Here is a 576,716-nt window from a genome sequence, read left to right on the forward strand (position 1 = left end):
CTATCAGAGGTTGTTTTGTTTGTCTTCTTGTTTGTCTCAGAGCCTTTATGTCTTGTTTTTACGTGTCAGAACACCTTTGGCTTCTCAGTCTGATGACAGAAGTAATGATTGCACAACATATCATCTCCTCTTCAAGCTGTCATCTCACAAAAAACATTGCTACAAGCTGTCAATCAAATGACTGATTTAGTTCACACCGAGTCTCCTAAAAATACCAGGGGGGAAAACATTTTGAGGGAATAGTGTTAAAAATATACAGTCAAAATATTATTAACTATGATATTATTAAAAATGGTAAGATACATCTTCTAAGCTGCAAGTCTGACTTCTTAGTCTGCATTCTGTTCATTAATTTGCAGATTGGCACTCAATTACGACGTATGTTGACAAATGTATGTGTGTGAATGCGTAAATGCGCCCTGTAAAAAGTGTTAAAATCATTATATGCACCGGACTAAATTTAGTGATAAACTATAGTGTCGAACTGTTGTCATATGGAAAAAGTTGTACAAAGATAATTAAAAATCAACCTTTTGTGTTACACAGAAAAAATAGCAGCATACAGGTTTGGAACAACATGAAGGTGAGTAAATAATGACAGTATTATAATTTCTGGGTGAACTATGCCTTTAATGCTTGAGCAACACATTTGCTTGCCGAGATCTCATTGTAATTCATGTGTGGCAGTCTACATTGCCAAAGCAGATACTATCTAATGCTTTTGATTCTAATGCAAATTCACATCATATTAATTCATTTAAAGGCATTTCAGTGTCTTGTCTTAATTGCCTCAGGAATTATGACAAAAGATTTATAGTGGTAATTCAGTAAATCCTAGTGCAAAATCACCATCTATTCCTCAGATGCTTGATAGAATCAGTATAATTAGTTTGTGTCACTGTTTAGCCAACTACAAAAAAAGTCATTATCTCTATTATATCACCGATATTAAAGATCTACAAGCAGTACAGAAATTCCAAAATTTGGATTTGGTCAACTTGCAGTTTGGCATTGTTTCTACTTTTTCCGTTCTACTCCTTTCTAGCTTTCTCTCTCTTCTTGTCTCAGTCTCTCACAGCAGTCTGTCTAACTGTTCCGGGGAAACCGAGGCATGTGAATCCATGTGGTGCTGCAGCATCAAAGACAAAGCTGTCGAAAGGAAAGCAGGAAGTAAAGGAGGATGGAGAGAGTGGCTTGGGGCTAGTTTTGGCAAGGGGATGGGAGTATAGATGTTAAAAAATGTCCTACATAAATTGATGGTAAGAAAAAATAAAACTATTTTTACATCTAATCCATGACTAACAGGATTAGATGAACAAGCTCCTCCCAAACCTTCATTTAGACCTCTATCTGAAGAAAGATTTCAGGTAATCCTGCCTGTTTTCTCAAAATGGCTCAGTTGCTAGTTGGCGTATATTTGGTTGGGCATCTGCCCAGAATGTGATTTATCATCCAAAAGGGCTCTGCCCACAGGTCACTTTATAACCCACTTGGTTGATATAGTGTATATTCAGCCTGAGTGTCCCTTAATGGGAGTCAGAGGAATACTCTTCTCTAACTCTAACTTTTCTAACTCGCAATTCGAGCCAAAAAGCTGGTCTGGGGGACATTCCAGTGTGTGCCGCCTCGTCATTAACCTTCCCTATGGAAAAGAAAATATTTAAACTTGTAATATTATTCTGTTAACTGTTATTATATGGTTCAGTAGACCAAAAGTAAGATGGGAATGCCCCCATGGTGTTCAATTGCAGTTTGTGTGAAATTGTATTACAAGCACCTTTACTTTGTATTTTCAGCATTCTCTCCCTAGTCGATCACAATTCAATCACGCTCTTTACACACTCCTGTGACATATTGGTGTACCGACACTGAGCTAATACACTCCTCATCCTTTTATCCTACCACTTACATATTGTACGCCTTCATAGCATAGAGCTGATAATCTACTGCCTGCAGCAAAACAGAATCTTTTTTATTGAAAGATTTCAGGATTACTCGCAGACTCAGTGCATTCAGACTCCTGGTGGGGGCAGTGTTGCCTTGTGCAGTTTGTCACATCCACGTGTGGCATTGTGGAGGTTTTGACAGGTCACTGCTCTCTCCAGATGCCCTTTATTTAAAATGCAGCAAAGGGGCAGGGAATTTGTGGGCTTGTTGTATGACAGAGTCTGAGTGCAACCGTAGTTCATCGCACACATACTCAGACAAACAGACACGCGCACCGACTGTCAGCGGCACGGGGGGTCAAAGAGCTATTCACTTTTGCACCTATTATACATCTCTCTCTCTACACTCAAGGCATACCAGTGAAAGGATGAGTGGAGGAGGGTGAGACAGAGTTCAGGCTGGGTGTTTGTCATGTCTTTTGTTCAAGAAGCATTTTCAGGACCAGATCTGGTCGGAGGCTTTGAGGAAGCTCAAAGATCGAGCAGCTCTAGATGTCCAGGGAAGCGAAAAGTAAACACTGTGGCAGTGGGAAGCCAACAAGAATTTGCGTGAAACGCTTACTTAAGTATCTCCTTTCAAATCTATTAGTTTATACTCACTTTTACCCAGTACTATGATGGTATGAGAAGCTAATATTATGGTACTTTGATTAATACCATACTGAATGTTTACCAAATTCATATACATTGGCATTAAAAAGTATTGTGGCTGCACTATGGTACAGTGATGGTAATACTATGGTACGTTTGTACCAGAATACCATGGTACATGGCTAACCACAAAAACAACAAACAAGGAAATACCATGGTACTTTTGGGTAATGGTGATTTATGTCCAGAAAAAAAAAAGAAAAGAAGAAGAAGCAATTTAAAGGGGTCCTATAATGCCCTTTTCACATGATGTAAAATAAGTCTCTGATGTCCCCAGATTGTGTATGTTAAGTTTTAGCTCAAAATACCCCACAGATATTTTTTGTTGAAAATTGTCTCCCTTTGAGGGTGAGCAAAAACGCACCATTTTTGTGTGTCCCTTTAAATTCAAATGAGCTGCTGCTCACGGCACAGAGGGCAGAGCCTCAAGAGCTTGTCTATTAGCAGATCCAATTACCTTGAGCAGACAAGCACTGAACATTTAAAAATATTGGGTTTTATGTACATTTTAGGGTTAGTGATGTCACTAACCCGTGAAGAAGCTCATTGTAGTCCCTACCAGCCATTTGTTGTAGTCCTTAAAAATTGATTTCTGTAAAAGAAAAAAAATCTCCCTTTGTTTTGAACTTTTGAGTGTCGTAACTTTGCAGATTTTTTTATGCTCAAACAGCAACATTACACACTAACTAAGGGACCGTTCGGTATTTATGGAATGGACCACCGGAGGAAAATAGGGGAGAGTCATGTCTTTTTATTCTTTGTTGAGGTCATCATTGAGGTTTGCTTGGTCATCCAACTTTTTTTAGTCTAGGGGGAGGGTCACCCAACTTTTGTATTCATGAATACAGCAACATTTCAAAGTGGCTTGCATGGTGCATATTTTACCATGTAGCTCTCTCAGTCTCGGCCCCCCATCGCTAGCAGATGGGTCTGACCCAACAAAATCAGATGCGAAAGATAAAGTCCAGTTTGGCGCTGTTTGACAGTGCGCGCGCGCTTCGGGCGTACGTGCTCAGAAAAAGTGCATCATGTTAGAACAGAACGCCAATGAAATGTTTACCCGGCAAAGCTTTAAAGTACGAGCAAATAATGAACTTTTGTGATTGCGAATAAGTGCAGTGTCCTGTGAGTGTAACTCTACCGCTGCATTAACATGTGATGTGAATGTACGTTGAGTTTTACAGTATTGGGACTTAAGCCTCCGCTGTCTGCGCGCGCTCCTCGAGAACATTTTCGAGAACATTTTTTATAAAACATAATTAAAAGGGCTTATGTCTGCTATTGTAAGCTCATTTAGTAAATTTAAGCAACTACTACGTGCAGAGAAGTCTAGAGAAGTCGTGCATCTTCGGATGTGTTACAAAATCTGCTGTGCACACGCCAATCGAAATGGGCCCTTGCGCACCTTCGCGATCGTGCGGACGTGGCGAGTATGAACCAAGCTTGAGGCGCCAGAACTGCAGCTGATAGAATGTGCGATACTCCAAATTTCTTCAAAAGCAGATCGTGGAGACATTAAATCATCCACGAGCAAAAATCGTGATATCGCATAAGCACAAGTATAAAACGACTGTTATCATGCCTGAATACAAACACAAGTAACAGAGTTTACAAAACTGGATCGCACACGTGCTGTGGTACATTTTTTAATCGCACAGACCAGTCTTTTCGTAGATATATGTCGCACTGTACAGCCCTGTACAGGGCCCTTTTTAACAAACATTTGGCTAGGCATAGAGATATCTGAACACATTTGCCAAGCGCAAACCAGTAGGCTACAGAAGTAATCAATAAATTATGGGGGAGGGTCATGCCTTTTTTCACAATCATTTGGAGGGTCATAGAAAAATGTATTGCTGGCGAAGGGAGGGCCAAGTCTATTTTGACTATGGATCTCAAAACTCCTCCGGTAACCCCTTTAATAAAAAACGAACAGTCCCTAAAGTTAAAAAAGTGAAATCATAATCAACCACCCCTTTTTTTGTTAGTGGTATCAATTTTGATGCTTTTTAAAGAACTGAATGTAGTACTATCGGTCTTCCCATTTTTATTCTTAATTACCTGTATAACATCGAGCCTCGGATAAAAATACAGAGCAAATCGAAGAAGGCTGAATACAATGCTTAAATAACAGTGACCCAATGTGTTGTTTATGCAATATCACTGATTGCAGCAAGAGTGCTAATAACAATATTCAGAGTAACAGTTAACCGTTCAACATACATGATGAAGTTAATACACATTAACTTACATTTTTAAACATAATAGTGTTATTTTACTTTGTCAGACTTTGACTAACGAAAATAGTTCAACAGAATCCATCGCTGCATCTATGAGCAATTCACAGTGGTGTTTCGTTCCTAAATGAATTAATCAGTGTTGAACGAATCCTTTGAGTGAATCACTCACTCGACAGAACAGTCACTTATTTAATTCTTGACTGAACCAGCGAACTACCCACTGGTGTAACAATTTTACCTTCAGAACATTTTAGACACAGTATTGTCATTTTCTTTGTTTGCAACACCAAAAATAGGCCTACTTCTGACACAGCAGAATAAGTACTTCGTCTGCAACAACAAATGCGGATATGGTTTCTACGATTATGAGCCTAATCACATTAATTTGATTGAATTATTGCGTTTACATGAGGTATAGTTTAATCGCAATATTGCCAAAATCCCTTTATAAACGCATTACGGTGGTGCATTTTAACTCACTGAATGTGAAGTTTTATAAAGATCAGTTTGGCCATTAACTTTTAAATCCATCATTATGCAAAAATACGAGGAGTGGTCTCCACATGAAAGACCCACGACTGGCAGATCCACGTGCTACTTTTTTCTTTTCTCTCCAATACGGAAGCCTGTAAACTTTACACTTTAAACTTATCTTCCTCACTTAAGAGATTCCTGCTGCAAGTATATGATTATGAATGTCCTAAAGCAAATTCTATGATATTTATTAAAAATAGAAAATTTCTGGTTGTATATTGTCTGATGAGTTACTATTACTAGTCTGTGGTGATACTAATGAAAGACAGTAACAAAACAAACAGTAACACCACAGACAAATTGGCACAAATCTAAACTTTTCTAAAATGGAGACTGCCATCATGATGGTGTCAATGTCTTGGGACATTTTTGAAATATTCATGATTAAAATTTTAATCAAAATATGTAAAAATATTTAAGTTATCAGCATAACAATGTCTAATAAAGTGTGATTTATGAAAATTAATAACAGACAATCAACTCACCATGCAATGACCTTTTCTTTACAACATCCATTACTGTAATGCCACAGACATGAACACATGGGGGACACAACTTTTTCTTAATATATAATCATTTTTTTAAAAACAGTGTCATTAAATTGCACTTGTTTAATTAAATCTAAATTGCAATATAACCATTTTATTTGTTTTAAAAATGTTATATTTTTGCAATAACATCTTTTGAGGTATGGCCATACCTCAAAAGATGTTATTGCAAAAATATAACATTTTTAAAACAAATAAAATGGTTATATTGCAATTTAGATTTAATTAAACAAGTTCAATTTAATGCAGATTTTGTTACAGATTTAGTTTTTTTGTTTGTTATGAAATCTCTCAAACTTGATTAAATATGCATTAAAAAAAACTTTTAGCGGTGCACAATGTTTTCACCCTACAGAAAATAAAAATGCAAAGATTTTATGATTTATTGGTTTTTAATTTTTATTTTAACTGTTGCAAATTAGGGGAACACCATTTGACACCACAATTAAAGAATTATCCACCTAAGGAGTCATTGTGTAAAATCCCCACCACTAATTTGATATACAATTAGTGCAACAGAGTGCCGACTGTATGTTTTGACATCATTCATGTTTGTAATAATTGTGAAATTTCCTTTGTATAACTACTTTATTTTGAAAAACTGAACAAATGAAATGCTTCAGAATTTGGAGGCATGTCAAGTTATATGCATAGAGAAATTGTTCTTTACAAGGTCAAGATCAATGCTCTTGAACAGGATTCTGACGAATGAAACATACATTCGTCAAAACTGACGTCACACACTTTGTGAAACCATCAGTAACACAGTGTGAATATTCTGTTCACCCATGTCTTGATTATAGAGGCAAGTGAAGTCCATGAAATGTAGAAATTGCTTGTCAAAACTACCGCCTGCCTGTGTGACTTACTGCCTGCAAGAGCTTCTAACACAACCTCAATTCAACAGGGCAATAAATCCAGTTCGAACCCATCAGATAACCATTAAGGAGTTAAACGAATCACGGGCTTCCTCTATGTAAATCGTCACATGGATCTATCTCATTAACAGGTGAAGAATGTTATTCCAGCATTTAATAAGAATAATCTACCCACTGAAAATTCCAGCTATGATCCTCTGCCCATTTCCTGCCTGCTGTAGTTGTTTCATTTCTGCAAGTGACTACACTGATGGTGCCCCCCTTCGGTTTCCACATCTTGCATTTAAGAGTCTGTGACTACTGTTCCATCTCAGCTTCTGTAGCTCAAATCAGCCTCTCTAAACACAGGCAGCCTCGCTCTCCTGGTGGTCGGATCAGCTCACTCCCTAAAACCTAATCACTGTTGTGCTTGACAGAAATGCCAGCTTCAAATAGTGTTTTGCCTCCGAAAGCGCCCCTGCAAAGCCCAAACATGGCTTTTATTTAGCCTTACAATTTCGACCAATCGTCCCCCTCTGAGCTGAATGGAGAGGGACAGGCTGACAAAAAGACTGAATGCAGAGCTCATAGAAACATGGAGATTAGAGCTTGTTCTCTTTAAACCGAAAGTTGTAATGTGCTACGCTTAGTTTGAATAGTCACACTGACTGAACACGGTCCTAAGAGCCGATCAATCAAGTGTTTTTTCTTATTCCCTCAGTGTTGGTAATCAGGAGAGAAGGTGAGGGATAAATTATAAATAGACAGTGAAAGAAACACAGGGGAGTTGAAAAGCTCATGATATTATAGTCTGATCCCAGCTGTGTTTATATTGGTGGTTGGTGGAGTGCTGGGATGTATCAAATGCCAAATTGCATCACATTCAAAGTGAGATGAACACTCATATCGGTGACTCTCTCATGGTGGCCTCTATGTTGAGATCACATAATGAGTAAAATACTACACTAATACGAATGAACTTTGTTTTTTATATAATTCCTTTAAAGTTAGCATAAGAAAATAATAATAAAATGCACTCAGTGTAAACATATACTGTATATCAAAGAATATTATTCATAAAAACCGAATAAAGCACTCAAATGAAGACTTTTTTTAAAAATAATGTTTTAAAATAATTTAAATCTTAATGAATCATTTGCATGACATTCACTACAGTGGACAGATCTTTGAAGCCATATTCAGGATGTGATGATCTTTGACCCTTACCCATATTTATTATGTCTGCTTAGGATTTACTTTATTCTTAGTTTGAAGTTAAAAAGAAATTCTGCAATATATTCTTTCCTTTGGGATGTAATAATTGAAACATAATTCAAATGCTGTTTCTAAACAGCTTGAACTAAACGCCACCTACTGTGGTTACTTAAAATTGGAAGCGAGGAAGAGTTGATCACCTTTGGCTTTGTTTAGACTTATATTCAGTAATTTATTATTTCAGTTAATGCACTGTGAACTAACATGAACAAACAATGAACGGCTGTTATTAAAGGTGCTCTAAGTGATGTCGAGTGACGTCACTTCTTGTTGACGTTTAAAGTATTGTCAAACAAAATCGAGGCTAGCTAGACCCTCCCTCCTCCTCATCCACACACTAATCCCCCAAACCCCACCCCCAAATCCTTCTTGTCGGTTATTGGCTTGAACAGTTTGTTATGTTTCGTGGTGCGGGTTAGCCCAGTTTGTTTTTGTTGCCGCTTGTGGAGCCTGGGGTGTCTGCAGAGACCGTTTTTTTTTTTTACAGTGTGTTCAGGGGACAGGCAGCTAGCGGATAGTGAGGAGATGTTTACTGTATGTGACAAAAAAAATTTGGCCTAAAAAACGCGTGACATCGCTTAGAGCACCTTTAACTAATGTTAACAAAGATGACCTAATACAGTACCAAATGTATTGCTCATTGTTAGGTCATGTTAGTTAATACATTAACTAATGTTATTTAAAGGGTAACTAAACCCTAAACCAACTTTTTTTAGTTAATGATCTGTAAGAACGGGGCTTTATTAGTGCTTTTCTTTGATTCGAGTAACTATTTTGACATTTGGGTATAAAGTGTTTTAATTCTACAATATATGGTGTAAAAATGTCTGGGTGCTGCCCTCTTCAGGTTGAACGGTGGCTACTGCAGTTGAATTTTCCCATTGGATGTTTGCAGTTCGTGACGTAAGGGGTGGCAGGTGACGAAAGCAGGTTCCAGCTCACCACTCCCTTGGTACGAGCTACCACGCCCTTTGGCAATATAAAAACCATCTTGTTTCGTCAAAACCACTGTTTCGACAGTCCCGAAAATCTAAGCTGTTGTCCCAAATCCCGAATCCTGCCCTGATTGTCCTGAAAATTATTCTAAAGCAAAATCTTGAGTAGGCCTAGTTATTGTCTGATAAAACATTAAAAACTGTCCGTGGAGGTTGAGTCGTGAAGAGAGCGAAAGTTGCAGCAGCCGCGAGCTCAGTGAATGAATGTGCAGGCAGCCAGTCTAAAGGAGTGATTGATTTGTCGCGGCACTGTGTGCCAAAAAATACTTCGGTAATGAACAATGACTACATATTAGACTACACTCCCAAACTCTACTTTGCAGCGGCGTCTTGAGGTGAGTGATCATATATATTTTAATCACATATTATGGTTAGGCTAAAGTTAATCCTCTTGGGTCGACAAACGCGCGGGCTATTTTGCTGGATTTTTTCACACATAGCGGCAAAACATGAATATGCCTTCAGAGAGCGCGCGCTATTGACTTCAACTCGATAAAACTCATCGGATGCCAATTGCGATCGATGCGGGAGTTAAGACAGCAGTTTGAGCCAGCGGCTCGAATTGATATGGCTCTGGCCCTGTGTCCACAGACAATTCAATATCCTCGACTTATAATGACAGCTCTGTTGCAAAGCTACTTGCGTCACTCCAGTCACTCAGCTGTCAATTAATGCGTCACTGCGAGTCTCAGGTGCACCCCCCCCCCCCAGTCCCGCCCTCAGTTCTTCGCCTCTATCTCCGCTGCGCTCTGCCCACTTCTCCAGCATTTTTCAAATATTGGCAGTGGGTGGAGTCAGGCTCTGACCAGGGGTTTAGTTACCCTTTAATGAACCTTATTGTAAAGTGTTATCAATGAATTAGTGCACCTTTAAATAACCTGCAACCCCACGTAGCATTAGTTCATGTGTTCATATTCATAGACTTGTTAAGCTTGTTATTTTGTCACTATTTACAACAATATCGAGAATGACTTGTTTAAAATAGTGAAATTGACTTGGCATATACTGAAAACGAAAACCATTTTAATTGGTGTGGGAGGCTCCAATTATCAAACCAGTGTTTAAAACAAAAACAAACAGCTGGGGCTCTTTGGTGTTTATGTTCTCGGTGGCAATGAATCAAACAGACAAATGTATATCAAATTGAAATTGAATTTATGCACCCACTCTATTTTTATTGCTATTCAGAGGACTATTGGAGATAGAGCTCTGTTGGCATAATCGTGTGTTATAATAACTCTGATTTCAAGAAATAATGTGTTAACATATTTAAAGATGCATACTGATACCAAAACAATCAAATACACGAGTGCGCTACATGTCCTGGCAGGAATTTCAGAACTCCATCTGTGCTGCTAAGGCTGTTGCATACGAAGCTGCTGTAACTCATTTCTAATTGCAGAGTTTGGATGGATCCAGGAGATGTTCCCACCTTCAGCCCTGCATCTGTCTCGTGACCTCCCAGCATCTTCAAATTCATTTATTGCACAATATTAACGCAGAACTTCCAAGAGCTTGCTTAATTATTTAGTGACTTGGATCTCCAGAGAGGTGCTTGAAACTGTTCTTGAGTTTTATTATAGCCTGTTCTTCTTAAAGCATCCTTCATGAGCCTTTATGGCCACCATTTCAGAGAGACGCCTGCAGACGTGGTGTCTGAAATACAAAGCCGGTGTCTGTTGATGAATAGCAGTTTATACTGCAGTCACGTAGCTCACATTTCATTGAAGTGTGATTATATGATAATTTGATGTTTGCTTCTTACCTTTCCTCGCCATCACTCTTACAGTGTTTCCATCCAACTCAGATATAGATCCCTTTTCTTTGAACAGACATAACCTTCCGACAACACACACACTCAATAAATTATCTGGGGAAACAGGCAATATACTTTTGATTGTTCGTTTCGAGCAGTCACAAACTTACTTTACAAAGGACCAATAAAGAGAGAAAGCAAGGAAATAAAATACACTTGGGAACAGTTGTTGTCAAATTGGATATTTAATTGTTCCTGCGAGGTCGGGTATTGAGACTTGTTCAGTAGGAGGTGTCCTGGGGGTTTTACCTTCCAGTGGCTCTGCTATCCATTCTCAAACAACCCGACCAATCACATGACTATCACACAACCCAGCTACACCAAGTCCACGGCAGTATTGAATCCCCCTATGTGACAATTATGATTAACTTCCCGGACACAGTCAAATTGATACAGCAGTAAGACCTTAAACAGCATTTTCATCTAAAGATTAAATCGTAATTATTTAAAAGTGCTTATCCAAATATTCATGTTGTCATTTTTTTCTGTGGAACAGACATTAAAAAGGATCTTTGTCATAGTGACGACATCTCTCAAACTCTATTTTCTACTTGGAATATAGCCTACAAGTCATATGGTAATGTTGTTTCAACTTTGGCCCCATATCCCAGGAATGGATCTTTATGAAAAATAACACATTTTGTCTTTTCTTTTCTTTTCTTTTAAATGAAGGTCATATTACATCTATCTTGGAAAGATAGGCTGACAAATCCATAAATACTTTATTGTGTTACCTATGTTCCAGACCCAGACTTTCACTCTTAAAATATGTAAGTCCATCATAAAAATATGAATTATTTAAAAATACAATAATCTAAAAAAAGGCTGAAATATACAAAAAGCATTGTAATATCTTTTGTGTAAAAATGGTTTATACACATCTTGTAGAGTCATTTCTGTCACAATTTAATTTGAAGTCATTTTGAAGTAATTTGTAATTTTGTTATGTTTTTCGTTTTATTTTATTTCAGTTAACATTTTTTTCAAGAATGTTTTAGTTACCTATAATAAATCTGGGTTACATAAAATGTTAACTGTGAGGAGATGGCCCTTTTATTCCTAAAAACATAAAAAATACATAATGTTATTAAATACGTCATTTGAGATGTGGTGACATAATTGACTACTTTAAAAAATATTTTTTTATACAAAATATCAATTAATATTAATATTTTGTACAAAAAATGTATTTTTTGTTGTTGTTCACCTGATGTTGTGTGGAAAAGAGCTGTGTCAAGTTTTTTCAAAACTCTTCCTTGTGTGTTCCAAGGGAAAAAGATAACAGCATACAGGTTTATAATGACATTTTTTTTTTAAATTTCCTTTATCTGTTCCCTTCACTCAGTAATACAATCTGAGGCTTATGAAACCTTTCTTAGAATAACAAACATGGCTCTAGCCCATAAACCCAATTATCTGGCAGAGGATTGTTTCAGAAGCTGTCACTGCAGGATTTTAAATGGAGGTGAGGCTTATTCAAAGTTGCAGTACGCCCATCAAATCTACCTGTAATATTCTTATCCTGTAATGATAAAGCTCGATCACTGACCCCTAGATCTCACATTACAATTGAAATTAGAACACTGGAGGAACAATGCCAGTGGGGCGTTCCTCCATGTGGTGCAGTGATGGTGGGTAATGCAGGGGTGAAGGAGAAGAGACAGGTGCCACAATGGGAGCTAGGCATGGCCATTCAGGCCTGCAGGAATGCAGGATAATAGCAGATGATTGGAGAGGTGAAATTCCCCCCATTCGCAGTGCGTCATGTAATTACAGCGGCGACCCCTCAGCTCCCCTCAGACACCTTGTCTGGGCTGCAGTGAATGAGTCTCTATTATGCCCTTTATTTATCCCTCTCTGTCTCTTTCTTGCTTTCTTTTTCACACCTTCCCACTGACAAACAAAACATTTATACATAAAATGACAGGCTTCCTAATGGTGTGCTGTGAGAATGCTTGTTTTTTCTTCTCTGTCGCATTGGCCACTTTAGTACTCAAATATAGTCCCTTAAACCTTCAAAGTACCCAATTACCCTATTTAAATTCATTAATATGCAAGGTTTAAACATGAGGAATAATTATTATACCCAAAGCTTGGATACTCTCCAAAAACGTTTGATACACTAGTGTGCTAATATTTAAATTAACTGGTCTTATTGAAGTCCAAATTTTTGTTGAATCAGCCCGACTTCATTTTTACGTCAAGAATAACTCATTAAAGTATAATTGCAATTTTCACCTGATTTTGAAACCTAGTGAGATGATCAACTGACCAGAATCTGTATGAAAAAGTAGACATATAATCAAACTTTAATTCCCCATAAATCCTGAATGAAGTTGGCCTGGGAAATATTGAATTGTTTTGTTGACTCACCCTTTGCTAGTCAGCTTATTGTCATTTTTCTCAAGCACAGCAGGGGAAAAAAGCAAATAAAGTGTCTCCTAAAGTGACAGTGAGCTAAAGCTGAATTGCATTGAAAGCTGAATAGAATGTCCAAGCAATAAAATACCCAAAATTATTGATATTAAATATCATTATTTTTATTAATTTAATTATTGATATTAAATTTTATGCAGATGACTCAAAAGTCATTGCTCAGGATAGTAAATGTGCCGAATTTCTTAGATCAGTTTAACACTTACTGCTTAAGGTTAGAACATCTGACCTTTAAATACCAGTTTAACGCATTCCCTATAGGTTACCCTCTCAGCTTGTAAGTCATGTAGGTACATGGAGTATGACATGAAATGCATGAGTAACATCAGTCTGAACTCTCTCTTGCAGTCTCTCTATGGCATGCGGTCATATGGCAGTCTTCCTCTCTGATGATGGGACATGTTGGATACCATGGTTACCATGACTCACCCAACCACTAAATCATGTGTTCAGTCTCTGTTTTACCGAAGACTTGTTATTATACCTGGCCATCATTGGACTGATAAGGTTGTTCCCGACTAGACTGAACCAGAAACCCCCTAATATGCAGTAAATCAGACTATTCAACTAAATTTTCTTTTGAGTTCCAGCTTGGCACTGAGAATTTGATTGTCCTAAAATCCTATTTATTTATGCCTCCTAGCATCTTTCTTGCTTGCTTTTTTCTCACTTTCCCACAGACAAAGAAAACCCTTATGAATAAATAAGCGCTATGTGCAATGCTTGTTTGTTCTTCTCGGTTCGCGGATATTTAAGTACTCAATACATGTTCTGAAACCTTCAAAGTATTCAGTTATTTTGTTCAAATTCCTTATTTGCTATCTTCTTCACATATTCACTGTTAACTTCAACTTTTTCCTCAATAAACTCCTAATTTACTGCTTTATTAATAGTTAGTAAGGTAGTTTTTGTAGCGTTTAAGTTTAGGTATTGGGTAGGATTAAGGGATGTAGAATATGGTCATGCAGAATGAGGCATTGGTATGTGCTTTATAAGTAATATTAAATAGCTAATATCCGAGTAATATACATATAAGCAACTAGTTAATGGTGAGAATTGAACCTTAAAATAAAGTGTTAAATGAAATGTTTAAACATGAGAAATTTGAATTTATTTATGTCCTAAGTATTTGATACATTTGATACACAGCTAAAAATGTGCTAAAATACAATTTAAATCTAAAATCAATCAAGTTTTTGATTCTGTTTTTTAAATAAGTAATACAAGCTGGTTAAACAATAAAGAATTTAGCCTTTTTGTAATATAACTCTATTGTTATTTTTAAATTAAGAGAATAGAGGAAGAATATGTAAGGATTTAATATGAATAAAATATCCATGTCTTTTATAGACCTTGTGTAGCCCCGCTCCCCATTTTCAGCACTGTGCTCGTTGGGTTCTATCTTCCGGTTTGTATTTCCACAGCATGAAGGTAAGATCTTCCGGATTTATGAGTGAGCCACTCATTTTAGAATCTTTCCAGTCTACTGACATTTGTTATGACATCCGCTTCAAAGATTACAATGCACATGATTTTGTTAACTCATCAGCTGATTACTCTTTCGACAGCGACGCACAGAGCTACCTCTAAAACGGAAGTTTAAAGACAAAATTCTATAGATTGCTGCACGCTTGTTTCTATGCTGCCATTTGGTGAGAAAAAAATCTTTGTGTTTTGAACTTGGACACAGATGTAGTCAGTAAATTTCTCAAATACATTCATTGTCAAAGGAAGAAAGAACTTGATTTGATGATGTTCAGGCTTGGAAATGCTGACACTAAAAAGGATGTATGTGCACATGCAAGTTCAGTGGCGCCTTATAAAAGTAATGCCCCGCAGGCCTCGAGTTGAAGAGCATTGTTCTAAATAGTCATTTGATCTGCTAATTTTAGAACTCAGTTTTAATATGAATACCCTGCATGTATTTTCTGTGATGCTGTGTTTTCTTTTGCTCTAATGAGTAGCTAGATGTGGAGTGTCTGATGGGCTGGCTTCCTCTTCCTCTGCTTTGATCATTCAGCTGTAATATACTGCATTATCAGGCACCTGTAACTGTCGCTCAGCCTTCAAAATGGATTATATTCAGGGCAGTACTGGAGGTGACTCAATATTTAAATTATACTACACCACTTTGAGTTGTCAGTTTATATGCATTCCCAACACAGATGTAAGCGGGGATTTGCCATCACTCTGCCTTAAGTTACCTCGTGTGTACTTTGAGCTATCCTGCTTTTGTTTTCCTTTTAGACTAGCCTACTTATTCTGTCTGGTTTTTCTAAATGCATTAAGTATAGGCTAACAGTCAGCTGCATTATTGCAACACATTATCGCTGTACATTATCCTGTTTATTATAAGGCTTCTTTCCAAATAAATAAATAAATTGACATGAAATGTTGAATTGAGTTGGAATGATTATGTGGAAGACCTTGAAGGTACCAGACATAAAACTAGCAGTTTTGTGGGAAATCAGTTGTTAATATGGTTTCTTAATCGATGATTCACAAGACCGTTTTGAGTGGGTCTCGGTGTGTGCCAAAGATGCAACAACAACAAAAAACTTAATACTAAATGTTTTTTTCTAATGAAGGACTTTTTTTTTTGAAAGACGTGAAAGCTTTAGACTGTACTGCAAAGACTTTTCTAATCTCTTAGAACGTGCTTTTCCATTCCACTGCGTTACTTTTCCATTCTTTTTCTATGACCATTGTGCCCACATTTTTTGCAGCATCTCATTTTAACCTAGACAGACAACTATATAGATGCGATTTGTCTTCTGCTACCTTAAATACTCAAGCTCTTTAAAACAGGATGGATTCTGATTGGCTGTCAATGTTTCAATTCATCAGCTGGAAAAAAAATCTTTTTGAAAATGATCCCAACAACATCGTTTCTCTGAGTCGTTATCGTTATAGTTGTGGTGCGTCTCAAACTCATATTGATATTCATATTCATTCTTTATTTTTAGGACATTTGTTTTCACAGACTGTACCAGGAGCAACATTCAACACGCTTAACATGCACATACCAAACACAAAAAAAAGGCATTCTGTGAATTCAACACTCTTATAGCTGACATTACAAAACTTTTCGCTAGCCGTGATTTTTTTATGGGGTAGCTGTGGCCTGATGGAAGAAGGGGGAAACATGAGTTAAGAGGGTGGCTGGGATTTTGTACAATGGTATTTGCTCTACGAATGGTAGCAGCGTCAATGAGAGCCGACACGTTGGGTGTGGGAAGACCAATTATTTTTGAGAAAGTGTTAGTGATTGTTAGTAATTGTTTCTATTAGTGAGAGAAAGCCTAGTGAAATAGCAGGTGGCACAATACAAGAGGATGGGTTCAATGATACTACTGTACAAAAGGAGTAGAAGGTGTGGTTTTTGACTGACAAAGTCCTGAGTTTACGTATGACAAATAGTCTCTGTTGGCAGCGCCTATGAATGTCTGTGATGTGATGGTCAAACTCAATTTATTGTCCAAAATAATGCCAAGGTACCTGAAACTGTCAACAATGTCTAGTGACTGACCATTGATGGAGATAGGGCAGTAAGCGGTGGAGAGTTTTTGCCGTGTGTCCAGGATAAGTTCCTTTGTTTTAGTAATGTTAAGGAGGAGATGACTGCCTGTACACCATTTCTGTGAAATGGGCAACAGTTTGGTGATACAGTATGCTGTAACTGATTCCGTGCCGGTGAGGAGGGTGAGTATGACTGTGTCATCTGAGTATTTGAAATACTTTGTGATGTCAGAGGGGCTCAAGCAGTCGTTAGTATATGTTGTGTAGAGGAAGGGACTGAAGACACAGCCTTGCGGGACTCCAGTGTTGACAGTAATGGAGGAGGATTTTATACGCACTCTTACTGCCTGTGGTCTGTCATTGAGAAAATGATAGATCCAGTGGATGAAAAGGCACGTGAAGATGGAGGAGTTTAGTCATCATGATGTGGCGTTGAATCGTATTGAAGGCGGAGCTGAAATCTATAAAGAGAATCCTGGCATAATGGCCGGGAGAATCCAGATGTTGGAGGAGAGTATGAAGGAGGCATGCAACAGCATCCTCCGTCCTCTTTTGGCCTTGTAGGCAAACTGGTAAGGATACAGCTGTGGGCAGACAACCAGAAGGACAGTGTTTAGTATCAGTTTCTCAAGGCCTTTTGCTATTATGGAAGTAAGTGCTACTGGTCTGTAATGATTCAATTCAGAGGGGCGAGGTCTTTTGGGGACAGGATTGATGGTGGCTGTTTTCCAGAGGATGGGTACAGTTGCTGTCTGTAGTGACTCTTTGAAGATTGAATGGAGAACAGGAGATAGCTCCAGGGCACAATTCTTGAGCAGCATAGTGATCCCATCTGGGCCAGGGGCCTTTCCACTGTAGCACCTCATGAGCTGCTGATGGATGTCTCCCACCGTTAAGGGGACAAAGTGTGGAGGTTCAGGGTGTCAAACCTGGCATAACATTTGTTCAGGTCTTTGGTGAACGAGCTGAGATCAGTAGATGTAGGAATGTTGACTTTCAGAGTGGTTCCAGTGAGTGTTTTCAACTTCTGAAAGGCCTGTCTGGTGTTCATGCTACTGATATCATTTCTAATTTGTCCTTATATGCAAGTTTTGCCTTTTTTATTTCATTTTTCACAGAGCGGTTAATGTCTCTCAGTGAAAGCCAGTCTTTGTGATTAAATGCTTGTTGTTTCTTCTTGAGTTTGAGTTTTATTTGGCAGGTCATCCATGGTCTCGAGTTGGGATATCTTTTAACAGTTTTGACTGGAATGCTGGTTGCAAAACTTAACGTAATCAGTTATTATCTCCATTTTTATATCCAGGTCGCCATCAAAAAAACTCCAGTCTGTACTCAAATGACCCCTGGAGTTGTGCAGTTGCGTCCTCTGTCCACAGGGTGATGCTGTAGCTATCTGGCTTTTCTCTCTTCAGCATTTGTGTATATTGCGGAAGCAAAAAGACGATGTTGTGATCCGGGGAGCCTAGTGGGGTCTGCAACGCAAGCAGTATAAGCATTGTTTATTTTCCCATAGCACAAATCCAACACATTATCTTTTCTTATGGGGGAATCAATACTGCTTAAAGGATGGGAGGACACTATCCAACTTGCAGCTATTAAAATCCCCCATAATAAACACCTGAGCCTCAGGATATTTATTCAACATACTGTAGCATGAACATTCTGGGGTGCTAGCTCAGCTGCCGTGTTGGTGTTGACCCCAGGCGAAATATAAACACAGCTGATAACCAGCGTGGGAAATTCCCGAGGGAGATAGTAGGGGTGACGCGAAAGAGTCAGCATTACAGCACCTCCCTAGCCTGGTGCATACCCCTCCTTGCCTTCCTTGTTTCCTCGGCTTGTGTAGGATGTCAGCTAGAATTACATCCGATGGTATTAGGCCATGTGTGACGGAGCCTCTGAGAGAGGAGATCTTGACGGAAGTAGGTGATTTTGTTGCTGCTATACGCATCCAGTTGAAACGCTGCACACCTGCACAATGATCAATAAAAAGGTCACAATGATCCCCAGCATTTTCCCGACGTAGATCATGTTATCCATAGTGTACATTTATGGACTCACACAAGACGTAAACGAACTTAGATGAGAGGACAAAACAAACAAAAATTTAGACGCGGACAGGTGACTCGAAGCAGACATGACGCGTGGGAGGGTACAGACTGCGTTGTCGCAGCAGAGCATGCGCCATCATAGTTGGTAGTTGGTGGAAACCAATATAGTCTTGAGTTTTCTTCCGGGAACGAACACGTCACAATATTCCTGTGGAAATAGTTGTTGTTTCTTCAACAGAAGAAAGAAATTCATACAGGTTTGGAACAACATGAAGGTGTGTAAATAATGATAAAATTTTTGGGTGAAATATCCCTATAACTGAAATCCTACACAGTATCATAAACACTAATGTGACTGAGAAGAGTATTGTTTCTGCTGGGCTACATTTTCCAGTCCAAGCACATCATTAGCACAGATAGTAAAATAAAGGGTGATCAAGCGCAAAATGGAAAATGTGAGCTAAACCTTGGGTAAACTGCCAATGCCATATTTCAGAGCACAAGATTATGTATCATAATGTTAAATTTAGAAATTTAAATAATCTTCCCCATATTTAAATACTTTTTCATTGGCCTTGCAATGTAGTACATAGTAAGCATTTTCTATTTGGTGACATTTCACATACGATTATAAGATTAACATTTTCCTACAAACATACTGTATAGTCTCATATAAGTAAACATAAAAGGTGACCTTCTGTAAATCCATTTGCAGTTTTGAGTCTCATAGCCTTGGATATTCAAATAAATGTTATGTTACTAAGAATTTCTCATTCTCAAAAAATTAGCATATCATGAAAAGGGTCTCTAAACGAGCTATTAACCTTATCATCTGAATCAACTAATTAACTCTAAACACCTGCAAAAGATTCCTGAGGCTTTTAAAAACTCCCAGCCTGTTTCATTACTCAAAACCGCAATAATGGGTAAGACTGCCGACCTGACTGCTGTCCAGAAGGCCATCATTGACACCCTCAAGCAAGAGGGTAAGACACAGAAATAAATTTCTGAACAAATAGGCTGTTCCCAGAGTGCTGTATCAAGGCACCTCAGTGGGAAGTCTGGGGGAAGGAAAAAGTATGGCTAAAAACGCTGTACAACGAGAAGAGGTGACCGGACCCTGAGGAAGATTGTGGAGAAGGACCGATTCCAGACCTTGGGCGACCTGCGGAAGCAGTGGACTGAGTCTGGAGTAGAAACATCCAGAGCCACCGTGCACAGGCGTGTGCAGGAAATGGGCTACAGGTGCCGCATTCCCCAGGTCAAGCCACTTTTGAACCAGAAACAGCGGCAGAGGCGCCTGACCTGGGCTACAGAGAAGCAGCACTGGACTGTTGCTCAGTGGTTCAAAGTACTTTTTTTGGATGAAAGCAAATTTTGCATGTCATTCGGAAATCAAGGTGCCAGAGTCTGCAGGAAGACTGGGGAGAAGGAAATGCCAAAATGCCTGAAGTCCAGTGTCAAGTACCCACAGTCAGAGATGGTCTGGGGTGCCATGTCAGCTGCTGGTGTTGGTCCACTGTGTTTTATCAAGGGCAGGGTCAATGCAGCTAGCTATCAGGAGATTTTGGGGCACTTCATGCTTCCATCTGCTGAAAAGCTTTATTGAGATGAAGATTTCATTTTTCAGCACGACCTGGCACCTTCTCCCAGTGCCAAAACCACTGGTAAATGGTTTACTGACCATGGTATAACTGTGCTCAATTGGCCTGCCAACTCTCCTGACCTGAACCCCATAGAGAATCTGTGGGATATTGTGAAGAGAAAGTTGAGAGACGCAAGACCCAACACTCTGGATGAGCTTAAGGCCGCTATCGAAGCATCCTGGGCTTCCATAACACCTCAGCAGTGTAACAGGCTGATTGCCTCCATGCCACGCCGCATTGAAGCAGTCATTTCTGCAAAAGGATTCCCGACCAAGTATTGAGTGCATAACTGAACATAATTATTTGAAGGTTGACTTTTTTTGTATTAAAAACACTTCTTTTATTGGTCGGATGAAATATGCTAATTTTTTGAGATAGGAATTTTGGGTTTTCATGAGCTGTATGCCAAAATCATCAGTATTAAAACAATAAAAGACCTGAAATATTTCAGTTGGTGTGCAATGAATCTTAAATATATGAAAGTTTAATTTTTATCATTACATTATGGAAAATAATGAACTTTATCACAATATGCAAATTTTTTGAGAAGGACCTGTATATATACCCCCCCTTCTCGCTTCTTCTTGAAATTTTAACACTACTCAATTTTGGGTCACACATTTTTCAGCACTTTTTGAAGTGTGTTTTTGTTCTGTGCTGTAAACCGGCCCACAACTTTTATCTGTTAAGAGACTAAATTAATAGTGCAACAGTGGATTCTATTGCCTTTATTTTCTTGTATGCAATACTAGTAGATCTAAGGCTGCTTAAAGCCTACAACCAGAATGCTGTAGGCCTTTTTTTAATGAGTCGCTTAAAAACAATAATGCAGAGTCCTCTCTTCCTGCCACTGACGATTAATGCATATGAGCAGTGCCCTAAACTGACAATAAATCAAAGTATAACAACTTCTTTCCCCCAACCAAACATGCACATTCACAATGACACTGAAAAAAAGTCTCTGTTCTTATTTTTTGTTAAATGACTTGAATTTTTAGGATAAAGGGGCTCACTGGTTTCTTGTTATGAAACCAGCAAATAATTGATTTTGGTTCTTAAACCATTTCTGATTAATTTCAGTGGTACAGTCTCTCTCGCTAATGCGGTCATTACTATTATTCTTTAGCTTTGCAATTAAAAAAAATGGTCTTGCTTTGAAATGTCTCTTTCATTTGGTGTTTTACAAAAAGTGCCATATTGTTTATTGAAGAAATCAAGTGTCTTTTAATTAAGCATTTTCAGTTTCCCAGGGGCAATTGTCTATTCAAAATGTGAATCATGTGCTCTTAGTCATCATTATTTAGCAGTTGTCAAGATATATTCTTGTTTCTGTTTGTAGTGGGTCCACTTAGTGAATTCAAACGTGATTCTAATAATAAGAATGGTTGGCAGTACATAGTTTTCTTATGCATTTTAAATGAAACAGTTCAAAGAGATTTATTGAAGTTGGTTATTGTTTTAATTATATATCATTAATGTCTTCTTTCTGAGACTTCATGATTTAGTTTTAATGTGATGCATCTCTCATCGCTCATTCTTTTCCTGTAGTTATGTCAATGGCAATGCATCCTATCCCTAGACATGGTAGACTATATGCAATGAGTAGATATGTCTCTGTCTCTTTACATAACAAAGTTCATTAGCTATCGTATACCCTTTTAATGGCATCGGTTATGGAGTTATTGCGTTACTCTTAAACATCTGAATGCTTAATAGACTCAGCTCTGGAAGACGTCTATGTTAGCTTTTCTCATGTCATTTTTCTAAAGACATGTTTTTTTTCTCCCCTGTTTTCTAAATTGCATGTTTGTCAGAGATTGGCAAGTGTGTCTTGGTGATATCTAGTCAGGATAGAATATCTTTCAAAAGGGGGTTTTGGTTACCAGGCAACAAGTGCTTGAACCAATCAGGAGCTTAACGGTAAACATCTTGCTTCTCATGCTTCAAGTTTGCCTCTCTGTCATTCTTAGCTGATGTGTATTAGAGATGCATCTATTTGCATTCTGGATTATAGATGGTGTTTTGTTGTCTTATTGGTTAAAGGAAGGTTTTGATGATGGGGGTGAAAATATTCAATTTTAGATATGATGACAGTTTTGTTTCACCTTACAATGGCAGAAGTGAAATCTGTCGTAAGGTTAAAAAAATACATACAATAAAATAAACAAATATTAAAAGAAAAATATGTAAAAAGAAACTAAAAGTAAGAATTAAAGCTAAAAAATATAAATATATAGCTTGTTAAAAGCAAATCATGTAAGTTTAGTCGCTAGAGGTCGCTTATTCAAAACAATAACAAAGGTTGTGATGAGTGTGAATGAGCGTGGAATCATGGGAGTTGTAGTCTTCACCTCCACAGACATTGGAAAGAAAACCGACAGGACTCAGGCATAAATCATGTTTATGGATGAGCTAATATGTATTACAGTTTTATTAATGTTACTGTGGTATGAAGCAGGGCGGGTAAGAGAGCCTGGGACATTTTATAACTGTTTTTATTATGCTTATATACCGCAGTCGGTCGCTGCTGCTGCTCTATTCGTTTAGTTGTTAAATGCATATTTTACGATTAAAGTTATATTTCACATTCGGATTCTTCTTCCCTAAACTTGAACTTTGCTACAGTAACGTTTGATCACTTAAATTCGCATTATCTTTTTTCATTATAATGAAACAGCCACAAGTTCTGAATTACTACTCATACAGGTCACTTTATTTGACGAATTAAAATTGTGGGGTAACACAGCGGTGTTTAATACGTGTGAGCGTGTTGAAAGTAATGTTGGTAACATTTTATTTTGATGGTCCCTTTTGAACATTCTGTGTTGAATGTAAGTAACTTTGCATAACTACATGTCAACTAACTCTCATTAGAGTATTAGTAGACTGTCTACTTAATATTGGCTAACTCTTTATTGTGATGGTCCTCAAACAGACATTTTACTGACTATAATTAACCATGCAACTACGTCAACTTATTCTAACCCTAACCCTACCAGTCTACTAATACTCAACTAACACTAATTAAAGTTAGTAGACATGTAGGTGCAATGTTACTTATAGTCAACAGAATGTGTTAAAGGGAAAATAAAAAAAATCTAAATAAAGTGAAACCGTTATAACGTTACTCTGTGCGTTAGCTCGGTGGCTGGTATGTGACACTTGTTGCAAACTTCGGTTAGCTAAATTGAGATTAGAATATCATATTAATAAAAGCTAGATGACTTGTGTTGCTAAATGGCATGCAATTCAATTTAAAACATTTTATGGTGGAGAAAATGCTGTATTACTGTTACCACAAGAAAGCTCTTTCTAATTATGCTATGTTAGCCACTTGACAAAACAGTGTTGTCTGCTTTACTTTTCAGGTACAAACATGTTACTTGTGGTAAATAAAATAAAAAACCCAAGAGATTCAAACAAGACTAACCGTGTTGAGCTATTTAACAATGATTCGTTTTTTGGTCAATAAAGGTTTTCTAACAGTTGCTCACCTGTCTAATAAAATGCATATTATATAAAGCATCTTTGGTGTTTCCATGGTGTCTACGGAAGTAAAACCATAAATCGAGAGTAACACTGATATGATGTCATTGACAGGCGACACAATGACATTGGACGTTACAGTGGTTAAAACAGCTGATTTCTCTGAATTTAAACATTTTTTGAAATATTTGAGATAATGTAAGTACAAAAGTCAACAAAATATATAACATTGTTATATTTCTTACATGTTGTGCCTTTTAGGATTTTTTTAAAAATAAAACACAAATGTATATCAGTGCATGCATTTTTGCCGGGAGACATTTTATTTTGTGATTTGATTAATTTGGTCTTTACTTTTTCATGGGAAGATGGCTAACCCTGTTCTGTTTCTGACAGATAGTGTCTTAAGTGAGAGGTGCTCTACAGCACATGAACTGCATGGGGGGAAAATGTGGTTACAATTGTGTTCCCACGAGGTCACAATTCATTTTCATTTAGAGAAGTACGCGGGTGGACATGCGAGTGCAGTGCCGTGAAACTGGTACGCATGAGTGAGAGAAAAGTGGGTGCCATACAAGAGGAAGCCGCCACCCGAGGCGACTGCCTATTATATTGCCACCGCCACTGTTAACACAAAGACATGACCTTTAAATCATGGCATAAGGCAGGGTTCCAGACTGCGACCAAATTAGTCGCATATGCAACCATTTTTTGAGAATGTGCGAGTTAAAATGTTATGTGGTCGCATTTGTGCGAGTGGACGCTTGAGCAACAGAAGGCCGTTGTATCAGCTGCTGCAGTCCGTAACTTATGTTAAAAATGAACGAGTAGGCTACATAATGTATCCATTTTCCAAACCGTGTTTTTGACTTATTCTGAATCACTACGGTACGCCTATAAGTGTTTATATTCGGACTATTTTATCCCGGGGTCGTCTCGGCTGCGGAGTAGCCCAGTGCCTGCGTGACTCGCCATAGACATTAACGGAGAGAAGTTCCGTCTACAATGTTATTCCGCAAGACACGTGCAGTTTATTTATTGACGAACTTAGACGTCACGCGCATTGCACACTGATGGTGAAATGCGCCAATTACGAATTCACGAATTAAGGTATATAAAAATGATAAAAATGGTCTCACGAAACACAGAGCCCCTTCCTCCTACGTCTTTTCAGCGGTTATATTTTCCTCTGTCGAGCGATAACTCTCATGATCGCTCGACAGAGGAAAAGGAAATTATTATAAAATGCAGAAGGTAAGGAGTGTGAGATTTCTGCTTTTTGTTACAACCTATAAACTTTGATAACGAAAAATCTGTATCAGTTTATTGTAATACTCTAATCTTTTAAAATGTAATGCATACATTTGAATGTTTAATGATTTTTAAAAGATAGAAAGATGATAATAGACATATAGATAGATAGATACATAGAATATGATTCAAATGTAAATAGATAGATTGTATATAATTCAAATGTAAAATGCTTAAAATTACAGATTAAAATTACTGTCCAAAATCCATGAAAATCCTGAAATTTGGCAATGATAATTAATATATTACAGGTATTTCTGCTGCAACCCAGAAAGCCTTTGCTAGCCTTGGTCCATTAAAACCACTATTCATCAGCATGCATTAATTAATCCCATGGCATGTAGCAAAAAAAAAAAAAAAAAAAGTGTGACCAAATCATATGCTGGTGCGACCAACTGAGAAAGTCTCTGTCAGTATCTGATCAGATAGGTCAAACAAATAACTAATCGTGCCAGAAAGAGTATTTACGTTAATCTCACTTACAACTGACTCATCTCTCTAACTCTCGCCCCAATCATCGTTGAAACTCACCAGCTGATAGAGCTTGTGAAAACAACTCTTCCCTCCCCATCTGTATTGTTCTCCCAAAGCGGGTGTCACATCATATGATGTGATTCATTAGTTATACAACATAGGCACTGAGAAATTCATAAAATCTGATGAGCGTGCAGTCCGCTCTTGTAGAAAATCATTATTTTACTCTATAGGTGCTTTTCCTTGCCTGTTTGTCTTTGCCTTCTGTAGATTGATTCTACAGACAGTGTGATAATACAACAACAACAACAGGAAAGCCTATTAATTAATAATAATTTATGCCAAGCTTCACTTGAGTAACATGCTGCATCTCAGCGCTGATAGACTGGATATGCAGTGGAAGTGAACAGGTATTGTGCTAAGCTGTAATAAATCTCATCAGGAGAAGTCAGTTATTATTGTGGACTCAACAAACCGTTGAAGCATTGGATGTGAAATTAAAATGTGCGTGCTAAAACTTTGCAGAGTGGAGTAGGAGAGAAAGTGGTAAGAGAGTGAATACAAAGTTCTGTCATGAAACTCTAGATGGTGTAGGCTGATTAGGCTGAACTCAATCTGCTTGCAATCACATCATTCTCTTTAGGGCACAGCTGTTTGGTTTCTGCTGTATCAGCAGCCAATGAGCTCGCTGCTCAACCTTCAAATACTGGGTCAGCATTTGCTGTAGCAGTTGCAGAGCACTTTCAGAAACCCTCCACCTTCCCCAGCTCCACCTGTATAGATTTGATAAGGGGTAATTCATGTATGCTATATTGTACAGCAGCAACATTTATTTCTTGTTCACAGCAGCGAGTCGTGTATGTATTGACAGCAAGTCCCGTACTTGCTCTGAAGCAGCAATAGCAATAACCAACAGCAGCAACAGCATAGCAGATCTATTCCGCCAAGACAAAACATATGGGTGGTTGACGTGAACTCAAATCCAAAGTGGAAAAAAATATATTTCTAAAATGTATGTCAAATGACATATAATTATATTGCTTAATATGTGGAAAACTCAAAACTGAATGTGTCCCATTCTAATTCCTTATTTATTGAGTATTTTATTAACTTTTTTTGTGTGGTAGTCCCACATATTGTCCACCATTGTGACAACATTTTTAATGTTAATATTTAATTCAGAGATTGTGTGACAGATAAGACAAATATGCACAATCCTAATCAATTTGTCCTAACTATATTCCCACATCAAAAGTAACCAATACAAATTCAAAATCATGTTATTATCCTACTATAAGATGTGCACATAGGGACTTTACCCAAACGTCTGGATTATATTCATTATAATTAGTATAAAACCTAATGAAGCTTCATTTCATCCTTATATGTGCATAGTGATGATATCATTATTATACTTTTCAACACTTTTTACAATAATTTGTGCATTAAAATGCCTTTTCCACTTATAATTCAGTTTGTCACACCACAGGAAATTCCGTCACACCATTGGACAACAAGAATTGTTTCTTTAAAAAAAAAAATATACATAAAAGGCAGGAAAAATGGTCTGTGCTACCTTTATAGTCTTTATTCTAAAATATTAAAACCACTTTACAGTCAAAAACATTAAATTATAAGATTAAATGGCTCTGAAGGAAATAAATGTCGGATACGTTTTGAAGTAACACCACAGACGTAATATAACACCACAGATATAATATTGCATAAAAGCTTTAACAATTAAAAACTTATTGAGCAAAATAATGAAATTCATCATGAGTAGGATTACAAGAAGTAATTGCTCTGATAAAAGAACATTTAGACAAAAACTGCATTAACAAATATAATTAAAACAACCTGCAACCTGCTTCTCCTGCTTCTCACTTTCTCAAAAATTGTCTGCACAATGGATTGTGTTGCAATCACAATGTTTGAATCTGTTTCAATAAAGAATAAAAAAAATCAGAAAATCTTCAGTGAATATAACATGTATCCACAGACCTATTTAACACACAACATAAAAAAAAAAAAAAAAAAAAAACAAATCAGTACATCTTCAGTGAATAAATCTCTCTCTGCTTTCTTGCCCTGTATTATATGCCCTTATTCTCCAGTTCTTCCTTGCTGCTCTCTTTCCCCTCTCTGGGAGATCTCCTACTCTCAGTCTTGTTTTGCACTGAATTTTTTTTAAATAGGTCTGCTCTTTCTTTTGAAGGAACTCTGCTCTTCGAACTGGGTCTGCATCTCTGTGCTGTCTATAAAGACGCTGTTTTTCAGCAGCAGTTAATCTGGCCATACCTGACAAGAGAGATACAATTATTTGATTACTGATGTCCTATGCTTTTTATTAATTACTGGTATAGAGTCTGTGGAGTTACTATAGAGTCTGTGGTGTTACCAGGAAAGACAGTAACATCACAGACAGTAACACCTTTTTTAGAATTTTAGAATTGATTGGTATTTAAAGTTAATTTAAACTGTTGTAAAGTAGAGGGACACCACTTGCCACCACAAATGAAGAATGACCCACCCTTTGATAGAGCCTACATCCACTGGTGTGACAGCCATTTCCACCAGTGTGACGCTGATTTCATGTCACACTATAGGACAGTGCTGTCACACCAGTGGACGTTTTCAAGATCAAGGCCAGTTTGCGGCCTAGTTATATGAGAGACAGTCTTCAATCCTGACTAACAGTGTTAAGGTTTACATTATTTTCAATAGTCAATCAATATAAATTGATGAAAATTTTCAGATCAATACTTAAATTACGTCACACCAAAGGACTGCATAATGGATCCCATTTCCAGCAGTGCACAGAAATAGCAATATTATCAAAATATTTGAGACAGAACTCACCTTGTGTACAGTCCATGTGCTCCAGTGAGGTCTACTGTACTTTCCTGGATGAAGAATGGCCCCTCTCAGTAATAGGGTGCCTAAATTAATGCCCGTTTTATATCTACAGAATGGCGTCACACCAGGTGACACCAGTTTTGCGGACAAAATGTAATGTGTCATAATTATTCTAAATGGGGACCTTAAGACTTATAACCTTTAGTTTCATTAAGTTAACACTACTATAATATCTATTCAAGTATTTTAATGTATTTAGACTTATTTTTCATTTAATTTTTTAAGATAAGGAACACTATGCCGGACAGTCACGCCAGTGGACAAATGTCATGTTTAAAACAAAATATTTACATATTTGAATTATAATGCTCATTAATTACAGATGTATTAGTTCTGGAAGATTAAACTGTATATAAAAACAGATATTTTAATGAAATATTATACATTTTTATTTATATTTGTCACTATGAACACAAAAATGGAGCGTCACGTCAACCACCCATATCCAAACACTCAGAGAGTTGTCATGACAGAAATTCAGTTAATTTCTTTTTGGATACTGGATTGCACTTTATTTCGATAGTGCACATTAGACATGTTACTAACTATAAGAAACTTTTCATATAGCTACATGCAGTGGCGGTTCTAGACCATTTCAACTGGGGGGGGGGGGGCCAAGCTGGGGCCAGTTGTACTGTTAGAGGGGCCAGTTACATATAGACCTTATTGTTGTCATATCATTTTCTGCACTGCACTGCCGGCATTAACAAGCAAAATACCATGTTTATAATCATTCAACAATGTATTTGCATTTCCATTATATTTTTACATTTGCATTACATATTCAGTATTAGTCACAGTAACTGTAATTGACATGATGTCCTTCTTTCTCTTCATTTTGGTGAGAACTATAGAGCAAAAGCAATGGGGACCAAGAAGCGTATTATTTAATTTACTGAAAACAACTGACTTGCTAGGTAACTATGTCTAACCGTTTACAGGGTTCCTGCACACTTTTTAAAGTCAGATTTAAGGCCTTTTAAGACCTGAAGAAATCAAAATTCATACCGTACATTAGGGGTGTAAAATATTGACAAAAATATATCTCAATATTTTCAATGTTTTGTTGATAATTAGATGATATTTTACTGATTGTGTTTTTGTGCTGGTGCCATGGCTGCTTTAGGCCTGTTGTTGACAGCAAACTCACAAAGATATTCATATTTTTTAATATTCTATGCAGTGTTCAGTTAACAGCAGGGACCGAAATTATTATTTTTCATTAATTTTTAATTAATTTAATTTGCCACCTTAAATTGATTTCCAGGGGCATTTTCACCTATATATGGACATTCTTTCTAAACTTATTTAGAGTTATGAAGCACCTTTTATGTCAAATACTAACATTCAAATTATTCAGTAGGCTAATTATAATTATTTATACAATAATACTTAATTATACAATAATTATACAGTACCACCGTTACCAGTCAAATTAATTCATTCAATCAAAATCCATCTTTGCAGTGCAATCTTAGAGGTGACACAGAAGCGGCATTAACATATTTACACTCCATTTACATTTGACCCTTCGCAAAGACCCGCCCCCCTTAGTTACTGTCGCTATGTCTGACAAGCTACTCCGCCCTCACGTACACACCATGTTCTGATGGAATGTAAAGTGAAAAATACATCGCGGATCAGAGAGGAGACTGACAACAAGCTGACAGACTAGGGTGACCAGACGCCCGTTTTTCCCGGGACAGCCCCGTATTTCCACTCTAATTTTAGTGTCCCGACTCATTCTGAAAAAATCGTGTTTTGTCCCTTATTTCATCGTTAATATATATATATATATATATATATATATATTTATATATAATAGGTTTCGTTTCCGAAAGGCTAAGTGAATATATATGTGACGTTCAAACCGTGTAGCGCGCGCATGACAGAGAGGGAGAGACCTTGTGTGTGTGTGCTAGTGTGCCTAATGAAGCGCATGTAAGACGCATTAATAGAGGGAATGCATTAACGTCACTTTCCCGCCGGAACACGCCCCCTCAGCCGGACTGAGTGGCAGAAGAGCAGCTGCGTGACTGGATTTAATAGGGGAAACTGCGAAAACGCAAGTAAAACAAACGATTATCAGTTTAAACTAAAGATTGGACTCAATATAGTGTTCCTTACAACTTACTAAAGATCCAGTGATCCATGAATATTAACATTCAGCCAGGAATCGTGTTTCCTGACATTTATATGTGCCTGATTTCGACACCAGGGAAATACATACAGCAAATTTGCCTGTGAATGCTTTATATAAATACAAAATAGGCAGGTCTAAATCCAGGTGATCACTTATCAATGTTATATATATCATCATATCGTCTAGAGACTTAAAACATGTATAGTTTTTTGTCAGTGTTTATTTAAAAATGTCAAATTATACAGAATATACAGTGGTAAATATTTGATTGAGTTGTCACTGCAATATATAACAATACAAAATATAGAGAATGATTTTACCACTAAATTCAGCATATTGACACAAAAAGGATAACTGCAAATCCACCTTTCACTGCCTGGAGTCCAGTTGTTTCTATGAATTGTAGCGATCTATTTGCTTCTCTGTTCTGTAGCTTAAGGTAGTCTGTAAAAATATTCCTCATATTTCTTGTCAAATCTAGTTGTACAGTCAGTCTCAAAGCTCTTTCCCGTTTTAGACGCGTTTTGTGTGTTTTTCCGCAGCATTCACACTGAAAACCAATGCTGCCGCTCAGTCTTTTTGCCACTTGTGGGCGTAACTGCAGTCACTCCGGCCAACGATGACGTCACGTGCATTCCCTCTATACGCATGCGTTCTGTATCTGTCCCGTATTCCACTCCGAGAAATCTGGTCACCCTATGACAGACCAGGTTACTTTTCGGTTACTTTTGATATTAAACATATTAAACAAAGTCTCACCTTTCAAATTTGGTCATTTTTAAAAAGAAATTTAAACAATAAATACCGTTTTGTGGCTCTTTAATGTGTCGGTACAGATCTCCGTAGAGCCTCAGTTAAAGCTGCTCGTGAACCGATCATCTCTTCCTTCTAGTTCATTTATAGCATCAAATAAAAATGAATAAACATAAGAAGGAATGTTGTTTTAACCGCGGAAATGCGTCAGTATATTCAGTTTTTCAAGTTCAAATAATCCTCCCATGTTAATCTACTAACTCTCCTGACTGCTTTGTCGGACAAAATGGCGGATGGCGAAGTATGATTGGTCAGATCACCTGTCAATCAAGCTCCATGCGAAGGGTCAAATGCATAAATAAAGCTATGATATTTTTTTAAAATCCATATTTAAATATGAAATGATTTCTAATTTTAATGTTTTAATTAAAGGGTACTTTAAATATGAAACTAAAACCGCCAGTAGGCGGCGGCAAGTCACTGTCTTAATAAGTGAGTTGAGGGATTCATTCATTCAACCAAAGGAGCAAGTGATTCCTTCAAAACGCGGATTTCAGTCAATAAATCATCGCTGTCTGTTGCATTGAGACTCTGCTACGGTTTCATTTTAAAATTCTAGTCGGCGAAATAAATTCCTGGCCCCCCCTCTAGAACCGCCACTGGCTACATGTCAACTAACTTTCATTAATTTGCAACTACATGTCAACTAACTCTCATTAGAGTAAGTAGACTGTTAGGTTGGGTTAGGGTTAGTAGAATAAGTTGACATGTATTTGGAAAGTTACAAAGGACCATCAAAATAAAGAGTTATAAGATATTCACAGACAATCCACTAATACTCTAATGACTGCTAGCTGACAAGTAGTTGCAAAGTTACTTATAGTTAGTAGTTATAAATATTTTGGAACATTTTGTTGTTCATGAAAATAAATCACGAATCACAGTGAGTATTTTGTGCAGCTGTTAAAGTAACATTTGTAGAATAATTGTGAACTTTAATGAAACAATTTTTGAAAAAGGAATATTTTAATCCATTTTTACATTTTAATTAATCTAGTAGAGCAAGATTTTCACTCTTTATTAAGCCTTCATTTTCTTATTGGGAAGCATTCATTCACATTATAAACATCTACAATTGAGCAGATACCTCTGTAGCTCTTGTTGGTTTCATATGGATTACATAATTAATTTAGATTTAAATCGGTTTATTTAAATTTCACATTTCAAGCTTTCTATAGATATAATTCTTATTGTGACTGAGGCACGTATACATTTTTCGGTTCATTTTTGTGCTCCAGAAAGGAGACAGAGATGGCAGAAAGTGCATCCTGTTTGTTCGTTTGTTTATTTTTCCTTTATTTTACAAAAGCATAACAATTTATTGTTGTTATAAGTGTATAAAAATAAAAGAAGATCCTTTATAGTTTTGAATGATGTCTTTGGCCGTGTGTGTCCACCAAAGCAATTGTTTTCAATGGAGTGCCGTGTTTTTAAAACACCAGGAGTATAACGAGACGCTATTTTACAATGAAGTGCTCTGCGGTTTTTACTGGGTTTTAACTTTTTATCCAGCTGTCCAATCAGTGGAGGAGGGGCAGGACAAATACAATACTGACCAACCGCCGCATTCGCTGATTGTACAACGTCAACAGATTACAACAGGCATAATAATGAAACAAAATAGTTAAAGAACAGAGCCAGAGCAAGCAAAATAGAAACAAACTATCTGAGAAATTAGATCATAGTAACACTTCTGCGGATATTCCATATCATAGCAAGCGACTCAACTGAAAAAACAAAAAACAACTGCTGCGCTGCGCTGCGCTGCCAAAACACTCTCTATTGCCAACAACAAGGAGTTTTCAGCAGTTTTTAGCGACTAGCATTTATAGGTGGCTAAAAACACTTAGGTGGTATTATCTGTATGACCAAAGCTGCTATGACAGAAAAAAAAATCCAGATCCTCGGTTAGGTGTGCCAAAACACTTATTTATAAACTTCAATATTTCATACAAAATAATCACAAAACACAATAGCTGTCATGATTCCTGTCTTATGTTTTCCTTGTCTTGTGTTGACTTTTGTTATTTCCTGTCCTGTGCCATGTTTTGTAGTCCTTTGTAGTTTTTCTTGTTTATTAGTCTCTCCAGGTGTTTCTAATTAGCCCCGCCCCCTTGTTATCTTGTTTGCCTGTGTATTTAAACCCCTGTGCTTCAGTTGTGTTTTGTCGGTCGTTATTTAATGTTGCTTGTAGTCTGAGTTCTGAGTACCTTGTTCCTAGTTCTGAGTTTACCCTGGATTACCTGTTTGTTGGATTATTAAAGTGCTTGCACGTCAGCCACGTCCAGCCAGAGCTTCACGTCAGCCACGTCCAGCCAGAGCCTTCGCCGCCGGTCCCGTCCAGCACAGAGCCTTCGCCGCCGGTCCCGCCCAGCACAGCGCCCTCGCCGCCGGTCCCGCCCAGCACAGCGCCCTCGCCGCCGGTCCCGCCCAGCACAGCGCCCTCGCCGCCGGTCCCGCCCAGCACAGCGCCCTCGCCGCCGGTCCCGCCCAGCACAGCGCCCTCTCCGCCGGTCCCGCCCAGCACAGCGCCCTCACCGCCGGTCCCGCCCAGCACAGCGCCCTCACCGCCGGTCCCGCCCAGCACAGCGCCCTCACCGCCGGTCCCGCCCAGCACAGCGCCCTCACCGCCGGTCCCGCCCAGCACAGCGCCCTCACCGCCGGTCCCGCCCAGCACAGCGCCCTCACCGCCGGTCCCGTCCAGCACAGCGCTCTCACCGCCGGTCCCGTCCAGCACAGCGCCCTCACCGCCGGTCCCGTCCAGCACAGCGCCCTCACCGCCGGTCCCGTCCAGCACAGCGCCCTCACCGCCGGTCCCGTCCAGCACAGCGCCCTCACCGCCGGTCCCGTCCAGCACAGCGCCCTCACCGCCGGTCCCGTCCAGCACAGCGCCCTCACCGCCGGTCCCGTCCAGCACAGCGCCCTCACCGCCGGTCCCGTCCAGCACAGCGCCCTCACCGCCGGTCCCGTCCAGCACAGCGCCCTCACCGCCGGTCCCGTCCAGCACAGCGCCCTCACCGCCGGTCCCGTCCAGCACAGCGCCCTCACCGCCGGTCCCGTCCAGCACAGCGCCCTCACCGCCGGTCCCGCCCAGCACAGCGCCCTCACCGCCGGTCCCGCCCAGCACAGCGCCCTCACCGCCGGTCCCGCCCAGCACAGCGCCCTCACCGCCGGTCCCGTCCAGCACAGCGCTCTCACCGCCGGTCCCGTCCAGCACAGCGCCCTCACCGCAGGTCCCGTCCAGCACAGCGCCCTCACCGCCGGTCCCGTCCAGCACAGCGCCCTCACCGCCGGTCCCGTCCAGCACAGCGCCCTCACCGCCGGTCCCGTCCAGCACAGCGCCCTCACCGCCGGTCCCGTCCAGCACAGCGCCCTCACCGCCGGTCCCGTCCAGCACAGCGCCCTCACCGCCGGTCCCGTCCAGCACAGCGCCCTCACCGCCGGTCCCGTCCAGCACAGCGCCCTCACCGCCGGTCCCGTCCAGCACAGCGCCCTCACCGCCGGTCCCGTCCAGCACAGCGCCCTCACCGCCGGTCCCGTCCAGCACAGCGCCCTCACCGCCGGTCCCGTCCAGCACAGCGCCCTCACCGCCGGTCCCGTCCAGCACAGCGCCCTCACCGCCGGTCCCGTCCAGCACAGCGCCCTCACCGCCGGTCCCGTCCAGCACAGCGCCCTCACCGCCGGTCCCGTCCAGCACAGCGCCCTCACCGCCGGTCCCGTCCAGCACAGCGCCCTCACCGCCGGTCCCGTCCAGCACAGCGCCCTCACCGCCGGTCCCGTCCAGCACAGCGCCCTCACCGCCGGTCCCGTCCAGCACAGCGCCCTCACCGCCGGTCCCGTCCAGCACAGCGCCCTCACCGCCGGTCCCGTCCAGCACAGCGCCCTCACCGCCGGTCCCGTCCAGCACAGCGCCCTCACCGCCGGTCCCGTCCAGCACAGCGCCCTCACCGCCGGTCCCGTCCAGCACAGCGCCCTCACCGCCGGTCCCGTCCAGCACAGCGCCCTCACCGCCGGTCCCGTCCAGCACAGCGCCCTCACCGCCGGTCCCGTCCAGCACAGCGCCCTCACCGCCGGTCCCGTCCAGCACAGCGCCCTCTCGCTCTCGGAGACGGAGGAGGAAGAGTCCTTCCCGCGTCCCGCAATGCCTGGAAGTCCTTCCTGTACTTCCTGTCAGCCCAGAGTCCTCGCCGCTGGTCCCGTCCGCCGATCCAGAGGCTGTTTAAGTCACGTCTGCCGATCCAGAGGCTGTTCAAGTCACGTCTGCCGATCCAGAGGCTGTTCAAGTCACGTCTGCCGATCCAGAGGCTGTTCAAGTCACGTCTGCCGATCCAGAGGCTGTTCAAGTCACGTCTGCCGATCCAGAGGCTGTTCAAGTCACGTCTGCCGATCCAGAGGCTGTTCAAGTCACGTCTGCCGATCCAGAGGCTGTTCAAGTCACGTCTGCCGATCCAGAGGCTGTTCAAGTCACGTCTGCCGATCCAGAGGCTGTTCAAGTCACGTCTGCCGATCCAGAGGCTGTTCAAGTCACGTCTGCCGATCCAGAGGCTGTTCAAGTCACGTCTGCCGATCCAGAGGCTGTTCAAGTCACGTCTGCCGATCCAGAGGCTGTTCAAGTCACGCCTGAACCTGATCGCTCTATGTTTGTTTCTGTGTTTACGTCTGTCCTTGTGGCTTTGTCTGTTCCAGAACCGGAGCCAGTGTCTGTTCCCGAGCCATTCTGTGTGTTGTCTGTTCCCGAGCCAGTGTGTGTGTTGTCTGTTCCCGAGCCAGTGTGTGTGTGGTCTGTTCCCGAGCCCGAGTGTGTGTTGTCTTCACCGCCCTGGCCGCCCGATGGGTCGTCTTCACCGCCCTGGCCGCCCGATGGGTCGTCTACTTCGCCCTGGCCGCCCGATGGGTCATCTGCTGTTCCTGAGCCGGTGTCTGCTGTTCCTGAGCCGGTGTCTGCTGTTCCTGCGCCTGAGTCACCGCCCTGGCCGCCCGAGGGGTCTTCACCGCCCTGGCCGCCCGAGGGGTCTTCACCGCCCTGGCCGCCCGATGGGTCGTCTGCTTCGCCCTGGCCGCCCGATGGGTCGTCTGCTTCGCCCTGGCCGCCCGATGGGTCGTCTGCTTCGCCCTGGCCGCCCGATGGGTCGTCTGCTTCGCCCTGGCCGCCCGATGGGTCGTCTGCTTCGCCCTGGCCGCCCGATGGGTCGTCTGCTTCGCCCTGGCCGCCCGATGGGTCGTCTGCTTCGCCCTGGCCGCCTGAACTGCCTGCTCCGCCCTGGCCGCCTGCACATCCTGCTCCACCCTGGCCTTCCGTCCTGCCGCAGTCTCCAGGTCCTCTTCCGCTCCATGGGCCTGGCCCTCCATCCCGCCCCCGGGTCCGCCTCTGCTCCACCTCCCTCCTGGACTGTTCATGAGGAGCGTCTGGAATCCGCTCCTTAAGTGGGGGGCTATGTCACGATTCCTGTCTTATGTTTTCCTTGTCTTGTGTTGACTTTTGTTATTTCCTGTCCTGTGCCATGTTTTGTAGTCCTTTGTAGTTTTTCTTGTTTATTAGTCTCTCCAGGTGTTTCTAATTAGCCCCGCCCCCTTGTTATCTTGTTTGCCTGTGTATTTAAACCCCTGTGCTTCAGTTGTGTTTTGTCGGTCGTTGTTTAATGTTGCTTGTAGTCTGAGTTCTGAGTACCTTGTTCTGAGTTTACCCGGGATTACCAGTTTGTTGGATTATTAAAGTGCTTGCATTTGGATTCACTCTCCGTTTCATTTCTACCACATCGTAACAATAGCACAGCGTGCTGTCAAAATAAAAATGAAATAGATCATCGTCAGCATGAGCATGGGAATTCGCCTCCATCAGTTATTTTCAGTAGTCCCATTCTCAGTTGTAATATTTCTAGGATTTTTGTAAGGGGCCTGTAAAACATGATGACATCCTGCTATGAATCATTTGACCATTTTGTTGTTTAATTAGATTTGTTTCCAGGTGGTGGTGGTGATGATGGAGGTGGACCTTGGACCTCCATAGGTACCTGTGGAGAGACCTCCCAAGGAATTGACCCCCCACCCAAACAAACAAACAAACAGACAGACAGACAGACAGACAGACAAACAAACAAACAATCAGGTCAGTGCCAAGGAAAAGATAAAAGTGGTAAAAAACAGAAACAATAGCTCCCAGCAAACAGAGCTAGTGTAGTAGAATTAAAAGCATGGACTAATTTAACTATATGCTTGGCTAACCAGATATCTTTTCAGTCTCAGCTTATTCTTATATAGGAGTCATTCTTATTTAGGAGTCATATAAGAAAATGCTCTTCATCCTCTGGTGGATTTAACTATTATTGACACTATCTAGTGACTAGCGTTTTGGGAGTGAGATGCTCTTTTTGAAGGACGAAAAAGCCATGCACCACAACTGACAGCAAGGTCAAGGTCTGTATGACAAACGCCAGATATTCTAACCATGATAATTCCTCGTCATGTATAAATATTTGAATCCACAATCAGGTGGAGTGACTGGTTGGTGAAGAGACAGAGGCAGGCGATGACATTATATCTCATATACATTATCATCATATACTTCTAAAAGGAAATATGAAATACACTATTGTTCAAATATTTGGGGTCAGTAATATATATATTTTAAAATACTGTTTTCAAAATTTTTGAGCAACAAATCAGCATATTAGAATGATTTCTGAAATATCATGTGACACTGAAGTAATGATGCTTAAAATTCAGCTTTGCCTTTATGCCTGAATAAAGTACATTTTAACATATACTAAAATCGAAAACAGAAATTTTAAATTGTAATTGTAATATCATTTTTTCTGTATTTTTTTGTGAATTTTACTGACCCCTATCTTACTTACCCTAAAATATTTATATATTACTTTTTAATTTTTATATTTAATGTCATGTCAGAATTGTATGTACCTAAATCACAAAATGGACCTTCTTATTACATAACCGAACATGAGATAATTCTGGAATGACAAAACAAATTTGCCCTTGACTAAATGTTTTCTTATACTTAAAAAAATCACCATTTATACCTGCAGATCTTTCTCCTATTTTTAGGTAATTTGTTCGCCTTCCCATTTGTTTTCTGACCTCTCACAAAGCCTTTTATCTTCGGATTTTCACTGGGCTCAAGCATCCTTATGAAAATATGGAAATGTAATTTGTCGAGTGTTCCTTGTGGAAACCATAATCCAATTATGAAGTCATATCAAAGCAAAAGTTCTAGCTGCAGAGAAAGGGAGAGAGAGAGACTGAGCAAGAGGGGGAAATTGGTCATAAAACCTGTACAGAGAGAAAAAAAAACTGATCAAAAGAAGTCTTTTATTCCAAGAAAGAAAAATCACATTTGGTCCACAGGCTTGTTGGGTGGCATTGAGAATTTAGGCTGAAAAGGACATCTGTGTCTCAGACATCAATTTGAGTACTTACGAGCCTGTGACTCATTTGTTAGAAGACTTCAAAAGGTTCAGAGACCTCCCTACTAAGCTGCATATTCAATGAATGTTCTGACTGAGGTTGAAGAGACCGTGGATAATGTTTTTTGTTGTTGTTGTACTGCATTGTTTGTATTGTGTCTTTGCAATGTTAGCCTATGAGCAACACACCAAGTCTATGGGGTTAGAATTGTTGCATTATTCCAAATAAATAGATTAAGATTCACAAATAAATGTTAAGAGTTTCACAAAAAATTATAAAATTCACAAATAAAAAGATTAAGATCCACAAATAAATGTAAAGAGTTTCACAAAAATTTATAAAATTCACAAATAAATAAAATGTTTTACACATTTTTTTTTTATTATTATTTTTTTTATTATTTTACAAACACAACTCCTCCTGGCATTAATTTGTGAACCGCTTTCTGTGCATTTGAAAATCGCTGCACACATTTGTGAATAGCTTCTTGTGCATTTGTAAATCCCCTCACACATCTGTGGATTTTGAAACACTTCTAGCGTTGACCTGCAGACAAATCCCCAAATAAGTGGGCTCCACCCACCGTTTATTCAAGCCAATCAGATAACGGCCACTTTGAGCTGGTCACATAGCTCCTTCTCGCTACAACCAATCACGTTTGGGTTTACACTTGGGATGGGAACTGATTCTTGCACCTTTGAAAGGAGCAGTAATAATCTTTGGACGCTTCGTTCAAATTGAGCTGAACTGTTTGTGTGGTTAAAACACTCTGTTTCAAAAGATTGTTGGAGTCTCTTTATAATTCCATCAGGATAAATTCAGGGAATTATGATCATCTCAGATCCCGAGTATCATGATCAGTAACACCCTCTCTACACCAGCAAGAGCCGCGACACCACACGTCAAAAGCAAATAGTGCCCCATTATCTTTTCACTGCTGCTGTAGCAGTTTCAAATAATGTAAAACTAGCATGTTTGAAATGTTAACACATTTTCCCCTTTGTGACATCTGTTTTCATAGCTGTAGATATGAACTGTCTGCATAATCATACTTATTGACTAGTGCTGGCTACTTGAAAATTCATATTTCGTGATAATGTCGTGAGCAGCGCGACACGATGATTCATTGATAGTAAACGGATGCCCATTCTTTTTCTGAAATAGGGCTACTACACCCAATTAAACAAGGATAAATGATTTGCACATTCGCTTTGCCCAGTGTAATAGACACGATGTACAAAATTACAGAACATATGATTTTGCATAAATAAATGTCATGTAGAATACCAAATATGAGCCCAAATGACCACCTGCGATGTAACAGTAGGAGCCTCAGCATCAGCGTGTAGGCTACTGGGGTTGGATGCTGCTAATAAAAATCTTGCAATACTGAAAAATACATCTATGCATTTAGCCTACTTTAGATGCTGTAAGTTACTTTTACCATAAAAAACTATTAAGTCTGATTCATATTAAATATTATTAAATATTATTATTATGATCAACCGTTTTAACTGATCAATAAATGCATATCGCTTGTCTGCTGGGCATATTTCACTTTTAAATGCATGATATCTCTTTGGAATGCAACAACCTGCCAATAACCCACCTATATCTTCTCTACAAACAAAGGCAATTGTAATACAGGGATTTGATATTTAAAATTCTATTTATAATGCTCTGTAGATTGTTAGATCCACAGAGCTGATCATATGCGACATTAAAACTCCATAAATGGGAAAAGGGGGAAAAGCTGTTGGTTGTTGTGTGACAGTAGTTTCACCTATTACACAAACTCATGTATTTATCACGAGGTTGAACCCAGTTATTAATTAGTCAGCTACTTATTTCTTTTCTGTTCTATCTTGAATATAGTGACGATTACATAACGCGCTGTTCCCATAACAGAGATTTAAAGCGCTATTTCTCTGGCCTTTTCCAAGGCTCATAAAAATTGTGGCTTTGCTGTAGGGTGACCAGAAGTCCCGAAATCTAAGCTGTTGTCCCGAATCCCGAATTCGGCCCTAATTGTCCTGAAAATTATACTAAAGCAAAATCTTGAGTAGTTATTGTCTGATAAAATATTAAAAACTGTCCGTGTAGGTTGAGTCGTACTGCAGCCAGCCCCCGCCGGCTGCTCATTGGCTGTAGCATCTTTTTTGTTTCTTTTTTTGAAGTTCTACAAAGATACGGTAGGCGCGAATTTAGATATGCATTGATGAGCTCATTTTCATTCATACGTTTCGTTGACATGGCGACATGATTGGTTGTAGTGAGAACGTGCTACGATTGGCCAGCTCAATGTTATCTGATTGGCTTGAGTAAATGGTGGGTGGAGTCCACTTATTTGTGGATTTGTCTGCACTCAACGCTGGAAGTTTGGAACGCAAAAGCGTGAGGGGATTTACAAATGCACAAGAAGCTATTCACAAATGTGTGCAGCGATTTACAAATGCACAGAAAGAGGTTCACAAATAAATGCCAGGTAGGGTTGTGTTTGTAAAATAATAAAACATTTTTAAATATTTTTTTATTTGCAAATCTCATTTTATTTATTTGTGAATTTTATACTTTTTTTTGAAAGTTTTTACCTTTATTTGTGGATTTTTATCTGTTTATTTGTGAATTTGATACATTTTCGTGAATCTCTTTACATTTATTTGTGAATATTAATCTATTTATTTGGAATAATGTAACAATTCTAACCCCATACAAGTCCTTCATTGTCAGCACTCATATGCTCAAGGTGTGCTTGTGTGTCTGACTGCTGTCACAGTTCTGGCATCAAGGTAAACATACCAACAAAACGTCATTAGGAGGATTTTGCCAGCCGATGTTTGTTGAGTTTGTATGGAATGAGATGCTGTGAAGGAAATTAGCTGATTGTGGCATCATAATGGCTTAGAGTGTAAATTGCAGCTGCTCACGCTCTCTGTCTACGTGACAAACGAGAAACAGAGAGATATGCATTGTGACCGTTTTGCCATTCTTTTATATTTTGTGACATGGCAGATATTTGCTGCATCATTTAGTCCAGGAAGCATCATCTTTCTCATACCATTAAAAACAATAAATCGAGCAACTTGGGACAACGCTTTGATTTACACACTCACGTGATCGGTTTGATGCTATCATGTGTTTGAATTTCACAGTTTTTGCTTTATCTCTTGAGTGATTTCCCTGATTTTTGTTTTGTTTTACATCCATCAAGTTGATACTAAGCAATAAGAACATTGGAGTTACTTTTAGTCAATTAGTTACTGATTTAAATTGGCTCTGTCAGCTCCCATCACTGCAGGCCTTTGGGTGATTAACATCGTTTAAAATTGAAGTGAAGCACCTTCACACATGAGAGTGAAGACAGACCCACAAAAAGTGCATAGAGGAAAGGTTCAGCAATGATGAAGTAGGTTCAAACTAGGGATGCTAACCGATGACCGTTTGACCAATGGTTGACCGTATCAACGTTAACCGATGAAAGTTGTCGGTAGTCGGTTAAAAAAAAAAAGTGATCTCTAAATTAGGCTATTATAGACAGTGGACTAATCGCTACTACAGTTAGCCATCTCATTCCAATATATTTTTGTGTGAAGTGAACAAATCCCTCACCCTCAGTTTTTCATAACTCGACTGTTTGTACTTTAATAAACCAATAAAAACATTTGGCGCGAGGTCACAGCGTTTGGGTTCGCACGCTCACAAGGTTTGCGAAAAGTAAAGGCTACAGGCTAAAACACTGGAGGTTAGAGCCAGGGCAGACCACAGGATGAAGCGTGCAAAGAAAAGTAGTGTGTGGGACAATTTCATCAAAAAGAATGAAACAGATGTAAATTGCAACTTGTGTGATACAGTGCTTAAATACAGTAGGCCTTCATCATCTATGATGTATTAGCTGAAAACGCGACTTGTTCTGTAGCCTACATTATTAGACCTGCCTTGTCCGGTGCGTCTTTTACGCATTCTGAAGGTGCCTGTTTTATCCATTGGTTTTATCGTGTTGCAGTCTATTAGGCTACATTTCGCACAAGATGGGCTTAGATTTGGAAATACATTACATCTACATTTCAGTGGTTACAGATAAGGTGATGATGATCATCATCTTTCTTTATATATAGTACTAACGTTACCTCAAACTAAAGCGGCGTCTCTTCGGAGCTGTCATTTTCTTAAATTGAGCTTCTAACGCTAGACTAATGCCTTTATTTACAACGCGATCACCTTGTACCCAAACCATTTCGAAAGGAGCCATTTGTCCTCCGATTACAAGCTCCTCGGCGCCGCGTGCTTTGCGGGATTAATGTTTCGCGCTGTAGGGGATTTAAAAAAAGTGACGTGAGGGGAAGGGCGGCCCCGGGGCAGTGTGTGTGTGTTTGAGCGGGAGGCAGAGACAGATGCGACAGAGTTGCGAAATTGCAGGCGCGGCTCGAAATGGCCGTTATTTCAAATAGCGTAGCATATTTCGAACTAATCGGTTAACCGGTTTCAACCGGCTAATGAGGCTCGGTGGTCGGTCAAGAAAATGTTTAGTTTTCGCCATCCCTAGTTCAAACACGGGGCCAGGCGGTCATCAGATTAGCAATGACCTGGCCATATACAGTAAATAGTTGTCCACCCAATCCCATATGGTGAAAATACAATTTTATTGGCAAAATTAATTTTCAAATACCTTTCAAAAGTTTGGGGTTGGTAAGATTTCTTTGTCACATTTGACAGTTTAATGCATCATAAATAAAAGTATTTAAAAAAGAATTGTACAAAAATACCCCCCCGAATCCCCAAACCTTTGATTGGTTATGTCCACTACCAGTCAAAAGTTTTGGATCGGTAAGATTTTTAATGTTTTTAAAAGAAGTCTCTTCTGATCACCAAGGCTGCATTTATTTGATTAAAAATACAAAAAAAGAAACCTGTAATTTTGTGAAATATTATTACAATTTAAAACAGCTGTTTCCTTTCAGTCGCTCACGTTCGACATAGTCGACGTGTCAAATGATTGGGATCACGCTTAGGGAGCCTGTCATCTCCGAGTACTGTTAAAACGAGCCAATGCAAATTAGCGTGCGAGATCTGCATCTCACACTCCGCCCCGCGGCGTGGGTATAAATACGGAAGTGGATGCACGCACCAGTTTTCTTTGGCTTCGGTGCCGATCGGTCTTCATGTCGATGTCTCTGAAGAGGGTTGTTATATTACAACGAGCGAGTGTGTTAGCGCTTCTTCAGGAAGTCTCTTCCGGTGTTAGTGGTTCAACAGCACGAGTGCAGCGGTGGTCGCGAGCCTTCTGAGCTCTCAACTGCTGTTTTAACAGCATCACAATTCTGTGTTTGTTTGTGTTGAGGGCGAAGAAAGTGAGTGCTTTACTGGTACGGGCTGCACATCCCTGTCAGTGTTGCCACGATCATTCCCCTGTGTGCTTCGGCACTGGTGAGAGTTTTTCATTTCCTGAAAGAGCAACACGGCTGCGTTTGAGTCTTTTTTAAGATGTCATTGCGTTTCTGGATGCGGTCGTTCCCGTCCCCCTCTGATGGTCACAATTGTTGCATCACGTGTTTGGGCTTACAGCATGCTGAAGCAGCTGTTGTGGATGGTTAATGTTCCCATTGCGGGAATATTACTGTCTCGTGTTGAGATCAAGACTCGCCTTCGTCTGCGGAGGTGTAGTCCCCATTACCATGCCTGTGGGCTCCTCACTCCTCCATCATACCGCAGCAGATGGAGTCCCCCGTTGAGCGTGGTGGTCCCTCTGTAGTGGACCGACCAGCTGTTTCATTCGGGGCCCCTCCAGAGGACAGGATGCCGATTGCAGCATCGGAGGGAGGCTGGCCTCTGGAGATGATGACTCGGCTGCGTTATCTCCCTCTGGGAGTGTAACGTTGTCTGAGCCAGATCCAAAAATGTCAGCTATGCTGAAAAGGTTTCTCATGATTGGTTTCTCGGGGGCGGGCCGTGCTGGTTCTCACGCCGCACCAATGCCTTTCTTTCCCGAAGTGCATGGAGAGCTTACTAGATCGTGGATGGCACCTTTTACTCCCAGGGACTATCTAGAGAGCTCCTCCCCCCTCACTATCCTTGACGGAGGAGCGGTGAAGAGTTACGAGGCTATCCCTCCGGTGGAGCTGTCTGTCGCGGGATGCACACACTAGTTGTCTTTCGCTTTGGTTTCGTTGCGATTTGTGCTTTCACTCATTCCAAGTCTACACCCCTACCAGAAGCCTACAATCGGTCAATGAGCGACGGCTCGTGGTACCATCACAACGAGGCACTAAATCACTCTCCAGAACATTTTCATTCACGGTTCCATACTGGTGGAATGATCTCCCCATCCTCATCCGGACTGCAGAATCCCTGACAGCATTCAAAAGACAACTGAAAACTCCATCTCTTCCGTTAGTACTTAACATAAAAAAAAAAAAAAAAAATTCCTTCTCCTTTAAATCCTCCCTTGTCTGTTTTTTGCTACTCTGAGCAATCCCTGAACTTTGTATTTTGAGCACTTCTTGCGTTGTTCTTGCCTCTTCACGATGACTCGCTTGCTTTAGTCCTCAGTTGTAAGTCGCTTTGGATAAAAGCGTCTGCTAAATGACTAAATGTAAATGTAATGTAAACCGACTTGGCTCTCCGGGGCACAAGCGTTGCGGCTTGCGAGATCGGTCTAGCGACGTCCAACCTGGTGGTCCAGGAGTGCCATCGTTGGCTCAGTCTGGTTGATATGGTGGATGCAGACAAGGTTTGGTTCCTGGACTCCCCAATTTCCCAGGTTGGGCTGTTAGGCGACGCGGTGGAGAACTGTGCCCAAAAGTTCTCTGCTGCCCAAGCTTAGATGGAGGCCATCCGGCATATCCTGCCCCAGCGGCCCGCTGCTGCCTCATCCTCGCCGCCCTGGCCCGGTTTATGGAAGCTTGGAGAGTGCTTCCCAACCGGTCCAGCTGGCTCCTCCGTATCATCAGACTCGGCTACACGATTCAGTTCGCCTGGCTTTGTACACTTCAGTGTTGAGCGAAAGGGCCCCTGTCATGCGCGCGGAGCTCGCAGTCCTACTGGCGAAGGATGCGATAGAGCCAGTTCCTCTAGCCGATTTGAAGACCGGCTTCTACAGCCCGTACTTCATTGTATCCAAGAAAGGTGGTGGGTTACGGTCAATCTTGGACCTGCGAGTTTTGAATCGGGTCCTTCACAAGCTTCTGTTCAAAATGCTAACGCAGAGACACATTTTCGAATGCATGCATGCCCGAGATTGGTTTGCAGAGACCTGAAGGACGCGTAATTTTATGTATCCATCCTGTCGCAACCCAGGCCATTCTTGTGCTTTGCGTTCGAGGGTCGAGCATATCAGTACAAAGTATTACCCTTCGGGCTGGCCCTGTCGCCCCGCGTCTTTACGAAGATCGCGGAGACTGCCATTGCTCCTATGAGAAAGCATGGTGTTCGTATCTTCAACTATCTCGACGACTGGCTGATACTAGCTTACTCTCGAGAACAGTTGTGCGAACACAGGGATTTGTTGCTCCAACATATCAGCCAGTTGAGTCTTCGGGTCAACAGGGAAAAGAGCAAACTCGCCCCCGTGCAGAGGATCTCTTTTCCCGGTATGGAGCTGGAATCAGTCCAACAGACAGCACACCTCGCAAAGGAACGTGTCCGGTCGGTGCTGAACTGCCTGAATACTATCAAGAGCAGAATAGTGGTCCCATTGATATCTTTTCAGAGGCTCCTGGGGCATATGGCAGCCGCAGCCGCAGTGGAGCCGCTTGCTCCACATGAGACCGCTTCAGCACTGGCTTCACGGCCGAGTGCTGAGGTGGGCGTGGCAGAGCGGCACGCTGCATGTGACAATCACCCAGGCCTGCCGCCAAACCCTCAGACCGTGGTCAGACCGTGGGGGGCCAGAGACAACGGGCATGCAGTAGCAGGGATCTGGATGGGCCCCCAACTGCATTGGCACATGAAGTAGGGGTGTGCCAAATCATACCGTCCACGATAATACCGGTATACATTTTTACATGATAAAAAATTGTCATATCGCGATATCAATGATATAGCGACGCGATGACGTATGGCGCATTTACGTTCCCTAGCACGCACTACAACAACACCTGTCTGAGCGCGAGAGCAGCTTGTCAGCCTCCGATGACGATTTCCAATTTCACAAACAGCTTGAGTGTTCAGCGGGGATGCCGACGCGCGTCTTCTCTCGTGTGCGTTTAGGAGTCGGGACATGACTGGATGGTCTCTTGCACAATCGGGCCATCAGTGCATCGTAACTAAAGTTTATAAGTTTCAAGTCTTCTTAATTCTTATCAGTTTAAACATTCAAGCGGTTTTAAACTATCCAGTAAGCTACTCGCGCACTCTCTGAGAGAGTTGCACTGCGTGCATACATAGAGTAGCCTACAGCTCGCGAGAAACTAAAGTTATTTTTCGCGGATTATATCGCTTTAATGGCGGGAAAAACGCAGAATTGTGTAAAACTTCCGGTCTTGGTAAGTATACTCATAAACACAGTCGGTTATGTATAAAACGCATTTGACAGTGTGACAGACAGTATAATGAAAACAGCAATGGATCCGTGCACTAGCTGTAAAAGTGACAGCAGCCATAGGCTATGCGTCTGTCATTAATGTTGTCGTCAAAACAACAAAAGATAGCTTTAATTGTAATGAATGAGAATTATTAGCCTATGTATTTAATTTAATCAGGAAACAGAACTAAAAGACTGTGTTATTTTACATTTGATTACTTTATTATGTTTCTGTAGTATTTCCCAATACTGGTGTTAGACCTACACACATTTAACATTTCATTTAAAGATTGAAATCAAGCTTCCTTGTGTTGTGTAAACTCTTAACAACAAAATTACCACATTGTAAAAACGCAATGAGTGAGCAAACATTTAGGCGAATAAACATAATAAGAAAATTTTCAACAACAACAAAAAAAATGTCTATATCGTCATAAATATCATTATCGCAAATATTCTTGAAATATCGTGATATAACTTTGAGGCTATATCGCCCACCCCTAACATGAAGTGCCTCGAGTTGTTTGCAGTACACCTTGCTTTTAGACGCCTCAAAATGCCGCTGCTCGGCAAGCATGTACTGGTCCGTATGGACAACACTGCGATCGTTGCGTACATCAACCATCAAGGCGCTCTACACTTCCGTTGCATGTCGCAACTCGCCCGCCACCTCCTCCTATGGAGTCAGAAGCATCTGAGGTCGCTTCGTGCAATTTATATTCCCGGCCTGCTCAATCGTGCCGCCGATGAGCTCTCACGAAAGCCTGTGGCCCAGGGAGAGTGGCGACTCCATCCCCAGGCGGTCCAGCTGATCTTGGACCACTTCAGGGCCGAACAGATAGATCTGTTTGCCTCTCCGAACTCGTCCCATTGCCAGTCGTTTTACTCCCTGACCCTGGCACGGATGCGCTGGCACACAGCTGGCCCCGGGGCCTCTGAAAGTATGCATTTCCCCCAGTGACCCTTCTTGCACAGACTCTGTGCAAAGTCAGGGAGGAAGAGGAGCAGGTCTTGCTAGTTGCCCCTTATTAGCCCAACCGGACCTGGTTCCCCGAACTTATGCTCCTCTCGACAGCCCCTCCCTGGCCCATTCCTCTGAGGGAGGACCTTCTCTCTCAGGGACGGGGCACTGTATGGCACCCTTGTCCAGACCTCTGGAAACTTCATGATTGGTCCCTGGACAGGACGCGGAGGTTCTAAGTGATCTACCACAGTCAGTCATAGACACCATCACTTCTGCGAGAGCACCCTTTACGAGGCATGCTTACGCCCTGAAGGAGAACCTGTTCGTTGAGTGGTGTACTTCTCACCGAGAAGACCCCGAAGGTGTTCGATCGGTTCTGTGCTCTCTTTCCTGCAAGATGGGTTGGAGCGAGGGCTGTCTCCCTCCATCCATCAAAGTGTATGTTGCCTCTATTGCCGCACATCATGATGCAGTGGATGGGAGATCCGTGGGAAAGCACGACCTGATCGTCAGGTTCATGAGGGGAGCGAGGAGACTGAATCCGCCACACGCTCCCTTTATACTCTCTTGCGATTCATCTCTGGTGCTAACCGCATTGCAGAGACCTCCTTTTGCGCCTCTGCAGACAGCTGAGTTAAAAGTCCTGTTAACAGTTCTCCTGCTTGCTTTAGCCTCCATCAAGAGGGTAGGGGACCTGCACGCATTTTCGGTCGACGAATTGTGCCTGGAATTCGGGCCAGCTAACTCTCACGTTATCCTGAGACCCCGGCCTGGATATGTGCCCAAGGTTCCTACCACTCCCTTTCGGGACCAAGTGGTGAACCAGCAAGCGCTGCCCCTGGAGGAGGCAGACCCAGCCCTGGCTTTTGTCTGTCCCGTCCACTCCTTGCGGTTATATGTGGACAGAACGCAAAGCCTCAGGACCTCAGATTAGAGACCTGCACTCCCGCGGGACCCGCAGGACCCAGCGCAACCGAGTGCGGTGCGGGACAATATTGGATGGGTGAATGCGGGTTGCGGGAAAATAAAATTATTTGCAGGAAATATAGAACAAAATAAAATAACTAGAAACAAATAAACCGTTATTTATCTAATGAACAAGCAACAAGGATAACTAAAATAAAAAAGATTTACAGGCATAATGTCGGAAGCTAACTCTCGCGTGGTTCATGCTAGGGGGTGCTAACACAAAAACCTAAAATTCTCGGGACAGCAGCATGTGTCCAAATTTTAATCTTAACCGTTCGATTTAATCAGAAACGATCTTAAAACAGGGCTTTACTTGTAAAACGCAGAACTTACCCTTAAACGATCAAGTTGGATGGATTAGAAGCACACAGACCCGATGATGTCCTCTAGTGGTGGAAAAGACGATGTCAAGAATTTCCTGGATTAAGCAAAGTAACACACCAAGTACTTTGGATTCCAGCTTCCAGCGGAGAGGGCTTTCAGTATTTGCGGTCGCATACTGGAGCAGAGACGGATTAATCTCAAGCCCTCATCAGTGAACAACATGCTATTCCTGCATGGGCACATTAAGTCGTCGTACAGTTTTTTTTTTGTTAATTCAGTTTATTTTTATTTATTTAGCTAAATATTTAAAATTGGTATATTTTGTTATTGAGGAATAAGGATAGTTTTTGTTTAATGTTTGAAGGAATTGCTAAAAGCAAAGAAGCCATTCTTAAGCAGTATTAGGCCCTATATATAGGCTACTTTTCTGTTTGAACATGAAAGAAATCCAGGTTTATTATTATTATATAATTTATTAGGCTATACTATAATTTTATGGTATATTTTTATTTATTTACATTTCTTACTTTTTTTTACTGTATTTCTATGTTCTAAGTTCCTTGTTCATGTTCATCCATTGAATTAAACACAAATAAAACGAAACATTTGTTTATTTTCCGTTTCTTTAAAAAAAAAAAAATTCAACAGGGGAGCAAGTGAAAAAATAACAGTAGCAGGCAGAATATGCAATGTATTTAAAAAAAAAATACTTATACGTTTACCCGCGTGATTTGCGGGCGGGAACGGGATGAAACAGGAGGCTTTTGTCTAGGCACTTGAAGGTGGCAGCACTAGTGGGGTTTTAATTGGGATCCCAATCAATCGCAGAGACGTAGCCCCATCGCCACTCTTGCTGGACCACCGCTAACTCCGGACTCCGCTTGGCTCCTCAGCGAAAAACAACTGGTGCGTGCATCCACTTCTGTATTTATACCTGCGCTGCGGGGCGGAGTGTGAGGTGCAGATCTCGCACGCAAATGTGCATTGGCTCGTTTTAACAGTACTCGAAGATGACAGGCTCCCTAAGCTTGATCCCAATCAGTCGACCCGTCGACTGCATCTCTGTTTCCTCCTTCAGGGAACGAGGGTTACATACGTAACAGAGACGTATTCTATGTGAATATAATTATAGTAAAGTGTAATTTATTTCTGTGAACAAAGCTGAATTTTCAGCATCATTACTTCAGTCTTCAGTGTCACATGATTCTTCAGAAATCATTCTAATATGATGAAACATTTTATCATTGAAACATTACAAAAGATTCTATTTCAAATTGTACACAACTGTTTTCAACATTGATAATAATAATAAAAGTTTTTTGAGCATCAAATCCGCATAGTAGACTGAAGGATCATGTGACATTGAAGATATGAGTAATGATGCTGAAAATTCAGCTTTGATCACTGGAATAAATTACATTTTAAAATATATTAAAATATAAAACAGTTATTTTAAATTGTCATAATATTTAATAATATTAATGTTTTTTGTTGTTGTATTTTTAATCAAATAAAAGGCAGCCTTGCGGGGAGGAGAAGAGACTTCTTTTAAAAATCTTACTGATCCAAAACTTTGGACTGGTTTTGTATATTAACAATATATATTTTTAAAAACCTTCAAATGCCAAAATCCAGGACTTAGAAACATTTTAGATGGAAAAATAAATCTATTAGAAAATGAATCTATTAGATATAGATGTATATTTATTTATACTTTAAAATCTATATAAGCAATATGTTTTCTGACATTTACATTTTTAAAAAATTTTAATAAAACAAAGCTGCCATAATATACTAATAGTTTGGAAATAAAAATATGCTGATCATAGCTTATATGTTTTCCTATTTCTTTGAATATAGTTTGAAATAAATATATTTTATGATTTTTTTTTTATATTATAACTTAATATGATTATAATGGATTGAAATGATTGGCAGTGTGGTTCGTATCGAGTTGCTCTTGTTTTGTAAAAACTATCCACAGACATGATGACCTTCAGTTATTTCTGTTTCTAAGGTGCTGCAAATATAATTGGTCCTTGCAGTGCGGTTTGTCTGACTTTTGAATTAATATTTCTATAAGATATGAGAAACCGATTTCGCGGTGTGTGTGCGCGCTTTGTGGGGTTGTCTCATCTACTGCATTATGAGCAATAATAATTATACTTCATTGTCCTCCATCTTTGAGCGTGTTCTTAAATGGGGGGTGGGAGGGTTTTCCTAATCAGTCCTGCTGACCCATCTTGGCAGTTCTGTTACCCCAGTGACCCTTGTTCGAAAATGACTTATGAGGGATGAATTTACTGCTCAGTATGCCAGTCACAGCCTGAAGGGATATTTAGGGCAGACAGGTCTCGCATGAATGTGTTGCGATGTCTGATTTCACCTCGGAATGACAAACTGTACATCTATCACAGCTGTCACATAGGATGACACTCTCTATAGTAGTGAGAATGTTGTCAGCATGAGATTTCACGTGTTTCTTCACTCTATCCTTTTATTATTATTTTTTTTTCTTAAGGATTTTCAAATAATACAAACATCAAAAACAAAGACAGACAAGCAAACAGGCCAACAAACAAACCCCAAGCGCTGCATGCTAAATAAAATGAACAATGCACAAATGTGTCTGGTTACAAAAAATATAAGTCAAAACAAAAGAAAAAGCCAAAACCTTCTTAAAATAAAAATTTAAAAATTCGCCAACTGAGAAATCCACATAGAAATATTAGGGACCTGAGATGTAGACCATTTTAATATTATTCATTTCTTAGCCAAGAATATGAGGGTTGTAAACAGAGGTTTGGAGTCTGAGTCAAGCAGTCGTTAGGAATGTCATTCAGCAAAAAAGTGAGGGAGATAAAATAAAACATTTTCCTATTATCTCCTGAATTGCAGAGTGAACCCCTTTCCAAAATGGTTGAAAATGAACACAGTGTCATGATTCAGTGTGTATTCTTCAGTTTTAAGATCTTGTTTCCCCCCGTCTTTGTGATTTTGGTTCAGTCCTGTTAGTTTTCCCGCTCCTCGTTTGTGTTCAGTTTCTTCACCCGTGTTCTGTTAATTATCCTATTAGTCCCTGTTCATTTAAGCCTTGTGTTTTCCCTCAGTGTTTGTTGGTCGTCGTCGATGTAAGGTTGTGTGTTTTTGAAGTCCTGGAGTTTCCTTTGTTTCTGTCTGTTCCTGTTAAGTTTAGTTTGTAAATAAATCAACTATACTTCAGTTCCCGTGTCCTCGTCTTCGGCATCCTGCAACAACCCTGACAGAACGACCAACCATAAAAAAAAAAAAGGAAGATGGAGATCTGGAAACAAGCCTTTGTTGGAACCCGCCAAGCTGTGCTCCGTGGGAACCTTGGAGGTCACAGGGCAGGATATGGTCGATATAGTCAAGTTCCGAGTCCAGTTAAACCAGAACCAGAACCAGTCATCTGCACAGTCAAGTTTATTTACGAGTTTGATGACTTCACCGATCTCCCTCCTCTCATTGGTCCAGAAGAGCCAGAGCCAGTCTTCGAGCAAGAGCCAGAGCCAGTCTTCGAGCAAGAGCCAGAGCCAGTCTTCGAGCAAGAGCCAGAGCCAGTCTTCGAGCAAGAGCCAGAGCCAGTCTTCGAGCAAGAGCCAGAGCCAGTCTTCGAGCAAGAGCCAGAGCCAGTCTTCGAGCAAGAGCCAGAGCCAGTCTTCGAGCAAGAGCCAGAGCCAGTCTTCGAGCAAGAGCCAGAGCCAGTCTTCGAGCAAGAGCCAGAGCCAGTCTTCGAGCAAGAGCCAGAGCCAGTCTTCGAGCAAGAGCCAGAGCCAGTCTTCGAGCAAGAGCCAGAGCCAGTCTTCGAGCAAGAGCCAGAGCCAGTCTTCGAGCAAGAGCCAGAGCCAGTCTTCGAGCAAGAGCCAGAGCCAGTCTTCGAGCAAGAGCCAGAGCCAGTCTTCGAGCAAGAGCCAGAGCCAGTCTTCGAGCAAGAGCCAGAGCCAGTCTTCGAGCAAGAGCCAGAGCCAGTCTTCGAGCAAGAGCCAGAGCCAGTCTTCGAGCAAGAGCCAGAGCCAGTCTTCGAGCAAGAGCCAGAGCCAGTCTTCGAGCAAGAGCCAGAGCCAGTCTTCGAGCAAGAGCCAGAGCCAGTCTTCGAGCAAGAGCCAGAGCCAGTCTTCGAGCAAGAGCCAGAGCCAGTCTTCGAGCAAGAGCCAGAGCCAGTCTTCGAGCAAGAGCCAGAGCCAGTCTTCGAGCAAGAGCCAGAGCCAGTCTTCGAGCAAGAGCCAGAGCCAGTCTTCGAGCAAGAGCCAGAGCCAGTCTTCGAGCAAGAGCCAGAGCCAGTCTTCGAGCAAGAGCCAGAGCCAGTCTTCGAGCAAGAGACTATGCCCGTTCCTGAGCCGGTGTTTGATCCGGAGCACGCCACACGTGAGTTCAAACGAGAAGACACAGCGCCGATTGTGATGTCTGCGGCGATTCTGTGTGTGTGTGGGCTACACGCACATCAGCTCTGGCCCATGAGTCCAGTTCCGAGTCCCATGATGCGCTTCTCCCGTCCAGGTCCGAGTGCCATGATGCGCTGGTACCGTCCAGTTCCGAGTCCCATGATGTTCCGAGTCCCATGATGCGCTGGCCCCGTCCAGTTCCGAGTCCCATGATGCGCTGGCCCCGTCCAGTTCCGAGTCCCATGATGCGCTGGCCCCGTCCAGTTCCGAGTCCCATGATGCGCTGGCCCCGTCCAGTTCCGAGTCCCATGATGCGCTGGCCCCGTCCAGTTCCGAGTCCCATGATGCGCTGGCCCCGTCCATTTCCGAGTCCCATGATGCGCTGGCCCCGTCCATTTCCGAGTCCCATGATGCGCTGGCCCCGTCCATTTCCGAGTCCCATGATGCGCTGGCCCCGTCCAGTTCCGAGTCCCATGATGCGCTGGCCCCGTCCATTTCCGAGTCCCATGATGCGCTGGCCCAGTCCATTTCCGAGTCCCATGATGCGCTGGCCCCGTCCATTTCCGAGTCCCATGATGCGCTGGCCCCGTCCAGTTCCGAGTCCCATGATGCGCTGGCCCCGTTGATCCTGCGCCAGAGCCCGTTGATCCTGCGCCAGAGCCCGTTGATCCTGCGCCAGAGCCCGTTGATCCTGCGCCAGAGCCCGTTGATCCTGCGCCAGAGCCCGTTGATCCTGCGCCAGAGCCCGTTGATCCTGCGCCAGAGCCCGTTGATCCTGCGCCAGAGCCCGTTGATCCTGCGCCAGAGCCCGTTGATCCTGCGCCAGAGCCCGTTGATCCTGCGCCAGAGCCCGTTGATCCTGCGCCAGAGCCCGTTGATCCTGCGCCAGAGCCCGTTGATCCTGCGCCAGAGCCCGTTGATCCTGCGCCAGAGCCCGTTGATCCTGCGCCAGAGCCCGTTGATCCTGCGCCAGAGCCCGCTTATCCTTCGCCAGTCCTGTCCAGCCCAGAGTTTCCTTTGCCGCTGGTCCTGCTTAGCTCAAAGCCCTCTTCACCGCTGGTTTTGCCCAGCCCAAGACCCTCTTTGCTGCCGGATCCCCCCTTTCCTGTCAATTTCCCCATTCAAATTTTGGGGGGGCGCCCACCCGAAGGGTCCTCACCGCCCACCCGCCCACCCGAAGGGTCCTCACCGCCCACCCGCCCACCCGAAGGGTCCTCACCGCCATGGCCACCCGAAGGATCCTCACCGCCATGGCCACCCGAAGGATCCTCACCGCCATGGCCACCCGAAGGGTCCACACCGCTCCGCCCTGGACGCCCGAGGGTCCCACAGCACCGCCCTGGACGCCCTGGACGTTTCCTTTGTTTCTGTCTGTTCCTGTAAGTTTAGTTTGTAAATAAATCAACTATACTTCAGTTCCCGTGTCCTCGTCTTCGGCATCCTGCAACAACCCTGACACACAGGACCAAGATACATGAAAAATTGTACCCTTATAAGTCCTGCATTTAACAACATTTAACAGGTCGGAACAACCTGGGAACATTTTATGCAGACGAACAGGTGTAAAATAAATTCTGTGAAAGATTTAAAAATTTTGTTCATGTATGGAAATCGAGGTGCGTTTTGGAAAAATATCATCACAGATCCTGGTCCAATCTTCGGAGTTAAACAGAACTCCTAAGTCCCGTTCCCGCAGTGGTTTCAAAGAATCGTGAACTGAGGAATCAGAGTTAGCTTGTAAGGTATAACATTTGGAAATAAGCCCTTTGAATGACTTAACTGACATTATGGTTTCTTCCAATTCTGATAATTTGAATCGAAATTTGTTTCGCTTCAGAAGAGACTCTATAAAGTGCCGGATTTGAAGATGTTTGAAAAAGTCTTCGGAGGGTATATGAAACTCTGTTCTAATTTGTACAAATTATCTCAAGTTTCAGAGGTAAACATTCCTGAGAAGTCAGAAAAACCTCTACAACTCCAGTCCAGCAACCCAATGCTCCTAATCTGAGTGGGAAAGTCTGGGTTCAAAGCCAGAGGGAAGTGAATGGATATATTTGGAGGGATATTCAAATGTTTTTTCACGTCCTTCCAAACCAGTAATGCGTTATAGACAATCACATTGTCAGTGAGAGAGTTTATCTGAGTTATACTGTTATACTGTTAATAAAGCACAGGGAATCTAAACTTCTTGGATGGCAAAATGAAGATTCAAGGATTGAAAGAACGAGGTAGCTAAATTGCATGGGAGATTTTTAAAGAGATAATTTAATCTAGGAAGTATGTTCATCTTAATGACGTTAACTCTCACAAGAAGGGAAATTGGTTAGGTTTAGGGTTAGGTTCTAAATCTTTTTTAAATTTTTGAATGAAAGGAGTATAATTTGTTTCAAATAAATTATTCAAGTCAGGAGTGAGGAAAATGGCCACATATTTAAAGCCTTTTTTAGAAACCTCAAAAGGAAATTGTATCGGGCATTTATAGGAGTAATTAAAAGACATAGAAACAGACTTTTCGATATTGGCTTTTTCACGAGTTCACACTTACATACAATTAAAGAAAATAAAGTATAATGCGTATTTGGCGTGCTGTCCGGGGGGAGGGCTCCGAGCTCGGAATTTGGCCCGAACCCAGAGTACTCCCCCCCGTATGTAAAGTGGTTTAGGACTAGAAGAGTGGAGAAGGGGTGGTGGAGGGATGCTGCTAAACTGTCAGAGAAATGAGGTGAGACTGCTGAGTCTATATATACACACACATTTTAATCATGATTGTTGAGTGCTCTCCACCCGTGTTAATTATCTGAACGTGCTTCTCCCGAACTTGTTAATGAAACATCATTTGTTGAGTGCTCTCCACCCGTGTTAATTATCTGAACGTGCTTCTCCCGAACTTTGTTAATAAAACATCATATAGTCTGACACAGAACTGGATGAAGCTAAGGAATCCAGAACTGCAGAAGCAGAAGTCCGCAAATTCTCTAAATATAAAAGAACGTCATCTGTATACAGAGAGATGACATGTTTTTTTCCTCTGATTAAAATTCCACATATATCGGGATTGGTCCTTATAGATTCTGCCAAAGGTTCAATAAATAATGTAAACAATAAGGGTGATATTGGGCATCCCTGTCTGCAACCTCTTCGTACTGGAAAAACTTTGGACATCAAGCCATTTGTGTTGACAGAGGCAATAGAGACTGAATAAAGAAGTTTAATAACATTAGTAAAATTAGAGCTTAGTCCGAATTTTTCCAAAACTACAAACAGGAAAGGCCACTCCACGCGGTCGAAAGACTTTTTGGCATCCAAAGATAATATCATTGATGTCTTTTTTTGAGTGCGGAAATAATGTATAGCATTAAGAGCACGGTGTACATTATCTGAACCATGTCTGGATTTCACAAATCCTGCTTGATCAGGATTTGTCACCTTGGGAAGAAGAGATTCCAATCTGGGGGCTAAAACTTTTGCTATTATCTTATAGTCCACATTAGGAAGGCTAATGGGCCTATAAGATGAGCAATCAAGAGGATTTTTATCTTTTTTTATAAGTAAACTAATTGAAGCATGTCTCCATTGAGGGGGGACTTCACTTTTCCAGATATCATTGATCGCAGGCATGAGAATCGGATGGATATTAGGCCAGAATTTTTTGAAAAATTCCAATGGGAAACCATATGGGCCGGGACATTACCCGTTCTGCATGGACTGAATTGCTGTCCAAACCTCCTCTACTGAAAACAGAGCATTTAAGTTAAAACGATCTTCCTCGTAGCATAACGGTAGTGTGATATTACTTAAAAGGCAACAAAGAGTCTGTCGCTTTTGATTCAGAGCTATATAGGGATTTATAGAATTCCTTGAAAGTACTATTTATGGTTAAAGGGTCTCTCGAAGAGACACCATTTATATTTCACATCATATTAATTGACAGGTCATTATTTAGATTTTTTAGTTGGTATGCCAGTAACCGACTAGATTTATTGCCAAATTCATAATATTTTTGTTTAGTGAAGAGCAGAAGCTTCTGAATATGGGAGGTATGATCCATGTTTAGCTTAATTCTTGCATTCACCAAAACTTTTAAGTTCGAAACAGTAGGAAATTGCTTATGCGTTCGTTCCAATCTGGTTACCTAATTTTCAAGACTTTTTCTATTACTGTCTTTGACTCTTTTAAGATGGGAGGTACAAGAAATAAGGTGACTGCGTAAAGTGGCTTTGGCTGCATCCCAAAACATGGCAGAAGATACAGGAGAATTTATGAAGAGAATCATTCATTATACAATTAAAGTCTCCGGCCAGGAAAGCTAAGCCTTTACAAGGGTAAGTGAACAGTAAGATCATCAGAGATGTAAAGTTAGGGGAATCTACATTTGGAGTATAAACGTTGAGAATAGTTATATGGTGATTAAGGATGGAACCTGTGGGAGCTATATTATAAACGGGGTGCTATGTTTAAAATTAAAAACAAACCTTACCGTATGTACCTCTTCAATAAGGTTAGCTCTGTTAAATATAGTCAAAAGAAAGTAAAAGGTAATGACAAGGACTCACAATATTCCTGTAATCCTCCCAAACAAACGAGAGTGAAATATCTCAAGTAAGAGTTTCCAAGAAGGCGGCGGCCAATTCAGGGGTACCAAAAAGACGAATTTGCCCATTGTGAAGACAACAGAGCCGCTCCGGATAAGCGAAGCCGCAATACATATTACGACGGGCCATCAGCTTCCCCACGGAATTAAACTCACAACGTTTGCGCAGAACCTCCACCGAAAGGTCGTAGTAAAACCTTAATCTGGATCCACTGTAGAGGATGTCATGCTTCTTCAGTGCTTCCCTGAGAACCGCTTCTTTCTGAGAGTATCGGAGAAATCGCACTAGGATACTTTTTGGCTGCTTGTTCGCGACAATTTTTAAATTCTTCCGACATCCCTGGTTCTCTAGGTTGTCAACCTTCAGCTGTAGCGTATCAATTATCTTTTGCATAGCTGTTATTTGATCACCATGGTTATCGCAACTATCCTCCGTAGTAGAGATCCGAGTCTCGGCTACATCCATTCGCCTTTCCAGATCTGTTGCCCGGCTGGATAAATTGGAGAGAGAGCTCGACCGTTGCGATGGATGTTTTTATGTCACCCAAAGTACTGTCTATCGTGTCCAAACGCACGATGTTATTGACGCACGAGGCTACGGATTTGATTTCCGTCAAAATCTGATCCATAGTTGCCGTGCCGATAACCCCCGCAGGGCTAGTTTTGCCATGGTGATCCTCAGTAGTCGAGCGCGCGGTCGGTTGAGTCTTCGCTTACTTCTTCCCGATCGACGGACTGGGCGTTGAAAATATAGGAAAATCTTTGTCACGAGGAGGTTTAGACTAGCTTGAGATGAAAAATAACTGATAACTGATTGTTTTGGGAAAAAGGGGATTGTAATCCGTGGTTTAGCAAAGAGCGAAGCTTTAAGCGTCCACCCCCCCACTTTATGCTTTTTAATTAAATGCCTTTAAAACACCTTCAAACTTTGCTGAAACACCGTGATCATTTGTGTAAAAACAAATTATTTAAATATTGAGTAGTGTACTTATCTGACTCATAGTTTGAATGATCAAATTTATAAAACTGTATTGATATTTTCTGGTTGAAAGCAAAAATAAATTATGAAGCCATTGCAAACCGTTTCCAAGACTTTAATGTGACCTTCATTTCACAAAAAGAAAAACATTGGAATCTGGTATGTAAATGTGCCTGTATTTTTTTTTAAACCTTTACTTTTATAATTCCTCCTACACTAGTTGAACAGACCTAAACATTTTTTTTCCACCACAGCAGAGAACACCTTCCTCTTAAACGAGAAGTTGTTTCTTATCTGTGTTCTAACAGACATGTAGTAGACTCAACTTGCCAGCACATTTATTTCACCCCAGTGCATTTGGACTTGTCACAACTTCATACACTTTCTAAAGCATTCAAATGAATACTGATAAACATGTTCTTTCAATGCACAAGGCTGCACTGATCTCTATGAACCGTTCAGTGATAAGGTAACTTAACGTATTTGCTCTTTAATTTGAAACAGCAGCCTCAGATAAGGTCGTAATGCTATATGGTTTAATCTCTCTGCGACAAGGGGAAGTAATACCTGAGGGTTCAGGACTGTCGTCTTGATTATCTCCTTGCGTTTTGTATTTTCTCTGCGGCAAAAGAGTTATTGTACTTGCTCAGAGATGGTCTGCAAAAATCAAATCTTAAGGCACACTTTATAGGGCAACTATAAAACTAATCAAGGGCAACTGTCAATTCTAATAGGCTGTTAAAGGTGACCTACCCAACTGAAAAATTCAGTTTAAGATGGTTGCTGTGTTTTAGAACATGGTTGCTGTTTTCTATTCGGTGTAAGATATTCATTAGCTGGTGCAGGCTAGGTTTAAGTTGAAAACTTAACTAGGTTTAAGTTTCATGGTGGCTGGTTGACCAATAATGACCAGCTATTTTACAACAGGGTGATAAGCATGCCTGTCTTTGATCACATGCTTCTGTTAGTTCTGGTCCTCGAATTTGGTAACCCATGTGGCATTTATTTTCTGTATCACTGCTTATTTGCGTTTCTTTTAGACAGACTGTTTTTGGAGTGGCTCTTTCTGCAGGTTACATATGAAAGTAACAATAACGGTCTTTATGAGTGTGTCATTTAAACGATTCATTCAAAAACACTGATTCATTCAGGAATAAAACTAGTGTCTCTCTGTATGAGTGAGTCACTGAATCATTCCTTCAAGAATTGTTCCAAAACCCTGATTTATTCAGGAATTAAACAAGTTGTCTCTCTTTAGGAATGAGTAATTTCAATCACATAACCAAAACCGATTTGTTAAAAAAGTCTGATCAGTTTAAGAATGAAACAAGTGACATTCTTTATCCATGAATCATTGAAGAATTAATTCAACTGATTCATTCAGGAACTAAATAAGTTGACAATATTCATTAGAGAGTCATTTGAATCACAGACTTAACTGATTTGTTAAAAAACTCTGATCAATTCAGGAACGAACTTGCTTTATATGAAAAACTAAATTAAAAATTCATTCAGAAACGGCACTGCTGAATGTTTCTCAGAGACGCGCAAACAAAAGTTTGGAAATATTTTCATTGCCAGAGCAAAAATTGTCAAGCTACCAGCCAATAATTTGTCTAAAATGGAAGTTACTCAATATTAACTTAATGTTTAGTGAACTGTTATGTAAAAGCTATTTCACGATAGGCTATTCAAAATCAAAAGCGTTATTATGTATCTAAAATGTATAAGAATCTAATCAAGCGTTGTTTTTTTTTATTTCACAGTTATTACATTTGAAAAAAAGTGCTGTATGGAACTGCATGAAGACATTTAATGCTCATACGTGTAACAGTAGCTGATTCATAACACAAGTAAAGCACATCGGACCTCACAGTTTGCTGCACAACCACTTTAAAAGAACCCTACACACGTTCTCCGTCCTGGCATAGTTCACATTCGCATGACTGAAACATTCAATGGAGATCTAGGGGTGGGTGGGGGGGCACGGCACAGGATAGAGCTCACAGCATTTGTCCGATGAAAGAAGGGCGGCCTGTCAAACGTTTTGTAGATTAATCAGCAATGGCACATCCAAGGGGTCAGCGGGAGAAGAAGGCCTCCCTCGGGCTCCTTAGCTCTCCTAATCAAGCGCTCTGTCGGCTCTCTGAGCTTTTGCTTTTTGACTTTGAGGATGAGGCAGTAATCCAGCCTGAGTTCTCTTTAGAGAGCTGTGCAACCTGGAATTCAAAACAATTATAATCGACATCCTGCTGCGATTGGATCAGGTTTCGAGCTTGCGATCAGGCATCTTATCGGATTCCCTCCCCACAGGTCTTGGGCAATCACCTAAGATATCTGAGGACTTAACACCGTTTTATAGGAAGGGTTAAAGAAAAACTGAACAGCATGTTCCTTGTACTACCTATAATTTGGTGTACATGTGAAAGCATAGAAGCATAAAACCTTAGAATTACAACAGAGAACGTCTTGGTTACGTATGTAACCCGTGTGAAGACGGCTGCTGGGGCCGGGCGGGAGCCGCAGGAGGTCGCCCTTGGCGGCAAGCGGACTGAGGCGTCTGAGCCGGCGGCTAGGTGGAGGCAGATGCTGGCCACTGGGGCAGAAATGTTTAATAGCCTCAGTCTGCTTCTGGGCAGCCGAGAACTGTTCGGCAAAGTCCTTGATCGCACTGCTGAAGAGGCCAGCCTGGGATATGGGGGAGTTGATGAACATGAGTCATCCACAAACGCTGCCTTAGCGTGATCTAAGCCCAAATACGCAAGGCAGTGAATGTGCTCATCAGTTGACAAAACAAATCGAGAGTGCCCACCCAGAAGTGCACGGGCAAGACATCTTTAAAAAGACGTGCCACGTGCAAGCTCTTTTTGTGAGAGGAAAAAGCTCAGCAGAGTGATGAAGCTCCCAGGGAGAAGCACACACACTGTTGGCAGATCACTGCACAGACCAGCAGCAAGCAATGTGATCTCGCTGGAACGCGCCGTTGCACCAACACACTGGAGAGCCGCTTGTCTCGTAGTATCGAAGATCTCAGAGACAGGCTTGCAGAGGAGTGAAGAGAAGCTCTTGGCTCTGAAGCAAAAACATAATGCGAGATTGCCAGCGTCCCTCATTTTATACCCATGCGGTGGGGCGGAGTTGCGCTATGCAAATTCCGCAGACCCATGGCATTTCCTTGCCATTTGCTCGTTTTTTAGAACTCGAAGGTGATAGGCTTATAAGCGAAACCCCCATTTCGTCATTAAATGACATAACTCGCAGTAACTGAACAAAAGGGAACAAGACTTGGCTCTGACAAGAAGGCCCTGTAATGTAACGGCTGCTCTAGGAATTACTTCCACAACTTCAAGACAATGCTGACCTTCGCAATCTAGCATATCTAATGAAGAGAAAATAAACTAATTGTGTGATCAGTGAGGTTGTGGTTAGCTGTTGTTCTCATGGGGAGCTGGGTTTGAATCCCACTTCCTCCCTCTCTATCTCCTTCCACTTTCCTGTCTGATTAAAGCAAAAAGACAATAAATAAAATTGACAAAAAAGCTATTTGATTACTTGACAAATTGAATATTTGTCAAACAAGAACATCTAATAGTTTCCTCAATTAACACAACAGACTAATCCATGCTAGTTTATCAAATATGCGTGTAATGAGTCATATTGCAGCATTCAAAGTGGCTGCAAGAGACAGAGAATTTCAACAAAGATTACAAAAAGAACTAATTGTCAGTGCTAGAGACGAACGGAGCAATACGCAACAGCAATTAACTCAGTCTCTGGGAGGACTACAAAGAGAAGAACAGGATGAAAAAGTGTCACTGAGTGTTGGAGTAAAACAGCGAGTCAGTTGTCGCCCCAAGCTGTAAAGAGAGGAATGTCCTTACATTACTAATTATGTCAGTTTTAATTTTTTCATTTTTCCCCCCTTATTGGCGCTTGACGGTATCAGAAAGGGCACACATAAAGATACAAACTGGCTGGTAGCAAAATGTGAATTATGCATTATCTTTATTCTGTTTTTTCAGTATATATACTGTGTATATGTATGTGTGTATACTGTATATATAAATATATAAATAGAATCACACACACACACACATAAAATATATTCAAATAGAAAAATAATAATATATATATATATATATATATATATATATATATATATATATATATATATATAATTGTTTCTATTTTAATATATTTTATATACTGTATACTATGATGGGAAAGCTGAATGCTCAGTATCTTTACTCCAGTCTTTAGTGTAACATGATCCTTCAGAAATCATTCTTATATGCAGATCCAGATTTGGTGCTAAAGAAACATTTCTTGAGGTTGTGCTACTTAATATTTTGGTGAAATCTGTGAAATTTCAAAAGAACAGCATTTATTTGAAATTCGAAATCTTGTGTAAAATTATAAATATCTTTACTGTCATTTTGGATCAGTTTAATGCATCCTTGCATAATAAAAATGTAAATTTCTTTAAAAAAAAGTCTCCTCTTGGATCAGCCGACCACGACAAGTCTCCGTTTTCTCTGGGAGAAGATAGTGAAGGAAAAATTCTTTGGAATTTGGGTGTGGATCTGAGTCAGCCAACCTCAATTCCCATCAGTGTAAAGCTGGCATGTCATCAGAAGTCCAATCAACAGTCGCGATAGAATCTGAACAGCTGCGAGTCAATTTGGATTAGCTCCCTGAGTTTCTCTCCTTGTGAATTGGAGAACCATACTTTTATATGATGCTCTAATCCAGCACAGTTCAGGAACTTCACCACACTGGGGGAGATGCTGGCTAGGGCATTGAATGAAGTTTACAGTCCAAACTAAAATACACAGCACTCTCTGGGTGCATTATAAACACAGATTCATTCACTTAAGCTTGCAACTATTTTGTCTTTAAATTGAACCCTTACAGTGCCAGAAATCTTTTAATTAGATCCATAGGGCATAATCCCGACATCCTTGCCAAAAATTTGCCAATTGGGCTCTGCCCATCATGGCCTCCTAATCACCCCCATATACTGATTGGCTTCATCTCATCTCCACCAATAAGCTGGTGTGTGTTGGATTTTCTGGCGCAATATGGCTGCCGTTGCATCATCCACGTGAATGCTGAACATTGGTGGTGATTGAGGAGATTCCCCCTTTCCATATATAAAGCAATTTGATGACCTAAAAAAGCTCCATATAAATGTAACATTTTATTATTATTATTATCGATATAATTTTCAAGTCACTGATAATGCATCTCATTTGGACCATCTCAATAGACCTTTCTTATAATCACCGGAAATACGTAATCATTGTGGACGCGGAGTTCCTGTCAAGTGTCAACACATCAGAAAAACAGAAAATTGATCAGAGAATCTACACATCTTCGCTAACGAATTTGCCAAATATTACATTTGCCGACGTTACACAACTTGTGGAGGAAAACTCCTTCGCCAAAAAGAAAATAAATAAAGAAATAAAGAGTACACATTTTTACAAATAGAATGTATCGTCCTGTGGAATCATTCATTCACAGACAGCATACAAAGATGTTCAACTAATAAAGATCTTCATCGCTGGCAAGAATATGATGCATTTACAGATTTGCTTTCACTATTTTTAGATTTGCTTTTCACTAAAAATATTTATATTTTTATTCTTATAATTTGTAGTATTATGTTTCATGTTTCATGTTGTATTTGTATTTGTATAGTCCACTGGAAGCCTCAATACCAAAACAAATTCCTTGTGTGTGCAAGCACACTTGGCAATAAAGCTCTTTCTGATTCTGATTCTGATTCTGACTATACTTTAGGTCCACGGCCACTTCATCCAACGCTCTTGATGTTCTTAAATCTTCCTGTTACGACACCGAGTCGAGTGTGAATTGAAAGCACTTCGATTCAGTGCGTGAAGGAAACTGAACAGATCATTCAAACTGATTACACATTTAAATCTACTCTTAAAAGTACGATTTCTCCAAAAAAATACTCAAGTAAATGTAACAGTTAATGAAGTAAATGTACTTCGTTACTACCCACCTCTGCAAATCATTAGCGTGTCCACTTAGACATAATCGATGTGCATTATAGAGGATATATACTATCTTACTAAAGCATTATATCAATATGTATCAATTTTTTCTGTCTATGGTTGTCCAAGTGAACGTCTTGTGTGTAGCGACAATAATGTTAAGTGCTCCCCTTTTTAATCGTAAAGTTTGGTCCTTCATCCCGCCGGATAGCCTGAATCCATTTCCGTCTAACTTCACTATCAACAGGGAAGGAATGAAACAACAGATATGGCTGCTTTTGTGAATAACTTCAACCATAGATATCCATAGTTAGCAGATATTAAGCAGACAGTCTACTAATACTCTAATGAGAGTTAGTTGACATTGCAAGGTTACGTATAGTCAACAGAATGTTCAAAAGGGACCATAAAAATAAAGTGTTACCTCATAAAGCTTCAACTTGTTGCATTACATGTCCAGGTGCTTTGTCGCTAGCAGTGTGATTGCCCCTTTACACCTCTAAGCCACAGTAACTGTAATGAGAGCCCACCTTTAATGGACACACCATCTGAAAGAGATGTTCTCTTCACTGAACAATGGAGCGCCATCGCCACTTTGGACAGGTTTTAGTCACACATGCCACTCCTGAGACTGACTGTCTTTCAGGCAAAACCAGCCATGCTTGCCTTCAAAGGGGTTTCAGAGCATCTTGTGACACCTTCCCACCTCCCATTGTGTCAGCAGCCTGGGCTGACAGAACTTCCATCGATCTACTCCAGAGCTACGATAATTGGGCCATTAAGACGTCAGAAAGACACCCAGCACGTAGCTTAACTGAAGCTCTAGGTTAGTCATGCTATACAGATCGCAATCTCATATCATCTCGTGATAGCTATTTGTATCACACACGCAAGCTAACCTGTCATTGGACAGTTTAACTTGTTGACATGGAATTTGTGTGTCTCATTAATCTTTTAATCATAGTTATGGCATAATAACCCTTGAAAACAAGCTGGACATTGAAATAAACATGCAAAATAGAAACATTTTCAATGTTTTTCTTGACAAAATATATTATCAACATAATTTATTACCACATTAATATGAACTTCAGAATGTCATACAATGGTGATCACATGCTTCACATGTGTGAAGCACATCACAAGTGTGCTTTTTAAATAGTAACCTAGACATTTTCATTCTATTTCTTATTTCATGTCATTTAATATTTTCAGAATCCTAAAATCTTTGTTTATTTTTAATGTATATTCAATTTTGAATCCTACTCTTAAAAATTATACAAAAATGCCATAGAACGATCCGGGTTACTTGACTGTAACCCTGTTCCCTGAAAAGGTGGAACGATATGCTGCACTGCCTAGCGCATTGGGAACGTCTTTAATTGTGACCAGCTGTGAATATTGTGTGTAACACGTCAATAGAATTGACCCGGAGGTAATATAGCCACGGTCGGTGACGTCATCGATGCGCACCTGCGACACAAGGCTATAAATAGGTGAGCCACAGGTGCATCGTCAGGATATTTGACCTGTTGGCGAAGCTTGACCGCGCGCCTCATAGGCAAGAGCAATAGCATCCCTGACCCAATGTGACATGGTCTGCTTGGTGGCGGCCACCCCCTTGTTACGGCCCCATAACAGACGAACAGTTGCTCTGATTTACGACACTGGCTAGTGCGGTGGACGTAGGCCTGAAGAGCATGGACTGGACACAGTCTGTGAGATCTCTCCTGCTCTGGCGTTGTGACGATGGAGGGCAGAAGGTCTCGAGAGTGACCGGAAGCAAGCAAGCCGAAAGAGCGCCCACATAAACCCTCAGAGTGGCGGGGCATGTATTGATCATTTTTTCCTGCAGGAAGTCCAGAACTGAAGCAATCTGGCAGTTGACCAGATCTGCATTATGTACAACAGACCACTTTTCAAAGACACCCCATTTGTAGGCATAACTCTTTCTAATGGAGGAAGCCCTAGCACTTAGAATGGTCTCAATAACGTCAGACGAAAGCCCAGTGTCCCTCAGTTGGTACCCATCAGGGGCCAAACATGAAGGTTCCACAGGTCAGGCCTGGGATGGAATATCGTGCCCTCCGCCTGAGAAAGAAGGTCCTTCCTCTCCAGAATCGCCCATAGCAGTGAACTGTGAGAAGAATAGAGTAAACTTTAAAGTTACTACCACTATGTTTGTCTGATATGAATAACACACGTCGGCAAATTATATTTGAATAGATTATTATTGCTGCTTCCACAGACTTCAGTGTGTATTTTACAAACTCCAAATGTATTGTTTTACTAATGCTAATGTGTATTTAAATGTCTGAAACCTAAAATAAACATTATGAGGTTAAAAACACTGCATAGTTGTAATATATGACAGTGCTGAGCTCATCCGTCCCTCGCTCAGCGCCAACGAATGTGCGAAAGTACGTAGCCTACAGTTTGAATCTGGCATTGATGTCATGTCACTGAACATTCTAAATTCCATATGTGGGACTGTACCGCTCCAAAGGTTAAACATCTAATTTTTAACCATGAATAAAAAAATTAAACTGAGGGGGCACAAATCAGATCTGAGGGGGCAATTCCCCCCATTGCCCCATCAGATCTGATTTGTGCCCCCTCAGTTTAATATGTGGGACTGTACTCTCTGTACAGTTTAATATGTGGGAGAGTACAGTCCCATATGTAGGACTGTCCTCTCAGGGGCACCGAAATAAAAAATCCCATATATGGGACTGTAACACTCAAAAGGTTAAACATTTAATTTGTAACCATGAATACAAAAATTAAACTGAGTGGGCAATGCCCCCTTTTGCCCCCTCGTGGGGACGGGCCTGGGTCCACCTCTGCTTCGTAAAATCTGGTCCAGATCTGTTTCACTACTTCTGGGTGGAGTTTTCATTCCCACATCGGTAATTTCTGTCTGGACAGTAAATCCACTCCCACATTCAAATGCCTGGTAACTGCCCTGAGTGACAGGAACTTCTCCTGGGCCCAGAGAAAAATCTACCTCGCTATTCTAGTCAGATTGCGTGAGCACAGACCTCCCTGGTGATTTATGTAAGAGACTGCCACTGTGTTGTCCACCCGCACTAAGACATGACAGCCTCTCAACTGAGGGAGAAAATATTTCAGGGCCAGAAATACAGCCATCAGCTTGAGGCAGTTGATGTGCCAATCGAGCTGATGACCCTCCCATTCCCCTTGAGTTGGACGACCACTTAAGACCGCTCCCCAGCCCACCAGGGAGGCGTCTGTCGTTAAAAATCTGCGACGACAAGGCGCCCTAGAGTGGGGCCCAAGGCGAGGAGCCGGGGTCTGCGCCACAGAGATAGTGTATGAAGCCCACGGTGCGTCAGTTGGATTTGCCTTTGAGGATTGGCCCTTGGATGAAATCCCCTGGCTTTTAGCCACAACTGAATCGGTCTCATGTGCAACAGCCCCAGAGGAATCAACGTGGATGCTGAAGCCATGAAACCTAACATTCTTTGGTATTGACGAACAGTGCGATCTTGGCCTAGCCTGACTTTGCTCATGGTATGCCGAATGGTCTCGAATGGTCCCCATCCTTCTTGGGAACCAGGAAGTATCTGTGTAATAGCCTGACTCTCTCTCTGGAAGAGGAACATGTTCTATGGCCTCTTTGCTCAGAAGAGTTTGTAGCTCTTGTGACAGTATATGCATCAGCTCTGGTCTCATGGAAGTGGAGACCATGCCGTTGAAACGCGGAGGACGACGAATAAATTGGATTCTGTATCCTATTTGTACTGTACTTAATACCCACGCAGAAATGCCTGGCAGAAGTTTCCACGCTGCCATGTTCTCTGAGAGTGGTATCAATTTTAACGCTTCCTTTTGAGGGGATGTTAGATGTTCCGTGTCCTGGATGAAAGCAGGAAGCAACGGAACATCTAACATTTCGCTGGAAACCACTGCCCACCAAAGCACTAGAGGCGGCTGGGATGGAAAGGTTTCGTGGGGGTAACGAGAAGGGGCGGTGAGATGTTGTATGCGCCCCGTCCCGCGGGGGGCTACCCCCACCAGACTGGGCGCCTGACCATCAGGACTTCCTCTTGTTATTGATGATAGTCCTGAGGTCTGGCCTGGGAGGCTGCTGAGTGCGGTGAGACCGTTCCCCCATCTTTGCAAGGGGGAGCGTGGTTCGCCACACTCTGCTTCTTAACGTCCCTGGCTTTTGAAGGACCGGGGAGAGTTTGGGTGGCCGATGGCCCCTCCCCGTGAGTGCGGCCAGGAAGGAACTGGACAAAAGCTTCCTTATACTTTTTCTCTGAACCTGATGACAACTGGGTTGACAGAGTCGCTAAACAGGCCAGAGGGTGAAACTGGGGAGTCTAATAGAAAGACGGGGTCTTTATCTTTTATTCCAGTTAGATTCATCCGTAGGTGCCTCTCCGTTCTAACCAGAGCCGACATTGAACGGCCGATTGCACGGGCCGTTTGCTTAGTAGCACGTAGAGACAGATCTGTGGCTCTATGCAGTTTAGTGAACACTTCCTCATCGATGGTACTGCCCGCACTAAAATCCTTCAATGGGTCAGCCTTTGTATGCCTGTAACACACCAGCCTGTTCTGCAGCTTGATAAGCTTTCCCACAAGTGCCGAAGTTGTTCTACATGTCTTCGTGGGGAGGGTAGGTCTCTTTAATGAAGATGGCGAATCAGGCGAGAGATAGCTCGCGAGCGTCTCTTCAACCTGTGGCATCTTAGCATACCCCCGCGACTTCACACCCACGATAGTCGAAAAAGTCGACTTTGATAGTTCGTCATGGAGGTCCTCGAAGAAGGGGAGAGACTGATGTTTTGGTCCCTCCCCCCTGCCACAGGACAGAAACTTATCCTCTAGCTTAGATTGTTTGGGGGTCTCTTGTTTGACGCACACATGCACAGAAAGGCCTCTGAAGACAAAAGACCTGACGATGCACCTGTGGCTCATCTATTTATAGCCTCGTGTCGCAGGTGTCGGCGATGACGTCACCGACCGAGGCTCAATTACCTCCGGGTCAATTCTATTGACGTGTTACACACAATATTCACAGTCACCATTAAAGACGTTCCCAATGTGCTAAGCAGCGCAGCATCGATTGTAGCTTTTGAAAGGGAACAACCATTTTGGGTTCCCCAAAGATCCTTTCAGTGAACATTTCTTACAAGAACCACTTTGAGAAACGTGTGGAGAACATTTCAGTAATGTATAGAACCTTTATCCACTATAAAGAACCTTTTGTGCAAATGGAAAGGTTCCATGGATGTTAATGGTTCTTCATGGAACCAGATGCCAATAAAGAACCTTAATTTTTAGGATTGCAAGTGAAATACGCAATTGTCATGTATTTTGAAATTATGCAATACTTTTTAAAAAAAATCTCTTTATTACTACATTTCACTCTTACATCCAGCCTGAAACTCAATTTAAAAGAATGCGTGATGAATGAATACCACACTCTCATTTTAAGTAAGAAGTAATGAAACCATGTACCATGTACTAGCTTTAAATAAAAGCTGTCCTGACTGAACTTTACGGTTTAACAGTCTCTGAGGCCGTCTTTACCTCTTCACTCTCTATTCAGTTGGATTTCAAAGATGACTGTGTGTCCTTGGAGACGAGCTGTTCCAGCTTTCAGCAAAGCAGTTTGCAGAGATCCTATTAGTTAGACATTCTTGGATAGGCTGAGTTTAGAACAGTTTCACTTGTCCACATAGATAGCTTCACCTCGTCCCTCAGGCATCTATTTTCAGAGAACTAGTTCTGTACTTTCCTTTCTTGTTATTTTTTTGGTTGCTGTTTAATGTCAAAGCCACTCTTCCACAATATTTGACTCTTTTCTTGGAACAAGGTCTCTATTGCTTGCAATCAATGGTTCCTTTTGTGGCTTTGCCTGTCAATAAAGAAAGAGATGGTGGACCGCATAGACAATAGAATGTACTTTCTGAAGACTTGAAAGCCCCTATGGTAAGATGCACCACATGAGTCTCAAAATTGCTGAAGATCACAAATTACATCGGCTCTCTGAAAGGTCATCTCTTTATTGCTGTTCTCATTTTTTCCTCCTGTTCCTTTACAGGTCTTTTATCCACTGCTTTCGTTTAACAAAATGATTGGTATTACAGAAATGGGGTATTCAAGATATTTTTTGACAAGTAGACCCCTGCTGAGTTTATTTGATTATCACCTCACTTTTCTATTACTAACAAAATATTACCTCTACTCCAATATTAAAGCCATTTTAACCTCAATGTGAAGAGAGTGCAATTTCACACCAAGATATAAGGTGCTGATAGCTCCACAGAAATAACTCAGTGGGCTTCTAAAATGATCAAAGTTTGTTACTGAATGGATTATGTGTTTAATCACAGTGTTAATGAATGTGCACTTTTTTGGTTGCAAGGAAAATGCTTATTACAAATGGCTAACATGTAGTTTTATTTACTCTGCACAACTGTATTCTGCACATTATACTTTAAAAGAGGGAACATGGCTAGTTTAGACGCATCACACAACAATGGCGACTGTGTCTTAGCAGAAAGCATTAATCAAAGATGGTCTGTGAGACTTGATGCGATTCTGAGGATCAACTGGCACCATGACCTGCAAAGGGACCGAAGCGTCATGGAGAATTGCACACCTCTTTCCTTTCCTGACTGCCAAAAGGTCATTTATCTCCCTGATGCATGACAGAAGACCCTCAGCAGTCTCATGGGGTTGTGATAGAATCGATACAGAACTTGAAATAAGGCCATAACCCTCTAGGTCTAGTTTCACTGTTGTGGACGACACATGTGACTAGTTGAGGGTCTTTGGGATGTTGCATAGCCATTGCTTCCCTTTCCTCTCAGTCCAGCTCTTTTAAAAGAAACACATAAAGAAGCAAAGAAGAGAAAGCGGTGCTCATTAAGTTTCCATTCAAGGCTTATTTTTCCTGTCGCTAGCACAGAAGAAGCTCTCTTTTCTCGCCCCTGACCCTTTTCTTTTTTCCCTCTAAGTTCTCTTACTCACAAGGCCTGTCATATTGCGCTGCCTCAGTGAATCACACAGAGAGCTGGATGTGAGTGCCATTCACTTCACATGAAGAGTGATCGTCTCCTGGCCAGGGAGGAAAGGGCCAGTATATGCCTGGAGGAAACCTGCCAGAGCTTTTGATATTCGTCAGAAATCAAACGCTGATCAGGGGTCTCCAAGGGCATATTAGTAAGAGCTGACGTTTGATTGCATCTGAACTTCTAAGTGTAATTCTTTTCAAACCCTGCACCATTGTCATGAACAGCTGACGCCTACGAATGAGGAGTTAAGATGAAAAGAGTCTTTTCAGGCCACATATCTTTCGTAGGAGTCATAACGCATCAGTCCCCAGATGCATGTGGATGCGTAATCAAAAAGGTCACATATTAACGTGACAGCTGAGTTGGGATTTAGGAGATAATTAAATCATCTACATCATGACAAATCAAGTGATGTTGGAACTTTAAGATTTAGAACAGGTAATAATTTCTTATTAGACAATAATTATATACATGGCTTAAAATTATGAGATGTATTCACATGTACATTAAATACGTCATCAACAACAGTCAAGTACAAACAATGCATGTATAATATAGTGTATATATATTAAACAATATAATTACATATAATATATTTTACATTTAAGCAAAATGCTCCAAATAGAATTCTTTATAGTTTAATATCGAGCTATGACCACTGAATGACTTTCCTGAGGAAAAAGTAAGGTCACGTGACATTTACAAGATATTCTTGATGTTGTTCCTCGGTTCAAATTAGCTAATTGGGTGGTTGCATGAGAAATTATTTCAGTGATGGTTTCAGTCAGGTGTGCTGTTTTTCAACATACCCTCTCTGATGATTATTCATGGTTTTGTATGATTATGATCAGTTCACTCATATTTAGCGCGGTGTCAACACAACAGTTCTGACTGGCGTACTACAATTAACATACTTTAAAAACACTGTAGCGGCAACCTGTATCCGCTAAGAGGCTGAATAGAGGGTGTAAAAGGTGACGCAATGACGCGTTTCCACTGCAAATCCAGGTTGTTCATTGTAATATTGAAGAGAACAGCAGCACGTTGAACAATAACGGTAAAATAAGAATAAATGCAATGAAATGAAATGAAAAGGAAACGAAAATAGTCAACAGTTAAGTGAACATCTCAGCTACTCACCCCCTTCCTCCATGCTATCCACACGCAAACTAACTAACAGGTTATATGCATGCACCTCCACCAAATGAAGTAACAAACTGGAAGTTCAAAATAAAATACATCAAACCGTATGTGGCACTTACAAACAAAATAAAGTTATAAAGTTAAAGTTTAAAGTTGTGTGTGTGTGTGTGTGTGTGTGTATGTGTCTGCTAATAATTGTTTTTTCCCACAATGGATCATTTCGACTTCAGATCTTAAAATGATAGCGCCTCTCACATTATAAGTTCTATTCTATTCTATTCTATTCTATTCTATTCTATTCTATTCTATATATAGAATTAAAAATATGAGGAAATTTGTGTCATTATGCCATGATTAATAAAAATTATAGATCTATCTAAATAACTAAAGTTTTCCAGCAAACTTTATATTAAAGAGTGAGAGAGACTGAAGGAGATAAAAAAAAAAAACATACTTGGAAAGATGAAAAAAATATGGAAAATATAAACAAAATGAAGAAAACAATTTAACAGGCTTCTAAGTGCCGGAGGAGCAGGAAGATAATGAACAGATAGAACAATAAACACAGAAAGCAATACCTGGATTATACGTGGCCTTGCAGGCTGCTGTCCAGTGGTGTTTATTATTTAGCAGGCAGGTTAGTAGGCCTGCAGCTGCAGATTAGATTGCATTGCGTGCCGTGCAATAACATAGTGAAGACAGCCATGGGCCTACGTGGTTTTGCACACTTCCCACCATGCGGAGAGGACGCACAGACAGGAAGCCATTAGTCAACTTGCTGCTCTGTGATTCGCATGTCAATATTTTGCCCAATTATAGACTAATGCAGAGCGACGTGCATGAGCTGATCATGGGAAATGTTGTCATTGGACAATACAATTGGTGGCAATACAAGTCTTTACTTTTTTATTTTTTTAAATTCTTCCCTTAAACTGCTTTGATTCTTTTGATCATGATGCCTTCTCATAAATATACATTGTCACAGATAAGTTTTGAACAGCAGATGGCTAAACCTGCCCAGAGGCTCTGCAAAATGTAAGCTTTACAAAGAAATTTCACACTAATTATATTTGATACGCGAATCTTTGACGAAGACATTCCTGAAATTATTCTTTATTATAAACGAGGGCAGTCTTTTGTTGAATATAATTCAGTATATGCTTTTTATTTGCAATGAATCTCGAACTGGACTTCCTGACTTCCTGACTCAAACAAATTAATATTTTATCACATGGCCACCTACACTTACTCACCAACAGTGTCTATTTAGTGTTCACCACAAGTGAAGACACAAGCAATCACTAAATCCATAATCAATAACCATATACAGTATTGCAGTAATGTTTTATTAATATTTTTTACTCTTGTTTGATAAACTGCTTGTGTTAAAGCTTCCTTTCTTGTAAGTCACTTTGTGTAAAAGCAAAATGCATAAATGCAAATGTTAAAGGTGCACTAAATCTTTTACATTAATTGTTGAGGGATTTTTGCTATATGTTTTTTACACACACACAGAGAGAGAGAGAGAGAGAGAGAGAGAGAGAGAGAGAGAGAGAGAGAGAGAGAGAGAGAGAGAGAGAGAGAGAGAGAGAGAGAGAGAGAGAGAAATGAAAAGGAGAGGGGAACATAATAGCAACGTAAAGCCAGAGTTGAAGCAAGGTCTCTCACTACAGCTCTACAGTATGTCAAAAATATAGGCCGTTATATATAGGCCATTTCAATAAAAGCTGTCTCTATGTTTGAACATGGTCAAGTCTTTCCTTCCTTTGTACAATGTCATTCTATTCTTTATTTGAGCTGTACTGGACAACAAAAAGCTCCTTGGTGAAGAAAGAGAAATGAGTTTCGGAAATAAGGGCATCAATTTTACATGAGCGCTATCATAGGTTTTTATGTTTGTTTGTTGGTAACATTACATAAAACAACATAAGAAACAATGATTTTGTTCTAACTACCTTAACTAAATATAATTTTTTTATGTTGTGCTGTCAGCAAAATGCAATAAATTTCATTTGTTTTGTGGTTTAATTTACAGGCTTAACTAGCACAATGCATTATTTTGTCACCTCTAAAGTATTTCTTACAATTTAACATGGGCAACCGTAGCAGAAATAAAACATAACACTTGGAAACCAAAGCATAGTTAGGAACTTTTGTCTTTTTATCTTTACATAGACATGGATTCATGTATTTAAAGTCCGCATGAAATTTAATTTCCCCCTATCTATTTTGCAATTGCAAGTTATAGATCTTACTGTAAATAAGTCATCCATGTACACATTTCATTATTAAAAAAACATAATAAATTAGTTTTCATTCAGCCCTGCCAAGAGACATATTTATGTCAAGAGGCATACAAAAGGAAACAATTTGCACAATTGAAGAACAGGTGATGTGGTTGTTCCATACAATAGTAATTGCTTTCTCTGTCATTCTCCTAACGTTGTGTTTAGAAGTACTGAAAGGCAGGCACTCTCAACTTCTTCACAATTGTAAATGCATGCGGCAAGAGTAATCCGCTTTGACTTCCTGCTGATTTGACTGTGCCCCGTCTCTTTCTTTAACAACAAGACATTTATCAACCACAACATGCTGTTCAACATTCCTATGAAGAGCAGACAGACAGCTTGTGTTATTCTCTTCATGATTTTTCCAGACTGAATATCTATGAACTTTGCAAAATTATCATAAATTGTGCAATTCTGAGTGTAAGCAAAACACTGTCCACAGAAGAGAACCCTGGAAAAGGGTTCTATGACCCTATGACCCAAAAGACTATGTTTTTCTTCACCTTCTTGACCCATTCTTTAGCCATCTTCCATATCACCTGAGGTTTAAGTTTGGAGTATGGGTTGGCTTAACCGTTTCCCACAAACAGAGTGAGTCAAAGGACCTTGGTTTCTGTGGCAACCTTCAGACATCCTTTGCTAACTTTTCAGCTTTGGCACCAAGTTAGTTTTTCAGTAATGCATTGAGTATTATTGGGTTTACACGACAACAATACTGAAAATGGAAAAAAAAAATCCTTTGGGTGTTTAGCTTACAGACGACAACATAGTTAAAACGATAATTCACACGGATCCGTGAAAACGACTAAAAACGTTTTAGAAACAAACTAAACGAATCTAGCATTTTATAACTGATTTAAATAATATCATAAAATTGTTACTGTGGGTTGCAAATAAATGCTAAATGTATACATATATATATATATATATATATGCCCTTAAAATACTGTTGAACGTGTAGACCTTAAAAAACTAATAGTCATTTATGAGGGTTACACAAAAAGGAACATTGTGTCAGATCTATCAAGAGCACCATCTAGGTGACCTTGGCATAATGAGAGTCTTTAAAGATCCATTTAATTGATGTCTTCAGTCTGAGGTTCACTTCAACTCATAAAACCTGTGACCTTAGCTTTAATTATAGACCTGAAGTTTTACTCCCCTCTTTAATAAAACCACTTCATGTAACTTGGATGGTCCCATAAAACAGTATCCATCTCATCCCATTCATTTAATGCACATCACATGGGGGAAAAAAAAAGAACTTCAAATCAGTAATTTGTGTGCTGTACTTGTCTGCCTTTTGCAGAATTAAATTGAATGAAACATTGCTTTAAATTCAAAGCCTCAGATTCAGTGACTGCCCTGAATAAAGCAATTTAAACCAACTTCTTTTAAATTACTTCAAAGAAGTCAAACTAATAAACTTATTGAAATATTGAATTAATAAATTCATGCACAGGCAGCAACCTTTGATCGAGTCTTTAACCCAGCTACAATCAATGTTCCCTTTCAAAAGCTACAATTGATGCTGCCCTGCTAAGCGCATTGAGAACATATTTTATCGTGACCAGCTGTGAATATTGTGTATAACACGTCAATGAAATTGACCCGGAGGTAATTTAGCCTCGGTCGGTGACGTCATCGGCGCGCCCCCGTGACACGAGGCTATAAGTAGATGAGCCACAGGTGCATCGTCAGGTCTTTTGTCTTCAGACCATCACTGTGCATGTGTGAACGTCCAAACTCTCTCTCTACCTTTTGTCTGATACAGATCTTTGCTAGGAGTTAGTTTATTCAGGCAGTGTGCAAAAATTTCTCATTTCCAAATCTTTTTCTCTCTCGTTACATCTAAAGAGTTTAAAAAGTAAAAAAGAAGAGAAATGAGACAACAAAGCAATACGCGCTGTGTTCCTCCATGCTCCCGTCCCATGTCTGAGCTGGATACACACGATTATTGCTTTGTGTGTTTGGGGGAAGAACACGCGGTACTGGCTTTAGAAAGCGGCGAGCATTGTGAGCGTCTCACTGTTAAGATGCTTCGCACTCGTCTCAACTTTTTCCAGTCCGCAGCCACACTTCCATCGTGGTACCCGCAAATGGATCTGCATGACGAGCAAGAGACGGGTCCGTCCCTTTCGCTTGCTGCGTCACCAGATCCAAACATCCTCTCTCGTGTTCTCGAAGCGCGCTCCGGTGCTTCTTCGGTTCACGAGGGGGATGATATATCTCTTGGGTTTTCAGAGCACGAGCAGCCAGCCTCTGAGCAGTCCTCTCGCGAAAAGAGATCTGTCGAGGAATTACTAGAGGATGTTACTCGCGCGGTGGACAGGTTACCGCTTGACTGGCCACGAGAACAAGAGACCCCCAAACCCAGTAAGCTTGAGGATAGGTTTCTGTCCGGTTGCAGGGGTGAGAGAACATTACATCAATCTCTCCCCTTTTTCGAAGACCTCAACGTCCCTTTGTGCCCTCAACATCGACTTTTTCGACTATCGTGGGTGCGAAGACGCAGGGGTATACGGAGATGCCTCGAGTTGAAGAGACGCTCGCGAGCTATCTCTCACCCGAATCGGCATCTTCGATAAAGAAACCTACCCTCCCCACTAAACCCTGTCGTATAACATCATCTTTAGTGGGAAAAGCTTATCAAGCTGCAGGTCAGGCTGGTGCTGCGCTGCACACTATGGCAGTGTTACAGGCGTACCAGGCTGACCTGTTGAAGGATTTGAGTGCGGGCAGTACGATCGACGAAGAATCGTTCTCTGAGCTTCGTCGTGCCACAGATCTGTCTCTTCGCGCGACCAAGCAGACGGCCCGTGCCATCGGCCGTTCAATGTCTGCTTTGGTCAGCATCTGTGGCTTAATCTGACAGGGATTAAAGAAAAAGATCGTTTGTTTCTAATTGACGCTCCTATTTCTCCATCTGGGATGTTTGGTTAAGAAACACGAGGAAGCGTTCGTTCAGTTTCTTCCTCGTCGCACTCAGGAGGAGGGGCCGTCTGCCACCCAGCCCCACCCCGGTCCTTCAAAATCCAGGGAGTTAAAAAAGCAGAGCGTAGCGGACCGTGCTCCCCCTCGCAGGGATTGGGGACAGGTTCGCCACGCTCAGCAACCTCCCAAGCCAGAACACAGGACTATTATTAATAAAAAGAGAAAGTCCTGATGGCCTGGCGCCCAATCTGGTGGGGGTAGCCCCCCGCGGGATGGGGCGCGTTCAAGATCTCTTCGCCCCTTCTCGCTCCCCTCACAAAACCACTCCATCCCCGCCACCTCTCGTGCTTCGGGGGGCAGCGGTTTCCAGCGAAATGTTAGATGTTCCGTTGTTTCCGGCTGTCATCCCGGACGCGGAACATCTAACATCCCCTCAAGGGGAAGTATTAAAATTAATACCACTCTCAGAAAGTCTGGCAGCGTGAAAACTTCTGCCAGGCGTTTCTGCGTGGGTATTAAGCACAGTACAGTTAGGATACAGAATCCAATTTATCCGTTGTCCTCCGCGTTTCAACGGCGTTATTTTTACTTCTGTGAAACTGGAGCTGATGCATGTACTGTCGCAAGAGCTGCAAACTCTTCTGAGCAAAGAGGCCATAGAATATGTCCCTCTTCCAGAGAGGGAGTCAGGTTATTACAGCAGATACTTCCTAGTTCCCAAAAAGATGGGACGTTGCGTCCAATATTAGATCTTCGAGGCTTAAACCGTACAGTCAAAGCGCTCAAGTTCAAGATGTTAAACGTCAAGACGGTCGTGTTGCAAATTCGTTACGATCGATCTGAAGGACGCATATTTTCACATAGAAATATTGCCACAACACAGGAAATTCCTGAGGTTCGCTTTCGGGGGCGAAGCGTACCAATTTCGGGTTCTTCCATTCGGTCTAGCCCTGTCACCCCGCACATACACAAAATGCATGGATGCAGCACTGGCTCCAATGCGACTCCGGGGCATTCGCATTTTGAATTACATAGACGATTGGTTAATTCTAGCACAATCACGAGAGATGGCGCTTCAACACAGAGACATCGTGTTAGCTCATCTAGTTTCTCTAGGGCTGAAACTCAACACCAAGAAAAGTGTTATTTTTCCTGCTCAGAGAACGAATTACATTTACATTTACATTTATCTGACGCTTTTATCCAAAGCGACTTAAAATGGCTATATATTTCAGAGGTCGCAGGCCTCTGGAGCAACTAGGGGTTAAGTGTCTTGCTCAGGGACACATTGGTGTCTCACAGTGGATTCGAACCCAGGTCTCTCACACCAAAGGCATGTGTCTTATCCATTGCGCCATCAAATTACCTCGGGATCGTTTGGGATTCGATTACGTTGCAGGCACAAATGTCTCCCGCTCGAATCGAGACCATTCGGCAGACCATGTCAATGTCAAGCTAGGCCAAGTTCACACTGTTCGTCAGTATCAAAGAATGTTGGATCTCATGGCTTCAGCATCCACGGTGATTCCTCCGGGGCTGTTACACATGAGACCATTTCAGTTGTGGCTAAAAGCCAGAGGGTTTCATCCAAGAGCCAATCCTCGAAGGCAAATGAAAGTGACGCGCCGCGGGCTTCGTACACTATCTCTGTGGCTCAGACCCCGGTTCCTCGCCTTGGGTCCCACTTTAGGGGCGCCGTGTCGTCGCAGACTGCTAACGACAGACGCCTCCCTGATGGGCTGGGGAGCGGTCTTAGATGGCCGTCCAGCTCAAGGGGAATGGGAGGGTCATCAGCTCGATTGGCACATCAATTGCCTCAAGTTGATGGCCATATTTCTGGCTCTGAAATATTTTCTCCATCAATTGAGCGGCTGTCATGTCCTAGTGCGGGTGGACAACACAGCAGCAGTCTCTTATATAAATCACCAGGGAGGTCCGCGCTCACGCAACCTGAACAGAATAGCAAGGCAGATTTTTCTCTGGGCCCAGGGCAAGTTTCTGTCAGTCAGGGCAGTTTACATCCCAGGGCATTTGAATGTGGGAGCAGATCTATTGTCCAGACAGACACTACCGATGGGGGAATGGAGACTCCACCCGGAGGTAGTGAAACAGATCTGGGCCAGATTTTACGAAGCGGAGGTGGACCTCTTCGCCTCCCAGCAGACAGCGCAATGTCCCCTCTACTTCTCTCTGAGTCACCCAGCTCCGTTGGGTCTGGATGCGATGCCGCACTCATGGCCAAAGATGACAGAAAGGTGGTGTGTTGAATGCAATGTAGATCCAGTTAACTGCCAGATTGCTTCAGTGCTGGACTTCATGCAAGATAAATTATCAACAGGTACATGTCCTGCCACTCTTAAGGTTTACGTGGCCGCTCTTTCGGCTTGCCACGCCTTAGTTGACGGGGCGCCACTTGGCAGACACCCTCTGCCCTCTCGCTTCCTTCGGGAAGCCAGGCGACTGAGGCCTCCAGTAAGAACCAAGATCCCTTCTTGGGACTTAGCTATAGTTCTCGAGGGCCTGGTTGACACCCCCTTTGAACCTATAGAATCAGCGTCTGATAAACTTCTGACTCTAAAAATGGGTTTTCTAATGGCAATAACTTCATTGAAAAGAATTGGGGATATGCAGGCTCTGTCTATCTCGCCATCCTGCTTAGACTTTGCCCCAGGAATGTTGAAAGGGATTTTGCATCCACATCCTGATTACCTGCCTAAGGTTCCATTTTCGGCTGTACATCCTGTCACTCTTGAGGCTTTCTGCTCCCCGCCGTTCTCAACGCCGGAGCAGGAGAGGACCAGAGGTGTCCAGTCCGTGCTCTTCAGGCCTATGTCCACCGCACTAGCCAGTGGCGTAACTCGGAGCAACTGTTCGTCTGTTATGGGGGCAGCAACGAAGGAGGAGCTGCTACCAAGCAGACTATGTCTCATTGGGTCAGGGATGCTATCGCTCTTGCCTATGAGGCGCGCGGCCAAGCTTTGCCTCCTTGAGTCGACATCACAAGCTAATGTCTAGGCTCTCTTGCGTTCTTGTGAAACACACCTGCACAACCGTGGGGGTCCAGACATGTTCAAGCACGGCGGCTTGGGTATTCTTGTTCCCAATGCGCTGAGCAGCGCAGCATCGATTGTAGCTTTCGAAAGGGAACGTCTCCGGTTACTTAACTGTAACCTTGTTCCCTGAGAAAGCGGAACGAAATGCTGCGCTGCTTTGCCGTGCTAAAGATGTCCTAGGACTGCTCTTCAGACAAATATCCTGACGATGAACTTGTGGCTCATCTACTTATAGCCTCGTGTCGCGGGGCCGCGCCGATGACGTCACCGACCGAGGCTATATTACCTCCGGATCAATTTCATTGACGTGTTATACACAATATTCACAGCTGGTCACGATAAAATATGTTCCCAATGCGCTGAGCAGCGCAGCATCTCGTTCTGCTTTCTCAGGGAACAAGGTTACAGTTAAGTAACTGGAGACGTTCACACAAAACAAAAAAATATAAAAAGGACAAAATAAGCTTTAACTTGCTTTTGTCAAAGTTAAAGAGTTACATAAGGCTTAAATCAAAAAATAAAATAAAAATAAAATAAAATATCCCACTCCTGAAATGTTCCAGAGACCTTTAAAAAACAAAGGCTGCATCTGAAAGGCAGCATACGGAGGTAGGAAGGCAACAAGGCACATTCGAATCCGAAGAATGTGTCACACCCAGTTTACTGAGATACCTTCATCTGATCAATTTTTGAAGGCAGCATAGATGAATCCTTTGCTGCCTTTAATAACCCACAATCCAGTGTGTTCCGTTCCGTGACAGTTAAAAAATAAACATGGCATCTGAAAATTGCGGTTGGTTTTCAGTTTGTGTGTAAATGTAATTTTTTACCTACTTTTCCCACTTTTTATGTCATTTCTAGCAAGAAATTACTATTGTAGTAATTAAATATTCACTTACTGTCACCAATGCACTCTCTATTTTATTGTAATCATTAAAACCATATGCTTTCTCAGAAGACTTTCCGTAGTCAGTTTCGTGAGATACCTTCATGCGCAAACGCTGCCAGCGAAGTCATTGCCTGATAGGGTAGCGAGGCAACAAGGCAGCTGCTTAAGGGGCCGTTTGCACAACACCGTTTTCAACTAAAAACGTAATACTTTTTATCCGTTTTGGCAGTTCATTTACACAACAACTTTTGAAAATTGGTTTCAAAGTGCAAATTTTGGAAAACGACACAAATCAACACAATATAAGATTTTGTCATCATTAAAAATTAAAGGTTCCTTACAACAGATTCAATGATATATGTTTTCGATGTCTTTGTGTTCAAAGTTTTGGAAATTTTTCTTAAAGGAAGTAAAAAGGGACTTTATATCAGAGGAGAACATTCTAAAATTGGGGTTACAGTGAATGTTTCTGGCTTAGTGAAAATTTTACCCGGAAGACAAAGTAATAATATAGTATTATCAAGATTAACATCCTTAGAATGAAATTCGAACAAAAAAAATGACAGATTATGTAATTTGTGTCTATAGGCATGTGTGTTCGGCTGGAGTGCACTGTAGTAAAATAATGCGTGTGTTTGCAGGCTCGTAGTCTTTCCTTACTAAGTGACATTGCCAACTACTTGTCTGGCATGCATAATACCGTGTGAATGAGGTTCGTTTTGATAACGTGGTCATCTGTACAAACAAAACCACTTTTTCCGTTTTTAGCACATTGTTGACGTGTAAACGTATCACATACTCTGAAGTATTCACATGTTTACATGGCTGCTCAGTCCTTTATCTGTGTAAAACTTTCCGCCTGTTTATTATTTCTTTAGCTAGACCAGCCAGAGGTCCCCTACAGGGCTGCCTGAGTCCCCACATTAACTGAGCGCTTTGGCTTTCTCATTACTTATGCATAGGCCTATACTTTCCTCCTCATTTCTCCTTACCTCTAGGGCACTTGACCCTTTGGGCTGGATCTTCATACGTGATGCAAGGCCCCACAAATTGAACTGTATGGTTCTTAATTGCTCCCATTGCTGACCTGCAAGTGGAACAACAAGGACGTTTTGACGCCAGACCCTCCATGTTAGATGCTTTACATCCTGCCTTCAATTGTTAAGTACAAGACTTTTTTTATTCATATCAGTGCTACTTGACATAGGCACATGCTACAAATATTCAGCATTAAATGGTCTTACAACATTGTGATTGTGCTAAAAGATAGGGATTGCATGCATTACATTTTGCCTAGTTAATTGTTAATCAATATTGTTACCAGGCAGCACATAATTGGACTATATAGACAGTAAATTAACAAATACAAAACATTTTTTTAATGGCTTAATGCCTCATTGTTATGTGTGCATTCAAAATCAGTTGCACTTAATATCATGGAAGCTTACCCAGATGCAGTGTGTGAAAAAGCTGAATGTCAAAGCAATGTGCAACACTACATCAGTTTATTGCTGCATGTTGATTTATTGCATTTGAAACATTGGTGGATCTTTTCTCTGATGTTTATAGAATTCATTTTTGTCAGTCTTTTTATTAGTGGCTGGTGGAGATGTTTCCTCTTTCTGCAAGTTACATAGTTTCACCAGTAGGTTGCAACAAGTTAATTTTATAAGACAATAAAATCAATGAATCAATAATACAACAAATCCATTAAAAACAGTGATTCATTCAGGAATGAATCAAGTGACTGTCTTCATAATCGAGTCACTAAATAATTCACTAAAATATTTAATATGTATGGCGTTTTTATTTTGGGGTGATTTGCAGCTGCACTCAAGATGGTCTAGACATCCATGATAATCTCCCTATATCCACCCAACCAGTACATGCTGGGTCTCATTTAACCCAGTTACATAAGCAGCCCCTGTCCTCCTTTTACTAGGAGTGTCAAATTTAGTTCCTGTGTTTATGAATTACTAATATGTGCCCTGCAGGCTTTCTTCTTCCATCTATAGCCAGCCATGAACATGAAATAGAAGTGAGAGACTGAAAAAACGAGGAGAACCAAGAGCTGCTGATTCAACACAAACATTATTGGTGGGATTAATTTTTTTACATGTCTTGTTTTTTGACTGGTTGAAGTCAGACTGTGGTCCTTTTTGTCAATAAAAGTTGCATTTACAGAATTTTGCAGTGGAACGTCATTGACAGGCGACAAGTGAACATGGACAAGCCATTATTTAAAATTGGAATTTTTCTGAAATTAAAAATCTTTGGGAACTTTTGGGATATTGTAAGTAAAAATCTGCAGGAAATATATCAGACTGTGCAAGTGATTTTTGGATATTTTATTACAAAAATCTTACATATTGTAGGTTTCATAATTGAAAATATTATTGGAATTATTCTTGGAAATATTAATATACATAAACCAGTCAACATATGCAAAATTATGTACATAGGCTGTTTGGGAAAATATTTGAAAAGCTTTTTATTTTACCTTTATTTTAGCCGATTATTATTTATATCTACAGACAATTATATGGTTAGTTGCATTTTATTAGTTGGATTTAGTTTTCTCTGTAACCGTTTTTTGGGGTTGCAACCCACCAAACTTTTTTTGATAATTTATGTCTCGTATAAAAAAATGTTGATGATAAAACAAAAAACAAACAAAACAGTTCACAAATAAAGAAAATGCTATTCTTTAGAGCATAACCAACCCCTCTCACTTCTATAGCCATTCATTTAGTGCATAAAAGCACTGCACTTAAGAAATTATCTTAACTATCACCTTCCACACTTAATATAGCACAGGTATTTGACTTTTTTAAAACAAAAATCTCTATACAATCTATCACTGCATAATTGCACACCATATTGTGCTATGCATCCACTGTTCATTATTTGAATGAGGATTTATGTGAAACTAAATAGAATTATGCACTGATAGCCTAACTCCTAACATAATAAGTGCAGTAAACCTGTGAGGCGGTGAGGTACATCCCTGCCTCTGTGCCTTGGATTAGATTAAAGTTTATTGGTTGCAGAATGTGTTGCTACAAGTTATCAAGGTGCATCAGATTTCCTGGGCCCTCAAGTCTGCACTTAGCCATCGCGACAGAGTGGAGAAAAAATATGCTTTTACCATAAACACGGGAAAGAGGGTTTTGTTTGAATCTTAATGGGACCGATGCACACTTTTCTGTGTGTGGTGGAGGGGAAAGATTGAGCAAATTCCAGAACTGGAAGTGAGGAAATACGTGGGGCTGAAAAACAGTCTCGGTTTCTCTTTTATTTAAATAACAGCAAATTCACTTGTCTGGTTGAATTGAATTGTCTTTGGAGACCTTGAAGGCTGACAGGCCAGCGTGTGTAACAAGTTGTAGAGCAATTTGTGTTGCTTGGTTTGAGTTCTCAGTGGTGCGATTACTCCTTCTGACAGGTCCAAATAAAGACAGATTGAATAAACACTTTGGAACGGGATCACATGACCGAACCATCCAATCAGCTATCAGCAGCGTAAATGTGCTTGTAAAACATATATAAGTGATATGCACATTCAGAACTTTACTCCTTTGGAAAGTTGTGTTGGTTTGAATAAAAGCAATAAGCACTATCTTTTCAAAATGGCCCACTTAGCATGAAGTGCTGTTAAATTGTATTTCAGATCTGACATTTGAGTGGCACAATAGGCAAATTGCCATTTTATATTACAGCTGGACGAAAGTGTTTCACACAGATTGAAATGCAGAATTGTGGCTCTGACCAAATTGGCGTGGAGTTTGATGTGTGACCGTCCTCCTTTTCTTGTCACACGCATCAACCCCCAGCGCCCTTCCTCTTATGCCTCAGTACATCCGTTGACATCTTGCTTTATGTTGTTTTTCCATCCACAGCTGAGAATCTCCTCAGTCAATATCATTACTTTTAACCCCGTTTGTGCAATATCTGAGCATCTAAATCAATTGTCAGATCATTTGATAAGAATGTAATCAGATCTCTCAGAATCGGGCTTAAAAAGACAATGCCCTTGAAGAGAAAGTAATTGGAGAAGAATGTCTGGCAGTAGTATGATTGATGTGGGTATTGTGCTTTTGTTGATAACTAGCAGATTGAAGATTGGATAACACTGTTGACACTTCTCCTTCACTGAGGCGACATACTTTCCATACAACAGAATACAGAAGTTTAGAAGTTTTGCTGTAACTTTTATCAAGTTAAAATTTGCACAACTTTTATTTTACCTAGGTTTGTTTAATAGAAAAACTGAGGTCAGAGTCAGGTGTCTTCTAAGTAGATCTTAACAAAAATGGATTTTGAGGAAACTGAGGTAAACAGACTTCTGCCCAATTACAGGGCAAGTGAGTAGATATCAAGCGTAGCGTTAGTTCTGGCATGTTACGTCAGTCAAGCTTCAGATCCACATCTACCTATAGGAATACGATGCTTATCACAGCCATATCCATATATAAGGTCCATTAGTATTACCAGTGGCTTATCGCGTTTCTCATGCAAATTTATAAATTATTCAAGAGAATCCAGTACTCTCTATGGACAGCATTATGGATTACAATGGGAGAATTCACTTCCAGTTTGATGCGATCAACATCAAAATAGTTTTGAATTGTTTGGTATATCATAAAACTTTTCACCAGTCTAGTTTAAAGATGGTTTGTATCAAATTTTGTGAATTTCAGATGAAAGATGGGGTTCAAAAAATTTATGCATTTTCAAGATTAAAAATGGCAAAAAAATCTTGTTGTCTATAAGTCTATATCACTTTGAAAAGAGCTGTACATTGGCATCAGGAATATTGAAAATCAGTATACTGACATTATTACAAAAGATAAGACATACTGTTGACAGCAGGCACAAAGAATAAAACAGGCGGGCAAGTGACTAGATATCAAGCGTAGCGTTAGTTCTGGCATGTTACGTCAGTCAAGCTTCAGATCCACATCTACCTATAGGAATACGATGCTTATCACAGCCATATCCATATATAAGGTCCATTAGTATTACCAGTGGCTTATCGCGTTTCTCAGGAACAATTTACTCTCCTCCATTCCCAGCTCCTCCCCTCGTCCAGTCAGGATTTGGCCTTCTGAGTCCCCTTAGAATCAGACTAATTTCTCGAATTGTATATTAAAATGATCAACTGTATGAAGACGTCAGATGCAAAAGTCTCTAATTGCCATCTGAAATTTTCTTCTAAAATGAGCATTTTTATCAAGCTCGTATATATTTAGGTTCAGTAATTTCACTTTAATGACAATTAAAAGGTAATTTTCATTGCCATTAAAATGAAATAACTGAACATAAACATACAAGCTTGATAATAATGACCATTCTAGAAGAAAATTTCAGATGGCACTTAGAGGCTTTTGCATCTGAATTCTTCGTATATTGAACTTTAATGATATCTGCTTTTGTTTACCATAAGGGTTATTGCTACTTTTCCTGCTCTATCCATCCCAGGCTGCATGGATGAGCAGGGACTTCTTGCCCTGAACAGAAACATACCACCAAACTGTATGCTAATTGTCAATCATGTCTGACAATAGGGGTCCTGACAGAATTAATAAAACTATCATATGGAGCATTGATCTCTCTGGGCAGAGGTGTTTTACAGTCTAATAGCAAATATTCTCAAATATTAAGTGAAAAAAATATCCAGCAAGATGATTTGATGGGAATTCTGAAGAATTTAACAGATTCCTTATGGTTCCATTAATGATTTTCTTGTGCTTGGGAATTGAACAGTGGTTGAGCTTTATGTCTTTGAATCACTAAACAGAATCAGCTGATAGTTATTTATTTTGGAGATGGACAAACATGTTTGCTCTGTACTGAATTACTGTACTATTTCAACTTAATAAAACCGTTTAGAAATCATTTGGATGGTTTTATAACATGTTCCAGTGAGAATGGTGACTTTCCCCGCTCCCCCCAGCGTTCCTAGGCGGAAAACCAACCTTGCAACATGGGAACTAACGTCCCGGTAAGATGGAAATAGGAAGTCTTGTGAGAAGCGAGAACTAGCGAGAAACATGAACTGCTTTACGGCAATTCGAAATAAACACACACGCCCGCCTCAATGTGTATGATGAATTACCCACCTCGGTAGACACAGCTCCACACGATAAAGTTGGCCGGCTCCGATAATATCAAATGCACATGAGCAGCGGTAGAAAGGGGGAGGAGGGTGCCGCAAGTGAGTTTTTTTTTACCACAGTGTTGTGAAATATACGCCCTACAGCCGTAGGGGGAACTCGTTGAGAAAACATGCCAAGTTCCCCTTTAACTGAAACAAACCGGATAAAGAGTCATTTGTTCGGGAAATAGACTACACAAGCTGCGCTTTATGTTTTTGATATACTGAAAAAAACCTGCTTATAAGAGTCATTCGTTCATTGTTAGTGCTGTGGACTAAAACAATTAACAATGGAAAATGTTTTCACCTCTTTAAATTCCACTATTCAAAACAATGACTGCAATGTTTGTTTCCTGAACTGTACATTATGTAATCTATATATGTATGGATTTATCACAAGAATAACATGAAACGTTTATTTACTTGATTCACGCAGAATCTGTATACTACACATTATCCATAAACATATCATAATTCAGCTATCTTTCGATTGTCAGTGGTGCCGCAGAGGTCTTTTGGAACACAGTTATAGACCTCATAAATAAAATTCAGTCATGCAAAATGTTTTCTGTATGACACCCTGGAAGATATTTCGCAGTACCTTAGTCACAGCCCTACAGGGTTTCTCTAATTAAATTTGCTCTCTAATGAACAAGCTGACGTATGTGCTATTTTTTTTATAAAGAGACAAATTGTTTAAACCAACAGAAGATACGAAATATACTTTAAAACACATGTATTTATCATAGTTAGGTATGGAATCTTGTTGTTGGCACCTCAAATGATTAATAAAATTCTATTTCACACTTAACAAATGCCAAAGAAGATTTAGTGTGATCAAACTCTTCATGCAGATATTTTGAGTACATTTAAATGGTATAATAATATTAAGCAAAATCAATGTAACTTTTTTTAAGGTAGTGCCTGTGTTACAGCAAATCTAAGTACAATCATTTCTACTTACAAATCTGATGCGATGGTACTTAATATACTTAATTGAGCCCAAACAGATAATTTTTGAGTATAAAATGAACTCAAGACAACAAGAAAACATTAAAACAATGTATATAAAACTAGCAAATGCAAATTTATAAATTATTCAAGAGAATCCAGTACTCTCTATGGACAGCATTATGGATTACAATGGGAGAATTCACTTCCAGTTTGATGCGATCAACATCAAAATAGTTTTGAATTGTTTGGTATATCATAAAACTTTTCACCAGTCTAGTTTAAAGATGGTTTGTATCAAATTTTGTGAATTTCAGATGAAAGATGGGGTTCAAAAAATGTATGCATTTTCAAGATTAAAAATGGCAAAAAAATCTTGTTGTCTATAAGTCTATATCACTTTGAAAAGAGCTGTAAATTGGCATCAGGAATATTGAAAATCAGTATACTGACATTATTACAAAAGATAAGACATACTGTTGACAGCAGGCACAAAGAATAAAGCAGGCGGAATGTTTTCAGGGGATTTGCCATGCAACCATAATATTTAGTAATACATAAAATGTAGTTTAAAAATTTGAGTTTAACAGTGATGGGAATTGATGGGTCCTTCATGAATGAATATTTTCAATGAATGATCTGTTCATTGCGACTGTCACTTGACAAGTGAATGAAAGACTCGGAAGGTAAAGTAATTATTTATGTTTCCTGAAAATGATCTTTGGCTGCAATATAATGATTTCTTAATTCAGAATATGATCAATATTGTGTAGGTGAATTTGTTCGGGGAATTTGGCTTTTAAAAGTGTAACATTTAAAAGCCACTTAAATGAACGAAATGACTCGAATACAGATTTGATCATTTTGAACTAAAATTATCCAAACTTCCCATCACCAATGTAGAGTTTGAGAAAGGATTTTGTAGGGATTTATTAGGTTAGGGATGATTAATTTAATGTCTGTGAGTGTTGTTGTGTGCATGTTTTTGTAGAGAAGATTTTCTAATCCCCTTGAGTTGAAAATGGCAGCATCTGACCCATTAACCGTAGTCAACCTAATTTTAGTTTTCTCAGGCAATAGTGCGAGTGTCCTTCTTTCTGTCCAGAGGGACCGCAATAACACAGACCAAAAGGAGCGAAAAGGGCCAATGAAACAGCTTTTGCATATGGTCCTTTGGGCTTGACTGAGATTAGAAAAATTTGAATATTCCTAATGTTGGCCAGTAATCCCGTAGTGCCTTTTGGGAAATCAATAGTGTTAAAAAAAAAAAAAAAAAAAAAAACAAGGTCTCAAATTCGGTCTCCCTTGGCAGCAGAGGGAAATCTCCTTTGACGGATGTCTTTATGGTAATTGCACAGCCTCATGAACCTTGTTTCAAGACACCAAGACACTACTTGATCTGGTAACTTTATATGTTTGTGTTCTGACTTTCTTTAAAGAAGGACTAGGGGGGAAAGGGGGACAAAAAGTTCTAACTAACAATTAGGAAGCAATAAAAACATCTCTCCCTTGTCAATTTGTATAATTAGTGCTTTCACCCACTGTGATTGTCATGCCTAGTGTTTCTCAACACATTGTTCATCGGCATGATGGATGTAGGATGGATGTGGCATGATGGATTTTTCTTGCCTACTCATTTCCCCCATGTCACAGGGTTAACAGCTTTTTCTAGAGATTTTTCTCTAGATAACATGTACTTCCTGCTCTGGAGATAAAACATGCAAAGTATCTTAGTTCAACAGCATTTGGTCTCATCTTATCCTTATATTTCCTCTGATTCAACCAGTTTCTTTAGTTCAACCTCAGCTTGCTTAACAATGTTTGGCCAGGAGAGTTATATGCAAACCATTAAATTATATGTAATTAAATTGTCTTTCAAAGTATATCAAATATACCACATCCAAAGAAACACTGTACTTAGCAGTGTGCAATAACATCAATTTAAATCTATAATTTATGAAATTAGATTTGTTTAAATACAGCATCAGAATACAAATCAATATTCTTTATTCCACATACATGTATTTTTTTTCTTTTACTTTGAACTGTTTACAATCTAAATGATTCAACAACAAAATGAGAAACTACCACAACAAAGTTGAATTTCTTACTAGGGAAGAAAAGGAAAGAATAATAATAATAATAATAATAATAATGGTAGCTTGACTTGAAATGGAGACTTTTGTATTTTGTACCAGATAAGGGATTAGAGTCATGGAAATGGACAAGAGCACAACTAAAAATGGCATTTGTTAATTAATGTGTATACTTACATCAAAATCAAAGAAATAAATCATGAATTTAAACCATTTGAAAATCTTCACCTTGTATTATTTAGTTTGAACGTAAAGGCTTTTGTTAATAAATAATCTCTCTTCTTTTTTTCCAGATTATAAACAAATATAATATTCTTCATATCAGGAGAATAACTTGGGGTAGACAAACGGCATACACGTTCCTCTGAGTAACATTTCAAACCCACAAAAGCCCTTTGTCCTCCATCCTCAAACAGTTTGAGTAGCGAGACGATGGCTTGGTCATACAGCAGTTCCTTTGAATCATGGGAAATGTGATTTTTGGCGATAATTGCATTTTGTGAACAATGCAATAAAAGAAAGTGTTTATACATGTTAACATACACATACATAACTGAGCATTACGTACATATATGCAGGATAATGAGGGAGAGAACAGATTCCCGATCATCTGTTGGTCGCAGTGAGAAAGCATGTGCGAGCCTCAGCAAATAAGAGTAATACTTGAATTTTACAAATTGGTTCTGTACACAATTTGTGTTGGAGTGTTGGTGAACATCCCCTCTTACTAAGAGGGTTTCATACAAATTGAAAATAGTTTATTATTGACACATATTATTCCCTTTGCGTATCCAGTGAAGTCCAAGCTGAACCAAAGCCTGGATTGAATCTTAGGGACTGTTGAGTTGCCTGGCATCGATCTGATCAATTCCTGTTCCAGGTACTATTTGTAAGACCACGATCTGTGTAAATTCCGACTGGTATTACTTTAAACGTTTTAAATCATTTTCATGTTAAAGCGCCGTGGCCCAGCACCCTGGTCCGCCTCCTCAGCGGAGGTCCCATTGGACTTTGAGCGTGGCACATACTCAATATCAATGTTGTTTTTATGTTTGCCTTTTCCTCGACTCCACACAAACAGGAGCAGGAAGCAGAAGAGAACCACTCCTAGGAATGTGAAACAGCCCATGGCTGTAGAAACTAAGATGGTCTTTAGATCAAGGCCAAAGGTCACATTAGGGAGGTTGGTACCGTTGGCAGTGGCATTGCTTGTATCTGTGTAATGCTGGGTCCTGTTGGCATACAGCGAGCCCAGACTTTTCACTGCCAGTGATACCATAAGAGTGTCATTGCCCGCTGTGTTAGAGGCCACGCACATATACACACCATCATCTTGAACCTCCGCCGCCTTGATATCCAGTGAGCCGTTGTTGTGGACCGTCACCCTGCCGTGGCTCCTGTTGGTCAGGTGTCTCCGACGTGGGGTGACCCAATAAATAGTGGGCAGCGGGGCCCCTTCTGCGTTGCAGTGTAAACGGACCGACTGTCCCTCCTCCACTGACACCATCTGAGTCCGATTTTCACGGATCTTCGGCTTGGTGCAGGTCACGTAGTAGGACAGCAGGGTCTCTTTGAACTCCTTGAAGGGGCGTCCATGGATCCCCTCCGGAGTGCTGCACTCTGGCTGGATGTCACCAAAAGAAATGGAATGACGCCTTTGCTGCAACCACATGAGACGACAGTCGCACACCAGAGGGTTGTTGTTGATCAACAGCACCTGTAGAGCCTCAGGAGCATGAAAAACACCCCTCTCCAAAGTATCAAGATGGTTGTGGGAGACATTTAGCAAGCGTAGCCTGCGGATACCCTGGAAAGCATAGGGTTCAATGGACACCAGTTGAGACCTGGCCAACCTCAGCTCACGCAATTGGACCAGGTCCTGAAGCAGGCCACCTTCCACTGTTCGGATACGACTGTAGGAGAGGTTAAGATGCGTGAGGTATGGCAAGTGGCGAAGAGCCTGGTAGGGGAAAACGGACAAGTTGGTGTTGGTAACGGAAAGCGTGGTGAGGTTTAGGCCATGCAGAGAATTAGCGGGGAACAAATCCAGCGATGGCCAGTTGTCGATCTCTAGGTGTCTGAGGTGAAATAGCTTCTTGAAGGAGTAGGGGTGGAGAGTGCTGATACTGAGGTAGCGCATATGAAGGCTCACCAGGTTGTGTAGGTGGGACAGGGCATCTGTGGGCACCACCGTCAAGTTACAGCGCTCCAGCGTTAGGCTCTCCAGTGACAACAGTCCACTGAAGGCCCGATGGGAGATGTAAACCAGCTCATTGTCTCCGACTTCCAATGACCTGAGGTTGCGCAGGTCCTGGAACATATAGTCCACCAGAATGACAACTTTGTTGTCACTGATATCCAGGTTTGTCAGGTTGGAGAGGCCAGAGAAGACACCTAGAGAAAGGAGCTTGATGCGGTTGCTCTTTAAGCTCAGTGAGTGGAGGCTGTAGAGTGAGTTAAAGGCTCCGGGCTCAACGTAGGCAATGATGTTTCCACTCAGGTCCAGTTCCTCTATGTGTGGATAGGCAGCAAAGTCATCGGGGTTGACGGCCTGAACGCGATTCTTGCTGAGATCAAGGATTCGAGTCTCGATTGGGACTCCATCAGGGATGGCGTTGTAGCGCTTGCGGTGACAGATGACAGAGCGGCTCTGGGCGGAGCACTCGCAGCGGGAGGGGCAGGCCAGGGTGGAGCCCACGAACACGGCCAACAGGGCCAGCCCCAGCAAAGGCTGCCAGCAAGACACGGCTGTGTGCAGCATGATTCGATTTAAACAGTCCACCATACTGTCATGGCTCTGAAAGAAAGAGAAAGATGAAATGTTAGTAAATGAACAAAGATGTCTTGACATATTATATTGCATAGAAGCCATAATGAATATGGCAAAATAAAAGGTTACTTAACCAACAAATTTTTAACCAATACTGGTTAGTATTCTGTAACATTAAATACACAAAATGGTTTCATCAAGAACAGCAGGAGACACCACTCAATGGACTTGATATGCATTTGTTTGTACTGAACAAAGAGAGCAAAATGAAGATTGGTGTATCCATTCAAAAATAAAAGAGAACTGCCTCAGTTCTTGCTTGTAGGATTGTATGTGCATTGATTGAATCTGTATTGTGTGCACATGAATTCACAGCCCTATGGGTGTCCTGCTGTTTTTCTTTCTCAGCCTGTTCAGTACTTTTGAAAATTTGTACTTTCTAAACATTACATTTCTTTGTGGTTTTGCAGTTTTCAGTTTATTCATTACATGCTAAATTATAAACATTCATAGAGCACTACTTAGAGAACAAAGACCATAGACTACACAAATAACTTGACTTAAATAAAAAGCCTTGAACATTAAAAAGTATGATTTTTTCCTAACACAATTTCCCTAATAACTTTAAACAAATGTACATCTACAGTAATGAATTGTAGAGCACACACACATACAGTATACAAACGTAAGACAAACCAGGATTAAAGTTATTTCTAGACTCTGTTATGCACGTTTATTTTGGCTAAAGAGAAGCCTACTGCATCTGATACCAAACACACCAACCAGATGGCATTAAAACATGTGCAGCTTCTTGTTTGTGAAATACACCTGTGCTGTTTCTAGTAAACTTGTAGCCTTGATTACCTGTGACCGTCCTTTGTCAGAAATTATTCCCATACCTTCATGAAGGCCTTGATATTAAAGGTAACACTGTTTTTATTGAAATTGTTGTACCTTCTATTGAACTTCAAAATGTATTGACTTTCAGTTCCTTGAAACAACTTTACTTCTCAGCTGACATTTTATTTTTAACCTTTCCTCTCCATCTACATGGCTCTATTGTGGTAACAACCACCTCTTGGACAAAATCAAACTCTACCCTTAAATATTTCTCATTGAATGTCCTGTTTGAACTGAAAATATGTCCGATTAATAAATGGAACGGCACTTCATGTTGACTTTAGAAGCCCTGGCAGTGTGATTACTATTGTTGGGGGATGTTTTTTTGGCTCAGCATACACAGCATTGTGTGAAATATCTCACTGCCAGTCAAGTCACAGTGGTGTCTGCCTGTGTGCATCAGCGAAAACAAGCACTCACACATGATGCATGTGGAGACACTTTCATAAATGTCCTGCAGCGTGACTAAGTGTGCATATGTTTGTTTGATTGTTTATGTAAATATACAGTTTCATAGTCAATTTTGAATGTGAGATGGCTGTTTGTACGTTGTTGCAGTCATAGTAATTTCTGCATTTACATTGCATCTGGTCTGAACTATGCACACCAAAGTTTGACCTCTAGAGGGCAGGTTTGCTTAATGTGGTGATTCAGTAACACAAATAAGGACATAAGTAATAATAGATTCAATCAAAAAATTGCCATTCATTATAATGGTGTTCATTTGTAAATTTAGACAATATTTAAATGAACTATAATGTAATTTGAACATTTCAGAGCTAGATCCTAATTTTCCCTGGCTATTTGTAGCTTGCACTGTAAATTCTACACAGGCAATTACAATACAATAAATGAAGACAATATATCTTCTAAATGAAGTAACATTACAAGACAAAACTCACTGCATCATTCAGTGAACAGTACAAATGAATATGTCAGGAATGCGTAATGAACTAGATAGTTTAATGACCTAAACACACATTATTTTTTTTTTGATTTTTCCTAAGCATTTGGCAAAGATAAATAAAACAATGTGATATTTGAGTAGAAAAAATGAATATCTGCAAAGCTCAAAGTTGTGTAGTGTGTAAGTGGGTGTGTTAGTGAAGCAGACAGATTGTAAAACAGGTTGTGTAAAGTGCATAGACACAGCGCCTCATCCGGTGTGTCATGGGCACACTAAATTTAAACAGAGAGAAAGAGGTGCAGAAACCCCACAGGCACTAAACACAGCCTGGCCGAGTTGTATAATATGTATATGCACTCTCATTATATGACATGAAATGCCACGCATCCACAAATAGCAAATCATATTGGAAATCACCAGCCGCAACCTTTATGTATGGTCTCCTCTTGCACATAACAGGTTAATTGGGTGCGGGTATAGTGCTATTGACAGGACATGCATACAGGGGTCTAAGTATTACCAATTTTTTTCCTTCTAGCCTGAGAATGATTAGTGAAACAAAACAAAAACAGGGGGAAAAAAAACTAAACAAAAAAACATTATACTGCGCCTTGTTCAGACAGTCTCTGTTTTGCCTGACCAAAATATATGCTAATCATCACAAAAAAGTATTTGGTGTCCTGTTTATTTCTGGCTTTATTTACATTGGTAATTATGCTCTGAAACTAAACAGAACAGGAATAAATGTGACTTAGTATGATAAAACAAGAACACTTTCCCCCTCCCCTTTTTTGTTTATTATGTTTTTTTTTTTAAAATTATGTTTTTAATGGAAACAGATAGACCTTGTTGTGCATTATTTGCACGAAACCATTTTCTCAGACAATCTGCTATTATCATGATAAGCAATTATCTCTTTAGTTAAAACATTAAAACACAGCATGCAAGAGGAAAAGTGTTCGAAGCATTGCATCCACAACATATATTTCTATTTCCTGAATATAAAAAAAATTGTAACTTTTCAGTAATGATTTCATGTAATTTAAGTGTTTAACTACATTAATCAGAATGGCATATTTAATCTAAATCTTTACAACAGAAGTAAAATAAAGTTTAAATCATTGTTTTATTTATTTAAACTGTAATTGTGAACATGAACTGTATTTATGATTAGGACTTATAATGAAGATTTACGGTTTTAGATGCGTTATGCTATGCGTCAGTTTCACTAAACAGCCAAACACACTCGCTGGCGCGGACATTTAAGAAGGGACGGATGTTTGCTTCATGTGATAGGCTTGGTTTGTGAAATTATATTTGTATTATCTTTCTGTAGGCCTATATGTATAATTTTCTTTAGATTTAAAAGTGACCAAAAAGACATTTAACTCCAGCTCACCATCGGTGTCGCCAAACTGCTCCATCTCCAAAATGTTTGTACGCATGGGTCAGAGTTTGCGTGCAGGTGCGCAAATTTTCCCGTCAAGTTTGTTTTTATAAATCACAACTTGTGCTTCGTAAGTGGCGTACGCCTCTTTCAGGGCCTGTTTTGTGCGTACGCAATGGTTATAAATGAGGCCCCAGGCCAGACCAGCAAACCAATTTGGGCAATTTTAAGATTAGCGGAAAGGTTGAAAAGTAATTTCGATGAAAGATTATTTCAAACTATTTTTTGGCTTTGGTTAAAAAAGATTAATCAATCAATCTAAGATCAGGAACGTGTATAAAGACAGTAAACAAGGCCAGGTATGACATTCAGTGCAAACTAAATAAAAAAAAAAACTAACTTGACCATTTCATAAATAACATGTTATTTTGAATACATCATAATGTATTTATTTGCCAATCATTTCATTCACTTCTATATGCTGACATGAGTACGCCTGTACAAGAGATAGGAAGAGAAAGATACCATTTAAATGCCTGGGACATGCATTTTGTCCTGACTGGGCTGTGATCGGCTTAAAGTGTGTGAATGGTCCTCCCTGGCTCTATCAACCAGACTAGAACCAAGTATAATACCCTTACACGGGCTCTCCATCATTTCCGGCCTTTTGCCCTGGCAGTTTTAGGCTTTAGATAACAAACTGGACTCCTGTGCAATCAAGCAACAAATGTCATTTCAAGCCAGGATGTGCTATATCTCCACTCAGAGACTCTCTTGGTCCTTCTGATGTGGAAAACCTAATGTGATGACCACACTCTTCAAAGGCTCTGTGAAAGCTGGAGATATATTTTGTAAATTTCACAATTAAGAAAAAAAAAAAGCCCTGAAAAGACCCTGATAGTTATACTATCTCTCTAAACAGCCAGCAACTGAATAAGGTAAAGGGATCATGGGATGAAAAATAGTGTAAGCTCTGGAATAATTACACAAAATGAAATATAATCATGCGGAAAGAATATGGCATGTGAGAAACGGTTGCATGCATGGTCACTCCCATATTAGCATGTAAATTGAGACATGTCTCAATTTGCATTTAAATTAAGCTCAATCAACAGCATTTGCAGTATAATGTTTATTGCCATTAAAATAGTTTCCATTTGTCTCTCCTTTTCTTACTTACTTAACTTAAAAAAATCTGTAAAAAAATCTAGGTTACAGTGCGGTTCTTTTTTGTGGATGTTAATCGGACGAATCTGCAAATTTTAAAATGGTTTCAATAGTCTAGCCAAAAGATACTACAAATAAATTGCAAGTTAATATGATTATTGTATGAAAAAATAACACTCACTCACTGACATTTTCTGTGTACATTTATATATAATTTAACAATTTTGTTGTACTGGTAACACCATAAACCCTTATAAAACGGATTTTATAGCTTAAAGGGGTTATGACCTGAGAAATCTAATTTTTTTCATTGATGTTTTGACATATCAGAGGTGTTTGTACTATTAAAACATCCTGCAAGTTGCAAAGCATATTTCATCCTCCTCATTATAAACAAAGCATTAATCAAGCTCCAAAAACAGCTCATTTTGATATTGTGGGATCTGTGATGACACACTGGCAAATACATTTTCATTTGACTGCCTCAAGATCAACATCAAAAGCAAATAAAACCCATTATAATCACCGACGCTGTCTACACTGGATACAGTATGCAGTTTAAGTTTTTGACAAAATCCACATACTTGAGTCTGTGGACAACAGGACAAATGGAAGAATGAAAGAATGTTCGCTTTGACATGTCCAGATTAAACAGATTGTTTGCGTCTCTGTACAGACTTCAGTCTGAAACAAGTGGATAGTTTCTTTTAATGGTGTCCCAGATCAGATTATACATTTGTTTGAATCATTTTCTTTTATAGACAATGCAAAGTGTAATGGAGAGTTCGCAAAGAAACATTTTGTTGGAAGATGAATCAGCAAACTGTATAGGATCTGACAACAGCTGTATCCCAAACCTTAAAGTGTAAATTTCAGGTTACATTTTTCACGAAGATAATGCAATGTGCTTATTAAACATAAAGATAAGAACCGCCCACCATTGTTTTGTATGTTTTTTATACCAAAATTCTGAATATAATATGAAAAGTTGTTACTTTTTACAGTGGTTTTAAGCACTCCCTCTGCTTTCCACTAGGCTGGGTGTGACGTCATAAAAGGGACTCCAAGCCTAGAGTTACCGTTAGTCTAATGGCAAGTAGGCTAGCAGTTACATTGGAGACCTAACTCAGCTAGCAAAAATGGTGTTGATGAATTAAATAACTAAATTGTAAACATTCTCGTGTGTGCTGGCCTCAAGAGGACCGTGATCCTGCCTGAAATGAGAGTAAGCTATTCGCAAAACAAACGGGTTCAGGCAGCATGCGTCAAAACCAGGATGCTGCGTGAGGCACGTCAGATTTGCTGGTCGTGGGTCGAGCTGCTCCACTAAACTCCAAAACGCATTCATCTCACTGCAGCACATACTCTCCACTGCTGATTCCATTGGGTGGCATAGCCCACACAAACACCTGTCAAACACAGCCATAGTGACATTGATCTTTTTTTTTCTTTCTGACAATGAGCATCGCTAATTAGTTGCGATTTAGCACACGCAATATCGCGTTCTGTCTGCAGATGCCAACAAAAGCGCCATTGTGCCTGTGCAGTGTGTGCATCTCTACAGCTCTGATTAGGACTACTAACACCATGTAAGTTAATAATGTCTTCAGTTGTTGTCCCTCCTTGCTATTCTACATGACGACAAGATTTTGAAAAGACTTTGGCTTGTTCCCTGTTATCCGGATTAGCACCAGGTTAACCTAGGCTAGCTCTAACTACTCACCAGGACACCTGACCAACCCTCCACTCATTTTCCTCACACCAAGCATTGATAACTCTTTGAGGGCCATGATTTCAGGCAATTTCCTCCCCTCTCTCACACCTGACTGGTTCAAAATTGTCCATAGTCAAGCCACAAACAGTAGGAATCTAGCAGAGTATGGGTTGCTACTCCCTTTTATGACGTCATCACCCAGTTATGGTAAAAAAAACAAAACATGCTACCTTTGAAGAAACCCCAATAAATGTTATTTTAACGCATTTTAAGACAGAAATGTTTAAATATATACACATTGAGCACTTTAATTTACACATTAATTGGTTGTGGTGGTTAACCTGCAATTTACACTTTTAGTAAATGATTTCATAATGCTTTGTCTGTAAATTATGTTTTTTCCAAATATATGTTTTTTTGTGTGCAAATAACTTTATTAACATATTGAACCGCAAGGAACAAAATTAAAATATTAATAAAAATCCATGTCATGACTCCTTTAAATAAAAGTTTTAAAATAAAATTATGCAAGCGTTTTGATAAAATAATAGCTTCAGATTTGTTTAAATCCACCAAAAAGTGGCCCCATTAACTTCCATTGAAAGTGCTTTACCATACATTTGATTTTTTTCTCTCCAGAAAATACAGGAACAAAATTAAAAATTATTTTTTGTTGTATGATCAACATAATACCATAAAAGATGTTGACTGTGCTTAACTTGTATTAAATCCTGAATATTCTTTATTTATTCCATATTACTTTTTACACAGTGGTTCGCTAAGACTCCGCTAAAGGAACTCATGATTTCTACGGCTAATCCAGACCCATCCAGACCCATCCTGTTTTTCCTCCCAGTCATATTAACGCATACACACCTCCCTCAGTCGGAAGTGAATCTTAAGAGAAACAACCACCTCTCACAAACAGCTGTTAAAAGTACATTCTAAAAATAGCATTTGTTTTTCTGCACTTTTAGTGTTTTTCAAAAGACATCATGTTGAAACAAAGACAAGATTTCCATCCTTGTGAGTGTAGGTTGTTTGTTATCTGCTTACTCTAACAATTGCAGCGCTATGTGAACACGTATGAATTTTACAGAATCGGGTTAAAATATTCCGGTAAACATAATGAGCATTGGCATGGACGTCTTTGTTTACCAGCCCTGTCCCAGCAGTAAGTTTACATCAGTCCAATTTTTAAAATGATTAAATCCTTTCTTCATTTTAATGAGTCTTATATCTTCGAACGATGCTACCCTAAAGGAAAGATGTAATTAACTCGCAGGTTAAAAGGAAGAGGAAGGGTGAACATCTAACCCTTAATATTTTAGTGGGCTTGTGTGATATCATCACAGCTAATGGTAATAAGAAGTCAAAGAAGAATCCCTCAAGAGTTTCTCCCAGCTCATCTTCAAGTATAACTCCACAGATCTTTATCAAAATGTTATCTTCTGGGCTGAGAAAGAATACAGTTGGCTTACAGTATAAGGATATCATGATGTCACATTTATTATCCACTTTAACAGTGTTGTCGCTGGTTCAATAATGTTAACATTTGAGAAGCTCACCAGAAGGCTGTTAAACACCACATGCAGTGGTTCATGGAAGTGGACAGGAAACCCCAGTGGCCCCTTGACAAAAAAAATCCATTTCTCCAACAATTGATTCAGAATTACAAAGTGACTTTCTATACATAATCCAATCATAAGCACGTCTGCACATACATTGAAAATACCAATACTAAGCCCACTGATTCCTAAATACATAACTATTTAATCCACTGTGACTGACATGGCAAAGGGTATGTCCTTTAATTCAAAATATCCTAAGCAAAACTATAAATTTAACTGGGATTGTCCTTTAGTAAAAGCTGGATGCTTTAATAGGTGGTGTTTCAATTTCCCCTCCAATCCCAAAACGCGATTGATTTTAACCCTTTGACGCATACAATCACACCCGTGTGATTACAATGTTCAGTGCGTCACTGCTAAATTCAAACGTGCTTTTGGGCTTTGGCTGGTGCTGAGCCAGAGACGGACACGCTCAGTGCTTTTTATATATCACAACTATTCAGTGTCTTCAACCACATAATGTTTATTTTAGGTTTCAGACATTGATGTCAATGGAAGCTGCAATAATAATCTTTTCAATTAGGCTATAATTTGTTGAAGTGTTCATATTAGATACACATTGTGTAGAAAACTATAAAGTTTACTCTATTCTTCTCCTTTAGTTTACCGGACACTTTAATGTATTTCGGGAGAAATGGATGAATTTACTTGATGTAAATCCGACAGATGCGATTCTCTTAATCGTGGTGCAAACTATTATGGTGCGCATTATAGATCAACTAACATGATTATTATAAAGGTGTTTAAATTGAATAAAAAAGGAAAAACAAAATAAAATTGAACCCCAGACCCACTTTTGATCTGCATTGTACAAAAAATATAATGAAAAGCATAAGCACAATAAAAACCTTAAGTATTTTTTTTTTACAGTCATTTTAAAAACATTGATTTATTTCTTAATGGGACAGAACTGATGGGATAGTAAATTGCATACTTTTTGATGACTCTGCTTTTGAAAAACTGTGCCTGACATGGAGCTTGATTTATTTATCTGTTTTGAGAGGTGAATTTCATGCTGGGTAACAAAAAGCCCTGAAGAGCAATTTACAGTTTTTCAGCACCCCATGTAAGAGGCTCCAATTGCTGCGGCAGCACAATCGCCCGCCCCCGCTGAGGAAGTGAGGTGGGATCAACATCTCTGACTGAGAGAATCAAAGGCAGAATCTGAAAACCCCTCAAATTATGCAGCGACCAACCATACGCTTCACACTGAGCTCATCAGGAGGAACGTTAATTAGTGATAAAGCAATAGACGGAGAGAGATGCTTCTCTTGTTCCTCTCACAGATAACCCTCTGTAGGAGTGAAACTCAACTGCTCTTTCTCTCTTTACTATCAGGTTCAGTGAGGCCAGCCAAAAACGCTTAATGCGAATGTTAATGTTATTTATTCAGTGAAATTAGTTTAACTTGTTTTAAGCATATAGGTATGTTTTAAAGAAATAGTAATTGTTGCCTTTATTTACACTCGCTTTTCCAAACCCATGTGCAGTTATTTTTGTGAGAGGCTGCCAATATCAAGTCTACCATGCATTCATGACCAGAATTCAAAAATGGTGCGTTACGTTTGGCTACAATGCCTTTTTGGCGTCAGTGATGTAAAAACAACAATTCATTTTTATTAAATAAATATTTTTATTCCATAAGTTATTGTAAGCCTTTGAGGACACTGACTAGACTAGGACCATCAAAAATGTGCTTGTTGAGCGCTAAAGGTTAAAGGAACAGAGTGCCCTCAAAAACAATTACAACTAATTAATTAATTAATTTCAAGTGGGGAGATTATTGAACTTACATTTATGCTCATGGCAGATCTTTCTTTCAAAAGGTGTATTTCCCTACAGTATAACACCGTATCCTAACCAGATGCGAAACGATAAGATTCCAGCTACAAGCAATTTGCTTGTCCACACCAGAAGCGACGCGACTACAAAATGCGTCAAAATCAATCAAAGCCCACAGCCAATCAGAACAGCGTGTGGGTGGGCTCTCACGGCAAGTGCACAGCACCAGAGAGTAATCTTGACGGCATTTCAAGAAAACAAGAAAACACTTGTTTGTTCACAGTTTGAACGTTCTTGTTTCCATTTGTTTAATTTCAAGATCTGAGGTGAATTGTCCATTGTTGCTTTCACAGCTACAAAGCTGGGAGCACTAAATGATATTCAAAAAGTCACAAAATAAAGCACATAAACAGTACCTGAGATTATCATTGCCACACTTTGTGTTTGTTGCTCCAGCACGATGTCGCAGAAAATAGAACTTGCCACGGGAGCCCGCCCACACGCTGTTCTGATTGGCTGTGGGTTTTGATTGATTTAGACACATCTCCCGTCGCTTCTGGTGTGGATAGGCAAATTGCTTGTCGCTGGAATCTGATCACATCGCATCTGGTTAGGACACGGTGTGAGAATTCATGGCTTCTGGATGCCGTTCGACCACCACTCAAAATGATAGTCATAAGCGTATTTTCCCCACGGTTGCTCAAGTTAATATAATTCATCAAGTTAATGTGCTACGTAAAATGCTTTAAAAAAAAAGGATAAACACACAGCAGCAGCTGAACTGGCAGAGGGAGTGAAAGACAGAAATATACAGAGTGCAAGCAATACACAACTAACCTTTTAAAGCTAATAGTCAACACTTGAATGCTTAGGACAGCCTGGTCCGCCATCACATGTGCCACACAATTCACCTTCCATCCCATTTTTTAAATGCATTCTGATAATACAATTTGGAGTGGAGGGCCTCTTATGAACATGGTGACTTTCTTAGTGCTCCTTGAGAGATATCTTCAAGATACAGGAAGTACAGGAAAGCACTTTCCACAAATGAAGTAGCCTACACTTTGGTGCTCTAATGACTTCTACTGAAGCAGTGGAGATACATATCCGGTGTTTTTATTGTGAGAACTATTAGGCTATATATTTTACACATAAATCTAACTTAACATGAAAGGTAGCTAGTTTTAAACATCAAATGCCTGGATCCCCCTTAATGGCCCATTAATATATCTAAATTTTGAAATCATACAACAGTGCCATCAATTAGACATAATCTGTGATGTAGTAAAACACTATACATTTTAATACAAAAACATAAGTTATTAACCAAATTATTATTATTTTCTTTTAGCTGAGCCCAACAGTTCCTATTTAATCAACTATTTGTTCCACATACCCCAAATACCCCAACTTCTGTCAACAGGGCAGCAAAAAAAGACATTAGGTATTTTCTCTCCTCCCTGCTCCCTCCCGCTTTCCCTCTCTCTTGCCCTCTCTCCCTCCTTCTTTCAACACAAACAGACAAGAATAGTCAACAATAGGTTCTGAAAAATGCAAAAACTGTCCTAAAAACATCTAAAAATAAAAATATAGGTGAGAGGAAGACAAGAATAATTGTCTAATGTTATAGCATGAGTGATTATGCTAATTTCCCGAAGGTAGCATTAAAGCGGCTGGTTATTACAGACAGCAACAAAGCCAGCCGGCATATCCAATACTTGAAAAAAAAAAAAAAAACTGAGAGGAAACAGATGCCTTCTGTTCTCAGCATGAATACATTTGGAGTGTCAGCAGGAAGCAACTGCAAGCGTGTGTATAGCCTGTGTAGTCTTGGAAAGGCTGGGGCCGTGTGGGAAGTTGAAGTGTGTGTTATGAGGTCAGTGTGTGCACACTCACTTGCTGAAGAGGTTTAGTCATAAATATGGGCTGGACTATATTAGGAATTTCAGGGGTGCATGATCATCACACTTACTTACTTTACCCAGCAGGAGTGACAGCACAAGAAACCGACAGCCTCCCTACATCCCTGAACAAAATAGTACAGAACTGATTTGAATGTCGTTAGATTTTGGAAAGTTAGATTCTGATAATGCAGCCTCTCATATAAAGTCTTCCCTCCCCCGGATTTATCGACACACGTGAGAAGAATATCTTTCAAATGACATTTTGTAGGGTATGCTATTACATTTCCAAAGGAATGAACTACAGAAATAATGAAACAAGAGGCATCAGACATTAATGATGCTTCAAAACAACAAGGTTGCACCCTCAAAACAAAGCCCTTGCTCTATCTCTCTCCCTCACCCACACCCTTTACTCAAGACTAAAATGAGAAAGAGCCAGCTAGAGATATCCAATCCCAACCAGAGCCATTATCATTGGTATAAGTGCAAATTAAAAAAAAACTCATAATCAAATGAAAGGAGCAGCATACCAACTTTTCCGTCTCTTCATCCTACCCGAGCAGTGCTTTTGACAAGCTCTCACTAATCCCAGTTGGAATCAAGCTCAAACACAGAATGGTCCTCCATGTCCATCTGCTAAGACTTCTCTTCTTTTCTCTCCTCCCCGCTCCCTCCCACGTTCCCTCTCTCTTGCCCTCTCTCCCTCCCTCTTTCAACACAAACAGACAAGAGTAGTCGAAAAACACATAACCTTTAACCTTAAGTCAATACAATATTCCCACTAAAACATCATTTATCTGAAAGAATGTTTCACATTTGACATGTATTTGTGGTGAGCCTCTTTAGTAGCATTAAGAATCAATGGCCTTCTTATATTCAGGATGTCAGGCTGAAGTGTATGAGTGTCTTGTTAATCTTTTTTATGCATGTTGCTGGTATTAGAGACACTCTCTCTGCATATCAATCACTTAAACAGAGATTAGCATTTTATTTGAGAGCCATTAAGGAAAAAAAAGTTAAGTTAAACGTATTCAATTATAGTCCATTACATCCACGAGACAGCTGCTTTTTAATAATCCATGAATAATAGATATTAATTGTATCAGTAAGCCTAGATACCTGTGCAGAGTAAATAATTCGGTTTTATGTATTAACAAGAGGACACATGTCTGCAGTTTGGATAACGCCACCAAGACCAGGCCCATAATCTAATATTTGGATCTGTTATGGTTTTTGGAAAGTGTGTCTTTAGTCAAACGGAAGTGAAACAGGCACATGGTTGTAAACAGGGATTTTGGTGTTGAGATGACAATGACAGATGAATCGTCCTATTCTTTAAAGATGTCACATGTGATTCTTTTGCATACATTTGTGGTTGATGCGATACAGCAGATAGATTGCTGTATTTTTTCTAATGGGAGTTACTGAGATAATCAACTTGGATGAACTCCAGTGCCGTATCATGTGGTATAATAAGGGCTGTCATAGTAGTCAATATATTGCAGCCAGTAACTTTAATACAGTATTTGAAGGAAAACAGCTGCACCTGTCGCAAAAGAAATCCAGTGCTGGTGTGGTAAGCACACAGGCTTGCTTTTTATCTGCCATCTGTTGGCAATTTACTGACAAGGAACTTGCCCAGTGCTCAATATCGGTACAGCAGTGCTCAGAATCACCAAGCTGAGTGTATAGCAAGACTGTGATAAGCTGCAATATTAATGCTGTTTTCAGTAACACAGTGTTGGAATATAATGTTCCTATGGCAGACATACAGTATTACTGAGCTACTGCAAAATTCTGAATTGGAAAATTGATGTCAAATTGCTTTATTCCCATGACAGACTTTACATTTGTCCATAGCTTTGGAGGAAGGACAACAACAACAACAAAAATAAAGAAAAGAATGTTATTTATTTTATTAAATACAAAAATGAATCCGCCTTTAAATATTAATTGGAATTCTAATATAGAAATGTTTTATTAAATAAAGGTATTTAAAGGTATTATATTATTATATACACGTAATTATAATTTGAATCAGTAAAAATATCTATATCTATAAACCTTTAAATGCCTTTACCTAAAACTTTCAAACAAGTTTTTTTATTTTCTTTTAATTCCTCTTCCTTACATTCAAATTCAAACTGCACTTCTGAATCCTGTTTTCTACCTCCATTCAAATTCAATTCAAATTTAGGAATTAAATTAAATTGCAAATTGGACTTAGATTAAATTAGAATTTAAAAGGCATTCGCAAATCAGTTCTGAATGGTGTACAACCATTTTCAGTCCTGCAGTACTCAGTCTACTATCACGTGTTCCTGTGCCACAAATCCATTAAAAACAAAGTGTTCCCTTTCAGTCGCTCACGTACTGTTAAAATGAACCAATGCACATTGGCATGCGAGATCTAAATCTAGGGTATAAATACGGAAGTGGATGCACGCACCAGTTTGTCTTTCGCTTCGGAGCCGAACGGTGTTGATGTCTCTGAAGAGTGTTGAAGTTTTCAACGAGCGAGTGTGTCGGTGTTCTTCTGGAAGACTCTCCCAGTGCTGGTGGTTCTACAGCGCGAGTGCAGCGGTGATCGCGAGCTTCTGAGCTCTCAGCTTTTGTGGATAGTTCCTATCGCGGTGTTGAGATCGAGACTCGCCTTCATGCGTGAATGTGGAGTCCCCACTACCACGCCCCACTACGGCGCCGTGTGGGATGGGTGATCATAGGATCATAGTGAGGCTTCCCCGCCTGGTAACCAATCCCTGTTGGCCCCTCACTCTATAACACCGCTGCCGGTGGAGCCCCCATTGGGCGCGCTGGTCCCTCTGTAATGGACCGACCATCCACTTCATTTGGGGACCATCCAGACAGGATTGTAGGATGCCGATTGCAGCATCGGGGGTGAGCTGACTTCTGGAAATGATGACTTGACATCAGCCTGTGTCAGATGCTGCCAATCCAGGTGGCAAGCGTAAGGCCAAGCATCCCTGACACAGGCCACCCAGGGATGGGGGAACAAGCTCTTCAGATGGTTACTGTTCCAGCGGTACCTGACTCAAAAGTAAGAGCAAATTCCTCAGTTCCTAGGTCCCAAGAGGGCCAGACTGGAGGTGTGTGACCCTGTAAAGCCTTGCACCCCTCAGCCCCTCTTGTATCGCCAGCTGGCAGCTGGGTGTGTGTGAGAAGGCGTGACCGGGGCCTCGAACCACACCCAGCTGCCAGCTGGCGATACAAGAGGGGCTGAGGGGTGCAAGGCTTTACAGGGTCACACATCTCCAGTCTGGCCCTCTTGGGACCTAGGAACTGAGGAATTTGCCGTCACGTGGAGACAGGTAAGTGTTGTGCACCAAAGTCAGACCCCGCTTCGGGCCGCCTTCGGGCCTTCCGAGCCGGGTCCCTGTCCTCCAATTCGCTTCCACACCCTGGGTACGTCTGTGGTACCTCTTGTTCCCTGGCCCGGTTCGTAGAAGCGTGGAAAGTGCTTTCCAACCGGTCCAGTCGGCTCCTCCGTACCATCAGACTCGGTTGTAAGATTCATTTCTCCCGGCGACCACCCAAGTTTAGCACTGTTCGTTACACTTCAGTGTTGAGCGAATGAGCCCTGTCATGCGCGTGGACATCGCACTCCTATTGTCGAAGGGTGCGATTGAACCGGTTCCTCCAGCCGATATGAAGATCAGCTTCTATAGCTCTTACTTCGTTGTACCCAAGAAAGGTGGTGGGTCATGGCCAATGTCATGGCCAATCTCGACCTGCGACTCTTGATTCGGGCCCTTTACAATCTTCCGTTCAAGTTGCTAACGCAGAGATGCATCTTCGAATCCTCTGTCCCCGAGACTGGTCTGCAGCGTTCGACCTGAAGGACGTGTACTTCAGATTTCTATCTCCCACAAAGCAGGCCATCCTGTGTTTTTGCGTTTGAGGGTTTGAAGTCTCAGGACAAATCCTACCCTTCAACTGCTACATGGCCAGTTGGCTACATAGCCACAACCTCCTCCTTGGAGTCAGAAGCTTCTGATATCGTTTCATTCCACTTAATTTTCTGGCCTGCTCAATCGTGCCGCCTACTAGGCCTCACGACAATATGGGACCCAGAGAAATGTGGAGACTCCATCCCCAGGTGGTACAGCTGTTCCACTGTACCACTTCGGGTACTCCCTGACCGAGCGGAGTACCCTCGGCACGGATACACTGGTACAGAGCTGGCCCGGGGCCTCCGCACAGATTCGTTTCCCCAGTGAGCCTTCTTGGACAGCCCTGTGCTAAGTCAGGCAGGAGAAGGAGCAGGTCTTGCTAGTTGCCCCTTATTTGCCCAACCGGACCTAGTTCCCCTGAACTTATGCTCCTCTTGACAGCCCTTCCTGACCCATTCCTCTGAGAAAGTTCTCAGGGTTCTCCACCATTGGCATCCGCGTCCAGACCTTTGGAAACTCCATTCTGGTCCCGAAAGGATGGGACGTGGAGGTTCTAGGTGATCTACCACAGAACATGTCATAGACACCATCACTTCTGCGAGAGCACCCTCTACGAGGCATGCTTACGCCCTGAAGTAGAACCTGTTCGTTGAGTGGTTTTCTTCTCTCCGGGATGTTCGGTCTCTTCCGTGCTTTCTTTCCTGCAAGATGGGTCGGAGCGAGGGTTGTCTCCCTTCCCCCTCAAATTGTATGTTGCCTCTATGACTCTATGACGCACATCATGATGCAGTGGATACAATCCATGGGGAAGCACGACTTGATCATCAGGTTCCTGAGGGGAGCAAGGAGAGAATCCACCTTGCGCCCCCTCTATACCCTCTTGGAACTTATCTCTGGTGCAACTGCACTCAGAGACCTCCCCTTGAGCCACTTCAGGCAGCTGAGTTAAAAACTTGTTTTTAAAAGAACAGTTCTCCTGCTTGTTTGGCCTCTATCAAAAGGGTAGGGGACCTGCACGCATTTTCGGTCGACGAATCGTGCGTGGAATTCCGGGAACCAGGCGCCTGCCGGCCTGGATACTTGCCCTAGGTTCCTACCTCTCCCTTTAACGGGGCCAGGTGGTGAGCCAGCAAGCACTGCCCCAGAGGAGGCAGACCCAGTCCTAGCTTTTCTCTGTCCCTTCCGCCCCTTGGTTTATAGCTGGAGAAAACGCAAAGACTCAGGACCTCAGACCAGCTCTTGTCTGTTAGAGACCAGCAGAATGTCTTGGTTACGTATGTAACCCTCATTCCCTGAAGGAGGGAACGGAGACATAGTCCCATCGCCACTATTGCTGGACCACCGCTGACTCTGGGCTCCGCTCGGCTCCTCAGCGAAAAACAACTGGTGCGTGCATCCACTTCCGTATTTATACCCGCGCCGCGAGGCGGAGTGTGAGATGCAGATCTCGCACGCCAATGTGCATTGGCTCCTTTTAACAGTACTCGAAAATGACAGGCTCCCTAAGCGTGATCCCAATCAGTCGACATGTAGACTAGGTCTCCGTTCCCTCCTTCAGTGAACGAGGGTTACCTACGTAACAGAGACATTCACACAATATGTCCATAATTCTCTTGTGCCTCTTTTAAAAAAAAATAAACAGACCCCCTGGTCCCAAGGGGATTCTCTCTGCTACTTTAAAATGCAACAATGAGTTAATGAACCGATCAGAGGCAGAATGCATGAGTTCCTCCATTACCTCTCCATATTTTATGTCTCTATCTTATTAGGTGGCAAGGAAGAGTCTCTCAAGGGAGCTAGGTCCAATTGGCTGTCCAGGAGATTGATTAGATATTGATTATACCACAGTTTGGAGACTAAAATGAAAACATATGTGAAAGGGAGATTATGGGCTGAATTTCAAAATTGCTGATCCTTGTCTTTGTAACTGTTCGATCAATATGGCAATTTCCTAGTTAATGCACTATGACAACCAGTGTGCCTGTGATTATGACTTGAAATGGTATCTAAAGCAATACATATTGAGATTCAATAGACTGGGAGAACAAAGCCATGTTATTTTGTATCATGCTTTAAAAGGATAGTTCACCTAAAATGAAAATAATGTCATCATTTACACACCCACGTTGTATCAAACCTGAATGATTTTCTTTCTTCTGTGGAATACAAAGGAATAATTTTGAAGAATGCTGATAAAAACAAGCAAACAGACGACAACAGTTCCCATTGACTTCCACTAATTGGACAAAAAACAAATTAGGATTTTTTATTTCTGGGTGTCCCTGTAATAGTCCAAAACCTACATGGAGTATTGAAAATGAAAAGAAAAAAAAATCACTGAATCACTTATTCCTTCCTTCCTTCCATCCATCCATCCATCCATCCATCCATCCATCCATCCATCCATCCATCCATCCATCCATCCATCCATCCATCCATCCATCCATCCATCCATCCATCCATCCATCCATCCATCCATCCATCCTGAATAAAATATTGGTATCAATAAAATATTGGTAGCAAAGAAGAAAATCTAAACCCAAACAGGGCAGTACTCATCTTGCAAGAGGGCATTAGATGATTAATAAGTTATTAAAGTCACAATACACACAAATTTGTTATAATTTATTCACACAAGAGAAAATATTCTGAATTGTTTTTGCCCAGCATACTGTACAATGAACATAAATTGGGTCCAAAACAACATTATACCCTAGTGTGTTTTACAAAATACAGATGTAAATGATATTTTTGTTTGTTTGTTTATTTGGGGTGAACTATCCCTTTAGGATGACATTTATTGTAATGGTATCCACCCATACATAGCGGAGTCATTTAGTTCACCTATCTCAACTCTAATAGGCTAGCTCTATTCAAGCATACAAAACATGACAACCTATTCCTTACAACAGAATTTCAAGTTCATTCAGTTCAATTAAACTCATTTTGATCTGGCCAAAATAACATAGCGACTCTATCTGTGCATAACATGTTCTCTTACGAGAGTATCTCTCGTACACGCGTAATATCTTACGCTACGGGGAAAACCTATTACACGAGATATTGAAGCCAAAAATTATCCTTAATTTTGAATTAATGTAAAACACTGTGCAGCAGCATGCAGACATAGGCAAGACAGCTTGCGTGCCTATTGGCTACCCTGCGGCAACAGGAGCAGCCTATCGAGAGAGGCTCTGCGTGACACATATCCAATGGGGGCATTTCACGCCCATTTCGTCACGCCCCGCCATAAAGGGCGTGGTCTCGCCCTATAAATATAGCTCGATTAGGCTGGTACAACTGATTTTCATCTCTTCAGCGAAGCATCACCGCATCGCTGGATCCGGAGTGAGAAGCCACGCCGTCTGAGAAAAGCACACAGCGGGACGAGCCTTGAGTCTGAAGTCGCTGGCATCGCCGCCTTTAGCCGCCGTACCTGCTAGGCTTTCCGGCGTTATATCCTTTTCTGCAAGTGTGTGTGTGTGTGTGTGTTCGCCGCTGCAACACACATTTTTTCACTGTCTCTCTCCCTCTCCTAAAAGAGCTGTGTCTTTTTCAAGATGCATAGATCCTGCAGCTCGTGCCGAGCCACACTCAGTGAAGGCGATCCTCCATGTCATCTGCGTTTCCTGCCTGGGTGAGGATCATGCGGCTCTCGCTCTCGTCGACGGCGGATGCCCTGACTGTGAGCTACTGCCGATGGTGACTCTGAGGACTCGCCTGGCATCATTCTCAGTGCCTGCACTTCAACCTGCTGTAGCGTCGCGCCGTAAAAGCGTCATGCCCAGCGCGGCGCCGAGCCTTCTCCTGCCCGCCAAAGCTCGTCGGTTCGCCCGCCAGCTTCGCCGGCATCGCTCGAGTCCCTCACCGACGGACAGCGGCCGCCGTCTGCCGCCGCTTCCGCCTTTGAGGTCGACGAAACAGCCCCGAGCCTTCTCCAGCCCGTGATAGCTCACCGGTTCGCCTGCCAGCTTCACAAGCTTCACTCGAGTCGATCGCTGACGGACAACGGCCGCCGCGCGCCGCCGCTTCCGCCATTAATGACGACGAGATAGCTGGATCTGTAGAGAAGGCCAGCTGCTCTATCCTGGCGTCGGACAGTGAGGATTGGGCGAGCTCTGTGGACCTCCCCCCTTCTGCCCGCGAGTCGTCAGGGAAACGGGCCAGCATCAAAACCGCGGCTAGCTTTCTTTACGTTATAAGAAAGCTACCCCGCCCCCGCCCCCCGTGGGCATGCGTCACCGGCGAAATGAGGAAAGAGTGTGTTTTTAGTCCTGCCGAGGCCGGACCAATCTCCATTTCTCAAACATTTCTCAGCTCCTCTTAGTTTGAGCGGCTGAAAATGTCAATATTGCAGCAATGAGCCTGTTGTATAACACGCACCCCTGCAAACAAATGCCAACACACACAAACTGTGATGACGCTCTCTTATCTGCTCGAGCTATTTTAAGCTCTTGTCGTTTCCCCCTGTGGCTCAGTGGCGAAACCCAAAGCCTTCGCACGGGAGACCTGTGTTCAATCCCAGGTCTCACAGCAGATAAAATTTAGTCTCGCCGCGGCCAGACTTGCACCGAAACTTTTCGCTCGTTCAGTTCCAGGAAAATGCGAATGTTCCAGTGTATTTTGCAGTAAACAAGCCGGTACCATGGCCCGCTTGCCTGCCCAAAATGCCTTTTCCACGGTGACCCAGAAAAATCATATAAGCAGTGTATTTTCTGGTATTCCGGCCACAGCCGATGGTGTTATGAGTGTAATAAAAATGCCCACAGCCCAGTGTTCATTTCTTCACACAAACACAGCCCGCCACAGTGCAGGGCTCGCACAAATGAGATTGACTCAGGTCATTGTGCATTAAATGTAGTGAATGTGCCCACAACCCAGTGCCCACAAACACTACACACTGCATGTGCCACGTTTTGTGTAAAACGAAACCAACACACATACAGTCAGCTCAGACCCACGGTGTTTAAGTCTCGCCGCGGCAAGACTCCACCGAAAATTCACGCTCGTTCAGTTCCAAACAATGTGACTGTTCCAGTGTATTTCGCAGTAAACAAGCCGGCACCACAGCCCGCTTGCCTGCACACAAATGCCATTTTTACGGCGACCCATATAAATCCCAAAAGAGTGTATTTTCTGGTATTCAGGCCACGGCCGATGGTGTTACGAGTGTTGTAAGAATGCCCACGTCTCAGTGCCCATTCCCACACACAGACACAACCCGCCACAGTTCAGGGCTAGAACAAATAAAATCGACTCATGTCGATTGTGCAGAAATGTAGTGAATGTGCCCACGACACAGTGCCCACAAACACTAAACGATGCGTGTCCCTCGTTTTCTGTAAAAACGAAACTGACACACATTCAGTCAGCACAAGCTGACGGTGTTCTCAGTGCAGTGAATGTGCCCGCCGTCCCGTGCCCACATTCCTACGCAGACACGCTCAACCCCACGGGGTTTGTCCCGCTCGCTCTCTCTCCACAACCTGTCATAGAGAATTCGAGCGCGACCAGGCTGCCTCTCGTGATCGGCGCGCCTCCCGCCTCGCACACTATAAACACAGTGTTTATGTGTCAGCACACCGAAGCTCTGCAGCCGCCGCTATGCCGTGGCCAGAGCCCGGATTTCATTCTACCCCTAGCTATTCACGCAGATAAGTGGGCAAAGCTTCCCGGGGTATCAGAATGGGTGTTGAACACTATAAAAAGAGGCTATTCGTTACAGTTCGCTCGACGTCCCTGCCGTTACACGGCGCGAGTCGAAACCACGGTAAACAATGAAGTATCTCATCTACTACGAGCCAAAATAGCTAAACTGCTGAGCAAAGGGGCCATAGAACCTTTATCTCAGGCTCAGAGCGAAGGGGGGCTATACAGCAGATATTTTCTGGTACCGAAAAAAGACGGGGGTCTCAGACCCATTCTAGATCTGCGACAGCTGAACAGAGTGCTTATGAAGCGCCAGTTCAGAATGCTGACAACCAGGAAAATCCTTGCGCAAGTGCGCCAGGGAGACTGGTTTACGTCACGTCACAGGCGATTCTTGAGATTCGCCTTCGAGGGCCAGGCATATCAATACACAGTCCTATCGTGCGGCCTATCCCTAGCACCCCGTACATTTACGAAGTGCATGGACGTGGCCCTCGCACCCCTGAGACTTCAGGGCATGTGAGTTTTGAACTACTTGGTAGTGTTGGGTTGAGTCCGAGTCAAGTCCAGTCCTTAACAATCGAGTCCGAGTCCAAGTCCGAGTCCAAAGAGGGCCGAGCCGGACTTGAGTCCGAGTCCTTAACATCCGAGTCCGAGTCGAGTCCAGCCGAGTCCACAAAGATTTAAATGATTTGAAATTGACCTTTCACAAAGACCCGCCCCTCTTAGTTACTGTTGCTACGTCCGACAAGCCGTTCCGCTCTCATTCCAAATGTTCTCACACAGTGAAAAATATATTGCGGAGCAAAGAGGACACTGAATATGCGCCAACATAGAAGACAGAGCAGCCTACTTTTGGGATGAAATAAGTCTCATCTTTTACATTTTTATAATTATTATGAAATTCAAACAATAAATCCTGTTTTGTGGTGCTTTAATGTGTAGGCACAAATCAAACATGAATGAAAATCAGAACTGCAAAAAGATATCAATACACACCATTTTTCAAGTTCAAGTCCAGTGACTTTAATCTACTAACTGATTTGGTTTGTTTGTCGGACAAAAATGGCAGTATCTGCATTATGATTGGTCAGATCGCCTGTCAATCAAATTCCGGCGAAAGGTCTCAACACTGAGCTCTTAAATTAATATTTTAAACCTTACAACTTGATTGCAATGCATAGTCAAAGTCATACGTTTACCTATTGTACATCTTTCAGAATCTGCAAGGTAATGCTCAAGAATGCAACACGATGCATTAAGAGCCAAGAGCAAAAGCCAACTTTTGAGCAAATGGTGATGTTTAAAATTTTCTTATTTTGTTTTACATGCTAATATATTTTTTAGCCTCTGTAGGGCAGGACTAAATTAATATAATTTTTCAACAAAATAAGAACAATTTACATCCAGTTTCATCCTTAATGGACTTCTTGAGCATCACTAAGTGTTTGCAGGGTTTGTGATAGTTGTGTTTGAGTCCCTCAGTTGTCACCAGTGCGAAAAGATGGATGTCACAATCATAGTCACTGCTAGTAAGGAGTCCTATATGCAGAAGATGCTGGAAAAGCAAAGAATGTGCTGGAGCAGGAGGATTTTTCCTCATGAACAACCATTAAAAAACAAAACAAAACAAAAAACAAGAAAACAAAACAAAAAAAAACAGTTGTGGATACAAACACAAAATACAAGATAAATTACTTGATTGTAATATTGTGTGTCAGGTAAGGTGTAAATGTAACAACTACTAGACGGCTCTATTCCTCAAAGTGATCAGTGTTCTCTACCTGGTGTCAAGCTCAGGGTTTTTCACCCACAGACTGCGGGGTTACGGAAGTGCTCTCCTTACTTCAAGAGCTGCTGGATAAGGGCAGAAACCCATCCACGCTCAAAGTATACGTGGTGGCCATAGCGGCGTTTGCAAAACCGACGTCTGACCAGTCACTGGGGAAAAACGAACTGGTTGTGCGATTCCTCAGGGGAGCTCGGAGGCTGAATCCTCCCAGACCCCCCCTCTGTCCCTGTGTGGGACCTTTCTACGGTTTTGGAAGCCATGAAAGGTGCCCCATTCGAGCCAATCCATTTGTCAGACATGAAACATCTGTCTCTCAAAACGGTATTCCTTATGGCTCTCGCTTCAGTGAAGCGCATAGGGGACTTGCAAGCGCTTCTGTAACCGCGTCATGCATGGAGTTTGGGCCTAATGACTCAAAAGTCATACTCAGACCAAGGCACGGGTACGTGCCCGCATCCCTCAACACACCGTTCAGGGCCCAGGTTATTTCCCTGTGCGCCCTCCCGGTTCGTGATGAGGATCAGGGCAATGAGAGCTTATGTGTCCTGCTCTTCGGTCTTCAGACAGACTGAGCAGCTCTTCGTTTTGTTTGGCGGACGCTTCAAAAGACTGGCCGCATCAAAACAGAGCCTATCCAGATGGATAGTCGACGCCATAGCACTGGCTTACACTTCTAAGGGCCTGCAGTGTCCTTTGGGTGTCAGAGCGCACTCCACGAGAGGCGTGGCCTAATCGTGGGCGTGGTATAGTGGGGTTACCGATATCTGTACGGCCGCGGGCTGGGCCTCGCCGTCTACATTTATAAGGTTTTATAACCTAGAGGTTCCCGCCTTACAAGCCAAGCTTCTGTCGGTATAGAATTCAGTGCTATCTGCCCCGCTGTGCCGCCCAGATGCTGAGTTTTGCTTGTGCATCGCTCACTGAGCGATAAAACAGCTCCATGGATGTTGAATAACCCGTACTACACCCTGTCTGCGTGAAACACTGTTGACATAACTAGCTCCTGTAGGATGCTTTTTCACGGGGAATGATGCTTGCAGCCTCTCTTCTCCAACTCTCTGTGAGTCTATGGTGATTATGCACTATATGAGCCTCGGGCTACTGCCTTTGGGACTTTGGTGTCGGATCCCAGTACGCACGGCGTTTTGCATTGTGTTCCCCATAGCGTAAGATATTACGCAGTACGAGAGATACTCTCGTAAGAGAACGTACTCGGTTACTAACGTAACCTCGGTTCTCCTAGAGAGGGAACGATTACTGCTTATCTTGCCGTGCATACACAGCTCTGGTTCGCTTCGGCGATGAAAACCAGTTGTACCAGCCTAATCGAGCTATATTTATAGGGCGAGACCACGCCCTTTCTGGCGGGACGTGACGAAATGGGCGCGAAATGCCCCCATTGGATATGTGCCACGCACAGCCTCTCTCGATAGGCTGCTGCTGTTGCCACAGGGCAGCCATTAGGCGCGCAAGCCGTCTTGCCTATGTCTGCATGCTGCTGCACAGCGTTTTACATTAATTCAAAATTAAGGATAATTTTTGGCTTCAATATCTCGTGGAATAGAGGTTTTTCCCGTAGCGTAAGATATTACGCTGTACTCGTTCCCTCTCTAGAAAGAACCGAGGTCACGTTAGTAACCGAGTACGATTTCGTGACATTATAAAACAGTGACATTTTCCCATCTGAAGATGTTATCTCTCTGTTTTTGTGATAATCTGTGTTCCCTATTGCTCTTTTTTAAGTTTCTGCACTGTTCTTACTCATAAATTATCCTCAAATATTTTTATTTTTTGGGCCTAATTCTTATTCTTGCCTCTGGGTTCTTAAGCGCTTTCACATCTCTGTATATTTTATGTGAGAGAGTGAGTGAAGGAGAGAAAATACAATATTAGGCAAAACAAAAGGAAGTATGACAAGTAGAGATGTGAATGTGAGCATTTAGAGAGACAGCAACAACACAAATACGTCAAAAATTAAGTGTGCTTTCTTCTGTGCGTCACGAATCATAAACCTGTCCAAACCATAGTCTGTGCCCTTGAATACTCCACATTCTCTGCTATGCACCATGGAAATAGTAATTCTCCAGCCCTCTTGAGAATGTTTTAAGGGCGCATTTTTACCCACAGTGAATAAAGAGCGAACAAAGTTTCAGTAGCCTTGAGCACAGTGGAGAAGCCACTCTGCATCCATCTTTCAACTCTACATCAGAAAGAAATATGTTTAACCCTCAGCTGGTGGGTAGCTTTGTTAAGATAGTCACATGCTGAGATTCAGACTCTCAAACAGTCAAATTTATCGGTGCACATGTGAAGAGCCTAGGTGGGTGTTGGGTCTGTGGTTGAAAGATAAGGTGGAAGAATGGGCTTTTCTTGCAAACAAGCCTGTTAACAAGCCTTCTATCTCAGTCATTACCCATGGCACATTAGCGATTTTGCTTTCCTTTTCTGGCCATGCCTTCTTTACTTATTGACTCCTGCACTGGCTCTATTAGATGGACCTGATAGGGTATGCTCTTCTCAGGAGTGAACTAAATGACAACTTTCAGTTTGCTACAAGGGAAACCATGGATTTTTAAATGAAATGGATCACATTGACGCACAAGATGGATAAAGACAACACAATGAGATAAGTGAGGGAGAGAATTGTGCTGCTCTTCACCATCTACCTTCATCTGTTGCATCTGTGCCACCACATGTCTCTTGTCACAGAGCCACAACTTGTAAATGTTGGGCAGATAAACATTTCCATAACCCTTAAATGCATTGTTTTACTGTCAATCCTCTTTATCCTCCTCCAAATCCCTTCACAATTATTTCCATTTTTAGCACCTCCTGGATTCAGGCAGAAAAATTTCCTTTACCGCCCCTCATTTAGGAAACTGTCATACCAAATACGAGCCCCTCCCTTCCTGGCATATGCTAATTTCAAATTCCTGCAACGGAGCAAGCTCATCAGCATGCTTATAACGACAGTAGTTTATGTCACAGTCCGTCAAAATAACTTCAAATGACAGTGGAATAATGTCTGCAGGTCTTCTTCCAAAAAATATAAATCTCTGCCATTAAGTAACACATGCTGTAAGTAACACATTTTCCTAATTTCTTAGCTACTTAGGAGCTTTACTTTTTCCATTTAGGAACTAGCAAGCTCAAACCAACAATTTATTAACAATTCTACCTTTAGTGTTAAACTTGAAATTGAAGGACTCTTTTCAGGTGTGATCATGGTTGGTCACTTTCCAACAGAGACTCTCAAATTACTTTATTAAAGGACCCTAGGGTCCAGTGGCCTAATTAATGTGGTGATGATGGCGCAGTGGATAAGACACATGCCTTTGGTGTGAGAGACCCGGGTTCAAATCCACTGTGAGACACCAATGTGTCCCTGAGCACGACACTTAACCACTAGTTGCTCCAGAGGCATGCGACCTCTGACATATATAGCAATTGTAAGTCGCTTTGGATAAAAGCAGTGAGGGGGCGACGCCCCCTCAACGGGACTCTCCCGCCCCCTCAGATCAGCATGAATGTAAACGGGATTGTATTGATAAAATATGCTATTTAAAAATAACATTTGCCAATTACATTTTCACAATTTCTTGTTTTTGTGAATATTAAGCTGAATTAATAATATTTTAATTAAGGACAGTCTGTTAGACAAAGTCGAATTTTGATTGGTCGTTTGATTTTGCGTGCTCGCTCACCCTAGCATTACGTTAAATTTCTCATACGGGAAAGATCACACGGGGGCTACGGACTGTAGAACGGATATTCCATAATTTCAAGGTTGAATAATGCATATCGGGGGCAATCGGGAGAGTCGGCATAGGCGGAGGGTGAACCAACTCCAGGGTAAGGCTAAGATGTGCGCTTCCCCTGCATTTAAATAGATTTCCTAACCATGCAGTTTTAACCAACTTCGCCTAGCAACAACTTAAGCGTCCCAGTATAAACGCTCCCGTTAACTCACTTGTTATTAGCGCAACTATACGTTTACAAACTGTTAATTTGAGCAAAAAAAAACAAGCACTCACTGTATGCCTGGCAGCCAATATAAATAAACATGGCCTTACCTAATGCAGCAAAATCCTGCGTTTAGACATGGCATCATGCGTTGATGATGCCCTCGTTGTTTAGTTTTGTGGTTATGTCACTCTCAATTAGAGCTTAGCTGCTAGATTCTCTGCCCGAGCCCGAACTTGACCCGAACCGACGATATTTCCCGTCACTATCCTCGGGCCGGGCCGGGCCTTTGATCTAGAGATCTAAAAATTGTTTATCGAAAAAAAGGCATAAATCCTGCATAAAATGAATTATCACGCGCATGAATTATCTCTGCGCGTGCGCACGCATGCAGTTTACGTCGTTTTCCACAGACCACAGCTGAGCCAGCCCAGTCGCGCTTATCATTTGGTTATGGAGTGGAGGAAACTGATCCTAGACCAGCAACGTGGCGCCGGCCCTGAGCATTTCTTTATAAAAGCAACTAGTAGAAGCAGTCAGGCTGCTTTTGAGGGAGAAAATTTCACTCGAATTGTATATTGCTAGTCTCAAGTCCGTGGCCAGGGGAAGGCTAAGCCTTTTTAGCAAAAAGTTTTTTTTTCTCTCTCTCATCAAAACGTCTTATCAATCGTCTATAACAGTCTATATCAAGCAGGGACACGTTTGTGTGCATTTTATTTTGTGATTTCATTGTAACGAATAGAGTCTCCCGCAACAGCGATAGATTGAAACGCGCGTCAGTGTGAAAACTGCGCGAGCCACAAGACAACACTGTATCCGCTTCACTGATCGCAGCGGCAACGAGCACTTTGATCACTTGATTTAAAAAGCAACACATTTCAGCGCTAGAACAACTCTAATTTGACAAACGAACAAAATTAATCCTCTGCTAGTTAACTGGAGATGTTTTATTAATTTGTATTGGTACATCCGTGCCGCGAAGATGTTTTAAAAAGTGGTGGGGAGAAGATCGACCCTGGCAAAAAGTGGTGACGTGCGTTAATGTGAACGCCCCCTCTCGGTATTTCAGACGCCCCCTCATCAGTGCTCGGCTGGCGCCGGCTCTGGATAAAAGCGTCACATAAATGTAAATGTAATGTCAAGATGGCTGGTATGCATAGAGTTAGTAATATCCCACAGCCCAACTCGTACTTATGTTTAATTAGCATTCTACTTTTAAGGGCAATTGAGGTGTCATGCTGTGCTGATGATGCTTTGTAAAAGAATCATGGATAAAAGTCACACAAAATATTAAAAAAAATATCGTCAAAGGTAAATAAATAAATAAATCCATCCATCCATACATCCCTCCATCCATTCTATAAATAACCAAATGTATTTATTTATATATTTAACATAGTATGCTTCTTCAGCATCATGGATGCTGGCTCACATTTTAAAACATTAAATTAACACCACTACTACTACTAGTAATAATATATATGCTTCTGCCGTGCCATGGCTCCGATTTCAAAGGAAGGGTAGGCAATCTTCGACTAGCAATAGCAATTTATGTTTGAAAGTATGAGATCCCATCCTCCCTTCAGAGCGTCTCCAAAGCCACGCCTTCTTCAAAACACATGAACGCACACAGCAGAGTTTGCAAAGTGTCACGAGACAAGAGATGGCATTAAACTACCTCATGTCTCAAAGCACATAACATTACAATAATAATTAACATAAACAACTCAAAGAGCACTGATCTGTCTGTCTAACTCTGCATAGCATGAAACACTCTGATGACGTCTGATGTCTGCTTGAACAGGGTGCACAGAGGTATTAAAATACATGCATTGACAGGCAAATAGGACATCGTACTATTGCATTCGGACCAAATGTAATGATTGGATAGACATTTTATGGTTCTACGCCTTCCACAGACTCACAGGTGTTAGGGAGGGGCTAGCAGGTGCTTCAGCACCCCCAAGAAAGACCAAAGTACCCCGATAGCACCCCCAAAAATAATTTCTGGAAGCCATTATATTCAAGCTGTATTCTATAGAGGCCTTGAACTGCATGGTTAAAAAAAAAAGAAATTAAACCTGTCTTGTTATTTCGAGATATTAAGTCGTTATTTCATCATAATTTCTCGTTATTTCGACATAATATCTCGTTATTTCAACAGAAGTCGTTATTTCGCCATAATATCTGTTATTTCGACATCTCATTATTTAGACATAACTTATTATTTTCGACATAATAAGGGGACATTCTAATCTACATTAAGCCACATTAAGCTTCTTATAATGGTTTTCTCTGAGAGGAAAATTCTTAACGTGTAATTAAACACGTTGCGTTCATTGTCTGGGCTCATCTGATTTTTTTGTACATAGTATATCCTACTTTGTTATGATTTAAGTATCATAATGATTAATAAATGAACGCATAATTATCTGTGAACTTGATAAATATTGCAGATTGTTTACTATATTTAAATTGAATTTTGTTTGTATAAACTGTATCTTAATTTTAATCAATTTTTCATCAACCAATTGTCTGGATTTAATAAATAAGAAGCAAATATAGCAGACAATATAATCATGAGATGGAGGCGCCGGCGTGGTCACTTGCATTGCACGTGAACTGGAGCGCATCTCATCATAAATTAACCTAAACTCAGCGTATGCCAAACAGAAATGGGAAATATATCTATAGAAAGCTTGAAACGTCTTTAAACTAAACAATTCAAATTGAAACGAAATAGGCTACTCTCTGATTATGTAATCCATTATGTGCATTTCCCTCTATAGACGCGTTCACCATGGAGATGGTGATCATCAACTTCATCTTTGCAGCCGACACTGACACAGAAAACACTAGTTTATTAATAAAAATCAATGCATGCGTATCACCGGATTTACAAATGCACATCTTGCTTGTTGCACGCACACATTTTATGTCGAAATAACAAGATATTATGTTGAAATAACATTATTAATAATAATAAATCGTTAAGAATATTTGATTGAATGCTGAATGTTGTGCTTGTTTAATTTAATCAAATTAAAACTTTAATTGTGATAGTTAAAATAATTGAATATTAATTATTTAGTGGCCAATTTTTGCTAATTTATTAATAGTATTTATATAATATATATATATATATATATATATATATATATATATATATATATATATATTTGCACAGATCCCCCTGTCAATGATGTAGCACCCCCTCAGTACCTGCGTTAAAAACATTAAAATACGTTAAAATACATTCAGACCACTTAACTTAGTGATTGGTATCAGGATGTGAAGAGACTAACAAAACCTGCATAACTAAAAGCCTGCGCTGACCAACTGGCTCCGGTCTTCATGCAGATCTTCAACAGATCATTGGAGCAGTGTGAAGTTCCCTCTTGGTTCAAGCACTCCACTATCATTCCGGTCCCCAAAAAACCTAAATCACTGGACTTAATGACTACAACCCTGTCGCTCTCACGTCTGTGGTCATGAAGTCGTTTGAAAGACTGGTGTTGGCCCACCTGAAGGACATCACTGGACCCCTGCTGGATCCCTTTCAGTTTGCTTACAGAGCAAACAGGTCTGTGGATGATGCAGTCAACATGGGACTGCATTATATCCTGCAACATCTCGACAGACCTGGGACATATGCAAGGATCTTATTTGTGGACTAAAGTTCGGCCTTCAATACCATCATGCCTGATCTTCTCACAGCCAAACTGACCCAGCTCTCCATACCATCCTTGATCTGTCAGTGGATCACCAGCTTCCTGACGGACCGGCAGCAGTGAGTGAGACTGGGGAAACACACATCCAGGACTCTCACCACCAGCACTGGCGCCCCCCAAGGGTGCGTTCTCTCCCCACTGCTCTTCTACCTGTACACTAATGACTGCACTTCTAAAGACCCCACTGTCAAGCTCCTGAAATTTGCAGACGACACCACTGTCATTGGTCTCATCCAAAACGGTGACGAGTCTGCTTATAGACTGGAGGTTGAACAGCTGGCTGTCTGGTGCAGTTATAACAACCTTGAGCTGAACACGCTCAAAACAGTGGAGATGATCGTGGACTTCAGGAGGACCAGCCCAGCAGTCCCCCCCACTCACCATCACGAACAGCACTGTGGAAGCAGTGGAGTCATTCAGGTTCCTGGGGACTATCATCTCTCAGGACCTGAAGTGGGGTACTCACATTGACTCCGTTGTGAAAAAAGCCCGGCAGAGACTGTACTTCCTTCGCCAGCTGAGGAAGTTCAACCTGCCCCAGGAGCTGCTGATTCAGTTCTACTCAGCCGTCATTGAGTCTGTTTTATGCACTTCCATCACTGTCTGGTTTGGGTCAGCTACCAAATCAGACATCAGGAGACTACAATGGACAGTCCGGACTGCGGAGAGAATCATTGGTGCCCCCCTGCCAAACCTCCAGGACCTGTACTCTTCCAGAGTGAGGAAGAGAGCAGGTAAAATCATCACAGACTCCACTCACCCTGGACACCAACTGTTTGAACTGTTACCGTCAAGACGGAGACTCAGATCACTGGCCACAAGAACGTCTAGGCACAGGAACAGTTTCTTCCCACAGGCCATTTCCCTCCTGCACAGTTAACACACATCCCAAGGCATATCGTCCCCTTGGAATTATAAGGTTCTATCTGCGTTCTGAGCAGTTTTGAGATATTGAGCTTCAAAGTTTTTGCATTACATATAGGAAAATTTATATGGGGAACAAGTTTCTTTCAAACATGAAAATAACAGGGACCCTAAATGTATTCTAAATGTACAATATCAAAATCCTCTCAAATTTGTAAATGGTTTTTTTTGGAATGGGTCAAACGCAGATAGAACCTTCTAATTCTAAAAAAACACTTTTCGCTTAGAATTATAAGGTTCTATCTGCCAAAACATTATTTGAACATTAAATATAAAATTAATTTTGTAACAATGTCTCAACATGTGTTAGAAAGTAAAATTGTATCCTTTCTATGACATTTATTTCATATTTTTTTAGCACTTCCATGTATTTAGGACATTTCAAATTAAGCAAGGTAGGTCTAAATATTTAGTCCAGTGCAGAATCTTAATTTTCGTTACCAATTTGGTGGGTAATTAAACACATTATTGCAGAAATTGTTACTTTAATCTTTCTTTTGTTTAGACAGAAAGCAGCTACTGTAATACATCTGAGCAGGACTTTATTCCAGCTAAAGTGGGCCAGGTGAAATGGCTTTCTCTCTAGACATCAGTATGGCTGAAATAACATGCTAACGTTTATTGTTGTAATTAAGACCCCATCAATGAAATTGTTAACTATTTAACCTTTAAGGCTTAAAATTGTAAAAATTAAGACATTTCAAGACTTTAAAAACTACAATAAAATCGACATGCTTCAGCAAATTAATTCATAAAGTTAAATAATCATTGAAAAATGATTCACTGACTATATGATCACAAAAAATGTCAGACTATTTTTTTAATCACACACACACACACACACACACACACACACACACACACACACACACACACACACACACACACACACACACACACACACACACACACACACACACACACACACACACACACACACACACACACACACTCTCTCTCACTCACACACACACAGTCACACACACACACACACACACACACACACACACACACACACACACACACACACACACACACACACACACACACACACACTCGCACACACACACACACTCGCACACACGCACACACACACACACACACACACACACACACACACACACACACACACACACACACACACACTCGCACACACACACACACTCGCACACACACACACACACACACACACACACACACACACACACACACACTCACACACACACTCGCACACACACACTCACTCACACACACACACACACACACACACACACACACACACACACACACACACACACTCACACACACACTCACACACACACACACACTTTCACACACTCACACACACACACACTTTCACACACTCGCGCACACACACACACTTGTATGTTAAATGCTTTTTTTTTAAATATTCAATTTACTCACTGCATATTTGTATAATTCAGATAATAATAACTATAATAATAATAGTTATTAATAGTAACCTCATTCATAATTAATAATAATAACCAATACACTATAAAGAAAATGGCCAAATTGAAGCCACTTCATAACACTACACAATTTAGTGAATATTTAATTTACTGTAAATGTATAGCATTCTGCCTTTATGGGGTTTCTTTTTGTCTTCAAGGAAAAAGCCGGCGACATGACATATAAAGTTGATTCTGATTGGTCCTCTTCTGTGCATTCGAAGTGCTGATTGGCTCACGCAGATAGAACCTTATAGAGCCAAGTTAGAGTTCGATTTTGTAGATAGAACCTTTTTGTTTTTTCAATAAAAAGTCCCACAATGTACACAACTTAAAAAAAACACATCACATAATGTAAATAAGTTGTCACAGAATAAGAATATGTGAATAACTCAATTTTGACAAAAATGTCAGATAGAACCTTATAATTCCAAGGGGACGATATGCCTTTAAGTGCAATACTCCCACTGTTTAGTGCAATATCCTACAACTCAGGTGATACTTATATGTAGATGTATTTATTTATAATATTCAAAAAAACTGTAAATATGTTCATAATCTGTAAATCTGAAAATGTCGACTATTCTGACTAAACTCAACTGTGATACTTTTTATTCTCATATATTTATATTTATATATTTTTTTTTAAATAATTTGTAGTATTATGTTTCTTGTTGTATTTGTATATGTCCACTGCAAGCCTCAGTACCAAAACAAATTCCTTGTGTGTGCAAGCACACTTGGCAATAAAGCTTATTCTGATTCTGATAACAAAAAATATTTCTGGAATCAACCGCCTACCCTGCCTTTATTGTATTTTTTTAGACAACAGTCAACAATTATTTCAGTTCAATGTTGGAATAAAGATATGTCTGGAAAAATATGCCCACATACTACATCCAAGATATTTGAATGCGTTTGGCCAGTATTTGTCATTGTATGGTTCACTTACATTGAGTATTATAGAAATTATGTTTATTGTTTTTATCTATATAGATCGGTCAGCATCTCCAGTCTAAGATATGACACCAGGATAATAATATTTTAAAAAAATGTGCTGATAGAGGATTGTACAAAGCTGTTGGATAGATAGATATATAGATTAATTTAAATAATAAAAAACAGAAAAAAGAAAGAATGCTGGGACCAACGAGGCGGTCAACTTTATTTAACAGCTTTCAAAGAAAAATGTACTGTACAGGTTTATAAATGCAGCTCAGAGTAAGCACAGCAAAGTGCCTTTCTTAAATGGGTTTCGGTCTCTTAAGACTCCAAACCTGGTTCACATTTACTGCTCATCAGGCTGAAATAGGGCTCTTCTCCACACAGAGCTATCTGTAGACCCATCTCACTTTCATCTGAATTGAAAAGAGCTCTGCAAATAGCAGCAAGAGAGAGCGGTTTTCGACAATCTGTGCTGTGTGCTCACCGGCACTATGGTATATCGAAGCAGGTGATGGGAACTGAACCATTTCAAAGTGCAGAATTGAAGTTGGCACTAGAAGGGAATTTAATAAGTTGCTTGAAGTTCAGAAGAGGACCACATCATGGACCCCTGCCAGGCAGTTGCACCGCGCTGGAGTCTGTGCAGAACACACCTGGGAAAAGATGGAGCTACGAATTTCTTGTCAACAAAACCACTGCCAAGATTGAGAGTGTGTGAGAAACAGAGGACCGACTGACCTTTATCTACACAACGAAGCTAAAATAGAGCTTAACTGTAAAGGAATACTATCTCTTTCTCACAGTAGTAAATTGGACATATCCTGTATATAACAAGAGTCCAAAGAGCCCTATTAACATATCCAAGACACCTTGTAAAAGTGAAGGACTTCAAACATCACCTCACTTGACAGAACCTGTGTGCATTTTGCTTGCATAGGACAGGGACCTCTGCTAAATTCAGCCTCATTATCCTTTTCCTTTCTTTTATATGGCTATCAAACTTGATTTCATTAGTATTTGTACATACTCCTATAAACATGCCAATACATATAAATATGCATGTCAGTGTAGTGAAAGCATCCCCACAAAATGTTTTACACAAATCAGTAAATGAGTGAAATGTATTAGTCACAATGCAACACTGATGCTGTTTCACTTCACTTCCATACTTAGTGCTTTGATGGTAATTAACTTCATCTAGACTAAGAGTGCAAATTACTTTACCTTTATTAGTCCATCTGGATTCAATTTATACATAAATTAGCCCTAAAAGGTCTTAATGTGACAAAAATTCTCTTGTCATTTAGTGAAAAATGACCCCTGCTATGACATTGGCCCTCATTTATCATTCTTGCGTAGAAACGCGCGTATATGTTGGCGTAAGATTATGCTTACACTCCTCTCACCGCCTGATATATGAAGCTGTGCGTACCTTTGAAATCCAGGTGTACGCAATACCTGCCCTTGATAAATGCCGCGGCTGAAAACGATCATCATTAGAATAACACACCCCTATATATTCAAGTATCCGCTTCCCCCACGCCCTCATTTTACGCCATGGACACACGGAAGACGGCAAAGAGGAGACACTTCTCTGGAGATCGAGACCATCACCATCATGAAAAATTATTATTAAATCAAACAACAATATTGTTGATGATAAATTCAAAGTTAATTGTATTTTTTTTTCAAAACGCTATAAATCCATCCATTTTTTGTCTAAAAAAACAACAACAAAAACAACAAGAAGAGAACATGCAACATATAATCAGGGACTCATACTATAAATTAATATACATTAAATAAGTGCAACTGCATGAAATAAATAAAAGCCAAACAACATAAATAGTAAAATAAATTAAATAGTAAAAATAAAATAAATATTTCCAATGTCACGTTCCAATATTGTCCACCACATAAAACAAATAATTAAAAAATAACACACAAATACAGTCCTCAAATACAACAATGTTAAAAATACATTCAAATCATTTAGTAACACATTTAGGCTAATAGTAATTCGTGCCGAACTTGAAAAAAGTAATAATAACAATATTCAGGCCTACTATTAGGCGTGTTGTAGCCATTAACTAAGTGCATTTAGTTTCATATTTGTTAAAAAATAATAATGTTATTTTTTCCCCATCTATGTTGATTATGAAAAGTGAACATAGGCTAAGATAGGATGCGCAATATATCGGGAGACATGCTCAGACATGATTTTGGCCACTTAATTAAGTTTTGTTTTGTAGAAAGCCTTTCTTTAAAGTGAATTTCGTTTTGTATAAATGGTATCTTAATTTTAATATTTTTTTCATCAACCAATTGCCTGGATTTAATAAATAAGAAGCAAATAGCAGACAATATAATCATGAGTCATGACATGGAGGCGCGGGCACGGTCCCTTGCATTGCACGTGAACTGGAGTGCATCTCATCACAAATTAACCGAAACTCAGTATATGCCTCACAGACATGAGAAAAATATCTATAAAGAAAGCTTGAAATGTCTTTAAACGAAACAATTATAGACGAAAAGAAATAGGCTACTCTCTCTATAGGCGCGTTCACTACGGAGATGGTGATCATCAATTTCATCTTTGCAGACACAACACTAGTTTATTAATAGAAATAAAATACAAATTTATTTTTAAAAATGGTGTTTATCGCGTTTTGGAAAAGAGCTCCTCATATCTTTTAGTCTGTCAGTGCCATTTGTGGTGTTAGGAATTGTTTTTCTGCGCATTTCCGCACTACTTCAAAACGTGCGTACATGTACACCACCTCCTGACCTGGCGTAGGATTTGAGCGTGCCGTACGCCAATATTATTATAATATTATAATATTATTTGATATTATTGATAAATATCAAAGTCACCGTGGTTTTGGGTGTACGCCAGGTGTACGCTGGAAATTTGGTGTACGCACTTTTGATAAATGAGGGCCATTGTGTCTGAATATTGAACTTGGTCACCTGCACCACTACCTTTGCAAATGTTCCACCAAATCTCTAAATTTGTAAAAGGTTTTACGTTTTATGTAATTGTACAAAAGCACATACAGTATGCACACTTACTGTTTACAAATGGCTATGAAATACTGAGATCATCATGGACTATCAACCCCCTGTTCTAAAGTAAAAAGGCTTAGGCATTTCTTGTTGCAGATATGATTACAGAAATGGACTGAAATTCAGAGGAAAGAGAGAAAAGAGAAAAGAGAGTGAAAGGGATAGAGAAAACTATGTGGAATCACATGATTATATTGTGAGGAGTGTGAAGTAGGCAGCTCATCTTCAGTCTTAACAAAGCATGTGTGTAAGGGGATTCCACGGTCCTGGGGAGAGCATACTTTGAAGCCTTCCATTTCACAAAGATGGAGTGTGTGTGGAAACTTATGGTAATAGCTTGTCAAGAATGAGAGGCATGGCTGAAGTTCTGTCCCCTATTGTTAACAGGGAGAAATTGAGGTACATTTTGGGATAGGAAAAGGTTCCGGAAATTATTTCATCCACCAGAGACAAACAGCAGGAGTTTCTATTACACTCAAAGCCGTAATGCACTCTAATAGCCATGTAAAGACTCCAGGATCCCTTTAACATTGTCTGTGCAGCCACCATTTTCCCTCTCAATGTCACTCTCTCATTAAGCCTTTTGGACCTTTCAAAGACTTCAAATTCATTAGGGGAGTGTCCTAGGACCAAATCTTCTTATTCTTCTCATTTTATTTTTGTTGAATGGGTTGATTAGAGTGTCACACTGAACCAGAGCACTTGGAAGCCATACAAATACAGTGGAAAAGCTGATAATTGAGAGAGAAACGGCCCAAATTTGCAAATGCACAGCCAGAAAAGGGAGGAATGAAAAGATAATGTGCCCTTTCTTTGTCACCCTAAAATAGAGCATGTATTACTTTTCAAAATATATGCAGCCCACTTTTATGCATCAAAAGATTTTTGCACCACAAGATGCATGGAAATACCTCCTTATTATAACTTAAAAAGGCATGCAGTACATAAAACATTTTACCATACTTGTCATACAATAAAAACATTGGTAAGGGACTTGCCATAAGGTATTTTTGTGATGCTGTACAGTAGCTCACGTAATGTACACTTCTTTCCTTCAGAGGCAGTTTACAACCAACCCATTACACACACACACACACACACACACACACACACACACACACACACACACACACACACACACACACACACACACACACACACACACACACACACACACACACACACACACACACTTATACTGTATATTCTATCCCCAAGCCCCAAGCCTACTCCTGAACCTACCCGTCACAGAAAACGCTCTGCATTTTTACATAAAAAACAAACAAACAAACAAATACAAGCAAAAATCAAGGCACATCATCTGCTGATCAATATTACAATTTTTAGAATAAAATTGGTTGGAATAAAATGTTAATTTCAGTTATGGACTGTAAAATACACAGACACCAAAATCTAACCACACAAAATACACAGTAAAAATAATATATAGTTTTAGATATAAATAGACAGATAGACAGACAGACAGATAGATGGATATAGATAATTTAAATAATTACATAGATAAGAAATAATGCTGGGCACAATGAGCAGAAAAAGGACTTGCTTAATATCTACATTTTTAGTTCATCTCATGACATGGTAATTTTGTGACAACACAGTGGTTGCTTTGTTTCTAAAGCAGCCCGGACACCATGTGCAGTCACTCAAACAAAGTCTTTTCTCAACTCATCAAATTCTCAGGGTGTAGCCAAAAGCAATTACAGGGAAGCTGGATGGGAAAGCCTAGTGAAGCCTCCCCCCCTCAAAGCCCCCATCCACACTCTCACCAGTCCTAATAAGACCTTGCCTTCCAAACAAGATGAATCATGTTCCACTTTTCTCCGCGCCTCAGCACTTTGTGGTGGTCTCGCAGTGTAGCTTTGTAGCCTTATTAGCCCTTACAATGTAATAGACGAACCAATAACGCTTGGGTTTTCTAAACTCCGCCTGGAGGGATTGTGAAATAAAGGAATTGGATAGAGCCCCACAGGGTGTTTGTTTATCACACTGTTTGCTAATGCAAAAGTATGCTTCTTCAAACTGAATCCAAAACTATTGGATACAATAGTAATCCTGCCGCTATACCAGGAACTGAACGAGCAAGAAAAACGATTGATTTACCAGGGAAATTTGAAACATTTCAAACAACCCTGCTGAAAACAACATCTTAAACCAGCCTAAGCTTGTTTGTATTAGCTAGTCCATTGAAATGATGGATGGATGGATGGATAGATAGATCACAAAAGATTCATACTTTTCAAGGACATTTATTGTATGTCTGAATTAAGATCTCATGTTTAGACCACAACAACATTATCCTATTGATGGCTTTACTGAGCTCTAATGAAAGGGCTAAAAATATCAGCGCCTCGTCAATATCTCACACTTGCGAGCACATCCTTGCCTGTCAGGAGGTGAGAGCTCTGTGACATTGTGACATGCTCAAACACGCTGTCCACAATGCTAATGCCAACAGACAACTGCCACTTAGTCTCCAGGGTTTGACTCTGCATACTTGCTTTGAGGAGCTCCTACATACCCCCGTTCTCATCCTTCCATGCCACATTACATTACACACAGCAGAAGAGAAAAATCAGTCAACAGAAAACTGGTTCGGAACGTCTGCTAACAACTACACCGTTATGTGAGAAAGAAACTTTTAATTAGCTCTAAGAGATTTAGTGCAATGGACTATGTGAAACTGGGCTTAAAATTGGAATTTAAAGGGAATGGAAAAAGTGAATTTCATTAAGATTAAGAGAAAACTTGATTCTTTGAACTTTTAAAAAAGAACAAAAAACACAAAACCCAGAGACGCTCTGGGCAAAACACATCTAGAGCGAATGTAATAGTATCTTACCAAATCAGGTGACATATCAGTAGCTCCTATACAGTAGTTAGCATCCTGTGCTCCATCTTTATGACTGTCACCCTCCATGAGCTAGAAAATTCTCACGCCCTGTCAAACGCATCAACTACATCACAATGGCCGCTCACTGCTAATACAGGATCCTTGCATTTCCTTGACGCACGTTAGCCTCTATCCACCTCAAAAGTATAGCTAACATGTTCTGTGTGTTTGATTGCAGCTACAGCAGGTTTTGTTAGTTAGTTAAAGCTGGAGTTTGTACCTGTAATGCGTAATGAAGCCCGAGGGGCTGGGCCTGGCTCCGCTTCTGATTAAAGGCCCTAATAGGTCCACAGGGTTCAATCAAGCCAGACCCACTGAACACTGTATACTGCAGGAAAGTGGTGAAGTAAACACTATTGTGCACCGCCCCAGGGACACGCGTCTCAAAGCACACAACGCTAATGATGGTGACACATAATGAAAGAGAGCATGGATGAGAGAGATATATAATTGCATGCATGCATACAAGCATTTGCATAAATGAATACATGCGAGCGGTTACAAACACATTTAACCTCATGCTAAAGCTTTGCAAATGTAGCATAATGGAAATCTTCACAAAAAGGAATGCAAAATCCCACGCACATTACTGAAAAGGGGATGACAGATTTATAGGCGCTAACTGTGACGATAGTACCTCCGATTCCACCCAGATCTTTACTTCACTGCTGTGCATGCATGGAGGTTGTTATGTCTTATGGCTTGCTATGGCTTTGAAAGAATTTACAAACTTCAGAGTCAACCAAGGCCAACTATGAAGTGAGCATGAATTATTGCCCTCTGAAAACAGCAAAGGCAGTCTGGGGGTGGCGAGAGCTTGGGGTGTGATTGACAGGTGGTGTTGAGTTGTGATCCATGCAGATTTAACCTTGCAGAGAAGGGTGAAGGGGCAAGCAAGGACCCAAATTCGGCAGCCTGCTTCTCATTGATTTTACAGGTGTGAGGGTCGACAGCAGGCCAAGAGCAAAAGGCTAATGGAGAACACTCACTCACGCACGCACACACACACACACACACACACACACACACACACACACACACACACACACACACACACACACACACACACACACACACACACACACACACACACACACACACACACACACACACACATACACACACACACACACGCAGTTTCAATATCTTTGTAGGGACTCTCCATAGGTGTAATGATTTTTATACTTTACAAAATACTTTATATTATACTGCATATTCTATCCCCAAGCCTACTCCTGAACCTACCCGTCACAGAAAACGCTCTGCATTTTTACATAAAAAACAAACAAACAAATACAAGCAAAAATCAAGGCACATAATCTGCTGATCAATATTACAATTTTTGGAATAAAATTGGTTGGTATAAAATGTTAATTTCAGTTATGGACTGTAAAATACACAGACACCAAAATCTAGCCCTGTAATGCTTAAAACATATAATATATTGTCACCATAATCTTTTTCAACGATGTATGGCACCAACAAATGCCTGTTTGTTACTGTAAATTTAACATGATTCTTTTTCAGTGTATATCTGTATAGACAAACAAGCACTCATGCACAGAGCAGTTTGTTTGAGATTTGTTGACTTTTAGAACACACCTACTCAGAGACAAATTTATGCATAATTACAGTCTTGCCTTTGAACATACACACTCAAACACTCATCCTGTCTCCAGTGCATATATTTACAGACGCTCACACATATTCAATATGTGCCTTCTGCGTTGCAATAGTATGAATAATCACCACCTAAATGGCATGCATTTAAGTCTACAATTAATCTAATTCGGACAGCACAATGTTTTTACATTATCTATTGTTAAAACTGACGTCAGGGCGTATGTTAAGGTTAACAGGGTATTTTTTGTTGTTGTTGTTGCTGTGAACAGAAACCCAGAGGAGTGGAAAAGTGTTTTATATTTATATTATATAAATCACCCTAAGTGTGACAGTAAAATCTTAAACATTGTTAATTTCTTGAGGTCATGTTGGCGTTCAAGTGTGTATGACTGCGTTTGCTGAGGTGCTGTTTCTATGACATGCACACAGAGCAGAACAACAGTCAAGAGCGGGGCTGGATATTGCATTAGCAGGGGGGCAACCCTGTGAGAATAATTACGTTTACGGTATGCAAGGATCTATGCAAACAAACCTCTCTCTTTCCATCTGAGGGGTGAGATTGTGTTTGTGTATTGAATGTGCAAGTGGTAAATACTCCAACTCACACCGTCTTTTAAATGAGCAAGGTTGTTTTGCAGAAAAATACATTAACATATTCACAAAGAATATATAAACATATAATTTTTTTGCTTAATACTTACATTTCCCCATTTATTCGTTCCCCCGATTCTTCTTCGCAGTGTAGCGTTGTCAGCTTGAATTTCGAATGAAATGGATGCATTTGAAACACGTTCATGTTTCCATACGAACTATGAAGGAGAAGATAAATGGGCCAGATTTGTTTGTGCTAGTAGCAGCATTTTTACTTTGGTGATACATTTATCAGGGCCGTGAGTGAGTGTATGTGCCTGTGTGTGTATGTGTGTGAGTGGATGCTTAGATTAGAGAGTAGGCTGATAACATTAGGCTTATTAAAAGCTCTTAAGCAGAAACTCTGTGATACATGTAACTTTTTACTGTGGTCACCATGCCAAACTGTATATAAAGTACTGAACTTGGGATAAAGTGTCTAAACTTTAATGCTTTTTCTGCTGAACATGATATTTTTAAGAATATGGGTAGACAAACAGTTGATGGACACCATTGACTTTCATAGTATAGAAAAAAACAAATATTGTAGAAGTCAATGGGGTCCATGAACTGTTTGGTTATAGACGTTCTTCAAAATATCATCTTTTGTGTTCAGCAGAAGAAATTCATACAGGTTTGAAACAACTTGAGGGTGAGAAAATGATGACAGATTTTTTATTTTTGGATGAACTATCTCCTTAATCAGAAGTAATGTAGGTCTATACATTGCAGGCTGATTATTATTAATATAAATAACTAGGGCTGTCAATTGATTAATTTAAAAAAAATTGAATGAATTAAATATCAGATATCTCAGTATTTAATAAGAAAATCCAACAAATGGAAATAATTCAAAAACTGTATATTACTGTGCCATGGAAACATTAAAAACACTTTAGTTTCGTCCCAATTTGTATACTTTTGCACTATTCTACACTGCTTTAACTCACTATTTTTACATTTTAAGTTTAGTTAAAATTTATATAGATTTTTTTTTATGTAATCCAAAACATGCTGAATAAGGCACCAGAAACCACACAGAACAGAATGAAACTGTTGTAATGTCAAATGAGTTAAATAAATAGGATGGCACTGAATATTTAATCTCACTGATTAAACATAATAGTGAAGTATATAGTATAATCAAACAGTATGCATCTACAATTATCTACAATAACCAATGAGATCTTGTTGTGTTTGGCGAGGACAGTAGAAATTAAGTTTTACTTCTCTGATGGTGGGGAAATTCCTTACAGGGAATTTATTTATGGGTCACGCAGCATGATTAATTGCATTCATCGTTTTATCACACTATTTTCTTTATAATTAAACACGCTAAATTAACATGTTACATTGACAGCCCTATTAACAATGACTTATTCATTTTAATTCCAACCTGGTTATGAAAATGAGCTCATACACTAACTGGATCCCAGCATTATTAAAGGGAGTCACCTCCCTAACTGACTCAGACAGCAAAAGACGTCTGAAGCCCCTGGCAACAGTCTGACCCGGGTTTTAAACACAAAGTCTCTGTTTACTGAGCTTAGAGAACAGGGACTGACCGCACGTCTACCGCTGTGTACAGTAGCAGCACGCTGAGGCTGATAGCAGCAATCTTCTCCAGACCTCTCTATCTCTCTCGCACCCAAACAACCGAGCCTTTAATCCAGTGAGGTATGGACAGAGCCTTGGGGATTACTGTAAACAAGCGGGGAGCCGAAGATACACTAAAAATGAGCATCGGTTATGCTCCCTGCCTCCCTCCGTGGCGAGAAAGATCCAGGGCTTTTGGATTGATCTTCAATGCTCTGGCTGCTTCTGCCAGTCCGTCCCGCGCCGCCCTATCGCCCCGTGCAATTGGTCAAGCGACCATGACTGGCGTCCCTATATGAGAAGCAAGGATCGTCTGCAGGGTTTATTAAATCCCAACTAATTACAGCAGGCAGCCTTCCTTGGGCGGGTGTGTATGTGTGTGTGTTCTGTCAAATGGAAAAGCAGCCGTGATATGGCACTGGCAGGCCCTGCTTGGAGTGCTAGCAGCAACACAGCGTTAAATTGAACAGAGGTGATGTGAGAGGAGAGGAAATGTACTAGAGCGGGACCACAGTGTGGAGGCACACTAATGGAATGAATCTAGAGTTAGGCAGACATGCTGTCTGTGTCCCCTCTGCAGTCTCACCACTAATCTGATGATTTCCAGCTCTGTGTCCGGATCACTTGGTGGTGCAATATCGTTTGAATGTAAATAAGAGGCAATAGGATCTGACAATATGTTTCAGATACAATAAATGTATCTCGGCTGTTGCTGTCTTTGCGGTGCATGGTTATTCTATAGCAGCGCTTCTCGACTGGTGGGCCGCAGGTCTTGTCAGATAGTGTTGTGTAGAGCAGGGAAAAGGCAGTGATGATAATGCAGTGATGATTAACCCCAAAAAGCATATGTGGATGAAATTTACCCCCACATTCTTTTATACATTTATGCAGTCTTTATCAATGTTATTATTGGTAACTAAATCTATTAAAAATCATTTTCGCTAATTGAAATAAAGTAAAATATAAATATAAGTTGAAAAACTTCAGCCCGATGCAGTTTTCACGTCCTGCACAATGTTGTTTGAATAGCAAATGCTTTTGCGCCCATATGTGCGCCAATGGGCGTGCTGGTCTGAAAACAAGTTGTGTTCAGACGCATTGTTGGAGCGTTGCTATTTTGAGGCAACTGAAATAGACTGCACCATTAGCCGCATTTCCACTGTCGGGCCAAAAGCGTGCGTGCTAGTGCGTGCCAGTCGCGTTTCCACTGCCACTTCCGGGGCTTGATCGAGCCTCGTAGGGGCTTCCTCAGGCCAACGGCCAGGCTTTTCTGGACCGCCGAATACTTTGGTCCAAAGCGGGCCAACTCGGGCTAGAGCTCTCTGACCGAAATTATAGCCTACTGTGAGAGAGCGCTAAAGCTCCTCAGGTCATATTTTTGGTGGCATAGTTGTAGAAATTATCATTCTTTCTAAATGGGATGTAAATATGTCCTGTAACTACCAAATAAACAGAAACAGATGCGACTGAATAAGTGTGTCCTCTTTCTTTTGTGAAATAGACCTAACGGTAAACCACTTTATTTCTGTGTGACTAATGTGCAATTTCGACACAAATTAATTAATTATAATCAATGTATCACTTTTTATTGTAAACCATGCGGTAAAACATCGATGATTGGGTTTTAAATATTCAAGTAAACAACAAAAATGCCAGCAAACGGTCGCTTTTATCATGTTTGTTTTGCGATCACGCTGTTTCCAGTGATTTTTTCTGATTAGTTTTCTGATAAAACTTCCATTTGTTGGTGAAATGATGGGTAAGTGTGACGTTGTTCCAGAGAGGCGTGTTACGGGCATGTTTTGGTGAAGCGCTGTGGAGCTTCTGGCCCGAAAGTCGAAACGCAGCAGATTTTGGGCCCGGTGCTACAGGCCCGAGGCTTTTAGCCCGGCGCGGCCCGTATAAAGCCCTGGCTCGCACTGGCCCGACAGTGGAAACGCGGCTATTGACCGCTAACTGAAACCTGGTCTGAAGTCAATGGCACAATATTTTTTTATTTATTTAAAGAGCGCATTAGTAATGTGTGCCTTTAGACGGGTCCACAACGCACATACACTTTATGTCTGAGGAGATGGTCTCCTCACGCACTTTAATCTCGCGCACAAGCAGATCCCAAGGAAACGTTCAGATTTTCTGCTTGCAAATTTCACCATGTAAATAGCGCAACTTGCTTTTAAAGGGAATGGGAGATGAGACTCTGATTGGTTTATTGCATGTTACGCCCAAACACACCCATTACTCATTAAGAGTTAAACTAGCAAAAGTGGATTGGGAAACGCCCTGAGAGCGCTTGCGGTTGCGCTGTGCGCTTAGATCGTTAAAACAAGGCCCTTTAAGTCCTAAAATTACTAAATAAAGTGACAAACAATATAGCATGACAAAACTTTAACTGAAATTAAGAAGAAAAATAATAATAAAACAACACTGGTGTTCTTTACAACCGATATTATGTATGCTAAAAAAAAAAATAGATAAATAAATAAATTTTATTGTCAAGACAACTAGTTTTATAAACGATATACATCTAATTGTTACTCAATTATTTTTGACCCAGACATGCATTTTAGTGGGGTAAAGTTACAGTAGCTATGGATTTTAGGGTTAAAAGGGAGTAGAAAATATAATTCATATTAATGTTTACAGATTTCCTAGATTTTAAGCAATTATGACACAATGTTGGGTCAACCATTTGACACTGTGCAATATAATATCCGGGTTCTGAAACTGAATCAGTTGAGAATCACTGCTTTAAAGTACAATAAAGAGTTTTGCATCAAATGTGCACAAAAATGTAGCACCAATTTTTAGTAATGGCACACTATACTATCTTTCATCGTTATGAATCATTGATTTCTCATTCAGTGCTGATGAAACAGACTCTCTCGCGGCTCAATCAATGTTTCTGCAACTCCTTTTTCTACGGTACCCCCCAGTACACACTTAGTGTAAACACACAAATTACTCCAACAATAAGGCAAAGATTTATGAACAGTTACATTTTGCATCCAATCATACAATATTCAGCCATGAAAGAGTTTGCTAGAAACATGCCACTGAAGTTTTGCAGATATAGGGCTTTTAGACTTTCTCTAACAGCACTCCGAATGGATAAACTGCATAATTAGTTGTGCAAATGTGTAAATCTTAGTTTATGAAGCGGCAACCCTCAGATGGAACAGCGGACAAAAGAGGTCAGCTGTAGCCTTTGAGTATAATGAAGCTTAAAATGAATACCGAAACTCATTTCGTCTGATAAATAAGCTAAACTATCAACAAACAAGCAAAATGGAACAATTATCAAGAGCATGAGTGTCAAACTGGAAAAGCTACAAAAGATATCCATCTAGTGATAAACTCAGATAGAACATTGTTAAACTTTTGTTATTGTTATTGGAAATACATTTCTGTCCTTAACAGAAAGGGTATACCTTAAACCAGACTGATGGCAAGTGGAGCTATACACTGACATATACTGTAGCGCGCCTTCACTATAAGGCTATAGTCTTGTTACAAGCACATTGTTTGAGAACTAGTTGCATTTGGTATGAACACTCACTTGTCAGTCCATTCTAGCTGGAACAGATGGTTACCGTTGTGTATTTCTGGCTTGGAGAATTACATGATGACACTGCAAAAGCTACCACACATTTTAAAACTGATTGATTGACAACTGAGATGCACATTCTTCATGCAGCAAAAAGTAGTGCATATAAAAAACATTTTTTAAGCGAAAACCAGTCGAAAAAATGGGGAAAAAATAACTGGCAACTCTAGGTGAGTCACTGACAATTCCAAATTATTTTATAAAACAGATAGTTCCAGTTCTTGTGTCCTTGATTACTCAACAAACATACACCTGTGACCTCATTACATCAGTATTAATTTTGTAAAAACATTTTATGGACTAACTGTTTAAATATTGTTGACACATTGAACATTGGTATCTGAGATTTTTTAAATTATTATTTGGGATCACAAATGGTTGCTGTCAGGGATAAACAGCAATTATAACTGGCATTTTTAACTGTCTGGAAACAATTATGATACTTATTTGTTGGCCGTGGTAAAATGTAGATGACCAGAGAAGCCTCAAGTCTTACATAAAGTGGTAATATAGCTAGCATCCATATCTTTCAGGAAACTAGTTAAAATCACTGGGCGCACATTATCTCGCCTAATAACATTCATGAGCCAGGCATATAAAGTTCATAATGTGGCCTATATCATTCCTATTGCCATGATTCCTGGTTTCAAATACCTGATGATTGCTATGAAAATAGGAGATCATCTTCAGGTAAGTTTGAGAACATCCGCCTCACACATAAATACACAAGCAATCACCCAAAATCAACACCAGCACTCTAAGAAATTTTGGGTTGTTTATTGTTCCCAATTATGCCTAATGGGCTAGTTGGTGGCACCAGTATTGCCCATTTGTATAGCTGCTTGCATTTCCCGGCAGTAAGAAACAGGACTGCAAACACCTGAGGCTTTCTGGAGGCTAAAGACTGCTGAGCTGTCATTCTGCCTCTATCCCTGCCTCATACACATAAACACTCACCCACACAGCTGAATATTAGTTGTAAAAGTTTTAAAGCAGCTTTTTCACCCTGACACAGCTTACACTGTTCTACTTTTAGAAGTAACCGTGTGAAAACCCTGAAACACTGTACTGTAACAATCCTAAAGCCCAGGGCTATTATCACTCACAATACTAGGAAAATGCCTGTTTGGCTTAAAATAGAAGATGATGATACATATATATATATATATATATATATATATATATATATATATATATATATATATATATATATATATACATACATAGTGGGCAAAGTGATAGAAATGCTGAATATAAATATAATTTGTATTATGTATATCTATGCTTATTCCAGTATCTCCCCCTCATATAAACCTTGTGGACACTTTACAAAAATAAAAACAGATGAAAAAGAAAACTGCAGTGTTAATTTTGACAATACATTTTAATTTAGTTTCGAAGGCCCGTTCACACCAAGCATGATAACTATAAAGATAACGATAAAGATATAATTCTAAAAATCGTTCTCCATATTAAAGAATAACAAAGTTCACACCACAACTATAACGATAAAGATATGAGGAACGATATCGTTGGGATCACTTTCAGAACGATTTTTTTCCAGCTGTCGAACGACAAAACACTGACAGCCAATCAGAATCCATTCTAATTTAAAGGTCTCGCGCATTTAAAATGGCAGATGACATTGCAGAGAAGTTAATCGTCAATGTACAAAAAAAAAAACATCCATTGTTTGACAAGTCAAACCCCCTTTTCAAGGATACGTTAAAAAAGATGGGTATATGGAAAGCAATCGGTCGTATCCTGGGAATAAATGGTGAGAAGTATTAACGATGAGATAATGCAGTTTAGCATAGTGTAACAAAATTACCTAAGGTAGGCTATCCAGCGCTAGTTTTGACAACATTGCTGAAGTTGCAGTGTAAAAGGCGTTGTATACATAGAGGTAAAGGTGTTGACTAGGCGATGTTTTTATCCCATCATTGACTTCGTCAGCTAAATTCACTGTTAGATTAGACCGATTAGACTTGCTAGATTCATAGAACATAGCATGCTGGCTGAGGACATCTGCTGGCAAAGACGTGTAAAGGCAATAAGAACAGCAAAAACATATTCAATGACATGTTGTAAACAACATTTATAATAAAATTCGGATTCTCCCAACTCCTCTTGTCTTTTAAGGATATTGTGTACCCAAAAGCGCCTGTTTTTCTTTTGATATTTTTTTGTAACGTAAAGCAGCAGCAGGTCATCCATTTTTGCTACTTTGAAACCGCAGCGCGGGCGTGCGCGTGCTTAGAATTAAAAGACCGTTATCGGTCGTTGGTGTGGACGCATATATAGTTATCTTTATCGTTATATTTATAGTTATCGTGCTTGGTGTGAACGGGCCTTTAGTCTTTTAAATAAAATGTCATTAAGTTTACTCATATTTTAATCATCTTAATTGTTTTAGTTTTAGTCTAGTCTTAGATCTACAGTAGATTTAGTCGACTAAAATCTAAGTAAGTTAAATTGTAATGCTCTAAAATGACTGAAGAGCACCAGAGGGTTAAGATATAACCGACTGTGTCTACGAAAATACTCGCTAAAATGGACATTTTTACATAATTTTGAGTTTATTTGTCCTTTCAAGCATGAAAAGATGTGAAAGAGTGCTCAGTTCAGTAAACGTGATCCGACTTAAATGGTGGCTTTCTGTGTGCGCAAAGAAAATTGGACTTAATTGAACTCTCTTAAGTGTCATCACGTTTTTTCAGATATAGCCATATGCCTGCTCTTCTTTTTATCCCAGACATTAACATTGTTGAACATTGTATGAGACATGCAGTAAGTGTATGCCAACTTATGTTCCGCCGGGAAAATCAGCACGCTATAACTCAAGGAGTTCAAGTCAATTCAAGTAGTTCATAATTAACATTTGTTCTCCCTCCTTAACATTTGCATCTCGTTTTTTTTCATTCACAAAAAAGTCAATAGATTTTCATCATAGTTGTTGTCATTAAAAAACTTTTTTTCAGAAAAAAGTTTATGAAAATTATGACGAAAATGAGATTAACACTGGAAAATGGTCAAATTTACTGACCAATCCATTATTTAAATGAGCAAATACTCATTGTGACCCTAATTTGTTATTTCCTGACACAGCTCACTTGTTTCCTCCAGTTCAGATTGATCTCCTGCAATGTCAATTAGGGCTAAATCTATTACCGCGTCTTATCTCCTCTGATTTTCCTCACTTCTGGCCAACTTCATTATTATTATGTTTTACTATTTAGCAGGAATTTAATATTGTACGCTTGCAATAAAGTATTGATTTATAATATTTTAGATAATGCTGAATGCAGAGATGTGTAAAGCATATTACACAGCCAGTCGGTTATTATTGCAAAAAAAACCCCAGCAGGGTGATCAGGACCCTGAAACATTTTCATGTATATTAATTCTAAACTGACCCGAGAAACCAAAAGACAGATCAATGCCATCTAGCAACAAATCATCAGTTAAATCAAGCTTCGAAACAGTATGAGAATGACCCATTTTCTAAAACTTCTCAATGAGTTTGATAAATGCCACGAACGACTAATTTGAAATTAAATATAGTTAAATGTTCAACATTCCTTGAAGCAGTGTTCCAAAAGCAGCCATCACTACTATACAGTGTTGCTATGGACGATCAAGGTAATATCTGACCTCAATTGATCAATCCAAGTATTCCAAAGAGCTGTTAAACAATCATGTAGACAATAATCTTATACAATATCCCTGCTACGAGCAAGATTATGTGCAGTGAATGCTTTAAACGGTGTTCGGATAAAGATCATTTGTTTTTTTTAAGATTTAAACCTGTTTGGAACACAAGGTTTGTAGGTTTTATCCAATACCACAATTTGGCTCTCTATGTAAACACTTTACTAGCATTTAATGTACGCGTGTCCATTTACGTTTTGACTGAATACCAGAGAAAAACAATTTCAATGAATCTTTTCTCATTAAAGTGTGTTTGACAATATACTCAAACAATCACACAGATCACAAAGACCAATGTTTCCCCCCTAAAATCCTCAACAAATATTTGGGGGTACAGCTAGTTATCAGTAGCCTGAATGTGTGTTGATAAATGTGTGTCAGTTGTCTTTGACATGAAAAGCAAAAGAGTGAACATTTCAAAAGGGTTTCCACACAACTGAGATGGTACTGCCCAGTCGAAGAGCAAATATGGCTGAATGCTGTTTGGAGGAACCAAACTGATTCACGTTTAGGTGAGTCATTTACACTGGAAGCACTCTGATGGTTTCAAATTCAAACCAATAACTTGTGACCTTGAATATTTTAGACCCCGTTCGTCTGATTGATTGAAAAGAACCGATTCAACAGAGTTGTTCTCTCTTTCATTCACACTATCTCACCTACAAATTAAAATATTAATTCGTACCATATTACATGCACTGTACTGGAGATCCAATTGTGTAGTCTCACTCTCAAGCCCATAATCTGGAATCCATTAAATGCCCATACACCATACTGCAGAGTCTATAGCGCAGCTGTGTTTGATGATTACAGAGGGAATGTATAGAATGTTCTGCTACGTTTGTGAATGTGACTTCTGGGAAATTAAATCTGGTAATGGGTGAAGATTCTGATTTTGTGCGCTGAGTAAAGTTGCACTGTCAGAACCTGAGACATCAGCTTCAAAGCTCCAATAAAGTTCCATTCCCTTTCAAAACAACAATAGTATTCTGGTTGTTTTAAATGGCAAGAATATGCCAATGAATATTCAGCAGACCTTCAATGTGTGATGTAACATACTACCTCAGCCTCAGTCTAGCCATTTCTCCTAAATATTATATGTGCATTATTAATATAATTAACTACTAAAAATCTGTCAACAATTCTCTCCCGCAACATTTTTAACTGTGCTGACAAGGTGAACAGTTGCTTGCAGGCTGTTTCCATTTGCATAGAGGGTAATTTCTGACACATCACTGATTCCTGTTTTCCTGGAGACCCTGTGGTAATGTGGCTGCATTAAGGATGGAAGAAGATTGCACACCTTCAGTATATATTTCTGTTGCAGTGATCAGATTACTTATGACATTCCTTCAATGTGATTTGCTGTCTTACTGCAGGCTAGTTAAAAGGACATCAGCTGTTATCTTTGATAAAGGGGCTTTTACCTGTCAGCTCTTACCTATTTTTATTTTCAACATTTTGAGAATTATTTGCAGTGTATTTATTCATTAAAGGGTAACTCAACCCCTGGTCAGAGCCTGACTCCACCCACTTAGACCGGTTAAAACCAGACCCTTCTCAGTCGTAACTGAGTAAGGGTCTGGGAAAGGTTCATTGACAGCTCACTTGTTTTTACACCATATATTGTAGAATTGAAACACAATATTCTAGAATTTATTTACCCTTTAATACTTCAGTCAGTATTACAATAATAACCTTTTGAATTGTACAATTTTGAGAAATATATATAATCATATCACTTATATGTATAGGAGAGACCGGGGCAAGTCGTCACAGTTCTTTCTCTGGTGAAAATTTCTTATGGTAAGTTTATTTTTGAAAGACAATTTCTCTGTAGGCACATATTAACTCTTTCCCCACCAGCGTTTTTAAAAAAAGTTGACAGCCATCGCCAGCATTTTGATCATTTCCACAAAATGTTCATGGCCCGCAGAATATTTTGTGGTATGAACATGCAATATATCAATAGAAAGATCAGAGCCCCTGCTTTAAAAAACAACAACAACAACAACAACAACAACAACAACAACAACAACAACAACAACAACAACAACAACAACAACAACAACAACAACAACAATTTATTCTAGCTAAATGCATTTTTTTTTTATCAACACAGTCGTGGCTATTTTTGTGGTCGTGACTCCTAAATGGTGGTCCTACTTCGTACATTGAGAGATGTTCAAAGATGGCCGTTGTCACGGTCTTGCGACCAAAGATAGCCTATAAATAATTTTACATGTGCGTATAGTTTAATTAAAAAAAAGCAACATTTTGAGCAAAAAGCTAAGAAAAATCAGTTTTTGTCAAACACTAAATCCAGATTGGCATTCAGAACGATGATCAAAACATATGGAGTAAATCGAGTCCTTCACCACCCCTAAAACTTCACAGTTTTATATCTCATCCTGGGTCGACGTTTCTTTCGGTAACATTAGGTAGTTTTGATTTATATGTTTGTTAATGTTGATGATCGTGTTATTTTACATATGCATCTGCTTGCTATTGCTTGTTTCTGCTGCTTCTTCACATGTCTTCTGATCAGAAGATTTAATACTCTTTCAGATGATGTGTAATAGCGCCACCTACCATATAACAGTGAAAACATGGAAAGCCAGAAATTTCCATCAATGGCGGGTGATCATTGTCTCATAAATGACAGAAATTTCCATCAATGGCAGGGGAAAGAGTTAATAGGCTGACACACCAAGCTGACGTCAAAGAACTACAGTCTGCTTTGTCGCCTCATGTTGGTTGCTTTGCAGAACACACCGCAAAGACTACAGCTGGCTGCCAACGAGCATGTGCGTTCTGCACCTGTGTGTATGGAAATAACTGTCTATATCAGCAGGTATCAATAGTTATATAATATAGTATATAGAATAGTATATTCAGCAGTCAAAAAGAGAAAATGAAACGAGGACTGCAGATATACAAACCGTAAACAAAGCAACAAAGCAAAACAATATTCGCGTACTGGAATGCTTAGGTAAGATGACTTTAAATTAAAACAGCCTTCTGTCTGTGCCATCTTGACTTTGCTCGCTTTCATCACTTTCGCTTTTATTCTCGATCACTGACTCGTTTGCTAAACTGAACAGCTAATCAGAGCGATCTCTCTCACCAATTAGTTCAACATGCTGAGCCCGACTGGAGCCGACATGTGAAGCACACCGCAAAAACTAACCCTGACAGAGATTCACTCACGGCCAGCATTGGGCGACGGCACACCTTCTTTCTTTCTGTTGCAGTGATCAGATTACTATTCAGATTACACAACAGCTTGGTGTGTCACGGGCCTTAAAGTCTCAAATACAACCCATACACCTGTTTGCAGTCTCTAGTTGAAGTGCATCATGTCAAAAGCTTTGGATTTTGATAAATATTGCAGTTCAAAGGTGTGTTAAATACCTTCCAAATATTCCTGTATAATGCTGTATGAACACCTGTAAATATTTTTTTCATAGCGTAGTGCTTCCCTCATATATGTTGGTGGAGTGCAGGATGTGTGGGTGGAGGTTTTGACTCAGGGCTTGGCACAAAAGTCTGGTGGCACAATACCCCCTCCTACATCATATTTCATAGGATTAAACCTCTCAAACAATATCATGCCATTCGTGAAAAGCATGACCAGTTATCTTGCCATCAGTTTCAATTTCCTCTCGTGTCAGACTTTCACAAAATCTCTAGCAGGGGTCCAGACCCCCTCCCATCCCCTGCACGTTTTTTTGCCAGCTGAGTGAAAATGAAATATAAAAGACAAACAGAAGATCAAGTGGAAGACTTTTTCACACCTCTATAGACATATAGAGTATGCTCAGTAGCAATAATTTACACCTACCCACTCTGGCTCTTAAGGGTTTGGTAACCTTTGGAGAAAATCGGAAAAAAAGAAGAGGAAAATAGAATGAGAACTTTGATCTCAACCCTGCAAGGACAAAGAGTTCACGGAAAATGAAAATTCTGTCATCATTTACTCCCTTTCATGTTGTTCCAAACCTGTATGATACTTTGTCCTCAATTCGTTCCTCATATGAAACAAGCATTTGGCCTCAGACGAACATTTTTTTGCCTCAAATCTATTGGTTGTACATTATCTCAGTGAACACATTGGAAAACAATGATGTGTGCTGATTTTTATGGAGCGAGAAACGTTCTCTTTCTCTCCCCTCACCTTTTTTTTCTCCCTCTATTGTCTGGTTTCTTGCCAATCATCATGTCTTCCCACACTCCCACACACATCTTTTCTTTTACTTACTCTACTCTTCTCTCTCACATGTAATTTCTCCTCCCTCATCTTGGCCTCTCCCTCATTGGACCTGTTTTTTTCACCCTCTCATTCTCTAGAGGTCCTTTTATTCTTTCTTTGCATCCTTGAAGTCTGCACTAGCTTTGCACATTCTCTCCTCGCTCACATTGCTCAAACAAGCACACACACACACACACACACACACACACACACACACACACACACACACACACACACACACACACACACACACACACACACACACACACACACACACACACACACACACTAAGACTGCGTTAATGAAACATTAATGGGGAACAGACTGTGCCTCCTCTGGAGTCAGAGTTTGATCCTTACCCTTCAAAGCAAAGCACACATACGCACCCACAAGTAAAGCGCAATCCTCTGCATTACCAGAACATTGTGTAAAGATTAAACGCCCAGCGCATCGGATACTTGAATGTTTTTTTTAGGACTTTTCTCTATGAAGAGGTGATTAGATATCCCCTTTCAAGTTATGTTAGTGTTGTCTGTGCCTTTTCACCAGCAACATCAAACATGCTAAAAGAAATACAATAAAAAAATAAAAAGCTGTTCACTCATTTCATTCAAACAGTTGTTTTAGGACACAACTAAAAAAATGTTGTACAACCCCAAAAAAGTGTAGCAAATCATATACTCATGCATAGTTCAGATATGCAAAGCAACAAAAGGTCATGAGTTTGACATATAAATTTAGGATAAGATGGTGTAAGGATGAAAATCAACAAAGACATTTGATTTGTTTCTAACCCCTCCAATGACCTTTTGGAATTCCTAAAGGTATAGAGGTTCTGATAGTGATCAAGGCCTGATGTGTGTGAGGTTATGATAATTGTCACTCCTTTAGTACGGTGGGGGAAGCTGTAATCTTCTGATTGGTCAGTTTGAATGTGTCACATTTGGGTTTCAGTTACATGGTCAAAGAAGGGATAAAAGAAGAGTGTAACTGTTGCTCGGGCTCTCTCGTGGGGCTCTCCTCCTAGACTGCCTTGCTCTCTCTTCTTTTTTCTAAAGCTCTCAGGTAACATTCAACATATATGCTGGGTACGATTAATGGTATAGGTTTTTATAAACCCGTACTCATCTATTTTGTAACTATTTTAAGAGTATATAACCATACCCAGGTATTGTCATTAAACCCTTTCAATTGCAAATTATGTGCAAACTAGTTATAATTTGATATTAACATTAATGTGCTATTGCAATTCCCTTTCAAGGGAACTTCGAGCTGCGTCAAACGCTGCGGGAACGCCCCTGCGTTGTGCGTCATGAAGCACGTATGGAATCAGCCCAATGGAGAGATGAAACGTCATAGGCGGGTGACGTCATCGACCAGGAAACTATAAAGCACCCCAAAAACACAAGCGCATTAGCTTCTGTGCTTTCAGTCGCGCTACATGTGAATCTGTCCCTGTGTGATATTGTCTGTCTTACATACCCTGCACCACACAAACAATTTATCCCTATATATATATATTGAGAGATTATGGCGGACGAACAGCAGTTTAGAAAGTGTGTTCCTCCCTGCTCGCGTTATTTAACGAGCGGGGATACACATGATCTTTGTGTTGTTTGTTTGGGAGTTCAGCATGCCCAGTTTGCTCTCGAGGGAGCAGACTGTGAGCATTGCGAGCGTTTGCCGTTAAGGACGCTCCGCTCCCGCCGATCGCTCTTTGAGGAGAGCGGTTCGGTGCGCGCTCCCCGCGGTTCGGGTCCCGCTTCTGCCGAGGCAGAGCGGCGGCGCTTATCGTGGGGATCGCAGATGGATCTCACAGCGGGGTTTGAGACGGGCTCTGCCTTATCTCTCCCTTCACCTGTGAGATCCAGTGCCTCAGTCCCGGGTTCGGAAGCACGCGCTGCGGTTTCTTCCGCTCGGGCTGAGGCACCAATGCTGCAGCTATCCAGTTCTGAGGAACTTGATGTTGTTAGTGTTGAGGGAGATGTGGAGGATTCGCCACCCCACACTCCTGAGAGTGATGAGCTTATGGAGGTGTTAACAAGAGCTGTTGAAAAACTTAATATTGAATGGCCAGTGACTAGACAGGAGTCTGTTTCTAAATCAAAGAAAAAATTGGATGAGAGATTTTTGCCGTCACGCGTGCAGCCTCCACGCCGGTGCCTGCCGTTTTTCCATGATCTCCACACCGAGGTGTCGAAATCATGGAGAAAACCGGTGTCATATAGAGTGTTTAGTCCCCAGACTTCAACATACGCTAATATTATGGGAGCCAAGGCTCATGGTTATGGTGCTTTGCCTCGTGTGGAAGAGACGCTTGCGAGCCATCTCTCCCCCGAAGCAGCATCATCTTTTAAGGCACCGGCATTACCCTCCAAGCCTTTAAGAAACACTTCGGCTTTGGTGGGTAAAGCATATTCGGCAGCAGGTCAGGCTGTGTCATGTCTGCATACTATGTCAATCTTGCAGGCATACCAGGCTGATCTGCTAAGGGACATGAGTGAGAGTGAGGAGGTCAGTACTGACGTAGTTCGCGAACTGCGTCAGGCTGCTGATTTATCCCTGCGTGCCACCAGAGAATCGGCCAAATTAATGGGTCGTTCTATGGCAGCTCTGGTGGCCGCAGAAAGACATTTGTGGTTAAATCAGACTAATATTAAAGAGAGAGAAAAAGCTTTTCTTTTAGATGCTCCTCTTTCTCCCATGGGGTTGTTTGGTGATGCTGTGAATTCAGTTATCGATAAATTCCAAGAAGAAAAGAAACAAACTGCAGCTTTTAAAAAGTTTCTTCCCCTTAAAGTTCATGTCCCTGGGGCTGCTGGGCGGGAGCAGCCCCGGCCGTCTTCGAGCTCATCACATAGAGCGCAGCAGAGGCAGAGTGTCGCGTCTCGTGCTCCCCCTGCTGGACAGTGGGCTCAGCCGCGACACTCTCAGCCGAAGCCTTCTCCCAGTAGAACTGATCTGAGGACAGTTATATTGGCTAAGAAGGCTTCGGCTAAGAAGAAGTCCTGACGCCAAGCCGTTCAGGATGCTGAGGGTGGTCCCCACCGAGGCGGAAAGGTGTTCACCTCTTTTTACGGTGCCCATTCCTCCTCGGTGCCCTCAGGGGCTCGTTCTGCCAACCCCGCCTTTATGCCGGGGCACAGACGATCCCAGCGAGCGCTTTCCCGAGGGACGCTCGCTCCCTCTGAGGAGGGTCTCAGAGCGGTCAGACCAGTTGTTCCCTGCCGGTGCGCCGTTACAGGGCGCTGCGTCTGCTGCTCAAGTTACACCAGAGGCCAGTCTCGAGAGGCTGGTACCCTTAGTAGAATTTCTGGCAGAGTGGAAAAGCCTTCCAAAAATATCTCATTGGGTCCTGCAGACAGTAGAAAAGGGTTATGCTATCCAGTTCAGGTGTCGTCCACCAAAATTCAGAGGGGTTCTGCACACAGTGGTGGGCCCCGAGCAGGCTCTGGTATTGGAACAAGAGGTGAAAACGCTCCTTCAAAAAGAGGCTATAGAACGGGTTCCTCCTCCCAGTTTGGAGTCAGGTTATTACAGCCGATATTTCATCGTTCCAAAGAAGGATGGGGGGTTGCGTCCAATTTTAGACCTGCGCATATTGAATCGCTCGGTAGGGAAGCTAAAATTCAAGATGCTCACTATCAAGCAGATCGTGTCTCAAATCAGGTCCGAGGACTGGTTTGTCACGATAGATCTGAAGGACGCATACTTCCATGTGTCCATCCTTCCACAACACAGGAAGTTCCTGAGGTTCGCCTTCGGGGGCGAGGCGTACCAGTACAGGGTTCTTCCGTTTGGCCTAGCTTTATCTCCCCGCACTTTCACGAAATGCATGGATGCAGCACTAGTGCCTCTGAGGCTTCAGGGCATTCGTATTCTCAATTACATCGACGATTGGTTGATTTTAGCTCAGACCGAGCAGATGGCGGTTCGGCATCGAGATGTCGTCCTCGCTCATATCAGAAAGTTGGGGTTGAGGCTGAACGCAAAGAAAAGTGTATTATCTCCTTCCCAGAAGACCACTTTTCTGGGTGTCGTTTGGGATTCGGTATCGATGCGGGCGCGACTCTCTCCGACCCGCATCGCTTCGATTCTCTCAGCTGTGAAACAAGTGAAGCTAGGCCAGCTACTCACTGTCAAGCAGTTTCAGAGACTGTTGGGTCTGATGGCAGCAGCGTCCAACGTTATACCTTGCGGCCTGTTGTACATGAGACCGCTACAGTGGTGGCTCAGGACCAAGGGATTCTCCCCGAGGGGAAATCCGCTCCGCACGTTCAAAGTCACGCGGCGCTGCCTTCGTGCTCTGGTCATGTGGAGAGAAACTTGGTTCCTATCCAAAGGTCCTGTGCTGGGGGCTCTTTGTCGTCGCATAACGCTAACGACGGATGCTTCCCTCACAGGGTGGGGGGCGGTCATGAGTGGTCGCCCAGCCCAAGGTCTGTGGCAGGATCATCATCTTTCGTGGCACATAAATTGTCTAGAGATGTTGGCTGTGTTTCAGGCTCTGAAACACTTCCTAACAGACCTGAGAGGCCATCATGTGTTAGTTCAATCAGACAACACGTCGGTGGTCTCTTATATAAATCATCAGGGGGGCCTGCGGTCTCGCCGGCTTTACAAGTTGGCCCGTCAGATCCTCCTGTGGTCCCAAGGGAAGCTACTATCTCTGAGAGCAATGTATCTCCCTGGGTATTTGAATGTGGTAGCAGACTCCCTGTCGAGGCAGGGGCCGAGGCCAGGGGAATGGAGACTCCACCCCGAGGTGGTGGAGCTCCTTTGGTTGAGTTTCGGTCGCGCCGAGGTGGACCTATTCGCTTCCAAGGAGACCACTCATTGTCATCGGTGGTTCTCCATCACTCTTCCAGCCCCCCTGGGGTTGGATGCTATGGTGCAGCCGTGGCCAAGGTCACGTCTGTACGCCTTTCCCCCGATTGCTCTGTTACCAGGAGTTCTGGAGAGGGTCCGCCGGGACGGGGTCAGTCTACTACTAGTAGCCCCGTTCTGGCCGGCCCGAGTATGGTTTGCGGACCTGATTTCTCTCCTGGACGGTTCTCCTTTGGAGCTCCCGGTCAGGAGGGATCTACTCTCCCAGGCGGGGGGCACGATACTTCACCCCCGCCCAGAATTGTGGAAACTGTGGGCTTGGCCTCTGAGGGGGCCCAGCTCATAGACTCCGGTCTCTCAACCGAGGTTGTTGAGACCATTCTTAACTCCAGAGCTCCATCCACGAGGAAGCTTTATGCCTTGAAGTGGAAACTTTTCACTTCTTGGTGTGGAGAACACCTGCAGGACCCAGTTAACTGCCCAGTGGGTGCAGTGCTGGAATTCCTGCAGGAGCGCTTCTCCACAGGGTTATCCCCCTCCACACTAAAGGTGTATGTGGCGGCACTAGCTGCTTACCACGTCCCTTTCAGTGGAGTTTCTCTTGGGAGACACCCGCTTATAACTCGTTTCCTCCGTGGCACTTTGAGGCTGAGGCCAGCAGTTCGTACGAGGGTGCCGACTTGGGATCTGGCCATTGTATTAGAAGGTCTTTCCCTAGCTCCTTTTGAACCTATCGAAGAAGTTCCCGAGAAGTTTCTCACTTTTAAGACTATCTTTTTGCTTGCTATCTCTTCACTAAAAAGAATCGGAGATTTGCAGGCTCTGTCGGTTTCACCCTCGTGCCTGGAATTTGCACCTGGCATGGTTAAAGCTTTTCTGCATCCTAGACCAGGTTACGTTCCTAAGGTTCCTACTAATATTGTTAGACCTACGGTTCTGCAGGCTTTCTGTCCTCCTCCATTTATGTCATCGGACCAGGAGAAACTTAATTCACTCTGCCCTGTTAGGGCATTAGACGCTTATGTCCACAGAGCTGCCCTGTGGAGGAAATCAGAACAACTTTTTGTATGTTTCGGGCCACCCAGGAAAGGGTGTCCGGCGTCTAAACAGAGAATGAGCAAGTGGGTGGTTGAGGCTATCTCACTTGCTTATGAGTCGGCTGGCCAGCCTTCACCTTTGGTTGTCCGAGCTCACTCTACCAGGAGTATGGCTGCTTCTAAAGCTCTTTTGTCGGGGGTTTCCCTGAGTGATGTTTGTGATGCGGCTGGATGGTCTTCACCGCATACTTTTATTAAGTTCTATGACCTAGACTTAAGCTCTACCCCTGGGGCACAGGTGCTCTCGTCCTCTGTGCGCTAGTCTCACATGACGGTCATTTGGTCCTATGGCGACGTGGGTATTCGCGTTCCCGCAGCGTTTGACGCAGCTCGAAGTTCCCTTGAAAGGGAACGTCTCGGTTACGTATGTAACCCTAGTTCCCTGATAGGGAACGAGACGCTGCGTCGCTCCGCCATACTCCCGGCACTCCCGTTAGCGCTTCCTTCAAGCCTATCAGAAGCTAATGCGCTTGTGTTTTTGGGGTGCTTTATAGTTTCCTGGTCGATGACGTCACCCGCCTATGACGTTTCATCTCTCCATTGGGCTGATTCCATACGTGCTTCATGACGCACAACGCAGGGGCGTTCCCGCAGCGTTTGACGCAGCGTCTCGTTCCCTATCAGGGAACTAGGGTTACATACGTAACCGAGACGTACAATATCGTAATGACTGAAAAGCTCTCCCACATATTTTTGTTAAATTAACTGCGCCTATTTCTGTCGTTGGTTTAAGTACCAGTGGAAGGTAGTTGACATGAAATGTACAGTTCCCTTTCGAAGGGAACTCAACAATACGTCAACGACGCTATGGGGAACGCCTCAGGCGTGACAGGTGTCTGAAATCACTATCAAATCACGTCAATCATATTGACCGGCGACAGCCCGTGAATCATTAGCGTGAATGATTAACGTGCGACCTGGAAGTATAAAGGGGCGCCTTGCAAACATGACAAATCATCTCATCGTCTTCAGGGACTGTCTGTTTGAAAACGCTACTCAATGAAACGGTAAGAAAATGAAATGTACAGCACACGAGTGTGTTTTTTCCTGCCTGGGAGAAGAGCGCGCACGAGGGGTTCTCGAGGGAATCCTCTGTGTGAACTGTGAGCGTTTTTCTCTTAAAACGCTCCGCTCTCGTCTGGCCCTCTTCTCGAGTGAAGGGGGTTCAACGTCTGGTCCGCGTGGTCCCGCTCGTGCCGAGGCAGAGCGGCGACTTGCATCATGGGCTTCCAGATAGAGCTCATCGATCATCTTGAGAGTCCTGTAAACCTCTCAAATGATTCGACGGCTGACGAGGGCGAACTGCAGGCACCAATGGTTTCCTGCAGTTGCTGCTCTTCAGGACGAGCAGGACATGGCTGAGGAGGTTTATAATCAGGTAGATCCTGAACCCTCTCAGCCACCCTGCCCCGTGTATGCAGACCTGGTGGATGTTGTGGAGCGCGCCGCCAACAGGCTGTAGCTGCCATGGCGACGCGCTAGAGGAGAGACCGCTCGCGGTAGGCTTGGCGATCGGTTTCTCCCCTGCCATACACACCAGCTCAGGTGAGCCTTCCATTCCTTCCTGATCTTCACACGGAGATCGAGAGGGCATGGAAGAGCCCATACTCTGCCAGTATTCACCGACATCAGCGGGTTAATTTCGCTGATGTTGAGGGGATCGCAGAGCATGGGTATGTGTCGATGCCGCCCATTTGACGAGTCGTTTGCGAACTATCTCGTGTCTGGGCAGGCGTCGACACTGAGAGCTCCAACCCTGCCATCCAAACCGCTAAAGTCAACAGCACGTTTGAATGGCAGAGCATACACGACAGCGGTTCAGGCTGGTGCTTCCCTGCACACTATGGCGGTGCTGCAGGCATATCAGGCCGACCTGCTGCAGGATCCTGCATACCGCTGAGATCCGGTTCCACACCCAGGCAGGCGGGAGGGCCTGGCCCTTCACGGTCCGAGGACCGTAGACAGGGCCAGAGAGCCAGTGTCGCCTCTCGTGCGCCCCCTCCGTGGAGGAACAGGGCGCAGAAGAGGCGTGACTCCCGCAAGAAGAGGGATCTGAGGGAGGTTATCCAGCACAAGCGCACACAGTGTCGCTGATGGATAATCTCCCCGGAGGGCTTCATTAAAAAGAAATCCAGCCCTCTCCTCTCTTCTGACTCCCCAGACGTTCATTACATCAGGCCTGGGGCTGGGCCTATGATAAGAACGATGTTCCAATGGCCCGCCTAGGCTTGGCTAGTAGAAACGCCTCTTTCAGGCATGTAAAGTGGTGGACCCCAGGGTCATAAAGAACTATCTGGCGAGTCTTCACTCCGCACGCCGCAGGTGAGCTGACTGGTCTTTTAAGAGTAATTTTTTGTGAATTAAAATTCCGAGATGTATCTCTCTACAGACCTCGTTCCCTGTATAGAGCTATGGGGTCATGTCAAGGTAATAAGGTAAGAGAAGCTTCCTGGATCATTAGGGCCCTGAAGTTCCCCGTTAGGTGGCCAGAACGATAACTATGTTAGCCTTCGGGCTGCTAGCCACCTCAGGGTAGAGTGGTTGGTCTCTCTCTTTAAATTGTTTTGCTTAGAGTGTTGACTGACGCTAGAGCTTCAGATAGATCTTATGTCCGGCCCACAGGTCCGTTTTGACTTCTTCCTGAGTATGTCGCCCCTTGAGCTCTGTTTGGGTTTTCATTAGGCTGAGCGATTCTGCAGCCCTTTGTATGGAATAATACAGACTATATTCTTTAGTAAGGCTGTGGCTCCTCCGAGCCCTCAGATAGATCTATGCTTGCAGGCTGGCCCTCACCAGGGCCGCCTCTGTAGCTGGCCTAGGCTGTGCCAGGGATATTAGAGGCGCTCTGCTAAAAATTTTAGCATTTCTTCCTCTGACCCTTCACTGTGTGAATGTTGGTTTCTAGCATCCCTGTATAAACAGCCTCCTCCCGTGGGAGTCGTTAGGCCAAGGCCCGCCCCCTTCTCTGCATTCTGGGGTGACTAGAGTAATGCAGCGTGGTCCTGAGGATGGTTTGTAAGGACATAGTAGGCCTCAAACAGGCCTCCGTGGTATATATGTCTTTATTGAGCAGGGTTAGGCCGTCTTTCGCTTCACGAAGAAGACTGGGTTTCCTGCCCGACCCTGCCATGCAGAACTGGCCTATGGATTTAGGCCGCCAGTTTAGGCTTCACTCACCTCGCTGAGCTACTGCTCGAGCGCTAGGTTGTAGGTGGTTGGCTTTCATTCAAGCCCCACTCCCCTAGGTTGGGCACAGATACATTTCTGTCACCCCTAGAGCCGCTGGCAGGCCCGCACCCTGATAACCTCAGGGTGAGGTGTGAGTATTCCCCTGTGATACAGGGTAGGTCTGAGCACTTCACTCCCAGTTCTGTTTTATCCCACCTCGCACCACTATGGCTCGGGTCGAGTATGAAGTAAGCTTCACTTCTTCTTTGGTCGAAGTACGCTCCCCTGAAGCCAGAGCATTGCCCTGAGCTGACGCCCATGCATAGATGGTAGGCCCCTGACTAACTGGGGCCTCCGTTGAGGCAGAGTGGCGTATGTTGTACTCCCCTTGTTTTAAGGGTACTAGCTTTCTTGCGGAGTACACTGCCATGGGCAATGTGATTAGGCACCAGGATGCTGTAGGCGCCATTAGGTAGTAGGCCTCAGCAGGCCTCCTTGATTGGACAGCCCCCCAGAGGGCACTGTAGGCCAGCTCACTTTACGTGGTTGGCCTTGGTGGTTCGGGCAGTTGACTCACTGATGGGTAGTAGGCCTTAAACAGGCCTCCTCGGAGGTGAGTCCCAACATTGTGGGACATACCTTATAGCGCTACTGGAAGCCCATTAGTGAATTATGCTGTGTAGTATGGTTTCCAACAGTGTACTTTATGGCAGAATATGACTTGCTATTAGCTAGTAGGCCCGACCAGGCCTCCCTGATAGGCGAGTCCCCAGCTGGCTGGCCTTAGCAGGCCACCTTATACTTTCACCCGGACTCAGGGCTCAAAGCTACCAGTGAGTTCCCACAGATAGTGGTGACCAGGTGGTAGGCCTCACCAGGCCTCCCTGAAGGTGAGCTCCCCACATACCGTGGTTGTAAGGTAGCAGGCCTCACCGGGCCTCCCTGAAGGTGAGTTCCCACGTACTGTGGTTATCAGGTAGTAGGCCTCACGTGCCTCCCTAAGGGATCAGGTAGTAGGCCTCTCCGGGCCTCCCTGTAACGCTCCCTAGTGGTGCTGGGTTTATGAAGCTAGTGGTCTCTTGCTATCAGTTTCAGCTAGCCTTAATAGGCAGCTGCTGAAGGTGAGCTTGCGCCCTGGCTCGCTAAAGTGTTCATTCTCTGCTAAAGGTTCCCTCCCGGAACCTTTTTCTGCCTACAGCCTGGTTTGCCTACCAGGCAGACCTTGTGCTCCCCTCACGAGGGTCTCTATGAGCATGCGGCTGCCTGAGTCTGGTCAGACGGTCGTAGGCCTCTCGTGAGGCCTCCCAGTTAGATCAGCCCTTAGGCCTTCACAGGCCTCCTCAGTGTTTTGAAACACAGACACTGGGTTGATCCGTGGATCGAGTAGAGAAACTCCCCTCGCTAGCAAGGGTCGGAAAGCACTATGCTGAGTCATACTCTCCGGGATATCCCGTCTCTGAGATCCGGGCCGAGTGGTTCACTGCCAGCTTCGCAGTCCCTCGGGTTGGATGCCTTACTTAAGGCATTTGTCCAGAGGCTCTGTCTTCAGACAGACAGGATTTGGCCAGACTAAGTGTCTATGTACTGGCGCCAGGTCAGGCCGTCCTGGTGGCATTTCGGGGCAGAGTACGTTCCCCCGAATAGTGACTGGCTGGGGTTCCCTTGGGTTCCCTAGCCACATTCCCTAGAAGGGACCCCTTCTAATTGGAAGCTGAGGTTCCAGGCCCTGAGCCGGCCCAGGTAGACCTTTCATTTAACCATGTTTATGAAGGTTTTTCTGTGAGGCTGTAGCTTGGGCTATGACCGTAGGGAATGCTGTCACTGACAGCCCAGTGTGACCTGAGGGTGAGTGGTTCTAGCGTTTCATTTGAAGTTGCTGGTTCTGACAGTTGTCACTGCCACTTGGCATGCACTCCCCTTAGCATGGCGGCGTTGGTATATCGTTCCCCATAGCGTCGTTGACGTATTGTTGAGTTCCCTTCGAAAGGGAACGTCTCAGGTTACGACTGTAACCTATGTTCCCTGAGAACAGGGAACGAGACAATACGTCTCCCTGCCATGCCGCGGGGCTTGCCTACCGTACAGTCCCTTCAGACGATAAGGTGATTTGTCATGTTTGCAAGGCGCCCCTTTATACTTCCAGGTCGCACGTTAATCATTCACGCTAATGATTCACGGGCTGTCGCCGGTCAATATGATTGACGTGATTTGATAGTGATTTCAGACACCTGTCACGCCTGAGGCGTTCCCCATAGCGTCGTTGACGTATTGTCTCGTTCCCTGTTCTCAGGGAACATAGGTTACAGTCGTAACCTGAGACGTTTTCTACCATCTTGCTGATAAAGTATCTTTAGTCATTCGGCAATCCTTTTGACCTTTTTTTTTGTCTTGACCAGATCTAACTAATCTCATGTCAACATCCTATGAATTCTAAATGCTAAATATACAAAACATTGTTATTGGAAACTGCAGTGAACAGTACAGTACTGGCATGCATAGTTACGTGTTTCCAGTTTTCGTTCAGAAATGTAGCCAGTGTCACGTATTACAAATGAGCCTGGGTTGGAAGAACAGTTTTGGTACTGTGTTGGGTCACCACAAATCTGTGTCTTGAAGCAAAACCAGTTACAAAGCACTGAATTATGCCTGCTACAGACTGTGTGAATCCAGCAACTTATAAGATCATTACAAATCACACTGTATAACATTGATCTAATAAACTTGGCTTTTACATGAATGTAGACTGTGCGTTGATGACACCTGAATTGAAGGCTACGATGCAAGTTAGTATAGAAGAATAAAATTGTGTTTTTTATATGCGCTGAAAAAAGAGGATGAAGCAAAAGAATAGAATATGGACGCAGTCATGGTTAGGGAAAAGAGGCCAACTTGGCATGTACATTTTGCAAATGGAGCTTGAGATAAGTTTCAGCGCCATGTCGTGTTGATCAATATACCATTTCATGTTGCATTTTATTGGCTAGTCAGTAGATGTGTAGCAAACACATTTTGAGATGATCATGGTAAATTTCTGATTAAAATTTCATGGTAAAAACGATCGCAGGCTATCTTTGGTCGCAAGACCGTGACAACGGCCATCTTTGAACATCTCTCAACGTATGACGTAGGACCAGCATTTAGGAGCCACGACCACAAAAATTGCCACAATTGGTCATCTTTCATATGGGCATAAGACTCTTCAGACAGTCTTTATGATGTTGTAGTAAAGTAATACCACTGGCGTGTTTGGTGTCACGGTGGACCATAGGTGCCTGCTGAAAGCTATAATGGCTCAGCTTTGGTTTCCTACTTTAAACCTGTAATTATGTGACAGCATGCTAGAGTATCTATGGAGAGGGCGGTTGGGAGGAGAAAGGAGAGGAGAGCTTATAAAGAACATGCCATGGAAAATCAAATGTGAGACAGAGAGGTTTCCCGTTCTTATCTCTTGACTTCCTCCTTCTCCCCCTTGCAGCACATAGTTTATGTGTGTATGTGCTTTTGACAGTCAAAGGCCATACTACTGGGCCTCGATGGGGCGTCTGAGCCTTTCACTGGCACTCACACTCAAATGCTCACTCTTTAATTCCCTCTGCTTCTTTCTTCTGCTTCTCCACTCTCTGTAAAATAAGTTTTTGAGAAGCTCAAGTCAAGGAGCAAGTAAGGCCAGTGGTGAGACATTGTGATACACTAAACCCCTTGACACGGAGAGATGAAGCATTTGCCTTGCACTGGCTCACTTGATTTTGCACAGACTTATCTTAGAGTGTGGTCAAATAAACACACACACACCCACACACACACACACACACACACACACACACACACACACACACACACACACACACACACACACACACACACACACACACACACACACACACACACACACACACACACACACACGCACACACACACACGCCGAAAAATGCTGTTCTTTTAAACTTTCTACTCAAAGAATCTTGAATAAATGCATCCACAAAAATACTAAGCAGCACACCAGCTTTCAACATCGATAATAATAAGAAATGTTTCTTGAACACCAATCAGCAAATTCAAATTATTTCTGAAGAATCATGTGACCCTGATTAGCCATCAATAAAAACAAAAATACAGAATATATTTGTATAGATGTTTTTTTCTGTATTTTCTACTCAAATAAACATAGCCTTGGTGAGAATAAGAAACTTCTTTCAAAAACATAAAAATAAATTTACCGACCCCAAACCTTGCGATTTTTTTTTAATGTAAAGGAACAACCTTTTAGCGTAACACAAAAGGTTAAATTACATTTGAAAGCTCCAATCCACATTAACAGTAATTGCATAGAAAAGAGTGATCATCGTATTATTTAAAATGTTTTGTGTCTTGTTATGTGTTTCACAGAAGAAAGAAAATCAAACTGATTTGGAACGACATGAGTAAGCAAAATGACATGATTTTAGTTTCTGCTCCACTATGCCTTTAGATGTTTGATGTAGCTTTAAGTGGTGTAGCTTTAAGTATTTTTAATGTTTCATTGTAGCCTCCATAATGCAAAAAAGAAATAAATCATAACATTCATATTATATTTAGTTCATGGTCTCAAAGGCTTGACCTGTTTATTAGATAAGGCCTTAACTGGCATTCTGGACCCTTTAGAACCTCAAAATGTAACCGAAGCTGAACATTTCTGTATATCTCCGTTGCATTTCGGGTTATCTAAAATGATGTGAGATTTTGAACCTTATCAAAAAACCCAGAGCATTGACAATGAATCACTTGTAATGGATTCTAACCTCATATAGATTTTGCATGGTCATTGGAAGTCGATGAATGGAAAGGAGCAGTGCATATTACATGATCAGGCTTTCTGCCAATGGTGGCTTATGATCTTTCCAAATGTAGTGCTGGCTCTGATCTTTGCTTGTCAACCAGACAGAGAATTCACATTTTTGACAACATGTCTGCTTTAAGAAGACCTCAAATTTCATGCATTTTTATAAGTATCTGTGTGGGTGAACTACTAACTCCACAAACAGCAGACAAAATGATTAAAAAAAAGATGCAACAGATAATAAACTGCTACAGTAGCATAAATAAAATGAATAAAACTGTAAATTATGTAACTAATTTTAAACCCACATGATTTTCTCTTTTCCATCATGCAATAAGGTTAGAGTTTGAGAGAACAACAGACCGAAATTGTGAAAAAGTAATTTGAATCAGATCTTTTTAATGAATCAGATCTAGTTCTCAGAACCTGATTTGATTCTTGACTCTCACTGACTCTGATGATCCGGCTAACAGTTAACAGCTATTTGGAGGTGTGGCGGCCTGCATACCTGCTTTGCTATGTTTGTGTTTCAGTGGGGCAGGGCTGTAGTCCCGAGGGTGGATGGAGGACACCTGTGTTTGGCGTCTCTCTTCCTGATAAAAGCTTCCTGCCTTCCCACTGAGAGAGGAAGGGAAAGAGAGGGCTTCTCTCTCCCGCGTGTCTTTTTTCTTATGTTTTTGTTTCTGCCAGCATTTTGTGTTTAATCGTGGTTTTGTTTGGTAAATAATTTGGTAAACAGATATTTTGATTAAATTCTTGCATCCCACTTTTTTGTCAAAACCTCTGAGCCGAGTTATAACAAATGGGGGCTCGTCTGCTTGCTGTTGGTTTGTTTTTTTCGCTACGTATTAAGTTTTGCATTTGCCGGACAATATTTTTGAATGAAGTGTCGCCGGTGTGATGTCACACGCCAGTATTTGACCGCGTGGTGCGTATGTAAGTTAACTAGGAAGGTTGCGCGGTGATAGTGGAAGAGAACGTTCATTTTGACCGGTGTGCGGGAAATCTGGGTAAGTAATTTAAATTGTAATTATTTTTTATCAAAGGGGTGCGTCTCTGGTAGGTTTAGTAGTGTTACCCTTTTGGGTTTTGTCGGGTTAGTTTGAGTAGTGTTGCAAATTAAATTGTTCACACAAAGCTATAAAAGAAGACTAAGAAAGTGCACAAGCCATATGGAGTGTTGCTTTGATACTTTGATGATGCTTCTGGATCGTTTTGGAAGTTTTAAAGCTGCATTCCCCATTCATTGTAATTGTATGAAAAAGAGCCTGATTCTACTTTTATGTTGCACAGAAGAAGTAAAGTCATATGGGTTTGGAAAAACATGAGGGGAGTAAATGATGGCACTTTCAACTTTTGAGCATACTATTCCTTTTAATTAGTCTTGGAACATTTAAATCGCAAAGTTTCAGCAAGTTATTTATTTATTTATTTTTTTAAGTCTGTTTAGCATTACTGGTTAACAATGTAGTAAATATTTGATTCTTACTGGTTTTAGACTTGTACATATACTAACTCCATCACAGCACTCATACATAAAAAAACGCACACATCTACACCCACCCACACCTCTCTCTCTCAGTCAGTTTATTTATTAATCTTTATATGCAGTGAGTATCAGAGTTGCCAGAGATGCAGTCCACAAGTGTGGTTGCAGTCAGAGGAAAGGGCAGTTTCCATGGCAACTGAAAGACCAGACCCAACTCTATGTACCAGAGCTGCCAATCAGACCGCAAAAAAGAGAGAGAGAGAGAGTGCAGAGAGAAAAAAGACGAAGGACGAATATCTTTTCATGAAGGTTGAGGAGATTGAAATGCCATCATCCTTTCAGTCCAACACACACACAGCACAGGAACGCACACACACAGCACAGGAACACACACACAGCACAGGAACACACACACACACACACACACACACACACACACACACACACACACACACACACACACACACACACACACACACACACACACACACACACACACACACACACACACACACACACACACACACGCACACACACAAAATCCCAATTCAGAGTCAAGTCTGCAGTCATTTACATAAGCTGAAATCTAAGCAATGCCAAGTCTTAGACAGATATTTGCACATCCTGGACAGCAAATATGTCAAAATATTAATTGGAACTGTTAAAATGATTTTTCTTGTCACAGTATTATCATAAAATGTATCCGACTGCATCTCAAGAGATATAAGGATTATTGTACATTTTTTCTGAAATAAAAATGGATATCAAAATTATTTTCTGCATAACCCCCCCCCATAACCTCACCTTTAGTGACCAACATCATTGTCACCAGAGAGAGAGAGAGAGAGAGAGAGAGAGAGAGAGAGAGAGAGAGAGAGAGAGAGAGAGAGAGAGAGAAAAAGAAAGAAAGTAGATTCATTAAATTGGAAGTCAGTAATTAAATAGAGCGTGTTAGAATAGTACCTCTGGTATCAAACAGGAAATATATGTATGTTTTCTATACTGAAGCACTTAAAACCACATGGCTGGCACGACATTAGAACAGAACAATTACTCTGCATGCAAATGTGTTTCAATTATGACATATGGGAGAATACCTGGGCCATTTACTGGCAGAAATGTGTTTTGAGTGACAAGTGTATAATAATGCTTTCTACTCATTGTTAGCAATCGTTCTAGAGCGACCGTTTTCATGGATCTTTCAAGGAAATGAAAACAAAAAGACTTTGCTGTTCTTTTTCAATGGAAAGCTGCACAGTAATGGCACATGTTTCAGTGGACTATGTTGCAGCTTCATGTTTTTCAATGGAAAGCTGCACAGTAATGGCACATGTTTCAGTGGACTATGTTGCAGCTTCATGTTTTTCAATGGAAAGCTGCATAGTAATGGCACATGTTTCAGTGGACTTGTTGCAGCTTCATATTTTTCAATGGAAAGCTGCACAGTAATGGCACATGTTTCAGTGGACTATGTTGCAACTTCATGTGTCATTTTCATTTATATGAATGACTATTTTGCAGGGTTCAATTAATCTCCAACTCAAATAAAAAATACCAGGAGCTCCAAGCTCTAAACCTAACAAAAACACTAAAACAGTATCATACAGGTAGCTCTTTTGAATCATGCATTGTATGTCTAGTGTTCTAAATGCTGCAATTTAGCTTGTTATAGATGTGTAGTCAGTTGTCCTTTTTTGAGCTTGCTGGTCATCATTTACCTACACTGCATGGAAAGGAGCATTCTGTGTTTGACAGAAGAAATGAAAAATCATACAGCTTTTTGAACAAAATGAGAGTGAATGAGTAAATTTTCATTTTTGGATGAACTATCCCTTTAAGGTAGACTTTGTGAACTTTTTACCCTGAACCGCACTCGGTTGAAAGCTTTTTGCTCTTTGGCTTGCCGTTGCGAGTAGCATAAGTCCCTCCTCTCTCCTCTGATACTGTGCACACTCCTTTGAGCTAGTAGTTATGGGACCACGCTGTCTGCCACTCCCTCGCTCTCTCTGTCTGGATGGGTTGACAGAGGGGGAATAGATTTGTTCCCCTGCCCCTGAGGCAGATTGGAAATCTCCGGCCTGTCAGGTAGTGCAGTGGAATTATGGGAGAGAGTGGCTCCTTATTTGTGCCTCGCCTGCTGCTACCAGGTGATGGATGGAGGAGTGGAATCACCAGTCTCTATGGCAACTGTACGGATACTGTTTACCACCCCGGCCCTCATTTTTCTCTCTATGACTCTTCACAGAGTTACAGCCTTAACCTTTGTCACTTAGTCCAGAACCTGACAACGTAATGCATCGCATTGAAATACTGTGAGTATCTGGTCTCAGCTTTGAGAAAACTGGACATAACTGCTGTATGAATACACTACTGGTCAAAAGTTTGCAATGATTTTTTACATTTTTAAAAAGTCTCTTTTTCATTTAATTAAACTAAAATACAGTAAAAGCAGTATTGTGAAATATTATTACAGTTTAAAATAACTGTTTTCTATTTTAATATATTTTCAAATGTAATTTATTCCTGTAATGCAAAACTGAATTCTCAGCATCATTACTCCAGTCTTCAGTGTCACATGATCCTTCAGAAATCACTCTAATATGCTGAGTTTTTAATATTATATTAAATATTAAGCTGCAATAAAAAAAAAAAAAAAAAAAAAACATATTGGAATGTTCAAAGGATTATTCTACACTGAAGACCGGAGTAATGATTCTGAAAATTCAACTTTGCCATAATAGGAATAAATTACATTTTAAATAGAATATAAAACAGTTGTTTAAATTGTAATACTATTTTACAATATTATTGTTTTATACTTAGTACAAGAGACTTCTCTACAAGCATTAAAAAAACAGAAGTGTTTGTGAAAAACCTATTGAAGACCAAACAATCAAAGATGCATCAAAATGGAAATGAAAGAACAATTCATTATAGGTTTTAATAGGCACATATAGAGGTTACTTGTACATTACGACAGTGATTTATGCCAGAGATGTGTCACAAAAACCCCAGTACAAATGTGTTAGAAAACATTTAACTGCTGGTTTAAGTGGTTTAGAGTGGAACAGAGAGGGTTTTTATTGCACAAATTATTTTGAGACAAATTTACCTCCTCATCTGTTATTCATTCCCCACAGCAATCCCACTTAGCATATATGCATATGTTCTCTCAGTAAAGAGAGTTCATACAGTAAGTGACGGGCTGGAGCACAAGACTTTTCCCCTGTCTGTCAACCTTCTCGTAGCCGTTGGGACCCCATAAATCACATGTGGATTTACTCACAATCATTAAAAATATAGGTGGTTCAGATCACATTTTACAACAGGATGCCTCTTCAAGCCCACTGTGCATTTCCTAAATGGCTGATGGGGGACATTGAAAAATGACAGCATTATGCTGCTTTCCTGGCATAAATCATTCTGTAGCTATACTCAAATGCACAGCTGAAGGTAAGAACCACACTCTATGGTCGGTACTCTGGGTTTTTGGGTTCAAGGAATCAGAGTTGCAGTGGTTATTGTGAAATATGGCTCTGCATGTGTTGGTTTTTCACTGCACTTTATAGTTATTTGGATGGTTTGTGAACCTTCTTGTATTTTTACCTATTAGCACCAAATAAGCTGAAAATGCTTAAATGTTGAGTTGACTAGCACAAACAAGTGAAATGATCCTTCACAAAAAAAACATTCTAATATGCTGATTTTGTTCTCAAGAAACATGTCGTATCCTTTTTCTTTTTGTAGGATTCTTTGATGAATAGAGTTCAGTTTTGACAATTTTCATTTTGGGTGAATCATCCCTTTAAGAAGATTAAGTTTCAAAGCTTTATTTAATTCCTTTAAAAGGTGAAGTGTGTAATTTCTGTCACCAGCATCAGAATAGCAAAAATAATAAATGTTTTCAAACAGATTTCACAAATACTGTCTACCAAATGTTCATAACAACACATAGTCACATCCTAAATTTATGCTATTGACTGAGCCACTGTTGTTTGGATACGTGCTATTGAGAAAAGAAAAAAAAAATGAACCTACAATTCCTGATTAATTATACATTTCTTTTAAACTGCTTAGTTTTGCCTGTTGAGAACGAATGTTTAGAGTGCTTGGGGTAACTCAGTAGGTACTCAAACAATAAACAAATAACAGAAATGAAGAAGTGATCAAATAAACATCCCAGGGAGCTCCCACTTCACATCAGCTGTGACTAACCTCTCCGCTGTACAAACAGCCCCAAGACAGGCCTGTTTTTATACGGCTTAGAATAAAATGATTCATTTGGCTTTTTTTTATTTTTCTCCTGTGATTCTGCATCTCTTTAATGCTGTCTCTGTCACTGAGTAAACAAAGAAAATGGACAACACATTTGTTGTTATTTCTGTTTCTCATGAGATGTCCAATTTTAATGAGTTTTTCTTGAATTTTTGAGGTGAGATTGAGCATGATACTAAAAAATTAATTCAGAAAAGTTGGGGGAAATGTTCATGTCTAATCTACTTACTGTACTACACATGATAAGGTAGTCTCTATGGTTTCAGTCTAGCTACAACGTAGACTTTGCGTAGCTAAAGTGAGCACTGTGAGGATCTAACTAGGGTAAGAAGGGTCTGGGGAAAAGAAAAAAAATACAGCTAATTTCCAGTAATTCATATTTTGGGCCTACAGTATGTCTAAAGAATTTCACATCACATGGTGATTCACAAAGTTTCTTGACCTGATTCAGCATTCAACATTTATTGAGATATTGACGTAACTACTGCAGAGCCAATATTGAGAAGATTTTGTTCTGCATTCATGTTATTCAAAAATTATGCACTTCATGGATGTGTCCTAGGAAGCATATTCAGGTCACATGAATGTGCACTATAAAATGAATTGCCAAGGGATTAAAAAAAAAGCCATGGATACACACTTGCAATGTTTAAAGCCTATACAATTCCCATTCATGACATATCTAGATAATTTTTATCAAAAAGTCCAGTATACTGGATAACATGTGATTTATTTTTTTCCAGTTTTCCTCGATCAAGTCAACACTACCTCAACCAAAGGCATGAGATTTGATCTGTTTGACAGACCAATGGCAGATGGGGTGAGGATTCGTATTTGAAAGCAATCATAATATTTGATGATGCAAGTGACACAAATTAGACTTTGCCTTTAAATATGATTTTCTTTCGCTTTATGGAACATTATTTTACTTTGGGTACTGGGTGGAGTGACATCAAACTACACTTTGCAGTGTAAGAGGCACATATATATTGCTGTGGATTCACAAGTGTGAGTAATATTCAGCTGAAAAAGGCTCTGCGGGATGGATCAGGTCTTAATCACAGCTGAAACATCTGGGAGCAAGCTAGTAGCACGCTAATGAAACGGCTAATAAGCATCTCCTTCCTCCCCTCTTTCTTCCACACACGGCACAGACATCTCAAGGACGCTGGTCCTTCTGTGGCACACGAGCAGGTTGCTGTTAATTACTGATTTTTACTTGAAGAGGCACGTTCCTCGCATCACTGACAGAACGGAAACGACCATACCTCGCTCTCACACAGAGACCAGGCAGCCGTTAAAGATGTGTGTGGGTGGGAGTGCCAGCGTATGACAATTTATGGGCGCATTAGGGCTTAAAATTATGAGACTGCCAATTATTTATTTGGGCATTTCATCTACTCAGATATTATTTGGATCGGAATAATTTTGTGGGCTGGTAGCTGGTTTTACTCCAGTTTGAATTATCAGTTTGAATCCACTAATAACGTCTAATTGCTATATTATTGTGACTTCAAGACCAAATCCAAAGCCAAGTTTTGGAGTCCTGAGATCCTCAAAGGGAAACTTAAATAGCGCCCCGGAGTGAACACATGTCAGTCGTCTTTGACTCTGACTTTGTTTGCTTTCACTGTGACTTTGTTTGCTTTCACTGTTGCTCTTATTTGATCTAACCTTTTGCTAGTGTTTCATGAGTTCACACTTACATACAATTAGAGGGAGTAAAGATTATTTTATTATTTATTTACTCGTAATCCCACCCCCGTATGTAAATGGTTAGAACTAGAAGTGTGGAGAAGGAGTGGTGGAGGGATGCTGCTAACTGTCAACGAATTGAGGTGAGACTGCTGAATATATATACACCTCTTATTGTTGATTGCTGAGTGCTCTCCACTATAGTGTTAATTATCTGAGCGCGCTCCTCCCAAACTTTGTTAATAAAACATTATTTGTTGTTACTCTATCTTTACTTGTACTGTTTTGTCTTATCTTGCATCTCATCAGTACTTTGTTACTTTTCAATTGTCATTCATATGGTGATTGTTTTCCATATACAGGGGGAAAGAGGACAAGTAAGATGTCATACATTGTGAGACTTTCTTTTATTACTTATCAGTTATCTGCACATGAACTGCATAATATAATGTTCCGATCCAATCTGACTTCTGACTTGTAATGCTGCCTGAATCATAATCAAACACTGTTCGTTCGTTGGCCAGAGGAGAAATGGCCTGCCGACTTAGCCTGGGTTCTCCCGAGGTTTTTCCCTCCATTCTGTCACCTGATGGAGTTTTGGTTCCTTGCCACTGTCGCCTTTTTCGTCTTTGTCTCCATTGGATTTTGGCTTAGTTGGGGACATTTAATTTTATATTTAACATTATTATTACAACATTATTTTCCTGTTATCTCTGTAAAGCTGCTTTGAAACAATCTACATTGTAAAAAGCACTATATAAATAAAGGTGACTTGACTTGACTTATCATTATTACTTGTCACCTCTTGTATACTTATTTTCACTCGTGTATAATAAATCACTTCTTTTGGCATTATTTCGGTTGACGTTTGGTCTCTTGACGGTCATCTGCGACACTACAACTTATGATTTAAAAAAAAAATCCCCCCCCCCCCCTCTTAGTGACTGTGGGGCTGTGGTTCCATCATCAAAAGTTCGCTCAGCCAGTCAGTTTCTGTGTTTTCTCACAGGAATTGTCTCCCACTAGGCTATAATCATGAAGAACACTTTGAAATGGCTTGGCACACTGATATCATATCTGCCATTTTGTTTCTCGGTGTGAGGTGACACTGACCGATTAATCCATTCTGCTCTTTCCAAAAAATTTACTTTAACATGATCCCCAGTTTTGCCAGGTTAGGAACACCACAACCAGACGGAATCTGGAGACTTCAGTGGAAAAACCTTTGGAATTCTCCAGAATGGATTTAAAGGGCATCTTGCAGGTAAAAAAAATAAATCTAAATTAATACATATCCTTGTATGAAAATACCATATGAAAAGTTAATGCAGGATTTAAAATGTTTCAAAACAACATAAAGGCACCAATTTAGAAGATAAAGTGAGCGTTTCTTTGACTCCTCGTGAAAAACGCTTTTTTTCAGCATCGCGTAATTTTACGTCACACGAGGGAGTTGTATGTGTGCTCTGCGTCAGCTCATTGCTGAGTAGGTTGGTATTCAGTAAGAGCGGTCATGAGTCAGTGTTTTTTCGGTAGTTTTTGTAATTTAATTTATCATCGTCATGGTAAATTCCTGCCTGAAGTGTGAGTATGCTATGTGTAGCACAAACGGATTCAGGCAGCATGCCTCAAATCCAGGATGCTGCGTTAGGCACGTTACATCTGCTGGCCGCGGGGCGAGGTCCTCGACCAGTGACAAAAACGCACTCACCTCCCTACAACACAAGCTCTCCACCTCAGTTTCCATGGGACGACACCGCCCACAGACACCTGCCAAACACAGCGACACGGACGCTTACTATTCATTCCCTCTCCCGGTAAGCCTGACGGTGTCAATGACAATCAATCACGAGGAAAACTAGTTGGCACAATCAACAATAATCACACTGAAGACATGACCAGCCTATTCGGCGTCGGCTACGTTTGCAAACAACATTTTCACCGGAGAAAGAGGTAAAAGCTTAGAAATAAATACTAGGGGTTCACAGATGGGACTGTCAAGCTAGCCCATAGCTAGCACAACGACATACTCAATGTCACTAGATATAAAGAAAACGTTGACTTTCACTCGATGCTATTCACTGTCAGTAAAAAAAAAAGTTGTTATTGTATGCACTGCTGTTCATAGAACTAATAGCTTCAGTGGTCATTGCTATGTTTCTAAATGGTAGCAACTCACCAGGACACTCCACCAACTCTCCAGTCATTCTCCTCTGACCATGCATTTATTTATTAATTATATGACTGTGGGCCATCATACATGTTAACTGTGGGTCTTGCCACCTCTTCCTCATCCCAGTTAGACGCAATAGTCAGTGGTAGAACTAGTTCTAGTAGCTGAGAAAGGCTGAGGCTATCCACCACGTCTACCTCATGTGATGTCATCGCCGAGTTGCGTAATAAATAACCGTCACTTACCAAAAACTACAAAAACTGGACTTTAACACCATTTTGGAGACATTTATAACTTTATATACATATCTTGACTGCTTTATGTACCCATTAATCGACAGTGGTGTTTAACCTGCAAGATGCCCTTTAAACATGGTGATATGTGTAGGGCCAACATCGATAACACTATATAATGCATATAGGGTGTTTAACTCCATGATTTCTTGTTTGTAACTATCAATTTCACATTTTTATAGTAAATATTTCTGTCCCATTTATTTCCATCATCATTTTCTAGCTTAATAAAATGTATAATTTATAATAAAAATGTTTTCACAGTGTATGTATTTATATGCCATACACTACAATTCAAAAATGGGGGACTGGACACTAAAGTATACGTGGGAAGTAGGGGGATAAAAAGGTGAAATTTGTGTGTAATAAAATTAGTAAATTATTTTAGTATATAGAAAATAAAGATAAAAAAACAAAATGCCTTTCTTTGAAGAAAACAATTGGGTAATTTGGCTGATAACAGGTGTTTGAAGAGAACAATAGAAATCTACTGGCCTCAGATTGCACATTTGCCTGATTATGACTTAGCCTATGGGTTTAAAATCATGACCTCTTTCTCCTTTCTCTCATAAGCCCATGCACAAGCGTACACTATTAATTTTGATGAGTGCATCACTCACAAAACACATTTCACAAACGCTGACAGCGAGAGTGTGAAGTGGAATGCTTTTCCAGGCGTGTGAACACACCCTTGAGAGGCCCTCCAGGCAGTCCAGACTTCCAGAAATATACAGATCCAAGTTTAGCATGACTTTGACGCATGCTGCCAAGACCCAGATCTGCACTGATTTCAAATTATATGCCAGACTTTTAATTGTTTACAAAAACTCAGACACATCCCAGTAATGAAAAGGTAGGCAATTAAAGCAAACATTTAATATATTTTGTAGAAACACTCATTAAGACCCAATTTCAGAAACTCCTCTTACTCTAACTGCTCTTCATTAACATTACAGACAGTGAAGTAACAGATGCACATTTTGTCCCTATCAAGAGGATTAGCTCTGCAGATTACACATATACACGCTCAGGCATGCAGGACGCTGTTTCGCTTTCAAAATTAGAAGCCGATTTGAATCGTAAGTTTAGAGATCATTTGCTAAGATTGGGCATGGTCCCCTAACGCTCAAATCAGCCAGTGTCAAGCTGCTGGAGTGTTCCGGTAAACAAATCTGTAACGATAACCCTCTGATACATGTCTAATCCTCTCTCTAGGAAACAATGGCTGATTTATTAGTGATAGGCAGGATGTATTCAGCACTCGGTGAAGTGCGGAATATAAATAAGAGGAATATGCTGTAATGAAGCAGGACTGCTTTTGAACACTGCACGGATGTGAGCTGATCTGAATTAAACAAGATCTTCTTTGTTCATGTGACGTTTACATAGTTAAGTTGACAATCAAATGCTAGTATACGCCTCTGAGACATTTTTCTCTTACATTTCTCTCCAATCATTTCACCCACACACAAGCACTTGATAGTATTTAGTGTATACACTGAGGCTGATTATGACCACTGGCCAATATTATAAGACATTTCTGGCATAAATGATTGCTGGTTTTCTCCTGGACAGCTGCCACCCACACTCTTGTGAAAGCTAATAATGAGAATTTTATAGTTGTAGCCCATTAAGAAGTTAAGAAGAAAGTTCTCATTATTAGCTTTTTTATTATAAAAAAAGTAAATAATTGTATTAGCATTTATAGACAGGGCAAAGCTAAATTAATTTAATAAGGTCAACAAAACAATACTTTAAACAGTGATCTCTCATTGAGTTTGTGCAGTGAATCATAGCGGAGTATGATAGATGATTGGACTGAACAAGTGGAGTTCAGAGAGTGTGGATGTTTTTTTTTATTACAGCCCAGAAAGCTCCACTGTTCAAATCTCTCCGCTTGTCTGTGTTCACGGCATTCCTGTCAGCGTGTTGCTTGTCAAAGCGCAGCAGTTGATTGTGTTTTGACTGCTTTTGGAACAATTCTTAGAGCAAAAACACAAAATAAGTATTGTGTCTAAATTGTTAGTTAAGCAATATCATAATATCATCTTTTCTATGCAGGCCAAGTGTGCAGGTAGTCACACATGTGCTGATGTTTGGAAATATGCACCAGTTCAATAAATGAAAATTTGGTATTCATTTACATACATATTTGAGAAAATATTGCCATTTGCTTTGTTTTTGCTCCGCCAAACAAAAATAGTTTCAAACAAAACCAAAAGCAAATTTTACTCCTGAATTAACCAATATTTTTGAATGAATCATTTGAATAAATGATCCAGTCTCTCACTCATAGAGAAAGTCACTTGAATGAAACTGCATTTTTTAACAATTCAGTTCATTAAATGATTCTTTGACTCCTTTAGAAATGCAAACACTTGATCGGGATTTTTGAGCAAATTCAATTGAATAAAATGATTCACTGAATTGTTGTATAAATGCAATATTCCACTCACAACCATTTGATTTTGCTTAAATAAAGTAGCACACATCTAACAAGTCATTGCACCAATATTTTCATATTTATAAAAATCAGAAACGTGCAAATTGATCAATTACATATCATTATTTGAGAAATGAAACAGATGTTTCTGTAATTAGAAGACAAATAAAAAGTTGATGAAAAAAACAACAACTTTTAATCAAGCTCCTGCTCCTCTTCATAAATCATTACGTTCATTGTAAAAGTTCAGACAAACAGTATTGTTCTGTTTTTTAGAGGTGGTTGACAGTTTTGTCCTCAACAACGAGACCTACTTGTGACTATTTCATTTCCCCATAATTTCTCAAAACTTTAAAATTCAATGAAAAAGTCCTTTCGGCTGGTGTAGTACAGAGCTAAACATTTTCCTCAGGGTGACTTGAAAATATCACGGTAAATTCACAGTATTAAGTCTGAACCATCAAGCACCTCCAACAGTCAACCATGTGCTGTCTGGACCGGAATATGTTTCACCGTTTGTCATTTTCATATTGCACATGCCAAATTTCTATGCAGATTAGGATTATTGTAGATATTTGTGGTGTGTTAGTGCTGTTAACTGATCTGCATAATTCCTTTAGTGATTCTAAAACAATGCAGACACATGCACAATAAATCAATAAAATGTTATCAGTATGCACAATACAATCTCAATGAATTCACCCCTGAGTGTTTTAGCATCTCTGGAAATAACTTGCAACTAAACAAGTAGCAGTGTGACATTACTCCCTTTCATTTTCCTCCTTCTAACTGCCTGCCTGTCCTCCGACCCTGTCTGTCTTTGCTTCTTTATCTCGGTGGTTTTTGTTATTCTTCTGTTGCACTTCTTTTTTTTTTTGACTGCTATCTCAAGTAGCGATGACCTGACCGGGTCTGTGTTATTTTTGAAAGAGCATTTATTGGTTCAATTATTTTGCACCACATACACGCGCACACACACACACACACACACACACACACACACACACACACACACACACACACACACACACACACACACACACACACACACACACACACACACACACACACACACACACACACACACACACACACACACACACACACACACACATTAAATCCAGCTCAAGTTCCTTTTATGCTGAAGCATGAAGAGTCATTGCAGTAGGATTTCGATTTTTACAACCCTCTCCTATAAGTTCCCGCTGCATTGGGAGATTTGTTGGCTTTTAGTTTAAAAATATTTCCTTCACTGCCTGAAACGCAGCTAGCTGGGTGTTTTTTGTTTGTTTTTGTTTTGTTTTTTGACAGAGATAAATGAAACTTAAGGTTAAGGGCAATTAGTACAATTATTAAAACTAAAACCAAAATAAATAAAACATTAAAGCTAAACAGAATTAAAGCTGAATGACAAAAGTATAAAACAAAATTACTAAAACTTAAACAAAAATTAAAATGAAAACTGAAAACTGAAAATAAAAGCAAATTCAAAATATTATTAAATAATATAATAGTATATGAATAATATTAAAAAAAATATATATATGTATATATATTTTTTTTTTGAGACATGTTTCTAGGTATACTGTACAAATATTTTCTAAATAAATTAAAAGAAAAAACAAAGATTATTGGTTTACATGTTACAAGAATATATTTTTTAAGTCCATCTTTAACAAATTTTCATGTTTAATTCAATGTGTTACTTGCTGTGTAATTAATTGTGAAATTTACTAGCAATTTCGAATTGAATATTGTTTCAAAGTAAATCGTACACCAATACTGTAGCGAGCATTTTCCCGAAGCTTAATAACAGCTTAATACTAACTGTAAAATCATGTCCAGGACCCAAAAACACCTCAGACCACAGACGGGTAAGAAAAGCTCTTTGATAAGCTAGAACAAAATATCACAATAATACTTCCTGTGATTAGCAACTGCCATTGAGATGAATGAGAATGCTAACAGAAAACTTCCCCATGACTTCATGAATTTTACAAGATACTCCAAGCTACCTTAAAGTACACTTTAAACTTTTAAACTGTGCCTTTTTTGCTAAGCAGAGTGAGTTGAGAAAGAAAGAAAGAAAGAAAGAAAGAAAGAATAATTTTGACTTGTGAGATAAAAAAAGGTATTTAAAGATAGTGGAGGAACAAACGGCACAGGAAAGAAGAGATCCGAGTATGACTGTGCTTCGGTTTGAGCAAGTGCTCACTGACTTCAAACCAGAAATCCTAAAACGCGTGCAAGATCATTATAGATTCCTGATACATTTATTGAACCCAGTACTTCCTGAGGCAAGAAATACATCATGGACTGAGAAATCTGTGCCCATGCAGTCTGTGATACCACCCACACAACCCACACACACACACACACACACACACGCACGCACGCACGCACGCACGCACGCACGTACACACACACACACACTTCTTTTCTACAGCCGTCTCACAATTGTTTAACATTTCAGGCTCAAGACAAGTACCTAAAACTTGTCAGTTTGAGTTAATTTAACATAGACAATTAAGAAACAAAGCAAAAAAGAAAGTAAATGTCCTACATGGTAGAGTCTTCTATATTTTAACCCGGGCTTAAAAAAAAAGAAAACAAAAAGAGAAATCAATCAATTCACTCCTAGCAGAATCTATGTTTTAGCTTTTTTGTTCATGCGTTCCTTCTGTAGAATTACTGTAATGGTTTAATTAGAAAAAAGACCTTGAATAACTGTGCTGCACACATTTTGGAGATGTCTCTGCTTGTTCTTTGAATAAGTAGTCTTTACTCAAAAAACACAATGTTTGTATAGGCTAATGTTTTATGTATTTGAGGAGCAGAGAAAAGAGTCTGATATTCCATCTAGTCATAGACAATATGCATAGCCAAAGCGCATAGCTTAAGTATTTGTTCAGCTGATTGAAGACAACTTTTTCAATGATCTTGCCTATGAAAGGAAGATTTGAGATCGGTCTAAAGTTGCTTAATATGATCTTATCCAGACTGGTCTTTTTCAGGAGGGGCTTAACAACTGCAGTTCTCTTACGAGATTATCTCTCGTACTGCGTAATATCTTACGCTATGGGGAAAACCTCTTTTACACGAGATATTGAAGCCAAAAATTATCCTTAATTTTGAATTAATGTAAAAAGCTGTGGGGCAGCATGCAGACATAGGCAAGACGGCTTGCGCGCCTATTGGCTGCCCTGCGGCAACAGCAGCAGCCTATCGAGAGAGGCCCTGCTTGACGTGATACCCAATGGGGGTGCTTCGCGCCCATTTCGTCACGTCTCGCCAGAATAGGAGTGGCCTTGGCCTATAAATACGCTCGACAGGCTGATACAAACTGATTTTCATCTCTTCGTCGAAAAACGCTGGATCCGGAGTGAGAAGCCACGCCATCTGATAGTAAGCCTTCAGCGGGACGTGCCTTCGAGTCTGAAGCTGCTGGGCTTCACCTCGCCGCCTTCAGCCGCCGTACCTGCTACGCTTTCCGGCGTCAATATCCTTTTACTTTGCGGAGAGTGTGTGTTCGCCGTCACGACTCACACTCTCTCTCTCTTTATCTAAAAGAGCAGCGTCTTTTTAAAGATGCTTCGTTCCTGTGGCTCGTGCCGAGCCGCACTCAGCGACGGGGACCGCCATTTCATCTGCGTTTCCCGCCTGGGTAAGGATCATGCAGCTCCCGCGCTTGCTGAGCGAGCTATTGCCATGGTGACAATGCCATGGTATTGCCATACTTAGCGGGTCCCCGAGCCTTCTCCAGCCCGTGAAAGCTCGCCGGTTCCCCCGCCAGCTTCACCAGCTTAAATCGAGTCGCTCACTGACAGTCAACGGCCGCCGCGCACCGCCGCCGCCGCCATTATGACGACGAGATAGCTGCATCTGTAGAGAAGGCCAGCTGCTCTATCCTGGCGTCGGACAGTGAGGATTGGGCGAGCTCTGTGGACCTCCCCCCCTTCTGCCCGCGAGTCGTCAGGGAAACGGGCCAGCATCAAAACCGCGGCTAGCTTTCTTTACGTTATAAGAAATCTACCTCGCCCCCGCCACCAGTGGGCGTGCGTCACCGGCGAAATGAGGAAATAGTGTGTTTTAGTCCCGCCGGGGCCGGACCAAACTCCATTTCTCAAACAATTCTCAGCTCCTCATAGGTTGAGCGGCTGAAAATGTCAATATTGCAGCAATGAGCCTGTTGTATAACACGCACGCCTGCAAACAAACGCCGACACACACAAAACTGTGATGACGCTCTCTTATCCGCTCGTTCAGTTCCAAGAAAATGCGACTGTTCCAGTGTATTTTGCAGTAAACAAGCCGGTACATTGGCCCGCTTGCCTGCACACAAATGCCGTTTCCACGGCGACCCAGAAAAATCATATAAGCAGTGTATTTTCTGGTATTCCGGCCACAGCCGATGGTGTTATGAGTGTAATAAAAATTCCCACAGCCCAGTGTTCATTTCTACACACAAACACAGCCCGCCACAGTGCAGGGCTCGCACAAATGAGATCGACTCATGTCAATTGTGCATTGAATGTAGTGAATGTGCCCACAACCCAGTGCCCACAAACACTACACACTGCATGTGCCACATTTTCTGTAAAAGAAACCAACACACATACAGTCAGCTAAGGCCCACGGTGTTTAAGTCTCGCCGCGGCCAGACTCCACGGAAACTTCTCACTCGTTCAGTTCCAAACAATGTGACTGTTCCAGTGTATTTTGCAGTAAACAAGCCGGTACCACAGCCCGCTTACCTGCACACAAACGCCATTTTTACGGCGACCCAGATAAATCCCAAAAAGAGTGTATTTTCTGGAATTCCGACCACGGCCGATGGTGTTATGAGTGTTGTAAGAATGCCCACGTCTCAGTGCCCATACCCATACCCACACACAGACACAGCCCGCCACAGTTAGCACAAATAAAATCGACTCATGTCGATTGTGCAAAAAATGTGGTGATAATGCCCACGACACAGTGCCCACAAACACTACACAATGCTTGTCCCACGGTTTCTCTAAAAACGAAACCAACACACATTCAGTCAGCACAAGCCGACGGTGTTCTCAGTGCAGTGAGTGTGCCTGCTGTCCCGCGCCCACATTCCCTCACAGACACACTCAACCCCACGGGGTTTGTCCCACTCGCTCTCTCTCCACAATCTGTCATAGCGAAATCGAGCGCGACCAGGCTGCCCGCCGTGATCGGCGCGCCCCCCGCCTCGCACAGGGTAAACACAGTGTTTATGTTTCACCACACCGAAGCTCTGCGGCCGCCGCTATGACGCGACCAGAGCCCGGATTTCATTCTACCTCTAGCTATTCACGCAGATGCGTTGGCAAAGCTTCCCGGGGTATCAGAATGGGTGTTGAACACTATAAAAAGAGGCTATTCGCTACAGTTCGCTCGACGTCCCCGCCGCTACTCGGCGTAAGTCGAAACCACAATAAACAACGAGGTATCTCATCTACTTCGAGCCGAAATAGCGAAACTACTGAGCAAAGGGGCCATAGAACCTTTATCTCAGAGCGAAGGGGGGCTATACAGCAGATATTTTCCTGTACCGAAAAAAGACGGGGGTCTCAGACCCATTCTAGATCTATGGCAGCTGAACAGAGCACTTGTGAAGCGCCAGTCCAGAATGCTGAAAACCAGGAAAATCCTCGCGCAAGTTCGCCAGGGAGACTGGTTTACAGGGCCGTGCACAGACATTTTGAGGGGCAGTGGCCTAAACCATAAAAAAGGGGGCACTAAGGGGATGGTTGCTTGTTAACACAAATTATTCAGTTATTACAAAATATACAATTAAAAGAGAAGACAGCACACGCTCAAATACATTTTAGACTTTATCAGGAGAATACTCTAACCAGGGGTGTTATTCATACCACTTTGTCTACAGAGTGTGCCAACAACAGAAAATTTAGTTATTGGTATTAGATCTGATCGAGAGTACAATACTTTGATTAGACAAGCAGCTAATTCTAAGAACGTAGATATGTTGTACAAGTTGTTAGCACTAGTAGAAGACCAAGAGCAAAACATTACTGACATAAATACAAAAAAAAAAAGAATAATTTCGCAGATTCAACCACTGTCTTGCATAGCCTACCTGTTAATGCGACAGCTTTCGTGATGCTTTTACACTGGGCTCGTTTGCTGCGGTCCGAGGCCGAGCGCGATTGTTGGTTTCACACTCAACTTGATTCTACCGAACTCTGGTGCGTTTGCGTGCATCTTACGTCATTGCAAATGTGCACGGCGCATGATAGAAAACACGACGCGGGTCAATATATTGTGTTTTTTATTAATTTGGTGCTATTATGCATAGCTGAGTAAACATCACAGGTTTACTGTCATCCCGCTGTTTGCAAATGATCTCTTTTGAGGAGACAGTGGATTTCCATTAATTTGTTGTCCTGATTGCACGCACTATGCGCGAATACACTGCAGACTCTCTCTTGCTCGTATCCAAGGTATATCTTCATCCCTTACGTGTGTTTTATTTTAACTAACTTCCTGAACAAGTGCGCACCCAAGTCCGTGTTGCTTTCACATGCACACGAACCGCAGCACAGTTCGGGAGCAACCGAACTCAGACCACCTCCTCCAGGCAGTCTCGGTTTCGGTACCCCAGTGCGCACCCGAGTCCACATGACAGCGTTCACATTAGCAATTTTTCATGCGAACCGTGCCCCGTTCCGAACTAAACTGCCTGTGTGAAAGGGTCATCAGTTTCAAGAGAGTGCCGCGCAGACAAATATAAACTTGTGAGTGATGCTGCGGAGCGAGCGGGAAAACCTGGAGCGGATTAGCGGAATCAGCGGAATGCTTTGAGCGGAGCGGTGGGCGTGGGGAAGAGGGGCACCTCAGTCGATGAGGGCAGAGGGGCAGTGGCTCTAGCCACCGGGCCACCCCCCTCTGCACGGCCCTGCTGGTTTATGTCAATAGATCTGAAAGACGCCTATTTCCAAATACAAATAGCGTCACGTCACAGGCAATTCTTGAGATTCGACTTCGAGGGCCAGGCATATCAATACACAGCCCTGACGTTCGGCCTGTCCCTAGCACCCCGTACATTTACGAAGTGAATGGACGTGGCTCTCGCACTCCTGAGACTTCAGGGCATGTGAGTCTTGAACTACTTGGACGATTGCCTGATTCTAGCTCGATCACACTCAGAGCTCATAGAACACAGAACCACATTACTCGAGCATCTCGAGAATCTGGGTCTCACAGTCAATTGGGCGAAGATTTCGCTGTTTCCCAGCCAGAAAATTTCTTTTCTGGGAACAGTGCTGGACTCGCTGTCTATGACAGCACGTCCGTCGCCGGAGCGCGGACTGGACATTCAGTGCGCCGCGAAATCCTTCGCGGCTCTATAGTCCCGCTCAAAATGTTTCAGAAAATGGCCTCATGGCCTCAGCATCTTCGGTACTTCAGCTGGGCCTGCTTCGCATGCGCCCACTGCAGTTATGGCTGAAAGCACGAGTTCCACCCGGGGCATGGACCTCTGGTCTGTTTCGCCTCAAGGTCGACATGGAATGCGTTTCGGCTCTGGAACCTTGGAAAATAGCCGACTGGTATCAGTCAGGCGTGAGTTTGGGGACTCCCTCGAGTGTGAAGGTGGTGTCCACGGACGCCTCCATCTCGGGATGGGGAGCGCTGCTCGAGGGCAGACCGTTCTTTGGCCAGTGGTCAGAACGGGAGAAGATTCTACACATAAACTGTCTAGAACTGTTGGCAGTCGACAACGCGCTACGGCGCTTTTGTCCCCAGTTAAAAGGCCACCACGTCTTGGTCCGGTCGGACAACTTGTCAGTGGTGGCATACATAAATCGTCAGGGCGGCGTCAGGTCCCGAAACCTTTACAGGCTGACGGAACGCCTCCTGGTCTGGGCTCAGCACAACCTGCTTTCACTGAAAGCAGCGCATGTGCCTGGTCGCCTGAATCTGGGACCAGACAGTCTATCCAGAAACAATGTCCCAGCAGGGGAATGGTCGCTGCACCCGTAGACGATCCAACTGCTATGGGAGACATTCGGCAGAGCGCAAGTGGACCTGTTCGCGTCCCAAGAGAACGCTCACTGTCCGAACTTTTCTCTAAGAGCAGGGATGCGCTGGCCCACGTATGGCCCCGCTGCCCCCTCTATGCTTTTCCCCCCATCTCGCTCCTGCCTCAAGTGCTGGAACGAATCAGGGAAAACGGATGACCAGTGCTGCTCGTGGCTCCGCTCTGGACAAACCAGATTTGGTTTCCAGTCCTAATGCAGCTGACCAGCACTCCCCAGTGGCCTATACCGGTGAGGAGAGACCTCCTCTTTCAGGCAAAGGGCTCGATTTGGCATCCTCGCCCGGAATTATGGTCCCTACATGCATGGGCCATCAACGGGTACCCGCTAACCTCCCGGAGGGAGTGTTAAATACGATCACGCAGGCTAGAGCCCCGTCTATTAGACAGCTCTATTCCTCGAAATGGTCAGTGTTCTCTGCCTGGTGTCAAGCTCAGGGCTTTTCACCCGTAGACTGCGGCGTGCTCTCCTTCCTTCAGGAGCTGTTGGATAAGGGCAGGACCCCATCCACGCTCAAAGTATACGTGGCGGCAATAGCGGCGTTTGCAAAACCGACGTCTGGCCAGTCACTGGGGAAAAACGACCTGGTCGTGCGATTCCTCAGGGGAGCTCGGAGACTGAATCCTCCCAGACCCCCCTCAGTCCTTGTGTGGGACCTTTCTAAGGTTTTGGAAGCCATGAAAGGTGCCCCATTCGAGCCAATCCATTTGTAAGTAAGTAAGTAAGTAAATTTTATTTATATAGCACATTTAAAGCAGGGCTACCCAAAGTGCTGCACAAAGTAAAAACAAAACAAAAACAGAACATACAACCAAACAGAAAAGACATAAAATAGCATCCGGAGAAAATTAAAATGCCAGGGAATAAAAATAAGTTTTCAATTTTGATTTAAAAATAGAAGTTGAAGGTGCAAGGCGGATGTCCAAAGGCAATTGGTTCCATAGACGGGGGGCGGCAACAGCAAAGGCTCTATCTCCCTTAAATTTGAGACGAGAGTGAGGGATAAATAAAAGAGCTCTGTCTGAAGATCTTAAAGATCTAGTGGATGACAACGGAGTAAGAAGATCTGTAATATATAGAGGAGCTTGATCGTTAAGAGCTTTAAAAACATACAACAGAATTTTAAACTGAATTCTAAAATGGATCGGGAGCCAATGAAGTGAGGCTAAAATGGGGGTGACATGATCGTATTTCTTTGACCCGGTCAGGAGCCTTGCAGCAGCATTTTGCACCATCTGCAGTCGAGCAAGCGACGATTGAGGAAGACCCAAATACAAAGAATTACAGTAATCCAAGCGTGAAGTAATAAAAGCATGGATAACCTTCTCCAAATCGTGGAATGACAAAAATGATTTGAGTTTGGATATTAACCGCAATTGATAAAAACTATTCTTTACAACAGCATTAATTTGTTTGGTTAAACATAATTCAGAGTCAAGAATGACACCAAGGTTCCTGACCTGAGAGGAAACTGAGGGGAAATGGTTACCCAGTTCCTTAATAAAATTATTTCTCAGTTTTGTCCTCATTAAGTTGGAGGAAGTTAATCGATAACCATTCCTTGATGTCCCGAATGCAATCCATCAAGGTCTGAAAAGACTCACCAGCTTTCAATGGCAGATACAACTGTGTATCATCAGCATAAAAATGAAATAAAACATTGTGCTTCCTAATGATATCCCCCAGCGGACGCAAATATAAGTTAAAGAGAAGCGGACCCAGAATGGAGCCCTGAGGTACTCCACAAAAAATTGGAGCAGAAGATGAAGAGAACTTGCCTATCTCCACAGAAAAAGACCTGTCTTTAAGATAGGAACTAAACCACTTTAAGGCTGTACCCTTAATACCGAATGAATGCTCTAAACGCCTAATGAGAACATTATGGTCTACAGTATCAAAGGCAGCTGTAAGATCTAGCAGGATCAATACACCATTTTTACCAGAATCAACTGCCATTAAAATGTCATTGAGTACTTTTAACAAGGCAGACTCTGTGCTATGATGGGCAGTAAAACCCGATTGAAAAGGTTCTAATAACTTGGCTGAATTTAAAAACAAATTTAATTGAGACAGCACGACTTTTTCTAAGAGTTTTGATAAAAATGTTAACTTAGAGACAGGCCGAAAATTATTAAGGCAACCCTCATCCAGACCATGTTTTTTAAGCAAAGGCTGAACAACCGCATGCTTAAAACTATTTGGTACTACCCCAGTGCTCAAAGATGAATTAATCAAAACTTGGACACTGGGGCCCATTATAGGAAACGCAGCCTTAATATCTCTGAAGGAATGACATCAAGTGGTGTAGTAGTTATCTTCATCATGTTAACCAGCTCGTAAAGGTCTGTTAAAGAGACGTGCTTAAAATGATTAAAATAAAGTGGACTAACCAACGAATTCAAAAATTGATCTGAAAGATGTAAAGTGAAGGATGAACGAATAAATGTCACTTTATCAGCAAAAAACTTTAAAAATTTCTCACAGAGTTCTGCCGAGATTTCCCCATGAAATTGGCAACTTGGATTAATTACTGAATTTACCGTAGAAAATAAAATCTTAGGTCTGTGCGAGTTTTTATCAATTAATTCAGAAAAGTAATTTGATCTAGCTAACTTAGCAGCATTCTGAAACATAATCAGACACTCTTTAAAGATCTCAAATGACACAGTTAAACGATCGCACTTCCATCTCCTCTCCGCTTTACGACAAGCCTGTCTGAGAGAACGAGCGTTGTCGTCCAGCCAATAATAAAGTTTTTGCTGTGGTTTCTTCAACTTCAAAGGGGCAATAGAATCTAAAATATCGGAACAGGCAGCGTAGAACAGAGAAAGTAAATCGTCAGGGCCGCAGGAAGACTCAGCATTCAAAATCGACATTTCAACAGTATTAGATATATATTTCTCGGTAAACTGAGAGGCGATACGTGGGTCTATAAAGCGAGAAAAAGAGCTGGCAGGCTTCTTGACAACGGCAGAGCTCATAACAGGGATCGTAAAAATAATGGGCTTATGATCAGAGAAGGAAGCAGTTTCAACAAATACATTATCTACAGAGGTCCCGTATGACATAATAAGATCAAGTGTATGACCACGTACATGTGTCGGTTGGTTCATATATTGTGTAAAACCAAATGAGTCTAGAACATTACGGAACTCAGCAACCAAGGGACGACCGGGGCAGCACACATGTACATTAAAATCACCCAATAATAACATGCGATCATACAGCAGAACAATGGAAGTTACAAATTCTGAAAAGTCACTTATAAATGCACTGTCAAAGTTAGGTGGCCTATAGATGAGAGCGCAGAGCAGAGCAGAGGAAGCAGACTGTAGTGCCACACACTGTACTTCAAATGATGAATAGCTCTGAACAGAAACTGAAAGTATTTTAAGTGATTGTTTAAAAACCATAGCGACGCCACCACCCCTACCAGCAGACCTAGGGGTACTAATGAAACAACAGTTCGGCGGACAAAGTTCCTCAAAAACTGACAACTCACCAGCACTGGCCCAGGTCTCTGTCAGAAATAAAATATCCAAGTCATGTCTGGTTAAAAAGTCATTGAGGATAAAAGTTTTGTTGCATATGGATCTAGTGTTAACTAGGGCCATATTCAAAGGAGGCTGTGATGACAGAGGCAAATCCAAATGAACAAAATCCAGTTGACGTAGATTTTGACAGTTCACTCCTCTCCGGCGAATCCGTACTTGCGGAGAAGCAGAGTATGTAGATGACTGAGAAAAGTCCGGGAAAACAGAAAGATGAAAAACATATCTATATTCCCATGAGCGCCGGATCAGGTGAAGACCCTCAAAGTTCATGGTATCCAAGGCACGCTCCGTCGAAGAATTGATTGCCAGTCTGATTCTCACTCGAACACCACCACGGCAACCTCTCTTCCTGCGGCGCTTCCTAAGAGCTGGAACGCAGCAAGGAGGCCGGCGAGCGCACTCCACCTCAGGTTGGCTGAACGAGGATCGACAACGAGAATGCAGAACAGGACAAAAACCACGGTAATCTCCCATACAGCTTTGTATGTTGAGCAAGGCTTAACGATCGTAGGTCAGCACTGAGACTACATGGTCCCAATGCAACACCATGCATAAAACAAACACTATTGATGCCAGACGAACAGGTACAGGTACAACAAACTTAGACAGACGAGGAAGACGGCAAGCCGAGTACACTGGCATACATGAAACATCTGTCTTTCAAAACGGTGTTTCTTATGGCTCTCGCTTCAGTGAAGCGCATAGGGGACTTACAAGTGCTCTCAGTAAGCGCGTCATGTATGGAGTTTGGGCCTAATGACTCAAAAGTCATACTCAAACCAAGGCATGGGTACGTGCCCAAATCCTTCAACACACTGTTCAAGGCCCAGGTTATTTCCCTGTGCGCCCTCCCGGTTCATGATGAGGAGGAGGATGCGAGTCTCCTTTGCCCTGTCAGGGCACTGAGAGCTTATGTATACCGCTCGTCTGTCTTCAGACAGACCGAGCAGCTCTTTGTTTTGTTCGGCGGACGCTCCAAGGGACTGGCCGAATCAAAACAGAGCCTATCCAGATGGATAGTCGATGCCATAGCGCTGGCTTACACTTCTAAGGGACTGCAGTGTCCTTTGGGTGTCAGAGCGCACTCCACGAGAGGCGTGGCCTCGTCGTGGGCGTGGTCTAGCGGGATTTCCTTGCAGGATATCTGTATGACGGCAGGCTGGGCCTCGCCGTCTACATTTATAAGGTTTTATAACCTAGAGGTTCCCGCCTTACAGGCCAAGCTGCTGTCGGTCTAGAATTCAGTACTATCTGCCCCGCTGTGCCGGCGCAGAATGCTGAGATTTGCTTGTGCATCGCTCACTGATCGATAGAACAGCTCCATGGGTGTTGAAAAACCCGTACTTATACCCAGTTCAGGCTGAACACGTTCACCCTGTCTGTGTGAAACACTGTTAACATAACTAGCTCCTGTGGGATGCTATTACATGGGGAATGATGCTTGTAGCCTCTCTTCTCCGACTCTCTGTGAGTCTACGGTGATTATGCACTATATGGGCCCCGGGCTACTGCCCTTGGGACTTTGGTGTCGGATCCCAGTACGCACGGCATGTTGCATTGTGTTCCCCATAGTGTAAGATATTACGCAGTACGAGAGATACTCTCGTAAGAGAACTCTATAGAGAGGGAAAGAGTACTGCGTATCTTGCCGTGCATACAACAGCGCTGGTTCGCTTCAGTGATGAAAACCAGTTTGTATCAGCCTGTCGAGCGTATTTATAGGCCAAGGCCACGCCTATTCTGGCGGGACGTGACGAAATGGGCGCAAAGCGCCCCCATTGGGTATCTCCATTGGGCCTCTCTCGATAGGCTGCTGCTGTTGCCGCAGGGCAGCCAATAGGCACGCGAGCCGTCTTGCCTATGTCTGCATGCTGCCGCACAGCGTTTTACATTAATTCAAAATTAAGGATAATTTTTGGCTTCAATATCTTGTGGAAAAGAGGTTTTCCCCATAGGGTAAAATATTACGCAGTACTCGTTCCCTCTCTAGAGTAAAAAGATGTGGGAAATGTGTCAAGGACGTAGGTTGATGTTTTAATGTATGGTTTCTTCCAAAATTTTGCCATCAATTTCTTTAAAATCAGACATAATAACTACTTTCTAAGGTTGTGGACTGATCTGTGTGACCCCAGTGCAACTCAAGGATGTGCTGATATCCTTTCTAATATTATTGATTTTCTTAGAGAAGAAGGAAGAAAACTCACTGCATTTGCTGTCCAAGAGCATTTCACTGGGACTGTGTCTTGGGGGGGTTGTCAGTCTCTCTACAGTAGCAAAAAGAGTGTGTGTGTTGTTTAAGTTGCTGTTTATAATAACCGAGAAGAACGTCTGTCTAGCTTTGCCTAGTTCCATATTGAAAGCACGAATGCTGTCTTTATAGATGTTATAATGGACTACAAGTTTTGTCTTCCGCCACATGAACTCAGCTTTTTTGCATTGTCTTTTCATATTTTGCACTGCTGTTGAGTTTATCCAAGGTGCTTTAGTTTGCCACAATTTTTTCCTGACTTTCACAGGAGCAATATCATCAATTACACTTTTAAATTTTGAGTTAAAAGCATCAGAAAATAGTCGGCAGATATGCTTGGTGTTAAAGATGTTGAAGCATTTTAAAGTGGATTTTGGGAAGGTGCTAAAGCAAAGCAATGACGAGTTCCATGGAAATGCAAGAATTGAAGAATATGCTGTATACCTCCTTAGTTGCTTTGAATAAAGACATCTGTCTAATGCATACATTTAAATGTGATGTAATGGATCTAAAACAATTCATCCAGCCAGGTTTTTTTTGGCCTCTCCGGTTTTACCTTTGCATTCCCCAATAAACCAGTCTGAAACAGTTACAGCAGCACAAAACTGGTTTAGCAGATACCCTGGAAACAGAGTGTGAACAAGGTAATCGAATGCAAACACTGGAAATTGAGTCAATATCTGCACACCATGCATTCTTCATGAGGGCCAAATTTCTTTCAAACAAAAACAAAAAGGTTATCTTTGGCTCAATATTAAATATGGATGTTTTCTGTCTGGGGAGTGCAAATTATGTAAAGAGTAATCACATTCTTATGCATAATTAAAACTTAAGTTGGTTCTCCGAGTCTTGGAACCTTTGGAACATTTGAATAATACATGGCCTTGTTTAGAGTGTGACACCGAATGCATGATATATGGAAGATAAAGACAAACCAGCGTTCATATTATTATTATTATTTACATTTCAATCAATTCAGTGTTCCCGAAGTAATATACATTTTTAAGCTGAACTTTCTAAGATAAAAGGTGCGACCCATGCCCTAACATTCTCTGCATGATGAACTCAAACTGAAATGAAAATTGAAAGATCGTGAATTGGGACCTTGAGCTTCAACTGCATCATAAATCACAAAATTAAACAACAGAACGATGCGGGGGGCATAGCTTTACACTTCAACATCTGGACTGCGGTGGAACATATGTAATTGTTCTTCCTGAATTATAGTTCTGCCTTCAATACCATCTGAACAGGAAAGCTAATTGAGAAGCTGACAGACCTCGGGGTCCCAACTCCCACCTGTAAATGGATTCTGGATTTTCTGACTGAGAGACCACACAAGGTGAGGATGGACAGCAAGGTTTCTCCTGAGCTCACAATTAGCATAGGAAGACCACAGGGCTGTTGTCTCAGCCCCAAAATCTACACCCTGTATACCTATGACTGTGTCTCCACCCAGGACAACACTGCCATCATTAAGTACGCAGACAATACAACTATTCTGGCCCTTATCAAAGGAGGGGATAAGTCATGTTACAGGGAGCTGGTCAACAACATTCTTGACTATGGAGAGAACAATGACCTCATCCTTAACATAGACACACAACGTTGGAGAAAAAAAGCACATAACATCCTCAAGGTAATACCATCCAGCTCACTCTCTGCTCAGGCATAAACACTCAACATATAACATGAAACATTGTAGACCAGACAGTATCATTGCTCAAAAAATTCCTATGCACTCGTACTGGTTGTGGGTGTACAAATGGCAAATAAACTTCAAACTCAAACTCAGAAAGAGTCTCTTGGACTGTGAAGTGCCTCACAGTTGTGATAGCTCATCCTTATTCAACAGCTGCCTAATAAAGCCAATTACCCTTTTGAATGAGATTTGGCTCGTTGTGTTCAGCCTGAGAACCTTTGAAATGTTCTGGTTCTCAGCCTTTATGTCAAACTGTCCATTCTGTCCTCCTGTCCGGTCCACTAAGGGAACAGACACTTAAAGAGAGCATGGCTTTTTCATTTCATTCCTATGAAGAACCATTAGAGTCATACTTGACTCATTGAAATCAACTTTTCAATGAGCATTGCAGGTAGTCGTTGAGAATTCACCACATCCATCAGTGCTATGATCGCATCACACAAGATAAATGTAGGTTGGCTATGACACAGTCCATTGCCAAAGACAGAGGGAATCTAAACTTGATCGTTTGTAAAGCAAAATCATTTGAAAAGCATACTGATCACAGTCAGCCATGGTTTCCATCACCGAAGTAAACTGGGCTGTTTTGTTTTGGTCCTGGATCAAGTAAACAATTTGTGTAGGCTGAGTAAGAAACAGCTCAGCCGTTTTCCTCTTCACTCTTCATCTATCATCAATTCTGCGCTTGTTTTTTCTCTCTACCATGGACACATTTCACTGAAGCAGCATTTATAAAATTAGACGTTTTGTCTTCATTTAGACTCAGACATCCTTAGTGTTAGTGCGTGTGGACACACATACATCACATTTTAAAGTCCATTTTCACAACACATAAATTTGGTCACAAACTTCAAAACTATCATAGCCTGATGCCTTAGTAGTTGCAAATAATGAGCTCGGTGTCAACATATTTTGTATTTGCTGAGATTTGTTAAGCTAAGTCGGCAACAAATGTTGCACTGTAGATCAATCATAATCTATATAGACCCAAAAAGTATTTCTTATCTTTATCAACATTAGTGCTATTTGCTGTTTCGTTTTTGTGTATGTATGTTGTGTGTATATGTATGTGGTTCTCTTTTTTGTTGTTGTTGCTGTTTCTTTGATTTAAAAATAAAATCAAGTTAATGAAGCATTGACCAGGTCGTGTTGAACAAATGATGGTTTATCGAAGTGTGAAAGGTTTATGAAATTAATAATTAAAATACAAAATGAAATCAATAAATCAAGCCACTCAAACATCTGCATATTGTAATATGTACATTAACAACAGACTAAATATTATCATATAGCTATCCACTTTGTTTAAGTGTTTATTTCTTTAACACAATCTTAATGACCCCAAACATAGTAACTGTAGTGTAAAATTCAATTAAAATTAGATTAGGTTGGTTGTTCCAATAAACAGCCCGCACTGCTTTATAATGACAAAGAAACTTGTATGAAATGATCAGAAAGAGATAGAGAGAGACAGTAAACAAATGAGGACAAGTAAGCAAAATACTGGTATCTAAGTTCAGACTGCAGGCAAATCAGATTTTTTTCTCAAATCAGATCTTTTCAGACAGACTCTCTGTACTATAAATTGCAAGTGATCAAATAAATTGTTTACGCAGACAAAGGTTGCTTTGGTAATGACATAGGAGTATCCATGTATGTGACGAGGCTTCCAAAACGTATGAGGGAAAAATGGTGGTGCATAATTGTTGCATAACTGCTGTCAAGTAGCAGTGCAGAACTCCTCCGTCGCACAGGAATATGGCGAAATGAACACCGTATGAATACTTCCAGAATTTCCATTACCAGTTTTGACGTTATTGTTGTGTGTCGCATGAAGAATGATGCAAAAGGCAGTTTGAAATCCTATTTGAGCAGTCAGAGTGACCAAAATGAGACAAATCAGTAAAAATCTGATTGGAATCACATTTTGAACATCTATACGTGGTTTGAAACAGATTTGAATAAATCAGATTTTATGTTTTATGTCAATAATGCAATTTTATGCTTTCTCAAAAACCCATCTGGATGAAATCTGGATATGCAAAAAATCAGATTTTTTGCTGGCAATCTGAACATGGCCCTATTGCCTGGAGCATTTTGAAGCAGCTAATACCATTTCTCACAGGGTGCTCAGCAAGAAAAGAGGAAGTGATAAGCTCCCATGGGCCAGTGTTGTAGAGTGTCCCTCTCTGGCCTGAGGAGTACTAAGAGGTAAATTGGCTGTAGGTAATGAGCTCATGGTGCTCTGATTAAGCAGAATGAAGCGTTTGGAACTGGGGAACTCCACTTTGTACTCAAAACGAATGCTCTTGATAAGGATTTATGATAAGTAAATACGACGCTGGCAAGCTCTTGTCATTAACACCATTTGCAGTTTGGTCAATCGCACAGCCATCAAGCTCACTCGCCACAGAGCGTGATCAATTACTGCTCCAGCATGCCTCTGTCCAAGACTGCTAACAAATATTGTAAAGGTATTATTGGAGTAATAAAAGACAGACACACAGAGAGAGAGGGAGAGAGAGAGAGAGAGAGAGAGAGAGAGAGAGAGAGAGAGAGAGAGAGAGAGAGAGAGAGAGAGAGACAGAGAGAGAGAGAGAGAGAGAGAGAGGGAAATAAGGAATGCATTTGCTCCCATTAAAAATAAATTAAAAAAAATAAAAATTTGCAAACCCAAACCATCTCCATGTAGTAGATTATTTTTAGTCTGAACAGCAAAAAACATTTCAAATGGAATATTTAAAAACCCAAACCAAACTCAAATGTGTTGATTTTTTGTAGTCTGAACAGCAAAAAACATTTGAAATGTAATATTTGCAAAACCCAAACCACAACCAAATTAAATTTTTTGTAGTCTGAACAGCAAAAACATTCGTAATCGAATGTAAAAAACCACATATTTTTCCAGCTTTTCATACTACAAAAACCCCATGTTCAAATATCATGAAATGTGATATCTTTTTGCATATATATATATATATATATATATATATATATATATATATATATATATATACCACTATCGCTCTCATATATAGTTTAAAATTACATTGAAATCAGAATTGGAATTTTCCCTTCATTTGGTATATATATGTATCATCATACAAAGAGCACAATACTGTAATGAACTGTGTGTGCTCATGCTTTCCTTATACAGCAAATGTGGCATTCTGTATGTGGCAAAGTATACTGAACAAAATTATAAACGCAACACTTTTGTTTTTGCCCCCATTTGTCCTGGGGGTTCTGAAAACCAGTTAGTATCTGGTGTGACCACAATTTGCCTCACGCAGTGCAACAATGTTGGTCAACTCCTCTTCAATGGCTTTGCGAAGTTGCTGGATATTGGCAGGACCTGGAACACAGTCGTATATGCTGATCCAGAGCATCCCAAACATGTTCAATAGGTGACATGTCCGGTGAGTATGCTAACCATGCAAGAACTGGGATGTTTTCAGCTTCCAAAAACTGTGTACAGATCCTTGCAACATGGGGCCGTGCATTATCATGCTGCAACATGAGGTGATGGTCGTGGATGAATGGCACAACAATGGGCCTCAGGATCTCATCATGGTATCTCTGTGCATTCAAAATGCCATCAATAAAATGCACCTATGTTCGTTGTCCATAACATACCCCTGCCCATACCATAACCCCACCGCCACCATGGGCCACTCGATCCACAACGTTGACATCAGCAAACTGCTCATCCACATGACTGCATACACGCTGTCTGCCATCTGCCCTGTACAGTAAAAACGTCTCGGTTACGTATGTAACCCTAGTTCCCTGATAGGGAACGAGACGCTGCGTCAAACGCTGCGGGAACGCCCCTGCGTTGTGCGTCATGAAGCACGTATGGAATCAGCCCAATGGAGAGATGAAACGTCATAGGCGGGTGACGTCATCGACCAGGAAACTATAAAGCACCCCAAAAACACAAGCGCATTAGCTTCTGATAGGCTTGAAGGAAGCGCTAACGGGAGTGCCGGGAGTATGGCGGAGCGACGCAGCGTCTCGTTCCCTATCAGGGAACTAGGGTTACATACGTAACCGAGACGTTCCCTTTCAAGGGAACTTCGAGCTGCGTCAAACGCTGCGGGAACGCGAATACCCACGTCGCCATAGGACCAAATGACCGTCATGTGAGACTAGCGCACAGAGGACGAGAGCACCTGTGCCCCAGGGGTAGAGCTTAAGTCTAGGTCATAGAACTTAATAAAAGTATGCGGTGAAGACCATCCAGCCGCATCACAAACATCACTCAGGGAAACCCCCGACAAAAGAGCTTTAGAAGCAGCCATACTCCTGGTAGAGTGAGCTCGGACAACCAAAGGTGAAGGCTGGCCAGCCGACTCATAAGCAAGTGAGATAGCCTCAACCACCCACTTGCTCATTCTCTGTTTAGACGCCGGACACCCTTTCCTGGGTGGCCCGAAACATACAAAAAGTTGTTCTGATTTCCTCCACAGGGCAGCTCTGTGGACATAAGCGTCTAATGCCCTAACAGGGCAGAGTGAATTAAGTTTCTCCTGGTCCGATGACATAAATGGAGGAGGACAGAAAGCCTGCAGAACCGTAGGTCTAACAATATTAGTAGGAACCTTAGGAACGTAACCTGGTCTAGGATGCAGAAAAGCTTTAACCATGCCAGGTGCAAATTCCAGGCACGAGGGTGAAACCGACAGAGCCTGCAAATCTCCGATTCTTTTTAGTGAAGAGATAGCAAGCAAAAAGATAGTCTTAAAAGTGAGAAACTTCTCGGGAACTTCTTCGATAGGTTCAAAAGGAGCTAGGGAAAGACCTTCTAATACAATGGCCAGATCCCAAGTCGGCACCCTCGTACGAACTGCTGGCCTCAGCCTCAAAGTGCCACGGAGGAAACGAGTTATAAGCGGGTGTCTCCCAAGAGAAACTCCACTGAAAGGGACGTGGTAAGCAGCTAGTGCCGCCACATACACCTTTAGTGTGGAGGGGGATAACCCTGTGGAGAAGCGCTCCTGCAGGAATTCCAGCACTGCACCCACTGGGCAGTTAACTGGGTCCTGCAGGTGTTCTCCACACCAAGAAGTGAAAAGTTTCCACTTCAAGGCATAAAGCTTCCTCGTGGATGGAGCTCTGGAGTTAAGAATGGTCTCAACAACCTCGGTTGAGAGACCGGAGTCTATGAGCTGGGCCCCCTCAGAGGCCAAGCCCACAGTTTCCACAATTCTGGGCGGGGGTGAAGTATCGTGCCCCCCGCCTGGGAGAGTAGATCCCTCCTGACCGGGAGCTCCAAAGGAGAACCGTCCAGGAGAGAAATCAGGTCCGCAAACCATACTCGGGCCGGCCAGAACGGGGCTACTAGTAGTAGACTGACCCCGTCCCGGCGGACCCTCTCCAGAACTCCTGGTAACAGAGCAATCGGGGGAAAGGCGTACAGACGTGACCTCGGCCACGGCTGCACCATAGCATCCAACCCCAGGGGGGCTGGAAGAGTGATGGAGAACCACCGATGACAATGAGTGGTCTCCTTGGAAGCGAATAGGTCCACCTCGGCGCGACCGAAACTCAACCAAAGGAGCTCCACCACCTCGGGGTGGAGTCTCCATTCCCCTGGCCTCGGCCCCTGCCTCGACAGGGAGTCTGCTACCACATTCAAATACCCAGGGAGATACATTGCTCTCAGAGATAGTAGCTTCCCTTGGGACCACAGGAGGATCTGACGGGCCAACTTGTAAAGCCGGCGAGACCTCAGGCCCCCCTGATGATTTATATAAGAGACCACCGACGTGTTGTCTGATTGAACTAACACATGATGGCCTCTCAGGTCTGTTAGGAAGTGTTTCAGAGCCTGAAACACAGCCAACATCTCTAGACAATTTATGTGCCACGAAAGATGATGATCCTGCCACAGACCTTGGGCTGGGCGACCACTCATGACCGCCCCCCACCCTGTGAGGGAAGCATCCGTCGTTAGCGTTATGCGACGACAAAGAGCCCCCAGCACAGGACCTTTGGATAGGAACCAAGTTTCTCTCCACATGACCAGAGCACGAAGGCAGCGCCGCGTGACTTTGAACGTGCGGAGCGGATTTCCCCTCGGGGAGAATCCCTTGGTCCTGAGCCACCACTGTAGCGGTCTCATGTACAACAGGCCGCAAGGTATAACGTTGGACGCTGCTGCCATCAGACCCAACAGTCTCTGAAACTGCTTGACAGTGAGTAGCTGGCCTAGCTTCACTTGTTTCACAGCTGAGAGAATCGAAGCGATGCGGGTCGGAGAGAGTCGCGCCCGCATCGATACCGAATCCCAAACGACACCCAGAAAAGTGGTCTTCTGGGAAGGAGATAATACACTTTTCTTTGCGTTCAGCCTCAACCCCAACTTTCTGATATGAGCGAGGACGACATCTCGATGCCGAACCGCCATCTGCTCGGTCTGAGCTAAAATCAACCAATCGTCGATGTAATTGAGAATACGAATGCCCTGAAGCCTCAGAGGCACTAGTGCTGCATCCATGCATTTCGTGAAAGTGCGGGGAGATAAAGCTAGGCCAAACGGAAGAACCCTGTACTGGTACGCCTCGCCCCCGAAGGCGAACCTCAGGAACTTCCTGTGTTGTGGAAGGATGGACACATGGAAGTATGCGTCCTTCAGATCTATCGTGACAAACCAGTCCTCGGACCTGATTTGAGACACGATCTGCTTGATAGTGAGCATCTTGAATTTTAGCTTCCCTACCGAGCGATTCAATATGCGCAGGTCTAAAATTGGACGCAACCCCCCATCCTTCTTTGGAACGATGAAATATCGGCTGTAATAACCTGACTCCAAACTGGGAGGAGGAACCCGTTCTATAGCCTCTTTTTGAAGGAGCGTTTTCACCTCTTGTTCCAATACCAGAGCCTGCTCGGGGCCCACCACTGTGTGCAGAACCCCTCTGAATTTTGGTGGACGACACCTGAACTGGATAGCATAACCCTTTTCTACTGTCTGCAGGACCCAATGAGATATTTTTGGAAGGCTTTTCCACTCTGCCAGAAATTCTACTAAGGGTACCAGCCTCTCGAGACTGGCCTCTGGTGTAACTTGAGCAGCAGACGCAGCGCCCTGTAACGGCGCACCGGCAGGGAACAACTGGTCTGACCGCTCTGAGACCCTCCTCAGAGGGAGCGAGCGTCCCTCGGGAAAGCGCTCGCTGGGATCGTCTGTGCCCCGGCATAAAGGCGGGGTTGGCAGAACGAGCCCCTGAGGGCACCGAGGAGGAATGGGCACCGTAAAAAGAGGTGAACACCTTTCCGCCTCGGTGGGGACCACCCTCAGCATCCTGAACGGCTTGGCGTCAGGACTTCTTCTTAGCCGAAGCCTTCTTAGCCAATATAACTGTCCTCAGATCAGTTCTACTGGGAGAAGGCTTCGGCTGAGAGTGTCGCGGCTGAGCCCACTGTCCAGCAGGGGGAGCACGAGACGCGACACTCTGCCTCTGCTGCGCTCTATGTGATGAGCTCGAAGACGGCCGGGGCTGCTCCCGCCCAGCAGCCCCAGGGACATGAACTTTAAGGGGAAGAAACTTTTTAAAAGCTGCAGTTTGTTTCTTTTCTTCTTGGAATTTATCGATAACTGAATTCACAGCATCACCAAACAACCCCATGGGAGAAAGAGGAGCATCTAAAAGAAAAGCTTTTTCTCTCTCTTTAATATTAGTCTGATTTAACCACAAATGTCTTTCTGCGGCCACCAGAGCTGCCATAGAACGACCCATTAATTTGGCCGATTCTCTGGTGGCACGCAGGGATAAATCAGCAGCCTGACGCAGTTCACGAACTACGTCAGTACTGACCTCCTCACTCTCACTCATGTCCCTTAGCAGATCAGCCTGGTATGCCTGCAAGATTGACATAGTATGCAGACATGACGCAGCCTGACCTGCTGCCGAATATGCTTTACCCACTAAAGCCGAAGTGTTTCTTAAAGGCTTGGTGGGTAATGCCGGTGCCTTAAAAGATGATGCTGCTTCGGGGGAGAGATGGCTCGCAAGCGTCTCTTCCACACGAGGCAAAGCACCATAACCATGAGCCTTGGCTCCCATAATATTAGCGTATGTTGAAGTCTGGGGACTAAACACTCTATATGACACCGGTTTTCTCCATGATTTCGACACCTCGGTGTGGAGATCATGGAAAAACGGCAGGCACCGGCGTGGAGGCTGCACACGTGACGGCAAAAATCTCTCATCCAACTTTGATTTAGAAACAGACTCCTGTCTAGTCACTGGCCATTCAATATTAAGTTTTTCAACAGCTCTTGTTAACACCTCCATAAGCTCATCACTCTTAGGAGTGTGGGGTGGCGAATCCTCCACATCTCCCTCAACACTAACAACATCAAGTTCCTCAGAACTGGATAGCTGCAGCATTGGTGCCTCAGCCCGAGCGGAAGAAACCGCAGCGCGTGCTTCCGAACCCGGGACTGAGGCACTGGATCTCACAGGTGAAGGGAGAGATAAGGCAGAGCCCGTCTCAAACCCCGCTGTGAGATCCATCTGCGATCCCCACGATAAGCGCCGCCGCTCTGCCTCGGCAGAAGCGGGACCCGAACCGCGGGGAGCGCGCACCGAACCGCTCTCCTCAAAGAGCGACCGGCGGGAGCGGAGCGTCCTTAACGGCAAACGCTCGCAATGCTCACAGTCTGCTCCCTCGAGAGCAAACTGGGCATGCTGAACTCCCAAACAAACAACACAAAGATCATGTGTATCCCCGCTCGTTAAATAACGCGAGCAGGGAGGAACACACTTTCTAAACTGCTGTTCGTCCGCCATAATCTCTCAATATATATATATATAGGGATAAATTGTTTGTGTGGTGCAGGGTATGTAAGACAGACAATATCACACAGGGACAGATTCACATGTAGCGCGACTGAAAGCACAGAAGCTAATGCGCTTGTGTTTTTGGGGTGCTTTATAGTTTCCTGGTCGATGACGTCACCCGCCTATGACGTTTCATCTCTCCATTGGGCTGATTCCATACGTGCTTCATGACGCACAACGCAGGGGCGTTCCCGCAGCGTTTGACGCAGCTCGAAGTTCCCTTGAAAGGGAACCGGGATTCATCCATGAAGAGAACACCTATCCAAAGTGCCAGACGCCATCGGACGTGAGCATTTGCCCAATCAAGTCGGTTAAGACGACGACTGCAGTCAGGTTGAGACCCCGTTGAGGACGACGAGCATGCAGATCAGCTTCCCTCAGACGTTTTGTGACAGTTTGTGCAGAAATTCTTTGGTTATGCAAACCGATTGTTGCAGCAGCTGTCCGGGTGGCTGGTCTCAGATGATCTTGGAGGTGAAGATGCTGGATGTGGAGGTCCTGGGCTGGTTTAGTTACATGTGGTCTGCGGTTGTGAGGCCGGTTGGATGTACTGCCAAATTCTCTGAAACGCCTTTGGAGACGGCTTATGGTAGAGAAGTGAACATTCAATTCACGTGAAACAGCTCTGGTGGAAATTCCTCCAGTCAGCATGCCAATTGCACACTCCCTCAAAACTTGCGACATCTGTGGCATTGTGCTGTGTGATAAAACTGCACATTTTAGAGTGGCCGTTTATTGTGGCCAGCCTAAGGCACACCTGTGCAATAATCATGCTGTCTAATCAGCATCTTGATATGCCACACCTGTGAGGTGGATGGATTATCTCAGCAAAAGAAAGGGCTAACTAACACAGATTTAGACAGATTTTTGGCATTTATATGTTGGTTTTCTATGCACTATGTATACCCAAAATGCTTTACAATCATATGCAGGGTTCTCTCCTCCACCACCAGTGTGCATCTGGACGATGCGATGGCAGCTGCTTTACATGAATGTGTAAAATCACTGATGTTCTCAGATGAGCACTGTGACAAGATGTCATGATATATTTAAACAGACGCAAAACAGTAATTTTTTTAAACAATAGAGCTAAGCACACAGGTGCTACAGATGACACTTTCTACATCTTTGCACTGTTTTTGCTGGCTTTGATTCTGTAAGGTGAGTTGTGACAATTGTTATGCTCTCTCTTAGAGCACTGCAGATACCAGCTGTCAAAAACACCGCTGAATCTCAATGCAGAGATTCTTAGCGGGAGAATTTGTTCGTTAAACACGCCTGATTTAAGCCCCCACGATGGCAAATCCAGAGCAATCTGACAGAGAAATGTAATTCTATTTCATATTTAAAGGAGTCACTTCACAAACATAACACAAAGCAGACTTTAAAATGCATCAGAAATACAAATCATCAGTTGATAAAAATACTGCTTGGGACCCAGCTTTTAAAACTGTTTATGAATCTTCAAAAGAGTGTTAATATGCTGTCTTGAAACCGACAAAGACATTTTGTACACCTCCTTCCTCCTTTTTCACTCAGACACATCTGGGTCGTTCAGTGTGTCCTAGCTATTATTAAACATCTTGAAAGGCAGTGATCTGATTCAAAATGTAGAACCCCTCTTGCTTTCTCTGCCTTTCCTCTTCTGTCTCTCTTCCACTAATCTGTATCAGACTGTATGGCCTTAAAAACGTTCGAACTTCAAGCTTTTAAATCTACTTCAAATTTAAAACTTTCAAACTTATAGTAATTTAAGAAACTGTGCATAAAAAAGCCATCGCTGTTGTTCAGGCTGTACTGACATGCAGCAGGATTGATGTCAGGTACAGTGGAAAAAAATGACATTTCAAAGCTGTAAATAATCTATCCTACACACCTATTACCTGCACGTGTGCAATAGTAATTGTTAATTGAAAGCGGTAAATAAAATACAACAAAACATTTTTTTATTAGCTTTTACAAGAAAATACTATTTCAGTCTCTCTACTTAAAATTCCATGTTTAATTCAATGAGAAATTTCTGAGTGAAAGATGTTCCAAAGCCTATTTAAAAAAATAAGGAAAAAAAGTGATATTGAGAAACATGTTGGGTTTTCATGTTTATGGATAATTTACATATAGATTTGTATACTATAACAACTATATATTCTACCCTATTCCTAAACCTACCTATCACAGAAAACATTTTGCATTTTACATAAAAAACAACAACAACAACAGCATAATTTAGGATAAATTATAAGATGGTTTCCTCATGGGGACCAAAAAATGTCCACACAAGAACAAGGATATTGGCACTTTGTGGGGACATTTTGCCCATAACCAGGAACGAACGAATGAACGAACACACACACACACACACACACGCATACGCACACGCACACACACACACACACACACACACACACAGACACACACACACACACACACACACACACACACACACACACACACACACACACACACACACACACACACACACACACACACACACACACACACACACACACACACACACACAGCAAATAGAAACCTGATTCCTTTTTAATTTTACTTATTGAGTGTCTTCCGGGCACATTCAACCAGACTTGGGTCACTTAACTTCCCAGGCTATGGATTCAAACGGCCTAATCGATAGCAATCTTAAAGACAACAGAGCTGTCCCCTTCCACTTCATCTAGCTACAGCGTGAAGGGATGGCAGCAGACAATTTACTGAGTCTTTCACCTGAGCAGGACAACGGGAGGTGGAAACCCAGGACTAATGGGGTATTCCGTAAACTGATGGAACCTAGACGGACAGCACTGTTGATAAATGAGTCTGTTTGATTCAGCTTTCTTAAAGGAAAGAGGAGCCATGGCATCTCACTACACTACATCACCGTGATGTTTCAACTTTCAAGATTCAAGATGTTTATTGCCTGTTGATAATGAGTCCATGGGGAAGCATGAATGCTCAAAACTCCTAGTGCTAAGAAAGTACTGTGGCAAAGATGGGCGGCTTGGAAACTTGCTGAGCTGAATCAGAATGTTGTGTATTAACAAGTGGACATATTTTACCCACACGTTCTGCTGAGATTGACTTCATGTTTTCTTTATGATCAGCTAATCTATAAGAGATCTGGATCTGAGATAGACAAGTAGCCTATATGTTTGAGTCAAACTTTATTTCTGCAACAATAATATACACTATTGTTTAATGGGTTTTATTTATTTATTCATAAAAGGCATTAAATTGATCACAAGTACAAAACAAATCTATTTCAAGTAAATGCTCTTCATTTGAACTTTCATGGACTATTTTTTTAACTATCATGGTTTTCATGTTAACAGCACTATGTTTCTTGAGCGACTAAGCATATCATAATTATTTCAGAACACTGAAGACTGGAGTAGTGATGCTGAAAATTCAGCCTTGCCATTATAGAAATAAATTACATTTTAACAAAAGAGATTCAAATTGTAATAATATTTAATTTTTTTTTTTTGATCAAATGAATACAGCCTCTGTGAGTTTAACCCTCTATGGCATGGTATTGCCCTCAGGCATCAAACTACCTTTTTGGACCTCACACCACCCCTTTAATTTTTGTTTAAAGGGGTGGTAAAACACATTTTTTAGAAGGCTTGATTTTGTTTGTGGGGTGCAGTGTAACGAGTTCATGCTTTGTTTAAAAAAAAAAAAAATCATTATTTTTCATATATTTTACCTTTATTCTACACTGCTCTGTCCCTCCTTGTAAAAACGGTCTGATGGTTTCCGGGTTCTATGAAGCCAGACCCTCAATAATACGCAATGGGCTCAGATTGGTTAGCTGGCCCAGTGTGTTGTGATTCGCTAACCGCCTAGTGCGCGTTTTTCGGAAACGTCACGCCCCGTACCTTTACCGGTAGTTTGTGCCTTGGTGTATTATAAACAATGGCATCAATAAAACCAATCGGACCCAGAGAATGTTAGTGAAGATGATCGAGCAGAACCTGTTCTGCTTGTATGTTTGTAACGCTAGATGTTTGTCGGATGACGTTAAGTATGAATGAGCATTTAACAACTTGGTTTGCAGAGCCAAACAGCGTTGTCATTTGTTTACTTCCTTGCTACAACGTACAATTAACAATACGAACTATTACAGGAAAACACATCGACGGAAAATAAATCATACTTACAGGTTGTGGCCCGTGAACAACAGCTTCTTTTCTTAAAGTTGGAATTGCTCCATCTTTCAGGACAAGCCGTTGTGCGAATCCTGCATTGAACTAGCAAAGATTGTGGAAGCTTTCCTCCGTAAAATGTGCAGCACAGAGAGCGAGATTTGGGTAATAATTATGAGGGAAGAGTTAAAAATAAATTTTAACCATTGATCCGTAACTCCCCCGACACTAGGAAGGCTGAACAAAGTGGACCTGCAATCCGGATGAAAATAACAGCGTTCCGATGGCATTGCGGCAACAACAGTCTACTATACCACTCTTCTCCGAAGCAATATGAAATGGCCTCGCCCCCTTATTTAGTATTCTCGGAGGCGGGGTTTATTGGGGTTAGTGACGTCAGCAACCCTGGAGGAATGTCATGTAGTCCCTACCGGCCGTTTGCTGTAGTCCTTAGAAATTGATTTCTTTAAAAGCAAATATCTTCCTTTGCTTTGAACTTTGAGCGCTGTAACTTTGCAGATGTTGTTTATGCTCATACAGCAACAATACACACTAGCTAAAGTAAGAAAAGTGAAATCGTGTTTTACATTAAATTTATAATATCACCTGACATGTCTGTTCAATGAAATGAGGGACTGAAGAGAGTGTGACCTTTTGTTTGGGGGTGGATCAGTCCTTTAATGAAGCAAAGCCACATGGTACACAGTGCAACCAATTAGTAAGATACACAGGGCCTGAAGTTAACTTTTTTGACCACCAGCCACTGTGGCAGGTGGATTTAAAACTCCACCTGCCACAGTAACTTTTTACCAGCCAATTTTTTATTTTTTGCCTCATAAAGGTGAAAAATAGAAATCACACAAACATCGTTCTTTAACTTGTAAGAATACACATTTAAGTGCTGTCAAGTTATTAACGAAATCATTATAAGTAATAATAACTCTTAAGGTGGTCGCACACCGGATGCATAGCACCGCGTCGTGCAGAACCATGTCTTTAAAATTCAAACCCATTATTTTCTATAAGTGTACACACACCAGCGGCACCATTCGGCGTCTGTCCGCGGCGCCCAGCAACGGCTCAGGTGCTTTTTCAAAATCGTGCCGCGCCACTGAGCGTCGTTTACATAGTTTTACATTAAATGTACATTTATTTGTCTCAAATCATCGTTAATGCATATACTGACTTCACCCTGTGCTGCAATATACATTTAGTTTTACATGCATTCACAGAAATGAGCTGCTTGAATGAAAATTGCTGATGTTATCGGACAGATCCAAAAAACAAACAAACGAATGAATCACTCAATTCTCATTGGCTACTTTTGTTTGCTGCCTCAAGGCAACACTGTGCAGTTAGACCACTTTTGTTCAGGCAATATCATAGGGTTAGGACCACATGGTGCATTCACGTTCTCCTGGGAAGTTTGTTTTACAAGTTCGGAAAACTCAGAATGCACATTATATGTGTCATCTATGTTTCATTATTATTGTTGTTGTTGTTATTATTAATATTATTATTATTATTATTATTATACTGCCACAGAGAATGATGGGAAATGTAGTTTGGTCACTCATGCCTATCAGCACATAAACTGGCTAAATGAGAAGTGTTTTCTGGGAAACTTCTTCATTAACAGTTCACATAATATGTACAAGCTATATTGTACTGTCGGATTTCAGAATTAAATTTATCATGTTTGACAACTATTTTCTTCCGCCATTGCTGCCCACTCGTAATTACGACTTTGTGGTGACGTTCATGTGCATTAAACTCGTAATTACAATCTTTCTGACATGACTTGAACGCATCAATAGTCAATGTTTTTGCGATCTACTGATACTTGCAGGAAATTAACACAATAACATTTTATGGGTGAAAGGAACATGATTAGGGTAATTCCTTCTGAGAGTGAAGACAGTGAGCTTGAGGAGTCAGGAAGAGTGGATCAGAGACAGTTGAGAGACAGTTAGGAGGTCAGGGGTCAGTCAGCAACATAACGTACGTGTGAGGGTGTGTGTGTGTGTGTGTGTGTGTGTGTGTGTGTGTGTGTGTGTGTGTGTGTGTGTGTGTGTGTGTGTGTGTGTGTGTGTGTGTGAGTATGTGTAGTGTAGTGTAGTGGCACATTTTATGATGAATATATTATCAGGGACCCCCAAGCTCCCAAAAAATGGGGTAAAAGATTTTTTCCCCGAAAAACAAAATGTCATGCCATAGAGGGTTAAAACAAAATGTTACCGACCACAGACTTTTGAACATTTGTTTATTTATTTATTTTTGCACACTTGAGCAACAATTCAAAATGTAAATATCTTTGCATTATATTTGACTTAAATCTTCAAAAATATTCAAAAACTTTGATGCCACTGCATATAGTTCTGTATATGTGCATACACACCCATTTCATTTATTTAAGCAAAGTCCTGTTCACTCTCAGAGGCCAGATTAAATTGCTGGCTAAACTGAAATTACAGTCATTTGAGCCAAAGCAGAACAGATATTATCTTCTTAGAATCACGGTACGCTGAATCCTTTTATTTTAGCATGAACATGTAATTTGCAGATGTCTATCATGATGAGGCGACAGAGAACAATACCGTTTTACTTTTCTTTTAAATCAAAAGAAAGAACAGCAAATGAAATGACAGATTTGTGTGCTTTAGTGTGCTTTGATTTCATAACACAAAGAAACAAAGTCATATGAAAGGCAAGGCCGGATGGGCAAGCTTGAGTAGTTTAAACCACAAAACACATTTAACCTCTAAGAGAAACTTGAATTATGAAGATTTTTCTTTCCTGGCTATTATTGATTTTGCTCAAAAGCATACATACCACTAAAAGTTTGTGGTTTGTTGTCTTAGTGGCTCTCAGCAGTGCCGTACAGTGCGGGAGAGGAGGGGGGCCTAACCTTCCGGAACCTCACTACATTATGGGCCAGTAATATTCTGGTTAGATCTGTCTGCAGTTGTTTTTACAAAGCAAAGGATGAGACGGAAGCAGCATCCAAATGGCACATGTGTGTTGGCGGCGAAAATATTTTTACACAGGAATCATAATGTGTACTGATTGCCATGACAGGCCTTGTAATGATGCTTTAGGAATAAACTTTACCGGCAAAAAAAAGTCAAAACTACATTTTTTTTCTATATAAATGTCACTGGACCACACCAACGTTCATTACAGACATAAAAACACTGAGACATATTTCAAAATATGATGTTTCACAGAAACCAGTTTTGGAACAACATGAAGCTGAGTAAATTACAGAAATATAGAAAAATGAGCAGAAAATATTTTAAGGATAAAACAAAGAGAAAAGTATGGCTCAAAATGTCTAAACAACAATGGTCTTCATTATTAATACCTAGTGTCATCATTGGCTCTCATAACTAAAATGAACAGCTCACACAATGGCTTCTAGCAGAATTATTCACTGACAACCAAATAAAGCAAGTAATTAATCTAACTTTCAAGAGAAAGGCCATTATATTGAACAACATGTCATTTTTAAAATATGCTGGCTTATTTGAACAACATACAAATATAATTAAGCAACTAAACAACATCTTTGATGACTGTTTGTACACAGAACTGTCCATACCTGGTGATTTATGCCATGTTTTCCAGCTCTACGGGATGCTAAAAAGCTGGTTTAAAAGAGCTTACTGCTATTGTTTGCTCTTCTTTATTAACTCTGAGCCACAATAGACTGAATTTTGATATAAACTCTCTCAGTAGAGAGTAAATATCACCGGTTGAGAGAGGATCAGTGCGCCTAATGTATTAGTGCTAATATTTAATGGTGGTCTGTGGGTGGGGTTTCCGCTATAAGATATGTGCAGATGGGACTCAATGGGAAATTATTATAGCCCTAACTGGACCAATTGAAAGACTTTTTGCTTTTAATTAGCTCGCAGCAGGCATGTGGCGTCTGGATGCAGTTGGCTGGCAGAATGTTATGATATGGTCAACATGTATATGCATGAAAAGGCCCGCATCGAGACACCCTACCTTCATCTGTTTAGCCTTAATCCTGAAGCTCTTCTGGTGTACATAAAACTACCCACAATCCAGTGCATTAAGATTACATAAAACAAGGGCATCATAAAGTAGTACAGACCACAGACCGCGAGGACATCCTCCTTTAAAAATAGCCATGTGACTCCCTGTGATGTTCAGTCTTCAGCTAGAGGCTGTTTGCATCCCACAGCATGCATTTGCATATAAACAAACGGGAATGATTACCGCACACAAGCTTGTGGTAAGAAGGTGCAGCAGTTGGAAATGTTCCCTATAGAAATGTTTAACTCTGAAGGTGGATACCACAAAGTAACTTATACTCTAATCATACTTCATTTCAGCAGACCTTGAATGAGGAAAAAATAGAAAAAACAAGTATGCTTATGCTCAGGTTAGTTTGTTATTCTCAATTCTGCAGATGCTTTTATCCAAAGCACCTACACATTTTTACTATAGGAACAATCTCTTTGGAGCAGCCTGGAGTTAAGTAGCTTGATCAATTCTGCAATGGTTGTAGCAGATTATAGGCTTTCAGCCTTAAGGAGGCTGATGCAGCTGATATGGAGAGTTGGTTACAAAAGGGCAAAAGTTACAGTAAGTACTTGCTTTAAGGGATAGTTCACCGAAAAATGAAAATTATCTCATTATTTTCTCAACCTCAAATCTATATGAGTTTCTTTCTTCTGTTGAGCACAAAACAAGATATTTTGCTAAATCTTGGTAACAAAACATTTGATGGTAGCCATTGACTTCCATAGTATTTTTTTGGGTGAACTATCCCTTTAACTGACTTTTTTCCCCCAACAAATTCAAAACAAATCTGATTGACAGTAGATGTTTAGTCTCAGCCTCAGACATCATGCCCACGAACCGCTGGCTGAACGTCTGAGGCAAATGACACTCTTAACTGGAAACACTTCATGATTTTCAAAGTCGTCAATTGATTGGTTGAATTCCATAGGAGGTCACATTCTTAAATGGTCCACCTGGAAACAAAGATTCCATGATGCCAGACCCCTCATGAAAGAAGAATGCTTTCGTGTTTCCAACTGTGACAATAAGCGCTTATCAGTATCAACTAAACGGTGTATTTTCAAAAGTATGTGAAGTATTTAAAGTTCACGGCATAATACTTTAAAAATTAATATTTCCAGTTTTACACAATGGTCTGTTATTGTAGGGGCATCGACGTTACATTTTCACACCCCTAAACATGATGCGGATGTAACAACCTGTGACTGGTTGCTTTACACGTCAGTCAGATGGCCTCTGAGCGGGACTTGGCCAATGAAAGCTGCTATGGAGTCCAGACCTTCTGCTGTCTGAATGTCTGGCTACGAGAGACTTTAAACAAGTTAACAATATACTCATACAAATATATAAATGCATTGTATGTCAGCAGCACAAATACATTTTAAAATGTAAATGAATGTTTAATATTATATGTCGCCTCTATGTTGCTTATTATAAATATTATTATTAAAAATCAGTAAGATACTGTATGTAAATAGAACCAAGTAAAATAAATAAGTAAATAAATAAATAGTACATTTTCTGTAGTAATTGACATATTGACATTTTTTTTTGTTTAAGCTCAATCAATTGTATTGATCTTGGATTGATCCGCATTGTGCCCCTAAAGCTAATTATTACCTCCAGCTCAAGCATTATCCTGCGTGCAAGCACCAGCATTTTGTACTTGTATGGTAAGTGACAGTTCAGAGCATAATTTTAAGAGCATACAAGCTCTTTCATTTGAATTTCAATAGGTGAGAGGAACTGCATATTTTGAAACTAGGCTGCTCGTTTCATTATCACAGGGTGGGCAATATTTTGTGGAACAGACATTAAAAGGAAACAGGTCTGAAGCAAAATGGTATTGAGTTTTCTGGCTGCACAATATTCTCTCACTTGTAAGTCTATAATGCCATCTGCACATTAACACTAACATCTCTTCCTGGAACAAAGGGTAGACAACAAAAAAAAGATGAGTAACAAAGTGCGAGAAACCGAGAAAGGGAGAAAAGGTTGAAAAAAGAGGGACTGTTGAAATATTGAAGGCTCTCCAAGGTGTTAACACAATGACCTGCCCTAATCCCTGGAGCTCAAGCTGTGACACCAAGTAAAAACCTTTGCCACTTCTTAAACATTAACCACGTCAAAGTGTGTCTCTAATGGCACTGCATGTCACTAAGATATTCCATAGACCACCTAAAAGCATGGTGGATACAGTAACCTCACTGCCCTGTGACAAAAAGAAAAAGAGCCATTTCAAAGTGCTTGTTAATTGACCTCACAGAAATGCTGGAAGAACTGGCCCAACATCTTGCTTGTTTCTATTGATCATGGTAGCAGTAGTTAATCAAATCATGGTAAAATGATGGAGAAGAGCATAATTATCAGCCACATATTGTATATTGAGTGCATTTTCTGCATTTTGAAAAGTTGAATCTGGCTAAATAGATTCCACTATTAGCTGCTGTAACAATTTATTTGTGAATATCTGCCGTGTGAGTCTTAAAGGGATGGTTCACAAATGTTCCTAAATTGAACATTCTGTCATCATTTACTTGACGACTCGTTGTTTATGACTTTCTTTCTTCTGTAGAACACAAAGGAAGTTACTTTGAAAAGCAAAACATCATTGGAACCAAATTATTTTCAATGGACATTTTACAAAACATCATTTTCATGTTTTTGCAAAAAAAGTAACAAATGACATACGAGTAAGCATAAAATATGATAGAAAATGTATTTTTGTATTTTTGATTCCTTTAATGCTTAAACATTTCACAACATTTTCAAAACTTTTTCATATATTTTTTTCCTCTTTAAACTAAATCATTTAAGTTTAACCTGTGAAACAATGCACCCAGCACGCAATACCTGCCGCATTGAGTTTTTAATTGAACTAAACCAAAATTGTGGCAATACAACTAATATGACTTCATCTATCTTTTTTTCACACAACACTGCGGGCTCGGACTTAACAGCTGTGAATGTAATGAATCTGTTGATAATACTGCTGGTCTCTGTGATTGTGAAATTCACAAAAAGCTTTTCAGAAAATGAATTGCTTCAACAGAAACACCTCCCATCTAGTATAATAACGGTGTTAAAGATTTATCCTGAATGTTGAATAATAAAAGCTTTACGTTGAGTAAATAAAACACACACATATTCACAGTCACACACAGACAGAAAGATCCACTCACATTACAGGCCCTTTCATCAGACTGCCATTGCTCTATCATCTGTCTTTCTCTCCATGAAATAATTGTCTCTCACTTTCTCCCTCTGGCCAGAACATTGTGTCTATGTCTGACAGTAGAGAAAGATGAGGTATGACAGTCAGAAATTATGTCCTTTTGCTTTTGACCTATAAGACTGAAGCCACTTTTGCTCTGCAGTCACTGCTGGTTCCAATTCAATCCTTCCCTTATCACATGTTGTTGTTTTTGTCATGTATAAAAGTTCCAGTTATCAATTTTAGAAATGTTTCATTCCAGAACAGGGTTTATCCACACTGTGGTGGGTGTCAAGGGCTCCACAGAAAACTTCAGAGGAAAATCATAATAATCATATCAAATAATAATCACAAGATTATTCAATTATTTTACTCTATTTGTGTTATTTTTCAGGTTTATATATATCTAACAGTATTAATGGCAACCTTATAAAAAAGTAAATTTTCTCAAGAAAATAATTTCGAGTTTAAATGAGTCTTAGATTTCTAGATTGTTTGTTGTTGACTTCTATTAAAGATTCTGGTTAGAACAGACTGTTATCACAGAGGAACATAACAATAATAATAATAATAATAATAATAATAATAATAATAATAATAAAGCACAAAGAACACGATAATTCATGCCAACATGGTTGGGAGTCAGTCAGACAAACTGCAACAATGAGTAATTAAAGACATATTAAGATAATTTTAGGCTAAATGGCTGAAAAATCACAAATACAATACAATAATATTGGCTTGCTCTTTGTCTCTTTGGCTTGTTTAGTTTGCGTGTTATTCTAGAACGGTTTGACGAATCAACTGAAATTCTTTTTGAAAATCTTTTTGTCATCATGGTCTGAAGATGATCTGATTAAATTTTTGTGAAAATTCTAAATGGCGGAAAGATTTTCAAGATGAAAAATGATGTCAAATGGTGCGAATTGTCTTGAGCCATGAAATTAGAGGGAAAAAGTCATTTTGTTTATAGCCCTTACGGTTTAAAAGTTATTAGCATAAACGTGAGTGCAAATTTGGACAGTTGGTGGTGCTAGAGGGATTGACTTAGAAACTCAAAATTCGCTATGGTGACAGCTCAGACTGTCCTCTATCAATGTGCCAAATTTCATAACTTTCCCGTAAGCGGTTAAATGGGCTGCCATAGACTTCCAGAGTGGAAGAAGAAAAATAATAAGAATGCCAACGATTTTTCCTACGCACCTTCGGTGCTTGGCCCCTAACAACAATAATATGATTATTCAGTTAAACACCTATCAGTACTCTTAAGGCAAGGCAAGGCAAGCTAGGTTTATTTATATAGCACATTTCATACACAATGGTAATTCAAAGTGCTTTACATAGAAGAAATTAAAATAATCAAAAGAAATCAGAATAATTAAAATAGTTTAGAATAAAAGATAAAATACAGAAATAATCAAAAGAAATCAGAATAATTAAAACATAAAATAAAATACAGTACGGACAGTCGGACGGACAGTGGTACAGTGCTCATTCAGTAAATGCACAGTTAAACAGATGTGTTTTGAGTCTGGATTTGAATGTGACTACTGTAGGAGCACATCTGATCTCTTCTGGAAGCTGTTACCAGCTGCGGCTGGCATAATAGCTAAAAGCAGACTCGCCATGCTTAGAGTGAACCCTTGGTATTTCTAGCTGATGTGATCCTAATGATCTGAGTGATCTGTTGGGTTTAAATACAGTCAGCATATCTGCAATGTATTGAGGACCTAGGCCATTGAATGATTTATATACCAGAAATAATACTTTAAAATCAATCCTATATGTAACTGGCAGCCAGTGTAAAGACCTGAGGGCTGGTGTGATGTGTTCATATTTTCTGGTTTTGCTCAGAATCCTAGCAGCAGCGTTCTGTATAAGCTGCAACTGTCTTATGGTCTTTTTGGGAAGGCCAGTGGGGAGTCCATTACAAACATCCACCCTGCTTGTGATGAAAGCATGCACATGTTTCTCTAAGTCTTGACTGGAAACAAAGCATCTAATTCTTGCAATATGTTTCAGGTTATAGTATGCTGATTTAGTTATTGCTTTGACATGACTACTGAAACTAAGGTCTGACTCTAGAGACAGATTCCTGACTTGATTTTTAGTTGTTTGACCCCTAGACTGAAGGTATGCGTTCACCTTGAGAACTTCATCTTTGTTTCCAAACGCAATGACTTCAGTTTTGTCTTTGTTTAACTGAAGAAAGTTTTGGCACATCCAATTGTTTACTTCTTCACTGCATTGGAACAGAGAGTTAATGGGGCTGTAATCGTTAGGCGATAGGGCTAAGTAGAGCACTGTATCGTCTGCATAGCTGTGGTAAGCGATTTGGTTATTTCTCATTATTTGGCTCATTGGGAGCATGTACAGGTTGAATAGGAGTGGCGCAAGAATTGAGCCTTGAGGGACTTCGCATGTCATGGGTGTCCACTCAGACTTATGATAACACTTAAGAAAGTGCCAATCTAATAAAAAAATTAAAAAAAATCCCCCAGGAAGGGGACCATCATATCAGGGGGTCTATGACATCAAAACTTTCACAAACTCCTGCTTTAGAATACCGCTAATCTGAAGAAGCTATAATGAAACGCGAAACTCCAAAGGACTATTTACCAACCAAAGAAACGCATACAGTGAAAAATGGTTATTGATAATAAAAGGGTTCTTTACTTAATGTGCTGCTAAGAAATAGATATAGATAGCTTTGACAAATGTATCTCATGAACCAAATACAAATACAAGAGATACATGTATTCATGTATTGTTGATTGTGTGATAGAATTTTCCCTCTTTCTTCTGTCATTTCCTGAAATTTTGATTTCCATGTATTTTATTATTTTGGTCTAAAGCAGAAAGTGCTGTAGAGAGTTCAGATGAGTCAGGGAGGGAAATGTCAAGATAAAAAATGAAATATCTTGAGGTGCAATGGTCTCTCTCTCTCTCTCTGTCTTTTACACACTCATTCTCTCTCTTTTCTCTGCCACACACACACACACACACACACACACACACACACACACACACACACACACACACACACACACACACACACACACACACACACACACACACACACACACACACACACACACACACGAAGTAGCCGCGGTTGAAATAATCTACGATATAGGCACACTAACTCGGTACACCCCTGAGTAAAGCTGACGAGATCAAACTGGACTTCATTTCTCTTGTACTCACTATATCCACTCGTTTATCCACTCTCTGTGTCTGACTCATCCAACCCTGCCCCCATAACAAGTCTCTGCAGCACTGCTTTTAGAAGAAAGCAAAGCAATTGCACCCTGACAAACACTCCGCCATCTTGTCTCCACCATAACAGGAAAAGAGAGAGAGATTATGGTGAAATACATCAGTCACAGAACCATGAGAGATACTTACGAAAGGGAACAAACACCCTGCTTAGTCATACTAAGGGTAATAGAGGTTAAGTGTGGTAAATCACATCACAGAGGATGTTCCCTGAATCGTAATGCCGATATGTAGCTAATGCTGCTTTGAAGAGACACTTACACCAACAGGCCTTAACACTCTTATGCTGTTCTGAAATAAAGCCAGACATCTTCTAGTCTCGTGTAGCCAGACCTTTGACTAACCACCATAAGGTCTGGTCCACAATACAGCTTATTCTGGCCAAGAACCGCCCACTTAGGAAGAGTGAATGAATTTTAGACTTAAATAATGGACGGTAGTCTGTGCGCCCAGTATAAAGAGCAGAAAATGTGCATAGACTATTAAATCTTAAAGTAATAAATGCAAATTATTTCTTACACATCATTTAAAATACAATACAAATATATAGTTCTGATTGCCAATATCAGGTTTATTTTCTACTTAATGCCTCAAGTGAAACACTTTTGCTCATTAAAAAAAGCATGTGTTTTTTGAAAGAAGTCTCTATGCTCAACAAGGCTGCATTTATTTGATGAAAAAAAAACAGTAATAATGTGGAAATAATATTACAATTTAAAATAACCAATTTCTATTTTAAAATATTTTCAAATGTAATTTATTCCTGTGATGGCAAAGTTGCATTTTTGAAATATAAATATTTTGTAACATTAAAAATGTTACAGTCACTGAACCAAATTAGTGTTTCCCTGCAGAAAGAGTATTCAAATTATTAAATGTTAGTATTTAAAAAAGAATACAAAATATCTTAATGACCCCAGTCTTTTGACCAGTAGTGTATGTTTTAAAGGGGACACTAAGCTGACAAACTCCGGTCTAATGAGATGTAAACATAATTGTAAAGCCCAACCCTTAAACTCAAGCATATCTGCAATATTCAAAAAAAATCAAGTGTTTTTGTATAATTAGTATGATTTCATATGATTACATCATCTCTCACAAATAATTACAAATAGAGTATGTTGAACAATCTGGCAAATCCAGTAGTTTGTTCTCTTCCTTGTTACACAGATTTCACAATCCATCATAATTGTTAGTAATGACATGACAACAATGTGCAACATCAGAGCTTAAAATTCTTGGAAACTGTTAGATTATGAGAATGTTTTTTTCTCAAGTCTGTGTATGCTGTTGTTTCCTTTCATCTACAATACATTCACATATTCATGGATGTTCTCTGAGGCTTCATTGCTTAAATCTGCTCATTAAAGGATACACGCAGCTGACAATACAATAAAATGATTTTTGAAGCACTGCTGCTCATTGACCATGTTGCTCGCAGAGCCCACAGATGGCCTGTCATTTTAAATGCGTCAATTATGATGTGATTTCCCATAACATTGGCTAATCCAGTTCCAAAAGTACCTTTAAATAAGCCACGCAGATGTTGAAAATGCAAATGGAAGCAGGTGTTAGCAAATGGAAGTCTCTGCTGTTGAAAAGCAGACGTTTACTTTTAGGAAAGTACAATATGGACAAAGACGTTTTAGGTTCACCAAACGTTTCTCCTCTACCCAATCTCTCCATTCAAACGGCACAACTTTGTTCCTAAGACTGTAACAAATAACCACGAGGTGCAGCATGAGAGGTAAGATAAATAAAATCCAAAATTGCTTTGGCACTGCTTTCTATCACTCCGCACTATCTGCTGCTTTCCATCTCTGCGATCTGCTGGTTCCTCAGGGGAGAAACTTCAGGTACATTATCCAGGCATGAATCATAAAGTTCCACATTAATATACTTTTAGATTCCATTCAGATCCCATAAGGACTCTTCCCTTTGGTTTATTTCTATAGCTTCTGAACGATAGTGAAGGCTTTTAATGATTCCATTCACATTGCAGGAAGAATGGAGTGATTTAGGCCCCACATTAAAAAAAAAAAAATCCTGGCCTCTTTACTGCTTATTTAAGCCTCCTACAGCCTTAGAAGCTTTAGAATGAATGAGAAAGAAAAGATTGAATTAAAGAAATTAGATACAGAGAAAGGCCATACACAAAGGCTTTTCATGCTGAAGGTTAAAAAGCATTTAAGCATTAAAAAAAACATTCTGAAAAAATACAGCATCATTTTTCGTTCTTTAAATGATAGATTTTCTAAATGCTAAACAACAGCAAATGTTTGTTTATGAGGCCATTTAGTCAGGTCATTAATTGATCATTGCCTAAGGTCCAATGGCAAAACCCAGGGAAGCATGAAATGTGAAACTTTTTTCTTAGTAATATCTTATTGAAGCGTAATGCAAGTGCCTAAGGTTTAACGAATCACAAGCGCTATTAAAGGACCAACATTTGACTCCTGAGGTGATGACTTCATGCATAATAGAATTCTAAATCATGAATACAATTATTATTAGAGATTAGCAGTAGTTTACTGTGGTTCAGCATGACTTTTGAAAGTAAAAAAAAAAGGATCATTCCTGGACTCCTCGACCATGTCAGAGAGTCTTTGCACTGCGAAAAACCAAGTATTAGTATAACACTGGAGATGACAAGCCAAGCTTTAAATTGGCTATCTATTCAGGCAGTGTCATAGTTGCAGCGAAATGCTGTGAATTATTATAATTTTAAATTATAAACTGAGCTGTGCATTGAAAATCAATGAACATGTTAAATTGTCACATTCACAGAGAGATGCATGGGTGCATTTCAACAAGAGATCTGGCCTTGAATATTCTCTTTAAAAGGACAGAGAGAGGAATAACAGTAAATTGTGTTTGTGCATTTCTGGGAACTGGACAGAAAATTGAATTTAATGTAATCACGGTTCATCTATGTACTGTGTACTGCAAGTGTTTTAACTGTAAACTGATATTATATATATAATATTTGTATCTTCTTGAATTACTTGGATAAAACTAATTTCTTTCTAAGGTCAGTCTCTGCACACCTCATAATACTTACAAACCACCTTTGGCACATGAAAAAAAATTCCTTCAGATAAAATGAGGACAGGGGTTCTCTTACGAGAGGTTCTCTCGTATTGCATAAGTTTAGCTTACGCTACGGGAAAGATTCATTTTCTCGAGATATTGAAGCCAAAAAATTATCCTTAATTTTGTATTCATTCGCAACGCAGTGCAGCAGCTAGCAGACCTATAGCAGGCCATCTCGCGTGCTCATTGGCTGCCTTGCGGGCAACTGCTGCAGCCTACCAGTGAGCCCGGTGTGACGTCACGCCCAATGAAGGGCGCCCGCGCCTTCATAGCGTCACAGCCCGCCGGAATGGGCGTGGCTTAGCGTATATAAAAGTAGGGGCTGTAGGCTGACTTCCATGATTTGTCATCTCTTCAGCGAGCTCTTCGCATCGCTGGATGTGAGAGAAGCCACAGCCGCCGTCGAACAGTGAACAGCCAGCTTAGGACAGCGCTGAGGAAGCCGGCCGTCTTCGCCACCTTCAGCCATCCGTGCGAGCTACTCTATCCGGCGACGTATCCTTTACCTTGCTAACCTATTCTAAAAGAGCAGCGAGTGTCTTTTTAAAGATGCCTTGCGCTTCCTGCGGCTCGTGTAGAGCCCCGCTCAGCGCCGGAGACCGCCACTTGATCTGCGCTCTTTGCCTGGGCCTGGAACATGGGGCTTGAGTGGTCGCTGCACAGGCTCGACGGCTGTTTCCTTCAAAGTCGCCGCTGTGCACCTTCAGCAAGCAGGCCCGCTCCATTCCTGCCGGAAATTCACTCGGAGCTGACGAAGTCATGGAATGCACCATTCTCCTCGAGACTTCAGTCCCAGGCCTCCGCGTCGCTCTCCCAAGTGGACGGCGCTGCCTAGAAAGGGTACACGGCTATTCGCCCTGTGGAAGAGGCGGTCGCAGCGCACCTTTGCCTGCCCTCCGCGAGATGGCGGTCACGGTCAGCCCTGCCGTCAAAAGCCTGCAGAGCCACGTCCGCCATGGCTCTGCTACAGATCCTGCAAGCCGACCTCCTCTGTGAATGGGATGAGAAGGGCCGGGATCCAACTGCGGTTACAGACCTGAGAAGTGCGACGGATCTCTCCCTCCACGCCAGTAAAAACCGCAGCTCAAGCCATTGGACGAGCCATGGCCGCGTTGACTGTAACAGAGAGGCACCTCTGGTTGACGCTCGCAGATATGAGGGAAACTGAGCGAGCCACCTTCCTGACGCGCCGCTCTCCCCCACTGGTCTCTTCGGCCCAGCGGTGAACGGGATCGTTGACCGTTTTTCTGAGGTACAGAAGACCACGTAGGCCATGAACCTCTTCCTGCCGCGACGCTCGAGCTCCGCTACAGGCCGCTCTCGCGAGAGACAAACCCAGCCTCCTGTGCGAGCCAGCGTCCAGCACAGCCTCAGCTTTCGCAGCGACGTCAGGGTGGCCGCCCTAGGTCGCGCTCAGACAGCCGTAACAGACCGCCGCCCCCCAGAGGGCCTCGGCAGAAGATCACGCTGAAGTCTGAGCATGCGAAGCCCTCCTAACAAAGAGAGAGAAAAGACGCGCGTGTCCCACTGCGGCCGGACCGCCGTCAAAGTTTATTTCCCTGTCAGTCCCCTTCAAACAGGCTACTGCAGTGGTTCATTTAGCAGCCAATGAGCCGGTTTGTTCACCCTCTCGCCTTCACACAAACGCCGTTTTCACGGCGACCCAGAGAAATCTCAAAAAGAGTATAATGTCTGGTCCGGCTCACGCCGTCGGTGTTTTAAGTGTAGTGAAAGTGCCCACGCCCCAGTGTTCACCCCTACACACAAGCACTTCGAATCTCGTGTCACTCACAGAGCACACTCTCATAAAGCGCAGAAAAGCCGCTCGAGTGTTGAACGTAAGAAATGTGTCCACAGGGCTATACACTTCAATTCATTCACCGTCCCCTGCGCTTTCAAGCCCGGACCGCGACGATAGTGAATGCGGAAGTAGCACACCTACAGTACTTCACGCAGAAATAGCAAAGCTGCTGTGCAAAGGGGCTATAGAAAAAGTACCGCCTTCTCTGAGCGAGTCAGGTTTTTACAGCCGATATTTTCTCGTACCCAAGAAGGACGGAGCCTTCAGACCTATCCTAGATCTGAAACATTTGAACAAAGTGCTTGCGAAAAGACCAGGAAAATCCTCGCCCACGTTCGCCCGAGGGACTGGTTTATTTCTCTAGATCTGAAGGATGCCTATTTTCAGATTCAGATAATACCCCGTCACAGGCAATTTTTGAGATTCGCCTTCGACGGTCAGGTATATCAATACACCGTCCTACCGTTCGGCCTGTCCCTAGCACCCCGTACATTACGAAGTGCATGGACGCGGCGCTCGCCCCCCTGAGAAGTCAGGGGCAGCGAATAATTTACTATCTGATTGGCTGATATTGGCACAGTCAGAGACAGAACTGCTATCTCACAGAACAGTGCTTCTCAGTCACCTGGAAAGCTTGGGTCTCGTGGTCAACTAGACCGAGAGCTCATTACTGCCCAGCCAGTCAATTTCCTTTTTAGGAATAGAACTGGACTCGGTGACCATGACGGCTCGTTTATCGACACAGCGCGCGTGCCGTGTTCGCCACCTAGGCGCATCTTTCCAGAAGGGCAGCTTTCTCCCTTTGAAAACATTTCAAAGGATGTTGGGCTATATGGCATCCAACGCTGGTTGAATGCTCGCGCGTCCCGCCGAGCCTGGGTTTCTGGCGGCCAGATAATCAGAGTGACTCAGGCCTGCATAGCGGCTCTGCAGCCCTGGTTAGTAGCCGACTGGTACCAGCAGGGAGTGGTGATGGGAACCATCTCTTATCGAAAAGTCATTTCGACAGATGCGTCCAACTCGGGTTGGGGCGCGCTGTTCGAGGGCAGACCGGCTTTCGGCCAGTGGTCAGACCAAGAGAAGTGTTTTTACATAAACTGCCTGGAAATGATAGCGGTCGAGAACGCGCTGAATCTCTGCACTGTCAGGGCGCTGAGATTTTACATTATGCGCCCCGCTTCCTTCAGGCGTTCAGAACAGCTTTTTGTTTTGTTTGGTGGGTGCACCAAGGGTCTCACCTCCTCGAAACAGAGCCTGTCCAGATTGATAGTGGACACTATAGCAGCTGCTTACGCGTCAGAAGGTCTGCAATGCCCTCTGGGCATCAGGGCTAATTCCACGAGAGGCGTGACCTCGTCGTGGGCGTGGTCCAGTGGGATTTCTATCCATGACATATGTGTTGCGGCGGGCTGGAGCTCTCCGTCTACCTTTGTCAGGTTTTATAACCAAGAAGTTCCTGCTCTGCAGGCTAAACTTTTGTCAGTTTGAAGGAGAGGTGTATTCTGCACATATCTTCCTGCTCAGATATCTCTCACGTGACTCAGCTCTCCTGGATGAGCTGCACTAGTAGGGTATGTGCCATGTGCCTATACAGACCGGCGTGCTGCTCTGTATTCCCTATGTGTGCTTATGTACAAGTGATGGCCCGCATGGCTGGCCACCTTATTTTTTCCACTTATGGGGTTCCCCTGAAAGTTCGGGGTCTCATGGTGGATGCTTGGCGCGCACGGCGTTGACAAATTGTTCCCGTAGCGTAAGCTAAACTTACGCAATACGAGAGAACCTCTCGTAAGAGAACAATACTCGGTTACTAAACGTAACCTCGGTTCTCTCTAGAGAGGGAACGAGTATTGCGTAACCGGCCATGCTAGCGCCACAAGCGACTTCACTTCAGTTGACGAAAAACCAGGGAAGTCAGCCTACAGCCCCTACTTTTATACGTTAAGCCACGCCCATTCCGGCGGGCTGTGAAGCTATGAAGGCACGGGCGCCCTTCATTGTGTGTGATGTCACACCGGGCTCACTGGTAAGCTGCAGCAGTTGCCCGAAGGGCAGCCAATGAGCACGCGAGATGGCCTGCTCTAGGTTTGCTAGCTGCTGCACTGCGTTGACAATGAATACAAAATTAAGGATAATTTTTTGGCTTCAATATCTCGAAAAGATTAATCTTTCCCGTAGCGTAAGCTAAACTTACGCAATACTCGTTCCCTCTCTAGAGAGAACTGAGGTTACGTTTAGTAACCGAGTATCGTTTTATAAATATCCCAATCATATGAATAAAAAATGTATTAATACTAGTAGTTTAGCTTATTCCTGTTTCCTCCCCTTAATTTCATTATATAGATTTTTATATATGTATACAAAATTTCTCAATCATAAGTAACGTTTCTTTGCTATATCCTTATTTTTTCAGGTGAGGGATTTATTTTCGGTTTTGGGATTATGTATATCACCAGGCTGCGGTGTTATCAACACACACTGAGCTGATACAGTATGGACTACGAATGAAAAAAGAAAAGAAAAAAAGAACGGAATTCACAGAGGTATGGTATGCTGTTATATATTTCCCTACACATTATGTTCCTCAGACATTTCAGATACTAGAGGGCGGTCTAATTGTTGATGATGTATATTTGCTGATGTCTCTCTCTCACTCTCTCTCTCTCTCACACGCACGCGCACGCGCACACGCACGCGCACGCGCACGCACACGCACGCGCACGCACACGCACGCGCACGCGCACGCACGCACACGCACACGCACACGCACACGCACACACACACACACACACACACACACACACACACACACACACACACCCTTGAGGTATCAGAAGTGGCTGCATCTTCATCTTTCCATCTGGTTGAGTTCCAAATGAAGACTCTGTGATCTGTGGTCGATCTGTAGTGACAGATGCTTCTCACTGCGCTCACACATATGCAAACAGACATTTTTTTTCTGAAAACGTACACATATATACAGAAAGAAACAGACATAAGTGAGCAGTATCCACATCACTCTCCTCAAGGGTACACAATCCAGTGCTTTAATTGGAAAAATAGACGCCACTGACAGCAAGTGTTTACACAACTGATATAGCAATGCTAGAGCTGCAGGCATCGCCCTGACTACCATTTGAGAGAGCGCCAAGTCACACAAAATACCATTTGAGCACTTTAATGTGGGGAGACTTTGATTACATGCTATTACAATACATCATTTCAATAAAAAATAGCTTTATAAGCTGAGCAAGTTTTCTTGAATGTGGTATCAAAGTCTATATAAATTCAGGCTTTCCTTCTCTATGGTACTGTTCACCCAAAAATGAAAATTATTTTATCATTTACTAATCCTCACGTCGTTACAAACCCGTAAGATTTTTATTTTATTTTGCAGAATAAAAAAGATGATATTATGAACAATGTTTTGTTCATGTCAACAATGTCACCAGTAATTTCAGTCTTACTTCCTGCACAAACCTACATAGGTTTGTAACACATTTTTATAATGCAAACCTATGGTCTTCATTGGCTGCCCATCAACAACATCTAGTTTAACCTGTCCCCAAGACACCAGCTGTAGTTGAGGCCTGGAAGAGTTTGGATCATGTTGTCGACTTGTTGTCTTTTTATTTCTGACACGGCTGTAAGTGGTAGACCAATCACAATGGACCAGGTTATCTGACAAATTAGGGCAGAGTAGGCTCTCGGAAAGGAGGGGTTTAGAGAGACTGAATCCTTTAACAAACCATTTCAGGCACTGTGAGAAAAGAGGTGATGGCTGCAATGTATATTATATAACTCTTTCCCCGCCATTGATGGAAATTACCAACTTTCCGTGTTTTCACTGTTATATGGTAGGGGGCGCTATGACACACTGAATCTCCTGAGTCCTGATCAAAAGACATGTGAAGAAGAAGCAGAAACAAGCGATAGCATATGTCAGAATATGAATATGTAAAATTAAGTGATCATCCACACTAAACAGCATATAAAACAAAATGCCTAATGTTACTGAACGAAATGTCGACCCAGGACGAGCTATAGGACTGTGCAAGATTTAGGGGTGGTAATGGACTCAATCGACTCCATCTATGTTTTGATCATCGTTCTGAATCTGATCTGGATTTAATTTTTGACAAAATGTTTTTTTTTTGTTGTGTGTGTTTAAAAGCAGAGGCTCTGTTCTTTCTATTGATATATTTCGTGTTCAGATATGCATACACAAACATATTCTGGGGGCCATGAACATTTTGTTGAATAGGATCAAAAGTGCTGGAAGTGGCTGGCAACTTAAAAAAAAAATCTCTTTAAGTAGTTGTACTGTATTACAGACCTGCAGTTGACCATCAGGGGAAGTTTTCCTCTCGCTCTGCCTCTATGGACAAGAGAAGCATTGGCAGGCTTTTGAACATCGCAATGCTATTGCAGTTCTGGAGCACGTAGCTACCGTCAACTCCACTGTTGCCCCCCAGGGCCAAGGAACTTTTTAATCTAATTAAAACAAGCTGAGAAACGAGTTGAAAGATAAGGTCGCCACAGGGAAATGGAGGAAGCGTTTTGCCAATGTGGGCATTTTCCTCTATGACATTAACAAGTTATCAGGCTTGGAGAACGTGAAGTATAGTGTAGGGACTGAGCCACCAACTGACAACTTTGGAGTGCGGTGGGACTTACTGTCAGTGGTTGAGACGCTGTGACTGACAGGATAATTAATTACACCGTTTGGACAGAGCAAAGACAAAAGAGGGCAACTTTTCATCATTCAACAATATACCATTTGTTTTTCCATAGGAAAGAACAGTCAACATTTTTTTTTAAATCATTTCGACACTATGCAGTCCTGCGTAATTCATAATTCAACTCTTACACTTATTATCAGAAATGGGCATGCGGTCCAAATTTAGAGTAACAAGCTGTTTGATTACACTGTTGGACCAGTATACTGTTTGTATACGTTTTATTTTTATTTTTTTATCCCTAACATTAGAAAGATTTTTTAGAGTACATTCTTTTTAAAGGTAGACATATTAAAAGACCAGGTAATTAAACTCTACTGGTTCTCAGTCAGACATAAGTAGCAGTAGACATCCAAGACTAAATTATATGAACTATGCCATTCACATTCATTTCATGGCTCTATAATCTTACTGGATGTCAACAATTGTCTCAGGCGTCTATTTTCTCCTTATGAATTTTATCAGAAACATCTGGGACAAAGTTAACTGAGAACTGCATTAATTCTCAAAACGCAACCTCGGCACAATAAACAAATCCTTGGGGAAACCATGTTCTATCAGCGAACAAAAGTTCTGCATTTTTTTTATGTGGATCAGAGCGGTTACTGTTCTCGTTGTTTTTCAAACACATATGTGTGTTGACACTCCGTTATGGTTCGCACTCTTCATTTCCATACACTCATATCTGGATTGAAATGACATCTAGTCACAAATATCTCTGAGGCATGAGACATCACAGACAATTCAGTGACAATGAGAACACAATGAGAAGAGGCAATAGTATGTTGCGAGAAGGAGAGCTTTATGACCCCGTGCTGTTTTGTTTTGAAAGGGGACGTCAGGAAGCACATTGGTCTATAAAGCTTCCGCCACAGGCTCTCATTAAAGTTTCCTGTGTGGTGGATGCACCCAGTGGGCTTTCATATTTCCCTTTTTTCTGTTTACGGAGGTGTATAGCTGCTGACAAAGATGAACTGAAGTATTATTATATTATGCATATACCCATACATAGTACTTTATAAATATATAACGTTCGTAAGGTTTTATATGGCAATCTGCCTCCTCAATTTTTAATATATGGGCTTGAAAGAAACACTTTGTGGAGAATCTTTTGGGATTTTTATCATGCACATAGTAGGACACTTTTGATGAGGACAAAAATGATTTCAACAGACATGACAACTTTATATTCTTAAGAGTTCCGAGGCATCAACGCACTCATATACAAAAAAATATTTCAGCAGAATTGCTGCCAATAACTTATTCTAGAATGTGTGGTGTAGCTAGTTCTATGTTGTCACATAGATGAAGAAGATGAAGATGAGAGTCCACAGTTTACAAAACGAAATGTACCTCCTTGCAGCGTGGAGAGAAGGAGGAGGCTTAGGAGAGGGATGAGGAGCTGGCGAAGGGATGGCGAGAGGTGATGGTAAAGGGATGGTGACAGAAGATGGCAAAGGGATGATGACAGGAGATGGCTGAGGGATGGTAGGAAGACGAGACCCCGGTGCCGGTGATGGTAGATGCCCGATGCCACAGACCCAGAGCACAGCAGGGATGACAGCCCACAGAGGAGTCAACGTCACTGGCACTGGTCTTTCACAGTCCATACAAGTTTCAGTGCTGTCTTGAAACAGTTGTGATTCAGAACAGACAGATATTTCACAGTCTATAGAAGTTCATCTTCGGGCTCTGGCTCACTCATCAAGGCAGGCGGTCACTCTCCATCTACTGGCTGATGGTAGTGTGCCCTGATCCAAAATAACGATTTCAGTGTCTTGTCGTCGAAGGGCTGGCTGATGGCGAGACGACAGAACTGGGCTGCGTTTCCCAAAAGCATCATAAGGCTAAGAAGATCGTAAAAACGATTGTACGAATGATCTTAATATTACGGGTCTGTTTCCCAAAAGCATCGTAACTTAAGTAGCACTTGAAAATCATCGTAGATCTACGAGTGCTCTGGAGTAATCGTAAATCCCCAAGTGCATCGTACGAAGACAGAGTTATGAGGTCACCTGCAGGACAACCGGCACATTACACATTTAACTTTATTCAAGTGCAATGTGATTATGATATGAGGTTTTGATTGTACTTTATTGTACACTTTATTACTCGTTTTTTGTTTAAATGAATTTATAAATAAAATAATTAAAAAGGTCAGAAAAAAAAAAAAAAAGAAATTATTTAATCTAATAATTTTAATCTAAATTAAATGAATTAATAAAAAATAAATAAAAGGTGTAATATGCTTCAAAGACTGGGGAAATTGGATGAACTAAAAAAATATGTCAATGACTTGCTGACATGCACGAAAACCAGCCATGTAGCCTGTTTCTTGGTTGGCCATCATGTGGTCCCATGCCATCTTTGTCCTTCTCCACCTCTTCATCCTCCTCCCTGTTAAGGACACTCTCATATATCCTGACTACAACAACAAACATTCTCAGATTATCATGTTCTCAACATTCTCAAACTGCTGAGGTGTTGTGACTGCAGTCTGGACAGCAGGAGATGGAGGCTGAGGCCTGGGAGGGTTGTTTGGAGGACTAGGAGATGGTAGATGCTGGGAGATGGCAGATGATACTGATGGTTCCTCTGAGCATGAAGGACCTGACCAGGCTCAGGTTGAGTTACCCCTACTGCTCCATGGATGTCAAAACCACCACAAATGCCATCTGAAGCACTTGTGCCAAGTATTAACAAGGCCTTTTCTTCCTCTGCTGTGAGAAGGGGGAATCATTGGTCCCACCACCAGTTTTATTAAAAGTTGTACTCTGCAGTGACTTTTCCTTTTAGCAAGGCTGGCAAAGTCCTGCCACTTCTTCCTGACCTCCTTCCCTGAACTTTTAATGCCCCTAGTTGCAGTCGGTTTTGTAGCAATAATCTCCCAGATTCTTTGTTTTTGTTTTATTTGTATGACTGCCCTTAAAGGAGAACTCCGGGCAATTTTTAAGTTAATCTTGATCGTTAGACCTTTGTGAGTACTGACTATAGAAAAAAAAACGAACCGGATTGGTGCTTGCTACGCAGAGCTGCGACCGCGAATGCCCAGAGCTCCCACCCAGCTAAAACGGCAGCTATGGGAGCATCGACATAAAGAGCGTTTTTGAACCTCTTAACAGACACAAAATGCAATTAAAATGTCTGTCCAACATGAACAGGGACCCTACATGTGAACAAGATGCGTTTAGCAACTTAGCCATTGTTTCAACTCACCTAAATAGTCTTTTAGACGGCAAGCTGTAGTCTCGCGCTGCAGTCCCGTGCTGTAGCCGGAAAAGGTAAACAATGTCCAGGTGGGAGGAGCGTTGATCATGTGCTTCATTTAGATCATTATAGATTATTGTAATTTTTGTATTTTCTAGTAGGAAATGCACATAAGATGAAAACAATTAGGCTATACATTTCAAAATACAAGCGTGTGCTACAATTACGAGTGGGACATTTCAGCCCTTGACAAACGGACAGCGACTCTAAGTAGCACTTAAAGCACAGCTGCGCACGATCGTGCTAAGTCCGTTTTTGTGAAACACACGTGAAATGAACACGAACGTTCGTAAAGTCGCTTGTAGAAAATGCTCGTAAGTGCTAAGATCCATCGTTATCAGGAAACGCAGCCCTGGTCAGTGTAACAAAAAAAAATCAACTCAAACAGCCCATTTTGCAGCATAATCCATTTTTTGGTCGGTTGTTCTGTCACATAGATGAAGATGATGAAGAAGAAAATAATCTAATACAAAATGTCTTTAATATTAAAGTAAACTCAGGTATATTAAAGTAAACTCAGGTAAATACAGTCGGTGTAATAGAGTGTGTGTAAAACAAACACGAATACCGACAAACCACAGAGTGAACAGGGATGCACTTAAATGCATAATGGTGACGAACTAAATGATGAACAGATAAGTGGAGGGAAACTAAGACGAATGAACACATGTGACTAATAAATTCAAACTAAAAGTCAATGAAAACTAAACCAAGAGCAAAAAACTGAATACATGTAACGTGTTCAAGCTGAAAAAGTCAACGATCAAGCGCTCAATCAATGGCCGAATTTACACAGTGAATTAACTATTTGGGATTGACATTCATAATTGGAATTGACATATGTACATCAGTTCATATTTTTTTTACCTAAAAACTGGCATATGTATTATACATATTATACATATTTTTATGCAAACATTTCTATTTTCATTTATTAATTAAAGGGTCAATCTAAACAAAATTTCATACAAACTGTTTGTTAACTCTTCGGGGTCGCCGATCACGCCGGCGTGATCAAGTTACATGACCAGTTTAAGACGTTGAAGCATAAAAACAAAGTCAAGTTAGGCGCTGCCGTCCACTTCTGTCGAAAGTGCTGGCTTGAAATTCTATTTTACTTTTTGTTTTGTGTTGATAGACCAAGTAAAAACGGAGATATGATCATTTAAACTTTATATAAAAAAATATTGACGCGTTCGTAAAAGAACGTCAGATGTGATGCGACAGGCGTTGCATTTATTCTAATAACTTCGTCAGTTTTTGTCATAAAACAAAACGGAGAAAAATGTGTGAATCTGCTGACTCTGCTCTTCAGGCTGCACGTTTTAGGGAATGGAGAAGGAGCCAACTGAGCAAAGAAGCGAAATTAAAAAGGCAGAGGATTTACGGGAGTTGACAAAGAGAGACGTTATATATATCATGTATAGAGAGATATTATTGCTAGTTTTTGGAAGAGTTTGAGTAGATTTTGAGAGTAGTTTAGGAGTAGTGTAGACAGTTTACGTAGTTTAGGAGTGGTTTAGGTAGTTTAGGAGTAGATTTAGATAAACTGTTTTAAGGAGTGGCACAGATAAAAAATAAAATTGAATAAAAAACACCTGATATTTTTTGTAAATAGTTGTATGTATAGTTTGATTTTGTGTTAATTTTACCTTTTGTATGGTATATTTGCACTAATGAGGAACCCCTCTGACTCAAGGAATGAAAGCCCTGTAATCTAGCTATCTGTGTAATTGTACATGAAGTGTTTTGTAGAGTTTCTCAGCAAAAAAGTAAAGAAAAAACGCCTATTGCCACACCTCCTATTTGTGATTATATAGTTTAATTTTTATCTCAATTTTAAATTTTTTATTTTGTATTTAAACTATTTGGTAACCCTCATACTCTGGGTATGCAAGGGCTTAAATATAGCTCTCTGAATAATTGTGTGCACAACATTTTTTAAAAAGTGGCTGAGCTAAAAAGAAAGAAAAAAAGCCTATGGCTACACCCGTTTTTTTTGTAAATCATATTTTTTTTTGTATATAGCTTGATTATATCTGAATTGTGCCTGTATATGTTGACATTTACAACTTGTGTTTACATTTTAAACCTTTTAAAATGCTTCATTGAGCATGTTTGTGTTTTTTGTAGTAGAAAAGCTATAATTTTTCTATTTGGATTTTGTGTTTTTTGTGTGATTTTGGGTCCAGTATGTTGATACAGTACATCAAAGTGAAAAACTAATTGTCTGGTCATATAGGTGATGTTGTGCTGAAAAAAATAATACCAAACATTGGTATGGTAAACATTTGTTTATGTCGCAAAATTAAAAAAAAATAAAAGTACTCAAAAACGGCCAAAATAGCCCAAGACTCCGAAGGGTTAATGAAGGGTACTCATAATTGCACTCTCATTGACTAAACTTTTTAGTAGAGTATAATTGGCTAGGGTAAATGATTATAAATACATAATCAAAAAATATAAATGAAATGTTATTATCAAGGTCTAGATGCTCTGTGGTTATGTTTCGACATTAAAACAAAATACATTTCTAAAAAAGAAGCTGTGGAGTTAGTTTTATGTGTTAAAGTTCAAGCTGATTATCAAGGGTCAAGGATCTAGTGCTTAATCAATGGCTAAATTCACCAAGTCAGTGTTTGGGATTAACATCTAGATTTACGGACAGATGTGACTCAAATCCCCTTCTCTTACTCACCATAACTCGACAAAAAACATGAAACCATAGCAACAGATAACAATTGTAGACATCAAGGCTTTGTATTGCATATTTACAGATGCCATTTTCATTCCAAACTATTTCAGGAATCTCCGACTGCTTTTCGCCTCTGCAGATATGCACTGTTAAGTGTCCCAAACACTTAACAGGAGTTATGTCTCGATCTCTAGCCGCAAAATATCCCTATTGTCTGGCCTTTTTCCAGAACCTGAGATAGGTTGAAAGCTCTAACAGCTGTCGACTGGTTCCATTCATACAGCACATTTCAACCGAACTTGCTCTGAAAAGAGACTCACTTGGGTTACAGAATGTAGCTGTCAATGTAAAATAACTAAAATATGTATGCACAGAAGCCTATTTAACACTCTAATTAGGTCTACAGCTGTGTGACCAATCAGGGAAACCAAAAGACAATAATCTGCAGTGTCTGTTAAAAAAAGAGACAGAAGTTAATTGTGTTTGAGGTTTCATGCCTATATACAATATGCGCTGCCTGGTGGCCAATCTTCACTAAAGTTTACATTTCATCAGTAAAGGCAGAGTGTGAAGGTTGAATTAGCAGAGCAATTGCACAGATACACATAAAACATTGCAATCCACACAACATAATAGGAGACATATCGGAGTTCAAAAGAGGACTAATTGTTGGTGCGCATCTTGTTGGCTCATCGATGACCAGAACACCAAGTCTTTGTGGTGTTTCGAGAGCAGTGGTATCCAGGGAAATGTTGGCATACCACCACATAGGATGAACCACATCCAACAGGAGTAATTGTTGACGCAAGAGGAAGCTGTCTGAAAAGGATGTCCAGGTACTAACCCGGGCTGTATCCAAAATACAAAACCACAGCTACCCAAACCCACTGCCGAATTTAAGGTCCCATATCATGCAAAATTCCCTTTTGCATGCTGTTTGGACATAAATGTGTGTTGGCAGTGTGTGTACACAACCACCCAATAGTGATAAAAATCCACTCACTCCTTTTTTATTAATCCCCATAAATCATCAGCAGTGTCTCCCAACGACCTGTTTTCAGAATGCTGTTTTAGTGACGTCACTAAGTACAGGCCCCGCCCATGACTGTTGACAGACACTGCCGTTCTAACATAGACCCGCCCTGATCGAGTTCACAGCTGCTGCACTGACGAGAATGTCTCCCAGCGTTTTAGGTGTTGTGTGGCTGGATGTATTAATCCACATTATTACTCTCTCTATTTACTCCCGAAATCTGAGGCAGCCGCTGAAGACGAGGTGGGATTATTTTGTTTTTAAAGAAAATGCTCCCTCAACTCTACCGAAATTCGTTTATGTACTTGCGCACTTCTTATATCTTACTGTTTACTCAGCTCTTACAGTGAGTTTTTGAAGTAAAACTGACACTTCATCTTTTGTGTTATGTACAATAAACTTTATTAAACTCATCAGTATATGTTTGATCATCATTCAGACCTGGTCCGAAACAGCAGACTTGTAGGCTATTAATAGTGGATACATACAAGCAGATGACAAATACGTTATAACCATAATTAAACTTCTAAACTATCTCTATACAGCACTCTGACTCTGTAGGCATTATTGTCCGACTCCGGGTCGAAATGAATACCGTTACTGAGAGTTTCTGATATTATTATCATGATTCTGTGAGATAAACTTGTCCTGAGACTGAGCGCGAGCTTTTGAAGCTCCACCCCCTGTACCGGGCTCATTTGCATTTAAAGGGCACACACTAAAACAGCGCGTTTTTCTGAGCACCAAAAAATGACAATTTAAACATGCTGTAAAAAATTATCTGTTGGGTATTTTGAGCTAAAACTTCACATTCACTCTCTGGGGACATCAGAGACTTATTTTAGATCTTGTGAAAAGGGTCATAATATGGGACCTTTAAATGCGCACCTCGACTATCCTGTTTTCACCAAAACTGTTAGTCGGGAGCTCCACAGAGTCAATATTCATGGTCGGCCTGCTATAGACAAACCTTTGGTCACAAGTGCCAATGCCAAATGTCGGTTTCATTGGTGCCAACAGTGAAAATCTTGGGCTGTGGACAATGTGAAACATGTAAAGTTCTCTGATGAGTCCACCTTCACTGTCTTTCCCATATCCAGCCCCAATGCTTGTCACTCAGACAGCTTCATGCCTAGAGTGAAATGTTCACCTAATGGTTAAAACACTGTACCCTGAAGGGGGTGCTGTGTATCAGCATGATAATGCATCAATACACAAAGCAAGACATGTGACAGAATGGTTTGATGAACATGAAAGTGAAGTTGAACATCTCCCATGGCATGCGCAGTCACCAGATCTAAATATTTTTGAGCCACCTTTTTTTTTTTTTTTTTTAAAGGGGGAGCAAGTCAGAAAACGTTTTCCTCATCCAGAATCACATAATGATCTGGGCACTTTTCTGAAAGAGGAAATGGATCAAAATGACTCTGGCCACTGTGAAGGACTTGTATCTGTCATTCCCTAGACGAAATGATGCTGTATTGGCCACAAAACAAGGCCCTACACCATACTTATAAATTATTGTGGTCTAAAACCAGGTGTTTCAGTTTTTATTGTCCCAACCCCTGTTCCTGTAAATATACCTCTTTACAATTAAAATGAGCATATGATTATTTGTGTGTTTGTGTGTGCTTTTGTGCTCACCCTGTCTGTCACTTCTGAAATGAATGGCACTCATAACAGAGGAGTCATAACCAATTCTCCTCCACTTGCCTGTCAGGCAGAGAAATTGCTGATACTTTAGATTTCCAAGGTAAAGAGAAGATTAAGTGTGGATCGCTGGCGTGTCCTGCTCCATACAAATCTAAGCTGAAGATAAAGTAGTGCTTTGTTCATGTCAGTTTTGTTCCCTATGTGTGGGAAAAGCATTTATGGTATATTAGCACCATGAAGGTTTCAACCTTTGAGATGTTTTTCCTTGTCAAAGTTATAGGATTTATAAGCACCCTGCCTCAAGGTTACACATTTGTCTGATGGCTCCACATCATAATAAATAAAATAAAAACTACCAGCAGTTTTATTGTAGACACCCTAATTATAGCTTAGGCCATCATGGGTAAAAGTCCACGGATAGTGGATGTCAGAGTCTACAAAAAGTAAAAATAAGTACAAAAGTTAGAACTCCAGAAAAAAAAAAAAGTTGTGCGTCATATTTGTCAATTCATAAATGCATGAATTTATTTTAAAACTGTCCAAAAGGCCAGATCTCTTGGACTGAAGACAAAGAAGTGAAAGCAACAAATAAACAGAAGTAAAGCAGAAACTTCATAGAAATAAATAGTTGATCTATAATCCCACATTTTTAGGAGAAGAAATGTTGACCCTGCAGGCACTTCAAGGCGGTGAAGTATTGATTTAGAAAGTTTTCAGTGCATAAGAGGCAGACAAATGCAAAATGCTGCATGTACTTTTGGTGATCACTATAAATCTGCTCAGATAGAGAGAGCCGGAGGTCAGATGTGTTGTTCCACACAATTACGTCAAACAAGTACACCCTCACAGAGCAACTGAAATATTAGTGTGCATTAAAAGACAAAATGTTCCACAGAGCATGAGGCAAATGGCCATTTGAAAGGATGTTTTTGTTGTTGTTATGGGTTTAAATGCTGAAAATAAACCTTTCTTTCTTTTCCTGTTTTAAAATGCTTATCATCATAAAATTACTGCCGAAAATATTTTGTTAATGAAGATTTTTTTTTATATATATGTTTCAACCGTAATGAAGACGAGACAAAAAAGGTAACAATTATAATAACGTTTTATTAGTTAACATTAGTTAACTACTTTAGTAGTTCAAACTAAGAATGAACAATACTTCTGAAGCATGTATTAATCTTAGTCAAGATTTTACTATATATTATTAAAATCATAAGTTGTATTTGCCAATATTAGTTAATGCACTGTGAACTAACATGAACAAAAACTATTTTTTAACTAACATTAACACAGATTAATAAATACTGTATCAAATATATTGCTCGTTGTTAGTTCAAGTTTTAACGAACAAATTTCAATAATAGCAAATGAGACCAAACTCACAAGAAAAAAAAACTAAATTATTTTTTTCGTAAACTAAATTTGATCCCATTTTATTAGAGTAAGACTAGCTAAAACTATCAAATATAAATGACAAAATCAATACATTTCAAAGACATTAATTTTTTTTTTAAAAATAAATAAACCTGCATCATAGGTAAAATCCGTTGCTTCTTATTATAATACAATAAGGACGAACAAGTTGCCTGGAGGCGTGTGCATGGAACGATGTGGTTTTCCCTCTTCCAGCTTCTTATAGACAGTGTGTTGGCTACTTAATTAGCTAACACGCTGTCATGTAGTGCAATGGTTGAATGCCACACAGTCAAAATAAACGCATTCATGTGAGATCTGGTGGCATCAAGGCGTAAGGACAAAACCTCAGCTATTTAACCAATAAATACTTCAGTGGTACATCGGATTCCTTCAAGCCAGAACAAAACATAAATAAGTCTGACTAAGCTCTAACATCACCCAATGAACTCATTTACTCTTGTCACAGACATTCTTTTTCAGGGCACTCTGCACACAACTGCTAGCAATCCAGATCTACTACTATGATGAGCACGGCTGACTCCCGCCACACTTTTTAGCCGCAGTTTTTGGGGCATCCTCCCCTGCTGCATCCGATTATTGTAGCCGGGCAATTTAAACACTAACCTTATCCAAACTGACAAGTGGGCAATTCTCTCCCTCCTCAATCACACATACCCAGCATGCTCTAGTTTCTTATTTACAGCCTATTTTCCAAATGCCACATTTGTTTCTGTTTACACCAAGGACTGAGGGCCATCAGCTGTGAAGCATTGTTCAGATGGGCTTCACCCCCGAGTGAGTTGTGGCAGGCAGTTACGGCCCTATGCTCACGTTTATCTTTGTGGGGCAGATCTGGAGCTCACTAGTTTGCCTTTTATCATGCTGGCTTAGCACTACAGAGATGAAGGGGGGAAAGCAACCTTACAAACAGGGAGAGTTATATGGGTATATTATCTAGAGGATTGCATTACTAATTTCTAACAATGTTGTGTTGTGAACAGTGAACAGACATCAATCAATCAATCAATCAATCAATCAATCAATCAATCATCCATCCATCCATCCATCCATCCATCCATCCATCCATCCACCCATCCATCATATTTTTCTAAACATTGACATATTTATATATATATATTTGTAAGCTTTTGTATTTATGTACTTTTATTTGTGCTCTTTTAGTTGTAATTTAGTGTATTTGTTAGAAAAATATTTTAAAATAATAAAATAAAAAAAATAAAAAAAATAACACTGGTCTAAAAACAAAAAAAACGATTATGTACATCAATGTTCCCTCTAAGCTGCGCGCGTGCTTGGCCGCGCACTTCTGATGCTGAGGCCGCGCACTTCTGAAGCCGTGGCCGCGCAGAAAAGATTAAAATGCCACGCAGAGGACTGACGCGAAATGTGTGGGGAAATCCATTTGATTGCAGTTTAAGTGAGAAATAATTTCAGTGCTGGTCAACCGCTATAGAGTGAAAACTTGAATATAACACGCACTGTGATGGGTAGGTTTAGGTGTGGGGTAGGGTCTGCGTCTCATATTCACGCTAAAGGATGCCAGTCAACTTTATGACGCCTTGGGTTCGCGTGTTATATTCACGCTAAAGGGTGCCATGTGCGTAGTATTTCGCCGTTTTGTCATATGGCGTCACATATGCCGCCAAAAGAGTTCACATATTCACTTTTCTTGAAAATATTTAGCTATTCGATCTATTTAAATGCTTCAGTTTGTTATATATTATAATAATATAATATGTAAACAAATTGAAGCATTTAAACTTATATATTATATCAATTCAAATACTTCAATTCGTTTTTTTTTTATTCGTTTTTTTAAGTTTTTAATGGCAATGAGCCCGTGAGATTCTTTATTTAGGCTTATAATATAATAAAATATAGGCCTAATATAATATTATTATATTAAAGCCTATATTTTATTATATTATAAGCCTAAATAAAGAATCTCACGGGCTCATTGCCATTAAAAACTTTGAAACCCCCTGCTAACGAAAATATTGGAAATTCATAAGAAATAAACAATCATTTAACTTTGATGGTTTAATGCTTCCTGTACACAATTAATTGACTGTACAAAAACACTTTATGTTTTTCCCAAACCATCTCAGTGTAACAGCTTACTTTTCTTTCATACTATATTCTATTTATGTAAAGAATAGACCTGTCCTGCAGAAGATTTTGTAAATTATTTTTCATAGGATTTCTTTGTAAAGACTGTACAGTTGACAGCACTGTGAAAAAAATATCAGGTAACCTAAAATGTGCTTCATTTAGTGACTTCTTAATTAACTGCTTGTTTTTCAAAAATATGATTTAATACCAATAAGTTACATCAAGGGTCAAATAAAATAGAAATGCCACATTCAAGTTAAAAGTTACAACTGAATGCTGAAACCATTGTGTTTCTACGTGCTGTACAGGTCCGGTATAAAGAATATTTTTGCTCAGGTGGCGAAATATGTCCGGGCAATAGAAAAAAGTTTTGCTCAGCAATAAAAAAATTAGAGGGAACATTGATGTACATAGTTTAGTCCGATTTAGTGTACTCTGCACTTCTTGGCTTGTCTCTTGTATTCATTAATAGAGAATCTCTTGTCACTGTCCAGCAATATTCTGCAATAATTGATGGGCACCATTTGAAGTTATCTGCACTGTTCACACAAGTATGAGACATCTCTGCTCACTTTGGCTAAACCGAAATGTGTCCCTTTGCAAAATCAAACACTGACAAAAAAAGAGAGCATGACACTGTATGACAGGGGTGCTAAACTCAGCTCCAGGAGGGCAACAGACTAAACTCCCTGCAGAGTTTAGCTTCAACCCTAATTAAACACACCCGATCCAGCTCATCAAGTCCTTCAGGCTTATTTGAAAACTACTACAAGTATGTGTGTTGGAGCAGGGTTGGAACTAAACTCTTTGCACCCTTGCTGTATGATTTCTAGAGCTGATACAGGGCAATTTGTTCAGCAGAGAGATGCAAACTTGTCATCATCCATGACTTATAGGAATAACATGATAAAGTTCATATCATGTATGATGCAATACCAGCTTCAGATTGAGAGAGAGAGAGAGAGAGAGAGAGAGAGAGAGAGAGAGAGAGAGAGAGAGAGAGAGAGAGAGAGAGAGATATTCACTGCTGTGTGTTAAGAATACACATCTTTAATTTAGCCATCCTTGTATTAAAAGACAAAAAAAAGATCTTTAGATTCAAGAAAGACGAAAGACCTCTGCACTCTTCCTCCACCTCCTCTCAGTGCCACAGGGAGTTCAGTCCACCTCAACTACATCATCCCCTGCATTGCAGACTTCAAGAGGTCAAACCCATACCTCCCATGGTGCAGAGGAGGTGTGGTTTTTATTACCTTAGCATGTATGTGCACATGCCATTAGCATACTCTCCTGTGAATCCAGGGGTGGTTCTAGGGTCAGTAATTATTCTGGGTTTATCCCAGAACTCTGTGAATGCATATGGGTACATCTTTTGATTAAATATTGCAAAATACACACATTATAATAAATGCTGAAATATTATGTTTCGTTTTATGTTTTGAGTTAATGTCCCACCAAACCTAGTTGCAACCCCACTTTGATGTGCACTGCTGACCACTTCATGCAATTAACTTGCCAAAATTTGTGAACAAAATCATTTACTTTGTATTTATGTCTGTGAAACATTATGTACTTCATGTATTGTGCATACATGACCACAAAGTCGACAAAAAAGTTGAATAATAAGCTAATATGTCAATATAGTGACCAATTATGTATGTCATGTTATTTAATTATATATTTATGTAAATACATTTTATAATAAGAATAATTATTATTATATAATTATTATTGTTGTTATTTCATTTTTTTATTAAAATTTAATAGTGATCATGCATGACGTCCTATTGGTAAAGACAACAATTTTAACAATTCAGCACTTTAACATTTTTGGGACTTTGAAGCCCACCCCTAGCACCTCCTCAAAGTTATTATCTAGATCAGTAAGTAAAATATGACATCAAAGCTTCCCTCTCCGTTCTACAATCTCCAACATTACATCACACGCTGAAAAATTCCATGAAATATGTATGTATCTGCCTTTTCGGCCCCCTTCTGTTCAGTCAGTCAGTGGCCTGATTCGCAGGGACTTAAAGCTCGTCTCGTGGTGGGCTGTGCATGCAACAGAGTATTCCGTCATTTTTGAAGTGGCTGACTGTGTGCTAAAAGGGTGAGACTGAAAGAATCTTAGAGATTCTCTCCCGCTGTGACTCAAGCTGTCACCAGAGAGCTTTGGATCTGCATTTTCCAATGTGAAGAGGTGTAAGCCACCTGTGCTACTGCTTAACTTCCTATTGTCGCACAACTGGAGAGAGGGGGAAAGATTTGGGTGTCTTACCTTTGAGACCCGGATAACCCGAGTTGACTTGTAAGCCCTCATGCACATGCATGTGGTCAGCTCACAATTACACACCATTTACATGCAGTTCACGTGTGTCTGTGTGTGTGCGTGCGGTGACTTAGACATTCAGTGCTTTTAATTCACCTCTGTTCGCCAGTGTGCTAACGTGCCATGCATTCATGCATGTAGTCTCGCAATACAGACGTTTGACTATTGGCATATTGTAGCCTTTTATGCAAAAGAACAGCCACTTAGACAAAAAGGGCCTGTCCGACTAAATTGGAAATCCAATTACTTCTCATTTTAATGTAACATAGGGGCAGCTAAATTTGAAATTGATGCTACAACAAAATTAAACCCATACGCAAATAACTCCTTAAAATAATGCTAATGGTTCTACTTACAATTTTATACAAATTTTATACTTATTTTAGTTCACAACAAAACACAAAACATCCAACTAGTCCAAAATCCATCAATTAGTCCCCCCCAAAAAATGCTTCACATATTTTTTTTATAAAATAATATTATATTATATAAAATAATCTAGTGTATGTGTGTGTGTTTGTGATTTGTGAGGACACAAATGTGTATTACACTGGTATTACAACTTGAACATGATTTATGAGGACCTTTCCTGAGTCCTCATTTTTCAAATGGCTTTAAAAAACATACTAAGCAGTGATTTATCAAAAATGTAAAAATGCAGAATGTCTCCTGTGATGGGTAGGTTTAGGGATAGGGGCAGTGTAAGGGATATAATATACAGTTTGTCCAGTATGAAAACCATTACGCCTATGGAATGTCCTCACAAATCACAAAAACAAAGCTGTGTGTGTGTGTGTGTGTGTGTGTGTGTGTGTGTGTGTGTGTGTGTGTGTGTGTGTGTGTGTGTGTGTGTGTGTGTGTGTGTGTGTGTGTGTGAGTGTGTGTATTGATGTTTTCACAAAAACTGAACTGAACAAACACTGCAAAAAAATAATCCATGACCAACCCTTATGGACACAGTAAACATTAAGAGTAGCCTATATTTGCCTGTGCTGATAATGCATTACACAAGCACAGTATAAAAATGACCCAGTTCCATCCAACACAATGCTGTCTCTTCTTCCCACACACACAACGCAGACACTCACACGTACACATGCACCACTGCATCAATAAATCATAAACAAGAAAATAAATTAAACATTAATTCCAAGCTTGCGGAGAGCCGCTCACAGTTGGCCAACAGGAGCCTCTCTTGCTCTAGCTGCTTTCTGGCACAGCTTAATTAGGATCCTCATATTTCCACTGAACAAACAAAAGAGGTGGAAAAGGAGCAGGAGAACAGGACACTATAAGTAGGCTAGAGCTCCCCTCTTGGGTCAAACTACCACAGCTTACAGTCCTAACAGCAAAGCAGGGAGAGGGAAAATGAAAGGAGGACGGAAATATTTTAACAGCCCTTATCTATCTATCTATCTATCTATCTATCTATCTATCTATCTATCTATCTATCTATCTATCTATCTATCTATCTATCTATCTATCTATCTATCTATCTATCTATCTATCTATCTATCTATCTATCTATCTATCTATCTATCTATCTAGAACTGTCTAGGGCAAATTTATTGAATGTGAAATAGTGCTGAACAAAAAATTGTCAAATTGTAGTCAATTCAAAGTAAATTGGCAAATCCTTTCAATGCAAACATGCCACATTTCTGTTTAAATTAGTATCATTACAGATGCTAATATAATGATGTGCAAATAATGAGCAAAGAATCCAAAGAGTGTTATTTGCCTGCCACAAATGGCAAAAAGCTGGATTTTCATGAACAGAGATGTTTGTGTGCATTTTCTATTGATTAGACATAAGTTACCCAATGAATAATCAAATGGCAGAGATTTTATGGCATTGTTTGCACTGGTTTTAGACATTTAAAATAATGAAGAAAGCATGCTGAAAATAAATGGCAGTATCAGTGGGCGTGATTTATTTTTAGTAAATTCCTACAACTGGTCTGAATGGAGTAGCTTGTACTTTAAATTTAAACTCCAATTTAACAAAATTGTCATGGAAACGGAAACGTTTAAGATGGTTCTATTGCAACGTTTCATTAATGTAATTGCACCAGATACTAGTTCACAATCATTGCATGCAGTACACACTCATGCTGTATAAATGGTTCTAAATATTTATATTGATTGAAGTCCAAACTAGCTTTGTTTATTGAGTATTTACTCTCTGGTTTCATGGTCATGTGATCTAAGCTGAGGGATTTTATGACATGATTTATTGTAAATCAAAAAATCACTGGTCATTGTTCAGTTGTAGCAGGAGTTGCTTAGCCCTGCAAGCCAGACCTACATGAAGATGTTAGGTCTGGGAACTCACAATTGGCATACCTGAATCCAAGGGGTGGGATAAACGGTTGTCTTTCAAATTCCCTCTGCACGCAATAGGACAGCGCTACAACCAACCAGAGCAACAAACGGCTGTGGCTGAGTGAGTCCCATGCGTTTTTCCACCAGCGGAGCTAGTTGATATATTAAACTTTTGCTGTATCCGGTTGTCAAAACTCCGAACACATCTTCCTTTTTTAAGAATGACTTAAGTGACGTTCTCTTAACTCCAAGTCATCCAAAGTCGCGGCCAAAGCCAATTCGAAAGACCACTGTTCGCCAGCAGCATCTCCTTTGTTTTCAAATAGTCGGGAAATCACTTATGGAAATCACGTGGAGCCGTCACACAACGCTGCCGTCATTATGTTAAGCCCGCCAACCACCTCTATACACGATGTGATTGGTCTGACCAGAGTTTGTTTTTTCCAGCTGGAATGCCAACGGAGAGTTGCTAGACCACACTTTGCTGCAAAATAATTTTTGCTGCCGCTAGGGTGCGTCTAGATTTCAAGCTGCTATTTAATTAGTAATTTAATTAGTAAATGAATTTCCATGGCTCTGTAAAAACAAATGTCTCGCAACATGGAGCAAAAATGCCAAATCCAATGTCAACCGTTTCAAACTGGACAAAGTATTAGAGCGCACCTCATCTGTTTAGTCATACACACTCCTTTAATAGCAATTAACCGTGGACAACAACACGGCAAACAAAACAAGTCGCCGTCACACACCAACACAGCTCATATTTCTTTTAATTAAAAGTGGGCAAGATCGTGGCTGACATTTTGTCTGTCCCCTGTGAGTGAGTCTTTGGCTGAACAAGACTCATCTGGTCTAATTAAATTGCAACAGAAGCCTCACACTGACTGAGCTGTTGACTGGTGCTGAGACATGTGCTTGACACGCTGCAGGTTTACAATAGCAGCTCTAGATAGTACATCCTCAGAGGTCTTGAATCTATTCCAAAAATTCTCACTCAATTTTCACCTCTGCATATACACCAACAACATGCTCATTCATTCAAGTTAAATCTCCCCGTTCCCTAGGACCAGGGCAGGTTCATAAGGAAAAGACACTATAGCAATGCCTTTTATTCTGCAACACCAAAACATCTGGTGGCATTCGTACTTTACTTTGGAGGATTCTATCAAAGTCGTGGCAAACTTTGGATTATCATATGCATAAATGAAGCAAAATGGTAGAAAATAAAATAAATCATTTATACATTTACAAAATATAAATTTGTATGATTTTTTTCCATATGTTTTGAGCCTCTTATACTCACCTAAGCTGCATTTATTTTATAAAAATACAGTAAAACAGTAATATTGTGAAATATTATTAAAATTTAAAAGGTACTACTTTTCACTACTTTTAATATATTTTAAGATGTAATTTATTCTGGTGATGACAAAGCTGAAGTCTCAGCAAATGTAATTTAGAAGTCCTTTTGTCAGGGTCACATGATCCTTCAGAAATCATTCTAATGTGCTGGTTAGGTGATCAAAAAGATGCAATTAAAATAGTTGTGCTGCTTACTATTTTTTTGTGGCAACTTCAACTTTTTTTCATCTTTCATAAACAGACAATTCAAAAGAACATTTATCTGAATTTTTTTTTTCATTATCTGATATCTTTACTGTCACTTTTGACCAATTTGATGCAGATATTTTTGCTGAATAAAAGTATTAATTTCTTTTTACCCCAATATTTTGAGTGTGTGTGTGTGTGTGTGTGTGTGTGTGTGTGTATGTGTGTGTGTGTGTGTGTGTGTGTGTGTCTGTGTATTTAGTCTGTGTTTACTGACAACCTGATCTATTTTATTACGTTTGGACTATTGTGCCACTATTCAGATGAATCTTTCCCCACCAGTTTGTTCTTATACAAGATTGTTAGTTTGTGCCACCCCTAAACAGCACATAAAAAAAAATCGAACTGTGATTGTCAGTTAGTCAGTCACCTTCTGTCTTTGTCGGTGCCTCTTTGCCAGAAGAAGGAACAGTGTAGTGCAACTTAATATTTCCTCATGAGAGAGTGATAGAGTGATGGCAGTACACAATACACCAAATGAGACTTAAAAAAAGAAAAAAAAAGACTCATTTTACCCTTATATTGGCTTAGTCTTTCTTACATTTATGCATTTTCTTGAGAAACAGATAGTCAATGCTTGTGAATTACCAGATCATTTTTATGGAAGATTTAGTATGGCATATCGAGGTCTTCTACTACTACCATTTTAAATTTACTTAGCTGATGTCATCCAGAATCTGCTTTCGTCTTTTTCCTGTGCAAATTAGACTACAACAGGGGTTTGTCTTCAAGTAAAAAATCTTACAGAAACATTTTGAGGATTGTTTCATCTCACTCCAAACCACATCAGTGTTTTGACAGGCATTTCAAAAATTGGAAGAATGATGCTGGCTTAGTCTGAGCAGTAAACCAATTCTTGGAGAACTTGCTAAACATATTAAGTATTTTTTTTAATTTCAATCTGATCAAAAATTATGTTTTACACAAGTTCTGCGCTGAACTGATTTTTTTTTAAAAAGAAAGACAATAAACCATACCGCCTGTCTAAATGTTAATGACTAATTGTTTAGATGCTCATCATTAATCGAAGTAGAACGATTCTTCTTCTTTGCACTCATGTTAAGTGCTAATAAACTTAAGCAGTTTTTACAGCTGAATAGCAATGAAAGTCATAATGCCCTCGCTGTGAAACAAAAGTGGATCTCTGATCTTCCCGTACAAGAGCAGATGAATATTTCAGTAATTTGTATGCAGAGGTGAAGAGGGCGTCTTTGCATTGCATTGAGGTGCTGTGATATTTAGCATGAGCATCTTTGATCTCAAAGAGAAAGACAAGAGTGCAAGATGTAAAACTAAGTGTGATGTACTCCATGGAAAATATTGATTTGAAATCTAAGTCGCACCATAGCCAAAGGGAACAATGCATATTTGAGGCTCATTATTTCATGTTCAAAGCATAAAAAATTTGCTCCAACCAGACACTCATAGTTTTACCTCAGTGTGTTTAATTGCTATTTGAAACGGCCTCAGTTTCCCTCTGCTCTGTGAATTAGACAGTAACTGAAGCTGAAATGTGTTAACTCTGACAAATGGCTGTGGTATTAAGAGTTGCATCTCTGTTGTTCATTTATGCTAATGATATGAAGGTGGACACAGATATAGTCACACAGACATCTATATTCCCACTTTGAATCAGCAGCTTTATTACTTACTGTGTGTGTGTGTGTGTATATATATATATATATATATATATATATATATATATATATATATATATATATATATATACATACATAATACCGTAGTAACAAGACTCGTACTGCAGCACAAAGTCGCTTATAATTCATTCTTTAATGTTAATATTAGACATAATACAGCTACAGTTGTCTGTGACACAGCGGGATACTAATACTTCTGGTTCTTTCACAATACTGGATGGTACTAATTAAAGACAGTTGGGGGAGCATGATAATATCCATTAATCGTCAAATGCTATAGGAGTCAATGCACAAGAGAGAACTGCTGTGTCAGGAAGAGACCAAATCAAGTCTTTGTGCTGAGACTTTTACCTGGTCACTGCACAGTCCCAAATGAACTGGCCCTCCATCACTACTAAGTAATTGCAAAGAGCTTGACACAGAGAGAAAGAGACAGTGAAAGAAAGAAAGAAAGAAAGAAAGAAAGAAAGAAAGAAAGAAAGAACCAACATTTAACCATTTGCCAGATGCTTTTATCCAAAGTGCCTTTTCCTGTTGTTACCGTTTTATTATTGTGTTTAATTTATTACTACCTTATTTATATTTTTATGAAATAAATTCCGCTACATCTTCCTTTACATATATATTTATATAAAGGAAGAAAATCAAAGAGAAACAACAAAAGAAAGAAAAAGATAAAGGCAGTTGTCCTAAGTTCTTTCAGAAGTGCCCATGATGCAATCTTCTGTAACTCCAGCAGCCAGATGAGGCTGTAGATGAATAGGATAGAAATGCTCTTATCAGTGCAGTGAATATGATGCACAGCAACAAATATTCCATACAAAACTCAATTTGTCCCCAAAAAAGACACATTAGATATTGCATCAGAAAGAAGCAGGCACAAGTGCACACCATTATTAGAATAAGGAACACAAATTTGCAGATGTGCAAAGTACCTGCACAGTGAAAAATAGTGGACCTGAGAGAGTAAGAGAGATACATTTTTTATAGATTTTTTTACAGGTATATGTTCAGATGGGTATGTAGCCTACTGCACACACTGTAAAATAATCATATGATCAATAAGTACAGGTGCTGGTCATATAATTGGAATATCATAAAAAAGTTGATTTATTTCAGTAATTCCATTCAAAAAGTGAAATTTGGATATTATATTCGGCAACGGTTGCTTCAAGCAACGTAGATTCTGTGCCTCTCCTCTCTTCCTCCAGACTCTGGGACCTTGATTTATAAAGGAAATGCAAAATTTACTTTCATCAGAGAACATAACTTTGGACCACTCAGCAGTCCAGTCCTTTTTGTCTTTAGACGCTTCTGACGCTGTGTCTTGTTCGAGAGTGGCTTGACACAAGGAATGCGACAGCTGAAACCCATGTCTTGCATACGTCTGTGTGTGGTGGTTTTTGAAGCACTGACTCCAGCTGCAGTCCACTCTTTGTGAATCTCCCCCACATTTTTGAATGGGTTTTGTTTCACAATCCTCTCCAGGGTGCGGTTATCCCTATTGCTTCCAAACTTTTCCTTTCTTTCGCCTCTCTATTAATGTGCCTGGACACAGAGCTCTGTGAACAGCCAGCCTCTTTAGCAATGACCTTTTGTCAGTTTTGTGAGTGCCACAGACTGATCGACTCCATGCCACGCCGCATTGCTGCAGTAATTCAGGCAAAATGAGCCCCAACTAACTATTGAGTGCTGTACATGCTCATACTTTTCATTTTCATACTTTTCAGTTGGCCAACATTTCTAAAAATCCTTTTTTTGTATTGGTCTTAAGTAATATTCTAATTTTCTGAGATACTGAATTTGGGATTTTCATTAGTTTTCAGTTTTAATCATCACAATTAAATGAAATAAACATTTGAAATATATGAGTCTGTGTGTAATGAATGAATATAATATCCAAATTTCACTTTTTGAATGGAATTACTGAAATAAATCAAAACTTTTTGATGATAGTTATTCTAATTATATGACCAGCACCTGTATACATTATGTATGTATATATATATATATATATATATATATATATATATATATATATATATATATATATATATATATATATTAATATATGACAATATGTTTTTACATTGCTTTAACTCATTAATATAAGTTAAGCAATTTTCAACCTTATTTTAAAAGTTATAAGATTCTACTAAGCTTTTAAATCAGTTTAATGTAATTTAAGTTGAAATTACTTAGATATCCAATTTGATTGTACTTTAAATTGTAAATGTAAGGCTTTTTCACAGTGCATGTGTGTATTTTTTTAATCCTGACAAACAAAAAAACACTTCACACTTATTTGTATGCAATTCCACAAGCTCTGCTGCCTGACCTCTACTGTAATACCACTGATAAATTCATGCCTGACCACTGCAGTTGTCCTTTCATGACCCCACCTATTGCAGAAAACGATAAAAAAGGAAAGCAACACAAAGGAGAAACTTAATATGAATATCACTCGTCAAAACACACAGGAAGGTCACATGGACTTGGAACCAAACAATGTGAATTACAGCAATGCACTTTTACCCTGCAGGCTGAGTGCTGAACGGTTTTGAGCAATAAGTGAAAGTGAACACTACACACTCAAAACACATGGGATTCATAGTGACACAACATGAGAGAAAAGCGGTGTAGTAGAACGCTGTCTAGAGATGACCACATTTTCAGCCATTGTTTTCTTAAATCCAAAGGGATAACAACACACTTTGGAAGTTCATTTAGCGTTCAGGAATAGTATCAACACCAAAGGCGTGTCTGCCACCAGGGACATAGGAGACCAAAAAAAGTTCCCCAACCACTTTTCAAATCAACTATACTCCCTGATTTGAAAGAAAATCTGTATCGAAAGCATGAAAATCTCCATGAAATACTCAACTGCTATACAAAAATTTCACACAGAGATTCTAGAAAATACACTGATAATGGGGATTTATGGGATTTTTCCCGGGATTGTTTGATTTTGGTTCATTCACACTGCCAGTGATTTTCCGGAATCTGTGCGTGCACTCACACATCCTATAAAGATCCCGTAAAGACACGTGACATTGATGTGACGTGTAATGTCTCAGCAGTGTCTTAAGTTTGCTAATTAGATCATAAATTAGCGCATCACGTACCGTTTCACTCAAGCTGGCGAACAATCTCAGCTTCATCACTACGACACACCCTTTACGGCATTGATTACGGCTTTTGTTCACACAGGGCACGTTCCAGGATAGATCCGAGCAATGCTAGCACCCCATCCCGGGATCAATGCCGAAAATAATCCCGGGACGTGTTTGCGTTCACACAGAAGGCACTCTGTCAATTTTCCGAGATCAACGCACTGTTTGAAAGGGGCTAGTGTTTCCATGACAACCATGTCACTCATTCTCAAGCCTCCCAGTAACTAGTCACCATCATCAATCATCAATGGTTAAACATCTGCATTATGTTTTGGGACATATGGCTGTGTTGATGTGTTTATACATCATCAGCCTTGATTTTTTTCATAATTTCTACAGTGAAAAAAAAAAAAATTTCTGAGTTGTTTCAAATACTACTAATCAAGCTCTGAAAATGGCTAGTTTTGATATTGCAGGATCTGTGACATCACACTGGCAAATATATTTTCATTTGACTGCCTCCTGAGTAAGATATTGATTATAGTTAAACATTATCGCACCATAGGACCCACCCACTGGCATTCAGTCGCCTACACTGGATGTTAGCGTTGTGTCGCGTCAAAATCAAATAGAACCCATTATATTTACTGACGCTGTCTACTCTGAGTACAGTATACAGATGCAGGTTCAGTTTCTTACACACTCCATGCACTGGAGTCTGTCAACAACAGGGCAAATGGAAGAGTGGAAGAACATTCCCTTTGTTTGCAGCATATTGTTTTGTAAATGAGGCACAGTGTAATGGAGAGTTCAAAACTTTTGTTGAAATATGCAGCAGCCAACTATATTGGATTGGACAACAACTGCATAACAAACGGTAAACATTTTCACAATGCTTTGTCTGTAAATGACGGTTTTCCGCATATACTGTCCAAAAGTATTAGACGCGTTAGTATAAAAGTAAAAAAACACACAAAAAACCCTTGCTTAAACCATTTATATCTTTTGCTGTCATGTGTCAGTACTTATATTTTTGTATTTCCAAACATTCTTTTAGTCATTCATTCTAATAATCCAGTGAGATATTTGTATGTTCAAGTAGTCTAAACCTTTTAAATTTCAACTCAATTTCTAAACTTCATTTTGAATCAATGTAGCAAAACAGGATGTAGAATTGCAATTTATATAATATAATAAAGTAATGAATAAAATAATTGAAATGTGAAGAAAGTTTTTAAAAAATAAACTAAATTAAACAAAGCTTTTGTGGGCCGAGGAAGAGGAACGATTTATGTTTTAAAATGTTTTACCTGGGATGCATTTCTTTGAAATTCAATGACGTAAATTCCTTCACTGCAGTAAATTCCTTTTGCTGCCATTCCAATGCAAATTCCAATTCAACTTCCTGTGAGGTGTGGTCAATTCAATTCAGATTGAACTAAAAGAGAGCCGATCTTTCAATTCTGTATTTTGCGCAGCCACTAGTTGTGTGATAATCAATAACTTTGTTCCCAGAATCAGTCCATTATTGCTGCACCTTGCCGAACCCATTACAGAGACCTAATGCATCTTAAGGGACTCCAGCCCTCCTACAGATGGCAAGAACTTTGATGCATGATTCCTTGCTTCCACTGTACCAGGATTATTATGCTGCTACTCAATCAACCCCCTGCTTTCCTTGACTTTTGGAGGCATTTGTGAAAATAAATCTATATCAACTCTGTGTCATACAGTAATGAATATGTGCTTGTACGTATATGCATGTGTTTGAAGGGGTTAGACGGTGACTATAACATCTTTGAACAGCCGTCTGCAGAGACCTTAAAAGCTCACTAAAATGGAAATGTAGTTAAATATAGATTGATTAGTTTGTTTGTTGTAGATTGATGTTTTCAGAATACATTTTGCATTTTTTATCTCATTTATCTGAACTAAACAATACGGCGTGCCACCATGTTCACCATAAAATGTCAGGAAATATCAGGAAGGTGCTCACCACATGGAGAAGAGATCTTCCCCTTGGCCATGTTTTTGTTCTACTAAAGAGCCTTCTCGTTAGGGTTTGTCTTTTAAATCTGCAAGAAAGCACAACATAAATTAATTAAATAAGATCAGAGATGAAACAGAGAGAGAAAAAAATGTCAAATTAGGAAGCAACCAACACAAAAATGCAATCAAGAGTTTGGAGAAGCTCACAACACAAGCAAACAGAACACCCTTATGAATGTGGAAACCAACACAGTATGTACCACGAGTGCTGTCTGCAAGCTCTAGGTTTCCCGACTTTACCCCGTAATCTCTAGGGCTCTACTTTAATATGCGCTTCTAGCAAAGTCTGGGCCAAGCCACAATGAAACTTTTGCACAATCAATATCATGTAATATGTACAAAGCCCCACATGAAAAAAGAGGCTTTACCTTTTTTTCCGCTTCCTCTATCCTCTTATGCACTACACAGGACGCTGCTCTGTGACACAGGACATTGTTCTTGTTATTTAAACCCCTGGAATCTCGCAGCAAGGATTCGGAATATCTATATCCAAGTCCTTCCGCGCCTCTCCTCTCTGCCTTGTGGAAATCATTTTATTCTGACAATATTTCTCTCTTTCTTTTACTCTCTGCAAAGACACTAATGAGTCTCTCTATACAGGCCTGACGGTAGACAGAGGCAAGGTGATTATGCAAACACAAGGTCCAGAATTACTAATTAAAGCTGGGGGATATGTAGAAGACAACCGTGTAGTAGAAAAAAAAAGTAGAAAGTTTGTTTCTGGACTCTCTTGTAAAAATCAGTCCTGACACTTAGTGCTATTAGTAGCCCATTAAGCAGTTCAAGGACAGTAGCTGTCCTCCTGTTTGATCACTTATTCTCCGGATCTCGTTGTTATGCCTGGTGACTAAGATCAAGATGACTGGAGAATATCCATGGCCTTGCTAAGAAAGTGTGCAACCTAAGTAAAATTATTATTTTATTTACATCTTCCTTTGTTCAAACATAATAAGGCAAGTTTTAGTGCCATATGGATGTATAATATTTCAAAAGCACAAGCTGTAAAGCCCCTTAATATTGATTCATGCCAGTGGGTGTTAAAATCCACACAGAAAAAGTAGGACAGCTCAACCTGTGCAAGGTGAAATGACAATACGTGCCTTCCCTTTCTTACTTCCCTAAACATACTTGTTATATGTGTTCATTAAATGGATCACAGGAGAGAGGACAGCAAATAAATCCATTTCAACCCCTTCCTTAATCATCGGCAGTAGTTTCCCCAAAGCCACTGTCATGGAGAACACATTGGGACTATCAGCTTGTCATTGTTCTCTCAGACGGTGTGGCATAAATTGGCTCTCTCTTTAAAGAAGAGAATGCTGTGCTTTACATGTAAGATGCCTGGTTAGAACATCCAATTTTAGTTATAATTCATTACTTTTCAGAAAGGTAGTCTCAGAAATCTGGTTTATAGTTATTTTTTCAAAGTTTTTGATAACTAATAACTGAAGCCTTTGTCCTTGATAGTTCCAGTTTTTCTTTTCTGAAAGGATCTCAGCTTGTCAAAACGATAAAGGCATTAAAAAAAGCACCTGGGTATATTTTCTGAAGACTTATGTTTCACTTTCTTTGATAAAGATGCATTTTATTTAACAAAACTTTTTCATATTTCAAAAGAAATCAAGTGCAAATTGGTTTTGTAACGTTAAAGGGGTAATTCACCCAAAAATGTAATATCTGTCTGTCACTGTGTCTGGTTGTGTTTCCCTGGGTTGTCACTAGAGGTCCTCGTTCTCACGGTGTCTTTCACGTTTGACTTCATTTCCCAGCATTCTGTCTGTCACTCATCAGTTCACTGCACTCAGCTGTTTCCCGTCACTTTGTTAGTTCTGTGTGTTTATATTCCTGTGTTAGTGTTCATTGGAGTCCTTGTTAATGTCTGACAGTTCTTGAGTCAGAGCCGGAGCCAGTGTCTGTTCCTGAGCCGGAGCCAGTGTCTGTTCCTGAGCCCTGGCCGCCCGAGGGCCCTTCACCGCCCTGGCCGCCCGATGGGCCTTCTGCTTCACCCTGGCCGCCAGTTGGACTGATGTCTCCGCCCTGGCCGCCCGATGGGTTGTCTGCTTCGCCCTGGTCGACTGTTAAGTCGTCACTTTGTGTTCTTGTTTCCCTGCATGGTCCTGGTCCTGGCCCTCCCATCCCTCCCTCGGATTTCCCACGTTCCTCCCTCCTCTTGAACTCTTGTATTGTCTTGTTTTCCGTTATGGAGCGTCTGGTAGCCGCTCTGTTGAGAGGGGGTTCTGTCGCAGTGTCTGGTTGTGTTTCCCTGGGTTGTCACTAAAGGTCCTCATTCTCACGTTGTCTTTCACGTTTGACTTCATTTCCCAGCATTCTGTCTGTCACTCATCAGTTCATTTCACTCAGCTGTTTCTCGCCACCTTTTTAGTTCTGTGTGTATATATTCCCTGTCTGTGTTAGTGTTCATTACGGAGTCCTTGTTAATGTCTGACACTTCTTGGTCTGTGCCTACCTGTTCCTTGTGTTCTTTGTTGCGTCTTGGATTGATTATATGGTATTTGACCCTTGCCTGGACTGGTTATGATTTACGGATTACCCAATAAATAACATCAAACTGCAATTGGATCTGCTGTCTCTCTCCCGTGTGTGTCGTGACACTTTCATCATCAGAAGAAATTTTTGCCCATGCATTCAACAAAAAGTCAACAAAAACTTTACTTGTATGGAAAAAAAGAGACATTTTCAAAATATCCTCTTTGTATTCCACAGAGGAAAGAAAGTCATTGGATGAATCCAAAATCGCCCCCTAAACCCTCAATCACTGTTCCCTACGTTAGTCCCCTAATACTGTTCACTTAAAGGAGTAAATGAAAACGAGTCAGCGAATTCAGACTGCCGTTGAGCGTACATCGGTTGTACACTCGTTATTGCAATGCAATGCAGGATTGAATAAGTGCACTCAATAACTTTCACTATGGTTTCGGACACCACTATAAATGGCTGCTATTAAAGTTCCATTTTATTAAATCGCCCCCTATACCCTCAAATAGGATGTTTTTTGAGGGTATAGGGGGCGATTTCGGATTCAGTCATTGTCACGCCTGCCAGCCCGAGTGCCTATGATAGTCACCAGATAGGACTCCTTTCGTCTTTTTTATATCATCATGGACTGCATTCCCCATAACCCATTGCCCTGACCAATAATTGTTTGATCGTTTCCACCTGTGTTACCCTTGTTAACTCTGCTTGTATAAGCCCCATTTATTCAATTACTAGTGATGGATGAAACAAAGCTTTACAAAGCTTTGAATTAATTGATTTAAACTGTTTTGAAGAGTTCGAAACGCCACACGCTGGTGAAACCTACAAAACATTGGACAGGCAACAAAAAGTCTAAACATGCATAAAAACACTTTTTATAAAACCAATGCAAATGTTTTTTTGTTTTTTTTTAAATCTATCAATTAACTAATCATCGAATAAGAGCATATCAAGTGTCTTTATACTTGATATGTGTCTGTATACTTGATATGTGCTTATGTGTTATTTTTTCAATTTTCAGGTCTTGTTTTTTTGTTGCATGGATTGCTCAGCTAAACAGGCCAATAAGACTATTAACTACTATTGTTCATTTTAATTATCCTAATGTCTGATTAAAACATGTACACATGTATAAAATGGATCAGAAATCAAGTAAAACCCATAGAGACTTGTTCAATGTTCCACCCACCAGCGGTGAACCATTGACATTTCGAAACGTTTTGAAACAGTTATGATGTAACAAAGTCTCTTTTACTGAAATCACATTACTTTCGCAATTTTATGCAAGCTTCAAACCAATGATTCGAAACAAAAGATTCGTAAAGGTTTAAAAGCTTTATGAAGCTGTGTTTCGAATTCGCCCATCATTATCAACACAATGCATTTCTGAGCGATATTTTGGTTTTCTGTCACATAACTGCTCAACGAAGAAGAAGAAGAAGAAGAAGAAGAAGTTTTATTTATATAGCGCCTTTCCAAAGCTCAAGGTCGCTTTACATGGTACCTTTATAATACATTTAACACTGACGCACAACTTTACAATCACAAAGGACACATATAATCACATTTAGGCGAAGTACATGTTAAACAGATATGTTTTTAACTGTGTCTTGAAAGCAGTCACTGATGAGATATTTCGAAGTGAAAGGGGCAGTGAATTCCATAATGTTGGCGCATTAACACTGAATGACCTTCCACCTACTGTAGATAATCGAAAACGAGGGATGGACAGTAAACCAAGTTCAGTTGATCTGAGAGAGCGTGCAGGACGGTAGGTGAAAAGTAGATCAGACAAATATGGGGGTGCAAGACCGTTTAATGCCTTATATGTTAAAAGCAATACCTTAAAGTGGATACGTGATGAAACAGGTAACCAGTGAAGGTCATGAAGCACCGGAGTAATGTGAGAAGAACGCCTGGTGGAGGTGAGAACTCTTGCTGCTGAGTTTTGGACGTACTGCAATCTTGCAATAAGTTTTTTGGGAAGGCCAAGAAATAAAGCATTGCAATAATCCAGACGTGATGTGATTGATGCATGAATTAAGAGTTCGGCGTCAGCTAAAGTGAGAGATGGTCTTAGACGAGCAATATTTCGAAGATGAAAGAAAGAGTTTTTAACAATGGAAGAAATATGAGAGCCAAAAGACAGAGTTGAGTCAAATAAGACACCGAGGTTGCGAGTCAGTGATGAAGGCTTTATATGGAAACCATCAATATAGAAGGACTGGTCCATCCTTTTGACTGAAACTGGAGAACCAATCACTAATATCTCAGTTTTATTATCATTTAATTTGAGGAAGTTAAGGGACATCCAATGCTTTATGTCCCTGATGCATGCAGTGAGTGAGTCAGGCAGGGATGGTCTATCGGAGCTGGTGGTGAGGTAAATTTGGATGTCATCTGCATAGCAATGGAATTGTAGTCCATGCCTGCGTATGATGCTACCAAGTGGGTGTATGTAGATGATAAACAAGAGTGGACCAAGAACCGAACCTTGAGGAACGCCCCGTGTAAGTAAATTGGTGGCAGAATTATGACCATAATTATGAATTATGAACGACACAAAGGTTGAGGATTCCAAGTGCAGTAGTTTATTAGGGTAATCCAGAATCTTAATCTATACAACAGGTAAAAGTTCAAACCCATGAAACAGAAAACCAGAAGTGCGCTCAAAAATACAGGTTTGAAACTAAGTAAATGTAAATAAAAGTACGTAAATAATAGAATTGTCATTTTTGGATGAACCATCAATTTATACGTCATATACACTATCGTTCAAAAGTTTGAGGTAATTTTTTTTTGTAAAAAATGAATACTATTCATTAAATGCATTACATTGATCAAAAATGACAGAAAATACATTTATAGTGTTATAAAAATATTTCTATTTCAAAAAAATGCTTTTATTTTGAACTTTCTAATCATCAAAAATAGTCATCTAATCATCAAATTCCACAAAAATTCACAATGCAGCACAATGGCTTTCAATATTAATAAGAAATGTTTCTTGAGCACTAAATCAGAATATTAGAATGCTTTCTGAAGCATCATGTGACACTGAAGACCAGAGTAATGACTGCTGAATGCTGAATTCCACTTTGCATCACAGGAATAAATTACATTTTATAAACATTTTATAAAAGAAACAAACAAATAAAACAACTGAGATCTAAACTGTAATAATAGTTCACAATAGTACTCAGAGCCGGTCCGAGCCTTTTGGGGGCCCTAAGCAGAATTTGATTTGGGGCCCCCTCCCACTACGCAAAGTCACCTGTGCTTGACGATTATTGAGACAAATGTCACACAATAATGACACATTATAAATTAATACAGTGAGGTTATAAATTAATACAAAATAAATGCTTAGTAAAAAATAGATTCCTACTTAAAAAGTTTTAACTTTTACTTTACTCTTTTACTAACTCTTTGAAACTTCTTAAAACAAACTGCCTCAAAACATATAAAAATAAATTATTTGCTAAAATAATGACAAAACTGAGAAATCAAAAACATATTAAGAGCAAGGGTTCAACAATGACAATTATTGTTGAAAACTGTAAAAATATAATTATTTCTCAACTGTCTCAATACAGTGTAACTGTCCTCAAAAAACAAAAGTCTGTTACTATAATACCGGTAATGATTTACTGGCGCTCGTTGTATGTGTGTATGCAATCTATTTTTCCCCTCGGGGCTTGCCGTACATAGGAATGGCTCGTGCGCACTTGAGTGTTTCGGGTTTTTGGAGTTAGTGATCTGATGTGTGGTATTATAAAGTGGAGAAGAGTTCAAACTGCTATGTTTATTATTTATTCAAACTGCTACCCTTACACCTAGAAGGTTAAGTTCCCCTGCGGCTCTTTTCTCCAACTTAAACCGATACCGTGACTATGCGCAGTTGAGCACGGATAGTCTATGCACTCGCGAGGTGTCTAGATTATGCGCATGACTTAAACGCTGGCAGACACAGCAGCAGTTGTTGGCAGGTATATTGATCATGAAATCAGAATTTTCTTGTCTTGAATTAATCATTCATTCATTCATTCATTCATTTATGTCACTTGTTTAAGTCATCTAAAAAAAAAAAAAAAGTAAACTCGATTGGGGTGATCAATCAGCCGCTTAGTTCGCTTATGCCTCGGGCCGGCCCTGATAGTACTGTTTTCACTGTATTTTTATCAAATAAATACAGCCGTGGTGAGTATAAGATATGTCCTTCTTATCTTGCTAAATATTTCCTAGAGTATAAGATATAACCTTCTAAAACTCAACAAAGACAAAACAGAACTCATGGTGTTTGCCCCGCTGTCACTTCTTAAAAATGTTGATGACATTATACTGGATGTGGATGGCTGCTCAATCTCTGCATCTCTTAAAGTACGCAACCTTGGCGTCATCATGGACTCCTCTCTCCTTCCAACAACACCATTAAAACTGCATTTTACCATCTTAAGAACATCTCCAGACTCCGACAGTGTCTCTCAAACTCTGTAGCCGAGACCCTCATTCACTCCTTCATCACCTCCCGACTTGACTACTGTAACGGTATCCTGTTCGGTCTGCCTAGCAAGACTACTGACAGACTCCAGTATGTACAGAACTCTGCGGCTAGGATGCTCACTCACACAAAGCTTGGACTTCACATCACTCCCATCCTGAAGAAGCTTCACTGGCTGCCAGTTAAGTCTCGGATCAAATATAAAATCCTCCTCCTGACGTACAAATCTCTCCATGGACTTGCACCTCAGTACCTGATCGATTTACTCCATCCCTACACTCAGCAACGGTCCCTGCGGTCCTCTGACAAGGACCTGCTCGCTGTCCCTAAGTCCAGGCTCCGGACATTTGGTGATAGAGCTTTCTGTGTTGGTGCTCCATCACTCTGGAACAATCTTCCTCATGCCATCCGCTCTGCTCCCTCTCTAATAACCTTTAAAAACCAGCTTAAAACACATCTCTTCACTGAGGCTTATGGGCTTTAGCTCCGATGGCCTCTCACCTCTTTCCTCCTATCCCCTCCCTTCTCCCCCCTCTTGCTTTTGTTAAGCGTCCTTGGGTTTTGTGAAAGGCGCTATATAAATTAAAGTTATTATTATTATTATTATTATTTCTTAATAAAAAAAAATCTTACCAACCTCAAACTTTTGAACAAAGTATACAGGACATGTAACAGAGAAAAGAACAAAAGCCTGTATGCTGGCATGTATTAAACACTGGTCCTCTCATTGACCAGCGGCCATAGTGATATCTATCTCATTCAATTATTCTGCCCACATGGACATCTTGCTAAATCCTTTTCAATCTCATGTGCTTGATTAGTCTTCAGTTCATGCTTGATTTGCCCTTTGCTGTGCATCAACCTGGGGGCTGTTGTAATGGATAACAACACACCAATTAATCACATCATTGTGGCAATTAAATAGATTGAGTGCCATGATACCAAAGGGGATTCCAGTGGGTGTGGCAGGGGATGGGAGCAGTGGATTGATCCTCCCAAGAGCCTCGAGGAGACTAACACAGATGAACGCATCTGCTGCACCTCCAAACAAAGAGTTAAGTACTAGAAAGAGTGAAACAGAACATCAGTTTAATACTACATTAACTTTGCTCTAATATAATATGACATTTTAAGAGGGAAGCTTCTCCCCTCCTGGATTAAACCAGACTCCATTAGTGTGGCTTATTAGCATGGGTCAAGTTTGATCCTTGTGGGGATAGTGCGTGTCAGTAGACTGTTTTGAAGTAGCTTGTGTTAGCGCAGAGGGGATATCTCACTGCCCGAGTGAAGAGTGTCACAGTGCTCCTAAGGGGGTCTGAATTAAAGAGGAGTTCAACCAACTTACCCTAACATATTTTAGCTTTAGCATGACAGATTTAGTGTGCTGATTTATAATCAAAGTTGGAAACAGTTGTGCTGCTTAATATATTTTTTTAATTTATAACCTATAATAATTTTTTAAGGATTCTTTGATAAATAAAAAGTAAAAGAATAAGAACAGCATTTATTTAAAATATAATTATTTTAAACTACAATAATATTTCACAATATTACTGTTTTTTTCTGTATTTTTGTTCAAATAAATGCAGGCTGGATGTGAATAAGATTTTTCAAAAACATTTAAAATAGTAATGTTTACAAACTTTTGATCGGTACAGTAAATACAAACACAAGTCATTTTAACAGTGATAAAAACAAAGATAAGTGTATATGTGACTAAAATAATTATCACAACCAAACAAATTAATTACTTGGAAAAAAAAGCCATGCTGTGTTGACCTCATTTCTAAGTAGTTACAAAAATAAAAGCTCTCTATTTTGCCATTTTTTCTGTATCAGTGATCTTTCTGTGTGTTCTACTTTAGTTCATGTTTCCCATTCAATGCACGCTTTCTCTCCCTCTCTGTGTTCAAGGTCTTTTTCTCTCCCTGTGTTTCTCCTTTGTCTCTGCTCTTTTGCTATGTTCATGTTGGGTAAATGAGAAGTGGCAATGCACACAGACACATGTACAGCGTCTGTTCTCATTATCTCAAAAAGAAGTGCCTCCTCCCTCGACCCCAGTGGCACTGTGCAGTGCAATCTAAGGAAAAACGAACTGAATACACTAAGAGCACTCATCAAATTAGTGCAATCACAAATAAACAACAAATGCAGAAGCAATATTTTAGAAAAGAAGAGACAGATTCAGTGAGAAATAAATTTTTCACATCAATCTCCCACATTTTACTAATGAATATATAGTATAAAAATTAATTAATACTTTTATTCAGCAATAATGCTTTTAATTGAACAAAAGGCACAAATGTGAAAAGTAAAATAAATACTTATATTTCAGACAAAGACACTGATAATGACTGCTAAAAATTCAACTCTACAATCGCATGAATAAATTATTTTTTTTAAATATATCACAATAGAAAACAGAATTTGTACAAATACTTCACAATATTACTGTTTTACTATACTTTTGATCAAATAAATGCACCCTTGGTAAGCATAAGAGACTCAATTCATGTCATTCTTCGAGGTGTTAGGGATGTTTCCCGTCGTAGCACAGCATGTTAGAGAGATCATTACATTAACATAATGAGCTTGCTAAGGAAGAGTTTAAACCATGGGCAGAGGAACAGAGCATTCATCTTTTTGCTTTGGGCTAATTAGGGTAAAATCCCCATACAAAGGCATAACAGCATTGTGACCCCTGTCTCCATCCTCTCATTTAACATTCATAAATGAGCATGAAGACAATTGGCAAATTGTCTGGACATGCTTACTGCGCTATTTGCAGACCTGAAGACTGAGCTGAAACAACTATAATACATACAACACATGAAACACTACTTAGTGGCTGTGCTGTTTCAAGAGATTAAATAAGATCACATAATGGAAGTAAATCAATGGCCTCCATGTTTATGTCCAGTAATGACTGTTTGATTTGTTCATGGAAGTAGGAAGCCATTGAACAAAAATGTTGAAAAATTATACTTTCTCTTAATTGAGATTGATCTGAGAACATTTATTGATGTTATTAGTGCAAAACTCTAAGATTTGTATAGCATGCTGGTCTGCCGTTAAAATCCTCTCTGTTATTGATTTTGTGGTTATTGATTAAGTTATCCTAAATTGGTATTTTTTTCCCCAATTCAATACTAGAGTTACTTTAACAGTAGTTTGTTATATTCAAGATTGATTTAAAAAACCATAATGCTGAAAATATTTTTCTTACACTGACATAGTAGTCTTATGATCAATGCAGCCTTCTCTGTGTTTAAAACGTAGATTGTGTACATATAATTTAGTTTAGTAAAACCAGCCTTCAAACAGATAAAATATAACAAAATATAACACTGTCAATATGTATAATGTCTATATGTATAATATGTCAACATCTCTAAATCAAAGTACATTTACCTGAAAATACAAGATTTCTCTTTTCTACATTTTAAAAGCAAACACAATGAATTGATATAAATGCATTGTTTTAGATATAAAAGAAAAAATTATACTCTGGCAGAAAATGTCAAAATTTGGCCAGTCCAATCAAGTGATACCTTCCGCGTATCATTTACTTAAGACTAATGAAATGAAATAAAATAAAATAAAAGCCTGAGACACTGGGATAGATTTCAGAATTCCTGTATGGAATACCCTAGGACATAATATTGTATAATAATATAATATTGTTATATTATAAAAAATATTGTTGCACCTGTTTTAAGCATAAACTTGTATGTTTCAAGTATTAAGTATAGACTTAAGCATGCATGTACAGAGGTTTATGCTTAAAACTTTACTATAATGTATGTACAGAGGTTTATGCTTAAAACAATAAAAAATGCAGTTTTGCTGCTCAGGTTATTTCATGTTTTTAAGGATGTTTAGATATTCTTACTGGAAAACAAGACATACTCTATAGCAAAATATGCCTTCAATAGATCAAACTTGCGCTGCATCTATCGACGATGTGGGAAAGCTCTGCGTGATTGTGTCATGAAGCACGTGTGAAATCAGTCCAATGGTGTGAAGAGATGTCTATGAGACGACCAGGAAACTATAAAGCATGCCCAAACAGTGCAACGCTAGCTTCTAATAGGCCAAAGCAAGTCGCTGACTGAAAAACGGCATGCCCCGACGGGGAGTCGATGTTTGATCTGGCAACAGCGTGACCCACAACTTCCATCAGTTCCTATTATGTTGGACAGTGAGCAGGTGAGTCCTCAACATCTCCTGCTTTGATGCTTTCTATATCTAACTCCTCAGAGCTGGATACCTTGAAGCACTAGTGCCTTAACCAGTGTGGAAGGAAACGCTAAGCGTGCTTCCTGACACTGAGAAGGCCAGGCCCATCTCAAACCCCTCTGATTGATCCATTTACGATCCCCATGATCTAGATCGCAGATGGCCTTGGCAGGAGCGGGACCCGAATTCTGGGAAACGCAAGCCTGAGCACCCTCCTCAAAGAGTGCCAGACGGTAGTGGAGCGTCCGTACCGTAGTGGAAGCTGTTTACAATCGGCACAGCCAGCACACTGGAGAGCTGACTGTGCATGCTCCGCTCCTAAACAAACTACACAAAGATTGTGTGCATCCCCACTCATGATGTACCGTGGGCAGGGATGAACAAACAGTCGAAAATGCTGTTTGCTCGCCATTTTTTTATATATGCTGGTAGACAGACAACACCAAATAAGACACATGATTTCACAATTAAGACACAGAAGCTAGCATTGCACTGTTTGGGCATGCTTTATAGGTTCCTGGTTTGTGACGTCCCCCACCTCTGACGTCTCATCACACCATTGGACTGATTTCACACGTGCTTCTCGATGCAATCACACAGAGTGTTCCCACATCGTCTGTCGACGCAGTGCGAGATCCCTTAAAAGGGAACTTTGGTTTGTGAGAGGCAGAGGTTATCGATTCTCTTATGTTATCAGTAAACTAACCCCCCAATAGATAAAAATCACTCTACTCTAGTGATCTACTCGGTGGCACCATTTGATTCTCAGTCAGCCTCATTTGAATGAGTTTCATATTCCGACTGGGATCACTTCACCTCTTCATAGAATGGCAGCTTGGCAAGTATTGCTTTCCTCTTCCCCTTTCTCTCTCCCTCACTCGTGAGACCAAGGCAGCCGTGAAATATGGTCACCAGCAAATTGAGATTCATCAGGCAGCCTGTCTTGCTCACTTGAATCTATATTCAATTCTGGAGCATCTGTTATGGCTGAGGCAGTTCAGGACACACTGGTATTGTGAGGGTGAAATTGTGCTTGGATAAATAAACTTACAGGCATAATAAAATCCAATGAAAATATATCACAGGCTCAATAACAGCGAGAATCTTGAAATCGGTTTCTTGAGGAGAAAAAAAAACAATTACTGCAAGCTGGTGGCAAACAAAAAACAACAGCCCTTTTTCAAGCACATCTTAGTTTGTTCACGAGAATACAAAAGAAGTATTTTTATTCGAAGTTGCAAATCATGTACTATATTCTAAGAGTCTTATCAGCTATATTCAACATTCATGATAGAGTTTCTGTTCAAACCAGAGAACATATAGAATGTTTCTCTTTAATAGCTTTTAGGGTGTTGTCCTAGTTTATTCAAAAAACGTACAGGTGAGGTGTAACTGCCCATACTCTAGAGAGCTTATCAAAGATTGAGATGCACCTCCACCGTAGGGGAGACAAACTAAATGAGCACACATACTGCTTAGGTAAGCACAAAAAGGCCCGGCAGAAAATCACAGCAGGTAGAAATGCCATTGCTAAGAGAATAGCCTCAGTTTTCTGAATCAAGTCTTATTCAGCACAATGGAAGCTATTAAACAAAGTCCCCCTCTGTGAAACTGGATTCCCTGTTCAGCTTTAGACACCCACAATGTTTCTTTGCATGGAATTTTGCATGTATATCTATGTTACTTGTTGCTGCCCTTTTCGGCCAGGTCACTCTTGTAAATGAGATTTTAAATCTCAAGTTTTTAACCTGGTAAATAAAGAAATGAACGTGAGATGAAACTATGGTACGCTGTAAAAGTGCTTTTTTTCTCACCTAAGCAGAGTTTCACTAATTATAAGCATGCTATGGTGTGAAAGATGAGACAGGTTTTGACACAAAGCAAAAGCTAAAGACAAACACAGGCAAGATGCCAAGCCTTGACAGGAATTACGGGAAAAGCAAACGACAATAGCATATTCAGAACGCATTTGAAAGCTTTCTTACAATGCAAACGCGACCTTGTTTATAGAGTGCCCTTGCTCTTTGCATGCATATTTCACCTCTCTCCTTACGCCGCCTCCTCAAAGGTGTCACCTGATACCAAAAATGTCAAATATATTCAACACCAACAATCATCCATAAAAGCGTTCCACGTTCACACTGGAAAGTTAATACTTCCTGTGCCCTTCAAAGGCGTGCTAAAATATGCTCATATTTGCACTTAACTACTTACATTTATGCCAGGTTTGCTCTCTGTCTCCATGTGCGCATATTTTATTCACTTTGCTTGTTTAACCTGTACTTTAACACACATAGGCAGGTATGATAGAAAAGGTCCCTCATAATATCAACACATTAGCTAATGAATATTAAGTAGGTGACATAACATTCACCCCTAAGTTTTGAAAGACATGTAAGTTTGCACTATAACAAAGATGTCAGGAATCAGTCTTACGTTTTAATCGCCAGAATTGGTATAATAAAAGGGAGAACATGTTTTTTGACTAATTTCACACACCAGATGTCCCTTAGATTACATACACATGAAAACATGGTGATAAAGACAAGGTAATCAAACAATATTAACATAAAAAAAATTGCTTTTGGCTGGACAAATTCAACTAAGCAATCTGAAATCAAAATATAAACCCAAAAATATGCTTAAAAATAATAATGAATGACTAACTTAACTGAATGAGTATAAATGTTTCATAGCCTGATAACAAAGGGCAGTTAAGTGACCACTAGTACAGATATGTCAAATGAAGTCCAGAATCAATTATGCAGCTTTAATCACCAATATTGGTAAAATAAAAAGGAACATTTATTATTTACTAAATTTACAAACCAGAGGGCTTTAGATTACATAAACATGTTAATCAAGGAATATTAGGCTAAGCAAACAACATTATATAGAAAAAAAAGAGAAAACTGCTCATTGCTCTGGGCTAGATAACATCCGCTAATTAACCATCTAAAAACTGAAAATCAATGCAAAATATGTTTTTAAAGAGAAAAAAAAAACAGTAAACCAATTTTGCTAATAATGTTTATTTAGTGATAATGGTTGCTATGACCTTTCGTACATGCAACTTTTCCATATTAATCTCTCACAACCTAATTATTTAAGCTGATAAGGGAATACAGGACTGTAAAATGAAAATGAATACTCACAATTTAGTTCATTTTAATCTGCACTCTGAACAACTTAGTTCATGTTAATCTGCACTCTGAACAACTATCTTTTCACAATAGGTTCTTGAAAGTGATTTGTTTATTTAGCATGTTAAGCCTCACAATTAGTCCTCCTCCTATATCCAGAGCAGGACACGAAACCACTTCCCCAATGTATTTATAGAAAAAAAATGGAGAAGGTGAATACCCAGTGGAGGGTAGGATAACTGGCATGACTATTTCATTGGAATTGTACTTCTCTGTATTTGCCATGAGCTTTGGTTAAGTGCTATGAGTCACTTTGACAAGATGTCACGTCAGATGTTCAAGAAGAATGGGATGTCTTTCTATGTTTAGACGCAAATTCGTGAGTGTATTCTTCTTGTCTTTGATGAGGGGGATTTCTATTGAAAAATACAAGGAACTGCAGATGGATGTGATACTTTTAAACAGCTTTCATACAACTGGTTTCTGGTGGTATGATGTAAGTTAACACAGAGTTTAGAAAAGACAGCAATATGTTTTCTCTATTTTTACATTTGGGCTTATAAACCATATGTAATGGAGATGGAACACTATGTGTTTGGTATCTATGGATTCAGAAGACCCTAAGCTAACATAAGCGTGCATGTAATATGTTTATAAAGGAAGTATGAGAGAAAAATGTACAATAAACTAGATAATTTCAAAAACGGTAATTCGATTTTTGTCATTTATTTCTGAAAATCACACATCACACAACAATAGTGAACAGTTTTTGAAAAAAAAAATATATTTGTCAAAGCCTTTGCTTGACAGACTCCGTTCGATCTCTGTCTCCGTTCGATCTCTGTCACCTCCTCTCCACTTGACGCTGTTTGCGTCATATCCCTTATAGTACCACCCCTTGCAAGGCTACAGAGTCCTCTAGATTTGCTAGAATACATCATGGTAACCTTGCTCTGACTGGGTAAGAAAAATATTCCTACAACAGCAATTTTTCCATTGGTTGTTGCTCATGGAATGCCAAACAACATCAATTTCATTGGCCTTTTACATAGTGGTATTGCGCAACAAGGAAGTGTGTATATATGGGGAAGTTATCACTGTTTTCAGCGGAATCTGAGGAATATGGCAAAAAAGACAGCACATCTCTATCATTAATAGTTTTAAGATAATTACACATTTGTAAAAGTATGCCATTTTGGGTGGTACCGCCAAATCCGTCCCCAGAGGATTAAGGGGTTACCAGAGGAGTTTTGAGATCTATAGTCAAAATAGACTTCACCCTCCCTTCACCAGCAATACATTTTTCTATAACACTCCAAAATGATTGTGAAAAAAGACATGACCCTCCCGATAATTTATTGATTCCTTCTGTACTGGTTTGCGCTTGGCAAAGATGTTCAGATATCTCGATGCCTAGTAGACCTACAACAAACATATATCTACGAAAAGATTGGTCTTTGCGATGAATAAATGTAGGCTACCACTGTAGTATGAGTGCCATACAGTTTTGTAAACTCTGTTACTTGTGTTTGTTTTCAGACATGATAACAGTCATTTTATACTTGTGCTTATGCAATATCACAATCTTTGATTGTGGATAATTTAATGTCTCCACAATCTGCTTTTGAAGAAATATGGTAGTATCACTACAGCGCACATTCTATCACCTGCAGTTCTGGCGCCTCAGTCCCAATACTGTAAAACTCGACGTAGCCTACATTCACATCACATTAACGCAGCAGTAGAGTTACACTCACAGGACACTGCACTTATTCGCAATCACAAAGGTTCATTATTTGCTCGAGCTTTAAAGCAGCGGTTTTCAAACCCTGGCCTTTATAGGCATATGGGTTGCGTCAATAAAAAATAAAAAATAAAAAAAAGGTCGCTCTTGAAAAAGTTTGAAAACCACTGCTTTAAAGCTTTGCCAGGTAAACATTTCATTGGCATTCTGTTCTGACATGATGCACTTTTTCTGAGCGCGTATGCCAGCGCCAATCTTTCGCGTGTGATTTTTGTTGGGTCAGGCCCATCTGCTAGCGGATGTGCACCAAACAAGGCACTTTGAAATTTTGCTGTTTTCATGAATACAAAAGTTGGGTGGACCTCCCCTAGACTAAAAAAAGTTGGATGACCCACCCCCTCCATAAAGAATAAAAAAACATGACCCTCCCCTATTTTCCTCCGGTGGTCCATTCCATAAATACAGAACGGTCCCTAAACACCATCTAAAATCAAGTCAAAGTCCCTATCATTATTAGATAGAGGGAGGCTTCCGAACAAGGTGACCTGTTTGCTGTGGACTAGTCAGAGAACTGAAGTTGATTGGCATGTCATTTGCATAATTAGGGCATATATCGGGTGTTGGTGGGAAATCCAGCACTGATTTTAGCCATTCCACTCGCCTTGTCAACGCACAGTGCAATCAAGCCCGAGATTAAAGGTTCTCCAAAGATCAATCTCACACCACTGCAACCCTGCTTATGTTGGTGAATGCCGATATTCTGATCGTCAATGTGTGGGTTGATGCAGAGGGAAAAAATAGACAGAAAAAAATACACCGTCGATGGAGAACAAAATTAGATCAGTCATTTGCTTTTACTTTCAACCTCTAAATCTCCACCCATCACGCTGCGACTAACATTGTGTGTACGTGACTATACTGCCGTAATAGTTTCATTTCCTGCTCATAACAAACCTCTAGTTCAGTGAAAGATGTATTTAGTCAGAACACATTTGCGATTCATTTCAAAATCTCACTATGGCAGCACATCTGATTAAATATTAGGCAACAATAACTGCAGCTGGATTTGAGAGCAGGAACCGAAAACTCTATAGTTCTGTCAGTGCTCATTGTTTTTATCACCCTTTCTCATCACCAATATAATAGCATTCACATTCATAGGTATTTGTCATAGGTAGTATATTCTTTGACTATAGGTAGTCAAAGGTTGGTTCAAGGTGGTGTATGTTTCATATTTTTAGCAGTAAAAATTAGTACCTTTCTGATTTAAAATAATTTGGGGTTCATGTCATCTACTTGCTAAGAAGCTGCACAACAGTAATTATGCAATTTCATTGAGTGATAAATGTCAACAAAGCATAGAAGCTGAAATCACACTCATTAGACAGCTACTTCATCTGGGCCTTGCTTTTAAATATGGCCGTCAATCAATCAATCAATGTATCTAATTTTGTTTTAAAGATTTGTACACATCTGAATTGTTGATAGATAGACACGGATGGACGGACGGATGGATAGACTGCATCCATTGTGGAAAACCTCATTGCAGTAAACAAATGGCTGTAATCATCAGATGAGTGTGTCTTCAGCTTGAATTCATTGTTGACATTTAGAAGCTATGGTTGGCACCACATATTCAGCTCCCAAGGACGTAGGAAATAACATGATCCCAAAATGTTTGTGATTCATAAAGATCACTATTAAAAGATGTGAAAAGCACATCAGAGACCTACTTAAACCCCTACGCCTCCCATTCAGTGGCCCGCTGTGTGGGTCCCACTCAGAGGTCCAGAGGTGTGGGGTTACACGGACATATTAACTTTCCAATCTTGAGCATATCAGATCTCTCTCAGAGGTCAATGCCAGTGATAATGCACAGCACGCTCTGGTGCACAGGAACAAGAGGCCATGATTCAGCATGATCAATGATGAATACACCATGAGCAACACATATCTCAATGACTGAGATTAAATTTACCAACAATCCAGCTCTCTCTTTTTTAAATGTAGAACTAGCACATTTAGTGTAACACTATGTTGAAAAAAAAAACCTGCTTAAAACAGCCTAAAGAGGTTTGCTGGTCTCCCAGCAAAGGCCAGTCTGTTTTAAAGGTTTAAGAAGGATTTTGGTTTTATCTGGTCAGGCAAGGGAGATAAACTGGCTGACCAGCTAAACACCAGGCTGATATACCAGCTAGACCAGCAAAGCACCTTGGTTTCAAAAATAAAATAATGACTGACGTAGACATGCTAACAAATCATTTGAATGTTCAAACATACTCTACTGCTTTCCTCTCACAAAGGGATACAATGACATGTTTATAATTGCTTTCAGAGTATGTTCATTTTGGACAGCTGAAAAGCACTGAATGAATTTTTAAAATTTGGTATTCCTCAATAAATAAGATCTTTCTTTGCTTGATGTTTGCTGAGGCTTGCAGTCTGTCAATGAAGAATAATGTCTCTATTTTTCCTTTTGTTCCCGTTGAGTTTCAGGTTTGATGAGCATGGCATCCTGTCCAGCATTTTAAAGCTTATTTATAACTCTCAGTACGTCAGGCGGATCATGCTACCCAGCATCCCTCACATAGATGGCACAACACAGAAAGAGGACTTGCATTGGGTCTGCATCAGTTCAGAAAGACTTGTTCATAGAGTACTTGTTTCTTGGTCTTGATGCTTTATAAGTTTTAGCATGAATTAGTCTGGAAAGTTGACACTTTAACATGTTGATAAACGGATTTAAAGCATGTAGTTGATGGGGAGGCTTAGCATAGATTAGTGGATTAAAAACGGCTGTTCCCACTGATTAGTTTCACATTACTGCCCTGACCTGTTGGTCAATTAACATCATCAGGGACACAGACACACACTTTCATCAATTAGATGAGCTACAAGTGAAAGCAGTAATGCATCTAACCCTGCATCCATGCCTATGTCCCTACTATGTAGTAAGACAAAACCAGTCTGTCAAAAAAGTATTCATCAAACATTAGGCCAAAAACCCCGATGACCTACTGCTTTCAGCTGAATACTGAAGCAAGCATCCTTCAGACACTTTACTACCCCAAGAGGCCACAGGAGTTAAGGAGCTGTCAGATAAAAAATAAATAAAATAAAAATGTTGGAAACAAAATTGCAGAAAAAGTCAGGCGGCTATGTTCAACTGTAAGTGCTACAGGTAGAAAGAAAGTTGTTCTTTGTGAGAAAAGAATTTACTAGAGTAAATAATTTTTTAAATAATTATAATAGTAGTTGTTATTATTACTACGACGTACTTCTAAGAGGAGAAAAAAAAAACATACAGCATTAAATGTAATGCTGAGTAAAAAAATCCCTAACAGAAATAGAAAGGAAGAATGAAAGAAAGGCAGTGCAAAATAAAAAGTTTGTGTAATTTTTTCACCTCCAGTTTAGCCATACAAGTTTGGCAGCAAATGGTGTCAAAAGGTTAATGTTGATTTAATAAGCAATTAATTTTCAAGCAGGTACCTTGGAAATTGGCAAGAGTGAGGATGATAAAAGATTAAAATCAGCTGTGGTGCCTGAAAAGCAGAGCATTGAGTTCTGGGTAAATTGCCTTTTCACTGTACAAAGCTGGGCTTGTTTGTTCACAGCTCAGAGAGGAGTCGGCTGGCGGTTAATTGGTGCAGTTCTCCTGGGCACAGGTTGATGATGTCATAATAGCACATATACGTGAAGCTCCTGATGAGCTCTGATTGTTTTTTCGATGAGTGTGAGTGCAGATCGATAGGCTCAGTCTCTCTTGGCCAGAAAACCGAAAGTGTCCCTCTCTTATTAAATAAAAGCCAGATGGCCAGTGGATTAGTCAGGTAGAACCGCTGAATGGCACCGGGGGAGTGCAGTGCTTTAGAAACTATTATTTCCTACATCTGACTCAATGGTTTTCACATGTGTTAATACATAAAAAGAGAGAAAACTTTGCACTTTAACTTTCAGAAGAAAGCAAAACAACAACAATAGCAAGTATAGTGACTTAAAGGAGCAAAACAAATTCTGCCATCATTTACTCACCCTCGTGCTGTTCAAAATCTATTGGACTTTCTTTCTTCTGTGGAGCACAAAAGGAGATAGTTTAAATTGGTTTTGTCCATACCATACAAGTCAACCCGCTCTAATAATATTTGTATAATAGTATATATTTAAAGTATCTTATTTTGTGTTCCACAGATGTGAAAAAGTTGTGCGGGTTTGTTTGGTAATGCAAGCAGCTTCAAAATTAGGCCCTGTTCCAAATGCTGCCCTAAGCCCTTGCAGTCCTACAATGTCAAATGGGAAACAATATGGTCTCATGAACTTCTCGTACACAAGACTGCACTGAAAAAGAAAATAACAATTGCTGCTTGTTCAAATTACTCAATACAAAGGAGCTAAAGCAACACAATTGCTATACATTTTGTCCTAACTTAATTTATTGAGTTCAGTTCTTAAATATATGTAAAAACTTAATCAATTTGTGTTGGGATTACATGAATAATTTTTTGTTGTTGCATTAGCTGAAAATGGGCTGTGGATTGTTAGTTTCCAGCATGCTTTGCCTATGGCTGGATCAGGAGAGTAAATGTTGAAATTAATGTTTTTGAGTGAAGGAAAAGACCTGTTAATGTTTAAAGTTCAGTTTAAACCCACCAAAACAAAGTTATGCCACTGGTAAGTACACAGCAGGAGCGCCAAACATTTCGTAGTTTTTTATTTTTATCCCTACCTTACTCTTTATAAAAGGGCTGTATTAAACAATCACAAACGTGCCTTGAAATGCATGAGTACGCTACACCTTGTTCTCACTCTATGGTATATGGTCATTAGGGAACCTGTCAGCACAGAAGATGAAATTCCACACATTTAATCCTGTAAAAATGCTTTACACAATACAATGACATGAACATGCTGCAATTATGCACATACACTATTCCTCATACATCACATCAGCCATGCCTCAAAGGCAAAGACTGAACACACTTAGTGGATCCATTCATCACAGGAATTATCAATTCATCTCCACTATTAATTTTAAATAATACGACGGACTAAAGTTAGGGACCTAACTCCCCAGACACCACTGACCTGTGCCTCAGCCAATCTCTTTAAACATGCATTTTCTACAAGAACAATGTGATTACGCAATTGGCAGCAAGACAAAACCACAAACTCATCAGCTATACATTCACTGCGCTATACCCTCCATCACTTCCTCCTTTCTAAATGCAGTGACCCAGACAGACCTGGCTGTATCAGATGACCCACCTCTGTCGTATCCATGCGGTTTATCCTGTTCCTCGCCTCCTAACAGGTCAATCATGGCTGGTCAATCACTGGCAAGCACTAGCATTTTAATCCGCTAGATACAGCAAGCTTCTCTCAACGTTTTGCACAAGTTTTTCAGCAGTGCAACAAAAGTTTGAAAGAAATTAAGTGAGGGAATTAAAAACAGTTCAGGTCCAGCTTGTTCCTTTCCGTTAGCAGGATCTGGACTCCGTCTCCTTACTCGAACGATCACCTCATGTCTCATTCAGTTATCCCTTATTCTTTCCTTAATGCATTCGCAGCAGGAGCACATTAAGAAACAATCAATTTGTTCACCCGTTGAGGAAGAGGAGGGGCAGGAGTGGTGGGGGTCAAGAGGAAGAGTATATGCGTGTGTGTATGTTGGGGTATAGTGTATACCATGGCTCGCTCTCTTCAGATCGGATGTCCCTGCTTTCGGCGGCCTTAAAAGAGTTGGTGACGCGAGCTGGTGGCTCGTGTGCAAATTAAATGGAGAGACAGAAAAATGCATTATTGATGCCAGCGGAGGCTGAAGTGTCTCGCTTACAGAGCCGGCTCTGGTTCCCACACGGGGTAATTAATCCACAATTCTGAGCCAGCTATGAATGGGCCGACCATAGATGGACCATCTCTTTTCCCTCTCCCTCCACTAGAGCACTCCCTCCACCGGCTGCTGAAAATAGGTCACCTGCCTAGGGCCAGCCAGTGAGTGTGCGATACGTGCGTGTGTGCATGACTCACCGATGGGACTGCTTAAAAACAGAGCACATTTTTATGCCAAATTTGTAGTTCAGGATAATGTTGATGGTTGTTGCATGTTTTTTTTGTTTTGGTTCCCAAATGTTGCTGTATAACATTTTCACCCAGTGGCATATCTGAAATCAGTATAGATTCTGTTTTTTTTTTGGAGGCTCGGATTGGTTCTTGTGTTGCTAGACATCTCCCTTGCCGATCATCATTCATTCTGTGAAATTGTTCTCCAAGTTAATAAGCTATTACAAAAAAAAAATCACGCAATATTTCTCATGAATACCCGGTGCTCAGCAGACACTTTGCCACATCCCTCATCAAAAAACAAAACAAAAAACAGAAACCACAAAACAAATGTCCAATGGTCCGTAAAATAGAAGCCAGTTGCTGCAGTAGTGTAGAGTATATTAAGCTATATTTTAGAGACTTTGAAGGAATTAGGAGGAAGAGCTGAACTGGCCTGAGCTTCTACAGTTATTGTCTTGGCAAAGACTTAAGTAAAACAGCTTACAAGAAAAACAAGTAAAACAGAGTAAAACAGCTTACAAGAAAGTGCATGCACTTTAACAATTACTTCAGTAACTAAAGATTCAAGTAAGATTCAACAAACAAAGCAGCACATTTATGTTCGGCCCTTTAACACCCTGCTCTGTGAAGATCTGAGCAAGGTCACTGGCATCAAATGAGGAACAAAGGAATGAGATGAGAGAGAAAAAGAGATTTAAAGAATGGAGGGGGAGTTCTTTTCATAGAAGAGATTTGTCTACACATGGCTTCACTGATGATCCTAGGAAAACAGAAATGACCTAATTCAATTATACATATTTACACACAGAGTATCTCACAAAACTGAGTACACCCCTCACATTTTAGCTAACATTTTAGTATATCTACTCAAAGGGCAATACTATAGAAATTAAACTTTGAGAGGATTTGAGAATTAGAATTATTGCTCTCCACAAATGTGACCTAGGATATAAGACGATTGGTAACGCCCTGAAACTGAGTTACAGAACAGTCAAAGCTCAAACCGAGGTTTGCATAGACGGGTTCCTCGTAACAGGCCTCGCAAAGGTCAATCAAAGAAGTTGAGTCCTCGTGCTGTGCGTCAGGTGTAGAAGCTGACTTCAGAAAACAGACGCATGAGTGCTGTCAGCATTGCTATAGAGGTTGCAGAAGCGGAAGGTCAGCTTGTCAGTGCTCAGTCCATACACCACACACTGCAACAAGTCGGTTTGCATGACCGTCGTCCCAGAAGGAAGCCTCTTCTGAAGCTGGCTCACAAGAAAGCCCACAAACAGTTTGCTGAAAGCAACCTGTCCAATAGCATGACTTACTGGAACCATGTCCTGTGGCCTGATGAGACTAAGATAAACTTGATTGGCTCAGATGGTGTCCAGAGAGTGTGGCGATGCCCTGGTGAGAAATATCGAAAAAATTGTATCTTGCGTACAGTCAAGCATGGTGATGATAGAATCATGGTCTGGGGCTGCATGAGTGCTGCTGGTACTGGGGAGCTGTGCTTCATTGAGGGAAACATGGATTCCAACATGTACTGTGACATTCTGAAGCAGAACATGATGCCCTCCCTTCAGAAACCGCCAAGACGACAACTGCCTTGCTGAGGAAGCTGAAGGTGATGGAATGGCCAAGTATGTCTCCAGACCTGAACCCTATTGAGCACCTGTGGGGCATCCTCAAGCGGAAGGTGGAGAAGCCCCATATGTCTAACAGCCAGCAGCTCCATGATGTTATTGGAGGAGTGGAAGAGGGTCCAAAAAGCAACCTGTGCAGCTCTGGTGAATTCCATGGCTAAGGCAATGCTAAATAACAATGGTGCTCACACAAATATATTGACACTTTGGACACATTTTTGACATGTTCACTTAGGGTGTACTCACTTTTGTTGCCAGCTATTTTGAGAATAATGGCTGTATGTTGAGTTAATTCAGAGGACAGTAAATGTATACTGCTATGCAAGCAGCACAATGATTACTCTAAAATATATCCAAATTTCATTTCTATAGTATTGTCCCTTGAGATATACTAAAATAACAGCCCTGTTCTCTCATACTTTAAACATGCATGGATCACATGATATGTTGTTTCAAGCATCTCAGAGCCTTTCTGCTTTGGTTTAGCTCGCTTTAATTTAGCTATAGGTCTGCATATAGATAACTTAACAATATATATATTTTTAATTGTTTTACAACAATAATAATAGTAATAATGATAATAATAATAATAATAATAATAATAATAATATATATATAAAATAGTTGTTTTCTATTTTAATAAATTTAAATACGAATTTAACTTTTTTTTCTATGATGGCAAACCTGAATTTTCATCATCATTACTCCAGTCTTCATTGTTACATAATCTTTCAGAAATCGTCCTAATTTATTGATTTGCTAGAAACATTTATTATTATTATCATTTACATCAATGTTGAAAATAGTTTTTGCTGCTTAAAATTTTTTTTGTGGAAACAATGACATTCAAACATCTGTAGTAAGATTTAAAAAAAGAAAGAAATTAATCATTTTAATCATCAAGGATTCATTAAAAGAAAGAAATTAATAATTTTAATCATCAAGGATTCATTAAATTGATCACAAGTGACAGTGTAGACATTTATAATTACATGATGTTCGCCTTACTTTCTATTAATCAAGAATCCTGAAAAGTGTGTACTACTACTGACGTACTACTACTACTACTACTACTACTACTACTACTACTGCTGCTACTACTACTACTACTACTACTACTACTACTACTACTACTACTACTAATAATAATAATAATAATAATAATAATAATAATAATAATAATAATAATAATAATAATAATAATGAATTATTATTGTTATACGTATGTAAGGAATAATTGATGACGGGCAGTTTAATTATTTATTAATTATTATGTTTCTTATAATTCAAAGGGCGGGAGGCAATTATTCCGCTAAAAAATGGCAATTCAATTCAAATCTCAATTGAAACATTTGTCAGAATATTTCAATATTTCACTTCACGCAGCCCTAATCTAGAGTGAAGTAAGGCTCTCTCATCCTCAGCCACAGTTGAGAGTACAATGCGAATAAATTGTTCTATGTGAGATCTCAATGCCTGAGGAAAAACAACAGTGAATTTCATGTGAGCCAACACATAAAGGAGAGAAAATGAGAGCGGAGGGCTGAAATGCACACGTGTGTTTAACTAGCAGCCGGTGAGTGGGTGGTAGATTTTACACTTCCACGCAACATCTGCACTTCAAACATGAGCGTTTATGAATGGCAAAAACATTTAATTTTTCTGCCTTTAGACACTGGTTACATTCTACAACAGTCACCACAGAAATAAAGAAAATTTGCATAGAAACCTCAAGTATTGTTAGAACTGTGCTATAACTAGGCTCAGGAATTAGCAGACTGTCATTTTTCATGCTAATGTCCAGGAAATATCTGTGGAATTATGCTAAAATAATTAAAAAAAAATCGAGATGACGGTACTACGCTTTTACTGAATTATAATCAAATATTGCAGAAATATTTAATAATGAATAAACATGCATTCATTATTAAATATTTCTGCAATATTTGAAAGTGTACAGTTGCAAGATCATAATAATTTTAACAAAGGAAAGGATAAAAAATGGATGATCAGGGTAAATGGTGCTTATTTTGTCTTATGGGAAACATGTAAACATCTTAAACTTTATAAAGAGTAGTATTCTTGAGCATTAGTGAATGTTTTCGCTATTTGCAATAGTTGTGTATGAAGCCCTCAGTTGTAAATGGACTACATTTATATATGCGCTTTAACAGACCAATGGCCACCAAAGTGCTTTACATATTTGCCTCAAATTCACCCATTCACTCACTCACTCACACACCGACGGCGGTGTCAGCCATGCAAGGCGCCATCCAGCTCGTTGGGAGCAGCTGGAATTAGGTGTCTTACTCATGGACACCTCGACACTTGGTCAGGTGGAACCGGGGATCGAAACAACAACCTTCCGGTTTTCCAGCCACTGCCACCGACAATGTCCTCAGTGTGAAAAGATGGATCTCAAAATCATAGTCACCACTGGAAAGCCAAGGGTTAAAATATGGAAAAGATGCTGGGAAACCAAAGATTGTGACCAAAGTCAATGTTTACTTGATATGGAACACACAGAGCATGAGTTGACAACACAAAGTCCATTTTGCACTTGAGCTGGGAGAAGGGAACTTAAATGCGCTCTTAAATCCGCAGGAACACCACCACTCCGACTCTGACGACAGTAACTCACTGCACCTGTGCACTCTAACAGACGGGAGACAAACTAATATCACAAAACATTGTTTATACTCGTTGATCATCCAGGTAACAACACAGTATTAAGATTCAAGGGTATGCAAACCATTGGACTGGTTCATTTGTGTACATTGTTATTATAATGTCTTGTGAACTATATGTAAACATCTCTTGTGTGAAACAGCTTATTTATTAAGGGAGGGGCGGCAGTTGTTCAGTGGTTCATATAGGTTGTCTACAAACCTAAAGGTTGGTGGTTCAACCCCCGGTTCCACCTGACCAAGTGTCGAGGTGTCCATGAGCAAGACACCTAACCCAAGCTGCTCCCGACGAGCTGGATGGCGCCTTGCATGGCTGACACCGCCGTCGGTGTGTGAGTGAGTGAATGGGTGAATGTGAGGCAATATGTAAAGCGCTTTGGTGGCAATTGGGTCTATGAAAGCGCTATATAAATGCAGTCCATTTATTAAAACTATTAGCATAGTTTTAACAAATATTAACATACTTGCATATTCTGCAAAATGTGTAAACTTATGAGCAGAGATGTGCTTCATTTCTTCACAGACTCTGTTTGCGCCTGACAAAAGTGAAACTACAGAAGTGCAGGATGCAATTAACAGCTCTGCCTAGACACCCTACACCAATCACCTCCACTATGATATTTTAATGCATTTATTAAGTATAACACTTAAGCTTTTTGATGCATGACACACAAAGTGGCCCATCAATAGGATGTAAATATAATCTAGATTGAAAATGAGAAAAGAGCGACTTCAGCACTCGGTGAGAGATGGATTTTGCCAGGCAAACCACACACACAGCAGCGACAGTCTCCCACCCACCATTCCAACACTTCCAGCAAAATTATTTTTCTTTACTTTTATTTCTCACTGATCCATCACTGTAAAATGTAATAGCTTTCCTGACTCACATTTACTTAGTTAACTTTACTCACTAATATAAAATACATACTTCTTACAAGGTTTTTTTTAGTTATAGTAAATTGCAGTGTGAAAATAACTATTTACTCAAATGTTTAATTGAAGCTTACTTGAAAAAACCAAGTAGCAAAATAATGCAATGACGTTACCAAACCAGTGAGGCAGCAGTGCATTAAAGCGTGCCTAATGTGCAGAAAAAAATAAAGAAGAAGAAGCGGCCTTGTGAGAGCGCATGCGCGATAGAGTCGGCGCCAATTTTGCAGCTGAGGAAACTGGAAAGACGTTGAGAGACTGCTGGAGCTTAAATTTGTTTTTGGAACAACAATAAGGTAAGTAACTTTAAACTTGTGTGTGAATTTTTTTTTTACTCTCTGTCGCTTATTTTTACTTTTCATCTTAATGTGTACCAAATTATTTTGATATTATTCGGAGCTTACAGATCGTTGTTCGACCTGTTTTTTTTTTGTAAAACGATCAGGTAACGTTAACTTACCACAACGGTTCCTGGATTTAAATTGTCCAAAAAGTATAAGGAATTATGATTTTCTATTTTACTGTTTCCGTGATGCATTCTCCTCTGTCTGAATTGGCTTACCATTTATTAACGTTACTAATATGTTGAAATGGCGCACATTTAAAGTAACTTAGGTACCCGCAGCTTATGCAGAGACGAATTTTATGATATTTGTCAGTATTTGTGACTTCACAACAGCATTAGTACTATACTATTATTGAAATTCAGAATGTAATGCAAGCACTGTAAAGGTTTCTTTTTTTTTTTTACTCAATCACAACTGCCTTATTTCACTGCTTATTTAATGAGCCATATTTTAACAAGATGACAAACTTAGTAATCGTAAGTGAAGTTAAACTGAGTAATGGTAATATCAAATTAACGTTTTTATTTTTTTATTTGCATACCATTACTGAAAGTAACGTTAATCAGTGGAAACACTGTTTTTGTCTGTACTGAGGTACCTATTTCTTTCTGTAATGCTTGAAGAACATGCATATCAAGGAATGTGTCTGTTATGGAAGCGTTTCCGCCGCTGAATAAAAAATAAAATAATTGCGACTTTATCTCACAATTGACAATATGAAGTCAGAATTGTGAGAAATAAATCGCAATTGCGTGTTATAAAGTCAGAATTGCGAGATATAAAGTCAGAATTGCGTCATATAAAGTCGCAATTCTGAGAACAAAGACAGAAGTGCGACTTTTTATCTCACAATTCTGACTCTTTTTCTCACAATTGCGAGTTTACATCTCGCAATTCTGACTTTAACACATAATTGCGAGTTTATATGTCGAAATTCTGACATCTTTTCTCAGAATTGTGAGATATAAACTCGCAATTGCGAGTTATCAGGCCAATTTTAAGGGGAAAAAAATACCAACTTTTTTTTCTCCCTCAGAATAGTTTAAATCTCACAATTCTTACTTTATATCTCACAATTCTGACTTTATATCTCGTAATTCTGACTTTATAACGCAATTCTGAGAAATTAGGTCAGAATTGCGAGATGTAAACTCGCAATTGTGAGAAAAAAAGAGTCAGAATTGTGAGATAAAAAGTCGCAATTACCTTTTTTATTTTTCATTCTGTGGTGGAAACAAGCTTCTATAGTCTGTAATCTTGCAAAGCAGAACTTAATTATTATTTTATTTTTTTAGAAGTACTTCTGGCAGCTTGCCTCCTGAGTGGCGTTCAAAGCACAGGTCTCGATACACTGGTAAGGACTTTTCCTTTAAAGAAGTCATAATAGATCAGTGTGTAACAGACAGTGTTTACTTCGCTGCACTTTTATATTTTTTTGGGAGACTAAAGGTATGTTTTCTGTAATGCTTGAAGAACATGCATATCAAGGAATGTGTCTTTAATCTTGCAAAGCAGAACTTAATTATTGTTATTTTTTTCAATTTTTTTAGAAGTCCTTCTGCCTGCTTGTCTCCTGAGTGGCGTTCAAAGCGCAGGTCTTGATACACTGGTAAGGATTTTTCCTTTACAGAAGTTAGAATAGATCAGTGATTTTTTTTTTATTCCTTACACTAAGTGTTTGTTGTGTTTACATTAAAATAATAATGTTTCATATCATATAGAATAGATATGGAATAAATAGCATTCAATACAAAATGAGTACTATCTCTCTTAAAATCGAGTTCTTATGTGAAAGATTTGCTTTGTTGTGCATCACACCATGCATTTTAGTCATATTACAAAATAATTTATTGAGGCCAAACATAAAAGAACATTACTGTCACTTCACCACATGACAGCAGCAAGCAGGCTCCTGATTGGTTAACGCGGCGCGAATTGACGCAGAAGTTCAGATTTTTCAACTCGGGCGGCAGACGCGAATTCGCGTCAAACGCGTGAATGCACAAATAGCACTAACTAAATCATTCGCGCTTAAAGGGATACTCCACCGTTTTTTCATATTAAACTATGTTATTCTCTTATCTAAGACGAGTTGACACATACCTCTCTCGTCTCAGTGCGTGCACTGAATCGCTCTGTCGGGCGGAGAACTTTGAGAGCAGTTAGCTTAGCCCCATTCATTGTATATGGGCCAAACAGAGATGAAGTTAGAAGCGACCAAACACATCCACGTTTTCTCTATTTAAATATAGTTACACGAGTAGTTACACGACCAAGTATGGTGACACTAAATAAAATGTGGCGCTTTTTATAAGCGGGTAAAATGGATAACTATAATGTATGGCGGAATAGCACTTATTGGGAGCACTTCGACTCGGCGCTGTAATATCTTCACTCGTGAAAAGTCCTCTCTCCCTCTCCCTCCGTCAACTCTGCACAAAAAACTACTACTACTGCAGGCGTGCAGGTCACGTTGATATTGACGGAAATGACAGGGAGATAGATAAGAGAATAACAGTTTAATATGAAAAAACAGTGGAGTATCCCTTTAACGCGCCAGACGCTCAATTCGCGCGAACCTGACGCGCGAATGAGGCGTATTCGCGTCTGCCGCACCGCGCTCTACGCCTCATTCGAGCCGCAGGAATTTTTTACGCGCGTAACGCGTCTTTGCATTGACTTAACATTGAAATCACTCGCGCTTGACGCGCTATTCGCGTCCGGTGTAAACGCACCATAAGTATTAAAATCAAACAGCATTTCTTGACAAAATGACAATTCTTGCTTTTTACAAACTTTTCACCACAAGTGTATTTGCGCCATTTTATTGAGACGACGATAAAGATTCATGTTGATTACATCCTATGAGTGCAGTACAAAGACAAAGGTTCCAAAATGTGTCAATTCAGTGTAAGCCAGAAGGGTGATCAGGAAAAAATTAGGCAAGTCACCTTTATTTTTGTAGCATTTATACAATACCGGTTTTCAAAGCTGCTTTCTATTGGTCAAGAGGAAAATGATTCCGTGATGCAAACTTTTCTCCAAAGAAAATGGTGTAATATTACAACTAATTAGTTCAGTGTTGACTTCATCACATCATTGTAAAGACCATAATTTGTGAAAACAGTGATGTTATCTCCTAGTTCTGTTCAGTTCTTATACAATTTAATTAATATACATGAATATTTAAGTGTCGGGGATAAAACAAAGAATATAAATGATAAATACTTAATGGGACATGTATTAAAGGCAGGTAACTGCAACAGATAACTGACAATTAATCATGCCTTGGCACATTTCCCTGTTGTAATATTTTTGTTGTTTGGTTTCGTTCAGGTATGTGATGTCGATGAAGCCTGGGCACACGTATCAGTTGGGCTGCTGACTGTCATGGATAAAGAAGCTCTTTCTCCAAATAAGCTATACCTTTGCCCAGTGTCTACTGCAATTATTCTGGAGGGAGGTATCGTGATGGATAACTTGCAGAACCTGCCTCAGGCCATTTGCGTCTTGTTTGGGCTGTCTTATGCTTTGAATTTGGACTACCCAAAAGACATGAAAAACACTCTTAATTTTATTCAAAAAGTGATGCTTGGTCTGGGACAGAGCAAACTCCCACCAAAACTACAATCTCTTAAAAAATCTCCTGATGAGTTAGAATGTAACCGAATCAAATGAGTGATGATGTTTGGCATTTGATTTTTTTATGAAAGTGGAAATAGATTAATTGATTTATAAGCAAGTTAAGTAAGGTTTATAAGCAAGTTTAGAGGCTGCCAGTGTATTAATTTTTAAAGTGCATGTGTGTCAGAGACATTTCTTTTTCATTGTTTAATGAATTTAGCCACTTTGTGCACTTGTTATAGGCCTATAGCTAGTTTTACTCCAAAGTGTTATTGATAAAAGTGAGTTATTGCCATTTATTGAATTGGTAAAGCTGTACTGTAAAAGGTTTTTATAAAAAAAAAGAAAGTGACTTAAATATTTATACCCCAAAGAAAGTTGTATGGACCACCCCTGTCAGTTGTTAATAAAACAAATATAATAAATGTACCTTTGAACTGTATCATTGCCTTAAATTTATTTGTCCAGCTTTAAATGTTATCTTTGTAAAATTGTGTACCTATTCTCAATGATTTATAATAGACAATAGATCTATTAATCTACACTTAAGTTATTGGAGTAAAGCTTACTTGTTATTTTTAAGGCAATCGGTTTGCATGGTTTTAACAAGTAAACTGAATTGCTTTTGAAGTAAAGTAAACTCAGTAATTCCAAGTTGTATGCAGAAAACATCTGAGTTAACACAACTAGCATAAATTAGTAGTTAGGAATAATCACAAAGTATATTTTACTTGAAATTATTTAGTTGTTAAAAATAGTAATTCTGAGTAGTCTATACTAAGAAAAGTACATCTAAAGTAAAGTATCAAGTATACTATACAAATTTGTTTTAAGTTACTAGAACTCTCTTGTAAGTGTACAATACTAGACAGACACTTGTTAGTACTACAGACTATTCCTGTTTCACTTTACTCGGTTTTTTCAAGGCAATCGGTTTGCATGCTTTTTTTAAGTAAGGTTTACAAATTGGATTTTACAGTGATCTTTTGACCTGTCACCCAATTAGGCCCATGCCTATGATGAACTGAGCCAATTAAGTTGTGCACGTTAGCTCGGACAGGAATGCATCTAAAAATGGTGCAGTGCAGTTTTCCACGCTTCGTTTCTCATGCATTCATTACTACTTGGCGATTAGCCATCACTCACTTGAGACTCACAACATCAGTGCGGTTCTCATGAAGCATCATAATGTGTGCAAATTGCTAAAATCACCGTTCCACAATGGTTAGTTTTACTGTCACTAGTTTTACTGTATGCCATGAATTGAACTATGAATTAGTATTTCACACAGAGACTCAATTTATGTAAAGGATTTAAAGTATGATGTAAATTCAACTTAAGAACTATAAGAAAGATGATATCTGATGATATGACTTAATTCAGAATATGCAGCTATTTTAATTGTAATGTACCGGTGCATTACAAAAGCCATGAAATAGTCTTCGGCAGACGTCAGGAGCAAACAGATTCCACAAGAGAAGAAGAAAACAGAAAAAAAAAGCCTAGTTTAGTCATTGCCAAGAACAGTGATGAGTAGTAAAACATGAACTCTGTGACCTCTGCTTGTAGGAAGTACCTGAAAGAAGTCCCTTTAGAGGGGGGAGTGCATGTGTTTGTGGATGGTTCATGTTCAAAATCACAAGATGACAACTTTAACTGTGGGTATGCGGTTTGAAAACTACCAAATACAGCATTAAAGGCATAGTCTTTTCCTTTCAAATCAGATCAGGCAGCTGAATTGATGGCATAGAACATTTATGATTAAGATTTAAAAATAAATAAATACCAATTTATTTGTTAAATTATAATGGTAACACATTAGTTTAGGGTCCAAATCTCACTATTGAGTAGTTGCTTATTAAAATGCATATTACTAGGATATTGTTTGTTTATTAGTACTTCTAAAGCAAATATCAATGCCTTATTCTGCATGAGTTTATACATCCCTTAATCCTACCCGATACCTAAAAACTACCTTACTAACTATTAACATGCAGTAATTAGGAGTTTACTGAGGCAAAATCCATAGTTAATAGTTAGAATTTGACCCTAAACGAAAGTGTGACCATTATAATAATTTAAAAAAGCAAAATAGAAGCATTTTCACAAACAGACTTAAGACTTTTGATTTTGCGGATCGAACTCAGATGCACAAACATATAACTGATATGAGAAAATGGCAATTTGACCGCAACTATTATGTGTAGAGCATTGAACAGGCCAGTATTATATGAAACTAGATTTTTAAAGCTGGAGGCCCTTTTTCTTTATTCCTAAAACATTGACGACGGGTGATTTTTTTTTTTTTTTACTTTAGATTGCATTAACACTCACTCATGGTAATTTTTCCTGATGCAGGAAATCAGATCTGAGTGGCAGGTTGATTTTGATTAAGAGGTTTGATCTTGGTAAAATTCAGGTGCAGCATCTGGTCTTGTTTCTGTGACTCAAATAAGATTGATAAATAAACCATGTGTATTAAGCAGGATTGCATTATAAAAAGTAAGAGAGCATCATCGTCAATTCAATGAAATAGCAAGAAACAGCATTGATCCCTGATGCCTTTCACTGACCCACTGGCATGTCAACAATTTGTACACTTTTCTTGATGATTAGCTGACAAGTAAAAATTAGTAGTCGAGCAAGCCCTAGCAAAAAAAGCAATGACGCTATATTTGACGTTTCCCTTTATATTTCAGCATGTCGCTCATCATTACTTCACATACACAAATGTACGTATGTATATGCACTCGAAAACATATTTACCATATTTCCCCCTGAATATTAATGGTATTTGCACAGAAAAACTCCCAAGTGCACGGTTTACACTTGTGAATAAACAGAGCCCGTCCAAGATCTGCCCTGTTATGCGCAATGCCTCATATAATTTTAATATCATAATTAATAGTTAATTTCTGAATTATTTAACTTTGCTTGTAAATGTTCCAAGACCAACATTTATAGAAGATGCTGCATTTTACTGTCAGTTTTCAGTGACCAAAATTGGATTTTTCACAATTTCAAATAGCACTGTAAAAAACTACAATGGCAAGGAAACACCTCAACAATCCGAGGCTCCTTGCGTTGCTTTCCACTAAGTGCTGCACTGATTGTTACTCTGAGATGAAAGTATTTAATCTTGGCTCAGGTTTTGAAGATCATTCACCCCTCTCAGCTTCTCAATTCTCCAATTTGAATGCTCTTCAGGGGTCCTGGCTAGCATCAACCCTCAAAAACTGTAGAGCTGCTGAGTCATTTGGCACCTTCAAACTTGGAATTTGTTACTGTGGCTGAGTCTTCACAAATAAAAATAGGGTGGTATGTCAAAGCACTATAAATAAAGGCAAGTTAGTGCTTCAGCGGTTGTCCCTTCCCCCACCAGATGGCAGGTTGGTGACAGATTCTTTAACATACATGTTTGGCTGCTCATCAATCCAGACTGATTGCTTCCATGTTAATGGGCTGTGCGTGTGTTAATTTCTTCCTAATGAGAGTGTCCTTGAGAGGTGTAGCATTAGTGAGAGTTGCTAAGATTGCTTGTTTAGTTGATAGGATGTTATCCTCGCTACAGTTCCTTGAATATATCACATTTTACGTTCTGCAATGCAGTTCAAAAAGTGTGAACCTCAGAAGTGCAGTGCACCTGTGGTTTGAGATAAGCTCTCAATTGAGAGTTTCACACCTGATGAGAGTAGAATTTATCGAAGCTTGACAGGACTGGATGTTTGACTGATTTGTGTCGTGGTCTGGGTAGGACCTGTGATTTCTCTTACAGATGGTAGAAAAGTACAAGCCTCATCTATTTTGCTTATAAAGCCAACGGTCTGAATGTGCAAGAAAACCACAGATCACTATGTTAACAATATGTTTTGGGAATGGAGCACCAGTTCTGTTTTTTATTTAATCTAAACTAAATTATTTTAATGTTAAGTTCCTTGTTACAACCAATGTAAACAAGACACAAAACTAAAATACAGAAATATATCTGTAAACAATTTACTCTTATGAACTGTTTCCCCTCCAATGAATTCACAAAATAAAGGTTTAAATAAATCAGTTTGAAAAGTACTGGAAAAGCGCTAATGGAATCATTGACGAACCAGAATCGTTAAGTGAAATCAAATTGTACAATCAATCTAACTCCTAATGATTCCCAACTAGGAATGTGCGAGGCTAGTCGACTAGTTGATTAAACGATACTGCAGCTGCTAGACGTCTTGGAAATATAGTTGTGTACTTTTTTGTCATGTTAATGTTACATTTTAAAATTAAAATATTATTTTAAAAAGTGTATATGTGGAGTGAAAAAACTAAATAATTTCACTTTACCTGAGATTATTATTTTTTTTTTAGGCCTATGCGTTGGTTTTTGGTTTTTTGATTGCCAAATTTTCGTAAAAAAAAAAAAAAAATGAAATTAGTCGTTGTGCACATCCCGATTCCCAAAGTTAACAATATAAAATAAAGGTTAAATCACCAACTCCTACGACCACATAATCGTTTGGGGTCAGTTAGATTTATTTATTTATTTTAATTAATAAAAGTATTCAGCAATGACACATTAAATTGATCAAAAGTAACAGTAAAGACTTTTATGTTTTTAAATAGAAGTTTTCTATTTCAAATAAATGCTGTTCTTTTGAACATTCTATTCGTCAAAAACTTTCTCAGTTTTAAACATTGATATTGATAAGAAATGTTCCCTTTCGAGGGAACTTGCGTTGCGTTGAGAATCGACACATTGGGGAATGCTTCCAGCGTGACGCGTCTGAAGCCTGTATGGAACTAGTCCAATCTTGATTGGTGTTGCATGTGACGGTGAGCGGAAGCTATAAAAGGGAACCGGATCATAACAATGGCAGCTTTCTGTTCTTCAGCAAGCGTTCTATGTGACTGTGTGTCTTATTTGGTGTTGTTTGTTCGGTAAAGGTATTTAAAAGAGTGTGATGGAATATTAAGAGAAACAATTCAGGCAGTGTGCGTCCCCTTGCCCACGCTATTTAAGCGAGGGTGACACACATGTGCTTTGTGTTGTTTGTCTGGGAGCGGAGCATGCACGGACAGCGCTCGAGTGCGCTGTCTGTGTAAACTGTGAAACCATGCCCCTGAGAACGCTCCGCTCCCGCCTGAGCCTGTTCGCTGAATCAGCCAGGCTCGCGCTCCCCCCCAGGGATCAGGTCCCACGTTTGTCGAGGCAGCGCGGCGCCTGCATTCATGGGGATCGCAGAGGGATCTGGTTGATACTGTTGAGACGGCTTCGGCCCTTTCTCAACAGTCTTCAACCAGTTCCCGTGGTCCCGCTCACGGTTTGGAAGCCCGCTCTGCAGCTTCTTCCGACCGAAGAGAGGACCCGGTGTTTGAATTATCTGGCTCCGAGGAGTTAGGTTGGGGCAAATTAAAAATCAATTGGCCCCTAGAAAGGAAGCGACGAAAAAAAGCAAACTTGATGAGCGCTTCCAGCAAGCCCGGTCACAGCCTTCGCGCCGGAGTCTTCCATTTTTTTCAACCACACCGAGGTGTCGAGATCGTGGAATAAGCCCTTCTCCTCTCGTTTGTTAAGCCCCAATGTACATATTTATTAATCTATTATGGAGTCGAGAGAGAAGGGCTATGGGACGATGCCGCGGGTCGAAGAGACACTTGCATCTCATCTCTCGCCCGATGCTGCATCGTCCCTGAGAGCTCCGGCGCTTCCCTCCAAACCCTGCCGTACCACCTCGGCTTTGGTTGGGAAAACATATGGCGGCAGGTCGGGCTGGCGCATGCCTGTATACAATGGGGCTGTTGCAGGCATATCAGGCCGACCTCCTCAAAGAGGTAGACGACAGCGGGGAGGTCACCCTCGACGATATTCAAGAGATGCGTCGGGCGGTCAACTTGTCTCTCCGTGCTACCAAAGAGACGGCCCGAACTATTGGCCGCTCTATGGCAGCACTGGTAGCTACGGAGAGACATTTGTGGCTGAATCTGTCGGGCATTGGGGACAAGGACAGGGACTTCCTCCTCGATGCCACGATTTCGTCTTCTGGCCTCTTTGGCGACGCAGTCGACAATGTCGTCGAGAGGTTTCAGGAGACGAAACGACAGTCAGCCCCACTAAAACATCTAATCCCCTGCCGTCGTTCTAAGTCTCATGGGTCTGCTGCCAGGGGGCAGTCCCATGAGGCTGCCGCCAGCTCCTCACACCTGCAGCAGCAGAAGGAGAGTGTTGCTTCCCGTGCTCCCCCGAAAAAGGCCTGGGGCCAGGGGCAACACTCTCAGCCGAAGCCCTCCAAACAGAAGGCAGATCTGAGGACTGTCATTCAGGCCAGGAAGGCTTCGGCGAAGAGGCCCTGACGCGTTGCGCAGGCCTCTGAGGGGCCGTTATTACGGCACTGCTGGTTGTGTTCCCTCTCATGAAGGCCTGCAGAAAGATTAAATCGGTTAGCTCCTGCCAGTCAACTGCTTCAGGTCACCGATATTTTAAATATAACACCAGAGGTCAGCCCCGAGAGGCTGATCCCCCTAGCAGATTATTTAGACACCTGAAAGGGTCTTCAGAATATATCTCAGTGGGTCTTGCACACAGTTGAGAAGGGATACAGAATTCAGTTCGAATATTGTCCACCTCGGTTCAGCAGGGTGGTTCATACGATAGTCAGTCCCGAGCAAAGTCAGATTATGGAACAAGAAGTTCAGTCTCTCTTGTTAAAGGAGGCCATAGAATGGGAAACCGGGTTCTACAGGCGGTACTTCATAGTTCCCAAAAAGGATGGGGGGTTGCGTCCTATAATAGATCTCAGGGTATTGAACCAGTCTCTGAGGAGATCTGTGAGTCAGATCAGGTCCGAGGACTGGTTTGTCACCATAGATCTGAAAGACGCTTACTTCCATATCTCCATCCTGCCCCAACACAGGAAGTTCCTAAGATTCACTTTCAGGGGAGTAGCGTATCAATACAGGGTTCTTCCATTTGGCCTAGTACTGTCTCCTCGCACCTTCACAAAATGCATGGATGCTGCTCTTGCTCCATTAAGACTTCAGGGCATTCGCATCCTAAACTATCTTGACGACTGGTTAATTCTGGCACAGTCAGTGGAGATGGCAGTTCAACATCGAGATGGTGTTTTGAATCATTTAAGGTGCTTAGGTTTAAGACTCAATGTCAAGAAAAGCTAATTAATTCCTCTGCAAAGAACAACGTTTCTAGGGGTAGTGTGGGATTCAGTTACAATGCGGGCACAACTGTCTCCCGCTCGTATAACCACCATCTTGACCCCAGTAACGAGTCTCAGGTTAGGCCAAGCCATCCCTGTCAAACATTTTCAAAGAGTTCTGGGTCTTCTAGCAGCAGCTTCCAATGTGATTCCTTTTGGTCTGCTGTATATGACGGCCCTGCAGTGGTGGCTCAGGACCAGAGCACGATCAAAGCATTTGATTTGAGCACGATCAAAGTAACGCGCAGGTGCCTTCTTTCTTTGGTCATGTGGAAGAAACCGTGGTTCCTGTCCCTAGGTCCTGTGTTGGGAGCACCGTGTCAGAGAAAAATTCTAACCACGGATGTGTCCGTCACAGGCTAGGGTGCGGTAATGGAAGGCCGCTACAGCAGGGGTCTTTGGAGGGACCATCATCTTTCCTGGCACATCAATTGCCTGGAGATGATGGCGGTGTTTCTGGCCCTCAGACATTTCCTTCCATACCTCAGAGGTCATCATGTTCTAGTACGAACAGACAATACGTCGGTGGTCTCATATCTAAATCGCCAGGGGGGCCTGAGATCGCGTCCTCTGGCGCATCAGGTTCTCCTGTGGTCCCAGGGGAAGCTTCTGTCGGTCAGAGCAATATTTATCCCTGGGGACCGCAATTTGGGAGCAGACATCCTGTCGAGACAGGAGCTGAGGCCGGGGGAGTCGAGACTCCAACCCGAGTCGGTGGAGCTAATTTGGAAAAAGTTTGGTCAGGCGGAGGTAGACCTATTTGCCTCTCGAGAGAACTCTCATTGCCCGCTCTGGTACTCCCTCACTCATCCAGCTCCTCTGGGACTGGATGCCATGGTGCAGACGTGGCCCAGGCTGCGTCTGTACGCATTTCCCCCGATCGCTCTGCTCCCAGGGGTTCTAGAGAGAGTCCGGCGGTACGGGATACGTTTACTCCTAGTAGCCCCGTACTGGCCGGCCCGAGTGTGGTTTTCGGACATTATGGCTCTCCTGGCAGGCCCTCTGTGGCAAATCCCTGTCAGGAGAGACCTTCTCACTCAAGCAGAGGGCACAATATTTCACCCTCGTCCAGAGCTATGGAAGCTGTGGGTCTGGCCCCTGAGGGGGACCAGCTCATAAATTCTGGTCTCTCAACTGAGGTTGTTGAGACCATCCTAAACTCTAGAGCCCCCTCCACAAGGAAACTGTATGCTTTAAAGTGGAATGTATTCACTCTATGGTGTGAAAAGCATCAGTAAGACCCAGTTAACTGCCCAGTGGCTTCAGTACTGGAGTTCCTCCAGAGTCGTTTCTCTGACGGGCTCTCCCCGTCCACGCCTAAGGTTTATGTGGCGGCCGTAGCTGCCTTCCACACGCCTTTAGGGGTGGGCACTTTGGGGAGACACCCACTCATTCTACGTTTCCTTCGTGGAGCAAGGAGGATGAGGCTTGTCATCCAGTCCAGGGTTCCCACGTGGGACCTGGCAGTGGTTCTTGAAGGGTTATCCCTGGCACCTTTCGAACCTCTGGATGAGGTGTCTGAGAAGCTTATGTCCTTAAAGGTAGCTTTCCTGCTTGCCATTACATCCCTTAAAAGAGTCGGGGACTTGCAGGCTCTATCTGTCGCTCCTTCTTGCCTCGAGTTTGCTCCCGGCAGAGTAAAGGCCTTTCTCCACCCTAGACCTGGCTATGTGCCTAAGGTGCCGTCAAATGTGGCACGCTCTATAATTCTCCAGGCCTTCCATCCTCCACCGCATGTGTCGGATGTGCAAGCTAAACTACATTTACTGTGCCCGGTCTGAGCCCTGGAGGTCTATGTACAAAGAACCTCAGGCTGGAGAAAGTCGGACCAACTACTTGTGTGCTTTGGGGCACCTAAGAGGGGTTCTCCTGCTTCAAAACAAACCATAAGTAGATGGATAGTAGAGGCAATTTCTACAGCTTACGAGGTGCATAACTTGCCTTCACCTCTTTCTGCTAAAGGCCCACTCCACTAGAGGTGTGGCTTCCTCTAAAGCTCTCTTAGCAGGAGTTTCCCTTCAAGAGGTCTGTGATGCCGCAGGCTGGGCCTCCCCCCTCACTTTCATAAAACACTACAGTCTGGATCTCCCCTCTATACCGGGTTCACAGGTTCTCTCGTCTTGAGGGTGCCTGAGAAGGGAACGAGACGCTGCGTCCCTCGGCCACACTTCTAGCGCTCCTGAGAACAACTTGCTTCGACCAATCAAAAGCTGCCATTGTTATGATCCGGTTCCCTTTTAAAGCTTCCGCTCACCGTCACATGCGATGTCACGGGTGACGTCATGACGCAACACCAATCAAGATTGGACTAGTTCCATACAGGCTTCAGACGCGTCACGCTGGAGGCATTCCCCAATGTGTCGATTCTCAACGCAGCGTCTCCCGAGACAGTCGTAACCTGAGCGTTTCTTGAGTACCAAATCAAAATACTAGAATGATTTCTGAAGGATCATGTGACTAAAGACTGGAGGTAATGATGCTGAAAATTCAGCTTTGCCACAACAGGAATATATTACAATTTAAAAATCAGTCAGTATCTGGTGTAGCCACCATTTGCCTCACGCAGTGCAACACATCGCCTTCGCATTGAGTTGATCAGGTTATTGACTGTGGCCTGTGGAATTTTGTTGCTGGATATTGGCAGGACATGGAACACGCTGTCGTATATGCTGATCCAGAGCATCCCAAATATGCTCAATGGGTGACATGTCCGGTGAGTATGCTGGCCATGCAAGAACTGGGATGTTTTCAGCTTCCAGGAATTGTGTACAGATCCTTGCAACATGGGGCCGTGCATTGTCATGCTGCAACATGAGGTGATGGTTGTGGATGAATGGCACAACAATGGGCCATCGAATGTGAGCATTTGCCCACTCAAGTAGGTTACGACGACAAACTGCAGTCAGGTCGAGACCCCGATGAGGACGACAAGCATGCAGATGAGCTTCCCTGAGACGGTTTCTGACAGTTTGTGCAGAAATTCTTTGGTTATGCAAACCGAATGTCGCAGCAGCTGTCCGGGTGGCTGGTCTCAGACCATCTTGGAGGTGAAGATGCTGGATGTGGAGGTCCTGGGCTGGTGTGGTTACGTCATGGTCTGCGGTTGTGAGGCCAGTTGGATGTATTGCCAAATTCTCTGAAACGCCTTTGGAGACGGCTTATGGTAGTGAACATTCAATTCACGTGAAACAGCTCTGGTGGACATTCCTGCAGTCAGCATGCCAATTGCACGCTCCCTCAAAACATACGACACCTGTGGCATTGTGCTGTGTGATAAAACTGCACATTTTAGAGTGGCCTTGTATTGTGGCCAGCCTAAGGTACACCTGTGCAATAATCATGCTGTCTAACCCTAACCCTAATTAGAATCTTGATATGCCAAACCTGTGAGGTGGATGGATTATCTCGGCATTGGAGAAGTGCTAACTAACACAGATTTAGACAGATTTGTGAACAATTGGAGAGAAATAGGCCTTTTGTGTACATAGGAAGTCTTAGATCTATGAGTTCAGCTCATGAGAAATGGGGGCAAAAACAAAAGTGTTGCATTTATAATTTTGTGCAGTGTATATTAAAACAGGAAACTGTTATTTAAATTGTGAAAATATTTTTTAATATTACTGTTTACTATATTTTTGACCAAATAAATCCAGACGACTTTAAAAAAAAAACATTTAAAAATCTTACAGACACCAAACTTTGGAATGTTAGTATATATAGTTACATTTATATTTATTCATTTGACAGACACTGTTATCCAAAGCGACTTACAAGTAAGGAACATCACAGTCACTTTGTCAGAATCCGACTATATTTTTATTAATGCCACATTCAACTCAGTTAATACCTCAGCGATAGTCACATAAGGACCATGTCCAAATGGCTTTGAGACCTATTTCAGGCTTAAAAGCTATGTGATGAATGTTCACTGCCTTGCACCTGCCTGAATCTCTTATTCATCCAACTTAATATATTTGTCACATGATACTTTATTGACTTTTCCACAAAATGCTCCTGCCCATTTTACTAACACTAACGCTAACATACAAAAATAGAAGCCATTACTAGCCCTTGTTTTAGATAAATACTAAATAAATAAATAAATAAATAAATGCACATATGGAGGTCATATATAAATTGCCAGTCAATTACATAGCTTAGCTTATTAGTTTGTGCAGCTGTAAGAATGACAAACTCACATTTAACACGCAGGTCTGTCAGGCAAAACCCCATGTGGCTGAGTAAATGTTAGCACATCTGTGATTTAACATCTGGATAACTTCCATTTAAATATGGTAAACATGGCAAATGTTTTAATTTCATTTAGCAGACCCAGGGCATCTAAGAATCCTATCAGCACACATGAACACATGCAATCCGATTAGCAAAGAAAAGCTTACACATGCAAAGACTTATAAGTGTGTCAGTACACATAAGATGTTTTTATATTTGGATTATGCTCTGTATAATTACATATGGAAATGATGACTCACTGCCCTTTGGACACTCACCCAATTACACTAAACTATGTCTGGTTTCATCACTACACGTGATTTAGATTGTTGTAGGGAAATAACCTCCATTTCCTCCCAATAATTTGTAATGGTTGAGAGGCCTGTTTGCTACTTCATCATTTGCAGTATTATAAGAGAGCTTCACCTTTTGAAATTTCCTCTCATCAGCTATGCAAATATGCAATTACCACAAATAGATGATGACCTATAACCTTCTATTCTAATTGGAGCTGCTTTGAAGAGAGTTGAGGAAGTGTACGTGCATTTGTGTTAAGGGCTTCGGCCTGCCTTTTCCGTCTTTTCTCTTAACACAGAGAAACAGTGAAAGGAGCAGGCTTTTCCTTTCTAAGATCCAAACAGAGTGATGAGCCTTAGAGTTAAGCTTGTTTAACACGGGTTAACAAAGCACCGCTAAGCACTGATCCTCCGCATTTTCTTTAAGGAGCTGTTACTCAGGCTTGCCTCAAGCTACTTAATGAATCAATAAGCTTAGCAACAGCCTTGGTCAGTGTCTGACAATCCAGAGATATATTTAACCACGAGGCTGCTAACACTACCGTAGATGCACAGAGACGGACACTCTGTTTCAAAACATACTGAGCAGCCCATAGGCATTAGAGAGAAACAAGAAGTTTAGTTTTTAATAGCATACACAGATGGTACATGCCTGATTGTAGGGATACATACATAATAATATAATCTAGTCTAATGTAGACTGATATTGTATTATATATATATATATATATATATATATATATATATATATATATATATATATATATATATATATATATATATATATATATATATATATATATATATATATATTATAAAGTTGGGGCTAGTTTTGTTTATTTTTACTATTTTTTTTAAATTATACTTTTATTCAGCAAGGTGCATTAAATTAATCAAAAGTTACATTTAAAGACATTTATAATGTTTCTGTTTCAAATAAATATTGTGCTTTGAACTTTCTATTCATCTATAAATCCTTGAAAAAATGATTATGGTTTCCATTAAAATATATATATAAAAAAAAAAAACTGTGTTAAACATTGATAATAAGACTTGAGTACCAAATCAGCAATTTTAGAAATATTTCTGAAGGATTATGCGGTGCTGAAAATTCAGCTTTGCCATCACAGGAATATTCCACAATATTAATGTTTTTACAGTATTTTTGATCAAATAAATACAGCGTTGGTGAGCATTGGAGTTTGGGGGAATTGAGCATTTTCTACCCTTTCTGGCAGAATATCAGGTTCATGTACTCACCCGTATCACATTTTTCCTCCATCCCAGTCTTGGAATTGGATTAATCCGCCCTTTTAGACATCAGTTTGGCAGTTGCATTCCTCCATTTTGAAATTTGCCTTGTGAAAAAAATCTTATATATTTCTTTTAGCCTATATTTAGAAAAAATATTTCTTTTATATTTCTTTCTTTTGAAGTCCAAATTTGTATTACTGGCTCTCTTTAAAACTGTGTTTTTTATTTATTTATTTTTTTAATTCTAGTTATGTTCCAAAACCTAGTGGATTACCTCACATCCTAAACATTCTGGAACCTCATACATGACTGATTTGGAATGCTCTACATTAGGCAACTTAGCTGAAAGAACAAATAAAAATAAATACAATGACAAAATCAAGTGCCTCAATTGCAAACAAATAGAGAACAAATGGAGGATTTGTATCTCATTTGCTGTTTTTGCTGTGGCACTGTCACGTGTTTAGCATGAAACACTGTTTAATGTTTGAGTCACTAAAAACATTTTCCTCAAAGCAGCGAATGACATTTCTAGATCTCCCAAAGAGCAGCTGCTGCAATTACTTTCACATTACCTAAGTAATCACATAGAAATTAATGACATAGACATCCCCCTCCCAGACACACATTCGAACACATTCATCCCATTTTAGGTTTTCATAATATACCAGTCACACAGCTGTTTATACTTTGTCTTATTTTTTAAATTAAAGCCCATTGCATATGACCCCAATTTTTCCAGGGCTGCTTCATTATTCTGTTTGATGAGTGGCCTTTTTCTCCCAGGCATACACAAATATAAGCTTGTGGCTTGTTCTTTTTTTTAAATTCAGATACAAAGAAGAGTGTTTGTATCATGTAAAATGTCCACAATGATTTTAACGGGCTTATTCTCAGCTTAAGCACCAATTTTTAATTAGTTCAAACAAGATTACGAGTATAACTTGGTGTATCTACAAAGTACATGAGGGAGCTCTGCATAACAGATTAAGACAATAAATATTAAGGTATATATAGTTCATTTCTACATATAAAATATACTTTTTAAAGTGGAACTTTAATTCTATAAAATCAGTAATACTATTCCACTTTCCTTCATTTGATTTTTTTTTTCAATCAGTCACATTAAAGAAAACCTCCTGCCTGCTGTGATGATCAGTCAAGCCACTGTCTGCATTGCCATGGCAACACATAGAAAGTTTGACCATGAAAGTGTTCCAATAGACCTTTGATTTTTAATGGCATTGAAAATGAGGGTGTGAGGTATAGACATACCGTACATCTTTTCTGTGGGTTGAATGGTTATTCAAAGTGTTTTTGGATTGTTCTGCTGTCGAAACACTGCAAAAATATCTTTCTGAGAAATTTCCGTAGACAAAAAAATAAATACAAAAAATAAAGACAATATGAGCTGTGGAAAATAATGAGTGATCTAGGAGCTTTTTAGTAAGTCAATCCCTTCGCTTTCATAACTTTAATGATACTGCTCTGAATAAGGTCTATAGGAGGCATAACAAAGAGACATCACTCAAGGTCTTCCAGTAAAACTGCATTTGCCCAATGAAGTGTGGCTGATGTGTGTAACATGACAAATTTCATCACTCTGAGGCTGAATAGACAACAACAACAAGGACAGACAGATTTAAATGAAAATGTTTTGAAGAAAAACATTTGAGGGTAATATTAGATTAATAAAATAGTAGGAGCTAATACTAGACCAAAGATCCAGCTGGTAATCTTATTATTTTTATATTTTATTTTTTTACGTTTTCCAAAAAAGTGCATATGTGAAGTTGCGTAAAAAGAGTGTAAATCTTCATAATTTCCTAGTGGCCTAAATCACTTTCTGCGGGAGTGCACAGAGGTTAAGTAGGTCCGGTCCAACAAATAAATAATGAATAGAAGGACATTAATTAAGAACACAGATCAGACAAGGCCTAGAGAACCTTGGATGATGACCCCATTATGCTGTTATTTAAATAAAACACAGAACTGCCTGCTTGTTTCTGCTTGTTTGCCTCCTTCTCTGAACCATTGTACACCAGCCAAAAAGCAAGGACACTAGAACATTCAAAAATTAATTCATCTTAGCCACATATAGCAACAATATCTAGAAGAAAAACATATCTATCTATCTATTCTATCTGTAAATCGGATTCACTTCCACAGTGTTCTATATAATACTTTCTCGAAAACACAATGTTTACTGATGCTTGCACTTACTCTGTGTGTTGTCCTCAGAAACAGAGAAGGTTGAGGAGGTGTGTAAGGTGAAGCTAGGGTGCAGCTGAGGAGATGGAACACTAGGCTAGATATTCTCAAGTGGGTACAAACCATATTAAGGTGCGCACATTGATTCAGGCAGCCTCTGGAATTTTAAAATCGGTGCACAGTATATCTGGATACTCTGAAGTAAAACTGAAAAATTGGAAAACTAAAATAAAGTAAAGAAGAAGTATAGAAGAAGTGTTTAACATATTTCTTCAGGATCTGTCCAAGTATACACACACACACACACACACACACACACACACACACACACACACACACACACACACACACACACACACACACACACACACACACACACACACACACACACACACACACACACACACACACACACACACACACACACACACACACACACACACGTGTGTGCATTGGAAATACATCTGTGAAAGAGCAGATAGTAAGAAGATGGAGAAAGACCACTTGTAGAACAACAGACCACTTTATGTTACAACATGTTAATAGTTTATTCTTCTTCTCATTACCATTCACATCACCGTCTTTATGGTACATTACTGCATAGTGCTTCAACATAAACACCTGCCATACCGGGTCGTTTTTATAGAAGTTGGTACATGGCACTTAGCAGTGACACTACGTTAGCATTAACTTGATGGACAGAGATGTTTTCTGGCATTTTCCCTGTACATTATGCACAAAAATCTGCACTTGAATTTTTCTGCCAAAACAGTAAACACTACACTCATTTGGTGGGCAGATTGTATCACATTAGCGCACTGAAAATCCAGGCAAATTGCTCAGTAAATTTGGCACAGAGTGTTCAGAAGTTAAATGTGCTGCATTGATACTGTTCAATGTCAAAACTCATCACTCTCTCTCTATTCTCTCGATCACTCTAGCGCACTGATGGATTGTTTCAGCACGGTAGCTTTTGTCTCCGATGATGTAAATAATTAGGCTACATAAACAGCGTTAGATGTGCTTAATTGCTTTTGGAATTCAAATTCTATACAGTCTTAAAATCTGTAATGGTCTGTTATTTATATTATTCAGTGTCAAAATTCAGTTTAATTGCATGATACGCATATTATTCAGAAAACACATTAAGAACATGTCAGAGCATTATCAGCTACTGTATGTAATACGAGCAAGAATATTATATTATACTGAATGAATGTTAATGGAATTAAACTGATACCTGCATTTGTCCATCTAGTATCTGACCTGAGATAGTGATTCCGGTGGCTGTAGCAAATGTAATTGGGTGTTTTGAGACATTTTCACCTCCAGCAGAAACTCAGGGGACCTTCGGATTACGTTTTCCCAGGGAGAGACACTCGGCACGCGGTCCAGAAACTTAGATCTACTCGTGCCTGCCAGACAGTCTCTTGGCAGTCCCAATTTATAATAAGCCAGACAGTAGGCACTGCCAGACTGTGCTCTCAATCTATTTTCTTTGTAATATTTCCCACCTCAGCAAAGGGTAAGTGAAGGTTACGCAAAAAGTCACGCGGTGTGTTAATGGGTAACATTCGTAAATATGACAGACTGACCACCAGTGGGCTGTGATTTTCAGCCCCATGCCGAGTAGGCTGGCACATTTACACGTTAGAACGGCATTTGATTAATCTGCACCTTTGACCGTCACACATCATCGGGTAAGGCCTATATCAGAAATCAGAATTTTGTGGAAAAAACAACTTCATGTTGGACTTGCCATTAAGAACCAGCAGACAGCTCCAGCTTGGAAAACAAAGGCAGTATCCAGTCTTGCAGATCTTGCTAGGAGGATGAAATTCTGTTGGGGCCTGTAAGAGCATTAGCACAGCAGGACCAAGCAGTGAAGGGAAGCAGGAATACTAGAAAGTAGAGAGCTGCAGAGAGACAGGTTTATGCGTGGGAGATGAATGGAGTTTCACATGAATCCTTTCTGCAGTCGTCTACACATTCCTAAGAGCAGCAAAATTAAAACTTAAACAGTCTACTTAAAAAAAAAAAAGAAAGAAAAAAAAGAAGCTTGGGTTGAATTCCCCATATCAGGGCCATTCTCATGATCCTTCAGAAATAATTATAATATGATGTTTTGCTGCCCTGGAACATTTCAAATTATTATAACAGTTTGTACTGCTTAATATTTTTGTGGAAACAGAGATACATTTTTTTTTTCAGGATTCTTTGATGAATAAAAATTCAAAAGAACAGTATTTATCTGTTTTTGTAACAGAGTAAAAGTCTTCTTGTAAAAGACTTACTTTTGACCATTTTAAAAGTCCACTTTCTTTAAAAATCTTATCTTTAAAAGTCTTACTGACTGCAAACTTTTAAACTTTAGTGCATATAACTATAACAAAATAAATAAATACATAAATGTACACATATTGTATATAAGTAACAATAAATTGCACGCAAAATTAGTGGTTTTGTAAAATCATTTGAAGTGCTACACACATCTCTGAATATACGCAACTATAACCTTCGGAAAATGAAATGCACTCTTCTTAAAACTGCTTAGGATGAATTCCCTAAATCAGTGGCGTGTACTAATATTGCTTCAGTGCTGATTTGAACGAGTTTAAACAAATGCTATATTGAAAGGAATTGATTTTCTTGCATGGCTCCTTTCATTTACTGTGTTCCTAGCTGGAGAGGGAATCATAGCAGAGAGGACCGACTCTCACACTCAGATGTAAGGTGCCCCGGATCCCCTTCCCGGCATGTGTGCCATGTGGATAATGAGAGGTGTCAAGCAGCTTACTGAAGCGCTTTAGTTTCTCCATGCAGCTTCTCACGGTTCAGCCTATCTGTATCAGAACCTGCATACATCCCCAGTCTATAAAGCATAGCAAACAGATTTAGCCAGCACATAAATTTGACTTGGTTCCATTTCATATTCATTAGAATTTTCGTGTTGCGTCATGTGGATCTTTTGCCTATGTTGTGTTCCTCTCATCTCATTTACTGCCCTTCTGTCATGCTCTCCATCTATTTTTGCTTTTTTTGTCAACTGGATTGACTATGATGATCAGAATCCTCAGTTGCTATGCTTGCGTAGGCGCAGTCATTTTACATAAAGTGTCATGAGGACGGGAATGTGAAACGGGCTTTTGTTGCTGGAAGCAAGGCACACATTAAGAGAAATGTCACTAATTTGGAGAGTGAATCACTGCAATCAGAAGGCATTGTGAGGGGCGCTTGCAGCGGTGCACATTGGATGTCGCATCGGCTCCAACATGATAATGAATGCCTGTGTAACCAGTGCAGACAAAAGCACAGCTTAACTGGGAGTGCTGGGGTTTGGGGGGTTCATTACGGCAGGATCGCAGCCATCGCTTTATGCCCTAGAGGGGAATTCCAGAGAAGTCCCATCAGCGCTGATGAATTGTTTATGACTCATAAGGGTTATGTAACAGATGCACTTTATAAAAATCCTGCAGTTATTAAAGCCGCTGTTGTAGTCAAGGCTGTGAAGACAATTGACCCTTCTTCCTCTTGAGACTGGAGTGATCAATGAATGACAAAAGTAAAGTAAGTCTCTTAAAAGTAATCTCAAAAAGTTTGAGAGGGAAATGTTATCAGTCTGGGCTGCGTTTCTCAAAAGCATTGTGAGCTAAGTTGATCGTAGATACCATTGGTGGCAATGGTTCTACAATCTACTTAGGCTTACAATGCTTTTGGGAAACACAGCCCTGGACGACAAGCAAAGTCAGTCACATTGGACTTTGATAGCCCTGTTGCTGTTTATTCTGACATAAAAACAAAACAAGTAATTTTACTTTACTGCCTATTTGGACCAATGAATTATTCAAAACATTCTTGCACATCCATAAAAAAGGGAATTTTTAAGGAGGTGGCCCGATTAAAAATATGTAAAAATCAAATTATAAATTAGCAGCGGATTGGCCAATCATTAAAACATTGTCTATACAATTTGTACTTTTGCAAAATAAAACAAAAAGGTTATTCATCACACTTTTTCCTATATTTACAGCTAACATCTGCATGACTTGCACTTGGATTTACGTGGGGAGACCAGACCAAAGTTATTTTCAAGTTCAAAGTGCTGTTCGCATGAACACCGCAGCTCATTCAAGAAAATACCACTAGATGAGGGACGGGGGTTAGATAGATAGATTCCAGTGATAGATAAATTCATTAAAAAAAAATATGACTGCACACAAAATCGGTGGTTTTGCAATAGTCACTGACTATTTCCCTGCACTGATTAAAGCAATCATGACACCCTCTGTTTCTCTGATGGGAAAATGGACAGTAGATTGTTTGCTTGCAAATATTCATCTTAGTAGTTGACTGATGTGATGACACATGTGTGCTTTTAAATATCCATACCTGCATTTACAACAGGCCATTCATCATAAGCATCAAGTGATTAATAGACACATCACAACATGTATCCCTGTTGTGTTGTAGATTCTAGATTCTGATAAATGACGCATTATAAAGATGAAAAATGGCTCTCTCTTTTTTTTTGAGCTATTGTGATTTTCGGTTGTAACATGCCAGTTTAGAGAACGCCTAGAATTATGAAATCCATATGATCATCTGTTAAAAAGCAGAAAAACATTGAGGCTTTGACCTAGATACTGTACATTAATGTTAATATAACATTTTAACGTGTAGAATGGATTATTCATTAAATCTTAGAGAAATGGTCTAGGGATCCCCTGCACTTTATCCATTGTGGTCTATTACATGATTTAAATGACAAAACAATTGTAATAAAATTACTGCAATATATAAATATATTACCAGTCTGGTTGATCCCTGGGAAGGAGAGCATATATGATAATACTTGTCTTTTAGTAACTTGCCATTTGTCCAGGTGATTGTTAATATTTTCTCTCTCTTTCTGTTTCTTTCTTTCTGCCTCGCCACACCCCACTTTATTTCTTTACTCACACTCTACAAACTTTCAGCCTATGGTACAAACTGTGACTAGATGTCTGCATGGTCCGTTTAGAGCTGTGTTGCTCCAGGCTCCAGCGTGACAGTGTCTGCTTGAGCTCATTCATCTGCTGTTTTAACTCTGGGTCAGATACAACTACAGCAGATACCATCTGTTTGAAGGTCCATAGGCAGGGAGATCTCACAGGCCCTTTTCAATTACAGTATGAACGTACAAGACTGCAAATGAGTGCATTTTCCTATACGTTTAAAAGTAGAAATATATAATATTTGAATTAGGGATGCTCAATACGGTTAATTTTCCCGACTGACAACCGCCGCTCGCTATCCAAGTATTAACCGTTAACTGATAAGATTATAATATTGAATTGGTATTAAATAAAAATAAAATTGACAAGTGTATGTGACCCGTTAAAGATACCAAAACAAAATTTCATATTTATATTAACGTGCAAACAGCAGCATACAGAACAGATCAACAAAAGAACCTGGATTCCATTTCCATTTTCACTCATCTGCAGCATTTCTGACAGTGACAACAGAGAAAAACATAAAATAGGCCTACACTAAATATATATATATATTTTTTAACTTAAATAATTCATAAATTAAGATGACAAAAAGAAAACACTGAATCCGTTTGAAGCTTTGAAAAACCGGCAATTTGTTTTCCGTTAGACTAAGTTTTTTCGTCAAATAAAAATAGCAGGCCTACCTCAATACACACCTTGTCTAGTTTTTATTTTTAAAAAGTAACATGTCTACATGATGTGGGGTTTGTCTGGAGCACACCCTCTCCGATGGCACAGATATCCCGGGAACACAGAGATAACGTCTCGCTAGACTGGCCAGCTTTGAGAAGCGCCTTTCATTTGCTTGTGGATGTTTGCTTCGCCAGTGATATTGCATTGTACTTGTACTACTGCTGTATTTTAATACCGCGTAGCTTATTTTGCAAGTAACTTCATCGCCCTTTCTGTCGAAATGGTCCCACACAGTACTTCTTTTCGCTCGCTTCATTTTCCTTGCTCAGCGAAATATGTCTGTAGGCACGTGTGGTTGTGCGTGTCGACGCGCCCCGTGAGTAAACAAATATAGGTTATATAGTATTTTTTAATAGTATTATAGTTTTTAACCATGCAGCAAACAACAACAACAACAACAAAAAAAACTTACAAATAAAAAAAAAACTTTTAACTTTTAAACCGCTTAACTGGTAATATTAAACGGTTACATTTTTTACTTTCAGTTAACGGTTAAACGGTCAATATGAGCATCCCTACTTTGAATACAGATTAGTACATAAAAAAATATAAGTCCAGAAACACGGGATTGTGTTCTCCTCTGATTGGACTACATAACTATGCTATTTGTGTAGCTCTACCTCAATATATTTTGACTAAAATTTCTGCATAAATAAAAAAGGATAATTAGAATGAATGAATAAAAAAAAAGTACTTTACAGTAAGACGTTTGGCTTATTTCTACACATTACTGCACATCTTTACTATACAAAGGAAGTAGCTTGGAAATTACCAGTTACTATTACCAGCGTGGCTCAAGAAATCATGAGAGGATCCCCTGTACACAATAGACCCCAAGGTAGGTGCCCTACCCTGGTGTTTATATCACATTTCTGTTTACAAGCACCTGACGCATTACTCTGACATCAAAGTCTGACATTTTCATTGAAATATGTGTCATCAAGGCATTTAACTGTAATAATACAAAGTAATCTTAAGGTATTCACAGAAGGCTCAGTTCTTAATCTTAATGTAAACATACACAGACGCCTGTCGCACCATCTGCTGTTGTTGATGGAAGAGGTGAGTATCTGTGATAAATAAAAAGGGTATTCTAACAGCTGTGTTCAACATGTCAATCAACAAAGCAACAGAAAAAATATTTTAAAAATTAAAAAAATCCCCAAACTGTTTCCACAAAGTTGGAAGCATAGCATTGTCCAAAATGTCTTGGTGTACTGAAAGATTAAGATTCCCCTTCACTGGAATTAAGGGGCCTTGCCCAACCCCTGAAAAACAGTCCCATCCCATTACCCTCTTCCACCAAACTTTACAGTTGGACACAAAGCAGTAAGGCAGGTAATGTTTTCCTGCGATCTGCCAAACCCAGACTAGCCCATCAGACTGCCAAACAGAAAAGACACTTTTATAAACCATGTGACTTCAGCACTCGGTGAGCCCACTCTGTGATTTTACGTGGTCTTCTGACCGCTTTGTGGCTGAGTTGCTGCTGTCCCTAAACACTTCCTCTTTCCAATAATACCACTTAAAGTTGACCACGGAATATCATGCAGAGATGAAATTTGACGAACTAACTTATTTGAAAAGGTGGCATACAATTACATTACCATGCTTTAATTCACTGAGCTCTTCAGAATAACCCTTTTTACACAAATGTTTTGTAAATGCCGACTGCTTGGCTAGGTGATAGATTTTATACATGGCTAGGTGCATCAGACAAAAAAATTAATAAAATAAAAGGAAATATGTATCCTCCTTTCTTTGCTGTCCCTGTCAGAGCCACCCTGATAACAAGCTGTCAAACAGCAAATACATACATCCATTTGATTGGCATTTTATAGATAAAAATGTTCTTGCAAAAGTGCAAGCTGTGGCAGCAGTAAAATATGAGAAATGGTGAACGGCTTTCTGTGACCTCTACCGTTTCTCAATGTGATGGATGAACATCACTTAGCATCACCCCTCAACAGGGCAGAACGGAGCACTGGATTAAAAGATCTGTAATTAACTAAGACTGCGCTTTGAATATACAGTTTCTGCACAAACAATTTATGAGACATTTATACCTCTGTGCATCTAGCTGGAGCTGCCCGAAAACCAATGTAAAATAGACGATGAAGTCCATGATGAAGTCTCTCTCTGTTTCTTTATTTTAGCTTACAGTGAGACAGTTGGTTTAGCTCCCTTAATTCAGAAAGTATTTAACATTTTAAAATAAATTACATTATCTGTTTAATACCATGTTTTATTGTGGGTTGTTTTCATTGAGATCCAGATTTTTCAAGCGGTAGAAAGGTGACCTTTCACAAACCAGTGGGGTGCTAAAAAGGCGGTGGAGGGATTGATAAAGAGAGCGAGAGAGAGAAAAAATATTTTTTTCAGCACAACATAGGCTATCTATCCACAATATGGCACAGTGAGAAGTCTAACGGACCACAAAGAGGCAAATATCAGAGATCGAATGGGGGGTCTGTACAGCAGGAAGAAGAAGAAGAAGAAAAAAAAATCATAACAGATGTCATTTAACAGCCACGTCTCCGAGTGTGCCACTGGTCTTGAGACGCTCCACTCAGTATTCCACTGCAAGCAGGAAATAGCCAACTAATCCAGCCAAAAATTAATACAGGCAGCCGAGCACATACACGCCATCCAAGCAAGCCCGTGGACTAACAGGCATATAAACAAAAGCGGGCCGGTTGTAAATTGTGTATGACAACAAATAAATAGACAAATCTGCACGGAAAAGTCTGGTGGTTCAACAAAAAAAAAAAAGAGCAACGGACTTCAAACACAAACAAGCTGTAGAAAGGAACTTTTGAATATTATTTAATTGGGCTGTCAAGGATTTTTTCTTTCTACTGCATAGAAAGACTGGCCGGCAACCTTCTTGCTATGAGGCGACAGTGCTACACACTGAGCCATATACATATGAAGAAAATATATATCAAAACTCTAAAGAAAGAAACCAACATATGTTGTTGATCCTGAAACAACATCCCTGTCCGAAAATGCCTAATGACCCACATTGTATGGACAAATAACGCACTGAGAAATTTCTTAAAATATCATCTTTTATTTTTCTACAGAAGACAGACAGTCATCAATGTTTGGTACTGATGGCGGTAAGTAAAATATGACAATTCAAGTTCCCTTTCAGGGAACTCGAGCTACGTGAAACACTGTGGGAACGCCCCTGCGTGAGTGCGTCATGAAGCACGTATGAAATCAGTCCAATGGCGAGACGGAACGTCATAGGCGGGTGACGTCATCGACCAGGAAACTATATAAGCACCCCCAAAACACAAGCGCATCAGCTTCTGAGTCTTCAGCAAGCGCTCTGTGTATGAAAAAGTCTGTGTCTCAAGTGTTTTTGTCTGTCCTTAGAAATTGCTAGGCAGGACTTTTTCACAATTATATATATATATATATATATATATATATATATATATATATATATATATATATATATATATATATATATAAACTATTAAAAGGGACTATATATATATATCATGGCGAGCGAACAGCAGTTCAGAAAGTGTGTTCATCCCTGCCCACGTTATATTACGGGTGGGGACACACACAATCTGTGTGTTGTTTGTTTGGGAGTGCTGCATGCCCAGTCAGCTCTCGAGGGAGCTGATTGTGAGCATTGCGAGCGTCTGTCCGCTCCTGCCGAGCCTTCTTCGAGGAGAGTGGTTCAGTGCGCGCTCCCCGCGGTTCGGGTCCCGCTGCTGCCGAGGCACAGCAAAGGCTTCAATCGTGGGGATCGCAAATGGATCTATCAGCGGGGATTGAGACGGGCTCTGCCTTATCTGGTAGATCCAGTGCCTCAGATCCGGGTTCGGAAGCACACGCTGCGGTTTCTTCCGCCCGGGCTGAGGCAACATCACTTCAATTATCCAATTCTGAGGATCTGGATGTTGAAAGTATTGATACAGCAGAGACTGGGGCTCGTCACTTCAGTCTCCTGCTAGTGAGGAGCTTATGGAGGTACTCACTCGTGCTGTAGAAAAATTAAGCATCGAGTGGCCAGCTGATAGACAGGAATCTCGTTCAAAGAGTAAACTAGATGAAAGATTTCTGCCCTCTCGTGCTGCACCTCCACGCCGGTGTCTTCCTTTCTTTCCTGACCTCCACAACGAGGTGTCGAGGTCATGGAAAAGACCAGTGTCATCCAGAATATTTAGCCAGCAAACATCTGTTTATTCAAATATTTCTGGGGCTAAGAATTATGGTTATGGGGCGATGCCTAAGGCTGAAGAGACGTTAGCGAGTCATCTATCTCCAGTTACGGCATTACGGTATTACAAGCCTATCAAGCAGACCTATTAAAAGATATGAGTGAGGGGGATGAAATTTGTGCAGACGTAATTCGAGAATTACGTCAAGCAGCAGATCTATCTCTCTGTGCCACCAAGGAGACGGCCAAATGAGTGGGCCGTTCTATGGCAGCCATGGTGGCAACGGAGAGACACTTATGGCTGAATTTATCCAACATGAAAGAAAAGGAAAAATCTTTTCTCCTGGACACCCCGCTTTCAACTGCTGGCCTCTTCGTTGACTCAGTAAATTCGGTCATCGAGAGGTTTCAGGAAGAGAAAAAGAGCAGGCTCTGGTTATGGAACAAGAGGTGAAAACTCTTCTGCTGAAGGGGGCTATAGAACAAGTTCTTCCTCCCAGCAGCGAGTTGGGTTATTACAGCCGATATTTCATCGTTCCGAAGAAGGATGGGGGGTTACGTCCAATTTTAGATCTGCGCCTATTAAATCGCTCAGTAGGGAAGCTCAACTTCAAGATGCTGACTCTCAAGCAGATCGTGTCACAGATCAGATCCGAGGACTGGTTTGTCACGATAGATCTAAAGGAAGCATACTTCCATATTTCCATTCTTCCACAACACAGGAAGTTCCTGAGGTTCGCTTTCGGGGGCAAAGCGTACCAATATCTGGTTCTTCCGTTCGGCCTAGCACTGTCTCCCCGAACTTTCACGAAATGCATGGATGCAGCTCTGGCTCCGCTGCGACTCCAGGGATTCCGCATTTTAAATTATATCGACGATTGGTTGATTCTAGCTCAATCGGAGCATCAGGCGATTCGGCATCGAGATGTCGTGCTCGCCCATATCAAAAAGTTGGTGTTGAGGCTCAACGCCAAGAATAGTGTGCTTTCTCCATTACAGAGGACCACTTTTCTGGGTGTGGTTTGGGATTCGACGACGATGCAGGCACGTCTGTCTCCTGCTCGTATAGCTTCGATTCTCTTAGCCGTCAAACAGGCAAAGCTAGGCCAGTCACTTACTGTAAAAGAATATCAAAGAATTCAGGGTGTTATGGCAGCAGTGTCCAACGTTATACCTTGCGGCCTGCTGTAAATGAGACTGCTGCAGTGGTGGCTCAGGGCCAAGGGGTTCTCCCCGAGGGGAAACCCGTTCCGCATGATCAGGGTCAAGCGACGGTGTCTTCGCGCCCAGGCTATGTGGAAAGAACCTTGGTTCCTGTCCCAAGGGCCTGTGCTGGGGGCTCCGTGTCGTCGTGTAACACTAACGACGGATGCCTCTCTCACAGGCTGGGGGGCGATCATAAGTGGTCGCCCAGCTCAGGGTCTGTGGCAGGACCATCATCTTCAATTGCATATAAATTGTCTAGAAATGTTGGCGGTGTTTCAGGCTCTGAAACACTTCCTCCCAGACCTCAGAGGTCATCATGTTCTTGTCCGGTCAGACAACACATCGGTGATCTCTTACATAAACCATCTGGGGGATCTGCGTTCGAGCCCGTTATACAAGCTGGCTCACCAGATCCTTCTATGGTCCCAGGGGAAGCTTCTTTCATTAAGGGTGATTTATATCCCGGGGTATTTAAGTCAGGGGGCAGACATCCTGTCGAGGCAGAGGCTCGGGGAGTGGAGACTCCATCCCGAGGTGGTGGAGCTCCTGTGGAAACATTTCGGTCATGCAGAGGTAAACCTATTTGCATCCAGGGAAACATCACACTGCCCACTGTGGTTTTCCCTAAGTCATCCAGCCCCTCTGGGGTTGGAGGCGATGGTACAGGCGAGGTCACGCCTGTACGCATTTCCCCTGATTGCTCTGCTCCCAGGAGTTCTGGAAAGGGTTCGCCGGGACGGGGTCAGTCTACTGTTGGTAGCCCCGTACTGGCCGCCCCGAGTTTGGTTTGCAGACCTAATTTCTCTCCTCGACGGCTCTCCTCTAGAGATTCCGATCAGGAGGGACCTTCTCTCTCAGGCTAGTGGGTTCATTCTTCGCCCCCGCCCAGAACTATGGAGGTTGTGGGCTTGGCCTCTGAGGGGGCCCAGTTCATAGAATCTGGTTTCTCGACTGAGGTCATGGAGACCACCCTCCACTCCAGAGCTCCGGCCACTAGGAAATTATATACTTTGAGATGGAAGATGTTCTCCTCTTGGTGTGGGGAACACCAGTTGGACCCAGTTAACTGCCCGGTGGGTGCAGTGCTGGAATTCCTTCAGGAGCATTTCTCCACAGGGTTATCCCACTCCACACTGAAGGTGTATGTGGCGGCCTTATCTGCTTACCACGTCCCTTTAAGTGGAGCATCTCTCGGGAGAAACCCACTTATAACTCATTTCCTTCGTGGCACTTTGAGGCTGAGGCCAGCAGTTCGCACGAGGGTGCCGACCTGGGACCTTGCGGTTGTTCTAGAAAGTCTCTCTCTAGCACCGTTCGAGCCCATTGAAGACGTTTCTGAGAAATTCATTACTCTAAAAACTATCTTTCTTCTTGCTATCTCTTCATTAAAGAGAATAGGAGATATTCAAGCTCTATTGGTCTCTCCCTCGTGCTTGGAATTTTCACCCGGCATGGTTAAGGATTTCAAGGTCAAGGTCAAGGTCAAGTTTATTTATATAGCACGTTTACAAACAGACACTGCTGCCCCAAAGTGCTGTACAGATCCAGAGAAACAACATAAAATAACCATACAATACAACATAATAAAAGCGACACGAAAAAAAGATTACACAACTCAGCTTGTATTAAAAAGCAAGTGCAAAAAGATGAGTTTTTAAAAGTGATTTAAAACTCTCCATAGAGGTAGCTGCTCTAATATTGAAAGGAAGAGCGTTCCAGAGCTTAGGACCTGCAACACAAAATGCTCTGTCCCCTCTGGTTTTCAGTCTGGACCTTGGACAGTTTAAAAGCAGCTGGTCAGTGGACCTAAGTGCTCTGACTGGCGTGTGCAGATTCAACATGTCGGATAAATATGATGGAGCCAACCCATTTAGAGATTTAAAAACAAACAATAAGATCTTAAAATGGATTCTAAAAATGACAGGCAGCCAGTGGAGAGATGACAGTACCGGGGTGATGTGGTCTCTGCGCCTTATCCCTGTCATCAGGCGTGCAGCCGCATTTTGAACTAGTTGTAATCGGCGAACTGAAAGACTGATCAAGGCCATAGTACAATGAGTTACAATAGTCCAGGCGATTTGTTATCAGGGCATGCACAACTTTTTCCAGTTGGTTTTGGGGAAGATAGGGCTTGACCTTCCCTAGAAGTCTAAGCTGAAAGAAGCTTTTTTTAACCACTGAGCTGATTTGTTTATCGAGTTTAAAAGAACTGTCAATAAAAACAAACAATTGTTCACATTTTCTCCACTTTCAGTTTCAGTTTCAGTCTTTCAGTTTCCTCCTCCCTAGACCGGGGTATGTTCCCAAGGTTCCAACTAATGTTGTAATTCAGGCTTTCTGTCCTCCTCCCTTTTTGACGTGGACCAAGAGAAACTAAATCTGCTCTGCCCAGTTAGGGCTCTAGATGCTTACGTCCACAGAGCTGCCTTGTGGAGAAAATGTGAACAATTGTTTGTTTGTTTTGGACCCCCTAGGAAGGGCTGTCCTTCATCTGAGCAGAGGTTGAGCAAGTGGGTGGTCGAGGCCATCTCACTTGCCCACGAGTCTGCCGGTCAGCCTTCTCCTTTGGCTGTCCGGGCTCACTCAACCAGGAGTATGGCTGCCTCTAAAGCTATTTTTTCAGGAGTATCTATTCAGGACGTTTGCGATGCGGAAGGCTGGTCCTCACCGCACTCATTCGTAAAGTTTTACCATCTTGACTTCAGCTCCACTCCAGGGGCGCAGGTGCTTTCGTCCGAATGTGCGCCTTGACTACACACGACGGACACTTGCTCGTATGGCGACGTTGGTATTAGCGTTCCCACAGCGTTTCACGCATCTCGAGTTCCCTGAAAGGGAACGTCTCTGGTTATGTATGTACCCTTAGTTCCCTGAAGGGAACGAGATGCTGCGTGTCTGTGCCATACTCCCAGCATGCCCGTGAGCACTTGTTTCCGTCTTATCAGAAGCTGATGCGCTTGTGTTTTGGGGGTGCTTATATAGTTTCCTGGTCGATGACGTCACCCGCCTATGACGTTCCGTCTCGCCATTGGACTGATTTCATATGTGCTTCATGATGCACTCACGCAGGGGCGTTCCCACAGCGTTTCACGCAGCGTCTCGTTCCCTTCAAGGAACTAAGGTTACATACGTAACCAGAGACGTTTTTGGGTGAACTTTACCTTCATTAACATTGATAAACATTGTTATGTTATGATTTTTTCCAAAAGTTATTTTGAGCAAAAAAATAAATAAAAATTGGCAGTAAAAAGATCTAGTCTAGCTTAGTTTTGACACACTTTTGCAAAGTACAGACACAGAGAGTTGTTCCTAACAGCAGGCATTTTCTCTCAATGTCTTGTTGCCATGATGAATAGACGGTCTCCAATTACTTCACTATTTGGGGTGTTTTTGTCACTTTGGTTGAGATTGCTACAGCAGCAGGTTATTGTTCCCTAGCACCTAACTTTCAAACACAACACACTTTCCTCTCTCTGAATAATCTCAGACGTTCAGCCTTCAACCTCTGGGGACTGAATCACCATTCACTCTCTGTAATGGACACTACTTCACCGGGCTTTTCTCGTTCCCTACTGCTCTCATTTTCACTATCTCTCTTTTCTTTTTATTTGATAGTGTGCGAGAGGTCAGTTCTAAGATTAACAACTTTTTGAGCAATGATTTTTCTGTCTGTAAACATGGTATATTTGGTAAGACCCACAAGTCACTTATACATGACATTCGAATACTGTGGTAAAACAAAAGCTGCCTTTCCACCACTGGGCAAATCCGTACTCATTGCTTAACCATTCCATTCTGTGCAGATCCAGCCCAGCTGGTACAGATATGGTTTCATTTTTCACTGCGGGGCTTATAATAAAGCTCTTTGGAATGTAATTCAAATGTGTCAGTCATTACTTTGGTAAGGCAAGGGGTTACAGATGTAAATAGCAACTGCATTATGGAGGATGATCAGATTTTTCTTCTAATTTTATTTTTAACTTGCATTAACTACCCTTAAAATGGCCAGCTTAAGAAAAACTGTTAGCCAGACAACAGATAAAAGACCAGTCCTGAGTGGCGAGGTCACTAGACGCATTCTACCAGCAGGGTTCAACACTGTTAGCCAATCGTGCTGAGAATTCCGGGCCAAGAATGGTTTGTTATGGTACCACGCTGAACCAAGCTCAAGTCAAAATATAACCGGAAATTAAAGCTTTAGCATAAAGTTCTGCCAGGAAGACTTAATTACAAAGTCACTTATTACATTCACATCTATCCAATCACGTCCTGATACTCGCTGTATAAAAGATTTGTACTTACACACGTTTGAGTTCGCAGATGCTGACGCGACAGCTACCTCCATCCTCCCCACCACCACCAGGATGGTCCTGTCAGTACCTCCCAGGGGGGTCGGCTGCGCCCCTGCCTTCGTCTTCAGGCAGGAGATGCAGATCCGCTACCCTCGGATTATGAACTACGGATGGGGCCTACGCCAAAGAACTTTATAAATAATTGCTTGCTGGGCTGTCAATAAATGAATGCTTTGTTACATCATTATATCTCCTGAGTTGTTCTGGTAGAACGTTTGTTACCGTTCTTAGAACCGCTCTCATTCTGCCCGACGGTGGAAAAATGACTAAAGTCTGTTATGGTACTGCAGATTTTACAATATGAGAGTGAAGTAAAAATATGTTTTGGCATGGGTATTCAATAAATCACCTTCATCCACAAAAAATATTACACCAGACCTTTCCTTCCTATCCTTTGACCAATCAAAGGACCAATACTTTGCAAAGAGACTTCCTTACTTCCCATAGTAAATTCGAAGGAGGTTTTGCAGCTCAGTGACATATAAGCTGACATTAACTCTGCTGGCTTATTTGGATGTATCACTCTGATTTTTTTTTCCAGATCCATATATGCATTCATCAAGCCAGAATACTTTACGGGAGTACCCAAGTGTTCCCTGGCTAACCATTAATAAAAAATTCATGAATATGAAAGGAATAAATCCAGACAGCTGTTTAGTAGACAAAACGCCCTGTTCCCGAAAGCAATCTCGGCTCAAAGCACCTGCCCTCAATCTAACTTAACAGACAGTAGCTCTTGCTAAGCTATGGCACCTGTGCTCTTATCAGAGCAGAGATGCCTATTAAATGGATGTTTCCACATTCATTCCTCAGTTCGGTGAAGGCCAAACTATGGAAATACTGTCAGCTAAATCATATTTCTTAAAAACTGTTGGATTGATGGGGTGGATACTTTTGAATCAAGACATTCTTGAATAACATTGCATCAAGAGGCTTTTCCCCAAATGCATATTGCTGATTTATATCATTTTATTTACAAGACTTAAAATATTTATTTTAAAAGAAATACATTTGGTAACACTTTATTTTGATGGTCCCTTTTGAATATTCTGTTGACAATATTCTGTTGAATTTTTAATATTCTGTAGCAACTACATGTCAACTAACTCTCATTAGAGTATTAGTATACTGTCTACTCTGCTAACACTTTATTGAGATGTCCTTTAACAGACATAATACTGACTAGAAGTAATATTGCAAATACATGTCAACTTATTCTAACCCTAACCCTACCAGTCTACTAATACTCTACCAACACTTATTTAGAGTCAACAGAATGTGTTTGAGGCACCATCAAAATAAAGTGAAAGCATTAAATTGAACAAAAGTCACAATTAAGACATTAATAATTACAAAATATCTCGATTTCAAATAAATGATGCTTTCAAACTTTATATTTATCAAAATAATCTGGAAAAAAGTGTGTACAGTTTTTTACAGTCGCTAGGACACATTTCTCAATACTTAGGTCACTTTTTCAAAACTCTTCACACAGTTCTCCAAACCAACTTTCAGTTCGGCACAGCAGTTCATTTCACTTTCAAAATGCACTAAAACTACCATATCACTTCATACATGTCTCAAATCAACATATTCTTCCATCACACTAGCAAAGGTTGACAGACAACAAAAACAATTTGTCACCCACAAAACTATGACCTAAAAAACACTAACAACAGGTAGCATTATACAATGTTTTCTTCTGTAAAACAAGCACACCTCTCTACTGTTTAGAATTCACTGCAATATATTTTACTGGAATGAATCAGACATGATGCAGTATGCTTTAATATATTTTATGTCTTTTTTTTTTAATTACTAATTACAAATTACAAGAATTTGTACACACCATTCACCGATACAGATACAATAGGAATCAGCTGTGGTTGGTCCAATTGTCCAATTATTTTTTATAGCATTTCATTTTTAGATTCGAAAAATATTTCATTACAATATTACTCTAGAAATGTAGCAAATTGCTGTCATATTCAGTTTTTTATTATGTTATTGTTTTGAACATAAGTTTAACAGTTTTGAAAACAGTATGTAAGCATGTGCAAATTGGCCTGTAAGTACACAGAGTTTTGGTGGTTGTTGTGTCGAAGTGAGAAAACAATTAATGTAATTTGAAAGAAGTAGTCATTGAATGCATTTTGTGCCAAAGCAATGATTAATGATCCACAGTTTAGCCCACATATACTTCTGTTGTGCTCACTGTGTGAAGAGTTTTGAAAAAGTGACCTAAGTATTGAGAAATGTGTCCTAGCGACTGTAAAAAACTGTAATGGTTTCCACACACATATAAAAAATGTTTCTATATTGATAGCAATCCATTGTTTTAAATTAATATAATATATGAATATGAATATAATTTCACAGTATTGCTGTACTTTTGTAATTTATTCTATCATCAGACATAAATAAATGGTTTTAAATGTCAATCTCTGCTGTGATCTTACCTGTCTATATCTTCTTGACCAGGAGTGTGTGTGTTTGTGTGTGTGTGTGTGTGTGTGTGTGTGTGTGTGTGTGTGTGTGTGTGTGTGTGTGTGTGTGTGTGTGTGTGTGTGTGTGTGTGTGTGTGTGTGTGTGTGTGTGTGTGCCTGTGTTTATATTACATTGCGGGGAAATGTCCAAATGTCCCCACAAGGATAGTAAAACCTGAGTTCACCTACATTGTGTGGACCAGCCAGCAGTTTTTTTTATTTGGGAATAAAGCATGTAGTTATAAGACTCCTGCAGATTGGAATAATCTACCTTTAAATGTACAATCTTTGACTTTGTTTTATATGTTTAAAAATGGTTTGTTTCTTTGTTTTGAAACGTGCTGTACTTACTTTAGATTATATTTTTAGGTTTGTATTTTGTAGTGGTGTATTTGTTGTTTTGAATGATGTGATTGTTGTTGTTGTGCTGCTATCAAACTTTTGCGTATTAGGACCCCCTTAAAAACGAGATGATGCACTTCACATGGTTTATCCTAAAGAATAAAATGTGTTACAATAGGGCTTTTGACACTGCACTTACCCCTGGGTTATCATCGTTCTAAACACAACTTTAAACCCCGGTAAAGGAATGTTTCACACTTGTAATTTAGAAGCAGGGTTATCACCGCTTTTTATGGAAAACTGCTCCTCAGTGGGAAATGCAAAGCAAGATAACCCATGATTCAGTTACCCCTGGGTTTAGAATGACCCAGGGTTAACTATTTCAAGTGTAAAACAGCCCTTATAAGAGTAAGTTGACATGTAGTTGCAAAGTTACTTATAGATGTTCTAAAGTGGACTATTACACTAAAATAAAGTATAACTCCAAAATGTTTTTTTATGGAATGCAATTAATTTTTAACTGTTAAATATATATATGTGGCTTTGTGCATGCGTGAGACAGAGAGTGAGAGAATGAGACAGAGAGAGAAAGGAAGTGTTGTCATGGGCCTAGTCTTTCCTAGTATGTGATAATGGGGTCTGTAATGCACTGTGTTCTTACTAATGGAAACACAGAGAGCTTGGCGGCACTGAAAAACGAGACACACTAAAAGCAGAGGGCAAAAAAAAAAAAAAAAAGAAATATACAATTACCTGTTCAATTCACACTTGTCAAAAATAAAAAATGGGATGGTGGCATGACAATGTAATTCCACTGGGAATATAAAAGGAGAGTGCATCCACAGTGAAAAAAAAAATGAGCTAAAATAATATTGTTTTAGCAACATATTTGATATTATGTTTGTGAATAAACATGACTTAATACATGGCTTAATACAAGTGTGCTAGATTATACTGTGTGGTAACTGTAAAAAAAAAAAATACTAAAAGTTTTATTTTAGGGCTAAACTAAAAGCAGAATGCAGAAAAAAAACATAAACCCTTTTAGCAATTGACCAAATGAAAAGAAAGCACCACTGGTGAATCTATCAAATTATAACATTTACAAATACCTACTACTTGCTAACCAGGTCCAATGAACTCTGCAAATGTAAACAATGAAAAACTCAAAACACTCAGTCACAACCAGCAACACAAAACAACCTTATCGATTTTATTCTTGGATTTTTTATCCTAATTACTGGGCTAAAAATTGAAAAAAAATATGTAATGTCGGACTATCTATGTCTCTTTATTAGCTAACAGAATTTCCCTTTAGCAAATGGAAGTATTAAAAATGCATGTCACCGTTTAACTGAGCCAATTGTGGTTTAATGTCGAGATGTAAAGTCAGCCCCTGGTAAACGATGTGACATGACCCCATCAGTCAGCAGGGCTGACAGCATCATGAACTTCAGCTCTCGGTGACTCAATGTTTTATGACACATGCGCTCGATGACAGACTGCAATGTTCTTATCTCTTCATAAGCAAATGAACTGCCTTGAGAGATCATTGACCGCCTGGGCCCTTTTGTGACCCAATCAGCTACCAGTCAGTTTTTCTTTTATTTGTTTGTTTATTTTTTTCTTTTCCCATAGCTGCAGCCATTATGCAGTTCTCATCAGCAGAATGGGGCACTTGGTAGCACAGTGTGCTAGACTATATAAATGAAAAGTGAAATAGTAATTTACTCAGGATGAGGGGTCTCTAGTACTGAGTGGGGAGTCATGTGGACATTAACCAGCTCAGTGGGCACAACGTCTCTGCCTTGCAAATGACCCATTCTAATAAATGCATTATCATAAATAGTAAGTGACTCATGCAACCATGGAAATGCCTAACCTCAGTTTAGGTCGCCAAATAATTGCCCTGTTGGGTGATTGTTTCATAGTGGGCTGGCGCATTTATACTACAAGTAAGAATCCTTATCCTTAGATTAATTCATCCAGCAGTTCTGTTACATAACTGCTGCTGCAGAAAGCATACATCTGTTCCTTTATTAAAAAGTGCCTCTTTATTTGAACAAATAATATAATAAAATACAATTCCTGAACACATACTAATAGTTGTCTCTGCATATTACTTTGGGAATGTATTTTAATATCGGATAAATTACTAACTTCAGCTTTAAATTGACACATTCAACATACCTGGTCCACTATGGTTTAAATATTTGGGGGTCAGAAGGGTCTGACTTTTTTCTGTCAGGACCACTATTGTTAAATATGGTTGGCAATTGCATACAGTTAGGATTGGTGGTATGGCTCTGTTCTGGGCAAGAACTGCCTGCGCATTTTATAGTAAAACATAATTCGAGAATTTATTCTGATTCAAGGGGGATCAGAATGCCATACTGACAGGACGAGAGGAGGAGCTGGGGATGGAGGAGGGTGATTAGTTCCTGAGAAACGCAAGAGCTGCTGATAATACTGAAGGCGCTTATGTACACAGTGATATGCGTCGTATTCCCATAGACGTGGACCAGCTGAGTGTCAGCTGAGGCTGAGTCGACCTTGACTAACGTGACCTGGAACTGACACTATGATTAATATATGACAGATTTTTTTTTAAATATATGTAGTAGATATATAACAGTTATTTTAATTTGTAATAATATTTTAACTGTATTTTTTATCAAATAAATGAGCACAACAACTCTATATAATAATACCTTTTTACAAACCCCAAACTTTTAAATGTTAGTGTGTGAGAGAGCTAAAGGAAATAAGAGGGAGATATTATTTGTTATTAGTTAATTCAAATACTATGCAGTCACACATGTAGGGAATGTGACAGATTTCAACCGCAATCTTAATATAACTTAAGTTGAAAGCAGCAGGTACCATGCTACCAGGTCAAATTTTTGTTGGATAACAACTGCCAGCAGCACTAAAAAAACAAGTTAAGTGTTCATAGTGTTTATTAGGTGTAGAGGTCAGGCTATTTTTATGCCCCCCTCTGTAAGGTGCATACGGGTCAGCAAACCAAAGCACAGACAAGTCTAAGAGCCTCTCCTCCAAACAACGGGAGCTGTCCATGGTGCTGAAAGCTGAAAATACTTAGCCGTTTACTGACTGTGGAGGTCCAGCACCACTCAAAACATCTTTCTTTTCTGAGAAAGAGAAGGTTTCAGATGTAGATCTTATGATTGTTAGCATGTAATGCTTTGCTTCCTGATAATTAAGATTTAGAAGTATTCTTCAAATGTTCATACTTGCATATATACATGTATATGCCTGTCCACATTGCACAGTATAGCAACTTGTGTTTGTCAAGGCTTTAATTTACATCTCTCATAAAAATGTATTTGCTTCTTTTGTTTTAGTTTATTTACCTCGACATTTGATTATGTTAATGTTACCCCACAGACAGACGGACAATCACACACGTGGAGTTTCCATGTTTTATGGGGACATTCCATTGACATAATGGGTTGTGATCCGGGATCACATATAAGGCATTACAGACCCCCTGTAACAAGTAATTAACAGTCTCGAAGATATTTTTATTTTAGTAAAAATAATAAAAAATCTGATTAAATTAACAAGTGTATATGGCAAATTCTTGAATTAATTATTTACAATCATGACTGAAGTTTGTGTTTAAAGAGAAATGACGACTAACCTAAAATGTAAATGTAAAATGTTTCTATATAAAAGTGAGGATTCAGTTCTCTTTCACAGCTTATTGCACTTGCATGGTCAATTAAACACAATTATGTCAAAATGCACATTGTCAATGTGTGGAGTATACACATAAACACAGTCTGTTACGTCCTACAAGAGCGTTAACAGTTAGGAGAAAATAAGATGTGTAACAGTATATTAGATCCATACACTTATTCTTAAAGGTATAGTTCAGCCATAACTACTAAAGCAACCTCAAAAACTGTTGCAGTCTGTTTCATTAAATATTAATTAAAAAAAAAATAACTCACTGCTTTTGACTGAATCACTTTTGTATCTTTGATATGAATCAATTTATATTTAATTCACACAGTGAATACTATACAGTGTTATTTATTTATACATTTGATTATTTAAATTCTGTGGTATTTCATACTACATATAAAATAAATCTAAGCAACTGTACCGGATACACATTTTTGTTGTGTTTTTTTTTGGTAATTTGCTCCTTTGTTTCCTATTTTTAATATCAAAAATAAAATAAAATTGTCTGCCTTGCATTTTTACAGAATACTGCCAGTCATGTGTGTAATGATTGCTGTCAGCTTTAAAGGCATTTGTTTTATAATATTACGAATTTGATAAGAATCGATTTTTAATCAAATTGTGACCTCAAGAATCAATTTAAATTGAATCATGAGGTATCAAAAGATCCCCACCCCTGCTATTTGACCATGTCAGAAGATCATAGTAGAACATGAAACCAACATGAAACTACACAACCAGAGAATAAGGCCCCGTTTACACGAAGGGAAAACACAGATATTTCCCTGCGGTTTGGCCTCTCATTTACACGAAAACCCCATTTTTATCACTGAAAACGATTATGTCTAAGAACTCCGGCCAAAGTGGAGATTTCTGAAAACGCCGGTTATGTGTTGCCGTGTCAACTGGGAGAAACGGGGTTTTAGGTTCTCTCTTGTCGATTCTGAGGATTCTGATTGGCTTGCATGGCTTTATCCTTCTCCCTACACTGCCGCCCATAGTTTTGGCATAGTTATGATGGCGCTCGCGGCGTATTTATGCGGGTGGTGTGCACAATGTTATTATTGAAAACTGAGGGGGAGGGGGAATATTCATTTCTCTAAATACCCAGCTATGTGCAAACGTAGCCTTAATTTAAAGAATTTTAAAGACAACCAGTAGTGGGATAACTGTCACACTTCTATTCAGCAATCAGTCAGCACTAATCATTCCTTCATATAACCTTCATATCAGGTAGTTAATAGTGAGGCAACACGTAGCAGCGCTGCAGATCTGTCCTTTGTGACAGAGATTTTTTCATTGTGCTGTGAAGTTGACATGGTTTTCAAAGAGCTCCTGACACTGAATGAGATATCAGCTTCCTTTCTTTGCATTATTTTGCCCTACAGAACATCTCTTCAGATCTGAAGGACAAAGTTCTTCAATCTAGCCATCAGCTGCTAGTTTCACAAAGCTGTGGCTACCTGTCAGCCAACCAGACAGTGCCTTGATTTCAAAGGTATAAAGCTATAAGGCTGGAGTCTCTCAGCAAGACTCATCTCTGATCTTCCACTTTACCATTTTCAGAGCCACACAAATGCCTGTGAATCAGCTCTTTAATAACATAATCTTTACGGTGTTGTGATGTGGAACCTAGACAATTTCTTCTAAAGACCATTCAAAAATCCTACACCTTGTGAAGCGTAAAAATCAGCACAAATATGAGCCATCACGCCACACATTGTGAATAATCAAGGCCGAAAAGTGCTCTGCTATCCCGACACAAGCATTCTGATTGAGGGACCGGTGTTGAAAGGAGTTGCAGGCGTGTGGTACGCTGTCTCGAGTGTAAAAGTAGCTTTCAGGTGCATTGGGAGGTGGAGGCGGTCATTCTGAAAAGAGTTCACACAGCGACTCAGTATTTTCTGGAGCAGTCGGGCTTTTCCACTCTCATTCTGTAATCACTCTTATGGACATGACTTAATTAAACCATCAGATCAGCTAGCACAGAATGCAGCCGAGTCCTCTTCAAATTAAAAAGAAATTAGGATGGCAGATGTGTCTTTAATAGCTTAATCATGCCTCTATATTGCATCTATTAAAACACACAGGGTGTAATATTTCTCAAATATTCCTAAATCACTGCTATGCGGTTGAAAAAGCAATATGATTTGTGAGAAAAAATATAAAAAAATAAACAGACAATGTGTCTTGTAAATTCATGAGGCCAGTTATTTTGGGCCTCAGCATCTGTTAAAAGTGTAAAAAGTGAAAAATTGAGAGGCGGAATTGGCAGGGGTGATGAAACGTGAAAGTGAGCAGGATTGTTTTTAACCCTGTTTTTAAAGTTGAGCTCAGGATTACTGATGCTACCATATGACTATCTGAATTATATCCTGGTGGCCAGTTGCATAAACATAGCCACTATGTTAAGACTGTCTTGAGAATGAATCTTACCAACTACACTGCGAAAATTATTTTCTTAAATATTTTTGTCTTGTTTTCCAGTACAGATATCTTAACCTTCTTAAATGAAGACGCATTTACATGAGAAGCCAATTTTTCTGAAGAAAAAAAAAAAGACTAAAATTAAATGACTTTATGCTTAAAACAAAATTGCCAATGCAGTAAAAAAATAAACTTAATTTAAAGGCAAAACAAGATTCTTTTTCTGACCCCTCTGGCAGATATCTCTTCTTATTTTAAGCATAAACTCATTTAATTCCATTTTTTTTCAGAAAACAAGTATTTTGTCAAGTCTTTGTTTCTCAAGTAAATGTATATTGATTTATGAATGTTTAGATATTTGTACTGGAAAACAAGACAAAAAACACAGAGGAAGAAAATAATTTTTGCAGTTAGTCAAGAGATAGTCAGATTCAGATTATACCACTCTACTTTTTATGTAATGGCATTAAAAAAAAATATGACCAGTCTTAAAGAAAAAAAAATAGATGACTAACTTGTAAGACTAGTCTAAGCAGTATATGCAATCGGCCACTGGAATCAGAGAGCATTTAACATAAAAAATCCCCCCCCCCCCCCTCTCTCTCTCTCTCTCTCTCTCTCTCTCTCTCTCTCTCTCTCTCTCTCTCTCTCTCTCTCTCTCTCTCTCTCTCTCTCTCTCTCTCTCTCTCTCTCTCTCTCTCTCTCTCTCTCTCTCGATCACTCACTCACAGGCGCAGACACACACACACACACACACACACACACACACACACACACACACACACACACACACACACACACACACACACACACACACACACACACACACACACACACACACACACACTTTCCTTCCAGTCATGGTCTCTCTAACTCCATTTCATCTTTCAGACGTGTGTAATTGTTGCATGGCTGAATTAGGAAGCAAAATTGACGGCACTCCTCTGACAAGCCTAAGATAGAGGAGCTTGAGAGCTCAGCATCTACTACTGTACATTAGGAAAAAAATGGAAGGATGGAACAGATGAGAGCAAACAGGCTCAGGAATGGATCAATTTTTTTTAAACAAACAAAAAAACAAGAAAAAAAGAGGAAAAAAACAAGAAAACAATACCCTTGCAACTTATTTACTAAGGTCTTTTACCTACATGTTCGCACTCATTTTGAGGAGTATTTCTGCTGCATGTTCCTTTGCTGAACCACAAATCAGAAACGTGACAGGAACCGCAAGTGGCCAGAACAAACGCTGCACCATGCTCCACTAGAGGATGCTGGCATTTGAAACTGGGCATTTAAACTTGTGGAGATGACGTGTTTGACACCTCCGAGTAATTTAATCTCACATGTGCCCTTTGGGGAGAAAATGTCATACTGACACAGCGGATCAGGAGGAAGGAGAACAGAGGAGAAACAAGTCTTCATATGAAAAAGAAGGTTAGGCAAAGGCATTTCATGCCAACTCCCTTGTCACGTTCGAGTGCCACAAAATAAGCCATCTACTTGTCCACAAACTGTTACTTTTAAAGTTTCAGGACCCAACAATATAGGATTTTTTTTCTGTCAGCCCGGTCAGGCAAGTAATTCTGCTTTTAACTTGCCCTGCCATCAATTTTACAGGCCTCATCAGAAAAGGAATGATACATTTGTACTATTAGATTTTTATTTTATTGTATGTATACATAAAATAAAATTAATAAAAAAAATATCATTCCTTTTTGTTGCCAGCTATTTTGACAATAATGGCTGTATGTTGAGTAATTTTCAGAGGACAATAGATATATACTGCTATACAAGCAGCACAATGAGTATTCTAAAATATATCCAAGTTTCACTTTTTTTTGTCAAATATTTTTTCCTTTACAAAAACATGTATACAAACTTGAAATTGTTCAGCTATAATGTAAGTACACATCAGCTAGATATTATCTTGGTGAGAAATTAGAATGTGCAATAACAATCAATGGGCAAAAAACACATCAAAAGAAAACTTTTAACTTTGTAAGTCATAAAAGTGATTGTATCAGATCAATAGCCCCAAAAGGGCAAGTTGGAGTTCTGTCAACTGGGCTGAAATGCTCTCACGTCAGCCAGTTGCCACTTCCCATCTTTATTGTTGAGTCCTGTGTTTTACCAACCGACAGAACCTTGGTACAATTAAAATCTATCTTACCTGTCACAGGCCTTCTGAATACAGATGACAATGTATGGGACGCTTTCCTTTCTTTTTTTGCTTGCAGAAAACCGCTTCAGCAGCAGAAATCACAGCAGTATCTCTGCAAATGAGATAAACAGCAAAAGCTATTAATCTTATTGTGTTATAACAAGCAGATAAATGTGCTTCATCAAAAAACCCATCTGATGCCCGGTTAGACTGACATGGAAGAACATATTGTGGTCTAAGCTGTCGGTGACTTGAGAAGCTCCTAGAAATGAGACATTTGACCATATGTACCGCCTCAAACCCACACTGACCATGCTGCCTAATGCTTTTCCTGGACAAACTATAGCCTTCTCCTACTGTTTCATTAAACTGCTGCTCTTCCAGCTCAGCATCTGAACTATACTGTTATGCCATCTGTAAGAGATTCTGCATTGGCCTTAGGCTGGGTTGGGTTACTAAGCGATCCTAAACCACAAAAGAGAGTTTTATTCAGCAATTATCTTGTCTACATAAAAAAAAAGAGTGGCACCTGGCCCAAAAGTATATTTTGACTCTGGGGTCAATTTAATTTAATTGGCCTGTAATGAGCTGTTTTAAAAGTCTGAAAGATGATGGAGCAGATTGTCTGGATATTCAGTCATGCTTTATGGTGGGTCATATAGTTGTTTCCAGTATATCGATGTGGAAGGACCCCGGGTAGAGCCACAAAACCATGCCTGTTTACCACAAATTGGCTAAATAAAGGCAGCAGGTAGAAATTCTCCTGAGAAATACGGATAAGATGTAATGTTTTCCATGAGGTTATCTCCGATGTCAAGAGCTAACTACCTAGCATTTCCTTTGCTACCGTCAATCTTGCACGATTATGCTGGGTGGGCTATGTGCACAGTTTGCGTTATGCATCAGGGGGCGAAGAACTGTTTGAGGCAAGAATATGAAATGAGATCATTATGGAGAGAAACAACTCCACGGCAAATATCTATTTCAATCAGTGGCTAGATAAGGAGGTTATCGATCAAAAACCATATTCATGCGTACCGCTTACTTCCAATTGAGTGCCATTTTCCAACAGAGGGCTGGAAATAAATAAATGTGGCAAGGCAACGCTTGCTTATGGATTAGAGTATTCTTCAAACCCCAGGATTATGAAGATTAAAGTATATTGCAATGAGAGAGACATTCAATTGCATGACAGCATTCTCGCTCAATATGGAGGATTGATGGTTTCCTTCAGTGCTTAAATTTACATATTCTACTGTTAAGAGTGATCGACTTCCATTGCAATGAATGGGAACCAGTAGAATTATAATAAGACTGGAGATGTAAGATGGAGATGAAGCCACAAAGTCAGTTTCTGTTCAACTTCCATACACCCGACTTATCAGGATGCACTTTGGGATGATGCGAGGAGGATATGTCTGAAGGTTTGTTTAATGAGGGAGAGAGGCATTCAGCCTGATCTCTTAGGAATTTTTTGGTAATCTACTACTTTTCAAAAAAATAAAAATAAAGAAATGATTCATGTTTTTAAATGAGAACACAAAAAATTGATCAAAAGTGACAGTAAAGAAATTTCACATTTTACAAAATATTTCAATTTCAAATAAATATTGTTCTTTTGAACTTTTATTTTGTGAAAAATATGAATGTTTTCAACATTATGTTGAGTAACAAATCAGCATATTAGAATGATTTCAGAAGCATCATGTGAAGACCGAAGTAATGGCGGATAATCACAGGAATAAACTACAGCATAAGACACTTCTTTCATAAATATATATTTAAAACAAAACACGACCCCAAACCTTTTGTAGTATACTTTTGTAGTATACCTTTTGTTTGGATACATGCTGAAACGTTCTGACAAAATCTGAAAAGGAATTTATGTGTTCACACTTTTGTAAACAGCTTCATAAAACCTTTAGATTGATATTATGTTTAATTTACAATTAAAATGTGTATTTAAACACCCGACATCAATCCTACCCTTAACCTAACCGCTTCTCAACTATATGATTTGTAAATCTCTGAAGTTGTTCATATGTAAAACGATCATGTTTTAGATGCTGTCAATATGTTTCAGCCTCTATGTAAAAATACAAAGATGTATGTGCATTGCAAACCCACAACACCACAAATACCTATGAACTCTTATGAAATCATGCCAGGATACACAGGAGATAGAGATTGGGTGAAGTGTGAGAGAGTCTCTCATTTTAGCTGTGGAGCTGATGGTCATATCTGGAAGCCATGAGCAGGTCATCAGTGCAGGGCTCTCAGTGGCTTTAAGGCCTTTAGAGGGCTTTGAAGGCAGACAGGGAATGACTGAGATTGATTCGGGACAGAAAAGGCTGCCCACCACTAGAGGATAAGTCATACAGTAGAAGAGACCCATAAGCCTTCTATGCTCAGGAGAGTATAGCCTACTCAGCCCCCTTTACTCAAAACCACCCAACCTAAATATACTTGTTTCTTCTGTGGATCAACCATATGATGGTAACAGAGGTCATAGCTGTTGTTTCTTGCTTATATATATATATATATATATATATATATATATATATATATATATATATATATATATATATATATATATGGGCAGACAATGAAAAGGTCTTTTCTGTGTTACAATTCCTGAGGTGGGCGTTAGAGATGAAATACTTGTAAATGACTTGTGAACATTCCTTTCTTTTTTTCCCACCCACAAGCAAGATTAATCCACCATGTTAGGATTTGCGGGGCTGGTAGAGAGAGTGCAAAAGAGAGAGCAAGTCACATGGAAATCAAGGAGGATTAATTAGAGCACAGGCCTAATGAGGAATCCTCACAGGAGCAGACATTATCGAAGGAGCAAATGCGTTTAGCTACTTTACAAAAAGAAGAGAAGAAAGGAAGAAATTGGAAAAGGGAGAAGTAAAAGAAAATTAGTAAAAGGGCCTCTTTAGTTCAGAAAAAATACTACTCAAAATTTCAATGAAATTTGAAGTGCTGCTCCCATCAATGTTAACAAAAAACACAAACATATAACAATACCAAAATACAAAGTAAATAATTAAAAAAAAGAAGAAGAAGAATTACAAAATAAGACAAACTTGCTATTCGGAGGTTTGGGTGGGTTCATTTGCGCTCTATAGCTGCATATAGGTGCATCAGATTTAAAGGAGACTAACACAGTCAACAGAGAATGAATAACACATAACAAATTAGCTAAAGGTATTTTGCTCAGATTCTGTCAGACTCTTCTTGTAGACTAGACTACTGCTTTCAGATGTAGTTTGATATTTGTCTTACTATCATTCACGAATTAGGAATGAGTGTGAGTTTTGTGGGTCTGTTTCCTTTCTCAGCTTCTCAGTCATTTTCATATTTTCCATCTCGCAGCTATACTTTTGTTCGTAACACTAATAAAATGCTCGCTCTTTATCCCATCAAAGCTTAGCCACATTTGTGTTTCCATTACCAAGCAATAGATGAGTAAGCAAATACCCACTCGTCTGCCTATAATAAATAAACGCTTATACATATTTTGTCTGGTTTTTGGCATGATTGCAATCGATTCACTCCTACGTTTGATTAGTTTCACATTAAAAAGCACTGTTAGCAGTTATTATTGCCAGTGCTTTCTAATACTATATCTGAATGTTGTTCTGTTACAGTGTTGGTGAAAGCCTACACCTGCAGTTAGCAGAGAGTTTGATGAGAGTTAATGGAATTGTCTGCAGAACCCTTTTTGTGTTTAAACTGCATTAGTAACTTGAGAGTAACACTGTGGTTGGTTTTAAACAGAGCCTAACTCCATTTACAGTGCAATGCAAGATACACGTTTATTTGAAGCAAGCAGAATATTACACCCATATTGTGCATTTATTTACAGTGTAGCAGCCCCTGTTTGATGTAAATAGTAATGATTTTGTTTTAGTTTTGCTGAAAATATGGCTTTTACAGACAAACTAATTGGACTAAAATCAGTAAAAGGTCCCTAAATAAAAACTTAAGCATTTGTGTTAGAAAAGCTTGCAGAGGTAATTTAAGTGATATATACGCATATCTGAAACACAAATAAGTGATTGTGTGTCAAAAAGAAAAAGAAAAGAGGAGGCTAATGACCCATTTCCTGGTGGTTAAGCTTTGAATGAGATAATAGGCTTGCGGTAAATACTTTATTAAATGTTAATTAACTCAGTTTGCATAATGTTTTTTCCCTCCCCAAAATAAATGTTTTTTGTTCATATTATAAGTAAACAACAGAGATAAGCTAAAATTATCGTTTTCCCATGTCCATTAGAGCGTGCAAAAACCAGCAGACCATACTTTATGGACAGTAAAACAAGTGAGTTTTAATTGAAAAATGAAGGAATATCTGCTTGAACTTCCACCCTTGAAATACAGAAACAGAGGTATTTTCATATAAATATATTTTTATGATACTATCAGTATACACAAAAAAAAAAAAAAAAAAAAAAAAAAAAAAACTATATTGCAAAACTATATTTGTTAAATATATGTGAAATATATGTTGTGTAAACTGCATGGATTAAGTTTTGGGTAAGTGCAAAAGTTGTATATTTATTTATTATTTATATATATATATATATATATATATATATATATATATATATATATATATATATATATATATATATATATATATATATATTTGGACAATGCAAATATATTACGAAAATATATAAATATAGCCAAAAGTGTATAAATGTAGAAAATCTTTTGAAACAATATTTAAGACAACATCTAAAAATATATTTATGTAAGAAGTGGGTCTAATTTACTAAATAACTGTTTATCTAAATAACTGTGCATATGTAACGGAGGCCAGCTAGTAGTTTCTGTGCGAGTAAACCTCACTCCTCTGATCTCAATAGACGCTCTGGCGACAGATGCTAGAGGCTGCAGTCTTTAGCCTCCTTGTTAGAGCGCCTGACTCTCATGCCGGAGACCCGGGTTCGAGGCCCGCTCGGAGCGGGTCGAGTGGGACCCGGGTGAAGGGGGGTTACACATACACACACATTTGTGTGTGACATCTGCGCAAGAATGTGTTCACAAAAAATGCATCGAAAACTGTAGTACTAAAATTCTAATTCAAAATTATGAAGAAATAAAATATAGGAGCAACTACAACCACACATATGCATCGCATTTTGGGTGGCCTTATAGATATATATATATTATACATATACATATACTGTATATTTCAGTTATAGCCCGAGCTGAGATGGTTGCTCTGCATAAAAACGCAGATACGTGTATGTACAGCTGGCTTATGCGAGATCTGCAATCTGGGTCTGTATGAATGGTGTTATTTGAACTGGCTTTGAGTATGGAACACTACTCAAGTGCATCTTTAGAGAGTGCCATGTTTGCTGAAAGTGACGAAAGGCCATAAAAGAAAGGTTGTACAGAAAGCCCTTATATGGAGATAGTTTGGGTTAGGTTTATGTAAATCACTAACCTTAATGAGTCATCATTAAGAATACTCCAAATTAATTCAAATTAGAACGAGGTTAAGCACACATTCATGTGCGTACACACGTGTTGGGAATTGTGAGAAGTTCACAGTAGAGTAATACATTTGCGTTATAATGTTAAAGGTTAATGTTTATGCTTTGCTGGCTCTTTGTTTCAGTGGTGTTAGACTTAACACCTATTTTGATGCTTGCAGTTTGCTGCTGTTTCACACTGGAGCTTATTGTATGCTTTACATTCCTTTTTGTACATTTTTGTCCTCTCAAACTACACTCAACAATGAAATGGACATTCTTGGCTTAGATCCCAATGAATCTGCATGTTGTTGGTGGGTCATGCTGATGCGCTGCTGGCGGCTTCATTAAGCTCAACTCTATCTTACTAACTTTATGGCATTGCTTGCATGGTTAGAAAATGTCCTCTGTGACTGTGAGTCATAGGATGTGACAGTGTCCTGGCAGACTGTATGCTCTACTATTTACCAATGAGGCACAGAAATAAACTCAAAAAGTCATTTGTCCCATAGAAAATGTCAGTGCCTTCATGAGCAGCAAAGGCATTTCAAAATCTACAGAGGAAATATCTCACTACTTGCCGACTGAGCCTTAACAGCTTATAACGCTCAGAATAATCACTGTGCCAAGTCATTTTATTTGAATTATTCAGCATCCATCAGTGTTTGAATGTTATACATGTTGACACAAGCTATTACTCCATTTACTGGCAACAGTTCAACAGTTGTTTTCCCCAGGATCCCTTAAATCCAACTGCCAAATATGTCTATAATCTAGGGCTGGCATTTGATTAACATAAGCCTATCACTGACCACCAGTCCAAATAAATTATTTTACAATCATTTGTCAATGTACAGATGGATGTCTGCTGTTGTGTCCCATCTGGTCGTTTGTTTTGTTTTTTCACCATTTGCACTGCATTTTTAAGATTGAATTCCCTTTATTCTATATTTCTTATATATATTTGTTAAAATTAGTAAATGAGTTAGGTATCACAAACTAACTTTTTACAGCACTTATTAATCTAGGGTACTTTTAATTTATAAATATTCTATTGTTAATTGTTATTTTTTTGTTTGTTCATATAACATTATTTTTAATTAATAAAAGGGAGAAAAATCAAATTTGTTAACTTATACAAATGTAAATGAAATGAATACTTATGTAGATTTATTATTTTCTTTTCTCTTCTACTCTATATCTATTTTTTTTAAAGTGTATACTGCATTAGACTAAACTGGGAAGGGTCACAGCACTTGCATATTGTTGCCTATTGTTAGTTTGATTGCTTCTATTGCTCTCCTTATTTGTAAGTTGTTTTGGATAAAGGCCTCTGCTAAAAGAATTACATGTAAATGTAGAAATTAACATTAACCATGTTTAATAAATGCTGTAAACTTGGATGTTAGAAATGTAATTAATGTTACTGTATACAACCTTATTGTAAAGTATTACCCTGTAAATTGTTACATTTACAATACTATATCAATCAAATATCTGATATTAGAAAGCTCTGGTAGTAATTAGGCAGCTCAGGTAATGATAAAGTTCACACATTCCCAGAAGATCCAGTCCTGTCGCTGTCAGACAGAGCTGGATCAGACAAGCATTCTGCTAGAAACTCAGACATTAGAATTCCAAATGTCACAAGCCTCTGCAGGGATTTTTGATCCCTGAATCGTGTCTACACACAGGGTCAGTTGAGGGCCTTCAAAACGCCCGTCCACTTCAGCTTCAGTTAACTGAGAGAGAGCGGCATAGACACATACTCACAGTGAGCACAGATTAAGGTTGGATAAAAAATATTTATATGTTTCCATATGACAAGCAGAATCCAAATATTAGAGCTTAGCTGTGAATCTGCAAATACAATCAATTTACAGGAGATGTAAATAAAGCTAGTAAAGATGGGCTTCTTGAATCTTTAATCCTCTTTCTGTTTTGTTGGGATGTGGCATTTTGCTGTTTAGCAGATGGCCCAAATAGTTTGAGTATCAGATTTGCACATCATTATGTGTGACATATAATGAACGCTTCGAGATTAATACAATACCATGGGTGCCCTGTTGGCGATAAAACTCAATCATAATCAAAGCATAATCATCACAAATAACAGAGAACAATAGGTCCACTTTGAAACCACCTGCACTACTTTATCCAAGGTTTGAGCAGAATTTCACATTTTTAACTACTACACCAACAATGAATATAAGGTGAGATTCAAGACTAAAGATGGCTTTTTATACGTGGGTAAACAATGAGTATTTCATGCAACAGAAAATCCCGCTATGTAACATCGCTGCACTCTTGCAGATCTAATGTTCTGAAAAATCTTACTAAATATTGTCCCCTCAAAGAGCTGGAGCCATGAATCATTTAAGAACTGACATAATCATTTTATTTATTCAGTGTTCTATCTTTCTTTTCTTTACATCATCTTGTCCTGGTCATATAATGGAAAGACGCCTGCAGCACTACATCTCAAATAAAACTCTGTATGATATATGATGTATTTATATAGCCAAAGCAACAACAAAAAACAAAAACGTTTTATTTGTCACGTCATATTGTTCTTTCTGTCTCTCCTAATTTATCTCTCTCTCTGAAGCTCTGACATGTGACCTTTCTGTCCAATACATCTGTCTCCCAGATGAAGCCGTAATGTTGACCAACATTGGGGACAAACACTTGACATAAGGGAACTTCCTGAATTCATAACATATTTTTTTGGTCACAGTTTAAGCTCTGAATTGACCCACAGTCTACGGTGAGCAGCAACTGAGTAAAAATCCAAAATGTAACATTTCTCATTATAATCCAGTATCTTAAAGGGATAGTTAAACAGTGTAGATTATGTCATTATTTACTCGTCGTCATGTCATTCCAAACCCTTATGACTTCTTGCTTTAACTAAATACAAGAGGGTGACATTTTGAAGACCCTTACTTTGTAGTTCCCCACCTTTTTTTCTGTTCAGAGAAGGGCACACTGCTAAAAGCTGAGCTCTGAAAAGCCGTTTAGGAATATCAACAGCTTGTATCAGTTGTTTTTGAAGACGGTCACATCAGAACCCCAGAGCCCAAACATTTAGCCATTTCTCTCAAGTTGATGATGGAATCTTCAACATGCATGCTTTCATTCTCCACCATAATGTGCCACAACTCAAAATGATAGAGCTGACAGAGATACAACTCTTTACGAAAGAACTAAAAGTGACAGAAAGAATGGTTATCAGTCAATGACAATTTATCAAGAAAGACTTTGTTAAAAAGCAAATAATGAAATCCAGATAGGACTAATAAATGAAGTAATTATTATAAGTAAAACAGGATCAGTGTTGCCCTGTATAATTAACATTTCACTAGTTTACTGATTTGTGTTGTATGTGCTGTCAGCTTCTCATTAGAAGATCACAGAGAACAGATTAAAACGGTTATAATGTCAAATTAGGTAAATGTGCATTTTATGTAGATGCTGTCAATACTTTGACTATGTATGTTTTAATGTCTTTCCAACATATCCCTGAATAATGAGATAATCATTGTAAGAGAATGGCTTTATTTCCACTAAAATCATGCTGTATTTTATTATTATTTTTTTATTTTTTTAAACAAATTCATTCAAGATTTTCACAATCTTTCGCCCAGAATCTGACTGCTTAGACTGATGACGATGTCCATTCGTACCCAAGCAGGGTAAGAAGGATGTTCCTCCAGTGGTGAAGCATTTGCATCTGACTGCGGTGTTGACACTATGACAGACAGGCAGTCGGCGGCTAAACGGCTGATTGAATCTTCACCTCTCATCACATACAATGCGTATTGTTAGATCAATGACTGTTGACAGATAAGTTCAGACAGAAACATTGATTTCTTTCAAAGGCCCCATCAAAGAGATCCATCTTGAAGTCTCTAAGATCGCTATAAATCTGTGAATCTTTCTAAAGAAGTTATTGAAGGTATACACTCAGGTGTTGACTGGGTATGCATTTAGTAAAGAAAAGAAAAGCATGCTTTATATTATAAAATGTAATATCTATCTATCTATCTATCTATCTATCTATCTATCTATCTATCTATTTATCTATCTATCTATCTATCTATCTATCTATCTATCTATCTATCTATCTATCTATCTATCTATCTATCTATCTATCTATCTATCTATCTATCTATCTATCTATCTATCTGTCTATCTATCTATCAAAATATTTGGCAAAAAAGACAAACTGTTACAGTATTTTTTTACTATGTAAAAAAAAAAAAAGTAAAAAAAAAAAGCTCACTGGAAAAAGCACATGTCGACTACAACATAACCAGTTATTAATATTTAGTTGGTTCTCTCTTGTTTTTGCATGTGTTCATAATTTCGTTATGACAGCCTTGTAAAAAAAAAATGGTCTGCACAATTTGGCATGTTTAATTGCCTTATCACAAATAAAACAAATGACCCCAAGCTTAATTATGCAATATGCTTACAAAATCTTTAACATGTTTTTAGTAATATTTGAACAAAGGTTGAGGATGTCAATTTTCCTGGGCCGCACACTACTGCATATATACTGAATCATTTTCTCAACCGATTCATTCTAAAATGCTGACATAAACCACTAAAGACAGGCGGACAGGACAACAGACAACACTTTGGCCTCACTCTCCCTGTGTTTTGTCTCCCATAATTCCACCTTCAGCCTCATGCTACGTTGTCCAACTGGCAATTATGTAAATGCTTGGCATAAGTAGACGCAGAGAACTGAGGAATCTAATAAGAGTGATTTTATCTGACTGTGTGCAGAAATGACCAGGCAGGTGGTAATGATGATTAAGGCTGTGCTTCACTCAGTCCACAGAACCCATGGTGGAAGTTAATGGGGTGAAAAGCTTACTTTGGGGGGATACGTTGCCCAGCAATCAATAGGGTTAGTGAATGAAACCTAATGGCCTCTGCCTTACTTCTAATAATAAAAGTGAAGAAATGCATCGATTTGCCCCTTCACAGATGGTTTTTTCCTCCTCTTATTGATTTCAATTAACAGAGCATTTACTGAAACTTGAAAGGGCAAAGCATGTTGTGTACATTCCTATATCGTGCCACTCGAGAGAGTCTTTCATCATTGCAGACCTACATTGTTTAGTAGAAATTCTGCCTTCTACTCGCTGTCACACAAAGCGTGAAGAGTGCTGTTAGACATCTGCATGTATTTGATTCCTTAACCGGGGCTTCCGCAGCCCAGGTTTATTGTAGGCATGCGTCATGTCGTTTTTCATTAAACTATTCAGCCTGAGGGGGAAAAAAACAGACCTCGTGTGACAACCGCAGACATTCTGATGTCGACATAATCGCCACAAAATTAAGCTAAATAAAGGGACAGGGAACAAAACAAGAAGTGACTGATTCTTCCTCAGATTCAGTTCACGATCAGTCCCTGAGTGTCATACCGACATACACTAAAAAACACTGACTATTGCAACTGAGTGACACATTATGGAGTGTTTGGAATCTACTTCAAAATGCATTAGAGTAGGATTCATATTTCTATATGACAAGCCAGGAAGAGAGAGAGAGAAACAGAGGGAAACAAATTTGCGCCGGAGCTGTTAGCACACATTAAATGTAATTTTTCTTATTTACGAATGCAATGACTCATGCCGTACTTCCAGTGCACATTACTGCTTCTTCTTCCCATTGTCTTTAATAATGGTTTCTGGATAATTTATGTGAGCATCCCTAGGTAGTTTTCCCATTTCTCGCAGCAGAACATTTCGTTGCCCCTATTGTAGGACTCGTTTTTAAAATTCAGCTTTTTCTGTCTGCAATATAATTTCAAGGATTTAGACAAAATTGTTTGCTTGGCAAAGCTAGCAGCCATAACAATAACTTCCTCCTGTGCCAGGCTCTGGGCGACAACAGATAATAGCACCCGATTTCCAAAAACAATGTCTGAGCAGACAACCTGGCATGATAGACCACAACAGCCGTAAAACGGTCCAAACTCGACTGAAAAACTCTTAATCGGAGAAAGGTAATTAAACTCTGCAAACCACAATGAGGGTGAAGTCAGAGCAGGCCGGGAAGACACTTTAAGTGCAAAATCCACTGCCTGTCCCAAGATAGGAGTGAGGGTCAATCCTGTTCAGGCCCTGTAGATAGCATGGGTATTAAACGTATCCCCTCCTGTGGCTTCACTGCTGAGAAGGATGATGGCCATCCCACTGGCCTAAAAGGCTGAGAGAGAGAGACTTCACTCTTTTTGCAAGGTAAACCATTGCAATACGCTGGGAAAATCAAGCCTCACAGATCTGCAATTAATGAGTGAATCATTATCAAAAGACTAATTGATGTACATTTTTGACCTTTTGAATTTCTTCTCCTGTTCTTTCCCTGTCAATAAAAGCTTAATGTCTCTCTGCATCTCAGTGATCATTAGCAAGACACTATGCAAAGCACAAATAGAAAACATTTGGCTGCTTATTTAATTTGCACATCTGACAAATGGATAACATATCTGTCAACCACAAGATGACACAAACACACCTTTAAATATTTGCACGAGGGAGGTTTTCTCATTAAACTGGCAGCTATTTTTTTTAGTTGAAGTATAAATAAAAGTAACTTCATTAGCTGTCTTTATAGCCGAAGTTGACGAGAAATGACGGATAACAGTGCATTTTTATCAACAGTAAACAAATGTAGAATTAGTAAAACACACCCTTGTTTTAATATATTATGGGCCAGATTTACTAAACCGGGACAATTAGCATGATAGCACTAATCCTAAAATGCACAGATGGGAGTGGAAAGTTCTGTGTGTAATCTTCTGACGACACGCAAATTAAAGAACACACAGACGCAGACAGATCATTTGTCAACCATTGTCTTTGGTGCTGACCTTCGATGATCCATTTCAACCATACTAATAAGCAAACATGACTTTAGATAATCACATTTGAGTTTCATTTTTTTTTTATTGCTGAAGTAAGCGTGTTGAACTTTCAACTCCTGCATTCTATTCTTCTCCAATCCAGAATGGCAGAAGTTTTTTTGTTTGTTTGTTTGTTTTTTTAACTGCGCTCTCTTACTGCATACAATTTGCATTTCCTTCAGCCTGAATTCACTTCACTTCTGGTGTGAAAGGGCCTTTACATTTGCCAAAAATAGACCTTTTTGTTGTTATTAAAAAATAAAAAAACAAGCCCCTACACAGGTGAGAAAAAGTAACGCAAAAAAATATAACGCATTACTTTTCATAAAAAATAAATGTGTAACGTAATTAGTAACATTTTTTAGGGAGTAACGCAATATTGTAATAGATTACTATTAAAAGTAACTTTCCCCAATTGTGAGTATAAAAATAAGTACAAATGATGAGAAAACATCAGAAAAGCAGGTTGTATACTTCCAGCTGAGCAATTCCCATTAAAATGAAAGGGAATCCTAAGAGACAAACCAGCACGTATGGAGATATTCCCCTCAATTTTAATAGTACAACAAGCTAGTTTCTCAGAATCATTGCATTTACCTGGACTGAGCCTTCAAAACAATATTGAGAATTGAAACCACTATTATTTTATAGTAGTGTAATTTGGTCTAACAAATCCCCACCAGGCTAGCAACTTTGTGCTTGCCTCAATGTTTCAGGCATTTTAAAACATAAGGGTGAGCACAACATGGGTCTGGTGCCATAAGGCCAATCTGTGTGCTTGCAGCGATGTACAATCATTCCCTGCTGTGCTTTGACATTCGGAATTGTGGCTTTTCAGAAAACCACCCCCTCTTAGATCTCTATGTTAATGTTTAATATGAGGGTTTCCACTGGGCCTGACAAGATTTAGACTTAAAGTTGTTGTTTTAACCTCCATAACCAACCATAGTAGTCTGGCCTTGTGTCTGGTTAAAGAAAGCAGTTATTAGCTGAAAATCTCTCAAACTCACTGAGTTTGTGAGAGAATACAAATTGTCTGGCTTGTGAATTAATCATTTGAGTCAGGAAGAGTCAAATCTTTTTCAGCTCCGTCACATCTCTTTATTGCCTTCCCAACAAACTGATATACAGGAGCGCAAGCTAGTTGAGATTGGAGAGGAGGTCTATAGAGAGAGCGAGTGAAAGAGAAATTATGGTGGGGAACGTCAAAACGAGAGACAAGTTGAAAAAGCTGAGAGTCAGCTGCTCCAGTTCACAAAACTACTCTACATTATCAATTCACTAATCAATCTGATGGAATTCACAGTATTTTTCTCTCCTTGTCTGCATTTAATATATGCTCTAGCTTGTGAACTAATCTATATATAAAGTATAACATAGATTAGTTCACAAGCTAGAGCATATATTAATAATATATATATAAAGTATAACATAGATTAGTTCACAAGCTAGAGCATATATTAAATGCAGACAAGGAGAGAATATATATATATATATATATATATATATATATATATATATATATATATATATATATATATATGGTATTGTGAACCGCAATATATTGTGGCTGTTATGATAAAATGCTTATGATGTTTGTCTTTTGTGATATTAGGATAAAAGTGTCTGCTAAATGTAAATGTAAACTCAATGATCTGGTCTCAATGGTTATTATTGATGGGAAGTTTGGAATTTACTCACTTGATCTTTGAATCTCATTCAGCAAAATGTACAAGAAGTCATTTTGTTCATTTGAGTAAAAATTGTATATTCTCAACAGCCAAATTTCCCAAACAAGTCCACATATGCAATCTTTGATCATATTCCAAATATGGAATCATTATAATGAAGCCAAATATAAATTAAGAGAATCAAAGGATTAGTTGACTTCCCAAGTGTTTCGTTAATTTTGTTCATCGTCACTGACAGTTATTATTCCACTAGAGGAGAGTGAACCAGTGAACAATGACTTAAACTTCAGACTTTTCATTGTACAGACTACTTCTGTTATATGATACACGTATGGCCATTCTTATAGTTTGTTTATGAGCCACTTAAATTCTGTTTTGATTCACCTATATTTAGAGCCATCTTTACACTGCAAAGGAATCTGGATCTGAAGCAACATTTATACAACAAAAAGGATCTTATGCACACAACTGCACTGATTGACTATGGTTGTTGACAGCCAGTTTCCTTTTTTGTAAAAGACAAAAATCCAGAAATTTGAATATTAAACATCTCAGTGAAGTACTAAAAAGCAAATACCAAATTTATACCAACATCCATTGTAATCTAGTATCAGATAAATATCTGTGCCGAACTAGCTGACCTACGCCCCCTAGACCTTTCTTGGCCATAACAGCTTCATCTCAGATGAAATAACCCATCCTTGCCCTTGTAAGTGCAGCAAGCACCTTGTCTTGTTGGGCACAAATTGGGCTATGATGCGACCTGTTTTAGGTTGTAGGTATTCTCTGCTGCCACAACCTTTTGACCTGCCCTTTTGCAGCGATGGCGGCTGCCGATGACTCGCACAGAATCCAAATCAGCTCAGGCTGACAGGGTCTTCTGGGGATCCATATAGAGTTTAAAACAAGTGCAGCCCAGTTTATAGCATTAGTCCTTCTAAAAGCAATTAGTGTGATTGATCTGAGGAGAGTGCATTTGAAGAGGAGGAGAACTGCAGACACAGTGCACCGAGAAGAGCTAATTATTTCTAAATTATGGACGGAGTCAGCATGGATGAATTAAATGGCACCCTGGTGAGAAAAAAGGAAAATGTACACCTAGGCTGACCCTGCCGTGACCCTGATATGTTTACTTTTATTGAAAAGAAGTTAGAGAGATGGAGAGGTAATTGCTGGTGGTAATCAGGGATGTGTAAAGAAGGGAGGCGACCTTTGGCATTTCAACTTCGCCTGACGAGTTCAACAGTCAAACACTCAGTGACCATGATGACTGAGTAAAACTAATTACTTCAGCATGCTTGCGCTTGCAGATAATTAACATGCGCACACTGAATGCACACATTTCACTCTTTAATTATGAGACAGTTACATAAGCATATCTTATGAATTGTGCAAAATGTACATTCTAGAAAAAATGTGTTTTAAAATATCTAAAAATGTCAATACTTTATATAAAAAATGCAATGGAATAGTTCACTCAAAAAAATAAAATTGTGATATTTCCGTAATCATTCTGTAAAAAACAAACAGGAGATGAATAACAGGATGGTGATTGTTACATTCAAATCAAATAAAAAACAATAGAAGTAATTTATACTCGTGCACTATTTTCCAAGTCTTCTGAAGTCCAAATGTATTGTGACTCATTTGCATAAAATATTCTTCCACAATTTAAATCTTCTGCATTAATGATATATGAAAGAATGTCTGTTTGCATTCGATGACACATCATGAGAAGGAGAGGTTGAGGAAGAAATTCATTGATGTATGCATAATTTGAATGTGAGGAAGTGAACATTTGAAAATAGAGATATATTGCCTGAATAGTTGACAATACACATTTACTTCTGCTATACGCCATTATACAATTTAATCATTAAAGTTGTTTCAGACGTAGCACTGTAGTTGGACTGACTCTTCTGTCTCCTGTCTGTCTTTAATATAGTGAAGGTCGGGTTTAAAGGGAACAAACTGACAGTTATGTTTCCACTAAACCAAAGACGAGTGCTATTTTATGCAGTTACCTAATTACCTTATCAAAACATTGTGTGTGTTAAATGTGATGTTTTTCAGTCTAGCTTCGACAAGACGACGCCTGAAGGCCTGGGGAACTATGGGTAATATGCAGTGCCGCTGAGACAATTTCATTACTGCAGCTCTCTCATCCATAACAGTGGTGGAATAAATGGATCAAACAGATGAACACTGTGATCTTCACTGTCAACTACGGCTAGGCTGCCTTGGCAAATTATACATGTTCCTGATGCATGTTTCACACTTTAAATGTTTCAAAAATTCACAGGCCTGGAACATTATGATGTTGTGAACAACTCAGACACGAAGAAAACAAATAATTGACTAAAAACACAATTTTTTAAATTGTCCTAAAGACTTTGCTCTACAGATATGCAACATACATGAATGGAGACACATCCATATATGTTGATACCCTTAACACGAGAAGTTAACAACTGAATAGCCCGGAACATCAATCTTTAAAAAAAAAAAAAAAAAAAAAGAGAAGCTACTATGCATAAAAAGAGAGCAATGACAGTATTCCTTGTATAAAATAGTTTTACTTACTGAAATCAATGCTATATTCTGCTATACAACACATGTCTGTCTGTGTTTGAATAGGTCACCGGTGGTGTCTGGATATCCCGTAGAGGAATCTCTCCCTCATCACACCACCCTCCCCTCCCTTCCAGGTTTTCTCTGCTAGACGCATCAATACCAAAGCCAATGAGACATGGAGGAATGGCTGTCTATTCGAGCAGCCACACAGCTGACTGAGATGACCATATGTCTTGTTTAAAACACTGTGCTCAGTGCCTTCTGAGTTAATCGAAGGTGCTGCCCCTCACTTCCTCTCCTGTCAACAAGTACGTGTGCGTGTGGCCCAGTTGATAGTTACAGATAAATCAGTCTGAAACATTTACAAGTTCTATAGCCATTTACGTGAGTGACACACATGAACCGTGACAGCCACTGGATCCATGTTGGTTAATATGTTTATAATATGCCTGTCAAATTTAACACATTAATGCATGTGATTGATTTTTTGATGTTGTTACTGTTTTTTTTTTTTTTTAATTTAACATTATAACTGTTTCATTGTGGAAAAAAAGAAAATATCAAACCAATTGGCTTTCAAGATAAGATTTAGGATATTTTTATGTAATTTTTATTTTCTCTTAGTTGTATTTTGCTTCTAATCAGATATGTTCTATGTAGGCAATTATTAGTAACCAAAATGTTCAATTTGTCTAATTTTTTTTTTTTACAAATAAATAAATGCAGGACTTCAGTTCTTATATTACTAAGAGACTGGCTTGGATCTTCCCCCTAAAAATGTCTTTATCCATCCAAAACCATTCAGTAGATATTTGAAGTAAAAGACTGAAATTCATTCATGCTAATGTTTATACAAGATGAGTGAAATACTCATTAATTAATGTCATGGCTAAAGAGGATGTTTTATTGGGCTGACTTCAGACATTTTAAAATTCTGAGTAAATATATATTAACCTTTTCTGATTTAGTCAAAGACAGAGAATTCCCCTCAATTAATTATTCCAATTTGATTGCAATTAACTCTCACTTACCCAAAAACCAAACAAAAACGCTACTCTTTATCAGTAATCCAAGACTGTCACAGTTTAGCTATGAAGAGATGAATTAGTGCTTATCATGTTGCATATTCAGATCATTTCCCTGCACTTTCCCTGGAACACTGCCCTGTCAATCAAACACTGAGTGCACAACCTCCACCGTCACATCTCTTTATTGCCTTCCCAACAAACTGATATACAGGAGCGCAAGGGAGTTGAGAATGGAGAGGAGGTCTATAGAGAGAGCGAGCGAAAGAGAAATGATGGTGGGGGGTGGGGAATGTCAAAACGAGAGACAAGCTGAATTGTTATGCTACTAAGGGATGAATGCATTTTGATTCATGTTTTACCCAGAAATAAATAAATAAATATACTCTGGTGAAGAGGTGGATTAGTCTAAATGTGTATGGGGAGGGATACACGGGAGAGTGGGATAAATAAACAGTGAGAGGCAGCGATCAGTCACAGATAAAAGTATCTCATCTTTTTATGCCCGGCAGGTTACAATCTAGCCGATCACAATCTATCAAAAAAACAGCAGAAGAATCTAAATCACTTTATTCACCCATGGAAATATATGTCAGAATCTGACTTGGTCATCAGTACAACAAGAGTGCAGTTTTTAGAGTGGAAACACACACACAAAGAGTGTGATACCATCAAACACCAACAACACACCTGTAAACTTGTTTACTAGCATATGTCCTTATTTTAAAGTAAATAAATAAATAAATAACAAATAGGGACTACAGATAAAAATGAGCCTCTATGATAAAATTAAGGACATTTACATGATGAACCCAAGTTCTCATGTCAATTAATACATTATTAATTTTAAAATGAAGAATATATATATATATATATATATACATATATATATATATATATATATATATATATATATATATATATATATATTACTTTATACACTGTGCATTTCTTATGTATGTGTATGTTAAAGGTGCAATGTGTAAACATTTTGAGTATCTATTAACAGAAATGCAATATGACATCCATAACTATGTGTTCAGTGGTGTATAAAGAACTTACTTAATAAACCGTAAATGTTTTTATTACCTTAGAATGAGGCTTTTATATCTACATAGGCGCGGGAATCCCCTTCTATGAAGGTCGACATATTGTGACGTCATGTTTCTACCGTAGCCGACAGCGAACAAACAGCGTTACAGAGCGCGTTTCGTCACTACCTTGAAAGAGAAGCCGCAGAAAGCTAGAAGCTAGCCATAAACACCGTGAGTAGTGACTTTCCCTTGTCAGTGGTGTAAAATATGTAGTTGGATTGTTTTATGTAACTTAATTCTTCTCCCTCGCTGTGTTATGGCTTTGCTATGTGGGGATAAATGTGCTGGTTACGTTCGTGAGACAGCTGATTAGTACTCTTGTCATTGACCGTAAAACAGTTACAGGAATCACCAACCCGTCGATCTTGGAAGCATTTTAAGTCGATCGAGTTTCCAAAATCAGAGAAAAAAAGCCTATTGTGTGTAGTAAATGGTGTCTAGGGGATGCGGAGGCGCGCGCTGTACAATCACGTCATTTTTGCCGCACACACCTTTGGGCTCATGCGGACGCGCCCAGTATAAACAAGGCTTAACGCTTTAACCAGCTCAGCCACAGTAACAGCTCATATTAGCCAGCTAAACTTTTACTACACTGTTAGAAAAAATATATAGTTGCATAGTTTAATGTTCTTCTCCCTCGCTGTATTATGGGTTTGCCATGTGGGGAGAAATGTGCTGGTTACGTTCGTGAGACAATGAACTAATTACTATTATGATATTACGTATTAAGACCCTTGATTCTCACCTGACTATAGGTTTGTAAACTTTATCCATGATGTGGTTTATAATGGACTGGTACAGAAACTTGGTTTACTCTGGCTATTCTCTGCCGTCTCAGACGACGATGTTTGTCCCGTTTTAGCCACCGTAGCTTCTTCGAAAGGGAGGGGTGAGCGGTGGGCTGAGCCCTTAGTGTAAACTCGCAACCGAACCGCTAGATGTCGCTAAAAGTAACACACTGCACCTTTAAAGCTAATGCCTTAAAAAACATTACTGACCAATCCTACCTTCGTAATGTTGCCATCCATCATTTGCTTGCTTTCTTTTCGGATGCTCTGTTCAAATACCCACACTTGCGGTCTTTGCACTTAACAATATGTGACCCTGGACCACAAAACCAGTCACATGGGTCAATTTTCTGAAATTGAGATGTATACATCACACAAAAGCTGAATAAATAAGCTTTCCATTGATGTATGGTTTATTAGAATAAGACAATATTTGGCCGAGATACAACTAGATACAAAAAAATATTGAGAAAATTGCCTTTAAAGTTGTCCATTTATGTTCACGATTGTGCTGCATTCACTCACAAATATAAATATATATTATATACTTAATATCCTAATGATTTTTGTCATAAAAGAAAAATCGATAATTATTAACAATGTATTGTTGGCTTTTGCAACAAATATATGCCCGTGCTACTTGTGACTGGTTTTGTGATCCAAGGTCACATTTGTCTACTTGCATGACGTATTTCCTGTATTTGGCCCAAGTGTTCAAGTAGGTGGGAAGACTGCAAGTGTGTATAGACATTTTTATTACCGACGGGACACACTTAAAGTGTTGCAAAATTTTTTTTAAAAATAAACAAATATGTGTTTGCAAAAAAAGTGTTTACAGAGCTTTTTTTATTTTCAATACTTTGCATTTTAAAATAAACTTCTAAATGTCTGTTCAGTAGTCACTATGTAACTAACAGAGGTAACTAACTTCTAATTAAGTGATAACAAGCTGTTGCAAATACACATAGCCTACTCATCATTGCACCAATTAAATGTGCAAACTATGTTTTACTACCAGATTATATGTAATATTGAATTAATTGAACTTACAGTGGAATGTTTTCCTCGACATCTCGCAATTTCGGGGCACGTGAGTTCCCGAACAAATGCATGATGGGGTGCGCTTACCCTCGAATACCGCTTCAAAGCAGTACTAGCTTGGGTATAGTGTGCATTAAGAGCACTGCACTTTGACATTTTTAAGACCTGGGAGAGTATTGCGCACTTACAGTACTTCCTGTCACATGCACATGCTCTCAAGTGGCCAAGACCGCAAGTGTGGGTTTTTTGGACAGGGCATAAGTCTATGAAAAAGCTTTGTATAGATCTGATCATTTAGTTCTGATAGTTTTAAACAGCTGCATGTAAATGATCCAAAAATATGAATAGTAACATAAAATGTCAATGATATTTTGAGAGCAAAATGTATCTACATTTAATCTTCATTTCATTCTTTTGGGATGTTCTTTAAAGCCTCTAGCAAAGGGCCAATTTAACAAGCATTCTGTTTACTCACACTGATCTGTGAAAAGAACATACATAGAGTAAGGCTTCATAAAATAAATCAATATAACACAATGACTAAACCACTTTTTTTCTTTCCTTTTCTTTGCTTTATATCTCCACCACCCCATCAGGTGATCTGTTTGACAACTCACTCTCTTTTGATGGATTATACCGTCAGGAAGTGCCATCGCTGGCCTTTACCTTCATCTCTTAATTCCCGGGAGAAATGTATGCACAGCTCCTGTGATCCCACACACCAACCCTAACCTAACAGGCAAACTCCGTCTTTATGAGAGTGATGTACAGAGAAATAATATTGGAAGGGGAACAGTATGACCCTTAATGATATTATTCATTCTCTGAATTACTTGTCCAAGGTACCAGTGTCAGGCTCTGGGGGAGAATGAAGAATTGGGTTTTAGCCCTACATTTGGATGTTGTGCTCCTGTTCATAAATAATGTAGTTCAAGGCAGCATCTAAGACTGAGAGAGCTGAGAGGAGTCATTAATACGAACCTCTCCCTCACTCTTTGTCGTTTTGTGCAAGGAGCATACTCTGTGTTTTTTTATTTATTGATTTTAAGAATTACCATTCTCTCTTATCTCTGAAGCTCAAGAGGATCACTAACAAAAGCCAGGCTTCTAACGCCCTTTCTGTATACTTACACAAGGCCTATCAAACTCTCTTCCGCCCTGTTTGACATGATATCCTTAGAGATTATATGGACTATAGACAATAGATTGAAACCAAGAGCATCCTCTGTTATGCGGGCTGTACTGGTATATTTTTTATTTTCTATTCTTCTTGTATGATATGTAAAAAAATTTATCCATCGTTGATGGACCCAAGCCCCAGTGCCACCATCACCCTGGTGGCTTTAGGACAACCACATACAGCAGGCAATATGTTTTTTAAAGGGGTAAATGTAAAAGAACTTTCAAAATCGTTGAGAGTTTGTGCCCTAAAGATGCTTGAAAGGTTGAAAAAAAAAATACCTTAGAAAAACTATAGGAACCTTTGGCTCTTAGGGCTTGGGCCCTGAACAAAACCTCATAAAAATTGCAAATGCACATTCAATTACTAATTACTAATGTCAGGAAACCAGCTTTCTATCGGGTTTCATCACAAAAAACAAACCGTGTGACTAATCTAGTCTTATTTGCATCATTCAAATGTAATGAATCATTCAAAGATACTCTAGTTTGAATCAGTCTTTACTGATTCAAACAGATATTTGTTACACTTTCCACTGTGGTCTGATTACATTGCTGTGGTTACCCTCCATTATCCAGCTCAGAAATCAGACCATAGTGGAAAGTGTAACAAATATCTGTTTGAATCAGTAAAGACTGATTCAAACTAGAGTACTAGAGTTACCCTCCATTATCCAGCTCAGAAATCACTCTTGCCTATCTATCCATCTGTCTAATCATTGTCTCCTCTTCCTTCTTTTATAACAGCTAACTGGCAAGGTTCAGCATTCATGGTCAACATTTTTTTGAGACACTTAATGCATATCTTTCTGCTCTAGTGCACCTGCCATTCTCTCACTGTCAGTTTTCCAGCTGACATGTGAATGCACTGGTCCCCCGGGCTAAATGCTGAGAGTGCTGACAGGAAGATGTTCACACACATAAAGATGGCAAACACACTCAAGCACAGACACTCACTATAGGACTTCTGTATCAATAACTACTCTGGGCTAATGTAAAATACTGGTTTTCATACTGTATCTATAAACTCCATACAGTACAAACCATTCAACTTGTACTTGGCCATTGATTTACTTTCGGATGTTAAATTTCACAGATACTGAAAGTTACTTAATTTAATTCAATGAATCCAGAAGGAAAATATGTAGATATTCTGCACATGTGAATCTATTGAGCTTGGTTGAGTGGTTGCAGTAATTGACATGCTTCAATAATTTGTCAAATCACAGAATAAGCGTGTGCCAAATTGGATAGTGAATTCATCTCTGAAGAACCAGGCCATTATCTTCAGTCCTCTCTCTAGCCCCTTTCACACAGAGTGTTGATCCCGGGAAATTGTCGGGAAATTGCCAGAACACCTTCTGTGTGAATGCAAACACGACCCGGGATTGATGCCGGGATCGATGCCGGGTTGGGGACCAAGTAACATTGCCGTGTTCAGTCCCGGAACGCGCGCTGTGTGAACAAAAGCCGTAATCAATGCCGTGTCGTAATGATGGCGCTGAACCTGGGATCGTTCGCCAGCGTGAAACGGTACGTAATGCACTAGTTTATGATCGAATCAGAGAAAAAAATGCACAAGCGTGGAAATCGCAGCTCATTAGCAAACTATAGACGCTGCTTTACATGTCACATCGATGTCACGTGTCTTTACAGGATTTTTACGGGTTGTGTGTGAACGCACTCTCTGATTCCGGAAAATCACTGGCAGTGTGAATGAACCAAAGTCAAACGAACCCGGGTCAAATCCCGGGTCACTTTATCCGTGTATTTTAACCTAGCAAATTACAGACCCATTTTAAATCTTCCATTTATGTCTAAAAAACTAGAAAAAGTTTTGTCCGCTCAATTGCGGTCTTTCTTGCAAGAAAATAATATCTATGAAACATTTCAGTAAGGATTCAGACCGCATCATAGCACTAGTTAAAATTACAAAAGATTTACTTTCAGCTTCTGACCAAGGCTGTATCTCAATACTAGTTCAACTTGATCTTAGCGCTGCGTTCGACACTATAGATCATAAAATACTCTTGGATCGACTACAAAACTACACTGGTGTTCAGGGACAGGCATTAAGCTGGTTTAGATCGTACTTATCAGACCGTTACCGTTTTGTCTGTTTAAATGGTAAAAAAATCGAAGATAACGTCAGTAGACTATGGAGTGCCCCAAAGATCTAGTTAGGCCCTCTACTATTCTCAATATATATGCTGCCACTTGGTAATATTATAAGAAAACATGGAATCAATTTCCACTGTTATGCTGATGACACTCATTTATATATTTCATCACATCCAGATGAAAACACTAACTTATCTAAATTGACAGAGTGTCTTAAAGATATAAAATGCTGGATGACGTGTAATTTCCTGCTATTAAATTCAGATAAAATGGAGGTATTACTTATTGGTCCAAAAAACTACCCACAAAACCTCGTCCAATACAACTTTGATTTAGAAGGATGTCCTGTTACTTTATCCACTACAGTAAAAGACCTGGGTGTTATACTAGACCACAGCTTGTCTTTCGAAAATCATATTTCATATGTTACAAGAACAGCCTTTTTCCACCAGAAACATTGCTAAGCTACGTAACATGCTATCTGTCTCTGATGCAGAAAAGTTAGTTCATGCATTCATGACCTCGAGACTAGATTACCGTAATGCTTTATTAGCTGGCTGTTCTGCATCCTCAATAAACAAGCTACAGTTAGTGCAAAATGCAGCTGCTAGAGTTCTTGCTAGGTCAAGAAAATATGATCATATAACACCAATTTTATCATCTCTACACTGGTTACCTATTAAGTTCCATATCATTTACAAAGTATTACTACTGACCTATAAAGCCCTAAATGGTTTAGCTCCTGTGTATTTAATGGACCTTCTATCGCCCTACAATCCATCGTGTTCTTTAAGATCACTAAAATCGAAGCTTCTGGTCATTCCTAGGATATCTTAGTCCACTAAAGGAGGGAGGGTGTTCTCACATTTTGCTCCTAAACTCTGGAATAGCCTTCCTTATATTGTTTGAGGCTCAGACTCGCTGTCATAGTTTAAAACTAGATTAAAGACACATCTCTTTTGCCAAGCATTCACATAATGCTTACCTTTTATACCACTGTTGAATCAGATCGAAAGCATTAATATTATGAACAGCAGCTATGCTAATCATCTCCCATCTGCTCTTCTGCTGTTATCTCGGGACACTATAAAAGTGCTATACAGCTAAATTTGAATTGAATTTTCCGGAATCTCTGTGTGAAAGGGGCTTTTGTCAGAGCAGTTGAGAGTGAGAATCACTATAGGTGATCCTTGCATTGTTTTTCCTTCTGAACTGCTGAACATCATTTGCATCAGTTAGAGCATAGAGTAGTCAAATCTGCATCAGTTCTGTGCACATGGGACTTGCATGTAAATGGAACAAATAATCAAACCAACAATGAAATGTATATACCAAAACATATGAAATGTATAGAAGAAAATACATGTAATTGATCAGTGCTTTCAGTAGGCTGGTGGTACTACTAAAGCGTATACAGCTCTATTCTTTATTTACCATACAGTGAGCTCACAATAAGCTTGTCAATAATTCATTTTAATGTAGCTGGCTTTCTAAGAAAATGAATGTAAGAAAAAAAAAAAAAAAAAAAACATTACATGTGCACTCTTAAATGTTTCTATCCATTAAACTTGACACTATAGTTTCAGTTATTTTCCTGTATGAATTTCTTACTGTATGAAACTGGTCCAAATGTAATTTGGAAATCTACTTGTACATATTTTACAATTACAGTTTTTTACAGTAACATACACTTCCGTTCAAAAGTTTGAGGTCAGTAAGATTTTATGATTTTAAAAGAAGTATCTTATATTCACCAAAGTGACATGTATTTGAAGAATTGACAATTTTGAAATATTATAATTGAAAATAACTATATTTGGAAATATACTTTTAACCTGTGATAAACAGCTGATTTTTCAGTATCATTCCTCCAATTTTCAGTGTCACATGATGCTTCAGAAAACATTTTAATATGCTGATTCGGTGCTCAATAAATATGTCTTATAATTACCAATGTTGAAAAGACTTGTACTGCTAAATATTTCTGTGAAAGCCATGATACATTTTTTTTTAGGATTCTTTGATGAATAGAAACAGCATTTAATTGAAACATCATGATGTAACATCATAAATGTTTTAACTGTCGTAATTGATCATTTAACGTACCTTACCACACATTTTTGAATGGTAATGTACAGTATTTCACTCACCTGTTTGTACTATAGTAATTGGAGTGACAAGTTTCTTATTCCATTGTGGTAGGTTCTCAGATTTTTTCGTTGAGCTCAGGAAGCACTGTAAATCCACTTTGATGAAAAGCTGTTTTTCTTGCCTCGGATTACAAGTGGAGCCCAGCCTGTCTAAATCTTATTGCGAGCACTTTACCCGGGCCTGGGGCAGCATTAAACCTGTCTCGTACTTAAAATGGAGAGCTTCGCTCTTTATCCTGCAAAAAAGCCAACTGCACAAGAAGCACTCTTTACTGAGAAAGAGAATTAAAACTTTTATCTTGGAATAGGTTAGGGCTCAACAGCACATAGTATTTATCCTGACAGATCACAGGGGTGCGAGAGGGAGAAAGAAAGGAAGAAAGAAAGAGAGAAAAATAAATCTATCCAGGGTAGAGTGGCTGAATGGGTCCCCAGAAGAGTCCTGCACTCACTGCTGCAGTCTTCATCAAAGGCCATCTTCAAACAGCACAGCTCAGCTGGAGCATGCCAATTTGATCACTTTAGAACATGCGGCCCACTCACCGCTCCAGTTTTGAAATGTCTTGTCAACATTGATTAGCCCACTGTGAGTGTGATATATCTGCTCCTATGAGATGCACAGCTGCCTACTCCAAGAACAAATGACATTTCTCTGATGACACAAAGTCGTTACACAACATTTGCTGCCCTTTTCTTCCTCTTGCTCTCTTTCTTCTTCTTCTTCTTCTTCTTCTTCTTCGTCTTCTTCGTCTTCTTCTTGCATTTCAACTGGAGGAAGCAACCCATGGCCAATTAACGCTGGCAGACACATAACATGTGACTGTGGGCAGACGGTGTGTGATTCCATCTGCCCGGTCCGTCTAGCTTGATCCAGGCAGTGAAGGAAGTGGACCATATGGATGCTACCCCTTTCCTAGCCACGCAGCTGGAGTTGTACAATGCAGATCAACACCATCTCACATCTGGAGAGGGCCAGGAGCCAATAATTATCTACTGCCATTCTGTCATGCAGACATCATGTAGGTTGAGAACAGATGATCCTGCATGTCCACTACAGGCCATAATTAGAGCTAATCAATTTTTTTTTTATTTACAATGGCCTAGTGCTGAAGCTAAAGCAACTATCTGCACTGCAAAAAAATCTTGTAATTGTAACTGTGAAAGATTGTTTGAAAAAAACAAAAAACAAAACAGTTATTTGTTTAACAGTAGGCCCCCTACTGTATACAGAAAACTCTAATAGAGCTAACCTTACATTTCACGTCCTTCTACAGAAAAATATTGTTAAATGGATGTTTTTGGATGTAAAAAAAAATAATAAAAAATCAACCTATCTTTTAATTTACAGTCAAAAGCCATAAACCAACAATCCCATAATTCCCTGTGCGATGCAATTATTTCTTCTTATTTTTTTTTGTTACCAGTTATGTGCATTAGAGTTTTATGTCATTTCATATGTTGTTAATGTTTATTGCATTAGTTTAGTGTCATTACCATGATGTTATTTTGTATTTGTGTGCATGACAATGTGTGCACCTTCTATTTAGTATTTACCTGCAGATTATGGAAAAGCTAATTGTGATGAATTATATTTTTGTTGTTGTTGTATTTTTACATAATTATTCTGGCAACCACATCTGTGTCTTTTTCCTGTGAAATGACATGATTTATTGTTTAGAGTATGGTTTTGTTAATTATATCACAGTCATATTGATTAAAGACAAAGTTTAACATTATTATGGGGTATGTTGTGAGGTCACAGAAAATCAAGAGAAATGTTGAGTCAGGTTTGGAGTAATGTCCCAGACCTGCTGACAATTTGTTCATCATATCACTGGAAAGAAAAAGCCAGCAAGAGTTACTGTTCAATTACATTAGTAAAACTTTCAGCCTGGCTTGCCCTCTAACTCACGAGATAAACCAAAATAATACATTTGGGGTGGAGATATCCTCACAGACTTTGACTATAAAAAAAGGAAAGCACTGAAGGTTATTAAAAATCCTTTTTTTTATAGGGGGGGGGGGGGGGGGGCTTTGGGTTGGGAACGGACAGACGAACATATCTCTGGAGAATACAGAGAGAGCCAATAGCAGCTTATTGTCTCTGCACAGCTGAATTTCAATAACTCAAAGAGGATGTGGGCAGAGGAAGCTGTGGGCAGTTTTCCTGTCACAAACACGTAATAGAGTGGTCAGAGTGCTGTTAGAATGATGCATTCTGGGACAGTAACAGAACCAAGGAGCTGCGTGCTTTGAGATTACTGAGGAGGAACTTTGTTTGTGTCTCTGTGTAAGTATATATATATATATAAGAGAGTTGAAATTTAAAACACTGTTTGTTTGTTTGTTTTTATCAGTCAATTGTTTATCACTCAACAAGTTTTCAGCAGTCAAAAACAAAATAAAATGTAAACAAAAATATCTTTATGTCTTATATTAAGATAAAAAAGTAAGTGTTAAAGAAACTTAAACTTAAATAAAATGTTACAAAATGTGTGCAATGTAAAAGTGTAAATGTAAGAACAATCAAGGCAAACTTTGAGGTAGATCAACATCTGTAATAAGTACGGGTGTAATGGTTCACAAGATTCACGGTTCGGTTCGATAGGACAATGTGGTGTCACGGTTCAGTATGTTTTCGATATAGCAAAAAGAAAGAACTGGCATATAAATTTCCTTGATTAAAAAAATAAAATAAATAAATATATATATATATATATATATATATATATATATATATATATATATATATATATTAAAATAAACATCTTAAATAAGTTTTAGTTTCCCTTCATTTATAGCACAGTGTTTCTCCTGGTTTCCACGTCAGCGCTGTTTGTTAATAACAGAGAAAATTGAATGTTTCTCACTAGATCTCGCAGCGATGTTATTATTTCTGTGGTGAATTCAAATGCTTTTTTAAATTCAAATGCTGGAGATTCTTTACTGGATCTCTGTGTAGTAACAGTGTCGTGTTGCAACGACAGACGCCACGAGAGCGCAAACGCTTTGGAAAGGAGGAGACAGCGACACATCCTTGCTTTCCAGGCATTTTTTGACGCTTATGTGAACGGCCCCCAAGATCTACGGCGATGCGCATGCATTTTAATGAAAATATCAAAATACCAATATCGTTTTATCACCCAGCCCTCTATATATATATATGTATATATGTACAAGAATAGGTAACTGCTCTTCTTAAGTGTCATATTTAAATGCCTACTTAATGTTATGGGGCTCTATTTTCAAGACAATAGTGGTAAACTAAAGAACTTTGACAAATGAAGTGGACAATAAAACATAAACCATACAATTAAATTATATATATATATTCAATTCTATGTCTATGTATTACCTCTTTTTAAAGGGAATTCGAAAGGATTTCTTAATATACTTCTGAAAGGTGCACAAGCCAGATTTCTTTCAGTGTAAACTGCCTAAATATGGATATATTTATTCAGCTTATACCAGAGTGCACTCAGATTGCTAAAGCTGTTTTCCCCCCTTGGTGTGTACATGTGTGTCTTTGATTGATTGCAACTAGATTGCAAAATAGAAATGTGAGGGAGTTGCCATGGCTTAAGTGAATGTTTTGATTAATTGTGTTGTTTGCTGTGTACAAACACTAAGCATCAGATCAAAGGTAAAGTAATGGTAATACACACATTTACAAGATATATGGCACAACAAAAGAAGAAAATACACACGGGAAGTTGTTTTCTAAAGTTTAAATGAAGAAAAATACTTTAAAAACACTGCATTCTTCACTGTTTCCTTAGTAACCTAAAAATGTGCTGTGTTTTTTTTCTTTGCACCCTCACAGTCACAAAATGGACTGAAAAATCGCTGTCCTTGGTGCTGAAAAAACCGCTCAGCTGCTGTCCGTGGTGCTTAAACAGCGAAATAGCTCAGTCACTGTGGTATGTGACATAATGCACTTTGGACAATGTTATGTCAGTGTAGGTGCCAACTGATTCTGCCTGTTTCTAAAATGTATGGCATGGAGGTACATTGGCTATTACTTAACACTGGGGAAAAGGCTCATGTGTTCCTTGTTACTTTCTTGTCCAAGGTTTGCATCATTAGTGAAGTGATGAAGGCAGGCCTGCACACCATCTCCATTACCAAACTCCTCAGAGCTGTCCCTGCTCCCTCAAACATGCATGGAGAAAGCACTGCAGGTAATGCACTCTAATTGTGTGAAGTGAAATGGCTCAAATGCATTGGAGTAGTGAGGGACCTGTGAGAGAGTTAATAGGTGCCAGAGTGCTGACAGACGGTGGGAGAGAGAGAGATTGGATGGAAAGGAATGTAGGAATGCACACACACACACACACACGCACGCACGCACGCACGCACGCACGCACGCACGCACGCACGCACGCACGCACGCACGCACGCACGCACGCACACACACACACACACACACACACACACACACACACAAACACACAAACACACACACACATATATGCAAGACTTTTGTTTTTGCCCCCATTTTTCATGAGCTGAATTCAAAGATCTAAGGCTTTTTCTGTGTAAACAAAAGGCCTATTTCTCTCAGATATTGATCACAAATCTGTCAAAATCTGTGTTAGTGAGATAGTGGCCAGCCTAAGGCACACCTGTGCAATAATCATGCTGTCTAATCAGCATCTTGATATGCCACACCTGTGAGGTGGATGGATTATCTCGGCAAAGGAGAAGTGCTCACTAACACAGATTTAGACAGATTTATGATCAATATTTGAAAGAAATAAGCCTTTTGTGTACATATAAAAAGTCTTAAATCTTTAAGTTTAGCTCATGAGAAATGGGGGCAAAAACAAAAGTGGTGCGTTTATAATTTTGTTCAGTGTATATACGTATACATACATTATTTAATCACACTATCACAATAAAGTGTGATGTTACGCACTTTTAAAAATAAAAAATGGAGAGAGAGAGAGAGAGAGAGAGAGAGAGAGAGAGAGAGAGAGAGAGAGAGAGAGAGAGAGAGAAAACGCTGACACTGAGATTTCCACTCATTTAAATTATTTAGAGTAAAATGTTCAGGAAGCAAAAGTGTTGGTCTTAACAGCTCAAGATTGACCACATTACATGCACTTTATATTCACTCCATGCCCCTTTTGCAAGTTTGTTCACATACACATATGAACAAACAGACATGCATTTCTACTGTGGATTCAAATTTTCCACAACTACTAACACAATCCAAAAGCACTTTCATTATGCTTCCAAACATTCATTGAAAAGTTAATGCAAAATAATTTTGACAAAAAAAGCCTAAAGTATGATTGAAATCATCCAGACCACCTGTGTGTTTCTCACGCACTGTACTTTTCCAACCCCTCCAATCAAGTGTGTCGAAATCATGACATATCCTTTCACAGACTGCTGGCTTTCCCAGGGACGGAAAATGTTTACACACACCTGTGCATCTAGCAGATTATTATTATATATATATATAGATTGTCAACCTACCTATTAAATAATGGCTTCATTGACACTTCAGTTCAAAAAGCGGGCATTCCAGGGTTCTCAGGATGCTTAGAACACATCAATGTTATCTGGCAACGAATTCAATCAGCTAAAAAGGAGAGGAAGGAGCTCCATGTGACATTCCTGGATTTGGCTAATGCATATGGTTCAGTGCCACATGAGCTTCTTTGGGCAGCATTTGATTTTTTTAGAGTACCAATGTCAATAACAAATTTAGTGAAAGCCTATTTTGGAGATTTGCAATTTAGTTTCTCAACTCCAAAATTCAGCACCGCATGGCAATGCTTAGAGGGTGGAATAATGGCAGGATGCACCATTTCTCCACTGGCTTTTACCATGGCAATGGAAGTAATCATTAGGGCATCAAGATGGGTAGTAGGAGGAGAGCGCTTGGCTTCTGGGATGCAGAGATGGGGGACTCGAGTCACATGACTTGACTCGAGTCAGACTCGAGTCGCAAATTTAAAGACTTGAGACTTGCTTGACTAAATTAAGAAAATGACTCGACTTGACTTTGACTTGAGATCCAATGACTTGAGACTTGACTTGACTTGAACTGTATGACTCGAGAATGACTTGATATACATTTATCATCGCAACATCAATTGATGAACAAAATGAAAGCAACGGAACCATTGACGCCAGTCATCAGAATCTGCGCGATTGCGTGACACTGCACAAGCCCAGAAAAAACATACATCGCGGATAGCGCGCTAAATACAAAAACATCTCCCAGAATCGTTTCTTTTTGCATATAAACACTAGAAATAGACTATATTCATACAAGAAGATTTTCATATTTAGATTACGCATAATAACTGGCAAGGGATATCGGACGACCATCACAACCTCGAACAGTCGAACTTCATTCACCACGTCTAAAAGTAAGCTATGGCTTGTTTAACCTGTTTGTTATAGTTAATTTGACCATCTTTAAATCGAGAATATTGGTTAAAACAGCATGCCTCTTTATACACAATTATGTTTTCAAATGTAGCTTAATGTTGTCAATATTCAAATGATAATTAATGATGTCATATGTTTTGTATAACATTTGCCACATTTCTTTTTAAATCATGCTTTAAAGCCAAATATGTCGTTCTTTCCAATGACAAAAAACAACATAGAAAACTGGTAATGTTTTGTCATGTTTTATGTTTCTCTTAAAGCAGGGTTAGGTGTTATCAGGGGTTACATCTATTAGATGTTATCAAAATGCCAGCAGAATTAATATTGCACCCAAAATTCAAAATGTGGTGGAAAAAAATGACCTAGTATGAGTTATTTTCATAATTATAACATGCTATTTAAAAAAATATTTCCAGAATATTGACGCGATTGCAAATGTGATAATGATTTTATAAAACAGTTCAGTAAACAAAGAGTGAATATTGTGATGTGACTTTTAGACATAGCCTAATATTCCAATTATTTTCTGTTTTTGCTCGATTTCTCCAATGACAATAGTTCCAAACAAGCCACAGAAAGAGTTATGCGTATTTGTGATTCAGTGACCTAGTTACTCAGTTCCAGAACGAATCTGCCGTTTTGAACATAAGTTAAATGAATGCTTCTATGACTCTTACATTAATACGGTAATTTGGCGCCACCTATTGGCGGTTTTAACTTCATAATTAAAATTATATAACTTGTATTAAGGGGATGCCAGTTTCAAGAATGCCTTTGGTCGCATAGGAATTATACTTGAATTGTGAATTGTTTAATACCTTTTAATGGTCTTCTGCAATGTTTGAGGCATATTTATTTTTTCATGCTTTAATGTTGGCCTAATTTCAGTTACATTTAGATTTTTATTGTAGTAACCACTCAGCTATATGTGTGAAATGCATATATTAAAAAAAAATGTTGCAAATAAAACCATAGTCCACAACTCCTTTAGTTTTAACTTATTTTAATATATAAATTCAGTGAAATCGTCAAACGTTTGTATGACTTGCCAGTGACTTTTTACCCAAGCTACGACTTGACTTGAATTGCTTGACATAAGGCAGTGACTTGACTTGACTTGACTTGCCTTTATAAAAAATTTACTTGGACTTGCTTGAGACTCGAAGGTTAAGACTTGAGACTTGCTTGTGACTTGCACATGTGTGACTTACTCCCACCTCTGCTGGGATGCGACTACCACCAATCAGAGCATACATGGATGACATGACAACCATGACTACAACAGTAGCCTGCACTAATCAGTTATTGGGGAAGTTAACAGATAATATCGAATGGGCACAAATGCAATTTAAGCCCTCTAAATCAAGGAGCATCTCGATAGTTAAAGGAAAGGTAGTAGATAAAACATTCTTCATTAATGGTGAGGCAATACCAACAGTTTCTGAGAAGCCAGTGAAGAGACTTGGGAGATGGTACGATGGGGATCTAAAGGACACAGTTTGAGTGGGAGAAGTTAGACGACAAGCAGTGGAAGGGTTGAAGAGCATAAACAGCTGTGCTCTACCAGGCAAACTATAACTCTGGTGCTTTCAGTTTGGTCTACTGCCAAGGTTGCTGTGGCCACTGACTGTGTACGAGGTTTCTTTGACAACAGTGGATAAACTGGAAGCGTTAATAAGTTCATACTTCAGGAAATGGTTGGGAGTTCCACGCTGCCTCAGCAGAGTGGGACTTTATAGTAAAGGAGTATTGCAGCTGCCAGTCTCTGCTTTAACCGAGGAGTTTAAGTGTGCCAAGGTCAGACTGGAAATGACTTTAGCAGAGTCACGCAACAAATGTGTAAGGGAGGCAGCCCCTGTGGTAAAAACTGGTAGAAAGTGGTCAGCAAAGAAATCTGTAGTAGAGGCAAAGGCTGACCTTCAAATTGGGGATATCGTGTGACAGGTACAGCATGGAAGAGGGGGTTTTGGGCTCAGTTTAGCTCCTCCTAAATGGCACAAGGCAGCCCCAGCTCAAAGGAGGAAGCTGGTAGTCAACGAGGTGCGAAAGCAGGAGGAGAGGATGAGATGTATAAAGGCCATTTCCCAGGCCAAGCAGGGAGAGTGGATGAGATGGGAGAGTGTGGAACAACGCAAAATGGGCTGGCAAGACCTTTGGTCAATGGAAGAGAGTAGGATCAGTTTCCTTATAAGGTCAACATATGATGTTCTCTCCTGATCTTGATCAACGGCTTATTTTTCCACCTGAGATTGCCACCACTAACCTACGACCAGATATTGTTTTGTGGTCTGGATCAGCACGCATTGTTCAACTGATAGAGTTAACCCTCTGAGGTCGACTATCGCGCGGGCGCTCGCAGCGTATGAATACGCTGTGAGCAATAATACTATCTTATAACCCTGGAAAATGTACCAGAAGTGCTGGTAGTTTCATTTCGAGGAGCAACGGATCCAGCTGATGTAGTAAGTCATTTATTCTTAAGTGCTTTGTTCTAATCGCGATATTGAATAGTGTCTGACTGTAAACCGCAAAAAGACTGTTTAAATATGAATTGCGTGTCTGTGTGTAGGCTAAATGATGAATGAACGGCACAGGCGTGCGGGCTGTTGTTTACTACAGTTATACAGCGCGTGTCTGTGCCGTTCAATCACTCTCGCACCTACATTAGTAAAAGTTATGTTTACATGAACACATCCAAACTATATTGCTATAGCCTACTAAGATGAGTAAAAATAGACTGAAATATGTTGAAATAAAATGTCTGTATAAGCAACAAACTGCAAATTCACATGTATATGCTAATATATCATACACAATATGTTACAGACTATATATGAATGTTTAGACAAGATTTTGTGATTAGTTTTGGATAGATTATAAAGTTTTAACTGTAAAAAAAGACTATTGTCACATTACATAGGTACGCTTTTGTTAAGCAATTTCTGCTCATAGTTAAATATACTATAGTATGATGTTTTGTCAAAAATAAAGTAGGTATATTGAATTATCAACTAAGATGTTATTAAAGTGTTTGTTCCAATATTCAAACTAATGAATCCTTACCTTTTTTAATACATATGATAAAATGTATACTTTTTACAAAGAAATACACTTGAAATATTGTTAAAATAGGGATTGTTGTTGTAATTGTAACCTATTTGTAATTGGTTACAATTTCTAATTGTAAAATATGTATATATAGATAATTTATTTTGTCCTTGCATTCTTTGTCCTGTGACACACCTGTGTGAAAGGCTAATTAATATGCAGCTCATTATGTATGTGGCACATCATCCGGCCATTGTCTTCTCAGGTGTGAACACGACTCCACACATATTGCCTTTCCAAACAAAAGGTGTCTTATAAAATTTAAATAAATGTATTGTTTTGTGTAAATGATTAGGCAGGATGATTTTCAGATCATTTTGAAGCAAAAATTCTTGGCAAAAACACTCATTAATCAAAAGTCTTGTCGACAAATATTTAGTATGTGTTTTGGGGCCTTATTTCAGACACTTTGAGTTTTAGTTTTTTCTATAACCACGCATAAACATTATTCTCAAAAAAATACAAACATCATATACATACATGTTGCTCACTTATTACGGTAGCCCCGTTTGTGCTATATAGAGTGAATTTACACCTTTGCCATTAACATGTTTATAAATAACTGAAAAAAGCACAAATGTCAGAGCATGTCAGAACACCTCAAGGACCCCAAAAACCCCTTAGACCTCAGAGGGTTAACAGTGCCATGGGAGGATGCGGTACATGAGGCATATGAGAGGGCACACTCTACAACCCGGTTCCTCAGAGACGTCGGATTCAGTGGCCAAGAGTTGTGTCGCACAGTAAAGAACTTATCTGAAGCAGCAGAAAGGAGCAGCAACTGGCTGTGGTTGAGACTGAAAGATTTTTTTTTATTTTTTATTATTATTATTAATGGCTCACTCCTACGGTTTAAAAAAAAAATATATATATATTATTAGTCTAAGGTCTGTTCAGGGTGATGGAGAGAAGATGAAAAAAAATACTAAATACAAATTCAACTTAACCATATGACTGCTAAGTTAGGACAACAAAATAAATCTAATCTACTTTTAAAAGGGGGGATAAAACTATTTTTGCTTGACATTAATGAGATTGCATTTAGTCAATCTAGGCAGAAGCAGCCAAATTAGCCAACAAACAAACGTTGCTTGGTATTCCCTTATTCTCACACTATAACACAACACATGGTACAAAAGGAAGAAGAAGAAAAAATGTTAGTGTTTGGTTTAGAATAGAATAGAATAGAATATAATAGAATAGAATAGAATAGAATAGAATAGAATAGAATAGAATAGAATAGAATAGAATTCCAAATCCGGACTTTTTGTAAAATGCAATAAAATCAAGAATCTGTGATTTTTTAATCGTTTTTAACTGACAGTTTTCTCTGACTCAGGTTAACTGACTCAGGTTTCATCTGACAAAGTTTTCACTGACATACTTAAGTGTATTTTGTGAATATAAATTTTTAGATGGCTGCAAAAGTTGGGACAGAGTTTATGTTCCTGGTTGGGACAGAGTTTACTGTGTCACATCACCTTTTCTTTTAATTAAACTTTTTAAATATTTGGGAATTGAGGATACTAATAGTTGAAGTTTTGCATGTGAAACTTGGACTCATCTGACCACAGCACAGATTTCCACTGCGTTTTGGATAATCGCCGGCATCTCTGCATCGAACTGATGTATAGATTTCTCCTTGCGTAACAGAGATTCAAGTGGCACTCCTTGCTGTAGCAGCAGACTGTGTTAAGTGACAATGGTTTTCCAACGAACTCCTGAGTCCATATGGCTGTATTTAACAGAATAGCATGACGGTTTCTCATGCAATGCCGACAGAGGGCTCAAAGGTTACGCACATTCAGCCTGTGGTTTCCTGCCTTGCCCTACACGGACTGAGATGTCTCTGGATTTCTCTGGAATCCCAGAATCTTTTCACAGTAGCTGTGGATTAGTAGTAGTCAAAATGGAGGGACAGAAAGCTCTCAGATTTAATCAAAAAGATCTTCATTTGTGTTCTGAAGATGAATGAAAGACTTACAGGTTCAGAACGACATGAGAGTGAGTTATTAATGACATAATTTAGGTGAATTATCCATTTAAGTTGGTCAATGAAAACTTGGAAAATCATTTCTTTGTACTTTTGCCAGTTAAATAAAGGTTAAAGGTAATAATCTTTTTTTCTTTTTTAAAACACATTCTTGATTTTATTGCATCTTACAAAATGTCCCAACTTTTCTGTATTTGGGGATGCAGAATAAAATAAAATTAGAACTTTCTATATATTATTACCTACCTGTCTCTATGTACAACAACCTAATGCCTTCATACCAAGTTAAATGTACATGTCTTCTACTTGCTTACGTTAATTTAAGTGCTTTTAGACGCAGATCATTTCACACACAATTGTAGTTTTTTTGTTAGCAGATTGCAAAAAATGATGAAATCTGATCTCTTTGTTCAGACATTGTACTAAGACTTTCTCATACAACAATCGAGTGTCGCTATCAGTGTGGAAAGAGTGAAAACAGGAAATGTCCTCTGTTAATGTCTAACATGACATCTTGCCACGGTGCTGAGGAGCATGAGAGAACATAAAGGTCCAAAAATTTAATTACTGACCTGTACAATAAATTTCACATAGCTCTCCATTTTTATTAACAAATGCACAAAAATGACATTGAGAAAGTGGCAGAAAATGTCACACTTTGTATGGCATTACAAATGCATTGAATTACAAAAAAACGTTTACATTCAAACATTCATGTGTGTGTGTGTGTGTGTGTGTGTGTGTGTGTGTGTGTGTGTGTGTGTGTGTGTGTGTGTGTGTGTGTGTGTGTGTTTTCCTGTTCACACAACAAAAAATTTGAATCAGATATGGCAAAATCCTAATACTAACAAAAAAAACAACAACACATTTTTGTTGCCTGCCTGAACAAAGTTCCAGTGTGTAATTCACACTAAAGTCAGATCTCTTTAGTGAGAACTCCAAAACACTGACAGATATAACTTCACAGCAACTTAAAAAATGGGTTCCATGTGGTACTAATGGCTGATAAGATAAATATAACATTTGGTGGTACAGATGGCTTTGCTGGGGAGAGTTCCAGCTGATTGTTTAAAAAGATTTTCATCATCCACTAATACATTAGTAATGCATGAAAACATACAAGAATAACCACTGAAACAAACTTAGTTCCTGCTAACAGAGATAATCTTTTTAATATGGATGAATTAGAATTATAAAAAAGGCAAACTATCTGCACAGAAGGGATAAACAAGAATTAAATTGTACACAGTATCCAATTTTCATACAGAGCTTTGTTAACAACAGCCATCTAAGTGGCAGCTAATGAGTGTCTGCAAAATAAATGCTTTGTATTTATGCTATCTGCTTGTAGAAATATAATAGTGGAGAAATTTGTAAGAATCATCAAACAGCACATTAACCCTTCTATTGTGTTCATTTTGGCACAATTATTTGCCTTTTTTGACATCCTCAACAACAACAATAAATAGAAGGGTTACAACTTAAAAACTACATTTTCTTCAATATTTGATCTCCAGACATGGTTGTAATACTTTTGATAACTTGTCCTGACATCAGCCACATAAGTTTGCAACGCTGTCCTTTTTTATTGCCATCCATGAATCTTGGACAATAATGGTGTTTTCTCACCATGAAAAATGGCAAGAAGGGTTGAGTAGACCGACAGTAGAAATAAATAATAAATAAGTGCCAGGACCTTTTGTTGCTTCTCGCCAAAAAGACACATTGTCTGTCTGGGTTTGTGCGGATCTGTGGAAAGCTAAGAGGCTTTCCTCCAGCTCTCCCGCACTGTCAGCACAAAGGAAAGACACTTGGAGAGAATTTTCTCTCCCGGAGGGATATTTTCACTGTGACATGCCATTGACCTCATGGCATCTGATCAGAGCCTGATCCTTCCCCTTTAAGATGTCTCAGAGCATTGTGGGTAACCTGAAGGGGCAGAGTTTGCTGTGGCAGTGGCGCAAAAGCGCTTGTAGAGAACATAATATAATAGGTAAATCCATGTATTCCCCTGTGAAATAGATGCTGGTACAAGGAGCGAAAAATAAAACCCTATTTGATTAGGGAGGCTGAACTACCTGATTAGTGTCTCATTGTAAGAGGGATTATGTCAGGATGAATTTATTATCTTTGATGAAATTTACAATAATAACAGTCAATTTGAGAACAAACCAGCATATGGGATTAAGAGCTTTTAACGCAAACAGAGTAACACTTGAGTGTTAGTAATGGTCTACGTCCCTTCGTTAATAAGAGGATAAGAAAAAAACATTTTTGTTTAACACAATGTTCCATGCGTGAATACATTTAAACAGAACAGCACAAAATACAGGTCCTGCCACTGATATTAAAGCATGTTAATGTTTAAAGTGAAGGGTTGAAATTCCATTTTTATCAATTATTTTATAAGTTAAGGCAATATTGCAGAGTCTGCATAAACAAATGCATTATCCTAGCAACAAACAGTTGTAAATTCAGGCAATCCCATGGATTGTTGGCATTTAAAGGTTTAAAATCAGAACAAACTTTCAGTTTTCTTTTTTCAGCTTTCGTTTTTTACAATTTGAAGTATTTAGTAATTATTATAGGAAATAATCACACATATTCAATGGGTATGATGTCTTAAGAGACAAACTTCCAAAAAATGATTTGATGGGCTGGTCCAAGAGCATGGGTTTTTTATAAAAGATGACCATGAGTGACAATAATTCTGCCTAAAAACAATAGACAAAGGGCCTGCATGTTTATCACAATGAGTAGTGCATTTACTGTTGTTATTGCAGTTTCTTTCACATAAGCAGCACAAACACATTCACATAACGTAAAATTAATAATTTACATAAAAGTATAAATTAGATTATCTATTTAATATTTATAATATGCACTCACATATTATATGTATTATTTTATATTTTAATGCAATAACATAAAAAAATATAAATTATATAAAGTATAAATTATATTTAATAGTAGGGCTGCTTGATTATGGCAAAAATCATACTCATGATTATTTTGGTTAATATTGAAATCACAATTATTTTACACGATTATTGGTGGGCGATATGATCCAAGTCTTATTTCACAGTTATCGATATTTCATCAAAAATTAGTAATAGGTTAACTGAAGGTAAAAGGTCCTCAAAAAAACACACAAGTAAATAGTAATACAACAAGAACAAATAAACATTAATTTAGCAAAACAAAAATACATTAAATAAAGAGTGATTTTTTCCCCCCAGGAAGATGTACTAACAGTGGTATTCAGATAAGTAATAGCCTACAACAAAAATGTAATAATCAAATGCAATGTTGCTGTTGGTGCATGAACAGTATCTTTAAAGTTGCTGCGCTGAAAGTTCAACATAAGCAGAGATATCGACTTTTAAAAATCAGGAAGTTTAATGCCTACAAAAACGACTCGAATGGGACTACAATAAGATACTTCCCGGGTTGTATACGTATCTAACCCATAATCAACCCTCCCTCCGGAATATGCAAAAAAGGGGGCATGGCCATATTTCTGCGGCTTTGTCGAAGAGGAAGAGTTATAGTGGAGAGCAGTAGCTATGCCGTCGAAAGTGTGTTATTTTCAAAGTTATGTGTTCGGGCTTCCTACGGACGCTGTAGTTCGTCAACAATGGCTACAATTTATGTTTGATTATGTTCCTGTTTAGCTCTCTGTGCTGCGCATTTTACGGAAGACAGCTTCCAGAATCTCCACAAATTCAATGCCGGATTCAACAAGAAACTGTTACTAAAGCATGAAGCAGTTCCAACTTTAAAACCCGAGGCAGCAGTTGTTGGGCCACAACCTGTAAGTAAGACTTAATAATTTTAAATGTATTTGCATGTATAATTTTAGACGTAAGGTTTTAGTTTTTATCAAGGACGTAAACAAATGCCAGCGCTGGCTTTAGTAGCCATTAGTTATGCTATTTCGTGTGTCTATGACAAACGCATACAAACATTTTGGACCTGAATTTGTAATTATGTACTAATTTTGTAAATGTATTTTCCATGTATACTTTATGGTGCAAGTTTTTGATTTGATCAATAACGTAAACAAATGCCAACGCTGTTTGTTTATAGTAGCCAGTTAGTTCGATGCTATTTTGTGTGTATAAGACAAACGTGTATAAAGTTCAACAAATTATATGTAATCGCAACAGCAAAATTCAGCTGCTGTTATCAAATGTTTTTCAGTTCTGTTGGCATTTTAATGCAGTTGCATGTAACTTACACCTAAAGAAAACGATACACCGAGTAAACTAAGGTTTGTGAATAGATAAACGGTTGTTCATTATATCGATAAAACAATAACTTTAAAAAAACGGTATTGCTCAGTCATTTATTCAGTTATATTACATATTTAATCAGTAGAAAACCGTATCTCAAAAGCTAACAAGCAGCAGTGGCATTTTCAAGTAACAGCGTATCGAAATTCTTATATAATAATAGTAGAATAGAATAATAATAATACAAAAATGTACCATTCAGAAACGTTTTGTAAGAGCCGTGTTTGAGGAGGTTCTGCTTGACTCTCTTCATTGCAGCTTTCTGGGTCTGATTCTGGCTCAAACTGATACGGCACTATTGACACCATTATTTACATTGGACCGGAGCACATGCAACTTTCACCTGTAAAGGTAATGGGCGTGAAGTTTCTGGACAACATGCGCTAAGCAGTTTAGCCAATTAAAACACACCGGCTCAACTAACCAATCTGAGCCCATGCCTGTTTCTGAGGGAGTGTTTCATAGAATCAGGAAGTCAACCAGTCGTTCACATGACAGAGGAGAAAGCGGCTTACAATAAAGGTGAAATTTATGAAAAATAAGGCTTAAAAAACCCCCCACAAAGACATGTTATATTGCACCCCATAAACACAATCATGCAAAGAAAATAAGCAGTAAACCACCCCTTTAACTGTATGTTCATTTAAGACAAAATCGACTGTGTTAACGAGAATACTTGCCAAAATGGCACTTTGACTTTTTGTGTGTAGGCTCCGCTATATCTGCGTTTGGCTCCGTCTCGGTACGCACACAAAAAAAAAGCCACCTGGGGAACTGTGTCTCTTTTGCAGCTTAATGTACTTTTAATACTTTTAACACGGTTTAATATCAAGCACATCTTCAGGTTTAGCAACAGTAGACTGCATTTTACAACACTCACTTATTTTACTGATTTGGTTGTTTGAAAAGTTCAGGTTTTAGTTCTTTGGGGAGGAATGAAAGCGCACCACTGTGAAGGAAAGGAAGGTGCTTAGGATGGAATACGGCTGCTAAACACAAATAATGGTCCCACTTTATATTAAGTGGCTTTAAGTATTATGTACTTACATCGAAAAATATGTACAATGTACTTATTTTGTTTATGTTGTATTGTAAAACACTTTTGCTGCTATTGAGGTGTGATACGGGTAAGGTTAGGGCCAGGTGTGGTGGTATGGGTAGGTATAAGGGTGGGTTAAGGTGTAAGTGAAGGGTCAACAGTGTAATTACAAATGTAATTACATACATTTATATTTCAGCTGTAATTACATGCAGGTATTTTCAAAATATAAGTACAATGTAAAAACATGTATGTACACAATATGTCCATTATTAATTTCAATGTAGGGACATAGTACTTAAAGCCACTTAATATAAAGTGGGACCCAAATAATTGTTTCACCTCAATTATCTTGTTTTCATATTCGTTGAAAGCCATAATTAAAATAGAAAAATCGATTACGATTAATTGCACAGCCCTATATATATATATATATAATATATCACACACTGCCGTTAAAAAGTTTGGGATCGATACGATTTTTTTTTATGTTTTTGAAAGTAGTCTCTTATGCTTACCCATTTATTTAGTCAAAAATACAGTGAAAACATTCATATTGTGAAATGTTATTACAATTGCATCGTCCTCGTCGGAATCGACGGATTTACAGAGAGAAAAAAAGAGAGAAAAGTAGAAAAAAGCAATAAATAAATAATTCTTAGCTACAGTTGGGGCCTTGTTCACAAGTACCGTAGCTGATATCCCAGCATCATCCCTAACAGAGCACTAGCAGCATTTCCTCAATTTTTCTTTATCTGCCGATGCACAATGGCTTGGATTAGTCTCAGGGTTGACTTTCTCCAATGTCTATCAGCCATCAGCTTCAGGTTTTTCCTATCAATCCTACGAGTCCCACATGTCAGAAACATGATGTAACATGCTCAGTGAAGCCAAACACAGCTCAGGTGGCAGGCAGGAGATGTTTCTTGTGAGGTGGGGCATGGAAATATCAAGTGTCAGTATGAAATGATAACATAGATTCTGTGGATAATCATTGCCTCGGTGTAATGCATTACAAACATGTGCGTTCTTGTCTCATTGTATCATTTTATGACCCCTTTTGTTTGGGAGCATGAGGGAGCCCAAGGCCGATGAGAACAGAGAATGTGATTTGGAGTTGCTGTGAATGCGCATTTGCTTTATTGCGCTTAAATAAATAACCATTGGCCCAGTGGCATAATTCATCTTCATTTTCTGACATAAATAAGGAGCGAGATGGTGGTGAGAGTGAAATTCATTTGTGTTTTGCCTTTGAGCAAATGTCTGTGCATTTTTCATCTGATATCTTATTGAAGTCTAATTTGTGTTTGTTTGTGTGTGTGTGTGTGTGTGTGTGTGTGTGTGTGTGTGTGTGTGTGTGTGTGTGTGTGTGTGTGTGTGTGTGTGTGTGTGTGTGTGTGTGTGTGTGTGTGTGTGTGTGTTGTCCATGAAGTCACATCTGCTTGTCTTTTTCACAAAGACTCAGAGAAAACATGTCACACTAGCAAGCAATACACTGTTTAAAAATTGACATAAGGCAGAAAAAAAAAGGATGTTTGAAGAAATTCTTGCTCTGTCATGAAGTCCAATATTGTTTGAGTCTTGAGCTAACACAAATAATAAATGACATATAAACAGACCTGTACACTCTTTTTGCCAGCTTGTCATAGACTTCATAAGAAAGCAGCAAGCGTGTTTCAGATCTCTGTAATATAAAAGGCGCATTGCTCACCACAAAGAAATACACAACCCAATTTTATAACCTACTGTCCTCTGTTTTATGGCACACTTGGAAATAAATCTTCAGATTGCCACAAAACATTACTTTGTTAACTAATAGTTTGAGTATAAGGAGATGAGGACAACATTAAGCAAAGTGAATTCAAGAGGCTTTAAAGTCATATTTCAGAGTGATACAGGATATTCAAGAAAACAAGATTGATGACATACCAGAATGCAGTCAGATGCAATGTGAGTTGGCAAAATCAATGCCTAAATAACTATTTGGCTTTTGGTTAACACTGTCCAATAGTCTGCACAGCCTTTCAGTGGGAAATGAAAATTGTTTCAGAGGAACACATTTTGACAAATGACTACCAATAAAAAACAACTTTTTATTTGGACTAACACAAACTGATGAATCATTCAATAATAAGACCAGGAATGTGCATTAAGAAAATAAATAGAGTGTATTTTAATTGGGTTACACTTCATTTTGATGATCCACTCTAGACATTCTAGTAACTATAAGTAACTTATAAGCAACTACATGTCAACTAGCTCCCATTAATTTGCAACTACATGTCAACTAACTCACATTGGAGTATTATAGTAGACTGTTATATTAGGGTTAGGACTAGTAGAAAATACTCCATACCTGCGTGATGAATCCAATCTTCAAGCAAAATGAGCTGGATGAAAAATTTGAATGCTACCAATCCAGAATCTGATTTCTGACTTGTGATGCAGCCTGAATCATAATGACACTGTGTTCGTATGTTGGCCAGAGGGCACTGGCCCCCAGACTGAGCCTGATTTCTCCCAAAGAGTTTTTTCTCCATTCTGTCACCTGATGGAGTTTGGGTTCCTTGCCACTCTTGTACACTATGGCTTCCTTAATATTCTCTTAATAGTCCACAATATTATTAATAGTCCACAATATATTGACTTGATGTACTTGCAAAGTTTCTTTTAGTCAGTAGAATATTTATTAGGGGACTATCAAAATTAAGGTTTTAGCACATGGTCTATTAATACTCGAAATGACTGCTATCAGCATGTACTTGGAAAGTTACTTATAGCTAGTACAATGTCTAAAGTGGACTATTGAAAGTGTTACCTTTAATTTTTTTGAATGGTGACTGAGAAATCCAGACAGTTTTTTTTCTATCTTCTTGTTAATTTTTGTCTATAAGCAAGAGACACGTTTTCTTGAAAAAGTGCTCAATCTCCACCCTCCAACTTATCCTAAATCCAATGTCTGACATAATTTTTCCCCCACAGAATGGATAGCAGCAGCAATTAGAATAATAATAATAATAATAAAAAAGACATAATAAGGTAACTTACCACACTAAAACAGAACCGTTTGGCATGGTTAGCCTAGAGGCAGGAGAAGAAGCAATGTCCATGGCCTACAAGGAAAACATAAAAAAAAGAGAGAATAAAGAAGAGGAAAACATTCAGAGTTAAACTATAGAAGAAATCGCTTCATTAGCACTAGAAGGTAAAAAAAAAAAAACTGTTGTTAGAAATCTTGTCATTTCAAAGCCAAAGATGGTGTGTGATGCTCGGTGAGCTGTGCTTCACTCATTAGATGACGTAGATTATGACAGAACCAGAGAGTGAGAACAATGGAAAGTGCTTTAGGTTTCAGGGAAAAAGGTGGGAAAACTAATAATTGTTATTGTATTTAAAAGTGCCATAAGAGGGACAAAAGAAAAAGAGTTTAAAATGGATCTTCAATGAACAGCATTAAAGAGAAAGTCTGTCCAAATCTTGCAGTACTCCTGTATGCCCATACTCAAAGCAAAACACTTTTTGCACAAGCTACAAACTAAAAATAAAATATATATTTTTTTACACTTAACAATCAGGCAGTCACTGCACTCCAAACAGTAAGCCAAAGGTAAACTAGCTTCAATATTTTAAATAATGCAGTAAAGGTTTTTGTGATAAACTAGTCAAATCTATAATTAAGTCATAAATAATGACAGCATTTATTTATTTTGCATATGTTCTGTTTAATAACGATCCCAAATGAACAAAAAGTACTCAAGCAGCACACTGTTGCTATGGTTACCTTCTCAGTTGAACGATTTTCTGTTCATGGACATCTATTAACCATTTGTAGAAACATCTTACAACAACACAGAAGAGATGAATCACTATGTTCTGTTCAGAAAATAACTGAAACATTTATCTATTCAAATATTCATAAATTCTGTAGCAAATGCAGATCGTGAACTTTAAGGGTAGGTTAAAGGATTTGTAAAGCCTCAGTAATAACGCCACAACTCTATTTGCTAACTATTGGCAGGAACAGTTTCCTGTCAGCAATCCATTTCACATGAAAATAACCTGGAACATTATGCTGCTGCTTATGCCCTAGTTTTTTTTATTAATTTTTTTTATCTATCAACATCGTTACAACAGATACATGTTCCTCAGGTATATATCAGAAATGAAATTCCCTCTCTCATTAAAGGTAAACCGTTTTAAGCATATGACAGATCCGGCCTATTGAGCTACTTTTCAGTGATAGTCATGGCAGGCTTGTTCTTTATATGCACTTCCTAGACAAAAGCATGTCTCTGATGTCATTGTTATATTTGAAATAAACCAATAGAGTAAGCTGTAGGTAGAAGTGAAAAAAAAGAAGCAGAAAAAATTTGCTCCCATAAATGCATGTATTATGATGGAATGATGCCTTGCGTTTCATACAGGAGGAATCTTTTTGACAGAGAACAGATCTTAACTTTTGAGTCAGTCTGAAGCTAGCAGTGAGTGACTGCAATATAGGAAAGATTTGGGTATTAGAACACATGGAATTGGTGAGTAGGTTCCTCAGAGTGTTAAAAGGGAGAGGGCGTAGAAAGTTGAAGGACAGCAACAGAGACAAAGTTTGTGAGAGCTTGATAAGCGCCGAGACTAGGGTGGTGCAATACTCTGGCACAAAAAAATATCAGATTTAAAGCAGTTATGCAACAGATAAAATAAAGTGCACTTTATATAATGAAAGTTCATGCTAATGTTTTGACTCTTTCTGCAGGTTACATCGATAATTAACTATACAACTCTTAATGGGTGAGTCATTTACTCATTCATTAAACTGAATCATTCAAAAATGACTCCGAAATCACATACTCTCTTGAGTAGGTTCTTATTTTGAATAAGTAATTACTTCACAACCACTAAAAAAAAGTACGTTCTATAAAGTATGAATTTGTGTATGACTGTAATCCGGACCACATTCGCCAAGTTGCCCTCATCACGTGACCTACAGTGTCAGTTGCATCGCTTCACTGTCATTAAGTGTTCGACTTCATGAGGCGCTGCATAAACAGATCGGTTAAATGCTGTCCAGCTTGAGACAGCGCTGTCGCCACATCACTGTGACGTATGCCATCAAAGAGAACGATTCGAGAGCAGATATTGACTCAGCTGGCGCAGCTTCTCAAGAGCGGCTGCACAAGCTTTGACGATAACAGCTGTTTCACGATTGGCCAAATCTACCGCATGACAACGATCACGAGTGTTTTGTGTTTATTCTAACGCCTTCCACTAATGCGCACAAATCTGCAGTTTTATAACACTCAAAGCTCTTTATATGTAGTCGTGATGTTATATTGTGTCATGTTTATCAAAATAAAACTGGTCAAATCCATAGACCCCAATTCATTAGCATTTAAATAGTATAGGCTTATGTTGAACTTTATTCTTGTTAAAATAGACACTGTATTAAGCAGTACATAAAGCATTAAATGAAAATGTCTCTAAAATATCTGTGTATTTGACAAATATTGCATTTATTTCACTTCAGCTGTGATAAAGTATGCAAATACAGCACGTGCACCACTACGGGAAGCAGAAAGTGTCCGACTTTACGTTTCCGTTTTTAGCTCCTCTCCGACTGCAATATATTTAGAAACACAATTTGCAGAAGCACATGAATCATCATGGTATTATGTTCAGTTTTATATGCTATTAAATAGATAAAAATGTGGTAATTCAATGACCCTGCATCCCACACATATTCAGTAGTGTATTTACAGTACCATCTGTTCAGTATCATGATATCAATAGCAAATAATTATAGCGGTAACTGTACCGAAGCAGAAAACTAAATTAGAAAAATGTGTAAATTAGACTAATGAACAGTGTCTCTGCTTGTATATTTAAGCATTTCTGCTATCAGTTAACATGAGTGAAAAGTTTGTCATTATGTAACATTATTGCTATGTCTTTCTCTCAGTTATATAACCTGTACACAGTTGCAAGTCATTAATGGCTTCATTCCATATATTTTTCTTCTTCTCCTCTTCTGTCCTTTTCTTATTTTCTTTCACTTTTCCGCACACGCACACACACAAAATTAAATCTCACCCATCCTTTCTCTATACTTGGATTCAACAATGTTAAAATTAAAATTATGATCATGCAACTAGCACACTCTGAAAGCAAATGTTGACAACAAATAAAAATGAGTAGTTGTGTGAGTCCATTAGTATTTATTTACAGGTATTCATCCATATCTGTCTGCTATGGTGCATGTGTACAGATGTTAATGCCCTTAAACCAGGATTTTGCAAAAGCATATAAATGAATTTGTGGTTTTCTCGTGTGTGCTGGAAGCCTAGACTTCAGCTAAAGCTTTCAACTCTATCTGTCCAGTTGCTGCTCCCCAAGTCCCTCACTTCAACCTTTACCAGGACATCAATCCTTCAACCTAGCTCGACTGGACTGAACTCTTTGAAAATTCCATGAGCCCATACCACTCTCTCAGCTCCTATTTGTTCAAATCCTTGTGAATTAAGGCAGCGGAGGTCACCAGGTCACTGTATTCATCCTTGATTTTGTATGGCCAAGAACTCACTGTGCCTTAACAACTGTCCATATGAGGTGCATAGACCAAAAAACTCCATGGTAAATAATCGAAAATCGAAAATCGAAAAGAAAAAAAATCGAACAATTTAATTAAATTTGTTATTTAAATTTAATTATAAATTTAATTTATAATTAAATTGGAATTATATTTCACACTATTACTGCTTTTACTATATTGGTAATCAAACAAATGCAGCCTTGGTGAACATAACAGACTTAAATGACCCAGAGGCTCAAAAGCATTAACAAATGTACGTACAGTACCTGGTTCAACAGACATCTGATATATGTGCTGATACATTTTGTCTGATGTTTTTTTAATTTTTTTTATGTGAATATAAAGTGGGTTACTATTTGAGAGTAATTTGTTTTGGAACAGTTTGGAAATTTACAAAGCTGTTAAAGCCTTACAACACCTTGAAGCTTGAAGCTACAATTTGGCTCTTATTGCCAGAAAAAGTCATGTTTCACAGTCACCCTCTGAAGCCAGACTTCACGTCCCCAAAACAGAATTATGTATCCCCAGGGTCCAAAAATAAACCTGATTCTCTGTTTGACTTTTGTCACCCTCCTCACATTCCTTTCGTTATTAATCAGAAAAAAAGTCAATACGCTATCAAGCTTTGCCTGAGAAATCTAAGATGGACACAGTGGCAGTGCTCCTGCACACTCTTCACCTCAGGTCTTTGGAGCTATAAAGCAGAATGATTTATGATATTTATTCTCCTAAAAGTCTACCATGCTGTCTAGAAGCCTCAGATCAGCTCGCTAGAGAACATCGCTGATGGTGAAGCAGCAGTAAGTAAATACATGGCACCACGAGGCGACAGATAGCATTAGCATTAAGCGCTACCAACTGCCATCAATCAGTTCCGGAGACGCAAATCAGGATGCAAATTCCCAGTTAAACCTCGGGAGCAGTCGACATCAAAGCAGCGCTCAAATGCACCCTACGTGCCAGACTGCTGATGAAGATAACGTGTGACTGAGCGTCATTGACTTTGTCTGAAAAACAACAGGAGCCATCAACTCAGCATTAATGCAGATCCACTTATGCTTGCATTCTTTTCTCACTTGTGAGCACCTGAACCTGCTGTGGTCTCAAATACAGAACACTGCCAATCAAAATTTGAATACATAACACTCATCCCTAATGACATATGTGCAAGTCACAGATGTGATGTAGATAACTGTAACATTTGCAGGTAAAAGACCACCTAAGTGACAAGGGAGATGACTATTGTTTACAGATGCATTAGTATCTGGAACCATTTCTAAAATGTGCAAATTTATCCATAAAAAGCTAACAATGGTGTATTTTATGCTGAGGCCCAGAACTAATCCATTTTAAATGCAAAGGGGCGAATCCACTAAACACTTATTATAACGCAAAAACCTAAAATTGTGTAGTTCTCAACATTTTTGTCTCCAAGGCACCACATTTTCCAAGGCTTCCCTAAACTGTTAACAGGTTAATTTAAGTTGAAACGTTATTTTAAGTCATTTATAAGTTATTTTATTAATATTCAACAAGAAACATCTCTTAGCGACCCTTATTTTAATACAATCTATATCTTCCTATCATCTTGATTGCCCCTTGTTCCCCTTGTTAATTTGCATAATTATTTTAGTGACTCTGATGCTAAAACAGCAGCGTGAGCAAATAAACAATACTATCAATGGGCGCAATTCATTCTTGGAGAATTCCCTCCTCAATGTTCGCTGGAATAATTTCAGAATAAACCCTTTAAACCAGAGGCCTCAATTCACATGGTGAGAGGGGAACTTTAATTGACTCGTCTGCTAGTTCCTAATAAACCATCTTGTGTGCTTTAGTAAACAGTGTCATATTTTCCCAGCGGATGTAGCTGACACATATTAGATCGTGTGAAAAATAGGCCACTGGATGCAAATCACCACTGCCTTTCCCACCACTTAAAATACCTAATCTACTTTTTGCTTTTTTTCCCCTCTTCGTGTAGATTAGAACATTGCACAAAGCTCAAGTAGAAAAAGTCATGTTGCTTAAAGCAATACACAATACTCTCACATGCTGGCTTTTACAAAAAAGAAGAAACAAACTAATAAGAGTGTAACTGAGCCTGTGGAGGCTGTTTAGAAAGGTACATGTTTCATAGTGAGCTATTAAAGTTCACCCAAAAATGAAAAGTATGTCATCATTCACTCCAAAACTGTGTGGCTACTTTCTTTGGTGGAACACAAAACCCAAATAATAAAAGAATTAATAATGATATAATTTTCACAAAACTTTCATGGACCACAGAATATTTTGTTGAATCTGATTTTTTTAAGCTACATTTTGAACATAAAGCTTAGAAAATCAAGCTTTTTTTCAGAGACAACATATGGATCGGCTTCAAAACGATGATCAACACATAGATAGAGTTTGAGTCCTTCAACACCGCCAAACTTCAGTCTTATACCTCTTCCTGGGTCGACGTTTCATATTGTAACATTAGTCAGTTTTGATTTATATGCGGTTTAATATTTATTGAGCAAATTAGCTTCCATGTGTGTAAACAATGCTTCTAGCACTATAGTGTCTGCTTCTTCTTCACTTGTTTTTGCATTCAGAGATCTTGTACTACTAAGAGAACTCAATGAATTATTTAATCTAGTTCACAAAACTGGTCTGAATGATTTGTTTACAAATTGTACTGATCTGGTTCTTAACTCTTTCCACGCCACTGACAGAATTGTCCGGCTTTCCCTGTTATCGCTGTGATATGGTAGGGGGCATTGACACATCTTTTGAAAGAGTACTGAATCTCCTGATCAAAACACAGCTGAAGAAAAAGCAGAAACAAGCAATAGAATATGCGATATAGCTAAAAAATGTATCACAATATAATATTTCATATTGTAAAAATTTTTATAACCTGTTTTTATTGATTTTTAACAAGTAAAAAGTTTGAAATTAAACCACTGTTTTTTTATTTATCTACATTATTAAGGCAAACAACAAATTATATTCGTTTTAGCAATCAAAAACAAAAATAAAATGTAAATAAAAATATTTTCTTTATGTCTTATATTAAGATAAAAAAGCAAGTGTTAAAGAAACTTTTGAACTTAAATAAAATGTTACAAAATGTGTGCAATGTAAACGTGTAAACGTAGAACAATCAGATGAATTGATTACTAATTTACAAATTACTTCAGTGGCGAATTGAAATGCTTAGTTTACTGGATCTTTTCTGTGTAGTAACAGTTTCGCTTGATCAATTTTCTCAGCTTTTTGCTTAAGTTTTTTTTTATTTTTATGAAACTGACCCACATTCAAGTGTTGATAAAAAAAAGAATGCATAAAGCTAGAACAAACTGTTTTTTTGTTGTTTTTTGTTGTTGTTTTGTTTAAAAGCAGAGGCTCTGTACTTTATTTTGATATATTGCATGTTCAGATATTTCTACAACGGTATATTCCGGGGGCCAGGAAAATTTTGTGAAAATTATCAAAAATGCATGCCGGTTGCTGGCAACTTAAAAAAAACACAAAAAAAAACCACTGACAGGGAATGAGTTAAGTTCAACACAATGGATACATGGCCAACTTGGGGAAAAAAATTGGTCTGTTTGTCACAAAAAGAAAAATGGAATATAGTATACGAGTTGCACGGACCACTTCAGATATTTTTTGTATTAGATATTACATTGTATTTTCGCATTCATTTCACATTCAGTAGAGATACTAGCACATTATTCACAAAGTCATAAGGGTTTGAAACAAAATGAGTGCAATAATTTGAAACCTTTTGTTTTGAGTAGTCTTTATTTCATTAAAATCAGCATGAAGATTTAACTGTAACAAAAGAAGACTAAACAGCTCTGGTGGAATCAGTGATGTTCCATAATTCATACCAGCAAACATAATTAGTAATTTATGGTGAGGCAACGTTGTGAATGTAGCTGTTAGCAAGAAGAACAAACTCATTGGTCATATTTGCACATATTTCATGGTTTGGCAGGGGAAAAGCAACACAGTTGTGCGCTTTCAAACCTCTTAATGTCTGAGTGACTGAGATAGTTTTTTTTTTTTGTTTACATAAAGTTTTACCAAAATGATCTAGCTATCAAAAAAACTTGTATTTGAAAACAAAGGATCTAACACACTAACAGATGGATTTGAATGTAAAATGTTTATTTTCATTTTGTAAGCAACATTTCCAGCTCTAAAGGACTAATGAGTTTATATAATACTGATATAACTGCATACTATTACTATTTTTGTGAACGAAAGTGTCAAATATATAATGTAATAGAACTCTAATGTATTACCACCTGCTCAAGTGTGCCGTTATTAAAAGCATGCTCCATTTCAGAGTAAAACAATGCCATTCAAATTCATCTTAATCAGTTCTGTGTCGCTGTGAGTGCGACTTTAGTGTCAAACATCTAATTTAATGTGATATTATCACACTAAACCTGTTAAGTAATTCAGAACCTGCGGTACAACCCTTTCTGGCAGGAAAGGTGAGACACTATCAGAAAAATAATAACGCTGATAATAATAGCATTGACGCAATTAAAGTGGGTATGACTGAGACAGGTTGTGGGAGGAGACTCCAATTCAGACGGGACTCATAGGCTTTTCACTTTACATGCTAATACAAGCACTAGACCGGCAAAGAAAACCATTTGTATTTTTTGCAATTAAAATTATTCTCCTAGTTCTCTTTCACTACCACCGGCTCTCTCTCTCTGTTATTCTTTTCTCTCTGGCACTGGTTAAGAGTCTGTGATGGCACTCAAAGTGAGAGAAATCTCCAGACAAATGAACAGAAACATGGTCATCAAGTAAAAAAAGAGAACAGAAATGAATGTATGCCAGATGCTTTCATCTAAGTCCAATCAGCACTTTCCTAAAACAGAAGTTTGGGAAGGTGCATGGCATTTTTCTTTGTAGAATAAAGTAAAGTCTTTCTAATTAAGTATATGTTCACTTATGAAGGAATATTACAACATAAAACTCATGCAAAATTCTCTTAATCTAGCCATGTCTTTTACTTACTTTCATTAGATTTCCTTCAAACACTTTTCACCCCAGTGGAGTGGAATGTGAGCGCTGAAGCGTGGAAGCAGATTTCAGATCCCTCTCATAACACTCCATCACAAGTACAACATATCAGCTCGCAACGCAATGCACATCAGCAAAACTTCACCACATGTTAAACACAGTGTTAAATGACTATAGCACTCCAAATGGAACAACATTCCATAGAGTTTTAGAATTTTTTAAAATATATTATCAGAAGGTGTACGATCTAAATACAAACATTTATATAATATATAACTAATTTATAAATAATTATCTTGCTTGCTCATCAAGGCTGCATTTATTTGATTCAATATTCTGAAATATGATTACAATTTAAAATAACTGTTTTACAATTTTATACATTTTAAAAAAAGTTGTTTATTTTTATGGTGGCAAAGCTTGTAGAAAGTTCAAAATATGCATTTATTTAAAATAGTTTGTGACATAATAAATGTCTTTACTGTCACTTTTGTTAAATTGAATACATCCTTGCTGAATACAACTATTAATTATTATTATTTATCTATTTTAAATCCTCAAACTTATACTGTATATGGTAAGTGTAGTGTGATAATTAAAATGGAAAGTTATCTTCCGCTACATTTCAATCACATACCCAGCAATCAAGTTGCTGTCTAACTAAAGCTTGAAAGGCAAGATTATAATGAGATAAGCAATATACTGTCACTGGTGAGTGCTAATAAAAAAATATGAACAGCGTTCTATTAATTCTCCTGATGCGCTCTGGATGTTTGGCGGATCACCGCTGAGCTTAGTCATTAAGATCATTCTGGTGATGACCGAAGTGTCACTAATGATCTGCAAACATGCAAACAGCAGATGATGAAAAATGCTCGGAACACTCTTGTCATAACACATTGAGCTCCAACGTGTCATGGACCCAAATAAAGGACAACAAATGCATCACAAGTGAAACTGAAAAATAGTAGTAGCATTCTCTTAGACCTTGGAAAACACTATAGTTTTCAGTTTCACTCACAATCTCTGATCTTATAGTAACAAGAAAAAGTGTTGGGGAAAAGGAGTTTGAATATGCCAATAGTGTATGCAAATGAGCCATTGGAACACTTATGTGTTCCACAATAATTTCTTAAAAATTTTAGTTAACATAATACATAAACAATGAAATCATATATTACCATATTAAAATGAAGACAACCTCAGGGATCCCAAAGTTTTATAAAACATTTATGATTTGTCCATTACCTTATCAGTCGTGTGTGATGACTGGATTGTTTTATAGAGATCGTAAAAAAGTCATTTCAGGCTGAAGGAATACTTTAGAAGTAAGTATAACTAAATTACAACTTTCTAAAACTTCTAAGAATCTATTATTCTTGCAAACCCGGAAATTACACATTTTGAAATGTCCTTATATTTCCAGATTTTTCCAGAACCACGAGACCTCTGGAACCTGAACCTTTTTCTTTTTCTGTTAGCAGTTTTAAACCAGTCTAGCTGGTTTTATCAGGTCAGTCAGCTAAAACAGAGCAAAACCCCTCTAAAACCAGTCAACCAGACAAGCCTGGCAAGGCTAGGACACCAGAAAACATCATAGATTGGTTTAAGCCATTTGTTCAGCATTTATCAGCACGATCTACACAAAGCCAACTAGAGCCAGCCCAACTAATCAATTAGCAGCCAGCTAATAATTACAAATAAGTATTTGTAAAGGCAGGAGATTAGCCATTAACAATGAACAAAAGGCCACTGCAAACACCCATTAAAGCTCAGTATTTTCGTTGTGATGATTTGGATGCAGTAGCACGATAAGCATTTAATTTCTACAGTTCCGAAGGACCAACGGGCCATCATGTGTGTCTGAGAGCGCGGTCGTCACAGACATAATCTGTCAAGGAGAGGACGAATCTGTGTCTCGATATGGAATCACAAGCTATGGGGTTTTAAACAGGCAATAAATCACTGCAACAGCAACAAAATACAAGAAACAAACTCATGAATCATCCTGAAGACCACGCAATGATCTTTTTCGAGCAAAGACACCATGTTAGCATATCACTAGTCCATATTTACACACAGCCAGCCTATATGCGATATGCATTAATCTGCCATCCCGCAATTATCCACAGATCTGAAACCATTTCATCCAGAGCCTATTTTTCTTTCTCATACAATCCTTGTTTGATATAGTCAAGCTAATTATTAATTTATCTCTAAGAATATCCAATCCAGCGTGTCTTTACTTTTCTCATGTTTGTGTGAGTTTGGTGAGGCATTTTTTTTACCGGATAAGCATTAATGAATTATTAAAGAAGCTGAGGTTTTTTTTTCTTTCTATGGAGGAAGTGGAGCCAGAAAGGAAGCTTCTGGGCTGTTTCCTGGAATGAAATGCACCCACAGCAACCAGACAATCTGCTTGCATAAGCACATTAATGTACAGTCACTGTCAACACTACTGGACTTGCAGTGTTTTTTATTTATTTATTTATTATTATTTGTGCGATAAAATCTACTTTTACAGAGTATTTCCAAATAGACACACACAAATGCATATTCCGTCCCACGTCCTGCAAATGCTAAGTGCTTTTACCGTAGTCTCAGATAGCTAATTTGGATAAATTACAGATTCAAGTTTCACATTGAAGCTGTTTTGCACAGCTTCAATTACTTGGGTTAACTTCTTTTGCTTCTGTACTTTAGTTTTTCCCTTTGGAAACCACAGACCGTAATGTGATACACGAGTGTGTGATACACCAATGTTTAACACGGGGTGTTAAGAGCAACGATCCTCTGAATTCAGTGTGACAGATACATATTTACAGTTTTTCTTCAACCGATTTTGCAAATTTCTCTAAGCTAACGTCAGCGATATTTCTCCAATCCAAGGTTCTTTCAAAACCGTTGAAGAAACAGCTCAGTCGAAAATGAAAATTCTGTCATTTACTCACCCTCATGTTGTTTCAAACATGTATTACTTTCTTTCATTTGTGGAACATAAAACATATATATTTGGAAGAATGTTTTGTCCATATAATCAAAATCTGGATAAAAAAAACCTTATAAATGATTTAAAAAATAAATTAATAGTTTTATTAAGCACAATGCAATACATTTATGAAAAGGTGACAGTAAAGACTTTATTATTACAAAAAATAAAACTATTATATACAAGTTATTTTGAATGTTCTATTCATCCAAAGCAATCTGAAAAGAAAAAAAAAGTAAACATTTAGATATTAAATTTTTTTATTCTGTCTGTCTGCAACATTATGTTGCATCTGAACAATCTGTTACCATGAACAAAAACCAACAGTCTAAAGAACAACTAAATAATAAACTAGACAAACTAGTCTAAATTTCAAACTTTATTAAAGACAAGTATATAGTCACCAATACAATAAGAACAAAAAAGAAAATTAGAAAATAAGTTCAGAAATTGAAATTAAATGTAAAATAGCACTGCATAGTTTTCTTTTAATAAATAAAATATAGATCAATCCTTATTACATTTCCAAAAGTTATTTAGTCAAGATCAGTGAGTGATTTGCTTTGTCTTTTGTTCTTTGATTAACAGTAATGACACTGACGGCAGCAGGGTCATTAGTCTACTGTCACTTTAAAACCTAATACATTGATCCAATACTGTATCACATGCGTTTTATTTCTCAACTGTTTATGTTCACTTAAGACTTAACCAACGGTGTTTATGAAGATCCTTTGACATTATTTTGTGTGTATTTATCCGTTGCAAAAAGATGCAAAAGAAAATTCAATTGAGTATTCATGCACTCATGAGTATTCATGAGGTTGCTTTTAGGGTGTACGCTCTGGATGTGGCCATCACAGAAAAGAGAAACACACATGCTGAATTGAGTTCTCTTTTGTGTCTTCTTTCGCTTGAATGGTTTAAAATCGCATTAAAAAAATCGATAAGCGGAATCAAACTTGCTATAAAATAAAAATGATCTTCGATTCCCATCACTAATTACATGACAGCGAAGTCTGGAGTAATGGCTGCTAAAAATGTATTGCTGTAATGGCTGCCATCAAAGGAATATATTACATTTGAATATATATTAAAATAGAAAATGGTTACTGCAATAATTGCAGTAACATTTCACAATATAACTGTTTTTAAAATTTACTAATTAAAAAATTAATTCAGTGTTTGTGAGCATACTTTATGAACTTCTTGACCCTTGTCAAGAGCATAATGATTATTTAGTATTAGTAATCATAGTAAATTATTCAAGATAATCTTACTGACCTCAGACTTTTGATTTTAGACTTGGTTCGACATGCTGGTGCATAAATGATGACAAAATGTTCATTCCTAGGACTATACCTTTAACACAGAAAAGAAAAAATAAACCCAAACACACGTTGCATGTTGTCAAATGTCATTAAATTCACATCTGCAGTGATAAAAAAGTGAAGAATTCTAAAGAAAAAAAAGTGGAATTTAACCAAAAAAGTTGGTTCACAACTGTCATGACTTTGCCATGTATAAAATTTGAGAAAACTCAGAGCAAAGAAATAATGAGGACCCTAGAGGAAGAGTGAGGAGAAGAAGTAGTGTAGGACTGAGAAGAGATGGAGTGGGACAGAAAGTGATAAAATAGAAGGAATAGGAGGAAGAGATGAAGAAGAGTGGGGAAGGGTAGAAAGAGACGATAGGAGAGAAAGAGAATGTAGGACGAGGAGAAGGCATTTAAAAAGTTGATGAAAGAGCAAGAAGAGATGGTTTACAAGAAGAAATGGGCAGTAGGAAGAAGCGGAGAGCCTCAAAGAGATGAGAGTCACTCTAATTGACTATTTAATTAATTATTGTTTCTAAAGAAGTGCAACTAAATGTGGTCAACAAGAACCCAGCATCACCATCTGTGCTGTCAGGGAACCGTACAATATGGCAAGACTGATTTCTTTCACAGTCCTCATCCTCTTTCCATAGGAACAATCTGAAGCGAAGGATTTCTTGTGGTTTAGGACAATGTCCAATTCCACCACTCAGTCATGGTGTGTGTGAGTGGTTTATTGTATAGTCACTTTCCACCATACTCTCCATTTATTTAATCCATTTGAGGAGCTCTTCTCCTCTTGGTAGGGCTGGGTATCGTAACAAAATTTTCGATACCGATACCGATAACGATACCTTGACTTCGATACCGGTTCCTGAACGATACTTTTTTCGATACCAATTTTATCCATATAACATTACCTAAAAAAAAAAACTTTTATTTTTTACACTCATATTTTGAGTCTGTAAAAAAGCACCAGTGCTAAAGTTTTCTATGTTTCCTAATCATTTTAACAACATGTATTCTTTACTTCAATGATCTCATTGTTTCTGCCTTAACTTAATGCATTGTTTAACAATGAAACTGAATGAAAATTTATTGAAATGCATTACACACAGTCACCCCTGATAACAGATCACTCTAAATTGTAATTTAGACACATGCATTTTCTGTAAAGCTCCTTTGAAACGATATGTATTGTGAAAAATGCTATACAAATAAATGTGAATTGAATTAAATATAGGCTACTTGGGTGCGGGATATATGCCTCGCGCTCAGCACACATGAAGCTTGCGCAAAGCACTGGCAAAAGTAGCCTAATGATTATGGATGTGTCGGGAAACGATAGCAAGGAGATATTTTAATTGTTTATTAATGAACAAGTGTTTACTAAACGTGTTGGCTGCAAAGATGATTATTGCGAATTTGCGATGCTGACTCGTCATTCCTGCAGTTGTGAACGCGCGCGCCTATATGGATTAGGTAATCAAACTATTTATTTCTAATTGTTTCGTTTAAAAGTAGACATATTTTGAACATATATAGAACTATTTCTCATGTCTGTGAGGCAAGTAGGCCTATCCTATACGCTGAGTTTTGGTTTATATGTGACGCTCTCCAGTTCTTGTAGTCGAAGGCGGATAAACTTTCTACTCTCGAGTGTATTCTGTGCGCTTTTAAGTGCCTTATCAGATTTACCGTGTTGCCGGTCTTGGCAGCAATTATCTTGTCGAAAATATTGCATTGTGTGCTTATGGCATCGAGTCGGGTACATAGGTACACTTTTGATCATTTCTACATATTTTCTATCTATCTGGGTTGGACGCTTACACACACACACAGACACACTACAGCCACACGTGCAACGAGGCAGAGGCAAGTCTCTGGGCACCCGCGTAAACTAGTGTTTTTCCGCCACAGCCAATCATGCTGCATGTTTATTGTTTCACTGACGTTGACGAGATTGACCACTTAGGTACCGAAACTTGGTACCGAAAAACAAGACATGTTTCGGTACTCGGTAGTATCGAGGCAATTCGGTCGGTACCTAAAAAGTACCGAACTCGGTACCCAGCCCTACCTCTTGGAGAAGGAAAGTGTTCGACTGCAATCTTTGACAAAGTAACTGTACTCCAAACAGCTGAAGAGACTCAAAGAGATACAAATGCATGTGGGCAAAAGGTAAAGAATATGATTGTTTTAAATAGTCCAATCATGCTGTAAAGGACTATACCGGTAAATTTTGCTAAATTCTGTATTTTGATGCCACTGACCTTAGTTTGACATCATATGCAAAATCAGTTGAGGAAACCTGTATCAGTAATCACTATATGGCTCATTCCTGTGGTGACATGCTTATTTACTCTGGGCCCATTCTGTTTCAAAGGATAAGATATTTGCATGCACATTCTTTGAGAAATTAGGAATGAAGCATAGCCTGATAGTTTTGGCTCTCAGTGTTAATCTGTTCTACCCAGAGGCATTCACGTTTCAGGATTACACATTCCCAGGCCCAATCCAGGCAGAAGAAGACAGGCAACATGAATGCCAATATCGTCCGGAAAGTGGAAAGATGTGATTCGCCTCACAATGAGTTCTACATGAAATGCGGGAAGCTGTAAATGGGGTGCTGATAACACACAGGTGAGCTGATAAGCCATCAGCTCTCTCTCCTATACTCGCCTTTTCTCCTACCCATCATCCTTATTTCCGATCTTCATTCACCATCAAAAGAGCCGATGGGAAATCACCAGAGCCATAAGGCTCTCAACCTGAGGCGGTACCGTGACTCATACCTACATTCCTGCATTATACAAAAAACATTATAGCCTGTCCCATAGGGAAAATAACCACATTTTTGGTTGGGTACCTGCAATCATGACACACTGCTGCCCCCGCTATCATGTTTGGACTTGTTCTAGCCAGTGACCCAAAAACAAACAGAGTGCAAGCAAACAAAATGCAAGTGATGGTGTATAATATGTGCACTTAGGCTCTCCTGCGTACCCTTATAGGGGTTCCTGAATTAAACATGAGCTTGAGCCCAGTGTTGCAAAGCAGCGGCTCTACAGCTGCTTGCCTGCTGTTCCTCATAAGCTTGCACACACACAACTCCATGTGTACATTCATGCTCCTCTGATTCTGCAGAGTGCCACAGCAATTCCTGCCAGATAAAAGCCACTTCCTATGCAGGGACATGATGGGGGTCTCTTAAAGCTTTCTGAAGGACAGAGGACAAAGCGCAGGAAGGTTTCTGCCATTTTAACTAAGGTTCAGGCCGCTAGCATGCATGTGGCTGTGCTACAGTTTTAGCACAATTCTATGAATTGATAGTGGTTTATTACTGGGTATTGTAAGTGCTTAAACATGACTACTTTGTGTAGATAATGCAATGTCAATGCCATTTTAAGAACTTCCTTTAAATGGACAGTTCAATATACCCACCCTCATGTCATTAAAATTAATGAATGTGAAAGAAATATTATCTAGGTTATTATCTTTCGTTTTTTTAAATTCATATAGCGTTGGGGTTCAAACAACAGTGTACATAACTGACTTCATGTATGGATAAAATACACTGAAACCTTTTTATTTATTTTTTTCAAAATATATTTATTTTTTGTTCCACAGAAGAAAGTATTCACTATATGAGGTTTCCTGGAATGCTAAGCTCTAGCTATATGAATGCTAAAAGATTCTTGTCAATAAACAGTTTGCTAGAAAATTTAAAAGATTAAATGCTTATGCTCCTGTAGACGAATCATCACCGCGGAAATAGTATGCTATAATGGATGTTTGCAGTGGACTTTCAAATGCTGTAATCATTTGCCTGTTGCTAATTTAACAGTCAAGCTGATTCTAGTTGTTTTTGTGTAGACTGCACTGATAAACACCCCGAATTACAGTATAAAAATGCTAAGCGATTCCTGTAAACAAGGTGTTTAGCAGGATGTTTATGTAAGTCATGATTAATTTTTAGTTACAGAAAGAGCAGAGATGTATAATTGATGTATTACCCTCCCTGACAGAAACCATATAAGTCTGCACGAAGTATCCATCTTTCCAACTTGTGCTTAAAGTCACAGAATTGTATGCTTCAGTGGTAGCAGCCCTGTATCAAAGACAAACCCCTTGTCAATGGTGCACTTAGGCTGTTTTAAAAGAGACAGTTCACCCAAAAAACAAAATGTTGTCATCATTTACTCACCCTTCTTTTGTTCCAAAGTTGTATGACTTTCTTTCTTCATGAAAGTAAAAGGGCTCAGATGTTTTTGGACCCCACTGCCTTTCAAAACATCATCTTTTCGGCTCAGTAGAGTTAAGAAAGTCATGCAGGTTTGGAATGACATGAGAGTGAGTAAATTATGACAGATTTTTTTGGGTGAAATATCCCTTTAATAGATCTATCATGCATCTATCATGCAAAACAAATGAATAACTAACATCTTATGATCCTTTGAAGATCTTACAAGGATGTTTCCAGCTTAGTTCCTTGTAAATACATCAAATAAAACGTGAGTCTGTTCATCTGTTCTGAGCCAGCAAGTTTTCCCTATTTTTTTTTTTTTTTAATGATTGTGCTTCACATTCTCTTTTATAATCAGTTTATTCATTTACAGTCAAAGGTCTATTCAAATTACTGCTAGCTTGAGCATTTCCATGAATCATTCGGGTGTAGCTTATGCCAGATTTATAGTTACAAAGAAAAGATTCACAGACTCATTACAAAACATACTGGCTCCCCAAGAAAGAGTCTCAGCTACTGTCTAACACACCTGGTTGGATCTTTTGAATTATCTAGAGACCCTTGTGAGCTGAATCAGAGGTCTTTGTGTAGGGCAGGAGAAAACATACTAATTCAATTTCTCCCCACAAGGAGGACAAGCCAGCCTTGCACTATCCCTCTTCCCTGAGTGAGACAACTTAGCATAAAAAAAGTTTAAGGGTTTGAGAATAACATTCAGGTTTGTCTTTTTTACTCAAGAAAGCTTATTGCAGACCATAGACAGAGAGGGATGATAAATGTTGGGAAGACAAAGCGGGAGAAGGTTCAAGCTTTCAGGTTATCTGAATATTTTTTTTTAGAATGACGGCTTACAGGCTGTGGACTTCAGTATGAGCAATGTTTTAGTACTGAGTTTGTGCATCTCATTGTGATCTGAGGTTCATCAGCTGCTGCTCATTTATCAAGAGCTCAGTCGAAGTTTCACAGAAATAGCAAGGAAAATAAGGAACATATTTGCCTAAGCTGCTTTCCCCTAGAGGAAAAATAGCATCTAATTTTTAAAAATATTTTCTTTCACACCTTTTCCACAGTTGCGGCTTATCTCCGTTCTGCAGTATTTGCCTTTTTTGTTCTCCCAATGTCATGCTACAATTCTTCCACAATCCCCCCTCTGTTCTCTAACAACAAATGGCTGCTTGCCTCTTTTTGTCTTAGCGACAGCAAAATTGTCTATTTCTTATTGAAACTCTCAGCCTCTTCCCTAACCCATTGTCTCCAGTTTCCCATTGCCCAAAGGCTGTCTGCTGCCTTTTATTTACGGTTCTGCAGAAGTGGAGGGGAAGAACCCAGTAACCCGCTGCTAAAACACATGGGCCGTTCCTGCAACTTTTGCCAAGATAACATTATGTTCTAAACTTAGTCAGCAAGTGTACTCATACATCCCATGCATACTGTGCATATGTTTATGAGTCAGTATGTCTCTCTAGGAAGAGTCCAAAATAATGCAGTGCTGAAGTGCCAACTAGCCTCTCCCTATGGAGGATCCCTATACCACTCTACAGATAAAGCGTTGTGGAATTTTTCGGTTCGCGTACCTACCAAAAGTGATAAGATAAAATACAATTCTGCATCAAAATTTATAGACAAGACAAGTAGTTCGTTTAGGCATGGTTTGTAAGGAATTACAAACCTGCGCACATATATTCAAACGCACATAATTATAGAATCAATTCTTAATGCGCAAGTGAACGCCATCAGCGTCTATCACAGGTTCACGTTTAAAGTCTGTTTAGAGAGAACGGTGTCGTCTTAGCGGCCCCTAATTTAATAACAAATGATCATTTAGATGGAAGTGAATCAATCAAAACTAACTTTAGCTGGAAAAAAACATTTTTCAAGAACCACTATAAAACCAAATCAATCTCTGTTACCTTAAATTATATGTTTATCTCTGTAAAACTGCTTTGAAACAATCTACATTGTTAAAAGCGCTATATAAATGAGGAAATAAAATATAAATGAGGAAATATAAATTTAGCCAAATGCTAAATTCGGTGATGGGAAGTAAATAAACCAAAATTACACACCACAAGCTTGTGACTTTATTTGGATGTATTAGGAATATTCAAAAGTTCATTACAAGGTAAATTTAATCGATAGCATTTGTGGCATAATGTTAATTGCTTAAACAATTTCCGCTAGTCCCTCCATCTGTTACCAACCAACCAACAAAAAAAATAAAAAAACAACAACAATCTGGGTCACAGTGAGACACTTACAAAAGAAGGGATTGAGGCCAATCTATAAACATCCTCAATAATTTAACCACAAGACGCAAACAATATGAAAGTTGCTAAAAAAGAAAATGGAAAAAAGAACAACCCTCACCGTGTAAAACTACATCCACATGTTAAAACTTTGCCTTTACAACGTAACAGTATAAAAGGCCTGCTAAAAAAGAACTGTAAAAACGGATTTAAACAGCATTACAGCTAAAATAATACAAACGTTTAACAGAAGTATTATTATTTTATTTTATTAATTATTTTGGAATAAGCTTCACATTTCTGCTATCAAATCCTCCAAAAAATCTACTCACTTTCAATTCCATAATAAGTGCTTTGCAGTAACCTTGATTCTGTTTTTGTTTTATAAGCGCACTTGTTACAGGAACTGTTGTAGTGCGGTCTGATTGTTATTCTGGATATACCTTAGTGATTAAATAACCATTAAGGAATTAAGTTAAAAGATTAGCCTCCACTAAATGGTTCTGGTTCTCATTATTTTCGAATTCCCCCAACAATTCTAACACGAATCAAGAACACTTGCTTGCTAGACTTGCTTGTCTCACACTGACTCCTATGGTAAGGCAAGCTACTGTTCCTTCTTCAGGCTACTTATATGACAAGTTTTCACTTTCAGATTATTATAAGCGAGACCCAAGAAAAAGCAGATTTTAAGTCCAGACTGTTGAATACAAACAACTGTCAAACTGTCACTCTCTTAGTACGTAACCCACACATATAGTCAGCAGTTGAGCCGAAGACAGGTGATGTTTGAGTTCACCATGCCAGATGCTGTCTATTGATTCTCTCCAGGTGTAGAATGACCAGGCATTGAAAATGAAGAGTACTCCAATACCTCTCCATCCTCTCAAGGTCAGTGGCCCTGAAGAGGATACCAGAGCTCTATGAAAGAATATCTCAGCTATTTTCATCTGCTGTTCCTTCCACAGGGACCACTTACTCATAATATTTAACACAGAGAGAGCAGTACGGCTTGCTAACACCAGTTTCTATAATGAGTAGACAGATAAGGAAACAGAGCAAAGGGACAGCTATAATATATATGTAGATTTTTTTTAACATATATAAACCTTATAAAACATCTTTAGAAGTTAGGTTTGACTACTTTGGTCATCAAAATTGAGGTTTGCAGTCTTAATACATTTTAACCATCCAAAGTAAAAAACAATACTATAGCATCAAAACTACTGTGTTCAATAGTGAATACAAACCATACCCAGTTAAAGACACACTATATATGCTATTAAAAATCTGAAATGAAGATCTTTTCATATTTTTCTTGAACTTCCTGTATGTTTGTCTATATGGTAAATATTACAACTTTAAAATAACACACACATGCACATTTAATCAAGCCTCTCATTTATGCATGCCAAGATCATTTTCTTCACATCACACATGTTTTAGAGTGAACAGACAGTGTGAATGTTGAATCCACACTTGGCACACATATAGTACAGCCCTAAGACAAACCAGCACAGCAGAGCAATGACATTGACTGTGACACACTGACCAATGAAAATGCCTCTTTTCCTTTTTTGAAGACTGAAGCTACTGTAGATCAGCTCACATTAGGCTAAACTCTACGTCCAGCCTCTCTCATATACAGACAATGATTCATAACACTGCCAGTTAGAGTTCTCACCTCCTATTATATCATCTCCTCTGGCTTTTCGCTCAACTCTTTCATTGCCTTATACTTTCGCTTTCTCTCTCTCTTCTTCCGACATCTCATTTCTCTCCCTTAATCTTTGTACCCCCTCCACTCTCCTCTTCTCCCTTTCCCTCTATCCACACCACCTCTTCTCAGTCCTACAACTCAACTTCTTCATATTTCCTTGTAAAGTCCTGATATCTATTCGAATAATGGCACTTCCAGCACCATGTGTATTATTGATCTGGCAGATATCAATATGATGCCATATGTTAAAATGGTATGTGCATTTACATTTAACATTTATTAATTTAGAAGACATTTTTATCGACATTTATCATAAGCACTTTGGCATTTAAGTGTCAACACCACACAATTTCAAGTTAAACACGCTAACCTAGAAACATTTTAAATTATGTTTTATTGATCTTTTGTCATGCTTTAAAGAACTAAACTTTTTTTTTTATTAACATACTAAATCATGTCATGTACTTGATTATAACTTATACTATAATACATTTTTATTTATTTGATTTTAACATGTAATTCATTTTTGGAAAACTTTGCATTCAGTTTGCTCATTTTTAATAGTATGCTCTTTTTAATAGTATGATGAAGTATACTTCTTTTTCACAAGGGTTGTTTTGAAAGTATAAACTGTGGAAGAAAAAAATATGTTAAATATTTTGTATCAAATTCATCGAAGTAAATTAAAATGACAAAGTTTTCAGATTGCTGTGTTAAATGTTATGAGAACACTGACTTTTGTTGCAATTCAAAAGAAAAGAAAAACAGTACAGGCACAAAGGATCCAATGTGAATTTTTCCTGACTAGCATACATATTACCAGATGGGATAAAAAGGAAACCAGTATCAGTTATCTGTCTGAGCTGCCAACGTTGGCTCACTCCTGCAACTCTGGGCCCTGTTCCCTGAATCACCTCAAAAAGAACACAGATGTTGTTTTCTTAGGGCATTACTAACCACTCTCTCACTCCTTCCTGGCCTCTATGGCGGCCCTTATTCTCTCAGCCCCTCACTGCATTTCCTCTCATAGAGACCTGGAGTATCTGTGAGTCAGCTTTAGGACACATTACACCTGCAAATCTGGTGCTATGTTCTGTTTTTGTCTCTATTTTTTTTTCATCTACTTACACTGTCCTGAGACAGATTAGATAGGCACACAGTACCTTGTGATATAAATAAACTCTCTGTCCAGAGAAGCTACAGAGGCCAAACAGGAGGAGCAACAATCAAGTCGGAAAGCTCAGACCGGTTTAATATTCATTCCGGGAGGGGATGAGAGGACGGAGGAATGGATGGTCTCTCTCTAATCCATAAAAAGGCCTCTGTAGGGCTCCACCTGCCAAAGATGAGGCATCAAGTGATCAGTCATTCTCAATGACCCATTAGGGTGACTCTGTGTTACAGCCCTGCAATCCTACACAAAGCCCCTTATTGAGCTGCTGCCCTGATTTCTAGTTAATTGGACCGCCGCTGTTGTTCCTCCTCGCTGCTTTGGAGTAGGTGGTTTATAAGATTGAGCACATTCACTATTCTTCCTTTTACAAGGTTGATCTCTTAACACCCACTCTCAGCCCCAGAAACTGTCAAAGATTTCAATGGAATAGGCTGGAGATTGCCTGATTAGGTATCACTATAAACTGGTAACTGGGTCGTTTTTCTTTTCCTATGTTAATTTATTTACAAAAAAATGCGGTGGAAAAGAATACAAAAAGCAATCATGCATTATTGCAAAATTTCATGTGCATGTACTTCTGTAGTAATATTCACTATTGATCATAAAATTGATTATTCCCTAATAAATAAATAAAAATAAACCTTAAGCAGTTCCCCATTGTGTTCAAAACTATAGACCTACTTACAAAATGTATATATATATATATATATATATATATATATATATATATATATATATATATATATATATATATATATATATATATATAAAGTTTGTCTGCTTATTTATATTTAAAAACTGTTTGCCCACAAAATTAGTTCCCTTTCAGCCGATAATGTCGGACGTAGTCGACGTCGACTGAATGGGGATCGCGTCAGAGAGCCTATCATCTTCGAGTACTATTGAACGAGCCAATGTAATTGGCGTGCGTGATTCGCATCACACACTCCGCCCCCGCGGCGCGGGTATAAATACGGAATTGGATGCACGCACTAGTTGCCTTTCGCTTTGGAGCCGATCGTTTGATGTCTCTGAGAGTGCTGTTGTTTACAATGAGTGAGTGTGTCTGTGTTCTTCAGGAAGACTCTCCCAGTGCTGATGTTCTACAGCGCGAGTGCAGCGGTGATCGCGAACTTTGAGCTCTCAACTGCTGTTTTAACAGCAACAAATTTCTAAATATTTGTGTGTGTTGACGGCTGGTTAGAGGGCGGAAAAGTGAGTGCTTCACTGTTTCAGTTCTCTGTTCAGTGTTGCCGCGGTCATTCCCCTGTGTGCTCCGGCACTGGTGACGGTCCTATTTTCTGAACGAGCAACATGGGTGCGTTTGCGTCTTTTTAAAGATGTCATTCCACCTGTGCGTTTCTGGATGCGATCGTTCCCTTTTCCTCTCTGACGGTCACAATTGTTGCATCACGTGTTGGGCTATATGTTTATATGTATATAATATGTATGCATATGTGCTTATATGTTCAGCATGCTGAGGCAGCTTTTGTGGACAGCTCATGTTTTCATTGCGGGAATATGACTGTCGCGGTGTTGAGATCAAGACTCGCCTTCGTCCGCGAACTGCGAGTCCCCATTGCCATTCCCCACCCCCGGGTGCCGTATGGGATGGGTGATCGGAGGATAGTGATGGATGTCTCGCCCGGCAACCATTCCCTGTGGGCTCCTCACTCCTCCATTACACCGCAGCCAATGGAATTCCTGTTGATCATACTGCTCCCTCTGAAATGGACTGATCAGCTGTTTCAATGGGGGTTCCCCCTGAGGATAAGATGTCGATAGCAGCATCGGAGGGTGAGCTGGCCTCTGGAAATGACGACTTGGCTGTGTTATCTCCCTCTGGGAGTGTAACGTTGCCCAAGCCAGATCCAAAAATGTCAGCTATGCTGAAACGGGTATCCGGTAGTTTGGTATCTTGGGGCGTGCAGCGCTGGTTCTCAACTTGACGCCCCAGTGCCTTTCTTTCCCGAAATGCATGGAGAGCTTATCAGGTGGTGAACAGCATCTTTCTCTGCCAGAAACTGCCTGAATAGCTTTCCCCCCTCACTACCCTTGATGGAGGAACGGTGAAGGGTTGCGAGGTGTCCCTCCATTGGAGCGGTCTGTCAACACAGGTGTACCTGTGTCCGGCGGCCACTGCCTTTTGGGGGGATCCTCGTCTCCCCCCTAAGGCCTGTGAGTTTTCGTCCGTTCCGACGGTCAGAGCTTACAAAGCCTGTGTCCAAGCCGTGTCCTCTTGCATGCCATGGCGTTGCTTCAGGTCTGTCAGGCCAGGGCACCCATGACATGCATGAGGGTTATCCAGACCGTGCGCTCATAGGTGAGCACCGCAGTGCATCCGACCTCGCCCACCTTAGTGGTCCAGGAGCGCCATCGTTGGCTCAGCCTGGTTGATATGGCAGATGCGGACAACGTTTGGTTCCTAGTCTCCCCAATTTCCCAGGTTGGGATGATCGGCGACGCGGTGGAGAACTGCATCCAACAGTTCTCTGCCGCTCAAGCGCAGACGGACGTCATCCGGCACATCCTCCCCCGGCGGCCAGCTGCTGCCTCCACCCGCCGCCGGTGGCAGCTCCTCCGCCTGCTCGTCGCCGAGGGCGTTCTCTGGCCACCGCTCCTGCTGGGCCTCCGCAGCAGTCTCCACCCAGGCCTCAGCATGGAGCCGGCCGCAGTAGAGTAGCCCAGACCGCTCCAGGCACTGCCAAACCAGGTGGCAAGCGACAGCGAAAGCATTCCGGAGCGGGCCGCCCAGGGATGGATAAGATGCTTTTGGAGCTGGCACGATCCCTCCCTCCCCCCGGGTGAGGGCCGGGGGGAGTCTTTGTGTGTGTGTCTGTTCCGCCGCTGGATCCCCCCCCCCAAAAAAAAAGAGCGGAGCAAGCGGTACCCACACTTCGAAGAGAGAGCAATTTCATCTGTTCCTGGGTCCCAAGAGGGCCAGTCTGGCGGGTGTGACCCTGTATAGCCTTACACCCCTCAGCTCCCCCTTGGTCGCCAGCAGGCAGCTTGGTGCGTCCGAGGACCTGGTCATCTGCCTTCTCACACACCCACTGCCGCTAGTGGAGACAGGTAAGTGTTGCACAGCACACTAACACCACTCTCTCTACTTTGCTGCCCCACCTCAGGCACGGCTATCCCGCTCAAGTCAGTGATAATCATCACATCAGGTGTTGAGCAGACGTGCTCCTGAAAATCCAGTCATCACACCGAGTGTTGAGCAGTGCTCCTGACTTGTGCGTGCTAATCTTATCCTGCTGGCGAAGGATTTGATATAGCCGCTCCTCCAGCCGGTACAAAGGCCAGTTGTAAACTCATTCTTCGTGCTACTAGGTGGTGGGTCGTGACCATCTTGGCCCAAGATTGGTCTGCAGCTCCGACCTGAAAGACGTGTGCTTCAGATCTCTACCTTCCGCACAGCAGGCCATCATGTGTGTTGCGTGTGAGGGGTGGAGTATCAGTACAGAGTCCTTCCCTTCGAGTGCTCCAAAGCCCGTTGGGTCTTCAGGTCAACTGGGAGAGAGTAATCTCGCCCACGGGCTGAGTATCTCTTTTTCAGTTTTGGAGATGGACTCGGTCTAACACTTCTCTCCAATGAGAATGTGTTCAGCTGGTGTTTGAAGTGAGAAAGGGTCCCACTGAAAGAACTTTCAGAGGCTCCTTGGGTATATGGTAGATGCAGCCATTGGCTTCCTCCATATATGACCGCTTCAGCGCTAGCTTCATGATCGAGGCCCGAGGTGACCGTGGCAGAGCAGCTCACCCTGTGTGACTATATTCATCCCGGTCGGCTGCCAAACCCTCTTCAACTGAGGGGCCATGTATAAAGGGCGTTTTTTTAACGGGGGCCTCGGCGACCCTCGACTACAGGGGCATATGTGCCTTGAGTTGTTGAACATTGCGACCGTTGCTTAAGCTTCCCTCGCATGTCACGACTCACCCGTCACCTCCTCCTTGGAGTCTGAAGCTTCTGAGGATGCTTTGTTCCACTATTTCCGCTCTACTCAGTCGTGCCGCCGACGAGCCTCATGACAGTTAGAGCCAGGGTGAGTGGAGACTCCATCCCCTGGGGTCCAGCTGGGTCATGACCACTCCGGAGCCGCCCAGTTGCCGCTCCGGTTTCGTCTCCTTGCCAGTGTTGTCCGAGCGGTCTACCCTTGGACAGACACTGTCTCTCAGCTGCCCCAGGGGCCTGCAGAAATGCGTTTTCCCAGTGACCCTTCTTAAAGCGATTGCGACTCAGGGTCGTCTGGCGCCTGCTCAAGTCAGTGAATTCTTCACACGTCATGTTGAGCAGAAATGCTCCTGAAGCTCAGTGAATCCTTTCACACTCATGGCCCTATCTTGCACCCGGCGCATATGACTTTGTACACTGACGCATGTATCATTCCTATTTTGCACCCGCGCAAAGCCGACTTTTCCCTCCACAGACACACGTCGGTTAACTAAGAAATACACTTGCGCTCCCCGGGGCGGTTAAGCGCAAAGAGGAGGCGTGTTCCGGCGCAAACTTTCCCTCATGCTATTGCTGTTCTATAAATTTTGCTGTTCTACAATTGCGCCAATGACCAGAAAAAACCTAGTCTATAGTCAGTGGCGCGTTGCGCGTACATTCAGATGCTATTTTAAGCGCGCATGCTTGGCCATAATACAGAGTGTGAACAACGCGCATACACTGTAGATGATTCTCTCATCTACACAGATGCATTTAACTTTTTGCAAATGATACATTATTATAAGGAAAAATATTAAAACACGAGGGAAATCATTTTTGTGTCCATGACGATGGGGAAAATAGGCATAAAGCTTATACATTTACCCAAATTATTATATGCATGTTTAACCGGAGCTAATTTGGGTGGGTTTGTCCCATCCCCATTGTCACTTCTCTATCTTTTATGGCCCTGACGAGAACATCGATCTCCTCGGCTGTAAACCGATTCTGAAGCGCGCCTGGTAAATGTGCCGTTATAATAGTATTGCGCCATGGAACAAGCGCACCTCGTTCATCATGCTCTTAAAGGGAATGTGATATATAGCTCTTATTGGTTTGTTTCCCGTTACTCCCAAACCACACCTATGAATAATGAAGCTACTTCAGACCAACCCCTTTTAGATTTGCGCCAGGCGCAAGAGGCATTTATCCCGCCGGGAAAATAGCAACAGCGCCGGGATCCGCCCACAAAGTTACTTGCGCTTTGCGCTTTGACACTTGCGTTTCAGATCGTTAAAATAGGGCCCTCAGTGTTGAGCAGAAATGTTCCTGTTGCTCATTGAAGTTCTTCGCACTCAAGTGTTGAGCAGAGATGCTCCTGTAGCTCAGTGAGTTTATCACACTCAGGTGTTGAGCAGAAATGCTCCTGAAGCTCAGTGAACTTATCACACTCAAGTGCCTAGCAGAAAATGCTCCTGAAGCTCAGTGATCTTCACATGTTGTGTTGAGCAATGCTCCTGTCTTTTTGCGCCCGTGGCTTGCACCTGCGGTGCCAAGTCAGGAGGGAGCAGGTCTTTATACCTGTGACATATCTCCCCTATGATGAGTGTAAAGTGCTCCACCTGGGCGTTGACGATATGCTTTGCTAAACAGATTCTAGAGTTGGGGGCTGGACGACACCTAGTTGAACCGCTGCTTCCCGTGGGCTCCCTTCTCATGAAGTTAGTTTCACCGTGAGCCCGGTTCAAGTGTCCCTCCTATGGACTGGATATATGCGCCTTTCTACTCCAGTTGAGTTCCCTTAAAATTGAACCCTGTTGAGTTCCTCCACAGCCCTCCGACGTCGGACGTGTGGAACGTCTGCTGTCAGGCCTACCACTTGTAAGCAATGTGGAACCTGTGTTAGGCTGGGTCCATATGTTGCGGTCCCTACGGCGACCCCATATGTGTATTCTTCCACGATACGGCTCCCTACGGCGAGCCAGTGTCTTCCCTCGGCATAGTCTCTTTGCCGTCACTGTCCGGTGAGTCTCCCCCCGTCTTAGGCTGGTGCCACCCCAGTGTTATTCCATATGTTATAATGCCCGGTCATCCGCCCAGTTCATATGTGACCGATCACTGAAAGTAGAGACGCATGTCGGTTCTGGGGCATTTTGAGTTATTCATTGATTCTGAAAGTGTAGTCTCCAAGCTTTCCAACGATGTGTAACACATGGAAATCTGATAATATTTGGAGAAGTTGTGGACATTTGAAGGTAGGCTGTCAAAAAGCTAAAAGGTTAGATAACAGGCTCTAAAGATTGTGCAGTTCTCACCTCTCTCTGCTGCTAGGAGTGACAATAGGCCTCATTTACATCTCATTTAGATAAGCCATACCCCCTGTAAAGCTCCCCCTGTGCTTTACAGCTTGTTTTTCTTTCCTGAGCAAGCTAATAAAAGTAGGTAGGTATGGGAAGGTCTAAACATGGACTAAACATGAGTAACGTGTACATGTTCTTAGAATGAACACAAAATGACAAACTTTGATGTTTATGGAAACTCACCCCGAAAAACAATTGTGCTGCCCCTCTATTTGCAATGTATTCCAGCAACAACACACAAAGACCAATATGCCATATACATATAACGAAAAACCAGCAACAACACACAAAGACCAATATGCCATATACATATAACGCAAAACCAGCAACAACACACAAAGACCATTATACCATACATATAACGCAAAACCAGCAACAACACACAAAGACCAATAAGCCATAGGCCTACATACTGTATAACGCAAATGTGCCCAAAATGTCAACAATATTAAAGTTTATGCAGTAGGCAAATGCCTGCTGGCATTTTTCTTTAAGCATTTATGACAGGAATTTTCCAAATAATCACATTTCACCTCCTCAAATTACTGTTGCCAATCTCTTTAAACCACTTTCTTATGTGCGTAAAACACACACAAATGAAATGTCTGCAAGCACATTATATCATCAGCAGGTTCAGCATCTTAAATAACGACTAAAGATCAAATGAAGCTTAACTTACGTTTCAGCGCTCACGGCGGGCCTTCATCGCAGCAAAGGTCTTAACTGCATCCTCTATTTCGATTCTCTGTGCCAGTTCATGTTCTATGGAGATTGTTGCCAGTCCATTAAGTCTGTTCCCTGTTCACAAAACGTCCCCCATTCAGAGCAATCGGGACGTCAAATATGAAACAGCCAGCCACCGCTGTCAGCGAGTCGGCGTATTCAAGCACCGAGGGCGCACGCGCCGCGCCCATACCTCCAGTTCAGTTTACCGAGCCCACGAAGTGTGGCGATCGGAACCCGGAGGCCATTCTGCCCCTAGCTGTACATGTAAAAACATGGGAAGCGATTCCAGGGATATCAGAATGCAAAGGGGCCATAGAACCGGTACCTCCTTCTCTGAGCGAGTAAGGCTTTTATAGCCGGTTCTATGGCCCCTTTGCACAACAGTTTCGCTATTTCAGCGCGGCTTGTCGAAGAAGTATTTCAAAACATTTTCGGTGTAACTGCCACGGTTCAGCTCGTCTGCGACAATCTTTGCGGCATCCATCTTCATTGAATTTTGATATCAGATAGAGCCCGCCAGAGCGCAGCATAATAAGTAGCCACGCTGTTCACTTGGAGGGCGGGGGCAAAAGCCGACTTATCCAGTATGGAAATACACACAGACAATCACACGCCACGCCCCTACTGCATGCTAGAATCTCCGAAAACCAGCCGATTTCAACCTCAAAATGTACGCTTTTAAATATACCAATACTGTTATCTCAAACATGGAGAGGCTTCTTCATGATCTCAACTAACAGATTCTGCAAAAAAGCGGAAATCACCAATTTTGAAAAAAACAAAACAATTCTTTCTCATTTTGCTCGTAAGTTGTGCTGCCGACTTGTGTCTCTATTTTCCGTGATCGGTCACATGTGTTTTTTCCACATTTACCTCCCTTTGGGTAGGATGTGCTTCCGCAGCGTCCCTTCCTTCCAATGTACGGGAACGCTTTCCCAGTGGTCCTGTAGGAACAGCATTGACTTCCCTGGCCTAAGCCCTGTCCTTCCCCGCCTTAATTGCGGGGGCATTAGGAGGCTTTTGTCTAGGCACTGGAAGGTGGCAGCTTTAGTGGCGCTTTCAAAGCTTATCCCCATTCAGTCGACGTCTACTACGTCCGACGTTATCGACTGAAAGGGAACGTCCTGGTTGCGTATGCAACCCACCGTTCCCTGAAGGAGGGAACGGAGGACATAATCCCCTTGCCACTACCGCTGGACCACCGCTGACTCCGGGTTGCGCTCGGCTCCTCAGCGAAAAAGCAACTAGTGCGTGCATCCACTTCCGTATTTATACCCGCGCCGCGGGGGCGGAGGGTGTGATGCGAATCACGCACGCCAATTAAATTGGCTCTTTCAATAGTACTCGAAGATGATAGGCTCTCTGACGCGATCCCCGACGTCGACTACGTCCTCCGTTCCCTCCTTTAGGGAACGGTGGGTTGCATATGCAACCAGGACGTTATATGGTCCAACCGCAAACACACAACAAAAAACAAAACAGCAAATGATATAGTGATATCACATAATGAAATCATGTGTCTCATGAGGCCAGTAAGTCTCTAAAAAGTCTCAGATAATTTGATCTTTTATGACAAGGCAAGATTAGTTTAGGCTGTAAAATGTCATGTGGGGTGAATCACCTCATTTGTAAATAGCCTATATTTTAAAGTTTGTGTAATAATGAAGATGTATACAGTCGCATGTATTCAAGGGGTAAAGAAAATGTTTTACTTTTTATTTGATGGCTACACCATTCTTAAGTAATTACATTGGAACTTTTACGTTTACATTAAATGTATTTTTTTTAAAACCATATGAAACCAACAAAAATACCAAGAGTATTTTTTTAAAGAATTTGCCATATTTGCTAAATATTTTTCCTTTTCTTAGATCTTCTTAAATATAATTGACCAAACTATTCTTTCTTTTACCCAGATTTAATCCTGCAAAAGGCACCAATAAATATCATATTTGTAGGCCCAGATGTTGTTACCAACCATAGGAACCAAAATGTCCCCGTACAGTAAGTAGTAATTCAAGTTCTGGCTCCTGGGGCTTCAACACGCTGCAGAAGCGTTCGGAGCACATGTGCCAGCGAGGCTCTACATGCCACAGCACAAAGGTGGTATTGAGGAGACCTTTGTCGGCAAGAAACCTCAGGGACGCACATCTGATGTGGTACAGCACAAAAGATGTCCTTGTCGGAGATCACCGGAAACTGCAAGCCTGAAAGATAGGAGTGCAACGCAGGGTGGCAAATAACCTCTAAATCGGGTGTTAAAGGGGACTGCTCCACATATGCACATGCGCTGGATTTCCATATGTCATTGGGCTCATGAATACAGCATTAGGACAAGGTATGATGAATTATTGTCATTGCCAAATGGTAGGGTGCATCATAAACCTTTCAATGGCCATGTGACATGACACAGAGATTGAATATCCAAGGCAGCGAGGGGGTAATCTTGCACGAGCGATTGCATTATTTGAGTGCCTGAGTGAAACTAATCAGGTTTGAGGGCTCCACTCATCTCCAAGCCAGACGCTCATTAGAAAGACCATGTACCGATGCCGAGACACACACTAACTGAAAACAGCGTCATCAAAAGCGCTGTTCCTTGCCTTTTGCCATTTGGACCATGCTGGTGATTTTTAACAACATTTCTGCAAGCACTAATGCAATGATCACTGAGCTGAGACATTGAATCAGAAGAAATGTGCATCTATAAGAAAACTTAACACACACACACACATACCCATAATTAGGCCTTTATAGGACTCCTAAGAACAAAATTCCTCATCTCTTTTAACTTGTTCATCACATTTATAACCAGGTGTGGTCGGACAGCCATATGGTGAGTTTTTCCTTGCTTTGTACAGTCATTTTCATTGATAGCATCTGCGTAAATTTGCGTAGTCTGTGTGTGTGTGTGAGGGGGGACTTGAAAACCGACCATCTGCTACATGCATCATTAAGTTCATTCTCAATATTAAAATGAGAGGGGCTTATCATGGGAAAATTACAACTATTATACTTGTAATTAGAGTGGTTGTAGTAGCAGAATGTCTATACATGATGGATTTAAATTGTATGTGTTGACGTAAGTTTATGATGCATTTGTATTTAAAAAAACAAAAACCAATGCAATAAAATTGGATCATAACATTGCCCAGAGTTTTAAAAATGTATTTTTTTTTTTATAAAAGTAGTTCATAATACTCATTATTCCTGAAGTCTACCTGAAGCCATGCAATACCCTTGCAGCCTTCGCTTGCCTTGAAACGTCCATGAGAACCATCTATCCAATGAATCAATTGATCTGATTCACAAAACCATTCTGAATAATTTGGCCTGGTGTGAATATGGTTAACCGTGACTATCAACTTAAGTATTAAATTTAATAAAATGAGATAGTTTGTTTTTTTCATTTAACACTATCATAAGGCTTCGGAAGACATGTGATACAGCAAAAATTGACTACTTTATTGGAAACTTAACTTAACTGGAAAAGAGTACCAGTCCACATTTCGTATTTTGTTTTCTGTGGAAAGTAAGTCAAAATGACATGAGGGTGATTTTTTTCTTCAACACTGCATTCATATCTTCGTGGCTTCATGAAAATTCAGCACCCATCAAGCATATTAGCACCCAACAAGGGGGCGAGACCAGCAGAAAACTATAAGATTATGATATATTATGTAGCAGACATGGATGATTGGATGAGATATATACGGTAGACATTTCCATCGGAAAAATAATGAGGAATGGTTATACATGACTCTGCTGGGTCAATTTTGTCTTTTAAATTCATGAGATTTAGAGGACTTCTAAATGCAACATTCGAGATACAAGACAAAAAAAGAAAAGGGAATTAAAGTAGTGGAAATCACGGTTTCGTTACACCCATGTTTTATGAGAGAGGTCAGTAGTATTCTTATACAGGAATTTGCTCTGAAACATCCTACAGTGATGGATTTTGTTGGCCTATTTAAAGTTAAATTTTAATATAAATTCAGGCTTCAGGAACAGGAGAGACAAGTCAGGTCCACAAAAAAAGAATAATTGAAAAACGACAGATAGAAAAAGAAAACACGGTCTCATAGTTATTCACTATAGGGCACAATAAAGGCTATGCACTCTTAGGATTTAAATGATCTGCAATACAAAAAAGCCTCATTTATCTTTCCTGGCCCCTGGTACTTAAAGCCCTCATTATGATAGGCTAATTATTTAGCACTCTCCATAACAGGTTCCGTGCCTGCATGGATTGGACCTTTCATCAAGATACATAGTTGCCCCATTTTTTTTTCAAACCTAGGACGGAAATAATGTTTTAAAGGGATTTTTTTCCATCTGTTTCTGTGTGTGGACACTATTAACATCCAGGAGCTGAAAAATAACCCTATTTGACATTTTTTAAATATGTAAGCCTGTGGCACGGCTACAGATGAGGTAGCCATGTTGTTCTCAGTCATATCCTGATATTTAACACCAGTTGTTTTTTTTTAAAGTACTTTTTTTTTCATGAAAGACAAAATAAGACAGAAAGAGGAAAGCAAAAGCAGCTGTCCTCCACATCCTCCCCTCAGAGCTATTTTAATAATGTATGAAGCTGCTGGTTCAATTTTAAGGTGCCCCAATTGACCCTTCGCTAAGCCACGCCCGAAAACCGCAACTGGCCAATCGTGTCTTAGCAACCGTAACTAGGCGCGGGAGGTCTGGCAAGCTTTCGAGCGAGTGAAACATGCCGAAGCGTTGTGCGTATGGATTGTGCTAATCTGATACCCGGTATCTTAAAAGTTTGGACAGGGGAGTGGAATTTTTTCCTTCCCGAAAATCTAAAAGCCAAGAGGAGAAATGATGTGCATGGATCAGCAGTGTGGGAGACCACATTCACAACTACATGTCCACAGGATTAACAAAAACACATATTGCTTGGAAGTTGGAAATAATGACTGTTCTTTGTTCATAATGCATATATTTTAACGTAAAATAAGACGATTAAAGACAAGACGGAGGCTCACTGACATACTTTAAAATATATTTCAGCATTTCGTTAATCGACGGCCTACTAACGTTACCCCTGACTGAGTAACTTTAACCCAATCTGATCGCGGCTCACCCGGCGTTAGTGTTATTCCACAAAATGTATGGATAAACTGTTTGATATATAATTATTAGATTATTTTCACATTTCACTTACCCTGCTGTGCACGAAAATAGCTGTGTGTTTCCCATTTGAATGGTCAGCATATGAGGCGGCGGCTGCTTGCGCTGGGACTATATAGGCTTTAGCTTCAATTTGAATGAAATTATTCGCTAATCGGTTGTATATTATTTCGTGGATATATCGCTCGAATGCATACTGCAGTCCCCTTTGTCTTGCTCTCTCAGATATTTCACATGTTCGCCAAAAATTACTAATTATCTCATTGGGAATGTCTGACACCGGTGCATACACACTGTAATAGACGTGCCAGACACGAAAGCTTGACAGGCGTAGCAACAGTAACTAGGGAGGGCGGGGCTTAGCGAAGGGTCAATTAGTTTGCAAACCATAATGGTTTTATTACATAGTCCAGCTCACAAACTTGCTTAATCTTGGCTGGTTAAGTCTCAGTGTAAACGGTAAATGCCTGATCGTGTTGCGACTTTAGTTCTGCTTAGCATGTTAAAATTGAGAATCCAGCTGGCTTATGTCAAGGCGCTCTTGAAAAGGAGCTATTTTGCCACTTATACTCCTGCTGAAGACATTTCGTAGCAGTGCCTGCCTTAAAATACAGTACAAACAAACAGACAGAGATTGCAACGGATTAAAAAATTTGTAGGGGGATGTGATGCAAAATACCGTTATGTCTGTCAGACAGAAAATAGCACAGAAACAGTTTCTCAGGTGTGACTATGCTATTCTTGTCTAGCAACTAGCGCAGCACCTGGTATGTCTAATTTGCTCAGGTGGAAAGTACTGTAACTTGCTCAGGTGAAAAGGATGATGGGATATTGCATCACATACAAGACCTTCTAGACCTCACTGGATGGGCAGTCTCATGATGCAGCCATTGCTATAAGTATACAGTTAAAATGGCTCATCACCACATCTGAATTGATTTTGTTTTGCCAGCCAGGCTTATTTGCATGCAATGAGGGAAATTAGTTGTATCAGAGGGATTAGGAGGGTACTTAGGTGCTATGTTCCTTTGAGACAGCACAAATCTCTCGACACTTCTGATGTTTTACAAGCAAATGCATTGATGGATCAACTGACTTTGGGAAAAGTAAAGCACAGAAGAAAATAACTCAAGATAAAAATATGATTGAACCACAGCGTTGCATGCTCACATTGCAGTGCTGTTGTGTTGACATTTTGGGAACCAGATCCACCCTAAAGCCTCATACATTAAAAAAATAAACAAAATAAAAAAAAAACTCTGGGGAACTAACAGTCATATAAATACACAAAACAGAATTTAAAAAAAAAACTGCAAATTGATTATTATTTTATTTATTTGATGGAAAACACTGAAACAAAATTATATATATAATTGTGTTAAAAGTCATTGTTAATTAAAATAAAGCTGAAATAAATCAAATATAAACATTAGAATAGCTTACACTTTAATTAAAAATGTTGCCTTCTCAACTAACTGAAATAAAATAAGTTTAACTCTAAGAACTAACATTTAAAAAACTAAAACTGAAAAAACATAGTTAAATCAAATAAAACAAATAAATGAAACAATTAAACAATAACTAATTAAATGAAAATTTAAAAAAGAAAATAAAGTTACTATTTCTATAGTTCACTTCAGACATTCTACTATCAATAAGTAACTTTGCAACTACATGGAACTCTAAACTGTAATTTTCGACTTGTTTCATAATGTAAATGGGAGAAGAGGAAAAAAAAAATGCCTGAAAATAGACAATCCCTGGTGAAAGGAGCACGGTGCAGGAGCTGTAAATGTAAAAAAACGAAGTCCTACTAGGATATCCCAATAAACAGTACTAAACATGTAATCTTTCTGACAGGGGAAACACAAAGCTAACTGGTTAATCATACATTGAGATAATAGTTAGATGTTATAAATAGACTAGTTGATTTAGATGAACAAAATGTACAAAACTAGAGACTAGATTACAGTGTCCTTTGCCCAAGTGAGTCATAAAACTTACAAGTACACGCCTAGACAATCCTACAGCCGTGTTCTGACTGCATGAGCTTATACTGGTGTAAAAAATACTGGATCTGTGTGTGTTTCTTTGTTTGCATGTGCATGTATTTGCATGCATATACACATCACTTTAACCTTAACTGTGCTGTTATGTGCGCAAGGCCTCATGTCTGGCTGAGACAGTAATTCTTGCTGTAATGAGCCCATGTGGTTAACAGATTTGCTGAATGTCCACCGGTTTGGGCAAAAACCTGTTCCAAAACAGTTGGCTGGGATACTGCAAGAGGCAGCTGCCCACTTTAGCGCAGCTCTTTCGGTTCACTTAGTGACCTAGCAGTGTCAGATGACTGTGTGATGGCTGATATATTGTTCCTGTACTAAGAGTCTATTTGTCTTCCTGTGACAAGCGAGGTGCCAGAGTTGTCCTCAAACATGGAGAAGAGGTGCTGGCACAGTTATTTTTTCAACAGTGAATGAGGCCATTAGCATTTAATGTGGACTTGCCACTTTTTACCCAATCCATCTATGAGAACGTGGAGTTTTTTTAATTTGTTTATAGATACCACAATACATTTTACTGCTACAGTGTGCTCGACAGCCTTTTGCATATGTGCTTCTGGCTCCTAAAGTATATAGCAGAAAAAGAACAGCAGAAAAGTTGTGTGCCATTCAAAATTGAGTAGGCCAAACAATCCTTTAAAATATTTTAATTTACTTTCTAAATTTGAATTCAGAAATCAAACAGTAGGTTAAATTACAAATTGAATTTGAATTCAAGAAAGTACAATTAAAGTGAACTGAGACTCAAAGGAATTCAAAACTCATTTTAAATACAAAATTTTAGGCAAATGGTACAAATGGTACATAGAGCGACAAACAGACATACAAACTGATAAATAGATGTGGGCAATTCAATTTTGATGCAATAAACTATACTGTAATAAACTGAAAGGGATAAAAAAACGAATATATATATATACTGCAACCAGTTGCAACATTCAGCCCTTGAGCAAGGCACTTAACCCCAAATGCAAAGCTGAAGTGACTTTCTGCAGGATCCTAGTACAGTCTCAATTTTCTTTGTAAATACATGCACTTTCACTCACATTTGCTCTGTAAAAATGTTTTAGCTGGGCTATGGCTACACAGGGTACCTTCTGCACACTGTTAAAACACAACTTTGCCCAGAAAACATGGTAACAACAATTGCTTTTGTTGTTGACGTTGCTTTTGTGCAAATATGCAGAACACAAGAGAGTCACCCATCCAACAGCACACTGCAGAAGGCTTGTTACATCCCTATCGTGCACAAAAGATGCAAAACGTCTCTGGTTACGTATGTAACCTTAGTTCCCTGAAGGGAACGAGACGCTGCGTGAAACGCTGTGGGAACGCCCCTGCGTGAGTGCGTCATGAAGTTCGTATGAAATCAGTCCAATGGCGAGACGGAACGTCATAGGCGGGTGACGTCATCGACCAGGAAACTATATAAGCACCCCAAAACACAAGCGCATCAGCTTCTGATAAGACTGAAGCAAGTGCTCACGGGCATGCTGGGAGTATGGCACAGACACGCAGCGTCTCGTTCCTTTCAGGGAACTAAGGTTACATACGTAACCAGAGACGTTCCCTTTCAGGGAACTCGAGCTGCGTAAAACGCTGTGGGAACGCTAAGACCAACGTCGCCATACGAGCAAGTGTCCGTCGTGTGTAGTCAAGGCGCACATTCGGACGAAAGCACCTGCGCCCCTGGAGTGGAGCTGACGTCAAGATGGTAAAACTTTACGAATGTTTGCGGTGAGGACCAGCCTGCCGCATCGCAAACGTCCTGAATTGATACTCCTGACAAAATAGCCTTAGAGGCATCCATACTCCTAGTAGAGTGAGCTCGTACAGCCAAGGGTGAAGGCTGACCAGCCGACTCATAAGCAAGTGAGATGGCCTCGACCACCCACTTGCTCATCCTCTGCTTAGACGCAGGACACCCCTTTTTGGGTGGTCCAAAGCAAACAAACAACTTTTCAGATTTCCTCCACAGGGCAGCTCTGTGGACGTAAGCATCTAAAGCCCTAACTGGGCAGAGCAGATTAAGCTTCTCCTGGTCCGACGTCAGAAAAGGAGGAGGATAGAGGGCTTGCAGTACAATAGGCCTAACAGTATTAGTTGGGACCTTAGGAACATAGCCCGGTCTAGGATGGAAAAAGGCTTTTATCAAGCCGGGCGAGAATTCCAAGCACGAGGGAGAGACCAATAGAGCTTGAATATCTCCTATTCTTTTTAAAGAAGAGATAGCAAGAAGAAAAATAGTTTTTAGAGTAACAAATTTCTCAGAAACTCGAACGGTGCTAGAGAGAGACCTTCTAGAACAACAGCAAGGTCCCAGGTTGGCACCCTCGTGTGAACTGCTGGCCTCAGCCCTCAAAGTGCCACGAAGGAAACGAGTTACAAGTGGGTGTCTCCCGAGAGAGGCTCCACTTAAAGGGACGTGGTAAGCAGATAAGGCTGCCACGTACACCTTCAGTGTGGAGTGGGATAACCATGTGGAGAAACGCTCCAGATGGAATTCCAGCACTGCACCCACCGGGCAGTTAACTGGATCCAACTGGTGTTCCCCACACCAAGAGGTGAACATCTTCCACCTCAAGGCATATAATTTCCTAGTGGCCGGAGCTCTGGAGTGGAGGATGGTCTCCACGACCTCAGTCGAGAGACCAGGTTGTATGAGCTGGGCCCCCTCAGAGGCCAAGCCCACAACCTCCATATTTCTGGCCGGGGATGAAGGATCAACCCACTCACCTGAGAAAGAAGGTCCCTCCTGATCGGAATCTCCAGAGAAGAGCCGTCGAGGAGAGAGATTAGGTCTGCGAACCAAACTCGGGCCGGCCAGTACGGGGCTACCAACAGTAGACTGACCCGTCCCCGAACCCTTTCCAGAACTCCTGGGAGCAGAGCAATTGGGGGAAATGCGTACAGACCTCGGCCACGCCTGTACCATAGCGTCCAACCCCAGAGGGGCTGGATGGCTTAGAGAGAACCACAGTGGACAGTGTGATGTCTCCCTGGATGCAAATAGGTCTACCTCGGCACAACCGAAATGTTTCCATAGGAGCTCCACCACCTCGGGATGGAGTCTCCATTCCCCGGGCCTCGGCCCCTGCCCCGACAGGATGTCTGCCCCCTGATTTAAATACCCTGGGATATAAATCGCCCTCAATGAAAGAAGCTTCCCCTGGGACCATAGAAGGATCTGGCGAGCCAGCTTGTATAACGGGGGCGAACGCAGACCCCCCTGGTGGTTTATATAAGAGACCACCGATGTGTTGTCTGACCGGAAAAGAACATTATGACCTCTCAGGTCTGGGAGGAAGTGTTTCAGAGCCTGAAACACCACCCGCATTTCTAGACAATTTATATGCCATTGAAGATGATGGTCCTGCCACAGACCCTGAGTTGAGCGACCACTCATGATCGCCCCCCAGCCTGTGAGAGAGGCATCCGTCGTTAGTGTTACACGACGACACGGAGCCCCCAACACAGGCCCTTGGGACAGGAACCAAGGTTCTTTCCACATAGCCAGGGCGCGAAGACACCGTCGCGTGACCCTGATCATGCGGAGCGGGTTTCCCCTCGGGGAGAACCCCTTGGCCCTGAGCCACCACTGCAGCGGTCTCATGGACAGCAGGCCGCAAGGTATAACGTTGGATGCTGCTGCCATCAGACCCAGAATTCTCTGATATTCTTTTACAGTAAGTGACTGGCCTAGCTTTGCCTGTTTGACGGCTAAGAGAATCAAAGCTATACGAGCAGGAGACAGACGTGTCTGCATTAGGGCTGCAACAACTAATCGATAAAATCGATTATAATCGATTATGAAAATCGTTGTCAACGAATGTCATTATCGATTAGTTGGTCTGCTTACGTCACGGGGAGCGTTTACTGGTACGCACACACACGCAAGGTCTCTCTCCCTCAGGCGCTCTGCCGAGCGCGCGCGCTACACGGTTTGGAGCAGTCTCTTCTGTCTCGCATGCGCGCTCTTGCTTGCGCGCTCTAGATTTCGGGAGTTTGAACTAATTCGCGGGCATCAGGGAGCCGCAATCAATATGCGGGAGACTCCCGGGACTTCCGGGATCTTGGGATGTCTGTATTTTGTCTCGAGCATCAGGTTGCGCAATCAGTTCGCTCGCAACGTAAGTGATGGATTAAAATAGCGCTACCGCAGAAATAGGTTAAATTAAAACGGTCTTTACAAAGCGAAGCACTAAATATAAAGGCAGTTAATAACAGCAGCAGTAAAATATTGTTTTTTAGTCACTGTACTCAGTGGTTTTCAGCGAATGCTTGTGCACTAATGCATAATTTCTCCTGTCCTTTACTCAAGCCTGTTAGCTTGCTGGGTAACGTTACCTCCATTGCGTTCTCTTTTTATAGCATTTGTCTACTAAGTTTTAATTGTTTTTCAAACGCGATCTACTGCGGCTCTACGTTCACACAATTGTTTTCAGTCTTTCTATATTTATTTAATCAATTTATCCTTATATTATTCTTTTATAAATTATATATAATATATATTATATTCTTTATCCTTATATTCCTTATATATAATTAATTTTAAATAAACATTATATGAATTATATATTTTAGATGTTTTTAGTTTGTTTTTAGTTCAGATATTCACATCTGAACAACATGTCTGTGTAAATTTGTTTTAACAAAAATTGTGTTAAAACATAATATGTTGGATATCATTTTTTTAACAATAATCATGTTTGTCAACTTGCCATCAGCAATTATCATTAAAAACAATGCAAATATTGATATTAGTAAAACTCAATGTGTGGCTTTTGCACTTTTTAAAGTACACTTTTACACATAAATACCCTGATTTACGGTTTTATTTAGTTATAATAAAAAAAATCTAATTTAATTTCTATCCGATTAATCGATTAATCGAAAAAATAATCGTCCGATTAATCGATTATCAAAATAATCGTTAGTTGCAGCCCTAGTCTGCATTGTCGTCGAATCCCAAACCACACCCAGAAAAGTGTTCCTCTGTAATGGAGAAAACACACTCTTCTTGGCGTTGAGCCTCAACCCCAACTTTTTGATATGGGCGAGCACGACATCTCAATGCCGAATCGCCTGATGCTCCGATTGAGCTAGAATCAACCAATCGTCGATATAATTTAAAATGCGGATGCCCTGGAGTCGCAGCGGAGCCAGAGCTGCATCCATGCATTTCGTGAAAGTTCGGATAGACAGTGCTAGGCCGAACGGAAGAACCCGATATTGGTACGCCTCGCCCGTTAAAGCGAACCTCGGGAACTTCCTGTGTTGAGGAAGGATGGAAATATGGAAGTATGCGTCCTTTAGATCTATCGTGACAAACCAGTCCTCGGACCTGATCTGTGACACAATCTGCTTGAGAGTCAGCATCTTGAACTTTAGCTTCCCTACTGAGCGATTTAATAGGCGCAGATCTAAAATTGGACGTAACCCCCCATCCTTCTTTGGAAAGGATGAAATATCGGCTGTAATAACCCAACTCGCTGATGGGAGGAAGAACTCGTTCTATAGCCCCCTTCAGCAGAAGAGTTTTCACCACTTGTTCCATAACCAGAGCCTGCTCGGGGCCCACCGCTGTGGGCAGATCCCCTCTGAAGCGAGGCGGGCGTGATCTGAACTGAATCACGTACCCATACTCGATAGTCTGCAGGACCCATTGAGATACATTTGGAAGGCTTTTCCATTCTGCCAAAAATTCTACTAAGGGTACCAGTCTCTTGAGACTGGCCTCTGGAATATTTTGAGTGGCAGACACAGTGCCCTGTAACGGCGCACCGCCAGGGAACAACTGGTCTGGCCGCTCTAAACCGCTCCTCAGAACGGGCGAGCATCCCTCGGGAAAGTGCTCGCTGGGACCGTCTACGCCCCAGCACGCAGGCGGGGTTGGCAGAACGGGCCCCTGAGGGCACCGAGAGAGAACGGGCACCGTGTAATGCGGTGAACACCCTCCCCTCTCGGTGGCGACCACCCTCAGCATCCTGACGCTTTAGGCGTCAGGACCTCTTCTTTGACGTTGCCACCATGGCTGCCATAGAACGCCCCACTGATTTGGCCGTCTCATTGGTGGCACGGAGAGATAGATCTGCTGCCTGTCGTAATTTTTGAATTATAAATGGAGCTGCCGCTTGACCTGCCGCCGAGTAAGCTTTGCCCACCAAAGCCGAGGTGTTTCTTAATGGCTTGGTGGGCAATGCCGGTGTCTTAAATGACAATGCCGTAACTGGAGATAGATGACTCGCTAGCCACTCGATGGCTGGCCACTCGATGCTTAATTTTTCTACATCACGAGTGAGCACCTCCATAAGCTCCTCACTAGCTGGAGACTGAAGTGACGAGTCCCCAGTCTCTGCTGTATCAATATTTTCAACATCCAGTTCCTCAGATGAAGTGATGGTGCCTCATATATGGTGATGGCGCAGTGGATAAGACACATGCCTTTGGTGTGAGAGACCCGGGTTCGAATCCACTGTGAGACACCAATGTGTCCCTGAGCAAGACACTTTACCCCTAGTTGCTCCAGAGGCCTGCGACTTCTGACATATATAGCAATTGTAAGTCGCTTTGGATAAAAGCGTCAGCTAAATGAATAAATGTAAAAAAAAAAATTTAAATGTAAATATATATGTGAAAAACTCCTGCCTAGCAATTTCTAAGGACAGACAAAAACACTTGAGACATAGACTTTTTCATACACAGAGCGCTTGCTGAAGACTCAGAAGCTGATGCGCTTGTGTTTTGGGGTGCTTATATAGTTTCCTGGTCGATGACGTCACCCGCCTATGCCGTTCCGTCTCGCCATTGGACTGATTTCATACTTGCTTCATGACGCACTCACGCAGGGGCGTTCCCACAGCGTTTCACACAGCTCGAATTCCCTGAAAGGGAACAAAGCAGGACAGGACAAAAAGAGCCTGAAAAAATGCGATATAGGTTCCTCTATTGTAATGAATGTCTTTGTTCAATAAAAGCTCCATCTGAGAAATATATATACCTGTGAGGGAGCCAAGGTAACCGTAAGTCTTATCAGCAGAAGGAGAGATAAGGAGCAGGATTCGGTGGACAGCATGGCCTGCCTTAGTGAGTGCCTGAGCCAAAGATAAAGCTAAGCATCGAACATTCACTCCTGACGGCTTCCAATATCTGTGAGCCAAGGTTACTCTCCAATTTAAGCTGCAACATTTGCAGATCAAGTATATCACAACAGGTTTGGTGATTATGGATCACCTCTCCTGTATCCTACACAGAAAAGAATGACAAACCACTTTGGTTTGTAACTTCAAACTGCCAGAGTGTTTATAGCACTAAAGGTAACACAAGAGTATGCACTGCCTACAGTACATTCCCAAATAATGACTGCCTTGAATGCAAGTGAGTGCAATAAAAATAACATGTAAGTGACATAACAGAAAGAAGACAAACAAATAAATATATATCAGTACGTAGAGTATCTGACAAATCTATTGAGTTGTTAGTAGTCTAAAAAAAGGTTTAACAATCTTATAGTTATCTGGTTTGAAATGCATTTAAAATTAGAAGGTTTCAAATGCGTCAGTCTGAAGAGCAGTTTTCATCATTAAGGTTGTGACGTATATGCAAAGTGTGCTCATAGTGAACTGTATGACATTCACTATGTAGTGCCCAGCCAACATTTGTATGTGGGGCCCATATGGGTATGAAATGGGCTGACAAATGGGCCCCATATAGGATTATCTGCGGATTCAATAATGGCCCCATGTTAATTGCCCAGATGGATTTCATGCAGGATTGCACTTGATACTAGGTGAGACCCAAGTGGGCAGAAGACCCATCTTGGTCCCAGCTAAATAATAAGTGAATGTGTCAGTGATTTTGGACACCGTATATGTATAAATGGGTAAAATTCCTCAGTTATGTGTCTCAAGATCAGAACAGCAAATAAGATAGAAATATACATACTGATTTTCCACACTGACAGCTCTCAGTTGTTTTATGAGAAAGTCTCTTGCTGACACTTACATCATTATTATAGCAACAGATGTAGATGCACTAGATATTGACTACATACACTGTCTGAACAAACAAATCTGATTTTATATCTTGCAAAATGACAGTACGGGCAGTCAGTACTACATATCTGATTGTAAAACCAATTGGATTTGTATGCAGTGTGAACAAAGAAGTTTAGCTCAGATGTATTATCCACTACTCCATTTGATTTCAGCCATTTTGCTTCATGATGAATTTGCTTTACAAGGTTTCCTCTACCTTTTTTTGTAATTTTGTTTATGCCTAAGCAGACCTTTAAATCAATCATTTTCAAAGAAGTACCAGATCACTTTTTCTGCATCAACCAAGAAGTGAATTTTCCAGTGTTCAGTGAAATCTGTGTAATGGGAGATATTAGAATTATGCATACATTTGAGCCTATAGGCTTCCCAGAAACACAGAAAACAAAAAGCAGCATTGTTCGGAGTAGAGTATCGGACAAATCTCTTGAGTTGTTAGCAGTCTAAAGAGAGGTTTAACAATCAATCGTGTCAAAATGCATTTAAAATCAGATGTTTTGGAATGTGTCAAATTCTGAAGGGTCAAATAAGATTGCAGGTAGTTTTTTTCATCCTTCATGATGAAACATTTCTGAATATATTAATTCTGATTTACTTGGGCCTGGGATAGTTAAAGGTATAGTTTAACCAAAGACGGAAATTCGGTCATCGTTCACTCACCCTAATGTTGTTTCAAATCTGTATGACTTTCTTCTGTGGAACACAAAAGATGATACAAACACTAAGATCCTTATGCTTTTTTTGCACACAGAGATTTTTCCTGTCTTCTTCCAGCAATATCTTCCTCTCCATCTCTGCTCGGCTCTCAAAGTGACCTAGTTTGCAGCTAATGAAAGCATTTTTTTTTCCTTTCCTCCTCCAACACGCGCAAGGTTACCTGACCTTAGCATATGCTGGTGGTGCTTGGGCCACTGCCAACCAAGGAGAACACATTTCAAACAAGAAACAAAAAACCTGGGGCCATGACCGTGGAAAACTAGGCTGGCTTAAAACATGGGCATTCATTCACAGTACTGTAGGGATAAATGAAGCTTCTGTCATAAATCTTTCCTGTCATGACAGAGGAGGCGATTCCTCTTGGCCTGAATGAAGTCAGGCTAAAAATCTCCCTGACTCTTTCAATGAAAGCTCATTTGATAACACTACGGGGTTTTTTTTATCCTCATCCTGCTGAATGACAGACGGGGAGGGACACGTGCCAAGAGCTTGATGCTTCAATTAACCATGGCGAACACCCTGTTCCTTCCCCTCCTAATGAGGCAGCAAATATAGCCTTCTTTCCCTTCTAATTCACCTCCCTGGGTGACTGCTCATTGGGACTCTCCAATATTAATCTGAAAGATCCTATTTCAATCAGTTGTCCATTCACAGATCTTCAGACGTAACATAGGCTATACAGTATATACAAATATTTATATATATATATATATATATATATATATATATATATATATATATATATCTGTGACGTATGTATGTATGTATATATGTATGTATGTGAGGCCATGTTCCAACTGTCAGTCCAAATACGATTATTTGTGTATCCGATTGGAATCTGATCTAAATGATTGATTCCCCATATTGAGTACCGCAAATAATCAGAACAGATTTGCGTGTCCACTGGCTCTCTTTCGTTTTACGGAATATCTGCATGGATTTCTATGGAAATGATATTGCGTTGGAAGGCATATAGTACGCCTTTATTTACAAAATGATAACCTGCAGCCACCACGCTGGGCTACTACGTCTTCAGAAGCACTGGCAGAAACATAGGAGGCTGGTATGCACATCTTAATTTCGTGCTTTCTTCTCCGCCGGTCTCTAAACAATGTCTCCATTTATAGACTACTGCACATTTCTGCTCAATCGGCAATTGCAACAACACAACCTTGTTTCTGCAGCGACTTTCATCTTGTTTCCTATAACAACGTCTGATATGATTACGTTTTACGTGCCATGAGAAAGTTATATAAACCACGAGAAATCCGAATAGACTGAAATGGACTTCCAAAAATGCAATTTGAATAGGAGTTCAAACCACATATTAATGTAGCTATAGAGGATTAGAAAAAAAGCATTTATGATTTTTTTCATATTCACACTGGCTAAATATGATTGGATTCCAATCAGATATGCAAAAAAAAAAGAAAAAGAAAAAAAAAGACAAGCATTTGGACGGACAGTCTGAAGAAGGCTTAAGCTATTGATCCTTTGTTGATGAGCTTTCCACAAGTATCCTTTTTTAACATTTCATTTGAATATTTTGTCAACAACTGAAACAAGTACTATTTTAATTGGCAGTTGCAAATAACCTCAAATGGTGATGCCTAATGAATGTTGCAGAATGCATGCAAATCCGAAAGCTTTAAAGTAAATAATGACACATTCACCTTCTTTATGAGGATTCTGCCAGATCCATTGTACAATTATGTTAATTCTGCAGAAAGACACTCTAGCTGACTCGTCTCTGCTTGCCGCATATGGTGACAGAGAATCTTTTGATCTAAATTTAGCTGCACCATCTTGCCCTTCAACCACACCCATAAATTCCAGTCGCAGTTGGACTTGGCCTTGCCAATCAGCAGCGCCTCCTCACTTTGGCAAATGAGAGAAGGTCTGCTTGGCACCTTCTAAAAAAGCAGCAGAGTTAGAGGAGGATGAGACCTCTTTTCCTGGGTGAGTCTTGGGTGTCTGCCCTGGCCATATGGGGCTGCAAAGAATGAGGAAACAGCCAAAGACTGTTAGCTAGAACCAAAATCTGTGTTTTTCACTGCGAAGAATGGCCCTGCTGTTAGCTTGAGCTTACCAGGGCAGAAATGCACAGTGTTTTCCCAAATGACATCTACAACATATATTTCCACTACTTTTCACTTGTACGGGAACAGTGTGGGGTGGCAAGGTTCTTATTTCAGAGTCAATCTCAAACGCTGCAGCTGAATACAAAACATGATCTTTTGGGCTTACAGAGAATGCTGACTTACTGACTTCTAAGAACTTAAAAGCTCTTATTCCTGGAGAAAAAAGTATCAAAGTTCACACTCAGGTGAATCTCACGAAACATGTCAAGAACATCTCCCAGTCACATTTCACCACAAATCAAAAGACAGAAATATGAAATATGTATATTTTACTTTAAGAAAATGAAGGCTGTCTTCAGGACTGTTAAATGTGTTTGCATTGTGACCTTGCGTTCATGACAATTACAAATATTTTACCCACAAATCCTCAAAATAATAATAAAAAAACACAAATAATAATATAAATAACATTCTTATTATTGTAGTGAAAAAATGCAATTAAATATTTAAATACATTTTAGGGGTGCAATGGATCGCAGTTGATCCGTGATCCGTACGGACCAGTACCACCGTTCGGCACGCATGTGATTCGCCGATTAACTGCTAAATTTAACCATGATAGAGAGAAAGTTTATAATTTGGGCGTGTTTTGTTTTACCAATTTACACATTCAAACAATTTTAAACATGGAAGAAGAGGCGAAAAACGAAACTCTCGCGTTATCTGTGCACACAGCCGCACGCAGCCGAAGCAAGCGCACATAGAGAGAGAGAGAGAGAGGGAGAGAGAGAGAGAGAGAGAGAGAGAGAGAGAGAGAGAGAGAGAGAGAGAGAGAGAGAGAGAGAGAGAGCACTTGAACACCGAATTAATTCCTCTTTTCTCTGTAAATATTCTCTCGGTTCTGTCATAAGTGAACAATTGAGAAAGAAACCGGATGTTTGTCAGTTTTTTCGGTCAGTGCATTCGGTCTTTAAGTGACAGCAGACACCTAATATTCCTACTGTTGTCTGTGTCTTTAATGTTAATAAATCAACAACATACAGCTTTAAAGCAGAGCTAAGTAACTTTTTTTACCTTAACGGAACAGCTTTGGAGTCATTGTAATGTTTATATTATTGATTTTGTGTTGAATGGTGGTCGTCTCGCACCCCCTTGGTGCCTGTGAGCCACAAAACCACCCTTGCAACTTTGGGCTGGCGGGCCGCCGGCCTCAGTGTTAGGAAGTATCGTGTGATATCAGGTCTCGCGAGGTAACAAATTGCTTTACGGCACTGCACGCGTACACGCCCCCATCCAGGATACAGCTAGCTATAAGAACAACTATCGTTCCATGGCAAAGCTGGCATATAAGAAGCAGAAAGCTAGAAAAGCATTGTCGGAGGAACAGAGAAAGAGGAAATGGCAGACTGACCGAGCGAGGAGTCAGACACGAGTAAACATCGGACCTGCGTTTACAGAATGGCGGAAAAAAACGAAGAAAGCGCGGTCGGAAGAGTCTAGAAAAAGGTAACGAGAATCTGACAGCACGAGGAACCGGACAAGAGTCCCACTCGCTCAGTCTTTCACTGTTAAAGTTGATTCCTGCGATTATCATGAGAACAGTTGTCAATATCTCACATAATTATCAGGACATAAATAAGCCTACATGTTGTAAATAGTGTAAATGAGCGCAATTTGCAAACTATTATGATAAATTGCAATAAACATGTCTAACAACATCATAACAGACATTGTTACGAAATCAGGGCTCTCAAGTGTCACGCATTGAGCGTGACAGTCACTCATTTCGGTCTTTTGTCACGCTCTCCCGCCACACATTGTATTTCTCACGCTGAAAAACTATTTGTAATATATTTAATATGCCAAAACTCTCACTGTGGAACCGGCAGGAATCAAGCGCGTCTCCTCTGGTGTTGTTCGTCGAGCTACACAATAGCCAATCAGAAAATAGCACTATTGTATCTGGGTACGATTTAACGCAACAAACAATGACAAAAATGTATCTGTCGGCTGGATGTCACTCTTGCCTGTCTTCAAAACTTGAGAGCCCTGCGAAATAATGCGACGTACATGATACACTTTATTGGTGTCATCTGGCATTTAGGCTCAGGTAAGCCTAACGTGGTAGGCTACTTTATTATTATGAAGTGCAGAGGCCGTGAGTGCAGATACGCTCTGCGTGAGTGGTGTTTACGACAGTAACATTAAATACAAGTACTCTACAGCAACTCTAGGGATCGCTGTTTGACAAAAACAGAAATCCTGCATAGTGCCGCTTTAACAAAGATGAAACTATATTTTATATTCTACAGTGTACAAATAGTGTTATTTATCATTTGGGTTTAACAATTAATTTCTGTTCCTGAATACTACTATCAGACTTTAAAGGTGCAGTGTGTGATTTTTAGCGACATCTAGCGGTTGGGCTGCGAGTTGCACTAAGGGCTCAGCCCACTGCTCACCCCTCCCTTTCGAAGAAGCTACGGTGGCTAAAACGGGATAAAACATATCATCGCCTGAGACAGCAGAGAATAGCCAGAGGAAGCCAAGAGTGTGTAACATTGTCACTGTTTCTGTACCACAGTCCATTATAAACCACATCATGGATAAAGTTTACAAAGCCATAGTCAGGTGAGGATCAAGGGTCTTAATACATTATATAATAATAGTAATCAGCTGATTGTCTCACAAACGTAACCAGCACATTTCTCCCCACATAGCAAACCCATAATACAGCGAGGGAGAAGAACATGAAACTATGCAACTATAAAAATTTTCTAACAGGGTAGTAAAAGTTAAGCTGGCTAAATATGAGCTGTTACTGTGGCTGAGCTGGTTAAAGCGTAAAGCCTGTTTAAACTCGACGTGTCCGCATGAGCCCAAAGGTGCGCGTGGCAAAAATGGCATGATTGTAAAAGCACGCGCGCCTCCGCATCCCCTAGACACCATTTACTACACACAATAGGCTTTTTTTTCTCTGATTCTGAAAACTCTTCGTGATCGATTAAAATGCTTCCAAGATCGACTTGTCGACCGCGATCGACGGGTTATTGATTCCTGTAACGTTACTGTTTTACGGTCTATGACAAGAGTACTAATCAGCTATCTCACGAACGTAACCAGCACATTTATCCCCACACAGCAAAGCCATAACACCGCGAGGGAGAAGAACTAAGTTACATGAAACAATCCAACTACATATTTTACATCACTGACAAGGGAAAAGCCACTACTCACGGTGTTTATGGCTAGCTTCTAGCTTTCTGCTGCTTCACTTTCAAGGTAGTGACGAAACGCGCTCTGTAGCGCTGTTTGTTCGCGTTCGGCTACGGTAGAAACATGACGTCACAATATGTCAACCTTCATAGAAGGGGGTTCCCGCAGTTAGGTAGATATTAATGTCTCATTCTAAGGTAATAAAAACATTACGGTTTATTAAAGGGTAACTAAACACTACAACAACTTTTTTAAGTTAATGATCTGTAAGAATGGAGCTTCATAAATGCTGTTCATTGATTCCAGTAATTTTTTTGACATTTTGGTTTAAAGTATTTTAATTCTACAATATATGGTGTAAAAACGTCTGAGTGCTGCCCTCTGTTGAATTTTCCTATTGGATGTTTGCGGTGGTTCGTGACGCAGCGGTTGTTGGTGACGTAGGCAGGTTCCATACAAAGAGATGCATCTTAGGTGCACGCCCCCCTCCGCTGGGCTCTGCCCACTTTTCCAGCATTTTTCAAATATTGCCAGTGGGTGGAGTCAGGCTCTGACCAGGGGTTTAGTTACCCTTTAAGTAAGTTCTTTATACACCACTGAAAACATCGTTATGGATGTCATATTGCATTTCTGTTAATAGATACACAAAATTTTTACACATTGCACATTTAACTATGTTATTTAGCATTCATCTCTGCTTGCACTTTGTGTATTTGTTCTTATTTTATTACTGACTGTTCACTTGTTTTTAATAATGTTTGTACTTTATCAGTTAAGCTAGTAGTTTCTGATGTAGTATCGAAGAACTTCAAGTGAGCTTTAAGTAATCAATGAAAAGCAAAGTTACACCCCCACAATTTTTTGCTGATCCGAAAAATTATCCGATCCGTGGCTCAAAATCGTAAATAATATGAACTGTGAATTTTATGATCCGTTGCACCACTAATACATTTAAATTTTATATCATGATAGTATCTGTTGTACTGGCTGATTTAATGCACAAAGGACACATTCAATCAGCAAAATGAAACAGAACGGCAGCATCTTAATGGTGCTATAAATAGGCTTTATTTTCCCTCATGCACATTCAAATGTCTTTTGTTTTTTGGTTGGTGTGACCTGAACTTGTTTTTGTGAGATTTGCCAGTTCATTCTAACCTAGAGGTGAGTCATAACAGATGTGATGCCGCCAGTCAATGTGCCAAATGCAGCAGTGTAAAAAAACAAAGGCTTGATCACTTCACTGCATCTTTTAAGCCCCATCTAATATGATCAGGGTGCAGGCTGCTCGTATTGTCATGCATTACTTTCTGGCAAGCTCCCACAGAGAAGACGAATACTTAATCCGAAGCGCTCTCTCTCTCTGTTTTCATTTCCCTCTACCGCTCTCCTGTCCTCCTAACAAGCTTGTACCAACATCTGTCTAGATTCATGTCTCATCAAAGATTTTTCCACCCTTTCCCCACAATCCGAATGCCTCAACTCTTGCTCTTTCAACAATAGCATACAAACAGTTGGAGATAATGAGGTCTCCTTGGGCTACGACAAAAGAGGGAGAGAGAGAGAGAGAGAGAGAGAGAGAGAGAGAGAGAGAGAGAGAGAGAGAGAGAGAGAGAGAGAGAGAGAGAGAGAGAGAGAGAGAGAGAGAGAGAGAGAGAGAGAGACTAGGAAGTGATCAAATATGGCCTAAAGCCAAATGCCTTTGTAGATAGTTTTTAAGTTCCCATTGATCCAAGGGTGGACTCATTGAAGGAATTAATAATTTATGGTCTGTTTTTGGTGGGTAGGGATTTTCACAATCGAGAAAGGCCGAAATTGGAGTCTCAGAAGGAATATGACTGTCAGAACTGAGGTTGTTAGCTCATAAGCGCCAGGGCTAATGCACGCGATTCAAAGACAATATATTTTTTTTATCAAATATGCAGTATGCAGGACTCTCTCAGGGAATAATGGATGGGGCCTAACTTTATTTAGTCATATTTCACTGTGCACTGATAGCACCATATTGTCACATAAATCAGTGACAGGTGCTTTTGGGACATGTATTGGAGCATCCCAGCAGCCGCAGAATGCAGCTTGATGCACTTTACTATCCCAGGTGGGAGATTTTAAAATGATCAGCTCCGTTCTTACAGGTACCGTAAGGAACGTGCTCTGCACAGTGTCTGCAGTACTGGAGCACAGCCAGTAAGTATGTGCACTTATGCTATCAGGGTGAATCAGGGTGACTCAGAATTTGGCTCCTTTTTAAAGTACATATGATTAAATGGTGTTAAAACGGAAAACAGTTTTGGTGGAAAGGTAGAAAAAGGTGGTAAGTAAAACGTTGAGAAAAAAAGAAAACAACAAAATATAATAATTAGAGGAAAAAGCTAATAAATAAAATATAAAATGCATTAATTATTAAATAAATATTTAAATATTTATCTAAGAGTATAACAAACCTGATTTAGTAAGCTGCTGAGCTAGTTTCACTGCCAAATGAAGAAAGTGAGATCATTTGGTAAACTTTCTGTAGGTAGGCCCGGCAAATTTGTGTGACCAACTTGAACATGAGTGAAATCTCTGTGAGGAACTTTAATTGCCTTCAAGTGAATCTCCCAATTGAGCAGATGGTGATTGGAATGGCTGGATTTAACTGAGAAACAGTAAATGTGACCGCACCTTAAGTCTTTCTAAATATATCTGAATACAATGCATGCTTTTCTGGTTCTGATAAAGTAAATACAGTATTTGAATACATCATCTTGTAATACTTACCAATAGTGATGTTTGGAGATCACAAGACTAAAAGTGGCAAATATAACCAACTTGGATAAATCTGGCCCCAAGCAATGGAGGAAAAAGGGAGAATCTGTTTCCTCACTTTATACTTAGAGCAGCTTTGGTTGAACACCACATGCATTAAGATACAGCCCTGTGTGACGTGTCCAATCACCTAGTCTAAGATGTTCTCCTGCTGTCATTTGCAGAGAGGGTATAGTTGAATATTTCTGTAGTATAAAAACTTTAACTTTCAACATCTACTCCTAAAGGGGGTATATTAGTACATTAGTTATGAATATGCACTCTTTAGGGGTAGATAAGGTATAGCTTTCAGGGTACTGTCCCAGTGGTAAACTTAAGGCCTTCTATTCTCAGTGTTAAATGTCAACAAATATTTAATACTATTTGTATTAAATATTGTATTTAATACAAATAGTATTAAATAAATGTATTTTATTGTATGACCTTTCAGATGTTTATGATGTGAAGGATGTTTCTTGGTTCCCTAACAGGGAACTCGAGCTGCGTGACAACGCTTTGGGAACGCCCCTGCGTGAGTGCGTCATGAAGCACGTATGAAATCAGTCCAATGGCGAGACGGAACGTCATAGGCGGGTAACGTCATCGACCAGGAAACTATATAAGCACCCCAAAACACAAGCGCGTCAGCTTCTGAGTCTTCAGGAAGCGCTCTGTGTGTGAAATCATATCAGTCTGTCTCTCAAGTGTTTTTGTCTGTCCCTAGAAGTTGCTAGGCAGGAGTTTTTCACATTTAAAAAAACTATATAAAAAGACGATATACACATATATATATATATATATATATATATATATATATATATATATATATGTATATATACAATGGCGAGCGAACAGCAGTTCAGAAAGTGTGTTCATCCCTGCCCACGCTATATCACAGGTGGGGACACTCACGATCTGTGTGTTGTTTGTATGGGAGTGCAGCATGCCCAGTCAGCTCTCGAGGGAGCTGATTGTGTGCATTGCGAGCGTTTGTCCATGAAAACGCTCCGCTCCCGCCGAGCCCTCTTCGAGAAGAGTGGTTCGGTGCGCTCTCCCCGTGGTTCGGGTAGGCTTCAATCGTGGGGCTCGCAGATGGATCCATCAGCGGGGATTGAGACGGGCTCTGCAATATCTCTGCCCTTACCTGGTAGATCCAGCGCCTCAGATCCGGGTTTGGAAGCACGCGCTGCGGTTTCTTCCGCCCGGGCTGAGGCACCATCACTTCAGCTATCATCCTCCAGTACAGAGGACCACCTTTCTGGGCGTGGTTTGGAATTCAACGACGATGCAGGCACGTCTGTCTCCTGCTCGTATAGCTTCGATTCTCTTAACCGTCAAACAGGCAAAGCTAGGCCAGTCACTCACTGTAAAAGAGTATCAGAGAATTCTGGGTCTGATGGCAGCTGCGTCCAACGTTATACCTTGCGACCTGCTGTACATTCTTTCATTGAGGGCGATTTATATCCCGGGGTATTTAAATCAGGGGGCAGACATCCTGTCGAGGCAGGGGCCGAGGCCCGGAGAATGGAGACTCCACCCCAAGGTGGCGGAGCTCCTATGGAAACATTTCGGTCAAGCCGAGGTAGACTTATTTGCATCCAGGGAAACATCACACTGCCAACTGTGGTTTTCCCTAAGTCCTCCAGCGCCTCTGGGGTTGGACGCTATGGTACAGGAGTGGCTGAGGTCACGCCTGTACGCATTTCCCCCGATTGCTCTGCTCCCAGGAGTTCTGGAGAGGGTTCGCCGGGATGGGGTCAGTCTACTGTTGGTAGCCCCGTACTGGCCGGCCCGAGTTTGGTTTGCGGACCTAATTTCTCTCCTCGACGGCTCTCCTCTGGAGATTCCGATCAGGAGAGACCTTCTCTCTCAGGCGAGCGGGTCAATACTTCACCCCCGCCCAGATCTATGGAGTTTGTGGGCTTGGCCTCTGAGGGGGCCCAGCTCATAGAATCTGGTCTCTCGACCGAGGTCGTGGAGACCACCCTCCACTCCAGAGCTCCGGCCACTAGGAAATTATATGCCTTGAGGTGGAAAATGTTCAATTCTTGGTGTGGAGAACACCAGTTGGACCCAGTTAACTGCCCAGTGGGTGCAGTGCTGGAATTCCTTCAGGAGCGTTTCTCCACAGGGTTATCCCACTCCACACTGAAGGTGTATGTGGCGGCCTTATCTGCTTACCACGTCCCTTTGAGTGGAGCTTCTCTCGGGAGACACCCACTTGTAACCCGTTTCCTTCGTGGCACTCTGAGGCTGAGACCAGCAGTTCGCACGAGTGTGCCGACCTGGGACCTGGCGGTTGTTCTGGAAGGTCTCTCTCTAGAGCACCGTTCGAGCCCATTGAAGAAGTTTCTGAGAAATTCCTCACTCTAAAGACTGTATTTCTCCTTGCTATATCTTCATTAAAAAGAATAGGAGATATTCAAGCTCTGTCGGTTTCTCCCTCATGCTTGGAATTTTCACACGGCATGGTCAAGGCTTTCCTCCTTCCTAGGCCGGGGTATGTTACCAAGGTTCCAACTAATGTGGCCAGGCCTATTGTACTGCAGGCTTTCTGTCCTCCTCCATTTTTGACGTCGGGCCAAGAGAAACTAAATCTGCTATGCCCTGTTAGGTTTTTAGATGCGTATGTCCACAGAGCTGCCCTGTGGAGAAAGAGTGAACTACTGTTCGTTTGCTTCGGACCCCCTAAGAAGGGATGTCCAGTATCTAAGCAGAGGTTGAGCAAGTGGGTGGTTGAGGTCATCTCTCTTGCCTACGAGTCCTCCGTCAGCCTTCTCCTCTGGCTGTCCGGGCTCATTCAGGTCATGTTCCAAAAATATTCAAACTGGCAGTAATAAAACCTCTCATTATGAAACCGCAATTAGATCCAAATAACCTAGCAAATTACAGACCCATTTCAAATCTTCCATTTATGTCTAAAATACTAGAAAAAGCTGTGTCCGCTCAATTGTGCTCTTTCTTGCAAGAAAATGATATATATGAAAAATTTCAGCCAGGATTCAGACCGCATCATAGAACAGAAACTGCACTAGTTAAAATTACAAATTATTTACTTTCAGCTTCTGACCAAGGCTGTATCTCAATACTAGTTCTACTTGATCTTAGCGCTGCGTTCGACACTATAGATCATACAATACTCTTGGATCGACTACAAAACTACACTGGAGTTCAGGGACAGGCATTAAGCTGGTTTATATCGTACTTATCAGACCGTTATCATTATGTCTTTTTAAATGGGGAAAAATCGAAGATAACGTCAGTAGACTATGGAGTGCCGCAAGGATCGGTGTTAGGCCCTCTGCTATTCTCAATATATATGCTGCCACTTGGTAATATTATAAGAAAACATGGAATTAATTTCCACTGTTATGCTGATGACACTCAATTATATATTTCATCACGACCAGATGAAAACACTAACTCATCTAAATTGACAGAGTGTCTCAAAGATATAAAATGCTGGATGACGTGTAATTTCCTGCTATTAAATTCAGATAAAACGGAGGTATTACTTTGGTCAAAAAAACTACCCACAAAACCTTGTACAATGCAACTTTAATTTAGAAGGATGTCCTGTTACTTTATCCACTACAGTAAAAGACCTGGGTGTTATACTAGACCGCGACTTGTCTTTCGAAAATCATATTTCATATGTTACAAGAACAGCCTTTTTCCACCTTAGAAACATTACTAAGCTACGTAACATGCTATCTGTTTCTGATGCAGAAAAGTTGGTTCATGCATTCATGACCTCAAGACTAGATTACTGTAATGCTTTATTAGCTGGCTGTCCTGCATCCTCAATAAACAAGCTACAGTTAGTGCAAAATGCAGCTGCTAGAGTTCTTACTAGTTCAAGAAAATATGATCATATAACACCAATTTTATCATCTCTACACTGGTTACCTATTAAGTTCCGTATCAATTACAAAGTAATATTACTGACCTATAAAGCCCTAAATGGTTTAGCTCCTGTGTATTTAATGGACCTTCTATCGCCCTACAATCCATCGCGTTCTTTAAGATCACTAAATTTGAGGCTTCTGGTCATTCCTAGGATATCTAAGTCCACTAAAGGAGGGACGGCGTTCTTGCATTTAGCTCCTAAACTCTGGAATAGCCTTCCTGATATTGTTCGAGGCTCAGACTCGCTGTCCAAGTTTAAAACTAGATTAAAGACGCATCTCTTTAGCCAAGCATTCACATAATGCTTACCTTTTATACCACTGTTGAATCAGATCGAATGCATTAATATTATGAACAGCAGCTATGCTAATTATCTCCCATCTGCTTTTCTGCTGTTATCTCGGGACGGTAGTACCGAAGTAAATAGCGTTCGTCAGCTCCGGTTTGTATCCAGCCTCTCACGGAGACCTCAGATGCCCCAACACCTGCAATAAGATGACTAAACGCCTGTGAAGAGACGACTCGACGCCTGTGAAGAGACGACTCAACGCCGGCGATATGTACTGCCCTAAATTACTACATGATTAACTAACTATATTTTTTTTCTATGTACATTCATGAAATACACATTCTGTAAAGCTGCTTTGAAACAATAAGTATTGTGAAAAGCGCTATACAAATAAATTTGAATTGAATTGAATTCAACCAGGGGTATGGCTGCCTCTAAGGCTATTTTGTCAGGAGTATCTATTCAGGATGTTTGCGATGCGGCAGGATGGTCATCACCGCATACATTCGTTAAGTTTTATCATCTTGACTTCAGCTCCACTCCAGGGGCGCAGGTGCTCCTGTCCGAATGTGCGCTCTGACTTCACACGACGGACACTTGCTCATATGGCGGCGTTGGTATTAGCGTTCCCAAAGCGTTGTCACACAGCTCAACGAGACGCTGTGTGTCTTTGCCATACTCCCGGCATGCCCGTGAGCACTTGCTTCAGTTTTATCAGAAGCTGACGCGCTTGTGTTTTGGGGTGCTTATATAGTTTCCTGGTCGATGACGTCACCCACCTATGACGTTCCGTCTCGCCATTGGACTGATTTCATACATGCTTCATGACACACTCACGCAGGGGCGTTCCCAAAGCGTTGTCACACAGCGTCTCGTTCCCTTCAGGGAACTAGGGTTACATACGTAACCAGAGACGTTCTCTAATATCCATTGCTGTTTTATCAGGACCAAGGAGGTCTACAGTATAATTCTTGGAGGAAGCCTATCCTTTAGCATCCTTATTTATCTCAATGGCTCTGCCTATTGCCATCTTTGATCCAGTTTTCTGAATCAATCACCTGAACTGTGTTGTGAAAGGCAGCAAACAGTAAATCCCTTTCAAGCTCTAAAGAGCCCTCCAAAAAAATCTGTCACTGATAATAAAATAAAATTCTTGAAGTTTATTTGTTGCAAAAAAATCTGAATACACTGCTATGGCTTGTTGGGAAAATAACTTGGAGGACAAGGAAATAATATATTATTAAAATTTAGCAGATTGCAAATTCACACACACTTATGTCCATAAACACACTGAATAGCTGTTCTCTTTCTGTAAGAGCCTCTTTCTTCCTTGCTCCCCTCCCCTCCCCTGGACCACATCTTTGTGAGCTGGACACAACAATGGCATCCCCAGCAAGTATTTCCCTGCCACATTCCCACACATCCTCTACCGTCGCCTATGATTCTATCCCCGGCTAGACCCATGGGCCTGGAGATCCTCAGTAATGCAGCCTTCATTGATTTATAATTCCGTGCTACACTGACATCCAAGGGTAAAAATTACACATGCTGACAATGGGAGCACTGCATGTTCGAGCCGAGGTAAAGGTCATCATTTAGATGCTGTGGCTTTGTTCCCAAGCCTCTCAAACGACGTATTAACATCCAGAGCGCATCTAATCCAGCAAGTTAAAAAACAGCAAGAATGCTATATCATGAAACAGCCAGTGCACTTTGACGTGCACTTTGAATACACTGTTGCGTACCACTAATCTCTGTGGGTTTGTATGTTTTGTATGATCTAATATGGGTTTGCCAGCCCTCAATTTTGCTCCATTCATCCAAAACTGACTCTCTTTTTTTGTCTGGAACACCTTTTGCCATGAATGACAACAAATAGGCTATGCAGTCAAATCCAAGGTTGGCAAACATTAATCTAAGTGTTTCTGAAGGTGCTTGAGCCAGAATGGAATGACATCTTCACAACCTCCCTCAGGAAGGCTTTCTCTAAACAACAAGCCATTTTTCAAATTTAACACGCCACTCTTGTCCCTAGTTAAATATCTCTCAGCAGAGCGTATCGTCTGAAGTGCGTACATGAACTCTATCCTGTGCATAACTGAATAGATAAGTGAGTGACTTGTTGATTGAACAGAGTCAATTGAATTTAATTCAGTTTAAAAAGTTTGACACCATTTTCATGAGGGATCAAACCAATAATACTGTTTTTTTTTCATGCTCAGTATTAACTCATTATTGCATTAGCACCAAAACTCAGTATTTGTAATCCTCTCTGCTGAGTAAGACTCAGGCTATCCACAGGCTAGTCAATTGGTCTATGCCATGTCTCAGCTTAAATTGTTAACTGTATGGATGAGTCTTGTGCCCTAATAGAACACATGCAGCAGTTTCCTTGCCTCCGAAGCACAAGCCAGTCAATAACCTAAATAAAAGGCTCACCAAGGAGGAGAAGTAAGAGAGAACGTTCATCAAGCTACTCCAGAACAGCTGATTCTAACAAATCCTCTGACCAAGCCCACGCTGAATCCACACACACACAGCTCCACAGAAAGCTTGGCTGATTTATCCAGAATTAAAACGCCCACCATTAATAAATTTGTATGCATCTTTGCCCCTTGCGTGTTTGTTTATTAAATATTCCGGCAAATTTAATTATGCCTTTAGCTACTAATGAGAATTGTAATACTCCGAAACATTTATTATCAATTTTGAAAACAATTATGATACTTAATATTTTTTTTATGGAAATGGTTCACTTTTTTTCAGGATTCTTTAATAAATAGAAAGTTCAATGAACAGGATTTATTTGCATTTATTAAATGTATTAAAGCATTTATTAACTACAACTTTTGTAACATTATAAATGTCTTCACTGTCACTTTTGATCAATTTAATGCACCCTTGATGAATAAAAGTTTTTTTTTTTTAAATCTTACCACAGAAAGGTTGGTTCCACAAAAATGTTAAGAAGCAAAATTGATAATAATAATAATAAGAAGAAATGTTTTTTGAGCAAATCAGCATATTATAATGATTTCTGAAGGATCATGTGACACTGAAGACTGGAGTAATGATGCTGAAATTTCAGCTTTGCCATCACAGGAACAAAATACATTTTTAAATATATTTAAATAGAAAACAATTATTTTAAATTGTACTATTTCATATTGCTGATTTTACTGTATTTTTTATTAAAGAAATGCCGCATTGGTGAGCATTAGAGACTTTTCAGTAACATTGTAATGTTTCCAAACTTTTGACTGGTACTGTCACGGTTTGGGTTTTGTTTCTTGTTCCTGGTTCTTGTCTCTCATGTGATCCCCTGTTTTAGTCATTTGATTTTGCCTTGTGTTCCCCTGTCTGTTGTGTCACTGGTTGATTGTTTAAATGTTCACAGGTGTCCCTTGTCTGGTTGTTAGTCCAGTATGTATTTAAGCCCTGTGTCTTGTTCAGTCTTTGTGAGTTCTTGATGTTGTAGTGTTTATCAGTTGTGCAGTTAGTTTGAGGTTTGTTGTTTTGTTCCAGAGTCTTGTTCCTAGCCCGAGTATTCGCCTAGTTTTGAGTTTATTTAATAAAGAGTGTAGGCTGCATTTGGACCCTGCCTCATCTCTGCTTCCTCCTTGCTTTAACCTCACCACCATCGTAACAGAAGAACTCACCAACATGAATCCAGCAGCATCGCTGACCCAGATGAACCTAGCAGGTATTGTCCAGGACCCGCTGAGAAAGCTGTGTACCATCAACCAATATAATACCAATATAATCGCAGCATTGAGGATTATGTGGAGGAGTTTATTATTTATAGTCATCTCGTTCCTGGTGATGATGTCATGCTAAAGGAGTGTTTCTGGAGTGGACTAGACCCGGACATTAAAATGAATTTGCCAGAAGAAGACCCCTGCTGGACTCTGGCACAGTTTATAGACTTCGTCCTGGAGTTTTGCGGGTCTCCCTTCACAGTTGATCGAGGTGGAGAAGCCTGCTGGCGGACCGCCCAGTTCTCCAGCGAGGCCGGTGTCGGAACCGCCCAAATCTCAAGTGAAGCCTGCCGCCGAGCCTGTCCATGTCCAGCCAGAGACCATCCAGCCAGAGACCGTCCAGCCAGAGACCGTCCAGCCAGAGACCTTCACGTCAGCCACGTCCAGCCAGAGCTTCACGTCAGCCACGTCCAGCCAGAGCTTCACGTCAGCCACGTCCAGCCAGACTTTCACGTCAGCCACGTCCAGCCAGAGCCCGAGCCCGTCGCCTGCCCGCCAGAGGCCGAGCATACCGCAAGTGAATCCACTCAAGATACAGCGCTGATTGTGATGTCTGCGGCGATTCTGTGTGTGTGGGCTACACACACATCAATGATGGCCCATGAGCCCAATTCCGAGTCCCATGATGGGCTGGTCCCGTCCGATCCTGCGCCGGTCCCGTCCGATCCTGCGCCAGAGCCCGTCCGATCCTGCGCCAGAGCCCGTCCGATCCTGCGCCAGAGCCCGCTGATCCTGCGCCAGAGCCTGCTGATCCTGCGCCAGAGCCTGCTGATCCTGCGCCAGAGCCCGCTGATCCTGCGCCAGAGCCCGCTGATCCTGCGCCGGTGTCTGTTCCTGCTGATGACCCCATGGCTGCACCTAAGAAAATTTTTGGGGGTGGCAGTAGGACCCTGGATGGGACTATGAAGACCGCACCGCCATGGCTGCCCGAAAGGGTCCTCTGAAGGGTCCTCTGAAGGGTCCTCTCCGCTGTGGCCGCCCGAGGGGTCTTCTCCGCCGTGGCCGCCCGAGGGGTCTTCACCGCCGTGGCCGCCCGAGGGGTCTTCACCGCCGTGGCCGCCCGAGGGGTCTTCACCGCCGTGGCCGCCCGAGGGATCTTCACCGCCGTGGCCATCCGAGGGGTCTTCAACGCAGTGGCCGTCCGAGGGGTCTTCACCGCCGTGGCCGCCCGAGGGGTCTTCACCGCCGTGGCCGCCCGAGGGGTCTTCACTGCCGTGGCCGCCCGAGGGGTCTTCACCGCCCTGGCCGCCGCCTGCGCATCCTGCTCCGCCCTGGTCGCTCACGAGCCAGGTCCACCCATGCTCCGTGGCCCAGGCTCGCCATTCCTGTGTCCTGGTTCATGGTCCCAGTGCGAGCCTGGCCCTCCGTCCCTCCCCCAAGACCGCCTCCACTCACCACCCTCCTGAACTTGTGTTTTTTTGTTTTGATGGGCGTCGGGAGCCGCCAATAGAGGGGGGGCTATGTCACGGTTTGGGTTTTGTTTCTTGTTCCTGGTTCTTGCCTGGGCCCAGGGCAAGTTTCTGTCACTCAGGGCAGGTTACATCACAGGAGGTTTTTGAATGTGGGAGCAGAACTATTGTCCAGACAGACACTATCGACGGGGGAATGGAGACTCCACCCGGAGGTAGTGAAACAGATCTGGGCCAGATTTTACAAAGCGGAGGTGGACCTCTTCGCCTCCCAGCAGACAGCGCAATGTCCCCTCTACTTCTCTCTGAGTCACCCAGCTCTGTTGGGTCTGGATGCGATGGCGCACTCATGGCCCAAGATGCGCCTGTATGCGTTTCCTCCAGTTTCTCTGCTCCCGGGAGTTCTAGCCAGAGTTCGCCAACTAGGGTCTTGCTTCTTACTGAACTTGGCCGAACAGAGTATGGTTCTCGGAGATAATGTCTCTCCTCGACGGCTCGCCGTGGGCGATTCCGGAGAGGAGAGACCTTCTGTCTCAGACAGAGGGCAGGATATTCCATCCCAGGCCCGGCCAGTGGAATCTTCATGTTTGGCCCCTGATGGGTACCAATTATGAGACACTGGGCTTTCGCCGGATGTTATTGAGACCATTCTGAGTGCTTGGGCTTCCTCCACTAGAAAAAGTTATGCAGGTAAATGTGGTGTTTTTGAAAGGTGGTGTGTTGAACACAATGTAGATCCAGTTAACTGCCAGATTGCTTCAGTGTTGGACTTCATGCAGGAGAAATTATCAACAGGCACATGTCCTGCCACTCTTAAGGTTTATGTGGCAAGCCGAAAGAGCGGCGCCACTTGGCAGACACCCTCTGCTCTCTCGCTTCCTTCGGGGAGACAGGCGACTGAGGCCTCCAGTAAGAACCAAGATCCCTTCTTGGGACTTAGCTATAGTTCTCGAGGGCCTGGTTGACACCCCCTTTGAACCTATAGAATCAGCGTCTGATAAACTTCTGACTCTAAAAATGTTTTTTCTAATGGTAATAACTTCATTGAAAAGAATTGGGGATATGCAGGCTCTGTCTATCTCGCCATCCTGCTTAGACTTTGCCCCAGGAATGGTTAAAGTGATTTTGCATCCACATCCTGATTACCTGCCTAAGGTTCCATTTTCGGCTGTACATCCTGTCACTCTTGAGGCTTTCTGCTCCCTGCCGTTCTCAACGCCGGAGCAGGAGAGGTCTCATAGACTGTGTCCAGTCCGTGGTCTTCAGGCCCACGTCCACCGCACTAGCCATTGGCGTAAGTTGGAGCAACTGTTCGTCTGTTATGGGGGTAGCAACAGAGGAGGAGCTGCTACCAAGCAGACTATGTCGCATTGGGTCAGGGATGCTATCGCTCTTGCTTATGAGGCGCGCGGCCAAACATCGCCTATAGGTCTTAGAGCTCACTCCACCAGGAGGGTCGCCTCTTCTAGTGCATTGGCGAGGGGTGCCCCCCTACAACATGTTTGTGATGCGGCAGGATGGTCCTCTCCGCACACATTCATAAGATTTTATAGTTTGGATGTTCATGCCACTCCGAGCTCTCATGTCCTTGAGTTGACATCACATGCTAATGTCTAGGCTCTCTTACGTTCTTGTGAAACACACCTGCACAACCATGGGGGTCCAGACATGTTCAAGCACGGCGGTGTGGGTATTCTCGTTCCCAATGCGCTAAGCAGCGCAGCATCGATTGTAGCTTTTGAAAGGGAACATCTCCGGTTACTTAACTGTAACCTTGTTCCCTGAGAAAGCGGAACGAGATGCTGCGCTGCTTTGCCATGCTGAAGATGTCCTAGGACTGCTCTTCAGACAAATATCCTGACGATGCACCTGTGGCTCATCTACTTATAGCCTCGTGTCGCGGGGGCGCGCCGATGACGTCACCGACCGAGGCTATATTACCTAGGCTATTATAATATTATATATTACTATTGTTATACACAATATTCACAGCTGGTCACGATAAAATATGTTCCCAATGTGCTGAGCAGCGCAGCATCTTGTTCCACTTTCTCAGGGAACAAGGTTACAGTTAAGTAACCGGAGACGGTCTCCTGCTAACTGGCTAACTCACGTTATCACTGTCTTACTGGAATACTTCTACTAAGCAGCTGTGGGCCACTATTACCTAAAACTGTGCCTATTAATGCAGATTGTCTGTCGTTCTCACTACTGTGAGGAAAGATTAAGCATGAGCAAGATTTGTTTTACCAACATTTTGTTACATCAGTCATTCACGCTCGGCTAATGTATTCACTGTTATTGATACAGTTTCCACATGCTCACTGCAATAAATTAGAAAAGTACTCTGTAAATAAATTAGTACAAGTATAATAATAGGTTTGTTGATGGACATGCACTTGTTAATGCTGATGGTGAGGAATTACAGTTGCAACATCTCATAATGTACCTCAAACTAAGTAGTGTATCACTGAGAAAATTCCTGCTTGAGTTGTCCTTGAGATGGAGGTTCAGGTTGAATAACTAGCTCTTTCAATGTTTCATCATCGGACTCGCGCTCGGATTGATATGGTAAAATCAACTACATTGTTCGTTACTGTGTTTAGTTTACGGTGTAGGTAGGCTCAGGACACGCAGAGCTGACGTTGTTATGGCAATGGGCATTTTTTTTCGACACGAGCGCTGTACACGGTAAACCAATCACAACAGACTGAGCTGTCTGGCCAATCAGAGCAGAGTTGCTCACGGAAAGGAGGAATTTAGAGAGATTGGTTCATCTGACGAGTCGTTTGAGAATCATTGAAAATGTGGTGATGTGCAAATGTATATTATGAGAAAATGAAACCGTTTTTTGACCTTTGATGCATGTAAACCTGTTGTAGGAGACTCCAAAACAGCATGAAGAAACTTTAAAATAACATAATAGGGGCAATTTAAATGGTTTATTATTTTTATTACAACTGTTATGTAAAGAGATAAAGGCTAAACAAAACAAAAAAGTACATAAAAACATAACATTTATTTTTAAATAAATTTAATAATCTTCAAGCATTTTTATTTCGTAGCATTTGTATCATATTAATGTTTGTGCCAAAAAAGTTTTCAACTTGGCAATTTTTATGGTACTAGGCTTTCAGCCCAACAGGAGGAATGACCGTGTCAAAGCCCCAATTGCCATCATTTGTTTCAAATGATTAGTGTCAATAATTACTTCCCTATTAATGAAATGCATCTACTATCACAAACAACATCATTATGGATTGGTTAATTGGCTGAGTTTAGGCATATTAGCCAATATTACATCTAAGCATGGAGGGGTGCTGCTTTATGGTCCATTTTCAACTAATTGCATTTTGGGCCCTTAGTACAAGCATCATGAATGTGCACCTGCCATGAGAGAGTGTCTCTCTCTCTCTCTCTCTCTCTCTCTCTCTCTCTCTCTCTCTCTCTCTCTCTCTCTCTCTCTCTCTCTCTCTCTCTCTCTTTCTCTTTCTCTCTCTCTCATATATATAAATATATATATATATATATATATATATATATATATGTAGAAATGTAATTATCAAGCCAGTGAAGGTGTAGACAGCCGTGTCAGTTTGCATTCTCGCTAACCAAACCATGTTCTGATTATCTGCTTAGAGAAAATGGGTTTAGATATTTAGGGCATGACAAGATCTATGTTAAAGCAGATAGTCCAGGTTCAATACAAATTAAGTGTAATGGACAGCACTTATCACATTGATTACCACAATAATTTATTTGGATTTGTCAAATTTTTTCTGAAATAATACAAATAAATAATAATAATCTGGTTTACAATGAGGTACTTACAATGGAAGTGAATTGGGTCAATCTGTAAATGTTAAAATGATAGTCCACGCAAAAATTTAATAATTTAGCCATGTCATTGCAAACCTATATGACTTTCTTCTGTGGCATATACACACGCACACACACACACACACACACACACACACACACACACACACACACACACACACACACACACACACTTAGTTAGCCATCCGTAATGGTTTCATAAACGTAATGGTTTTTATACTGCACAAACTGTATATTCTGTCCCATTACACTACCCCTAAACCTACCCATCCCACAAAACTTTCTGCATTTTTTTTTTTTTAACTGTACGGAACTGAATACCGAAACTGTTAACCGGTCATTAAAGGGCACCTATTATGCAATATTCACTTGAACATTTGAACAAATGTGTGTTGGCAGTATGTGAGCAAAAGCACCCTAGAATGATAAAAATCCACCCAGTGTTTTTTTTTTACAATCTCAATAAATCATAAGCACTGTCTCAGAACGAGCTGTTCTAAGATACGGCTCAGTGTGAGGTAGAATTGAGCAAGCCCCACCAACGTGGTTTGATTGACACTGTGGTTTTGGCATTGACCCCGCCCTCGGTGATCTGTTCACCATCCTCCATTGTTTCAATGACAGCCGGTGTTCTAACGATTTGTGCTGCCTTGTCGAAAATGTCTCCTAAGAAACATAACTGTTCTGTTGTGAGATGTAATAATGTTCATAGTAGTTTTCACTTACTTCCGACATCAGAGCCACTGAAAACGCAGTGGATGGATTTTATTTATGAAGGAAAGGCGCCACTTAAACTTCCAAACTACATTTATGTTTGCGCAAATCATTTTCTGACAGACTGTTTTGAGAACGAGGGTCAATTCAAAGCAGGTCTTGCTTCAAAGTTAATCCTCAAGTGTAGATCGTTGCCTTCTGTTCGTGATCCAACGTCACCTCCAGTAAAAGTAAGTGTATTTTACGATTTTTGAGCAAATAATAATTTTAGTCGATGTCAGCCAATTCAACAACAAATGCGTCTAAAGTTGTTGTCGTCGTAGGATGTCTGTGTAATAATTTAAACCTTGTTTGTATAGTGTGTGACCACACGTTTATAAATGTATTTTTTTAAACATATTGTATTAAAAACTGTGCATGTTTTCTGTAAAGACAAGACATCAAAATTGCTGTTTCATCCATCTTGTAACCTTCCATACAACAAATAGCGTCAGACAGTTTTATGTCACATATTATTTTTTGCAACAATTACAAATGTAAATAAATTAATACCTGTTCTATCTCCCTGCAGCATATATTTTCTTGTTCTGTAGCCATCTTCTCACATTTGCCACATAAGCACCTGTACGAAAAGTAATGTAAACATGACGCAACCGGTCCCTCGCATAAATGTAATTTTGTTTGTACGTAGCAAACATTATCACAGTATTTGTGTTTGTAGTTTCAAAAAATTGCGCCAACGTTATCACAGTTTGTGTGTGTCTGTGTGTGTGTGTTGCACATCCATAATTGCAAAGGGGGCGCGATTACAACTCTATAAGTACATACATGTATCAAATAACCATTACGAGATGTCCTGGTCCATTCTCATTTGTGTTTCTTCTGCCTGAGTCTCTTCATCATCTGGGTCTGATTCCGGTTCAAACATGTACGGCTGAATGCTATACAAAACAGCGGGTCTCTCACTCTCAGCCATTCTGCTTCTACCGACTGTTGTTTGCAAGTTACGCCTCCAACCAAAGGCTGGGTGGGGATATGCAGCTCATTTACATTTAAGGTGGTACACACCAAAACAGCTCTCTTTAAAACTGGCCACAAAAATTTAATTTTCAAATGGTTATAATAAATTAATTGTGGGGTATTTTTGTACTGAAACTTCACAAATACATTCTGGGGACACCCGAGACCAATATTACATCTTGTAAAAAGGGGCATAATTTTTTACCTTTAACATTCTTCAAAATATACTTGTGTTCTGCAGAAGAAAGAAGTGTATATGGGTTGGAAACTATATACAGGGTGAGAGTAAATGATGACAACATATTTTGGTCTGACTAAAATACCCTTTTAATAGTATTAAAGGGATAGTTCATCCAAAAATGAAAATTCTGTCAGTATTTGCTCACCCTCATTTTGTTCCAACCTCGTAAGACCTTCGTTCATCTTCGGAACACGAATTATGATATTTTTGATTAAATTTGAGAGCTGGATCACTCCTCCATAGGCTTCTTAAGTGATTTAATTGATTCAGAATGAAACAGAAGGCAAATAAACTTACACTGTAAAATCCAATTTGTAAACCTTACTTAAAAAAAGCATGCAAACCGATTGCCTTGAAAAAAACGAGTAAAGTGAAACAGGAATAGTCTGTAGTACTAACAAGTGTCTGTCTAGTATTGTACACTTACAAGAGAGTTCTAGTAACTTAAAACAAATTTGTATAGTATACTTGATACTTTACTTTAGATGTACTTTTCTTAGTATAGACTACCCAGAATTACTATTTTTAACAACTAAATAATTTCAAGTAAAATATACTTTGTGATTATTCCTAACTACTAATTTATGCTAGTTGTGTTAACTCTGATGTTTTCTGCATACAACTTGGAATTACTGAGTTTACTTTACTTCAAAAGCAATTCAGTTTACTTGTTAAAACCATGCAAACCGATTGCCTTAAAAATAACAAGTAAGCTTTACTCCAATAACTTAAGTGTAGATTAATAGATCTATTGTCTATTATAAATCATTGAGAATAGGTACACAATTTTACAAAGATAACATTTAAAGCTGGACAAATAAATTTAAGGCAATGATACAGTTCAAAGGTACATTTATTATATTTGTTTTATTAACAACTGACAGGGGTGGTCCATACAACTTTCTTTGTATTTTTCTAAATATTTAAGTCACTTTCTGTTTTTTTTCTTCTTTTTTTTATAAAAACCTTTTACAGTACAGCTTTACCAATTCAATAAATGGCAATAACTCACTTTTATCAATAACACTTTGGAGTAAAACTAGCTATAGGCCTAACAAGTGCACAAAGTGGCTAAATTCATTAAACAATGAAAAAGAAATGTCTCTGACACACATGCACTTTAAAAATTAATACACTGGCAGCCTCTAAACTTGCTTATAAACCTTACTTAACTTGCTTAAAAACCTTGCTTAACTTGCTTATAAATCAATTAATCTATTTCCACTTTCATAAAAAAATCTAATGCCAAACATCATCACTCATTTGATTACGATTACATTCTAACTCATCAGGAGATTTTTAAGAGATTGTAGTTTTGGTGGGAGTTTGCTCTGTCCCAGACCAAGCATCACTTTTTGAATAAAATTAAGAGTGTTTTTCATGTCTTTTGGGTAGTCCAAATTCAAAGCATAAGACAGCCCAAACAAGACTTAAATGGCCTGAGGCAGGTTCTGCAAGTTATCCATCACGATACCTCCCTCCAGAATAATTGCAGTAGACACTGGGCAAAGGTATAGCTTATTTGGAGAAAGAGCTTCTTCATCCATGACAGTCAGCAGCCCAACTGATACGTGTGCCCAGGCTTCATCGACATCACATACCTGAATGAAACCAAACAATAAAAATATTACAACAGGGAAATGTGCCAAGGCATGATTAAAAAAACTCAGCTTCAGTGCAGGGCTGCACATACTCGCATAATTGGCAGTGAAACGCAACTTTGGGTTCACTTGCTTGTCTGTCTGATTGAGAGTGCCAAACAGATAAGTGGACTTTGAGTGCGTTAAAAGATTTGAAAGAGCACAAGCAATCCATATGAAGACAAGGTATTGGCTGTTGCCGAGTGAAGCCTCCATGTTTTAGACGATAATGTTTTAACAACTGCCCTCTTTTGTTTGCAGTAAAAATACAATGCTTACAGTTCCACTGCATCTGCAAGAAATTATTTGAAGTTGACATATATTATACGTGGATTTAGTCTCCCAAAAAAATATAAAGTGCAGTGTAGTGAACACTGTCTGTCACACACTGATCTATTCTAACTTCTGTAAAGGAAAAATCCTTACCAGTGTATCAAGACCTGCGCTTTGAACGCCACTCAGGAGACAAGCAGGCAGAAGGACTTCTAAAAAAAATTTGAAAAAAATAATAATAATTAAGTTCTGCTTTGCAAGATTAAAGACACATTCCTTGATATGCATGTTCTTCAAGCATTACAGAAAACATACCTTTAGTCTCCCAAAAAAATATAAAGTGCAGCGAAGTAAACACTGTGTTACACACTGATCTATTATGACTTCTTTAAAGGAAAAGTCCTTACCAGTGTATCGAGACCTGTGCTTTGAACGCCACTCAGGAGGCAAGCTGCCAGAAGTACTTCTAAAAAAAATAAATAATAATAATTAAGTTCTGCTTTGCAAGATTACAGACTATAGAAGCTTGTTTCCGCCACAGAATGAAAAATAAAAAAGGTAATTGCGACTTTTTATCTCACAATTCTGACTTTTTCTCACAATTGCGAGTTACATCTCGCAATTATGACCTAATTTCTCAGAATTGCGTGTTATAAAGTCAGAATTACGAGATATAAAGTCAGAATTGTGAGATATAAAGTAAGAATTGTGAGATTTAAACTATTCTGAGGGAGAAAAAAAAGTTGGTCTTTTTTTCCCCTTAAAATTGGCCTGATAACTCGCAATTGCGAGTTTATATCTCACAATTCTGAGAAAAGATGTCAGAATTTCGACATATAAACTCGCAATTATGTGTTATAAAGTCAGAATTGCGAGATGTAAACTCGCAATTGTGAGAAAAAGAGTCAGAATTGTGAGATAAAAAGTAACACTTCTGTCTTTGTTCTCAGAATTGCGACTTTATATGACGCAATTCTGACTTTATAACACGCAATTGCGACTTTATTTCTCACAATTCTGACTTCATATTGTCAATTGTGAGATAAAAAAGTCGCAATTATTTAATTTTTTATTCAGCGGCGGAAACGCTTCCATAACAGACACATTCCTTGATATGCATGTTCTTCAAGCATTACAGAAAATATTCAGTACAGACAAAAACAGTGTTTCCACTGATTAACGTTACTTTCAGTAATGGTGTGCAAATAAAAAAATAAAAACGTTAATTTGATATTACCATTACTCAGTTTAACTTCACTTACGATTACTAAGTTTGTCATCTTGTTAAAATATGGCTCATTAAATAAGCAGTGAAATAAGGCAGTTGTGATTGAGTAAAAAAAAAAAAAAGAAACCTTTACAGTGCTTGCATTACATTCTGAATTTCAATAATAGTATAGTACTAATGCTGTTGTGAAGTCACAAATACTGACAAATATGGCTTACCATTTATTAACGTTACTAATATGTTGAAATGGCGCACATTTACAGTAACATATTAGTAACGTTAATAAATGGTAAGCCAATTCAGACAGAGGAGAATGCATCAGGGAAACAGTAAAATAGAAAATCATAATTCCTAATACTTTTTGGACAATTTAAATCCAGGAACCGTTGTGGTAAGTTAACGTTACCTGATCGTTTTACAAAAAAAAACAAGTCGAACCACAATCTGTGAGCTCCGAATAATATCAAAATAATTTGGTACACATTAAGATGAAAAGCAAAAATAAGCGACAGACAGTAAAAAAAAAAAAAATTCACACAAAAGTTTAAAGTTACATACCTTATTGTTGTTCTAAAAACAAAATTGAGCTCCAGAAAAACGCAGTCTCTCAACGTCTTTCCAGTTTCCTCAGCTGCAAAATTGGCGCCGAATAGGCAGACTCTATCGCGCATGCGCTCTCACAAGGCCGCTTCTTCTTCTTTATTTTTTTCTGCACATTAGGCACACTTTAATGCACTGCTGCCTCTCACTGGTTTGGTAACGTCATTGCATTATTTTTTTGCTACTTGGTTTTTTCAAGTAAGCTTCAATTAAACATTTGAGTAAATTGTTATTTTCACACTGCAATTTACTATAACTCAAAAAAACCTTGTAAGAAATATGTATTTTATAGTAGTGAGTAAAGTTAACTAAGTAAATGTGAGTCAGGAAAGCTATTACATTTTACAGTGTAGGTGAAGGTCAGACGAGAGCCCTCTCTATGCAGCTGAACCTGAGGCAGACTGACTTCCTCATATGCTTTCCCCTCCTCTCCTCTCCACACCTACAGCTAAATTACTCTCTTATTCTTCTGTTCTTCTCCTTTGTGTCACCCATATGAACCCTCGCTAATGCTTGGTGCCAACTCAAGACTCAAAAGCTCAGTACCACTATAGCTTGAGGTGGCTTGTTTCCACCAGCTCCAAGGTTGCAAAGTTTGACTGCAAAGGCGAGATGGGTGTCAGGGTCATCTGTCCTAATCCACCCCTCTAGAGCCAGTGGTGTCCATTCATTCCCCTGAGCACCTGCTGACATTGCCCTCCACCCTTCACTCCACTCTTCTCAGGCTGTGTAACAACCATCAAGCCCTGTCATGCCACACCATCCGTTCCCCTAAGCACCCCTCACATCACAGGGCTGGGGCTGAAACAGGATGGAAGACGTCCTCTTAAGTTAGCATTGCTACAGGCTACACGTTTCAGTTCGGAACAGATCCTGGAAGACTTGGCAGACTCTGTTTGTGTCACTTAATTGAAACTCTTGCACTTCTTAAGGTCTTCATTATACATCATGAGGCAATACGGGACTAACAAAGAGAAATGCAGAAAAGAAAAAGAAGGGAAGTGCACAATTTATCCATGAGAGCTTTATCACAAAGAAACAAATGCTTCACAATGCTTCAGTGTTGTTTAAAACAGCGATTCTTAATTTTTTGCTTTAGAACCCAAATTTTAGATTAGACATCAAGGGGAGACCCAACACTGTACCAGAATTGGTTAGCATAATAAAACATTAAAATGTAAACATATTAGCATGAACTAAAGCTGGGCGATAAACAATATCATAAACAGCCAGCACATGTCACTAATAAGTGATTGTTGTGTTTCTGTGTGAATTAAAGATGTGGTTTCATCTGATACACAAACTCGCACACATGTGACGCTCACTGTGTTTTCAGCATCTGCTGTCTCGAAATATGAGGACATTAACTTCATCTCCAGAGCTACTTTGAGTCACTTCACAAACTTTGTTTCATTTGAGGAAAAACTACCAACAAATACACACCGACTCTGAACTGCCTAAATGAGTCATCAGGAATTTGAATCACGCATGGACAACGTCTACTTTGACCCGCCCTCAAACATCCTGCTTAAGTTGTCCTTGCAATGGAGGTTCGGAACTTCGGGTTAAATAACTAGTTCTTCCAATGTTTCATAATCGGACTAGTGTGACTACAGTGTGTACAATCGCTGAGCTTAAGGAAGGATCCCAAGCTAAAATTCAACAATGGTAATGGAGCAAATCATTTCCGACAGGCGCTTTATAAGCCTGTCAAAATAGCATTTTTTTAAATCATAAAAAACAGAATCCCAAAACAATAAAATGGATTTCATGGGGTCCTAAATTAAAAGGTAGCTACTCTGCGGAGTTTAATTGTGGAAAAAGTATTTCCTTCCCCATTAATGGTTAATGAATATTGTGATAAATATCGATATTGTATGACATGGAAAAAACATTGTGATAATATGTTTGGCCATATTGCCCAGCCCTACCACTAACTGCTTAAGCCCAACAACATGCAAAATTATTAATGTAACAGACTGGATAGGGCATTTTGTAAAAACTTAGCAGAAGCTGTCAGTACAATTTAATGGAATGGATGGATTTCGACTTGATCATTGTATCCAAATTTGTATTAATTAATTTATTTATTATTGGTGTTGTTTTATTTTTTGCATATAAATAAACATTGTACTTTTTATATTGTGTATTACAGTTTCAGCAAAATATGAAGCAACAAAAATGGTTTTCTTTATTGATCATAATAAATGTTTCTTGAGCGCTAAATGATTATCATGATTTCTGAAGGATCATGTGACATTGAAGACTGAAGTAATGACTGCTGAAAATTCAGATTTGGTAATCAGACTAATAAATTACATTTTAAAATATATTAAATAGAAAACAGTTATATTAAATTGTAATAATATTTCACAATCATTAATAAACAGCAGTGTATATTAACCCATTTTTATACACACATTTAAATGTTAAATTCTGAAATATCCAGTTCAACCACTTTTTAACCAGGATGTCATAAAAGTCCGTTTTAAGAAGATCATCTAATGTATTTTTTAACCCTTTGCAAAATTTGGCAGAACTTTACTAACGTCATGCGCATAATGCCAGCTTGTTTTCCAGCAGACTTTAGGAATCCTTGAGGATTAGTCCCACCATCTGTTTGTATATACCATCCAGATGTGTTATACAAATACATTGATAAATACGTTTATGTTGACAGAGAGCAGAGGGATGCAAGTGTAACAATCAAAGGAGGAGTAGCAGTAGTGCCAAATCCCTGCTAAAATGAGTCTATGTGCAATACATCTCTCCGGTCATTCAATGGCCAACACTTGCTTTAGAGATCAAATCAACAATACTGAAAGATAGCAGATTGGGCCAGTGCTCAATTTAGAGCTGTTATTTAGACTGGCGACAATGAGAAGGCATGACTGTTTTTGTGGTGGCCATGCCAACATAACATCACCCTGATGTGCACTAATGATCTGAAGCCCTGTGACAGAGTCATCCAAGCGCTCGTGAGAAGGTAAGAGTCACTCCGCTAAAGGTCATGGTCTCCAAAATACAGAAAACAAATGATGACAGAACAATGAGCATTGATTTTTTTTCTCTCCATCTCTTAATGGACTCACTACAAATATAGTAACAATGGCTGAATCATCTCTTTCTTGTAACAAGTGCTCTTGTACTACAGAAGGTTTGTATATTATATCTCCCTTCGATGTAAATTACATAATATGGTTGCCCTCAAATGTGGAAAAAAAAGAAAATAATTTTCACGAAGAAACAGCAAGTAACACATTCAATTAAACTTGAATTTTTAAAGTAAAATACCTTAAATAGAGCTAAATCAGAGCTGCCATAAAGACCATTGTTACTGTAGCTGTCTTAAAAAGTCTGCTTCAAAGTTTAGTTTTCGGTTAACCATTAATGGCAGAACAAATTTGGTTTAATGATACAGACATTTGAAGGATAACTGTATCACCCCCTTGAGTACTAAGATTTTTACCGCCAAAGAAACTTACGATTGCACGATATGCATGCATGATGAGACTGCAGATTTGCAGTGTGTTGTCCATCCTGCCAAACATTGATTAAACCAGCCTAAGATGATCTGTTTTATTGGTTTTAGGCACTTGACAGCTTGTCAGACTGGCTAACCAGCTCAATACCACCTTGACGATGCAAAGAGACCAGATAAACCAGCTTAAACTGAATAAAACCAGCAAACCAGCTTAGGCTGTATTTAGCTCTTCTTTTAGCTGTGTTTGTCTAATTGCGTGAAGTGTGAATCTGGCCTGACAGGAGTGCAATTGAGACATCAAGTTTGCAATGGCAGTCAGTGTCAGCTTGTTTATGAGTGCACTAAAAAGAAATACCTTTTCATTACCCAGTGTAATTCTCTGGATATCCAGAGCGAAGCGACATACCTTCGACTTGAAATAATATTTGAAAGAAAATCAATCAAGTACACAATCAAAGCATCTTTGTGCATCCAGAGTGCATTGCAGTGACCGTACCTCCTACATTCAGGTTGACAGGATGTCTATCATCCCCTTACCCAATCTTTTCCACTATCAAACAACACATTTAACATACAAAGTTATCGAGATGGCCATGAGAGCACCTTCAGGCATGGCTGAGCTTCAGCTTCATGTAGTCGCAAACCTCCTCACAATGGCACATGTGTTGATGCATCTGGCTACACTGGGAACAAGAGGTCCTGGCAATGCAACGAAAGGCTTTTTCTGTGACTACATCTGCCGGTGCATTCTCATTTCCATCCAATACCCTCAAAGGCCTGTTTCATAACAGCAGGCAGGCAGACTACGCTACTGCTGTCGCATAGCAATTACTCTATTTATACATTTGTTGTACTATATGGTTTGGAAAATCACAATTTATGATTGTTTGAAAAAGCAATATATGGACATTTAATTATATATATATATCCCGATCTAGACTTTATATGCCAAGGAATGTGACTGTAAAAAAAAGCTAAGAAATGCAACTGTAAATCAAGACAACGTCTAAAATTCAGAGCTGCCTCTTCAAACACAAACCAGCAGATCCAAGCACTGCGCGACTCTGCCCAGTTAGCTCTCAATAAAACATCAAAGACACAGAACACACAGACATCACCGCCCTCTCGCTTTTCTTATTCTTTCTCTTTCCCAATCCGATTGAATTCAGCCATGTATAACTGTCAAGATAGATTGTTCATCACATTTCCGAACCATTCAGATAACTGTGAAAATCAATGCCTTTCTCTGCTCCAACATTCACATGGACATATAATTAGAATCATTGTCATATTCAGATACTTCCTCTGTAAACTCCTCACATTAACAGACCGCCTAATCGGTTTCATCTGTAGGCAAAGTCATGGGAGTACTGGTAACATGAGCTGACAGAATCATCACTATGGACAGGATAACAGAGGGGCCAATTTCAACAGCCAGGGTTTTTTATTATTCAATTATTTTAAATATTTCAGGGCAGACAGGATGTGCATGCGATGATAAATATTTCAGTCCCTCCGACAAAGGAGGGGGGCCACTTGTCCACTACCGTCAGGGGAGCGCACACACGCTCCTCGACGAAGCTCTGGGACATTCACGCCCAAACCCGAATGCCTGTCCTTCAGTCTGCCAAAAAAAATAAAATAAATTTATTAATAATCTGCCCCTCTCCATCTGGCCTTAGTTGCGTCAAGCAGCAGCACAGATATGAGGCTGTCAAACCCCCTTCATCACACCTTCAATCTCTGTTTGCATTTCACACCCCTCCTTTCTAAAATGTGGTCAGAAGAAAGCCACCAAATTGAATAGTGCGAAGAAGCCGCGGCTGAACTCGTGGGAGAAGTGACAGCAAAAGTAATTACATCGGGTGCATGAAAAAAAAAGACGACAACAATCAGTTGGTCACCAACTCTATATCATCTTAAGTGTAGATTGAAATATTCCCCCTTAAAATTACGTATCACTGGTGTTAACCCCCTCCTCCCAACCCTCACCTCTATTTCTGACGAATGAGGACTGTCTCGCACTGTAATTATGGCCTTTTTCCACCAACACCCCAGTAATATCCACCAAGGTGCGAAGGAATAAATCATGTTTTTAACGCATCAATTAAAATGCACGACACCATCTGAGTAACATTCACGAAGCCTTTAACTTTCATTAAACTTTCCTTAAATACATAATAATTTATGTAAATAGTTCACAAAAAACAACTCTGACTTACATTTCACCCTCATTTCCTCTTCAGCAGTCGTTGGGGAACAGCAATATCAGCTCTCTCAAACCTGAATTGGACTTGGTCGCACATGCAAGACATTGAACTTGACTAACATCTTACCTTGAAATGCTATTTGTGATCCTATACTCCACAGACTGGCTGAAGCAAAGCAATGCACGACCAAAATCTCTTCAGTTTAGCCCTCGCAAAGCAAGAAACGAGAGCCTTTCTAATGAACACTTTTTTTCTCCTTGCTTCAGATTTCCCCTTATAACTCCCTGCTTTTATAATCCCGTCCTTTTCTTCTCCGTAATTTTTTTTCCCTTGATTTTCTTCTGTTTTCAGTGTTGAGTCTAAGGGATGCTGCCTATCTCTACAAGACTGAGAAAGAAAAGAGAGAGAGAGAGAGAGACAAAAACGGAGGCAGCTTTCCTCTTGCGCAAGGTCCTCCCGTCAGTGGCTGTAGGAAGCAGCTGCGCTCCAACCTCGAAGAATCCTGCCGTGCACCGCTCCACTTAGCTCATCCTCCACGAGCGCTTGCATTCCGGTGAACTTTCAGACTTGCACGCACAATCCACACTCCACGTTGAGATGGAAAGCAGCACAAACATTCTGTGTTTAATCCTTGTGTCAGTTCTTTTTCTGAATTGTGGATTTAATTGTCTCTTCTCCCACCCGGCACAATGTCTAGATGCTCAGAGTATTGGACATAACGCTCGCTCGCTCTCTCTCTCTCTCTCTCTCTCTCTCTCTCTCTCTCTCTCTCTCTCTCTCTCTCTCTCTCTCTCTCTCAAGGGCACTCTTGCACATATGCACACACACGCTCGCCCTCCCTCTCGCAGTTCTTTCCACCCCCTCCATCCATCCATTTCTCCCTCCCTTTTTTTCATTCTCTCGCTGCATGAGAGTCTGACAATTACTGCATTTGTGTTTGGAGTTATCAAAGATAAAGGAGCACTTCCTAATTTCCTAAGCAGGAATAACATGTGGCACCATATACAAAGGAGAATGTGCAAATAACGGCAAAAAAGGACTGAGTGATAATGAAGGGAACGCTCTTCACAGCTGTTCCTGTCTCCTGAGCAAGCACACGACCAACCCCTCCAAGGAGACAGCTCTGGCTGCACCGACCGAAGGGTCACCATTCAGTGTTGGCAAACTGTCAAGAGTGATTGAGGAGGTAGATGAAAATAGAAGCAGATGAAGCAAGCAGATCAGCGCTTACCAGGAAGCAAGGACAATACGCATCGAACAGCAACCGTGGAATCATATAATTAGCAGCATAAACAAAATTGCCAATTCCCTTATCGCCTCGACACACATATGCACGGAGAAGAGCCTCCGGGGGCTACTGAATAAGAGGCAGCGGCATAGCTAATAAAAAACAAAAAGAGGATTGGCCTGAACAATGGTATGAAGCAAAAGAGCCTTGCTGTATCTGGGCCTAACTGGCACACACACACGCAAACAAACAAACAAAACAAAATCAACGGAGATGGCATATTTGGCCAACTAAGTTATTTGAAACTACTTTTAATGAAAGATTCAGCAGATGCTGACATTTTGAGGTGTTGGTAGAATATATTTCTGATTAGCTACAATGGGTGTTCTAGTGTTTGCATTAAAGATGTATTTTCCAATGTTAAATGGAGTCAGCTTAATATGTAGGTTCATTTCCCAGGAGAGCACTGACCCTAGCTATCAAAAAATTGCTCTGTTCATTTCAGCATCCCAAACAGCCTGTCATTGAAATGTTTTTGGGGCGGGACCATCTATTTGGCCAACAGGAAAAACCTGTTTGAAAACAGTCATTATTTTGAGAAAAATATTCTGCCAGTGGAAGTGGCACACAAATTACACACTTTAGATTTAAGTATAAAGGACGCTTTTCACAAAATGTGATGACGCGTTTCCACAGTAATTAACATCGCAAATCTAGTAAAGTTTTTCATATTTTCATCTTTAAAAAAAACTTTTTTTTTATTATAATGCTATTATTATAATTGCTATAAATATTATAATATTATAAATATTATAATGCTATACTTTGTGTTATATAACCTTGGCAATAAATAAAACGAATTAACACTGTAATATGTATCTCTATATTTTTCCCCTCTTTTGAAAAGTAATGGAAACGCTATCACAGATTTGTTGTTTTGCTATTAGAGCAAACGAGAATACAAAAATGATATTTGCTGTCATCTCCCATTCAGCACGACAGAAGTTTACCAAACTTTGACGACTTCTGCTTCCGAGAACCCGGAATTATCAAAAAGGGACTATTTTAACTCTTAGCAATAAATTTCAATTAGTCAACATTAGGTAAAATTAACTAACATTAAATTACATTACATTAACTTTCAAATGTGTTTTGGGTCAGTAAGATTATTATTATCATTATTTTAAAGAAATTAACACTTTAAGGCACATTAAATTGATGACAGCAAAGTAAAGACATTTGTAATGTTCCAAAAGATTTATTTTTTTATTTTTATAAATGCTGCTTCTGCACATTCTACTCAAAGAATCCTGAAACATGTTACTACACGTTACTGAAGACTGAAGTAATGTCTGTTAATAGAATATTTATTCATAATATGAACCTATAATAAAATGTGTAAAATGATCAGATATAGAAAATGTTGTTCACCTTTTTCAAAACATGGAAAACTGGAGTAGTTTGCATAAGAGTAGGCCAAATGAGTGAGTATATATATATATATATATATATATATATATATATATATATATATATATATATATATATATCTATATATATATATATATATCTATATATATATATATATATATATATATATATATATCATTTTACATATTTTATTATAGGTTCATATAAATGAATAAATATTCGGTTTCACTTTATTTGGATGGTCCCTTTAACACATTCTGTTGTCTATAAGTAACATTGCACCTACATGTCTACTAACACTCATTAGAGTATTAGTAGATTATTACTAGACTGGTAGGGTTAGGGTTAGAATAAGTTGACATGTAGTTGCAAAGTTACTTATAGTCAGTAGAGTGTCTGTTGGAGGACCATCACAATAAAGAGTTAGCAGATATTAAGCAGACTGTACACTAATACTCTAATGAGAGTTAGTTGGCATGTAGTTGCAATGTTACTTATAGTTAACAGAATGTTCAAAAGGGACCATCAAAATAAAGTGTTACCAAATATTCTATTAACATACATTACTTCAGTCTTATATATATATATATATATATATATATATATATATATATATATATATATATATATATATATACACCTTCACAGAAACTCACAGATGACAGCCAATAAACTTCCCTATAATTTCAGTGCAATCAAATAAGTTATACTGTACTGCTGTACTTAACTGAACATCATTAAAATAAATGAATTAGAGGAAGGAAAAGCAAGAGAAAACTCCGATAATGTGTCTACTAGCATATATATATATATATATATATATATATATATATATATATATATATATATATATATATATATTCTTTCTAAAGATGAGCAAGTGTCAAAATTAAAAACAGTAAATATTTCAACATAGCATGTTGATTTCAAAACTCTTCATGTCCTATGGGAAAATGCACATAATCACCAAAGCCTCCAAGTTCACTGTTTTAATTATTGGCCATCTGGCACCAGGCATTAACTAACCAGAAGTCAATCCCCATGATGTAATAGCACAAAGATTTAACAACAATCACCATTGCTCGATGAAGAACTATGGTTTAGATGTTTTTAGTCATCTTTTGTGCTGGTTAGTCATGATGTTTTACATCAAAACCAAAATAAATACAATGTATCGTAACCATTCTAATTTATTTTAAATTAATTAAAGCATTACTGACATCATACAGTCTAGTGCTTGAGAATAAGACACATTATGTTCTTAGGTTCAATCATTAAACGGCAGTCTGAATGAGGATAAAATTGAACGTGTAACATGGTTATATAATTGTATCTGCCATTGCTTTGACAACTAAAACACTATTTTTGGTGTGCCGATAATAAACTGTTAAACTGTGCAGTATTGATGATTTTCACTATAACATCAGGACTTCATCTCTAACAGAAGAATCTTAAGGCCTGATTTCCCCCCTCCTGTGGTGCTGATAATGGAGGAGAAGACAGATGTGGCCTGATCCACATCTTAAGAGTTGTTTTAGCCTTCCAATCAAACGTTTTAGGACAAAAACTTTCCAACAAGGGCAAGCAGAGATTGTTTAGTATTTCTAATCAATTCTGAGTAGGTGAAAAAAACACAAACAGAAACTGTGCCAAGCCGTCAAGCATCCATCCACAAATGACTTTGATTGAGAGGATCTGGTGGCCAGCAGCAAGATCCAGAACAGCTAATAAATTACTTCAGATAAAGGTAATGTCAAAGCAGTCGGACCAAAAAGTAGCGGTGACTCCTCTTGAATGGTTTTTAACCAAACATTAAAGGAATAGTTCAACCAAAAAATATGTTATCATCATTTACGCATTACATTAATGTTTTATTTTTTCTTTACTTAGCACTAAGCTTCAATATTGTATACACTACCATTCTAAAGTTTGGAGTCGGTATTATTTTTATATTTTTTTATATTTTTTATATAAGGAACAAGATATCAAGGTACCCAGATGGAGCCATACAAATATCAACTCATGCCCCATGACTAAAACACAAGAGCTTAAATAGGCAAACTAAAACCAGAAAATGATCAACAGGTGGGAAAATTAAACCACAATGAGTCCAGATACAGGACTGTGGGGAATGGAGTTTATAATGGGAGAACAGCAAAGTCGGAAGGAGTGTCTTCTGTAGGGGCTCATGGGCAATCCAGCTGGTGATTGTGACAATAATATAATATAATATGGAATAGAGCCCGACCTTTATATCGGCGAGCCGATATTATCGGCCGATATTACGGATTTTCATAACTATCGGTATCGGCATTAATAATGGCCGATAAATGAATATAAAAAATAAATGCGGCGTGCAGTGATTCATGTAATGGTGGCGCTGCCAATAAAGCACCTAAAAGCTGTCACAATGAACTGGCAAAAGCAATGATATGAATACATCAAATATAGCAAGGACACATTTTAATTGTTTATTAATAACAAGTGTTTTCAGTCATTGTGGGCTGCAAAGATGAAGTTGAGGATGCCGACTCGCGATCTTTGAATGCGCCAGAGATAAATGTACATTTCAGAATGATTAGGCCTACATAAGCAGAGAGCAGTTTGTCTTTCGTTTTGATTTGTTCTGTATAAAAGTAGACATTTCAATAGATATATTTCTCAGGTCTATACGCTGAGTTTCGGTTCATTTATGAGACGAGTTGCAGTTCACTCGCCGGCGCCTCCGTTTCGAGATTATCTATTGTCTGTTATATTTACTTCTTATTTATTAAATCCAGGCATTTGGTTGATGAAACATTGATTAAAATTAAGATATAATTAATACAAAACCAAATTGACTTTAATGAAAGGCTTTGTGCTTTCTGTTTTTAAAGCATTTTAGTGCCACTTTAGTAGCATGTCACGTCCGTTTTTTCCTCATAAATGCGAACACGAAAAATAAAATAAAATGAATATTATATGTTCTGTTGAGAGCCAACCCTTCTTCATCCGGTGGGTAGTAGACTATTACTTTTGATTTGCGCAGTGTAATTCACTGAATTGATTTCTCTGCTGCCAGCCTCTGTCACGTATTGTGTGAGCTTGTGACTATTGCAAGCGCGCAGCTGAGAAGTACTGATTATATTGTCTGCTATATTTACTTCTTATTTATTAAATCCAGGCAATTGATTGATTAAACATTGATTAAAATGCCTGGCGCGAGCGACAAATCTCCGACAGTAAACGGATGGCCCATTCTGTAACGGGTGCTTTTCCGCATCTCGGGTAAACAGCTGTTGCGACTCACGCAAGCAATAACGGCCGCGTCCGGTGTGTAGACACAGTGTTAAAGCTCATTCTGCCTATAACGCTACGTTACAACATCAAGCAATATTCCAATAATTTATATAATTATAACACTTTATATAGGGCCATTTTGCATTAAGAGTAGCCTAGTTTCACGTTTAGTAGGTACATTTTGCTTACTAATTTAAAATAGTATAAAAGTCTGTACATTATGTAATTAAAAACGTTTTCATTGTGATATTATAAATTTTACTTTAGTAAAAAGATCTGAGTTATTCCTCCACTTGTAGAGATTAGAGGAATTAAGACTAAAAATAGAAGATAATGTCAGTGACACTTTTGATATATTTATTGATACAAGTTGTTTTTTTTAAGGTGACTAAATTAAAAGACAAAGTCGTTAGTGAAGATTATGCAACAGTATTTAGAATATAATATAACATGCAATGCAAACTAGTTTGGTTACAGCTCAAATGTATAATTCTCATTCTATCATTCCCCCTGCCTCCATTACATATCTTTGTCACACAAGTGTTTGATCACCAAATTTGAGTGATCATTGCAAAACGTTTATATATTTATTCTGTTTAAATACTTTGTATTCTATATACAGTACCCATCAAAAGTTTGTACACACCAATAGGAAAGTGTGTACAAACTTTTGACTGGTACTGTACTATAATACACATAAATAATATTGCTACTGTACACATAAATAATATCGGCCGATATATCGGTATCAGACTTTTTTTATCGGTATCGGCCCCCAAAAATCCATATCGGTCGGGCTCTAATATGGAATCATATGTAATAAGGAATAATTGATGACGGCCCGTTGAATTATTAGAAAAATAATGCATTATGGCCTAAACGTTTGTCAGGTTTTGTTGTTAAAATGCTATTGTGTGTGGGACTAATTTCTTACACATCTAATCCTAAGACTCTGTTGCTAATTCCAAAACGTAATTTTAGACCTAGTAATGGAGGCTTCATCCACTGATAGCTGACTATTGCAGTTATTAAGGCAGTTTAATAGAGGGATAGACGAAGAGAGAGAAAGAGAGAGAGAGAGATTAAGCATATGAATTACCCGAGTCTGTGTCTCTCAACAGTGTTCGGCAGCAGCGTCTCTACTATAAGTTTGTAAGTTGTTTAACTATTTTACTGATAAAATCACCAGAGCAGTGCTGACAACACGTTTAAGTACGATTGTGTGTCCGTAGACTCCGTACTGTATGTGTGTGTGCACTTGAGAGAGGGATATGGAAGTAAAATAATGTCAAATGTTTTTGAAATAAAAAGCCTGTTGAATTGCACTACATGGAAATTCAACATGGTTGAATATTTAAGCTGTGAATATTTCAATTAAACATTTCAAACACATTTTCATTATTAAAAATTCAATAATCCATATTCACCCTTCATATTTCACTTCCAAAATATTCAAACTGATTAAAAATACAACCTATAATATTCAGCAGACAATTTTCGGTCCATTTTATTTCGCTTTGCAAATTCGCTTCTACAAATTCAGTTGTTCAAATTCGACAGTAAATTCAACATTGACGTCCAGGAACTGCAGGAAAAGCAGAAGATTGCCGAGCATACTATCCATCTGCTGTTAGTCGACCTCACCAGCAGGGGGTGCAAGCGTGTTGTTGACGAAGACCAGCAAAATTAGAGCAAGTCATTCATTCATAAAACTAATTTACAGCAATGTAAGTTTATTTGTGATTATTATGACGGCTGTTTTTATTAAATTCGGTGCCTTCACGGTTACTTTTCCTGTGTAGCCTACATGCATATTTCTCTACCGTGAACGAGATCATAATGTTATTCCCCGATGCGGATATACAGACCCAATGTTACATTTTTGAGGTTGACATATATTTCTCTTGGTTGTTTAGTTGCCTTAACTTTAAATTGTGGCGATGTGCTGCATGCAGGCTATTAGGGTTTCCCTCAATACTTCAGGATTCCCCTGCTGGACCTGTACAACGCTTAACGTAGCTTAATGGACTAGTGATGTTTAAGTCCAAACACACAGGCAAGCAGATGGACTCAGAATAACGCGCACAGCTGAGCGTTTCCCTGTGCTAGACTGGCATAAAGATGGCTTGATGTTGGACATTCGCACATTTAGGGACCGTCTCTAAAGTTTATACGACTTTGGTATACACGTTTCTAACTTCAATAGCATTTGAATAGAACGACTTACAGTCATAAAACCAACTGTAAAGTGTTCATGTAGTGTCAAGAATAATGTGCACCCTTTGGATTTTTGATATTTATTCAAATAAATGTAAGTTTGCTATTGAAGTTAGAAACGTACATGCCAATGTTGTATGCAACTTTAGAGACGGTCCCTAAATGTGCGAATGTCAATCCAATTTTACATTTAGTCATTTAGCAGATGCTTTTATCCAAAGCGATTTACAGTTAAACTAACAATAGGAGGACAACAATATGCAAGTGCTATGATCCCAGTTTAAGTTAATGCAATACACGTAGGCATTTTAGGACTTTAGGACTTACATATAACAACCTATATAACCAAGCCTATATAGTAGCCTACAGCCTACATCCCCAATAAGGTGCAAGATTGGTCTTTCATATCACTGTATGTGTTAAGCGTTTTGTCCCAACGCAAAGGGAATCCTTGAGTATGAGGTATTGAGGGAAACCGATTATAATCCTGTTCATGGTAGAGAAAGCTGATGACATGTAGAATACACAGGGAAGTTACAATGAAGTTATTGAATGAAACATAAACACAGCTTTTGTGTGTTTATCATCTTTTCCGCATACTGTCACAGATAATCATTTCCATTTTATGAATGAATGTCTTCGTGAACAACAAGCGCTTTTGCACCATCTGATGGTGAGGTCGACTAACAGCAGATGGAGAGTATGCTCGGCAATCTACTGCTTTTCCTGCAGTTCCTGGACGTCAATGTTGAATTTACTGTCGAATTTGAACCACTGAATTTGTGGAAGCGAATTTGCAAAGCGAAATAAAATGGACCGAAAATTGCCTGTTGAATATTATAGGTTGTATTTTTAAACAGTTTGAATATTTTGGTAATGAAATATGAAGGGTGAAAATGGATTATTGAATTTTTAATAATGAAAATGTTTTTGAAATGTTTTTAATTGAAATATTCACAGCTTAAATATTCAACCATGTTCAATTTCAGCCCATTAAAAATGCAAGCCCTAAAAATACAATGCATTAAAATGCAAGCATGGTTAATGCAATGCCTTTTTTTTTCAAGTAGTGCTATTCAACAGGCTTTTTATTTCAAAAACATTTCAAATTATTTTACTTCCATAGAGGGAGAGAGAGGGAGAAAGAGAGTGCTTTCCGTACATATAAAACGTAATTTTGTCGCAAAAAACATGGACATAATTTGTTGTTTTTATCGTATTGTTTACTATATTTGTTTGCTTAGTCAGTGTCGTAGTGGGTTTTGGTTCTTTTGCTGTTGTAGGCTGTAAAGACCTTTGAAATAACTGAAATCATTCGGCGAAGTGATATGGAACTGTAATGCAGTCAAGACCTGCCTGGAACTACTTTAGCCGTGTGTTTATAATGGCACACCTTAGAACGTTCATCAACTAGGCAAATTCAAGCATTAAAAAGTCCCTTAATATAATATAATATAATATAATATAATATAATATAATATAATATAATATAATATAATATAATATAATATAATATAATTGTTGTGTATAATTCTCTACATAATTTGTTGTTCAAGTTGAACTATTCCTTTAATAACTAAAACTTGGTGCAAATATGCTTGAACATTTTCTGTAACAGTATTTTTTTTCAATAAATTTGTTCTTCAACTTGTCTTCATATATAAGGTAAATCAAGTTTCATATAGCATTACGATTATCACTAAATCCTTTCATCCCTTCACATGGCACTACCTTGTTCTACACAAGTTATAAGCAAGTTATATGAGCGAGTGAGGTGAGAAGACTAGAATGTGCAAGTCATGCTGTGTGTTCTCCGTATGCAATGCAGCCTGTAGATAAGCAAGGCTAAGCTCCTGACAGATAGCATGGCATGACCAGAACAGAATCCCCCTTTCCAGGAGCATTTTTACTGCGTGATAAATATAAACAGCACGGCTGTACAAGGTTCATATATGCTCATTGTATTGGATATCATTGGATAAAAAGTCTGTTTAAAAAAAATAAAGAACCAATTTAGGAAATTAGTTATTATGTGCAAACGGCAGGAAACTCTGTATATTAGTGCAGTGTGCGCATGTCTAAAAATTTATTCCGTTAGTTTGAATCTTGAGAAAAATAAACACGCACATCAACCTGATCACTTTGTTTAGCGTTCATGTAAACACTACATTTGGATTCATCAATCGAAAGTTGTGCATGTAAACATAGCCATTGTAGTATGCAGAGTAACCTGTGGGTTCCTAACCCATCCATCATCATGGACATAATGGCTGAGTGGCCTGGTGTGTCACTTAACATAAGATCAAATAATTAAGTGTAAAATGTCAAGTTGCTTGCTTAGTTTGTTGAAAAAAGTGGATTTCTCAGAGTCATGTCACAGTGGGTAGTGCACATCCTCGTAAAACAGAAGAGCTTCCATGTCTCCAGTCACTTTATTGTCTCTCAACTGTCCTGTAGAATAAAGACAAAAACAGGATCTCTCCCTCCAAGTCTCTTTAGAATTAGTTTAGATCATATTTACACCTCATCTTAACATCCATCTCAAGTGATCCAATCAGAAGTGGTCAGCTGAGGCACATTGCTGTTGAAATTTTGTAGTAACATGCATCTAAAATGTGTCACCTGAGACCATTTGTGATTAGATTGCAAGGAGAGACTCTTCTTTTTCTTCTTAAATGTAAATGTATATTATTATTATTATTATTAGCAGCAGCAGTAATCGCACTATACAGTATATGGACATGACCTCGATATTTTTTGGTGGCACGATATATTGCCCGTTATGTTTACAATAAAAAGAATGGCACCAACATTTTGCAGATCGTGCTGCCTCTGTCATCGTATCTGCCTTCCACTTTGGAAGTGAAAGAGGGGCTAAGGCAACTCCTTTATACACAGAGCGGATATCGAAAGATGAAAAGAAGGCGTCATTCGAGGCATTGTTGTGTTTTTCTGACAACTACAGAGTGTTTGGGAGTATAAGTCCAAATGGACTGAATTTCAAAGCTGCAATCCACTGTTCTGGTGTAAATATAAACGTGATAGCACTGAATGGTGCACGCTCACAGGTAGCATTAAGGAGTGGAAGGAGTGGAAGTCACGAGTGTTTAGTTGGTTTTCACAGAAAAAAAAAAATTGCATTCAGTTGCACTGTTTTTTCCATTGTTGTATATGTAAACGTGCAATAGACAGACGTGTTTGACCATTGCACTTGCGTTGTTCAACTTTTAAAAAACGCACCTCTAGAAAAAAAATTTTTAGCAGCAGATATGGCCTTTTGAGACATCTGTGCATTTGTTCATATGGACATCTGACTGACAAGTAGGGTTTGTTTTTCAGGAATAGAGTGCAGCACCCTTACTTTAATGAAACAAGGTCAGGGAAAAATCCGTAAATGGAAAATCTTCATATAAGTACATTTTACATAAGTTTTTTTTCTTTTTTCTACTTGTTACTTGTTACTACTTGTCACTTTTTGTTTGCAGAGGTTGGTTTAATTATTTATGCAAGGTTTTTTTTTTTAGGATATTTCATTTTTTGACACCAGCATCAAACTATTCTTAATTTCATTGTCATTTGAAAGAGTTTAGTAGGCCTACTTGCATTGTTATGCTGTTACATTATGATCATATATTCAATGGCATTAAATGGTCTTAAAATGACAGTAATATTGTTTATCGCAAATATTTCTTGGACAATCCACAGCCACACGCATTTCCTACTACTACTACTACTACTAATTATTATTATTATTATTATTATTATTATTATTATTATATTAGCAGTAGCAGCATAATTGCGCTTCTACAAATGCAAATGTGGTGACATGCATTACCAGTTCAAAGCTATTCCTAGAAGTATGATGCGCTTCATGTCGAGTCTCATAAGAGAACCTCTGATTCTATGTGGAATATGTTGGCCCTTTCATGTGAGCTCAGACTTGTCACACATTACGTTTGAGTTTAAGAACCTGTTGTTTTGAGGAGAGAGACAGCTAATTTAAAAAGACATAAAAAACATTAAGCTTTTAAAGCAGATATGTGTATGCATATCAAATATGGAAAAAAGAGCCCTGTAGTAATTGTCACCCCTAACACCAAGAACCTCAAAAACATTGTTGTTCTAAATGCTAGCTGTGCTAAACCTTTAAAAAAATATTTTAAAGGAGAACTCCGGGCAATTTTTAATTTAATCTTGATAGTTAGACCTTTGTGAGTACTGACTATAGAAAAAAAAACGAACCGGATTGGTGCTTGCTACGCGGAGCTGCGACCGCGAATGCCCAGAGCTCCCACCCAGCTAAAACGGCAGCTATGGGGGCATCGACATAAAGAGCGTTTTTGAGCCTCTTAACAGACACAAAATGCAATTAAAATGTCTGTGCAACATGAACAGGGACCCTACATGTGAACAAGATACGTTTAGCAACTTAGCCATTGTTTCAACTCACCTAAATAGTCTTTTAGACGGCAAGCTGTAGTCTCGCGCTGCAGTCCCGTGCTGTAGCCGGAAAAGGTAAACAATGTCCAGATGGGAGGAGCGTTGATCATGTGCGACGAGTTAAGATCAGAGTTGCTTACAAGTGAAGAACAAATGGTTCGTGTTTGTGCCTTTACGAATTGTGGCAACAGAATGCGAAAATATAAGAGCTTAAATTTTCATCGTCTTCCTTTTCACGACCTCCAGATTCTGCAGTTGTGGCTATAGTTGTACTTCAACTTGATGTGCAAACTCCCGTAGAAGTACTACGCTCTAAAGATTACCGCATTTGCAGCAAACACTTGGACAAGGATGACTACACAACACAGCGGGGCCGTTTGAAGAAAAATGCCATTCCATGTACGAAGACGGGTGCAACCACGGTGGAGGTAATGTAACATTCATTTATCCTTGCATTTGGCCACACACGGCATGAGGAGAGATGTGCATGAATGTTTTTGTAGTCTTATTTACAAAGCTTTAATTATTTCACTAGCTTCTTCGACTTGAATTGTAATCGTATTGTAATTGTATTCGCTGCGAATGCAGTGATCTTTAGAGCGTATTACTTCTACGGGAGTTTGCACATCAAGTTGAAGTACAACTATAGCCACAACTTAAGAATCTCGAGGTCATGAAAAGGAAGACGATGAAAATTTAAACTCTTATATTTTCGCATTCTGTTGCCACAATTCGTAAAGGCACAAACACGAACCATTTCTTCTTCACTTGTAAGCAACTCTGATCTTAACTCGTCGCACATGATCAACGCTCCTCCCACCTGGACATTGTTTACCTTTTCCGGCTACAGCACGGGACTGCAGCGCGAGACTACAGCTTGCCGTCTAAAAGACTATTTAGGTGAGTTGAAACAATGGCTAAGTTGCTAAACGCATCTTGTTCACATGTAGGGTCCCTGTTCATGTTGGACAGACATTTTAATTGCATTTTGTGTCTGTTAAGAGGCTCAAAAACGCTCTTTATGTCCATGCCCCCACAGCTGCCGTTTTAGCTGGGTGGGAGCTCTGGGCATTCGCGGTCGCAGCTCCGCGTAGCAAGCACCAATCCGGTTCGTTTTTTTTTTCTATAGTCAGTACTCACAAAGGTCTAACGATCAAGATTAACTTAAAATTTGCCCGGAGTTCTCCTTTAAATTATGACAATTCTCTGCAAACCAATCTGAGCACTGATCAAGTTAATCTTCCGACACAGAAGTTCTCTTTTTTCAGTAATAATTACAGCAATAATGTTATCCATCCCTACAATTTTCAATCACAATTTTAACCTTAACTAAAACGTTTAAATATACAATACAATACAATATACAATACAATTTTATTTGTAAAGCACATTTAAAACAACCGAGGTTAGCCAAAGTGCTGAACATAATTTCAGACAAATTATAAACACATGACATGAGCACAAAGCACAGTTAAACAAGTGACAAACTGAATGAATATATGAATATATACTGAATGTATAGTGAATACACATTCACTAAAGTCTATTTCTCCACTCACTGCTGTTAGCTCTCAATAAAATTGAGTTATTTTGATGACCTGGAGTAATTTCATTGAGAAATATAGTGTTGTAATCGAGGTCGACCAGAGAAAGGTGAAGTGGGTGGAGGCGAGGTACAGATGTGTATCTAAGCTTTTTTTTTTTTTTTTTCGGAAAAAAAAAATCCTATCATGTTTATATCAACACACTCATTATAATGATGATGAAAATAACTCTAACTGTAATATTTACAATTTGTTACGTTCTGTGTTTAATGGAAGATAATACTAAAAGAGAAGCTTCAAACACTAGTTGCCAAGCAGTAGAGAAATCAGAGAAGCTGCTAGACTAACATATTCTGGTCACTGTTGGTTAGCTGTGGAATCAATGTAATGTTTTGATTTTTTGGACAGACTTTAATCACACTTTCACCACAGATTTATAACTACTTATTAATCCCTTAAGTATCATAAAAAAAAACATTTTGGACACTTGTGCCTCAGGGTTCTTATAATGACTTCACCAGCCCATTGATCAACAAAGGAACTCTTATAGCATGTCTAAGCATATCTAATTAGTATAATATGGCTCATTAGTCCTAATTAAAACTAGAGTGGTGACAGCCTGTCTAAACCTTAAAAGACTGTACTGTAAGCTCAGTTTAAATTACTATGGTGACTGGAATAGTGTCACGTGTAATATAAATGAAATTTAAACAGTAAAACTAAGCAATTCAAATACCCGTTGATGCATGTTTAAATTCAGTATACATTCATAAATGTAAAGTTTTTTAAAACAAATGTTCAGTTATGTTAAACACACAGACTATCGCTATTTAAAGAAAACCGCCTGCACAGACAGCATTTGAACGCTGATTAAAAATGATTTTTACCCGCCTGTATAAATCCTACAGAAAAAAACAAAAACAAATGTAATTTCTACATGAAAAGTTAGTTTTGGCAAGAATTCAAAAAAACAAATGTAAACCCCATACCTGTATTTGTACTCGATTCAAGCTTGTAGAAATTAAAGAGTACATATCAACGATAAATATCAACTAATTGCATTAGTTTATATCCACTTTTATGCATTCATTATTCAGCGAAGTTACATATTTAAAGCTAGTGACGTGATTGCTTTCTGAACATTGATATGTTCATGTAGCCGACAGAAACATAAATCAGAAACGCATTGGATTTCAGTTCTTTTTTATTACTAAAATACATATTGTTATTTTGATTATATAATCATCAAGTGTTCTAGAAGCAAAAAAAGTGAGAGACTATACATATAATATAGGCCTACATGCATGTAATTTTAATTTGGCATTTGCAGATATTAAAGATGGCCATCTTTAAGCATGATTCTTTGGATTTGTAAGAAATGGTAACACTTCACAATAAGATTTCATTCTTAGCATTAACTAAGGTTAATACATGTAGAAGTATTGTTTATTGTTTGTTTGTTCATCTCAACTTTTACATTTTAAATTGATTTTTATTTTTTATTGTATTTGTTAACCTTAGTTTATTAATCGGTTATCGGCAAGTACGGTCAAACCTAGTTATCGGTAAAATCCACTATCGGTTGACCTCTGGTCAGCCCCAAATTTTTATCTAGTTAATAGAAGTGAATTGATATATAAAATCTATTTATGACATTATTTTTGAAAGCATCCTGACTTTACAGCATTTTAACAAAAGTGCCTAAAACTTTTCACAGTACTGTAGCTTTTCAGGAAGGTTTCTTTTAGCGCCTTTGAGGCGGTATGCAGTTCTTCTGGATTTAGTTTGTCTCAGTTTTTGTCTGTTTCTTTATGTAATCACAGACAGACTCGATGAGATCAGATCTCTGTGTGGAGCACCTGCTGCTGTCAGACTCCTTCTACATACAAAAATCTCAGTGGATTATTTCAATCAATGGCAAAAGGAACGTTTGGAAATGTAAACTGATATTTATTACGGACACACTACAGCAAAAGATATAAATGACTGCTTAACCATTTTTTGGGGTGAAAATACTAACATGCCTAAGTCTTTTGCACAGTACTGTATATAAAATAAATGTAGATCATTTCAGATATTAGTTTAAATGTGAAATGTACTCATGTGTCTTTTTTAATAGGTGCAATGAAATAGAGCTGTAAAGTGTGCAGGTATAATACAACAATTAGGGGTGACCTCTTACAACATTACAGATAACATTGGCTGTCTGGATCGAGTTGAGGGGGTGAAAGTTGTTACAGGCCTTGTCGGTGTTCCTGTGTCTTCTTTGGTTTGACCTACTGTATACACTGAATCTCCATTATCCGGGCCTGCAAAGTATAGCGTTGAGGTATTCATAAAATAATAATTTTCTTTGAGCTTGATGCTTCAAAGCTGTCAAACGGAGTCCAGTCACAAAAGTTACACTGCTGTTTTAATATGAGATTATTAGATACAGTGCTTAGCATAAGTGAATACACCCATGCTAAAGTTGACTAAAAAGAGGAATAAAAAAATCCTCTTTTGGAATTTGATCTTAATGCCTTAGTTACAAAAATGAGGAAAAATCCAATCTATAAGGACACCAATTTTCTTTGTGAATGAATAATGTATCGTGAATAAATAAATGTTCTTCCTTAAAATTAGGGGTGGGTATTGGCAAGGACTTCACGATACGATACGCATCAGGATACATGGATCACGATACGATTACATCACGATTCGATAAATATTGCGATATTCCACACAGTTAACTAAAAATGTAAAAACAAAATAAAATACAAGTTACGGTGTGCCATCTGAGTAGTCTTACATCAGATCACATTGATAAATCAGCTATTGAAAACATTAAAATAAAGTGCATTAGATATTTAAAATGAAATTAAAGTGCACAGTTAAAGGGTAACTAAACACTAAAACAACTTTTTTTAGTTAATGATCTGTAAGAATGGAGCTTCATAAATGCTGTTCATTGATTCAAGTACATTTTTTGACATTTGGGTTTAAAGTGTTTTAATTCTATATATGGTGTAAAAACGTCTGAGTGCTGCCCTCTTCAGCGTGAACGGTGGCTACTGTAGTTGAATTGTCCTATTGGAAGTTGTGGTACCCTCTGATGTCAGAGGGTACCAGCTAACCACGCTCTTGCCTACAGAAAGATGCGTCTCAGGTGCACGCAAAGGTGCCCCCTCCCTCCACTGAGCTCTGCCCACTTTTACAGCATTTTTCAAATATTGCCAGTGGCTGGAGTCAGGCTCTGACCAGGGGTTTAGTTACCCTTTAAGTTACTGAGGTTTGTGTGGGGGTGAGCTTAAATGTAATGCTCAGGTACTGTCCATGTAAACAATGAAGTGAAATATTATAAACAAAGTTAATAAAACTAAAATAGTCAGTGTGATGTAAAAATAAATACACCTCAAATGATGTTTGCATGTGTCTATTAAACGTTTATATGAACCCTTGTTAAAAGCATTGATTCCAACGACTGTTATTTTTAGAGCTCAAGCTGAGTTAGATCAGTTTCGGTTTCTTCTCTTTCAACGTCATTTCTGCATGGCGTCTGACGAGGTGTGTTCGTAATTTGGTTGTGTTACCTGAATATTTTATAGCAGCGTGACAAAGCTTGCATATTGCGTTTGTTTTATCCAAGTCCATGCTCCCTGGTTTGTTTTTAAAACCGAAGTGCACCCACACATCGGCTTTATATTGAGAAGGGGCCGAAGTAATTTTGTCAGCTGAGTCTGCCATGCCGCTTCCAGGTTTCACTACCGAAAGTAGCGCTCTATGGTGGCACCCAGCAAGTTGGGGGAAACTAAAGCCGCCGTACTGCGGCATCTACAGGAACGGAGGTTGTAGTTAGCACCCGTTCACACCCCGTTTAAAACATGATTTATTTATTTTTTTAACATCGATTTTTTGAGCTGGAAATCGATGTAGTATCCTGAATATAAAAATCATGATGTATTGCTGTATCGATTTTTTTTATCACACCCTTACTTAAAATACAGGGGACATAAGTCACGACACCCCTATGTTAAATTCCCATAGAGGCAGGAAGATTTTTATTTTTAAAGGCCAGTTATTTCATGGATCCAGGATGCTATCCATCCTGATAAAGTTCCCTTGGCCTTTGGAATTAAAAAAGCCCCACATCATCACATACCAGAGATTGGGATGGGGTACTTTCAATAAGAGCATCTCTCAATGCAAATAAAACCAGCTATTAGGCTAACTGAAATAAAACCATGCCAAGCTCATACCAACCATGCCAAGTTGTTCAAATCTAGGTTCAAACCTTGTCTATTTTAAATCTATTTTATTTAAACAACGCTACTGTATTGTGTATTTTGAATAATTTGTGCCTAGAAAAAGAAACACAAAAAGAGACTTGTTCTGCAAACTTCCACTGTTCTCATCCTGTGTGAATTGATATCCCTTTAAAAAGTAATTGTTCCTAATTCATCTTTGCCGTCTATGTCTGTTATTATTATCTGAAATGAGATTTCAATTATTGAAAAATTATGAATCCACTCATTAAAATTCCAATTGAGTAGTATTCATTAGCATACTGGGGTTCCCTTTCGTTGTCACTCCTAGTTACGTTGGATGACGGCGAATGGGATTTCGCTTAGAAAGCCTATCAACTTCGAGTATTACAAAACGAGCCAATGGCAAAAAAATGCTATGGGTCTGCGGAATTTGCATGGCGTAACTCCGCCCCACCTCGTGGGTATAAAAGGAGGACGCCGGCAACATGCAGATATGTTTCTTCGCTGAGGAGCCAAGTGTAATTCTGCACTCCCTAAGCTATCTCTGATTGTCAACTTCTTACGAGACGAGCAACTCTCCAGTGTTGGTGTGACGGCGATCTCCCGGCGAGTGCACACTTCCTGCCTATCTGAGCGTGGTTTGCCAGCGAGTGTGTTCTCCGTGGGCGCTTCAGCACTGAGTTTCTCTCACAAAAAGAGCTTGCACGCGGCACGTCTTTTTAAAGATGCCTCGCCCGTGCACTTCTGGTTGCGGTCGGCTTGTGCCTGACTCTGATGGGCACGAGCGCTGTCTGGTGTGTTTGGACATTAATCACGCTAGAGCAGCGCTCGTGGATGAGTCATGTTCTCTCTGTGGGAACATGACCATCGCAACACTTAGATCGAGACTCAATGATCTCGCAAGAGTGAGAGTCCCCTCATCCACATCCCGATCTAGCGCCTCCGCGAGAGGCTCTACTTCGGCTGGTGGCCAGGTTGATCTGAGGGTGACTGTGTGGAACAAAGCGCCGACTATTTGTCCGTGTCCCACAGCACCTTCACCAGTGTTGCAACCGTCGTTCGAGGTCCCGCGGGTTTCCTTTGGCGCTCCAGAGGAAGACGTGATGTCAATCGCAGCATCACAAGGCGGGTCGGATTCATCTGGAAGTGACGACTCGTCACAGCTGCCACCTTCGGTGGTGAATACGGCTGTGGCTCAGTCTGATCCAGAGATGACGGCCATGCTTTCCCGGGCGGCTGCGAGCATTGGTTTAGAGTGGACCCCTCCACCCTGTCCTGAGCGCTCGCGGCTGGACGATTGGTTTTTGGGTGCAGCTGCGGCTTCCCGTCCTAAGCCTGCCCCAATACCTTTCTTCCCGGACGTGCATGATGAAATCTCGAAGTCCTGGAAGACTCCCATGTCTTCCCGCGACCGCTCGCTGGTTTCATCCGCCTTTCCTCCCCTCGATGGGGCAGCTGCCCGTGGGTACGCTGGGCTCCCCCCGGTTGAGCGCTCTGTTGCGATGCAGCTGTGTCCTTCTCGCGGCGAGCCTAAGCACCCATCCAAAGCCTGTAGGTTCTCGTCTACCCTAGTGACCGAGTCGATATCCATACCGAGAAATCCATATCAGACGACTGGCTGATCCTAGCTCACTCTCGAGACCAGGTGTGCGAACACAGGGATCTAGTGCTCCAGCATCTAGCTCGTCTGGGCCTTCGGGTCAACTGGGAAAAGAGCAAACTTTGCCCCGTGCAGAGGATCTCTTTTCTCGGTATGGATATCGACTCGGTGGCCATGTCCGCGCAGCTTACGAGCGAGCGCGCGCAGTCACTGCTGACTTGCCTGAGACAGTTCGAGGGCAAGAGTGCGGTTCCACTGAAACTTTTTCAGAGGCTCCTGGGGCATTCTCCGTTGGGCGAAGCGTGCCTGGAATTCGGGCCGGCTTACTCTCACGTGATCCTGAGACCCCGGCTCGGATATGTGCCCAAAGTTCCTACCACTCCCTTCCGGGACCAGGTGGTGAACCTGCAAGCGCTGCCCCTGGAGGAGGCAGACCCAGCCCTGGCACTGCTCTGTCCAGTACGCGCTCTACGCGCCTATGTAGACAGGACGCAGTGTTTCAGGACCTCAGACCAGCTCTTTGTCTGTTATGGTGGGAAGCTGAAGGGAAAGGCTCTCTCCAAGCAAAGGTTATCTCACTGGATAGTGGACGCCATTGCCTTGGCATACCAGCAGCAAGTTCGACCGTGCCCCCTTGGTGTGACTGCCCACTCCACCCGGAGTGTGGCGTCCTCTTGGGCTCTAGCGCATGGCGCCTCGCTAACAGACATCTGCAGAGCTGAAGGCTGGGCGACACCTAACACATTCGCCAGATTCTACAATCTCCGAGTGGAGCCAATGTCCTCTCATGTACTCGCTTCAACCAGCTAGTACTGGATCCGCTCAGGTGTCTTCGCTTGCTCGCCATTCCACTCCACGGACTGGATATGTGCGATATTCTCCTCAGGTGAGCTTCTCCGAAAGCCCTGAGTTCCTCCAGCACTCCTGACGTCGGCGCCAGTGTCTATTGCCTGCGCGTCAGCTAGGTGCCTCCCGTGTGCATGGTCTCTCCTCCGAGCGACCCCCACATGTGTATTTCCACTGTAAGCCTCTCTGAGCATGTGTCTTTCCCTTGGCAAGCCACCTTGCAACCCCTGGGGTTGAAATATTTCACCTGCGGCTGGACACCCCAGTGTTCTCCATATGCATCCTTCTGATATGCATCATATGTGTATTCTCTAAGTCCCCCCCGTTGGGCTGGCAATATTTTGCATATTTCCTCTGAACTATGGGATATGCTCCCCAGTGTACCTTGGTATTCCTGTGCTAGATAGGAGTCCTTCGTCCGTGCCAATCTCACGACAAGGATCTCAGATTTACGCAGGGCACTGGAAGACAGCCGAGAAGGTGGCGTGATTAGACTGGTAACCCCATTCGTCGTCATCCGACGTAACTCGGAGTGACAACGAAAGGGAACGTCTCGGTTACGTATGTAACCCTCGTTCCCTGAGTAGGGAACGGAGACGTTACGTCTGCCTGCCACTTTCCGCTGTACCGCGGGGATCGCCTGAGCTCAGTCTTGGCTCCTCAGCGAAGAAACATATCTGCATGTTGCCGGCGTCCTCCTTTTATACCCACGAGGTGGGGCGGAGTTACGGCATGCAAATTCCGCAGACCCATGGCATTTCTTTGCCATTGGCTCGTTTTGTAATACTCGAAGTTGATAGGCTTTCTAAGCGAAACCCCATTCGTCGCCATCCGACGTAACGTCTCCGTTCCCTACTCAGGGAACGAGGGTTAGGCCTACATACGTAACCGAGACGTTTTTTGTCCAATGAAACCAATATTTTTGATTAAATTGTACTTAATTTTTGTGTTCTATTAGCAGTTATTCATTTTGAATGGTTTATTTGTATTTTGATTCATTCTAACTCAATTCTTAAGTGTTGTTGAATTTAATTAATAATATTGCTTGTAATCTGTTGCCACAATGTTATTGAGTAGATAGTGAAATTTACCAACTCAGCTACCATTATGCATTTGCTGTAATTCTGCAAATCTTTCTCAAATCATAAGTTTATTACAGTCTGTTACATTAATTTAATCGACTATTGTGAAAATGCCACAATTGTTAATCACTGTCTTTGATGCAGAAGTGTCTGTCGCCAATTTGCTTTGGCCTGAGTGCTGTCATGATGTGTTGGCTTACATAAAATTGTGTTTATTTTGGTGTCATGCATTTTGTAACCCGGCCAATTGTCATCATATTCAGCTGACAAGCACACACCGTTGTGTGATGATGATGCAATTATTTGTAATGAGGATGTATACATTTTTTTTATTTTATTTTGATGATAACGCTCAAACTCACTGTGCTGATTGTTGCCTTTCTTGGCAAATGTAACGTATGCAGTACTGCTGTTTTAATAAGCAGTACTATAGAAGAGGACATGGCAAGCTAGGATGATTTTAGGCTGAGTTTACTTTTTTCCTCGACAAGAGAAGGGGGGGAGAGAGGGCCAAGGTTCAAGAGTCAGGGTTCTACCATGGGCTATCTTGAAAATGCACAAAATGCCACAATAATATTTATATTAAAATTTGTATGAAGCATGCATTGCCTAGCGGTCAGATGTCTTAATAAACAGCTGCCTATGAGGCCAGTACACAGCAAGATAACTTGGAAAAGAGCCATAGACATTGTTGAAGGACAATTTTTGTTCAATGTATAAAGTGTTAATGAACTGAATTGAACAGAGCAGTCTGTTCTGTAGCACAGCAAAATATTCCAGGTCAGCTATATCTGTTAGGACTAATTAAGATAATATTTATGGAAGATGCATATAAAAGCTTTTGGATGTACGGACCAGAGCCAGAAAGAGAAACCTGTGTGTGGATATGACAGCCTTCTGACCATATGCTAGCGCTGAGCCCACCCATGGAGCAGCCGCAGAGGGTCCAGCAACCAGCCTCAGTAACCAGGACTGCCAGCAGGGCACCAATGACAAGTAACAATTTCAGAATGTTATTTTCCATTATACGGCCCATCAAAATCCATCAGTTTCCTAAAGTGCACATTCCTCCAGATTTCATAGTCAATCACTGTCTGAGGCATGCACACTGCATTAGATGTTCAAGGTCTGCCAACAATTAGTCTCTCAAAGGCCTCTAAATCTAAAAGAAGGTGAGAAGAAATCAGGTTTTATAATTCAAGCATGGGTGATCTTTGCATAGACATGATGGTAATAGAAATTAACATGCATAGCTTATTGATCTTCACAAGAGCTCGCTGGTCAGTGACAGCGCAATATGAGTTAAAATTACAATCTGAATTACTTTCTTGTACTAAGCTGTGTCACCCTGACATTCAGAAGAGAAAATTAAAATGATTATTTTTGCTATGACAAGGCGATCTTGCAAGCATGCCCATTTCGTTGTCATCTCTGAAGCAATGAAGCTCAGCTTAAGTTTGAACGGAATCCCTCTGGGGAGTTCATCTTTTCCCATTTAAGTCAGCGGAGCAGATTGTTTTGGTCAAAGAGGGTCTTTCTGAGTAGTCGTCTGAAAGGTTTGGTTGCAAAACATAGTTACGGTCTCTGCGGGTGTCTTTGCACCATAGGGCTGAGAGTTCAAAGAGCAGCTTTGAAGGACATCTGAGCAGTGGGTGCCATCTAGAACTCATATTGGCCTGGCTGCAATCACAATAGCATTTCCACACACAATGGGTATTTTACATCAATGTTGACTGAACAAATTTCCATTCTCAGATTTGTATTCTTACTACAATATCTTTCAATCAATTCATTCAAAAACACTGATCCATTCACCAAACAACTGAATCTGTCTTTGTGAGTGAATCATTGAATCATTCATTCAACCGATTTACTCACACCTGTGCTGACATTTGGACCATCACTCTTGGTCTTAATCATTCATTATAAAATAAGTTGGAATAAATGTAATTCTGACAAATAATGTCAAAATGTGTTTGAAATCCTTTTCCTTTAGTGCATAAACGCACAATGTGTTTATAGTGCAGCAGATTAGTAAAAAAATCGTTCACTTTGGTTTAGAAGCATGAAATTTGGCACAGATACTCTCTAAGGGCCACTATTTTGGAAAAAGGCGTTGGCCACTCAAAAATTCAATGTGGCGGCCAATTTTCAAGATGGCCGCCATTGCCAAAGGCAAAGCCCCAACTTTTGTCCCCAACCCGCATCTCCTCCGCCCCGCTTTTGTCACAGACCCACGGATGAGGCATCAAATCGTTCGGATTATTCGGAAATGGTGTGCTATGACTTTTATAAGTGATCGGGGGTACGATGTTCGCCCCAGGGGCGAAAAAGCGGCCGAAAAAAATCCCATAGACTTAACATTGCGACAAACTTTGACGATTCATAGCTCCGAGCGAGGATTTCGCAGAAACGTGTGGTTTACCACATTTGAAGAGGCTGGCAGGCTCTGTAAGAACATACCCCACAACGGGGTAAAAGTTGCACCCCTGGGGGGCAGGAGCTGCCCAAAGTTGCCCCATTGACTTAATATGGTGTAGGACGGCCCGTGAAATTGTCACGTGATGAAGAACATAAGGAAGACGAGGATTCAAGTGCAGGAAGGTAAGTTTAATTAAATGACTACAAAACAACATGAAAACTGAAAACCAAAACTGAGACACAGGAAACACAAGGGAAACAGATAATAGCGAACCAACACAGGACTGCAAACACAAGGAGACTAAATAGGGAACAAATGACAGAAGGAAACAAGCAAGACAGGTGAGGGAGATAATACAATTAACAGGTAACAAGATGGGAGGGGCTGACAATAGACAGGAGAGCACATGGCACAAAGGAAACACATGACAAGCCATGTGCTCACAATAAACAGAACTAGAACACAAGAACATGACAAACCGGGAATGTCAGAGCTCTGTCACCAACTAAGATAAGACCAGACAGAAGTGACAGAATCCTGACATTACCCCCCTCTAAAGGGACGCCACGTGGCGTCCCTAAAGAGAGACATAAAACCGAGACGGGAACAAAAACATACACAACCCAACACCACAGCAGACAAGTCAGATACACCAAAAACAGAGACCAAGAAGGGGGAAAAGGGGAGCCAAAACAGAACCAAATATGAAAGTCAATCAAGTCCCAAGCATTGACCAGGGAGGGACGGGAGGGTGGAGGGACGGGAGGGTTGAGCCAGGGAGGTTCAGGCCTGTCAGGAGTCCTGGCTGAGGTCCAGGGTGGTGCAGGCTGTGTAGGTTACCAGGGCGGAGCAGGCCCTTCGGGCGGCCATGGCGAAGCAGATAGTCCATTGGGTGGCCAGGGCAAAGCAGACTACCCATCGGGCGGCCAGGGCAAAGCAGACGACCCATCGGGCGGCCAGGGCGGAGACGACAGTCCATCGGGCGGCCATGGCGGAGGAACAGGAACAGACACCAGCTCAGGCACAGGAACAGACACAGACACCGGCTCAGGAACAGACACCGGCACAGGCACAGGAACAGACACATGCTCGGTGGCGGCCATCTTGTCTGGAGGCACTGGATCGGCAGACGTGACGCGAGCGGTCCCTGGATTGGCAGACGTGACGCGAGTGGTCCCTGGATCGGCAGACGTGACGAGAGCGGTCCCTGGATCGGCAGACGTGACGCGAGCGGTCCCTGGATCGGCAGACGTGACGCGAGCGGTCCCTGGATCGGCAGACGTGACGCGAGCGGTCCCGTGATGCGAGCGGTCCCTGGATCGACAGACGTGACGTGAGCAGTCTCTGGATCGGCAGACACCATGTGGCCATGGCCATGGCTCTTTTGACTCATGCTAGCAAACAGGAGTTCCAACATGCTACACATGCTAGCTGTGAACAGCTACATGCTAATAGTGATTAAGTAAGTGCTAAATCATGCCAAGAAAATGCTAAGAACTCCAATAGTGACCATCTGTGACAACTGCTAACCACCTACCAACACCATAGCAACCACCCAGAATACCCTAGCAACCGCCTACCAACACCATAACAACGACCCAGAACACTCTAGCAACCACCTAGCAACCATCTGAACACATGAATAAGCCATATCTCGGCACCAGAACATCGTACAGACATGTTTGTTGGCTCGTATGCAATCATGTACCACACCCTAGCATCCAAGTGGCGAGTTTTGCCACTGCAAGCACCCACTCACATTTTCTTCTGGAAATGTACATTCTATGGCCATCTTGAAAATGGTCGCCATCTTGAATTTTGATTGGCACACACCTTTTTCCATGTTCCTATTTCCAATGTTCCTTGAATAATATTTGTACCAAATTTCATGATAGCATCACCATTTGAAAAAAAAAAAATGTAAGTATTCAAGAAAAATGGCGGCCATCTCGAAAAATGGTTGTCATCTTGAATTTTTGAGGGACAAGCACTGTTTTCCAAAACAACATTCTGAAGAGAGTATTTTCACAAAATGTTATGCCTACATGATATCACTGTTTGAACAATTGACGATGAGCATTTGACAGAAATAGCGGCCATCTTGAAAAAATGGCCGCCATATTGAATTTTTGGGTGGCCAATGCCTTTTTCCCAAAAAATGACCCTTGGAGAGTATCTGTGCCAAATGTCATGCTTCTATACCAATTTGAACGATTCTCTTGAAATATGCCATTAATCTGCTGCACTATTATGGATCAATCTGTCTGCGAAACCATTTCAAATCCATCACGCAAATCTTTATAATTTTTTATACAACAATCACAAGCAAACAGAATTTTCATATGTTTGAAGACAGGATACATTATGAATAGGCTAAAGACACATCATGGTCTTTTTTCAGAATTGGTCATATCTGTTGCTTAGACGACTGTCATGGAAACAGATGCGCGTTTATCGAGCACAAAGGGCATCTCCAATCCCAGAGTGCCACAGAAGAATGGTCTTGAGTAAGAAAATGTGCGCTTCATTCATAGTACTATAATGACCGATTAGCCCCTCAAATCGTATCTGCCATAATAAGATCCTGGAAGTTTACGGGTGAGACCCTTAAGCTATTAATTCCCACTTCTACACATACTGATTGACAACTCACTACGTAATAGTTATGACTCTTGCCGCCCACCTTCAGGAAACAAAAGGTCAGGATGACACACAAGGGACAAATACATGAGTGTATGTGACAGGAAGTCAAAGAAAAGACACTTGATTTATGCAGGCAAATGTCAGACAACTTGATAATAGAGTGTGAAAGTGCTGCTTTACACTCTGACGTGTCAGAGGCGGATCTTGTTGGATCTGACAGCGCCTGACAGTCGATTCATTTTCTATTGAAAACACAAAGCATTATGATATTGCTCAAGTCAATTTCACGGTTTACTTCGTCAATGTGTCAAGGAACTCTGTAATGTTCCAAACAGGTTTAAACAGTTCTACAACACAGAATGTCTCTATCTCTGTTCTGAATATTAATTTCATTTCCAGCAGAGATTAGTTACTTGTGTAGATGTTCTAGTTTAACATTTTGGATCCCCCCTCCCCCCCCCCCCCCCCCCCCCCCCTATAAAAAACGGGGTTGGAATACAATTTCAGTGGTTAGCAACCTGTGACCTACATTAATTCACCAATTTATTGTAGTTTTTAAACTTCAGGAGTAATGATCTGGCCATTTCTTTCGTGGTGTGCTGGTGCTAATGGACCAGTGATATTACAGCAATAAATCTCCTGTCACATTCAAAGAGCTCTTGGCATTCATGGAATGCTATAGCATGGTCTCTCTCCCCTTACACACATATCTGACCAAATCTGACCATTTCAAAGGTCAACAAAATTAAGTCATCATCTCTATCATGTTGGCCTTTCACTGAACCTAAATGACAACCATTAACTGGAGAAAATATCTTAAAGGTTACCTGTAGGGAAAGAACACACTCAACTGACAATAAACCCACTACAGTAAAATTACCAGACTGGGGCACTTACACACTACGGATACATAAAGCCTTAATCTTTAAATCAATATAATGTGAATTCCAGCCACCCACCCACTCCCCTAACCGCTTACAGGCCTGACTTCGACTAGCGCTATAATATTTATCACATTCCATGCACAAGTCCCATTCAGGGCCTAAAGTAATTTGTGCTGGCACATTCAACTGGACTAATGTATCAAGGCAATGACACAAAAGACTTAAAATGGGACAGAGGCCCAGATCGTAATGAATCACAATTCTGATAAAGGCCTCAAGGGTCACTGGACGAATTCATAAAAGAGTTGCACTACTTTTATGTGGAGCATTGCAGCACAAAAATCTGCATTTTATTCATCGAGCACTAAAAGCCCTCATTGTATTAAATTAAATCACTGTCATTCTCTTCACCACAAACACACCTCTTTATGTAAATTAAGATCATTATAAATATAATTTTATCCCCAAAACTTGGCGCAATAAACAGTGAAATTTCACAAAGCAAATTCTCCACTAGGATTTGGCGATGTCTACCAATTTGGCATGAGATGATGTCTACAGTGAAACATCGAGATGGAAGATGACATTGGGAAGGGGGGGGGTTGGGATTTGGGGGTAACATTCTCATTTTCCACTAGATATTTTCCTCTACATCTAATCTTTTTTGGCACACTCTACAGCAGCTGACCACTTAGGAGGGAATGTACAGTGACGTGACATAACTGCCAAATTCAAACAGTACTTTCGCGCTATGGCTGGCGCTGAGCCAAAGACGTAATCGCGATGCCGGCTCAGCATCGTGATGTCTGTCACCCATCGCGACAGACGATGGCATCGTCTATCGGCACAACCCTCCACTATCCCTTATGACACTTCAATATTGTGGGGATAAAAACACAGACTGTTACAGATGCCAATTAACCCTTTGTAACTGATAATTATGATGTGATCGCTGAAGAGACTGAAAAATCAGTCATGCTGTGAACAAGAGGGACCAAGACACCACTGTTCAACTTGGGCTGTGGACCTTATTTTATCATAATTAACCAGTGAACTGACTTATAGAACTGGAATCCATCAATCACACCTTGCATGTGTGTGTGGTCATTTGCATACAGTAATGAATCTCTAAAAAGCAAGAAGGGAGGGTTTTAAGTGTCATTATCTACATATTGTAATTTTGTTGCAAGATAGTCCAAGGCATTTTTCAAAGCAAAAATGACTAATGGCAGATAATATCCCTGGGGAGAATGAGAGTGAGACATGCTCTCGGTATAAATTAAAATTTTTAGGCTAAAGTATTTATTTATTTGTTATAATGCATTGAATTACTAGAAGTCTGAATTTCATTCATTCAAAAGCATTACAAGCACAAGATTTATTAATTTATTAATACTTTAAATAAATAAATAAATATAATTAAATCAATAAATAATACATAGTTTCCATTGATTAATATCAGGTATAAAAAATTAATTCCTTTTATATTTCTATTAGAAGTAACCAGCTTCATGATAAAGTGCATTAGTTTCCATTCTTAATAATATGGTTGAATTCTGAGTATTTGAGCACTGAGTCTCAGATGAGTTTAGAAAGTAACAGCACTGAGAATGATACACACGTTGTGCCAGAGAGGTTAATTGGACATGCAATATCTCTCTCTGGAAGGCAAATGTACATGAGTACTTTTCATGGCTGCATCTGTGAAGCAGCTCACAACTTCATTCATTTCCGCCGTGGTAATGGAATGACTTTAATGTATGTGACTTGAGCCTTACAATTAAAGCTAATCCAAAACATCAGTCAACACAGATTAGATTTGTTTTGAAATGTTCAAATTAAGCAAGATTCCCATCTCTGATTTTATTTTTGGATCAAGTCTAACATATTTTCCAGAGTACTAATTAGAAAGTGGTCTAGAACTTCATATTTTTCTACACTCCAAAAAAGAAGAAAGTGGCAAAGTGGTTAACACAAAATTTGTCAACGATCAGATTTTGTTCTATTCTGAGAGAAAAAAATTCTAAGACACGCTTCCTTAATGAAATTAAAGGTTTGCATTACATTGTTTTCCTATAAATTATTATTGTAGAAATAGGAAAACGATACTCGGTTACTAACGTAACCTCGGTTCTCTCTAGAGAGGGAACGAGTATTGCGTAAGTTTAGCTTACGCTACGGAAAGATTCATCTTCTCGAGATACTGAAGCCAAAAAATTATCCTTAATTTTGTATTCCTTGTCAACACAGTGCAGCAGCTAGCAGACCTAGAGCAAGCCTTTTGCGTGCTCATTGGCTGCCCTGTGGGCAACTGCTGCAGCCTACCAGTGAGCCCGGCGTGACGTCACGCCCAATGAAGGGCGCTCGCGCCTTCATAGCGTCACAGCCCGCCAGAATGGGCGTGGCTTAGCGTATAACACTAGGGGCTGTAGGCTGACTTCCCTGGTTTTCGTCGACTGAAGCGAAGTCGCTCGTGGCGCGAGCACGGCCGGTTACGCAATACTCGTTCCCTCTCTAGAGAGAACCGAGGTTACGTTAGTAACCGAGTATCGTTCTCTTACGAGAGGTTCTCTCGTATTGCGTAAGTTTAGCTTACGCTACGGGAACACTTTGTCAACACCGTGCGCGCCAAGCATCCACATGAGACCCCGAGCTTTCAGGGGAACCCCATAAGTGGAAAAAATAAGGTGGCCAGCCACGCGGGCCATCACTTGTACATAAGCACACATAGGGAATACAGAGCAGCGCGCCGGTCTGTATAGGCACATGGCACATACCCTACTTAGTGCAGCTCAACCAGGAGAGCTGAGTCATGTGAGAGTGATCTGAGCAGGAGATCTGGGCAGAATACACCTCTCCTTCAGACTGACAACAGTTTAGCCTGCAAGGCAGGAACTTCTAGGTTATAAAACCTGACAAAGGTAGACGGGGAGCTCCAGCCCGCCGCCACACATATGTCATGGATAGAAATTCCACTGGACCATACCCACGAAGAGGCCACGCCTCTCGTGGAATGAGCCCTGATGCCCAGAGGGCATTGCAGACCTTTTGACGCATAAGCGGCCGCTATAGCGTCTACTATCCATCTGGACAGGCTCTGTTTCGAGGAGGCAAGACCCTTGGTGCGCCCCCCAAACGAAACAAAAAAGCTGTTCTGAACGCCTGAAGGAGGCGGAGCGCATAATGTAAAACCTCAGCGCTCTGACAGGGCAGAGGAGATTCACATCACCTTCGCTGTCAGATGCTGGGAGAGCTGACAACGAAATAACTTGCGCTCTGAATGGAGTGCCCATCACTTTAGGGACATAGCCATGTCTAGGTCTGAGGATGACTTTAGAGTCATTCGGTCCGAACTCAAGACACGACGCGCTGACAGACAGCACATGCAGGTCCCCTACACGTTTTACTGACGACAGTGCAATCAGAAAGACGGTTTTCAGTGATAGATATTTCAACCCCACGGTGTCTAGTGGTTCAAATGGAAAAGCTTTCAGGGCCTCGAGGACCAATGAAAGATCCCACATGGGAACCGACGGGGGGCGCGGCGGATTCATCCTTCTAGCTCCTCTAAGGAAGCGGATGGCCAACTCGTGTCTTCCCAATGACTGGCCGTGCGTCGATTCTGCGAACGCTGCCACGGCCGCCACGTATACATTGAGCGTGGATGGGGACCTTCCCTTATCCAACAGCTCTTGTAGGAAGGTGAGCAGATGCGCCACCCCGCATGTCCGCGGGTCCAGACCTCTGTCGGTGCACCATCCAGAGAAAACCGACCATTTAGACGCATAGAGCCTTCTCGTGGAAGGGGCTCTAGACTGCATGATCGTGTTCATCACTCCTTCTGGCAGGGCAACGAGTACCCGTTGATCAACCGTGCATGCAGAGACCAGCGCTCTGGATTGGGATGCCAGATCGTGCCGCGAGCCTGAGAGAGGAGATCTGCCCTCACCGGATTCGGCCACGGAGCTGTATGTGACAGCCCTGCTAGTTCCGGGAACCAAATCTGATTCTCCCAACGCGGGGCTATGAGGAGCACCGAGTGGCGCGTTTCCCTGATTCTCTTGATCACCTGTGGCAACAGAGAGACCGGAGGGAAAGCATATAGCGGGAGGCTGGGCCAAACCTGGGCCAGCGCGTCCTCGTCCTTCGAACAGACCGTCGGGCATTGAGCGTTGTCTTTTGACACAAATAGGTCGACTTCCGCTCTGCCGAATAGGCGCCACAGTTTCTGGACCGTTTGGGGTGCAGGGACCATTCCCCTGGGGGAACATTGTCCCTGGACAGTTTGTCTGGGCCGTCGTTCAAATGGCCAGGCACATGCGCCGCCCTCAGCGACCGCAGGTGCATCTGAGACCAAATAAGGAGGCGTTCCGTCAGATTGCAGAGATTTCTGGATCTGACACCGCCCTGACGGTTTACATAGGATACCACAGACATGTTGTCCGAGCGGAAAAGAACATGCTGGTCCTGTATGAACGGGAGGAAGCACTTCAGCGCGTTCTCGACCGCTATCATTTCCAGACAGTTTATGTGAAAACCCTTCTCCTGGTCTGACCACTGGCCAAAGGCCGGTCTGCCCTCGAACAGTGCGCCCCAACCCGAGTTGGACGCGTCTGTCGAGATGACTTTACGATAAGAGATGGTTCCCATCATTACTCCCTGCTGGTACCAGTCGGCCACTAACCAGGGCTGCAGAGCTGCTATGCAGGCCTGAGTCACTCTGATTTTCTGGCCGCCAGACACCCGGCGGGACACGCGAGCATTCAACCAGCGTTGGAGCGGGCGCATGCGCAGTAGGCCCAGCTGGAGCACCGCTGCAGCTGATGCCATACAGCCCAACATCCTTTGAAATGTTTTCAAAGGGAGAAAGCTGCCCTTCTGGAAAGATGCGGCTAGGTGGTGAACACGGCGCGCGCGCTGTGTCGATAAACGAGCCGTCATGGTCACCGAGTCCAGTGCTATTCCTAAAAAGGAAATTGACTGGATGGGCAGTAATGAGCTCTTGGTCCAGTTGACCGTGAGACCCAAGCTTTCCAGATGACTGAGAAGCACTGTTCTGTGAGATAGCAGTTCTGTCTCTGACTGTGCCAATATCAGCCAATCGTCCAGATAGTTCATTATTCGCAGCCCCTGACTTCTCAGGGGGGGCGAGCGCCGCGTCCATGCACTTTGTAAATGTACAGGGTGCCAGGGACAGGCCGAACGGCAGGACGGTGTAATGATATACCTGACCATCGAAGGCGAATCTCAAAAATTGCCTGTGACGGGGTACTATCTGAATCTGAAAATAGGCATCCTTCAGATCTAGAGAAATAAACCAGTCCCTCGGGCGAACGTGCGCGAGGATTTTCCTGGTCGTGAGCATTTTGAACGGTCTTTTCGCAAGCACTTAGTTCAAATCTCTCAGATCTAGGATAGGTTTGAAGGCTCCGTCCTTCTTGGGTACGAGAAAATATCGGCTGTAAAAGCCTGACTCGCTCAGAGAAGGCGGTACCTTTTCTATAGCCCCTTTGCACAGCAGCTTTGCTATTTCTGCGTGAAGTAGGTGTGCTACTTCCGCATTCACTATCGTCGCGGTCCGGGCTTGAAAGCGCGGGGGACGGCGAATGAATTGAAGTGTATAGCCCTGCTTTATTGTGCTCAACACCCATTCTGAAATCCCTGGGATAGTTTCCCACGCAGCTATGTGAGCCGCTAGGGGGCGAATGGCCTCCGGGTTCAGACCGCCGCCATTTGGGGGCTTGTGAAACTGAACCAGAGCCGAAAGCGCGGTGCCCGCGCTCTCGGTTCTGGGCAATGGCTGCTCGCTGAAAAGCCGGCTGATTTATGTGAGTCATAATGGATGGGGAGCGTTTTATTAATGCCCTGCGTTTTGTGATAACACTTAAACGCGCGGGCGGAGCCCGGGGGGAGGTTAGTGTTTGGCAAGCGTGAACGCACTCAGGCGGGCACGAGACTTACATTCATAACCTGCTTTCTTTTGTGAAACTGACCCGGAGCCGAAAGCGCGGCGCGCGCGCTCTCGGTTCTGGGCAATGGCTGCTCGCTGAAAGCCGAGACCGGCTGATTTATATGAGATGTCCCAATCATAAGGGATGGGGAACATTCTTTTCTTTCTTTTTTTTTTTTTTTTACTTTTTGACGCGCGAGCAGCGCTCCTGGCTGAAAAGCTTCCTGTAAGCGTGAGCGCGTGTGCGCGGGCACGAGACTTACAAGTGTATTTGACGCCCCGATCATAATGGATGGGGAGCGTTTTATTAATGCCCTGCGTTTTGTGATAACACTTAAAACGCGCGGGCGGAGCCCGGGGGGAGGTTTGTGTTAGCAAGCGTGAACGCACTCTGGCGGGCACGAGACTTACATCCATAACCTGCTTTCTTTTGTGAAACTGACCCGGAGCCGAAAGCGCGGCGCGCGCGCTCTCGGTTCTGGGCAATGGCTGCTCGCTGAAAGCCGAGACCGGCTGATTTATGTGAGATGTCCCAATCATAAGGGATGGGGAACATTCTTTTTTCACTCTTTGACGCGCGAGCAGCGCTCCGGGCGGAAAAGCTTCCTGTAAGCGTGAGCGCGGGCACTAGACTTACAAGTGTATTTGACGCCCCGATCATAATGGATGGGGAGCGTTTTATTAATGCCTTGCGTTTTGTGATAACACTTAAACGCGCGGGCGGAGCCCGGGGGGAGGTTTGTGTTAGCAAGCGTGAACGCACTCTGGCGGGCACGAGACTTACATTCATAACCTGCTTTCTTGATCGTGTAACAGAGCGGGCAGATAGTGGGCACAGACTTGTGGACACATTTCTTACATTCAACACTCGAGCGGCTTTTCTGCGCTTCATGAGAGTGTGCTCTGCGAGGTTCGGAGTGCTTATGTGTAGTGGTGAACACTGGGGCGTGGGCACTTTCATTACACTTACAACACCGACGGCATGAGCCGGACCAGACATTAAATACTCTTTTTGAGATTTTTCTGGGTCGCCGTGAAAACGGCGTTTGTGTGCAGGCGAGAGGGTAAACAAACAGGCTCGTTGGCTGCTAATTGAACCACTGCAGTAGCCTGTTTGAAGGGGACTGACAGGGAATAAACTTAAACACGCACGTCTTTTCGGAGGCGATGTGTCTGTTAGTAAGTTAAGCGTGAGCGCTCGTGAGCGGGCACGTAACTTACATTCTTAATCTGACATTATACTCACTTGAGATTTCTCTGGGTCGCCGCGAGAACGGCGGATGTGTGCAGGCGAGCGGGTTGCATTACCGGCTCGTTGGCAGCCAAATACACCACTGCAGTAGCCTTATCTAAGGGGACTGACATGGCGAGACATTTCGACGGCGGCGCGCAAGCCCGTCCGGGTCATGCAGAGAGCTCGAGAGGGCTCTGCATGACGCGCGAACGGGGACGCGAGGGCGGGGTAGCTCTCTTGTAACGTAAAGAGAGCTAGCCGCGTGCTCGGTGGTCGAGCAGAACTGGAACAGTGTTTGTACGACGGCGCGCGCACGAGTAGTGGGCACGGGACCTACATGTAACACAGATGATGCCCGTCCGGGTCATGCAGAGAGCTCGAGAGGGCTCTGCATGACGCGCGAACGGGGACACGAGGGCGGGGTAGCTCTCTTGTAACGTAAAGAGGGCTAGCCGCGTGCTCGTACGTGTCCCTCGGCCTCATTCTCAGATGCGACGGCAGTGAGGCTCGTGAGCGGCAGCTGCGCGTCGGTGAGGAGAGGCGGGGGGTGTTGAAGGCTTCGAGTCGAGCCCGCAGGGTCGACAGCGGAAGCGCTTCACAGCCGGAATTGCGAGGCGTCTTAAAAAAGACACTCGCTGCTCTTTTAGAATAGCTTTAGAATAGGTTTTAGCAAGGTAAAGGATACGTCGCCGGATAGCGTAGCTCGCACGGATGGCTGAAGGTGGCGAAGACGGCCGGCTTCCTCAGCGCTCTCCTAAGCTGGCTGTCCGCTGTTCGACGGCGGCGGTGGCTTCTCTCAGATCCAGCGATGCGAAGAGCTCACTGAAGAGACGAAAATCAGGGAAGTCAGCCTACAGCCCCTAGTGTTATACGCTAAGCCACGCCCATTCTGGCGGGCTGTGACGCTATGAAGGCGCGAGCGCCCTTCATTGGGCGTGACGTCACGCCGGGCTCACTGGTAGGCTGCAGCAGTTGCCCGCAGGGCAGCCAATGAGCACGCGAGATGGCCTGCTCTAGGTCTGCTAGCTGCTGCACTGCGTTGACAAGGAATACAAAATTAAGGATAATTTTTTGGCTTCAGTATCTCGAGAAGATGAATCTTTCCGTAGCGTAAGCTAAACTTACGCAATACGAGAGAACCTCTCGTAAGAGAACTTCTGTAGTCTCATATAATATCTTAATACCATAATACCTACAAATGCAGCATACTGTGTAGACTCACACCAATTTGGGAAAGTTTCACCTCCTGCCAAATGAGTGGTTTGGCCACCTAGAATCATAAAATACTCAAAACATTTGTTTTGGAAAGGTTGTGTCCGATACCTTTTCTAAATGTTTTTGAGTATTGTATGATTCTCAAAGACTGACCTGTCATTGAATAAAATGTACTTCACACTGCATACATTGTATTTTACATGTACTGCTCCTGTCCTAAATATATATAAAATATATTTTAGAGTCCATTAATATTATTATTTAAAATTAATAACCTTCAATATCAGGCCGAAGTCTCAAATTTCAAAGTCTCAAACCCAAAGAGATATTTTTTTGTAAAAGTTAAAGCTTAGCCACGCCTTCCGAAAACGCTTCATTCAAACACGCCCCCACAAATCTACGTCAGTATGTGGGGGCAGAGTTTCATAACACCGCCCAAATGTATACACCAGAGCCAAAGAGAGAAAGAGTTGCGACACTCTTTGATGTCGCCGCTATGGCTGTCACGTGGTTCATGTAAGCCCCAATAGTTTCAAAACATACGCTGGCTGTCGTGTTCTTCTATGGGACACACACCCAAGTACTTTTTCAGCTGTTATTGCATTATTGCATTTTGTTAATGTCAGTTTTGCATTTGGAGAGGCAGCGTGACAACGAAATACTGTATATTACTTAGATAAGTTTTAGGCTATATTTTTGGAGGGAAAAGCTTAGTTTTCAGTAGTAGCACTGGCTTTAGCGGAGCTAAACAGCAACAGCGGAGCTAGTTGATATATTAAACTTTTGCCGTATCCGGTCGGCAAAACTCCGAACACATCTTCCTTTTTTAAGAATGACTTAAGTGCCGTTCTTTGTTCTTTTCTCAAAGAAAAGCTTAACTCCGAGTCCTCCAGAGTCGCGGCCAAAGCAGATTCGAAAGACCGCTGTTCGCCAGCAGCAGCGGTCATCTTCTTTGTTTTCAAGCAGGGAATTCAAACGGAACCGTCACAACTCTGCAGTCATTATGTTAAGCCCGCCCACCAACTCTATACACAATGTGATAGGCCTGACAAGAGTTTGGTTTTTCCAGCTCGAGAGCCAACTGAGAGTTGCTAGACTACCCTGGCTGCAAAATAAATTTTCCTGCCGCTAGGGTGCGTCTACATTTCTAGGCTAACAGTCTGGCGCTGTGATTCATATTTTGTTTTGATTTATATTGTTTTCATATTTTAATAATTTGCTACTGACTATTCAAGCTTGAGTTTTGAGCAGTATAGAATAGAGATTGATTGTCGTTTCTACGATCACAAATACAGACATGGTTTTGTGTTTACATAGTGTTCTCTCCCCCGTAGCGCGGTGCGGCGTGTAAAAAGACAGACATTATAATCAGCAATTATGTCCCTAATGAAATCAAATCTTACCACTCTTATATGTTCTGGTCCAGTCGCACTGGGAAAGTTGATCGATTAACTTGGTCATCTGCATTTTCTGGATCAGTTCCAGCTTGAATTGATAGTAGTACTGACATTATCACCTTGTCATGATCACTTTGGGAGCTGATGTTCCAAATATGGTGAGGTGTGTGACATTGGGATGGTGATGGCGCAGTGGATAAGACACATGCCTTTGGTGTGTGAGACCAGGGTTTGAATCCACTGTGAGACACCGATGGGTCCCTGAGCAAGACACTTAATCCTTAGTTGCTCCAGAGGCGTGCGACCTCTGACATTTAACAATTGTAAGTCGCTTTGGATAAAAGCGTCAGCTAAATGAATAAGTAAGTAAGTAAATTTCCAGCACACTCTTAAGGTATTCGGGGCAATAACAATGCACTTGATCGCTGGCCAATCAGAGCACACCACGCTTTTCAGAGCGATGAGCTTTGTAAAAATCAACGTGTTTCAGAAAGGCGGGGCATAAAGGAGCAACAGTAATTTACGGTATGTGTAAAATAATTACTTTTTTAACCTTAAAACCACAAAAACACATTGCATTAAACCAAATACACAACATAATGTTATTTTTAGAACCGTCATACGTTTAATGTATAAAGTTCAGGCTGGATCAAAATCATGACCGGAGACCATTCCTGGCAACCAATTTCTTATGTGTCAATGTTTCAATTTCATGTCCATTAATTTATTTAGGAAGTAGCAGTGGTATAATGTACAGTCAGAGGATCATTAAAACAAAATAAACCATCATCAAGATAATCAGGACCCTAGAATATATTTGTATCTGTTGAGTGAAAGGTTTCCACGACAGGTAAAATAATCTTTCTTAAACTTTTATACAGTCAAAAACACAAGTCACTATTTAAAAAAAAAAAAAATCTCATACAGATCAAAACAGCTGATTCAAGAATTTGCGAGAAAATACAGTCCATTTAGCTGCTGGCTGTAATGCACTGTAACAAAACACAAATTGAAACATCAAATCCAGCATCCAGGTGTTAACAGACTGCCTTGTTCAACTCCCCGGAGATCTCTTCACAATACCCCGAGAAATGATCAGAACAGTGTCTGTGTTGAGGAGTTGGGCTAAATCCTCATGTGATGGGAGGATGCCCGACAGCTATGCAAATGTACCCCCTCTTTATGCAAGTGGGGGTAATTAAGTATAGCAAATTGTTTCTGATGTAAGAGAGAACAAAACAGAGAACGTGTTTGAGGTCTCCTCCCCCATTTTCTCTCACCTTCTTACTGCAATCAAAATACACACCTGCTTACTTCGTAATTTCTGCAAAAGACTGGCATAACCTTTGCATGTTTAATAAGTTTGATAAAATATGTTGATTGCATCTGCCTATGATTGCAAATATACAAAATAAGTATTGCTCAACTGAAACTACAATGGCTGTTTGTAGGAACAACAGTTGAGTTGATTCACTAAAGCACCACTGACGTTATACATGTATACACTGCATCAGTCTGTGAACAACTGAAGACAGGCACTTTTGCAGTTCAATACATAGTATGATTAATCGTTAAAAGATTGCGATCTCAATTCAAATACCCACACAATCTCTTTCCTAAATGACAACAATTCACCTGTGTCTATTAAACCTTTGACAAAATCACACCAGAATTCAGATCTGTGTTGGCGCTGCCGCTGACCCAAACAGAGCAGTTATGAAACAGCTTCACAAACAGTCTTTTCAATCACATCGTATCATTATTTCTGTATTACAAATATTCAAATTATCACAGAAGTACTGGGACAAAAGTTTATAGTTCAGATATAAACACTGATGCCTACAGTACTGATCGAATTGAATTAGCGCAAATCACCTTTTGAAAGTAACTTGGCATTCCAAATAACGATTGTATTGATTACGTTATTACGCCACCAGGTGGTGACAAGTGACTGTTAACAAATGTATTAGTCATTGAATCATTCATTCAAGGGTTTCGTTCAAAAACGCTAATTTGTCCATTAAATTAAACAAGTGAAGTATTTATGAGCTAGTCATTAAATTATTAATTTAAAGCATTTTTTAAAAATGATTAATTCAGATGAATCAAACATTTTAAATATACTGCAGGAATTAACATTTTGTCAGAACCTCTAGAACATTGCATGCTATTTTGTTTAGTTGCTTGTTCAGAATCATGGGGGAGAAACTTTATCTCTGTTTGGAAAAATAATTGTGATTCTCAATCAATCCAGAAATGTGCAAAGAAGAATTAAATTTTTAACAAATTTTCCTAATCAGCCTCTCGCTTGACTCAAGAGCTGCCAGTAGGTTAACAGGTAAAACATCCAAACAATTATAGAAATGTGCACGCTTCTATATAGTCTAAAGCAAGAGTTTTCAAACAGGGGTCCGCAGCGGTACTTTAGGAGGTCCGCCAAGTAATTTTTGATCACAAATATATATATATTTTTTTTTGTTAAAACATTAGTAAAAACACATCAAAGTTGAATTTAAATATAAGCATTCTGAAATGAAACCAAGAGCACCCTCAGTTGGTACTGTAATAATATAATGTTATTGGCGAAACAGATTTGGCAAACATATGGAGCTTATAATATGACAAAATGATTTGAATTGTGTAAATTTTTATTATTGGCAAGTGTAATCTAACAAAATTTAATATTATGTGGAATTTTAAATAGTTCTGAATTTGATTTCTTTAAACGAATATTGAACATTTGAAATTTTATTTCAAATTTAAACAATTTAAATGTTTTTATGGCTGAATTCTAATACTGCAAATATACGGTTTTAAAAAATACAGTGTAACGGGGTTCAGATGTTATGGGAAGAAGGAGGCGGGAACCGGCGAACATTTAACAATTTTAATCAAATAAAAGAAATACAAAAACAAAAGGATCCGCCAGCCAGTGGCCTATCCAGGACATTTTTACTGGGGTGGCCAAGATGGGGCACAAAGCTAGTATGGGGTGGCCATGGCATAGCGAAGTTTAATGTGTATATGTACGCAGCCGACCGCCATTCAAATCCTGGCCCTTTGCTGCATGTCACATCCCCTCTCTCTCCCATGATTTCCTGTCCCGTATAACTGTCAAATGAAGGTGTCTATGCTATTAAATATATATATATATTTTTTTTTTTAAAAGTCATTTTTTTATTCCATTTCCACCTATCACATTCCTCAAGTATCTCTGGTTATTTTAACATGTCTATTTTTAATTAGTAATTTAGTTCAGAATAGGGTACACATTTTCTAAGAGCTATTTCCTTGTAGTGAATTAAAGTCCTCGTCTCTAGTGTGTTTGTATGTGTGTGTGTGTGTGTGTATTTATTTGTGTGCTTGTGTGTACGTGTGTGTGTATTTATGTATTATGCACATTTTATTATTGTTCTTCTGTCTTTTACAACGGTTTAACTATTGTTCTTGTGTAGTGATCTTTCAGACAGCTGTAATTGTATAACTGGAGTGACAAACAACTTGAATGTGACCCTATATGGTAAATTCAAACTATCCAAGCATGACTTACCATCCTGTGCAGGAGGAGCTGACTGCTCTTCATCACTGCTGTACCTATGCTGACTTGACTGAGCCTTTTCACTGCTGCTGGTAGAAGCTGTGGCTGGCTCTGACTCTTTTCTTTTTTTGAAGAAGAAGAAGAAGAAGCTCTGAATATCTCTGCTTCTCTTCATAACTATTCTCTTAACCCTAACCCTGGGGGAAATGTAAGTCAGTCAGTCAACGTAAAGCAGGATCATTGTCAAATTGGGTTAGAATCAGTGTGCAAAACACAGGTGTTCGTGGCGCTCTGGAACCCCCTAAATAACAGCTTTGACCATTAAAAGTTGTATCAGCTATTGTGGGTGACATCACTTCTATTTGTGTTTGAAGCGAGATCCCAAACAAACCAAGTTAGCTCGCCCCTCCCTCCTTCTTCTTCAGCTCCGATATCGCGTGCAGCCGTGCACGAGCGCAAAACCTCACCCACCCCCCTGTCGGTGATTGGTTGGAAGTTTGAACACTATTTATTTTGGTTTTGAGTGGTTGGTGAAACCAATTGTTTTTGTGTGCAGATCTCAGAGCCTAGGCTGCCTACAGAGACGCATTTTTTTGACGGCCTGATTATGGGGCGGCCAGCTAGCGGATCGTTAGGAAAGATTAGATGAATGTGATCATTTATTTTTGGGCCTAATTTGGGCCTGAAATCGCTGATACAACCTTTAAAATGTCAAAAAGAAAGGAGGTGTCTAATTATATGTCTAAAAATGTGCCTAATTATGTCTATTTATAGGATCTACAAAGGTTTATTTTTACATAACTACATAATTAAACTATTTTTATAACTACTCTTACCACTCTTACTTTTAATAACACAATTAACACGTACTGCATCTCAAGCATTTGTTGCATTTGAATGCAATTTGCTCTGCCTCTGCCTATTTAAACGTCTAAAAATATGTGAACTGTGAAGATGAGCTTATTGATACAAACAAAAGGTCCTTTATCTCAAAGAGAAAAAAAGTATTTAAACAGCCCTTAAATCACAGAGCAAATAAATAAGTCACAGCTTGTTCTTGTGTTATAGCTACTTAAATCTAGACTGTCACACTATATTTCACACACTGGTTGGCCAAAAATATATAACATTAGATCTACTGAACACACGCATCTGCAAAAAACACCCTCAGTCTTCAGTCCAGAAAATAGCATTTCATATTTCATGGCGGTATCCAAATAACATTTAAAAAAAACAAATGCTAACGTTCAATGCTTAACTTGGTTTGAAGCCTGCTAAGCTAGCTAGTGCACTGTAGTCCGACTTTCAGCTGCTACTTAGTGCTAGATAAAGTTTTACTACTGTGCCCAGATCCTTTCACATTCATGCGAATTGCGCCACAGTTCCATTGCAACCGAACTCAGACCACCTCCTAAAGGTAGTCCCGGTGCGTTCCTGAGTCTGAATGACAGCTTTCACATTCACATTACCAATTTGTCATGCAAACCGTGCTCTGATTCGAACTAAAAAGCCAGTGTGAAAGCACCCTTATTGTGTTTTTGGGATCCAATCCTTTTACAGGTTGCTGTTAGATAAGGCAAAATCAGTAAAAAAATAAATATATAAAATCTGTCTGGTTTCAAATGTTCCACAGAACAATGAACATTGTAAATAATATGCAGGCTGTTGCATGTTTGCTTAATAATATTGCTGGGATGGTAATTTTAGCTGATTTTTCAAAATTATTTCTGATAATATTGACAACACGTATCTTCTATTTTGATCAAAGAGCATTAAGGACATTATCATCATTAGCTTGCGAAGCCATTGGTCATGAAATAATGAAATAACGCCACTTAAATCCTAGCAAATGTTCTTGTTACATTAGCACATATTGGACTAAACTGCAAATAGGACTATTTCTGTGATCACAAGCTAATGCTGCTAGCCGTCCTTAATGCAAGGATTAGGAGAGGCACTTTAATAAGGCTAAACCTATTAGCTTTATACCTATCATATATTGTGCAGCAATTGCTTGGGCTTATTAAATGTCTCCAATTACCACACAATATGAGCCGCAACCTAAAATACTTTTACTTTCTGTGTCCGTTTCTCAAGACTTTGCTTATTTATTATCTTCCCTCCGCTGCGCTGTATAGTTAGGGCTTCAAATTTGGGTGAAATGAATTCCTTAAGGGCCGCTCGCCTTCATTTCGGTCTCTGCATCAACAAGGAATCGCTAGGAAGCCACAATTCACACCAGAACATGATGTTAAGATCAGCTGCAGCAGCGCATCAAATGGAGGGTGTCCTTTTGTTGCTGGGCAACTGAAGGAAACAAACACTTTTATTTCTTTCCCCCAGAATCTTGTGTGATCTTTTCCTATAATCTTCCACAAGTGATATGTTTAATGAACATCTTGACTGCAGAAGTTGCTTGCAAAGTACAGGTTTGTAGACCTTTACTCCGAGGGTGAATATGCTGTACTAGCTATACTTACCAGGAAGAGTTTTTTATTTATCTATTTTTTTACTTTTTATGCATTACTTTTCACAATGCTTTTCTGTTTTTCCATTTGGGTTCCCAGAAACCTCAATGACATCATTGTAAAAACAAGGTTGTTTTTGCAATTTACCTCTGATTTTCCTTTCAAGTTATTTTAATGAGTTCCTCTGACCTAATTAAATCCAAGTAGATGTTATTGAAGCGTTAACCTTCCGTTTTACCACATTATTTTTTTCTTTACGCTCTTTTCTGAAGTTATACCACACTTTGGATTAATTTCTTTATCTGCTATCTAAATACACATTATAAAAAATGCAGTGAAACAAATAATAAAAAAAGCGTCTGACTGGAGTGTAACATTTGAAGCTCCAATGAATTTGATTCATTTTTTATAGCCTATATCTGTGGTTTCTGCGAAGCCAAACAAGTAATATAAAATATCCATAGAGGACAGTTGGAGCTCATCAACTTGTAAACTATTTCAGGCTATTAAAACAGCCGTGAAGTCTCCCATACCCCGAATAAAAAAAAGAGGATTCACTTTGTTTTTTGGGCACTCATTGAGAAAAGACCATTATTTTAGAAACTAAATTGCATATGAGCCAAAGTCAGAATGAAAATGCACTTTATTGAAAACGACTGAATCCAGACCAATTATTACTAAGCATCAAATTTTGGCATGAGCAGCTAAAATTTAAAAGCATGCTTTATGTGAAAGTGTTGCAGTCTTGTGTGTTGAATACTGATTATTTTATGACTGTCTTTTTTTTTTTTTTACAAAATGATACATTAAAATGTAAACCAAACTTCATCCATTTTTTGTCAGTCACTTAATGTAAATATCAAGCCAAATATTAAGGAATGAATAATTTGGTTCTTGCTTGTAACATGCTGTTATCCAGTTATAGTCATCAATGAACATGTCATTCAGTAGTACTTTACAGAACATTGTGCTTTTATTCAGTCATCTTACATCTTTATGCCAAAAAAAGTGGCACGGAAAGATGTTCGAAATTGAGGCTGTGTATTTATCATCAAATTCATATTAACTGCTAGCTAATGGCTTTTGATAGCAGGGGTAGGAGTTTGTTTTTGTTTTTGTCAGACTGCTTCGACATCACTGTTATCTGAAGTAATTTATTGGCCTCTCTGCATCTTGCTGCTGGCGACCAGGTCCTCTCAATCAAAGTCATTTGAGGATGGATAGTTGAAAGTTTGATGTCTTGGCAGACTTTCCATCAGAGGTTTTCTCTCCAACTGAGCATTGATTAGAAATACTAAACACTCTCTGTTGATCATTCTTGATATGCTTTTTGAAATTACTTGACAGTGAGGGCCAAAATACATTTTAAGACGTAGATCAGGCAAATCTAGTTTCTTATCCAAAGAGAAGAAAAGAAGAGAGGAATCTCTTGAGATTCTACTGTCACAGATGAGGCTCTATATTGATATCTAAATTGATATAGAACTGATATTGATTTCAATTTTAATATAAATTTTATTGCAAAGTTTATTGGATGTTTTACCAATTCTTTGATTTCAAGAAGACCAAGAAATACCACATTATTCTAAAATGTATAATGGTCTTTAAAGGGGTTAGGTCACCCCCAAAACCTTCTTAAGACTTTCTTATGTGGAACACAAAATTTATATTAAAACAAAAAGGTTTTTTTGTATTAAAACAAAAAGTTGAGGTACAGTATAGTTTTGGACTCCATAGACCTTCATTTTGTTAACAAAAAAAAAAAATTGTTTTTTGTGTTCTGCAGAAGAATAAGTCATACAGATTTGAAATGACACAAAGACGAGTAAATGCTTGCCGGTTTCATTATTTTGGGGGGGGAAATCTTTCCTTTTAAATTTCCTTTTTTAAACTGTGCCTCCCTGTACACAAGTCACAATCTCTTTTAATTAATCTGTTCCACTGTGCTCAAGGCATTATGACAAATTGCCAGTCAGAGATGTTGTATGCACGGCCAACATAAATTGAAATGTTGCTCCTTTGACATTGTTATGATGATACAACTGGATGGTGGATATGTCACTGCCCCTCTAGTGTTTCTAATGAATGTCTGATGATGACTGATTTCATGCCACAAAAGTTTTGATAATCGCAGTAAAAGCTAAAGACTGCCAATTAAGGGGACCCCACTGCTGTTACATTTACTGTATTTCCTGTAAGTTGTTTTCATAAATCATTCTCTAGTCAGCGAACATTAAATACAAAGCCCACTGGCATATTCATCGTTCTACTAAATGTGAATGCTTTTGCTGAGTCAACATGTATATGTTTAATTATATAACACATTTTCAGCAAAGCTGGTATGTGATATGGAGATGAGGCGAGTCAGCATTACAGAGCCAGCAATCTTGACAGAAGAGTGAGTCTGCTGCAGGTGAATCTGCTGACATGCTATAGATAAGAGTAATGAAACGATTGCTGTCGGGTGGAGAGTTCATTGCTTCGATTTCCTGAAGCATATGAGGTGTATGTTCCTTCGTATAATCATACAATATAAAATACCGGTCCACTACTTGGCTGTCACAATATTAATGTGTGTCAAATTAAGTCATATGTGTTGGTCTATAGTTGGTCCTGCCAGCTGTTTAGACACAACACAAAGCACATGTATGCAGTAAGTAACTATTAAAAACTTTAGACCAGTGGTCTTCAATGTTTTTCAAGGCAAGTACCCCTTAGACGATAGAGACATGGAGCAATGTCGATAGTGAATCCGGCATTTATATGTAGATGTAACTTCCAAAATCTTCAGCGTATAATTAGCCATCGGTCCTCTTAGCAGCATGAAAAACTAAACTTTTATTCAATGGATTATATAGCCTCGAAAGTGTGCTCACTTTACAACCACTAGAAATCTGTCACAAATCTCCATTCGCAATCTCACAACGTTCCAACTACCCACACTGCTTAATGAATCTCTTGCTTATGTTGTGTCTTTCTTTGTTAATGAGAGGATTAGAAAGAGCGGGCAATACTCATTACCGAACAAAAACTCCAACGCCTCTGGTTGGACATTGAGTTCAAGAGATCAACAAACATTTCTGTTATTGGCTATATTGGCAAACTCAAAAACGTAACGGAGTGTTTGTATGGAGCTTATGAGAAAATTATTTGAATTTGAATTGTGTAAATTTTAATTATTGACAAGTGTAATCTAACAAAATTGAATATCATATGGAATTTTAAATAGTTCTGAATTTGATTTCTTTAAACGACTATTGAACATTTGAAATTTAACAAATTTAAATGTTTTTATGGATGAATTTTATAGACGTATTTTCAAACAGCTATTTTTTGTTCTGAATTCTTATGCCTGGCTCACACTACAGGAGTTTTAAAATCCTAACCGATTTTGAAATCTGCTTGCACCACACACTTAAGGAGAATCTTTGCAGATTTTCTTCCCTCAAATCTTAAACATGCTCACACTACAAGATTTGAAAATCATGGCGCATCACACACTACAAAATGTTAATTTTAAATAGTTCTGAATTTGATTTCTTTAAACGACTATTGAACATTTGAAATTTAACAAATTTAAATGTTTTTATGGATGAATTTTATAGACGTATTTTCAAACAGCTATTTTTTGTTCTGAATTCTTATGCCTGGCTCACACTACAGGAGTTTTAAAATCCTAACCGATTTTGAAATCTGCTTGCACCACACACTTAAGGAGAATCTTTGCAGATTTTCTTCCCTCAAATCTTAAACATGCTCACACTACAAGATTTGAAAATCATGGCGCATCACACACTACAAAATGTTAATAAGATTATCATGCCAGATATGATTCCACCATGATCACGTGATCTCACGCAACAGATCGGAAGCGGAAAAGTGGATGTAAACTAAATATCTGTCCTTCAGATCAAGTCATATTTGAAAAATATGCCGTGACCAAGGGAAGCGAAATCTTTAAAAAAAGAAAATCATCCCCTTAACATTTAAGGATATTTCGAATGAATGGCGTCATCTCTATGAGGTGACTTGTCAGCTTCAGCGTTGCCTTGCCCATGCGCCGGAATGGGCAGCTGAGCCTTATAAAGTGGAGCTCAAAGTTAAAATTAAATGTTAAAATAATTAACAGCTTGTTTCATTACTTATATATTAGAATGAATCCGAATTTCTTGTTATGACTCACTCAAAGGCAGTATCTTGCCGCCACCTAGTGGCCTAATTGTGTAACTGGACTGAGTGACACCCTGTCTATAACACGCAGAGACGAGCAATGACGATACTGGTGAAATATCAACAGAAAGCCTCTCGTTTGGTGAGATTACAGGATCGGAACTAACTGTTATATAACAATGATCTAACAAGCTTGTGTCAGGTTTATGTTCTGTTATACTATGTGGACCCTTATTTTGACACTGTATCTTCTGTTTACTCCACTTTCTTTTGTTTCGGTTTCATTACTGAACATGTACTAGTCTTCGTGCCTGCCGACAACAGTGTAACACTTTTATTTAGCAATAAATAAATAAATAAAGATAATAAATAAAGGTAATACCGCATATCCTTTTTTACAGTCTATGTGCATATCACGCTGATGAGTCACTCAAAATTACCTCATTCCTTCACCACGACAGCCCTACTTGTTTCTTATTGGCTATTGTGACAATACTGACGTAATCACAATCTTGCTCATCCCGATAAATATCAAACATGTTTGATATGATCGGGGCGACCCCGATTTGTGTGAGAGCAGATCGGGAGGTGCAAGATTCGATCTGTGAACGCTTCACATTACCAGATAATCTGCGCCGAACATCGGAACCGATCGAGGTCCTCGACAAGATATTTTCTCCGATTCTCGGGAGGGGGAAATCGGGCATAAATCGGCCTAAAACTCCTGTAGTGTGAGCCAGGCATTAGACTGCAAATATATGGTTTAAAAAAAAATACAGTTCCCCTTCAGTCGATAATGTCGGACGTAGTCGACGTTGACTGAACGGGGATCGCGTCAGAGAGCCAATATTCTTCAAGTACTATTGAACGAGCCAATGGAATTGGTGTGTGTGATTCACATCACACACTCCGCCCCCGCGGCGCGGGTATAAATACGGAATTGGATGCACGCACTAGTTGCCTTTCGCTTCAGTGCCGATCATTTGATGTCTCTGAGAGTGTTGTTGTTTACAACGAGCGAGTGTGTCGGTGTTCTTCAGGAACACTCTCCCAGTGCTGGTGTTCTACAGCACAAGTGAAGCGGTGATCGCAAGCTTTGAGCTCTCAACTGCTGTTTTACGGCATGTGTGTTTATGTGTGTGTTGACGGCTGGTTAGAGGGCGGAAAAGTGAGTGCTTCTCTGTATCATTTCACTGTTCAGTGTTGCCGCGGTTATTCCCCTGTGTGCTCCGGCACTGGTGACGGTCCTATTTTCTGAAAGAGCAACACGGGTGTGTTTGAGTCTTTTTCAAGATGTCTTTCCACCTGTGCGTTTCTGGATGCGATTGTTCCCTTTTCCTCTTTGACGGTCACATTTGTTGCATCACATGTTTGAGCTATGTATTTATATATATATATATATATATATATATATATATATATATATATATTTATATGTTATGCATGCTGAGGCAGCTTTTGTGGACAGCTCATGTTCTCATTGCAGGAATATGACTGTCGCGGTGTTGAGATCGAGACTTGCCTTCGTCTGCGAAGCGCAAGTCCCCATTACCATGCCCCATCCCCGGGTGCCGTGTGGGATGGGTGATTGGAGGATAGTGATGGATGTCTCGCCCGGTAACCATTCCATGTGGGCTCCTCACTCCTCCATCACACCAGCAGCCGATGGACTTCCTGTTGAGCATGCTGGTCCCTCTGTAATGGACCGATCAGCTGTTTCAATGGCGGTTCCCCCTGAGGATAAGATGTCGATAGCAGCATCAGAGGGTGAGCTGGCCTCTGGAAATGATGACTTGGCTGTGTTATCTCCCTCTGGGAGTGTAACATTGCCCAAGCCAGATCCAGAAATGTCAGCTATAATGAAACTGGCCGCCGAGGCTGCCGGCCTCGAGTGGAACCTCCACCGTGTCCCGTTCCTTCTCGGTTGGAGGTTTGGTGTCTCGGGACGGGCCGCGCTGGTTCTCAGCTCGCCGCCCCAGTGCCTTTTTTTTCCCGAAAAGCATGGAGAGCTTACCAGGTTGTGGACGGCACCTTTCTCTGCCAGAAAGTTCCTGAATAGTTTTCACCCCTCACTACCCTTGATGGAGGAGCGGTGAAGGGTTGGCTATCCAAGGCTATCCCTCCAATGGAGCAGTCTGTCGACACAGGTGCACCTGTTTCCGGCGGCCACTGCCTTTTGGGAGTATCCTCATCTCCCCCCTAAGGCCTGCGAGTTTCCGTCCGTTCCGACGGGCAGAGCTTACAAAGCCTGTAGGCAAGCTGCTTCCTCTTGTGTGCCATGGAGTTGCTTCAGGTCTGTCAGGCCAGGGCACCCATGGACATGCACGAGGGTAGCCCGGACCGTGCGCTCATAGGTGAGCACCGCACTGCATCCGACCTCGCCCTCCGGGGCACGAGTGTCGTAGCTTGCGCGATCGGTCTGGCGATGTCCACCTTAGTGGTCCAATAGTGCCATCGTTGGCTCAGCCTGGTTGATATGGCGGATGCGGACAAGGTTCGGTTCCTGGTCTCCCCAATTTCCCAGGTTGGGCTGGTCGGCGACGCGGCGGAGAACTGCATCCAACAGTTCTCTGCAGCTCAAGCGCAGACGGAGGTCATCCGGCACATCCTGCCCCGACGGCCAGCTGCTGCCTCCACCTGCCGCCGGTGGCAGCTCCTCGGGCTGCTCATCGCCGAGGGCATTCCTCGGCCGCCGCTCCTGCTGGGCCTCCGTACCAGCCTCCACCCAGGCCTCAGCATGGAGCCGGCCGCAGTAGAGACGCCCAGACCGCTCCAGGCGCTGCCAAGCCAGGTGGCAAGCGACAGCGAAAGCATTCCGGAGCGGGCCGCCCAGGGATGGATGAGATGCTCTTGGAGTTGGCACGATCACTCCCTCCCCCCGGGTGAGGGCCGGGTGGAGTCTTTGTTTGTGTGTGTGTCTGTTCCGCCGTTGGCTCCCCCGAAAAAAAAAAAAAAGCGGAGCAAGCGGTACCCACACTTCAAAGAGAGAGCAAATTCATCTGTTCCTGGGTCCAAAGAGTGCCAGTATGTGACCCTGTATAGCCTTACACCCCTCAGCTCCCCTTTGGTCGCCAGCAGGCAGCTTGGTGCGTTCGAGGACCCGGTCATCCGCCTTCTCACGCGCCCCCTGCCACTAGTGGAAACAGGTAAGTGTTGCACAGCACACTAACACCACTCTCTCTACCTTGCTGCCCCACCTCAGGCTCGCCTATCCTGCTCAAGTCAGTGATAATCATCACATTAGGTGTTGAGAAGATGTGCTCCTGAAGCTCAGTGAATCCTTTCACAGTCAGTGTTGAGAAAAAAATGCTCCTGTAGCTCAGTGAAGTTCTTCGCACACAAGTGTTGAGCAGAAATGCTCCTGAAGTTCAGTGAACTTATCACACTCAAGTGCTGAGCAGAAATGCTGTAGTGTTGAGCAGTGCTCCTGTCTTTTTGCACCCGTCGCTTGCACCTACAGTGCCAAGTCAGGAGGGAGCAGGTCTTCATAGTTGCCCCTTATTGGCCCAACCAGACCTGGTTCCCATCAACAGCCTTCCTTTTTCAGTTTTCAGAAACACTTTTTCAGGGACAGGGCACGATGGCACCCACGTTCTACCCCTGGAGATTCCGAGTGGTCTTACATCTGAACGCGGAGGTTCAGGTGGCTATCACAGGGACATGTGATAGTTACCATCACTTCTGCGAGCACCCCCTAGAAATGGGTAGCGTGCTTACGCCTTTAGAAGTGGAACGTAGTCATTGAGTGCGTCTTCTCTCCAGAGGAGATCCTGAAAGCTTTCAATCATTTCAGGGCTCTCTTTTTTTGCAAGATGTGTTGGAGTAGGCTGTTTTCCTTCACCCTCAAAATGATGTTGCCTCGGTGTTTAAACGACACTCATCGTGATGCAGAACTATGGAGAAGTACGTCCTGATCATCAGGTTCCTGAGGAGCAAGGTAATGTAAATCCTTGCGTCCCTCTTTATCCTCTTGGGCCTTATCTCTGGTCCAACTACACTGCAGAGACCGCCCCTGAGCCACTGCAGGCAGTGAGTTAAAAATTATGTTATATCAGTTCTCCTGCTTGTTTGGTCTTTACTAGAGGGTAGGGACTTGCTCGCTTTCGGTCAACATATTGTTCATGGAGTTTGGGCCGGCTTACTCTCACAAGCTGAGACCCCGGCTTGGAATGTGCCTAAGGTTCCTACCTATCCCTTAATAGGAGCAGGTGGTGAGCCTGCAAGCGCTACCCCGGAGGAGGCAGATCCAGCCCTGGCTTCTCTGTCCGTTCGCTTATAGCGGTTAGACGTGTACTGAACTCAGGCCATAGACCTCAGACCAGCTTTTATCTGTTAGGAATTCAGCAGAGAGGGAAGGCTGTTTCCAAGCAAGTTGGCCACTTAGTGCCTACTTTATTTCGGTACAAAAATTCCGAGATGTAACATGTCCACTTAGGTGTTGAGCTCCTCTATGATGAGTTTAAAGTGCTCCGCCTGGGCGTTGACAATATGCTTTGCTAAACAGATTCTCAGATTTCAACACCTCAGTGTGGAGATCGGGAAAAAACGGCAAGCACCGGCGTGGAGGTTGCACTTGTGACGGCAAAAATCTCTCATCTAATTTTGATATAGAAACAGACTCCTGTCTAGTCACTGGCCATACAATGTTTTTCTACAGCTCTTGTTAATACCTCCACTAGCTCATCACCTTCGGGAGTGTAAGGTGGCGAATCCTCCACATCTCCCTCATTTATAACTGGTGCCTCAGCCCGAGCGGAAGAAACCGCAGCGCGTGCTTCCGAACACGGGACTGAGGCACTGGATCTCACAGGTGAAGGGAGAGATAAGGCAGAGCCCGTCTCTAACCCCGCTGAGAGATCCATATGCGATCCCCACGATACGTGTCGTCGCTCTGCCTCGCCAAGAGCGGGACCCGAACCGCGGGGAGCGCGCACCGAACCGCTCTCCTCGAAGAGCGCCCGGCGGGAGCGGAGCGTCCTTAATGGCAGACGCTCATAATGCTCACAATCAGCTCCCTCGAGATCTGACTGGGCATGCTGCACTCCCAAACAAACAACACAAAGAACGTGTGTATCCCCACTCGTAAAATAACGCGAGCAGGGATGGACACACTTCCTAAACTGCTGTTCGTTCGCCATATCTCTCTTAATATATATATATATATATATATATATAAATTGTTTGTGTGGTGCAGAGTATGTAAAGACAGACGATATTCACAAAGGGACAGATTCACATACAGCGCGACTGAAGGCACAAAAAGCTGTTGCGCTTGTGTTTATGGGGTGCTTTATAGTTTCCTGGTCGATGACGTCACCCGCCTATGACGTTCCATCTCTCCATTGGGCTGATTCCATACGTGCTTCATGACGCACAACGCAGGGGCGTTCCCACAGCGTTTGACACAGCTCGAGTTCCCTTGAAAGGGAACAATTATTTCTAAAAACTCCGGCTAAAGTGGAGAAATTTGTTTCTCTAAATACCCGGCTATGTGTAAATGTGGCCTTAATGTTTAGTTGTATCATAGTTCCCTCAAAATGTGTAGTAGGGATGGGCGATATATTATCGTTTGCGATATACCGGTAACATTTTTCCTCACTATTAGATTAGACTTAGATTAGCATGATTAGACTTTCCGCGATAATAACGATAAAGCCTTGTTGATGGCTGGACCCATTCACAGCTCACGCCCATGACGGAAGGCGGACGTGAAAGGGAGGTGAAGTTTATCGGTAAGCAAGTAAGGGTGTGTTCACACCGAATGCGAATTTAATTATTTGCGCAAGTAGATTACATACAAAGTCAATGCAAAGACACGAATAGATCATCATTCGCGCCGGGTGTCGCGAATAACGCGAATTGGGCGCCGCGTTTGCTGCGAACGTCTTCCGCGCAAGTTGAAAAATTTGAACTTGAGCGAATGTTCAAGCGTCTAACTAGACGCGATATACGCGTATTTGGCGCTCTATTCGCGTTTGATGTGAACACACCATTACTACCTCTACAATCTGGAACTGGTACACACAGATAGATTTTCACCCGCCCATCTCGCCGAACCCTGACTGCGCGCTTGAGAGTTTCGCTCTCCGTCAAGTGATCCGTAAAGCCCACTATATCAGTTCATCTCAATGAATACACAGTGTATTTGACGCGCAGTAAACACTAGTGTGAGGCACATGACTTGCTGTCACTTTGCAGAGAGCGCTCAGTGTTTCTCAAAGACTCAATGAGAGAGAGAGTCTTACATACCACGCAGAATTGAAGTGTACATGACGTCTATATGTAAATTATATTATTTGTTGTATTTTCCTGTAAAAATTGTTCATTTGGAATTCAGCTTTTATGAGCAAGCAGAAACTAATGCGCAAACACAGAAGTGATAATATTCATGAGCCCAGTAGCTCATCAATCCTTAGTGCGGTTTATATTGTTATTAGTATCAGAATTCGTAGTTGTATTAGTAGCTATAACTATTCGATGTTAGTTTTTTTTTACATTTCAAACTTGTAAATGATTTGTTCATTTGTTCATGTTGATTTTCAGTATAGTTGCAACTTGCACTATTTAAACATTATCTGCTCTTTTACAGAAGAAACGTATATATGCAACGTTTCCATTTCTGCAATGGTGGGATGGTGTTTGGATTTTTTCTGTTTTTTAAATAATTTTATGTACGGTAATTAGTATTTTATAGGAGCCTATTTGATGAAGGGTACATTTTACTTTGCATGCAGATGTCACTTGTAGCCAAAAACAGTGGTGAATATGGTATATTTATAACGTCATTGATATCGTTATCGCAATGCCAGAAAATATTGTGATATATTTTTAAGTCCATATCGCCCATCCCTAGGGCACACTGCGTTTTAGCTGATGACGACATTATTAGATTTACCTTTTATCTTGGATACGAGTGAGAGTGAGCGTGCAGTGTCATTGCGCAACGCAAGTGCAATAAGAGAGGAAAATGAATGGCTCTTGATCGAGTGAGTGTGAAACCAGATCAACACTGCCAGAACAAAACCTACACTAAATTAAGTCGCACATTGCCAGCCTCTGTGACTGTTGGCAAGTCAAACAAGGGAAAATGTCACCCTGTGTAGGCTACAGTATTTACTTCCTGTGAGAATTGTCAGTACTAATTCTTCCTAGTTTTATTTCCACTGCTACAACAACAACAAAACACACACACACCCACCTGATGTTGCCCAAACATGTGTAGCAGTATGAGTTAATGTGTAATGAGCTGGCGTACGTTTGGCCAATCCCTGTGCTACGCTCCGTCCTATAAATATAGCGAGTAGTCTTTCTAACGCCCTCTCTTGCTCGTCAGTGACGGAAGTTGTGCCGTGCTTCCGGGTCACTCTCTCTGTGTGCTCTGCTGTGCTAACAGGTAGGGTAGCGTCTTCACTGTCTCTACGCGAATATTATTGTCATTTTCTGCCATTATGGTTACTATGGTTGAATGCTTGTAGAATTCCGGATGGAGGGCCAGTCTTCTATCTCTTCGTTCAGCGCATTCAAAAAACGGACTGACTGCATTATCTTAATGGTACAGCTTAATGGTAATTTTCTGTACATAGCAGGAATAGGGCCGGTTCAGCTGGAGATCGTCGCCAGCCACACAGTATTGATTCGCTAGTTACTGTTTTGCCTGCACCGGTGTTTTGTCTACGCTGTGTTTGGCCTGTATTGCTGTTTTCCTGGACCGTTGGTTTTCCTGAACTGATGATTGCTTTATGCACATGCATTGAACATTGCACCAGCAATTAGAGCAGATTGCTGTGAGCTCGTCTTGCCATTGTAACCACTGGGCAATTATGGCTACATGGCCAAAAGTATGTGCCACTTGTTTCCTGTGGGCCAATGTTTTTATGATGTTTGAATATAGCTCAAGGGGTTGGGGTTTGATATTATAATTTTGCTGATTAAGAAGTTTGTTTTTCTTTTTTTTTTTATTATTCCGATTACTGAATTTATATATATATATATATATATATATATATATATATATATATATATATATATATATATATATATATATATATATATATTTCTTTCTTTTTTTGTGCTGCCTCTTTAGAACCATTGCTGGTTCTGGCAGTTTATAAGATGTGTATCTTGTGATAAGTTTATGCTAGTTATTTTCATTTAAAGATTATATTTTTATTTTCCTTATTTCTTTTTTTTTCTTTTTCTTGGTGAGTCTCTAATTGAGTGTGTGTGTTTCGTTTTTTTGTTACAGTGACTGAGAGCCGGTGGAGGTGGTGGTGTCTGGGTGGTAGTGTCCCCTTCCGGTGTGGTGTGTTGTGTTGACTTCCTCGTTTTCCTTTGTGTTCACTGTGGTGTGGTTGTGTGTTTACTGGGGGAACTTTCCCCTGGATTTATTACTGCCTTTGACTCATTTCTCCTCCATCGGTAAGCCCTCAGCAATTATAAAAACAAAAAAAAAATTCTTTTGGATTTTGTTTTTTGTTTCTTTCCTTTATATTGTGTTCTCTTCCCCGAGAGATGAATGTGTTTTAAATGATTGAAATAAAAAGTGCTTCTTCTTCAAAATTGAATTTTGTCTTCGGCTGAATTGTACATGTAAATGTGTGTCCTTAAATTGTATTAATACCATTGCAATTAGATAGTAAAATCATTCCCTGGGTGAAACTCCCAGGGTGGCGAAGTGAGTGTTTTGTCTGTCCTCGTTTTGATCGCCACACATGCAAAAGGAACACAGTATCATGTCCCTGGAAATATTAAAACTTCTCAAATGTCTCACAAAAGCTCTATACATTTAAAACTCAAGAGGCTTTTGGTGAAAAGGTACAATGAAGAGAGTATACTGTTAGTGCCCATGCTAATGGGTGAATAGTATGCCAGAAATGCCAAAATAACCTGAAAATGGACTGTCTGTTCAGGCCAATGTGCTTTTGTTAGATTCGATAATAGCAAGGCTTGACGAATCCCTTTGTCTGTGTGTCAAGCTGAATAGTCAAATCCAATAATGAATGTCATTCCCTTTATTATTGAAACAGAGGCACAATAGCTGAGTGACTGAATGATTGAAGATAATAAACAGTTATTATTTGAGATGAGTGTAGTATCGCGTGAGATGGTTGTTAATTGACCTGTCGTGCTACTAATCTCTCATTGGGGCGTCACGCAGGACACATTTTTGTTTAAACAGTTGGGTGTTTTTTAACTGCAATGATCTCATGAATTTTGCATTCAAACGATGGAGATTTCCTAGGAAGGTAGCAGCGTTGTTATACCGACATGCCAAGCAGCTTGGAGTAGAAGCCTTTGGATCATTCAACAGCACAAGTGTTAGATTTGGATTAGACTTACACATCGAAGTTTGAATATAGAATGAGGTGAAGCTGCACCGGCTGAAAGAGAGTCTGCATTAACTTCCTTTTTATGTGCTCTGACTTGAGTGGCAGGAGAGTTCTAATTGGCTGAGGCGTAGGTGAAGATGCCTGCCGCCTTTGGCGCTATGAGTTGGAGATCTATTGACATTCTAATGTAACAGGGCTGTGCAAAATTCAGAATTGAATTGAACTTAAATTAAAATGGTCACACTGCACAGGAAGTTGAACTGAAATTTGAGCTAGAATGACAGGAAGAATAATGTGTTATATATATATATATATATATATATATATATATATATATTCAAAGAAATTCAACACAGGTAATGTATTTTGGAAGTGTTCTCCCGCCCATAAAGTTTCATTTATTAATAAACACTCCTGGTCAAAGGTCTTTTTGTTTTTGAAAAAGTATGTTCATAAAGGCTGCATTTATTTTATCAAAACTCGAGCCAAAAAAAAAAAAAAAAAAAACTGTAAAATTATGAAAAATGTATATAATTTAAAAATAAATTGTCTATTTTAAAATGTAATTTATCCCTGTGATGGCAAAGCTGAATTTTCAGCATCATTACTCCAGGCATCATTGTGAATGTATGTTTGGTGCAAATTTGTAGTTGAAGAGAATAGTGTATCAGTAATTTTTAAGTAACAGAGACAAGTCACATGTTTTAAGGGTTGAAAACTTGTAGACTTTTTTCCCTTCCACAAACACAATTACACCTTCTCAAATTCTTCTTTGCAGGTGAAGAATACTAATACTATTCTACAAATCACAAATTAAGAAACTTTTACGCTCACATTTTTGCTACAGTTGCTGCAGTGAATATGGTGCAAAACATATTTACACACCCGGATCACGGAGAAATTTTGCTCATCCAAAAAATCAGTATGTGAATTCATCCAATGAGAGTTGCACACTTGTAGAATATTTTCTCACAAATGTCTTATATATTTTTCTAGCAAAAATAGAAGTACATAACCACAACTGCTTGTATCTGCTGCGACGAATCTTAAACACTGCTTTTCGCTTTCAAGAGACAAGTTTCGCGCGCTCTCGCTTTTGCACCACTGATCAATGTGAAATGTGGAGCAAAAGTGAGTTGTGCATCTGTACAATATTCATGAGTTTCCCGGGCATGCGGTCATTTTAGTTCACACTCCTCGTTTCTCAGCAGGTTTTAATGTATTATTTAAAAAAAGGTAAATATAGTTCTCTTACGAGAGGTTCTCTTGTATTGCGTAAGTTAGCTTACGCTACGGGAAAGATTCATCTTTTCGAGATATTGAAGCCAAAAAATTATCCTTAATTTTTGTATCCATTGTCAACGCAGTGCAGCAGCTAGCAGACCTAGAGCAGGCTGTCTAGCGTGCTCATAGGCTGCCCTGCGGGAACTGCAGCAGCCTACCACTGAGCCCGACGTGACGTCATGTCCAATGGAGGGCGCTCGCGCCTTCACAGCGTCAAAGCCCGCCAGTATGGGCGTGGCTTAGCGTATATAAGCAGGGCTCGTAGGCTGTGTTCTCTGATTTTCATCTCTTCAGCGAAGCTCTTGCGACGCTGGATCTAGATAGAAGCCGCGGCCGTCGAGGAAACGACAAGCCAGCTTAGGACAGCGGCTGAAGAAGCCGGCCGTCTTCGCCACCTTCAGCCATCCGTGCGAGCTACGCTATCCGGCGACGTATCCTTTCTTGCAAAACTTGCTGTCTAAAAGAGCAGTGAGCGTCTTTTTCAAGATGCCTCGCACTTCCTGCGGCTCGTGCAGAGCCCCGCTCAGCGCCTGAGACCACCATGTGATCTGCTTTCTCTGCCTGGGCCAGGAACATGCAGCTCTTGCCCTCATGGGGGTTTGTGAGCTTAGCGATGCACTTCCGATGACTACCCTGCGGGCTCGGCTCCAAGTGTTCAACCCTCAAGCTGTCACTCCGCCCTTTGCAGAACCGCCCAAAGAAGCGCCGTTCTCAAGGGCCGCCGGAGCCGGTGGCCACCGTGAGGCGCTCGCCGGACTCCCTCCCTTGAGCCTCGCTCTCGCCTTTTCCGCCTCCCCTCACAGTCGCGCAGCTGCCGCTCACGAGCCGCACTGCCGTCGTTTTCTGATGCAAACGCTCGCCAAAATGACTCCCTCAAGCGTCCATCTCTCCTTCTCCACCCCCCCTCCCGGACGCGCAGCCGCCGGCTCCCGCCCGCGCTGCCGCCGCCTCAGGGGACGAGGTGCTTGATATGGATGAGGATGCGCCGCTGACAGCTGTTCTAACCGCGGCTAGCTTTCTTTATGTTACAAGAAAGCTACCACATCCCGCATGCATCACCGGCGAAATGAGGAAAGAGTGTGTTAGTCCCGCCGAGGCCGGACTATCCCCCATTTCTCAAACATTTCTCAGCTCCTCTTAATTCGAGCGGCTGGTAATTTCAATATTGCAGCAACTGTGATGACGCTCTCTTTATCTGCTTGCGCTAACTGAAGCTGATGTTTTGTTCCCCTGTGGCTCAGTGGTGAAACCCACAGCTTTCGCGCCAGAGATCCGTGTTTGATCCCGGATCTCGCAGCGGATACATTTTTTTATGCAGGTCTCTTCTCTGAGATCGCGGCCAGCTTTCTTACGTACAGAAAGCGAACGCGCCCTCCCGCACGCCCCGTGCGCATGCGTCACCGGTGAAATGAGGAAATAGTGTGTTTTAGTCCCGCGGAGGCCGGACTAGCCCCCATTTCTCAAACATTTCTTAGCTCCTCTTAATTCGAGCGGCTGGTAATGTCAATATTGCAGCATGAGCCTGTTATATAACACGCACGCCTGCAAACAAACGCCGACACACAGAAACTGTGATGACGCTCTCTTTATGTGCTCGCGCTAACTGAACTTCATGTCATTTCCCCCCTGTGGCTCAGTGGCGAAACCCACAGCTTTCGCGCCAGAGACCCGTGTTCGATCCCGGCTCTCGCAGCGGATAAAAAATAAGCGGCTCTCCTCAGCGAGCTGCCGTATTCAGATCCGGCTCACGGCGGTGGTGTTTTTAATGTAGAAAAGGTGCCCACACCTCTTCACAAAAGTGTTCACCCCTACACACAAGCACAACACTTCCCGTGTCACTCAGAGAGCCCACTCCTATAAAGCGGAAAATAGCCGCTCGAGTGTTAACCCTTTAGGCGCCAGAGGTTTTTTCCTAAAACGTCCAATTTTGACATCTTAATTTCAAAAGTCTATATATTAAAAGTGATAAAAGATAGAGACTTTCTGTAAATTAGTGAAATATTAAGGATGACCCAAAGTTTATGTAGGGATTACATTTTCCCATCTAATTTGCATATTATGACGTCATATGGTGGCGGCAATCTTGGATTATAGAATTTTCATGAAAAGTCACGTTTAAATGATAAAATGCAGCACTTCTTTGCCCCCAAAATGTCCATCACCTTCTGTATGCTATATTGCACAATACTGAATGCTCAGGTATATATTAAGTATTAAACAAACTGTAAATCATTACTAATAAATGGTAGAAACAAACCGAATGCATGTAGTGGTTGGACTTTTGCTGTAGAGATTTTCCATTTACTAAATACAGTAGGCACTCTGATTCCATGTATTCCAACATATATATTAATCATATGACATACAAACACAAGTAGACAAGACCTGTTTAGTTCAAACGCTCACTCGCCACGGCAAGGCACAGATCATGAGTGAGATGATACGAGCAGCGCGGCCAGATCTGCCTAGCGCGCGCGCCGAGTATGCACAGCTCGGACTACTGTCATTGTCATTGCGACTCCTCACCCTGCCTCCACGTTTCCTCCTAACTGTCCTATGAATACTTCGACCTCGTCTAACATACCCAGTGGTATTAGACAAAGTCTCCACCACAATACTGTCGCCGCGATTGTGATGGTAAGAGGCTCTGATAACATGGCTCACTCGCACACTAGCTCCGCTTTTGATCGCACTGATTCAATGCGCTCTAACTCGAACATTTTGTATAGAAACATTACGTTTTTTTGAGTCGGGGGTGAAGAATGACATGTCTGCCATCCAGTGGAGGGGATGTCGAACGAAATTTGACACCCAATTTGAAAAAAATCGGCCGTTTTATCCAATGCGCGATCTTGTCGAGTAAACTCGACCGTGGCGCCTAGAGGGTTAAACGTAGGTAATGTGCCCACACCTACTTTCTGCCCACTCTATCTCACGGCCATTAAAACTCAGTCAGAATATAAACGTAAGTCCTGTGGCCGCCCACAAGCGTTCACGCTTACTAACACACATCTCTCCCCGACCGCTGCCCGCGCATTCCAGAGTTGTCACAAAACACCGCCCATCCCAAGCGATCGCGGTGCCACATATAACTGTAAGTCTCGTGCCTGCTCACGATTACTTATGAACACTCTGCTCAAAGCGCCGCGCGCGTCAGAGTTATCATAAAACGATCCCCATCCAAGCGATCGGGACGTCAAATATGTATGTAAGTCTTGTGCCCGCTCACAAGCGTTAACGCTTACTGATAAACACTTTGCCCAAAGCGCCTTGCGCGCGTCTCAGGGCTATCATAAAACGCTCCCCACCCAAGCGATCGGGACGTCAAATATGTATGTAAGTCTCGTGCCCGCTCACAAGCGTTCACGCTTACTGATAAACACTTTGCCCAAAGCGCCTTGCGCGCGTCTCAGGGCTATCATAAAACGCTCCCCATCCAAAGCGATCGGGACGTCAAAGTTATGTGTAAGTCTCGTGCCCGCATAGAAGCGCTCACGCTTACTAATAAACACTCTGCCCAAGGCTCCGTTCGCGCATCACAAAGTGATAAAGGGTGCTTCCCATTCACGGAAATAGGGACGCCTCTTATGTATCAGCCTGTCACGGCTGTCAGCGAGCTGCCGCTTGCAAGCACCTAGGGTCAGAACCCGGAGACCATTCGCCCCTTAGCTACATATATAAAAAGCATGGGAAACCATTCCAGGGGTTTCAGAATGGGTACTGATCACAATAAGCCACATCTATTCGCTACAGTTCGCTCACCGTCCTCCGCGCTTTCAAGCACGGACCGCGACAACTGTGAATGCAGAAGTAACACATCTAATTAGTTTTCGCAGAAATAGCGAAACTGCTGTGCTAAGGGGCCATAGAATTGGTACCGCCTTCTCTGAGCGAGTCAGGCTTCTATAGCCGTTATTTTCTCGTACCCAAGAAGGACGGAGCCCTCAGACCCATCTTAGATCTGAGATGTTTGAACAAGGTGCTTATGAAAAGACCGTTCAAAGTGCTTACAACCAGAAAAATCCTCGCCCAAGTCTAAGTCTGGCCCAGCCGCCCTCTGTATGCCTTCCCTCCGATCTCTCTGCTATCGCAGTGCTCGCTGCTCCTCATAGCCCCGCGTTGGGAGAATCAGATTTGGTTCCCGGAGCTGACGCGGCTGTCACTGACAGCCCCGTGGCCGATCCGATGAGAACGGGTCTTCTCTCACAAGCTCGCGGCTCGATCTGGCATCCCCATCCAGAGCGCTGGTCTCTGCACGCATGGGTAATCAACGGGTACCCGTTGCCCTGCCAGAAGGAGTGATGAACACGATCACGCGGTCTAGAGCTCCCTCTACTAGAAAGCTTCACGCGTCTAAATGGTCAGTGTTCTAAAAATGGTGCACCGACAAAAACCTGGACCCACGGACGTGTGGGGTTCTGGCGGCTGCTCAGTTTCCTACAAGAGCTGTTGAATAAGGGGAGGTCCCCATCCACGCTCAAAGTCTATGTGGCGACCGTTGCAGCGTTCGATGAGTCGACGCGCGGCCGGTCGCTAGGGAAAAATGAGCTTGTCATCCGCTTCCTTAAAGGAGCCAGAAGGATGAACCCTCCGCGCCCCCCGTTGGTTCCTATGTGGGATCTTTCGTTGGTCCTCGAGGCCCTGAAAGCTTTCCCGTTTGAACCACTAGATTCCGTGGAGTTAAAGTACCTATTACTCAAAACCGTTTTCCTGACAGCCCTGTCATCAGTGAAACGTGTGGGGGACTTACACGCGCTGTCCGTCAGCGCCGCGTGTCTCGAGTTCAGTTCAAATGACTCAAAAGTCATCCTCAAACCTAGACACCTAAAGTGATTGGCACTCCCTTCAGAGCGCAGGTCATTTCTCTATCGGCTCTGCCTTCATCCGATAATGAGAGCGACATTAATCTCCTCTGCCCAGTCAGGGCGCTGAGGGTTTACACTGCGCGCTCCGCCCCTTTCAGGTGCTCGGAGCAGCTTTTCGTTTCGTTTGGTGGGCGCACCAAGGGTCTCGCCGCCTCGAAACAAAGCCTATAGAGATGGATTGTGGACGCTATAGCAGCCGCTTATGTGTCGACAGGTCTGCATTGCCCCCTGGGCATCAGGGCTCATTCCACCAGAGGCATGGCCTCTTCGTGGGCATGGTCCAGCGGAACTTCTATTCACGACATATGTGTGGCGGCGTGCTGGGCCTCCCCGTCCACCTTTGTCAGGTTTTATAACCTAGAAGTTATATATTAGATAAAAAAATAAAAAAAACACTTAACATTCTTTTATGGAACAATAATAAGCAACCAATTTGATGTTCTAAAAAAAATACATTTAAAAATAAACATACTGGCAAAATAATGTAAGACTATTTTTTTAATGTTTCGATTGCAAGGTGTGCTTGTGCTGGTTTTGGAATAAGGTTCTAAGGTAAGGTAGCAATACTACATTTATCTGAAAAACAGTAATCAACCGTTTTCTATTTTAATGTTTAAAAAAAGTGTAATGGCAGAGCTCATTACTCTAGATTGCACTGTCACACAACCCTTCAGAAATCATTCTAATACTGATTTGCTGCTCAAGAAACATTTCTGATTATGATCGGTTGAAAACGGTTGTGCTGCTTAATGAAGTGTGGAAATCATTATGGAGCATATGTTTTCACGATTGTTTATAAATAGCAAGTACAAAAGAACAACATTTATTTAAAATTATAATTTTTGTAACATTATTGTACTGTCATTTATGTTCAATTTAAGGCATCCTTGCTTGCAATAAAAGTATAACATTTCATAAATCATACTGATTCCAAACTTTTGTCATGCAAATCTTAAATGATAAAAATGCCAGAATATCATGTTTTAACTAAAAAATGTTGACTGAATGTTTGTTGTGTAACAAAATAGATCAGTCATTTGTATCAATGATCATCAATGTGTATCATCCAGACACACAGTGCAACACATAAGGTCAAAAAAAGAACCTGACAAAGAGAAACATCAGTGTACGGTGCAAAATGTTTATTTGGACACTGATATGGTCGTGGAGTTATTTCCCAGAGACCATTGCCAGAAATTACACAGTTTTAAAGCTTCATAAGGTAAGGTATCAAGAGTTTAGCAATAAATAAATTAAATGGTAATGGTTCATGTATTTAGGAATATTCTATATCTGCTCTTCTGTTGAAAACAGTTGTTTTTAACAGTTGTCACTGAAAACAGTGTTGCCGTAATCATTCAGATGTTCTTTTTTACCTAATTTTTGGTTTTACGTTAAAAGTGGAACCTTAACCTTTTTTGTAATTTTATATTTGGTTTGTAAAAAAAAAGTTAATATTTTTTATTGCAGTGACATTCAACAAATGATAACAAAAGAGAGTTTTAAAGGATTGCAATGTACAAAGGAAAAGCACAACGAAATGAACGAGTTGAAGTTTGATGATAGGCCTACACGAAGTAAATGCCTGCAATTATTCAGTCACTGACAAATGTACAAAACGTGCAAACTAATAAAAACATTATGAACTTTATGAAATTATACACAATTGTATTGTAAGTACGCGTGGAAACCATATTTACCTTTTTTTTTTTTTTTAAGTAATCCATTAAACCTGCTGAGAAACGAGGAGCGTGAACTAAAAAGTTCCACTGCATGCCCGGGAAACTCATGAATATTCTACAGATGCACAACTCACTTTTGCTCCACATTTCACATTGATCAGTGGTGCAAAAGGGAGAGCGCGCAAAATTTGTCACTTGAAAGCGAAAAGCAGTGTTTGAGATTCGTCGCAGCAGATTCAAGCAGTTGTGGTTATGTATTTGTGTTTGTGCTAGAAAAATATATAAGACATTTGTGAGTAAAAATTCTACACGTGTGCAACTCTCATTGGCTGAATTCACATACTGATTTGCGGATGAGCAAAATTTCTCTGTGATCCGGGTGTGTAAATATGTTTTGCACCATATTCACTGCAGCAACTGTAGCAAAAATATGAGCGTACAAGTTTCTTAATTTGTGATTTGTAGAATAGTATTTGTCCACCTGCAATGAAGAATTTGAGAAGGTGTAACTTGTGTTGTGTTTGTGGAAGAGAAAAAAAAGTCTACAAGTTTGCAACTCTTAAAACATTTCTCTCGGTGACTTCACATTTACTGATACACATGTGTGGCTATTCTCTTCAACTACAAATTCCACTGTCACAGGCGTTCAGTTGATTTGCACCAAACATACCTTCATACATTATCCTTTAGAAATCATTCTAATATGCTGATTCTTTATTACAGGAAAAAAATACATTTAAAAATATATTCAAATAGATAAGTTATTTTAAATTATAATAAAATTCCACAACATTGCATTAATTTGATAAGAAAATACAGTAAAAATGTAGACACCAAACTTCAACATCCTCAAATGGAAGTGCATAGATTGATTTATTTAATTATTTATTGAATTGACACTTATCCACTAGAAAAACCCTAATACAAATGGAAATGTTGCTTTCCTAAGTTATATTGATCCAATAGACATAAATCTAGCTGAAATGCTGAAGGACCCATTAGATAAATTAGTGATCCTCCTTTGATATTTGTCTATATTACAAGAAGGTATATAACAAAAAAACAAAGTGAAACGGTAGCAGTCTAGGTTGTTAATGTGGAATATCTAAAGCTTCCCTGAAGAGGTGCAGAATTCTGATGAGCCAGCTGAGAGGATGCAGAATCACAGGTTATTATAAGCCTCCGCTGAGATGCCGAGTGGGTGTTTTTCAGCCAAGCATGCTTTTTAACTACAAATGCATCACACTCTCAGATATTCATGCATTTGTGCACATGAAAAAAACTTAGCCACACACTGTTCCTTTTCAAACTAATCCTTGGGAAGACATGACTTCACAGATCATTCTTTGTCTATTATGTAAGATGTAACTAAAACTGTCATTTCTAATCGAGGCATGCTGAGGCACAGTATATATGCGTCAATCCGATGTTAAAATGACGCATGATGAGCATGAGAATGAGCATGATGCATCACTTTCTTTCACAAGTAATGCCACCAACTGCGTTCAGACAATGCAGCTATTTCCGTTTATGTAGAGGACATTTATGAGTACACTATGTGTAAAACAACCACACAATAATTAATGATGGTATTTCATGTGGTGGTGGTCTCTCTTTTGATTAGCAAGACCGTCACTTGGACATTGGTATTGCAAACATCAAGGGTTTATGGCATCTCTTTCTTTCTGTTCAAAAACCATTGCCTGAATTTAACACATCTTTCTATTTCTACGTACCCTGTGGTGTATTTGATGTCATTCCTGATTACCAATGGAAGATAATGCAGCAGTTTCAGAGTCGTAACCCGCCTAAAATCAACTGCTTTTTACATGTTTTTTTTTTCCGAATAGCGCTCGTTGTAGCGTCTGGAGTCTGTAATGACTTTCATTTACTCCTCTCATGTTCCCTCTCTAAGTTAGGCATGTGGAGTAGAAAAGAGCAAGTTAGTCTTTGAAGTAGTGGCATTGACAAGGAACATCACATTGATGATAAAGGTGGATCCATGTTGTGTGAATCTCCTACCACTGGAGGACAACACTAGCCGTGGGCTGCAAACTAGCATTTACCGGGAATGTCTCATTAATTTCTCATTGTACCAGTGATGGACTCAGCAGGTGGGAGAAGCATCGTGATATTAAGTGGGATGTGATAGAGTGAAAATGAAATGCTAAATATGCATGTTTTGAATTCTGATGGACCCCGGACAGAAACTGAATGCAAATATGAGGCAGCGCCCACTCAACGTCTCGGTTAAGAATGAGGTATTCATTTCTCGTCCATAAGAGGGTCTGGTCATACTGGATAACAGACAAAGAAACAGAACATTATCAGATATACGAGTACGGTTCTCAAAATTAGCTTTCCATTGTGTCCTTGAAGAGCAGTCATTGAGTAATCTGTCCAGGAACTCTTGTTTCTATGGTCTAGAAAATGACTGGAAAGTATCCCATTCTGCCTGAGAAGCAGATCAAATTATAAGTTGAACTATGCTGAAAATCATACCAACTATAATACTGTCCCAGAGTGAAAGCTATCAAGACTATTGGTAACACCTCACATTAAGGTCTGATTTGTTAACAGTGTTAGTTCATGTTTGTAAACACATGTACTAATGATCATTAATGAATACTAATGTATGTTTTAGCGTTTTACAGCATTTATTAATCTTTAAGGGAAATTCCAGCATTATGGACGTGACATTTGCAGTCAAAACTTGAAATATAAATTCTCAGAGAATGCATTTAATACGATTGAACTGTCTGTTTTTATATTCAAAATCCCTTCCTAAAGCAGTCCAGACATTAGAAAAATATCAGTCTACACACGTGTTTTATATTTTAGATGAGGGAAATATACATGTGTTACGGACATGACAAAAAAAAGTCTCTCTAAGTCTTAGCGGACAACATATATATTTTTGGAGTTCTGTGAATTACACTGTGCAAACATTCATTTTATTTTATGTGTCAGCATTTATGAGGAAAAAACAATGTTACGTACGTGACTACTCTGAAAGCGGCACTAAAATACTGAATTAAAACTTTAACATAGGGCTGTGCAATTAATTGAATTTCGATTTCAATTTCGATTTTGGCTCCCAACGATCTCCAAAATAGTACAATCGAGTAAAAACGATTATTTTGCCATGTTCTGTTTTGCAAGAACACTCTTATTTTGTCTTGTGTTCTGAATGACTCGTGCACGCGCACATCCACCCCTCCCGAAGCCATAAACTCTCTCAGCCTATACAGTCATAAACTGCAAGCACAATAAACTTCACAATAACAATTGGCTAATTTAATATAGACTGGAGTGAGACCAGAGGTATCTCGATCACTGTAGCGCCTCAGTTAAAGCGAACGGCAGCGCGAGCGCACATGACCTGATCATCTGTTCCACTTTACAGCACGAAACAAAACGAGAATGAACACAGGGAGAGACATTAACACTTGTCTGCTTGTCCGGGAAAAGGGGATTTGTAAGTTTCAAGTAAAAGAGTTTTACTTGCCCGACCGATCGAAACGCGAGATGGTTTTGATCTTATACAGTCAGTGTAAACAGAGACCGGTAATGGATAGTTTGTGGAAGCTGCGCTGCCTGTCTATTTGTGAGAGACATTAGTGGAGAAATCAAAACAAATGAGCCTAACAGCTCACACAAAAACTCACAGAAGAAACATACAAAACAGTTAAAAAAAAAAAAAAATGATGTAGTTAAGTAACATAACACGACTAAGGGCTGTTCTGTATCAAGATTGCAAATGTTACATTGAATTTATAGTTTCATAAACAAGTAGCCTAGTTTATATGTAGTAACTTACATTTTAGGCGCAATATTGACTGGTTTTGTTATATTTCACCGACGAAAATAGTTAAAAGAAAATGTCACGAAAACCACACGGGAAGCAGAGAATCCATGAGCAGTAGTTTAATAAAGGGTAATCCAAACTCGTCGTCAACATGCAGGGGTCAAAATCCGAATAAAGCCGTAAAAACAAGAAACAAAATAGGAACTCGAACAATAACAGACCTGAAGTGGTGTGACACAAAACAACGACTCCGTACACATACTAACACAGACAGGGAATATATACACAATCTAACAAGACTAACACAGAACAGCTGGGAACAATGATTATGGGGAACAGCTGAGTGCAATGAACTGATGAGTGACAGTGGTCCGTGAAGGGAGACAGGAACAAGGGGTGAGGGCTTAACCGGGAACCAGGGCAAAACAGAAAGTCTATCGGGCATTCAGGGCGGAGCAGACCCCTCGGGCGGCCAGGGCTCTGCCTCCGGCTCTGGAACAGGCACTGGCTCTGTCTCCGGCTCTGGAACAGCAGACAGTGGCTCCGGCTCTTGAACAGACACTGGCTCCGGCCCTGGAACAGCAGACACGGACATGTCCAGGATCCGAGCCAGACGCTCCAGATAGTTCAGGTCCATGAAGGCAGACGGCACTGGCTCTGCCTCCGGCTCTGGAACAGCAGACACTGGCTCTGCCTCCGGCTCTGGAACAGCAGACACTGGCTCTGCCTCCGGCTCTGGAACAGCAGACACTGGCTCTGCCTCCGGCTCTGGAACAGCAGACACTGGCTCTGCCTCCGGCTCTGGAACAGCAGACACTGGCTCTGCCTCCGGCTCTGGAACAGCAGACACTGGCTCTGCCTCCGGCTCTGGAACAGCAGACACTGGCTCTGCCTCCGGCTCTGGAACAGCAGACACTGGCTCTGCCTCCGGCTCTGGAACAGCAGACACTGGCTCTGCCTCCGGCTCTGGAACAGCAGACACTGGCTCTGCCTCCGGCTCTGGAACAGCAGACACTGGCTCTGCCTCCGGCTCTGGAACAGCAGACACTGGCTCTGCCTCCGGCTCTGGAACAGCAGACACTGGCTCTGCCTCCGGCTCTGGAACAGCAGACACTGGCTCTGCCTCCGGCTCTGGAACAGCAGACACTGGCTCTGCCTCCGGCTCTGGAACAGCAGACACTGGCTCTGCCTCCGGCTCTGGAACAGCAGACACTGGCTCTGCCTCCGGCTCTGGAACAGCAGACACTGGCTCTGCCTCCGGCTCTGGAACAGCAGACACTGGCTCTGCCTCCGGCTCTGGAACAGCAGACACTGGCTCTGCCTCCGGCTCTGGAACAGCAGACACGGGCTCTGCCTCCGGCTCTGGAACAGCAGACACTGGCTCTGCCTCCGGCTCTGGAACAGCAGACACTGGCTCTGCCTCCGGCTCTGGAACAGCAGACACTGGCTCTGCCTCCGGCTCTGGAACAGCAGACACTGGCTCTGCCTCCGGCTCTGGAACAGCAGACACTGGCTCTGCCTCCGGCTCTGGAACAGCAGACACTGGCTCTGCCTCCGGCTCTGGAACAGCAGACACTGGCTCTGCCTCCGGCTCTGGAACAGCAGACACTGGCTCTGCCTCCGGCTCTGGAACAGCAGACACTGGCTCTGCCTCCGGCTCTGGAACAGCAGACACTGGCTCTGCCTCCGGCTCTGGAACAGCAGACACTGGCTCTGCCTCCGGCTCTGGAACAGCAGACACTGGCTCTGCCTCCGGCTCTGGAACAGCAGACACTGGCTCTGCCTCCGGCTCTGGAACAGCAGACACTGGCTCTGCCTCCGGCTCTGGAACAGCAGACACTGGCTCTGCCTCCGGCTCTGGAACAGCAGACACTGGCTCTGCCTCCGGCTCTGGAACAGCAGACACTGGCTCTGCCTCCGGCTCTGGAACAGCAGACACTGGCTCTGCCTCCGGCTCTGGAACAGCAGACACTGGCTCTGCCTCCGGCTCTGGAACAGCAGACACGGGCTCTGCCTCCGGCTCTGGAACAGCAGACACTGGCTCTGCCTCCGGCTCTGGAACAGCAGACACTGGCTCTGCCTCCGGCTCTGGAACAGCAGACACTGGCTCTGCCTCCGGCTCTGGAACAGCAGACACTGGCTCCGGCTCAGGAACAGCAGACACTGGCTCCGGCTCAGGAACAGACACTGGCTCCGGCTCAGGAACAGACACTGGCTCCGGCTCAGGAACAGACACTGGCTCCGGCTCAGGAACAGACACTGGCTCCGGCTCAGGAACAGACACTGGCTCCGGCTCAGGAACAGACACTGGCTCCGGCTCAGGAACAGACACTGGCTCCGGCTCAGGAACAGACACTGGCTCCGGCTCAGGAACAGACGACACTAAAGGTCTGAAGGGCGTCTCCAGGATCCGAGCTAGACGCTCTAAATAGCCAATCAGTGCCCCTCCGGCCGCGAGAATGGGCATCTCCCGATCTCTCCGACTGAGCAGACGTGGGGTGAGCCGTCTCTGTCTGGGCAGATGTGGTGTGAACCATCTCTGGCTGGGCAGACGTGACCTGAACAGTCTCTGACTGGGCAGACGGGACATGAACAGTCTCTGACTGGGCAGACGGAACGTGAACAGTCTCTGACTGAAAAACGGGACGTGAACAGTCTCTGACTGGGCAGATGGAACGTGAACAGTCTCTGACTGGGCAGACGGGACGTGAAACATCTCTCTATCACCTCCTCTACGGCGACCTCCACGGGTCCCGCGGAACTTTACCAACCGGGTCCCCTTAAACAACTCCCTTCTCTCCCGCTCGGTGGCTGGGGAAGAGATGTTGCAAAACATACCGCTGAATTGTTGTGTGACGAAGTCGTTCTGTCACGAAAACCACACGGGAAGCAGAGAATCCATGAGTAGTAGTTTAATAAAGGGTAATCCAAACTCGTCGTCAACATGCAGGGGTCAAAATTCAAATAAAGCCGTAAAAACAAGAAACAAAACAGGAATTCGAACAATAACAGACCTGAAGTGGTGTGACACAAAACAACGACTCCGTACACATACTAACACAGACAGGGAATATATACAGAATCTAACAAGACTAACACAGAACAGCTGGGAACAATGATTACGGGGAACAGCTGAGTGCAATGAACTAATGAGTGACAGTGACAGACAGAATGCTGGGAATTGAAGTCAAATGTGAAGGACACCGTGAGAACGAGGACCTCTAGTGATAGACAAGGGAACACAACCAGACACTGTGACAGAAAAGCATCACTAAGCGCTGTGTTTTGTTACTGAATGAATCATTATTTTGAACGAAACGTTTTAATGAATGACTCAATGATTCATTTATTAAGACGGTCACTTGTCGCCACCTATTGTTTTATTGTTTAAAGGTATCATTGATTTTATTTTTTATTTTATTATTTGTTTTAATCTCATAATATTTCTGTTGTAATTTTGCAGTGTAAATTAATTTAATGGACACCAGCCCTTTTTATTACAACTGAATTTGATCAAATGTAAGAATTTGACATAAAACATATATTTAGATCACTAAATTCGAGGCTTCTGGTCATTCCGAGGATATTTAAGTCCACTAAAGTAGGGAGGGCGTTCTTACATTTAGCTCCTAAACTCTGGAATAGCCTTCCTGATATTGTTCGAGACTCAGACTCGCTGTCCCAGTTTAAAACTAGATTAAAGACGCATCTATTTAACCAAGCATTCACTTAATGCTTACGTTTTATACTACTGCTGAATCAGTTCGAATGCATTAACATTATGAACATCAGCTATGCTAATTATTTCCCATCTGTCCTTCTGCTGTTATCTCGGGACGCTAGTCCCGAGGTAAATAGCGTTCGTCAGCTCCAGTTTGTATCCAGCCTTTTACGGAGACTTCAGATGCCCCAACACCTGTGATGAGATGACTCGACGCCTGTGAAGAGACGACTCAACACCGGCGATATGTTATGCCTTAAATTACTGCATGATTAACTGACTGTATTTTTCTATGTACATATCCGAAATGCACTTTCTGTAAATCTGCTCTGAGACGAAGTGTATTGTGAAAAGCGCTATACAAATAAATTTGAATTGAATTGAATTGAATTTAGTTAGGTTTAATATATTTTCCTTTATAAAGGCAAAAAACGCCCTGGTGACCCCCTACAACAAATTAATTTGTAAACATGTCACCTTTTCACAACTTGTGAGTTTGCAGGTCTGTTTAAGAGTTGTTGAAAGATGTCTTTTAATAAATGCAACACGTTCCCAAAGTCATGTGAAATAATCGTGTTAAATAATCGTGATTTCGACACTGACCAAAATAATCGTGATTATGATTTTTTCCCATAATCGAGCAGCCCTACTTTAACATAGACCACAAGCAGACATATAAACCACCAAATATTGAAATCTGTGACACTAGTATGGTATTGCACAATTAATCAAGTTTATTATACAAAATCGCTGTATTGCAAATGGTAATGGATTATTTTTCATGTTGACAAGTGTGTACGTTGTTCAAGACTCAATATAGAGACCATGATTTTCTTACCAACAGAACTGCTTGCTAATACATTAACAAATATATTAATGTTTATTATATAGGTGTTCAAATCGCAGGTTTCCTCCACAGTCAGGTGAACTATTGACACTATGATTGACATTACTGTCAGTGTCGCACTCACAATCATGTCAGTTTTATGCTTTGTCTAAATGATCGCATGGTTTTCAGCTAGTTTGTGCAGTTCAAAGTACAGTCGTGAAACGAAAAGGATCACATTATATTTTGTGTCAAAATGATTGCATTATTATTATTATTTTGTAAGCTTGATCGCAGGATTATGACAAATATTCCTGTTTTAACCAAGAAGGGAAAACCCAACATATTGAGGGATGACCTTTGCATGGAATTGCCCTTAATGTTTATTATTATCATCATTGTTATCATTATTATTGTTATTATATATATATCTCTTTTAAAGAGCTTGGGAGTGAGGATTTGCTATAGTTAGCACCCTTCCCATTAGCTTCTGTTGGTAGACGCCATAACTGCACCTTCCTGGTTGAATCCGAATAGTGAACATTCAGCCTTAACAGCCGTTTAGACAAAGCATGAGAGCATGTCCAAATCCAATATTTGCTAAACTTCAGGTTTAATCTATAGTGCATTTTGAAAAGCAGCATTGATGTATTCTATATTTCATGATCCCGTGTTTGTAGTTCAGCTGGTGGAAAGAATAAAAACTATACTGACAGTGACAAATAAATCAAAACTTGTTTGCTTGATTCCTATAATGGTACTAGCATTAGCAATACCAATGTCACGGGTTTGAATCCCAAGGGATGCAATATATGAAAATATTACTTTGTATAAAAGCATCTGTCAAATGCATAAATATCTGTGTTAATTTCAATTAGTAATGTATGCTTCAATTCACTAATAATGTATAGCCAGAAATAAGCATTGCATTCAACTAATATTGGCTTGGTTATGACTAAATCTCACTTGAATTTGTTCTGGTTCTCATTAGATGTGATTTTGTGGTGCCTTGGAAGTCTAAAACCAGTTCCTTAAGAAACTGAAACTTCCTTTAGACATAAACAAGCAAATATTTACAATTACATGTATTTGTTTTGCAGATGATTTTCTAAAGTGAGGAACATCAGAAGTAATTTCACACAAGTCAACAATATGTCACTACACTGCTTATTTCTCAGTACAAATAGAGTCATAAGTTGAAAAAGACTTTACCTCAATCAACTACTCCTTCAAAACAGCATTTTTATTCTTCCCAGCAACCACTGAACCAAACGCACAAGAGTGTGGGATATCATGGGCAGTGGAGGATACAATGCTGCCTTCAAAGACCAGCCAGATGAAGACATCTCAGTAGACAGGATGTTATGCACATTGAATTTGGACATGTCTTGATTTTTTTCCTCTGTATACTGCCTGTGAAGGCAGCACCTTTCAGATTGGTATGACAACCAAAGTGTGCAGTACTGGGTTACTTGAGGACCAGGACCGCAAACTACTGCTCTAATCACTAAACATTGACTCTAGCCACAATACACATTATTTGATCAACACATTTCATCAAAGGTACATTAAATCAGTGGCATAACCTCGTGAGTGCAGTGTAAAAGAGCAAACTAAACAGAACACAACACAATACAACTGATTAAGACTTAATGACTGGAAATTCCTTGTACTTGTAATTAATGCTGTCCAATTATATTTCTCCATTTGCTCTCTAATAACACTTACAAAATCATTGATCTAGAAGTTTCATTTGGTTTTCTTTGAAAGGGGTCCATGTAGACATTCCTGGAAGGAAGGAATCTTGTTTTTACACATAAATGGTAATGTGCTATTGTGACTAACGGTCTAAATCTGTAAATAAAACCATAGCTGCGGCACAGACACTGCCTGGCTGCTGTTCACACGCTGACTGGTATGCGGGTGGAGAGGATGCCTGGCTTCTTCACATCCCCTGCCAGGTTTGTGTCTGCAAGCCTGCTGCCTCTCGTCTCGGCGCGCCTGCCCACAGACTTCTCCATTTCATTTTACCCCTTTCCATCTTGCTCCCTCCCACACGGCAGGTTCAGTTTATTCACGTGGCCATTAGGGGTCGCTTCGGCGTCTCAGCCCTTAAGTCACCATGATATCAAAATTGACAATTATTATACGGTAGTACTCATTAGAAATGATTTATCTGTGCACAGAATTTTTTTTTTTTTTTTAAATGCATGTGCCCTCGTAATCTTTTATCAAAGTAACTTCCCTTTCCTTGCAGTGACACGTCTTCTCTTTGATGAAGCGTTTACTGGCGTGAGGGCGGGACAACCTGTCACTCACATGAGATCGAAGCAATAGCAAATCACAATGATCCAATCAATTCCAATGGAGAATATCAAGCGCCCAACATTTTCTCTTGTTCAAAAAGCTGTTTCACTCACAATAAAGAGCAGATTATCGCAACTTCCATTTCATGACAAGTGGACAACAAGTGAATAGTTTATTTTTAATGTCGTTTAATGTTGCGTCGTAGGATTAGCCTATATGTTTGTTCAGAGCATTTGACTGTGGGTAGTTTTGCAAATGACGTGTAATGGAACATTCACAATGAAACTGTACTGGATATGGCAGCAGATACTAGGGCTGGTTAAAAAAAAAAAAAAAAGATTCTCATTTTGAAGAACACCCAATTCTAATACCAATTCTTAAATCCAAAGAATCTATCTTTCAGTCTACGCTGTTTTCAGTTATGTGAACAAAGCTTTGTAGCACCTCCCATCCAATATATCGTAATAAGCTTTGTGTGTTTTTTTCTGACATGAAAAAGTCTCAGATTTCAAATTCTGTCAATTTTATTTAGAAATTCAAACAATACACCATTTTGGCAGTCTTTATGCGTGATAGATCGCTGTAGCGCCTCAGTTCAAATGAAGCACCAGGTTGGCACGTGAACCGATCATCTCTTCCGCTTTACTACTACAGCACCGAATAAACATGAATAAACATCTGAAGTCATGTTTAAAGATACAGTACAACTTTCTGAAATCTACATCATGTCTCATGTAATCGCTCAATCAGCGTTTCAACCACGGAAAGACATCAATAAAACAACTTGAGAACAATGTCACGTAACATTATATTTACCTCAGAAAAGCCATTCTTTGTCCAAAAACTCTTTAGTCAGCTAGAAAAATTACTTTAGAGAGCAGCATTTTGAAAAATATATGAACTATATTGCATATTCATTGTATTTTTACTTGCTCTTCTATTGTAATTCACAATATTATATGTGTTTTCGTTTACGAACCCCAGTTAATAACCTGGCTGTGGCATTTTGGACCATCTGAAGCCATGACATGGAGGTTTGGTGTAATCCAATATGTATACCAAACTTCCATGTCATGGCTTCAGATGGTCCAAAATGTTTTTAACTGGGGTTCGTAAACGAGAAGACATATAATATTGTGAATTACAATAGTCCAAGCGAGATAAAACAAAAGCACGTGTGACTATTTTAAGATCTTTAAAAGATAGAAAAGTTCTAACTTTGGAGAGAAGTATAAGATGGAAAAAACATGACTGTACTACAGAATTTATATGTTGGTCAAACTTAAGAGATTAATCAAAAATAACTCCCAAATTCTTCACAGTGGGTTTGATACAAGAATGTAAATAACCTCAAGAGATCCAAGATCGTGCATCAGCTGTTTAAAACATGCAAGCAAGGTTTCAAGGCCTTTCTTGTCATTATGTTTTAAAGGTAAATAGATTTGGGTGTCATCCGCATAAAAATGAAAAGACACTCCATGCTTGCTTAAAATTTAACCTAGTGGAAGTATGTAAAGTGAAAATAAAATGGGAGCCAGAATAGACCCTTGAGGAACCCCACAGGTAACACTACAGATGAAACAGCGCGACCAATACCAAATTGAAAAGGTTCTATAACAAAGACAAGGCCATCCTTAAAAATATTCTTGTTTGCCGTAACCCGACCGACCCTGGCAATTTAGGACCGACACAATTTTTTTTTTTTTCCCTTTTAGTCTGACCGAATTGCCGGTTGTAACTAGGGATGCACCGATACCACTTTTTTCAGAATCGATCCGATCCGATACCAAAAATTCTGAGTATCGACCGATACAGATGCCGATCCGATACAACAATTTTTTTATTAAATTAAGTTGAATTTATATAACTCTCTGTGTGTTGAACTGATAATCACTATTTTGTGTGTTAAACACAATCTACTTAATACAGACAACTTCATTATAAAGAAAAACAAATCCAAAAAATATATGATCATAATGTATGACAAAAATGCTTTTTATAAACTAGATTAGTGGATAATTCAGCAGTAACATGTAGTCTAGAAGAACAGTTAGTGAAAAAAACAAATAAGAGACAATAAGTGTAACACTAAATCTCGTAAAACGTTACACATTGCTCTTTGTATTGTAAAATACATTTATGAAAAACAAGATAACAAAAATCAAAAAGATAAATTATTTTATATATAGCTATAGGCTACTATACAATTGAGACATGTCTTAAATGTATAGCACACCTGTTTAATGAGGCAGCAACATATGATAGATAGGAAAGAACAAGAAAGACCATTAATAATCTTTCATTGCGTCACTGTATTATGATATGAAAGGCTTCAATACAGTGCGCCACAAAGCGCTTATGCGCATCCCGATCGCGGAATGATACGCTTGAAGCAACATGGAGTCACAGCGCGACGAGTCCGCATTGAAAAGGTCAAAGCACAAACGAAAGACATATTGATGCGTAATGTATTATACAGTATCTATCTATGCAATAGTTTATTGAGCCTTTTATTTGAACAATTTTAAATTTCAGTTACTGTGCGCGTGAAGAACAATTATAGTGGACTCTAGTCTAGTGTTGTGATCTAACAGACACCAGGTAGAAACATGATTAAGTTAACGTTACAGCAATAAAGTCCAACAAGATAAAGTTGTTTTATGCAAAACCATTGACCTTTATCTACAGATCAAGTATAATAATAGTAACATTGAATCATCTTTGAGGGTTTCATCATGTTGAGTGTCGTAACCGTACGCGACGCTTAATACTGAATGAAGAATGACTGACAGCCGCAGCGGATGGAAAAGTTTACGTGATCTTGAATTTAATGACTTAAATGTTAATTTCTATCTCACATTATACTATAATGGCTTCAGAACACTTGTAATATAGTGCACGAAAACGTTATGGTGCTTTATAATGTTTTTGGTGTTTTTGTGGGGCTTACCAACAACACAGAATAGTATACGCACAATATCGGATTTGGATCTACCTCGTCTGATCGATACCCGATCCGGCAAAAATGGCTGTATCGGAGCCGATACCGATGCTGAGTATCGGACCGGTGCATCCCTAGTTGAAACTTGCGTTAAGACCGACCGATTTTTTGTTTTACTCTTCAAACAACTAATACAAATTCAATAAAATAATATTAATTATATTTTAGTTAGTATTGTGAAAGTTGCTTATGCCTACATACAAACGTAGGCTACGTTCTTTCTTTTAAATAAAAACCCGTGGTGTCATCATCATCTATGATTCTACAGAATCGTACTTTTCAAGGCATGATAAAAGAATGTCATGATCAACTGTATCAAATGCCGCACTCAAATCTAATAGCACTAAAATTACTGAGTTCCCAGAGTCAACTATCATTTCATCATTTAAATACTCAAAAATCATTTAATACTCTTAAAAGTGTTGACTCAGTACTATCTTTTTTCATAAATCCAGACTGGAATTTTTCTAAAATACTGTTTGTTGCCAGAAAGCTCTGCAATTGCACATACACAGCTTTCTCTAAGATTTTTGCAATGAAAGGTAAATTTGAGATTGGCCTGAATTGCGATAAGATAGTTGAATCCAGACTTGGCTTTTTTCTAAGGTTTTTACCATAGCATGTTTGCAAAAGGATGGAACAGACCCTGAAAGAAGGCTCTTATTTATAATTGCTAGAATTCAATCCCCAACAAAATCAAGTACCAATTTAAAAAATTGGGTTGGAACAATATCACATGCAGAGGTGGTAGGCTTCAGCTTAGCAACTGAATCCATTAAACCCAGCAAAGTAATCGGCTCAAATTAATTTAAAAACCTATTGGGAATCAAAAGATATACAGGGTCATCATTACAAGGAATAATGGACTGTCTAATTGCATCCATTTTATCCTTCAAAAATCTCAAGAAGTCTTCACACAAAGTTGAGGACTCTGCTAAATAAATATTGCCATTTGGATTAAAAACAGAATTCAAGATATTAAATAAAGTCCTAGGACTATTTGTGCTTTTGCAAATTTTGCTAAAATTTTGCACAAAACAAATAGTGAGATTTCTCAGCTTTCACTGCTTTTCGGTATATAATTAAAGATTCCCGTAGAATTTCATAGGATAATTGGAGTTTATCCTTTTTCCTGCGTTCTGCTCTTCTGCAGGCTTGTCTTAGACTACGAGTATTGCTGTTTAGCCATGGTTCAACTTTGTTTTTATATATATTTTTTTTTTTAGTTTCATAGGGGCAATAATATCTAAAACATTGGTGCATACATAATTAAACATATTAAGAAGCTCATCCACATTTAACACATTAGCAAGATTATCCAAAGAAAGCAAATCACAGGCTTCATTGAATGCTACTGAAAATTAACAACCACAGAGGTTGGAGCAAAAAGGCCAACCACGTGACCATTTTACAGGTCTAATAATTGCAGTAGTATGACAAGAAATATCAGCAGTAAACATAATAGGCTTATGATCCGAAAAATTTTAATCACCTGTATGAACATATGAAATAGAAAGGCCATGAGTTATCAATAATACGAAATAAAAAAAATAAAAAATATGGCCAGGTGCCTGTGTTGGTTCTTTCACCCACTGGGCAAAATCACAAGCATCAATGAGACTATGAAACGATTTCACTAACACTGTGGAGTCACAACAAACATGAATATTTAAATCACTGACAATTAAAATTCTATCAAATTTAGGGGTAGCCTAATATCCCCTAGAAATTCTGAGAACTCGGCGATAAAGTTTTTATTTGTTTTTGGTGGACGATGAACCACTGCCACCACCAAAGAGTTCATCAAGTCCAATGAAAATATTAGAGCTTCAAAGCTTGTGAAAATGTCAGTTTCTAAAATTCTGCAACAAAAAATGTCTCTAAAAACAGATGCCAGTCCTCCACCCCGGCCAGACAAATGGGGTGAATTAAAAAAAAATTACAATTAGGAGGGATAAGTTCAGAGAAAGGACTATTATCTCCAACAGACAGCCAGGTCTCAGTCACGAATAAAAAAATCTAAGTTGCCAGTCGTTAAAAATAAACGTCTCGTTTCCAAGCGACCTCGAATTTACTAAGGCCATTTTGATCGAAGAGGAGTCACAGACCTGTTGTGAGACGAAGTGCGATGCCCGACAGAGTGGACGAAGATGATGATAATCAGAATCAGAATCAGAATCAGAAAGAGCGTTATTGCCAAGTGTGCTTGCACACACAAGGAATTTGTTTTGATACTGAGGCTTCCAGTGGACATATACAAATGCAAATACAACAAGAAAAATACAGTGATGTCCTTCAGGTGGGCCAACACCAGTCTTTCAAACGACTTCATGACCAGAGACGTGAGAGCGACAGGTCTGTAGTCATTAAGTCCAGTGATTTTGGGTTTTTTGGGGACCGGAATGATAGTGGAGCGTCCCCAAAAAACCACACTAATCCACCCCACTGCGCCGAAGATGAAGTGAGCACCAACGAAGTGGCGGCAATGACAAATCCGCTGACAGATGTAGGCTACAGTTCATTGATAAGGAATTTCCAGAGAGCGCCGTGAGATGTAGAGGCAGCGATCTAGCTACGGCCACAAAGCATCCGGACGAGATTGACAGACCAATCAAGAGGCCAGGCAAAATCTCAGTCTAACAGCAATGAAGTTACTAACAGCACTTAGCGTTTTCTGTTCTTAAACCTGTCTCCCTCAACGAAACTTAAAGGAAGCATATGTAGTGATGTAGTCGCTAATGCAGTGATGGACAGCTGCTTCCTCAATCAACTGCTGTTTGGATTTCATGTGATTTCTCATTGTGGTGGTGATTTTATGATAACTCAGTTTAATAATTGATGAAAATGATATTACAAAATGGAATTACTTTTAATCTAAGTAATTCGACAATTCGCGAGGCAGACGACGACAATGTGATCAAATACAATCCACTTGTTTAAACGCTCCACAGCGCCACCCAGTGGCTCATTTAATTATAACTACGAAGAAATTAATAAAAAAAGTAAAATTCTAATAGTATTTTATTTTTCGAATAATAACTATAGATCGAAAATTTAATTATTTGTGCACATCCCTAGTATAAATAATAAAAAAAAAATTCAAAAAATTGACCCATGTAACTGGTTTTGTCGTCAAGGGTCAAATATAGTCATGTAAAAAATATTAAATGTGTTACAAGTGTTATGGAAAATAATTGCAGTGTTTTTTTTTTTTGTTTCGTTTTTGTTTTTTTGTCATGGTAGCGAGGAGCAATGCAGAGACAGGGATAACTGCAGGTTGGAGTAGCCTAATGGGTGTGCCGAAAGGTGAATTGGGCTCCTAACGTCGGGATCCAGGGGGATCCACGTCGACAATATATCGAAATTATAAAATATTGCAAATGTACATATCGCAATATGCACATCGCAACTAGTGTTGCAACTAATAATTATTTTGATAATCGATTAGTTGGCCAATAATTTCTTAGATAAATCGGAAAAAAAACTCAATTTTCATTTTTATTTTGGGGGGCGGCTATGTCATGATTCCGGTCTTGTGTTCCCCATGTCTTGTGTGGATTTTTGTTATTCCCTGTTCTGTTTCATGTTTTGTAGTCCTTTGTAGTTTTTCTTGTTTCTTAGTCTCCCCAGGTGTTTCTGATTAGCCACGCCCCCTTGTTATCTTGTTAAGCTTGTTTGCCTGTGTATCTAAGCCATGTGTCTAGTTCAGTCTTGGAAAGTTCTTCATTTTGTTTGTTGGTATTTCTGTTCCCTAGTTCTTCTTCCTCCTATGCTTCAACCAATCGTTATAATTCCCTCCACTATTTTTAGATGCAATTTGTCTATAGAAATGCATTATTCAGTGCTGTCATTTGACGTGACTGGTGGAAGTTTTCCGTGCATGGGCAGACGTGACTAATCGATAATGACATAAGTTGCCAATTTTCATTATCGATTACTGTCGATTTTTGCGATTAGTTGTTGCATCTTATTTTTTTACTGACAAGTCTCAAGTAGGTGCCGTTTAAAAATGGATCATCTCTGACAGGGGAGTAGAATGAGTTGAAAATCGAGGGGTTTTGTGCAAGAACATATTAAAACGATAAAAAATCCATGTCATGACCCCTTTAACACAGGAATCTGCTACGTCCCAAAAGTCTCTGGCATCGTCGTTCAGAGACACTCGCCCCTGACAAACTATCAAAGCAAAGCCTTTTATCACCATTCGGAGATTAATTTTGGTTGAGGCTGCTGGATACCTTCAGGCAGCCATGTTGTCTTTTTTATTATAGAGCAACAGACGTGGCTAGGTGCTCAGGGCCTGACTTTACGAGCTAAGCGGTGCGCTTGTAACTCCCAGGACGTGTCCCTAAACAAATTATAATTACAGCGCGGCAGCGACAGACTTCATAAGATGCCATGGTGAATAAACGGTCACTGAGCGAGCCAATTGCATTGTGCCACCTGAGTTGAGAGGGGCTGGATCTCTGGAACATAGATTTAAAGCTTTGGACCCAATTGAAGTAACAACACTCACATCAAAGGCCGAAGAAAACAAGTGTCTCTTTGGTCCCCTAAGCAGGCATGCCAACAATGCATCATTTGTGACAGCCAATCAGAAGTGCTCGCTCTTCCCTTACGCTTTTTCCGAAGTTGTGTCACTGTTGTCACTAGCAGCGAGATGATTAATTGGTTGATTAACCCTGAGGACTCGTTGCTCGCTGTGGAATATAATAAGTCTTCTTCCCTTCTGTCTGTCAGTACAGAGAGGTAAACAAACATTTTAGAGCGAGAAATTAAATAGTTCCTGGAGAAATCAAAGACTGTTTACTGATTTTTTTTAAATTCTGCTCATGCTATTCTTGAATACATACACAATATTTCTCTCTCCCACACTCAATACTTGCAGCCCGATGATTAAAGATGAAAAAGCACAATGCAGTCTGACAAGGTTATGAGGAACAGAAAGTAATGAGAGAAAGAGAGGAGCCGACCAATTCATCATTCATCACTACAGAGAGTATACTCCCAACCTCTCGATCACACTCCAAATTGTATTTTCTCTTTCCTGTATCTTTTTTTCACTCAATTAAAAGATGGGATAATTAATTATTTTTAATAAAAATGGTGCTGAGTTTTCACACAAGGCCTACTTATTAATATGACCTTGATTGCAGCTTTTTAATCACTGTATGTAATTGTTAATTAATATCAACTAGGCCCTCTATAGGTTGTAAGACTAAAGTCGGTCTAAGAGAAGTCAGTAGATTATGGTGTTATCTTGAACCTTCTGATGCATTTGGAACTTCATCTTCCTTTTAGCAACCGTTTAGAAAGAAGAAAGAAATGTTAGCTGATATGACATGGAGCGCACTGTACACTGCAAAAAACAATTATACAAACAATAAATAAATAAAATGAAAACATGTAAAAAATATGTTATTGTAGTGCGGGGACTCTCTCCATTGGTTAATGATTAATATGAGCTTGAGATTGATGGTAAAGAAGGAGTGGGGTTTAAGCAGGTGATAAGTCTGGCATATGCCACCACAAAATTAGGTAAATGAAAAAAAAAAGCAGTTAAGATATTTTAAAAACATGAAGTAGCGATACTTGCAAGACATCGTCGATATACGATAATATCGTCATATTGCCCAGCCCAACTGGCAACTGACCCTGGAAAAATCATTGCTAAGAAAATTCAAGGTAATTCATGCAGAGATATCCATAGAATCACCAAGCGTCAAATCCAACAGAAATGGTTAATGAGAGAGTGAGAAAAACTAATTTAATGTGGTTATATATATGTAGAAATGCAACATTTAATCGATTCTCAACCAAATATGTGCGGAACATTTAAGCAATGTTTAAATAAAGTCCCAAGAGTATTTTTTAAAGGTCATTGTGTGGAAGTTTTTTTTTTTTTTTTTAAAGTGTCACATTATGAGATATAGGCTAGCTTAAGACGCAATTAACTTTTTTCACATGAGAAAGAGCAGTCTTCCATACTTTTCTAAATTTTACATATGTAATTTAGAATGATACAAAAAAACAATCCATTCAAAACCCTAAGCATTATGTACTCATGCATCATGTCTTCCTATATTCAGACACAAACAGATTATGAGGAACAAACTGAGGAGGTATGCACTTAGGATGAATGCACAACCAAATCCAAATTCTCAAATAAAATGTTGCATGGTACTGATACAGTAACCTCTGATTGAAACAATCTATCTGAATAAGCCACTAAACTTACACTGCTGGTAAAACCAGACATACAGCAGAAGGCACTTGGGAAGAGCTCATAATAAAAGCAGACAAGACAGGTTCCTGACTTTGTTCAACCTCGGACATGCGATAAACCCAGCCAGAAAGAATGTCAGAGCCACATTGGCTTCACTAACCCCTGGAGTCAAGCTCCTGTCTGTCACATAGAACAACTACCCAATGGTGGCTGGCAAGTGGACTCCAATAAGAAAAGATAAAGCCCAATTAATTTCCATCACACTGTCCATAAAAGCATAATCACAGAGAGTCTGTCTGATTTTACAGTGGATGTTTCTTTTGTTCAAGCTCAGCAAGTCAAATACACACTACGCTTACTGTGATGCGTATGTTTTTTGATCATGTTGGCGACTTCCACTTATCAGCGAATGTTAGTTTGAGCTGTAAGACCATTAGACTGAAAATCCATACTCGATTTGTTTGATTGTGATCACGCCAGCTCTCATCTATTCATGCATTTGTCCTTTGTGAGGCCCAAGCAGTGCAGCAAAATGTGTTTATCTTTACCCAGTGGTGCAGCACAATCAGAGAAGACTTTTCTCATTCCAGCGGAGGCCCCCAGTCGCTCAGTCTATGACCACTGTCAGATCTGTCTCTGTGATGTCCTTTAGAGGCAGAAAAACATGACCTTTGTGTGGGAGCATCTTTATTTGTTAGCTGTCTTTCAATACCAACAAGAAAGGTCAGAGAAGAGGGGTTTTAAAGGTACGTCTACAGTTATGAGCAGAACAGGCAGAAAATCCGAGAGTCAACTTCATCTTTGACTCTTGTCCATATATAATTTGATATAATATTTGCACCAATTCCAAATAGTGTTAATATGTTCCAATTTAAGAATGTGTACTGTTTGCTTGCCATTCTCTTTCTGCTAACTGAAAAAACTGCTAACTGCTTGCCATTCTCATTCTGCTAACTGAAAAACAAGGCAAAATCCTTCTTAAATGTCAAAGATTTTTAATAGATAACTTCAGAATTGCACGGTGTATTGTTTTCTTAAAAGCTCAAATATTAGAAACAGACTAAAGAGCAATAACAACAGTAGTACTCATATGCATGCAAAAATCACAAACAAATATAATGACTGATGCACAAAGAAAATGACTTATGAGCCTTTAGTGATTCAAAAACACACCATTGCAGTGCAATTCAGCATTAATCAAGATACTAGATTCAAGATTAATTTTTATTAATATTTTGAATTCGTTTTTGTTTTTATATTTCTCAATGCAATTTATGTAGACATTATTGAACCATTGCTTAGCTTATCTAACGCAAGTTAGCATTCCTTTAAATGAGTCCCACTTGAAAGCAAGTTGTGTGTACCGGGCCTCCTGCTGGAAAACAGATTTATGTTAAACAAGGATCATTACAATGCAATGTAACAATAACAAACCATTTACATATTTAAAAAAAAGGCATATGTAGAAGACCCATATGTATTCTACCAGTAATCTGATTACGTTTTTTCTTCTCAAAAGAAAGAAAGCCATATGGGATTGGAAGAACATGAGGATGAGTAAATAATGGCAATTTTCATATTTAGATGAACTATCCTTTAACAGATTATTGAGTCTCATGTGACCTGCTGTATAATCACATAGATTTAATGTCACAAGGAGCTTGCTCCCTGCATGTTGAAAAGTACCTTTAACTGTCACTGACATTCATTTCAAGGTTAGATCCATGACTGAAATCATCAAAGGAGATCTTTCATTCCACCAGAGAACAGTGATGGACAGGAAAACTTATTTCAGAGAAGACAAAAACTGATGGTCCAATGAACCTGTCCCTTCAGTCTGTACAGGACATGCCAGAAACCTATTGTTCATAAGGGACAAATGGAGATAACGATGGGCATTAAAATGGATTAAAGATAAGCAACAGGATTGGTGCACACAAGCACACAGGGTGAAATCGTTTGAGGTTCTCTAATACTGGCAAAGCTGAGATCAAGATGAGCTTCATTTTTGAGTAGCTATAACAGGCTGTTTACACTGAGGGAAAATCGTTATAAATCAAAAAAATAAGACAAGCAATATAAATCAATAAACACAATGAAATTAAAACAAATATTAGGTAACACTTTATATTACGACCCGCAAACAACTGCGTAAGTACACCGAAATTACGGTGTACGTTCCTGTAATTATAGTGTACTTCCGTGTAGGTATAAGGGAACAATATGTTAAGTTTTGGGTAATAAAGGGGTAACAAGCAGATATACAACCTGCAAAGAACTTCGTAAGTAAACCGAAATTACGTATACATTTCTGGAATTATAGTGTACCTCCGTGTAGGTATAAGGGAACAATATGTTAAGTTTTGTGTAATAAAGGGGTACAACTAGATATACAAGCAAATTATTTATAATGTAATTATTTTAAAACTAACAGGTACCTATTCTGTTAATATATTCCAGGCAAAAAAAATTATGTCTGTTGTATATAAAAGTTTTTATCACATTTCTGGCAAAATATTCTTGTGCAATGTAATTAGAGGGAAATTTTGACATCTGTGGGTTGTAAATTAAACGTGTATATATATATATATATATATATATATATATATATATATATATATATATATGGCTGTATGTATGCACAGTATGATAAACATTGAATTTGTTGGCTTTTCTTACTAAACTACTTAACGTTAAGCCAAAAAAAATAGTTTCTTCTATGATTTTAGTTTAGAAAGTACCATGTAGTACTTAGTACTTACCTTATCACATTGTATTGCAATGACACTTAAATGTCAGGGCAAATATACTGTGTAATTAAAACGTTGTTTTGTTTTGTTTTAGTAGAGTACCTTTCTCTTTAATTACTGTGCAAATAGTGTTGTTTCGTATTGTTACATAGTAAGTAGTGTTTCTTACCCGTTTCAACTGTGTATTTACAGGGTAAGTGTAACTCCTGCGGGCTGTAAATTAAAGTGGCGCTTGTTACCTCCTTGTTCTGTGTAGTTACAGGGTAAGTGCAGTAAATATACAATAAAGGATCCCATTTAATTTCTGACTTCTATTTTACAAAAAAAATTCAAAACAAAATTTCAAAGTAAACCGCCACTTTAATTTACAGGAGTCACACTTACCCTGTAAATACACAGTTGAAACGGGTAACAAACACTACTTACTATGTAACAAACAACACATTTTGCACGTAATTACAGAGAAAGGTACTCTTATTAAGAAAACATATATTGCCAGAAATGTGATAAAAATTGAACAACAGTACAATGTTTGCCTGGAATATATTAACAGAATAGGTACCTGTTAGTTTTAAAATAATTACATTATAAATAATTTGCTTGTATATCTGGTTGTACCCCTTTATTACCCAAAACTTAGCATATTGTTCCCTTATACCTACACGGAGGTACACTATAATTACAGAAACGTACACGTAATTTCGGTTTACTTATGAAGTTCTTTGCTGGTTGTATATCTGCTTGTTACCCCTTTATTACCCAAAACTTAACATATTGTTCCCTTATACCTACACGGAAGTACACTATAATTACAGAAACGTACACCGTAATTTCGGTGTACTTACGCAGTTGTTTGCGGGTCGTAATATAAAGTGTTACCAAATATTAAATTATTTATATAGGCTACCCCTTATATCTCTTTAAATCAGACCTATTTGACCCTAAAATCCATGTAAGGTTTCTTCCTCTCGCCCACTGCCATTGATCATTAAATAGATATTTCCACTCCAAACGTATTTGTTGAGCAAGTGTTGGTGTGGTCATTATCCTCAAACAAAAAAAAGAGCAAATATAAAAGTGTTCAGGGGACTTAAATGGCCTACGAGTGTCTTTCTTTTAGGAGTCGCTACATATTAAGCTGGCATATGAGAAAAAATTAACAAAAAAAACCTGACACTTCACCTTTAAATTGATTGTGTCCAGGCTCTTCTGTTGCTGATGTTTAAGAGCCTCTCCTCATTAATTTCCTTCAAGCCACCAGTCATTTAAACAAATGGAGAGGTCTAGTTTCCCACTGGCCCACTAGCAGTGGTTTTATCATTAAGTACTTATTATGATTCTAATAACTCTTATGTCTTTTAAGCTCTTATAGAGGCCGAGAGCAATTAAAATGACCTCCTACCTCTTGTTAATTTTTATTTCTGAGGATCTCTGCACATGTAGAAAAGGAAGACTACTAGATTGTGTTCGTCTCAATAAAATCTTAAAAATCATCTTGACATATTCCGCATTATGCAGGGTAGGCTACTTGCTTGAAATCAGGCATTTGGAATCTGGGATGCCACTTTGATTTGTCCAAGTCTGTCTGAGAGCAAAGCTAAGAGACAAGTCCAATCTGGAGATAATGTCATACATAGAAGCTGGAACAAACACTAAATTTACTTTTTAGGTTTCATCTTGTTTTGTGGGAGCTCCACGGAGGCTTTATTTATTCCCCATTGTTTCCTCGGTTTCTGGTGGGAGAGGAAGTTAACAGCCAAGCTGTTAGTTGCACAGATGTAGGCACTCAATGCATCTGCTAGTGGATAAAAAAGGTCTTAAAAACAAAGCAAAAGTTCTGTAATAGAAGGCTGTACACAAAATTTGTAGGATACAGAGTGCAGAATAGCAACACAACGCACCTGTGGCAACATTTTTGCAAAACGTAAAATACATACATATCACTGCAGTTTCTAACAGAAATGAACACTATAGGCAGTAAAAGAGCAAGCACTTTTAATCGTTTTCACACACAATTATGATTACAGGGGCAGATTATGGTTTAGTAAAGACTTGTTTTCACAAGCACAATTACGATATGACCTCAAAACACCTTTTACCATAGTGTATGATTTGAAAATGAATATATTTTGGAGTTTGCATCACTTAGCTAACCAGCTCCATATGTTTGGTTTTACTGACGTTATGTACTAAGTTTGCTCTAGCTCAGCTGGTACAGAATTCTACATGGGATGTGGAGATCTCCGGTATGAATCCAGTGAAAGATGAGTCATGATCAAATAGCTCAAAAACAAGCTAAAATCGCATGGTTACGATTGCGTTTTTATCTCGCATTTGCTTTTGTCAACACTATCGGGTAGGTTTAGGGTTTAGTAGGTGTGCATGATGGAGCATTAAGCTTTTAGCGCCACTTACCTTTAAAATTTAGAACTGCTGTGATGCATACAAACTCCAACATCATAAAACATTGCCAAATTCACGTTCATCTGTTCTGTAAAAAAAATAAACTCGGTTTTAGCGCCACTCACAGGACATTTCACTTTTATATAAAATATGAATTATATATAAAACATATTTTTCTAATTATATATATAATATATATATATATATATATATATATATATATATATATATATATATATTGGTGGTCAGAATTAATGGCACCCCTGGTAAATATGATAAAAAATGCCTGTCAAAAATAAATCTGCATTGTTTATCCTTTTGATCTTTCATTCAAACAATTCGCAAAAATCTAACCTTTCAATGAAGTAAAAGAATTGAAAGTGGGGGAAGTAAATCACGTTATGAAATAAAAGTTTTTCGCCAAAACATGCTGGCCATAATTATTGGCTCCCTGTTATTAAATACTTTTAGCAACCTCCTTTTTCCAAGGTAACAGCTTTTGAGTTTTCTCCAACAATGCCTGATGAGTTTGGAGAACAACTGACAAGAGATCAGAGACCATTCCTCCATACAGAATCTCTTCAGATCCTTCAGATCCATGTTGGTGCTTTTTCTCTTCTGTTCACCCCACTCATTTTCTATAGACCCCTTTTCAGTTGGTAAACATGGTGACGTTTTTCTGTGGGCGGAGCTTAGGTGGTTGCAGAACGATCCCTCTGGCCGCTTCCCTAACGTTAGTTTGCAAGTTTTGTTAGCTTGTTTTTTAACAATGACTGGAGAAAATCCGATTTTATCTTAATGTGCAAGGTCACTCACTGTCCAGGACCGCGATTGTTATTTGCAAAAGTTAATTTTAACAGACGGAACCAGATTGGCTGACCCCGACACGCTCAGGCAATGGATGGACGATCTGACAGGATTACAGTTAACGCTAGGCTCAGTCCTACACCTATCCGATAGAGAAACCGAGCGTAAAGACATACTGGGGTCATATAAATCTTTAGATGCCTATAACTATGTGATGAATGGTCATGTACAAGACTTGTGTGGTACGATCCGCAGTTCTGCCTAGCCAGCGCCAAGAAGACGTCAATGTAAAGAGTGACGTTACGGTGCAATTTTAATGATGTGAATATTTTCTAGTAATAAAAATTCCAGATACAGCATATTCATTTTTCATTGATTCTTGCATCCAACAACACAACAAGATGGCTTTTAATAATCATAATAGTAATGTAAGCGCCTTATTATGTAGCCGAATCTGTGCTGGTTTGTATTGGCCGCCTGCAGTTTTCCCTTTGTTTTGCCTCCAGCTAGCGCCGTGACGTAATTGTGACGTCGGCTCGAAATTGGTCTATAGGGTTCAGTTTAGGGGACTGGGACAGTAATGGCAGAAGCTTCATTTTGTGCTCAGTTACCCATTTTTGTATTGATTTTGATGTTTTGTTTTGGACCATTGTCCTGATAGAAGATCTAACCACGGCCCATTATAAGATTTCTAGCAGAGGCAGTCAGGTTTTGATTTTTTTATCTGTAGGTATTTGCTAGAATTCATAATACCATGAATCTGAACAAGATGTCCAGGAACTCCAGCAAAAAAATAGGCCCACAATATATAAGATCCAGCAGTGTATTTAACCGTAGGCATGGGGCACTTTTTATCCCTGTTTGCATCAAACACATCTGATGCGTTTGCTGCAAAAAAGCCCTTTTTTTTGTTTCATCTGACCATAGAATACAGTCCCTTTTGAAATTCCAGTCATGTCTAACAACTGAATATGCTGGAGTTTTTTTTTTTTGGAGGAGCGAGGTGGATTTTTCTTGAAACCCTCCCAAACAACATGTGGTGATGTAGGAATTGTTTGACATATTTTTTTTAGGCTTTCTGACCCCCAAGACTCAAGTAATCTCTGCAATTCTCCATCTGTCATCCTTGGAGAGTCTTTGGCCACTCAAACTCTCCTCCTCACCGTCCATTAAGACAATATAGACACACGTCCTCTTCCTGGCAGATTTGTAACATCTTTAGTTGATTGGAGCTTCTTAATTATTGGCCTGATCGTCAAAATGGATTTTCAATTCTTTAGCTATTTTCTTACAACCACTTTCTATTTTGTGATGCTCAACAATCTTTTGATGCACATCAGAACTATATTCTTTGGTTTTACTCATTGTGATGGATGATTAAGGGAATTTGGCCTTTGTTTTTCCTCATATTTAAACTCCTATGAAACAAAAAGTCATAGCTAGACAATTGCATGTTCCTAGTGTGTGCTAACAAAAAAAAGTAAATATTAATGGGAATATACTTAAGAGAAATTTTACTCATAAAAAAATTCTAGGGGTGCCAATAATTTTGGCCAACGTGTTTTGTAGAAAAACATTTATTTCATAAAGTGACCCCCCCCAACCCCCCCCCCCCCCCCCCCCAACCCCCACACACACAGACTTTAAAAAAAAAATAGCAAATTTTTTTGAATGAAAGATCAATAGGATAAACAATGCAGATTTATTTTTTACAGGCATTTTTGATCATATTTACCACGGGTGCCATACTTCTCAAGGATGCATTAAATTAATCAAAACTTCCACAAAATATTTCCACAAAAATGTTTCCACAAAAATATTAAGCAGCACAACTGTTTTCAACATTGATGATGATAAGAAAAGTTTTTTGAGCAGCAAATCAGAATGATTTTTGAAGGATCATGTGACTGAAGACTGGAGTAATGGACCTTATTAACAGTAGCACCACCTTTGATTTTAAACGGGAATAAAAGCAAGATGGACATACATCTCTTCTGTGGGTTGAACTGTTATGAGAAATTTCAGCAGACAAAAAATCCCAGACAAAATGATATTTGACTATTTTTCATGAAATAAATGCAGCCTTGGTGAGCATAAGAGACTTCTCTCAAAAACATTCAAAATCTTACCGACCCCAAACTTTTTGAATATGTGTGTCTAAATAAATTAAATTGTAAATAATACATCAATTATTTGTATTATGTTTACTACCCCAGTTCAATTCTAAATGTCACACAACCCTGTTAGGGTAACCCGAATAAAATGGACTGTCCATAAGATATTTTCAAATTCTCAAGTATTATCCTGGCTCGAGTCTCAACATGCCCTTGGCATTTAGCGTTCATATCCAGGGAGGTTATTATAGCCATTTTTTTTATATATTTTTTTCTAATAATATGTTTTAAGCCCTCAGTCAAGGTCATACTAGTTTTACTGAGTGTGTTTTGACTGCAGTGTAAAGCTTGAGAAATATCATCAGATCATATTTTTCAGTTAAGCTTCTTGCAGTTTTGGAAGAAGTGATGTATTATTCTATTTAGGGATGGGTATCGAGAACCGGTTCCAAATTTCCAAGAATCGGTGATTCAACAAAAAAAACGTGTGCATTACGATTCCGCTTATTGGTTCCTGTGTGCGAATTTTTAAAAAAAGAGACCATGTCTTTGCAAGTAAACACAGTCAATGTATTTAGTGAATATAAACAGTTGAGAAAGAAAATGCAAACGTATATTGGATCTGTGCCGTCGGTCTTAAAGTGACGGCATCCAAATTTACCTGCTGTCGTTATTAATGGTAATCAAACAACAGCAACAACAAAGAGGAAAATCTCTCACTGCTCTTGACTGAATAACTTTAATTTACACAGTGAAGACTATGCAGTGTTTTTTTTTACATTTGATTACTATACAATTATGCATTATTTCTAGTGCTTGACATTTTTCAGGTAGGTCGATTCCATTTGTGCGTTTGTTCTATTGTAGATTGGTTCCCTGCTTGTAATTGGCCTAGTTTATTTGTTCTTTCTTTGTCACTGTTTACTTGTTTTCAGTAAGCTTCGGGGTTTTTTTAGGCTTAGGCTAGTATTAGTTTTTTGTGATATTGAAAATAGTGACAAGAATTATGAAATTTCAATGGTATCAAAACTTTTGATATCTTAACCTTATTTTAAGTAACAATACTTATATTGCGAATATATATATATATATATATATATATATATATATATATATATATATATATATGTATAATTATAACATTTATTATCAGCTGATAACGATCAGCACCCGATCAATCGGAGCACCCTTAATGATAAGAAATAAAGACTTGCATGTGATCTCTATATAAATAAATACCCAAATTCACATTCATAAATTTATTTGATGTTTTATATTCATTTTAAATATACTTAAAATGTAGACAAAAAATGCATGCACGCACAGCATAATTGCGTATAGAAATATATAAGAAAGAACCGTTTTCCATAAACCTTGTAAAAAGTAAACTAGAAGTAGTTTTTAACGTCAATGTATCTAGAGTTTTAAGACTGTACACATACTGTTGACATCTATGAAAAGGTATTGAAAGACAGAAAAAAATGACAAAATAATAAAAGGAGAAACAAAACCATTGCAGACAAAAGTAAAGTAAAGTCAAATAACTTAAAGTTTTACATCCAAACTCAGAATAGGTGACTTCTAGGCAAAAGGGGGAAGATAAGTGTGTGCCTCTCTCACAAATGGTATCATCTATTATATGACCTATTTTACAAAAGAAGTTTACTAGCTGCAGATGGGCTCATAAATTTCCGAAACAGACAAGCCAAAGATAGACCCACTCTTACATATGCTCTTGAGGCAATGGCTGTTGTTATTAATTCAAGAGTGGCTCTTAAACGCATCTAGCTAGTTTCTCTGTACCGCATGTTGCCAATAAACATACTGCTTGCATTAACTTATAAAAACGGCAACAACAGAGACTTAATCTATCTTGATCTCTCAAGTACATGTTCCCTGTCACACTCCCAGCAATCAGACAAATAAAAAAAATTGCATAATATGAACATCCCTTTAAAAGTACCTGTCTGAAGTATAGAAATAAATCAATGTCTGAAATTATTTAATGTCGGAATGTATTTAAAACAGTGTTTCTGTTATATCTCAAGAAATCAGATCTTCAAACGTTCACTTGAGAATATTAGAACAACTCTACCTGCACGTTGTGGCAGACCAGATGGAAAGCATCAGCAGTGTCATTGAAGTAATGATCAGTCAGCTGTTGCCAAATGAAGCAATCACCTTTAATGATAAAGCTCCTTCAATGAGGTGCTAATGTATAACATGGTGATCTACACACACAAAACATCATGCCTTCATTATGCTCTCCATCAGGAGATACATAAAAACAACAACTTAAAGGTTAAATTCAGAGAAAGCGAATTCATATATTTTGGGTCAGCTTGTTTTTTGTTATAGGCTACTTGCTTATTTTTAACTCCGTCTTTCCATCTTTTCTTTTTTTTTTTCTTTACCAATTGTGTGGTCAGTCTGCTTGTGAAAGATTTTGTGCTATGCAAAAAAGCACAGTGAAACTCCATGGGATACCTCATTTTAGGGCTGAACGATTAATTGCATTTGCGATAATATCGCGATACGAGAAAACACGATTCTCTAATCGCAACTTGCGCGATTACAAGGTGGTGATGTGACGCGAGCTTAAGCGTGGAGAACTCGGCTGCCTCAACTTTTCATGCCCTTTAACCTGTTCAGCAATGGCTTCTGGCTCGACGGAACAGTCCAAAACTGACACACCTGAGACTTTAATCTCGAAGAGGAACAGCACGTCGGGTGTGTGGAACTATTTTGGTTTCAAAAAAGAAGATGCTGCGCAACGTCAGGTGTTGTGCAGAGCATGCCGTGCTCCCGTTGCTACTTCACGGGGTAACACTACAAACTTGTTCCAGCATTTAAAAAAATACCACAAATCAATTTATGATAGTTGTATGTCCAAAATGCCAAGCACCAGTGCGCCAGACAAGCCAAATACCTCAAAACAGGGATCACTGACCGAAATGTTCGAAAGTGTCTCTCCGTATGAACGTAATTCAAAACGGCACGGGGAAATTACTCAGGCAATAACTGAGTTCATAGCCAAAGATATGATGCCTCTCAGCACGGTGACCAAGCCTGGGTTCGTGGCACTGATAAATACGCTTGATAAACGGTACAGTATACCCTCCCGTACATACTTCAGTCAGACTGCCATACCGGAGATGTACAAAAAGTGCAAAGATAAAGTCGCTGCGGAGCTTAAAATGGTTGAGTTTTTTGCTAGCACTACTGATATGTGGTCAAGCCGCACAGCTGAGCCTTACCAGAGTCTTACAGTCCATTTTATTGATGAGGATTTCAACCTCAGAGCTCGCTGCCTACAAACTACCTACTTCCCAGACAACCACACAGGGGAAAATATTGCAGCCGGCCTGAGAGAAGGGCTTGCCTAGTGGGATCTCCACGAGGAGAATCACGTCTGCATCACGACAGACAACGCGTCAAATATGATGCTGGCTGCGCGGCTTAATGAATGGACGAAGCTCCAGTGTTTTGGGCACAGATTAAATCTTGCCAGTGGTAAGTTATCATGTTGTGTGTGTGTGTGTGTGTGTGTGTGTGTGTGTGTGTGTGTGTGTGTGTGTGTGTGTGTGTGTGCAGAGAGATGTGTTGCTATTGAATGAATTAATTCTTCCTCCCACTCATTTTCTAATGTGTAAGTTGAAATATTATGTTTTGATTTTATGTGCTTATATGTCTGTCTTTGGTGGAATGAATCCAATCCTATTGGCGTTGCGTGATGACGTAGCGTGTGATGGTATAAGCGGATGTATACAAAAGCACGCCGGCACACAGAAATGTCAGCTTTTGCTATGAAGCAAGTGCTCCAGGCGGGGTGAGGTGTGGCGAACCGACGCAGTGTCTCGTTCCCTTTCTTCAGGGAACAAGGGTTACATACGTAACCCGAGACCTTCCCTTTCGAGGGAACTCGAACTGCGTCGGTGACGACACTAGGTGAACGAGATACCCAATATACCACAACGAACCCCGCTCATCCTAGTGTGAAGCTGTCTTCAGGCACAACTTAGGACGAAAGCACTAGTGCACCGGGTGTAGAGGGAAGGTCCAGACTGTAAAACCCTATGAATGTGTGCGGAGTGGCCCAGCCAGCCGCCTCACATATGTCATGGATAGAAACCCCTGAAAGGAGGGCTCTAGAGGACGCCATGCCTCTGGTGGAGTGAGCCCTCACGGCCATAGGTGAAGGCAAATTGCGCACCTGATAGGCCAGGGAAATAGTCTGAACGATCCAGTTGCTGATGGTCTGCTTAGAGGGGGGAAGCCCCTTCTTGGGAGACCCAAAACACACCAGCAACTGGTCCAACTTCCGCCATGAGGAGGACTTCTGGATGTAATGTCGAGCCCGTTCTCATCCTTTGGCGGCATATGTGACGCCATATGACAAAACGGCGAAATACTACGCACATGGCACCCTTTAGCGTGAATATAACACGCGAACCCAAGGCGTCATAAAGTTGACTGGCATCCTTTAGCGTGAATATGAGACGCAGACCCTACCCCACACCTAAACCTACCCATCACAGTGTGTGTTATATTGACGATAAAGGGTGCCATGTGCGTAGTATTTCGCCGTTTTGTCATATGGCTTCACAAAGGATGAGAATGCGTTATAATATCCGAAGTGCTCTGACAGGGCAGAGCAGATGAAATCTCTCCTCATCCGCCTTCACATGAGGTGGAGGATGAAATGCCTGCAGAACCATAGGCGGTGCCACATTAGATGACACCTTGGGCAAATAGCCGGGCCTGGGATGTAAGATGGCCCTAATGTTGCCTGGAGCAAACTCCAAGCACCCATTGGAAATAGAGAGCGCCTGGAGATCTCCTACCCTCCTCAGAGAAGTAATGGCCAACAAAAAGACCACCTTAAACGAAAGGTTCTTGGCCTCAGCCGACTCCAATGGTTCAAAGGGGGCCTCGGCCAGCCCTTCGAGAACCACTGCCAGGTCCCAAGAGGGAACCCTGGTGCGAGTCGCAGGTATCATCCTCCAGGTTCCACGGAGGAAGCGTACGACCAGGTGATGCCTCCCCAGAGGACCATCACTCAGAGGATCGTGGAAAGCCGCAATGGCAGCCACATAAACCTTGAGTGTGGACGGGGTAAGCCCGGCAGAAAAGCGGTCTTGTAGAAACTCCAGTACTGAAGCCACTGGACAGTTAACTGGGTCCAAATCACGCTCTCTGCACCAAATGGAAAATATATTCCACTTAAGGCCGTATAACTTCCTCGTGGAGGGAGCTCTGGAAGTTAGTATGGTTTCGACCACTTCAGCTGACAGGCCGGCTTCTAGGTACCGAACCCCCTCAGAGGCCAGACCCACAGTTTCCACAGCTCGGGGTCGAGGGTGGAGAACTAAGCCTTCCGCCTGGGACAGCAAGTCCCTCCTGAGAGGGATCTGCCATGGCGGGCCTGCCAGGAGTGAAATGATGTCCGAGAACCATACTCGGGCCGGTCACAATGGGGCTACTAAGAGTAGACTGACTCCGTCTCGACGGACCCTTTCCAGAACTGCTGGGAGTAGAACGATCGGGGGAAAAGTGTACAGACGTAGCCTCGGCCACGTCCGCACGATGGCATCCAACCCCAGCGGGGCTGGATGCGTGAGGGAGAACCACAGTGGACAGTGTGTCGTCTCTCGAGACGCAAAATGTCCACGTCCACTGGGCCGAACCTCTTGCATATCAACTCCACTGTCTCGGTGGTGGAGTCTTCATTCCCCGGGCCTCAGCCCCTGCCTCAACAGTACGTCTGCTCCCTGATTCTGGTCCCCCGGGACATACATCGCCCTGAGAGACAATAGTCTCCGCTGGGACCACAGGAGGATCTGATGCGCCAGTCTGCACAGAGGGCGCAACCTCAGACCCCCCTGGCGGTTCAAATAAGACACCACCGACATGTTGTCTGTTCTCACTAGGACATGGCCACCATGGAGGTCTGGCAGGAAGCTCCTCAGAGCCCGGAACACCGCCAACATTTCTAGGCAATTATGTGCCAAGAGGAATGATGGTCCTGCCAGAGACCTCTCGTAAAGCGGCCGTCCATGACCGCGCCCCAGCCCGTGAGGGAGGCGTCTGTCGAAATAGATACTCGGCGACATAACGCTCCCAAATTGGGACCCTGGGACAGGAACCAAGGCTTCTTCCAAATTGATAGGGAACGAAGGCATCTGCGCGTAACCCTTATCAAGCGGAATGGATTTCCCCTTGGGGAAAACCCCTTGGTTCTCAACCACCACTGTAAAGCTCTCATGTGTAGCAGGCCAGAAGGTATCAAGCTGGACGCTGCTGCCATGAGACCCAACACTCTCTGAAAGTGTTTGACAGTGACGGCCTGGCCTAGCTTTATCCTGGACACTGTGGTCAGGATAGACTCGATCCGAGCAGGAGACAACTGTCCTCGCATCGTGACCGAGTCCCACACCACTCCCAGGAACGTGGTTCTCTGGGCTGGTGTCAACACGCTCTTCTTCGTGTTGAGTCTCAACCCCAGGCTCTGGATGCGGGCGAGGACGACATCTCGATGCCGAATCGCCAGCTCTCGCGACAGGGCCAATATTAACCAGTCGTCGATGTAATTGAGCACCCTGATGCCCTCGAGCCTCAGGGGTGCTAGAGCTGCATCCATACACTTGGTAAAAGTGCGAGGGGAGAGTGCTAGGCCGAACGGAAGAACCCGATATTGGTAAGCTTCGCCCCCGAAAGCAAACCTTAGGAACTTCCTGTGAGATGGAAGGATGGAGATATGGAAGTAGGCGTCTTTAGATCTATCGTGACAAACCAATCCTCGGATTGAATTTGACTCACGATGATGGGAATAGTGAGCATCTTGAACCTGAATCTCCTCAGAGACCAATTCAGATACCTCAGATCTTAAATAGGACGCAACCCTCCATCCTTCTTTGGAACTATGAAGTACCGGCTGTAGAACCCGTACTCCCTGACTGGTGGGGGAACACGCTCTATGGCCCCTTTTTCCAGCAGCGATAGAACTTCCTGTTCTAACACTTGACCCTGCTGTGGATCTACTGCAGTCCAAACCACCCCGTTGATACTTACCTCGGTGGGCGGACTCGGAACTGCAGCCTGTATCCAATTTCAACAGTGCGCAGGACCCATGGAGAAATATTGGGGAGACATTGCCATACCTCCACAAAATTCAGCAAGGGAACCAGCCCCTCAGGGCTGGTGTCAAGTGTCTTGTGAGAGCCCTTCACGATACCCTGAAGTGGAAGACCGGCAGGGAATAATCGAAAACAACTCTCGGTGTGCGGACGCCAGCACTGCCTGGCCGCAAGCTCTTGGGACAGACAGAGCAGAGTGCATTCGCTGGAAACTGATGTGTCCCGAAGCGCAACTAACGGCAGGATGCTGACACCAGTTTCCTGAGGGCCCGGTGAGAGAGGGGTCTAGATCGCTCTCTTTCGAGGGGGACAGCCCTCCAAGGTCTCACACAAGTTAGGACCTTCCTCCCGACGCCTTCCTGGCCTGAAAGGCTTTGGGCGAGAGCGCCGCCTAGAGTCCCAAGCTCAGCTTTTTTTTTTTTTTTTTTGAGGGGGACTTCTAGAAGCGATACTCTCCTTCAGATGGTAGGCTGAATTAAAATATCTAACCAAGTTCTAAGTCAGATAAAATTTTTATTTACTTTAACTCCTCGGAATTAAATGCAGCCATAACACTGAATAAGTGAAACACGGTCTGAATGGTAGGCTGTAGGAAATAAATGCAGCCAAAAACACCAGAATACTGTTTTATATTTATTTATACGATCTCGTAACCAACACGCTGCCTCGGCAGACGCGAGATTCGAGCCGTTATAATTTGGCTTTCATCCCTGGAGAAGAAAGTCAACAGGCGCGAGACTGAAACACCTGACAGCGCACGGCTGTACGCGTCAAGATATTTCTCAATGAACACAGCCAGCACCCTCAGGAGCTGACTGTGAATGCCTCGCACCTAAACAGTATTATTTATCAGATCGCGTGTGTCCCTTTTATTGCAGACCCGTAACGTGTTGCCTTAACAAACGCGAGATTCAAGTAGTACACAATGTATTTGGCTTTCATGTCTCGAGAAGAAAGTCAACAGGCGCGAGGCTGAGATACCCGAAACGCACGTGTGCGGCGAGTTATATCTCAATGAACACAGCCAGCACCCTCAGGAGCTGACTGTTCATGCCTCGTACTCACACAGCAAACTGCAAGGCAACCTTACACCTACGCGCTGCCTCGGCAAACGCGAGATTCCAGCCACAGAATCTTATGGCAAAATACACTCGTAATCCAAGCGCTGCCTCGGCAAACGCAGGATCCGAGCTACTAGATTCTGTATTGCAACTGCAAGGCAAACCTTATAACTTCCCCGCTGCCTCGGCAAACGCGAGATCCCAGCCAGAGAATCTTATTGCAAAATACACTCGTAATCTAAGCGCTGCCTCGGCAAACGCGAGATTCGAGCAACTTACTTTAACAGGACATACAACACCAAATAGGACAGACTTGTTCATACATACACAGAGCGCTTGCTGAATAGCAAAAAGCTGACATTTCTGTGTGCCGGCGTGCTTTTGTATACATCCGCTTATGCCGTCACACGCTACGTCATCACGCAACGCCAATAGGATTGGATTCAGTTTCATTCATAAATTCAGATGCGCTACGCTGAAGGGCGTTCCCCTAGTGTCGTCACCGACGCAGTTCGAGTTCCCTCGAAAGGGAACACACACACACACACACACACAAGCTGTGTACACCTATGAAAGAGAGAGAGGACAGGGGTGTGGATGTGTGTGTATTTCAGAATTACAGAGAATGTGAGTGTGTAATAGTGATAGCCTTGTATCACAAAACTCAAATTGTGTGTAATACACTATTTTTTATTTCTTTCAGAAAATGCACTCAAAGATGACAGAGTGTCAAGGGCAACAGCACTGTGCAGGAAGCTGTAGGGGCACTTTTCCCACAGTTGGAAGAAGAAGGCAGCACCGACGGAGGCACAGAGGGAGCTCAAACTCCCTGAGCACAACCTCATAACGGAGTGCCCAACAAGATGGGGATCTAAAGAAATGATGTTTGCCAGAGTGCTTGAACAGGCCAAAGCCATTTCTCAGGTATTGTCTGGAGATCGATATGCACACTCCCTCATCCCAACCTGGCAGGATATTGACGTGTTGGAGTCAATTCACAAGGCACTGCATCCTCTACTGGAATTTACTGATGCTCTTTCTGGAGAGGAGTATGTGCGCATCTCCTACCTCAAGCCAGTTCTCCACCTTTTTGCCGCATCAGTCCTGGCTGAAGATGCTGAGGACACTGAGCTGACTAAATCAATAAAAACCAAAGTCCTAGCATACCTCAATAACAAATATGGAGACCCAAACATCCAGGAACTTTTGGATGTTGCCTGTTTCCTGGACCCTAGGTTCAAAATACAGTACATCAGTACTGACAACATCCCTGCTATCAAGACCCGACTGCAGACAGAGATGGCCCGCAAGTATCTTTGTGTACCTGCCACAAGCGCTCCCTCAGAGCGTCTTTTTAGTACAGGAGGAAATATTGTGACTTGCACTCGCTCATCCTTGAAGCCAGCAAAAGTCAATATTCTGGTTTTCTTAGCAAAAAACCTGTGAGCCACTGAAGAACAAAACTGTTGGATCATCATGGCTGGCAGTGCCATACTCGTAGTAAACTTTAGTCTGTGTGTTATTGTTGTGTTCTTGAGATAAGTGAGGTTGATTATTCTATATTATAATATTCAAATAGTTTATTGTCTAATTTAAAATTGCATTTCTTCAGTTTTTATTTATAACTTTATTTAATTTGATTTTACACAATATTTTCAAAGCAAATTCTATGTTTCAGTTATGTGAAATGTTACTGACTTGGGAGCAGTAAGATACATATAATTTTTTTCTTAAGACTGTAAATTGTGCACAGTGTTTACAAAGTGAATGCCTTTGTTTAAATTCCTTAAAAGCACAGTGGCAAAGCCACAGATGTTTCTGTAATGAGCAGTTAAATAAAAATGTCTTATTCAAGTCATACATGTTTTAATTGAATTCTAACAAATAGGCCCAGCCTATGGGAAAGAACATTTTACACTAAATGTATCTAATATTGTGTTGGTCAGCAATTAGATTATTTTCCCAAATCGTCCAGCTCTACCTCATTTATACATTCAGCAAGAGTATTTCAATTCTGATGCCAAAAACATTCACGTTTTTCACTTCCAAAGAAGACAAGACATAAACAAGTGTTGTAACAGACAAGCATTAATTTTAGTCTGCCAAAAATGAGCAGCTAGATCAATTAAAACTATACTTCATAAGGTTGTACTTTTGATCAAACTTTTTTCTAAAGCATGCCTTGGCCTTGGCCATGTTATCATGATATATCACTATAAACTGCAAGCAAAGAAGGTAGGAAATAAATCTGAAGCTACCTGACTGGTGTATCTACAGTATGAATTTACAAACCTCATCTCAAATATCCCCTATCAGTTTACAATCTAATGTAATCACAAGATGAAAAACAGAGGAAATACTTCGGAATTGGTTGCATTACTAAGTGATATTGTATCCAGCTTCTGCGGCACGCTTTTTGAAAAAAAACAAAGTAAATTTGCACTTAGCAGCAGTGGATTTTGCTTGCAGGTCAATAGTCAAACTCCTTTAAAAGGAGAAAAGTAGAGAATCTATGGTGCAGCTCAGTTCAGTTCTCATTCAATAGTGTCAGTGCAGTCAAGCCAATTATAATAAGTGTCCCCAACTAAGCAAGCCACAGGCAACAGTGCATGATCTGACTTTCATTGTATAAACGAAAAACCACACACTCACACAAAAACACAAATTTTTGGATAAACTATCCCTTTAACTGTACTGAGCCTAATTACCTCTAATCAGGTAATATTGTGCCAATATGGAATTATGGGTCTTGAATGTGGAGTAAGGTCCATAATTCTTTATCTATTGAGGAGCACAGGCTGACCTTTCCTAATAGGAGGTTAAAATCTGTGAGAAAGATGTGCAGTGGAATTATTCAAACAGTTGATTGGGGTTTGCAGTTTATGCTGACAGTGTTGAAGTGGAATACTTTAATTTTCAGATATGCTTCGTCAGAACTTTCCTGATCAGCAGCAGCGTTAGCATAGCCACACATGCGATTCCTTTGAAATTCCACGGAGTGGATGTCACTAAAAGGTGCACAACCTCCATTTGCTGCTCCTCTGAACCAATTCTCAGTAGAAATATATAACGGTTTCTTCAAGCAGAGTCTAAATATGTGCCCTACATTTTACACCCATTTGAGAAAGTATAGCAGAAGGTATATGAGGTGCGCACGCATACTCATGAGAAATGAGTATCTTTTATCTCCCCCACGTGACAGATAACAGCCATGTAGAACGTTAATAAAAATAATTACTGTGCATTTTACATTTGACATCCAAATATCTATTATTTTATATTTTTTTTCCCCAAGTGACCCTAACAATTATTGTAATGTAACTCTAAAGGTTTTAATCATTTGATCCTCTTTATTAATTTCCTCTTAAGGTACGTCAGCTAGGAGCTTAAGATTTCTCAAGGTTAATGCAATGGGTAATATGGAAGAAAAGAACAGAAGGATTTTATTACAAATATGGGCTAAATTACATATTTTAAAGCATTCAGGGCCTTGAGTCAAATGAAATGAGTTCCGAAGCAATCAATGTGTTTGTTAAATGATTGGAAAGGAAGTACGGCAGATTGTATGCAACATGCTTGTATCATTACAAGCCTCCACTGCATGGTGAATCTGAAATTAATGCATAAATTATAATTGGGGGAAAAAATAAATATAAAAAAAGAAAATGAGGATAACAGAGCCATAATACAGCTCTGAGCTAACAGCATTTTTGTTTAATCATCTATCTAGATTGCGTATATTGATTATGATGATGATGATCACTTTGTTTTGCAGAGGGTTTTTTTAGTACCTTCCCGTCTAGAAAATAATTAAAGATCACTAATTCCTCTTGGCAGGTGTAATTAAATAATACCACTGCATTGGTGATCACTTTCTGCATCTCTGCATAAGCCAATCTAGTCAATATCACAAACTTTGACCTAATAAATCAACCTCAGTCTATACTGCTTTCAGTTCCCCTTCGATTTTAAAACTCAGTACCGGATGTCAAATAAGGTTGCACATTGAACAAACAAGGTTCAGCTTGAGTAACAAATTACGTCTCAGTCAGAAACATTCCCTTAAGAAACACATACTCAACAAAACATACTCAACAAAACTCTCTAATGTTTTGTGATAGTAAGTGTTTAGATCACGTGTTAACATGGTGCTTTTAGACATCAGTTTGCGATCTGTGCTTTTGTGAAAATCTAGCATTACATTGATGCCGCTGTTTCCATCAGTGTATGCAGTTTTTTTGAGGAACACGGTGACATGTCGCAGATGAATTCACCTCACACAGTATGCTCTGTTATTCTTCCTTACTCCCTTCTGACTCGCATATCATAATGAAATTGACTACAGGCACACTTTTTCCTTTTCTTTTTTTGAATGGACAACTACGGTAATATTACCTGAGATCCACCAACATGGCTACATAGAATTAAGGTGTTGGTTCACTTGTGGCTGTGCTGAGAGTTCAAGTAGAATGGATAAAGGCTCTAGCGTACAGGTCCCTGCTGGGCCCCATTGATTTGCATGGCACAAGATGAAATGCATGTTTCCAGTGAGCTCATTCCACCGCTCCAAGCATTATTTTCTCCTGTTCAATCAGGACTTATCTTAGCAGGCTGATATTTTTTATAATGGCACTCATAAATTTCACAAAACAAAGGCCGTATTGAGATCCATTTTAACTTGTGCTTTGCGGTGGTGTAATACATTTTGGCATTGTGGATATGTGTATTTATATACCAGGTTAATATCCATGCCCCTGGGATAATGGAAAGGGACTGATAGTATGATTTAATATGAGGAAGACGATGTGTGGGCCAACGTCTCTAGCATGCATTTCTTCCAAGAAGTGATAGATGTTTATGCACACAGAGGCTTCTGTACTCTTGGTGAAGCAGAAAAGAAACTCATTGAGCTTCCTAAGGCCTAGCAATGCTTATATTTCAGAGAACAAAACGTGAATATAACTTTTTGCCAACATATTATATTGTAGGTCAGTGGTCCTCACACCCACCCCCTTGTAATTATGACAAAACTGAGTGTCGTACGAAACTGGGAGAATTGATATTTTTAAAAATCACCACAATTGTGTGATTCAGTAGCAACAATAACAACTTAAAAAGTTTAGTTAAATCAATAAAATTAAATCAATTTAAAAAGACTGATAGAGTATTTTCTAGATTAATTATCCTAACAGAAATGTGCTGTGGCAGTGCCATGGTGTTTCAGGTCATAATATCATAATACTTTGAAATATACCATGGTACTACCATATAATATGTCGGACAAAATATTGGTAATGCCATGGTACTTTTTGTAAATGCATTCATTGGCACAATAATATACAGACATTCCATTTCTAGTGCTGCAAGCACCCTGACTAAGATGGTTTCTTTAACATTTAGCCGAATCCAATACCTTTACTTAGCCAAAGGAATTAAAGAAATGTTCTGTTAAATGTTCCATTTAAGTTAAATTCAGTTGGAAAGGTAATTGCAGCAAATGATTTCAAATTGCACCTTTATTTTTCCCCCAAATTAAAAATCATGGTTAGAGTGAGGTACATACAAATGTAAGTGAATTATATCCAGAGGGTTTAAACTAGTGATGCTCAAATGTGTATTGAAGAATATTAATTATTTCATTAAAAAATACTTGTAAATAATAAAATAAAATGATACTTATTTGACATGTAAAGCTGTCTAAATGATGCATTTTAACATTCTAACATTGCCTTTCCTTTATTTTAAAGACAAAAATAAATAAATAAATAAATAAATAAATAAATAAATGACAAGTCAAAAATATTGTCTGGTAACTGACATTATGCTACAAATATTGCCATTTGAGCTGAACAGGAATTGAACCCTCTAAACTGGTGACAGTTACTTTGATCCACACCATTTTGCACTAAAAAAAGAGCAATGACTCCACTGCCAACATATTAGTTTAGTAAGACTAGTTTATAATGATCTGCGATGTAATATAACAGAGTCACGAAAGATTCTCCAACAACACTGATAACACTGATCATCTTTCCCAAGCTCCCTTTCCGTGCTTTTTGACACAGCAAACACATTAATTAAAAATGGCAAAATATCCTGTTATGAAGACATACTTGTAAACATGTTTGCAGCATGTGCAATGTTCTCTAACACGACAGAACAAGCCAATTACTCGCATCCCATTGGGATCTGGATATTTTTGGAAGTATTAAATTAACTTTCCCCAGCTTAACTGTATAGTTTTAAAATATGCATTGATTCACTGTGAAGAAATATTCACAATTTGTGCGCAGTATAAAACTCCTGCAAAACCCAATTCAAAAGGTCTAAAACAGAGACCTCATTTATAAAGCACCTGAAAAACACCAGAATGAAAAAGTTAAGCTTCACATCAAGTCTGATCCGCAACTTTCTTCTGTTCAGCCCGACATGCAGTGCTAAACAACACCAAACTTTACATTAGATGATTCACAAATATTTTAGTTAATAAAGTCTAATTGTTAAGTGCAAGAGACTCCTGAGGCTCGGTCAGGCCCTGTTCCACTGGGGTGCAGAGGGTGCTAAGCAAAGCACCCTAAAATGAAAACAAGAGATACATCAGTTGAAGCTGTAATAATAGAATATTGCCAAAACAGATTTGGCAAACCCTACAGTGCATATTTGTGTTTGTGCTCTGGAGAGTGTCAAATGTTGCTATTTACAGCATGCTTTTGCAGCAATGAGCAATGTAGCAACTGTGTTAGTCTCCGTTCCCAAGTCCTCGTTAACCAACGCAACACAAATAATTAGGTCCGAGAAAATTCTTGCAGTGTGCCACAGAAACGGGTTTGTTGTGTGGTCCGTGAGTTGGAAAAGTTTGTTATAGAACAGAATTTGCCCACATATTATTTCCAATGCATCTGTGCCACACGAGACAGACTAACTACACTTGGATTGATCGTCTTACTGTTAGCACTCTTTAAATAAGACAAGTCGGTCAATGAGCTTCACTGGAATAAAAGGTGATGGACGTTGATCAATCATGAGTTTCAAAGTGATTGATAACTCTTCACTGTGGAAGAGTTTCTGTATGTCCTCTGAAGATTTCACTTCGGTTTTTAAGTAATTTGCATTTTTAATCATTCAACAAAGATTATGTGTCAGCGGAGAGAAGTGCGTGCTGTAAATAAGATACAGCTGGAATGATATCATTGCGGTTGTGGTTGTCAGCAGAGCTCGTTGTTGTGCCTGTAAGGTGCTCTGATCGTGGGAGGGAGAGTCATCTCAGCCTCAGATGGCACACCCACAGTTCGTTCATTTGCCATCTGATGCATACTGCACACAAACTTGGAATGCCAATCAATCAATAAATAAATAAATCTCAGGTGCCAGTAAAATTAAATACATTTTCAGGGTCAGAGTTCAATGATTTTTTAACTATTTGCTTTCAAAGAAAGTCACATATAAAAGATTTTGAGGAAGAAATAACAGGATTTTCTCAATGATATAAAATTAGGATCAAACATTTTCACTAAAATGTAGAGATACTGTACATTTATCAAAAAGCCTATAATCCTTTTCATGTTAGTAAATAACCAATTAGGGCTGCAAATAACGATTATTTTGATAATCGATTAATCGGACGATTATTTTTTCGATTAATCGATTAATCGGATAGAAATTAAATTAGATTTTTTTTTTATTATAACTAAATAAAACCGTAAATCAGGGTATTTATGTGTAAAAGTGTACTTTAAAAAGTGCAAAAACCACACATTGAGTTTTACTAATATCAATATTTGCATTGTTTTTAATGATAATTGCTGATGGCAAGTTGACAAACATGATTATTGTTAAAAAAATGATATCCAACATATTATGTTTTAACACAATTTTTGTTAAAACAAATTTACACAGACATGTTGTTCAGATGTGAATATCTGAACTAAAAACAAACTAAAAACATCTAAAATATATAATTCATTTAATTTTTATTCAAAATTAATTATATATAAGGAATATGGAAAAGGATAAAGAATATAATATATATTATATATATAATATATAAAAGAATATAATATAAGGATAAATTGATTAAATAAATATAGAAAGACTGAAAACAATTGTGTGGATGTAGAGCCGCAGTAGATCGCGTTTGAAAAACAATTAAAACTTAGTAGACAAATGCTATAAAAAGAGAACGGAATGGAGGTAACGTTACCCAGCAAGCTAACAGGCTTGAGTAAAGGACAGGAGAAATTATGCATTAGTGCACAAGCATTCGCTGAAAACCACTGAGTACAGTGACTAAAAAACAATATTTTACTGCTGCTGTTATTAACTGCCTTTGTATTTAATGCTTCACTTTGTAAACACCGTTTTAATTTAACCTATTTCTGCGGTAGCGCTATTTTAATCCATCACTTACGTTGCGAGCGAACTGATTGCACAACCTGATGCTCGAGACAAAATACAGACATCCCGGAAGTCCCGGGAGTCTCCCGCATATTGATTGCGGCTCCCTGATGCCCGCGAATTAGTTCAAACTCCCGAAATCTAGAGCGCGCAAGCAAGAGCGCGCATGCGAGACAGAAGAGACTGCTCCAAACCGTGTAGCGCGCGCGCTCGGCAGAGCGCCTGAGGGAGAGAGACCTTGTGTGTGTGCGTACCAGTAAACGCTCCCCGTGACGTAAGCAGACCAACTAATCGATAATAACATTCGTTGACAACTATTTTCATAATCGATTATAATCGATTTTATCGATTAGTTGTTGCAGCCCTATAACCAATAAATGTAACAAAATTCAATTGGATACGAAGCTGTCAGTGAAGGCAGGGCTCGACAATAAGGACTGCCCGGGGCCAGTGTGAATGACGCTCGGGACAGTTGAAGGAACTGCAATATATGTCGTCTATTAGGGCTGGGTTCAATCGATTCTCCTTTTTACGAATTCTTAAATCCCAAGAATCGATTAGGCAATAGTCATAGTTGATGAATGAATGGAATATTGTAGCGCGCATCCCATCAAATAAATGCAATCATCTTTGTGCTTTGTTACTATTGATATGAAACAAAGTTTCAGATTTCAAATTATGTCCATTTTCTTACGAAATTCAAAAACAAACACCGCTGTGGCGTGAGCAGCTCAGCTCAAGGGAATCAGCAGCGTGGGCACGGGCATGGGCACATCTTATCTTCCGCCTTAATAATACCAACTGCAGCGCGAAATAAACATTAATGAGCATCTGAAATTGTTTTAAAAGATAGAGTACAACTTTCGAATTCCGTATCATGTCACATGAAATCGCCTAATCAGTGTTTCAACCGTGGAAAGACGTCAGTGAAAACAATAATGTAAACAATGTCATGTAACGTTAGATTTACCTCAGTCCATATGCATATCCAGTGACCATACACTCGTTAGTCAGCTGGAAAAATTTACTCTGGAGAGGAGCATTTTGCTAATACATGCACCATATTACGTATTCATTATATTTTTTTATGTTCTTCAATATTTAATGCATGTTTGAATAAATCTGGCAAGTTTTTAGGACATCCACCACAGGGTTTCCGTTGTCCGGTAATTACCGGACATTGGCCGTTAAAAAAATTAAATATCCGACAAAATTAAATCTCTCCGGTCAAATTGTCCGATTAAAATTACCTAATAATCCCGCCCCCCTAACATAATCTGAATTTGAGAATAAGCCTAAAATGTATAAAGCAAAAATACACCGATCTTTGGCTATGTTATAAATATAAAGGAACAGGCTCTACCGTTTGAAAGTTATGAAACAACATCGCATGCTGCATTTCAAATAAAGCGCTCGCCTAAAACGGCTGTAATATAGGCCTAAACAACGAACGATTGAGTGAGACGTTTAAAATATGGCCAGCCCCAGGCAGACTAGCCTTAAAAGCTTTTTTCCAGAGGCCAGACGATGGTGAATCAGGAACATCTCATTATAGCCAGTGGTTCTAATCCGCGCACTCGTAGGCCTACAGTTTTTTTTTTTTCTCTCTCATCAAAACTGAATAGCCTAAGCCTATGTTCCCCAGTGGTTACAGTCTATATCAAGCAGGGACACGTTTGTGTGCATTTTATTTTGTGATTTCACCGGAATGAATAGAGTCCCCGCAACGGCGATAGATTGAATCGCGCGTCCGAGTGAAGATTGCACAACCCGCGCAGCGCGTCGTCCATGCAACTGATAGCAGTTGACACGAGCGCTCAGCTTGATTTCAAAAACAACAGATTTTAGCGCTAGATCTGTTATTTAATAGCGAACTAAAGGAATGATCTGCTAGTTAACTGGAGATGTTTTATTTATTTGTATTAGGTACATCCATGCCTCAATGTTTCAAAAACTGAATGTGTGTGAAACCATAGTAAAAAACAATTGGCGTTGATTGACGCCAATCGGACGTTCATGTTTTTTTCCGTCTATTTGAAAGTTAAGCTAATAATAACGTTGCATTCTATACGGTCTGATTATGTAATTTTTTAAGTTACATAGACTGCCTCCAGTTTTCCTCAACTCGACTAATTAAAAGGCGATATTTGACCGGCATATCATCAAAATGTCCGTAAAAAGAAACCTCTGTCGGCCACTTTGACCGGCACCATTTTTTCTAGCGGAAACTCTGATCCACCATTTAAATATTTATATTTCATATAAATGTATTATTAGGAAAATAAATAAAAGTGTAATTTAAGTGTTTGTATACATATCAGTTATTTTTTACCTTCAATATTATAGTAGGTTAATGAAAGCCTATAGGCTACAACTGACTCCCAGTCCCATAGTTTATAGCATTATTTAATAGATTTGTTTTCCTTGATAAAAGTTGCCATGTATTGTACCTGAAATCCAAAATAATCAAAATTGAATCGAATCAGAATCGAATTGCAAGCTTGTGAATCGAAATCGAATCGAATTGTGAAATTTGTGTCAATACCCAGCCCTATTGTCTATGATAATGTAATTGTTGATTTAACGATCTGACATTATCGAGTATGTCCCTCACATTACAAAAAACAAACCAAAACACACCCATTGAGTGCACGCATACACTAGGCCTACGGGATGTAGTCTAATAATGCGTTGACCCCGGATGCGAATAGCGCGTCAAATTCGCGTCTACAGCGTCTAGTTTGACGCTTGACCACTTTGTGTTAATTTGCGTGTCAAGAGTGAAACTGACGCGCGTAAAAACAAAAGTTTGAAGTGAAATTTACGTCAGAATCGAAACCCGTTGGCGGCCATCTTTTTTATGTTGATCGAGCATTCATCGAGAGAGTCACCGCTCTGTATTTGCTCTGGAGAGCAGAACGGCGGCGTAGGGGTAACCGTCGCCGTATTTGTGTCCACCAGACCCTTCGAAGGCGAACCCAGTGTGGCGAGTTTCACCATTGGCTCGCTCCAGGAGCTGCGCCTGGTAGGCTTGGGCGGTATCCAAATTTTGATACCGTCAAACCTCCTCCCTATTTTACCGGGGTATACGGTATTACCGTGAATAATTAAAAATTATGACATAAGGCTCAGACAGCGTCACCAAACTGTTGGCTTGTGCCTACACCGTTCAGAAACTGAATACCAGATCGGGCAAAACAAAAAACATTTTAAAAAAAGGCCAACCCGTGCAAGTTGTGTCTGATCCCGGCTGACGGCATTAAATGTAATTATGAGCAGGAGCCCTATTTAGACTCGACTATTTTTAATACGTGGGCCGTTATAATATGGTTGCGCCAAATAATTTTTTAACCCAGGTGCTGAGGGGGTGGTAGATATAAATACTATTAATAAATGAGCAAAAATGCAATTTAAATATTTTAATTATGACAATTGTATTCATTTTATTAATTAATTTAAATTAAATTAACAAGCAACAAGCAAGAAGTGCATTTGTAAATCCGGTGACACGCGTCCATTGATTTTTATTAATACAACTTTTCTGTCAGTGCTGCAAAGATTAAGTTGACGATCGCCATCTCCTAGTGAACGCGCATATATAGAGAGAAATGCAAATCATGGATTACATAATCAGAAGGTATAGGCTAGCCTTTTTCTTTTCGTTTTGAATAGTTTCGTTTAAACTTTAAAGAAATTGACGATTGATATCTCCGTAGTGAACGCGCCTATAGAGAGAAATGCACATCATGGATTAATCAGACTAGGCTGCCTATATTTCTTTTCCTTTTGAATTGTTTCGTTTAAAGAAATTGACGAATCGCCATCTCCATAGTGAACGATAGAGAGAAATGCTCATCATGGATTAATCAGACTAGGCTGCCTATATTTCTTTTCCTTTTGAATTGTTTCGTTTAAAGAAATTGACGATTGATATCTCCGTAGTGAACGCGCCTATAGAGAGAAATGCACATCATGGATTAATCAGACTAGGCTGCCTATATTTCTTTTCCTTTTGAATTGTTTCGTTTAAAGAAATTGACGAATCGCCATCTCCATAGTGAACGATAGAGAGAGATGCTCATCATGGATTAATCAGACTAGGCTGCCTATATTTCTTTTCCTTTTGAATTGTTTCGTTTAAAGAAATTGACGATTGATATCTCCGTAGTGAACGATAGAGAGAAATGCTCATCATGGATTAAATAATCAGCGAGTGGCCTATTTCTTTTCATTTTGAATTGTTTCGTTTAATGAAATTTCAAGCTTTATTTACATATCTGTCATGTCTGTGAGACATACACTGAGTTTCGGTTAATTTATGATGAGATTTTAATGTGAGTGACCGCGGCGCGCCAGCGCACGATCATGTCATGATTATGTTGTCTGCTATATTTGATTCTTATTTATTATTGGTTGATAAAAAAAAATATTAAAATTAAGATACAATTTATACAAAACGAAATTCACTTTAAAGAAAGGACTTTTACAAAATGAAACTTATTTAAGTGGTCAATGTCTGACTCCCGATGCATCCCATCTTACTCGTGTTGTTCAGTTTTCATTATCAACGTAAAAAAAATAACATTATAATATTTTAACAAATATAAACTAATGCGCTTATTTAATGAACTCGGGGCAAAATGCATCCTCGAGGCAGTGAGTGGGTGGTTGTTTCGGAGATGCGACATTAGGTTAGAGGCGTTTCCATCTCTCGCGGTCACCTTTTTTATTGCAACATTTACAAATTGCCTTGTCAGTATTTACCGCCTCTGCCTTCTCTCTCTCTCTCTTTCTCCTCCACACTGTCACTTGATGACAACTACATAAGCATTTTTAGGCATTGAATAAATTATATGTATATATTATATATAAGTGCCGGTAATGACGGTATTGAAACTGATACCGTTGCTATTTTAAGACCCCGCGGTATACGATATTACCGAAATACCGCCCAACCCTGGCGCCTGGATGACTGCGGCTTTCAGCGGTACGTCCGCCTGTCCCGCGGCCAGCTTGATGACCTGTTGTCCCGCATCGGAGCGAGGATCACCCTCGCCCTCATCCACCTAATCTGTCATTTATTTTTGTTTTGATGATAAATGGAGCCAGCCTCCAAAAGTGATTAATCTGTCCTGTGATTTTTCTCTCTCTCACACACAACACTGTCCAGACACGAACTTATGCAGTATGTTGGTTGTCTTTACATTATAATAATATTTCATATAATCTAGATATAGAATAAATAGCATTCAATACAAAATGAATACGTCTCATTTATTGAAATCAAGTTTTATGTGATAAAATATTTGCTTTGTTGTGCATTAGAACCACAGTCATATTACAAAATAATTTATTGAAGCATCCAGATACTTCACCACGTGACAGCAGCAAGCAGCTACAGGGCTCGAATTTCGGTGCGGGATTGCGGGTATTGCGCATCATTTTAATCATTCCCGCAGGTCTTGCGTTTATAATGTGGGAAATTCCCGTAAACATTCATTCAATCTAGCATGTAGGTCTATGAGTAAATTTAACCTAACAGATTATAAGATCAAATCAGTCATTTTAAAACTTTCTGCGAGACTCAATTTCACAAACAGCGTGAGTGATTCTGCCAATGCCGCGTCTTCTCTGTCTCTTAAAATAGGTTACACAAGGCAAGCCAATCGCGCTGCAGCTGCAGGCGGTGATTCTAGACTCTCGCGTTTCGGGAGTCGGGACATTTGATGGAAATATCCCTTGCACAATCGGGCCATTGCATCGTCACTATTGTTTATAATTTGTGCGTCTTTTTAAGTCTTACCTATTTAAACATTCAAGCGATTTTAACCCGCATAACAAACAGCTCGTGAGTAACAAAACTGAGTTATTTTTCTTGAATTATAGCGCTTTAACGGTCAAAAGCACACAACATTGTCTAAATTCCAGTCTTGGGGAGTATCCTCTCAAACACAATCGGTTATGTCTTAAAAAAATAATACAAAAAGAAAATGCATTTGACACTATAATGAAAACAGTATGGGCCGTTCACGTTACGTCTTTTGCGCGTTCATCCTTTGCTGAAACGTCTTCGTCTTAATGGAGAACGTGGCTCATGATTGCTTAACAACAGGGAGCCCTTTTTAAAAGAGGAGAAAGTGGCGCGGACTGCGCTTTACACGCAACATGTGAACGTGGATCCGTGCACAAGCTCTTAAAGTGAGAGTAGCATAAAATGTGTCTGTCATTATTGTATATAAAACAACAAAAGATAGCATTAATTGTAAGGAATCAGGATTAATAGCCTATATATTCAAATTATACAGGACTAAAAGACTATTCCGTGTTATTTTACATTTGATTGCCTTTTTTCCGTTTCGAGCATTTCTGAATACTAGTGTTAGACCTAAACTTTTCTCTTTATTTCATGTATTTATTTGTGCTACTTTTTTCAATTTAATTCAAAGATTGAAATCAAGCTTCCTTTTGTTGTGTAAACTAAAAAAAATGACCCCATTGTAAAAACACAAATACAATGAGTGAGCAAACATTTAGCTAGACGTATTTTTTAAAAATTGTTTAAAAAAAAAACTCCCCCCTCAAATTAAAAAATCCCCCCCATAAGAATGACCTAAAGGGGGATTTTCCCCCTATTTTCCAAAACGAAATTCAGGCCCTGAGCTAGACTCCTGATTGGTTCATGCGGCGCGAATTGATGCAGAAGTACAGATTTTTCAACTCGGGCGGCAGACGCGAATTCGCGTCAAACACGTGAATGCACAAATAGCACTAACTAAATCATTCGCGCGTAACGTGTTTAACGCGCCATACGCTCAATTCGCGCCATTCGCGCGAACTTGACGCGCGAATGAGGCGTATTCGCGTCTACCGCGCCGCGCTCTACGCCTCATTCGCGCCGCAGGAATTTTTTACGCGCGTAACGCGTCTTAGCATTGACTTAACATTGAAATCACTCGCCCCTGACGCGCTATTCGCGTCCGGTGTGAACGCAGCATAATAGATTAGATTAGCGTGCATGCACATGTAGAGCGCTTGCTTTTACTGCGTGATTTAGTCTATTAAAAATGCATTTAATATGCCCCCAGAGTCCAGATTCAAGATAACGGGCAAAATGCCCTTGTATGTCTTTTACATTTATATAATTTAATAAAGTTAACCACACTAAGAGCGCCGTTTTTCACCAAATATTAGCATGATTACAAATGTGACTGATTTTATACAACAGTTTAATAAACAAGTTAATATGAAGTGACTTACATTTTTGAATGTTTCGCTATATTCAGCCAACGAAAACAGCTCCAAACAAATCCTACAGCACCGCCTTGCGTCTAGACAACACACAACGACTGTATCTTTACTGAATGAATTAGCTTTTTACTTTTTACACATCCAGACACAAAGTCCTACTGCCACAAGACTTCTATAGTTATACTAGGATATGCAGTATGATGCCAAAATGACTGTCAGTAATTAAAATGGAACACAACCATTATGAACACCTGTCTATCATTCCAAAACATACAGAGATAAAAGTTGATGCAAGCCACCAAATAAATGTCTCTTACCATGACTCCACGTGTTGAATAACCTCCAATCGTGATCCCTAATCCCATCATCTTCCTTGCCATCTTTTTTGATCCATTTGCATTCCGTGCAATAAAGTGCTGACAGTACATGTGCTAGGTGTTTCTCCTGCCTCGCAGGCTGCTGTCTGTTGTTTAAGAGGTTGGTCATTCATTGACAGATGGACACAGAGGGCTAGGTCAGGTTGAAAGAATTTCAGGGATGGTGGTGTTGAACACCAACCTGAAGTCCTCAAATAGAATCCTTACATAAATCCATCAAGGATGTAGTCACCAACACTTTTGGTCTAGAAGAGAAAGAAGATATATGCATTTTCTAGAAGAGATGAAACACAATTTCAAAGCATATGTGCTAATAGATAATTTACTCAACTTTGAGGCCATTTATATTCTAGTTTACTCATAAAAGTTAACAGACATTGACTAAAAGCCACAAAAAAAATGTTTGTATCACAGGGTTCCTGAATAAACATCTTAGATTACAGTAGCTTAACAAGCAGAGACTCTAAGCTAATTACAAAAATTGGACCCCGTTCAGCAACAGGAAGTACCGCAAAAGCCAAATGACACGAAAGCAAGCGCAAAACCTTGAGATGACATGTCTATTTTTTTAATAAACTCAATGCTATCTGCTGTAATGGAAAAGGCTGTGAGCCAAGGCTCATAAACCATTCTGTATCATTCTCTTTGAACTATAATAGACCTTCACTCTGCGTAGGTTACCTCACAGCCAGTGCTTTTGTACCCTCTGTATTAGCAAGCTTTCAAGTAGCCTGTGTCTGTGTGTGTGTGTCTGTGTGTGTGTGTGTGTGTGTGTGTGTGTGTGTGTGTGTGTGTGTGTGTGTGTGTGTGTGTGTGTGTGTGTGTGTGTGTGTGTGTGTGTGTGTGTGTGTGTGCAGTGGCATGCACAGACCTCCTCAGGGGCAGGGGCTGAGGGACCAAAAAGGGCACTAAATAAAATAAATTATTACTTCTTGATTTTTTTTGTTTTTATTCTTTCTTTCCTTGGCATTCTAAGAAAATATGTTGATACAATTATTAGAATACATAACACATCAAATGAAAATAGGGAAATTATGATAATATTACTAAATATTATTTACTTTACCAAACAAAACAGTGAGAATCAAGAAGGTAATTATGGAAAATTATTTTTTAGTTTTGTTGATGTAGTAAATTTAATGTATGTATTATATGTATGAAAGTCAGTGTTAGGTATCATGAATCAGTAACACTTTACAATAAGGTTTCATTAGTTAACAATAGCTAATAATGAACTGCACTTCTACAGCATTTATTAATCTTTGTTAATATTAATTTCAGCATTTACTAAAACATTAAAATCAAAAGTTTTATTTGTTATCATTAGTTAATGCACTGACTGTGACACAACATGAATAAACAATTAACAGTTGTAACGTTAGTATTAACTAAGATATAGCCTACAGCAGGGCTATTCAATTAGCTTCATTCGAGGGCCGGATTATTAAATCAAAAACTTGAGGTGGGCCGATGGGTTTAGCTTATTTATTGAAACATAACAGTATCAATAAGTAAGCTAAAGTAAACATAACATTTTCCGTATTAGCTTAAAAGTTACCTGCTGCTCGCGAAGAGACTCGAGCGAACTGCTGCGTAGTGCGTACCAGAACCGTTAAACGCGTATGAGGCGCCACAAAGGAAACTCCGCCTACCACTTCTCTGCCAATTTTTTTTTAAATATAATATTTGTTTGTATTATTATTGTTAGTGGCAAGGGTATGTGTGTTTTATTTATTATAATATTTATAATAATAATAATTATTATTTACAATTATCAGAAAAGGGCACAATACATTTTGAGACAAAAGGGGCAGGGGCTTTTAGTCTAAGGGAATAGAATATACAGTTTGTACAGTATAAAAATCATTATGTCTATGGAAAGTCCCCATAAAACATGGAAACACTACGTGTGTGTGTGTGTGTGTGTGTGTGTGTGTGTGTGTGTGTGTGTGTGTGTGTGTGTGTGTGTGTGTGTGTGTGTGTGTGTGTGTGTGTGTGTGATTGCAACCATAAACAGACTAACGAAACAAGACTTCCCTTTTAGCTGTGTGCAGACATTTTAGTACCAAAGGCTGTATAGCGTTTACATAAATATGTACTGAGTCTGACTGAAGCCAAGTGGTTCATTTAATAAAAATTAAAGACAGGCTAAAAAAAAAAAAAAAAAAAAAAAATATATATATATATATATATATATATATATATATATAAAATGACACCAAAAGGTTTACCAAAAGTTACCTTTACTACCGTGAGTTGCCTCCAGTCCGCTTTGTGAACTGAATTGTGCATTACCCTGATCATGTCCTGAGCAACAGTCATATCAAAGTAGTTATCTAATACAAAATCATAAAACTTGGATTCATATATAAAATTGTGTTTCACCCAAACATCACTAGACAATGCCAAAATGAAGACAGTCACGCTTTTGAGACCATGACTAAAATACCAGAAACAGAATATGATGTCATGCTCTGGAGCTTCTTTTTTGATAAATGTATGTTCATTAATTAAAAAATGATAAAATATGCTATCTTTTCAAACTTCCACAACAGATGGAGTTTTTAACTTTGAATGTATTGAACCAAGAAGTCAATCAGAATGTGCATTATTTATTTGTCATATTTAATTGTCAAAGACCTTTCGCTTTATGAATTCACATTACAGCTAACCAAACGCAAACTTTGGTGCTGGAAAATGGGAAAACGTATCCACATGTTTCATTACCATATTAAAAACCGCTTTGAAGGTTGTCTTGGCTATCCCATGTTTATTCTATCTTGTAAAACATCCAGAATTTTGCTATTCAGACAATGACGATATTGTCCCGGCAGTTGCATTGTTAGCTCTTTCTCCTCCAAAGTCTGCAAAAACGCTCTTCCCCTGTCTCCCTGCCCTTCCATCATTGTTTTCTTACATCAACCATCTGCTGTGTCCTGGGGGTACAGCACAGGCGGGTTTGCACCCCACATAGCGAGTCATAGATGTGCTTATCTTTGCAAAACTCTCTGTGCATGACAGCTGGCAAGGAGCAAAGTTTAGATGCCAACACAAAAACCCACAAAATAAAACTATGGGGTTGGGGAAATAACACTGTCATCCGTCTGAACAATCCAGATGGCAAAAGGTTGGGGGAAATGCAACTTGAAAAAAAAAACTAACACCATCTAACCTGTGTCTTTATACACATCTAAAAGGCTGCGGGAGTGATTTATCCCGAGTCCCTATTCCCCTGCCTCTGGCTGTACAAACCCTTTCCATTAGTATGTTCTTGTAGTCACTGTGCCATTTCAGCGGTTCGCACCCCTCACCCTCTCCCCCCGCTGAACTCCAGCCTATGCTGGAAACACAGAGGTGGCGCTTCAAGGCCACATTCTCCATCTTTATTTCACAGCAAACCTGAGCCCTGTTGCTCAATCACTTTTCTCCCTCGTGCTTCATCCCAATCCTATCCCCCTACATCCCGAGGCCATTCTGGAGAGTAATCCCGAAATGAACCCGCCAGAATCCACAATGAAATACAGAGAAAACCATAAACAGCTTTACTGCTGGGAGCTATGTGCTTTCTCCTTGTTCTGAGGCAAGTCAATTAAGCAGCCAATGACCTACAGAACATGTTGTAATAGTTCCAGCACAACAACAATATTGCATTTAATACATAGCGGTTATAATAGTAATTGGACCTGATGGTTGATTGCATATTTAGGCAATCTCACACCGCACACCTTCCCCTTTGTACTTCTGAAGTGTTCTTAACTAATGTTTGTAATTGCTCAAAATAATCGTGTTAGTTTGAGACAGGGTTCGCAGCAGGTCGGTGAAATGGGTATTGCACTGGCCAATCAATGCTAACCATACAGATATACCATGTCTTAAGACGTGGTTTGATAAATGTTATATAGTAGACATGTATACGTTACAAAAGCTGGTGGTTAAAATACAAACAAAATGTAGTGCCCCATTTGTGTTATATCTTGTAGCTTTAGTAATTTTTTTTTATTGTTTTTGACAGACACATTACAGGGAGATGAAAAATGACTTGTAAACATGAACCCTTGACAACTAAATGCATATTTTATTGGATACAATTGTGTGTTTGCTAAATTGCTTAATGCCGGTTTACAAAAGGTTACTAAACAGTTCTTACTCATCTAAAAGCATAAAATCTACCTTTTTAAATAATTCTGTGAAGGTTTTTTATTTTATTGGCTTGCAGGGAAATTACAGAAACAGTTGTAAACCATAGCTGCATTACAATTAAAACAGAAGAAATCATCGCTTCTGTATCATGTGCAGTCAATACAATGGTAATACAGAAAAGCACATTTCAAATTTATGAACATTTGTATGAGACATTTGTATCCTTCAAATTAGGGCTGCACAATATATCGAAATGTTCGAAATATCGCAAATGTATATCGTGATATGCATATTGCAACGGCTTGAAATAACTGGGGTAATGAACAAAAGTCAAAGAGAGAATCACTCACTGCTCTTGGCTGAATAGCTTTTGTAGCTTTAATAAGAATCAGTATTTAATTCATACAGTGAAAACTAAGCAGTTTTTTATTTTTACATTTGATTATTCAGTTTCTGTTGTCACAAAAAGAATGTGGAACAAGTAGGTCATAATTTTAAAGATAATTTGTTTATTTTACACACTTTAAGCATTATCGTATCGCATATTGAATATCACATTACTTAACTGTGATGCGGTGGTGATATCAGAAACCTGTGGTCATGCAGTCACAGTTGACAGAATGAAGTTCCAAAGAAGATACATAAACATTTTCTTCTTCTTAAAATCATTACCGCAATTGTTTACAGTGAAAGAAGGGAATTGGTCATTGATGATGACTACAAAGTAGAAAAAGATTGTCTATTAACTATAAAAAAAAAAAATAATCAAAAAAAAAAATTACTCTGACCTGCAGAGACTCATACTTGTTTGGTTTTGTATATTTTGCAGGTGCTTTGTACTGTAAAACAATGAGGATACTAAAGGGTCAAACTCTTAGTGCTCGTTTTGTGAAACTTTGAATGGAACATGGAGGCCAGGGGAGCATGAGTCATCATACAACCTCACTATGTACAACATCCTCAAATCTTTTAGAGCTAAAGACTGAATGCTGCCATAGCAACGGCCTCATTCATGAGGTTTCACACAGTATGCATATCAAATAACCACATCACACAACATGTGCATTAGTAACCACAGATAAACTGATGCTACTCAGAAAACACCCCATTGTTATTTTAAACATTGTCGATTTCTGCAGCTTTTTCGGTTTCCAAGATCACTTGCAGGAGTTTTATTGACAATGCAAGGATCTTCACTTCTGTTCTACAGCCCATTAAGAATTAATGATTTAATTTTGAATATGATATTGCCTTCCTTCTCCAAACTACAGAATGTGTCTTCTACAAGAATGATAGGCTGGAGTTGTCATCCCCCTCATTTTCTCTCAGCACATTGATGGCATGTAAATGCATTAATTTTGTATGTTATAATTATTAGTTACCAAACAACCATCCCTCAATTTGTGTTAATCCTTTTTTCAAAACTAAGCCAATTACATAATTACACTGGACATTTTATAAAGTATACAAGTTAAGTTTCTGTTCAACTTTGTTAAATATTAGGCATTTCCATTCCATTCATTAACATTTATGAATGCGTTTATGGATCACTGGATGCATACAGTGTTGATTCTAAGATATGGCATCAAAACATGTCCGTTTTAATGATTTTATGGAAATGCATTTGCCTTTTCATTTCTGACTCTGCAGCTGCCACCTGTTCTAACTAAATACTGGCTGTATTAAGAGAAGAACAGACAGTTTGAGTTCAGTGAGTCTACATATAAAAAGCACTGTCACATTCGGGAGTTGATCGTCGTCTGCGTATGGTTTGTATTACCTGAAATAAAATTCCATGAAACATGCAAAAAATATACTTCAAAGCCCCCAGCAAATCAAGCCTCTTATTGTATTTTAGGAATTTGTGATAGAGCCTTTATGATGTGCTTTTCAAAGCCACTTTGAGCTTCTCTACCATCTCCCCTGTGTTTTTCCTCCTTGTGTGTGGGAGGATAAATTGGATCTGACTAAAGTGCTAAAATCAGTCTTACACTTTTAACATCTGGTTTCATGTCCAGATTGAGGCCAGTTGCAGGTGTGCTGGGACTTTAACAGTCTATAAACTGCATAAACTGGTTTGGTCATTGTGAAATTTTTCGTAAACAAATGTTTACAAAACTTTTATAAATGAGAACATTTAGCATACAAACTGCTATTTTTCTAGCAATTTGCCTAATGTCCTAGCATTAATCCATAGCATACTGCTTTCTGGACATCTTCTTCACTGACATACTGTAAACTATTGTGCTTTCATAGTCATCATGATCTGCCAAACAAAGCTTGTATTTACTTTTATACACAGAATTGTATACAACACAAGGAACAAGTTAATAGTGTATGAACACATAATGGGTCACGTTTACTACTATTATGTGTGCTGAAAAGGTTCTCATACAAATGTCATTGTAAAGGCCAGTTCACACCAAGGACGATAACTATGACTAAAACCGTAAAGATATTAGGGATGCTCCGATCGATCGGCAACAGTTCGGGATCGGCTGATAATCATATTCTAGGACACCATCTGTAGTAACAAAATATGGCCGATCTCACGAAACTAATCACAATTTAATGATGCAATTTCGTAAAAAGTCACCACAGACGCGCATGTAAACAGTATACAGATGAGGCTTTTTGGACCACATTCTGTTTTATAACTCCGCAAAACATTAGTAAAGCATAGTAAATCCCACTTCTTTATTTGGAGCAGGTTGTCTCCTCATGGAGTGACGTGACATGCTGCTTGGCTAAAGCTATTGGACTTCCGGGATCCGATCATGACGCAGTGTTGAAATTTCAACCAATGACAACTGTATCTCAGGTATGGTGGGTAAGAACGATGTGTAGATGCCAAATCGGACTTCTCGTGTCTAAAAAGTACGAAAAAGCTGGACGTATGTCAGTAATTATAAATATTTAAGGTTATTTTCTATTAACATTTTCTGTTAAAATATTGACATAGGACCTGATATAAGTAAGCTTCATTTGTCCCATGTTGCAAGCCTGTGCGCTCACTAAAGTGTTCGGGTGCTCTACTGTTCTTTGTTTCCGTCAACATCGTATTATCAACACACTTTTAGAAAATTATTTTTTTACATTTATGAAACGATTAAAATAGGTCACAAATAGGTAATCATTACAAATAGGTCACATAGAAACAAAATGGGTCCAAACGAAGCCATTGCTGATCGATCAACTGTAACACGTCTCAGATATAGCACATAGAAGTGCTGTTTCTGAATCCATCAGTGTTTAAGAACGAATCGTTTCAGTGAACGATTCAATGAGTCACTTCTACAGCTACTTGGTGCCACCTACTGGCTTAACAATGTAACATGCAGAAATGGCAGAGAGCCTCACTGAAAAAAATGGATTTACACACAATTTTGCAGCTTGTTTTATCAATGTGATTACTTTAAGATACTTCTAGCTAAAGACATTCTTTTTATTTTACAAGTTTTACAAGTAAACATGTCTTACTGCAATTTGTCCTGCTTATAAAATAAATTATGTAAAGATTTTTTTTTTTTTTACAACAAACAATTTAGAGGTTTAAAGACTGTTCCAGATCCATCTCGCTATATAACTATATGTAAATAGAATTGTTATCCCTGAGCGGAGACAATAAATGTCAGAGCAGCTCTTGCCTTGCCACAACAGCATTTCAGCTGCACAACATTTCAATTACCACATTGTGGAAACGCAAGATGACAAAATAGCGACTGAGACAAGATTATAGTTTCAAATATTGGCAGCCCTGGCTATTTTCATGGCCAAAAGCACATGCACTAGTTTCCAGAGTCATTATCATAAAATCTGGTGACGGTGGCTTCTACTGGGAGCTGATACCCACAAGTCCTTTATTGAGCAATATTTACAGGCACAGCTGAAAAATCACATTCTCTACCTCCATTACAGGCATTATAAAGAGGCACACCTCACTACGACTTGCTAGCTACCTGGTCTCTGATGAGATTTGAAAATAGTTATCATTTAGACCTGGGATGATTTATTCAGAGACATTTTGGTGCTCAAGAAACATTTATTATTATTATTATTATCAATGTTAAAAACAGTTATGCTGGATAATATTGTTCAGGAAACTGATATTATGTTATCTTTGATTAATAGAAAGCTCAAAAGAACAGTAGGCTATTTATTTTAAATAAACATCTTTTGTGAAGTTGTAAAAGTCTTCACTGCCACTTTTGATCATTTAATGATCATTTATCATCATTGATCATTTAATGCATCTTTGCTGTATACAAGTATTAAATTTCTTTAAAAATATAACTGAATATAGTGAATATAATTAGCAAATGATGAGGTTAACAAATCGTTAAAGAGAAAGGTCATGTGTATTCATCTGTGTGACCTCAGAAAGCTGCAAGTTCAGAATGAGCCGTTTTCGCTACTTAGATTCAATAAATCCGATTTTAGACTGAAAAGGATGTTTTTGAAAGTTACAGTACGTTTGCATAATGCACTAAGCAAACATTTGAAAAAGAAATTTGATTTCTCATGATATGACCCCTTTAAATACGGTTATTCCAAAAGGGTAGCAATTATACAAGTTATAAATTCATGGTGCTTCATAGATACTTCCTCAAAGGCATCTCACACAACATTCCAGGTTTCAAGTTGTGCAAATACGCAAATTCTCAACTTCAACTGAGACTTTTTCCATTATTGTCTCTTGATTCTGCATGAACATAAAAGCAAGTTACCGCCAAAAGAACACAGCGTGAACCATTTCACAGTTAATAAAGTCTGCTGATGATGGATTACTTTTATACGGCACCTTTTATCTGGGAGCCTGAAGCCGTTTTAGTGTGAAGGAGGAGACCTCGCGGCTCATCACACACTAATCATGCACTTACAGCACTGAACCATCTGAATCATCAGCTAGACAGCCCCAAAAACCACACTGCTCTCAGCCCAGAAGACTTCACCACACTCAGCAGTGGAACATCACAGGCACAGCAACAAAAGCTCCTCTGAAGGGACGGCACAATTGTTTTATTATTATTATTTTGTTCAATTTCTCATTACAAAAATCTGGATCTAAGTTATTAAGGAAAACGTAGAGTAAAATATACATGGAGACAATCAACTGGCTTTACACATTAACACACTTAAACAGCTGAAGCAGTGAGATGCTTAAATTTTGCATGAATTCGCCTCCCCAAATCTGGATAAACAATCCACTGATCATTCACTGTGACATTTAGACTAATCTATTATTCTGAAAGCAAATAAAGCTCTGGAAAACAACAAAAAATTGAGACGGAGAGAAACGGGTCATAAAGCAAAAATTTAAAGACCTCCTATTAGGGGGAACGTCTCTGATTGTAGGAACCGATAAGTCAATTTTAGCCATTCGGCGGGGGGGGGGGGGGGGGGGGGGGGGGGGATTTAGGGGGCGTGCACCTGAGACCCGCGTCTCTCTGTAGGCAAGGGCGTGGTGAGCTGGTGCCTGCTTACGTCACGCAGTACTAGCACATTCAATAGGAAAATTCAACTGCAGTCTCCGCCGTTCAACCTGAAGAGGGCAGCACTCAGAAGTTTTTACACCATATATTGTAGAATTGAAAAACTTTATACCCAAATGTCAAAAAATGTACTTGAAACAATGAACTTGAAATCGCAGAACTTTTTGAGGTATCGGCAAATATCATATCGCTGGTTGAGAGAATCGATATCATTTCATATCATGATGTAGTTACATAAGCAGTTTGTTTAGGCATCGTTTGTGGGGAATTACAAACCTGCGCACATATATTCAAACGCACATAACTAACTATAGAATCAATTCTTAATGCGCATGTGAACGCCATCAGCGTCTATCGCAAGTCTGTTTAGAGAGAACGGTGTCGTCTTAGCGGCCCCTAATTTAATAACAAATGACCATTTCGACGAAAGTGAATCAATCAAAACTAACTTTAGCTGGAATTAACATTATTCAAGAACCACTATAAAACCAAACCAATCTCTGTTACCTTAAATCATATGTTTATCTCTGTAAAAAGCTGCTTTGAAACAATCTACATTGTTAAAAGCGCTATATAAATGAGGATGACTTGACTTGACTTGATGAACTGTCTGATTTACACCCCTATGTGAGAGCATAGAGATGTGCTTATATTCAGATTCATTCATATTTTGTCTTCAAAATCAAAACAATATTACAAATCAGACCTGTAAGTAAATAAATAAATAGTAATTTCCCCCCTAAACTCGTATTTCCATAACATTTAAAAAAAAACAATAGCCATCTTATTAACCCACACATTCTGTTGAGATTGTCTAGGGTCACAGATACATGGTTATACCACAGAAACCTCAGACACTATCATGATTGTAATAACAATATTATTATTATTATTATTATTATTATTATTATTATTATTATTATAGAACCTTTTTTTCTTAAAAAAAAAAACAACTCACAAAAACCCAAATAACAGATATCATCAAAGCTTTCACCCTCTATCACAAAGTACAGACTTGAATGATTGTTTTGCGAATAAATGACTTTATGGGACTAATAGATATTGCTTAGTTCTGTTTGGGGGCATTTTTACTCCAGCAAAAACACATTAACCAGAAACTAATCCAAATAGACAATTTGCAGGATTGTGTTGCTACAGTGTGAAATGGATGGGTGGATGGGATGGATGGATGATGGATGGATGGATGGATGGATGGATGGATGGATGGATGGATGGATGATGGATGGATGGATGGATTGATTTGTGGTCTCTTGTAACAAAAAAAAAAATATTGTGTACAAAATAGAGAAGAGTTTTCTAGCCCCCTGAAGGAGTTGAGAGTAAACAACCAGGTATGCCAGAATCCAGATCAATTTCCTAACTGGGTAAAATCAATTGACTCTCAGTGTCATTGTTATTAAACTGGCAACACTATTGAGTGTGTTGACCAAGCAGTGTGCCGCATAAGTATGTGACCAGAGGTGAGCATTTCTCTGTGTCGGGTCAGACTGTGGTGGCTTGGAAGTCTTTGGTGTGTGGCAGATATTTGCAGACCTCCTACAGCTCCCGGTTACTGTGGTCATGTCCAAAGCTAGAGGATCATCATTCACTAGCACTGAGAAGAACCCATCCAGCAGAGTCCACCTACACACTAGTGCACTCAAAAAAGAAAAGTGAGTGAATGAGAAATGGAGAGGGAGAGACTGGCAGACAGGAGCAGAATGAAAAATTAAATAGCAAATGAAATATTTTCATTTAGAGATAAAGAAAGAGCCATTCTTTGTCCGGGTCATTGCAGAGGTCCAGTAATCCCATTTAAAATGAACGTGGACCATGAATCACCCTACATCCTGGTCCGAGAGCTTCAGTCTCAAAGGGATCTTTGAACATGTAAACTGCTTCTGGCTGAAATCTCTCTCTTTTGTGTAATCGATCCTTTAATCACAATTTAATGCTTTACTTTCACTGTTATGAAGCGCAACGGACCTCAGAGCATTACAACTTCATAAAGGCAGGGCAGTGCTAATCAGCAAAGCGATATTGATAATGAAGAGTGGAAATTATTTCACTATTATGGGTTATACTGTACCTTGCCACTTCACTGGTTTA

The 576,716-nt window shown here is 40.1% G+C and overlaps 1 protein-coding gene and 1 long non-coding RNA gene across 9 annotated transcripts; both read right to left on the reverse strand.

Moving 5' to 3' along the window:
• Positions 1-92,304: 92,304 nt before the first annotated feature.
• On the reverse strand, positions 92,305-448,305 carry lingo2 (leucine rich repeat and Ig domain containing 2). Of its 8 annotated transcripts, none has more exons than XM_077247798.1 (5): positions 447,928-448,305; positions 369,839-369,903; positions 323,874-323,976; positions 250,620-250,698; positions 92,305-95,213 (listed from the first exon to the last, which is right to left on the reverse strand). In XM_077247798.1, the coding sequence occupies exon 5, from the start codon at positions 95,199-95,201 to the stop codon at positions 93,354-93,356; it is 1,848 nt and encodes a 615-aa protein (XP_077103913.1). In that variant the 5' UTR covers positions 95,202-95,213; positions 250,620-250,698; positions 323,874-323,976; positions 369,839-369,903; positions 447,928-448,305; the 3' UTR covers positions 92,305-93,353. The 8 variants fall into 8 exon arrangements, 7 of the variants coding, with proteins under 7 accessions (XP_077103913.1, XP_077103915.1, XP_077103914.1 ...); XM_077247800.1 differs by having other exon boundaries at positions 447,814-448,196; XM_077247799.1 differs by lacking the exon at positions 250,620-250,698 and having other exon boundaries at positions 447,928-448,160.
• Positions 439,202-440,798, reverse strand: LOC143757098 (uncharacterized). The gene is made up of 3 exons (XR_013210392.1): positions 440,687-440,798; positions 440,433-440,491; positions 439,202-439,967 (listed from the first exon to the last, which is right to left on the reverse strand). It is a non-coding gene; the product is annotated as an uncharacterized LOC143757098 (long non-coding RNA).
• Positions 448,306-576,716: the final 128,411 nt, after the last annotated feature.

Source organism: Siphateles boraxobius, unplaced genomic scaffold (genome assembly GCF_051911475.1).
Source record: "Siphateles boraxobius isolate OS27281-9 unplaced genomic scaffold, OSU_SipBor_1 3, whole genome shotgun sequence".
NCBI classification, from domain to species: domain Eukaryota; kingdom Metazoa; phylum Chordata; class Actinopteri; order Cypriniformes; family Leuciscidae; genus Siphateles; species Siphateles boraxobius.

Coding starts and splice junctions, on each gene's coding strand:
- lingo2 (XM_077247798.1), bottom strand. CDS start 95,201: ATGGTGGACTGTTTAAATCGAATCATGCTGCACACAGCCGTGTCTTGC.